The 446,428-nt window shown below is 48.0% G+C and overlaps 14 protein-coding genes across 21 annotated transcripts; 7 read left to right on the forward strand and 7 right to left on the reverse strand.

Annotated features, from left to right (window-relative positions):
- The first annotated feature begins 6,290 nt into the window (after positions 1 to 6,290).
- On the forward strand, positions 6,291 to 25,227 carry NPDC1 (neural proliferation, differentiation and control 1). Its single transcript, XM_066580133.1, has 7 exons — positions 6,291 to 6,442; positions 8,564 to 8,683; positions 10,614 to 10,680; positions 11,545 to 11,626; positions 14,070 to 14,149; positions 14,245 to 14,344; positions 22,203 to 25,227. Exons 1-7 carry the CDS (start codon positions 6,397 to 6,399, stop codon positions 22,275 to 22,277), a joined length of 570 nt encoding a protein of 189 aa, XP_066436230.1. The 5' UTR covers positions 6,291 to 6,396; the 3' UTR covers positions 22,278 to 25,227.
- Positions 25,228 to 49,660: 24,433 nt separating this feature from the next.
- LOC136580029 (POU domain, class 5, transcription factor 1.2-like) lies at positions 49,661 to 53,450 on the forward strand. Its single transcript, XM_066580202.1, has 5 exons — positions 49,661 to 50,341; positions 52,174 to 52,285; positions 52,382 to 52,512; positions 52,922 to 53,086; positions 53,172 to 53,450. Exons 1-5 carry the CDS (start codon positions 49,661 to 49,663, stop codon positions 53,448 to 53,450), a joined length of 1,368 nt encoding a protein of 455 aa, XP_066436299.1.
- A 4,874-nt stretch (positions 53,451 to 58,324) lies between these two features.
- LOC136580031 (POU domain, class 5, transcription factor 1.1-like) lies at positions 58,325 to 68,639 on the forward strand. The gene is made up of 5 exons (XM_066580204.1): positions 58,325 to 58,891; positions 63,361 to 63,466; positions 63,588 to 63,725; positions 67,308 to 67,465; positions 68,388 to 68,639. Exons 1-5 carry the CDS (start codon positions 58,325 to 58,327, stop codon positions 68,637 to 68,639), a joined length of 1,221 nt encoding a protein of 406 aa, XP_066436301.1.
- Positions 68,640 to 78,340: 9,701 nt separating this feature from the next.
- Positions 78,341 to 84,236, reverse strand: FUT7 (fucosyltransferase 7). 3 transcript variants are annotated; one of them, XM_066579719.1, is made up of 3 exons: positions 83,865 to 84,236; positions 82,152 to 83,163; positions 78,341 to 78,578 (listed from the first exon to the last, which is right to left on the reverse strand). In XM_066579719.1, the coding sequence occupies exons 2-3, from the start codon at positions 83,156 to 83,158 to the stop codon at positions 78,362 to 78,364; spliced, it is 1,224 nt and encodes a 407-aa protein (XP_066435816.1). In that variant the 5' UTR covers positions 83,159 to 83,163; positions 83,865 to 84,236; the 3' UTR covers positions 78,341 to 78,361. The 3 variants fall into 3 exon arrangements, with proteins under 3 accessions (XP_066435816.1, XP_066435818.1, XP_066435817.1); XM_066579721.1 differs by having other exon boundaries at positions 78,450 to 78,578; positions 82,114 to 83,163; XM_066579720.1 differs by lacking the exon at positions 78,341 to 78,578 and having other exon boundaries at positions 81,979 to 83,163.
- A 22,218-nt stretch (positions 84,237 to 106,454) lies between these two features.
- ABCA2 (ATP binding cassette subfamily A member 2) lies at positions 106,455 to 199,546 on the forward strand. 2 transcript variants are annotated; one of them, XM_066580134.1, is made up of 48 exons: positions 106,455 to 106,661; positions 132,716 to 132,809; positions 141,435 to 141,546; positions 143,675 to 143,838; positions 144,076 to 144,197; positions 144,697 to 144,804; positions 147,531 to 147,713; positions 148,072 to 148,290; positions 148,949 to 149,286; positions 149,386 to 149,545; positions 153,162 to 153,290; positions 153,499 to 153,666; positions 153,754 to 153,850; positions 154,830 to 155,003; positions 158,249 to 158,351; positions 158,432 to 158,546; positions 159,811 to 160,001; positions 162,517 to 162,667; positions 162,912 to 163,116; positions 163,572 to 163,736; positions 163,829 to 164,009; positions 164,088 to 164,300; positions 166,639 to 166,835; positions 166,916 to 167,086; positions 167,442 to 167,608; positions 170,162 to 170,282; positions 170,362 to 170,643; positions 170,773 to 170,979; positions 172,787 to 172,889; positions 174,356 to 174,681; positions 176,724 to 176,940; positions 177,505 to 177,610; positions 177,698 to 177,870; positions 177,960 to 178,134; positions 182,108 to 182,223; positions 183,144 to 183,291; positions 185,516 to 185,639; positions 186,564 to 186,696; positions 190,108 to 190,228; positions 191,934 to 192,112; positions 192,203 to 192,344; positions 192,427 to 192,561; positions 193,603 to 193,706; positions 195,446 to 195,538; positions 195,748 to 195,850; positions 196,603 to 196,740; positions 198,451 to 198,657; positions 198,794 to 199,546. In XM_066580134.1, exons 1-48 carry the CDS (start codon positions 106,596 to 106,598, stop codon positions 198,827 to 198,829), a joined length of 7,482 nt encoding a protein of 2,493 aa, XP_066436231.1. In that variant the 5' UTR covers positions 106,455 to 106,595; the 3' UTR covers positions 198,830 to 199,546. The 2 variants fall into 2 exon arrangements, with proteins under 2 accessions (XP_066436231.1, XP_066436232.1); XM_066580135.1 differs by having other exon boundaries at positions 176,727 to 176,940.
- A 5,060-nt stretch (positions 199,547 to 204,606) lies between these two features.
- CLIC3 (chloride intracellular channel 3) lies at positions 204,607 to 222,272 on the forward strand. Its single transcript, XM_066580139.1, has 6 exons — positions 204,607 to 204,765; positions 214,938 to 215,047; positions 217,465 to 217,590; positions 217,795 to 217,901; positions 218,634 to 218,809; positions 220,378 to 222,272. The coding sequence occupies exons 1-6, from the start codon at positions 204,730 to 204,732 to the stop codon at positions 220,537 to 220,539; spliced, it is 717 nt and encodes a 238-aa protein (XP_066436236.1). The 5' UTR covers positions 204,607 to 204,729; the 3' UTR covers positions 220,540 to 222,272.
- PAXX (PAXX non-homologous end joining factor) lies at positions 221,535 to 234,190 on the reverse strand. The gene is made up of 7 exons (XM_066580140.1): positions 234,032 to 234,190; positions 231,104 to 231,164; positions 230,893 to 230,939; positions 228,553 to 228,743; positions 227,372 to 227,446; positions 224,758 to 224,851; positions 221,535 to 224,473 (listed from the first exon to the last, which is right to left on the reverse strand). The coding sequence occupies exons 1-7, from the start codon at positions 234,124 to 234,126 to the stop codon at positions 224,434 to 224,436; spliced, it is 603 nt and encodes a 200-aa protein (XP_066436237.1). The 5' UTR covers positions 234,127 to 234,190; the 3' UTR covers positions 221,535 to 224,433.
- Positions 234,191 to 235,513: 1,323 nt separating this feature from the next.
- On the forward strand, positions 235,514 to 268,399 carry LOC136580000 (uncharacterized). Of its 3 annotated transcripts, XM_066580144.1 has the most exons (18): positions 235,514 to 235,565; positions 239,285 to 239,509; positions 239,610 to 239,643; positions 246,228 to 246,408; positions 248,554 to 248,785; positions 249,982 to 250,076; positions 250,995 to 251,191; positions 252,975 to 253,053; positions 255,508 to 255,686; positions 257,429 to 258,130; positions 259,907 to 260,095; positions 260,171 to 260,243; positions 260,377 to 260,496; positions 262,037 to 262,242; positions 263,360 to 263,436; positions 263,878 to 264,075; positions 264,750 to 264,861; positions 267,555 to 268,399. In XM_066580144.1, exons 4-18 carry the CDS (start codon positions 246,289 to 246,291, stop codon positions 267,679 to 267,681), a joined length of 2,706 nt encoding a protein of 901 aa, XP_066436241.1. In that variant the 5' UTR covers positions 235,514 to 235,565; positions 239,285 to 239,509; positions 239,610 to 239,643; positions 246,228 to 246,288; the 3' UTR covers positions 267,682 to 268,399. The 3 variants fall into 3 exon arrangements, with proteins under 3 accessions (XP_066436241.1, XP_066436239.1, XP_066436240.1); XM_066580142.1 differs by lacking the exon at positions 239,610 to 239,643; XM_066580143.1 differs by lacking the exon at positions 239,610 to 239,643 and having other exon boundaries at positions 262,040 to 262,242.
- Positions 268,400 to 272,018: 3,619 nt separating this feature from the next.
- COQ4 (coenzyme Q4) lies at positions 272,019 to 281,777 on the reverse strand. The gene is made up of 7 exons (XM_066580145.1): positions 281,623 to 281,777; positions 281,263 to 281,451; positions 279,194 to 279,290; positions 277,923 to 278,025; positions 277,698 to 277,827; positions 277,523 to 277,616; positions 272,019 to 272,372 (listed from the first exon to the last, which is right to left on the reverse strand). The coding sequence occupies exons 1-7, from the start codon at positions 281,681 to 281,683 to the stop codon at positions 272,213 to 272,215; spliced, it is 834 nt and encodes a 277-aa protein (XP_066436242.1). The 5' UTR covers positions 281,684 to 281,777; the 3' UTR covers positions 272,019 to 272,212.
- Positions 281,778 to 282,176: 399 nt separating this feature from the next.
- Positions 282,177 to 291,049, forward strand: EDF1 (endothelial differentiation related factor 1). The gene is made up of 5 exons (XM_066580146.1): positions 282,177 to 282,333; positions 286,516 to 286,567; positions 287,405 to 287,565; positions 289,727 to 289,820; positions 290,575 to 291,049. The coding sequence occupies exons 1-5, from the start codon at positions 282,256 to 282,258 to the stop codon at positions 290,634 to 290,636; spliced, it is 447 nt and encodes a 148-aa protein (XP_066436243.1). The 5' UTR covers positions 282,177 to 282,255; the 3' UTR covers positions 290,637 to 291,049.
- A 2,139-nt stretch (positions 291,050 to 293,188) lies between these two features.
- MAMDC4 (MAM domain containing 4) lies at positions 293,189 to 339,456 on the reverse strand. Of its 3 annotated transcripts, XM_066580147.1 has the most exons (28): positions 337,611 to 339,456; positions 336,189 to 336,287; positions 334,634 to 334,807; positions 334,311 to 334,436; positions 332,631 to 332,773; positions 332,465 to 332,549; positions 327,719 to 327,838; positions 327,231 to 327,347; positions 325,955 to 326,037; positions 322,275 to 322,433; positions 321,237 to 321,321; positions 317,330 to 317,413; positions 316,290 to 316,370; positions 309,651 to 309,779; positions 308,224 to 308,354; positions 306,358 to 306,460; positions 304,519 to 304,626; positions 304,311 to 304,445; positions 303,429 to 303,547; positions 302,968 to 303,181; positions 302,746 to 302,883; positions 302,422 to 302,546; positions 300,962 to 301,052; positions 300,637 to 300,786; positions 300,176 to 300,310; positions 295,889 to 296,016; positions 295,689 to 295,797; positions 293,189 to 293,767 (listed from the first exon to the last, which is right to left on the reverse strand). In XM_066580147.1, exons 1-28 carry the CDS (start codon positions 337,747 to 337,749, stop codon positions 293,589 to 293,591), a joined length of 3,489 nt encoding a protein of 1,162 aa, XP_066436244.1. In that variant the 5' UTR covers positions 337,750 to 339,456; the 3' UTR covers positions 293,189 to 293,588. The 3 variants fall into 3 exon arrangements, with proteins under 3 accessions (XP_066436244.1, XP_066436245.1, XP_066436246.1); XM_066580148.1 differs by lacking the exons at positions 336,189 to 336,287; positions 337,611 to 339,456 and having other exon boundaries at positions 334,707 to 334,765; XM_066580149.1 differs by lacking the exons at positions 334,311 to 334,436; positions 334,634 to 334,807; positions 336,189 to 336,287; positions 337,611 to 339,456 and having other exon boundaries at positions 332,674 to 332,749.
- Positions 339,457 to 348,511: 9,055 nt separating this feature from the next.
- On the reverse strand, positions 348,512 to 352,669 carry PHPT1 (phosphohistidine phosphatase 1). The gene is made up of 4 exons (XM_066580151.1): positions 352,478 to 352,669; positions 351,645 to 351,772; positions 349,356 to 349,482; positions 348,512 to 348,849 (listed from the first exon to the last, which is right to left on the reverse strand). Exons 1-3 carry the CDS (start codon positions 352,623 to 352,625, stop codon positions 349,390 to 349,392), a joined length of 369 nt encoding a protein of 122 aa, XP_066436248.1. The 5' UTR covers positions 352,626 to 352,669; the 3' UTR covers positions 348,512 to 348,849; positions 349,356 to 349,389.
- Positions 352,670 to 371,383: 18,714 nt separating this feature from the next.
- AJM1 (apical junction component 1 homolog) lies at positions 371,384 to 374,721 on the reverse strand. Its single transcript, XM_066579723.1, has one exon. It carries the CDS (start codon positions 374,688 to 374,690, stop codon positions 371,412 to 371,414), a length of 3,279 nt encoding a protein of 1,092 aa, XP_066435820.1. The 5' UTR covers positions 374,691 to 374,721; the 3' UTR covers positions 371,384 to 371,411.
- Positions 374,722 to 399,267: 24,546 nt separating this feature from the next.
- On the reverse strand, positions 399,268 to 434,677 carry RABL6 (RAB, member RAS oncogene family like 6). Its single transcript, XM_066580152.1, has 16 exons — positions 434,590 to 434,677; positions 433,517 to 433,927; positions 426,511 to 426,645; positions 423,237 to 423,284; positions 421,860 to 421,915; positions 419,955 to 420,046; positions 418,099 to 418,239; positions 416,768 to 416,873; positions 413,171 to 413,274; positions 410,757 to 411,094; positions 409,963 to 410,116; positions 409,127 to 409,324; positions 408,829 to 409,048; positions 406,468 to 406,636; positions 405,022 to 405,077; positions 399,268 to 402,261 (listed from the first exon to the last, which is right to left on the reverse strand). The coding sequence occupies exons 2-16, from the start codon at positions 433,644 to 433,646 to the stop codon at positions 402,067 to 402,069; spliced, it is 2,142 nt and encodes a 713-aa protein (XP_066436249.1). The 5' UTR covers positions 433,647 to 433,927; positions 434,590 to 434,677; the 3' UTR covers positions 399,268 to 402,066.
- Between the last annotated feature and the right edge of the window lie 11,751 nt (positions 434,678 to 446,428).

Here is a 446,428-nt window from a genome sequence, read left to right on the forward strand (position 1 = left end):
TCAGGGGGGCAGGTGGTAAGAGATGTGAGACCACCTGGACATGGAATAAAGACAGCAGGTGGCGCTATTCTAATAGTATTGGAATATTCTGGGGTATGAAGAGGGCCCCCCAAACTAGCGGTCAGCATTGATTGAGGCATCTGAAGCTATCTCTGATTAGGCTGTCTGCGTTTGCTCAGTAAATACTGATTGCGTGTTGGCCGTCTGCAGGGAGGTGACAGCAGGTGGTTCTTTGATCAGTCATCTCCTCCATTGTGTCCCCCTCTATCAGCCTTATCTGGGGGCTCTTTACGGCCGGCTCACACCAACCAGTGGCTGCGATCATTTGGGGAAAGTAACCGCGGAAGATCACGGATGCAATCGTTCTTCCGTGCGGATATAAACGCTCTGCACAGCGCATCGTCCGCGTGGCAGGAAGACCCCTCCCCCAGGCGCTATTCCGGCTTTTCAGTCCATTTTCCTGTGAAGTTGCGAGTGTTTCCACCGCTCTACGCGTTAGTTGTGTACGGGCAACGGAACACTCGCATCCATTAGCTTCAACGGGGGCCGTCCGTGTGGGATCCGCGCTGAAGTAGAGAACGCTGCGATTTTTTTCTTTAGCTCATGGAATACGTAATTCATATCTGCAAGTGTGAACGAAAAAGTGAAAATGCCCGGCCTTTAAACGGGTCAGAATCTGCAATCCAGATCCGCCTACATGAGCCCGGCCGTAGGCGGGGTGCGCGCGGCGCTAAATGTCTGCAGCGGGGGCTCTGCTGCGGATCGGCCCCGGACGGCCCACCTCCTCAGCGGAGACGCCAAGAAAGTTGATATCCTGCAGAATTGAATTCGCACGCCAATTTCCGCGCGGGTTTTGTGCGGTTATTTCTGCTGCTTGTGGAGCAGATTATCTGAATCTCATCCACTCTGCAGCTGCTGTAAATGCGGCGAAATTAAGGTGCAAAGGGTCCGCACGGAGATTCTGTTACAAATCTGCCCCGCGTGAACCCCACCCTACAAGGGACAAACCTGTGCGAAAGGGCCCTAATGTAGGCCATCCAGGAGGAAAGGGGTTAAATTGGCCCATGAATGGGCTGCTTTTTCTAAATTTGGGGGAATAAATAAAAACTGCAAATCTATTTCTAGCATCCCATCATCATTTTGGCGCATCGCCCCCAACCGCATACTCTTCAGTAGTTCCCTTCCCGGACCGAAGAGGATTCGCCTTATTCCACGGAGAGTCTTGTGTTTATTGCAGGTCGGTAATTCTAATTCCTCTACTCGGCCACTAGAGGCAGCACTACACAGGACTCTGAAAGGGGTTATCCAGAATTAGAAGAACATGCCCCCCATCATTGCACTGGATGATGAGGTGAAGCGCCAAAATAGAACAGACGGCATTCGTTTAGCGCGGCGTTAGAAACCAATGAAGGCTCAGTACGGTGTTGGAAACACTGAAAACCGCCTGCGTGAGAGCGGCGTTATCGTTCGGGTTAAACAGCGCTCGTTCAGTCCTCCTCGGCGAATGGGAACCGGCCGGCGCTGTGTCTGCCGGTATAAACTGGACGCACGAGCGGACTCGGACATCATCGCTCATTCAAACGATAAATCAACTTGTCTAAAACGCTGCATACGACGCACAATCTGCCTCAGGTGGTCCGAGAGGCGGTGCCGCCATCTTTGTTGGTCACCTGAACAGAATACAGAGGAGCCTGGGAGTCCTTGTCCTATGGAACACTGCCTCTAGTGGCCAAGTGCAGGAATTAGAACTAGAGATTCACTTTAAGCTCTGCTTAAAGCACAGCAAAATACAGCTGTGATCCAACAAGTGCTTCCAACCCCCATCCCTCCCCCACCCCCCATCCCTTTTCCCCCCCATCCCTTCCCCCCCCCCCCCATCCCTTTTCCCCCCAGCCTCCCCATCCCTTTTCCCCCCGGCCTCCCCATCCCTTTTCCCCCCCAGCCTCCCCATCCCTTTCCCCCCCAGCCTCCCCATCCCTTTTCCCCCCAGCCTCCCCATCCCTTTTCCCCCCAGCCTCCCCATCCCTTTTCCCCCCAGCCTCCCCATCCCTTTTCCCCCCAGCCTCCCCATCCCTTTTCCCCCCAGCCTCCCCATCCCTTTTCCCCCCAGCCTCCCCATCCCTTTTCCCCCCAGCCTCCCCATCCCTTTTCCCCCCAGCCTCCCCATCCCTTTTCCCCCCAGCCTCCCCATCCCTTTTCCCCCCAGCCTCCCCATCCCTTTTCCCCCCAGCCTCCCCATCCCTTTTCCCCCCAGCCTCCCCATCCCTTCTCACCCCAGCCTCCCCAATCCCTTCTTCCCACAGCCCCCATCTCTTCTCCCCACAGCCCCCATCTCTTCTCCCCCCAGCCTCCCCATCCCTTCTCCAGCTTCCCAATCCCTTCTCCCCCCCAGCTCCCCAATCTCTTCTCCCCCCCCAGCTCCCCAATCCCTTCTCCTCCAGCTCCCCCATTTCTTCTCCCCCAGCTCCCCCATTTCTTCTCCCCCATCTCTTCTCCCCCCAGACCCCCCCATCTCTTCTCCCCCCAGACCCCCCATCTCTTCTCCCCCCAGACCCCCATCTCTTCTCCCCCCAGACCCCCATCTCTTCTCCCCCCAGCCCCCCCATCTCTTCTCCCCCCAGCTCCCCCATCTCTTCTCCCCCCAGCCCCCCCATCTCTTCTCCCCCCAGCCCCCCCATCTCTTCTCCCCCCAGCCCCCCCATCTCTTCTCCCCCCAGCCCCCCCATCTCTTCTCCCCCCAGCACCCCAATCCCTGCTCCCCCCAGCCTCCCCATCTCTGCTCCCCCCAGCCTCCCCATCTCTGCTCCCCCCAGCCTCCCCATCTCTGCTCCCCCCAGCCTCCCCATCTCTGCTCCCCCCAGCCTCCCCATCTCTGCTCCCCCCAGCCTCCCCATCTCTGCTCCCCTCAGCCTCCCCATCTCTGCTCCCCCCAGCCTCCCCATCCCTTCTCCCCCCAGTTCCCCAATCCCTTCTTCCCACTGCCTCCCCATCTCTTCTCCCCCCAGCTACCCAATCCCTTACCCCCCCCCCAGCACCCCCAATTTTTTCTCCACCCCACCCCCTAGCCCCCCATTCTTTCTTCCCCCCAGCCTCCCCATCCCTTCTCCCCACTGCCCCCCATCCCTTCTCCCCACTGCCCCCCATCTCTTCTCCCCCCAGCTACCCAATCCCTTCTCCCCCCCAGCATCCCCAATTTTTTCTCCACCCCACCCCCTAGCCCCCCATCCTTTCTTCCCCCAGCCTCCCCATCCCTTCTCCCCATTGCCTCATATCCCTTCTCCCCCAGCTCCCCAATCCATTCTCCCCCCAGCCTCCCCATCTCTTCTCCCCACTGCTCCCCAATCTCTTCTCCCCCCAGCACCCCATCTCTTCTCCCCCCAGCCCCCCATCCCTTCTTCCCACCGCCCCCCCATCTCTTCTCCCCACTGCTCCCCAATCCCTTCTCCCCCCCAGCCCCCATCCCTTCTTTCCACTGCCCCCCACCCCTCCCCCCTAGCCCCCCATGGGTGTAGTCTCTGCTGCAGCCTTCTCCTCTAGCCATCTGCCTAGCTGCAGGACCGCCTATTCCCGGACTCGTTAGCATCTGTAAGGCCGCAGTCTCCTATTGAGTGGGAGGGAAGAGGCTTGTTTGCTGAGTTCTGGGCATGGAGGTGTGATGTGCTAACGAGGCCGGACCCCCGCAGTGTCTGCAGACAGATATAGCTATTATCTCTAATATACAAAACTAATTGGCTGATGGCACCAATATTGTATCTCTGCCTCTCCAGCAGGGCCGTTAGCATGACAGTGGGGCCAGACTCTGGGGGTCTCGTGGGCGCACAGCTGGGTTTGGGGCAGCAGGGCTTTTTACTTGGAGCGGCGCTTTATTTGGGGCATTGAGGCAGCCATTTGTTTTGCTATGCCTAATGATGTGCCCGAGTCCTAGTACGATGTGCCCGGGTCCTAGTACGATGTGCCCGGGTCCTAGTACGATGTGCCCGGGTCCTAGTACGATGTGCCCGGGTCCTAGTACGATGCGCCCGGGTCCTAGTACGATGCGCCCGGGTCCTAGTACGATGCGCCCGGGTCCTAGTACGATGCGCCCGGGTCCTAGTACGATGCGCCCGGGTCCTAGTACGATGCGCCCGGGTCCTAGTACGATGTGCCCGGGTCCTAGTACGATGTGCCCAGTCGCAGAGACACCGCACCAGTGGTCTGCAGTGTTTGCCAGCCCCTCGTAGCCGGTGGGCAGAGGATGCCACGTAATGTTTTATGGCTCCTCTCCATTCACTGCTCCTCTCAGATTTATTACCTTTGCTGTAAGGACCACCTATCCACCTGCTCTGATCCCCCACAGACCAGTCAGCATCCTGCTGGTGGCGCTGATGCTCTGCATCAGGGCTCACACATACCCAGTGCCCGTCATGGCAGCGCCTCTTATACTCCTGCCATGACCAGTTAGAGGGCAACTTCATGCCCAGCGATGCCAGAGGCTCGGTAGCCGCAGCTGTCAGGGCATGATGGGAGTTGTAGTTTGCACCAGTAGAAAAGCCGCAGGTTCGGGGACCCCTGCTGTACGGGTGCATCCGAGCCCCTATAGGTCCTAACCTACGAGTGGTGCATTATACACAGTCTTGTTTTCGGGGGTGACCCTAGTCCCATCTCTTGTCCCTACCAGCAGCGGGCATCATCGCTTCCACCATCCTCTGACCCCTTCACTCCCCAGGATGTATATCTATGTCATGTGGGGTCGGAGGCCAATCCCGCTCCATACATGGCAGCTGCCAGGATTAGAGTGAACGCTGATTAGAGCTGTTAACCCCTTAAATTCCGCTGTCATTTCTGACAGCAGCATTTAAATGCTGTCGAAGGTACACAGGGGCCAAAATGGCCCCCCTGCAAGGAGATCACGAGGTGCCATTCAGTTGCCATGGCAGCCTCAGGCCTTCTGAAGACCCCCAGGGCTACTATGGCATGCTTGTGGTGTGTCTGAACGCAGTACAATGCAATACTGTAGAATTGCATTATACTCTATAATCACATGATCGCGAGTTCAAGTCCCCCGTGGGCCGACCGAATAAAAAGGTTAAGAAATTAGTTATTAATTTTTAGAAAAAAATAGGTGATAAGTGTCCTCCCCCCTCCCCCCACCATAGTTATAATAAGATATCAAAGCAGAAAAAACCCTAAACGTATTTGCTATCGCTGCGGCCGTAACAGTCAGATCTTTCAAAGTAGCGCATTATTTATCCTTTACGGTGAACGTTCTCAGGGGAAAAATACACAACGCCAGAACGGCGCTTTTTTCCTCACTCTGTATCTTCAAAAGTTTTAATTTTTAAAAAACTATGAAAAAGTCACATGGACTCCGAAACGGTCCCAACAACTGCAGGACGTCCCGCGACTACGGAGATGGAGACATGCAAACCGGCGGCGGGAAGTCCCGCTGATAGTACAGCACAACCAATTTTATTTAATATCGCTGTAATCGCACCGACCCCCGGAGTAACGTTATCGGGGCGATGTTACTGCAGTGTGTACGCCCTAAAAACAAGACCACAAAGATGGCGGAATTGGGGGTCATTTTATTTCCCATTTCGTTCCACTTAGAAATTCCAAACAGTTTTTCAGCCCATTATACGGGATGTTAGACAGGACCATCACCAAATACAACTCGTCCCTCAAAGAACAACAAGCCCTCTGACAGCGATGGTAAAGCATGAGTGTGGGGGAGGGGAACCAAAGTGTAACGTGTAAGGGGTTAATATTGGGGGTTGCTGCCCCATCTTGTAGCCACACATCTCTAAGTAATATATTCTGGCAAGCACCCGCCAGGTAATCCCCGAGTCCATCCCTTCCCCCGTTCTCCTATGACAGGGATGACTGTTAACCCTTTCACTGCTCTTCCGTAGAGCGGCTCTTGAGTGGCAGTGATTGCCTGTCGGCTCAGCAGGAAGGGCAGCGGGTCAAGTGTGTGCCTAATGACCCGTGACGGGCATTGTAAGCCGTTAGCGCTAGTAGCTATTGATACCACGGGGCCATGAGGTATGCTATTCCTCACCAGCTCCATCTAAGTCCAGTAAGGTGTCTGCTGTGCGGTGCGAACAAGACCGGCGCATCCAACAGAAAACATGTCTCTTGGGGAACAAAAAGGCATTGAAGTTCAATCCCCCCCCATGTCATCTGTCCCCTTACCCACATTAGAGAGTTGTGCGGCCCCGCCGTTATCAGCAGGTTCGGTCTAATGTGTCCGAGGGCCCCAACATCGTTGCGATCCCTCCCTCCTCGGTCGCGGCGGGGTCCATGCATGGTTTATAAAGGTTTGATGCCTGATTTATCATTTGCATTGTTTTCATGTAGTTTTTCCGTCTTGCAGTGGTGATCCCCCCAGAAGCCGCCATCGACTTGTTGGGCTCCATGCTGGAGAAGCAGAACTCACAGCTCAGTGCGCTCGCACAAAAAGGTGAGTGACCTGGAGTCGTTGTAACAAGCCTGCTGGGACCGCGCCAAAGCTGACACTAATGTAACCATTTAGAATCCTCCTGTAACCTTGTGCATCGCCTGCTTGCTGCATGTGGGCATTGGGGTTTGTACAGTTGTATCCAGGCTGACAGTCCTGTGCAGAAACCTCCGGACCCCACATGATCACTGCGTGATATCACATATCTGCAGCGCCGATATAACCTCCAGAGACATGTACATCATATATGTGATATCAGCTGCCCCGCTTATAGCATCCAGCACTACTGTAAGCTGCTGCTTACTGATATAAAACAGGATAAGTAATGTATGTACACAGTGACTCCACCAGCAGAATAGTGAGTGCAGCTCTGCAGTATAATGCAGGATGTAACTCAGGATCAGTACAAGATAAGTAATGTATGTATACAGTGACTCCTCCAGCAGAATAGTGATTGCAGCTCTGGAGTGTAATACAGGATGTAACTCAGGTTCAGCACAGGATAAGTAATGTATGTACACAGTGACTCCACCAGCAGAATAGTGAGTGCAGCTCTGCAGTATAATGCAGGATGTAACTCAGGATCAGTACAGGATAAGTAATGTATGTATACAGTGACTCCTCCAGCAGAATAGTGATTGCAGCTCTGGAGTATAATACAGGATGTAACTCAGGTTCAGCACAGGATAAGTAATGTATGTATACAGTGACTCCACCAGCAGAATAGTGAGTGCAGCTCTGGGGTATAATACAGGATAGGCAATGTATGTACACAGTGACTCCACCAGCAGAATAGTGAGTGCAGCTCTGGAGTATAATACAGGATGTAACTCAGGATCAGTACAGGATAAGTAATGTATGTACACAGTGACTCCACCAGCAGAATAGTGAGTGCAGCTCTGGAGTATAATACAGGATGTAACTCAGGAGCAGTACAGGATAAGTAATGTATGTACACAGTGACTCCACCAGCAGAATAGTGAGTGCAGCTCTGGAGTATAATACAGGATGTAACTCAGGAGCAGTACAGGATAAGTAATGTATGTACACAGTGACTCCACCAGCAGAATAGTGAGTGCAGCTCTGGAGTATAATACAGGATGTAACTCAGGATCAGTACAGGATAAGTAATGTATGTACACAGTGACTCCACCAGCAGAATAGTGAGTGCAGCTCTGGAGTATAATACAGGATGTAACTCAGGATCAGTACAGGATAAGTAATGTATGTACACAGTGACTCCACCAGCAGAATAGTGAGTGCAGCTCTGGAGTATAATAACGTATAAACTCCAATAACATTTACATTAGATGTGATTGAGATCAGCCGCTCCCGCTGGTGTGATGAGCCCTCACACAGGTCTAGAAGCTGCGCACTTTAGGGTTAGTTGCAGAGTGCAATCAGCAGAGGCTGTAAATCTAATATGCAGATTAGTTCATGTCGTTAATCCGTCACTGAGCCTCTGATTGTTGCTGCGTGCAGCCACTCTGGTTACATGGGGCCTGACAGCAGAAACACAGAGGCTCCTCGCTGGGTAAACACGGCTGCAGCTGACGGCTGGGGAAGATTACAGGGACCGCTATTGTTGGAGTAATTATTGACAGTAGTCCCTACAAGTAGTCGTCAGTGTAGGAATGACTTTCACATTGATGATCAGTTTTGTGGTCGCTGCGGTGCACGCTCTCCTGCAGGGTCGTCGGAGACTCTGAAAGATAACAATTACCTGTTTACACCAGATAATAATTAATTGACCAGCGACTAACGAACACGTTCTCGCACGTCACCCGGTTCATGGCCATATTTATACAGAACTACTATTGCAGTCTCTCTTTTGAGCGACTATTCGGACAGTCCCATATAAAGCCGCCATTACTGTCCGCCCCTACAGCCAAGTGGCCCTTTTACACGGGACGACAGGTAAACGACTGCACGAGCGCTGATGTCACCGCTAAGGTCGTTAGCGATAATCATTGTGTAAATGGGCTCTAAGCCAGGCACTTAATTGGCGCACAATATGTAGTCCTGTACATGGAGTAGATTATAGTCAGGACCTCCGAACTAGATGGCACATTAGTGACGTCTCCTCTTGCCATATGTAATCCGTATGATTGTTCTTCCCCTCAGTAAACACCACATCTCCACCAGCCCCCGAACCACCAGCTGAAGGAGGACCGTCGGGTCGAAGGGACCCCCCAGAGGCTCCGAGAACAACAAGACATCCTCCCAACGACGCCGTGCTGCTCGGTACTAAATACAAGTTTGGCTTTAATTGAATTTCTAGGAAGAGTGTGTGGCAAACCGCATGGCTGCCCTTACCGCTACTACATGGGGTGTCACCCAACTTGGCCTAAGGGGCTAACCACACAACCCAAGTGTATCTCTGCCTCACCGTTGGCCTCTGGACCTGAAGTCGGGGCATCATACACATATAAGATGCTCTAAGTTCGGGTCTGTAGACCGGTGGTCGGGCCGGGCACACTGCCAGAGTTTGTATGAGAAACGTATGGTGCAGAAGACAATATGGTGAACTCCGAGTAGTTGCCATGCTGGACTGCTGCCCAATTTAACCTCCTCGCTGTGAGATAGGGAGTGCAGTGAGACCGTAGTGAGAAGGAGATGGGGGGCACAGGACCCCTGTGTTCGGGGTTGTGGGGGGTCGCAGCAGTGAGACCGCCATCAATCAGGCTTTCATCAGTATCCTATGGATGGGTGCTACAATCCCCTTTATCCGCTTCATTCCACTGCTGCTTCTTCAGAGGCTGGAGGTGACACAGATGCTCCCCGAAGGGAATTCATGTTGTGACCTCGATCCCTTGCCGTCGTTGTACACCTCCGCTCCTCTGAAGAAGAGGCTGTGGGACTCGCAACGCATCAACCCTGGGGCAGATAAAGGGGGTTAAATGTTTTACTCTATGGACTCCTGATTTCATTTAGTACAGTTGCGCCACATTGCGTGGTTTCTGCCCGACTCCATGTGTGGCGGCTGACCCAGCTTTTCCAGGCTCATGAATGGCAGATACATTTCATTCTGCAGATATATGTAATATAGCCATTTCTGCTGAGCCATAGATTTGACTCCAAAAAAACTGGGAGACGGCGTCTTTGGGGGCCCCGCATGCTGCCATATTGGTTTTCCTAGAAGCAGCACAGAACAGCTGAAAGAATGTGTAAGGGTATAAATGGTCCTGGTTGCGCGGTGCTTTGTTTTGCGCACGTAAACGCCGAGTATTAAAAACACAAGGCCCATTGATTATATGCGCAAATACACAGTAAATGCATGTATCATATGCATTCACAACGTATGTGCGCAAATGCTTTGACTTCAATGGGTGTCTTCAGCCCGTAACACAAACCAACATAGGATATGCTGCGTTTTTTTCACACAACCGAACATTGTAAATTAACCCTTTGAATGCAGTGGGTTTTATTCACTCCCGCTTTACGTAAAAAATATGCGTGTAATACGGAGCGTATTCACGCCCTTGTAAATGAGCCCAACAAGTGGACAAAAGAGGACGACCCGAAGCTTTATATTTACTAGGGAGGTGGCTGTATTCCTAGAATATATGTGTGTGTGTATATATATATATTACACGCACACTCCCTCACTGAGGCGTCTCACTGGTTTAGTTTCGGAGACCCCCACCTTCCCCCGACACGCGTTGAACTTGCTTGATGAGGACCGGGGAAGTGTTTAGTGTAAAGTGAGCCTTTCTCCGCTTTTCATAGATCATTTTAAAAGCTTGTTAATCCGTCTTCAAAAGGCCATTGTCCCCTCTGCATAACCTCGCCTGTTTTGTTCAAGTTTCAGTCAAAGGCGCAGACCCCCAGGAAAGGATGAGCTGGTGCTGAGCGAGACAATAGGGCAATTAAGTCCGGGAAGAGCCTGGATGGTCCCCTGAGCAGAATACAATACCCCAGCGGAGGGCCCGCTGGCCGGTCACTACGGGGCCGCAGTACCCCTCCGCTCGGCTTCACCTGGAACTGTAATAAAAGGCTCCCCAAAATGTTACTTAATGCTGGGTCAATTTGCACCCCTCGTAAGCGGTCCGATATGCAATATGGCTGCCATTAAATTATTGCAACCGGCAATCTGGGCATTAACCTTCAGAAAGGAATGAATTAGTTATGTTGTTAGTTATGTCAATTAACCCTTTACTCTCTGTCCTTGCAGGTGTGGTGGTGGGCTGCGCGGTGGCCGGACTTTTGGCTTTGATTGTTGCCAGCGCGTGCTGGTGCAGGTAATATATACTCGTCACCCTGTAAACCTGATGTCTGCCATCGCCCGACCTCCTTTGACAATTATTCCAGCAATTGTTCTATCAAGTCCTTTTGCCAAAGGGCCCTTTTACACGTAATCGCTGATTATAATCGTTCAGTGTAAAAGGGCTGGTTCGCGGGAATCTGACCGATAATCATCAGTGTAAAATACAGCTGAGCGCTCCGAGTGGGGTATGCACAACACAGCTGGACCACTGTCTTCTGCATACTCCTGCCGTGTTCACAGAGCGCTCAGCTGGTATACAGCTGAGCGCTCCGAGCGGCGTATACAGAAGACACCTGGAGTGCTGTCTTCTGCATACTTCTGTTGTGTTCACGGAGCGCACAGCTGGTATACAGCTGAGCGCTCTGAGCGGGGTATACAGAAGACAGCTGGACTGCTTGTATTTTGCATACTCCTGCTGTGTTCTCTGAACAGGATACCAGCTGAAACAATAGTGTCAGTGGTATGCCGCTGAGAACTCGGCGGGCGGCACTGATAAGGCTCATCGTTGTCATTGAGCTTGCTTAAAAGACAACAATGAGCGAATCAGTAACGAAAACTGCACAATGTCCGTACGCTTAGACCCAACGATTCTCACTCAAAAGACGGCTTTAAGCGAGAATCGTTGGGTCTAAATGGGCCTTTATATGCATTTCCTGAATACATTTTAATTGTATTATCCACCTGATCTATGAACCGCAGACTACCAGTTTGGTCACCCTGATCGTCCCCGGCGCCATTTTCTGAGTTAAACGTCCTAGGGCGAAATGCAGATGTTCCCCCGATCTAAACTGGAATGGAGATCGAATATTTATTTTTTTCTAATTAATTTCCTTCATAGGATGCGTAAGGAGATCAAGCTGGCAGAACGGACGGATTACCCCGCATATAAGCAGCCGCCTCCGCCATATGAGAAGACATCGGTAGGTTGCGCTTTTTTTTTTTGTTCCTGTGATACTGTAATGAATGTGCAGATCTGTTGTACACCGAGCTGTGCTGTCATTATGTGGTGACAATGCCACGTGCGGCCGCTTCACATCATACTATGGCCCATCGCTGGGTGTATGTGCCCAGGAAAGCTAAGCATACCGATAGAACCCCATTCACCCAGCGGAGGCCAGAGTGTCCTTTAGGATGATAATGGGATAGTATATGTAATATATATGTGCCTATACAGCAGGATACGGTGTAGCTAAAGACCCAGGTGAGAATAGTGGTCACCATATCAGCTTTCACACAAAGCTTAGTGCTCCAATATTCCTGAGTGGCAGATCTGTCGCACTAGCGGTGACGCGTCCGGGGTGGCTGTCCCACTAGCGGTGACGCGTCCGGGATGGCTGCCCCACTAGCGGTGACGCGTCCGGGATGGTTGTCCCACTAGCGGTGACGCGTCCGGGATGGTTGCCCCACTAGCGGCGACGCGTCTGGGATGGTTGCCCCACTAGCGGCGACGCGTCTGGGATGGTTGCCCCACTAGCGGCGACGCGTCTGGGATGGTTGTCCCACTAGCGGCGACGCGTCCGGGATGGTTGCCCCACTAGCGGCGACGCGTCTGGGTTGGTTGCCCCACTAGCGGCGACGCGTCTGGGATGGTTGCCCCACTAGCGGCGACGCGTCTGGGATGGTTGCCCCACTAGCGGCGACGCGTCTGGGATGGTTGCCCCACTAGCGGCGACGCGTCTGGGATGGTTGCCCCACTAGCGGCGACGTGTCTGGGATGGTTGCCCCACTAGCGGCGACGCGTCTGGGATGGTTGCCCCACTAGCGGCGACGCGTCTGGGATGGTTGCCCCACTAGCGGCGACGCGTCTGGGATGGTTGCCCCACTAGCGGCGACGCGTCTGGGATGGTTGCCCCACTAGCGGCGACGCGTCTGGGATGGTTGCCCCACTAGCGGCGACGCGTCTGGGATGGTTGCCCCACTAGCGGCGACGCGTCTGGGATGGTTGCCCCACTAGCGGCGACGCGTCTGGGATGGTTGCCCCACTAGCGGCGACGCGTCTGGGATGGTTGCCCCACTAGCGGCGACGCGTCTGGGATGGTTGCCCCACTAGCGGCGACGCGTCTGGGATGGTTGCCCCACTAGCGGCGACGCGTCTGGGATGGTTGCCCCACTAGCGGCGACGCGTCTGGGATGGTTGCCCCACTAGCGGCGACGCGTCTGGGATGGTTGCCCCACTAGCGGCGACGCGTCTGGGATGGTTGCCCCACTAGCGGCGACGCGTCTGGGATGGTTGCCCCACTAGCGGCGACGCGTCTGGGATGGTTGCCCCACTAGCGGCGACGCGTCTGGGATGGTTGCCCCACTAGCGGCGACGCGTCTGGGATGGTTGCCCCACTAGCGGCGACGCGTCTGGGATGGTTGCCCCACTAGCGGCGACGCGTCTGGGATGGTTGCCCCACTAGCGGCGACGCGTCTGGGATGGTTGCCCCACTAGCGGCGACGCGTCTGGGATGGTTGCCCCACTAGCGGCGACGCGTCTGGGATGGTTGCCCCACTAGCGGCGACGCGTCTGGGATGGTTGCCCCACTAGCGGCGACGCGTCTGGGATGGTTGCCCCACTAGCGGCGACGCGTCTGGGATGGTTGCCCCACTAGCGGCGACGCGTCTGGGATGGTTGCCCCACTAGCGGCGACGCGTCTGGGATGGTTGCCCCACTAGCGGCGACGCGTCTGGGATGGTTGCCCCACTAGCGGCGACGCGTCTGGGATGGTTGCCCCACTAGCGGCGACGCGTCTGGGATGGTTGCCCCACTAGCGGCGACGCGTCTGGGATGGTTGCCCCACTAGCGGCGACGCGTCTGGGATGGTTGCCCCACTAGCGGCGACGCGTCTGGGATGGTTGCCCCACTAGCGGCGACGCGTCTGGGATGGTTGCCCCACTAGCGGCGACGCGTCTGGGATGGTTGCCCCACTAGCGGCGACGCGTCTGGGATGGTTGCCCCACTAGCGGCGACGCGTCCGGGATGGTTGCCCCACTAGCGGCGACGCGTCCGGGATGGTTGTCCCACTAGCGGCGACGCGTCCGGGATGGTTGTCCCACTAGCGGCGACGCGTCCGGGATGGTTGTCCCACTAGCGGCGACGCGTCCGGGATGGCTGCCCCACTAGCGGTGACGCGTCCGGGATGGCTGCCCCACTAGCGGTGACGCGTCCGGGGTGGCTGCCCCACTAGATTTGCTGTTCAGGAATCGTTGGGATGTGCACAGACGTGACAGGAGTCACCACCCATTTCTCAAGGGGGAAGCAGGTCATCTAGATGTGATAATTGACCAATTACTTTGCGGCGGTGGGAATTTTTAATTAATGTGTAATAAATCATCAGTTTTGCCATTTTCTGACTCCTCCCCCTTCATTCTTGTTTTTAGCCCGGTGATAAGAAATTAGCCCAAAATGCTCAAATGTACCATTACCAGCACCAGAAGCAGCAGATGATCTCCATGGAGAAGTGAGTGCTGCTGTGATACTGGGGGCGCAGTGGGCGTGGCCTGTGGTCAGGTGACCTTTAGATTAACATCTCATTTATATTTTTTTGATTTGAAGAAACAAAGATGAGTTGAAGCACCCGGATTCTGCCGTCACATCAGACGAGGAGAACGAGGATGGAGACTTCACAGTGTATGAGTGTCCAGGATTAGCCCCGGTAGGTGCCATCGCTGCTCCTCTGCAGCTGTTGGGATCATCTTCCTCAAGGGAAATTGTTCCGATTGTTGTAAACCTCCTTTATCGGTATTAAATGGCGCCGCCGTACCGCCTACCCAGGAATATGAGATCTTACATAGCGGAACGTTTACGCACCAGAATCCTCATATGACTCCATTGTGGATTTAGATTGCAGTGAATGAAATCCAGTGAAAATGTGATTGCCCCCAATTTTGCAGCCAAAATCCCGTAATCTTTCCGCTGTGAGCGTTCGCCCTTATGGCCGTAAAAAGCATAAAGTGAACCCCCATAACTGGTATGATATGGCTGCCATTCTGCATCTAACAAAGGGGGTGATTCAGCTTTCTCAGAATCCTGAGTGGCAATTCTGTCTCGCTCTGCAGTGTTCCTGGTTTGGTTTGCTATTCGGGAATCTAGAAAAGCTGCTTGATGGCCTTTGTAATTCATTCAGCCGGACTGATCATCACTCAGCTTTCATGGAGGAATTCCCGATACTGACCACAGATCAATTAGATCAGCGCTCAGCTACCTTTTCTTAAAGGGGATTTCCAGTGAAATACTATTGATGACCTATCAACAGGATAGGTCATCAATAGTTGATCATCTGGGATCCGTCGCTCGGGACCCCGACCGATCAGCTGAGCGGACGCATGCTGTCAACGCCGCAAATACACAGAGGTGCTGACCTCTGTGTAATGGCCTGCACTTGTAACTGCAGGCGCAGCCACTACATGGGAGGTCAGTGCGGAGACTTATGCTCCAAATACACAGAGGTTGAGTGGAAGCCTCTGCGCCGACCCTCGTATAGCGTCCCACGCTTGTAACTGCTGGTAGAGCTCTCATTGATTTCAATGAGTCCTGTGCCTGCAGTTACAAGCTCTGTCCACTCCACGGAGGTCGGTGCAGAGACTTCCACTCAGACCTCTGTGTATTTGCGGCGCTGAGCTGATCGGTCGGGAGCCTGAGCGCTGAACCCTGGCTGATCAACTACTGATGACCTATCTCTGGAAACCCCTTTAACGCTAGCCAATACTTGCATACATGTATGAGAGACTAATAATCACATGTACGACCGTGCATCCCCCATACACTATCACCTTTGTCGGCAGCACATTTCCCTTTCACACTGCAATGTGTGCTACGATCATGCAAAAGAACGTTCTTGCCCAATTCGGGCAATGTAAAATCCCCTTAAGAACGGGGCAGCAGGGGAATTTTTAATATCCAGGCCCTTAAAGCAGGGGTCCCCAACTCCAGTCCTCGGGGACCACCAACAGGTCATGTTTTCAGAATATCCTATACTAAGAACACCTGTGGCAATGTCTGAGGCGTGGACAATAATTCTATCACCTGTGCAATCCTGAAAACACGACCTGTTGGCGGTCCCTGAGGACTGGAGTTGGGGAACACTGCCTTAAAGCATCCAGCAAAATGCAGGCTATAGCTTAAGGATGTAGGGGTGTCAAACAGGGACCCAGCAGGGGAGGCTTATTAATAGGACTTGTAATCCTATTTTACAACACAGGTTCTCGCAGCACGGTCAGACCGGCCTCATACAGGGGATGGTGGAAGCACATTCCCTCCCGCACACAGCGAGCAGGTCATCGCTGCCAGGATGTATATAATCCCTTCACCAGAAAATCTGGTGGCCTTCTGATTCCCCTCTAAAGAGCTTTTTGTCTTAGACACATATACTATGTTGACAAAAGTATTGGCCCCCCACCAATCCTGTGCGGTCCGGTGATGTGTAGCATCGAGTATAAAGGAGAGGATCACAGGAGATCCCAGTACAGAAACCATCAGATGTCACCAGGTGTAGAGCTGACAACGGGGTCTGGTGGGGGGATGTCACCAGGTGTAGAGCTGACAACGGGGCCTGACAGTGGGGATGTCACCAGGTGTAGAGCTGACAACGGGGTCTGGTGGGGGGATGTCACCAGGTGTAGAGCTGACAACGGGGCCTGACAGTGGGGATGTCACCAGGTGTAGAGCTGACAACGGGGCCTGACAGTGGGGATGTCACCAGGTGTAGAGCTGACAACGGGGTCTGGTGGGGGGATGTCACCAGGTGTAGAGCTGACAACAGGGTCTGGTGGGGGAATGTCACCAGGTGTAGAGCTGACAACGGGGTCTGGTGGGGGCATGTCACCAGGTGTAGAGCTGACAACGGGGCCTGACAGGGGGGATGTCACCAGGTGTAGAGCTGACAACGGGGCCTGACAGTGGGGATGTCACCAGGTGTAGAGCTGACAACGGGGCCTGACAGTGGGGATGTCACCAGGTGTAGAGCTGACAACGGGGACTGGCGGTGGGATGCCACCAGGTGTAGAGCTGACAACGGGGTCTGGCGGTGGGATGCCACCAGGTGTAGAGCTGACAACGGGGTCTGGTGGGGGGATGTCACCAGGTGTAGAGCTGACAACGGGGTCTGGTGGGGGGATGTCACCAGGTGTAGAGCTGACGATAGGGTCTGGTGGGGGGATGTCACCAGGTGTAGAGCTGACAACGGGGCCTGGTGGTGGGATGTCACCAGGTGTAGCGCTGACGATGGGGTCTGGTGGGGGGATGTCACCAGGTGTAGAGCTGACAACGGGGTCTGGTGGGGGGATGTCACCAGGTGTAGCGCTGACGACGGGGTCTGGTGGGGGGATGTCACCAGGTGTAGCGCTGACGACGGGGTCTGGTGGGGGGATGTCACCAGGTGTAGAGCTGACGACGGGGTCTGGTGGGGGGATGTCACCAGGTGTAGAGCTGACAACGGGGTCTGGTGGGGGGATGTCACCAGGTGTATAGCTGACAATGGGGTCTGGTGGTGGGATGTCACCAGGTGTATAGCTGACAACGGGGTCTGGTGGGGGATGTCACCAGGTGTAGAGCTGACAACGGGGTCTGGTGGGGGTATTTCACCAGGTGGAGAACTGATGATGGGGTCTGGCGGTGGGATGTCACCAGGTGGAGAGCGGACGACGGGGTCTGGCGGTGGGATGTCACCAGGTGGAGCACTGATGACGGGGTCTGGCGGTGGGATGTCACCAGGTGGAGAGCTGACGACGGGGTCTGGTGGGGGAGAGGTCACCAGGTGGAGAGCGGACGATGGGGTCTGGTGGTGGGATGTCACCAGGTGGAGAGCGGACGATGGGGTCTGGTGGTGGGATGTCACCAGGTGGAGAGCGGACGATGGGGTCTGGTGGTGGGATGTCACCAGGTGGAGAGCGGACGACGGGGTCTGGTGGACAGCGAAGCCTTGTACCAGCTATGAAGACATCTCACACATTGTCTGCCCTCGCTCAGGGGTCTCACAGGACATTGGAACATCCAATTGTACCAGAACCATCCGTAGGGCCGGCATGTGAAGGGTTACCATGGACGAGCGGCTGCACACAACATCACAGTAGTGAATGCACAGCGGCGCCTGCGATGGGGCTTGTAGCGACGGACTGTAAGTGAGTGGAAGCAGGTGTTGTGGGCAGATGAATCACAGGACACCATCTTCCGATCGGATGGCGGCACCTGGGTTTGGCGGTTGTATGGAGAGCGGTTTCTATGTGACGGCATCATCCCAACAGTGAGGTTTAGAGGAGGTTCTGCTATGTATGGGGAGGTGTTAGGGCTGTTGGTTATGGTGAAGTCCACCCTTAACGCCAGTGTGACATAGCTACACTGTGGCAATACTTTGGTACAGCTTTGTGTCTCTACCAACATGCCGGAGCACCATATCATATAACACTAGTGTGGGGAGCAGAACGTCCGCAGACTTCAATGGCCGCCCATTGAATCCAGGTCTCAATTCCATTGAGTATCAGTGAGGCAAACTACAATACCAAATTCGTTCAAACCCCCCCCCCCCCCCCCCCCCCCCCCCCCCCTCATCTGAAACTCTCAGCGAGGAATGAAGGCAAAACCCCCTCCACACATCAGTGGGAAGTTGGTGGAAAGTGGACTAGGAGGGTTACTTCCATCATTGAGGCCAGTGGCTGCCCAAAACGGTATTAACATTGAATTTAATCACCTTCTATGTCCGTTCTTATACTTTTGTCAACCTAGTGTATAGAATATTGAACATATTGCATCCTTTGCACTTGAAGCCTCTCCCGTTGCCCCAAGCCAATGGTAATGTGTAGCATATGCAAAACCTGTTTTGGCCAGATCGCACTTTGTGGTGTAGGAATCCCCCCAATGTCTATTATTCGTGTGGCATCCCCGTACAGTCACTGTATAATTATACAACTTGCCAGTGGGCATAGCGTGCGATATTAGCCGGCACTCATAATATAACATTACGGGATAAACGCTCTGCCATCCCCGCTGCTTGTTTGCAAGCTGTCTCAGTATGATAGATCCTTCAGAGGACAATGCCATCATTGATTAGGCTTGTTACAAGGTAAAGTGTTACCGACACAAAGGCTCCACGGGGGGGCTTCTAGTGAAAGCTTTCAGTGTGCCCCTTATGAGGTATAGAGCTCAGATATGAAGCCTGTCAAAGACTCTTTACTGCTTTGTCTTCAGGATTAGCTGACAGTTCCTGTTCTTACCCCGCTGTTTAACATATACTTGGTCTGCATTGACCCCAGCAGAATCAAGCTGCTAAAGGTTTAAGCACAGTAGCCATTGACGTTAAAGAGGTTACAATGGGGACAGGAACCCCCAGCCCACATGTCGTGAGAAGAGGGTGCCACCGAGGCAAAAACCAATAGGAATTGCAATAGAAACCATATAGCAACAGGGGCAGAGGGAGCTTTAGGAATCTTAGAATGGTAGAGTTGGAAGGGACCTCCAGGGTCATCTGGTCCGATCCCCTGCTCAATGCAGGATCACTAAATCATCCCAGACAGATGTCTGTCCAGCCTCCAAAGACTTCCATTTGAAGGAGAGTTCACCACCTTCCGTGGTAACCTGTTCCACTCATTGATCACCCTCGATGTCAAAAAGGGGTTTTTTTCAAGAAATGACTAGGGTGGATAATTAACGTTGATTGCTAAGGGCAGAAACACCTCTCTAATAGAAATGTGTGCTATGTGGTCAAAATTTTGTGTAACAAGTACAGCTTACTCGTATATTTTCTAGATTCTACATTGATCTAGACTCTATGCTTCTCTTAATACATCTCAGAATTGTGTTTGCCTTTTTGGCTGCTGCATCACATTGTTGACCCATGTTCAGTCTATGATCTATTAGTATACCCAAGTCTTTTTCACATGTGCTGCTGCTTAGCCCAATTCCTCCCATTCTGTATGGGCTTTCTTCATTTTTCTTGCCCAGATGTAGGACTTTGCATTTCTCCTTGTTAAATACCATTATGTTAGTCGCCGCCCACTGTTCAAGCTTTTACAAACCTTTTTGAATACTCTCTCTCTCTTCCCTAGTGTTAATCAAAGCGATGCTGGCTTTGGGTAATTACTCTATTCTGATCCAAGTACTTGCATACATGCTGTTTTAAAATCTTGTTTAGAGATCTTCCCCAGTATAGAAGTCAGGCTCACAGGCCTGTAGTTTCCTTGATCCACCTTCTTCCCCCTTTTTAAGATGGGGACAACATTTGCCCTTTTTCAATCTTCTGGGATTTCTCCTGTTCTCCAGGAATTTTCAAAGATTATGGCGAGTGGTTCAGCAATTACCTCCGCTGCTTCCTTCATATCCTAGGATGTAATTCATCTGGACCTGAAGACTTGGATTCATATAAGTTAGTTAAGTAACATAGTATGGTAGGCTAAAGGGAGACAATGTCCATCTAGTTCAGCCTGTTTCCACCCCCCACCCCCCTTGTTGATCCAGAGGAAGGCAAAAAAAAACAATGAAGCAGAAGCCATTTAGCTCCCTTGGGGGAAAAAATCCTTCCTGACTCCATAACGGCAGCCAGAATAATCCCTGGATCAACGTTTGAAAGTTCCTACCCAAATGCTTACATTACCCGGATCAACAACCCGCTGGTCACTTAATGTCTATGTCCTGTAATATCGTAGCGCTCTAGAAAGACATCTAGTCCCTCTTAAACTCCTCTATGGATCCTGCCATCACCACGTCCTCAGGCAGAGAGTTCCACAGTCTCACTGCTCTTACAGTAATGAACTCTCTTCTGTGTTGGTGATGAAACCTTCATTCCTCTAGTCGTAGCGGATGCCCTCTCGTTACCGTCGCAGTTCTGGGAATAAACAGATCATGGCAGAGATCCTTGTATTGTCCCCTATTGTGACACGGTTAAGGCACAATCAAATAACTGTCTTTTTCCACAGTGAATAATCCCAGTTTTGATGCCTCTCTGGGTATTCCAGTCCTCCCATTTCGTTTATTAATTTAGTTGCCCTTCTTTGTACCCCCTCAAGCGCTGCAACATCTTTCCTGAGCGCCGGTGTCCCCTCACCATCTCCCTGCTTACAGATAGCCTGCATTCTTTTATTCCCCCAGTAGCACAGGGAAGATCAGCTGATGTTACATCTACTTTTTGAGAGAAAACAGATACAAATTAGGAATTTAAAAGTTCGGCCTTCTTAGCATCATTCTTAACCAATTCACCATTTTCATCCTGTAAACATCCAATAGCATCTTTGACTTTTCTTTTGCTTTTGACCCCCCAAATCCTTTTTTATTGCTTTTGGCCTCTCTTACAAGCCTCAATTCATTATCAGCTTTGGCTTTTCTGACACTTGCCCTACAGTTTCTGCAGACCCCATTATATTCTTCTTTAGATATTCCTCCTCTTTCCATTTAATAAACATATTTTTCTTCCTCTAACATGTGTACAAGTTCTGTGTTCATCCATCCGGGTCTCTTTAAATGCTTCCCATTCTTCCTCCTTTTAGGGATTGATAACGATTGTGCTTTGAGAATCTCATCTCACAATATTTCCCAACCTTCTTGGACATTTCTGTCCTTAAGAACATCCGGCCATTGGATTCTTCCTCTTTCGGAGTTCAGTAAAATCTGCCTTTCTGAAATCCAACCTTGAGGTCTGAGTCTTCTCAGGTCTTCCTCCCCTTGTTATCCAACATCCAAGGATATCCTGATCACTGCCCCCTAAGGTCCCAGCCACCCTTACTTCCTCAACCATTCCCTCCCTGTTGGTAAGAATTAGGTCCCAGATAGCAGATCCCCTTGTTTTCTCTTCTACCTTTGGGAAGATAAAGTTGTCAGCAAGAGCGGATAAGAATTTGTTGGATCCATTACTTTTACCTGAGAGATTCCCAACAAATGTCTGGATCGGTAAAATCTCCCATAATCCCTATGTTGTGCTTTTTTGACAACTTGGCCATCTGATGTGGAAAGAAACGCCATGAGAAGCTTATATAACAGTGCTGTAAAGGGGTGATGGCCATATGTGGTGCAAAGGAGGCAATGGGGTCCAGACTTGGACCAAAGAGAACAACAGTGTTCTAAAGGGATGGTTCCAATGGCGCAGCAGTAGAGGTGAAGGCGGTTTAGCCTCATCCAGGTCCTGGGGCATGAAGAAGTCCACAGAGCCACAGGAGGTCCTAAACCAGACCATATCCCTGCTATGACCTTTATATTGCCTTGTATACCATATGGAAAGAGGTGTAAGAATGTCCTGATCCAAACTGAACTGACTGCATGAGCAAAACGATGAAAGAATGGTGCATTCTGGGTGGAGCTTCATATAGAATATATACACGGCTCAAGAAATTAACATCGGATGTCAATGAGCAGAAGCGGTTGTCATTGTGAGCCTGCGCTGGTGTGCCGGCCGCAGACTGACACCCCTGAAGCGTCAGTGACCTGCGGCTATGCTGCGATGCTTGGGTGGTCCTGCGGGGGTTGGGCAGTATATGGCGCCTGTATGTTTTGTGACTTATACTTTATACTTGGCTTTTCTTGTTTTTTTTCAGACAGGAGAAATGGAGGTAAAGAATCCCCTGTTTGACGACTCGTCCCTCCAGCACCCGACCAACGGTCCTCATTAGCCGCCTTCGCCTGCAAACTCATATCCAAACCAAAACCCAGATCCGGGACAAAAACCTCAAGACATGAAAACAGAAACCAGAAAAGTTTAGATTTTTTTCCTGATCAGCCGTTTTATTTTGCTTTCTAACTTTGCAAAAAGACCATTTTCAGCCACGGTGACGACGAGACTGTTAGTGGGCGTCATCCGGATCCCGCTACGCCTGATTGGTTTCTTCTTGCAATTGTCATTTCAATCTCCTCCGCTGAGCATGTGGGTTTGTCACGGCAGCGAGGGAGAACAAGCCCGACCCCTCAGACTGAGAGCCGTCCGTCCCGGGAGCCGCGGCGCCGGCTGAGCTCCGCAGTCATTCGTATCATCCGTCCGGATCTGAAGATGATTGTTACTTCCTGAAATGACATTTGCACTTTTATAAACCTGATCTCGTTCTGTAACCCCATAGGTATACAATGTATCTGTTAGCCCCGGCATTTAAAGCCATACTTCCTCCGTGGTTTATGTCTGTTTTCTCCACCAGTAGGGCCATTATTAGGGGGAAAACCATTTTTTGGTAGCAGGAAGGTAAGATAATTCTAGGCCTGCATGTCTTACGCTCCTTTAAAAGGGTAGCTCCCCTTTTGACTGAACATAGACCATCGGATCGCCCTATGCAGCTATGCCAGAATATAGCAATGCAAAAATGTTTTCTCTGACCTCACTATAGCTGTATACATATTGTATGGGACTTGTACTATGATGATGGGTGGTTAAAGGGGTTGCCTGATTGTGAACTAATGATGGCCTATTCTCAGGATAGGTCATGATTAGTATGATAGAAAGGGTTTGTTGCATAGGACCCCCACCAAACAGCTGTTCACAGTGTCAGTGCTTTCATGCACTGAGCTGATTTTTACAGGAAGTAGACAGCTCCATTCACACTGTAGTGGCCAGACTTGGTATTGCAGGCCAAGTTCTCATTAACTTCAGTGGGAACTTCACCTTTAATAGCAAACATGGTCACTGCAATTGGAAGGGAGCTGTCTGCTTCCTGCAAAAATCAGTTCAGTACACAAGCCCACCGGTCCAGACAGCAGTTGATAGGTGGCAGTTCTTGGTGATGAACCCCCACCAATCTACTGTTGATGATCTATCCTGAGTATAGGCCATCATTAGTTTACAACCAGACATCCCTTTTAACCCTATAAACGTATAGGTAGCATCTTTAAGGGTGAAGAACAAACCTACAATGTCTTGTGGAGCATCAGGCTACAAGGGATATGAATACTGAGATATCAGCACATGCTGTGATCAGGTCGGAAGGTGACCCTGCGGACGCTGCAGTAGTAACTGAGCCACTAGATTACCGTAACATTATAGCCATTGTCCGCTGGTCCTATATGGAGGCACAGGGTCTTCCTACTGTTTGTTCTAGTTGGTCCCAGTTGGAGGACTCCCCATTTACCCTCTCTGCTCTTTTCCAAAGACCGCATTGCGTTATCAGTTTTTGGATGATTTCCATGCTCCATGACCCTAATGCTACCCTACAAATACGCATCCTAAATGTGTCAGTGACGGCAGTGTCACAATATAAGGTGCTTCCTCCACGGGTCATACATTGGTAGCCCTATTTCTTTATCTAGTGATCAGATTCCAAGTTCATTGCTTCCTGTATTGTTGAGACTGCGGCAAACTTTGAGTCCAGAATTTCCGGCCTTGTGGGTCTCTGATGACCTGTTGTACCGTCACCCTTTCCAACCATAGCCCCAAAGGTCCAAGGAATGCGTTATTTATGGTTGATGAGAGTCCAAAACTGTTCATATCTTGCCATGCGTGGCCACCTTAAAGGGGCTGTGTGTATATTGGGGATACCTCAGAAGGTAGCAGAAGTCAAGGACCCCCTCTCGACTCAATTCTACTGAGCTGACCAAGTTTATGCTGCCACATGCATATAGGGCTGTCTGTTAAAAGTGGAGGCATCAGTGGAGGTGTCAGACCCCCAAGTCTGCGACCTCCTGAAATGTACATATATCAAAAGTCCACCCCAGTCAGATGGCTGTATGCGAGGTGCCCTTGAGACACTTGGAGGCTATTGGTATTGGACAACCGATTTGTGCGGATAGTGGATTTTGCTTGTTCTATTTCCATCCAGGACATGCGGACCACGCGAATACCCTCATAGGCGAGAACAGGTCCTTGTGCTATCCGATAAATACGACCATCTGAATAAAGCTGTAATCACACGAGCGACATATTGCTCCAAGTAAATCGGACCATTATCTCGCTCGTGTGAAAACTCGGACCGATATTGCGCTTGTAAAACTGTGATTTTTCTATGCGAGCGCCGTGTAAGTTGTGAGAAAATTTCATCACTGATCATGCGAGGGTCACGCGTGCGAAAATCGCATGTATTTTCAATAGGAAAACTTAAAAATCGCCCTCGCGTGTGCAGACGGCGCAATGTCTCTTTTCTCACCCATTGCAAATATTGGGTGAGATTTCTGTGGACTTGCAGGGAAATGGAGCATGCTGGGATTTTTCGCAGTTTAGCTGTGGGAGAAAGATCGCCCGTGTCTGTAAGCCCATTGAAGACAACGCCGTCCGCATCAGGGCGGGTTTAATGCTCCTCGCAACGCGCAGAACTCGCCCAGGAGGTTCGCCTGTGTAAATCCACCCAGCAGTCTGCTCTGCCCATGGCCCACTGCCATACGGAGGGCCGCTGACCAAATCTAGCGCCAGTGACGAGGTCTTCTGTTATTGTATTTCCATTTAGGGTCACTCCTTAGGGGGCGCTGTTTCTTATTTGTATTGCACTATTCGTAGATTCCACCGATCGGTGAAATTATTTGTATTTTTTTCTTTGCACAAATGGTAATTGTACAATCTCAGAATCTTCTGTCTGTCCGTGTCTTTCCTCTTGCAGATGCCGTTCCGCTCCTTTTTCCTTACAATATAATTTTATTTATCTCCGTAAATTTGTTTTTGTTTCTTGATGTAGAAGAAATATTAGAAAAGCCCAGTGAGATAACAAATGCCCACTATAACCCTTCCTTAGAGGGGCATTTAAATCTGCTTTATTAAAGGGTTTGTCTGGTTGTAAACTATTGATGGCCTATCCTCAGGATAAGCCATCAATAGTAGATTGGTGGGGGTTCATTGCTTCGGTCTTCTGCTGGTCAGCTGGGCCTGTGTACTGAACTGAATTCTGCAGGAAGTAGACGGCTCCATTCTTAGTATAGTGGCCAGGCATGGTATAGCAGGCCAAGTTCCCATTGAAATGAATGGGAACTTTGCCTGCAATACCAAGCTTGGCCACGGCAGTGGGAACAGAGCTGTCTGCTTCCTGCAGAATCAGCTAGTTGCACAAGTATGCCTGCCTGGCAAACGGCTGAGGATAGGCCGTCAATAGTTTACAACTGGGCAATACCTTTAAACAAAACTACATTGAGCAGCACTGCCTGTGTCAGTCTCCGCTGGCATTCTGCTCATGAACCAGGGAGCTTAGGATGAAGAGACCCATCAAATCCCACCCAGAGAGGGGAGTGCTGCGGTTCATTAAAAATGTTTTCCCAGGCAAAAACTATTGATGCTCTAACCTCAGCATAGGTTAATTGCTGGTGATCGCCTGGCCCACTGTCCTGCATCCGGCCAGACGTGTCATAGGAAACGGGAGCGACGTGCCCAGCTAGCTTTACTCCCAATTAATCAATGGGAGCGGAAGTTGTTATTACACTTCCACCTCCGACTCCGGGGACGGACACGGAAATGTAATAACCACTTCAGCTCCTGTTCATTTCAACCTGCGTGGAGCCAGCTAGGGCACTTCGCTCCCGTCTTCTATGACGCCCGTCTTGCCCGCTGCTCCGACAGGTGATCACCTGGCATCCCATGTAGCAGGCCCTGGCGACTAACTATTGATGGCCTTCCCTAAGGACAGTTCTTGCCTGGAAAACCCCTTTAAATTGTGAATTTAAAAATATATATATTTAACTGAAGAAATCCCCCCCTAACATTTATAACCACAGATGAGCGAGGCGCGACGGGGCCCTCAGGCCTCATGTCCACGGGCAAATTCGGATTTTAAATCCACAGCATTTTTCCCGCACGCGGATCCGCGCCCCATATGGATGCATTAGACACCCGCAGGTAGTTAAATACTTGTGGGTGTCATTTTTCCCTGCAGGCGCGGGTCCCGCGTGCAGGAAAAAAATCGGACATGCTCCATTCAGGCGCGGGTCTCCCGCGGGGACGGCTCCCGCAGGCTTCTATGGAAGCCGTCTGGATCCACGGGAGACCCGCACCTGAATTAAACTCACCTGCTCCGGGTGATGCAGGTCTTCCTTCCTTCGCGGCCGGAAACTTCTTCGGCCCGGCGGTTGTGCCTGGTGCATGCACGCAGCCGACGGGCCGAGCACATCCGCCGGGCCGAAGAAAGAAGATCCGGCCACGACGGAAGGAAGACACGCACGGACCGCTGCAGGTTATTATTTTTCGCCTCATGTCCGCGGGGCAGGAGGGACCCGCTGCGGATCCTCCATGGAGAATCCGTAGCGGGCCTGATTTTCCCCGTGGACATGAGCCCTTAATGTCGTCTGATACACGATGCACAGACAGTCATTTGCCCTTTCCATTGCTTTTCAGTGGCTTTGTTGTGGTAAGAGAATATGTTGCCGAAAGGTATCACGGTTAAGTTAAAAGGGTTATCGAGGAAGCGGCTGACAGGTTCGGAGCGGAAGTACTGCTCCGACCCCTGTGTAGTGGCCAACACTCGTAATTACAAGCAGCTCCAATTGATTGCAGTGAGAGTTGCACTTTTAATTACGAGCACCAACCGTTATACAGGGGTCGGAGCAGTGCTTCCGCCCCGACCCCTGTGTATCCTGGCGGACGCTTCCTCGATAACCCCTTTAAACTTTTCCTCATCTGTACATAACCTCCTGTGGATGCCCATAGAGAAAATATACTGCTTGAAAAAAAGTCAGGAACACCGAAGCGCCGCAGAATAACCCCAAGTCGCTTAGGGCCCTTTTACACTGGACGACTTTTGGGTGCCGATGCCTGATGGGGCGGCCCGGTGATCGGTGCGGCCTTCATATATAGATAAGAATGAGCTCAGTGAATGGAGGTGAGCGGCGGGGATCGTTCTGCCTGTTTACACGGGTCGCTCCAGTGTTCAGTTTTATGCATGCTGTAACTGAACCCCGAATGAGATCTCTGTGGTTCAGTCGGGGCATTGGCACTGGATGATAATCGTTCAGATATCTGCTGGATGCGATAATCCGAACAATTTAGTTCAACCTGCTTTGATGCAAATGGGATATCCATCTGTCCAGTAAGGCTGCTGTTACACGGGTGCGGCTAATACTCATGTAGCAGCGCTAACTGCCAGGCTGAACCTCTGCTTCCAGCTTTAGCCTGGCAATTGTCGGGAAAATGCCAATACGAGCCACTGCCGCTAGCGCTCATGTAATAGCAAGCCTTAGGCTACCTACAGACGAGCAAGAGTGATATCGGTGATGTATTAAAGTTCGTTGCAAAGCTCAAATCTTGCACAAGTTTCATGTGAAAGTGGCTGAAGAAAGTGGAAGTGACAACAGAAGCAGCGGAGAAGCGGTAGCAAGACACCCCAAACGGGGACTGGAGACAATTCCTCTCTCCTTCCTGATTCTGCTCTAGTTCAGCATTTTTCTGGTATCCTTGTCCCTACTGGTACATGAGACGCTACCTGCAGCCCTATCATGGTCTCCAGGTAGTCTTGCTCCTCGGAGGGGGTGCATCCATACGGGCCGCAGCAGGAAGGTTTCCTATGTCTCCCAGTACAAGAACATGGAGCAGATAGCAGGACATGGGCCGTTACACAAGGAGGGGCGGACAGAAGGGCATCGACCTGGCATCAGGACCGGAGGAACAGAAGGACCGCTGCCTGAGACCTACAAGATGCCCTCCAGCGCTCACTGACCCAACTGTCATACACCGCCATGTCATCAGGAACTCAAACGGGTGTGTGCGGGAGGCATGCAGGCACGTTAGGAGTTGCTGTGATGAAGTTCCTGAACATTGATTTTCCAGAGCATTTGGAATCCGGCCCTCAATTGGTTGATGATTCTGGTCTCCACTGACAGTTATTACAACATTTTGTTTTTAACTAATTATACACTTCCTATCTGTACAGATCTTCAGCTTGAATCTTTCATTTATCGAGCGCCGATGTGTTCATGAGGCTGCAAAGACGGGAGTGTCGGCTCGCCACAACCAGACCAAATCAGTCCAGGCATCACAGAATGGCAACAGAAGAAAAGGTGTTGCAGAACTCTTCAGATATAACGGTCATTACGTGTTTTTCATCTTGACATTAAAAAAAAAACTTCACCAGAGCAATAATAATAAACAGAGACCAACTAGACCCTCAGGCGTTGTGAGCCACAGTAAAGATCCGAGTAACAGTCTTTCCTTAGAGGAGTCTTTCTGGGCAAAAATTATTGATGGTCTACCCTCAGCACAGGTCTGTACTGGTGCATCTTGTCTCCACCGGACGTAGGGGTGGAGACATGGGTTGGCCAGGTACAGTAGTAGGGAAGGTCCAGGCTGACAGCTGTACGTGCCCCTCTGGCACGTACGCTCCCCGCCTGACTACAATCTCTGCTCCTAGCGCCTGTTTCACAGTTCCCGGCTGCGGCATCCCACCTCCGTTCCTGGTGACCCTGTCACTCTTCCCATTTCCACTTGCAACCCCCCTGTGACTGTTCCTCCCGGTCTCCCATTATTCCCTTGCTGCAACTCACCCCGGAGGTCTCCCTTCTCCCCTGTTGCCTCCGGCACTGTGACTCTCCCCGGCGGCCTCCCATGTGTGCTGCAATCTATAATGCTGTCCTCCGTCTCCGCTGAAGCCGACCCCCCTCTCACATGGCTGCATGGATGGAGGCGTCAGACGCTGTCACTCCTCCGTGTGGCGCGCATATTAGCCTTTTACTCCCCACTTCTACACGAGCCAACCTAAACAACCAATCACCGTGAATCAGGCAACCCAAATAACCAATCACCAGGAATGAGTAAATCCAAACAACGAATCAGGTTGCGAATGGTGTGCATTTAGGGAGTAGTAGAGATATACACGTGTGGTGCTCTGCTGCCTCCTCACTCATAACGTCACTAGGACCCTGCTGTGCTGCCTCCTCTGTGCGGATAGGTTTTGTAGTGGAGCTGAGATGACAGCCCACAATGACTGCGACACTAGCAACAACGGGCCTAGCGGCAGCCAAAGGCGCCTCACTGGAAGCTTACATGGCAGAAGGCCGACAGTGAAGAAAGCACCCAGCCAATCAGCAGCTGTGGGTGGACCCTATACCTCCCCAGGACACTTCCAGCTCTCCACCTATTTTTCTGGTGGAGACAAGATGCACCAGTACCAGACTTGGCTGTATAACAGCCTGGCGCTCCGTGCAGAAAATATCTGGATGCAGAAGACAAGCGGGGACACCACACTTGTCTTCTGCACCCTCTGCTTGCAGCGCAATGTGATCGCTCAACGTTTGAGCGATCACTTTGCTCTGTAAGGCACACAACAATTATTGCTCAAAAGACATCTTGTGTCTAAACCAGGCTTTACGGCTTTTGCAGTGAGATGACAAACATCGCTTGGTCCTTAAGGCCCCCTGTCCGAGGGCGATGCAAAGTCCCGCGGCAGATCTCCGCCGCAGAAGCCGCCACCGATTCTCCTCCAGTCAGCCCTATCTGATAGGCTGGCCGCGAAGAATCGGGGCAATTCACAGCATCGCAATGATTCTCCGCTCGTGGACAGGGGGCCGGCGCTTTCCATAGCAATGCTATGGAAAGCGTCGGCCGGCGTGATTCGCCGATGGTTTACCGCTGGTGAAATCACGCCCGTGGACAGGCACCCTAAGGCACAAATAGGTGGGTCGCTAAGGTTTAATTTGCATGTGGGTGTGGTAGGCGTGTCTTGTTGATTTAAGGAAAGGCTGTGTTCTTGGGGCTGTAGTGTCACTAAGAGCCCCTTGGCTGAGGCTCCTGGGGGTCTATTTTCTTTATTTCGCTCCTGGGATCTTTTTATATCACACTTAATGATTGGGTCTGAATTTAGGCTGTGAAATGCCTATATTAATGGAGCCAGCAGCGGTCCTGAACCTCTAATGCCACCACTGGGCAAAATGTCCTGTTGGTAATGGGGCGTCGACGGGCGGCTCCTCTTTTTCATGTAAGAGACCCTCTGAGGGGCAAATAACATGACATTGTTTTGATTTAAAGGGGTTTTCTCACTATAAAATGCATGGGGAAAAATAAGAACCCATCCTCGCCGGCTCCAGCCCCCCAGGACACAGCGGAGCGCTTCTGGCTGCCGGCCAATCAGAGTACAGCATCATTATCCCAAACTCCTTGCATTATGGCACCCAGGATGTGGGCAGAAAATGGGAAATGAAGGTCAATGTGGATAAATGTAAGGTTCTGCACATGGGCAGGAGAAACGGATGTCACCAATATACACTAAATGGGGTACTGCTAGGGAAAAGACCTGGGGGTACTAGTGGGCTGTAGACTAAACTGGAGTAACCAATGCCAGTCAGCTGCTGCAAAAGCTAATAAAGTCTTGGGGCGCATTAAAAGAGGTATAGGGGCGAGGGATGAGAACATTATCCCCCCTCTATATAAGGCACTTGTCAGGCCTCACATGGAATACTGCGCACAGTTCTGGTCACCGGTGATCAGGAAAGATGTTACAGTATTGGAGGGGGTTCAAAGAAGGGCAACTAAACTAATACATGGAATGAGGGACTGGAATACCCAGAGAGGCACCAAAACTGGGATTATTCACCCCGGAAAAAAGACGGCTAAGGGGCGACCAAATAACCATGTATAAATACATGAGGGGACAATACAAGGATCTCTGCCAGGATCAGTTTATACCCAGGACTGCGACGGTAACAAGAGGGCATCCGCTACGTCTAGAGGAAAGCAGGTTTCATCACCAACATAGAAAGGGATTCTTTACTGTAAGAGCAGTGAGACTGTGGAACCCTCTGCCTGAGGACGTGGTGATGGCAGGATCCATAGAGGAGTTTAAGAGGGACTTGATGTCTTTGTGTGATATTACAGGATATAGACATTAGGTGACCCGCGGGTTGTTGATCCGGGTCTTACAGTCAGGTGGTAACTCCAACATTGATCCAGAGATTATTCTGGCTGCCATTATGGAGGCGGGAAGGAATTTTTTCCTCCAAATAAGCTAAATTGGCTTCTGCCTCGTTGGGGGTTTTTCACCTTCCTTTGGATCAACAGGGATAGGTGTGGTGGGGGGTGGAAACAAGCTGAACTAGATGGACGTTCCTCCCTTCAACTTAACATACTATGTAACTGCAGAGAACAAGCCCCCACCGAGCCCCGCTGCCGGAAACAGAAAAGGTGTTTTGGTTCTTAGAATGCGGCCATGTGCAGTCAGGTGTTTTTCTTTTAAAACATGTTTTTATTTAGCAAAAATAGTAAAAAAAAATCTTTAACCGTTTGAGTCGCGGCGATCGTGCCGATCAGATGAGAAAGTCATCAGGTTGTTTGTGCTGAATAGTGAAGACTAAAAAAAATAAAAAGTTTATACGTCCCCCGGAGTGCGGCCATAAAATATACAACTTGTCCCACAACGGACAACCCTCGTACGGCCGGCAGGGGGTTGGGATCTTGTGATACGATTATGACAATTTCTTGGTTTTTTAAGGTACAAAACAGGCCGGTCACTGAGGGGTTAAACGCCAAGTCCATCCCCGTTGTGTCATCTGTATCCTGGAGGTCAGTTAACATCCACCAGCGACAGCTATGATCAGCAAATACCCTGATTGGTGTTTGGGGGTCCCAAATGGCCCCCACTGGTGAGGCGAGGTGTCGTTTGGTTGCTATGGCAGCCTGGAGCCTTCAGGGCTGCTATGACTTGATAGAACACCTGTCTGAACATAGTATAATGTAATACATTTTACTACCGTGTTTCCCCGAAAATAAGACAGTGTCTTATATTAATTTTTGTTCAAAAAGGTTTAACTTTTTTACATGTATAGCTGCCTGGACAATATTTAAATTGACTTTTTAAATTAACTGTTAGCAGGGCTTAATTTTGGAGTAGGGCTTATATTTCAAGCATCCTCAAAAAGCCTGAAAAACCATTTTGCATCGTCAAAAATTCTGAAAAATCATGCTATGTCTTATTTTCAGGGTATGTCTTATTTTCAGGGAAACAGGGTATATGAGCGATCAAACAATCGCAAGTTCAAGTCCCCTAAAAAAATGTACAAATGAGTAACAAAAAAGTTGTGTTAATTATTTAAAAGAAATAAAAGGTAATAAGGATTAAAAAAAGACATTTCACCATATTTGTGTTTAAAGTGTTTTATTAGTATCGGGTAACATAGTCCTATATGTATGGAGAAAAGTCACATCTGCCATAGGGATTCAGGTGCCAAGGAGCCATGATCCAAAGCCAGGCGTGGGGCCAAAATACGGAAGCAATGCTAATCTGTCGGTTCCACTTTCTCTCTATACGTTCCACTCCTGGTTTATAAGCCCTGGCAGCAGCAGATTTTGGGTTGACTCTTGATCTTGGGCTCCTTGTCTTCTTGAAGGTTTCTATGCTTATAGCCATTCTTGCACCTGTAGGGCAGATGAAGGTCCTGGCCCATGTGCGACTCTACTAATCGGACCTACCTGCCTCATCTACAGTACTGCATCTCCCCATCTGCCTCTCAGCTTCTGTCGCTCACCTCCTTCCTTGGTCTCCCCCACTCACAGGGATGGAAACACTCTGGATCTGGTCTTCCTCCGTCTCTGCTCTGCTTCCCATCTCACTAACTCCCCGCTCCCGCTCTCGGACCATAACCTCCTCTCTTCCTCTGTCATGCACCCTAACATCTCTCCAGACCCACCTACCCTACCGTACCTACAGGAACCTTAAGGCCGTTCACACCCAGGACTTTGCTGAATCCCTACTCCTTACAAAATGCCTGACTCTGATGCTGAAAGTAAAGGGCAGTCAGACCAAATATTGATGGGATTTACATTTCTCTTTTGTCAGTCACTTTGCATTTTGCTATTTGACAAATATAAACTATTAACCCTTCTTACTCTGCAGCATTTTCCCCCACCTGCCTATAACTTTTGCACAGTACTGTATATAAAGGGGTCTTAAACTCATTAGGATTAGGACTTATGAAGAAAGTCACTGCGTACTTTGCCGCTGTGTATGGGGGCTGCACTGCAGCCTCACCTCCCCCCAGACCCGCGTGTTGAGCCTCCTATAGAGACTCCGAGGCTCCTTTCAATCTCAGTGACCATTCTGTTAAAGTTAATTAAAGTTTTTTTTTTTCTGTTTGTTTTTTATTTCAAAAACTTTTTGTTTTATCCCACATTCTAGGAAGAGGAAACCAATTACACCTGTTAGCACATTCATCTGCATGTGTTTTCCCTGGACCCCCCCATCCACCGCTCCTCTCTCTCCCTGAGGGTCTTTTTTTCCTCCAATGGCTCTTCAGTCCCCAGTGAGTCTTCTTTCACATGCTGAAATTTCTTTCACCTCCCCAAGGGCAAGACTCCCATCTGTACTCGCCTTGATCTCCATACCCCTACCCCAATCTGTTTGAAAAGATCTTTAAAAGCATTCCTCGGGAGGACTGTGGAGGAATCTGCTCAACTCTAGACACTGGGATCAGATAACTGGACAATATACATCCACCGTCCCCAAATGGAGAAATACGGGGGGGGGGGGGGGGGACCTTAAAGGGGGTCTCTGGCTGTATATTAATAAGTTTATTGAAGAGTGCAGAGGCTGTTCTCACATTTAAGACTATTGCATGGGGGTTGTCCATTCTATGGACAGAAGTGCCTACATGCTGTAGGTTGCTTCAATACACTTAAAGGGGATATAAATAAAGTTAAAAGAGCTTAAAAGGAACCAAAAATTGAATACTGGACGATCCTCACGGCTTCCTGATCAGCGCTGCAGCCCCCGTGCCCACCGGAATAATCGGCAGGCGGTCACATGCCATTCACTGTGCATGTAACGGCTCAGCCACCCACAGGCTTCAATGGTGATTCTTCTATGGCCACTGAAGTCTTTACATGGCTGAGCGGTCACAATGAACGACACCTGACCGCCCACCGATTCTTCTGGGTTTCATGTGGTGGGCACGGGGCTGCAGTGCTGGACGGAGAAGCACCAAGACAAGCAACACACACCACGTATATATATGCCACAGGGATGGAGTGGGCTCATTAGCAGAACTCTGATCCTGGGCGTTTAACCCTTAAATGCCACTATCAGCATGGACCATAGCAAAAGGAGAGGGCTACCTCTGTCATCCAATTGGTGCCCCAATGATATGATCGCAGGGTGCTGATGGGTTTCCAAGGCTGTCAGTGGCCTAAGGAAGGCCCCAGGTTTGCCATCTCAGTACTCCTATTGGGCCATGCCAAAGAACTAGCTGACTAGGCATTCTATCAACATCACACCAACAGCCGTATTACTGCAATACAGAACTATTGCAGTGTATTATATCAGCAGTCACATGGTCAAATTGCCCAGTGGGGCTAAAAAGGAAAAAAAGACAAAATGATTGATTAGGTCAAAAAATATAAAACAAGAAACAGAACTATTCAGAATTAATGTCAACACAATTCTAGGGACCCGCACTATAAAACGGAAACACTATGTATTCGGTTCGGTGAACGCAGTTTAAAATAAAATGAAACAGTTGATGTTTTTTGATCATTGCGCCTTCCAAAACATTTAAAAGTGATCAAAAACTCGTTCCCCAAAGTGGTATAAACATAAAATAAGGCGTCCCCCAATAAAAACAAGCCTACAAAAGGTTATGGCTCAGAGTGCCCTGGCACAAAAAAAAAGAAGTTATATATTTTTTTTTTTTCTGTTTTAGGTTTTTATTATGCAAAATTATTAAAATAAAAAATCTACATGAATTTGGTGTCGCGGTGAAGGCGCCGACCTGCAGAATAACGGTAATTAGTCATTTGTGCTGCAGTGAACACCATAAAAAAAGGAATTATGTATCTGATTTTTTTTTTCATTCCCAACAAAAAAAATGAATAGATCTTTTCAGTCCATTATATGGGCTCCAAAATAGTTCTATTAAACCGACCTGACTCATCCCATCACACATCCTGTGATATCCCATCACACTTCACACTCACTGCCATCACGAAAAAAAAGGTGTCAGAATGCAGTGAAGTAAGAATTACAAAAATATGGCTGTGTCCTCAAGGCCCAAAATAGCTGCATTAATGAGGTATTCCAACTATAGACAGGCCATATCCATGGGTCGGAGGAGGATGTCAAGAAGTGCTATGATCACCTGATGCCGCACAGTTAGGAGCAGCTGAATACAATGCTGGAGCTCCAATGAATGTGTCCAAACACACAACCTGCTGTTCCCCGGATGGGATATAATAGCAGACGGACAGTTCCAACGCCATTGTGTCTATGAGAAACAGAAAGTCGAGACCCCAGTGGGTAAGAGAGTGCCAAAATGAAATCACTGAGCAACGGAAAAACATCAGTTAGCCAGATGGATCCAAATTTCTGTTGCACCGTGCTTGCACCTTTCTGTTGAGTTCAGAATCAGGTGCAAACAGCATGAATCAATGACGTCTTCCTGTCAGGCTGGTGGAGGTGCAGTAATGGTGGCAGAAATGTCCAAGGAAGGAGTAAGTAGATGCCACGAAGACCGGGATCGTCAAGCGGTGTGTTGACTTCCTAGTAGATCAGGTTGGCAGATTACTGGGAGGGGCTGGAGAGGATCTAGCAGTCATGGTACACATTGGCACCAATGACAAAGCTGGAGGTAGGTGGAAGGTCCTTATAAACGATTTCAGGGAACTAGGATGTAAGCTTAGGGCGAGGACCTCCAAAGTAGTAGTTTCTGAAATACCACGAGCCACACCAGAAAGGCATCGAGAGATTAGGGAGGTAAATAAGTGGCCCCGGAGTTGGTGTAGGAAGGAGGGTTTCGGGTTCCTGGAGAACTGGGCTGACTTTGCTGTTGGCTACAGGTTCTACCATAGAGACGGGCTGCAACTCAATGAGGAGGGGGCAGCTGTGCTGGGGAAGAAGTTAGGTTGGAGGAGTGTTTAAACTAGAGACTGGGGGGCAACCAGAGAGATAGAGGGGAAGACAGTATGGACAGTGACCTGGGACTAAGTAACGGGTGTGGAGCACTGTTAGTACAGTTGGAACTGGAAGAATAATTAGTAGGGACACATGTAATATAAAAAATAACCAAAACCTTCTAAACTGTATGATGATTAATGCTAGAATTCTCACCAATAAAGTAGACGAACTAGAAGTAATATTGTCTGAGAAAAACTATGTCATAGTGGGAATAACGGAGACCTGGTTGGATGAAAGCTGTGACTGGACGGTAAACTTACATGGTTACAGTCTGTTCAGAAAAGATAGTAAAAAAACTGGAAAGGGGGAGGGGCTTGTCTCTATATAAAATCCGGTTTAAAGCCCACATTACGGGAAGATATATGGGAGGGAGATGAACATGTAGAATCTCTATGGGTGGAAATACATGGCGGGAGAAACAACAGTAAAATTCTCATAGGGGTTTTCTATAGACACCAAATATAACAGAAGCTGCTAGAAATCTGTAATTGAGGCAAAAAGATGGAGCAGCAAATCACAAAAAGGAAATTATTATGGGGGACTTTAACTATCCAGATATAAACTGGGAAGCCGAAACCTGCGGATAGGTAAGGTAACAACTTCCTGTCGATTACTAAAGATAATTACCTCACCCAACTTGTACAGGACCCGACTAGAGGGACCGCCATTGTGGACTTAATATTAACCAACAGACCTGACAGAATAACGGGGGTGCAGATTGGGGGCACCTGGGAAATTGTGGCAAGAATAGAATACATTCCAACTTTCAATACTAAACCTTAGGAGAGCCAAGTTCAATCAGCTCAGTGATGCCCCTAACCTTACTGACTGGGATCATGGCCTCAAAAATAAGAGTGCCAACAATAAATGGGAAACGTTTAAAAACATCCTAAATACTTACTGTGAGCGGCTCATCCCCTACAGGAATAAAAGGGTTAGGAATAGAAGGAAGCCAATGTGACTCAATAAAGATGTAAAGGGGCAATAAACAACAGAAATAAAGCGTTTAATACCTTAAAGCTACAGTACATTAATTTACCTTTTGGAAGTTAAGGTTTTGTATGGAGGTGGATTGGGGGGGTCGATCCTGCTCCATACAATGTGGGTGCCAGCTGTTTCTTACAGCCAACACCAGCCTGCAACAACTCTGATAAATCAATCTGCTGATCTGAACTGTGAACCCTTTAAATGCCCCTATTGATGTCCGGAGGGTCCTGCACTGCCACCCTGGGATGAGATTGCGAGTTGCTGTGCAGTTGCCATGGCAGTTGGGGGCCTTGTGAAAGGTCAGAGGTCTGCTATTGCAGATTGCAAACCATGCCAGTGGGGTTGCTTGATAGGTGGCCTGTCAGATCGCGGTATAATGTAATGCTATGGCATTACATTATGCTGCAGGAACCATCAAACCATCGCTTGTTCTTGTCCCCTCTGCAGACTAAGAAAGGTGTAAAAATCAGTTTTAAAAAGTTTTATTAATTATTAAAAAATAGAAGGTAATAAAAGTTACTAAATAAAAACTTTTTCGAATATTTAAAAGGAAAAAATCTAAATAATAAATCTCAAAAATATATATTTGTATCGCTGCGTCTGTAAAAGTCTGATCTATCAGAGGAACACATTATGTACCCTGCATGGCGAACGTCGTCAGGGAAAAAATAAACAACGCCAGAATTGTGCTGTTTTTGGTCAGCCAGTATCCAAGAAAAAAATTAATGAAAAGTGATCAAAAGTCATATATACTCCAAAATGGTACCAATAGAAAGTATAGGACGTTCCACAAAAAATGAGCCCTCACACAACTATGTTGGCGGAAAAATAAAAAAAATATGGCGGCAGAAAATAATTCTAAATAATTAAATATCTGGCAAAAAATAAATAGTACAGCAAAAAAAACTATATAAGTTTGGTATCATACTAATTGTACTGACCCGTAGAATAAAGTCATTTTTGTTGCAGTGTGTACATCGTGGAAACAAAACCCTCCCCCAAAATGGCGGAATTTAGGGGTTTTTTTTCATTTCACTCCACTAAAAAAATGTAAAAAGTTTTTTTACTACATTATATGGTACATTAAATAGTAACATTGAAAAATATAACTCTTCCCGCAGAAAACGCGCCCTCAGACATCTACGTTAATGGATAAATGAAAGAGTTATGGTTTTTTTAAAAGGAAAAACCAAAAATGGACAAAAATAAAAAGGATCCGTCCTTAAGCGTTTAAACTACTAAAACAAAAAAAGCAGCTAAGCAGCACTAAAAACCTGTAAGGAAAAAAATACATTTGTGTAAAAATCAGATGAAAGCAGCAAAGATGGAGACACCGAGGCTTATTGCTAAATAGAGTAAAACTATATAAATAGTAAAAAAAGATTAATATTGAACGTGTTGGCCCTTTAATAAATAATGTAGGAGAAATTGTAGAGGGTGATGAGGAGAAAGCAAATCTATTACTAGCCTTTTCTCCAATGCATTCACAGAGGAAAATGCAATGTCAGATGAAATGCAGAGTGATAAAGTAAACTCTCCACTAAATGCAGAGCCATCTTTAAAAAATTAAAATGGATAAATGGCCAGGTTGCGATGGCATACACCCCCAGGTTTTAAGGGAATTAAGAAATGTGATACACAGACCGTTGTTTCTTATAGTTGAGACTAGTGACAAGGTCTGTTCCACTGGTTTGGCACATAGCCAATGTGTTGCTGAATTCAAAAAGGGGTCAAAAAGTGAACCTGGAAACTACAGGCCAGTAAGTCTAACTTCCATCATGGATAAAATGTTTGAGGGATTTCTAAGAGATGCCATCCTGGAGGACCTCAAGGAGAATAGCTGTATAACTCCGTATCAGCATGGGTTTATGAGAGATCTCTCCTGTCAAACCAATCTGATCAGCTCCCATGAGGAGGTAAGTTCTAGATGGGACCAGTGAGTCATTGGATCTTGTATATCTGGACTTTTCCAAAGCGTTGGATACTGTGCTGCATAAAGGTCGGTATATAAAATGGGAATTCTTGGTCTGGGCAAGAATGTGTGTAGGTGGGTGAGTAATTGGCTCACTGATAGAAAGCAGAGGGGGGTTATAAATGATACATGCTCTGATTGGGTCATCAGTACTAGTGGGGTGCCACAGAGGGCAGTATTGGAGGGATCACTGTTACTAGTGGGATACCACAGGGGCCGATTTTGGGCCCTATTCTTTTTAATATATTAATGACCTGATAGGATTGTACAGTAAAATGTCAATATTTGCAGATGATACAAAACTATGTAAAATAACAAAAGAGGACAGAATGCGGGTGCATATAGATCTGTATATGGTTGCAAGAGGATCTGGATAAGTCGGGGGCAGAAAAGTGGCAGATGAGGTGTAACACTGATAAATGTAAGGCTCTGCACAGGGCAGGAAATACATGTCACCATTATACACTAAAGGCCCATTTAGACACAACGATTATCGCTCAAAAGTCGCTTGATCGACATCTTTTGAGCTATAATCGTTGTGTCTAAATGGCCCTTAAATGGGAAACCACTGGGTAACACTGACATGGAGAAGGACTTGGGGGTTTTAGTTAACTGTAAACTTATGTAGAGCAACCAGTGTCAGGCAGCTGCTGACAAGGCAAATGGGATCATGCAGTGCATCAAAAGAGGTCTAGGGGCGCATGACAAGAACATTGTTCTTCCTCTTGACAAGTCACTGGTCAGACCACACATGGAATACTAAGGACAGTTTCGGGCACTGGTACTCAAGAAGGACATATTAGAGCTTGAGCGGGTACAAAGGTGAGTAACTAAAGTAATAAATGGAATAGTCGGACTACAATACCCAGAGAGGTGATCAAAATTGGTGTTATTTAGTTTAGAAAAAAAGACGTCTGTGGGGCGACCTAATAACTATGTATGGATATATCAGGGGTCAGTACAGAGATCTCTCCCATCATCTATTATACCCAGGATTGTGACAAGGGGGCGATCTAATAACTATGTATAGATATATCAGGGGTCAATACAGAGATCTCTCCCATCATCTATTATACCAGGACTGTAACAAGGGGGCGATCTAATAACTATGTATAGATATATCAGGGGTCAATACAGAGATCTCTCCCATCATCTACTATACCCAGGACTGTGACAAGGGGGCGCTCTAATAACTCTGTATGGATATATCAGGGGTCAGTACAGATATCTCTCCCATCATCTATTATACCCAGGATTGTGACAAGGGGTCGCTCTAATAACTATGTATAGATATATCAGGGGTCAGTACAGAGATCTCTCTCATCATCTATTATACCCAGGACTGTGAAAAGGGGGCGCTCTAATAACTATGTAGAGATATATCAGGGGTCAGTACAGAGATCTCTCCCATCATCTATTATACCCAGGACTGTGAAAAGGGGCCGCTCTAATAACTATGTATAGATATATCAGGGGTCAGTACAGAGATCTCTCCCATCATCTATTATACCCAGGACTGTGACAAGGGGGCGCTCTAATAACTATGTATAGATATATCAGGGGTCAGTACAGAGATCTCTCCCATCATCTATTATACCCAGGACTGTGACAAGGGGGCGCTCTAATAACTCTGTATGGATATATCAGGGGTCAGTACAGAGATCTCTCCCATCATCTATTATACCCAGGACTGTGACAAGGGGGCACTCTAATAACTATGTATAGATATATCAGGGGTCAGTACAGAGATCTCTCCCATCATCTATTATACCCAGGACTGTGACAAGGGGGCGCTCTAATAACTATGTATAGATATATCAGTGGTCAGTACAGAGATCTCTCCCATCATCTATTATACCCAGGACTGTGACAAGGGGGCGCTCTAATAACTATGTATAGATATATCAGGGGTCAGTACAGAGATCTCTCCCATCATCTATTATACCCAGGACTGTGACAAGGGGGCGCTCTAATAACTATGTATAGATATATCAGGGGTCAGTACAGAGATCTCTCCCATCATGTATTATACCCAGGACTGTAACAAGGGGGTGCTCTAATAACTATGTATAGATATATCAGGGGTCAGTACAGAGATCTCTCCCATCATGTATTATACCCAGGACTGTAACAAGGGGGCGCTCTAATAATTATGTATAGATATATCAGGGGTCAGTACAGAGATCTCTCCCATCATCTATTACACCCAGGACTGTGACAAGGGGGCGCTCTAATAACTATGTATAGATATATCAGTGGTCAGTACAGAGATCTCTCCCATCATCTATTATACCCAGGACTGTGACAAGGGGGCGCTCTAATAACTATGTATAGATATATCAGGGGTCAGTACAGAGATCTCTCCCATCATGTATTATACCCAGGACTGTGACAAGGGGGCGCTCTAATAACTATGTATAGATATATCAGGGGTCAGTACAGAGATCTCTCCCATCATGTATTATACCCAGGACTGTAACAAGGGGGCGCTCTAATAATTATGTATAGATATATCAGGGGTCAGTACAGAGATCTCTCCCATCATCTATTATACCCAGGACTGTGACAAGGGGGCGCTCTAATAACTATGTAGAGATATATCAGGGGTCAGTACAGAGATCTCTCCCATCATCTATTATACCCAGGACTGTAACAAGGGGGCGCTCTAATAACTATGTATAGATATATAGGGGGTCAGTACAGATATCTCTCCCATCATCTATTATACCCAGGATTGTGACAAGGGGGCCATCTAATAACTATGTATAGATATATTAGGGGTCAGTACAGAGATCTCTCCCATCATCTATTTATACCCATGACTGTAACAAGGGGGCGCTCTAATAACTATGTATAATATATCAGTGGTCAGTACAGAGATCTCTCTCATCATCTATTTATAACCAGGACTGTGAAAAGGGGGCGCTCTAGTAACTATGCATAATATATCAGGGGTCAGTACAGAGATCTCTCTCATCATCTATTTATAACCAGGACTGTGAAAAGGGGGCGCTCTAATAACTATGTGTGTGTGTGCAAAGAAGGTTTCTACACTGACATAGAAGGGGGTTCTTTACTGTAAGAGCAGTGAGACTATGGAGCTCTCTGCCTGAGGGCTCCTTCACAGGGACGCTGCGATTTTCAGTCGGCTGCAACTCGGCCGAAAATCGCATGAGCAAGAGGCAGCCGTGACCAAGTCATGGCTGCTTCTCCTGTTTATGCGCCCATTCAGACGGCCTGAGTATACGCCACACCTCGAATACTGTTGAGTTCTGCTAAACTCCGTCCCCCTCTCCACCCCTTGCTGGCTGTCGACAAAGGGAGGGGGTGGGGCGGGATGGGACCGTGTGGGGAGGGAGTTAGTGTGCTAATCTCCCGCCCCGCCCTGCCCCTACCTTTGCCAACAGCCAGCAAAGGGCGGGGAGGGAGTGGGAATTTAGCAGAGACACTGCTAAACTCCCTCCCACCTCCCTTTTCTGGCAGCTCTCATAGTCTCCTATAGGAGTCTATGGGACCGGCCGGCGCATACCGGCTGAAAAGATAGGTCCAGACCTATCTTTTCTGTCTGGTGTAAAAAGGGCTTGCATGCTATTTCCTCCAAAATCAGGCAAGACGGACGGGTCTGTGGTGCCCATAGACATGGCTGTTCCATTATAGGCAAATCAAATACAAATAATGATATACACTGATCAGCCATAACATGGTCCCCTCGTGCCACCAAAACAGCTCTGACTTGTGGAGGCCCGGACTCCACAAGACCTTTTAAGGTGTCTTCTAAGTTGCTCAGTATGGCCTCTGTGGATCAGACTTGTGTCTCTCGATCCGATGAGAATGGTAGAAGTCGTCACCTTCAACTCTTTCGTCATCTTCCTGAGTAGTTCCTGCTGTACGGCCAAACGCATAACTCTGCGGGGATGGCAGACTTGTCTGTACAATGTTGGGTAGGTAGTACATGTCACATCCACATGATGACAGGACATTGCCCATTATTCGGCCCCCGCTGGCTTGTATTATTCCCATCCTGGTGCCATCTTTACCCAGGTAAGTGATTCACCCAGCTGTTCACATGATGCCAGGACACAAGTACCCAGCAGATCATTTTCCATCACACTGAACATAACAGCTTATCATTTTCCCACCCTGGTGCCATCTCTTCCAAGACAAGTGACCCCAGCCGTCTACATAATGTAAGACAAGATTCATCAGACCAGCCGGCTTCTCCCATTGCTTTGTGGTCCAGTTCTGATGCTCACATTCCAATTGTAGGCACTTTTGGTGGTAGACATGGGTCACCTGGACATTCTGACCAGTCTTAGTTACAAACTACGATGTCCTATGTGATCTGGCACCTTTCTGTCTTCACCAGCAGGGACTTTATCAGGGATTTGTCCCACAGTTGTTCTTGTGTGGGATCAGACCAGACCTGCAACCCACACACATCACTGAGCCTCAGGTGTCTATGACCCCGTTGCCGGTCACTGGTTGTCTTCCTTGGAGCATTTTTGGTTGGTAGTTAGCACTACATATCGGGAACCCCACAAGACCGTCCGCTCTGGAGACACTTTGACCCCATTGCCTGCGCATCACAATTCGGCCTTTTCCTCAGTTGCCCTGATCCTTTCACGTCTCCATATTTCTGTTTCCAACATCAATGCCAAGCATTGACTGCCTGATATATACCATCCCCGCCAGGCGCTGACAACGGGGTCTGGTGGTGGGAGGTCACCAGATGTAGAGCTGACAACAGGGTCTGGTGGGGGGAATGTCACCATGTGTAGAGCTGACAACGGGGTCTGATGGGGGGATGTCACCAGGTGTAGGGCTGACAACGGAGTCTGGTGGGGGGATGCCACCAGGTGTAGAGCTGACAACAGGGTCTGGCGGGGGGATGTCACCAGGTGTAGAGCTGACAACGGGGTCTGATGGGGGGATGTCACCAGGTGTAGGGCTGACAACAGAGTCTGGTGGGGGAATGTCACCAGGTATAGAGCTGACAACGGAATCTGGTGAGGGGAATATCACCAGATGTAGAGCTGACAACGGGGTCTGGTGGTGGGATGTCACCAGGTGTAGAGCCGACAACGGGGTCTGGTGGGGGGATGTCACCAGCTGTAGAACTGACAACAGGGTCTGGTGGTTGAATATCACCAGGTGTAGAGCTGATAACGAGGTAGTTAATGTGATGTAACCAGAAGTAGAGCTAACAACGGGGTCTGGTAGGGGGATGTCACCAGGTGTAGAGCTGACAATGGGGTCTGGTGGTGGGGGGAATATCACCAGGTGTAGAGCTGACAACGGGGTCTGGTGGGGGGATGTCACCAGGTGTAGAGCTGACAACGGGGTCTGGTGGGGGGATGTCAGTGGGTGTAGAGCTGACAACGAGGTCTAGTGGTGGAATGTTACCAGGTGTAGAGCTGACAACAGGGTCTGGTGGGGGAATGTCACCAGGTATAGAGCTGACAATGGGGTCTGGTGGTGGGATGTCACCAGGTGTAGAGCTGACAACGGGGTCTGGTGGTGAGATGTCACCAGGTGTAGAGCTGACAACAGGGTCTGGTGGTTGAATGTCACTAGGTGTAGAGCTGACAACGAGGTAGGTAATGTGATGTCACCAGATGTAGAGCTAACAATGGGGTCTGGTGGGGGGATGTCACCAGGTATAGAGCTGACAACGGAATCTGGTGAGGGGAATATCACCAGATGTAGAGCTGACAACGGGGTCTGGTGGTGGGATGTCACCAGGTGTAGAGCCGACAACGGGGTCTGGTGGGGGGATGTCACCAGCTGTAGAACTGACAACAGGGTCTGGTGGTTGAATATCACCAGGTGTAGAGCTGATAACGAGGTAGTTAATGTGATGTAACCAGAAGTAGAGCTAACAACGGGGTCTGGTAGGGGGATGTCACCAGGTGTAGAGCTGACAATGGGGTCTGGTGGTGGGGGGAATATCACCAGGTGTAGAGCTGACAACGGGGTCTGGTGGGGGGATGTCACCAGGTGTAGAGCTGACAACGGGGTCTGGTGGGGGGATGTCAGTGGGTGTAGAGCTGACAACGAGGTCTAGTGGTGGAATGTTACCAGGTGTAGAGCTGACAACAGGGTCTGGTGGGGGAATGTCACCAGGTATAGAGCTGACAATGGGGTCTGGTGGTGGGATGTCACCAGGTGTAGAGCTGACAACGGGGTCTGGTGGTGAGATGTCACCAGGTGTAGAGCTGACAACAGGGTCTGGTGGTTGAATGTCACTAGGTGTAGAGCTGACAACGAGGTAGGTAATGTGATGTCACCAGATGTAGAGCTAACAATGGGGTCTGGTGGGGGGATGTCACCAGGTATAGAGCTGACAACAGGGTCTGGTGGTGGGGGTATGTCACCAGGTGTAGAGCTGATAACGGGGTCTAGCGGGGAAATTCAGCGGGTGTAGAGCTGACAACGGGGTCTAGTGGTGGGATGTTACCAGGTGTAGAGCCAACAACGGGGTCTGGCAGGGGGATGTCACCAGGTGTAGAGCTGACAACGGGGTCTGGTGGTGGGATGTCACCAGGTGTAGAGCTGACAACAGGGTCTAGTGGGGGGAATGTCACTGGGTATAGAGCTGACAACGGGGTCTGGTGGGGGGATGTCACCAGGTGTAGAGCTGACAATGGGATCTGGCGGTGGGATGTCACCAGGTGTAGAGCTGACAATGGGATCTGGCGGTGGGATGTCACCAACCAATCAGTACGAAACATTGCAGCTTCTGGACCTTCCACTGTTGGCCATGTTAGGAGATGGAAGCCATCCAGTGTGTGCAGTGCCACGATGCTCAGGGAGACCTTGTAAACTGACAGAACGTGGACAACGAAGCCTTGTAGGAGCTGTGAAGACATCACACACATCGTCTGCCCTCGCTCAGGGGGTCTCACTGGACATTGGGACATCCATTAGCACCAGAACCATCCTTAGGGAATGGCATGTGAAGGGTTACCATGGACGAGCGGCTGCACACAACATCACAGCAGTGACTGCACAGCAGCACCTGCGATGGGGCTTGGAGCATCGGACTACAAGTGAGTGGAAGCAAGTGTTGTGGACTGCTGGAACACAGTACACCATCTTACGATCGGATGGCCGCACTTGGGTGTGGCGGTTGCCTGGAGAGTTTGTATATGACTGCATCATCCCAACAGTGAAGTTTGGAGGAGGTTCTGTTATGGGGGGGGGGGGGGGGGGGGGCATTAGGGCCATTGGTTATAGTGAAGTCCACCCTCCACACCAACCGGTACAGAGGCATCCCAGACAATGTGGCATCACCTCCTCTGTGCCAATACTCTGGTAAAGCTCTGTGTCTCCACCAACATGACGGAGTGCCATGTCATATGGCGCGCAGTGTGGAGGAGCAGAACATCTGCAAACTTCATTGGCCAGCCAAAGTCTGGATCTCAATCCCATCAAGTATCTGTGCAAAACCAACACACCCATCACCCCCTCATCACTATCAGAAGCTCTCCTTGAGGAATGGAGGCAAATCCCTTCATACATCTATGGGAATTTGGTGGAAAGTGGCCACGGAGGGTTACTCACTCAGTCATTGAAGCCAAAAGTGACTCAATGCTGGATGGAAAATGTGAATAAAATCCAATTTCATCACCTTCTGGTTGTCCCAATACTTCTGTCAACAGTGTACTTCTGCATGCTTTTACACGGAACGACTATCATTCAAAACCCTGTGGGAGCACAGGGTTTTGAACAACTACCAACTATAATCGGCCTGTGTAAAAGGGCATTTAGATACTTTTGGAAACAGGGGGTTGAGTGCATGAAGCAAAGAGAGACAGCAGTGTGGGTTGAGTACCTACACAAAGCATTTCATCAATGGCCCAGCAGGTTCAAAGTCACTGGCTTAGGGGTTTTCATTGAGATCTGAATAGAAGGAGCTCCTGGAATGTGGAATATCTAGTTGAAAGCAGTTTTGGGGCTTGTTTTGGGCAGTGCTGTGTCCTGTGGAGAGGAGTCCACAGGGCGGGGGATGGACTGAGGTCCTGCTAACAATGAATCAAAGTCCTGGAGGTATTGTGCACTTACAGGCCGCTTTACCCAACTGCCCCCTATGGTGAGCAGAGGCTGTGAACAGGGCTGCATCCTGCTAGGGACAATGGAGAAATGAGGCTCAGAGGTGGCTCAAGTTGGACGTACACATGAAACGGATGACCAATGGATGGTCCAAATCATGTAGGACCAATGGGTCATCCGATAATATATAATTTATACCATACATAGACAAGAACTTTCAGATGCAAAGGCTGCTTCTATAGAAAGTCCAATTGTGAAATGTCCTTCAGGTTATAGATGACTACTGCTAACAAAGACAACATGGCAGATCCTTTGTTTTGATAGTAGTTGGTTGGACGAAAGAACACAACTGATTTATGGCCGGACATCCAGAAAAATAGTTGGAGTTGTACATACAGACCAACAGTTGTCTCAGCCTGAGCAGTCCAAAGACATTAGATGACTGCTGACTGGTAGACCTTCGCCATTGAGGCTTCCCTCTACAGAGGACAACTGGAGACAGGCCAAAAACATCCAGCATAGCAAATCCTACCAGCCGTGGTCTACTAGCATCCATCGAGCCCCTAAAACTCTCTAGGAGCTCAACTACTATTGAAAATGTCTTCATACCCCTCTGTAGTTGAGTGCTGTATGTTGAAGGTGATGACAACATATTTTCACAACCAGCCTCAAAAGATGGGCTTATACAAGGCAGCAGAGATCTGAGCTGAGATAATGTGATTAAGGAATCTTCACAGGTCCTAATAAGGTTATAGCTGATTACAATTAACAAAGAGAACCTTTAATCAATCTATTTAACCCCCTCCTGACTGGCAGAGCAGAAAGTCAGCTTTGTGCTTTAGATTACAGAGACTGTGCCAAACTTCATCAAGTCAATTCTATACCCCCCCCCCCCCCCACGACCATCTTATCACAGACAGGTCTATCTGCCCCAGAGAAGAGTAAACACAATGGGCTGGGGTGCTTCTCAGACTCCTGTTTGGTGTTATCAGTCCATAACAAGATTTGCCATGTCTGGGTCCAGCCAACACATGGTAGGAGTTAATTAACTCATAGACAGAGCCATTGTTCTACTCTTTGCCATCCAATAACAGTGCCATGGGGAAACATAGTGGGGGCACAACCCATCGAGAACAATGGAAATGTTACTATGGCTGCCACATCTATCTCCTATCTATCTGTCTGTCTATATCTATCTATAAATATATTAATATAGGCAAATGAATAAATATTATAGCCTAAGTAATATCTCATATCTGTCTTATTAGGCAGACAAATGACAATGCAAGATAGATATTAGATGGGCAAGAAGATAGACTGATGATATATATATATTCTCCATGTCTTTAGGGTTTTATCAATGTTGAGGTATTTTGGGATCTGAGATGATTCCCGCTGCACCTGGCCTTGATCGATGCATGGAATTGCTCTTCTATCTATCCGTCCGCCCTGACATTAGCACGCCTGTGTGAATCCCCCTGGCACAGGTCGCAGCCCCCTGTGTGATAACAGAATAGATGGCTTTATTACATCTAATGTTCAGGAAATGCTCCTCATTGGTGACTTGGGGCTTGTAGTTTGCAGAGTCCTGATGGTCTGAATATTCATTCTGCCTGGGTGCACATCCATCTACCAGCAGACAGGTTACAGTAGGTGTCTGCAGATGGAACCTGTCCCCAGGTTTGGGGGCACATCCCCCACAAAATCATTATACTAACCCACAATCCCTCATTTCTAACCCATGTATTCTTTCTTTACCTTTATTCAAAGTCTTTGGGAGTCATTTGTTTGTAAAAGAGCCAATCACCTTTTAGGCCAATTAGCATGTCCAGTGGGGGAGGGGTCTCTGGCCAAGGGTAGGTGGCCTGAATCTAACTGAATTACAGTACATCTAAGACAATTGCAGGACAAACACCTTTCCAGCTAAGAAGTCTCCCTCAGAGCGAAGGTCCACCGAGGACCTGCTGGAAGAGGAGACTTGTAGGAATCCACTGCTGGTTCTCCTTCTTTTATCAGGAACTTTATGGACTTTTGTGACCATCTCCATACTTTATCCTCTCCAGGGAGCAGATAGAACTTTCTGCATGGGGCTGTAGGACATCGCTGACCTGTCGTTCGGTTGATTTCACCTCCAGCAGCTTGAAGAAGATGATCAGAGGATCTCCACGATCAACCCAACTACTCAAGTAGACCTGTGCACGGCGGCGCTGAGGATCCTCTCACCATGTACAACCAGCAGACCTACCAACACTTCGCCCACAGCTCTGGGCTGATGCAAGATGCCAACGGCCAATATAATATTACAGGGTACCCTGGAATTAACCCTCATCACCAGTCTTTTTTCCCATTCGCTGGCATGAAATCGGACTATGGAGATCTGGGGGTCCAAGTTGTGGGAGATTGCTCAGCTCAGGCCATCCCCTGGAACCACCTGCCACAAGTGGAGCCTGCCAACCACACCATGGGCATCCAAGGCGGTGACCAGCAGCAGCAGCAAGCTCCAAGTGAACAGCCGATCACAAACCAAGAAGACAAGAGGATCATGAAGAGAGAGCGGGAGGAAGAGTCTGAAATAAAGGTACAATCTGCAACAGCTAAGGGAATCCCCCAAACCTCCAATCCCTCCGCTGCATCCTACTATGCCCAGCCATGGGGGGCTGCACCCTTCTGGCCAACTACTCCCAATGGTGGCCATGCAGCAGCTCCTAACAAGCCTGATGAGAGTAGCAAGACCCAAGCGACCGACCCTCTTCATCAAAGCCCTGAAAGTGGCATGTCCAGCATGGAAAACAGCAGATGCCCCAGTGCCACCAGCTCCGTGTCCAGCGGCAATACCACCAGCACCCCCCGCAGCAGGAATATGTCCACCGGGGGCAGCGAAGGCATCTCCAGCGACAACGAGGAGGTAAGTGTCCTGTGTCCTTCTCATAGTCCTCAGATGGTGGCACAACCAATGCCTCCTAGATGTGGTGACTGTATGATAGAAGGGACTCAAGAGTTTATACCATCTTATGACAATCGATCTTGAGGTTTTGCAGGTAGTAATGAAACCTAGAACTATGTATTATGGACGGAACTTTTAGGCATTTCTGAAGCTTGTGACCCTGTGTAGTTTTGGAATCCTAGTCTTGTTATAGTCTAAAGACTCCTTGCAGTACTATATTTTTGGGTCTTTTTATTGACCCTATGTGGTATATACAGGTTTTGCTTTGTTATATCCAGGTGACTATGTTGAGCCCTGTGATACTAAACTCTTGCTCTTGCTATATTGAGGTGACCCTGCTGGGCATTGACCTTAGTCTTGTTATATTGAGGAGCCCATTGTAGTAAAGTGCTCTTGGATCTTTTTTTATTGACTCCCTTTGCTTTTGTCTTGCTGGATTAAGATAACCATGTTGAGTATTGACCCCTATATGCAGACCACCTCTGGTAGTAACTCTTGGTCTCATCACACAGAGTTAACCCTATATACCGTGTTTCCCCAAAAATAAGACAGTGTCTTATATTAATTTTTGCTCAAAAAGGTTTAACTTTTTTACATGTATAGCTGCCTGGACACTATTTCAATTGACTTTTTAAATTAACTGTTAGCAGGGCTTAATTTTGGAGTAGGGCTTATATTTCAAGCATCCTCAAAAAGCCTGAGAAATCATTTTGCATCCTCAAAAATTCTGGAAAATCATGCTATGTCTTATTTTCAGGGAAACAGGGTAGTACCCAGCCATTGGTCTTGTTGTGTTGAGGAGACCCAATACTGAAATGACTCCATATTGTTTTTAGCTCCTAAGTCTTTTTGTATTTAGCAGATACCATCTGATCATATACTACGCCCCTCTATTGTTCTAGCTCCACCTTCCACTTAACCCTTGATCTTATCACAATGGGCGTGCTCTGTCTTGACTGAGCTCCTGAACTTGTTATAGTCTGGTGTCTCCACCTACAGGACTATACTGTTGAGTCCCCATGCTCCAGAACTTGTTTGAGAACTTGATCTAGACCCGTTGTTTCCAACCTGTGTGTCTCTCCAACTGTAACAAAGCTACAACTCTCAGCTATCTTGGCTGTTGGGGCATGATAGTAGTTGTAGTTCTGCAACCGCTAGAAAGCCATAGGTTAAAAAACCACAATTCTAGACCATTTCAAGTTCACAGAGAACACTCCCATGTTCAGCTTTAGATTTTAGAATGTTACACTCTATATGGGCTCCATATTTACAGTACTGTTGGCTCCTGAAAAGGTTGTATTCTCAGCTCCTCACATGAGCATTGGGTTATTGTATTCCAGAGGTTTAGCTAAAGACTTGCAGGTCCAGATGTAAAAGTTTCACAACTTTGCTCTGCATCTTTGGGTCTCTTAAGAAGTGAATCAATACAACACTAGCATTGCTGGAGTCTTAAAAGATGAGGCAGAGATTAAATGTAGGGGGCCCAAATGTGAAATCTGTAACATGGCCCCCAACCATCCTTATGCCATTTATAATACTGGTGTATCTTATATGATAGAGGAGCCTTTGGGTCCCCTAAGGTTCTAGGGCCTGGTAGCATCTGCTAGCTCTGAAGCTACTCTGCTACCTCCTATAGCTATGACCCTGTTGTATTGTTATATTCTATATGTCTACATCAACAATGCACATCTAGAACTCTAGACCTAGCAATACTTGTGTTGCCCTCTTTTTCCAGGTTGGTGATCCATAGAACCGTTAGTTTGCCCTGATATTACTTGCTTTGCTTCTTGCAGGAGACTCCAACATCTTCTGAGATGGAACAGTTTGCTAAGGATCTAAAACAGAAAAGGATAACAATGGGGTACACCCAAGCAGATGTCGGCTATGCCCTAGGAGTCCTTTTTGGTAGGCTTCAATGTAGAGCTATCACTTGGGAGACCAGGCTGAATATCATTGTTTAAGATCTAGAGGATCTACAATCTTTTGTCTTTCATCTTCTAGGTAAAACCTTTAGTCAAACGACCATCTGCCGCTTTGAGTCCTTACAACTGAGTTTCAAAAACATGTGCAAACTGAAGCCATTACTGGGGAGCTGGCTGCACGAGGTGGAAAATAATGAGAATTTACAAGAGGTGAGTAGAAGTCACAGAAGATCAGATCCTATAGGATCATTATTGACTTTGAGGAACCTTTCTGCCTAGACCCTCTCATTGAAGGAGGGTTTGTAGCTACTGTGAGGCTTATGGTGGTCTCCAGGTCAATTTGACCCAAATTGCCCTGGGTGATGTAAAACTACTAGGGGCCCCCTCTAAGTAAGCAGCACAATGTAAGAGGATGGAAGCCATTATGGGGTTCATATAGTTCTCGCCTGCAAGGAATTGGGAGGTGGGTCAGCAAACTACTAAGCCTCCTGCACCAACATGGTAGATGTGTTATCGATTGGCACCAGAATGGGGCCCCCTGAGTACACCAAGATCGAGCTAGAGATCCAAGAATGGTCCATATGTACTAGAAATGCATTGTTTATTCTTTGACCATCAGATTATTAGTCGCGGACACGTTCTGCCTCAAGTTCAAAAGAGAAAACACAGAACAAGCATTGAGAATAACGTGAAACGAAGACTGGAGAACTACTTCATGCATTGCTCCAAGCCAGGAGCACAGGAAATATCCCAGATTGCGAAGGACCTCAACATGGATAAAGATGTAAGTGGATCTGCAGATAGACAGATTTGAGATAGATTTTAGCCCTAAATCTTCCCTGTTTTTCACGATCTCCATTTCCCAACAGGTGATCAGAGTTTGGTTCTGCAATCGCCGACAGAAAGGAAAACGGCAGGTGAACCCCTACCTAAGGGAAAACGGTGGTGAAACCTATGAGGTCGTCCAGTCCCTTTCATCTCCTAACGCTGGGCCCTTCGCCTTGCCGCAGGTGATGACCTCACAAGGCTTCGCTCCAGCCCCCCTAGGTTCCAACCCTGCACTTTACGTGCCTGCCTTCCACAAGGGTGAGGTATTCCCACAGAGCGTGCCTCATGGAATGCCCTCCATGTCCAACCACTCCGCCTGAGGGCACCCACTCTATGGTGACGACATGTAAACCTTTATATAATCCGAATATAATGCAGCTTGTATTATCGTATGTATGGGGCGGGGTGGGGGGCGGGCGGGTGTGCGGATTTCATTCTAGGTGTGATATTTTTGTATCTTCATTTAGTGTTGCAACATTTAAAAGACAAAAACCTGTTCATCTGTTTCATGTTTTACCAGTACGGGATTTACTAACTGTTGGCCATAATAATTAGACTTGATGACCACCTTTACCTTCTGCCACCTGGCATTAGTAGTCACTCACATGAGAGGGTTATGATACTTCCCAAAATAATAACTCTCCACTTCTCCAGTCAAGGCGTAGTTGTGCAAGACCCAACTTTACCTCCTACTGCTCAAGTTTAGTAAACTATCTACTTCACCATTGGTTTGACCATACAATACCCAACTTTACCTTCTACTGCTGGCCATTAGTGAGCTCTCCACTTCACGAGTCAAGACTTGGCTTAGCCATACAATGCCTAGCTTTACCTTCTGCTGCCTGGCACTGGTAAACTCTCCTTCACTACTCTGGGCTTGGCTTAGCTATACAGTATCTAGCTTTACCCTCTGCCGCCTGACGTTGATAAAGCCTCTACTTCATCACTCTAGGCTTGATTTGACCACATAATACCCAGCTTTACCTTCTGCTGCCTGGCATTGGTAAGCTCTCTACTTCACTACTGTGGGCTTGGCTTAGCCTACAATACCCAGCCTTGTCTTCTGATGCCCAGCATTAGACCTTCACCAGTCAAGGCTTGGCCTCACCACACAATACCCATCATTTCCCGTCTTTCCTTTCTATGATGTCATTGTCCCTTATTTTTATGTTCCTATCTATAGATCAGCCTAAATTAATTGATTTGACCTGAAGCTAATAATCATCACTGCCATTTTTCCTGCTGATCTGTCTCCAAGAGATGATAATTTATGTCCCTGAGTCACTTTATTACTGATTGCACTAAAATGCTCCTTCGCACGCACGCACGCCGCCGCCATGACATCACTCATCACGTCACCTGGAACAGAAGGGGCGAGGGCGATTATCACCCCAGCGCTGGTTGTTGATGCTTTTTATACAGTGTTGGATTTGCTAGGAACATTCATGTAACGGCTCCTTCACACAAGCGTATGCGTTTTTTACGTTCGCTTGGACGCGCCGTGAAATCATATGAATTTTCCGTAGTCTTGAGCCTAATTACTGTTTTCTCATCCATTCACACGGCTGAGTGCGCTGAATTAGCGAAAAAATACGCCGCAGTCCAGAAATCCCTCGCTCGGCATAAATCCTCAGAATGACCTCTGATGCCTAAATAGAGGCACCCGTAAGCTTCCCCCTGCAGGGAGTTCAGCTGCGCCCAACGCAGGGAGAAGCTTACGGGTGCCTCTATTTAGGCATCAGAGGTCATACCGAGGCTTTATGCCAAGCGAGGGATTTCCGGTCTGCGTTGTACTTTTTCGCTAATACATCGCACCCATCCGTGTAAATGGACAGCGCTAATTAGGCTCAGGACTTGATTGCGGAAAATCGTCCATTCATACGAATTCACGGCGTGCCTGAGCGAACATAAAAACACATACGCTCGTGTGAAGGAGCCGAGAATAGCATGCGCAGGTGACAAGAGGGACGGCTGTGACCAGTCAGAGCCAACCAGGACTAGTCCGTAGGTTGCTGTGCATTATATCTGTGCACTGCAGTTCATAGGTGTCCCTCAGGCCTCGTAGCCCCCCATCAAAGCGGTGCAACGTTAAGGGATTGTCCAGGCTTATAAAATAATGTTTTCTTTCAAACACAGCGCCACCCTTGTCTTTGGGTTGTGTCTGGTATTGCAGCTCAGCTCCCATTTACTTCAATGGAGCTGAGCTGTAATACCGCATACAACCCTCCAGACAAGGGTGGCGCTGTGTTTGGAGGAAAGCATCCATGTTTTTCTAGCCCCGGACAACCCATTTTATGGCCAATTTGCAGAATCTTTCATGGAAGGATTTCTCTTTTCAGCCTCTTTCCTGTACTGGCACACTAAAACGCATCCCCAGCTGTGCCCACTGTGCCCCTGGGTAGTACTACAGTCTAGGCATTTCTCTCGGTCCGGATGTTATTTGTTAGTGTTGAGTTTTAAACATTTTTCTTTCTCTTGTGCCCTATACTGAATACAGAAATCTGTACCTTTAATCTTGTGTGTTGGGGATCGGGTGGGGGGAGGGGGGAGGGTCTGTGTGGGGAAACTTTGGGGAGGGCACATGTTATTGTAATACGTCTCGGACCCCCAAGTTAAGAGCCTATCAGTGTTTTTTGCTCCTCGTATAATATAAAAAGATAAAAATATTCTTGTCCTTAACGCTGATGTTATCCAATAAAACTAAAAAAAACGATGGCGTCTCGGGTGTTTTTATTGCTTTTTTTTCTTTTTAGGTAAGGGGTGAAGTTGGACAGAAAAATGGGAGAGCTAACTTTTCGAGGTGCATGATTTCCATTTGGTCCTGCATTAAAAAAAAACACATTGAAAGGCATTGTCCAAAAAGGCTAAATATTTGTACCCGTGAGGTTGGGTCACATGATTTGGCTCTTCTCTCTGTGCCCGTCACATTATTAAGGGGGCAGGACTGTTAATACCCAAGCCAGCCCTTGGTCTGTAACGGCCCATGCAGAGATGGAGAAGGAGGCCGGCTTAGTTATTAAGGTGAGCTGAACAGCTTGCCCCCTTGGTGACATTATGGGCACAGAGATTGGAGCTGTACCCTGACGCCCAGTATCAGAACTGGACCAGGGGTGAAGGTTCTAACAGCTCAGGTCCGTGTAAGTATTTAGGCTCTGTGGACAACCGCATTCATTGCAGTTTTTATATTGGCCATTAGATGTCAGCAGAACGGATGAAACCTGATCCTGACCAGGCTTACTTTCCATCCTGCTGTAAAGTGCTGTCAGTGATGGGGAAAAAAATTAAAGGGACTGTATAACCAATATTATTTTTACTAATTAGAACCAGATAGTGAAACATTTTTAAAATGTTCTAATCAGGTTTTATTTTCAGATTTTTTTATTCTATTTCTGTACAGGACGGTGGGGGCGGCCATCTTGCTTGAGCTGCAGTTAACGTCATTTAGAGAGATACTTTATAGCAGCCTCATAAGCCACAGTCACTAAGGACAGGAGTGGACCCATTGACTTCTATGGGAGAGTGTTGTGGGCATGCTCTGTGATCTGTGCAGCACAACTTAATAGGCAGTCAGTCATGGCAGCCCCGGGGGCCTTCAAAAGGCCCTAGGCTGCCATGGCAACCAAATGGTATCCCTCAATCTCATCACAGAGGAGCCCTTTGGAGCCCCCGAATAAAATTAAAATATATATATGTATAAAAAATAAAACGACCCAACGCCAACATAAACCGCCGCCATATCCACCCTGTAATTGGAGATTATACAAATTATATATCAAAATGTCCGAAACAATAGCGAACCCATTCCTATACTTCGCTTGTATTTAAATATAAAAACAAAGAACTGTAAATTTTTCAAAACTTTTTATTTTTTTTAAACTTTTTTTTACACATGAAAAAAACTGAACAAAATTCAGTGAAAAAAGGTATTAAAAATATCCCCATATGTCCCAAAAAAACAGGAAAAATAGTTTTGGCAGGCCAGGAAAAGAATAGGGCCATAAAACCGCCACGTGTAAAATTGCTAAAACCCCACTAGGGGTTAAAGCTGTACTAGTATTCATTTTTCTTTCTTTCAAAAAAAATTGGATATTTCCTCTAGGTGGCGCTACATAATTTAGCAATTCTGCAACATCTATTTTCCTAGGAATTGTATAACATAATGAAAGCAACATGGCTGCTTTCTTTCATAAGCAGCGCCACTCTTGTCTGCGGCAGCTCCAGGACTATGATATCTAATCAAATAGGTCATCAAAATGTCATCGCTTGTGGTCTGCTGCCCAGGAGCCCCACCAATCAGCAGTCTGATTATACTGCAGTTCTTGGGCAAGTCCCGCGCCACTTCAGTCCATACCAGGTACAGTGCTGTACTTTGTGCAGTGGTCGTGCTTGGTATTGCGACTCAATCCTATTCGCTTAACTGGGACTGAGCTGCTCTCAGCCCATGTGACCAATGAAAGTACTTGCAGTACTTACCTGAGCACTGCGGTCTCTTCAAGCATCTGATCGGCAGGGATCCCCAGCTGAGAGTCCCAGGCTGCGAATCCCCACTGATCAAACATTCACATTCTGATTATTGCAGTACATTAGCGCCCCTGATATTAGCCTCAAGTGTACACGGGCGACTGCAAAATCAGGGCGCATGAAGCAGCATGGACCCCACAGACTGATCCAAATCCAAAGTGACACCATCTCTGATTGCAGTATCACCATAGAGCCCTGGCCATAAGGGGGCGCTGCTAACTCCCACTCCAGGGTCTCATATTAGCCATTTAACTACAATATATAATAATAGTAACTATAACTCCTACTACAGTCCGCTTTGGAAATGCTGCTCCTTGTAGTTCAGCAGCGCAATCAGCTCGTTTCACAGCTTTTGAAATGAAATTGTTGCAAATGAATGAAATCCACAAAGGGTTAAAAATGCAATTAATTAAACTCCAGGGAGATGCAAATTGAGGAGGTGGTGCAAAGAGTCAATGGCTGATAAGGCCAATTAACATAACTATCAAGGGGGAGGGGTAAATAGCCCTTTAATGCTATATGCCCCGCAGGCTATTAGGCTCTCAGTGCTCCAGGTTTGGGGGGGGATTGGTTTTAAAGTTTTGAACTTTTTGTAAACTTTTTCTTTGGTGGTTCTTCACAGACGTCCGCTCAATCCTCATTATTTAGAGACTGTGATTTTTTGGGGGGTGCCATGTATAATCAGCAGGCTTACCCCACTTTCACCCTGAATCCTGGGGTGATGCAGGAAGGTTTTGGGAGTTACCTTCACCCTTCTCAAGCTTTCTTCTCTTCTACAGTGAAGCCGGAAAATAGTGATTTTGGGGTACAGCCTTTAGGGGATCAGCCTACTCAAGTCATGACTTGGAACCCCCTCACAACAGTGCAGCTCCCCAGTAACTGGACTCTTCACGGACCCCCACATCAGATGGAGACCCCTTGTGACCTGCTTAAAAAGGAAGATAAAGCTGAGGTCACAAGCTTCACTGTCCTCGGTAGCGCACAGTATTATCCCCATTACTTGGATAACACCTCCTGGCAGGGTAATCCCCAGAAAAGCATCAGTGTCCCCGACTCCCATATGTACGCGACTATAGAGAGCATGAGCCCCCCAGGAGAGCCTGCAGCCACCAACATTGAGAGCAGCCAGTGCAACAGCGCCTCCACTAAGGAGGCGGCCAAGAAGCATGATGCAGCCGTGACCGGGTCCAGCCCTGCAGCTGGCAATGAGGCGCTGTTCGGTTACTGGGAGAACATGCCGGTGAGTAACCACCTGTACAGTAAAGCTACAGCACTACAAGTCCCAACAAGCTGTCCTCACTTTGCTGGGGGTTGTAGTTTGCAGAACTTGTGGAGAAGCTTTAATCTAATTCCAGCATAGCATGACTATGGGGATCCAACATGCAACTGGTTAGTATTTAAAGGAACAGTCCTGACTGCAGAATCCTCTGAGGATGTGGGGGTGCTGGTCCATAAAGGGACATGCACTGTAGGGGGGTATGCTGCTGAGTCTGGACAGTTTCATTTTCACATTAATGGATTTCAAGCTAATGAAAATGAGTTGCAGTACCAGAAATGGCCATCACACCAAAGTGGTGCTGCTCTTGGATGATGAGCAGACCAGCACACTGCCATCTACCCTGCAGTTCTGTTAATATCTATGGGATAACTGTCTATATAACCTTGATGTGAAGCATCATGGACCCGATTAGGGAGTAATAAAATTAAGGTGCACCTAGTTTCGATACATCAGTTTGAACCATCTGCATCTTTAGGTACTGACTGTTTCTGTAGTATGGCATGAATTTCCAGTTCATAGGGTTTTTTTTCCCCCCTCTGAGGTACGTTCGCACGAGCACAGCGTATAATCGCCGGAAAGAACGTTTTTCGCCGATCACGACCAGAGCTAGAAAGCGTATTTTCGTTTGTTCCTACTTTGCAAACTATCTTTTCGGCCATCGAATATGCGTTGGCGCGTATTTCGGTCGCATATGTTCCGTTTTTTTTCGGGTTGCCGTTTTTACGCGCCGTAAAATCGTGCGTACGAACGCCTCAGATGGTCACGTTTATACGATTGGGTGCAAAAATGCGCCGTTTATGTGCTCGCGTGAACGCACCCTGAGGGTGCGTTCACACGAACGTATATCGGCTCAGTTTTTACGCCGAGCCGATATAAGTTGTCCTCGTGTGAAGGGGGGGAGGATGGAAGAGCCAAGTGCAGGAACTGAGCTCCCGCCTCCTCTCTGCCCCTCTGCACTATTTGCAATGGGGAGAGGTGGGACAGGGGCGGGGCTAATTCTCGGAACTTAGCCCCGCCCCCGCCTCTTCTCATTACAAATAGTGCAGAGGGGCGGAGAGGGGGCGGGAGCTCAGTTCCTGCTCCTGGCTCTTCCATTTCCCCCCCCCCCCCCCCCCGCACATGAGGACAACGTATATCGTCTCAGCGTGAAAACCGAGCCGATATACGTTCGTGTGACTTCACCCTCAGGGTGCGGGCAGACGAGCGCATAAACGGCGTGTTTTTGCACCCAATCGTATATACGTGACCATCTGAGGCGTTGGTTTCGAATGTATTCGTTCGCATGGGCGATTTTACGGCGCGTAAAAACGGTAACCCGAAAAAAACACGGAACATACGCGACCGAAATACGCGCCAACGCATATTCGATGGCCGAAAAGATAGTTTGCAAAGTAGGAATAAACGATAATACGCTTTTGTAGCTCTGGTCATGATCGCCGAAAAACGTGCGAACGTAAATACGCCTACGCTCGGGTGAATGCACCCTGACTTTGTATAACATAGGTTTTACCTAATTGTGAACCCATCATTAATAACCCAGCTGACACTTGTCCCGTGTAAAAGGGCCCTTAGGCAATTGTTTGTGTTTACTTTAAGGTCTGCAACTCCATTGTAATGAAGACAGTAGCAGCCGTGAGCATTAGAGGTTGTACCAAGATTAACTTATCACCTGACCAGAGGCGTTCCTGGGCCCCAATGCAAAACCTAGAACAGGGCCCCAACCACTGGTGTAACTATAGGCCCGGGCCTAGGAGTCTTAGGGGGCCCATAAGGCCTCTCCTCCATATGGGGAGCCCATTACTATAAATAAGCATTATAGTACTGGACTCCCTATATGGAGAGAGGCCTGATGAGCCCCCAAAGGCTCCTGGGACACGGGTGTAACCGCGTCCCCTATAGTTGCACCACAAAATGTGTGAGAAGTCTGGGGGTCTCACTGCCAAGACCCTCACTATTGCTGAGAGCAGGGGGGTCCCATCTCCCCTCTTTTCCTCACTGTAGGCTCTCTGCATTCACCCACAGTGAAATAAAGATAGAATGAAGTGACGCTTGCGCATATTGCTGCTTCTTTCACACAAGCACCTAAGCGGCGTGTTTTCATGCCCCACCGTATGTCCGCGACCATCTCAGGCATTGGTTTTCAATGCATCCACTCACATGAGCGACTATACGGCACGTAAAAACGCTGCACCGTGAAAAACTGAACTTGCGTGCCATAAATATGGGTCAACACATATACGGTGGCGGCTCCCATAGACTCCCATGGGAGCAGGGGAAAAAAGGAGGGGGAGGCATTTTTGCAGTGTCCCAGCCCTGCTAACAGGCGCCTCTATTTAGACATTTAAAGGCATCCTGAGGATTTATGCCGAGCGAGGGTTTTCCGGTTGCAACGTATTTTTTTTTTTCGCTTAAAAACCACGCTGAAGGCCATGTGAATGGATAAGAAATCGCTAATTAACTCTGGCCATGACGCGAATTTACGACACCAGCAAAAAAAAAAAATGCATACGGTCGTGTAAAGGAGCCCTGAGGCTGACGGCCGCGTACTTGCACTCTGCCATTTCTATCACCGGCAGCTCAGTTTTGTTTGAATGACTACTGAGCGATGATCGTCCAACAGGTTCTCGCAGCTGATGTTACAATTGTGTCCAGTGACTCCAGAATGATACATTGTTACATTTTCTCTGCACTGATACAATCAGGAGAGATCTGCGCTGCTGATGGCTTCACCTTACAGAAAGCCGTCTTCGTTGGGGCTCTTTCACACGAGCGCGCTTTTAGTGTTAAATAAATTGCATCTCGCTCGTGCAAAAATCGTGTGACTGGGTGATTTCCAGCTCTTGTCGAGCTTAATTAGCAGTGACATTGCCCGTTCACGCGATGGGAAGCTGCGTGTTATCCCGCTCCCATAGGAGTCTATGGAAACTTCTGTGCAGCTCACACCAAAGATGGATCAGATCCTATCTTTTCTCGCAGCGCGGACCTGAGGCTTTATTCGCACGAGCGTATATCTGCCGCCGTTTTCACGACCGGCTGATATACACTACCATCTGATGCATTGGATTCCAATGCATCAGATCATATGGGGGATTTACCGCTGTGTAAAAGCGGTCGGCCAAGATAGCGTATTTTGGCCGGGCACTTTTATGCCAAGCAGGAAAGATAATCCTGGAATTATCTTTTCCAGCCGGAATACGTTGGCCATTGCATAGTCTCCTACGGGAGCCTATGGCAGCTGCCGGAGAGGGGAGGTGGGAGGGAGTCTAGCAGCGTAACTACTAACCTCCCTCCCCCTTCTCTCCTCCCCTCCGCCCCTTGACGGCTGTTTGCAATGAGATGGGGCGGGAGCTAGTTGCTAAGCTCCCGCCCTATCCCACCCCTCCCATTGCTGGCTGCTGACAAGGGGAGGAGAGGGGTTGGGACCTTGGCCCAGTAGCTGCCGCCCCCATCCCGCCGCCGCCTCTTGAGACAAAACCACCTCTGTGATTTCTGACACTTTGCCCGAGCCTTGCTTGCGCAGGAATTTTGTGACTTGTCCTCCGCCAGGTTCTCAAAAAGGGGCGTGGCTAGCCCAGACCGATACTTGTGTGTAAGGCCGGCTGTCCACGGGCGAAGCGGTATCCCACGGCGAAGCTTCGCTGCGGAAGCTGCCCCTGAATCTCCGCCGGTCAGCCATATCTAATAGATAGGCTGACCGGGGAGAATCGCAATGATTCTCGGCTCGTGGTCAGGTGCCGGCGCTTTACATAGCAACACTAGGGGAAGTGTCGGCCGGCGTGATTCGCCGGCGGTTTACCTAAATCATACTAAATGTACTCTAGATTGGACCTGGCATACACTTATATTAGATGCATCAAGTACTGGTAGAAATAACAAAGGGGTTGTACCAAGATAGCAAGTTAACCTATATCCATAGGATGGGGCATAGCTTGCTGAGCGGTGGTGGTCCCACTGATCTCGAACAGGGGTCCTGTGTCCTCAGCCCTCTTTACTACACTGTCTCCTGGTTGGGCATACTATTCCGCATCTCCGCAGCCCCATTGAAAGTGAAGTAGCACCACTTGGGTATTTGTCAGTCCCATTGAAATGAATGGCGCACTCGGCCAGCGCTCCCTTCATTCTGATGTCACGGGGGGGGGGGGGGGTCCCACAGTGACTGGCATGTTGGGACACAGGTGTCCTGATCTAGAGACCGGTGGGGGTCTCGGTAGTGAGACCACCACAGATCTGCAGGTTATCTCCTGTCCTGTGGATATTCTATAAATGGGGAGGGAATAATCTTGGTACAACTTCTTTTAAGAACGTCTCTTCAAATGCTGGTCTTAATATATTTTCCACTATTGTATACTAGAAAGTTCTAGAACTCCTCACTGTGCATTGACCCAGCGCCGCTGTATGTGCGCAGTTATACGCGTTTATCTTTTTTGTAGGAAACGCCCAGCGAGATGGAGCAGTTTGTAAAAGAAGTGAGGACTAAGCGAGTATCCTTGGGCTACACACAAGCAGATGTCGGCTTCGCCCTCGGGATCCTGAATGGTGAGTTTGGTGGCATTTCTAGCTGTAATGTAACTACAAGTCCCAGCCTGCCATTGTTGCTGAGCACTGTTGGGCACTTCTTGGCGCTTAGACCTTCAGATGTCGCTCTTCTGTCTTGCAGGCCAGACGTTCAGTCAGACGACCATTTGTAGGTTTGAATCCTTCCAGCTGAGCTACAAGAACATGTGTCGGCTGAAGCCCTTTCTGCACCGCTGGCTGGAGGCCGCCGGGAAGGATGAGAACTTAGAGCAGGTGAGAAGTTGGTGGTGAGGATCAGACTTGGTGATCATGAAGGAGACCATCAGGACCAGAACCCACCGCGCCCCTTCTAGTCACACAACTGGGACACAACTGTTCATACCAGTTTTCAATGTAAAATGTAAAAATTCACAACTTTTACTCCTCAATGCCCTGAACTGACACACTAATTTACAGCTTGCACCAGAAAACGGGTGTAAATATACCATAAATGTACGGTCGGACCTTCCGTCCACTCGTCTAGGTGCAGGGAGGAGCTGACGTGCGCCCAATGCCTGAAGAGGCTTGTGCCTCTTAACGGGTTGTACCAAGATTGCAAGTTATCCCCCTATCACACAAGAGGGGATAACTTGCAGGTCAGTAGGGGTCTCACTGCTGAGACCCCCGTCGATCCCCAGAACAGGACTCCCATATCCTGTTCTGCCTGTCACTGTAGGGTTGCTTCTCTCCCAGCAGTAATCTCGGTATGAAGGGCGCATTGGGCAGTACTCCACAGCCCTACTGAAAGTGAATGGAGCACCAGTGTGCTTGCGCAACCAGTGCTCAATTCATTCTCCTTACTAAAGGGGGTGCAGTAACCCCACAGTGAGTAGGCCACTGCGCCCCCCCCCCCCCCCCCCCACCTCAATCTCAAGGATGGGGGAGGGGCTAGCAGTGAGATCTGCACCAATAAGTTATTCCCTCTCCAAATGTCCCGTGGAAGGGGAATAACTTGCAATCTGGGTAAAAACCCTTTAATAAATTCCCCCAATGTCTAGTTGAGCGACCACTCGTCACCCCTGAGCAGCACCTACTGTTATACAAAAAAAAACTCCGGCCCCCAGAAGAAGTCATTGTTTTGCTACAAAACCTGGCCTATAAGAGGCTCTTGGAGGCTCCTTGTGTGTCATGACCTCTGCTTCTGCTTGTGTAGAGCTTGTTGGCCACTAGACGCCTGTACGACACAGAGAAGAGATTTCACCCCGTTACCAGAGTCTGAGAGGGGCGCGTTATTGGGATGTGAGAAGCTGGAGGGTCTCATCGATGAATTGTCCCCCACCGGCTGTTCTGTTAGGGGCCGTTGGGACCAGTGGATGGGGGCACACAAGGTGACCGGGCTCAGGACGCCCCCTACAGACCACCAGTAGAGAGGAGCGTCTGACCAGACTGTTAGGAGGTGTTGGGACCAGTGGATGTGTAAGGACACAAGGTGACCGGGCTCAGGACGCCCCCTACAGACCACCAGTAGAGAGGAGTGTCTGACCAGACTGTTAGGTGTTGGGACCAGTGGATGTGAGAGAGTAAACCAGATTGTCTTTAGCGATGAATCCAGGTTTAGTTTGGGTGCTGGCGACAGCCGTGTTCGTGTCTGGAGACCTCAGGGGGAGCGCCTCCATCCTACCTCTGCTGTGTAGCGGCACACTGCCCCCTGCTGGTGTGATGGTCTGGGGGGCCATGGCATATGACAATTGGTTTCCCCCTAGTAGTGGTACAAGGGACAATGACAGCTCACCGATATGTTCAGGACATCCTGCAGCCACATGTGTTCCTCTCATAGCGGCTTCCAGCAGGAAAATGCTCGGCCGCACATACAAGGGGGTCCCAGGAGCCCCCACAACATTGGCACACTTCTGTGGCTGCCAGGTCACCAGACTTATCACCAATAGGACATGTATGGGACCATCTGGGACGCAAACTTCCATGGTCTACAAGTTAACACAATCTAGAGACTTAGTTACAGCAAATGTGGAGTGATATGCTGCAGGATACCATACAGAACCAGTATGCCTCCATTACCCCCGTATCACATCTAGTATCCAAGCTAGAAACGGTACATCAGGGTACTAGAGCCTCCATTACCCCCGTATCACATCTAGTATCCAAGCTAGAGGTGGTACAACAGGGTACTAGAGCCTCCATGCCCCCCCCCCCCCCCCGTATCACATCTTGTAGCCAAGCTAGTGGCGGTACAGCAGGGGACTAGAGCCTCCCTACAAGGGGTCAGTTCTCCACAATAAACGGTCTCCCTTCAGCCTAACATACGGTGTTTCTATGTCCATACAGTTCCATCTATTCCCCCCCCTTCCTTGTTGATTCAGAGGAAGGCAAAAATACCCAGTGAGGTAGAGGCCAGCTAGCCTATTTGGGGGGAAAAACTTCCTTCCGGACTCCATAATGGCAGTCAGAATAATCTCTGCACCGACGTTTGAAGGTTCCTACCTGATTCCAAGACCCTCTTAAATTCCTGTCGCTTTTGGCATCACCAAACTGGTCCTTTTGCTCCGATATTGTAATCGCTTATAGCAATGTTACAATCAGTTTCATCCATCCGCCAACTTCTAGGGGAGGGATTGGTTTTGAATATGAGTGTATGTGGGGCACTGCTACACTGTTCGAACAGGACTCCACCTAGCTGTGGAAGGTCGTACTGCTGGCAGCATACTTACCTGGGGTTACAAACGTGAAGATAGAACAATGCCTCTCTAGCGCCACCTAATGGGAGGCCGCATTTCTGCAGATCAATGTCAGACCTTTTAACAAGCCTTGTAACAATGACTGGAATATGAGCCAAAGTCAGTGTCCTATAGGAGCACGAGAACCATGCACAGAACAGGCTGTTTTGGGGTCTTTGCCCTTCATGTGCAGTAGTTGCTGGCTGGGTGAGAAGTCCATGAATGTAGGTTGGGATGGGCATGGTTTCTCCTTAAGTAGAGCTCCTAGTAAGGAGCAGGAGTCTTCCAAAAGAGAAACCATACCCTTCCAAACCTACATCATGGGCCTCTCACCCAGCCAGCAATTGACTGCACACTGATGGGCAAAGACCCCCAAACCCTCAGTAGATGGTTATATCTTCCTTCAGGAGGAGATTCTGGCTTTGGCTTATATTACTGATCATTGTTACAAGGCCTGGTGAAAGGTTAGATACTGACTTGTAGGAGTGCTGTCTTCCAATAGGTGGTGCTGTTCCATCTTCTCATTTGTATAAATCCCCCAGAAGAATGTGCATGACCTTATAAGTGTCTTCCCACCTTCGAGGTGCTCTCCCTAAGGCCACTGTCTCGCACATTCTAAAATACAGCGTTTCAAACCATTGAGTGTTTTCGAACACCTTGTACTGCATTTTTTTAACACAGCCGATCATTGTGATGGGGCGCATTAAAAAGCGCTAAAACATACAGAAATGGAGATGGCGCTTGAAAATCGTGGCATGCCCGGGTTAAATCAATGGAGGAATTGTACAGCGTTTACCACGGCGTTTAGAAATGCCACGTAAACGCTGTTAGTGTGTGGCATAAGGAGAAACCATGCCCTTCCCAACGTGGGGTTGTCTATGGTTTTTGGGGTATGTTGGCTTCTCGTTGGTGTTTATGATCTGTCTGCTCATCTTCTGAAGGGACGCAAGAATGTTTCTATTTGCTGTTAGAAAGTGCAGAACTTTGCGTTCTACTCCTAAGCGTTTTGTACTTTAAGGGAACCTGTCATCACCAATGGCCACCATAAGCAGCCATGGCGCTAGCAGGGCAGGTACCAAGCATAACTGCCTATAAGTGATGGCCAGAGCAATGACCGGTCTCTTCTTCACTTCAGAAGATGCATTCGGGAGAGGCTCAGGCTTTCGTTAACCGATATCAGAAGAGGAAACAGAGAACCAACCTTGAGAACAAGGTGAAGTTCTCCCTAGAGACTTATTTCCTGAGGAACCCCAAACCCGGCAGGATGGAGATGACACAGATCGCGGAAGAACTGAAGACCGACTATGATGTAAGGAACTGATTCACCACGTAATGGGTATTATAAGATCATGGCCTTTACTAGGATGTACACCAAGACTCCACCAGCAGAATAGTAAGTGCAGCTCTGGAGTATAATACAGGATGTAACTCAGGATCGGTACAGGATAAGTAATGTATGTACACAGTGACTCCACCAGCAGAATAGTGAGTGCAGCTCTGGAGTATAATACAGGATGTAACTCAGGATCAGTACAGGATAAGTAATGTATGTACACAGTGACTCCACCAGCAGAATAGTGAGTGCAGCTCTGGGGTATAATACAGGATGTAACTGAGGAGCAGTACAGGATAAGTAATGTATGTACACAGTGACTCCACCAGCAGAATAGTGAGTGCAGCTCTGGAGTATAATACAGGATGTAACTCAGGATCAGTACAGGATAAGTAATGTATGTACACAGTGACTCCACCAGCAGAATAGTGAGTGCAGCTCTGCAGTATAATACAGGATGTAACTCAGGGTCAGTACAGGATAAGTAATGTATGTACACAGTGACTCCACCAGCAGAATAGTGAGTGCAGCTCTGGGGTATAATACAGGATGTAACTCAGGAGCAGTACAGGATGAGTAATGTATGGACACAGTGACTCCACCAGCAGAATAGTGAGTGCAGCTATGGGGTATAATACAGAATGTAACTCAGGATCAGTACAGGATAAGTAATGTGTATATACACAGTGACTTCAGAATAGCAGAATAGTGAGTGCAGCTCTGGAGGATAATACAGGATGTAACTTTAGATCTCAAGACCAGCTAGGTCCTCATGTAATATTGGTCAAAATGGGTCAAATTCACTTAGAGGCTCAATAGATGAGGAGCCTTTATTGTCCAGGGATGTGACCATCTGCTGCCTGTGACTTCTTGTATATTTGTCTTGCTGCTTTTGCAGGTCGTCAGGGTCTGGTTCTGCAACCGCCGACAAAAAGAAAAGCAGTATCTCTCTGATAAGTGCAGTAGAGATCTGTATGAGGTGCAGCACATGGTCCATCCTCCTATGCAAGCTTCTCCTCTACCCCAGGAGACCACATATATGGCACCCCCAGCAGGAACCACCGCTGCAGTCTACACTACTGCATTCAGTCAGAAGAATGAAGTGTCCATGCTGCATGCCATGCCCTATGGGATGCCAGTTGGGGACTAGATGTGTTGAACTGTGGTGTGAGTGCAAAGGATTTAATGCCTTTTGTTACATTGAGAGGACTGTTTTTATTTAAATTAACCCCCCTGGAGAAACAAAGATGGCCGCACCGCTTCTGACTACCTGATGCCCACTGTTCACTAGTCTGCATCAGTAGTCTGTCACTACACCTGCTTTATTGACCAATGTTGCCCATGTGAGCGGTATTGGCCAGTCGGAGAAGCATGTAGTGTCTGACTACCAATACATACAGCGTGCATCAAGTAGTCAGGAGCAGAGCCGGGAGCGGAAGGTTTCTTAACTTTGGACTACTTCTCATACTTTTATTTTTTCTTTTCAGTGGATGGCTAATAAGAACTAGGTCTTGTAGACCGGATTGCCTTTAAACCTGCCCAGGGTGACTTCACGATTAATAGAAGTGACTGGCTGGGAGGGTAAATTGTAGAACTTAAAAGGGATGTCCAGGACTAGAGCCAAAAAAACCCCAAACCAACCCCGCGTGTGCCCACGGGATGTACGCAGCATTGCAGCTCCGTCACAGTGAATGGGGCTGAGATGTCATCGCACACAACCTGTCGACAGGTGTGGGGTGGCTTTTGGAAGAAGACACCAAGGTCTTCTAACCTTTTGGATGATTTTGTATAGCAAGTCTTGATTACTTTGTGGGACTCTTACTTTTGGACATTGGTCACTTGAGTTCTACCTGGACCTGGTTGGACTTGTTTTAGGTTCAGCCCATGCTTGATGGACTCCTCTCACTGTGAGGTCTTGATGGATCTGATCCTCCAAAATTGTGCCTGTTGGGTACTTGGGGTGACCGGGCTCCTGGAGACTCAGCTGGAGTCACTTCTAACTGCTTGGGAAAGAGTCCAGAATGTTCCCTGACTCACCAGATGTAACGGAAGTAGATATAATGTAAAACTTGTAACCTTTACCTCTTACCAGGGTTTTATAATGGTTTTAATATGACTTTGTATCAAGTCCAACCCTGCAGAAAACCTGGAATTACAAATGTATCTATGAAATGATACTTGGCTTTATTAACCTGCATTTGCTCCAATTGCATCCAGAGCTGCAGGACTATGGCTCAATAACTTCATGCTACTGAAGGTGGTTTTTTTTTTTGTTTGTTTGTTTTTCCCTTTCCCCCTTCAACTCGAGGCCCTTGAGCAACAAATCATACCAGAAGTTAGAAAAACATGGCTGCAAACAGAGACCCCCACCCCTTTCTCCTTTAACAGCTAGAAGCTGAAAACATGTACCTTCCTAATATTGGGGTTACAGAATTAACACCCCCTCTCCAATTCAGAGGCCTCAGGAGGGTGGTCTGCTGTCCCAAATGAGACAAAATTCAGACTATACGCTCACAATTTCTGAAAGTTTTTTGTTTTTTTGGTAGTAATTTCACCGGTAGGTGGCGCTGTAGCCTCTTTGGTTTTCAGCAATGCTCTCCATAACGCGGCTTTGCTTCCTACACCGTGCCGTCCCTCAGCTCTGTCACTGTAGACCTGGTCTTCTACAGCAACATCCGTTGGCGACTTTTATTACAAAACTTTTTTTTATAAATGGACCGCATCTTCTGAAGTGTCCGCAACGTAAACTTTGTCTCAGAGCCCTCTGAGTTGGGGAAGCTCAATTTCGCCAACCCTATACTAATCAAAGCTAAAGGTTGGATACAGATGTAACAAATCTAGTTAATTCCCTGTGAACCAAATGTAGCAGGTCCGCGGCCTCCTAGGTGTGTGCAGGTCCGCGGCCTCCTAGGTGTGTGCAGGTCCGCGGCCTCCTAGATGTGAAAGGAGTTACCAAAGGGGTAGAGTCCTTATCGACCTATAGTCAGAACTCCCAGCCTGCGTGGTATGGACTGTGCCCAGCGTGCCACTGGAGCGGACTGTCTGCCTCATCTTAAAGGTGTTTCCACACAAAGTACTACTGATGACCTGTCTTTAGGATAAGTGATCAATAGTTAATCAGCCAGGGCTCAGCGTCACAAGCCAAGCAGGTGTCTGTCAGCGCCGATACAAATGGGGGTTGGAGACTAAGCTGCTGCCGGCGCAGCTCCTATTGCTCTAGGCCTGCAGTTAATGGCCTCAGCCACTACCAGAGTTGGGCCAGTAGCTTCCCCTCCAACCCCTGTCTGTGGTGACATTGACAGCAGGTGCCTGACCATACTGAGGATGGGTCATCAATAGTATTTCTTGTGGCAAAACCCTTTTTAAAGGGGATTTCTGTGTTAGAAAAACATGGCTGCTTTCTTCCAAGCACAGCGCCACCCTTGTCTATAAGATTGTGTGAGGTATTGCAGCTCAGTTCTGTTTGAGTCAATGATAGCTGAGCTGCAATACCAGACACAACTTAAGGACAAGCTTCTGTAATGGCTATGACTTAAGGGGGTGGCTTAAGAGAAAAGCAGCTGCCCCCCCTGCTGGCAGTCCATACCACATGATCAGGTGTTGGGTCTAGAAGTGAAGGTTAAGGGGGTGTCCAGATGGGGCAGACTTGCCACGGAAATTCAGTGGTATTTACAGTAGCAGCAAAGTGGATGAGATTGTTAAGATCTTGTTCACAAGCTGCAGAAATCTATGCAAAACCCATGCGGATATTGCCATGTAGCGCAGCATCCCGTTCTGCCGCAGGTCCATTTTAATGCGGTTTCTGCTGCGGAATTCGCCTCTCAGTCAGAATCCATCCCCAATGGTGCAGGTTTGGAGGCTGAAGGTTCCCTGCACATCAGCCCCGTGTGGATCCGTCTTATGACCCGACCTCCTTAATGTGCTCACGAGTTAAGGGTGTGGAACCAAAGAAACGTGTAAACCGTGACCGCCGCCGGTCTGCTGGTGTCCTGGTACTGTGATGCCATGAAGCTCTACTTAATAAAGGTTGGACATTTAACTCTGGATCATCTTCTGGTGTCTTTCGAAGCATTTTTGGTTTTCAGGTACAGCTGCGGTGAGGAGGCTCACTTCCTCGGCTTTGAACACCTTTTTAATGTCTCCGTTCACTGAAAGCAAGCAAACATCTGAAAGTCTAGATTTTTGAAACCGTGTAAGTTGCAGATCTTGCCGGCTCTGACAGTTGGGCTAGGGATCAGGGTTTTTGGCTCGTAGTGTCTGCAAGCTGCATTTCCTAGTTGGACGGGGTGGGTGCAGCGGTCATGTCTTCTGGCGCATACTGCGGGATTGGGCTTGTAGAGTGAAGGAATTGGGATAATGACCCAGATTGGGGTCCGCCATTGTTATAACTATTGGAGACGTCTGAGAGGGTGGGATCTGATTGTCGGTAATTAAACCACGGCAGTAAATGGCGCTGTAGTGGTGCCACATGGAGGGGTGAAGCCGCCGCACCATCTGCTGCCCCCGGAAGGATCTGCTGTGCCTACAATTGTGGCAAACCGCTTTGAGACCGACACAAATGTTGGTTTTCACGAAGCGCGGCGTCCGTGTTCTTAGATCTGTAATGGCGATCTTATACGGGCCGATCGTTCAGATTCCTGCAGGCTGTGGGAGTCGAGCGGTTAATGTGTATATGAACGCCCCGACTGAATGCCAACTTGTTCGGTTTCTGCGTGCAGGACTGATCGGCTCGTGTAATTCTATGAATGAGGGCCGCTTCACTGCGAATGCAGGCTTGCTGGAATGATTGGCGCTCTGCGTAAAAGCAGAGAACTGATCATCACTGACATGGCTGTTGGGCATCCGTACCATGGGGGGGGAGGAGCTTGTTACTTGTGTAGTGCCAACTTATTCCGCAGCGTGTTCAGGTAATTTATAAAAAAAAAAAAAAATTAAAATCCGTGCCACTGGTGCAAATTGTACTGAAAATTAGCTGTGTACACACAATTGAATTCATACTATGTGGCACTTCTCCTCCTCCTCCTCCTCCCCCCCCCCCCCCCCCCCTCACCTCCGCCGTAGACTTCCTGCTGTCAGCACTCCCGGCTTGAGGTTCCCAGCGGCTGGTCAGGTGACACCACTACAGGCCGCTAGAAAGTGGAAGCCGGGGAGCGCTGTATAATATGGAATCCGCTGTGGGTACGCAGATTTTTTTTTTTTTCTCACCTGTCGGGATGCAGTGCGCGTCTTCTCCGTCCCGGCTGTAACTTCTTTTCTTCCAAACCTCCTGCTTACCTGCAGATCCACGGCACGTCCGGTGTTGGCTGCAGGTGTGCGGCAGATCGGACAGCTTCCATTTTAAGTCCATGCGTGCAGAAAATGGAGCATGTTGGTTTTTTGGGGGGGGGGGGGGGTTTCTGCCTGTGCATGCGATCTGCACGCCGGGATAAAATGACATCTGCAGGTATTTAATTCCCCTCGGATGCCTAATTGCCTATGGCCATAATGAACTGCAGATCGTCCGCGCCGGTGACCCGTGGGGATTCTGCAATTCAATTTTGCCTGTTGACACGAGACCGAAGTAACATTGATTTATGCTGCCACATGCACAGTGGCCCTCGGTAGCAGTAGCGACCCCTGCTGGTTTATGGGGAGAGTATAAAAGACAGGACGTGGGTGGGGCTTAGTCAAGTTTAAGAGCCCAGCCCAGGAGGAAGTCTCGCTGTGGAGTTGGCAGGACAGATGAGTCTTTTTCAACCCCACCAGGAGGAATTAAAGCGAGGACGGACCCTGCGGGAGATGGAGGGAAGTCAGGCACCGCAATTGTGCATTTAACTTGTCCCTGAACAGTCAGAAGTCAGTGAGCAGAGAGGCTGCACTATACCCTCCATTCCTCCACAAATGACCTCCTAGCATAACAACCCCTTAACTCGGCCTGGCAGTCTCCTTCTGCAGAGAGAATGAAGGAATAAATGTCATGCATGTCCGCAAGATGTTGGAGGTTACTGCCTGTGACTTAGATTGTGAATATTGGATTTAGTCTGCAAGTTCCAGTAAACTGTGTGCCTTCGGTTTTACTGATACTTCCATGGACTTCTCTATTTCCTCGTCACAACGGATTCAAAGGCACAGCTCTCACACCAACCTTATACTAGCTACCAATTGCGCTCCCAAGAACCCTATTGCAATCCCACCGGCCGCACGAGTCGCCATTTTAGGCCAAGTAACAACCACCGTGACAAGGTTAGAGTTAACGCACCCACCCTAGCTATTCCTACCAACTCCTGCTCACTACACTTGCAATATATATAATTATATACAGGAGATGCCCAGCTTATACCAGCATGGTCCATATCACTATATACAGCATGTATAATTTATACCAGCTGTACATATATAATTATATACAGGAGATACCCAGGTTATACCAGCATGCTCCATATCACTATATACAGGATGTATAACTTATACCAGCTGTACATATATAATTATATACAGGAGATCCCCAGGTTATACCAGCATGCTCCATATCACTATATACAGGAGATGTATAACCTATACCGGCTGTACATATATAATTATATACAGGAGATCCCCAGGTTATACCAGCATGGTCCATATCACTATATACAGGAGATGTATAACTTATACCAGCTGTACATATATAATTATATACAGGAGATCCCCAGGTTATACCAGCATGCTCCATATCACTATATACAGGAGATGTATAACGTATACCAGCTGTACATATATAATTATATACAGGAGATACCCAGATTATACCAGCATGCTCCATATCACTATATACAGGAGATGTATAACTTGTACCAGCTGTACATATATAATTATATACAGGAGATACCCAGGTTATACCAGCATGCTCCATATCACTATATACAGGAGATGTATAACTTATACCAGCTGTACATATATAATTATATACAGGAGATACCCAGGTTATACCAGCATGCTCCATATCACTATATACAGGAGATGTATGACTTATACCAGCTGTACATATATTGCGCAATATCCGGCTGGGAAGTTTCATATACTCCGATGTTTGGCACAGAGCAATGTGAAACCTGTGACCGTGATTTACAGTTTGTTCATTATGAAACCTCAGAGCGCTCGCTCATCATCCATACTTGCACCTCTGGTTGTTGGGGGAGGGGAATGGGGGGTGTTTAGAGAGATGCTGATAAATCTGAGAACTTCCTGTAGCCTCTCGTAGAGGTTCTGTATGCCCCCCGCCCCCCATTATCGTGCGCTGGCATCATCTCCCTCCTTCCCCTGAGAGGATGTGGTACAGCGACTGCGGCAATAAATTCATCATCATCATCATCATCAGCCTCATATTTAGTGAGAAATCAGAAGATATCGTCAGGATAAGCGATCGGGCGAACGGGGACACTTACTGCGAGAAGAGTCACAAAGGCGCACTTGTACAAGAATCTAACGACCTTTCTGCCTTTTGTGCCGCCCTTGCCAGATTCATGTATTCTTTAACTCGTTAACGGCCGGGTGTTGAGACCCTTTTTAGGGATTTTACCTATGTGTGGATTTTGCTCCCCTAATATATATGTTTTTTGTTTTCTTCAGCTACCAAAATTATTTTTGTTGTACGTGGTGGTTTTTTGTTTTTTTTTCCCCCCATGACATATAGGGCTAATTTTTATATCATTGTTTTTTGGGTTTTCTTGGGGGTGAAAAGCTAAAAAATTTTCATTACATTTTTATTGTTTATCTTTTAAAATTGGTATATTTACATGAAAAAAAGGTGTTCCTCATTTTTGCTTTGGACGTTTTGATATATAACTTTGTGTAGTTTTGGCTCACAGGGCACACATGGCGACTGTTTGTTTGACAGTCGGTCAATTTCTTCATGTATATATTTTTATTCTGTAATTTATTTTTTTTTTGTACTATTTTTATATATATTTTTAACAAACATTTTTAACAAACTATCTCCCCCGTTACGTCATACAAGGTCTCCGGAGGTCATTCACATCGTGTGTTGGTGTTTCTTTTTATTTCATACCTTTGCCCTGTCTCTGGTTCCTCCATATGAGCCGCAGTTACGGGGGAAACCTCCCCCTGCAGCGACAATAGTCAGTCAGAGCTGATCAGGGTCACATGTTCGCCGGTTCGCATAGTAGAAGTAATACTTCTCAGTCTTTAGTACATATCGCTCACTGAGGGCCCGCACCGTACCTTTGCTATCGGCTGGGGTTTAAGCCCAGGACCAAGCGCCGTGTATTAACTGGGAATAGTCCTTAACCCCCGACTGCTACAGGGCATAACTGTACATCCTGGCAGAGGGGTATTTAGCGCAACAAGATGTACAGTTACACCCTGAGGATAGCGAGAGAAGAGATCTTGCGCTATCTGGCAGCAGGAGCTGGCAGTTACCAATAGCCGGCATCCCACTGCAACAGCGGGGGTGCATCGGGACAGCGACCCCCGCCGTTAACCCCTTCCCTGCCGCGATCTATGGAGATTGCAGCAGGGGAAGGGTTCACAGAGGGAGCGCACTCCCTCTGTGACTTCATCGGACTCTCGCGATATAATCGTGGAGAGCCCAACTGGTTGCCATGGCAACAGGACTCCAGACACCGGCATCCTGTATTGCCAGTGCCTATGATCGCTAGTATATGTGATAAGGCATTGCAGGAGAGAAGTCCTGCAATGCCTTATCATAGCGATCACCGGTGCTATGATGTAAGCCCCCCCAGAGGGACACAAATGGTGTGTGTGTGTGGGGGGGGGGGGGGCTTATGTACAAAAAGAAAAACGTTAAAAAAAACAAAAAACCTTTTTGTGCTTTTTCTCATACTGGCACAAAAAATGTTTCATAAAACTAAACTCCCACATATTTGATATCGTTTTGTCTATAATGACTCATACAATAAGTAGAACACACTTTTTTTTTTTCCTGCACGGCATAAAGCATTAAAAAAAACTGAGGCAAAATGCAAATTTTTAGCATTTTACCTCCCAAAAAACATTAAAAGTGATCAAAAAAGCCATATTTACCCCAAAATGGTACCACTAAAAACTACAGCTCGTCTTGCAAAAAAATAAGCCCTCGCAGAACTTTGTACATGGAAAAATAAAGTTATAGGACTTTGAAGAAGCCATTTAGAAAAAAAAAATTCCAAAAAAATCCTTGTAATCGTACCGGCCCGCAGAAAAAAATGTATTATCATTTATGCTGCATGATTAATGCTGTTTAAAAAAAAAGTTTTCTCTCCCTACTATCATGAAAAAATTAATAAGTTTTACAATATAGTCTATGTACCCAAAAACGGCACCAATAAATACTACAGTTCGCCAAACAAAAAAACTGCCATATAGAGGCGGTTACATGTGATACTGCCATATAGAGGCGGTTACATGTGATACTGCCATATAGTGGCGGTTACATGTGATACTGCCATATAGTGGCGGTTACATGTGATACTGCCATATAGAGGCGGTTACATGTGATACTGCCATATAGAGGCGGTTACATGTGATACTGCCATATAGAGGCGGTTACATGTGATACTGCCATATAGAGGCGGTTACATGTGATACTGCCATATAGAGGCGGTTACATGTGATACTGCCATATAGTGGCGGTTACATGTGATACTGCCATATAGTGGCGGTTACATGTGATACTGCCATATAGTGGCGGTTACATGTGATATTTCTATGTATTTCATGTTGAATGTAATACCTCCATATAGAGCAGGGTCCATATCACAGTGTTCTATAGAGGTGCCTCTGTGATACTTCCATGGGGTGTAAGGTGTACGTGACATTTCTATATAGAGTACGTTCTACACAATACAGAACATTCTATAGATACTTCTATATGGAACATTCCTCTGCACATACCTGCTGACATCTCACCACCCCCCTCTGTGCCAGCAGGGCAGGAAGACTTGTGGTTTTTATGGTTTAGGGAGGGGTCTTACTGACAACTTGAAAATCTCACACACGGACGGTTTGTGGCCGGGTATAGGATGGCACGATAATTGGCTCTGTGTCTCTGTGACCTGAATTTATATATAAAATCTTTTTTTTTTTCATGTTTTTTTTTCCGTGGGGGGGGGGGGAGCGGTGTGTGCCAGAACCTTCTCCCCTGTGACGCGCGCGGTGATTGCAACACCGAGATTTCGTATGTAGTATAACGTGAAGAACAGAGAAGGAGAAAAGGAAATGGGTGCAAATCTTGCAAAAGTGTATGCCGCGTCAAGTCCGAGCCGCGTAACACTGAGGCGTTACTGAGCCAGACCTTAAAAATCAGAAATGTTCACTCCCTCCTTGTTGTATCTGTTTGTTTCTTAAATTTTTAAAAATATTTAGAAATTTTTGTAATTAAAGTTTTCCTTGCTTTCAAATTTTAATTTGATGTTTATGAATGTTTGTCGTTTTTTTTAAGTTTAAAAATTTGAAATTTTTTAAAAATTTTTATTTCCCTGCAGCCCCCGTCTTCTAAGGTTTCGTTTACTCTCCCCGCATTTCCTTGTGCATCCACATTTGGTTTCTCCCTTGGTGCTGGCCATTTGCAGAGTTAGTCTTTGTGGCATTCATGGCCAATAGTTTGTCTGTCCGCAGGGGTGGAGTGTTGGAGGATAAATGTTTCTTAGGTGCCGCGGGAGGAGAAGCCCAAAAAACGCCCCCCGCCTGCCCCGGGGTATTTAGAGGCAAGGATGAAGCTACATTAGTGAAGGGAAGTTGAGCTCCGACTGGATGATGGGTTTTTTTTTTTTAAATCAGATTCATCATCCAATGAAGCAGTTTATGTTCTAATGACCAGCAGATTGACACCAGTAGGTCAAGGGTCAAGGGTCGCCGACCCTCGGTAATTTACTGACACACAAACATTTATGAAAAATGTTAAGATAATGGTTCCCTCCAGACCAAAAACCGTTCCTGATGAAGCATCAGCAACCGCTGCCTCTGGCCCCATTCATCAACTTGGCAACTGCATTGTGGGATGGGAAGGTCTGGTTGGGCGGCGCTGCAATCTGCGGCGATGATGTGCGCTTCGTTCACCTGACCTAAGGACGATCTCAACACATTCTGCTTGAGAGAGAGCCATCGTTCACATTGCCTGTAATGAAGAAAGATCGCCGTGTGAACATGAGAACGAATAAAGTTGTATCAAAATGAAGCGCGCCATTGTTTTTCTGGTGAAATTCTCTGCCAGTCTGATATATCACCCACCAACCTTGGCAGTATAAAAATCCAAGATGGCAGCTTTCAAAATGGCCGTCATGTTGGTGGCATGGCCATCTTGCTTGGCAACTTGTATACGAAATTGGATGACCATCTGCCAAACTATTTTCATTCCGGATGGGTGTTTTCATGCTTTTGGGACAACCTGGAGAATATTAACCCCTTCACAGTCATCCAATAGTAAATATATGTTGGGTGGTCATTAAGTGTATATGGAGCCAGCTGAGGAGCCGAGTTGGCTCTATGCACGGTGGCTATCAGTTGTTTCTTATAGTTGATAGCCTCTGGCAACTGCTATAATCTGAGTTAGCGCTGATTGCATCAGTTAACTATTTAGGTGCCAGGGTCAAAGCTAACCATCTAAACAGGCAGTGGGAGGGGAGTCACCTTCTACGCCCCATCAGCACACCTGCTATGCGATCAGGGGGTGTGAATAGGCTACTACGGAACCTACTGAAGGCCCCTGGGGCTACTGTGCATAGATGCCTGTCAGGCCCTACCTGTAGCAGGGCTTGATAAGCAAAATAAAAAAAATCGTTATACACTGCAATACTGAAGTATTACAGTATATCGTACTAGCAATCAAATGAACACAAGTTCAAGTCCCCCGTGGGGAGTAAATACAATGTAGAGAAAAAGATTTATAAATGTAAAGTTTTATTTTACCAGTAAAGTCCGAACTATTAAAATCTCACAATATTTATTTTATATGGTGAAAGGTGTTAAAAAAAAGGGAATGTCAGAATTACAGATTATTTTGTTATCCCAGTTCCTAGAAAATCAGAATAAATCGTGATCAAACAGATGTTTCCCAAATTGGTAATAAAAACTACAGCTCCCCCCACAGACAGAGGAGCCCTCAGAGCCCGATCACTGAAAGAGTTAATTACCAGACAGAAAGCGACTGCTGGGTGAGAAAAGGGTTTATTAACCTAAAATAGAAAAGCCTAAACCTTATAATTTGGTATCGCTGCAATCATCCTGACCCGGAGAACAAAGCCCATGGCATGAAAACTACCCCCAAACAATGAGGTTTTAAGGTTTTTCCATCCCTTATAGGGTACATTGAGCGGCACCACCAAAAAATACAACTTGTCCTGTAAAAAATAACAAGCCCTCATACGGCTCTGTCAATGGAAAAGGGAAAAACTTACAGTGCTTGGAAAGCTGGGACACAAAAACAAAAACAAAAACTTTAATCCTCTGGTCCTGGGAGGGGGCACTTACTTTATAATACTCGTCCCCAAAACTTGTTTTAAACTTTTGAATCTTTTTGATTTGCTCTGTAGTATGTAGGAGCTGCAGGGTGAGGCTGCACCACCAAGCCACGGTAGGTGAAGACAATTTCCGACAATCGCATTTGTCTGTTACGCCATCTGACTGACTCATATTGGCACCCGGGCGTCTGCTGCCCACTTTGTAGTGCAGCCTCACCAGCCCTTTCTATCTGACTCATCAGAGGTGCGAAAACAGGAGGGATTTCTATTAATTCATCCTGCAGGTGTGAGAAGCGACACAAGACACAGACGCCACCATGGAGGAAGCCATTTAATGAGGGCCAGTCATTCGTTATTGGTACCTGTAACCCCACCGCTCCCATGATGCATCACTCACATCAGCCCCATGTCCCCACTGGAGCCCAAATAGTCATGGGAGCAGAAGTTAGCTACTTCCTCTATCACTACGGGCACCACTCAACAAGACTACCCAGCATTCCTTGTTTTTCTACTTCTGTCGCTGTAGCTTATGAGGGATGAGGGTCGTCCCACTGAGCTGAGATAGAGAGGGGGAGGAGTCTCTGAATGACCGAGTGACAGAGGAAATATCCCCATGGGACATAAAATGGAAGATATTGGTATACAGAAGGTCCATATATCATAGTGCCCTGTGAGGTGCAGGACAGTTGGTTCAAGCAGCTATAGGGGGGGACTTATGTAAAGAATGTAAGTGTACTATCATACAGTCAGAGGATAGCCCCGCCCACAATACTACGAGTATCACAAGAGCGTGTAAGATATGATACTATCTAGAGGTTAGAAGCATAACTGTGCAAAAAGTGCAACCGGTCAACCTGCATATAAGTTACATACAGATCATATCGGTCATTTATATGCAGTATCATCATATGCCCAGGACTCCAGATACAGATACAGGAGTTATACAGTATTCTTGTACATAGGGGGCAGTATTATAGTAGGCAGTATTATAGTAGTTATATTCTTGTACATAGGGGGCAGTATTATAGTAGTTATATTCTTGTACATAGGGGGCAGTATTATAGTAGTTATATTCTTGTACATGGGGGCAGTATTATAGTAGTTATATTCTTGTACATAGGGGGCAGTATTATAGTAGTTATATTCTTGTACATAGGAGGCAGTATTATAGTAGTTATATTCTTGTACATAGGGGGCAGTATTATAGTAGTTATATTCTTGTACATAGGGGGCAGTATTATAGTAGTTATATTCTTGTACATAGGGGGCAGTATTATAGTAGTTCTATTCTTGTAAATAGGGGGCAGTATTATAGTAGTTATATTCTTGTACATAGGAGCAGTATTATAGTAGTTATATTCTTGTACTTAGGGGGCAGTATTATAGTAGTTATATTCTTGTACATAGCGGGCAGTATTATAGTAGTTATATTCTGGTACATAGGAGGCAGTATTATAGTAGTTATATTCTTGTACATAGGCAGTATTATAGTAGTTATATTCTTGTACATAGGGGGCAGTATTATAGTAGTTATATTCTTGTACATAGGGGGCAGTATTATAGTAGTTATATTCTTGTACATAGGGGGCAGTATTATAGTAGTTATATTCTTGTACATGGGAGGTAGTATTATAGTAGTTATATTCTTGTACATAGGAGGCAGTATTATAGTAGTTATATTCCTGTACGTAGGGGACGGTATTATAGTAGTTATATTCTTGTATATAGGGGGCGGTATTATAGTAGTTATATTCTTGTACATAGGGAGCAGTATTATAGCAGTTATATACTTGTACACAGGGGACAGTATTATAGCAGTTATATTCTTGTACATAGGGGGCAGTATTATAGTAGTTATATTCCTGTACGTAGGGGACAGTATTATAGTAGTTATATTCTTGTACATAGGGGCAGTATTATAGTAGTTATATTCTTGTACATAGGGGGCAGTATTATAGTAGTTATATTCTTGTACATAGGGGGCAGTATTATAGTAGTTATATTCTTGTACATAGGGGGCAGTATTATAGCAGTTATATACTTGTACACAGGGGACAGTATTATAGCAGTTATATTCTTGTACATAGGGGGCAGTATTATAGTAGTTATATTCCTGTACGTAGGGGACAGTATTATAGTAGTCATACATTTTAGGATTGACCACTGCTCTACTTATGTAAACATCAGATGTACCTGGAATTGCTCATTGAACATTTTCACTATTAAACCACCTTTCTATATCTGTGTAGACTTTGCTCTTGGGTAGACTTTGGTACTTGGAGCAGATCATACAGAATCTTTCCCTCCAGTCAGTGTAAACCTTGACACCATAAGCTTTCCTCCAGCGGAAGAACTCTTGGTAGCGTTTTGGGGTTATTGTAATTAAAAATTCTACTAGGTGTTTGGGTGATGGAAAGTCTTCTACATGAATAAAGGAGTCTGGAGGTATAAACTTCTCATAGTTTTCTCGTGGTGGACCCAGCACAATAGGAATGGCACCAGCAAGAAAAGCGTTCCTCCACAGCTTCTCTGTGATATAGTCTTTATGGACAGAGTTCTCCAATGCCAGATAGAAGAGGTATTTGGACAACATTGGGAGAAGACACGAGGAGCATAAAGGTTTTCTACTGGCTTTACCAAACACATCAACCTTGAGGTATGAAGAAAACTCCTTGTAAAATTTGGCCCGTTCTTGAACCTTATGGTAATTACTGACCACCCAGGAGACTAAACCCGTCTTTATAGTGGCATTCAATACCATGGTCAAGTTTGGAACCATCTGTCCATATGGCACAAAGATGTCCGAATCCTCTCGATAAGTCATTGTCCAGTTGAATGTGCTATTCCATTTCGAAAGTCCTTTGGTATTGGACGGAGATTCTAGAGTTGCCCAAACCCACATCTGCTGAGAAGGTCTAGGTCCGGTAGGCAGTTGATGACTATCATTGTCCAGTTCCTTGTGGTGGAAGATGACCACATTGCTATTGTTGAACATGTTCCGGTCATCCGTCAATCTACAGTTCTTGACGTTGTAGACATTGAAGCAAACATTTCCTGAGAGGTTCATGGGCTTGTGAAAAGGCCAATGCCAAATCAATATGGTGATCTCATTGTGAGATGAAGCCAAGCTTCCTTTCGAGTCAAAGAACAGAACAAATCGGATGTTCCAAGCAAGTGTTGCCAAGACAAAGACACTTCCTAATGTAGACCCCTGCCTCAGTCTCTGGGCTACAGCCATTTTACCTGAGGAAGAGCAGGAGATCCTGGTTAGACAGTTAACCCATTAAGATCGGAAACCATGGGGAGGATGGAAATTACTAATTGTTTTTTGATTCCTAAGGAGAGTGATGGCACCTACAGAATCAGTTCTCCATTGAGGGACCCATCATTCAAAAACCCATCAGCTGGAGCTCTACCATCTTCTAACATGGCCCATTGACATAGCAGCTGACTAGTAGAGTTTTCCATTATCCTATGTAATGACCATGACACTGAGCTCATCTGGGTTATAACCTCTTCTGGGATGAAATGACCCTGAGGTCAGCTGATTGCTGTGGGCACTGTTTTTTGGTTCCTACAGTGGCAAATTAATGGATGACCATGTACTACTTGATAATGCCAAGTCCACTAGACCAGAACCCAGTCAGGTTTAGTCCATAAACCTTAAGAGACCCATGGAGTGAGGTCCAAAAACCCTTTGAGACCAAAAGTTGCTAGTTTGGGACTTTAGTCTTCCCATATCCAGCAGTGGGAGCCCCCATGGTGAACTACATTACTCAGTCACCAACTCCTTTAGGATAAATATAGGAAAATATATTTTTGAAACTTTTTCAAAGTCTTAAAATTAAAGCTTTTAAAAAGTCTAAAAACCCGAATTCTTGTAATGACCTGAGTATGGCATAATAGCATCATTCTGACTCTTGGAAGAAACTCCTATAACCCACCTGGATGTGCAGTTGCTGAGGTCCCGGGTCACACAGTGATCAGTATATAGAGGTCTGGGATGTCCTAAAGCAGGGTCACTGGCTGGAGGTTGTAGGTGAAGGCTGCATAGCAGTGGTCTCCCCTGCCTGGTGTCTGCAGATGGTCAGGCCCTGGGCAGGCAGAGATTGCAGGCAGGTCTCAGTGGAGAATATGTGAAGTGTCTGCAGAGTTTCATAGCTGCCATCGGACTCGGTTCCTTCTGCTTTTTGACCGCCTGTGCCCTCCTCCTTCCTTTCCACGAACCTTTGTGTTTGTCAGATCTGTACCTGCAGTGTTCCGCTATATGACTGCGGTCGTCTGTGCTTGGTGCCAGTCATCTAGATACCAACTTCACCAAAGACCAGCACTGGTAGAGTCTATGCCCACTTAGAACCTCAGAATACTGCTGCAGAACATGATTATACACCTCAGCTGCTGCAGAACCCTTTACTACACACCTCAGATGCTGCAAAACGCCATACTACACACCTCAGTTGCTGCAGAACCTCATACTGCACACCTCAGCTGCTGCAGAACGCCATACTGCAGACCTCAACTGCTACAGAACCCCATACTACACACCTCAGCTGCTGCAGAACATGATTATACACCTCAGCTGCTGCAGAAAAGGATTATACATCTCAGCTGCTGCAGAACCCCATATTTCAGACCTCAGCTGCTGCAGAATCCCATATTTCAGACCTCAGCTGCTGCAGAACCCCTTACTACACACCTCAGCTGCTGCAGAACCACAGACTACACACCTCAGCTTGCAGAACACCATACTACACACCTTAGCTGCTGCAGAACCCTATAATATACATTTCATCTGCTGCAGAACCTCCTAACACACACCTCGGACACTGCTGGACCTCATCATGCACACCTCAAGAGCTGCAGAAAATTGTAATATACACCCCAGCTGCTGCAGAACCTCTGTGGCTCCGGGAGGCAGAGGGGGCATCAGGGAGAAGAGGCAGAACTAAAAATAGCCACTAGTAATAGTTAATAGTGCCCAATGTATTCTTAATAGTCTACAGTGCCCCTGTGAAATAATTATCTATCTATCTATCTATCTATCTATCTATCTATCTATCTATCTATCTATCTATCTATCTATCTCTCATATGGAGCATGCTGGTATAAGTTATACATCCTGTATATAGTGATATGGAGCATGCTGGTATAACCTGGGTGTCTCCTGTATATAATTATATATGTACAGCTGGTATAACTTGGGTATCTCCTGTATATAATTATATATGTACAGCTGGTATAAGTTATATATCTCCTGTATATAGTGATACGGAGCATGCTGGTATAACCTGGGGATCTCCTGTATATAATTATATATGTACAGTTGGTACTAGTTATACGTCTCCTGTATATAGTGATATGGAGCATGCTAGTATAACCTGGGTATCTCCTGTATATAATTATATATGTACAGCTGGTATATGTTATACATCTCCTGTATATAGTGATATGGAGCATGCTGGTATAACCTGGGTATCTCCTGCATATAATTATATATGTACAGCTGGTATAAGTTATACAGCCTGTATATAGTGATATGGAGCATGCTGGTATAACCTGCGTATCTCCTGTATATAATTATATTTGTACAGCTGGTATAAGTTATACATCCTGTATATAGTGATATGGAGCATGCTGGTATAACCTGGGTGTCTCCTGTATATAACTATATATGTACAGCCGGTATAGGTTATACATCTCCTGTATATAGTGATATGGAGCATGCTGGTATAACCTGGGTATCTCCTGTATATAATAATATATGTACAGCCGGTATAGGTTATACATCTCCTGTATATAGTTATATGGAGCATGCTGGTATAACATGGGGATCTCCTGTATATAATTATATATGTACAGCCGGTATAGGTTATACATCTCCTGTATATAGTGATATGGAGCATGCTGGTATAACCTGGGTATCTGCTGTATATAATTATATATTGTAGAGGTGCACTACAAAGAATGGCCTGTAGGGGCAACAGACAGGCATTCTGGTGCCCGAGAAAAGGGAAAATGCCCACAGGTGTGGTCAGGAAGTGGGATATAAGGGTACATTCCTGCTACAGGCAAGGGAGATGTTGGCTGAGAGAGCCAGAGAGGACCTGTGCAGCACAGCAAAGCTGCGGCAGGCCAGTGGCCTAGGAAAGGCCAGAGTCCAACAGGAGTGACCACCCTAACCTTAACACCCAGGTGGGGTGTATGTGGACTTCTATGTTTTGTTGAAGAACGTTATATGCACTCAGTTTACGTTGGTTGTACTGTGAATAATGACTGGCAGGAGCCAGGTTTTAAAGGAAATCCGCGTCTCCAGAGAGTACTTCTACGTGGTCGGTGCCCATTCCGGTCTGAGAGTTGGCGATCCGCAGGCAAGTGCACCCCGCTTGCTTACATATGGTGGAGGATGCGCTGGCACAAGTGGAGTGGTGCACAAAACAGCATTTAAAGAGCCAGGAGGCTGAATTTGCGGTTGCCGTAGGGGTGACAAACGTCTGCTGGAGGCAGTTTAAAGGGCCAGGAGGCCGAAAAATTGTGGTTGCTGTGGGAGCAACAACAGACCAGACTGAGGACGTCTACGAGGTGGGTTGGTAAACCTGTTGCTTTATTTAATCATTGTGGACTGTGCAGTGAAGATGGCGGCCGTTGCAGGAGGCAACCAAAAAGAGCCATGCTGGGGGTGTCTACAAATGGACTTATGTATGTACGGGTGTCCAGTGGCAAAGTGGCCAGCAAAACCCCACTGGTCTGTGTTGGAGGCTGACTACAGCGCTTCGAGGGCACAACAGGAGGTGTCCCGCCAAAGGACTGTGATAACCATCCATGGAGTGGTGAGACCAATTAAAAGACTGTGCGGTCTGTGCGATATGGACCTGACGGTGAACAAATTGATGACAATGTGGTGAAAATGCTGCATAACAGGATGTTTTCCTTGCAGGAGGGTGTCAGGAAAATGGCAGTGTGTGCATTGGGTGAAAAGAAGTCCCAAAACTGTATTGGGGATAACGTGTTGCAGAAAAATTACACTAACCTTGAAATGGGTGTGGGGGATTGTGGGATGTTTTCTGTATATGATATGTGTAGTAATGTTCTGCAAATGAAGTCAGGGTTTGAACAGGGTGCAATGAGGAGTGCAGCCAACGCCCATGGGGGAGTCAGGGCAAGTATACCTCTAGTGAAAGAGGGAAGTAATAATGAAGATAGTGCGTGTAGGACTAGAAATGCTGGAGTGAGTAGTACTATGCCTTCAGAGAGAGAAAAGATAGATTGTACTAAATGTGCAAAGAAGAGGAAAAAAGAAGAAAAAGGCTGCTGCTAGTGAGACAAGTGAGGTTATCAGTGCAGATCCTGAGGTTCAGGGTGAGACAGCAAGAGAACGCTTGTTTAAACTTCAGGAGGGATTTGCACTAATGCAAGCCCATGAAGAGATACAAGACCTCAGAGATGTAGCCAGAGATTAGGCTAATCGCAGAGTATGTCTGGAGGCACAATCTGTCAAGTATGAACAGGACTGTAAGAAACTGCAAATGAAAACCCAAGAGTTGGAGATGACGTGTTGCAAGTTAGAAAGAGCTTCTACAGATGCACGGAATCAAACTACAGGTTTGCAGAATCAGGTTGCAGAGTTGAACATGCAGTTAGCAAAGAAAAATGGTGACTTGGAGTGCCAAGTAAGTCAGCTCAAGGAAGAGCTGGAAATACAGCAAGCTGCGTGCAGTCAGGCAGAGAAGCAAGCAGAGATCTTGAAAGACTTACTGGGTTACAAGGAAAACCAGGAGGCATTGCATGAGAGACTGGTGTCCCAGCTACAGATGAGCCTGGGTGAGGAAGCTGAAGAATATGAAGCTCAAATCCAGGACCTTAATGAGACCCATGTGCTAGCTATGAAGGAACTGTCCCAAGCTGAAAAGATGAATGAAACCTTAAAAGAGGTCAAGCAGGCAGTGGAAAGCAAGTGTACTGAGCTTACCCATAAGCTGACAGTCCTATTGCAGGCTAAACAGGAGACTGAATGCAAGAGAAATACAGTAGAGATACAGCTTCAAGAGCTACAAATAAAAATAACTGAAGGTGACAGTGTGCAGACCGCATTGTCTGAGCAGGTGAGCAGGCTGCAGGTGGAGCTGGAGGCTCAGAGTGAAGAGTCCCAGAAGTTACTGCAAGAAGAGACACAGCAGAGGATTGGTCTCAGAGCACACCTGAAGACAATGCAAGATGAGAGAGATGTGTTCCTCAAGCAGGTACAGGAAGATGCAGAAGCTAAGGGAAACCTATCAGAGCAGATTGTAACACTTCAGGCTGAGGTGTCTGACCTAAAATATAGACTGGAGAAGAGTGCTGTGTGCTTGGATTCTGCGGAAGAGCAGAAAAGAGAAATACAAGAGGAGTTAGAAGCTACAAGGTAGCAGTATGAAGAGAAGACAGCTGCCTGTGATAAGCTTGAGAAGGTTAAAGTATATCTTCAGCAAGAGGTAGAAGATGTTTCTGTGGAGCTTGGTCTCCAAAAGGAGCTTGTGTCCAAACTAAGAAAGACGCAGCAAATATGTGAACAGCAGTTTACAGAGGAGAAAATCAGGTCTGCAAGATATGTCACTGAATGTGAGCGTGCTGAAGAAAGGGTCTGTAAGAAAAAGACTGAAGGGTTAACATTGACACGCACCCTGAAGATGTCAGAGAAAAAGGGGCTGTTCCAAAAGTTCGCCAAGAATTCAAGCATGAAGATGAAACGCTGGGCAGCACAGGGTCATGTTGCTGAAAAGAGGGTTAAGAGACTAGTGCGGTCTAGGAGCCAGTTCAGACAGCAAGTAAAAGAGAAGAAGGGCTTGTGGAAGATTCCCGATAATGATGCTGGAAAGCGAACTCTGGTACAAAGAAAACGCAAGGGCGTGGTCCAACGACCGGTGGCAGGAATGAAGAATTGTAAAAACAAGACACAAGTGGTGAAGCATACCAAATTATGTGAAGGTGACCTGGGCACTCCAGGTGAACAGGTTGTAAAGACTGGGACAGTCTGGAGGAAAGAAATCACTTCTGTAAACAAAAGAAAAGTCATTAAGGTGAGAGCTGAGCAAAAGATGCAGACTGAACAGACCTCTGAAGTACAGGAGGCAAAGGAGAAGGCAGAAAGTGAGGCTACTGCAGCTGAGAAGGTCTCAGAAGTGGCAGCAGAAATCTTGGAAGAACTGCAGCAAGAGTATAAGGACCTCAAAAAGCAAACCCAGAAAGTGAAGGAACGGGTTGTCCAAGTGGTGGAAGCCGATCACAGGGATGCTGGCTCCAAGGACCAACTCATTAGTGAACTGAATACTACCAGGCAAAAGTTAGATTCAGAGGAGAAGGAACTTCAAAGAATGCTAATGGGTCTAACCGATGATAACACTATACTAAGAGAGGAAATAGAACTGTTACAAAGTGAGGAGAAGATGATAATTATAAAGCTGAATGGATTGAAAAATGAATTAGAGACTGTAATCCATAGCAAGGCCATGCTGGAGCAGGAGCTACACGAGCAACTGGAAGAGTACAGAGAAAGGTTCTTGAGCTAGAAGAGACCTTCAAAATTGAGGCTCAGTTTGAAAGACTTAACAAGCCGTTGTGCGCTGAAATGGAGGACTTAGTTAGCTACAAGGATGATGGTGAAAAGACGGTACAGGAACTAGAAAAGTCTAAGGAAGTAGAAGAAAGCAAGATTCAGTTAGAGGAACTTGAAGAGGAATTACAAGCCACAGAGGATACAAAGCTGCACTTGGAAGTCAACCTGCAAGCTGGGAGGACACAGTCTGAGAGAGATCTGCAAGGATGTGATGAGCCAAGTGAAGTCAAGAAGAAAGAACTTGTCAGACAAGTAAAAATAGAAAGAGACCCCCGAGCCTGGGGTTTTGACCCTGGAGGGCCAGAAGAGAAATGTGTGATATGGCCTACGGCCTTTAATAAAGGGGGGGGGGGGGGATATATGTAGAGGTGACCCGCAGCATGTCCTATTTGCTGCAGGTATACGCGCGGACGGCTACCATTGTAGTCAAGCGTAGCACAGCAGAAGTACAGCGTGAATACGCACCCCGCCCACCGTGTCATATGATGCGGCGGGCGGGTCATGTGACACCGCCGGCGTGTCATATGACACTGCCGGGGGCAAGTTTGGGGGGGGGGTGCCGTGACGGACTCCGCTGCGGTATTCTGCTTGCGGAGCCCGTCACGGCTGTGTGCATAAGGCCTTATTCTATCCCCACCAACCAGTCCTGAGCTAAACACCGGGGGACACATATACACACACCAAATGAGGTAGCTATATAAGTGCTGTGGGGTCCCAACTCTGGGCCACTACAACTGTGAAATCCCCTGCTATTGGTCAGCCCCTCTGTGTTAACTGAGCCCTGATTGGCTGAGGAGGAGTTAATGTGGAAGGTGCCAGAAGCTTCTGAAAGGGGAGATAATATAAGACCCTGCCAGTCCTGTTTCGTTCAGCTCACAGAAGCGTTCACAGAGAGATCTCAGGAGAGATGAGAGAGAGTGTAGAGCAGAGAGGAGAGTGAGTTATCTGTCCCTACTCTGCTGGTGCAGCATACAACACCCGATAACTGCAGGATTACTGCCAGCCTTTGTATTTGGAGACCAGCAGGAGTGAAGATTGCCTGGATTGGACCTTAAGTCAACCTCAAGGCTTAGATAAGGTACAAGCGCTATTGTGAGGGGATACAGACCAGTGATAGTACAGGAGAAGCTGGAACCACCTAAAGTAAGTTACTCTGACAAGGCTGTTGGCAGAAATATACAGAGATGTTCCCCAAGCTTGTGCACAGATACACATACTGGAGATACCGTGGGTTTTACAAGTACTGTGATTGCTCTGGTACCAAATGTTCAGTAAATTTCTGATTTCTGATTTCCCGAGTTCCCGGACTCTGCCTTGTCTGTCCTGCACTGAACATCTCAACCCCCATCATCCACTAGTTCATCTATCTCTTGTAACATAGCGGATGGGAGTCAGAATATTTAGCCACAGTGAACCTAAGCTGATACTCCAACTCCCGCTGGCTACAATTTTGGCGTCACGAACAGGATCAAGTCCTCTGTGCCTTAATTTACAGGGGTCAATCAATCAATTTGTGTCTTCTACTTGTGGAAACCAGAATAGAAGAGGCTCGGAAGAAACAACAACTGGATTTCAACAAGCAGACTAGAGCTGAACCGTTCCACATCGGAGACAAAGTATGGCTGAAAGACAATCACTAAATTGGTCAACTAGATACCTAGTGGGAAAGACAAAAATATAATTACGGCCATACTATGCCCTAGAAGTGATGTCTACTGCATCAAGCGAGAAGACCAGGAACCCAAGATTGTGCACAGACACTGGCTGAAGCATTGTTTTACAGAACACATTCCTTCTGACTTAGAATTCCAAGATGCATCACCTGAGTATGTGCAATCCTCTGAGCCTGAGAGGAACGAAGGACCAGTTTTCAGGTAATGGATCCCACCAACCCATGATCTTGGTCTTCGGACCATGGTTGGCCGTGCACCTGCAGAAGCCTGCATCAAGCAATACAGAACTTCTACCTTCAAGGACTGCTACCCTGCAGCCTGAACCAGCACCCTGTTCTTATAGAAGGAGAAATCCCTGAAAGAAGTAATAGAGGACAGCTACCCGCAAGCTACTTGCCTTCAGTTCTGAACCAAACTGACTTTCTTTGTTCCCCTTTTTTACCCAAGTTGAATCGACGCCCCAGTTCCCCACATATATGAAACCGAAGACTAGTTGTGTATTCCTTTTCAAGCAAACTGAACTATTTCCTTGTTTGTTTTCCCCAGTTCGGTAACCAAGTCCGTGCCCTTAGTGACTTCAATCCTCAGAGACCCCCTTAAAACATTGTATTAATATGTTACACAACAGCCTGTGAGCCCCACCCACTTTTAGTAAAGTGGCGAGCGAAATGCAAAAAGGCACAAATGTTGCATATTTTTGCACACGCAGGTCTTGCACAAAAGTTTTCAAACTTTATACACCAGAAAACTGCTGTAAATGTGTTTGTGTATTCCCCCTCAAGTGCCTAAGAGTGGTCCGCCTCCCCTTTTTGAAGACCCCCCCCCCCCCCCAAGACACTCCGGTGCGGCTGCTATTATTTCCACCATATAATGCGGAAGGCTCACACGACTACTCCCATCGTCTGTTGGACGCGGCGACATCCATCCGTGGGCATTCTGTAATATTATCTGCAGACCAGGAGCGTCTGGGAACGGATAGCCTCGGCAACTAGATGATCTCCAAGCTGCACAGCGAAGAACATCATCATCGTCGCTGCAGAAGATGCAACGTCATCACCAAGGAGTCAGGCTGCAGCTGTTTACACACATGTGAAGGTCAGAAGGAAAGCGCTAGCAGGGTCCTCAGGTCTTGTCCACTCGTGCTGCCGCTGCAAGGAGGTCCGAGGGGGTATTCAGAGTCCTTCCACGTGGAGAACCCAGATATTAAAGGGGCTATGCAGGATTAGAAAAAGATACCCACTTTTTTCCAGAAACAGCGCCACTCCGCTCCACAGGTTGTACCTGGTATTGCATCTCCGCTTCTTTTGGGGAGCCGCCAAGCCTTTATGCTGCCTGCGACAATGTGTGAAATAGTGCCCCCCGCTTCCCCTACAAAACCCCCCACTCATTTTATGAGCACTGAGAGCGCCAATACACAAGATACAACACATATATGCACCACTGAGACTTCTCAGAAGTGACAGAATAATTGTGACTCTCTTAAGGGCCACAGGAGTAATAGTCTATGAGGAAATGTATAAAATGTGGACCGTAGAGGCGCGACCCTCACACAGAAATAATGCCAATATTGACTGTTTTAATTTCTTCATAAAGAAGAACCAGGTTGACAACCAGGCCACATTTTTTACATTTCCTTATAGCCTATATGTTACGCTCCGTAGTAGACGGTTGGCGTTGGTGGACAGGCAGCACCTCACCCTATCTTCTAGAAAGGGAAATCAATCCTATAGGTGAAGGAGCTCCAGCTCTTTCTTTTCTTACAGTAGTAATAGTGACCCCCCCCCCCGTAATGGCCCCAGTAGTAAAAGTGACCCCCCTAGTGGCCCCAGTAGTAAGTGTCACCTATAGTGGCTCCAGTAGTAATAGTGACCCCTATAGTGGCCCTAATAGTAATAATGCTCCCCCCTCTAATGGCCCCAGTAGTAATAGTGACCCCTATAGTGGTCCTAGTAGTAATAATGCCCCCCCCCCTCTAGTGGTCCCAGAAGTAATAGTAACCCCATAGTTTCCGCAGTAGTAGTAGTAGTGTCACCCATAATAGCACCAGTAGTAATAGTGGCCCTTATACTAGTGATAGTGATACTAGTAGTAAAAGTGCCCCCTATAGTGGCCCTGGTAGTAATGGTAAACCCCATAGTTTCCCCAGTAGTATTAGTGTCACTCATAATAGCCACAGTAGTAATAGTGACCCCTATAGTAGTACTAGTATTAACCCCTTACAGCTCCGGGGCGTAAGTTTACATCCTGGTAGCGGGGTACTTCCTACAACAGGGTGTAAACTTATCTCCTGGGGATAGCGTGAGATCATAAGAGATCTTGCGCTCTCCGGCAGCGAGAGCTGTCTGTCTTTGATAGCCGTCCTCCTGCTGCAACAGCGGGGGTACATCAGAGATGCGACCCCCACTGTTAACCACTTCCATGCCGCGATCTATGTAGATCGCGGCGTGGGAAGTGTTCACAGAGGGAGTGCGCTCCCTCTGTGAAGTTGCCGGGCTCTCGCTATATAATCACAGAGAGTCCGGCTGGTTACCATGGCAACAGGATGCCAGATAGCGGCGTCTTGCATTGCCAGTGCCTGTGATCACTGTATAAGCGATAAGGCATTGCAGGAGAGAAATCCTGCAATGCCTTATCACAGCGATGATCAGTGTTATGCTGTAAGTCCCCCATAGGGACATAGATGGTGTAAAGAAAAAAAAGATAATAAAAATGTACAAAAAAGAAAAATGTAAAAGAAAACCTTTTTAGGTGCTTTTTCTCATATTAGCATAAAAAAAGGGAAAAAAGAATTAAAATCTCACATATTTGGTATTGTCGCGTCCGTAACGACGTGTACAATAAGTTGAACATGCTTTTTATTCTGCACGGCAAAAAAAGTAAAAAAAGAAAGCTAAAAAAATGAGGCAAAATACTAATTTTTAGCATTTTGCCTCCCAAAAACACAATAAAAGTGATCAAAAAAGCTGTTTGTACCCCAAAATGGTACCAATAAAAGCTACATCTCGGTTCGCAAAAAATAAGCCCTCACAGAGCTCCATCCATGGAAAAATAAAAAAGTTACAGGACTTTGCAGCGATTTTAGAAAAAAATTTTTTTAAAAAAAGGGGTTTTATTGCAGAAAAGTGGAAAAACCTAAAACAAATATAAGAATTTTAGTATTGTTGTAATCGTACCGACCCGCAGAGAAAATGGATCATCTCATTTATGCTGCATGATTAACGCTGTAAAAAAAAAAACAACAAAAATCTGTGGCAGAATTGATGTGTTTTCTCTCCCTGGTATCATAAAAAAGATAATAAAAGTTTTACAATATGGTTTATGTACCCAAAAATGGCGCCATCAAAAACTACAGTTCGCCAAGCAAAAAAACAAGCCCTTATACGGCCGTGTCGACGGAAAAATAAAAAAGTTATGACTTTTGAAAAATGGAGATGAAATTCCGCCCAAAATCATTGCGTCCTTAAGCCCAAAATGGGCCGTGTCCCCTATAGTGGCCCAGTAGTAATAGTGACCCCTATAGTAGTACTAGTATTAATAGCGTCCCCTATAGTGACCCCAGTAATAATAGTTGCCCCAGATATAATAGTGTCCTCCATAGAGCCACCAGTAGTAATAGTGACCCCCTATTATGGCCCCAGAAGTAATAGTGCCCCCTAGTGGACCTCCAGCCAGACAGAAACCTGACCAGCATTTCACTAACTCCATGTGTAGCTCCACTCCGCCCGCCGCTGTCGTCTGTGACCTTTGATCTCTCAAATTCTGGCACAGTTTCTCTGACACGGCATTTGATTAAATGGGGCATTTTTGGTGGATCGTTATGATTTTTGCACATCGGAATTTAATGGCAAATTTAGAAGTTTGTGTGCCAAAATTATACATTTGGCGCAGTTTAAAAAGAGTTCTAAGGAAACAAAGATGCAGAATCTGCTAATATTCATAAATAAGGGCCAGTATGATTATTACCTTCAAATATCTGACAGCCAATCTGATAGGTTGTCACTCCCGTTCCCCATGAGAAGTGAAGAAGAGGGGAGTTCAAGCAGAAGAACTGTTCACGTTTGAATCCAAATTTTTTTTTTTTTGCAAAGCATCATGGTCCTTCAAGGCAATGAAAAATGAACGGTCTCAACAAACGGCAGTTCTAAAAAAATGCATATATTTCTAGAACATTCCAGATCGATTGCTTTTTCTTCATAGCTCCATCTAGTTCTGTGCACAGTGAGATGTGCTGTACCTGCTCTCTACCATATGTCCACTAGATGGCAGCATAAACTTCATAATTTGCAGAACACCCCAGGATGTCCTGCACATGGTGGGAAAGGGGGTGCAGGAACTCCTTCTGAAAATTTAACCCTTTAACCTTCAGCACCAGAGATTTTTTTAATTAGTTTCGTTTTTTCGGCCCTGCCTTCCAAGAACCATAACTTTTTTTGATTTTTCCATTGACATGGCTGTATGACGTCTTGTTGTTTTGCAGGATGAGCCGTATTTTTTAATGGTACCATCTAATGGACAGAAAACTGTTTAAATAGGGAGAAATAAACAAAATGCAATAACAACATTTTTGGCGTGGGGTGGGGGGGGGGGGGGTGATACAGCATTCACAGTACACTAAAAATGGCATATGAACTTTGTTCTATGAGCACTGGCATAACTATAGGAAATGCGGTTGCACCCGGGCCCCGGAGCCTTAGGGGGCCCATAAGGCCTCTCTTCTCCATTCAGGGAGCCTACAAATAAACCACTATATTTGGGGCCCTGTTACAGGTTTTGCATTGAGGCCCAAAAGCTCCAAGTGATGCCTCTGTCTATGGGTCAGTATTATTATGGGGATACCAGATTTCTATGGTCTTTTTCATATTTTTCTATTTTTAAAAAGTTGTTTTTTTCCTAAACAAAAACTGCTTTCTAACTTTTTTATTCTCCCGTCAATTGGAATGTGAGGGCTCCGTTTCTGTGAATGAGCTGCAGTTTTTATTGGATTATATACATTTTTTTCATCACTTTTTATTCCAATTTTTTGAGATCTTGGATAACAGTGACACGTTAGTGACCCTACTAGTAATACTGACCTCGTTAATAGCTCCAGCAGTAATAGTGACGCCCATAGAGCCCCCACTAGTAACAGTGACCACTAGAGATGAGCGAGCACGCTCAGATAAGGCAGTTACTCGAGCGAGCATCGCTCTTCTCAAGTAACTGCATTCTCGTCCAAACAGGCCCCCCCCCCCCCCCCCCGAGCCTGCTCGGATGAAAATGCAGTTACTCGAGAAGAGCGATGTTTGCTCGAGTAACTGCCTTATCCGAGCGTGCTCGCTCATCTCTAGTGACCACCCTTGTGGCTCCAGTAGTAATAGTGACCCTGATCACTATTAGGAATAAGCTCCGAGGGGGTTTATTCAAAAAATGTTCCTTGTTTTGGAGGAGCCAATGCTCCCTCAAGTGGTAGAATAACTTAGTAGGGAAGAAATTAACAGTCCAGCCTCATTGGACCCTGTTGACTATGGGTGCGTCCCAAACAGGTGCATTTACAACGGACGATTATCGCTAAAAAAAAATCGCTAATCGGTGATCGCTTTTCAGGCACTGTTAGCTGATCGTTAAAATCAAGCTAACCTAAAAATCGTCACTCACTTTTATCAGTAGTTCTTCACGGGGAGTGCTGATAGCATTGTTTTCCCGTGGAGAACAAAGGATCTGATCGTGGAGAACAACGGATCTGAGCGCAGATAATAGCCTCGGGCTATTGACTGCGTTCAAGGAGGGCTTCATTTGCACACCTAATTGGTATTAAAGTAGCTACTTAAATATCAATTAATACTTTTTGCAAAATGATTGCTCAAAGCTGTCACTCAAACTGTCTTTTGAGCGATCATCTGCTGGTGTAAATGGGCCTTTACCCTTCTGACAGCTGTATGCATTCAAGGGTTTCTCAATGTGGTAGCAGACTGACCTAATTGGGGCCACTCTGTCCTAGAATAATGGTCTCCGAGTCTGGAGATCGTCCACCAGATCGCTTGCAGATGGAGTCTGTCAGATGTTAGGGTGCGTTCACACGAACTTATATTGGCTCGGTTTTCACGCGGAGCCGATATATGTTGTCCTCATGTGCAGGGGGGGGGATGGAAGAGCCAGGGCCAGGAACTGAGGTCCCACCCCCTCTCTGCCTCCTCTCCGCCCCTCTGCACTATTTGCAATGAGAGGAGGCGGGACAGGGGCGGGGCTAAGGGCGCTAATTAGCCCCGCTCCCGTCCCGCCTCTCCCTATTGCAAATAGTGCAGAGGGGCGGAGAGGAGGCGGGAGCACAGTTCCTGGCCCTGGCTCTTCCATCCCCCCCCCCCCCCTGCACACGTGGACGACGTATATCGGCTCGGCGTGAAAACCGAGCCGATATACGTTCGTGTGAATGCACCCTTAGCCTGAGGGCACCAAGGTCCAAAGCTAAGGAGAAGACATTCTGCTCCCTGTTTCTGGAGAACAATCCCATGGCAGTGTTTGCTTTGTCCATCCCTTGGAGGTTCAGGCTCACCTACATATTCCCTACAGGTTTATGTTACTGAGGGTATTAAACATCAGGGAAGACCAGGCCATGGTAATACCATCACACCGTTCTGGCCATAAAGGTCAAGGCTCGCCCAGCTCATGCACATTAGTCAACGGTGTTACTGAAGGTCTTCCCTGTGCAGAACCGGATGCCTCAGGACACTTGGCTCTGCCCACATCTGAAGAGCAACAACCTGGCAGCCTGGAGGTTGACCAGTCCTTACTCCAGTCAAGAGGACTACCACAAGAGGCCCGCCCTAAGAATGCCATCTCTCTCCAGAGCGGATCCACCCAGAAGACCTATGCATGGATTAGACTCGTCATGTCCTGGTGTGCTAGACAACAAATTGAAGTAACATCTTGGAGTTTCTCCAGGAAGGCTCGGGCTGAGGTCTATGCATCACCATTCAGAAAGTCCAAATTCACGCCAGGTTGACTTTCTGGGAAAAAGACTTTCCTCGGAACCTTTGATAAGAAGATTTCCTAAAGGTTCTGTGTGCTTGAGGCCTACAGTTCTTAGGCTTGTCCCTCAAAGGGACCTATCAGCAGTCCAGTAGGTCTATGTGTTATGTCCTTGAGCTTCTACAGAAGGTCGATCATCCTTCTCTTTCAATGAAGCTGACCTCTTGAGCGCTGCAGCTCAGCCAATCAGAGCCAGCGCTCGATGACCCAATCACAGCTAGTGTTTTCTGGTGGCAGGGATTTTAAACCTCCCATCCAGGAAGGGCTGCCTGAAGTGTGCCGGAGCTGCGGAGGAGCCGCCCGCCGGAGCCGCAGAGGAGCCGCCCGCCGGAGCCGACAGCGCCTGAGAGCTGATGTACTATTATTTCGTTTTTGATGCAGAAAGGGTTTTACAGTCGGATTACAGGGAAACTTGGGCTACAAAACATCGCAAACCACGGCTGTATAGCGCGCGCCGCCATTTTGTAATCTCGCAATGTAGCAGTTTACAAAACATCACTAATCTGAAGGAACCCATAGGAAATCCTGGGCTTCACATGCATGTGATTTGTAGCACCATCGCATCGTGAGAAAATCGTGTGATCTTGACGCCCGTGTGAAAGCGGCTTAATGGCCCATTTACACGGGACGATTAGCGCTCAAAATTCGTTTTCACGTCATTATCGATAACTTTTAGTCAGCATAAAAATCATCGCGGATCGCGGCCCTCTGACCATGTAAACGCTCCCCGCATCAGCATGAGCGAGAAGCCAGAAATCCAGCGGCGAAGCCCGTCTGTCTAAACGCTCGGCACGAACGCTATCGACCTGAGGCTAATTTCGCACCGGCGAACGCAATATTGGGCCAATTTTTCTGCGGATCCAAGGCGCTTTTGTTTTAAAGCGGCCTCTCATCACTTCGGGGAAGTAGCGATCCTCCGGCGCAGCTGACAGCTGCGGTGGAGGATTGCGGAGTTAAATTGGGAAACCTTGCATGGCATCGTGTGACCCAGCGAGGGCACAAGGATAGGACAGGCCGCGATTTGTTTCCTGCATCGCATCACGTTGTGGTGCGGGAAAAAAATAAATAAAATCGCTCACGCGTGACTCCATTCAGAAGAGGGAGGTTGATATTGGCGTGAAGCCGGCCTTAGCGGTGACGTCAGCGCTCCTGCGGTCGTTTAGCCAACTGCCGCCTCTTGTAAAAGGGCATAATAGACCAAATTCTCCTATAGTCAGCCTCTCCCCACCCTTGAAAAAATAGTTGATAACGGAGCAATAAATTACATTCCTGTGTTACAATCAACCTTTCCCCAACCTAAAATGGCTGATAACAGGGAGAAATAGATTATAGCCATCTGTCCTACAGTCAGCATCTCCACAGCCTGCAATGGCTAATAAGAGGGAGTAACAGACTGCATGTTCCTGTCCTACAGTCAGCCTCTCTCTACTATGAAATGGCTGATAACAGGAAACAATAGATCGTATTCATCTGCACTGCAATCTACCTCTTGCCAGTCTGAAATGACTGATAACAGGGGCAAAAGGTTCCCTAATTTGTGGAAGTCGATGGGCAATAACCGCACCAGACGTGGTAAAGGTCCCTTACCAGCCATTTCATGCTGTACAGATGCTGATTAGTCTATTGCTCTCTGTTATCAGCTGTTTTTTTTTAGGCTGGAATGAGAAAGACTATAGAAGAGGCAGAAACAAACAGCTGATAACAGGGAGCAATAGACTGTATTCAACTATGCAGCATGTTTAGGGTTGTCCTCTCTTCTTGCTGACCATTTCTTACACCCGGGGTACTGAGGTCATGCTGGGAGTGACACGCTGTAACTTCGGCCGGTCTCGCACCGGCGGATTTCAATTGCGGAATCTGTGACCGTCGCCCGCGTGGATGATACGTGGTATTCCGCGCCTATTGAAAAAGTAAAACATTCGCATATCCGCTCAGATGAACGGATAGCAATCGCGATTTAAAATCGCAGCATGTTCTATTTTCGTCCGACCCGCAGCCCGTCCGCATTTAACAGATGGCACAGCCCGCGGGTACCCGCACCATCGCCGGGCGTCCGCGGTCATCCGCAATACAGAAAAGACAAGGTTGTCGGCCGGGGGTCAGAGCTGGATTCCGCTGCGGGCTCATGTGAGTTCGGCCTTACTGCTTATGCCCATCACTGGCGGAGGATGCCCACCACCCATCATTAGCATGCAGTGCTCGCTGCCACTTACCTCTGGGGGGGCACTTACCTTACTTGTCTCACCTGCTCCTGTGTGCTGCTGCAGACCATGCTCTAGCATCTGCGACCCCCACTTGTTCCCTCCACCCGGTCACTTGTCTTCTGTGCTGCGGGGGGCGCTGCTCTGGCCACTATCAGGCGATTACCTCCCATTTGCCACCATTCCTCTTTGTATGCAGCCAGGACAACATTTGCATGGGGTTTGCATAGGTCTGGTCCAGGAGCCCGGAACAAGCAGGACTGCAGTGTGAGGCCTCATGTCCACGGGCGGCTCTTCTCCCTCCTGTCACCAAGTGTGCCGCAGATATGATGGCTTCCGCTGACTTCAATGGAGGCCGTCAGTGCGGGGTCCGCACAGTTATGGAGCGTGCTGCGGTTTGTTTTCTGGACCAGAAGGTCCGCAAATCACATCTGCATGCTATAATTAATTTGCGGACCCCCGTGTATCCCTATGGGCGGCATGACTGGCGGATCTCCCGTGTGGATTCCCCAAATCAATTCCGCCCGTGGACATGAGGCCTAAAGCTTGGGGGGCGGCCAATGCAGCTGAGGGGAAGTCACTAATCATAACTCCGAAACACAGACTGGAGAACCCCCAACGCATCATAAAAGATGGGGATCCCTCTATGTATCACCCCCATGGCGGAGAAAAAGGCAGAGTGCCTGTATCATACCTGAAGCCCTCCTTATATAGTACCTGTATCATACCTGAAGCCCTCCTTATATAGTACCTGTACCATACCTGCAGCCCTCCTTATATAGTACCTGTGCCATACCTGCACCCCTCCTTATATAGTACCTGTACCATACCTGCACCCTCCTTATATAGTACCTGTACCATACCTGCACCCTCCTTATATAGTACCTGTACCATACCTGCACCCTCCTTATATAGTACCTGTACCATACCTGCAGCCCTCCTTATATAGTACCTGTACCATACCTGCAGCCCTCCTTATATAGTACCTGTACCATACCTGCACCCTCCTTATATAGTACCTGTACCATACCTGCACCCTCCTTATATAGTACCTGTACCATACCTGCAGCCCTCCTTATATAGTACCTGTACCATACCTGCAGCCCTCCTTATATAGTACCTGTACCATACCTGCAGCCCTCCTTATATAGTACCTGTACCATACCTGCACCCTCCTTATATAGTACCCGTACCATATCTGCACGCCTCCTTATATAGTACCTGTACCATATCTGCACGCCTCCATATATAGTACCTGTACCATACCTGCAGCCCTGCTTATATAGTACCTCTATCATACCTGCACGCCTCCTTATATAGTACCTGTACCATACCTGAAGCCCTTTTTATACAGTACCTGTACCATATCTGCAGCCCTGCTTATATAGTACCTCTATCATACCTGCACGCCTCCTTATATAGTACCTGTACCATACCTGCACCCTCCCTTATATAGTACCTGTGCCATACCTGCAGCCCTCCTTATATAGTACCTGTGCCATACCTGCAGCCCTCCTTATATAGTACCTGTGCCATACCTGCAGCCCTCCTTATATAGTACCTGTACCATATCTGCACGCCTCCATATATAGTACCTGTACCATACCTGCAGCCCTGCTTATATAGTACCTCTATCATACCTGCACGCCTCCTTATATAGTACCTGTACCATACCTGAAGCCCTTTTTATACAGTACCTGTACCATATCTGCAGCCCTGCTTATATAGTACCTCTATCATACCTGCACGCCTCCTTATATAGTACCTGTACCATACCTGCACCCTCCCTTATATAGTACCTGTGCCATACCTGCAGCCCTCCTTATATAGTACCTGTGCCATACCTGCAGCCCTCCTTATATAGTACCTGTGCCATACCTGCAGCCCTCCTTATATAGTACCTGTACCATACCTGCACACCTCCATATATAGTACCTGTACCATACCTGCAGCCCTCCTTATATAGTACCTGTACCATACCTGCAGCCCTCCTTATATAGTACCTGTACCATACCTGCAGCCCTCCTTATATAGTACCTGTACCATACTTGCAGCCCTCCTTATATAGTACCTGTACCATACCTGCAGCCCTCCTTATATAGTACCTGTACCATACCTGCAGCCCTCCTTATATAGTACCTGTGCCATACCTGCAGCCCTCCTTATATAGTACCTGTACCATACCTGCAGCCCTCCTTATATAGTACCTGTGCCATACCTGCAGCCCTCCTTATATAGTACCTGTACCATACCTGCACCCTCCCTTATATAGTACCTATGCCATACCTGCAGCCCTCCTTATATAGTACCTGTACCATACCTGCAGCCCTCCTTATATAGTACCTGTACCATATCTGCACGCCTCCTTATATAGTACCTGTACCATACCTGTATGAATCCTTATATAGTACCTGTACCATACCTGCAGACCTCCTTATATAGTACCTGTACCATACCTGCACCCTCCCTTATATAGTACCTGTACCATACCTGCACACCTCCTTATGTAGTACCTGTACCATACCTGCACGCCTCCTTATATAGTACCCGTACCATACCTGCAGCCCTCCTTATATAGTACCCGTACCATACCTGCAGCCCTCCTTATGTAGTACCTGTACCATACCTGCACGCCTCCTTATATAGTACCCGTACCATACCTGCACGCCTCCTTATATAGTACCTGTACAATATCTGCACCCCTCCTTATACAGTACCTGTACCATACCTGCATCTCTTCTTATATAGTACCTGTGCCATACCTGCAACCTTCTTTATACAGTACCTGCGCCATACCTGCACGCCTCCATATATAGTACCTGTGCCATACCTGCACGCCTCCTTATGTAGTACCTGTATCATAACTGCACATCTCCTTATATAGTACCTGTGCCATACCTGCAGCCCTCCTTATATAGTACCTGTGCCATACCTGCAGCCCTCCTTATATAGTACCTGTACCATACCTGCATCCCTCCTTATATAGTACCTGTACCATACCTGCACGCCTCCTTATGTAGTACCTGTATCATAACTGCACATCTCCTTATATAGAACCTGTGGCATACCTGCAGACCTCCTTATATAGTACCTGTACCATACCTGCAGCCCTCCTTATATAGTACCTGTGCCATACCTGCAGACCTCCTTATATAGTACCTGTGCCATACCTGCAGCCCTCCTTATATAGTACCTGTACCATACCTCCTGCACCCCTCCTTGCACAGTAAGGCCCCCCTGCACACAAGACGCAGTCCTATGTACACAGTCTTGATTTATTCACGTGAAAACACGCACGGAAAACAAAACGCGGCATGTTCTATTTCTGCGCGGGTCTTGCACAGAAATGCCACTACCGACACGCCGGCTCCGCTCTGCGCATGCGCCAGCCAGCACATCACAGAACAGAGGAGACGCCGGGAGTGGGTGAGCCGCACTGGTCACTGCAGGGGCACGGGACGGATCCTCCCCGGCCGTCTGCAGGCGGCTTTAGGCTGGAGTTTGCGCTGTATATTTCCGCAGTGGGTGCTGCGTATTTGAATGCGCATGAGCATGCTGTACTGTGCTTGTTGCATGTGCAGAAAACCCATGGAGCCAGACTCCCAGTCGCTGACACGGGCAATTAAGGTAATTAGTTCAGTATGCCCTGTTTTTGTGCGCAGGACCGCAGACAATACTGCATATTTTTTGCGCAAGCAGTATGCTTCGGTCAGCGAACGTATCGTAATGAATGGGTTGATTCAGTGAGATTGGCGCGCCGATACACAATGACCGGGAGCCGCTGACGTCCGTGGGTCCGCTCATATGAGCTTGTGATGCGCTCACGCATCTGTTGTGTAAACATGCGCCTCACACTGTATTTTCCTGCGGGGATTGGACCGGTTCGCTGCCCTCTTCAGTGATTGGCAGCGTGGGTGCGGGGTCTGTTGCAGGTGAAAATGTGCATGGATTGTGCATGCAAAAAGTACAGTGAAACATGCGCCTGCAAATATGCCACGCCCATTGCGCAAATACGCGTGTGAATGCGCCTAGGCCCGTGTGACAGCGGCCTCAGCCTGCGCTCGCTCACAGCTGCAGCTGGACTGCAGGATTGGGTGTCAGGGATTTGTGTTATGTACTAAACACAAAGGGTCATTTATAGGACAGACGGATGGCGGCGGCGCAGCAAGGAGGGGACACCGGGGGCCGCTCCTGCAGCACAGTACCTGTCTGTATCTAATCCTGTGGGTGCTCAGCAGACAGTATCACACATGAAAGGATTAGATACAGCAGAGAGTATCTAACAGGAGAGGATTAGATACACGGCTCAGCAGACAGTATCATAAAATAGGATTAGATACACGGCTCAGCAGACAGTATCATAAAATAGGATTAGATACACAGCTCAGCAGACAGTATCACACATGAAAGGATTAGATACAGCAGAGAGTATCTACCAGGAGAGGATTAGATACACAGCTCAGCAGACAGTATCACACAGGATAGGATTAGATACACGGCTCAGCAGACAGTATCACACAGGATAGGATTAGATACACGGATCAGCAGGCAGTATCACACAGGATAGGATTAGATACACGGATCAGCAGACAGTATCACACAGGAGAGGATTAGATACAACAGCTCAGCAGACAGTATCACACAGGATAGGATTAGATACACGGATCAGCAGACAGTATCACACAGGAGAGGATTAGATACACGGCTCAGCAGACAGTATCACACAGGATAGGATTAGATACACGGCTCAGCAGACAGTATCACACAGGAGAGGATTAGATACACGGCTCAGCAGACAGTATCACACAGGAGAGGATTAGATACACGGATCAGCAGACAGTATCACACAGGAGAGGATTAGATACACAGCTCAGCAGGCAGTATCACACAGGATAGGATTAGATACACGGCTCAGCAGACAGTATCACACAGGACAGGATTAGATACACGGCTCAGCAGGCAGTATCACACAGGATAGGATTAGATACACGGCTCAGCAGACAGTATCACACACGATAGGATTAGATACACGGCTCAGCAGACAGTATCACACACGATAGGATTAGATACACGGCTCAGCAGACAGTATCACACAGGAGAGGATTAGATACACGGCTCAGCAGACAGTATCACACAGGATAGGATTAGATACACAGCTCAGCAGACAGTATCACACAGGAGAGGATTAGATACACGGATCAGCAGACAGTATCACACAGGAGAGGATTAGATACAACAGCTCAGCAGACAGTATCACACAGGATAGGATTAGATACACGGATCAGCAGACAGTATCACACAGGAGAGGATTAGATACACGGCTCAGCAGACAGTATCACACAGGATAGGATTAGATACACGGCTCAGCAGACAGTATCACACAGGAGAGGATTAGATACACGGCTCAGCAGACAGTATCACACAGGAGAGGATTAGATACACGGATCAGCAGACAGTATCACACAGGAGAGGATTAGATACACAGCTCAGCAGGCAGTATCACACAGGATAGGATTAGATACACGGCTCAGCAGACAGTATCACACAGGACAGGATTAGATACACGGCTCAGCAGGCAGTATCACACAGGATAGGATTAGATACACGGCTCAGCAGACAGTATCACACACGATAGGATTAGATACACGGCTCAGCAGACAGTATCACACACGATAGGATTAGATACACGGCTCAGCAGACAGTATCACACAGGAGAGGATTAGATACACGGCTCAGCAGACAGTATCACACAGGATAGGATTAGATACACAGCTCAGCAGACAGTATCACACAGGAGAGGATTAGATACACGGATCAGCAGACAGTATCACACAGGAGAGGATTAGATACACGGCTCAGCAGACAGTATCACACAGGATAGGATTAGATACACGGCTCAGCAGGCAGTATCACACAGGATAGCATTAGATACACCATGTAGCAGCAGTTCATTGACATTACATGATGGCACTTGTAGTGCTGCCCCTTTAAGGGTGGGCGGGGCCTGGTCAGCCTGGCAGAGGACGTAACTCAATGCAGTAAGAGGAGGAGGCAGCGGAGAGGAAAACACAGCTGAGAGCGGAGCGCAGCGCCAGCAGTCCGTGTGCCGCCTGTGGGTGCCCACCTGGGGGGCGCTCTCCTCCCACCAGCCAGTGCTGCCGCCGTGTGATGGGTGGGCACCCTGTGGGTGAGCCCGCGCTGTGAGCCATGGGGTTCCTGCACCAGCTGCACCTCCTGCTCTGGAAGAACGTCTCCCTGAAGCGGAGGAGCCCGGTAAGTGGGGGTCACCGGCGGGGCCTACCGGGATCACATGTCCCCGCGGCTGCCAGGAGGATGGAGCCGTCACCCCCGATGCCAAGTCTCTTATTACCTGCACTCTGCCCATCTCTGCCGACCCTTGCCCGCGCTCCATCTTTTGCCCCAGCTCCTTCTCTTGCTCTTATCTCCTGCCCTGCCCCCCATCCCTTGCCCTCTCCTGTCCTGCCCCCATCCCTTGCCCCAGCTCCTTCTCTTGCTCCATCTCCTGCCCTGCCCTCCATCTCTCGCCCTTTCCTGCCCTGCCCCCATCCCTTGCCCTCTCCTGCCCCGCACTCCATGCCTTGCCCTCTCTCGCCCCACGCTCCTTCCCTTGCCCTCTCCTGCCCCGCCCCCCATCCCTTGCCCTCTCTTGCCCCATGCCCCTTCTCTTGCTCCATCTCCTGCCCTCTCCTGCCCCGCACTCCATCTCTTGCTCTCTCCTACCCTGCCCCCCATCCCTTGCCCTCTCTTGCCCCACGCTCCTTCTCTTGCTCCATCTCCTGCCCTCCATCCCTTGCCCTCTCCTGCCCCACGCTCCTTCTCTTGCCCTCTCCTGCCCTGCCCCCCATCCGTTGCCCTCTCTTGCCCCACTCTCCATCTCTTGCCCCATCCCTTGCCCTCTCCTGCCCCACGCTCCTTCTCTTGCCCTCTCCTGCCCTGCCCCCCATTCCTTACCCTCTCTTGCCCCACGCTCCATCTCTTGCTCCATCTCCTGCCCTGCCCTCCATCCCTTGCCCTCTCCTGCACCGCACGCCATGTCTTGCCCTCTCTTGCCCCGCGCGCCCTCTCTTGCCCCGCGCGCCGTCTCTTGCCCTCTCCTGCCCTGCCCTCCATCCCTTGCCCTCTCCTGCACCGCACGCCGTCTCTTGCCCTCTCCTGCCCTGCCCCTATCCCTTGCCCTCTCTTGCCCCACGCTCCCTCTCCTGCCCTGCCCCCCATCCCTTGCCCTCTCCTGCATCGCACTCCATCTCTTGCCCTGCCCCCATTCCTTGCCTCCCCCCGCCCTGCCCCCCATTCCTTGCCTTCTTTTGCCCCACGCTCCTTCTCTTGCTCCATCTCCTGCCCTCTATCCCTTGCATTCTCCTGCCCTGCACTCCATCTCCTGCCCTGCCCCCCATCCCTTGCCCCCTCCTGCCCCGCACGCCATGTCTTGCCGTCTCTTGCCCCCACACGCTGTCTCTTGTCCCGCGCTCGCCGTCCCTTGCCCTCTCTTGCCCCGCGCTCCATCTCTTGCTCCATCTCCTGCCCTGCCCCCATCTCTTGCCCTCTCTAGTCCCGCGCGCCATCTCTTGCCCTCTCTAGTCCCGCGCGCCATCTCTTGCCCTCTCTAGTCCCGCGCGCCATCTCTTGCCCTCTCTAGCCCCGCGCTCTGTGCGCCATATTTTGCCCTCTCTAGCCCCAAGCTCTGCGCGCAACCTCTTGCCCTCCCTAGCCCGACGCTCAGTCTCTTGCCCTCCCTAGCCCCGAACTCTTCACGCCACTTTTTGCCCTCCCTAGCCCCGTATGCCACCTCTTGCTGTGCGTGCCATCTTTTGCTTTCCCTAGCCCTGTGCGCCATCCCTGCCCTGCCCCGCCACCTCTTGCCCTCCCCAGCTCTACGCTCCCTCCCTAGCCCTACTCTCCATCTCTTGCCCTGCCTCCTATCTTTCACCTTCTCTAGCAGTGCCCTGCATCTCTAACTCCACCTCTTGCCCTCGCCAGGCCAGTGCTCCACCTCTTGCCCTCGCCAGGCCAGTGCTCCACCTCTTGCCCACGCCAGGCCAGTGCTCCACCTCTTGCCCACGCCAGGCCAGTGCTCCACCTCTTGCCCACGCCAGGCCAGTGCTCCACCTCTTGCCCACGCCAGGCCAGTGCTCCACCTCTTGCCCTCGCCAGGCCAGTGCTCCACCTCTTGCCCTCGCCAGGCCAGTGCTCCACCTCTTGCCCTCGCCAGGCCAGTGCTCCACCTCTTGCCCTCGCCAGGCCAGTGCTCCACCTCTTGCCCTCGCCAGGCCAGTGCTTCACCTCTTGCCCTCGCCAGGCCAGTGCTTCACCTCTTGCCCTCGCCAGGCCAGTGCTTCACCTCTTGCCCTCGCCAGGCCAGTGCTCCACCTCTTGCCCTCGCCAGGCCAGTGCTCCACCTCTTGCCCTCGCCAGGCCAGTGCTCCACCTCTTGCCCTCGCCAGGCCAGTGCTCCACCTCTTGCCCTCCCCAGCCCCACTAGCATCGCGCTTCACTTTTTGCCCTCCCTGATAACTTTTTGCCACCTCTTGCCCTCCCCGGCCCCGCGCGCCACCTCTTGCCCTCCCTAATAACTTTTTGCCCTCCCCGGCCTCACTCACCATCCGAGGGCAAGGTGTGGCGGGGATGGCAAAAGGTGGCAGGGAAGGCCGGTGAGGGTAAGAGATGGAGTGTGGGGCCGGGGAGGGCAAGAGGTGGCGCGCACAGCGAGAGATAAAGAGGGGCGCCAAGGGATGGAGCGCGTGGCTTGGGATGGCAGGAGATGGAGCGCAATTAAAATCGCATACGCCCGTGTGAGTGAGCCCTGATTCTACCACTTTTCGACTTTTTACTCCGCCTCCTACCTGCAGTCCCTGCGGTCTTTCTTTTTACTCAGTCACCTTCCTTGCTGTAATCCCTGCGGTCTCTTTCTCTCTACTCACAGTCTACCTGCAGTCTCTTTTTTTTCCTGCAGTCCCTGCGCTCTTTCTCTTTACTTACATTTTCCCTGCTGTAGTCCCTGCGGTCTCGTTCTCTTCCCGCACTCCCTGCGGTCTCGTTCTCTTCCCGCACTGCCTGCGGTCTCTTCCTCTTCCCGCACTGCCTGCGGTCTCTTCCTCTTCCCGCACTGCCTGCGGTCTCTTCCTCTTCCCGCACTCCCTGCGGTCTCGTTCTCTTCCCCGCACTCCCTGCGGTCTCGTTCTCTTCCCCGCACTCCCTGCGGTCTCGTTCTCTTCCCCGCACTCCCTGCGGTCTCGTTCTCTTCCCCGCACTCCCTGCGGTCTCGTTCTCTTCCCCGCACTCCCTGCGGTCTCGTTCTCTTCCCCGCACTCCCTGCGGTCTCGTTCTCTTCCCCGCACTCCCTGCGGTCTCGTTCTCTTCCCCGCACTCCCTGCGGTCTCGTTCTCTTCCCCGCACTCCCTGCGGTCTCGTTCGCTTCCCCGCACTCCCTGCGGTCTCGTTCGCTTCCCCGCACTCCCTGCGGTCTCGTTCGCTTCCCGCACTCCCTGCGGTCTCGTTCGCTTCCCGCACTCCCTGCGGTCTCGTTCGCTTCCCGCACTCCCTGCGGTCTCGTTCGCTTCCCCGCACTCCCTGCGGTCTCGTTCTCTTTCCCGCACTCCCTGCGGTCTCGTTCTCTTCCCGCACTCCCTGCGGTCTCGTTCTCTCCCCGCACTCCCTGCGGTCTCGTTCTCTCCCTGCGGTCTCGTTTTCTCCCCGCACTTCCAGCGGTCTCGTTCTCTTCCCGCATTCCCTGCGGTCTCGTTCTCTCCCCGCACTCCCTGTGGTCTCGTTCTCTCCCCGCACTCCCTGCGGTCTCGTTCTCTTCCCGCACCCCCTGCGGTCTCGTTCTCTTCCCGCACCCCCTGTGGTCTCGTTCTCTCCCCGCACTCCCTGTGGTCTCGTTCTCTCCCCGCACTCCCTGCGGTCTCGTTCTCTCCCTGCGGTCTCGTTCTCTCCCCGCACTCCCTGCGGTCTCGTTCTCTTCCCGCACTCCCTGCGGTCTCGTTCTCTCCCCGCACTCCCTGCGGTCTCGTTCTCTCCCTGCGGTCTCGTTCTCTCCCCGCACTCCCTGCGGTCTCGTTCTCTCCCCGCACTCCCTGCGGTCTCGTTCTCTTCCCGCACTCCCTGCGGTCTCGTTCTCTTCCCGCACTCCCTGCGGTCTCGTTCTCTCCCCGCACTCCCTGCGGTCTCGTTCTCTCCCTGCGGTCTCGTTTTCTCCCCGCACTTCCAGCGGTCTCGTTCTCTTCCCGCACTCCCTGCGGTCTCGTTCTCTTCCCGCACTCCCTGCGGTCTCGTTCTCTTCCCGCACTCCCTGCGGTCTCGTTCTCTTCCCGCACTCCCTGCGGTCTCGTTCTCTCCCCGCACTCCCTGCGGTCTCGTTCTCTCCCTGCGGTCTCGTTCTCTTCCCGCACCCCCTGCGGTCTCGTTCTCTTCCCGCACCCCCTGCGGTCTCGTTCTCTTCCCGCACCCCCTGCGGTCTCGTTCTCTTCCCGCACCCCCTGCGGTCTCGTTCTCTTCCCGCACCCCCTGCGGTCTCGTTCTCTCCCCGCACCCCCTGCGGTCTCGTTCTCTCCCCGCACCCCCTGCGGTCTCGTTCTCTCCCCGCACTCCCTGTGGTCTCGTTCTCTCCCCGCACTCCCTGCGGTCTCGTTCTCTCCCTGCGGTCTCGTTCTCTCCCCGCACTCCCTGCGGTCTCGTTCTCTCCCCGCACTCCCTGCGGTCTCGTTCTCTCCCTGCGGTCTCGTTCTCTCCCCGCACTCCCTGCGGTCTCGTTCTCTCCCCGCACTCCCTGCGGTCTCGTTCTCTCCCTGCGGTCTCGTTCTCTCCCCGCACTCCCTGCGGTCTCGTTCTCTTCCCGCACTCACTGCGGTCTCGTTCTCTTCCCGCACTCACTGCGGTCTCGTTCTCTTCCCGCACTGCCTGCGGTCTCGTTCTCTTCCCGCACTGCCTGCGGTCTCGTTCTCTTCCCGCACTGCCTGCGGTCTCTTTCTCTTCCCGCACTCCCTGCGGTCTCTTTCTCTTCCCGCACTCCCTGCGGTCTCGTTCTCTTCCCGCACTCCCTGCGGTCTCGTTCTCTTCCCGCACTCCCTGCGGTCTCGTTCTCTTCCCGCACTCCCTGCGGTCTCGTTCTCTTCCCGCACTCCCTGCGGTCTCGTTCTCTTCCCGCACTCCCTGCGGTCTCGTTCTCTTCCCGCACTCCCTGCGGTCTCGTTCTCTTCCCGCACTCCCTGCGGTCTCGTTCTCTTCCCGCACTGCCTGCGGTCTCTTTCTCTTCCCGCACTGCCTGCGGTCTCGTTCTCTTCCCGCACTGCCTGCGGTCTCGTTCTCTTCCCGCACTGCCTGCGGTCTCGTTCTCTTCCCGCACTGCCTGCGGTCTCGTTCTCTTCCCGCACTGCCTGCGGTCTCGTTCTTACCTGTACTTCTTCCTGATTCTTCTCTGTTCTCAGTTTCTTAGCTGCATGTCCGCTGTCTCTCTATCCACATAGGATCATGTATTTAGAGTGCAAGCTCCGGAGGCCAATACTCCATCCTCATACACCATACTGTCCCTGTCACCCCTGGCCCATCCTTTGCGTTACCCAGTGGCCATCTTGCCTTCCCCACTACCTGTTTGGGTGCTCTGAGACCACCTGCGGCCCCCCATCATCACTCACCCACCTGCGGCCCCCCATCATCACTGACCCCACCGTCTTTGGCTGTGATGGATACATATTGATGAATTAGGGGCTTTGTAGTTCTGCAGACCACCCGTCCGGCGTCTAGTTCTGCAGACCACCCGTCCGGCGTCTAGTTCTGCACTTGACTAGTAGTTGTTAAACCTCTACCGTTCTTGGGGGGATCTCTGCGTCGGCTGCAGCGCCTAATAATCCGTCCTGCTGGAGGGGGCGGCCGCCGGTCTATTCTCCCTGTAATAAGGCCACCTGGTGCTTTATACATTGCAGAGGCCAAGGCCCGCTGCTGCATGGGAAGACCCCCTCCGGCCGGGATCGATGGCTGTCTCTGGCTGCGGGAGGGTAGATGTGACGGCTATGGATGACACCCGGGCCCTTCTACCCCCTTCTGCTGTGATGAGACTGAATGAGCTTCTCGGCTCCATATTTCACATTCCGCCTCCTACGAGACAGGATGCATCTCTAAACCCAATAACACCGTGAGTCAGTGCGTGTAATGGGCACATATGAGGCTCTAACTGGGTCACTGCAGACCTACAGCTACCATATGTGTGCATGCAAATCCCTGCACTGCCAACCTGCTATACCCCCAGATTTAAAGGGCAACTCCATCATATGAAGAGCAGCGGCAGTGATGCGGCCATCGTTCAGGAGTGTAATCTCATTATTGCTATTCTGAATGTGCCTCATCGCATTGTGACGGAGGACGGAACACAGATTTTATATTCTCTTTATGCCTGGAGCAGCTCATTGTTGCCCCCTACTGAGAATGTATAAACTGCCATGAGGAGTGGGCAAAGGGGCAACTAATCTGAACCTATTTCTCCTCTATTTTCAATAATATACTATATCAAATATAAAGGTACATCCGCACACAGCAGAATATGGAAGTGGCAAAGTGGATGAGGTTTTCACAAAACAAGCTCTATGCTGCAGGAAGTACCAGCACACCGTGACAACTTCTGCTGCGGATGTTCACTACACAGTCTGCCCTTTTTAATGTAGATGGGGGGGAAATTCTGTAGCAAAGTCTACTTGTTATGTACCTACTATAATAATGTACAAGAATATAACTACTATAATACTGCCCCCTATATACAAGAATATAACTACTATAATACTGCCCCCTATGTACAAGAATATAACTACTATAATACTGCCCCCTATGTACAAGAATATAACTACTATAATACTGCCCCCTATGTACAAGAATATAACTACAATAATACTGCCTCCTATGTACAAGAATATAACTACTATAATACAGCCCCCTATGTACAAGAATATAACTACTATAATACTGCTCCCTATGTACAAGAATATAACTACTATAATACTGCCACCTATGTACAAGAATATAACTACTATAATACTGCCTCCTATGTGCAAGAATATAACTACTATAATACTGCCCCCTATGTACAAGAATATAACTACTATAATACTGCCCCCTATGTACAGGAATATAACTACTGTAATACTGCCCCCTATGTACAAGAATATAACTACTATAATACTACCCCCTATGTACAAGAATATAACTACTATAATACTGCCCCCTATGTACAAGAATATAACTACTATAATACTGCCCCCTATGTACAAGAATATAACTACTATAATACTTCCCCCTATGTACAAGAATATAACTACTATAATACTGCCCCCTACGTACAAGAATATAACTACTATAATACTGCCTCCCATCTACAAGAATTTAACTACTATAATACTGCCCCTATGTACAAGAATATAACTACTATAATACTGCCCCCTATGTACAAGAATATAACTACTATAATACTGCCCCCTATGTACAAGAATATAACTACTATAATACTGCTCCCTATGTACAAGAATATAACTACTATAATACTACCCCCTATGTACAAGAATATAACTACTATAATACTGCCTCCTATGTACAAGAATATAACTACTATAATACTACCCCCTATGTACAAGAATATAACTACTATAATACTGCCCCCTATCTACAAGGATATAACTACTATAATACTATCCCCCTTGTACAAGAATATAACTACTATAATACTGCTCCCTATGTACAAGAATATAACTACTATAATACTGCCCCCTATGTACAAGAATATAACTACTATAATACTGCCCCTATGTACAAGAATATAACTACTAGAATACTGCCCCCTATGTACAAGAATATAACTACTATAATACTGTCCCCTATGTACAAGAATATAACTACTATAATACTGCCTCCTATGTACAAGAATATAACTGCTATGATACTGCTCCTATGTACAAGAATATAACTACTATAATACTGCTCCTATGTACAAGAATATATCTACTATAATACTGCTCCCCTATGTACAAGAATATAAGTACTATAATACCGCTCCCTACGTACAAGAATATAACTACTATAATACTGCTCCCTATGTACAAGAATATAACTACTATAATACTGCTCCTATATACAAGAATATAACTACTATAATACTGCCCCCTATGTACAAGAATATAACTACTATAATACTGCCCCTATGTACAAGAATAGAACTACTATAATACTGCTCCCTATGTACAAGAATATAACTACTATAATACTGCTCCCTATGTACAAGAATATAACTACTATAATACTGCCCCCCTATGTACAAGAATATAACTACTATAATACTGCCTCCTATGTACAAGAATATAACTACTATAATACTGCCCCTATGTACAAGAATAGAACTACTATAATACTGCTCCTATGTACAAGAATACAGCTACTATAATACTGCCTCCTATGTACAAGAATATAAGTACTATAATACTGCTCCTATATACAAGAATATAACTACTATAATACTGCCCCTATGTACAAGAATATAACTACTATAATACTGCCCCCTATGTACAAGAATATAACTACAATAATACTGCCTCCTATGTACAAGAATATAACTAATATAATACTACCCCATATTACATGAATATAACTATTATAATACTGCCCCCTATGTACAAGAATATAACTACTATAATACTGCCCCCTATGTACAAGAATATAACTACTATAATACTACCCCCTATGTACAAGAATATAACTACTATAATACTGCCCCCTATGTACAAGAATATAACTACTATAATACTGCCCCCTATGTACAAGAATATAACTACTATAATACTTCCCCCTATGTACAAGAATATAACTACTATAATACTGCCCCCTACGTACAAGAATATAACTACTATAATACTGCCTCCCATCTACAAGAATTTAACTACTATAATACTGCCCCATATGTACAAGAATATAACTACTATAATACTGCCCCCTATGTACAAGAATATAACTACTATAATACTGCTCCCTATGTACAAGAATATAACTACTATAATACTACCCCCTATGTACAAGAATATAACTACTATAATACTGCCTCCTATGTACAAGAATATAACTACTATAATACTACCCCCTATGTACAAGAATATAACTACTATAATACTGCCCCCTATCTACAAGGATATAACTACTATAATACTATCCCCCTTGTACAAGAATATAACTACTATAATACTGCTCCCTATGTACAAGAATATAACTACTATAATACTGCCCCCTATGTACAAGAATATAACTACTATAATACTGCCCCTATGTACAAGAATATAACTACTAGAATACTGCCCCCTATGTACAAGAATATAACTACTATAATACTGTCCCCTATGTACAAGAATATAACTACTATAATACTGCCTCCTATGTACAAGAATATAACTGCTATGATACTGCTCCTATGTACAAGAATATAACTACTATAATACTGCTCCTATGTACAAGAATATAACTACTATAATACTGCTCTCCTATGTACAAGAATATAACTACTATAATACTGCCCCCCTATGTACAAGAATATAACTACTATAATACTGCCCCCCTATGTACAAGAATATAACTACTATAATACTGCCCCCTATGTACAAGAATATAACTACTATAATACTGCCCCCTATGTACAGGAATATAACTACTATAATACTGCCCCCTATGTACAAGAATATAACTACTATAATACTGCCCCCTATGTACAAGAATATAACTACTATAATACTGCCCATGTACAAGAATATAACTACTATAATACTGCCCCCTATGTACAAGAATATAACTACTATAATACTGCCCCCTATGTTCAAGAATATAACTACTATAATACTGCCCCCTATGTTCAAGAATATAACTACTATAATACTGCCCCCTATGTACAAGAATATAACTACTATAATACTGCCCCCTATGTACAGGAATATAACTACTATAATACTGCCCCCTATGTACAAGAATATAACTACTATAATACTGCCCCCTATGTACAAGAATATAACTACTATAATACTGCCCATGTACAAGAATATAACTACTATAATACTGCCCCCTATGTACAAGAATATAACTACTATAATATACTGCCTCCTATGTACAAGAATATAACTACTATAATACTGCCCCCTATGTACAAGAATATAACTACTATAATACTGCCCCTATGTACAAGAATATAACTACTATAATACTGCCTCCTATGTACAAGAATATAACTACTATAATACTGCCCCCTATGTTCAAGAATATAACTACTATAATACTGCCCCCTATGTACAAGAATATAACTACTATAATACTGCCCCCTATGTACAGGAATATAACTACTATAATACTGCCCCCTATGTACAAGAATATAACTACTATAATACTGCCCCCTATGTACAAGAATATAACTACTATAATACTGCCCATGTACAAGAATATAACTACTATAATACTGCCCCCTATGTACAAGAATATAACTACTATAATATACTGCCTCCTATGTACAAGAATATAACTACTATAATACTGCCCCCTATGTACAAGAATATAACTACTATAATACTGCCCCTATGTACAAGAATATAACTACTATAATACTGCCCCCTATGTACAAGAATATACCTACTATAATACTGCCTCCTATGTACAAGAATATAACTACTATAATACTGCGCCTATGTACAAGAATATAACTACTATAATACTGCCCCCTATGTACAAGAATATAACTACTATAATACTGCCCCCTATGTACAAGAATATAACTACTATAATATACTGCCTCCTATGTACAAGAATATAACTACTATAATACTGCCCCCTATGTACAAGAATATAACTACTATAATACTGCCCCTATGTACAAGAATATAACTACTATAATACTGTCCCCTACGTACAGGAATATAACTACTATAATACTGCCCCCTATGTACAAGAATATAACTCCTATAATACTGCCCACTATGTACAAGAATATAACTACTATAATACTGCCCCCTATGTACAAGAATATAACTACTATAATACTGCCCCCTATGTACAAGAATATAATTACTATAATACTGCCCCTATGAGGTTCACCTGTGTAGCACTATAATACTCTGCAGGGCTGTGTACAGTGTGTATTTGCTTGTATGCATCCGTTTTGCATGTGGTTTTGTATATCTTTGTAGATCTCTTTTATTACCGGCTCTCTCCGGATTTGGCAGGTTGTTTGTGGGAAATACTCGCTTACTGGATATTCGCGGTGATATCTTACATCTGTGTTTGCATAGCTGGCACCTGGGTGAACCGCTCAACGGTATGTTATGAGGTTAGTCTCATACACCTGCATTGTTTTATGTAGGGCGTTGCTCGTTGTAATGGAGGTAATGTTATCAGTGCTGGTAACCCTGTACAGAAGGTGTGACGCTACTGGCGCACTTTGATATAGGCGTCTATTTCGAGGACCGCTCCGTCTATGTTCCTAAGATAGCCAGAGTCCTAGATCTAATGGAGCTGAGTAAAACGATGTGTCTGTCAAGTCTGTATGAATTATCGTTCACAAGTTATTGAATGTCAAAGATCATTATTTAGTGCTGGGGGCACTATTGCATTGGAGCTTATGGTATAACTCTGCCAACGTCTGTGGTCAAAAGTGGTACTGCAAGTATCAAAAGAAGAGCTGTGATACATAAAGCAGACTTGGGCCTGGAGTATGTAGCAGGTACTGATGTCGGGTATGAAATATTCATGCTCTACTCGCTGTTTTCTTAAGAGGCCTCCTGAGACGTGGCGCTTGTGTTTATAGCATTTGCCAACTCCCCCGCTCCCCCAGGATGTCTCCCCGAGGGATGGGACCTATAATAAGCGAATGCCTCCAGTCTATAGGGCGGCGCCTGTCGTTTCATAGGAAGGTAGCTGGGGGGCTATAGAAAGCAGAAGAGCCGCACTTAAGGTGGCTTTACACGAGCGTCAGCGCAATGGCGCACACTAAAAGTGCGTGCTCAAAATGTACGTATGTGAACGAACCCATTGAAAAGAATGGGTTCTATTCATTGCATATTGGGTGCGCAAATGCGTCTTCCTGAATCCGACCTTAGTTATATCTGTTCCTAAGAAAGCTGTGTGGCGTTATATGGCGATACTATGTGTGCGTTATGCAGCAGTGTCATGTAGGATAACATACAGCCATGTTATCCTGACACTAGATAGTTGTATTATATGGGGGGGGGGCACATTTTGTGGGCTGTTTGACAGTATTACTTTGGGGCTGAATAGTAGTATTATGTTGGTTGCAAATGGCAGTACTATTTTGGCATTATACGGCAGTATTACCATGGCACTATATGGCGGCATTATGTGAGCTGTATATGGCAATAATTTCTTGACATTATATAGGCAGTATATTGAGTATTGTCGTGGCACTATATGGCTGTATTGCATAGTCTGTATATTGCAGTGTTTTCTCGGCACTATGTGGCGGTGTTACGTGGGCTGCCTATGGCAGTATAATCTTGGCATTATCTAGCTGCCATGTGTGGGTTGGCTCAGCTTTGCTTGTTCGCCCCATTTTCTGTAAACCGTTCTTGTATATGTCGGTATTTTCCTCAGATGCTTCGTGACGCCGCTGATCGGAGACCTGAGCGTTCTTTGCGGACCCCATTGATTAAACGTCAGTTGTAGTGCGGAGACTGATGAGCGTGTAGGGGGCGCTGCAGACGCGTAAACCCTCTTTATTTATTGGCTGCCTCATTGAACTCCCAGCAGTGGGCGTACGAGGGGATGCGTAATATAGCTCAGCCGCTATATACACGCTCCTTCCATTAGACCGTAAGCTCCCTGTCCTGCAATTAACAGCCTCATTATAAAGACTATGGAACGTGACTAATTGTGTTATATACATAGTAGAGGAGGGGGGGGGGGGGTTCTCTGATAGCCCAAGGAATCTTTTTTATTCAGATCCATATATGAAAAGTGCTCGCAGTTAATCACATGACCACGCTCAGTTCTGCTGAATGGCTGCAAGGAAACTTCTGTGGGGGCGGGGCTTACTAATTCTCTAAAAAACACTTCAAGGGATTATTTATTGGATGTGATTTTTGCCAACGTTTGAGGGGGTCTGCTTCTCATCTTCAGGATGCTGGTAGCAAGGAGGGGTGATCCACTTCTAGATGCAGACAGCTCCCTACATTGTACAGTGGCTCAGTTTGGCGTTGCAGGCCAAGTCCCATCTGCTTCAATAGTGCTCGGCCTGCAGTACCAACTTGAGCCACTGCACAATGTATGGTGCTATCTGCTTCCTGCAGCAAAAGTGGGACAACGCCTTACATGCTACGATCATCGTGGCATGTAAAGTATTCACAGAGGGAGGGTGCTCCCTCTGTGATGTTATCAGCCATGTAATAGCAGAGGGCCAATTGGTTGCCATGGCAGACAGCGGCGTCCTGGTCAGTCATGGCCTGTGATCACTAGAAATAGTTCTAATGTCACTCCGATGTGGCGGTCATAGCATCACAGGTTCGGGTCCCTTACAGGGACATAAAAAATAATGGTTAAAAAAACTTTTTTTGAGCACTTTCACCTCTGTTTAAAAAAAAAAAAAAAAAGTGAACCCCCTCCTGTTGGTATAACGGTATCTGTAACTGCGATTAATTGAACGCACTTTGTATCCTCCACGGCAAAGGGGTGCAATAAAAGTGGTGAAGAAAGCCGTAGGTATTCCAAATTGGTACCGATTATTAAAACTGCGGTTCATCATGCGGAACGCGTCCCTCACCGAACGGAACGCAAAAAAAATCCAAACAAAAGGTTTTTATTGTGCAAAGGTGGAAATACATGAGATGTTCCCTAAAGTGGTAGCAATAAAATCTACACCTCGTCACGCAAAAAACAAGACCTCATCCGGCCGCGGGGAGGGAAAAATAAGGAAGTTACGGCTTCTGAAGAGCGATGAAGCAGATGAAGAAAGTCTCCCCCACAATCGTTCGGTCCTGAGCTCCACGATGGGCCGAGTCATTAAGGGGTTAAAGTTACTTTGCCTTGGTTTTAGTAAATCGCACGCAGGAGGTATTTTCGTTTCGCTCCCGGCGCCTCCCTATTGGTTGGCGCTGATGGAGTAGCTGTGATTCTAGTAGAGGGTAATGGCAGTGTGATGCATTGTGGGTAGAGGTCCCCTTTAAACCCGGAGGTCATTGACCCCGCGAGGAGATTAGTCGGATTGTTGTAGATTTTGGCCTCTTTAGCGGCATTGAATGCGACACAAAGCCGGTATTGAGGTAACGCCGAGACACGAGGGCCGGCTCACCCCCCACACAATACTGAATTAATAGGGGGGCTATGGGGGGGGTACAAAGGTCCCCTTCATAGTCCCCGGACACAGTGGATTGTTGGCGCTCCGGCTCTTGCCTGTTGTTGCGTCGCTCGGTTGGAGAATATTATTGAACATCTTATGTCAGAATTTAAAGGGGAACTCCCCCTAAAACGACTTCTTACAGCCGCGCCGAGTTGTTTAACTTTGCGTAAACTCTTGCCCCAAAATAGGACTGGTTGCAATTCTTCTCTCGCAGCGCCCATTGAGGAGAATGGGTTCTTTTCCCTGTGCGACTTCTGCGCATCTCACAACGTATGGAAAAATCGCAGATGTGAATATGTATATGGCAGTATTATCTTGGCACTATATGGTGGTATGTGGGTTGTATATGGCAGTATTATCTTGGCACTATATGGTGGTGTTATGTGGGTTGTATATGGCAGTATTATCTTGGCACTATATGGTGGTGTTATGTGGGTTGTATATGTCAGTATTATCTTGGCACTATATGGTGGTATGTGGTTGTATATGGCAGTATTATTTTGGCACTATATGGTGGTGTTATGTGGTTGTATATAGCAGTATTATCTTGGCACTATATGGTGGTGTTATGTGGGTTGTATATGGCAGTATTATCTTGGCACTATATGGTGGTGTTATGTGGGTTGTATATGGTAGTATTGGCACTATATGGTGGTGTTATGTGAGTTGTATATGGCAGTATTATCTTGGCACTATATGGTGGTGTTATGTGGGTTGTATATGGCAGTATTATCTTGGCACTATATGGTGGTGTTATGTGGGTTGTATATGGCAGTATTATCTTGGCACTATATGGTGGTGTTATGTGGGTTGTATATGGTAGTATTGGCACTATATGGTGGTGTTATGTGAGTTGTATATGTCAGTATTATCTTGGCACTATATGGTGGTGTTATGTGGGTTGTATATGGCAGTATTATCTTGGCACTATATGGTGGTGTTATGTGGGTTGCATATGGCAGTATTATCTTGGCACTATATGGTGGTGTTATGTAGTTGTATATGGCAGTATTATCTTGGCACTATATGGTAGTATCATGTGGGTTGTATATGTCAGTATTATCTTGGCACTATATGGTGGTATGTGGTTGTATATGGCAGTATTATTTTGGCACTATATGGTGGTGTTATGTGGTTGTATATAGCAGTATTATCTTGGCACTATATGGTGGTATTATGTGGGTTGTATATGGCAGTATTATCTTGGCACTATATGGTGGTGTTATGTGGGTTGTATATGGCAGTATTATCTTGGCACTATACGGTGGTGTTATGTGGGTTGTATATGGCAGTATTATCTTGGCACTATACGGTGGTGTTATGTGGGTTGTATATGGCAGTATTATCTTGGCACTATATGGTGGTATGTGGTTGTATATGGCAGTATTATCTTGGCACTATATGGTGGTGTTATGTGGTTGTATATGGCAGTATTATCTTGGCACTATATGGTGGTGTTATGTGGTTGTATATGGCAGTATTATCTTGGCACTATATGGTGGTGTTATGTGGTTGTATATGGCAGTATTATCTTGGCACTATATGGTGGTGTTATGTGGGTTGTATATGGTAGTATTATCTTGGCACTATATGGTGGTATGTGGTTGTATATGACAGTATTATCTTGGCACTATATGGTGGTGTTATGTGGGTTGTATATGGTAGTATTATCTTGGCACTATATGGTGGTATGTGGTTGTATATGGCGGTATTATCTTGGCACTATATGGTGGTGGTATGTGGTTGTAAATGGCAGTATTATCTTGGCACTATACGGTGGTGTTATGTGGTTGTATATGGCAGTATTATCTTGGCACTATATGGTGGTGTTATGTGGTTGTATATAGCAGTATTATCTTGGCACTATATGGTGGTGTTATGTGGTTGTATATAGCAGTATTATCTTGGCACTATATGGTGGTGTTATGTGGTTGTATATGACAGTATTATCTTGGCACTATATGGTGGTGTTATGTGGTTGTATATGGCACTATTATCTTGGCACTATATGGTGGGATGTGGGTTGTATATGGCAGTATTATCTTGGCACTATATGGTGGTATGTGGTTGTATATGGCAGTATTATCTTGGCACTATATGGTGGTGTTATGTGGTTGTATATGGCAGTATTATCTTGGCACTATATGGTGGTCTTATGTGGGTTGTATATGGCAGTATTATCTTGGCACTATATGGTGGTATTATGTGGGTTGTATATGGCAGTATTATCTTGGCACTATATGGTGGTGTTATGTGAGTTGTATATGGCAGTATTATCTTGGCACTATATGGTGGTATGTGGTTGTATATGGCGGTATTATCTTGGCACTATACGGTGGTGTTATGTGGTTGTATATGACAGTATTATCTTGGCACTATATGGTGGTGTTATGTGGTTGTATATGGCAGTATTATCTTGGCACTATATGGTGGTGTTATGTGGTTGTATATGACAGTATTATCTTGGCACTATATGGTGGTCTTATGTGGGTTGTATATGGCAGTATTATCTTGGCACTATATGGTGGTATTATGTGGGTTGTATATGGCAGTATTATCTTGGCACTATATGGTGGTGTTATGTGAGTTGTATATGGCAGTATTATCTTGGCACTATATGGTGGTATGTGGTTGTATATGGCGGTATTATCTTGGCACTATATGTTGGTGTTATGTGGTTGTATATGGCAGTATTATCTTGGCACTATATGGTGGTGTTATGTGGGTTGTATATGGCAGTATTATCTTGGCACTATATGGTGGTATGTGGTTGTATATGGCAGTATTATCTTGGCACTATACGGTGGTGTTATGTGGTTGTATATGGCAGTATTATCTTGGCACTATATGGTGGTGTTATGTGGGTTGTATATGGCAGTCTTATCTTGGCACTATATGGTGGTGTTATGTGGTTGTATATGACAGTATTATCTTGGCACTATATGGTGGTATTATGTGGGTTGTATATGGCAGTATTATCTTGGCACTATATGGTGGTGTTAAGTGGGTTGTATATGGCAGTATTATCTTGGCACTATATGGTGGTGTTATGTGGGTTGTATATGGTAGTATTGGCACTGTATGGTGGTGTTATGTGAGTTGTATATGGCAGTATTATGTTGGCACTATACGGTGGTGTTATGTGGTTGTATATGGCAGTATTATCTTGGCACTATATGGTGGTGTTATGTGGGTTGTATATGGCAGTATTATCTTGGCACTATATGGTGGTGTTATGTAGTTGTATATGGCAGTATTATCTTGGCACTATATGGTGGTGTTATGTGGGTTGTATATGGCAGTATTATCTTGGCACTATATGGTGGTGTTATGTGGGTTGTATATGGCAGTATTATCTTGGCACTATATGGTGGTGTTATGTGGTTGTATATGACAGTATTATCTTGGCACTATATGGTGGTATGTGGTTGTATATGACAGTATTATCTTGGCACTATATGGTGGTGTTATGTGGGTTGTATATGGCAGTATTATCTTGGCACTATATGGTGGTGTTATGTGGTTGTATATGACAGTATTATCTTGGCACTATATGGTGGTGTTATGTGGTTGTATATGGCAGTCTTATCTTGGCACTATATGGTGGTGTTATGTGGTTGTATATGGCAGTATTATCTTGGCACTATACGGTGGTGTTATGTGGTTGTATATGGCAGTATTATCTTGGCACTATACGGTGGTGTTATGTGGTTGTATCTGGCAGTATTATCTTGGCACTATATGGTGGTGTTATGTGGGTTGTATATGGCAGTATTATCTTGGCACTATATGGTGGTGTTATGTGGGTTGTATATGGCAGTATTATCTTGGCACTATATGGTGGTGTTATGGCGTACCATATCCTCTTGAGAAAATGCCAGACAGCATAAGGAAGCCGCCCGACTCCCTTACAGCCAATGAGGTGCGTTCAGTCCCTTCCGGACGGATCCGCTCTACCCGGGGATTTCATCTTTCTGCACCTGAAACAGAACAAGGAAACAGAATGTATAATTTGTGGTCCGAGCCCCAACCTGTATCAGTCTGACAATCAGATGGCTGTCTGCATTGGGCACAAGTGTAACAAACCCTCAGCTGTGAAGCATTAGGATTCTTTCACGTGGCGCATATTTTGCACGGATTGTCTGGTGGACTTCATGCCCCTTTGCCACCACATTGACTTCCGTGGGAATCGCAGCTGCGGTTCATGCGATGCAGATCCTCCCACATGGCAGAAAAAGAGGAACCGACTTGTCAATTCTTGGCCTGGTTTTCGCACGGAGTGTTCATCGGGCGCCTTACGCTTATTGGCTGCACTGAAAGGGGCTAAATGCGCATCCGAACGCAGGTCTGCAGCAGAATCCTCAGCGCTCGTTCACACCGGCGGATTTAGTTTTCGTCCGTGAAACGCGCTGCATTAGCATGGAGCAAAAGTTTGTGCGTTCAAAGACTTTAGTTTTTGGGATTTTTTTGCGTGGCGTTCATTGAGTTTTTCATGCATACAAAAAAAAGCAGGAGGGCCTCATTTATTTCTTGCATGATTCCGCATGCGTCATACATTTGCGCGCGCCGTAGACTTTACTGGCTTATCTTGGTCCGTTGTACAAACAGGATCGAGCGTGCCGGGATTTTATTTTTTTATGTGCATGAATATGCCGGTCTGAATACCGTAACGCAAAGCGGCGCGGTCTGAACGCTGCGTAGTACGCACGGAAGAAAGTATGCTTCTAATATGCAGCGCGAAAACGTGCGTGTCAGTGCGGCCTGAGACTCGGCCCGGATCTCTTCTGCGAGTTATGTGGCAGGTCCTTACCGGAAAAATCGGACACAGATCTGCCACATTGATCCCCGTGTGACGCGCCCTCCGGTCCGGACAGGTTGTCAGCAAGCAAGCAGAGATCTAGAAAATGGTGAAGACCTGGGACGCAGAAAGTACGGGCGATTAGAGTTCAAAAATCGTTGGACTGTGCGAACTTGAGCGCTAACTATTCTTCTCCTTAGTGGTGCCCTCACATCGCCGGCGGCTGGGCGCACAGTGTGGTGCAAGCTATCCCCATTTAAAACAATTGGAGTCACTCCGCAGCGGAGGATCGCGACTTCTTCAAAAAATATTGAGAAACGTCTTTGACCCAAACATCTCGCATCACGCTGGCTGGTGCGATATCAGACCTAATTCACAGCCCGATGTCGCCCTTGCCCGTGTGAAGTTAGCTCTTCACTCCGCAGGTGCAGCTCTAGCATACTAATGGAGGACGCGTCGCCCGGCGCATTGTGCGGACCATGTGACTCGCGGCTCCTTTCTCCGCTCCCATAATGGTGCTTGGCGCTCGCTGCGGTTTATAGAAATCCCTTTTCTTCCCGGATAAAAGTCCCCAGTGTTGATGGCTGCATGTTTATCACAGACGGCCCCTCATAATGGTCCCCTTGTTCTGCACGGGGCACGCAGTCTAGACGTGGCACACTCCCTGGCGCTAGGCATTATATCAGCGAGGGTCTATACTGACAATATGGTTACCCTCCAGCTTTGTCAGATGTGTGAATGCGAAGATAACCCCCTTATTCCCAACTGGGTGACCACCCCAGTGCTGCCATAGCTGTGGTGTCCGCCATCTTGTTGGTTTCCTACAGGCGGATATCTGCGTGTATCATGTGTATTTGTGCCATCCCACTGACCCTAATGCCATATCCCCCATAATATAATATGCACCAAAATCACATGCAGGTCTGAGTGCTCCAACGTACCCCTAGTATTAGCATCCCTTCCCCTCCTCCCCGGTGTCACCGCCTCAAGTCTCCTCACCCCGCTGTCCCTACTCTGCTCGTTTGGGTACCCTCTACGAGGACTGTACCCTCCCCTCTACGAGGACTGTACCCTCCCCTCTACGAGGACTGTACCCTCCCCTCTACGAGGACTGTACCCTCCCCTTTACGAGGACTGTACCCTCCCCGCTACGAGGACTGTACCCTCCCCGCTACGAGGACTGTACCCTCCCCGCTACGAGGACTGTACCCTCCCCTCTACGAGGACTGTACCCTCCCCGCTACGAGGACTGTACCCCTCGCTACAAGTACTCTTCCCCCTACTACAAGTACACAAGTACTGTAACCCCCCTTCTTGCTACAAGGACTGTACAACCCCCCAGCCCCCACTACAAGGACTGTACCCCACCCCCGCTACAAGTACCCCCCCCCTGCTACAAAGACTGTACCCACCTGCTACAAGTACCCTACCCCCCACTACAAGTACTCTATCCCCCACCACCACCCTGCTACAAGGACTGTAAACCCACTACAAGGACTGTACCCCCACCCCACCCCCCACCTACAAGTAGCCTACCCCCTGCTACAAAGACTGTACCCACCTGCTACAAGTACTCTATCCCCCCCACCACCCCGCTACAAGGACTGTAAACCCACTACAAGGACTGTACCCCCCCCCCCGCCTACAAGTAGCCTACCCCCTGCTACAAAGACTGTACCCACCTGCTACAATTATTCTACCCCCCACTACATTAACTCTATCCACCCCACCCTGCCACAAGGACTGTTCTCTCCCACTACAAGGACTGTACAACCAGCCCCACCACCATCCCAGCTACGAGGACTGTAACCCCCCCCCGCTACAAGGACTCCCCATCGGACTGATGAAGGGTTCACAATAACACGCGTTTCCACAGACGAATATTTTATTCTGTCGTCTCCCGACTTTTCACCACAGAGTTGCGCCAACAAACCAGTTCTTTGATCCCACATTTTCAGTCTGCCCGCTCTCTGGTGGGTCCACCTGGTTGGCAGCTCCACCACCGCTTCCCTTTGCCAACCCTCCTCAGAGCTTCTGGGACTCGAAGCTTTTGACATCTTTCGGGTTTTGTTTCACCTACTATTACTAACAAATGGCGCGGGACGTTCAGGTTTTCTGCAATGAGGCCGCCTTCACACGGGCGCTATCATCGCATGAAGCGCGAGTAAAAAAGTACAATTCTGAAATGCTGATTTTCAGTGGTTTCCTTCACATCCGCCGTGTTTTCAGTCATGCCATATTGTGAGGGGAAAAAAATGGCGGCTGCCGTATCTTCCTGCGATTAGCGCGTGTTTCTGCGTGGAGCCTCCTTTTTATCGCATCCCAACGCACAAGCCTGCGATTTTCGTGCGACGCAATGTGTTAACATTAGAAATTCTTATTGACTTCCGCGGTTTTGTCGCGGGCGGCCGCGGCGAGGCAGGATTATCCTCAAGAAAAAGCCTCGCTGGCGCTCGAAGATTGCAGGAACAGAAACGCAATTTTGTCTCGCTTTTTCTCGTGCCAAAATCGCAGTCGCTGTGTGGCGCTAGCCTAGGATCGCTCCGCCCACTGCGTCTGAGGTCAGATGAGGGAGTAGCGACCTCATGGCGCATGCGCAGTACACCGCCGACCGCTCAGCCAGGCAGGTAGTGGTTTGTTACGGCGCCTGCGCAGGATTACAGCAAGTAGGAGAAATCTATATGCACGCCGATGAAGAACACATCCGGCGCGGAAAAGCGAAAAATCTGACTCTCCAACTCATTTTAATACGGCGCAGGAAAACTTCCAAGCAGATTGTAAAGGTACCAAATACGGAGTGCGGAACTAATTAGCCAGCAGGAAATCTCGTTAGCAGCTCTGTTAATGGCCTGCGTTGTAAGAACTTGATGACAGGTTCCCTTTAACTGGAGGAACAGTATGAGAGCCTCCGTGGCGGGCGAGAAGTCGCCTGTCACATGACACAACATATGTTACTGCTGACGTGACGCTGCGGAATCTAGTGGCGCAGCCCCGGGCCCCCTTGTCCGTGATAGATGACACCGAACGCATACTGAGAAGCTTCGTGTCACTGCTGAACCCTTCTCGTATGCTGATGTGTCATGATAACGAATAGAATGCTAGGACTGCAGTAAAGACTGACACATAGAAAATGCAGTAGGGCAGAGGAAGCGATTGGAGGGCTAAATCTGCAGATCTATATGCCTTTCAAGATCCGTCGAAAGGAATGTATCAAGCAGAACGCGCACTGCAATGGCGTCTAGTATTTGTTACTCATGTAGATTACCATAAGAACTCGGGAACGTACGAGGAGAATAGCCGATTAACCCTTTCCAATCCACTGTCTGACGTTTGAAGACCTTCTGATTGAAGGCTGTACAGCTCTGATGTCGGAAGACGTCCGGTAGGGTATTCTTACTGTAGATTACTGGCCGCTCTGTTGGCGGGGGTCTCTCGGGGATGTTACATAGCGCAGTACTGGCTCTAGCCAGCTGATGGCGTCATTGTATAATGGCAGAAAGAGAAAGACCCCCTAGGAAACCCTGAATCTAAAATCGGACTGCAGAGGGTTAAAAGACTTTACCCAAGACGGCGCCTCTTTTTCTCGTATTTCAGGTGAAGGGTTGTGTGACACACAAGGAAGTGGCTGGATGTCTTTAAGGGTTTGAGGTTTCGGTGGTGGTAAATAACGATTTAATGATATTTACTAAAGGTAGGGGACTGGCTGGATCACGAGGAGCGGAGGCAAAAAGGGTGCGCCACGGAGACAGCGGGGTCACCGGCGGCAGCACAGAGGATTTCAGGAATGTCTGAGAATTGGGGCTTATTCACACGGGGGTGTGCAGCTTCAGTACCTAAAAGATGGATCGATTTCACCGCATGCGTACGCGCGGGATGCGTGCGGTTTTTGTTGCATATGTGAGGTTTTTTCTGTCCTCTCCTGGCAACATGCGTGAATAATGCAGCTCACACGCGTGTAAGGGCTCATCCTCACAAGTGTATTGGCGCTCCATATTTTGTGTGTAAGGGCTCATTCACACAACCGTGATTATGGCATGTATTACGCACGGCCGTGTGGTACGCTGTGAATGGAGTCGATGAAAGTACATGGACTTTCATTGATCCGTTCACATTGGTTCACACGTGAAAAAGATGGCAGCATGCTTTATTTCACCGCGTATCGCGCAGCGTGAGCCCTTTGTTTTACTATGGGTAGCGTATACAACGCTGTCCATACACGATACACTGCGGAGTGCGACTTTTGTCTTTTTTTTTTTTAATTCCCCGCTGTGTTTCATAGCGGAGTTGCGTATGCATGGTCACCCGTACGCAGTGTATTGTGTATGGACAGTATTGCATACGGTTGTGTGAATGAGCCCCTAAACCCCATTGATTTGCATTGGGGTATTCAGACGTACCTGGGAAAAAAATGGCAGCACGTCTTATTTTACTTCGTGTTACGGGCTGTAATCGGCCATTAAAATCTATGGGATAGCGTAAAATGCAATGAAAGCGAGTGATGTGCGCACATTCACTGCGTATTTACGGATGAAGTCAGCAGACATAAATGGGAGCCTTTTGTGGGGTTTTTTGCATGCAAGACAAAAAAAGTCAGAACACCCAGTTTTGGTGTATGAAACATTGCGTATTTCACGCGCCTCCACTGCGTGAGCCCTTGTGGATGAGCCCTGCATCCGTGTTCGCTGCTTTGTGAACAGGCGAATTTCCGTTGATGGGTCCGTGTTCAGTCATGGAGCGCACACGGAAGGGCCCTTGCATAGTAAGAGAGCGCCATTATTTCAGGAGAGGATGTGTTGGTCTGGTGGTGACCGGTCCGCTTCTCCTCGTGTAATGGAGGACGGGCTGCGGCAGCGTGAGGCGCCGGACTGTAAGCCGTTCCCTGCAGCGCCGCTATGCTGACATCACAGAAGGTTTTAGAGATTTGCGCATTCTACCAGCGACATAAGGCCGGCGACAGGCAGTCATGAATGGGTGGCACAATAAGACTTTACGGCCTCTTAAACCCTCTAAGTGGCACGTGACCCTCATGGCAGCCGCTTTATATGTAAACCGAAGAGGAGAAAGCATATTTATTACCTTGTTTTTCCCTTTTTGTTCTTCGGGAAGGATGATGATGAAGGGGTAAACAAAGTCAGATGGCGCCAATCTCTGGGACCTCACAAATTGCGCTCGTCAGTTTCTATTCTCAGGCTATATTAATGGCTGGTAAATAATTGCCAGCCACGAGCTGGCCAAATGGCAAGCGGGTCACTTACTCTGGCTACAGCTCCGGATTAGTGGTGGCTGCGCGGTCATCACAGTCTGTGACCTCTGACCTCCCTCCGGTGTCTGCATGCAGGAACGCAGATGCCGGACGGTACGCAGTGCAGACGTCAGGGAAGGGGAGAGTCAGTGCACCGCTTGTGGGGTTGCTTCCTGGTTGGAGGTCCAGTATGTGGGTCACTGTTAGTACGGGGGCCCCAGTGTGTGTCAGTATTAGTACTGGGGCCCCTACTGGGGTCACTGTCTACTGGGGCCCCTACCGGGGTCACTATGTCTAATGGGGCCTCTACTGGGGCCACTATTATTACTGGGCCCTACCAGGATCATTATCACTACTGGAGCCATTTCGGGGGTCACTATTACAACTGGGGTCACTATTGTGGCCACCCTTCAGTGGTTCATACATGTGTTGGCGCTTTCAATGCCTGTAAAATCAGTGGGTTTTTTTGTAGTTTTTTTTTTTGGGTGGGAGGAGTGCCGCCATTTCACCCTGCGCCTCAGGCGCGGGCCCCGCTGTCACTACGATTGTCCTCTCTGAAATCTGCGCAGCGCAGTTTACAGCACCACACATACGCAGAGGGCGGTCCGCGGTCTCCTCTGCAGGTCGCCGTGGATTATGTGTGTGACTGATAAGCTGTTATGTGAGGAAGCTGGCCACCATCTTGTTCTCCCTCTGGCCTCCCTCAGCCAATCAGAGCCCTTGCTTCATATCTGCAGGGTGGGTTAGCAGATGTAAGCTAAGCTCTGATTGGTTGCTATGGGCGACAGGACCAGTCTGTCTCTAAGGAGACGCATTTCATACACGAGGCCCAGTATGTGATTCCTGCTCCACAGTTCTATGTGATTTGCGCCATTTGTAAGCGTATTCTGGAGCCGCGGTTCCATATATTATGGACTTGCTGTATGTTAGGCGGTGCCGCTCTGGTAATTGTGAGGCAGATGTGCCGCAGAAGGGTGTTTGTGAGGCTTCATGGGCCTTCCTGAGTGTCCGATATCCCGCCAGCAGGGATTCATACGGAGGGCGATATGGATGAATGTGGCGCAGGGCGTTGGGACGGTTTGTTTATTTTCCCCTCCCTTGACTGAAATGCACAAAACGTGCGACAAAAAAATAATTAAGGCTTGCGGTCTGTGTCTTTTTATCCGTGCGGCACCGCCAGGATTTCCTGTAGCACCTACAGTCGCCTTGTTAATATGTCAGGCCGCGTTCACGTCTGCGCTGGGTTTCCATTCGTGAATTTTGTTCCCCTGCTCCATTATGAGGGCAGAGCAGCGGAATCCGAGCCCGCATGCATCCGTGCTGCGACAAACCTGCACAGAAGGGACTCCATTGACTGTAATAGGCTCCTTCCAGCTTCCGTTGCGTTTTCGCAGCATGGTGCACTATGTAATCCGGGGTGTTCTGCCAGAGCTTTTAGAGCGCAGTCACACTTCCGTTAGGCGGCCGCCATCATTTATTTTCTCTGTTCCGTTTTTGGAGCAGAAAAACGGAATTAAAACTCAAACGGATCCGGTTTTTTTACCTGTTGATTTCAGTGGAAAGCTTTCGGTTCGCCTTTCTTCCATTTGTTTCCATTTCTTATATTGCATTCTGCAGAGCTAGTTAAAAAAACGGAAACGAAGGCTACGATAGCGAACGCTTTCTGCTGGCCCTCTGATGTTTTTTTTTTTTTTTTTTTTTTAAATCAATGAAGAAAAAAAACTGATCCTTTTTCTTTACGTTTTAATTCCGTTTCTTTACTCTAAAAACGGTCCTAACTGAACTGTAAATTAGTGACCCGTTCTACGACCGTCTGATGGTCCGTCACCTCTCCAGTCCCAAACGTGGCGGATTAACCGAATGTTACTGTAATTATATTTATTAATCGCCAGCGTCATCTATCCCGTTATGTCTTTTCGCAGTGGGTCTTGGCGTTCGAAATCTTCATCCCTCTGGTCCTGTTCTTCATTCTGCTCGGACTGCGCCAGAAGAAGCCCACGATCCGTGTGAAGGAAGGTAAGCCGTCTGGTCACAAAGGGTTAAACGTCGCCCACTCAAGTCTCAATCCCATCTTTATGGCAGGCGCAATAAAGAAATTCAGGTCAAAGCTTGTAGACGGAACGGCGAAAGTAAAACCGCTTATCTGCCTTTGTTTCATTAATCAATGATTGGCACACAGCCTGGCACTGCTGACCTGTATATGCTAGGCTGTGCCACGCTGGTGGGTGAAATAAAGCAGCTGTCAATTATAACCCTACTTTATATAAGGACGGCGGGTCACATGATCCTTCACGGAATACTGATCTAGACATCATCCCATAATACTCTGATTATTTGCAGCGCCCCATCTGGGAAACTCGTGGGCCGTTCACATTCATAACGCTGATGACCAAAGACCAGGAACACACAGAAATGGCCGTAAATAGCGCGGTTCTAGTTGTGAAGCGGCAGCCATTTTGTACTGTTCATACGGCCATCATGACGCCTATGGCTAATAAATCCTGAGAGATCCCACTGACTTTTTTAACAAGGCCCTCGGGTTTCCTTTGGGGGTCCGGTGTTTTTGGTGGCAGACTGTGCAACTCTTCCCATCAAAAACACTAGAAAACCCATCGGAAAAGAAGAAACCGCCAACTTGAACGGAGCCCTGGGGTGGTCCTACCATCAAAGACATTGAGGCCCTATCCACAAGTTGGGGGATAAATGTCTGATCGCTGGGGGTCTGCCCACTGGGACCCCCAGCAATTCAGAGATCGGTGTACCCTGCATGCCACAAGTGAATGGAGCAGCGGTGCACATGTATGACCACCACTCCATTGACTTCTGTGGGATGGGGGAAGATTGCTAATCACATCGATCTCCCGCTGTCTCATAGACGTAAATGGTGGTTTAAGTGTGCACACCGCTGCCCCAATCAAGGTGGGGTGGATCTTGGGATCACTGGGGGTCCCAGCATTTGGACCCCAGAATTCACACATTTATCTCCTACAGACAGAACTCAAGGATCTGTCTTTTTTGTGATTTTTGTTTAAATGGCTACTACAGCTGCATTTTTATTTTATTTTATTGTTTTTTATGTGCGGTCACATTAACCCAATCTTTATTTTTTATTTTCTGGTGACCTTTTATATATTTTTTGCCATCTGTGAGGACATTTCTATGAGGTCGGGGTTAGAAAATTGTTACCTCCTTCCATGGGTTCATGTGACTCGGGATGGACATAAGTCCCAGATGACGTACCTCTTGGGGGATGGCTTGTGGCTGCGGTTCTTGGCCCCGATACATTGGGGTATATTTCATCTGGAATCGCACTTGTATTGACAGTTGAGACCGTTGCCAAGTAGAGCGATATTCCAGATCAGTAACAGCAGCCCCCCGATGGCACCATAGGCCTGCTACATACTACGTGGTCCCGGTACTCTGGTGGTGGTCATTGTGTCACCTGTCCTTTCAATAAAAGAAAATGGCAGGATTTTTGGGGGGCGGGTTATTGGCTGATATAATTTCACCATTGCATGAACATGAATGTCTTCTGTCTTGCGATCGCCACTCAAGTTTGAATTTCATATTTTTTTCCTTTTCTAATTGGTTATTACAATGCATGACAATCTGTGTGGACTAGAGTACAGGAAAAAAATATATGCCCGTCTATCAGTGAGCGCCGCCATGATTACCGGGCATCTCTTATGGTTCAAAAAATACTTTATTCACTGCCACATTAATGAAAATACAATTACAATAAAGTATCAACGCAATCCCTATTCTGTCTGCTCTTCAGCTACCCCACATTTTAGGCAGCAGTTATAATGTAGTTCCCCAGTACAACTTCCTCCGAAAGAACCAACCGCCTGGGGAAAATAAAGAGAAAAGGAAAAATGACAAAACAATAGACAGAGACAGGAAAGAAAGAGAAGGAAGGGAAAATCATGGGATGGGGTAAGGGAAGGGGATAGGGATAATCTGTCCATGACCATGGTTCCAGCTTGTACTCTCAGTCCTATCATTGTCTAGTACATTTAGCAAGGGGTATCTCAAGACAATCAGGGAATAAGGGCACCATTATCCAACCATGTGCTCAGTTCTGTGGAGGAACGGAACTGAAGCCACACCACCCATACTGAGTAAAATTTGATGAAAAGCATCTGGTCCTTAGCACACAGCTCCTCCATGTATTCTAGATTGTCTAGGGATGTCACCAGGTGTAGAGCTGACAACGGGGTCTGGTGGGGGGATGTCACCAGGTGTAGAGCTGACAACGGGGTCTGGTGGGGGGATGTCACCAGGTGTAGAGCTGACAACGGGGTCTGGTGGGAGGATGTCACCAGGTGTAGAGCTGACAACGGGGTCTATTAAGGAGGGACATCACCGGGTGTAGAGCTGACAACGGGGTCTGGTGGGGGGATGTCACCAGGTGTAGAGCTGACAGCGGGGTCTGGTGGGGGGATGTCACCAGGTGTAGAGCTGACAACGGGGTCTGGTGAGGGAGGATGTCACCAGGTGTAGAGCTGACAATGGGGTCAGGTGGGGGGGTGTCACCAGGTGTAGAGCTGACAACTGGGTCTGGTAGGAGGATGTCACCGGGTGTAGAGCTGACAACGGGGTCTGGCGGTGGGATGTCACCAGGTGTAGAGCTGACAACGGGGTCTGGTGGGGGGATGTCACCAGGTGTAGAGCTGACAACGGGGTCTGGTGGGGGGATGTCACCAGGTGTAGAGCTGACAACGGGGTCTGGTGGGAGGATGTCACCAGGTGTAGAGCTGACAACGGGGTCTATTAAGGGGGGACATCACCGGGTGTAGAGCTGACAACGGGGTCTGGTGGGGGGATGTCACCAGGTGTAGAGCTGACAGCGGGGTCTGGTGGGGGGATGTCACCAGGTGTAGAGCTGACAACGGGGTCTGGTGAGGGAGGATGTCACCAGGTGTAGAGCTGAGAACGGGGTCTGGTGGGGGGATGTCACCAGGTGTAGAGCTGACAGCGGGGTCTGGTGGGGGGATGTCACCAGGTGTAGAGCTGACAGCGGGGTCTGGTGGGGGGATGTCACCAGGTGTAGAGCTGACAACGGGGTCTGGTGAGGGAGGATGTCACCAGGTGTAGAGCTGACAATGGGGTCAGGTGGGGGGGTGTCACCAGGTGTAGAGCTGACAACTGGGTCTGGTAGGAGGATGTCACCGGGTGTAGAGCTGACAACGGGGTCTGGCGGTGGGATGTCACCAGGTGTAGAGCTGACAACGGGGTCTGGTGGGGGGATGTCATCGGGTATAGAGCTGACAACGGGGTCTGGCAGGGGGATGTCACCAGGTGCAGAACGGACAACGGGGTCTAGTAAGGGGGGACGTCACCAGGTGTAGAGCCGACAACGGGGTCTGGTGGAGGGGCTGTCTCTAGGTGTAGAGCTGACAACAGGGTCTGGTAGGAGGATGTCAACAGGTGTATAGCTAACAACGGGGTCTAGTAAGGGGGGATGTCACCAGGTGTAGAGTCGACAATGGGGTCTGGTGGTGGGATGTTACCAGGTGTAGAGCTGACAATGGGGCCTGGTGGTGGGATGTCACAAGGTGTAGAGCTGACAACGGGGTCTGGTGGGGGAATGTCACTAGGTGTAGAGCTGACAACGGGGTCTGGTGGGGGAATGTCACTAGGTGTAGAGCTGACAACTGGGTCTGGCGGTGTGATGTCACCAGGTGTAGAGCTGACAACTGGGTCTGGTGGGGGAATGTCACCAGGTGTAGAGATAACAACGGGGTCTGGCGGTGGTATGTCACCAGGTGTAGAACTGACAAATGGGGTCTAGTGGTGGGGAATGTCACCAGGTGTAGAGCCGACAACGGGGACTGATGGTGGGATGTCACCACCAATCACCATGGACATCGCAGCTTCTGGACCTTCCACTGTTGGCCATGTTATTGGTGGATGGAGGCCATCCGGTGTGTGCGGTGCCGCCACGCTCAGGAAGACCTCGTAAACTGACAGAACGTGGACAACAAAGCCTTCTAGGAGCTGTGAAGACATCATACACATCGTCTGCCCTCGCTCAGGGGGTTTCACAGGACATTGGGACATCCATTAGCACCAGAACCCTCTGTAGGGAACGGCATGTGAAGGGTTACCATGGACGAGCGGCTGCACACAACATCCCAGCAGTGACTCCACAGCGGCGCCTGCGATGGGGCTTGGAGCGACGGACTGTAAGTGAGTGGAAGTAAGTGTTGTGGACAGACAAATCACAGGACACCATCTTCCGATCGGATGGCGGCACTTGGGTGTGGCGGTTGCCTGGAGAGCGGTTTCTACATCACGTCCCGACTGTGAGGTTTGGAGGAGGTTCTGTTATGGTGGGGGGTGCCAAGGCCATTAGTTATAGTGAAGTCCACCCTCCACACCAACGGGTACAGAGACATCCCGGACAATGTGGCATGACCCACCCTTAGCGGCTGTTGTTAAAAATCATACGGCGGCTCACTAAGGGGTTAAACGCATTTCCTGAGAGTCAAAAATTCTATAGGCAAGTAATGGGATAAAGTAAAAAGATAAGGCGCACTGACAGCGTAAACCTTTTACACGGGCCAGTAGCTGCACAAATAATTAAACAAGCGATTATGGACTGCTGGTCCAAGTACAGGCGGCTGCCGACAGCGCACGGAGATAGACGGCGCTCAGTAGTCACTAGTCGTTCCGAGCAGTTAGTATGCCTCGTTTTTTTATTTTAGCCCATTGTTGCCATAGAATTCAAGCCCCATAGGGATAGCATTGCGATGCAGAAATGTCCGCGCGGACTAATTCCGTCCCGAGTGAAAGGTCCCTAATGCATCATTCACACAGCAGCTGCCTCGGTCGGGTGTTGAATAGCTTCACTATTGGCGACAGGTTCTCCTTGAGATCCCGAGGACGTCACCCGGCCGTATCAGCGACATTCCTGCGGTGTCACAGCAGATTATCCACCGTACAGAGTCGGCCAAGAGGGGGGAATTATTCCAGGGACTGTCTAATTATGGAGACAAGCAAAGCCGTACCCAGCAGGTCCGAAGAATCCTCCAAACACCATGGGGGTAGCAGGCAAATTCTGCATCGGTGTTTCTGTGGTTTATAGAACGATATTTTATTGATTTTTCTGTAAATTCAGGCAAGGAAGTCACAATGTTTGTCTCCGCTGCCACAGGGACGATACAGATGACTGTATACAATAACGGATTATAGCTAGTTGGACATAGACTAGAACATAATTAAAGGGGTTTTTAAGGACTTTACTATTAATGATTTATCGTTAGGATATATCAGTCATCAGTAGTTGATCGGTGGGGGTCTGCAGCTTTAGCTCTCCCATCAATCAGCTGATATTGGGCCCACTGTCATTGCTGACAGCGTCGGAAGCAGACAGCTCTGTCCATAGTGCGGTGTTCAGGGTGGGTAGTGCAGGCACAGCTCCCATTAAATGCAATGAAATATCATCCCGGGCCGCTGTCAGCAATGACGAGAGGCCCGATACCAGCTGATTGCTGGGGATCCCGAGCGCTGGACCCTTGCTGATCAACTACTGATGACAGATCATTAATAACCACTTCCTGGACAGTCACTTTAGTCTCTGTCAGTGTTTCTGCCTCTAACAAAAACGCCTCCATTCACTGACAGCAAGCAGATATCTTTAAAATGGTGGGGATTAAGAACAAAAAGTATATTAAAAAGTTTCCGAACTTTTTGGAACGGGCAGTAACATTTGATGGCGGCGCTCACTGATTGATGGGGTATAAGGACGCCCGGAAGCGGGGCTCCTTTCCAGAAGGGCCGCTGATTGGCAGGTAACGGCCCGCGGCTTCATGCACCGCAGGGAATTGTGTCGTCTTGATTTGTGATTGAACAATTACATTACCGAATGTTAATTTCTTTGACTTTTTTCCCCTTTTCCATGCATTTATTTTATTTTCGTCCCTCCACATCACTGTCTGACTCCACATCGCATGCTGCAGTCTGTAAGTTGTCCGGTGGTTTTTTGGGGGTCACCTTCATACCGTAGAGACGCTTTGATTTACGGCCTTTCACCTCCATGTTAAAGTGGCCTTTGTGTTCTGAGCATCGCTGCCAACATCGGCTTGTATGCCTTCCACTTGATTTGGCTAGTCACCCATGTGCCAGGCTATAATACGCCACCCAAACCCAACAAGCCGCGTCTAGAACCCCTCAGGCGGCGGCTGATATGTCTTCAGAAAATCGTAGACTTACTTGGCGCGGGTCTGTCCCTCTGACCGGGAGCGCAGACAGCAGAAATCTTGCTCCTCAGCCATTTCTGAAGAAGGGGTGTGCCCCGAAACACGTCAGTATTAGCTTTAATCTATTAATCGGGTATAATACTCGTGTGACAGTTGCGCCAATTAAGTCCACAGTTTTCTCTTTCCCCTATCAGTCTACACTCTACGCTCCATGTATATGGTTGGCGGTTAGTGCGCAGGTAGCACCTCCCCCCGGTTTACTATAATATTAACCCTATAAGTGCACCACTACCTTTTCACGTCTTCCGTTTTGGCTTTAAAAACAAACTATAATTGTGATGCAGAAATTCCAGAAGAGATGCACAAAGGTGACGGGTCCCATGGAGGTGGTAAGCTGCCCCCTCCTGCCATAATCACTCGCTTCTCCTGACAGGCGGAGGATCTGCTCCTGCCTGCATTTACCGCGTTGGCATATTAATAACGGGATCATTCATTTGACTTGAGGCATTACTTATATAACCTTATAGTAGCCTCCTATGCAGAATGTCATTAGCGCATACTGGGGGGTTGTGGCCCCGTGCCGGGTCCATAAGGTAAGATCCTCTGTAAGCGGTACATAGTAGTGCTCCTTCCATCCTCTGTAAGCGGTATATAGCAGTGCTCCTCCCATCCTCTGTAAGCAGTATATAGCAGTGCTCCTCCCATCCTCTGTAAGCGGTATATAGCAGTGCTCCTCCCATCCTCTGTAAGCGGTATATAGCAGTGCTCCTCCCATCCTCTGTAAGCGGTATATAGTAGTGCTCCTCCCATCCTCTGTAAGCGGTATATAGCAGTGCTCCTCCCATCCTCTGTAAGCAGTATATAGCAGTGCTCCTCCCATCCTCTGTAAGCGGTATATAGCAGTGCTCCTCCCATCCTCTGTAAGCGGTATATAGCAGTGCTCCTCCCATCCTCTGTAAGCGGTATATAGTAGTGCTCCCCCACCCCTCTGTAAGCGGTATATAGTAGTGCTCCGTCACCCCTCTGTAAGCGGTATATAGTAGTGCTCCTCCCATTCTCTGTAAGCGGTATATAGTAGTGCTCCTCCCATCCTCTGTAAGCGGTATATAGTAGTGTTCCTCCCATCCTCTGTAAGCGGTATATAGCAGTGCTCCTCCCATCCTCTGTAAGCGGTATATAGCAGTGCTCCTCCCATCCTCTGTAAGCAGTATATAGTAGTGCTCCTCCCATCCTCTGTAAGCGGTACATAGTAGTGCTCCTTCCATCCTCTGTAAGCGGTATATAGCAGTGCTCCTCCCATCCTCTGTAAGCAGTATATAGCAGTGCTCCTCCCATCCTCTGTAAGCGGTATATAGCAGTGCTCCTCCCATCCTCTGTAAGCGGTATATAGCAGTGCTCCTCCCATCCTCTGTAAGCGGTATATAGTAGTGCTCCTCCCATCCTCTGTAAGCGGTATATAGCAGTGCTCCTCCCATCCTCTGTAAGCAGTATATAGCAGTGCTCCTCCCATCCTCTGTAAGCGGTATATAGCAGTGCTCCTCCCATCCTCTGTAAGCGGTATATAGCAGTGCTCCTCCCATCCTCTGTAAGTGGTATATAGTAGTGCTCCCCCACCCCTCTGTAAGCGGTATATAGTAGTGCTCCGTCACCCCTCTGTAAGCGGTATATAGTAGTGCTCCCCCACCCCTCTGTAAGCGGTATATAGTAGTGCTCCTCCCATTCTCTGTAAGCGGTATATAGTAGTGCTCCTCCCATCCTCTGTAAGCGGTATATAGTAGTGTTCCTCCCATCCTCTGTAAGCGGTATATAGCAGTGCTCCTCCCATCCTCTGTAAGCGGTATATAGCAGTGCTCCTCCCATCCTCTGTAAGCAGTATATAGTAGTGCTCCCCCACCCCTCTGTAAGCGGTATATAGTAGTGCTCCTCCCATTCTCTGTAAGCGGTATATAGTAGTGCTCCTCCCATCCTCTGTAAGCGGTATATAGTAGTGCTCCTCCCATCCTCTGTAAGCGGTATATAGCAGTGCTCCTCCCATCCTCTGTAAGCGGTATATAGCAGTGCTCCTCCCATCCTCTGTAAGCGGTATATAGCAGTGCTCCTCCCATCCTCTGTAAGCGGTATATAGCAGTGCTCCTCCCATCCTCTGTAAGCAGTATATAGCAGTGCTCCTCCCATCCTCTGTAAGCGGTATATAGCAGGCAGTATATACTAGTTTACCCTCTCTTGTATCTACAACCCTGATTGCAACTAACCTATTAACCCTTCTTCTGCTGGTAAGGGTGTGTTGGGGTGATCTTGTATCTGTCTCTGTGTCCGCCCTTCTTGCTTCTGTAATACGACTAGTGTGCAGATGACGTTCCTCTCTGTGTCCTTGTAATCCGTGTTCCGTGCCGTCTCCTCCCGCGCCGCGGTCTCACCTGTGTCCTCTGTCTCACAGCCTTCTACACGGCGGCACCTCTCACCTCCGCCGGGATCCTGCCGGTGATGCAGTCTCTGTGTCCTGATGGCCAGAGAGATGAGTATGGATTCCTGCAGTACACCAACTCCACGTGAGTAGCGACCGTCCTGCGCCGCGCCACCGCCTTCTCTGTTGGGCTCCATTTCCACACAATCTCCTTTCCCGTGACGGGAGTTTTAGATCTTCAGGATTGATTAATGTTTACTATTAAGATGCTTTCTACATTCACATGACCAACTTGGGCTGCGTCCGTGTCTGGGGCGGAGGCTCTATTAGGATCCTGCGGCACAGATTGGCATGAGATCCTGATGAAATGGCGCAGGATGCTGTGCTACTTTGTACGAGAAAACGATGGCCCACATCATAGTGAATGGGGACTATGGGGACTGTCTGCTGTCAGTGCGGCATCTGCTGGAGCTGGCGGTACCAGTTTTCAACTTGTTCGACTCTTAGAACAATGGAGATGCATAACGCTAGTGTGAAAGTAGCCTCAGATACGCCACTTCATCAGACGGTATCACACATGAGAGGGTTAGATACAGCAGCTCAGCAGATAGTATCACATCATAAACTTTCATGCATGGCTCAGCAGATGGTATCACGTGATAGGATTAGATACAGCAGATCTGCAAACAGGATCACACATACGGTTAGATACACACCTCACATACAGTGTCATGCATTTCAGGATTAGATACAGCACCTCAGCTTTGCAAAAAAGGATCACACATCATAGGATTAGATACCTCAGCAGACAGGATCACACATCGTAGGATTAGATACCTCAGCAGACAGGATCACACATCGTAGGATTAGATACCTCAGCAGACAGGATCACACATCGTAGGATTAGATACCTCAGCAGACAGGATCACACATCATAGGATTAGATACCTCAGCAGACCGGATCACACATCATAGGATTAGATACCTCAGCAGACCGGATTACACATCATAGGATTAGATACCTCAGCAGACGGGATCACGCATCATAGGATTAGATACCTCAACAGACGGGATCACACATCATAGGATTAGATACCTCAACAGACCGGATCACACATCATAGGATTAGATACCTCAACAGACGGGATCACACATCATAGGATTAGATACCTCAACAGACCGGATCACACATCATAGGATTAGATACCTCAGCAGACAGGATCACACATCATAGGATTAGATACCTCAACAGACGGGATCACGCATCATAGGATTAGATACCTCAACAGATGGGATCACGCATCATAGGATTAGATACCTCAACAGACCGGATCACACATCATAGGATTAGATACCTCAGCAGACGGGATCACACATCATAGGATTAGATACCTCAGCAGACGGGATCACACATCATAGGATTAGATACCTCAGCAGACAGGATCACACTTCATAGGATTAGATACCTCACCAGACCGGATCACACATCATAGGATTAGATACCTCAGCAGACCGGATCACTCATCATAGGATTAGATACCTCAGCAGACAGGATCACACATCATAGGATTAGATACCTCAGCACATTATAGGATTAGATACCAAAATACAACACATTATTTGCAATGGATGTATTTATTTGGGTGATTTTTCTTTCTCAGTGATGCTGCAAGACCGGAAAACCGCAGCATGTCCTAATTTCGTGTGCGTCTCGCCGAGACTAGAACATGCAGATATGCGGTCGCCCACACATCAGTGTCGGTGTGCCATGGGGTGCGCGTCGTGCCCAAGAATGTCGGGTGTGATTCGCTGTCGCCCCTGTGAAGGCACCCACAGGCTGTGTTTCCAGTGATGATTTTACCACTGTTTTCCTGTGTTTCTGTGGCGTCTTTGTAGTGTTTTCGATGCATGTTAGTCGCACTCAGACCGCACACCGTAAGCCACGGGGGTTTTACTATGAAACGCTGTGATTTCAGTTTTGTGGCGCCTCCACAAGTGAAGCACCTTGAAGCCGTGTGCTTCACCTGTAGAAGCAGATGAGCTGTGAACCACATGACCGCGGCGCGTTACGGTAAAACACAAACGATTTTCAGACAGCGTTTTGGGCACAATTAACACGCGCATCAAAAACTCCATCGAAACGTGCTGCAGGCGCTACGTAGAAAGGCAGCCTGACGAGTCCTTAAAGTGTGATCATAGACCACTTCATGCCTGACTGCTACATAAAGCCAAGCCTAGTGCCAACGACTAACCCCGCGTTCTGCCTCCTGTAGAGTCACGCAGCTCCTGGACCGGCTGACAGAAGTGGTGGAGAACAGCAACCTGTTTGATACCGACCGGCCGGGACTGGAGGAAGAGCTGGAATCCTTGAAGAATCACCTGGAGTCCTTGAGCAGCGACCACAGTTCCCTAGAGAACCATTTCCACCGCCAGTCAGGTAACCGGTCTGACTAATCTGCACCTGCAAGTTCCATCTGGTCAGCGGGACCGCGCTCCGTTCGTGACATCCGCATCTGCAGATTTGTAGACTCTTAGGTTACATCTGCAAAGTCCGGTGCTTTTCTCCGGTCCCAAAAATCTGCATGCAGCAGCATATACAACCTACAGAACCCCTCGTCAGCGGCACACGAGCCGCGGCCTCCTGTAACCACGCTCTCTGCTTTCTCTGCTCCAGGGTTTACGTTGGATTCAGTGGTGAAAAACAAGACCGACTTCCGGGAATTCCTGCAGTCCAATCTCTCCCTGCCCAGTAATGTCGTTGAGTTACTGGCCAGCTCCAGTATAAACCTGCAAGAGGTAAGTGTGAGGTTTGATCACTTGTATTATGTAGCCCAGTACTCTCCATCCAGTGACTCCATCCGCTGCAAAACTATGACCCCCACCATGTCACGCTCAAGGAATGCTGGGAGTTGTAGTTTTGCAGCAGCTAGAGTGTCACAGGTTGGCAACTGCCGATTTAGACTTTCTTGCATTTGGCCACTTCCGCGAGCTCTTGTCCTGAGTACTGTTACTGCGGTACCCTGCTCCGTCCGCCATGTAAATGTCAGTCCATTACTCCTCCCCTCACGTCTCTCCTGACATGCCCTGTCCATCTGGAAGACACTGCTCTTTCTGCTTTGTACACTTCCGTCTGTTAGCCCACCGCTTACGACCATAACAGTCCTCTCCTGGAATACATTGTGCCGCTTGATCCCATCTTCCTTTTATACTTTACCTCCAACTTCCCTTCCTACACCCTGACATTACCCCATCACATACAGCCTTGTCTCACATTGTATTACTTTTGTCTACTCAGGTTTACCACTTGCTCTTTAGCTCTTCTCATCTGTCGCCTGATGATCTGCCCGTGAGGGGCCCCTGGGAAGCAGCCACGTCAGCAGGAGGGCAGATCTTCAGTCTCCATGTGAGTTTCATCCACTTCCATATGACCTCTTACACAGGCCAAGGATTGTGACCGAGCGCGTCAGATCATCAATCGGCACAGCGATCAGCTGATGAACGAGCAAATGCTTTTTTGTTAGCTGATCAAATCTTTTATGTGACCAGAAAACTTCATCGTTCTCTGCAGCACATCTCCCCATGTGAACGGGGAAAGTGCTGCCAACAACGAGGAGCGTGCATGGGGGCTGAACGATGGTATGAACAATTATTCCTCCACCGGTAGAGTCTGATTGGCTCGTATAAAGGGGAGGGAAATGAGCGCCGATCTCTGTGATCAGGGCTCATTACACACTGATAGACGGCCTTTGTAAAAGGGCCTTAACATGGGAGAAATTCCTCAATATGGTAAGATTTGTGTCCTAGTCACATGGAAGCTGAAAGGTGATAATCGCTATCGGCAGCTGTCTTGTGGCACTTCTAGTCGGTCACTTCACACTTCAACCTATTAAAGGGGTTGTCCAGTTAGTGTATGAAATTATACGTTTTCAACCATTCAAGGATGGATGAAAAGCGATAGATTTGTGGGGGTCCGACTGCCCAACTTACCGCAGGTCCGCCCCTACCAATCACAGGGAACCTGTGTCTCCTCTATTTAACGCAGCAGGATCCCTTTTCCCATTCATGTAATGTAGTTGCACATGGTCTACTGGTCGCACATGCATGGCAGCAGATCAATTCATTTCAATGGCGCAGACAGATAGCCAATGCAATGCTTGTCTATTTTCGTCAGCCCTATTGAAATGAATGGAGCAGCAGGGCGCACACTCTGGAACCATCCTTTCACCTACTCGACGGGGTACCAAAGGTATCAAATTTTGATTATTTAGTCCATAAGCTCTTCTTCCACTCTTTAGTAGTCCACTGCAGCCGCTGCTTGGTCCAGGCAAGTCTTTCTTTTTTATTTTTTTTTTACAATCTTAGGCTGCATTCACATGAACGTATATCGGCTCGGTTTTCACGCTGAGCCGATATACGTTGTCCTCATCTGGGGGGGGGGGGGGATGGAAGAGCCAGGAGCAGGAACTGAGCTCCCGCCCCCTCTCCGCCCCTCTGCACTATTTGCAATGGGGAGAGCCGGGACGGGGGCAGGGCTATTTCCAGAGAATTAGCCCCGCCCCCATCCCGCATCTTTCCATTGCAAATAGTGCAGAGGGGCGGGAGCTCAGTTCCTGCTCCTGGCTCTTCCATCCTCCCTCCCCCCCCGCAGATGAGGATGACGTATATCGGCTCGGCGTGAAAACCGAGCCGATATACGTTCGTGTGAATGCAGCCATAGAGGTGGCTTTCTTGCTAATCCTCTACCTGTCAGACCTGCAGTAAGAAGTCTTATCTACGCAGTTGAAATGCAAACTTGCTGAATTTTTGCTGTATTAAGTTGTGCTTGAGTATTTTGTGCTGTGAGGCGCCACTCATGCAAACTGTTGACACTTGGATTTTGAAACTGATCTGACGGCCTTTCTTAGCATTTTCTCTGTAGGACAGATCTGTACCTCTAAGGGTTATAATCATCTGTCTGTCTTATTTGGTTAATAGCCTTTTCTTGCCATTATGATAGCAATGTGTTCTGTCCTAAAAAGAATGACTGTCCAAACTCTGCCCTAGAGGGTTTATTGCAGTCCATTCCAATACTGCTCATATAGAATGAGAGGGTTTGAAAGTAATTAACAAAAGTTGAGGCACCTGTAGGAATTGTCTGCATCCAATTTCAAACCATAATTTGCTTTCCGTCCTTAATGCGTTACCTGAAAAAAGCCCTATGGTTAAAATCATAGATTCAGACTATTATTGTATTTCAGCTTAAAATCTTATATTATTTTTGTTTTTAACTTACCCTGGAACCTGTAAACCACTGCATGTTTTTTGCTGGACTTGAACTGCGTTAATGTAAAAATAACTGAAAAAGTTGAGATGTTGTAAAACTTTTGACCGCTTGTATACATATAACTTCCGTCCAGAGGATCAAAGGTGATAAGAATAATAAGCCGGGTCAGTAATAATTCACAGTTTGCTGAGGATGGGGGGAAACTTAATAGGGGTCTACCTAAGGACATCCCCTGCGGAGCCGGCACACCTTTGTCAGGACGAGCGCCCCGCAGGCAGGCAGGTAAAGACCAAGGACGTTTGTCGAGATATGGCTGCTCCTCCCTTATATTCCTTATTACTTCTCTCACCTTTTGAGTCTCTGGCCAGAGGGTATATGTAGGGCTGTCTACATTATATTTTGGGAGCGTCTTACATGCGTCGGGGATTTCTAATGATGATCAGTAAGGTATCGTTTTCTAGGTTGCTGTGATTTACTGATTGTTACCTCTGTGATTTGACCTTAGTTGTATTTGCAGTGACGGTTGATGGACTTCACCTCTTGTACAGCAGTCATCTGCATGCTATGGAAGTGGTTATGAAACTACTACACCCAACATACCCTGAAGTCCTTCAGCCGTCACAGCATGCTGGGGGTTGTAGCTTCACGACAGCTGGAAGGCGGCAGCTTGTAGACCACCGGCCTGTTAGTACATAGTAGAACATTCAGCACAGCGATGCATAGAATAGAAGACCCCTCCAGGCTGGGAGCTGATCCCTTTACCCCACTATGTAGTACACTTCTCATAGTATTGCTCATACGACACCCTTTAGGCTACTATATATCCTGCTTTTTGTATATTGTAACTGAGTGTCATTTTGTTGCAGGGGAACATTTTAGGCAAATTGAAATCCTTCCAAGAAGGACTTATTCACAAGGCGCTCCAAGACCCCCTGAAATCCAGGCATCGGCCGGCTCTTCTGAGGCTCCTCACTCTTGCTCTTGGCCTTGCTATCCCTAATGCGTCGTCTGAAAGTTACGATCCTCAGGCTATGGTGAAGGAGCTGGAGGTACAACTTATGGTTGACTATATATGATATGAGTGTTTTTTTCTGTGCCCTAGGGCTTATTCACAGGGCTCTCATGTTAAGCTGTGTGCTGTCTGTGTATTCCATGGTCCGCACACAGCCCCCTTATAGCCTATGAGGCAAAACAGTAGCAGGACTGATGGCCTCTGTGACAAGTAACACTGCATGTCCTATTCTTGTTCGTTTTCACGGATGACCGTAGGACCTGCGATGCAGATCGGGCAGCAGATAGATGGGTGTCTGTGTGCTGACCGATGCACGTCGCACCCAAGATTGTCAGGTGCAACTCGCAATACATCTGCGCGAATCCGGGCTTATTGAGGAATTCTGTTATTTCCAGGATATTCTCTTCACTCCGAAAGAGCTGGAGGTCCTGACTTGTGAAGGGAGTTTGGATCAGCTTGGAAGTATCCTCGACGTATCCGAAGCCAAGCGGCCCTTGCTGACCTCCTATAAGAGCATTGTATGTGACGGCACTGAGCCCGTGCGTAAGGAACGTTTCCAAGAATTGTCCCACGAACTTAAGGAACAGGTGGACATACACAAAGTTGTCAGCCGGGTGAGTGACCCCCATTTTTGTAAGTAGCCACTCTGCAGTCCTAGTCAAGCACTGTTATATTGCCACTTCTTAAAGGAGTTGTCCAACTGAAAGGGGTTATCCACCAGCCACAAGTCCCAAAGGTCCCCCAATGAATGGAACAGCAGTCACACCTTCATTTTAATAGGACTGCTAGAAGCCAAGTGTCCATTTGTCTCCAGCAGTCCCATTGCACGACTACTGCATTTGGGGAACTTCAGGGGCCCCATTTTCATGATCGATGAGAGTCCCAGCAGTTGGGCCCCCACTTGTCAGATCCTTATCCACTAACCTGTAAATGGGGAATAACTTCTTTGTCGGGACAACCCCTTCAAAGAGCCATAAACCCAGAGACTGCAGCCAGAGATCCCCCTGCAGACTGATGATGATATCATGTACACTCTGGAGATAGAATCACCATCTTGGTTCTTTGTTCCTATTTGACCTCCCACAATTACTGTCTATTTGGAAGGATCTGTCATTCTCTTCACAAGATCCTCCTCAATAGAATGCTATATCTTCAGTGAAGACTGACACAGGCAGAACAGTGGGGAGATGATCTCTGTAATTCTTGATAGCAATGACCCAATGCGCATTGCAGTCGCTGCCGTAGCCAATATTTCACCATTGGTTTTTTCAGCTTCGTCTCGATGAAGTAAACGCAACTGAAACGCAGCACCGGCTGCGCTCGCTCCTGGAGGATCTGCTGCAAGTCGAAAAGATCCTAAAAGACGTGGATATACTGTCTGCTCTGGCCAAGCTGTTACCCAAAGGAGCCTGTGCCAGCAAGACCAACCCAACGCCAGTCAACTCCACCAACTGGAACTACAATCTCACCAGCAATACCAACTCCACCGGAGAAGGGGAAGAGGGGAAAGTGCAGGAGAGCGAGGCTGATGAAGAGAACCCGCGCAGCCAGTTCTCAGCCTTCGTGCAGCTGTGGGCCGGCCTGCAGCCCATCCTCTGTGGCATCAACCGGTCAGTGGCAAAGAGATGAAATTGTAGGCAGTGTGGCACGCGCCACCAGTGATGTCCATGAATCTTACCGGTTGTCCGCTTTCTTCTTCCCTCTTTCAGAACCATTGAGCCAGAAGCCCTGAAGCAGGGAAATATGAGCTCTCTGGGCTTCACCAGCAAAGAGCAGAGGAACCTGGGACTACTTGTGCACCTGATGACCAGCAACCCCAAAATACTTTACTCCCCTGTAGGAACGGAAGTTGATAAAGTCATCCGCAAGGTAGGATATCCGCAACGTCTCCATTACTATATTAACCCCTTAGTGACGGAGCTTTTTTGTTTTTTCTTCTATTCTCGTTTTTTCCTTACCCCTTTTTTAAAAAATCGTAGCTCCTTTATTTATCCATCGCTGTCGCTGTATGAGGGCTTGTTTTTTGCGGGACAAGTTGTATTTTTCTATAGCACTATTTAATGAACCATATAATGTACTGAAAAATGTTTAAAGAATTCTAAGGGGAGAGAAATGGAAAAAAATTAAATCCCGCCATCTTTCGGTGCGTCTTGTTTCTACGGCATACAGACTGCAACAAAAATGACCTGATCACTTTATTGTATTGGTCACGATTACTGCGCTGCCAAACTTGTATGTTTTTTTTGTTTTTTTTGCTGTACTACTTAGATTTTTTTTCAAAGATATTAAATTATTTTTTTATTATTTTCTGCCGCCATCTTCTGCACGCAATAGCTTTTTTATTTTTCCGTCGAGCTCATTTTTTGCGGACATCGTGCAGTTTGCGTTGGTACCGTTTTGGAATACATACGCTTTTTGATCGCTTTTTATTGCATTTTTTCTGGGAAACAGGGTGACCAAAAAAGCGCATTTCTGGTGCACTTTATTTTTTTTCTGGCGACGCTCTGAACGTGGCGTAAATAAAAGCATCGCTTTGATAGATCGGACCTTTACGGACGTAGCGATATCAAATATGTATTTTTGATTTCTTATTTAGATTCTTTTATTATAAATATGGCAAAAGGTGTTTTGTTTTGTTTTTTCTAAATATCCCTCTGGGGATGGCTTGATCGGCATTCTGCCATGGCGCCCGCACAGCTCTCTGGGATCTCATCGGGGGGGGGGCTGTACAGGATTCCCGAACATTGTTTGGGGGTTTTAAATGCCGCTGTCAAAAATTGCTAGCGGCATTTAAAGAGTTAACAGCCCCGATGAGCCGCGCGGCTTATCGAGGCTGTTGCCGTCGGGTTTCAGCTGTAAGAAACAGCCGACACTCACGATGTATGGAGGAGGATCACCCCGCGATCTCCCTTAATACATGTCATGCAGTAGCAGGATGTAAAAACACTATAGGGCAGTCACTAAGGGGTTAAAACATGAATCTATTGGATGAGGATGGGTTTATGGATAAAACGCTGATGCACAGAGTCTGCTCTCGGCTTACCATGTGCCTCCTGCCCATTTCGACCTCCGATGCCACAGCGGGTCATGGGGTTTTGCTGGCGGCAGCCACCTCAGGGGTTATCACACAATTTTTAAAGTTTGGTTCAAGCTTTTGGTTTTAGCGCAAAGCAGAAATAAAAGGTGTGAAGCAGCACAGCATCCACATAAAATAGTGCCATGTAGTGCTCAGGCAGCGACATACGACACCCAGATAACTGATATCAGCAGAGCCTAGAGATAATTGTACATATAACGCCCAGAAGATGCCCTGCGGTGCCATATAACTAGCTCTGTGCGATGCCCGCACACATACCGCCTCACAGTGCCAAGTGTAAGCCTCTGCTCTGTGATCTGTAAGGAGGTTTCACACAAAGCATTTATGTTCTTTTTGGAATAGCGTCGCCGCAGTGTTTGATGGGTTTTCTTTTCTTAATCCAAGCTGAGAAGTGGGTTCAGCCGGAAGGAGAAGCAGAACTGTTCTACATTTATAGATCTGGTCCCGATGATGATCAACTAGATCCGCACTCCTCTGCCAGGCCGTTACACAAGTTGCTTCAGACCCTATGGGTGATGAACAAACATTCTTACAGTCATTCGTTTCCCCCCAGACTTCCATCATTGTCGACAACCTATCCTTGTTTACATGGGGCGATGCGCTGCTGGCAAGGATTATTATTGGTGCTGCATGAAAGATGAAGTGATCACTTGGCAAACTCGCATTTGCTTCTTCATCCGGTGATCGGTGGCACCTTCATATGACTCAATGATCGATCAAATGAACATTCCTAGCTAGGAACGTGCTTGTCTGATCATCACTGATAAAATATCAATGAGCTGTCCTCAGGATCGGTCATCAATAGTTGATCGGTGGGGTCCGCCACTTGGGGGCCATTAAGCGGATTTGAAGAGGTTGCAATGCTTGGGTGAGCGCCACCTCCTCGTCTTAGCCCTGTGATGTCCCATTTATCAACCACATGGCCCGAGAGCAGCTCAGTCCCATTCAGGTAATTAGGAGTGAGCCGCTATACCAGGCACAGACACTATACAATGCATGGCGCTGCACCTTAAGTGGCCACAGCTGCTCGTGGGGTTACCGACCAGTGAGCCCCAGATGGATCAACCGTTGACCTATTCTAAGGGTAAGTTTAGTCGTGGAAAACCCATTTAAACTGCAGTGGTATTTTTCCAAAAAGCACAAAGTGTAAAAAAATTCTTACAGCCACAAACACTTGAGTTCATACGGGTCCAAAAAATCCATCAAGGTTGGATGTTTTCTGATCTGCGGTTCAGTCGTGCCAACTTGTGAGTTGCAATGTGACTTGCATTGACTGCTGCTGAACTAGGGGACTGCAGGACCAGCCTATAATCCGTGTATCTGCTGTGGGCGGTGGTATAGCGACGTGGGATACGATGGAGTAACTAACATCTACATGAGAACACGGGAATCACAAGATAACAATGAAGCAACTGAACGTGTACTACAATTCACAGCATGCCATCGACCATTACGTACTAATACCTCCTAAAGGAGATTAACTCTCCGCTTCTAGCGGCGCCGTGTCTTACAAATACAGTCCGGGCACCCACTCGAAAGGTCTGTGTTACCCAGTGCTTGTAGACCTCCTCCTGGAACGATACCTCAGTCCGTGATCGGCGGCGCGAGCGACAGAGGTGAGCTCACCTGTCCGATCTCCTCCGTGCAGCTCGTGCACATATAAAATGAATGTCTGAGAGTACCGTAATGTAAATCAGTAGGGTTTAGGCTGTCCATATTATGCGTGTAATACGGACCGAAAACACGCCCTTGTGAATGAGCCTTGGCTCTTTGTTTCCCTATCAGGGGGCATACTTGACATTCCTGATTAGGCCAGCCTCACTTACGATTTCTGACCCAAGTAATCCCACAACGTTGTCTGGGGGTCCAGAACGCTCGCCTCACTTCTGCTTTCATTGCTCAGATCGGAACGGTCTCCTGTTTTCCAGGGGTCAGTGATTCTGCTCCTTTATCCCTGCGGCCAGCGGGCCCCTTCTTTCTCTGTCTGGCGCCTCCTTCCTCCGTATTCCCTCTTTCCGTCCCTGCACTCTTGTTGTGCCGGAAAAATTGTCCCTTTATGGCCAGGCATCCAACTCTTGGTGACTATTCTGGGGCAATTTTTGGTGCATCTTTTAGTTTGGCAAATTTTAACCCTTTTACGGTGAGTCCCTTACCTTGTGGCCAAAGCTGTAGCCTACTGATGCTTCAATACGATCTGTATGTGTTGCTATTCAAGTCATTAACAACTTTACACACATCGCCCTCTATTGGTAGAAACCAAGATTGTTCTAAAGGTAAACGGAGTGCAAAAAAAAACCCGCATAACTGCTTCTATGTAGCTGATTGTGTTGCAGACGTAGAATTTTCTTGTTTGGCCCCGAAGCTACTAATGATTTGGCTTCCTTCTAGGCCAATGAGACCTTTGCATTTGTGGGTAACGTGACCCAATACGCCAAGATGTGGATGAACATCTCAGCAGAGATCCGCAGTCTGTTGGAAGACGGGAAGCTGCAGCAACGGATTCAGCGGCTGCAGGAGGTGAGTGAGAAGTCCATGTTGTCGGATGCGGGAGCCATCGGATCCATCCCCGTACTAACGAGGTAGAAGTAAGGCATCACAAGATTAGACGAGTGTAGTCACCCCTTACCCAAGGAGTTTGGTTGGATGTCCTCCGCATCCGTCAGGTTTTGCAGATCTCGTCTCTCGCCTGCTGTCACTTTCCCTCACGCTATCTCATCTCTCGCAGGTCACCAGCTATCTTCAGAAACTTCCAGAGTTCCAGAACGGCTCTGACAGCGAGTTGCTCCGCCGGGTCCTCAGCTCCAACTTCACTGCGCTGAACGTCAGTACTCTGCTGCAACAGCTGGACACCATCGACAACGCGGCCTGCGGATGGACACGCTTCATGTCTAAGGTGGGAAGGAAGTCCCAGGATGGAGTCTTATTTGCACTTTATAATGGTTTACTGGAACTTATTAGCTTTTCTTCTTCTTTTACATAGGTCAGTATAGACATCTTTAAAGGGTTCCCCAATGAGGACAGCATCGTGAACTACACCCTCAACCAGGCCTATCAGGACAACGTTACGGTTTTTGCAAGTAAGTCAGTACCACACGTAACATAACCGAGGGATATCCCATTGTCTCACCCATTTCTTTCTCATTTGTGGTCTTAAAGGGGTTTTCCAGGGAGAATACTATTGATGATCCATCCTCACGATAGGTCATCAATAGTTGATCGGCTGGGGCCTGTCTCTCGAGACCCCTACCGATCAGCCGGCGCTTGTAACTGAAGGCCCAGCTAACATTGATTTTAATGAGCGCCGTACCGGCCAGTACACAGAGGTCAGTGCAGAGACTTCCACTCCGACCTCTCTGTATTGGCGGCACTGACAGCATGCAATTAGTCGGGGTCCCAAGCGACTAAACCCTAGCCGATCAACTATTGATAACCTATTCCGAGGATACGTCATCAGTAGTATTCTCCCTGGAAAACCCCTTTAAGGGTCCTTTTACACAGAGCAAGAAATTGTTTGCACCAGCAAGTGAAGACAGTCGCCCCTTCAGCCATTTTACGCAGGCAGATGAATCCTTTACATTTTGCTTGCTCGATCGTTTCGTTGTTTGCATTCACTGAATGTCGCTCTTTACACACGACGAGTTGCGAACGATGATTTCTATGCCTGGATACAATGAAGGTGAAGCCAATGAATTCTCGTTCGCCGTTCAGTGGTCGGCCGTGTTTACACTGAATGATTATCGTTCAAATTCGCACAATCCAGCAATGTTTTGAAAGATAATCGTTCCCTGTAAAAGGGTCCACGGCAATTGTGACCAGACCCCGATGCCTCAGGGGGCTGCAGACTTCCCGGGAACGTAAGAGGATGGGGGCGTCTATCTCATGAAGAGGGCACATAGACATAAGAGTGGGGTCCTTGGCTCCAGACCGCCGTCCATGAGCCAGAACGGAGAACGCAGTGTACAAGCAGCTTCCATTCTGGAGGATTTGCACCTCCCTCATCACTTATCTGAATCCAAAACCCCAGCCTCAGTAATTCACTAATAATTTATTTTTTAGGTGTCATCTTCCAAACCAAACCCGATGGCTCCCTCCCCCCGCACGTCATGTACAAGATCAGACAAAATTCCAGTTTTACGGAAAAAACGAACGAAATCCGCCGGGCCTACTGGAGACCGGGACCCAATACTGGAGGCCGCTTTTACTTTCTCTACGGCTTTGTGTGGATACAAGGTCATTATAGCCTATACTGCATGATGAGGAACACTTCAGTAACATTTGTTTAAATTACTCACTATTATCAAGCTCTCTGTTTGCTGTCAGTGAATAGAAATATTCTTACATAGTGAGACTGAACACCTGTCTTCTCCATGTTCTGTTATGAACTGACCTACATGGCCTGTTACAGCCAAGCCCTGGTAAAGTATCTTCACATGTATCGGACGCACGCTGGAATTTCCATCTGGATTTGCAGTTGAAAAATATGCAGCATATTAGGCTGCGGTCGCACGGGGCGGAAAGTCCGCAGCGGGACCGCACGGAAATTCCACAAGATTTCCGCAGCTTGAAGTCCTGCGGGTTTTCCAACGGCTTATTCCGCTGTGACCGACTCTTCCCCATAGAGAGGAGAGATGGCCGCAGTGGAAACTGTGATAAGACTGACATGCCACGGCATGTCCATTTCAGCGCGGCTTGGCCGCAGCGTGTGGGCGACATTTTTGCAAATCTCGTCCACTTTGCTGCTTTATGCAGTGATAAAAATTGCAGGTGGAATTTCGGTGCAGAAAGCCCGCATTGGGAAATTCTGCTGCAATTCCACCCCGTGTGAACCCGGCCGTAGAGTAGCAGAAAAATGGATGAGCTTTCACCAGATGTCGCCCCTGTGCTGCACAGGAGCGTCGTATAGAATTTGACATGCGCTGCAGATTTTAGACTGACAGCGTGTCAATTCTTTTTGCGGATTTTGCAGATTTTCATTGTGGATTTCACGGTTTGAAATTCAAATTCTGCAGCAGATCTGTGACTTTTTTTCCCGTTTGTTTCTGTTTTCATCCAGTTTTTGTAGGCCTCGTGTCCACTCGCACGCATGGATCCCATCTGCTGAATCCAGCCGTGCCCGCGGACATGGACAGGAAAATACATTTTCTTGTCTGTCCCGATCCAGCGTGGGTCCCCTCTGTGCCGGCCGGATCTTCTTACTTCAGCACGGCGGATGTGTCTGGACGCTCCGGCGTCGTGCTGCATGCATCATCCGCAGTGCAAATGATTTTTCTTTGAATCTCCTGCTTTCCTGCGGTTTCGCGGCTCATCCACAGTGTCAGCTGCGGACGGGCCGCGGATCAGACGGCTTCCACTGACTTCAACGGAAGCCGTCCCACGGGATCCGCAGAAATGTCATCTGGGAAAAAAAATCACATCGGCATGCTTTAAACTGCCTTGCGGATGCTAATGCATGCCAATGGGCGGCTAGAGGTGCGGCTCTCCCACATAGATTTTAGCATTAAAACCCGCCTGTGGACATTGGGCCTTACGCTACATGTGGGCGGAGCTTTGTCGAGTTCACGGAGTTTATTTATTCATTTTCTCTTGCACTTTTATGTGGGATTTTTATATTTATGAATATAGAAGATGGATTTGAAAAAGTGTTCCGGGGGCCCGTACACGGGGGAGGTGTCGGGCAAATGGTGCCGCACCGCTGATCCCAACCGTAATTCTATTGCCGACTGAATGGAGCCGGGGTAGGGGGGATCGGGGATCGTCCTGCCTGCCTGCCCGCCTCCATTCACAGCTCATAAGTGACCAACTGCCTGTTCACACAGCCGATCCGTCCGTCATCACTGATTGTTCCGTGGAAAAGCATCTTTTCTATGAACTGCCCTGATTTTGTGACGTAGTTATTGGCTGCGGGGTATTTACGGTGTGACACCGCCTATTTTGGCCCTAGTGATGCAACAGTTTTTTGGGATGCTCATCTCCACTTTTCATCCTAGAATATATATAATATTTTTTTTTATTGTGCAAAAGTGGGAAAAAAAAACCAAAAAACTATTTTTAATTTATTCCTTGTGTTTTTTTTTGTTTTTTTTTAACCTACAGAAAAGTTATCCTGTCATTTTATACCACATAGTGAACGCAGTAAGGAAAAAACAACATAACTGCAGATTTGAATGTGTTTTTTCTCCCGGCAGAACAGTTTGAGCGTTTCCCGTTCTATCTATCCCAGACTAGCACTGATCCTATAGAACGCGGCCAACTAGTTCTGTGTGAATGGGAGAAATAACGTTTTTTTTCATTGCTGCATTCAAAGATCAATAACTTTATTTCTCCGGGGGAGGGGCTGTGTGGGGGCTTGTTTTCTGCATGCTGAGCCGTGGTTTATATTGGCTCCATTTGGGGACATTTTTGGATCACTTTTTATTACTTTTTTGGGAGGGAAAATTAATGAAAAAAGTATTTTGGTTCTGTTTTTCTTTATAGGAATTGCCATGTGGTATCAAGTGTGTTCGGTTTATTATATGGGTTGTTACGGATGCAACAATACCAAAAGTGTGTGTTTTATTATTTTTTTAAACAAAAATGGGGGAAAGGTGAGCAATCTTTTTACGTGTTCTTTCCTCCACCATTTTTATGTCCCTGTAGTGCACTTGATGGAGCTTTCTCGAGATCTCTTAGATAATACTCTGCAGTAATTCTGAAATACTGCAGTGTATTATCACTATTCTACCTATAACAAGCCATGGCAGACCCAGACGCCACTGACTGGCATTCAGTTGCCATAGCAATCCGCTAACTATCTGCAACTTCATGGCAGAGAGCCGATGACCTCAGAGGGAGCGCCCTCCTTCTGTTAACCTCGTACATGCCACAATCCACATTGATCCCGGCATGTATGAAGTTAACAGCAGGGATCGGTGTTCCTCTCTGTTGCAGCGGAAGCCGGCTATCAGTCACAACCAGTTCCCACTGCGGATGGCATGGGCGCAACTTCTGAATCTGTGCCATCCGTATGTTATTTCACGGGAACCCCTTCCCACCCAGCGTGTGTGTGTGTGTGTATGTGTGTATATATATGTGTGTGTATGTATATGTGTGTATATATATATATATATATATATATATATATATATATATAATTACGCTTGGAGTGGGAGGGGATTACAATATGTGCACTTGGACATTTTATCAGATGCTTTTTCTTTTACCTTCATTTTAAAAGGACAAAGAATGCAAAAAAACAAACAAAATTACATTAAAAATCATTGGAAAAACCTCCCCATATGAAGCCGGCCTTGTGGGTTGGACATGTTCGTGACAGCTTTTCAGTTTCTGTAAACAAGAGTGTTTCTTTTCACTGACAGCAAGCGGAGATCTAACAGATACTGATGGATTGAAACAAAGTATAGTAGAAGCATGAACGTCTCCTTGTACAATATTTATATATCACCAGCTGTAATAAACGGCGCCATTTCTCATTGCAGATATGATGGAGAGAGCGATAATTAATACTGTTGTGGGCCACGATGTAGTGGAGCCAGGAAACTATGTGCAGATCTTCCCCTATCCATGTTACACGCGTGACGAGTAAGCATGATTGACTACCTTGTTGTATCGGGTTGCCGTTTGTGGAACCTCATGTAATGGCAGTAATTGTGTGGCTGCAGCTTCCTGTTCGTGATCGAGCACATGATGCCGCTGTGCATGGTCATCTCCTGGGTCTACTCCGTGGCTATGATGATCCAGCACATTGTGGCCGAGAAGGAACATCGGCTGAAAGAGGTAATGACCGTGCATGAGAACCGTTCAACGTGTCCTCCCAGATGATGGAAATAAAGCTTGGTGAAAGGGGCGAAATAGATCTGATCGTTGGGACCCCCACTGATCCCTAGACTGGCACCCCTGATTGTCCTATGTGAATAGAGCCGTGGTGCCCTCGACTACAGCGCCATTCACTTTACTGAGATGGAGGGAGATTGTCAAGCACATTGGCTCATAGAAGTGAATGGAGGGGGGCACCATTCTTGGGATCTCTGGTGGTCTCACTGGTTGGGCCTCCAGCAATCAGACACTTATCACCTGTCGTGCAGATAAGGCAAAAATTTGGTTGTAAAACCCCGTTAACCCCTTTCCGCCCCAGGATATAAATGTATGTCCATTCACTGAAACCCCTTCCTAATCAGGATGTAAACCAACAGCAACAGTGGGGATCGGTGAGAAGGGCTGATACAGAGATCGCCGTCCGTAGATCAGTGGTCTAATTTGGCATTGCAGCCTTCTCCCACTGCTGAACGGATGGCGTTCTGAGCACTCCAGCTGTCCGCAGTGTGTTTCATGAGCCGATTGGCAGGGTCCGCTGCTCAGGACGATCGGCAATCTGTCATTGATGATCTATCGGAGGAAATGAGTGTTTTAATGTACGCTAAAGATCTAGAATGTGTTATTAACCCCTTAGTGACCGGCCTATTTTGTGCCTTAAGGACCAAGCGATATTCATTGTCGTATACCAAGACCCGTAACGTGTTGGCACAGCCATATATTGTGGGACAAGTTGTGTTTTTAATGGCAGGACTCTGGGGTACATGTAATGTGTTGCAGAACTTTTATTTAATTTTGGGGGGAAAATAGGAGGAAAAAACTAAATTCCGCCATCATTTTGGGGTTTTGCTTTTACAGCATTCAGTAAAACTAACCTGATCGCTTTACCTGCATTATAAGACCCAGAGCATTTTTATTCCCCGGCAGCGGAGCTCGATGAGCGCCTGTTTTTGTGGTAAGAGTTGTAGTTTTATTGGGACCATTCGAGGTACATCATGTGACTTTTGGAAGCTGAACAAAAGACAAACAGCAGTTCTGACATCACTGTCACCATGCCACATCGGTAACTAAATATGTTCGCAGTTTAGATGATGTTGGTGGTTCCCGAGGGGTTAATCTTTATGCTAATATTTGATGGGTTGCTAGAAGTAGCGGAGCAGTTTTTGCTATAATGTGATGCGGTCCGTTCTGCCCTCTAACACCCCGGCCGGTCCTGTTGTGCCCCCAGGTGATGAAGATGATGGGTCTGAATAACGCGGTGCACTGGGTGGCCTGGTTCATCACCGGCTTCGTCCAGCTCTCCATCTCGGTGACCGCTCTCACCGGCATCCTGAAGTACGGCCAGGTCCTCATGCACAGCAACGTGTTCATCATCTGGCTCTTCCTCTCCATCTACGCTGTGGCCACCATCATGTTTTGGTGAGTGTTGCCTCACGGCTGGTAAGATATTTCTGTTGTGTCTATACGATAAGCGGCTGCCGGGATCTTTTGGTCACTTCTCACAAGACGATCCATTCCATAACGTACGCAGAGACTAGTATACACTACAGTCATACATACGCTGGACGACCACTTTATCAGCCCCGCATCTAGTAGCGCATTGGACCTCCTTTGGCCTTCAGACCCGCAGCAGTTTATCATGATGTAGATTCCACTAGTTGATGAGATAATTCTGCCAGAAAATTGGCCCCTGCGGACAAGAAGCTTCTAGTAGATGGTAGTACTAATGTGTTCTCTCCAGCGGACAGGAAGGGATCAGCGATTCATGCTGCTTGCACCAAAATCTGGCCTCCTATCAGCACGGGGCAACAGAAATCTGCATCCATCTGACCAGGAGATGTTTTTCGCTGCTCAGTGATACAAGTTTTGCGCTCTTTTGCCCGCTGGAGTCTCATCTTTCTGTTTCTCTTGTACGCAAATGTCGCTGGAACTGGTCATCCGCTGTTATATCCCATCTGTGCTAAGAAACGGAGAGTTGTACGTTCGGACACGTTAGTTGGAGCTCCAGCGTTGTATTCCGCTGACTGTGCAGCCTGTTGGTCAGAACGATTCCTGACATCCTCCTCCGACCCCTTTTGGTCACAAGTTGGTTCCATCCACAGGATCCCCTTTTGGTGGATGTCTTTCCCTAATCATGCCATTCTCTGTAGACTACATGTTTCAAACCAACTGAATATCTTTTCTCTTCTTCCACCTGTGGATGGGGGTACGAATGATCCTTCAGTCATGGACAGAGGTTTTTGCTGCATTATTAGGTCTATAATATAGCAATACCTTCTGTCCACGACTGAAGGATCACTTGTACCCCCATCCACAGGTGGGAGAAGAGAAATATTCAGCCTTGTGGGCCAAAAATTTGATACCTCTGCTATAGACTCCCACACTGTTACATGAGATAACCCCCCGCAGCTGGCAGTGAGCCCCCGGCTAGTCCAGCACCGATGACCCGGCCTCGTTGGAAGTCGCTCCAATCGCTGGATTTTCCCATCTAATGTGAATTCACACTGAAACTGATACACGGAAAATTGTGATTTTATGCTCTGGGGTCACGGGGTGAATTTTCGTACAGCGCCAATCATAAGAGGACCGGGGGCTCTAATAAAGTGGCCGTTCTGGACTGAAGTATTCTCCCTGATCAGTGCTGTGTATGGATTCAGCTTGGAGCTCGCACCGCCGGCATGTATCCTCGGATATGTAAACCGTATACCAGTGGAACAAACAGCAATAGCGAGACTCCTATGTGTTGCCAGGAAGCTGATAGCACCGCATTGGTTAGATGAGTCCCCTCCACGATAGGAGGATGTAGAGATGAGGGTAACAGGTTATTGGGAAAAGGGGACTTACCTCAAACGGAAAACAGGACATAAATATACTAAGTAGTGGTTAAAGTGGCTGTGTACCCCAGGATTGGCGCCGTTCAATCTACTTAGTAGTATCCCACTGGGACGATTGTCACGAAATATAAGGGCAATGCTAAATGACATGGAGAGTGAGCTGCGGATATAGGGGGGGGGGGGGGATATAAAAAGATTACAAGTGTCAGTAACACGTTGTCACATTGACTGCAGTCTGTGAAGCCATTACTGCTGCTGGATACGGTGCGCTAGAATGCGAGAGCGTAATTCATGAGGGGGGAATGGTCGGAGCACAATCACTTACCGCACAGAAGCGGAGGCCTGCATGGACACTATACAATAACATGTCTGTTCAGAGCACAAATGGACTACAAGTAATATATCTGAGAGGGAATCGGAGGGCGGGGGGGTTGAATTGTGTTAGGCCTCATGTCCACGGGCAAAATTGAATTGTGGAATCCGCGCAGATGATCCGCAGTTCAATATGTCCATAGACAGTCATTGGGCATCTGCAGGTAATTAAATACCTGCGGATGTCATTTTATCCCGGCGTGCGAATCGCACACGCAGAATAAAAATTGCAGCATGCTCCATTTTCTGCAGTTTCCCCCACGGATGCCTTCCATTGAAGTCAGTGGAAGCAGTCTGATCCGCGGCACGGCCACGTATGACGCTGTGACCGTGCTGCAGATCCACGAGAAAGCTGCAGATTTAAAGAAAAAGCACGGTGGATGCTCGCCACTGGCGCGCCTGGACACATCCACCGCGCAGAAGAAAGAAGATACGGAGGAGACCCACGCCGCGTCCGGACAGGTGAGTAAATGTCATTTTTGGTCTCATGGCTGCAGGTACGGCTGGAAACCGCTGTGGGATTCTGCACTGGGAATCCATGCGTGCCCGTGGACATGAGGCCTTAATGGGGTAATGGAACGCTTGTATACAAAAAAGGGATAAAGTAACTAAATAAAGTTTTATTTAATCAAAAAACTAAAGTGTCCATTCAGTGTATCTACATGTACTGCATTATTCCCTAACTCTACGGTTTACTGACCCCCTGGTTCTTACTCTCCTTCCTGAAGCTTCCTGGTGTCAGTACTTTACTCCAAGGCTAAGCTGGCCTCTGCCTGTGGCGGAATCATCTACTTCCTCAGCTATGTCCCCTATATGTACGTAGCGATCAGGGAAGAAGTGGCGCATGATAAGATCACCGCCTTTGAGAAGTGCATTGCTGTAAGTAGCTCATCAGATTGTCTTCCGTCGGCGTCCTGTACAACCTCTTATTGGCGCCAGATTCACTTACATAACAATAAAAGACAAATCCATTGAAATAAATAAGCTTATTATGTATTACTGTCCAATAAGAAGAATTATCTCCCTATTATGCCCTGTCCCTATATCGTCATGTATTTAGCATCTCGCCCTCTTCCTCCGAGGTCTCTGAAGTCATCCTGTGCCTTGTTCTCTGCCCCTACAGTCACTCATGTCCACAACTGCCTTCGGCCTCGGCTCTAAGTACTTTGCGCTGTATGAAGTGGCAGGGGTCGGAATCCAGTGGAAGACCTTCAGCCAGTCTCCGGTGGAAGGGGATGACTTCAACCTTATGCTGTCTATGATGATGCTGATAATTGACGCAGTAGTCTACGGCGTTTTGACCTGGTACATTGAAGCCGTTCACCCAGGTAATGTCCTGCATGACAGGTGGGTGAGGGGGTGGCCGGATAATGAACATTCACTCTTGGAGTTTCCTCTTACATTTTTGCCTGAAGCTAACCATACATCAGCAATAGCTGTCGGGCGAACGGTTGTCCAGCTGACTGCCGTTTATTCCAAACCTCCCTCCGTGCACATGGATGCTCATCTCAGCCAAGCATGTATATGCTATCAGTAGGAAGACTCCTTTGGCAGCAGCTTATCTCACGAGGGTCAAAGGATCGAGCATGTTGAAGTCCAACATTGCACGATCTTTCTTTCCCCTGACATCCAGATACACATTAGATGGTCATCTGATGACCCCAAAATTGGCGAGTTTGTCCGACATTCATCTAATGTGTGTGGTCACCTTATAGAACCTAAAAAATATACCTGAAGTCCTGAGCAGCTTTACAGAAATCTGTAAATATTCTATATCTTCCAGGTATGTATGGACTTCCCCGTCCCTGGTACTTTCCCTTTCAACGATCCTATTGGCTTGGGAGTGGACGTATAGAAACCTGGGAGTGGTCTTGGCCATGGTCCCGGCCAACTCGACTAAGCATCATGGAAGAAGACCAAGCCTGTGCCATGGAGAGTCGAAGACTAGGTATGTTTTGTCCTAGTAGGATCTCAAACGATTGTTTCTTTGAATGTACTCCTGCAGAACCTCGTTAATCGATTCTTTGTTGACCACCGCAGAGGAGACACGCGGTATAGAAGAGGAACCCAATCATCTCCCACTGGTTGTTTGCATTGACAAGCTCACTAAAATCTACAAGACTGGTAAAAAACTGGCATTGAACAAACTGAGCCTCAATCTTCACGAGAACCAGGTGGTGTCTTTCCTAGGACATAACGGGGCAGGAAAAACCACCACCATGTAAGTCTGGCTCCTACGTTACCCCGACTCTAAGTAAGAACCGATCTGAAGGTCTTCTAACACTCTCCATCTGTCCAGGTCCATCCTCACCGGTCTATTTCCGCCAACCTCTGGTTCAGCCACCATCTATGGACATGATATTCGTACGGAAATGAATGAGATTCGCAAAAGTCTGGGGATGTGTCCTCAACATAATGTGCTCTTCGACAAACTGACAGTAGAAGAACATCTCTGGTTCTACTCCCGACTGAAGGGCATGGCTGAGGAGGCAATACGCAAGGAGATGGACAAGTATGTACCGAGGAAACCTTCCTGATGGCTTTTACTTGATATCAGTTGTTTAAAATGTTCTTAAAGAACAAAATATTCTTCTTGGGCACAATCTTGGGTTTACGGAGATTGGCGTAATGCTCATCCATGTGCTGTCTGTGTGTGCGACTGACTATGCAGACATACATGCTCTTGCACGGTCTGGTGGTCCGTGTAAAAAGAATGGCAGTGTGTCCTATTGTGGTCTGATTTCTTGTATGGCGTCATCCATTCAAGTCAATGGGGGGGGGGGGGGGAAGGATCATGGACATACACCAGGGTTACGGTTGGTCTGTTTTGCACAATCTGAAATCGTTCTTGGGCTGGGTTCACATGGGACGGAATTGCCGTGGCAATTCCGCCCGCAACTCCTATTCCTGGGATTAGCCAGCAAAGTGGACGGGATTTTGCAAAGCTGCACGAAAACTGCAGGAAAAGGAGGAGGGTTGTCACAGGGTCCCACCCCCGAGCAATCCCCCGGCAGGCCTCTGGGGGTGCTGCATCATCTGTCCTCGCCTACACTGTTAGGTTTCTTCTTGAACCCCCAGTGGAGGGGAGGATGAGCTGCTGTGACCCTCTTTTACTTATGTAGTTGTTTTCTTGTTGATGCCGAATGATTTATGTGATTTGTTTAAGAGTTCAGTAATGCAGAGTATAATGGAAGCTGCTGACGGGTATGGAGATGAATTTGGAGCTATGACCCATCAGTAGGTAAAGGCAATTATGATATTGGCATTTTGGAGACTCGTTGGATATATGCCACTTGCTGCATTGTACATTTCCTAGACTGGCCATACACACTGGATAGCGGTCTGACAGCTCTCTCGCCCAATTCCCTACACCCCTGCGCACGCTCCATACTTCCACACGCTTACACGTTTGACAACCCATACACACGCATGCTGTAGAGAGAGGAGAAGGCTGATGCCAGACCGCACTGCCACCCGCCAGACTACTTTGCCAGACCGCACTGCCACCTGCCAGTCCCCTCTGGCAATAGCTTTTCATCCTGAGAACAAAAGGATGGGGCAGTTGGATTTCCACTGCTTGATGCTAATCTTCCGCAGCGTCTATCATCGGGAGTCTGGAGGCCTCACACACTTCAGATAATGAGCTGAAATTATCAAGTTCGGCCAATCTGCATCTTGTGTACGGCCAACGGGCAGACTGATGACTAGTAATTGTGGTGGATCTATTATGCAGTTCATCAGTAATTGAGTAGCAATGTGGTTCTGCGGATGATCCCAAGCAGAAATCACAATAATCCCGTAGAGTCAAATTTACGCTTTCAAAATAACCTAATGTGTAAATACCACCATAGTAGTTGTTGCAGGGCTTACGTTTCCGGGGTCCGGGCTGTGAAGCACCCCTGAGAATGTGGGTACCAAGCAGAGGAAGACTGCAATACAAAAAACCCCACCAATATCGTCTCCTCTTTATCCTCCTCGCGCCCCTCTGGTCCTGCCACCTTTCAGCATGATTGTGTGATGGCATAGGACCACTACAGCCAGTATCTGCCCTCCGCATCTGAGGCCAGGAATTGGCCGCTGTTTTCATGTATGCCGGCACGCAACCACGCTACCTGGAAAGGAGGAAGGACAGGAGTGGTGGGAGGGAGCAAAAGAGGAGAGTATATTGCCAGTTTGTTTGTCAGAAAAAATGAACATTTTCACTAATGGGACATAAGAGGGGGCATTATTACTGATAGGGAGCATAAGAAAAGGCATTAAATCGGGACATTATTACTGGTGAGGATATAACGGGTCATTAATAATTCTAGGGGTATAAGAGGGGGCATTATTACTGATTGGGGCATTATTGATTCTGGAGGCATAAAGGGGTATCATTACTGATGGTGGTATAAGAGGGGGCATTATTAAATATTGGGGCATAAAAAGCATTATTCCAGGGGTACAGCATCGAGGAGCAGGCCCACAGCCGAGGAGACAGTGGAGTAGAGAAAGACCTTGACATGAGCTTTACTATCTCCTCCCCTGGGGGTAGCTTGGGACCCAACCAAGTTACTGCTAGGGGAGATCACGAGGTAGTAACAGGGGGTTACCTTGAGTCTATTTGTCACACGTGACGCCGCTATTCCGTCCTGTTCGGTGAAACTTAATGATGAAATAAAGCAGTCCAAGTTTTATTATTTATTTGCATTAGTGTAAATTGTGTTGTTCTCCTCGACTAAAAATACTTTGAGCACGGTCCGTGCTCTTATGGTAAATATGTAGCGCAGCATCTGCTCCGAAGTTACTGCTTGACTGAACCCCGTCAGTAGAGGTCCGGACTTATTGTACCCGTATCGCCTCTCCTTCAGGATGATCGAGGACTTGGAGTTATCTAACAAACGACACTCGTTGGTCCAGACCCTGTCCGGAGGAATGAAAAGGAAGCTGTCCGTGGCCATCGCTTTTGTTGGGGGGTCCAAAGCTGTTATATTAGACGAGCCGACAGCCGGCGTTGACCCTTATGCAAGAAGGGCAATATGGGATCTTATTCTGAAGTACAAACAAGGTAAGAGCCTCCAGAGCTTTACACTCTTTGGTCATTTATGGGTCTCCTATGGCAGCTGTTGAACATCCACTATTCCATAGGGCACACAATCCTCCTCTCCACCCACCACATGGATGAAGCGGATCTTCTGGGCGACCGTATTGCTATTATTTCTCATGGGAAGCTGAAATGTTGTGGTTCTCCGCTGTTTCTGAAGAGTACTTACGGAGATGGCTATAAGCTGACAGTTGTGAAAAAGCAGAGCAGCCCAGGTTGGTAATGGATGATCCCTGGTATGTAGGGTATTGTCTCGTATGGAATGGGAATGGGTTCTGTAAGGCTGGGTTACCATATGCCAAGCCATCACCCTTTGTGTTGCCTTTGGTGATGTAGTGAAGTGCTGGAGGGAACCTGATGCCAGAAATGACTGTTGAAGGCATTTGGAGCATCGCTTTTAATGCTGGTCGCCATCCTGCGCCAGTAAAAAGACATTGCATGCAAACGTTGCTGGAACAGAGGACAATGTACGACATGATTCCATCAGTTGTGTCTGGCTCTGGCGTTAAAACGCCAGCCTACGCAAAATAAGTGATATTTCTCTTATCCCTTCTTTTACCCCCTCTTTAGATGTCGGCTCAACCTCCTGTATCAGCCCCTGCTCAGAACCGCGGGTGTCTCAGTTCATCAAGAAGTACGTGACCTCCTGTCTCCTGGTCTCTGACACCAACACAGAGTTATCCTACATGCTCCCCAGTGAGTCCGTCAGGAAAGGCTGTTTTGAGCGTCTCTTCCAGGTATCTAAATTTTGACCGGCCATCTCCTTTTCCATTTCGCTGTGACCTTTCCATCTGACATATGTACTGTTAAGGACCGCTGCCCGGTCACATGACCTTTCAGGTCTTGAGGTCCAAATTAGAACCGTATCTGGGTGCACCTTAGAAACCAAGAACTAAACTCAGAGACAGTTATCGGTTTCCTCAGATACGCGGAGATGAACCACGACAGGTATACTAGTTCTCTCCTGGCATAAGGCGGGCGTACTGAGCGTTTATTATACTAGTATATATGGACTATTGCCTGATGGAAAGCTTAAACTTATGCAAATACATACGTCGGCCATCGGCTCCCATTGTAAATAGAAAATGTATACCACGCAGTATATGTTTTTTTGTTTGTTTTTTTTAGGGCTGCTATGTGAATAGAGTCTTAAGGCCCTTTTACACATAACATTTATTGCTAAAACGGCCGCAGGACTGAACGAACTGACAACATTTTTGCATAAAATTGCACATACAGATAATGGCTTTTAATCCTCTCCATTTCGGCCATTAGCTAAAGTAAACTCAGTAGGAATTGTTGGCTCAGCTGGGCGAGTGTTTATGGAAGGGTTATCTGGCCTACAGGATTCCATTGTCTCCTCCTGGTAACAGTAAACAGTGTATTCATTATGTATGCAAGAAGAAACACAATGAGTACATTGTTAGTTGGCAAGCCGCTCAAAAGTCCATCCAAACAATGTTTTTTATGCTGGCTAAAAACCAGCTCTAAATGACAAATGAACGAATAGTGCACGACTGCCCACGTGTACATGTAACAATTATCACTCACTTTTGGCTGTTTGAACCAATTTTGAGTGATAATCATTGCGTGTAAAAGGGCTTTTACTGTAGTTTACTAGTGCTATTAATTGAAACCTGTCACTTCCCTGAAAGTGACCCTGCAGTCTCGGGACAATATTCGGTCCTGCGACAAGAGGTGGAGGGGTTATATTACCTGCAGTTGTTCTTCACTGCCGCCCCTCCATTCCACCAGTTCTATATGCTGTTTTCAGACGTCCAAGATGGCTGCAGCAATTTTCTTACTGCCTAATGCACACTGCTCACTGATTGGCCAGCGCTGACTGGCTTAACTTTAGGGGATGCGGTTGCACCCGGGCCCAGGAGCCTTAGGGAGCTCATAAGGCCTCTTTTCTCCATATAGGGAGCCCAGTACTATGAATAAAGCATTATAGTTGGAGGCCCTGTTACAGGTTTTGCATTAGGGCCCAGGAGCTTCAAGTTACGCCTCTGCATTAAGGGGTTAAGAGATGTTGTAGGGCCCCAAGATAAACTTTTGCACCTGGGAACCGTGAGCCTTTAGCTATGCCCCTGCCAGTGCTGATCACATGAGCAGCTCTGGCCAAGTAAAGAGCAGGTATAGTGCATTGATAGCCGAACACTACCAATGCACTGTGGAGATTAGGTAGTCAGAAAAATTTTGCAGCCATCTTGGATGGTCAGAAACGGGACCTGAAATAAGCAGATCGGTGGGCTGGCAGAGAAAAACAGTGGCAGGTAATGCACACTCTCTCCTTTCCAACCTCAGAGGGTTGTATTTGGTCGCCAGCCACAGACCGCGCCGTATAGGGACAGACACACTGATTTTGTGCAGTTTAGTGAAACTTGCTTTTAAGCATTTGCAGTGCCGACGCAAGATGTCCAGTGATGCTTATGCATATTCATGTATGTACATTCCCTCCAGATGATGATTGATATCGCTCTCTGTATGTACAGCAGTATTGAGAATTCTGTCAATCAGCGCCTGATAGGTGAAGGTGGGCATAAATGAATGTTTGAGCACCGTCAGACTCTTCGTGGAGTGGCGCTGCAAACTTTCACCAAACTCCTGCACAATCTGTATAAGTGACTTACTGCTGAAATCAACGTGTCTGTCCCTATACCATGCTGCACAGGCAGCTTATACAACCTGACAAGTTTCCTTTAAATGCCATTAAGGGCCGGTTGCACCAACCATGATGTTGATCCCTGCTCAGGTAAACTGCGATCAGCTGTGGAACTTGGTTTAAGTCAAATACATTGCACCAACACTTCTTGATCTAAGATTTGCAAAATCAAGTTCAAGTGATGTGCAATCAAAGGTTCAACCTAGAAGAAATATATCGCTCACAGCGATTGGCTACTGTAGTCATGTGATCTTCCAACATTGATGGTGATAGTAAAAACATGGCGACTACCAGCAGCAAATGTGGGCATGTAATTTCACGACCCAGAAAAAGCCGATCAGCCTAGTCAGCCATCTTGGGTATCACCAGTTGAACTTACGTCAACGTGTTTAATCTGCCATGATCGAGGGATCAGATTGATCCGAAATGTGAACCCCAATCATGGGCTAAACCGCGTTGGTGCAATGTTTCTCTACTTGATTAGAGATCACTTTTTGTTGCGATCGGCCCTAAGTGGATTTTGACAAACATGATACATGACTTGTCAGTCCTATTTCACAGCAGCGCTCCGGTATTCCTCAGTGCCCCGTTATGTCTTACCCGCTGTTGCATTTATCCCCGATAGCACCTGGAACAGAATCTTAGTGACCTAGATTTAACCAGCTTTGGTCTCATGGACACAACCTTGGAAGAAGTTTTCCTCAAGGTGTCAGAAGAAGACCAGTCTCTTGAAAACAGCGATGCAGGTGTGTCCCAAAATACGAGACCGGCCCGAGGGTTGTGTTGTGTCCACCATATTCTTCATTGTGACCTTTTGCCTTGTAGATATGAAGGAGTCCAAGAAAGACACGTTGCGGCCCGTCATTCAGCCAGACTCCAGCACTGATCCATCATCCTTGACCGAGCCCGAAGACAAACCTGAAGTAGAACTCAATAACTTTGCCTCAGGCATTCCCCCAGCTCAGTCCCCCGGTTCTTTGCGCTCCGGTTCCTCCTCTTCCGTGGGATCCGTGAGAGGAGAGGAAGGTGGAGCGTACGCAGAATTCTACGGTGACTACTCGCCATTATTCGACACCTCACAGGATGCGGAGAACCTAAGCCTGCAAGGTTAGTGGACTTGAAAAAGGCAGGGAGACCTCAGGTCAACAATAAATGCAGCCAACTTCTGTGTTCAGGGTTTTACTTCACAGCTTTGGGACTGCAATAATAATCCTCTTGTCTGGCCTTGATTTGCAGATCCAGAGGTAGAGGAGCAGATCTTGGACGGCCAAGGCAGCTACAAGCTGGAAGGGTCCTGGTTGAAGTTGCGGCAGTTCCATGGACTTATTGTGAAACGTTTCCACTGTGCCAAGAGGAACACCAAAGCCCTCTTCTCCCAAATCCTTCTACCCGCTTTCTTCGTATGTGTTGCTATGACCGTGGCATTGTCTGTGCCCGAGATTGGTAAGTCCCGTTCCTCGGTCACAGTGTTTATGGTAGGTTTAGATCTAGCAGAAATGCTGCGGATTTTCTGCAACAAAATTGGTTGCAGGAAATTCGCTAAATTTGACTTTGCGGATGAAATTTTAAAAAATCTCAATCGCACGCGGCACAAAAAAACTGCAGTGTAAATTAACCTGCGGGGGTCGATTACATCCGATGCATGTCAATGTAAGCAGCTGATTTACAGTGCGGATGTCACCTTTTCAAATCAGCGAGTAAAATCCACGCCAAAATCAGTGCTACATGTGGATTTGGGGCAGATTCTTTACGCCAATCATCGGATTTTCTGCTGCAGAACATTCCTTGTGAGTTCTGGCATTACCGTCCCGTCAGGGTTTGTTCACACAGTGGGGTTGTGAAGTGGAATCCCTGACCAATCCAAATCCGATTGCCTTCAGTGGGAATCCCTGCCGCAGTCTGTAGGACGCTGATTTTTTTTTTCTGCGCAGGAATTTCAAATGTGTTGTAGTGACGTCACTTCTAGACGCAGATTCCCGGTCAGGAAATCCACGTAGGGATTTGGCCAGCGAAAAGGGCAAGAGCTCTTCGGAGTGCGAATGGCTTTCTGATCACTTTTTCTTCCATTTGTTCTTGGAGTTGAGGTGTTCAAAAATGCGCAGTTCTGGCGTTGTGTAATATTTTTTCTGACACCGTTAACCATGTAGGATAAATAACGCGTTACATTGATAGATCAGACTTTAACCCTTTCCAATCCACCGTCTGACGTCTTCAGACATTCTGATTGAAGGCTGTGCAGCTCCGGTGGGGGTTGTTTTGATTCTTTTATAATAAATATGGGAAAAGTTTTTGTTCCGCTACATTTATTACCTTTTATTTTTTAATAGTTTAATAAAACTTTTTAAAACTAATTTTTACATTTCTTAAAAAAAAAATTAAATTTGACTAATTCTTCCATTCCATGGAGCTGGATCAGCTCACAACCACGCTGCATACCAGCCCCGCACGCCCGGGATGTAAATGCACGTCCAGTGTCATTGAGGGGTTAAGAGTGTTGCATCTGACACGGAATCCGTGGCATGTGAACTGGCGTGTGAATTCTTTTTATCCATGCGAGGAAAAATGCGCTCTGTAGGATTCCCGTAGCGTTCGCTTGAATACTATGATTGGCATCAATTCTATTTAAAAAATTAGTGAAGATGGCCTCAGAATTACAACATTCAAGCCGTCTGGAGAATCTCTGAGCGTTTGTGGCTTTCCTTAAAGACTCTCGGCAGACTATAAATATAAGTATTTTGTACGTGATCTCCAACCAGCTCATTGATGGGTCCTGTGTAGAGATGAGCGACCGTGCTCGTTTAGGACAATTACTCGATTAAGCATCGCTTTTTTCGAGTAACTGCCTACTCGGGCGAAAAGATTCGAGGGGCGGCGGGGTGGAGCGCTCCCCGGCGCCCCACGAATCTATTCGCCCGATTAGGCAGTTACTCGAAAAAAGTGATGCTCGATCGAGTAATTGTTCTAAACGAGCACGTTCGCTCATCTCTATGCCTGTGGAAAGTGGCGTGCAGCTGATTATGGGGTTGTTATGTATGCCATAGCCTGATGTATTCTGGGGGGAGCACGGACGTGCCAGGTCCCAATGTGCGCACATGTCAGCGTCGCCCGGCACTTCTGTCTTCCAGTATTATTCTGGGCTCTGGTTAGGTCCGTCTCGCTGTGTTGTGACACATCGTTTCTGCAGCTGCATTATTGATGAGCTCATCTACACCTCGCAGGATTTCTGCTAATTGGTGTGTTTTTCCATCAGGTGATCTCCCGCCGCTGATATTATCACCATCTCAGTATCACAACTACACTCAGCCCAAGGGGAACTTTGTACCCTACGCTAATGAGGAGCAGCCGGAGTACAGGTAAGCGGCTCATTATAATTAGCGCAGTGCAGAATAATGAGGTGATTCTCTTAGCAGCGGACGTAGACGTCATTCCTTCTTAGTGCAGCTACTTGTTAATCATTTATAGAAGCGTGTTCACTGAATGTCCTGTTTATTAGAGACCCTGACAGATCTAGTAGTACGTTGGACCTGCTTTGGCCTTCAGAAATACAGTAATTCATCGTGGCTTCCGACTACAGAGGAGCCAGGGTGTACCAAGAAATTCCCTGCACCACTAATTCACTCCACCAGCTGACAGGAAGGGGTCAGCGATTCATGCTGCTCACACCAAATTCTAACCTCCCATCAGCAACGGAAACCTGGATCCCTCTTGGCAGGAGATGTTTTTCTGCTGCTCAGTGATACAAGTTTTGCGCTCTTTTACCCCCTGGAGTCTCATCTTTCTGTGTCTCCTAAGGTCCTTTTACATGGAACGACTGACGTCCCAGCGATTATCGCTTTTGTGCTTTCATACAGGAGCGAGGATCATTTAGTGAATGGAGGCGAAGCGTCCGGAGATGGTTCCATCTACCCGCCTCAATTCACAGTACATAGGCCGTTGCTCATAGATGAATGTCGCCGTTTACACGCACTGATCTTCTTTGATCTTTATGCCTGCAGAAACTGAACGACAAACCAATTATTGTTCGCCGTCCCGTTGCTGCCAGCGTTTACACTGAAGAATCATTGTTCTGGTTTCCACAATCTAGCAAGAATCTGGACCATTATCGTTCAGCATTAAAGGGCTTTTAGACATACAATTGATCACGCACTGTTCTACCCAATCCATGCTAGGGAATGGCGAGTTGTGTGTTCAAGCACATTAGTCATAGCACCAGCGTTGTATTCAGCTGACTGTGCAGCCTGTTGGTCAGAACGATTCCTGACATCCTCCTCTGACCCCTTTCGGTGACTACTTCTTTCCGTCCACAGGATCCCCTTTCATTAATTTTTTTTTTCTCGATCACGCCATTCTCTGTATACCCTCCACACCGTTACATGAGAAAAGCCCCCCGCGGTTGGCAGTGAGGCCCGGGCTAGTCTAACTTCGATGACCGGCCTCGTTGGAAGTCGCTCACATTGATGGATTTTCCCCTCTAATGTGGATTCATAAGAAAAACTTGTCACAGGATTTTATGCTGCACTCTGGGGTTACGACTCTTAATTTCCATATGGGGAAGCGCCAATCGTGCGAGGACCGAGCGCTATAATAAAGGAGGCACTCAGTGTATATTCTGGTATTATGTCATTATGCTATATGCAAACCCCAGACGACAAGACCCAACTAATGGCATCTTCTGTCTGAGCTTGCAGCTGCTGATAGCTGTTATGAAGGCACAGTTTGATGCCACCCACGTTGGCAATGACTGCTTATCTCTTGTCGTAGGCTCATGTTTGCTCCGCTTTAATCTGTGTGACTAGCATGTTGTCTGTTGTTCTTCCAGGCTGAAGCTGTCCCCAGACGCCAGTCCCCAGACGCTTGTCAACACCTTCTACCTTCCATCTGGTATTGGGGCTACCTGTGTACTAAAGACGGCATTTAACAGCACCTTGGACCAACTGGTGCAATCCCTCAATCTAAACAGCAATGAGTCCAAGATGCTGGCAGCCCAGTACTTTGATGCCATGTGCGTGGATTCTTTTACCCAGGGGTTACCACTGTCCAACTTCGTGCCACCTCCACCCTCTCCAGCCCCTTCAGAGTACCCAACGGAGGAGGACCTTGCTCATCTGTGGAATGCCACCACTTATTCACCACCCTCTATACCCGGTAAGGATATGTACGTATGTACTGATCCAGATGTTACATATAGCATTAAATGTACAGAAACATCTACAAGACTCACATAAACTCCCAATAACAGTTGTTTTTACTTTTTGGAAAAGTGTGCGAGAAGCCTCTACGTGTGTTTCACCTCTGGCTTTTTTTTCTTTCTTAAACCCTTCCCGCCCCCCCCCCCCCCCCCCCCCTCATCCTGACTGGGAAGGGGTTCCCGCGAACGAGTATACACTTATGTCCTATGGATGGCACGAGCTCAAAAGCTGAGCCTGCACCATCTGCAGCGGGTGCCAGCTGTGACTGACAGCCAGCCTCCCGCTGTAACAGTGTAGATCGGTGATGGCATGCGGCATGTAAAGGGTTCACAGAGGGTTTTTACAATGAGAGCCGGTTAGTGACATATTCTACTTTATAAGCATACAGTGGGATATGTCGCCACCATCAGTCAGAGGTATACATGGCGGACGTAGTCAGTTGCAGCGTTCCCATGTCCCTGTTACTAGAGAAGCCAAAATGCCTAACGACTGGCAGTGGATCACAAAGCTGCTGGAAAAGGGACCCCTGGTGGCAGCTGGCAGCTACTCCAAACTTGATTTTCAGTGGTAAAACAAAAAAAATTATTTCAAGTAAATCCCATGATTGATGATACACACAGAGGCTGCTAGATGAGGAGGGGTTGTCCATTTAAGGCCCCCTTCACATTACAAAATGCACACGCAGATTCCACGCCCCAATTTGCATGGGAATCTGTATGAATTCCATCTCACATTATTCTTCAATGTGTTTGAAATACCGCATGAATTTTTCCAGATGTGAATTTGGAATCCACATCATGGAAAAAAGTGACCGGTTACCAAGGCCCCCCTCGCAAGGCGTTCGGCAAAGCACCGCAATTTCAATCGTGGTGCTTTGCAGCGATTTTACTCTTGCTTATGGACGCAGCTCCCTGTGACCGACAGCTGGGATTAGCATAACCCATCATTGAGGTGCACTAAACGCCGAAAAACAGAACAGCGGCCGTCTGAGAGGCTCCACTGAAAACAAATGAAGCATTATACTGCGAGTAGCGCGGCGCTGAAAACACCGCGTTAATCGCGAAAAAAAACGCCTGTGTGGGGGAGGCCTTATTCACACAATTTCCATGCAGAAAACACACATATTAGCACAGGAACAATTATCACTGGGGCAACCTGGCGGTTATCTGTGCCCGGCAAATCATCCTGTGTACAAGGGCCCTTACAGTTAAAGGGCTTGTACTACAATTGCAGGTTATCCCCTGTTCACAGGATAGGGAATAACTTGCTGATCGGTGGGGGTCTCACCGCTGACGCCCCCACCACTCTCGAGAACGGGACTGGCCGAGCATGTACGGTGATCACTCTATTCATTTCATTGGGCTGACAGAAGTAGCTAAAAGGCACCTGCTCAGGTATCTCCGCAATCCCATTTAAAGTGAATGGAGTGCTAGTTCACTTGTACGACCATCGCTTCATTCAGTCTCCTCTTCACTGCAGGGGGTAAAATGGGGAGGACAGGGGACACGGGACCTCCGTTCACACAATCAATAGCAGGTTCAGCGGTAAGACCCCTGCAAGCGGCAAGTTACCCCATATTCTGTGGATGGAGAATACCTTGAATTGTAATACAAGCCCTTTTAAAGGGGTTGTCCGGAACGTTACTGTTCATGACTTATCGTCACGGTAGGTCATCGGTAGTTGATTGGTGGGGTTCGCCTCTCGGGATCCACTCGGAGCAGCTGTCCACCAGGCCCTAACGGTGCAGACAGAGCTAGAAGCAGACAGTTCTGTCCACATTGTAGCAGCTTAGGTTAGTATTGCATTAGGTTCAGTGGGAGCCGTGTCTGCAATACCAACTGGGCCGCTACAGATGGCAATACCTGCTTTCAGCTCTCGTCCACTATAGTATAGGTCATCTCTAGTATAGGTAATTCATACTGAAGTCCTGGAAAACCCCTTTAACTTGTATTGCTAGAACTTTTTGCCCACTGAATCGATCCTTTGCCTCTCCTCCAGCAGAAGACATCACCACCACACCTTCTCTACCCCGCCGCATCCACGAACCAGTCAGATGTACATGTTCCATGCAAGGAACGGGCTTCTCTTGTCCAAGTGGGGTTGGTGGTCACCCTCCGCTGATGAAGGTTGTCACTGGGGACATCATGGTGGACATCAGTGGACGGAACGTGAGCGAATATCTGCTGTATACCTCAGATCGATTCAGGCTACACAGGTGAGTCACAGTGCGCTAATTAGTTTCCTCTGATTTAAGGCTCACTCACATGAGCGTATTTTCATTCTATATTACACGCGTATTTTTTTTACGCACATAATACAGAGTGCAGAAACCCCATTGACTTGTATTCATCACAAGCGTGAACAAAAAAACGTATAATCCAAGACTGGTAGGGTTGGAAGGGACCTCCAGGGTCATCGGGTCCGACCCCCTGCTCAGTGCAGGATCACTAAATCATCCCAGACAAATGTCTGTCCAGTCTCAGTTTGAACACTTCCATTGAAGGAGAACTCCCCACCTCCAGTGGCAACCTGTTCCACTCATTGTTCCCCCTCACTGTCTAATACATCTTCACTGCATATTTACCACATTAAATCAATGTGGCCTTCTTCCTTTTTCATTTGCGCGCCTAAATATGCAGTATCACTCCATATTCAGGTACGCAAAAAAAAACACAAGGTAAAAATGCGCAACGTATTTACACGACCAAATATACTATGCCCTTATGAGTGAGCCTTAACAGTACCTTTTATAGGTGCCTTACACTTCTCTTGACCACAGGTATGGGGCAGTGACATTTGGAAATGTGCAGAAATCTATCCCAGCATCCTTTGGGACAAAGGCACCCCCTATGTTACGGAAGATTGCGGTTAGACACACGGCACAGGTTGGCTTATTTTGTGGTTTCTGTCTGCCTTACATCTAACAAGCCGTAAACAATCCTGACTGTCTGCCAACTTATGTCTTATTTCAGGCATTTTACAACAATAAAGGATATCACAGCATGCCCGTGTATCTCAATGCACTGAATAATGCCATCCTGAGGGCCAACTTACCAACGTCTAAAGGAAATCGCGCCGCTTATGGCATCACAGTTACCAATCATCCAATGAACAAGACCAGTGCCAGTCTATCCTTGGACTATCTGTATGTAAATGATAACCCTCACTAATACATATGGACAGTTAAATTCCCGTCTTCCCATTTTCTCACAAGCCCCATTTGCCCTTATTTAGGTTACAAGGTACAGACGTGGTGATCGCAATATTCATCATTGTTGCGATGTCCTTTGTTCCGGCAAGTTTTGTTGTGTTCCTCGTAGCAGAGAAATCAACAAAGGCAAAGCATCTGCAGTTTGTCAGCGGCTGCAACCCGGTCATCTACTGGCTGGCCAACTATGTTTGGGACATGGTAAGATGAGATCAGCCAGATATCCCGGGTACCACAACTGGGATGTACATTGTTGTTACCCCAGACTTCTAAAGAAAGAAAAAAGTACTCGGTTTCACCTCATACCTGTTTACATTCAATGGCCTGCCAAAAGGGTCTGTTTATTATGCTAAGTCCAAGAATAGAACTACCATAATGCTACCCAATATGTAAAATGATGTAACTACTATAATACTGCCCTCTATGTACAAGAATATAACTATTATAATACTGCCCCCTATGTACAAGAATATAACTACTATAATACTGCCCCCTATATACAAGAATAGAACTACTATAATACTGCCCCTATGTACAAGAATATAACTACTATAATACTGCCCCCCTATGTACAAGAATATAACTACTATAATACTGCTCCTATGTACAAGAATATAACTACTATAATACTGCCCCCTATGTACAAGAATATAACTACTATAATACTGCCCCCTATGTACAAGAATATAACTACTATAATACTGCTCCCTATGTACAGGAATATAACTACTATAATACTGCCCCATATGTGCAAGAATATAACTACTATAATACTGCCCCATATGTACAAGAATATAACTACTATAATACTGTCCCCTATGTACAAGAATATAACTACTATAATACTGCTCCTATGTACAAGAATATAACTACTATAATACTGCCCTCTATGTACAAGAATATAACTACTATAATACTGCCCCCTATGTACAAGAATATAACTACTATAATACTGCTCCTATGTACAAGAATATAACTACTATAATACTGCCCCCTATGTACAAGAATATAACTACTATAATACTGCCCCCTATGTACAAGAATATAACTACTATAATACTGCTCCCTATGTACAGGAATATAACTACTATAATACTGCCCTCTATGTACAAGAATATAACTACTATAATACTGCCCCCTATGTACAAGAATATAACTACTATAATACTGCCCCCTATGTACAAGAATATAACTACTATAATACTGCCCCCTATGTACAAGAATATAACTACTATAATACTGCTCCTATGTACAAGAATATAACTACTATAATACTGCCCCCTATGTATAAGAATATAACTACTATAATACTGCCCCCTATGTATAAGAATATAACTACTATAATACTGCTCCTATGTACAAGAATATAACTACTATAATACTGCCCCCTATGTATAAGAATATAACTACTACAATACTGCCCCCTATGTATAAGAATATAACTACTATAATACTGCCCTCTATGTACAAGAATATAACTACTATAATACCGCCAGCTATGTACAAGAATATAACTACTATAATACCGCCCCCTATGTACAAGAATATAACTACTATAATACTGCCCCCTATGTATAAGAATATAACTACTATAATACTGCTCCTATGTACAAGAATATAACTACTATAATACTGCCCCCTATGTATAAGAATATAACTACTATAATACTGCCCCTATGTATAAGAATATAACTACTATAATACTGCCTCCTATGTACAAGAATATAACTACTATAATACCGCCCCCTATGTACAAGAATATAACTACTATAATACTGCTCCCTATGTACAAGAATATAACTACTATAATACTGCCTCCTATGCACAAGAATATAACTACTATAATACTGCCTCCTATGTACAAGAATATAACTACTATAATACTGCCCTCTATGTACAAGAATATAACTACTATAATACTGCCTCCTATGTACAAGAATATAACTACTATAATACTGCCCCCTATGTACAAGAATATAACTACTATAATGCTCCTATATACAAGAATATAACTACTAAAATACTGCCCCCTATGTACAAGAATATAACTACTATAATACTGTCCCTATGTACAAGAATATAACTACTATAATACTGCCCCCCTATGTACAAGAATATAACTACTATAATACTGCCCCCTATGTACAAGAATATAACTACTATAATACTGCCCCCTATGTACAAGAATATAACTACTATAATACTGCCTCCTATGTACAAGAATATAACTGCTATAATACTGCCCCCTATGTACAAGAATATAACTACTATAATACTGTCCCCTATGTACAAGAATATAACTACTATAATACTGCTCACTATGTACAAGAATATAACTACTATAATACTGCCCCCTATGTACAAGAATATAACTACTATAATACTGCCCCCTATGTACAAGAATATAACTACTATAATACTGTCCCCTATGTACAAGAATATAACTACTATAATACTGCCCCCTATGTACAAGAATATAACTACTATAATACTGCTCCCATGTACAGGAATATAACTACTATAATACTGCTCCCATGTACAGGAATATAGCTACTATAATACTGCCCACTATGTACCAGAACATAACTACTATAATACTACTCCTATGTACAAGAATATAACTACTATAATACTGTCCCCTATGTACAAGAATATAACTACTATAATACTGCTTGCTATGTACAAGAATAGAACTACTATAATACTGCCCCCTATGTACAAGAATATAACTACTATAATACTGCCTCCTATGTACAAGAATATAACTACTATAATACTGCTCCCTATGTACAAGAATATAACTACTATAATACTGCCCCCTATGTACAAGAATATAACTACTATAATACTGCCTCCTATGTACAAGAATATAACTACTATAATACTGCCCCCTATGTACAAGAATATAACTACTATAATACTGCCCCCTATGTACAAGAATATAACTACTATAATACTGCCCCCTATGTACAAGAATATAACTACTATAATACTGCCCCCTATGTACAAGAATATAACTACTATAATACTGCCCCCTATGTACAAGAATATAACTACTGTAATACTGCCTCCTATGTACAGGAATATAACTACTATAATACTGCCCCCTATGTACAAGAATATAACTACTATAATACTGCCTCCTATGTACAAGAATATAACTACTATAATACTGCCTCCTATGTACAAGAATATAACTACTATAATACTGCCTCCTATGTACAAGAATATAACTACTATAATACTGCTCCCTATGTACAAGAATATAACTACTATAATACTGCCCCCTATGTACAAGAATATAACTACTATAATACTGCCTCCTATGTACAAGAATATAACTACTATAATACTGCCCCCTATGTACAAGAATATAACTACTATAATACTGCCCCCTATGTACAAGAATATAACTACTATAATACTGCCCCCTATGTACAAGAATATAACTACTATAATACTGCCCCCTATGTACAAGAATATAACTACTATAATACTGCCCCCTATGTACAAGAATATAACTACTGTAATACTGCCTCCTATGTACAGGAATATAACTACTATAATACTGCCCCCTATGTACAAGAATATAACTACTATAATACTGCCTCCTATGTACAAGAATATAACTACTGTAATACTGCCTCCTATGTACAGGAATATAACTACTATAATACTGCCCCCTATGTACAAGAATATAACTACTATAATACTGCCTCCTATGTACAAGAATATAACTACTATAATACTGCTCCTATGTACAAGAATATAACTACTATAATACTGTCCCTATGTACAAGAATATAACTACTATAATACTGCCCTCTATGTACAAGAATATAACTACTATAATACTGCCTGCTATGTACAAGAATATAACTACTATAATACTGCCCCCTATGTACAAGAATATAACTACTATAATACTGCCCCCTATGTACAAGAATATAGCAACTATAATACTGCCCCCTATGTACAAGAATATAACTACTATAATACTGCCCCCTATGTACAAGAATATAACTACTATAATACTGCCCCCTATGTACAAGAATATAACTACTATAATACTGCCCCCTATGTACAAGAATATAACTACTGTAATACTGCCTCCTATGTACCTTTGACTATAGAGCTGCCGTTTTTTTAATTTTTTTTCTTGATGTTTTTTCAGCTGAATTATCTGGTTCCGGCTACTTGCTGCATCATCATCTTGTTTGTATTTGACCTTCCTGCGTACACGTCTCCTACCAACTTCCCAGCAGTCCTGTCCCTCTTCTTACTTTATGGGTGAGCTCTTCCATCTGATATGTGGACATTTATGGGTTAAAAGATATCTGAAACTCTGTAAAACAATGACTTCTTGAAAACAAAGTTTTGGTCCGGTGTCGCCAGTAGAGCAAAATGTGATTGTTCCCAGCAAGAGAAACCAAATGATCTTGTAGATATGAGACCTTTTAATGGCTGAGAAAAATACATGATGTTACAGCGAGCTTGCGAACCTCTCGGGCTCTTCATCAGGCCAAAATGGAATAGATCCGAAGAGGCATGAATATTTATACACACTTATAACACACATACTTATGACAAGGCACAGATATGGATGGGATTGGTTTGCACCTAAAAGGAATACTGCAACAGACATAAACATTTTTGACTAGACACTGATTCACAGAGTGAAAGTTTATGGTCCCTGAATTAGTGTTAGGGGGTCACCAGGCCAGAAGTGTTATCTGTGCTATAGATGTCTCATACCTGCCATTCACCCATAGAACCTCGGCAATAATTCAATCCTCCATTGAACGTGTCAAAAGTTGTTATAATTTTATATTCCCAAATCCTCCCCGTCTTCCCAGCAGTAATTCAGGGACCATAAAACTTTCACTCCCTTATCAGTGCCTAGTCCACAAAGTTTTTTTCTGTTGCAGCATTCCTTTTAAGTGCAAACCAATCCCATCCATGTCTGTGCCTTGTTATAACTATGTGTGTTATAAGTGTGTATAAATATGCATGCCTCTTCAGATCTATTCCATTTCAGCCTGACGAAAAGCCCGAGAGGCTCACAAGCTCGCTGTAACATCATGTATTTTTGTTAGCCATTAAAAGCTATCATATCTACAAGATTACGTGGTTTCTCTTGCTGGGAACAATGACTTCTTATATTTCTGCCGTTACTGGTTTTCTCTGACCAGGGTCATGTTCCTTTTCAGCTGGTCGATCACCCCCATCATGTACCCGGCCTCCTTCTGGTTTGAGGTGCCCAGCACGGCCTACGTCTTCCTCATCGTTATCAATCTGTTCATCGGGATTACAGCCACAGTGGCCACTTTCTTGCTGCAGCTGTTTGAACATGATAAGGTAGTTGGCACCTTTCTGGCAAAATTGGTAGATTTGGGGAAATAATGTAAGTTATTCGCTCTTTTAACCCCTTCATGTGACTTTTTCTATGGCAGTCATTATTCTGCATCACAAGCTGTAGATTAGGTGCTGCTCAGGAGTCCAGTTCTGCCTTAGAATGGGTGCTTCATCGTCTAATGGCAGCCGAGCTCCTGCTCTAATGGTCAAGATCAGAAGAATTTCCAATTTTGTCTCTTTTACCATAGACTCATAGAATGGTAGAGTTGGAAGGGACCTCCGGGGTCATCGGGTCCTCCGGGGTCATCGGGACCGACCCCCTGCTCAGTGCAGGATCACTAAATCATCCCAGACAGATGTCTGTGCAGCCAACCCTTTGATCAAGAGTGACCGCGACATGAACAAGGGGAAAACTCCCATCTTTGATTAGGTCAATAGGTTTTCCACTGACCTAATTGTAGACACAGAGTCACTAATAATGGCGCACGTCTTTTTACACAAATGTTTTACACAGATTTATTAATACTAAAGCCAAGAAATTGTGCAAATTTGGCTCAAATAATTTGCTCACAGTAGGCATTGAATTATTTTTGAGACTCATGCGAAATCTAATCCGCTTAGCACAATTCACTCTGGCATTTTTTTTAATGGGCGGAAGAAAGGACTGTCTTAATAATGTCAGCCCATGTCCTAACGACAGATCTTAATGGATTGGTGTACGGGAGTACCAGAATTATATGTTAAGCATAAAGTAAACCTAATTGAGTGAAAGAATGTAATAAAAATGTATTTAAAAAACAGTCTGCATTGACTTCCATCGGGTCACATCGAGGAGAGCACAAAGTTGGTAAAAGGAGTTTTATATATGCCATGCAGCAGTGCTCCCTGGGAAACAGATATGCTAATAGAGGATGGAAAACTAACTCCGCAGGGCCACCTATTTGAAGGTGACTGCAAAAAGCAAATGTAGCAGTCATCCACAAGACCAGAACAACCCCCAAAATTATAGGGGTCATCGTGGGACACCTTAAGGCTAATTTTACATGGGCAAATGCTATATTGTTCTGTGATATCCAGCCCGATATTGTGCATGTCCCCACCGATGCTACGCGTTTGTGTCAAAAAATGCCTACCATTGCTTTTGGGAAGTTGCGGGACTCCAAGTCGGCAAGTTTTTCCCATTGTTTGCAATAGGCAACCTCCCACTGCACTAGCATGCTGTTCAATGTGGTTTCTGGCGCCATTGAAAACGATGGGCGAGGCGTTATGAGGGAACGTTCAGCGCTGCGGAATAAGTTGGCGCCATACAAATAACAATAATTGTTATTTATATAGGACGTGCCACAGTTTTTTCGCGCACCGTGACGTGGGGAAAAATTGCCCATGTGTATCACCCTTTTGCAAAAGAATAGGGTCCATATTCGTGCGGGGTTTACTCAGCTGTGTGAAAGCGGTCTTATCAATCAGTCTTATAATACTAGTTACTAATCTATTTCCATGAGCCCAATTCCCCTTTTGCAGCGCTGCTGCGCTCCCCCCGCCCCGTCACGTGACGCTGGCCTTTGGTCATTTCTTTCTGTGCGGTGACAAAACGACGCACTGGCCGCCCCTTGATGCCAAGTGTTCAATGACGAGCCAACTGTAACTGAGGACCGTCTCCAGACAAGGGACTGCCTGTAAGAGGAGATACAAGTGCCAGCCCCTTGTGACTTACCACTGCCATCCCCTCCACTCTAAATGTAGACACGCGCCAAGCTCGCTCCTGTTTTGGTGGGGTGGAGCGGTCAGAGAAGCGTGTTTGTGGGAGGAGGTGGCAGCAGTCCAGAAGGAAAAGGATGCTGGTGCAGCGTCCGAGGAGCGGGCCACCGCCTAGAAGACAGCGGGGGTAGAGTAGTTCACTTGTCACGGTGGCTCTACCATCTCCACACATGGGGTAGAATTCAAAAGACCAAACTGGGAACGGTTGTTAAGGCCGTTTACTGAGAAACTTGAATAAACCCTGTTTCACTGAAAACCAAATGCGTGGTAATCTTTATGTACCCCAAACAGCGGGAAAAAATACAATTTGTCCTTTTATAAATGAAAAAAATGACATAAAACCGTCCCGGCTGCTGGAGTCCTGAGAGACAAAAACCAAAGAGAATAGACTGCGGCAATGAGGCCCAAACGAGCCTGGTCATTAAACGGTTAACATGGCATCTAAAGTTTTCTTGCCTTTTCCTTTCAGGACTTGAAGTTGGTGAACAGTTATCTCAAGAGCTGCTTCCTCATCTTCCCCAACTACAACCTCGGACATGGGCTGATGGAAATGGCCTACAATGAATATATTAACGAGTACTACGCAAAGATAGGTAAGAAGATGCGCCGCCCAAAACTAACGCAGTACATAGATATGAAGTCCAGAGAACCTCTGCTCCAGTCACTTCCAGAGCTGCATTCAGAATCCCACTTGTTTCCTGCTACCTGCATAGCCTCACAACTCCAATGCACCTTCTGCTGATATACTGCCTGCAAGGAACATGGTCGCTTGTCTTCTTATTAAGGGGGATTTAGGCCCAATGTCCGGGCGTCTTGCTGCCCTTAGAGATGCATTAGCATCCGTAAGGCATCTAAACGCATGCGGATGGGATTTCTTCCCGGTGTGCGAGTCGTACGCATGGGAAGAAATCGCAGCATGCTCCATTTCACTACGGGTCTCCCGTATGGATGGCTCCTGCAGCTTCCATTCATTTCAATGGGCGTCGCAGGGCTGAAAACAGCCGAAGATAGAACATGCATCGCTGTCAAAGCGCAGCGTTGAAGACGCTTGTGTGAGCAGCCCCACTGAAATGAATGGGAGCCTTGTACAGCGTTTAGTGCTGCGCTGGAAGGCACCGCTAAACGCTGTAAGACCACGTCTGTGTGGGGGCGGCTTTAAGCTGCCTTTACAGGGAACGATTATCGTCCGAATACCCGCGATCCAGCACAGGAACGATCATAGGTCTCAGCGATTATTGGGCATCTATTGCCCAACAGATTGTCCCGTGTAGAAGCTCCTTTAGAGCATGAAATCAGGCGTAATCAGGCCGCAATCTGAACACTCGTGAGATGAGGCTTCGTGGCCTGAGAGAGAAACAGGAAGGCAGCAAAATTGTAAATGCAGCTTTGAATGTGACTGGAGCAAAAGGTATAAGCATAAATAAGGAGAGCGAGGTATCTGCAAATATGTAGATGAGCTGTAGGAATAGACAGAACTGCAGGAATTGTGGACGTCATCTTGTCTTCTCCCACCGCAGGTCAGTTTGATAAGATGAAGTCTCCATTTGAGTGGGATATCGTCACCCGCGGCCTCGTGGCAATGACCATAGAAGGTTTTGTGGGCTTCTTCATCACGATTATGTGCCAGTATAACTTCTTCCGTAAACCACAGTGAGTATCCCGCCTGTCACCGGTACTGTCAGACATCGCCTCACTAAGATGCTGCACCCTGAAGAAGGGCTCAACATGAGGCGAAACTCAACACTGAAATTAAAATGGATTGTTCAGAACGTAATTGTCCAATAATTCCACGTCTCCTGCAGCGCGATCACCAGGATGAGCAGGAAGTAGTGGGACCACCATGCTGGGCTGTACAGTAATGGATTCAGCGAGTGCTGGGATACTGTCCTGGTGCTGTTGGCCATGTGGTATTTACCGCAGTCTACTTCATTATGAAGCTGCGGAGAGCGATCACTCCAGATCCAATCCCACAGACTCTTGACTGGAGAGAGATCTGAGGATCCTGCTGGCCATGGAGTCACCTCGAAGGAGGATGAGCGCCTCCAGTGGGTAGAGAGCCTCTTAGCAGAAAGGTGACAAGGAAGACGAGACTCACCTGATGATGTTGTGCAGGCGGTACAATAAGCCTATCAGCAGCTGCCACCTCTGTCGGTGCGATGCTGCGATCCCCGAGGACAATGTAGAGGAGGGGAAACAAGGAGGCCCTGCGGCGCGCTGAGAGACGACATCCACGACAAAGGGGTAGAAGAAAGGATATTTTTATTGGACAATGCATTTTGCGTAGGGTTAATGCCCTCGTCTGACCGCAATCTAGTATATTGATCAAAAAACAAACCACAAGGAACATATGACCTCACAAGTCCCGCCCACTAGTTTATAAATGAAGTGATCGGGGAGGAGATAGTGAAACAATCAATTGTAAGAGTGTGTGATGCTGCGAGTCACGCCCTCTACTGGCAGAACAGTAGTATATAATAATAATAGACGGATCAATAGCACAAGAATATATCCATATGTGGCAAGAATTGATCGGTGATAAGGCAGTCAATCAGCCAAATAAATAATACAAATAAAATAATTAGATTAATTATAAATGAACAGTTACGATCAATTAATAAACCATTAAAAGAGAATAGTCATAAATTAATTAAGATCAATCTAAAATCCATATAGAAGTTAATAAAAGGATTGGACAAAGCTTCAGAATGACTTGTGAGGTCACACCACCCCGATCCCCACACTATTTTGAATCCATATCAGTTTTGTAGATGTTTGACATTGCTGTAGCCAGATGAAGCCATTAATCCTATGCCAAAACTCGTTGCCAATAAAGATAACCTTTCTACTACTCCTTTGCTGTAGATATAGTCTTATTCAGCGCACCGTGGATCCTCCTTGTTTCCTCTCCTCTATAAGGAATCACCTCTCATTCCCGCCTCCCAAGACTTCTCCAGAGCAGCACCAGGCCTCTAGAACGCGCTACCCCAAACTATCTGGGCAATCCCCAACACACAAAATTTCAGGTGTGCTCTAAAAACGCACCTCTTCAGGGAGGCTTTTCATATCCCCTAAACCAAACCCCTCTGTACCCCCTTTATAACATGATCCCTGTCCGACTGACTGTATTTCCTGCTAGCTGGCATCAGCCACCCTCTGCAGTCACACCGATTCAGGCACTATATGGCTTGACTATTGTCTCTGTGTATAGCATCCCTCACTCTCCACCTCGCCATACAGTGCACATCTCCAGCCCCTTTACCTTCTGTATCCGTCATTATCTGTAGTATGTAAGCTCTTTGGAGCCCCGCACCCCTACTGTCTCTACATGGAACCGGGGTTTTGTTTGTTTTCCTTGTAAGCGCTGCGGAATATGTTGGCACTATATAAATAAAGATTATTATTACCTTGACATCCTATCCCATTGAAAAATGGCACTGGGTACACCCTGAAGCTATGTGCCATCACTATGTATGCCCTTGATGTGTTCTAGAGGTCAAAGTGGTAGAGTTGGAAGGGACCTACAGGGTCATCAGGTCTGACCCCCCCCCCCCCCTCCCGCTCAGTGCAGGATCACTAAATCATCCCAGACAGATGTCTGTCCAGCCTTTGTTTGAACACTTCCATTGAAAGAGAACTCCCCACCTCCCGTGGCAACCTGTTCCACTCATTGATCTCCCTCACTGTCTAATATCTAATCTGTCTCCTCCCTTTCAGTTTCATCCAATTGCTTCTAGTCTTTCCTTGTGTGAATAGGGCTGATCCCTCTGCACTGTGACAGCCCTTCAGATATTTGTGGACCGCTGTTAAGGCTCCTCTCAGCCTTCTCTTCTGCAAGCTAAACATTCCCAGATCCTTTAACCGTTCCTCATAGGACATGATTTGCAGACCGCTCACCATCCTGGTAACTCTTCTCTGAACTTGCTCCAGTTTGTCAATGTCTTTTTTAAATTGTGGTGCCAAGAACTGGACCCAGTATTCCAGATGAGGTCTGACTAAGGAAGAGTAGAGAGGGATAATGACCTCACATGATCTAGACTCTATGCTTCTCTTAATACATCCCAGAATTGTGTTTGCCTTTTTGGCTGCTGCATCACATTGTTGACTCATGTTCAGTCTATGACCTATTAGTATACTAAGTCTTTTTTACATGTGCTGCTGCTTAGCCCAATTTCTCCCATTCTGTATGTGCTTTTTTCATTTTTCTTGCCCAGATGTAGGACTTTGCATTTCTCCTTCTTAAATACCATTCTGTTAGTCGCTGCCCACTGTGCAAGCTTTCTAGATCTTTTTGAATCCTCCCTCTCTCTTCCCTAGTGTTAGCTAATCCTCCTAGCTCTGAGTCACCTGCACATGTGATCAGTCTCCCCTCAATTCCCTCCTCCATTTATAAAAAGGTGATTGTCTGTTGCTGCTGATGGCACTGTAAACCCGGACTCCACAGTGACGAGCTGTGTGGAGCTCCAAGGTGTTGGAAGGATCAGCATGAATGCCATGTCGCCTCCAGATCCTCACTCAGCGGTCATCATTATCATTCACTTCGCTCTAGAGTCTCGCCACTGCAAGCGTTCATGACGATGGTGCAGTATGAAGGTCATCTCCATGGCTTGACCACAAGCCTGCCTCAGCTAATCTACATAGAACTGTCATCATCTGTATCGGCGTTTCAGCACAGCGTCAGATCCCCTGACTGGCCCAAAACCACATCAATTCACATAACTTGTTTGTCTGAACTTACCCTGAAAACTGCATAATGCTGCGACAGAATCCTCATGGTGTGTCTGTAGTGCCATGTATATCACTGGATACATCTGAGCCCTGCTAACATACAGCGAGAGTCTATGGGCCTCACTGCTCGGGTAATGCAATCAGATGGAGATAAGCGGCATCTGAGTCCATCCTATCTGCTCTGTAGCAATCGTGTGTGATGCCTCATACCATACAGAACCCCTATACAGCGGTACTAACGATGCAACTGTCAGGGTGGACTCAATTGATCCTTAGCATTGCAGTCAGACAGGGAAGATCATTATGTCCTATTAAATGTCCTATTTTTCCTCGCAGGCGTCTCCCCATTTCTAGTAAACCCATCGAGGACGATGATATAGACGTGGCAAATGAGCGGCACAGAGTTTTACGTGGAGGAGCGGATAATGACATGTTAAAGATAGAGAACATGACTAAGGTAACCTATATGCACCCTGTATAATGCCCTGTATGGTGATGCGTCATACTCCAGTCACATCCAAAGCTGCCTTCAAAAGTCCATCCATCAGCATCCTTATTATTCCGCCATCTGCCTCTAGTGTATATTCCATTGCCCACTGTGCATGAGAATATGCTATGTGACCAGCAGGGGGTGCAATGGGGGGATATATTCAACAATTTGCGCAACAACTCTGGTGGTAAAAAGTCACACACTTTTGCATAAGTAGGACTTGTGCAAAAATTTGCAACTTTTTGACCTTTTTGCGTCCTGCTTGTTACTTTTCTAAAGGTGAGCAATACTTAGCAACATGGCCCATAAGATTTACTGTAATTTATGCCAGGAACTGGCGCAAATTTTAGTGGAATTTGCACAAGGTCATACAGTAGCTGGCGTGTACTTCACATTATGGCACACAGACTTACTAAAGATACGCCAGTTTTGTTAAAATAAATTGGGGCGCTCTTTACTTAAGACCTGAGTAAAACAGAATAGTCTAAAGGTCCTTTCACACGGCCTGATTACATCCGACATGAACATTCTTCTGAATGACTATCAGACCATGTAAAAGGACCAATGATCAGCCAGTGAACAAGCGACCGCGATCTGCCAGCTGATCGGTCAGTTTCATCAAACGTTACAATGCTCGCTGACTGCTGGTACGTCTTGCCATGTGAATAGGGAGATGTACAGCCAGCATATCGTACAATCGTACTAGTGATCATTCGGTCACTTGTTAGATCGGCCTGAGAATTCAACCATTCTACAAGGACCTTTTAGGGTTCTTTGACATTAGATCTACTGGCAATGAGTAGTGCTGATCAGCTAGATCGGCGCTCGTCTACCAGGCCTTACATGGGCTGATTCAGACTCTTAACCCCTTCAGTGGTAGGTTTATTATTACCACGTCAGCGCAGCAAGCCCCGGAGATTTTCCTGAGGTAATTCGAAGTGGCAAACGTGTACAGTGGTACAATAACTGTGTGTCCTGGCCAGCATTTCAGCACTAGAGCTTTCCACGGAAATCTTCTGGGGTTTAACTGCATGGTCAGTGCAGCAAGCCCCGGAGATTTTCCGGGTGTGCCAGTAAAGGGGTTAAGGGATGAACGATTGTTCATATGATCATTCATCCCCATAAAGTTTCATAATTGTCAGCAGCACATCCCATTTACACGCGGAGTTTTGCTACTGACAGTGATGACTTTTCTTGTGCCACATACCAAATCTGATCACCCAACAAATGAACATTTGCTTGATCAGCATCACATTCAGACGGCGTATTTTCGAGCCATTGAACGTTCATGCCCAATAATCAGCCTGTGTAAAAAGCCGTCTGCCAATGTGTTGTGAGGCTGTCGAGAGTTGACGGTAAACCAGTAAGATTCTGAATGCAGCTCTGGATGTGATTGGAGTATAAAACCTGGGGTAAACCAAGATTAGTACAAGATAAATAAAGCAAAGCAGCTGAAAAACCGTAATTCATTCTTAGAACACAATGTACTGTTAGGAAATGTTCAATCCTGCGATACCGGGTACAGTACTGAGCAGGGTGTACATATACTCGATACACTCCGTGCCTCAAATAAGAAAAACACTTACTTGGCAGGATATGCCGACACAGATTTTTAGGATTTCTGTGTCTGTTTGTTTCCAGACTCCACTATAACAAATAATTTCTACTCCAGGTGTATAAATCCCGTAAGATGGGGCGTATTCTAGCAGTCGACCGTCTCTGTGTTGGCGTCCAGCCTGGTGAATGTTTTGGACTTCTTGGAGTAAATGGAGCTGGGAAGACCACCACCTTCAAGATGCTCACCGGGGATGAGAGCACCACAGGTGGAGAAGCTTTCATCAACGGTCACAGGTACGCAGATGGCCATTATCGCTGCAGTCACTATATGATCATTACCAGTGCTCTAAACCACAATGGTGCATTCTCCTCCTTGCATGGCAGCGTTTTGAAGGAGCTTCTTCAGGTCCAGCAGAGCATTGGGTACTGTCCACAGTTCGATGCATTGTTTGATGAACTGACAGCCCAGGAACACCTAGAGCTCTACACCCGTCTCAGGGGGATCCCATGGAAAGATGAGGAGAGGGTGAGTTACATCCTACACATCTGTACACTGATCAGGACAAACACTTGGCACCTCCATAAAACATGTTGTTCTTCCATGCCAGGTGGTAAAATGGGCACTGGAGAAACTGGAACTAACTCAATATGCGGACAAACCAGCCGGGACATATAGCGGCGGCAACAAGAGGAAGCTGTCCACGGCGATCGCTCTAATCGGCTACCCCTCCTTCATCTTCCTGGTGAGTGATGGTGTATAAAGCACTATAGATCGTTGTGTGACTGTAGCGCTGGGTTATGACCAAACGGGATAACTCACGTGGCGTATCTGCCATCCGTATTACGCACGCATTTTATACACTTGTAGTATGGACAGTAGATGATAAAGAGTAGAAAGTGTGTATATAAAAACCTCCAAATCAATGTAGACAAAGGAGAATTACTGCGGTATAACGAACTTCATTAAACACCTGAATATATAGCAACACGTACTTAAAAACTATTGTCATGTCCCCCCCCCTTCCCAGACGACTACTGAGCTTTATAAAGATGTCAGGTAAAATGCGTCAGTAACTACATGATACTAATAGTGATATAGAAGATAATTGTATAAAGGTGGGATTAAGGTAAAAAGGGATCTTGCATCTCCCACTAATATCAGGTATGTGGGGTCGTGCAATACGTGATTGGTAGTCTGTGAACCGGCCAACAAGCCACATCACACATTGCGTATAGATGGTTCACAATGGTCAGTAAAGAACACATAAACCTAGTTCACAATTGTATTGTCCATTTGCCTATATAAATGAGAGGTGGAAATTGGAGTCTGTGTAAATCTTGGTAGATTAAACAGTCTGCTGAGTAGATGGGGGCCGAACATATATATAGTTCCAGTAGGCGACGTATGGCTTCTGATGCTCATGACTCCATACCGTCTCCTGATGCCCCCAACGCTCTGAAGCTTACCCTCAGGGCTACTTCATGAATTCTGATTTAAAAAGACAAAAAAAACAATTGTTTGTAAAAACCCTGTGAATAAGAGCTCTTCATTCAAAGCAGGAGGAGCCCGAGCAGGAGGAGGAACCCGTCGGTCCTTCATGGATTAGATCTTTGTGTGTGTGATAAAAGCAGTCCTCACACCCGCAAAAAAATGCAGCAAGAACCAAATGCTCAGTAAATAGCAGCTGTTCCGGTCCGCGAAAATACTGCTTATCTCACGGAACGAAACTGCATCCGCCCGTGTGAGCGCGCCAAAGTCAGGATGTCCGATTTGTGTTTTCTAGGATGAACCCACAACAGGAATGGACCCCAAAGCTCGGCGTTTCCTTTGGAACCTAATCCTGGATATCATAAAAACGGGGCGCTCCCTGGTGCTGACGTCACACAGGTACAGAGGGCGTCATGTTATATAGGGGTGCCCAATATTACCACTAGCAGCCAGAACATCCCCCGGCTCTGGGGCACCGCCCCACGACATTTATTGGGCTTTTACAAAACGTTAAAATAGAAAATGTGATGGCGTCTGCAGGAAGACGATCCCTCCAGGGCCGGAGAGGTGGCGCTCTTCCACATGTCGCCCCCGGGTGATAAGAGTTTGTCTTGTTGTTTTCTAGGGTGTTATTTTGCCTTTTTACACTACAGTCTCACATATTGGATTTTTCGCTATGAATTTTGGTGTGTATCTGTTTCAAATCTCCCTCAAAATCCTTCTCACACAAGGTGGAGGCATCCACCGCTGCAAAATCCACCACAAGATCTGCATGTCTTACATATGGATTCTGAGGCAGGTTTGCATAGATTTTGCTTGTCAGTCATACAGATTTGGGTGTAGATGTCTGGTGGAATTCTCTGCCTCATCTGAAACCACCTTCAGGATTTGTTCACAGGGAGGATTTTCCGCAGCAACTTCCGCCTTTAAAAAAGGCGTCATTCTGCTGCGGTTCTTGGCCCAGATTCGCACACTGATGCCCTGTCAATGGACAAAATCTGTATGCGGACTTCTGACAGAAACGAGCGTTTCTGCATCAAGAAGCAACGTCACTTCTGATGTGGAAACATGATTTTTCCACAGCAGAATTTCGTATGCAGATGTTGCCTTTTGACGGTGCTGAGTGATCGTTTCCACACATGGATATCCCTTATTGACAGCCGCTAAATCAGTGTGTGTGAACCACATCGGCCTCGGAGGTCTGCCGCAGGTTAAATAATCAGATCCACTTTGGCAGAATCTCATGTAGATCTGACAGTTAAAGCCCATGTGAACCACATGGATCTTGGTGCAGAATTTAATCCAAATCCACACCAAGGTCTGCTGTGATATGTGGATTGTCACTGTAGATTTCACCTCTTCAAATGAACGTTTGCAGGCCGTGTCAAAATCTGCACCAAGATCCACTTGTTACCGGCAGATTTTCTTAAGAAGTATGTTGTTCTCAATTCACCTTGGGGAAAATTTACAAACACGTTTACACCAAAATTCTGGAAGTCCCACTTGTGCAAAAATCTGTGACTTTTCTGCTTTTTGCACGGAGCTTGCCAATTTTGTGCCTCTCATTACATTTGGCGCATCTTACTCTGTTCTCACATATCTAGCAGTGACCCCCTTTCTTTTTCTATGTGAGGATGTTTTTATGGTTTTGCATTGTTTTGGCATTTAGGCTGCATTCACATTTGGCAGCTTTCTCTCTGTGGATTTCGGTGTGGATCCGCATCATAATCCTCACATAATCCACGGATCTCGGCTCGGATTCTGGAACGGTTTTTGACCCCAAATTTATACTGGAGTATTTTCAGTGTAGATTTCACTTCTTCAAATGCGGGGGTGAAATCCTTGTTACATGTGGATTTTGACACAGATTTGCTTAAGGTAGTCGTCGCCGATACGCCTCGGTTGTTGTATGTACGTCCCTTCTTAAAAACCACCCATTCCAGTAGTGAAACCGATCAGAATGCAGCCTGGTCTGTAACCACAGGGCTTCTATTTTGAGGCTCCTGGACTCCATAAACTACATCCTGTCTTCATCGCTCATGTTCGATGCTCTGGAGCCATAAGGACGCTGGCGGTAAAGGTGAACGCGGCCATCAGCTGACTTCTAGTTAAATAACTCGACCTTCTGTATTTCCCAGCATGGAAGAATGTGAAGCTCTCTGTACCCGACTGGCAATTATGGTCAACGGGCGCCTCAAATGCCTCGGCAGCATCCAGCATCTGAAAAACCGGTAAGCAGATACTTATTGGAGAGAGGTAACACAAGCCGAGGGCAGGGTTGGGACTTCGCTCCCTTTAAGGAGGAGGAGGTATCTCCTAAAGATCCTGAACCCCGGGGGCCAAGTCTGTACATGAGTCCCCTTTCACCAAATCATTCAGTGCCTTTTGAGTGCAATGGTACTACCGTGCAATAATATGTCCGCCCATATGTGTTACGCAGATTTGGAGACGGATACATGATTACAGTGAGGATGAAATCCAGCGTTAATGTTAAGGAAGTCGTACGGTTCTTCAACAGGAACTTCCCAGAAGCTATTCTCAAGGTGAGTATAATGGTCGTCCCACCTGAGACCAGACGTTAATATCTAGAGCCGTCCCACCTCAGACCAGACGTTAATATCTAGAGCCGTCCCACCTCAGACCAGACGTTAATATCTAGAGCCGTCCCACCTCAGACCAGACGTTAATATCTAGAGCCGTCCAACCTCAGACCAGACCTTAATATCTAGAGCTGTCCCACCTCAGACCAGGCCTTAATATCTGGAGCCGTCCCACCTCAGACCAGACATTAATATCTAGAGCCGTCCCACCTCAGACCAGACGTTAATATCTAGAGCCGTCCCACCTCAGACCAGACGTTAATATCTAGAGCCGTCCCACCTCAGACCAGACGTTAATATCTAGAGCCGTCCCACCTCAGACCAGACCTTAATATCTGGAGCCGTCCAACCTCAGACCAGACGTTAATATCTGGAGCCGTCCCACCTCAGACCAGACGTTAATATCTGGAGCCGTCCCACCTCAGACCAGACATTAATATCTAGAGCCGTCCCACCTCAGACCAGACGTTAATAGAGCCGGCCTTTATGTGTCTGCATTATTTGCATAGAGGGATGGTGATCAGCGGGTGCAGTAAACACACAATGACGCTTATCTCCTATTTGATTGTCATTTACAAGCATCCAGTAATTTGATGTCGTCTGTAAATTTACTGACTGAAGTCAATGCCATTCGTGTGTCTGAGTGATTTATCATGATGTAGACATGTTATTTACAACATATATGTCTCCTGTAGGAGAGACACCACACTAAGGTCCAGTACCAACTGAAGTCTGAACTGGTCTCTCTCGCCCAAGTCTTCAGTAAGATGGAGCAGGTGGTGGATGTGCTCGGGATAGAGGACTACTCCGTCAGCCAGACCACGCTGGACAATGTAAGTGAGACCATGGCGATATGTGCGCCTCACCCTCTATCTTCCTCTATTACTATCTCTTTGATTCTTGGTGCATTCAGCTGCCCATAGGCAGACCTAGGATAACAATTAGCTAAGCAATCGTTGCCCCTATCTTCGTTAAGGGCGCTATTACATGGACTGATCATTAAAATTCTCGATGGATCGTCCCTTCTAAAAGAGTCCCAACACCAGCAATGTACCATTAATGGCTGGGCTGCGCCGGGACTTCCAGCTTCCAATTAATGGTAAATCGTGAATGTTATCAACAATCACTAAGAGCGCTATTACACGAGCGATAGCGGGTAACACTACTGCTTATGCTTTCCCGACAACTGCTGGGCTGCACCTCCCAAGCACAGGTACAGCCCAACAATTAGCGCTATTACAAGCCATTAACAGTCATGTATTTGTGCTAATTACCAGGGTGCACCTGCGCTTACAGATTCAACCCAGCATATCGAGAAAACGCAAGTGCTGGCGGCTGTCACTAGCGCTTGTGTGACAGCAACCTAAATGCTGTTGCTTAACAGTGCTAGGAAGTTTCAAGTCGAGGTACAGTCCAGCCATTGGCAGTAAATCACAAGCGTTCCCTGCAGCCAAGTTCTGGCAGCCTAAGCCCGCACAAGCAGCCCAGCATATTATTTCAGTGGTGTTTGCGGAACATGAGGGGCTGCCGGGCACCTATGGCACTGCTGATCTCCAACCTGATCAAACCTGTCCACACAAAGGACCTTTCTGTACGTCCCGGTTATCAGCTGCCCGACCATCGGACTGTGTGAAGCCAATAAATGAGTAAATTCTTGTTTGCCGGCTGAATGCAACTTTTTTGCAGTTGCCAGAATGCTTGTTGTCGGCAGCACATCGTGTGTGAACGGGAGATTGGCTCAGTTGTGAAAGTGTGTGGTGGATGAACAATGGTTCACCCTCCCCTATAGGTTTGAATCGACCAGGTAAATGAGCGCCAATCTCATTGATTCTATGCAGAAAGACCTTAAAGGGGTTCTCCCATCCCTGTTTTTCATAGCAGAGATGGGAAACTGCTGCTGTGGCCGCCGTCCACCGGGCCGGAGCGTACGGACGGACGAGTGCTTAGTGCAGCGCTGCTTCCGTAGCTCTCATTGAAGCGCATGGTATCTACAGAAAAAGTGTAGCAGAGCCTACCTTCCATTACCTTCAGTGAGTTCTATTTAAAGGGGTTTTTCAGGGAAATATCCTGAGGATAGGTCATCCATAGTTGATCGGCGGGGTCCGTCGCTCGAGACCCCGACCGATCAGCTGAGCAGGCGTAAGTTGTCAGCGCTACAATAACACAGAGGTTGGAGCAGAAGCCTAAGTGCCGACCTCCTTGTTGTGGCTGGCGCTTGTAACTAAAGGCACGGCTCTCATCGAAATCAGTGGGAGCCGTGCCTGCAGTTACAAGTGCCGGCCACTACATGGAAGGTCGGTGCGGAGACTTCTGCTCCAAATACACAGAGTTCGGAGCGTAAGCCCAAGCGACGGACCTCAGCCGATGAACTATGGACGACCTATCCTGATGATGGGTCATCAATGGTATTTCACTGGAAAACCCCTTTAAGCAGCGCTGCGCTAAGTACTTGGAACTCTCCAAGTGATCAGAACAGAAGCTCCAGCTCCAGCTTCTTGTCAGTCCCATGTAAATATTTTGCATCCATCCCTTTACCTCTGCAGGTATTTGTCAACTTTGCTAAGAAACAGAGCGATAATCTGGAGCAGCAAGAGGCAAACCACAGCAACACCGTCCCATCCCCTATGGAGCGAGTGCTGAGCCTCCTGCGACCCCGGACCACCCCCACCGAACTCCGGGCCCTCGTGGTGGAGGAACCAGAAGATCTAGAGACGGACGACGAGGGCCTGATCAGCTTTGAGGAGGAAAGGGTGAGAATAAGATCTTTGCAGCCGCAGTTCACCGTTTCTTGCACTATTTGGTGTCCGCACTGAGCGTAACGCTATTGTGGTGTTAATCCGGATACAGACCGCGTTCTGATCTGCCGTTCTTCTTCTTGTCCCGCAGGCTCAGTTGTCTTTCAATACAGACACGCTCTGCTGAGAAGACGTCTTCATTCTGCACTACATGGAAGTAACACCCAATACGCTGGAGACCACTGCCTCATTTTTACAATATCCCCTGCATCGAGCCCGGGGAAGTTGTGTGGAAGGCTCAACACGGACCTGGATACTGCGCATACCACTGTCCATGCATAGGGGGCGCTGCTCTGAAATGGACAGAGAGAGCAGACTCCATAACAGCTTACAAATGAACACCGCTGGGGCAATAGCAATGATGGGGGCAAAGACGCGGGGCCCCAAGAACCTGGCATCTGCTGCGGCCAGTGACTGGCTACAGCAGAGGATTCTCTTCACGATGTTTTAGGAATGTATATACGTCATGCTGCAGACAGGGGGCTCCACCGTCCTCGAGGCCCTTTCATTTTCAGGACACTGGCAGCAGACGTGGTGCTCTGCTCTGTGGGCATTATTACCACTCCGTTTTAGTTTCTTTACATTTTGCTGGTTTTTTTTGTGCTGACATCCCTTTTTTCCCCGTCTTTGTGCAATATAAATGTGCCAACCTCTGTACATAGCGTCGCTGCGGAGGGCGCTCAGCAGATACCCTTGTGGCCATTTTTAGGAACTGCACTGCCAAAAAAAAAAATGGGTTATGTATGTTGTACAGATGCTTTATTTTGTGTTTTTTGGTTTAGTTTGTTCTTCCCTTTTTTTTTTTCAAAAACTGCAAATTAAATGACCAAATCCGTGCACTTTATGTCGTGTCGTCTCCCCTTCCTCAGTGAATGAGACATAGATAAGGGATATAGATATGAAACCAGCGTGATAAGGTAAGAAAAAAGTGGATGCTGATCTTTAGGCTCGTCGGGGACCCTTTAAAAGTGCCCAGGGGTCACTGCCCTAAAATGAACCCCCAGCCGTTCTGAATGCGCTGTTCATTCTGCAGTAAATGGGGCAATTCAGTTTTGCAAACAGCTTATTCTACTTTAATTGGCTGCAGCTCCGGTTCTATAAGGGCGATCAACATGCTTTTGATGTAATATTAAATCTATTGTCCGTGCTTTTCAACCACACCAAAAGCATTTTGATAGCCCCTATAGAACTGGAGCTACAACTGTTTGAAGTGGGGTTGGTAATACTGAATTTACAGCTTTCATTTCAGTCAGTGTGTGCAGAACAGCGAGGGAGGGGAGACCAGCGGCAGCAGAGCAGATCTGTGATCCTCCTGTCTCTCTCCCTGTCCTAAGTCTCAGTGTTTGGGTGAGGGGCAGAACTATCATCCTCAGGTCCAGGACCGGAGAGATTTGTGCTGCGGTTTTGTTTAGTTCACAGATGATTTCCTACACTGATACATTGTAACAGATCTTCAGCTGTGTAAACAAGACTGCCAGGGTTGGTTTTCAGTATGCGAAGAGGTAATCCCCTCCTAACGCAGCTCTGGATGTGATTGGAGTATAGGGGTAAATTCACACAGGGATGTAAATGCTGCAGTCTGAGGCAGAATACAGACCACAAGGCGCGGTCACACGCTGTCGGTTTCTTTTTTTTCATGTGGAAACTGACCCTCGTTGCAGATTTTGAGATCCTTGGCATGCCGATTGCTGCCGCCGAGTGTTTGTGGACCTGATGATCATTTTCATCACTGTTGAGGTCAAAATTTCCAATAAGATCTGGAAATCATGTATTCTTGTGGATTACCTGTGAATCCCCAGCAAAGTCACAACTGTGGACTGCAGAGGTCCTTTCACGGAATAGGATGCATGACGCATTGCAAGCCGCAGTAAATTACGCATCAAGACCTGCACGCTGCCTGCAGATTTGAAAATTCCTTAAAACCTGCCTGCGATCCTGCATCCATATCAGTAGACCTGCAGATTTTGGTGTGGAGTTCCCCCCCGCTGCGGATTTGGCTGCATCCTGTGGCTTAATTCTATTCCATGTAAAGGGTCCCAAAAACATTGACTTTTTATGTTTCCCTCTTCTGAGGCCAATCAACAGCGGATCTCAAGGATTTGTGAGAGATTTGATGCAGAAATAGCTTGTGTAACATGATGGCGGGTCTACAAGTATTTACCTTGCTGTGCCTCAGAACGGCCAGTAGATGGTGCTGCTGCAGTTATCACATAGGTCAGTTTCATATGCGCGTCTTAAAGGAGATGTCCCGCGCCGAAACGGGTTTTTTTTTTTTTTAAACCCCCCCCCCCCGTTCGGCGCGAGACAACCCCGATGCAGGGGTTAAAAAACCCACCCGCACAGCGCTTACCTGAATCCCGGCGGTCCGGCGTCTTCATACTCACCTGCTGAAGATGGCCGCCGGGATCCTCTGTCTTCATGGACCGCAGGGCTTCTGTGCGGTCCATTGCCGATTCCAGCCTCCTGATTGGCTGGAATCGGCACGTGACGGGGCGGAGCTACACGGAGCCCCATAGAGAAGAGGAGAAGACCCGGACTGCGCAAGCGCGGCTAATTTGGCCATCGGAGGGCGAAAATTAGTCGGCACCATGGAGACGAGGACGCCAGCAACGGAGCAGGTAAGTATAAAACTTTTTATAACTTCTGTATGGCTCATAATTAATGCACAATGTACATTACAAAGTGCATTAATATGGCCATGCAGAAGTGTATAGACCCACTTGCTGCCTCGGGACAACCCCTTTAAGGGCTCATTTATTCTGTAGTTTCCTGGCCCAACGGATGGTCTACTAAGCCAAACGTAGAGCAGCGTAGGAATCTGTAATACTCTGAGTTCAGGTCAGGATTTTACGGGGTCCTGGGACGCAGTGGGCATCCTGTCAGGAAAGGGACGGGACCTAAGATGGGCCTCAGACATTCAACGTACAGTGTACCGGCAGGGGCCACTCCTGCTTGTGGTGGGGATGAGTCCCGAAGTCCTCTCTGATGCTGCCCTAGTGTAGGGTCGCTGCGGAGAGGAATAAACGTCAATCCCACGCTATTTTATTCCAGAAAATCAACTTTAACTGGTACAAAGTTCTCGCCACTCCCTGTGGGTCTTGAGATTGTGCAAATGGCTTATGGGAAATCCAGATGGCACAACATATCGCCCTTCTCTACCTTGTTGGTAGACTGCTATTTCCCGCTGCCTTCTACACTGGGGCTTGAGCTGGCTCAGGCACATCTGTTCGCTACGACTAGGGTGGTCATACATTTTACTGCTTCTGCTGAGCCATCTGCACTCACTTGACCTCTTAAACAGAAACCTGTGAGAGGGGTGAGCGGTGCCCTGCTCCCTACTTACACTGCGGGTAAGCCCCGCCCACTCCTGCTAGTGATGCAGATGGAAGAGGGACAAGGATACGAGATAGATGCTGCAAGCACCAGAACGCCAGCACTCACAGCGCTGAGGTGGAAGCCCCACTTCCCTGCATGTGGGGACAACTGCTGCAGGCACTGGGAGGAGGCTCCGCCTCCTCAGTGACATCAGTAGTGATGCAACTACCTCATCAGCAGTTACAAGAGACAACCCCATTATAGTGAACAGTATAAGGTAAGCCCCACCCTCCAGACACCTGTGAGTCACAAAGAAAAGGCGCTGCGCCACAGCTCAGAGGGCTGTGGTGCAGCAGGGTGTGGGGTGGTGCAGTTAGAGGAGGGAGCGACGAGTCCCTACTTCATGTAAGGCCTTATGGAGAGCAGTTAGAATGAAAGATGACAGGCCACCTGGGAGGAGAGGAGACTCCTTACCCGCATGGGATTCCGTACTGGAAGACGCCAACAGCCTCTAGACATATAAGACTAGTCTCCGACTTGGGAGTGTGCGCACACTATAGGGACTGTGATGGACAAACGTGGGCTGTAGTGCGGGGGTTGTGGTGAAGTGTTCTTATGGCGGAAGCAGTTGGTAAATTACGACACGTGAAATGGAATTGAAAGAAATGTTCCGTATAGATATGTAATAATATTGTTTGTGACGGATGACGAGGCACCTGAAGGGGGGTTACCGTAGGTGGGAGTGATGGTAGGACATCTCAGGACCGCACACAATGCCATTCACACCTAGGCTGCATTGGGGGCGCGAGGTTTGTGGCCTTCAAAAGTGTAGCATGAAGTACGATGGAGAGGATTAGTCCCAAATCCTCCCCCAGTCTCCTGCAACCTGTCCACTGACAGCAGGAAGGAAGGCGTTGGATGATGCGGGGAGAACGCCGGCCAGTGACAGTCTGACCATGTAATCACAGTTTTACTGTCGGCCGGAGGTTCAGGGCAAAGCAAACAAGTTCCACAAATAGAACAGGGGGAGCACAGCACTCAGCCCCCCCCCCCCCCCCCCCCCCCCGCCCTGCAGACCCCGTAGCGGCTGCGTAGTCGGCCTTTATTGGCAGCACACCACTGCCTTTAAAAATACAAAATGCACCCCATAGCCCTGGTCACCAAACACATTTATAAGGGGGAAGTAGAACGCCTGCCGCTCCATTCGGGCTTTTTGATCGCCTTTTATTACATTTTTTTTCTCGGAGACAGGGTGACCAAAAAAGTGCAATTTTGGCCTTGTGTATTTTTTTTCCTGACTACAACCGCCATGCGCAATAAATTATGTGTTCCTTTGATAAATCAGACTTTTACGGATGCGGCAGCAGCAAATATGCTTTGGGGTTTTTTATTTAGATTTTTCTTATTCTAAATATGGGAAAGTGTGGTTTTTTTGTTTGTTTTTTTTTAATAAAAGGGCGTTTTAAAAAAAAAAGTTTTTATTACTTTTTATTTCTTCCAATAACTTATTTTTTCTGTCCCCTTAGGGCACTTCCACTTGTGATCGCTTGATCGCTCATGCAGTATAATGCAATACCATATTGCATTGTACCATGTTCTGAAAGGCTGTCTATCAAGACATACCTATGGCATAGCTTGATTGACTATCAGTATTACTACTGGGGCCATTATGGGGATGACTATTAATATTGGGACTACTAATAGGGTACTATTAACACTGAGACCACTGAGGGTCACTATTCCTGCTGGGGCCATTATGGGGGTCACTATTCCTACTGGGGCCATTATGGGGGTCGCTATTACTACTGGGACCATTATGGGGGTCACTATTACTACTGGGGCCATTATGGGGGTCACTATTACTACTGGGACCATTATGGGGGTCACTAATACTACTGGGGCCATTATGGGGGTCACTATTACTACTGGGGCCATTACGGGGATCACTATTACTACTGGGGCCATTATGGGGGTCACTATTACTACTGGGGCCATTATGGGGATCACTATTACTACTGGGGCCATTATGGGGATCACTAATACTACTGGGGCCATTATGGGGGTCACTATTACTACTGGGGCCACTATTACTACTGGAGCCATTATGGGGTCACTATTACTACTGGGAGCACTTATTACTTCAGACAAGTCTCAATGGACCATATACATATTGGGTATCTTGTGTATCTTTCAATCAAATGAATGTGTTTTTTGGCAAGGAAGGTCCCCATGTCACACTTCACTTCAGGCAGCATAAAGGCTTGGGGCTCCCCTGCATGCAGAGCAGAGGATCAATGTCCAAAAATCCCCAATTTCTGCACTCCTCCCATGGTTCTGACCTGAATTGTTCTGGGCCGCTAACAGCTGGCACACAATGTGCACACCGATCCGCAGGTTCCTCTGATCTAGCCGATGACTCTGCTCCGAGCTGGTTTCGGGGTAGGAATGTGCTCCAGGATGACCGGTATTTGGGTGCTCAGCGGATGATGTATGGCTGGAATGAGTGATCAGGAGGGTCATATGTGCACTTCAACATGAAGCGTCAGGAAGAGCATCTCTCAATGACGTGTGATATGGAAGAATGTGGTTTGTGCAGCTTTAATAGGGAAGGGAGTGTCACCTAATTTACAGAAGCCGAGAAAACCGGAGGCGAGGATCACACCTGCAGAATCGGAGTCAAGGCCTGACGGACTGCGAACACTGAGCAGCACAATGGTGGATGAACCCAAGATTGAGCTCTTCATCAAGGTAAAGCAAGAACTTGGCTAGTATGCCCTGGTCTGCAGAGCGTTCTACCTGCAGATGCTTGCTACATCACGATCATGGCTGCTAACGACTGCAGCTTGAGAGTGGTGCTCTGCTATTGGAGCTTGCATTGAACATCTCTCTTCAATTTGACCCGTTCATGTTTATCAAGGGAGTCATTTTCATAATTACATTAACGAACTGAAAATGTCTCTATAGGCAACAAATATGGGGAAAAAATCAGGCTACTCCAAAAACTGGCAGCGAAGTGCTGCTGATGGATCTGGGATTTATTGTAATGAGTTTCTATTGAGTTATGAGGGGCCGTTTAACCCCTTGAAAACTCCCTGCAGCCTGGCTCATTAATAGCTTAATGCACAAAGCTATTAACAGACTCTTTATATAATCAGCTGTTAATAAGCTCAAAGGTCCTGAGTATTCATATAAACCATAATTAGAATAAAAATAGTCATAGTAAGATCTGTCAGCAGCGCGTCATCCGCTTGTTACTGTATGACGAACAGCAGAAACAGCTAAATGGCATAAAAAGTAACTGATAAATTACAAAGATGCGGAATGCAACATCTACTTGTGCTACAGTCTGAAGAATATAATCCTATAATACTGCCACCTATGTACAAGAATCTACTATAATACTGCCCCTTATGTACAAGAATATAACTACTATAATACTGCCCACTATGTACAAGAATATAACTACTATAATACTGCCTCCTATGTACAAGAATATAACTACTATAATACTGCCCCCCTATGTACAAGAATATAACTACTATAATACTGCCCCCCCATGTACAAGAATATAACTACTATAATACTGCCCCTCTATGTACAAGAATATAACTACTATAATACTGCCCCCCTATGTACAAGAATATAACTACTATAATACTGCCCCCCTATGTACAAGAATATAACTACTATAATACTGCCCCCCCATGTACAAGAATATAACTACTATAATACTGCCCCCCCATGTACAAGAATATAACTACTATAATACTGCCTCCTATGTACAAGAATATAACTACTACAATACTGCCCCCTATGTACAAGAATATAACTACTACAATACTGCCCCCTATGTACAAGAATATAACTACTATAATACTGCCCCCTATGTACAAGAATATAACTACTATAATACTGCCCCTCTATGTACAAGAATATAACTACTATAATACTGCCCCCCTATGTACAAGAATATAACTACTATAATACTGTCCCCCATGTACAAGAATATAACTACTATAATACTGCCCCCTATGTACAAGAATATAACTACTATAATACTGCCCCCTATGTACAAGAATATAACTACTATAATACTGCCCCCTATGTACAAGAATATAACTACTATAATACTGCCCTCTATGCACAAGAATATAAGTACTATAATACTGCTCCTATGTACAAGAATATAACTACTATAATACTGCCCCCTATGTACAAGAATATAACTACTATAATACTGCCCCCTATGTACAAGAATATAACTACTATAATCCTGCCTCCTATGTACAAGAATATAACTACTATAATACTGCCCTCTATGCACAAGAATATAACTACTATAATACTGCCCCCTATGTACAAGAATATAACTACTATAATACTGCCCGCTATGTACAAGAATATAACTACTATAATACTGCTCCATGTACAAGAATATAACTACTATAATACTGCCTCCTATGTACAAGAATATAACTACTATAATACTGCCTCCTATGTACAAGAATATAACTACTATAATACTGCCCCCTATGTACAAGAATATAACTACTATAATACTGCCCCCTATGTACAAGAATATAACTACTATAATACTGCCCCCTATGTACAAGAATATAACTACTATAATACTGCCCCCTATGTACAAGAATATAACTACTATAATACTGCCCCCTATGTACAAGAATATAACTACTATAATACTGCCCCTATGTACAAGAATATAACTACTATAATACTGCTCCTATGTACAAGAATATAACTACTATAATACTGCCCCCTATGTATCTGTTCTTTCAGGAGTCAAATTTTTGCAGCAGTTTTGCACCTGCAGTAATCCAAGGCGTACGGTGAAAGCTGCGGTTTATATGGCGTGGTTTTTTTTGTTTTTTTTTTCACCATGATTCACCTATGGGGTACAATTTGGTACGAGGAAATGTAACATTGTACGTGGCGCAATGATTCTGGGCAGGCCCCAGAGTCCGCTAGTGCCAGCGCAGGGTGTGGTGCCAGTAATTAAAAATGACGCCACTAATTAAATGAGTCACCTGGAAAACTCTCTATGAATTAGAAGCGTATTTTCCTCCATGTAATGTGGCCGGAGTCTGCAGCCTGGAGGGTTCTTCCTCATTTCACAAACCTTGCTGCACAGATCCCGTTGTACATATATTCCAACTTCAGAACAAAAAGAGGGACAGCCGTAGCGGTGGGCTTAGTGCATAATGGCAATTGTTTTTTGGTTAGTTTTTTACAGGCCACACCCTTCTGACACAAAGTAACGCCCTCTGTATCCCATCATAGTGCCATTCAGTAACCCCTTCATAGTAATAGTGTCCCTCAGTGATTACCTCCAAGTAATGGTGTCCCCCTTAGGAGCCCTAGTAGTAATAGTGTCCCCCTTAGGAGCCCTAGTAGTAATAGTGTCCCCCGTAGTGGTCCCAGTAGTGATAATGTTCCCTTCAGTGGCCTCAGAAGTAATAGCTATTCCCATTAGTAGCCCCAGTCTTAATAGTGACCCCCCCCCCCCCCCCCATAGTGGACTTCCAACCACCCAACAAGCATTAAACTCACTAGTTGCCCCGGTCCATGCGACTACTGACCTCTCTGCCAGTGTCTGCATGCAGGAGCTGCTGTCTCCAGACCAGGACTACCAGTGAGTTAAATGCTTGTTGGGAGGACAGATGGTGGTGGGTGGGGGGCAGGATATGCCTCCTGCCACCTGGGATAGCAAAACAGCGTCCTAAATCTGGGATTGTCCTGCAGAATCCGGGACTGTTGGGAGGCTTGCCATTGTGATCCAAATGGTAGCGGTGACTATAGAGGACTTCTCTGACCCTGATGCAGCACAGATGCCCTACGTAGAGTGGCTACTATCTGGTCACTTTCATTACATTGGGCCTAAGTGTGCCCCTTATTGTGCACTTTGCATAGAGGCTGCTGCCCACCCTTGCTTCACAGCCGGCCACACCGAGTGCAATAGTGTCTTCTTCCAGACCACGACGTGGTCTCGGGCAAATTCCAACCCGCCGACCAAGCATATTTTCAACATGGCAATCCTCGGGTTCTTAATTGCACTCACTATTACTACTGGGGCCGCTAACAGGGGAACTATTAGCATCATAATAATTGGCACCTAGGGTCTCGGGCACAACTTGTGTTGGACGGCACACGGACACCCCGTCTGGGCGCTGTGGGAGACGCCACGTATTGCAAGTTAGATTCTTGTGCGAGAAGTGCACAAAAATAGGACCTACTTCAGTTTTTTCATCTCACACCCTCTGAGCGCAAGAAAAAAACATCTGTGTAAATTAACCCATTGAAGACAAATGGGTTATTACTAAGACCAAGATCTGTGTGTCGCGCAATAGCACAAAACTCTCAACTTTTTTTCTCAGCCGTGTAAATATGGCCTAAGGGCGACACATAGAATCCTAGACTGGTAGAGGTGGAAGGGACCTCCGGGGTCATCGGGTCCAACCCCCTGCTCAGTGCAGGAGTCACTAAATCATCCCAGGGAGATGTCTGTCCAGCCTCTGAACACTTCCATTGAAGGAGAACTCCCCACCGCCTGTGGTAACCTGTTCCACTCATTGATCCCCCTCACTGTCTAATATCTAATTTGTGCAGCGTCTGAAGGGTTAACTCCCATAAAATCATTGCCTGTCAGCTCTGCTGCTCAATGTATCTCTTCTACCGTGTTATGTGGTACAAGTGAGGTGATAAATGTGAGTGCCTGAGAGCAGAAGTGGTGGTTATGATCTTCCATCTGCCCATGCTGTTGGAGGACCCACAGTGATGCAGGGAAGCACCTTTAGCTTCCTTGTATAGAAAATGGAGAAGAGACTCCCTATCGAGGAGCTGAGGATCTTCCCTTTTCCCCGATCCGCTGCAGAAACCGCAGGGGCACAGGGAGACATCTCTGGTTGCCTTGTGTCTAATATGGAGGAGGAGAGACATCCCTACCGCATGTGAAACGCATGAGAGAACAAGTGAGTCATAAAATCCCCCAAAGTGAGAGCAACCCCCAAACAATTATGTATAGAGTAACCTATCGTACCAGGTACCTGTTCACACTACAGGCATTATTTTTCCTGTGTGGCCGTCCGCCATTAGGATCACCACACAGAGGTATGTGATTGTGCCCCCCACTTGGATGTTCTGCAGGGTGCATCTAGGCTAAGCCTTTTCTTCAGGAATTGCCTGCCAGAGTGTATGTGGAGAGACCCCTACCTTTTACCTCCTCTGGAGTATTTCATGTCCAGGACCGGTGACATATAGATAACGTGGACTATAGGGCCGTATTGTTCCTCTGTTTCCTCCCAACCTCTGCGCTTCTGCCTGTAACTTTATGCAAGTGAATGATACCTGTAACTGCCTGTTTTGCAAAGTTCATTCCAAGTAAAGTTTTACCGGGCCTCAACTGTTCCTGAGGTCCCGAGGTACGACACACAAGTCTCTGTGTTTTATTACTCCGCCGTATAGGATAACGGTGTGGGAACGGTGGTGTCACGACGTGGTATATACACTTCTACAAACATTCCCCCTTGTGTTACCACTCGGCAATACCGTGACTAGGCCTCCGGCCACATACAAGTCCAGTGTTTCATTTCCCCGTGAAACCATCACAGCCTTTGGCGTCTCTAACAGGTCGCCACATGACCATGAGGTACTCCAAGCCATCTCCTCTATAACGTGTCTCACAGCTACTGATTTGAGGCCCTTCAGCTCTGGTCATGTGATGACAGCTCCCTTCCTCACACAGCATTCCATAGTGATGGGGGTCGTCGTCGTTAAGTTGTAAGGTGGTAACGCTTCAGTGTTTCCCCTTACTGAGTTGTGGCATACAGCCGCTGTCAGACTTGCCAATGGCAGCAAGTTCAAGCCCCACACCCTCCAGTCCGAGATCCGGTCAAGAGGGAGGCAGGGAGCAGGACAGTAGACTGCGCTTGCCAGCACCATTATACTGTAGCGCTGTGCCAGAGTCCCACCCCCCTCCTCTGCTGGCCAGAGCTACGAACCAGGAGGGGAGGCGGAGAGGCGCTTTGGGCAACATTTTCTTAGAAGTCTTCCTTGGGTGAGGCTGAATGAAAGGCGGCTCGGCCCGTCACCGGTGAAATAGTGGTGTCCCAGCTATGGAGATCCAGCCCCACATTAGGAATAGTGAGAGGGCTATTGACCCCAGGAAAGCGTGATGGCCTGTAAGCGCAATATAGAAGGGACTGTGCGGCATTATAGACAATGCAGAAGAGCAGCAAAGCTGGTGGCCATTAAAATAGGCTCCATAGTGAGCAGTTTTCCCATGCTGAGGAGCTCTCCAGAGAGACAGACAAAAGGGCCCTGAAGAACCTGGGGCCAAAGAAGCGAAGCATGGTCAAACACCCTCCAGACTCTCGGGCTGAAGCGCCTCATAGCGCTTGGGAAGAGACAGAGTCTAACATCACGGTGGCGGTGCTGAAGACCAGCAACAGACGCCTCTAAAGACCTGAGTAATGGAATCCGCACTGATAATGGACATCTACAGAGGATTCAAGTGAGCGTGCGTGGACTGCAACCTCCAGCATTGTGTAAGGTTTATTCCCTGGCCAAGGTGCGGGGAAACGGACTCACGGGACTGTGATGTCATTATAGGAGTTATGGCGCCATAGTTTCAGTGAGAGTGCAAGGGTTAAAGGGTGGATGACTGTAGTGTGATGTTATGTGCAATGGGTATGCTGATGTGTAATGTATCTGATGTGAACACCCCACCACCTGCTTCAAAGGTGCGGCTTGTACACTACCTCGCACACCCCCAAAGCCTCGTGGCCTTCGTAGTTCGCAGATCAGCAGAGTTGAGGGGGTATTCCGGAGACTAGGCGAAATGTTTAAAATTTCCCTGATGATCGCACTTCTCGCTATTATTCCAAATGCCCATCTAAATCATCAAACTGAACTCCAGTACCTTTTTTGCTGACCTGCGCCACCGCCGCATTACAGCAGCTTCAGATTTCTACATTATTTAAAATGGCCACTGATGACGACGATGATGATGGTTATCCGTTCAGTCGCGTCCGACCTTCAGTCACTCTATGGATCAATGTTCTCCACGCATTCCCGTCTTTCACAGCTTCTTTAAGTTCGGTGATTGTCATGTTGGTGGTGGCCTTGATTGTATCTCGCCATCTTGTTCTTTGTCGTCCTGATCTTCTCTTTCCACTGACCTCACCAAGCATGAATACTGTTTCCAGTGAGTTAGAACGCATCACGTGTCCAAAAAAAGAGATCCACTGTTTGATGATTTTGCCTCTAGTGATATTTTGACGCGATTTAACACTACCTTGTTCGTTGTCATGGTGGTCCAAGGTATCCGCAGCCCTCTTCTCCAGCTCCATAGTTCAAACACATCAATTTTCCTTCTGTCTGTTTTCCTGAGCGTCCGACTTTCGTAACCATTGGTCGTTATGGGAAAGACGATTGCATTGACCAGTCTGGTTTTTGTTGCAATACTAATATCCTTGCTTTTCCAGATATTTTCAATTCTTTGCATTATATTCCTACCAAGTGTAATCTGTCTCTTGATCTCAGGTCTAGATTGCCCGTTGCAATTGATTTTGGATCCAAGGAAGATGAAATCTTGGACCTACTCGATGACTTCTTGTTGATGTGTATGTTCACTGTACCGTTGCCTACTGCGACCATGATCAATGCCCGGAGCTTTCCTGTTGGGTAGTTGTTTCAGGGGCCATGTGACTTCTTCCTCCAGAATGCCCGGTTCTTGTTCTACTTGACGCATGTGATCCAGCGGGTTGTCTGTCTGATCGCCTGCATACAGCTCTGCTGTATATTCTTGCCACCTACGCTTGATTTGATCATCTTGTAATAATTTGCCACCTTGGTCTTTGATGGTTGCTGCCTTGCGTGGTGTGAACGGTGCCCGGTTCTGCTTCACATGGCGGAAGAGAGCCTGGGTGTGGCCTTGCTGGCTTGCTTCTTCCAGTTTCGTTCCAGTAGCGCTCCTTGTCTTGTCTGACTTTTCTTTGAAATTCCGCATTTAGCTGCTTTAGTTGCTTAGCACTTGTTGGAGATTCTGATGGATTGATCCGATAACCATTGCTGTCGTTTTGTTGATTTTTTGAAGGGGATGGTTTGTTCAGATGCATTCGGTGTGATGGATAAGATTTCCTCCCATAATTCATCAGGGTCTTTTCCGGTGGAGCTGAATGTTTCAAATCTGTTCTTTACTTTGCCTCGTATCGTGAAGGGATGTTGTCTACATCGAGACGGGGTATTGCTGGTGACCTTTTGATGTTGCTGAATCTGAGCTTCTTTCTTACGTCTTGGAGTTCATGAAGGAGCCAGAGTCCGCACCCGGAGGTGTTCTCACGGCCAGAATTGGGCTTTTCCAGCGCAGTTGACATAGGAAGTAGTCAATTTGGTTTCGGCGCACGCCATTTGAGGCTGTTCATGTGTACAAGCGGTGTTTCAGCTGCTCCAACCATGTGTTCACAATTAATAGGCAGTTTTCCGCACAACATTGAACCATACGGTCGCCTGCATTATTTCACTCGCCCAAACCGAATTTGCCAGCGACTGGTTGGTTTTCTCCAGAGCCGAGTTTTGCATTGAAATCCCCTGTTATAAAAGTGGTATCGTTGGCAGGGGTCTGATTGATTGCTGGAGATCGGCATAGAATTTTTCAATGTCCCCATCTGTTGCATCGGTCGTGGGCGCATAAACTTGCAGAATTGTGATCGAGCGAGGATTCCCATTGATGTGGATGGATATGATCCTATCATTTATGGCATTAAAACAACAGACAGCTTTGGCGACCACCTTGTTTGCGATGAATGCCACTCCATTACATTTGATGGTGTCCTTGCCTGAGTAGAAAACGGAGTAATCATCGCTATTGAAGAAACTGTTGCCTGTCCAGTGAAGCTTGTTGATGCCCAGCAGGTCCGTGTTGAGCCATTCCATTTCAATTTTTGGGATTTGCAGTTTGCCCATGTTCATGCCACGGACATTCCACGTGCCGATGTTGTGAATCTTTGAGAGACGCAAACGAAACCTTTCGCTTGGAGCTGCATCAGATGGGTTTGTCCTGTCCGTGTCATTAGTGCCCAAGTTATTTGAGTTTCGCCCTTGGTCTTCCTTGCTGGCTTGATCCGTGCCTTCCAGCGCCATACTTGGACTGATTTGGTTTTTATCCATAATGTATTTTGGTAGTGGAGTAGTTTGCCATTGCTTTCCCCACCCCATCCCATTTATCTGGGCTTGGGACCAGCATGCAGCTGTTGCCAACACCACGGCTGCTTTAAAAATGGCCACTAGGAAGAGCAAAAACTACATCTCCCACAATGCCGCACTGCCCATTACTGTAGGTTGCACATTCACGACTCTACAAACGGTGTCGCACTGAGCATGCCTGACCAATAAAACAGCAGAGCATACAGGACGTAACCACTGGATACCGATGGAGAACTAAGTGGGGGCGCAGGTAGAGCCTCACGTATCTCCGCACATGTGGGAAACAACTTGTAACAGGTTAATGTATTATAAAGCATATAACCGTCACTTTGAATCGCAGGAATACCCCTTTAAAGGCTGGCGCCAAGATAGAAAGATATAACTTTCTGATCAGTGGTAATCCAACCACTGGGACCCCCACAGATCCCAAGAACAGGGGTTCCCGAAGGTCCCTATATAAATGGGGCACTGGTTGTGCATGCTGCAGCTCCATTCATTTCAATGGGAACACTGGAGATTGCAGAGCGCTTGAGCTTGTAGTGATCCCACTACGGGAACCCCTGTTTGATGGCAAGGTTCGTGTGTGGTGCCGACCCCATGAACCCCAGTTGTCAACAACGCGCTGTGCAGGCTGGTGGTGGCTCCATACCAGTGTGGGGTGTTCTCATGGCATTGGTTGGGTCTGCTGGTCCACCTAAACATGTTATTGACCGGTGCCTGCTCTGTCACTACTTGGTGACCATTTGCAGCCCTTCGTTTCCCCACAATGATGGATATTGCGAAATTGATGCCACGTCACGTTGCTGCACTCTGCTGGGCTAGAGGGGTCCTACATGATATTAGTTCCTGTCCCATGACTTTTGGCATGTCACTAATCGGCTCAGCTAACCTGATGCTCAGCATATTTTGCTCCCAGGCGGCTGCTCTACAAACATCTTATTGCGCTCCCCATTGAACAGGCGAGTCGCCTCCTGCAGTTACAGAGCGATGCGGACACTGATCCATCTGGTTTGTCTACCTGCCGCCAACCCATCAGTATTTCCTCCTAGGTCCCTGAAGCAGTACCAGCACCCATGGGTGGGACCGATAGGTGGGAACTGGCACAAAAACCTTGTTTGTCTATTGTGTGGGGAGTCGGCCATCTTGGCAGTTACATAATGTCTGCTCTCCATGCCCGTTCTCACCGCCCGTGGATATTTGTAATTCCTTCGCTCTTCATCATGAGAGTTTTGTTAGCTGCAAAGTTTCACTTCAACCTACGGAAAAACATTTGTCAGCGACCAAAGATTTCCTTAATCTGTTAAAGGGGATCATCAGGTTGTTATACATAAAGTGTAATGGCATGGGCGCGGCATACTCTGACTTTGTAATATACCTGCAGGGGGGATTCAGTCCCTCTCAATACTGGGGTGGCGATCTAATGTGGGACCAAAGTAATAGGAAGGTGACAGCGCTGGGGGCACATGATGGGCATTACTTATTGTCAATCAGCTTTATTTATACTATCAGAGGCATCCATTCAATAAACTGCCTAGTGAAGGCATGAGGGGCGGAGCATAACAAAACACCAAGGCGGGACACTCGTATGCTCCGCCCCTCACGCACTTCACATAACAGAGAGCCTATCAGCATCGTCTGCAGGATTCTTATAAGGCTTGTCTTATTATTAATGATTTCCATAACATCTTGTTTTCTAGTCAAGTGAAGATGGAGAAAGTATTGGAGCAAATCCCTTCTCGCAACGTCTGGCCATGATCTTGATGTTCAAAGGATGCACCTTCACACTAAATACCGTGGACATGAAAAGGTGAGAGGAGCGAAGAATGTGCTATCCGCATAGCGGGGAGCAGAGCAACAGCGCAAATGTCAGAGGCGTATATCAATTTATAGCAGGAAAGTAACTTCACATATGGATGATGCTAATAGCCCTGGTGCAGTAACCCTTCCTACTATAATACTGCCATCTATGTACAAGAATATAACTACTATAATACTGCCCCTATGTACAAGAATATAACTACTATAATACTGCCCCCTATGTACAAGAATATAACTACTATAATACTGCTCCTATATACAAGAATATAACTACTATAATACTGGCCCCTATGTACAAGAATATAACTACTATAATACTGCCTCCTATGTACAAGAATATAACTACTATAATACTGCCCCCTATGTACAAGCATATAACTACTATAATATTGCCCCCTATGTACAAGAATATAACTACTATAATATTGCCCCCTATGTACAAGAATATAACTACTATAATATTGCCCCCTATGTACAAGAATATAACTACTATAATACTGCCCCTATGTACAAGAATATAACTACTATAATACTGCCCCCTATGTACAAGAATATAACTACTATAATACTGCCCCCCTATGTACAAGAATATAACTACTATAATACTGCCCTCCTATGTACAAGAATATAACTACTATAATACTGCCACCTATGTACAAGAACATAACTACTATAATACTGCCCTCCTATGTACAAGAATATAACTACTATAATACTGCCCCTATGTACAAGAACATAACTACTATAATACTGCCCCCTATGTACAAGAATATAACTACTATAATACTGCCCCCTATGTACAAGAATATAACTACTATAATACTGCCTCCTATGTACAAGAATATAACTACTATAATACTGCTCCATGTACAAGAATATAACTACTATAATACTGCCCCCTATGTACAAGAATATAACTACTATAATACTGCTCCTATGTACAAGAATATAACTACTATAATACTGCCCCCTATGTACAAGAATATAACTACTATAATACTGCCCCCTATGTACAAGAATATAACTACTATAATACTGCTCCCATGTACAAGAATATAACTACTATAATACTGCCCCCTATGTACAAGAATATAACTACTATAATACTGCCCCCTATGTACAAGAATATAACTACTATAATACTGCCCCCTATGTACAAGAATATAACTACTATAATACTGCCCTCTATGTACAAGACTATAACTACTATAATACTGCCCCCTATGTACAAGAATATAACTACTATAATACTGCTCCTATGTACAAGAATATAACTACTATAATACTGCTCCTATGTACAAGAATATAACTACTATAATACTGCCCCTATGTACAAGAATATAACTACTATAATACTGCCTCCTATGTACAAGAATATAACTACTATAATACTGCCCCTATGTACAAGAATATAACTACTATAATACTGCCTCCTATGTACAAGAATATAACTACTATAATACTGCCCCCTATGTACAAGAATATAACTACTATAATACTGCTCCCTATGTACAAGAATATAACTACTATAATACTGCCCCCTATGTACAAGAATATAACTACTATAATACTGCTCCCTATGTACAAGAATATAACTACTATAATACTGCCCCTATGTACAAGAATATAACTACTATAATACTGTCCCCTATGTACAAGAATATAACTACTATAATACTGCTCCCTATGTACAAGAATATAACTACTATAATACTGCCCCCTATGTACAAGAATATAACTACTATAATACTGCCCTCTATGTACAAGAATATAACTACTATAATACTGCCCCTATGTACAACAATATAACTACTATAATACTGCTCCTACATACAAGAATATAACTACTATAATACTGCTCCCTATGTACAAGAATATAACTACTATAATACTGCATCCTATGTACAAGAATATAACTACTATAATACTGCTCTCTATGTACAAGAATATAACTACTATAATACTGCCCCCTATGTACAAGAATATAACTACTATAATACTGCTCTCTATGTACAAGAATATAACTACTATAATACTGCCCCCTATGTACAAGAATATAACTACTATAATACTGCCCCTATGTACAAGAATATAACTACTATAATACTGCCCCATATGTACAAGAATATAACTACTATAATACTGCCCCCTATGTACAAGAATATAACTACTATAATACTGCCCCCTAAGTACAAGAATATAACGGCTATAACACTGCCCCCTATGTACAAGAATATAACTACTGTAATACTGCCCCCTATGTACAGGAATATAACTACTGTAATACTGCCCCCTATGTACAGGAATATAACTACTATAATACTGCCCCTATGTACAAGAATATAACTACTATAATACTGGGTCATAATACACAAGTGTGTAAGCTCTTCTCCCTTTTACACCTAGGGCCCCAGACGTCTTGAAGGACTTGGCTCCAGGGACGCAGCCCCCTTTTCTTATTTACAATGGTGAAGTCAAAACAGATGTAAACAAGATTGAAGAGTTTCTGGAGGAGAACCTGAAACCCCCTCGGTAAGATGGCGTCTAATATAGGGGGTGGGGTGGTCTGACCCAGTGATAGCAGGATGCTGTACATCTTCTAGCTTGTGGCTTCCACTAGATGTTATTTTCAGTGTGTGTCATTCTCTAGATGACCACTAGTTGGCGTATGCTATAGTCAGCTTCCACTGTATAGAGAGCTACAGTAGGAGGTGCTAATGATCTTTTTCTTCCCAGTTATCCATCTATGACTCCCAAATATAAGGAGTCCAGCACTGCTGGGAATGACATCTTCCAAAAATTTTCTGCGTACATCAAGAATCCGTGCCCGGCTCAAGAAGACAGTGAGTACCAGGAGTTCAGGTAGCTCAAGGTGGTCTCATCCTTCCATCCTTCCGGGGTCCGTAAAATGAGCACCCAGCTAGGTGGGGGTTAAAGAGGACTACGGAAGGCAAACCAGCCAAGAAAACGTCACAATGTGATGCCACCCGAGGAGTCGGTCAGAACTCAGTGCTTCTCCAGGAGACTTTACCTTTTACTGGAAGTAAACCAAGTAACACAATGAATGATCCCACCCTTAAAGGGGTTGTCCAGCGTTAGAAAAACATGGCTGCTTTCTTCCAAACACAGCGCCACCCTTGTCTGTAGGATTGTGTGTAGTATTTCAGCCCAGCTCATTGAACTGAACATGAGCTGAGCTGCAATACCAGACACAACCCACAGACAAGGGTGGCGCTGTGTTTCAAAGAAAGCAGACATGTTTTTCTAACCTTTCAAAGGGGCTTTCCGGGTTGTATAACATTAGGTCCGCCTTCTGCACCACATGAGCACCAGATAGAAGCCTTGTCATATCTTGACCATTATATTTGATATAGTGCCACTCTGTTTCATGTGGCTGTGTGTGGTACTGCAGCTCAGTCATATGAATTCTGGAATATGGGGTGATCATCCTTTCATTTTCCCGCTCATTGGTGGTGCCAGAGGTCGGACCCCCACCGATCCCACCATTATGACCTACCCCAGAGGTAGCAGTTCTGGTAATACCTCTAGAATGGCTCATCTGCCTTTGTTTCCAGATCTACAGAAGAATTTGCTGAGGTCGCTCCTGAAGTTAGACCTGGACCTGAAGAAGCCCCTGCCGCACGAGCTGACCTGTGACCCCAAACTGACCGTCTCTAAAAGGAAGTACCTGGACGGGGATAGCCTGACCCTCCCTGACTGCAACCTGCTGCCCAAACTCCACATCATCAATGTAAGCCATATCTTCTCCTACATCCATTGGAAGCTCAGATAATGTAAAAGTTGTGCTTGCTCTGGGGTTGCCATGGTAGCTATCTACTTCTTGTCATGTGACCATCATTAAGAGTGTTAAAGTTTAAAGCTTTATTCTAAGAATGGTCAGCAGTGCCTGGGTATACATATATTTACAGAAGGGGGAGGAGCTACAAGCACACCCAAAACAGTGTGGAAATAATAGAAAATGCCAATTTATGACGTTGTTTCACGTAGTCCTGTGGTGCGGAGCACACGGAACAGAGCAGGCCGGCCCCCTTACTTTTATAGCTTTGAGTCCCACCTCTGCTGTCCTCTTCGTGACATTACTGAGGGTAGGCTAAGTAGTGACATCACCGAGGGTAGGCTAAGTAGTGACGTCACCGAGGGTAGGCTAAGTAGTGACATCACCGAGGATAGGCTAAGTAGTGACGTCACCGAGGGTAGGCTAAGTAGTGACCTCACCGAGGGTAGGCTAAGTAGTGACATCACCGAGGGTAGGCTAAGTAGTGACGTCACCGAGGGTAGGCTAAGTAGTGACATCACCGAGGATAGGCTAAGTAGTGACGTCATCGAGGGTAGGCTAAGTAGTGACGTCACCGAGGGCAGGCTAAGTAGTGACCTCACCGAGGGCAGGCTAAGTAGTGACCTCACCGAGGGCAGGCTAAGTAGTGACCTCACCGAGGGCAGGCTAAGTAGTGACCTCACCGAGGGTAGGCTAAGTAGTGACCTCACCGAGGGTAGGCTAAGTAGTGACCTCACCGAGGGTAGGCTAAGTAGTGACCTCACCGAGGGTAGGCTAAGTAGTGACCTCACCGAGGTCAGGCTAAGTAGTGACATCACCGAAGGTAGGCTAAGTAGAGGCGCAGAGATTCTTATTGGAAACCCAATTTAACATTTCGGCCATATTTCCCTAGGAGGCACTCCAATAGGGCACCTATGGCCGCCATGTTTCATATCATGAATTTACCTACAAGTGGATACCAAACATGATATGTGGCAGATGTTTAGCTTCGCAGGCATGTGATTCTGTGGGTCCCAGGGGGTCGCACAGTGATGGGAGTGAAGGCACTATGTCTGCGGTACACTCACTGTTTTGAAATATAATTTCGGTTGAGCTGGACCTTCATATACCCCATAATATCCCTCATTGATTTTTCCATGTCCCATCTCAGTGGAGGGAAATCGCAGTCAGCAGGTCTGGAGGATGCGTTTTGCAGGCAGGATGGGAGACAGTGGTGCAGGGCTATAAATAATGGACATACCCTTGTATCTTGGCTACCATTACCACGAAGGGCTTTCTTGGATCAAAGGCCCCTCCGGTCCAGGCGTGAACGGCAATGGAATGGGTATTGATGAGCTCCGCTTGGCAGGAAGTAACCATCTGCCTAGATCCACACAGCTTTCCCCAGACCGGAAAGGTGCCAGATTGACACGGGAAGTTGGGTGATGATCTACCAGTCTCATTTCATCACACGTACGGCAGCCATATTGATTATCACACCGCTTTCAGCAACTCAAGGATGTTTTTTCCGTTCTTTCCTCCAGGTTGTGTGCAAACATTACCGCAATTTTGAGATCCCCAAAGACCTGCAGGGCATCTCCCGCTATCTGCAGAACGCTGAGGAGCTGAAGGCCTTCAAGTACACCTGCCCCCACCCCGATGAGATCATCCTCTTCTACCGGGACATGGTCAAGAAAATGCCCTAGACGGCCTGCAAGAGGTCAAACTGTACCTTCCAGCATAAAACAGACCGCCATCCACCGCCAGAGACATTGTGACCGGCGGCAGCTGAGCTTATGATAGGTGCCCTATACAAGAAGTTCTCACCCTGTGGTCCCCCATAGTGCCCTGTCATTATGGGGGGCTTGCTTACAGAGGACCCCTCACCGCTTCTTTTATCGTAAATACATGTATTCCATGTGGAATAGTTTCAGGACCGTCTTTCCTTATAACTCGACTTTGTGTTGTCCCTCTGTTATTCCTCCAGGAAATCTATGCAGAAATTGACAATTGAGCTTTACTATTCCTCTTGTCCTATGGAAAGCCCCGACACAGTCTGATACTGTCCAATCCGTAGCCTTGTGTGCCTCTAGGGACTAGGGTTCAATCCCCGCGTGGATCAGGTAGCCGGCTCAAGGGTGACTTGGCCTTCCATCCTTATAAGATGAGCACCCAGCTTGCTGGGGGGTAAAGATGACCGGGGAAGGCAAACCACCCCGTAAAAACAGTCGGGCATCACCCGAGGAGTCGGTCGTGACTCGGTGCTGCACCAAGGGGGCTTTACGTACCCAGCCACACGATAGCGGATACCTGTGACACGACCACTGGAACTCCGACTAATCCCAAGAGCAGGACGCTGTGGCGCCCCTGATTGAACGGAGTGGCGGTTGTACATGTGCGCCACTGCTCCATTCATGTCAGTGACGGCGCCGGAGACAGCCAAGCGTTCGGATGAGGAAAACACGTATTTACTAGAACGGTCGCGTTCACAAGGTGAAATCTGCAGCCAAAATCTCCCATTCATCTCAATAAAAATCCGTGCCGTATAGATCTCGTAGCGGTACCGCGATCCGCGGCTCGGATGATGAGGCCGATCCAAGTGGGATTTTTCTGATGCAGATTCCACCATGTGACCGGAGAGGCTGCAGACCGCTATCTCTACACCAGACGTCAACTACAGCGCAAAAAAAAAAAAAGAAAATCACGCCAGAAATTCATTTTATTGAAAAACCATTACACACCGTACGCGGAAATACTAAAATAGTCCCATAAAAAAAACACATCAAATCGGAATAAAAATGCACGTTTTTCCCCCCATGTTAATGCAACTTATAGAAATTGCTGCTTCAGCTGTTTAGTAACTACAACTCCCAGCATGCTGTACGTAAACCCGATAGTCGCTGCGTCTCTTCAGCACCAGTTTAAAAAATAAATAATTATTTTGTGAAATGATGGCAGCCATTTTATGGTTATTATTTGCCAGCACCACATGTCGCCATTTTGAGTCTGTGCCATTCTGTCGGCTCGCTGCGCACAGGAACGGCAGCCATTTTGTTTGTTTTATATGGAATTAAAGTCACTTGGTGCTAAAACATAGACTGACAACATATATTTGCCCGTATTACAAAATGGCTGCCATCATTAAACCACGCCCATTCCAATTCCATCCAAATCATTCAATAGCAGCTTAATAGAAAAATTAAAGACCAAAAGCTACGCGGGTAATTTTTTTAGTCATTCCGAACATCAGCCGTGCCAGATTATCATAAACGCTTCCCTGCCGTGACGCTGCACCAAACGACTAATTAATCGCCTGCGTAGCAAAGGCCTAAAAAGAAAAAAAAATAAAGATATTTTCTTCATTGATGTAAATGGAAGTTATTTATCTGTTTACTTGCTGATATGTACTAATGTAAATAAAAATGGTTTTAAAGACAAAGTCATGTGACTGCGCCGGATTACACAAATACGGGGGAACCAAGAAATCTTACTCTCCAATGTTGTAGTATCACAAGTCACCTGTAGGTGGTGCTGCTAGTTGTAATTGAAGTTGCACTTGACCAAATGGGCCTTAGAAAATATGGTTGCTATGGCGGCACATAGCAACCAATCAGGAACCAGCTGCTTCTTTTCTAGTAGAAGGGAGAAAATGAAAGCAGCGCTGTGATTGGCTGGAGCCCTCCATCTCAGGTCTGTGGTGTTTCCTCACAGAAGGTGCGGCGGACATTTTGTATGTTTTGTCCGCATGGAGAGGTTTTGTTTTTTTTAACCCATTTACCGCTTTTTCCTGCCGGGTCATGTGGGGAAACTTGTCAGCGGAACAGTTAGCACTAACAGCCGCTCCATTTGGCGCAAATCTGCTGCCGATTCTACAACCTCAGCAGAAGGGATGAAATCTGCTGACCGCTATGTCTGAACGTACCTGCGGCCGTATTCACAGGATTTGCCGCGGACTCTTCACACGGAAAAACTTGCGACATTTACAGTGGCAGATATGCGGAAGAGATTTTCAAAATCTAGTCAGTCAGGAAAAAATCTGCACTAATCAGTACGAAAATGTACACGCAGCATTTTGAACACTGCGCTAAACGTGGTATAACGCTTCCATTAATTTCACTGGGGCCTCGCAGACATGCGTTCAATTTCGGCTCTGGATGGCACGATTTTGAGCGCTGTCTGCTCTATTTTTCAGCGTTTAGCGCACCTCATCACCTATCACAATGATGGGGTGCGCTAAAAAACGCTGTCGGCAACAGGAACCTGCGTCCGAAAACCAAAGTTAAACTGCGGCAAAGCGCCAAAATCAAAATTGCGGCCGCCGGTGTGTGGGGGAGCGGCCTGAGTCAGCAGTACATCAACTTTAGCAGCGCATTTTCAGCGCAAAATCCCCCTCTTCCAACGAGAGGATGAAACCGGCAGCAGAACCCGCAGTTGGCGTGAATATAACCTTGGGTTGCGTTCACACGTATCGGATTTGGGGCGTATTGTGACTTCCAACAGGCGCACCACGCGACACAGAGCTATGGCGTTCCACAGCAATACCCACGGGTCGAACTGCTGATTTTGATGCGGAAGTGCGGGCAGATTTTAAAAGCCAATTTCAATTCCGCATCAAAATCCGCAGGCTGAGGGCGCATTCACACGACCGTATTTTCATTGCGTATTACGAACGCGAGGCCCGGCCGCATGATACGCTGTAAATGGAGGCAATGAAAGTAAATGTATTTTTTTTATCCATTCACATTCGTGTATAAACACTGCGTGAGGAAAATATCGCAGCGCGCTCTTCTACTCCATGTGCAGCGGCAGTGCGATACATTTCTACGGGCAGCGATGCGTTCGCAACCCCGCAATGAAACAGAAGTCACACTGTGCAGGTCCATGTGTGTTACATCCGCGGTCATGCGCAGTGCAGTCACCATCCTACATTGTGGTAGCCGGCCCCGTTGGCATCACACAGACAGGTAGAACACTGTAGGACCCCCACAGTGGCGGTCGTGCGAATGAGCCCCAACTCCGTCTACGTGAAAGGTACCAAATGGGGAAAACATGAACGTCCCAAGGAGGCGTCTGCCTGCAGTTTTCACACCGTTACCGTAGTAACCGCTTCATACACAATCCGGCCCCTAGAAGGAGTCGTCGTTTCCCTTTTCGCCGCAGGGTCACCTCATCACCGGGACATCACGACCTTCATGTGACATTGTGCTACACCGCATGTCCTACTTACAAACGTAGCGTCCATCCTACTGGCAAGTAACAAGTGTGAGTGGTAAGAGTTTGACTAAAGTGGCGAGGACCTCCACGGCGACTATTTGTCAGAGCCGCCACAAGGTCATGCGCCAATTCCACAATCTCAAGGTTTCCTTATGTTGGACTCCGACCATCTTGGAATTCTGTTAGCCATCTTGTGACTTTTTCTCCCGATCCACATGTAAACAGCGATATAGTGGTAATTCCATGGCTTTATTGGTTGGGGATCAGATGCCGCCATGACACCCTGCCCTAATACAGATGTAGCATTTCTGCCTTCTTGCCTTGCAGAGAGACCGCGAAAGTTCACAAAATGTCTGTCATCGTCCGGCGCGGTCACCAGCAGGTCCTCAGGATTCTTCAAAAGCGACCCCCTTGGCTGCCTTTTTGCTACAAGAAAGCATCAGGTTAGTGGGGGTCAGTATCTACTACCACTGAAGCCTGCAGTGTAAAGCATGGAGGTTTGTATTCTAGTTGCCATGGCGTTGTCCATATCTACTTACCAGACCTCACACGTGAGGATATGGATATCCAGTATAGACTAGGGGACAACATGTATTACCTGCAGACACAGACCTTGGACACAGCAAGCAGAAGGAAATCCTCCATACTTTACCCTGCAGGCTGCATGCAAAAGTCAGAACACAGTGTGAATGCAGGAGACATCCTGTTACCTCTTACATCCTGGATTAATGAGCGATTCCCCAGGAAGCCTCTTCTTGGCGTGCACTGAGGACCCCCCGTGGCCGATCTTACGAGCGCTAACATCTGCAGACACAAAGAAAAGAATCACAACTCCTTGCGCCGCCGCCCTCGCCTAAAGACCTGTGCAGCCATTTCGTAGGCGAGTGTAATATGCATGTAATACACGAAGAATAGAACCCATTGCTTTTAATGGATTCGCTCACATCTGCGTATTTTTTCACGTAATTTTCAGTTCCGTGAAAAAAAAAGCACAGCATTTTACACGCAGAGAAGGCTTTGCAGGAAACCTGCATACTTGCAAAAAAAAATCAATAGGTCCTTCTGCGGGTTTTTTGTGCGTGTAAATACACGGCATATTTATGCACACAAAAACCCGCAAGAATGGGAAAACACCCGCAGGCAGCTGCAGTTTCCAGACACGTAAATACGCAACATATTTACGTAACCGAAACCTATGTGAATGAGCCCTTCGTTATGGCTCTAGCAGTGAAAGCTGGATGATGTCAAGGCCGGCGTCTAGAACAGCTGGAGGACGTTTGCAGCTCGCTAGTGGCGGCCATTTTGTTAGTTACTCCACAACTTGCAAAACAAAAGGAAAAAAAAAAAGATAAAAAGTTGTAAATGTCTTCCCCAAGATGTGATTGTTCTCAGCAAGAGAAACCACGTAATCTTGTAGAAATGATACCTTTTAATGGACCTACAATCCACAACTAGAGGTACTAAGGAAAACCGCAAAGAAACTCCACCATACCTGCACAAGGATGACCGTCTGACCACCATATTCCCGGACCCTCCACTTCTGTGTTACAGGCAACCTCCTAACTTGAGGAACTTTATAATCAGGAGTGCATTGTCCTCCGACACACAAAAAGGAGCTTATCCCTGTAATGTGAGGAGCTGTAAGACCTGCTGACATGTACGGACCGCAGACAGGATACATAACCCCAACACACAGCAGGACTATAAGATCCCTGTAATGTAAGGAGCTGTAAGACCTGCTGACATGTACGGACCGCAGACAGGATACATAACCCCAACACAGAGCAGGACTATAAGATCCCTGTAATGTAAGGAGCTGTAAGGACCTGCTCACATGTACGGACCGCAGACAGGATACATAATCCCAACACACAGCAGGACTATAAGATCCCTGTAATGTAAGGAGCTGTAAGACCTGCTGACATGTACGGACCGCGGACAGGATACAGATCCCCAACACACAGCAGGACTATAAGATCCCTGTAATGTAAGCAGCTGTAAGACCTGCTGACTTGTACGGACCGCGGACAGCATACATAACCCCAACACAACGCAGGACTATAAGATCCCTATAATGTAAGGAGCTGTAAGACCTGCTGACATGTACGGACCGCGGACAGGATACATAACCCCAACACAGCAGGACTATAAGATCCCTATAATGTAAGGAGCTGTAAGACCTGCTGACTTGTACTGACCGCGGACAGGATACATAACCCCAACACACAGCAGGACTATAAGATCACTGTAATGTGAGGAGCTGTAAGACCTGCTGACCTGTACGGACCGCAGACAGGATACGGATCCCCAACACACAGCAGGGCTATAAGATCCCTGTAATGTAAGGAGCTGTAAGACCTGCTGACATGTACGGACCGCGGACAGGATACATAACCCCAACACACAGCAGGACTATAAGATCCCTGTAATGTAAGGAGCTGTAAGACCTGCTGACATGTACGGACCGCCGACAGGATACATAACCCCAACACACAACAGGGTTATAGGATCCCGGGACATTCACATGTTCCACGTCTGATGTTATGTACCTGATCCGCTGCAGTAAATGTCATGTTGGGGGTCTTTATGTTGGAGAAACAGGACAAAAGCTGAAAGCAAGGATGAGGTCTCATCGCCACACGATTAAACACAGAAAGAGAGAATTACCTGCAGCCGAGCACTTCTCTAACCGTGGACATGACATAGGAGATATGAGAGTTTTGATATTGAAGGGTGGTTTCAAGTCACAAAACCACAGAAGAATTTGGGAATATAAATTGATAACAACCTTTGACACGCCGAATACGGGGTTAAATTATTCCCCAGGATTTATGGGTGAATGGGAAGTGTGAGACAGATAAGACCCCCATCAACAGTAATTCAGGGACCATAAACTGTCACTCCCTTATCAGTGTTTAGCTAAAAATGTTTGTGTAACTCTTGTAGCATTTCTAGCCTGACAACCCCCCAACAGCCCCCCCCCCCCAAGTAATTCAGGGACCATAAAACTTTCACTCCGCTATCAGTGCCTAGACAAAAAAAGTTTGTTTGCTGTTGCAGAATTCTTTTCAAGTGCGAACCAATCCTATCCATGTCTGTGCCTTGTCATAAGTATGTATGTTATAAGTGTGTATAAATATCCAGGCCTCTTCAGATCTATTCCATTAAGCCTGAAGAAGAGCCCGAGAGGTCCTGAAAGCTCGCTGTAACATCATGTATTTTTGTTAGCCATTAAAAGGTCTCATATCTACAAGATTACCCGGTTTCTGTTGCTGGGAACAATCACATTTTCCCAAAAAAGACATTTCTCTCTATTCCGCCAACCTGGGATGAGAAGCTGATGGTTCCTCTGCGATTCTTTCACTGGACTGATGGACGCAGCAGCGCTCGCCTCTTGATCTGAAAAATGAAGTACGAAAATAGCAAATGCAAATGCGCCATACATTTTTCATCATTTACGCGGTCATAAATACACTTCAAATCTTCACCCATTGCTGGTGGACAGCGATCTGTCTGACTGCAGCGGCTAGAGATGCGCCTTCAGTGCTCCTTCAGATGGGCGTGGAGGAGCCCAGACTAAAACACAGACTAGAACCCATTGATTTCAATGTGTTCGTGCTCTTAAGCACGCTTTGCACGCGCAAAAAAAATAGGACCTGCTCTATTTTCCGGTGTATTGCGCAGCGTAACCCCCATAGAAGTCTATGGCAGGGAAGAAATTATGCGAGAGGAAGAGTGTGCCACTGCGCAAAATATAGGAAAAAAGGAAAGCTGGACCTCATTGGGCTTTAAATAGCCAATCAGTTCCACGGAAAAGAGAGTCACGCGTGTGAACTGGCCCTGCGTGCAAAACGGACAGCAATAAACACTGACACGCACGCAACACCCCGATTACCAGGCTCTTCAAATATCGTTCAGGCGGACAAGGGTGGCGCTGTGTTTGGAAAAAAGCAGCCCTGTTTTTCTATCCCAGGACCACCCTTTTATTACGAGATACGCGCCTCTACATTCACACATCTTACTCCAGCGCAGATTATACGCAGCCGTGGAAACACGTGTCCTGGTCCACTTGCCCCTACATCTCATAGAACACACACCAGCAAGTCATTCCCTATACAGACTCTGAACCAGCAGGGGGCAGCACTCCAGGATTCTCCAGGTACCAAACAAAAAACCAGCAGAATTGTGAATGCAGCTCTGGATGTGACTACAGTAGATGATGTGATAAAGCCCAGGATACAAGGTTAGCCCACAGTATATGCATATGATCTTATGTATAGGTTACGCGGTGCGTCCATAAGAGTTACATGGAACATAGTGGTATATTATACATGCAGGAGAGGGATTATAGAAAACATGTCCGTCATAGGATGGCAATTTAAAGGCAAGTCTGTCACTTGCAATACTACTTTTCACCACTGTTGGCAGCACTGATTTCCTATACATGGCGATGCAACAGCGCCCTCCAGTTCCCTTCTAGCGGAGATCTTATTCAGTGACTGTACCTTTAAGCTGCACCTCCAACCTCCTCACATGATCCGACAAATCAAACAGCACCTCCTGGACCAGCGCTCGCGCCTCCGAGACCGGAAGCTTCAACATGTCCAGGGTAACCTTCCCAGAATCCACCTGGAAAGACAAGCCTGCAATGCTGCCCCGCACGTCCAGGACGGGGGGGTGAGTCTGGAACTTTTCCCTGTAGAGAGACACGAGTTGGAGGGATTTCATTAACATTTGTTCTTCACAGACCGAGACTTCTGTAGCCGTGTATTTAGGGCCACAAGTCGGGGCCTTTCATAGAAAATTATAGACAAGATGGCCGCTGTGTGGATTTAGTCAACATGGAACCCTGAACTCCTCCCACAGCGCTTATATGGTCATCTTTATGGTATTTTACAGTTCTTTCAACTCCAAACTCACCAAAACTGTGCCAGCCAGAAAACCACAAGATGTTCCAGAACAGTGCCACCACCACCCCGGTGCCAGCCACAACACTATCCTACCACTCAGTGCCACCACCCCGGTGCCAGCCACAACACTCTCCTACCACTAAGTGCCACCACCCCGGTGCCAGCCACAACACTCTCCTACCTCTCAGTGCGGGCCTTAGGTCAGATGGCACCCGATGTGGAATTATTTTTGAACCGCCCCCCCATTAAGAAAAAAAAGTTCATTGATAGTCTTTCTGTATTTTACTTGAACAGAAAGCAGCAAGATAGTAGTGTGCCCACACAAGAACCGGCCAGTGTATACACACAGCCCCAGAACCAAGCTCCGGGCATACACACAGCCCCAGAACCAAGCTCCGTGCATACACACAGCCCCAGAACCAAGCTCCGTGCATACACACAGCCCCAGAACCAAGCTCCGTGCATACACACAGCCCCAGAACCAAGCTCCGTGCATACACACAGCCCCAGAACCAAGCTCCGTGCATACACACAGCCCCAGAACCAAGCTCCGTGCATACACACAGCCCCAGAACCAAGCTCCGTGCATACACACAGCCCCAGAACCAAGCTCCGTGCATACACACAGCCCCAGAACCAAGCTCCGTGCATACACACAGCCCCAGAACCAAGCTCCGTGCATACACACAGCCCCAGAACCAAGCTCCGTGCATACACACAGCTCCAGAACCAAGCTCGTGTTACCAGGTGGACAGCTGCACTTCGGAGCATCAGAGGGAAGGAGACAGAGATTGATGCATTTACTTTACAAGACGCTGCCACATGGAGGAAGAAGATCATTTGGCCGAGCAGACCAAGGGGGACAATCATCCCCCCATAATTTTTGTGCCTCCCCCCACAAGCTGGTGGCCAGCACCCCATATGATTGTGAAACCAATAGTGGTGCGACACGGGTTCAGGGTGGCACAGCGATGACAGACTGAGGCGATAAATCGTATTAAAGTATATTTTACTGAATGGGTTAATTAGGTCTTTCGTTCCATAGGAGGTGCGGTTGCTTTAAACGTTACATAAAACGGAAGTCGCACGTTAATAACCCGTATCTCTGTCCCCGTATTCTGCCGCACGCGGGATGAATGCACCGGAGGGGCGCGGGTACTTTGTACCATCCAGTGCCTCCATCTTAGTAGTAATAGTCCGCACTCAAATATCACACGCCATATCATTCCTCCAGCCACTACCTTGCGGCCCGACGCACCGACATCCTAGACTCCGGAGCTGCGCCTCACTGCGGACTCACGCACTGGAGGTGCGAACAGATATCTCGGGTACATTGCCATCTCACAACGGCACATAGCGCTGTTAACCCCGTCGTGTCCTGTCCCCCGTCACCACGTCTTGCACATTGCATCAACCAACCTCATAACTCATCATTGTCAGTCCCAGCATAATTATAGCGCCCAGTCCGTAAGCGTCTGCCATAGTCTCTAGTGTGCGCACACTAACTGGTCTTACTCCATTCCCGCAGCATTCCCAGGTCTGCGGTGCTCTTTCAGGGATAGAGTCCCCTGCGGAAAGGAAGACTCCCTCTCCTTTCTTGCAGTCTGTCTTGGCCCCCTGGTAATCAGTGCGACTTTGGTCATCTCTTGAGCGCTGCCTACCGCCAGCATGGGGGCAGTGCCCGGGTACGCACACCACCAGTATTATTAATGGCACTGGGGTAGTTCTTGTACCAGAGCCCAGGAGCTTCCCGCAGTGCCACTACTATAGTGCTGCCACTGAACACCCAAACTGTGCCAGCCAGCAGTGCCGTCACCAGGGTTCTGTCCTGCGGGGAGATCTGAGCGCCCAGTTTATCGATGCGCCACATTGTCTTATCTGATACTTTACTCATTATACAAGTCCTAAAGTTAACTATGAGCAATGAAAACTTACCGCAACCTGTCCACGAGGTCCTGCGAGGTCACATTACGAATCGCATCCTAAAATACAAAAATATGAAGAAACGTCCTGGAAAATTAAATTAGTGCATGATGATGTCACTGCTGGGATAGTGATGTCACCCATGTCAAATGACAGGATGTCAGCCAGCCCACTGAGAATCATAGTGCAGGCCAAAATACATCATACTGTACCGTCAGCTTACCCAGTCCTCCAGGGCCTCCTCTATGGGGTCCGTCCGCCACACTTCATTGCCGTTAGTCACACTAAACAATGACAAAAAGACACCGTGTATACGGGGTTAACGAACAGTTACCACATAGTACAACTCCGGATCAGTCAGGACTGCCCTTACATGGAGGGTACAGTCTGCTGGCGCCCCCAACTACACGTGGGCATACAGCGAAGCTCTGTGGGGGCTTGTTGTTTGCGGGAGGACTTGTAGTTTGTATCGGTACCACTCTGAGATACAGGCGACCTTTAGATTACTTTTTATTATGCTTTTTGGGAGGCGAACAAAAGAAAAACAATAATTCTGGCGTTAGTTTTTGAAGTTATTTTTACGGCGTTGACTATACGACAAATAACAAAATATTCTCATTATCGGGGTCGTCATGAACCCGCTGACACCCATTATCTGCTGCTTTGGGGGGTATTTTATGCATTTAAAAAGTGTTTTTGTGGGAAAAATATATTTTTTGTAAACTGTTTCTTTTTTTCTTGTGAAATTTAATTTTATTTAACTTTTTTAACAATTTTTTAGTCCCTGAAGAGGACTTGACGATGTGATTGTTCGATCACTCGGATATTACACTGCATTACTTATGTAGTGCGTTCTACTAAGCCTGTGACAGCAGCCTATTAGACTCTGTGGGAGGCGGCATCTAATAAGCTGACTTAGGCCTCCTGCACACCGGGGGAAATTCCGCAGCGGGATCTCCCGCAGAATTCCCGCCCCTTGAAGCTGCCATAGGATTGCGTTAGAAAGAGCAATCCTAGGCAGACGGACGCGATTTGTCTGCGCGAAAAACAAATCACAGCATGCTCTATTTCTGTGCGGGGCTCTAAATGTCACTCCCCGGCCGCTGGCTCCGCTCTGCGCATGTGCAGGCTGGGCGGGAGCCGGCACATCACAGAGCCGGAGCCGCGGGAGCAGGTAAGTGCTGCGCTGGTCCCTGCAAGGGCTCGGGTCGGGTCCCGCTGCGAGAATTCTCACAGCGGGATCTGACCCGGCCGTCTGCAGGCGGCCTTACATGGAGGACTTTGTCCGGCTACCATGGGAACCTATTAGTAACTTATGATCGCACTGCGAGGTGACGATGGGTGAGAGCGCCCCCTCCCCCTGTCATCTGCTTACATGTGGCATGTGAGGGGTTAAACTGCCAAGATCTGAGATTTCTCTGCTAGTGGCTGTTAGAGCAGGAGCCCCGCTGTCAGTAGTCTGTCGAGCCACCCCCGTAAAAAGATGTAGAAGTGCAGGTGTAAAGCACATAAGTGCGGTCAGTAAAAAGGCGCATTGCAGTCACAAAGGGGTTAAAGTAAAGGAGTGTCCAAGTCTAGAAGTTAGATGCGCCCTTTTTATGTAATTCGGGGTTAGTAGAGGGGTCCGCTCTATTTTCGTGCGTTTCAGCGCTTTTCACCGCGCCTCGTCACCCATCACAATGACAGTGTGTGTTAGAAAGCGCTGTCAAATGTGGTATTATGGGTTCGACAATGCTGCCTGAATTTGCGGTAAAACCCCGCGGACTCAGACCCGTTTGTAGAATCCAGTTTAAAAAGATATATATATTTTTACCCACAAAACTAATTTTAAAATCGAATGCATCATTGGCGTACCGCGTGTGTAACGCCCAGACAATGGGAATGTTTCGTTATCTGTCTCGCACGGCCAACGCCATAATTTTAAAAGCTGACGCCAGAATTACTATTTTCTTTTGTTTGCCGCCCAAAAACACAATAAGAAGCGATCCAGCAGTCCAGTGTACCTCAGAGCGGTACCAATAAAAACTACGACTCCACCTGCAAACACGAGCCCCGCTGCCGGAGGATTACTGTGCCGGGCCTTAGGGTGCGGCGAGTCAATGGGGTTCATTTAAAAACGTGCTTTATTGTGCAAAAGTAGTAATAAATAAAACCTCTCTAAACCCGGTGCCGCAGTAATGAGATAAGAACGTTATCAGGTTATCTGTTACTAAATGGGGTTGTCCGCTCGTAAACTATTGATGGCCTTCAGGATAAGTCATCCATAACAGATTGGTGGGAGCCCATCCCAGATCCCCTGCCAATTGGCTGTTGTGCTCAAGGACTGAGCCGATTTCTACAGAAAGCTTCCATGCGTGGCCAGGTGTGGCACTACAGGCAAGGTTCCTATTGAAGTGAGTGGCATGTCATACCACGTCTGGCCACTGCAGTGGGAACGGCGCTGTCTGCTTCCTGTAGCAATCAGCTCAGGGCATGAGAACAGGGTCCCAGAGAACAGCTGATCAGCGGGTGTCCAGGACGGCAGGTAAGGTATCCGCTATCTTGTGGATGGGTGGGTAAAGCCCCCTGGTGCAGCACCAAGTTATGACTAACTCCTAGGGTGACCCCACATTGTGACGTTTTCTTGGCGGGGTGATTTGCCTTCCCCCCCAATCTTGAGCTACCTGAACCACGCAGGCCGGCAGACCCCCCACCGTCTACTATGGATGGCCATCACTAGTTCACAACCCCTTTAGAGGAATGCTCCACTTTTGAGTACCCTCTAACTTGCCTTCACTCTTGTGATTGCGATATCCCAAATGTGAAGGCGCCCCCCCAGACAGGAACCCCTAGCTGTCAGCTGACCTCCGGGGGTCCCAGAGAACATCTGTTATTACAGGGGGGCCCGCATCATACAACAGGTCTGATATCCATACGCCTCAGCAGAACACATGGCAGGGGGTTGCCCACGCTGCGCCGCCCCTTTAACCCCCTATAGGTATTATGTGGGTGTCACGTGACGGCCGCCCTGTAAATGGTAACTTTAGGGACACCCCGTGTACATGGCCGTATAGGTGCCGGGATCCCACTCCTCTCCCTTGGATGTGCTCTTTGTGCAGCTCCATCCAGCAAGGGTTAATCGTCTATATACCCCCTCCCTACCAATACTCACTGTATCCTGGTGCCAGGCTGGACCTTGCTGAGGCACAGGTAGCGCTGGTTGGCATGGCTGAGGGTGCAGAGGGTAGACCAGGGCGCAGCCTCCATGGTGAGGGCACTACAGGCTCAGTTCCTGCTGCAGGAGGATCCAAGCCATGATGGGAGTGATCAGCCGTGTCCACGGGGAGGAGACGGCGGGGATTAACCCTTAGCACACAGGGATCCTCTTACAAATGGGAGGGCTGCAAAGTTGTGGCCTGGGGGGGCTATTTGTGCCGGCTGACCTCCATCATTGGCAGCGACCCCGGCCGCCTGCAGACATCCACTAAACCCGAGTCATCGTAACAATAGCCCAGCCTCCATTATTCCAGCAGCCGGACCGCTGGCGACCAGGTCACTGCTGGGGTGTCACCGCTGGGATTTCCATTGTTGGGGTGTCACCGCTGGGATTGTCATTGTTGGGGTGTCACCGCTGGGATTGTCATTGTTGGGGTTGTCAATGATGGATCAGGAGGGATTTGATGTACTGGGAAAGCTGGGTGACAACCCATACAGCCCCCATTACAGCATATGTCTTAGCTGTGTAGCTTTGCAGCGAAGCCCTCCGCTCTCCCTTATATTGGCCATTCAGGCGCCTGGGAAAGTTGGGTGGCCTCCCCTGCAGGCGTGTAACGGAGGCCATGATGACTGTCGCCCGAATTTGCCAGATACAAAAGACCTAATAGAAGTTTTAACAAACTCAAAAACTTCTCTTTATAGCGGGGTGGCTGCGGTGGGCATCACATGTAGCACCAGGAGGGCAGCTCCACTATTTGGGGTGGCTGCTGGGGCATCACTGTAGCACCAGGAGGGCAGTTCCACTATTTGGGGTGGCTGCTGGGGCATCACATGTAGCACCAGGAGGGCAGTTCCACTATTTGGGGTGTGTATATCAGGGTGGCTGTGGTGGGCATCACATGTAGCACCAGGGGGGCAGCTCCACTATTTGGGGGGTGTATATCAGGGTGGCTGTGGTGGGCATCACATGTAGCACCAGGGGGGCAGCTCCACTATTTGGGGGGTGTATATCAGGGTGGCTGCAGTGGGCATCACATGTAGCACCAGGAGGGCAGCTCCACTATTTGGGGTGTGTATATCAGGGTGGCTGCAGTGGGCATCACATGTAGCACCAGGAGGGCAGCTCCACTATTTGGGATGTGTATATCAGGGTGGCTGCAGTGGGCATCACATGTAGCACCAGGAGGGCAGCTCCACTATTTGGGGTGTGTATATCAGGGTGGCTGCAGTGGGCATCACATGTAGCACCAGGAGGGCAGCTCCACTATTTGAGGTGTGTATATCAGGGTGGCTGCAGTGGGCATCACATGTAGCACCAGGAGGGCAGCTCCACTGTTTGGGGTGTGTATAGCGGTGGCCGCACCAGCCTCCTGGAGGACGGGCCTCACAGCTGATTGGAGAGACTCAAAGAAAACTCATTTATCCTTGTAGGAAAAGCAAACAGAGTGAGAAACTGCGGCGGAGCCAGAAGACGTCTCACCGGCTGGCAGGTAAGGAGTCTGGGGGTCTCGCACCACCTCCTCCCCACCGCAGGCACCTGTTCACACCACCTTGGAGCTCCCGCCGTGGGGGACGTCCCAAGAACAATGTCAGTATGGAGACCCTCTGCAGGTATCATTTGTGGTATTTTGTGCCAGTAAGGATACCGCGATGGAAGGAAGCGCAAACGTGGTGCGAACATACCCTCATACTCCAAACCCAGGGGTATCCCCCTAATCCAGCACAGAGCTGCAACAGAGTAGTCCCCAAACCAGAAGAACCATCAGGACACCCCTCAGTCCTTGGGGCGTATTCACACGGGATATCGGACTGACTGCGATCTGGGCAGAAAAGAACACGCTGCTACCAATGTGATTATATTTATTCACACGAGCGGTTTGTCTCTCAGACTGATGATTTTTGAGATTGATGTCCTGTTTTGGGGCATTTTGGACACAGAATCGCACATTATTTCTTATGGCAGCAACAAACCCGTATCACACGGTGCGATTTTCGTGCAATTTTTCTGTTTCCTGTTGAAACAACCCGCGGTTTTCATGAGTCTCACGTGTCGTAAAATGCATCAGTCGCCACAGAAGTGGCCGGAGTGTAAGTGCGATATTGGTGCGCGTTCCTCGTACCGCTGGTGCACCCGCCCGTGTGATCCCAGCCCGAGGCTCGTGCCGCATGCGGGAACCTGACATTTCTGCCTGCGATTGTGATGCATTTTGCAACACAATTGTCACATGCGTGAAAACGGCAGGCGCAGCGATTCGAATGCACGCGGACCCATAAAATAATCGCTTATATCCACGGGCGCGTTTTATGCATTGCAAGACACAGAAATAGAACCCGCTGTTGTAAATGGGTCCGTTTACACGTCAGATGTTTCTATTGCAGCGACCCGGAATAATCGCAGCGTGTTCTATTTCTCAGCGACCTTTTTCTTGCTTCACATCTTCTTTTCCCTGTAGTTGCGTTGCGGCGCTCGCATGTTCATGTCGATGCAACTTTCATGCGAATGTGATGCAGTTTTTAAAATTTTCCTATTGACAAAAGATGCGATGCAGTTTTCTCCGAGCGATACCGCGATGCCTGCGCCAATTCACATGTGCGTTTGTTATGCAGACCTATGGTGTGTGTAAAAACCGCAGCTGGTCCTACTTTGGTCGGTATTCACGGATCATAATCACCCTTTAATGTCTATGGGGGAGTAAACGGGTGCTGCGGTCAGGGGATAACAAAATGACTACCAACCGGGCCGGTTTTGTTTTGGATGCGGACATTCTGTAAACGTACCCCAAGGGCGGCTTTACACGGAATAGCTACAATCCGAATAATCACTTGCATGTAACATGTTCTGTGGATACACGGCCACCAACGGTGATGAGTACACATTCCCTCACTAGTCGCTTCGTTTCAGCGAACCTAAAAATAGTCGCTGATTAATCATCGATTGCTGTAAACCGGCAATTGTCTCTCAACGACCAGCCGGTAACTGTGCAGGGAGAATGGCATTTCAGCGATCACAAAAATAAACACGTGGATAACAAGTGGCCCATATAAAAACAGCCAAAGAGTCAGTCAGTCGTGCACTAACAGCGGGTTGTGGCAACTGGTTTGAGTGACTATTCAAATGATAGCTGTGTTGTGTGAAGCCTCCCTAAAGAGATTTCCCATAGAGTTTTAAGGCACATGCGATATAATCATAACAGTAGGGGTACCGCAGTGGGGACTGCAACCACTCCTGGGGGTACCGCAGTAGGGACTGCAACCTGTTCTGGGGGTACTACAGTGGGGATTACAACCACTCCTGGGGGTACTACAGTGGGGACTACAACCCGTTCTAGGGGTGCCGCAGTGGGGACTGCATCCTGTTCTGGGGGTACTACAGTGGGGACTACAACCACTCCTGGGGGTACTACAGTGGGGACTACAACCTGTCCTGGGGGTACCGCAGTGGGGACTACAATCTGTCATGGGGGTACCGCAGTGGGGACTACAACCGGTCCTGGGGGTACCGCAGTGGGGCTACAACCGATCCTGGGGGTACCGCAGTGGGGACTACAATCGGTACTGGGGGTACGGCAGTGTGCACTACAATCGGTCCTGGGGGTACCTGCAGTGTGGACTACAAGCGGTCCTGGGGGTACCTGCAGTGTGGACTACAAGCGGTCCTGGGGGTACCTGCAGTGTGGACTACAAGCGGTCCTGGGGGTACCTGCAGTGTGGACTACAAGCGGTCCTGGGGGTACCTGCAGTGTGGACTACAAGCGGTCCTGGGGGTACCTGCAGTGTGGACTACAAGCGGTCCTGGGGGTACCTGCAGTGTGGACTACAAGCGGTCCTGGGGGAACCTCAGTGTGGACTACAAGCGGTCCTAGGGGAACCTCAGTGTGGACTACAAGCGGTCCTGGGGGAACCTCAGTGTGGACTACAAGCGGTCCTGGGGGAACCTCAGTGTGGACTACAAGCGGTCCTGGGGGTACCGCAGTGTGGACTACAAGCGGTCCTGGGGGTACTGCAGTATGGACTACAAGCGGTCCTGGGGAAACCTCAGTGGGGACTAGTTCTTTATTGCTGCGTTCCTTCAGGAATCCTTCACACTAGCAGATGTTGCGGGCGTTGGATGATCACTGATCACAACGATTGGCGCTCGTTTACTCAGCCTTTATACAAGCTGCTTCAGACTGTATTGGGGACGAACAATTATTTGTACTCGATACGCTAACATAACATTAAGCAGATGAACACGTCTACACGTCTCGCTCCATGGGAGGCTTCGGGTATTTTTAACGTTGCGTAACAAACTGGTATTTTAAACTCTTAAAGCGACAGTAACCCTAATACCATCCAGATACATCTACATCACTGCTTTAGCTCCTCCTGGCAGCAGCAAGGCTCAGAACATCTTCATCACTTCTTCACATAACTGTCCGCACCTTTTGTCACTTCTCCTTAATGCAGCATAATGTGCACAATCTACACCATGGCCGTAGGCCCCGACCTCGAATACCTCGTTGGAGCAGCGTCCTTACTTCATAGACATCACTTAAAATATCCAGAGGTCGTCCCATCACCATCGTACTAGCGGTATCTCCTGCGTTACTTCTTGCCTGCTGCATCATCCTAATCTCGTGCCTTGCTGCGCCATCACATTTCCTGCGTCACATTATGCATCGCATTAACACTTTATATAAACCCTCCTGTATAGAACACACCTACATCACCCATTAACCCTCGCAAGGCCTTGCATAACCTGATTAAGCTATGGCGCCATCACGCTAACCGTATGAATTTTGGTTGCGCGTCGCTTGCAATTTTCCTATCATAGACTGCAATGCTTCTCGCCCGCAACCTGTCTGCGATCTGCCTGTTTCTGTAGCAGGTAAATCGGAGCTCTAGAACATTCTCATGAAGCGCATCGCAGGAATTATTTTGTTACGAGACTTTTCTGAGATTTTGCACGCAATTTACATTGATGTGCGGTGAAAACGTCACATACGACTTGCAACCTATGACCAAAAATACAACATTCCTGTCGCAGTCATGAGAGGTTGCATGACACGGCCACGTAGGCCATCATTAAATGCAATGCCGCAGTGTGACCTTGCGCTCTTCATGTCGCCCCGTAGCTCTAGCCTAACATGGCTGCACAGGTTGTAGGCTTGTACCCCGGGTGACGTTACCCGTGACCGTCTGGAACTGTATGCTGTGTTTGTTCTGACAGGCTCCTCATGGTGACAGAAGAGCTAACAATTACACCGTCTGTCATGGACAGCCTATTGCCCCGCCTCCTCTCGCCATTGCCGGAAGAGGTGCAGGAATGCGTTACCCTGTTGATGAGTGAAATACAGAGTCAATGTGAGGAGTTGGTGGAAGCTCTGGTCAAGGATCCACGGTGTGATCGGTACTTGGCAGCCCTGTGCAAGTTCCTGCACACCACTAATATTCGGTAAGTTCTATCTAGGTCATAGATGGGTGGAGAGTAATGATGTCATCATAACGTGCGCTAATAATACTGTCATATGGTGCTTATGTAAAAATATCCACAGGGTCGTTGGATGACCCCCAGAGGCCTCCACTAAGGTGAGCATAACGAAGACCAACATCTCCTCAGGGGGAAGGTTTCCCCTAAACTCCATTAGAAGGTACCATCTGTATCCTGGATCAGCAGGCCGTATCATAGTCATTGCGTCATCCTGCAGTGGGCCCAGGGCACAGCAGAGGCGTAGTTCCTGCAACTCTTTAGTAGAATGAGGCAGGTCGTAGATGTCACACATATTGACTCTAGATATATCGCTCCAGTACCCTCTCAATGACAGTTTTGCTATAGTTCCTTTGTCCATGGGATGGTAAAGCAGTGCCTAGTTATCCCGTTGGGGAAGTTCAAGATCTGGGGCTCTATAATCAGCTTCCGATTAAAGATTCTGAATATCTCTGCCATAGAGATATTCCTCACGCTCTCTACTGCTTCGTATACACCATCTGCAAACTGTAGGTCCCTCCTAGAACCACCTAACCAGAGCCGAGGCACGCGACATCCCAGACTGTCCCCAGCTTTAAGGGCACAATAAACAGACTGTTCCTATAGGGGAATTTGCAGATTTACAATGCAAGGGAGGTTACCTCACCCCCATTACGTTTCCCCCCTCTTTAAGAATGGTTGTCCTCGACATGGTGACAAACACACTAAGCAATAAACATGCCCAGTATTAATAAACAGGTCATCAACATAATGGGAAAGTGGTATCAAGAAGCATCAGCTCAGAAATGCAGTATTTAGTCCTTTGGTCTGCCCTGACCACCTCTCACCACAACCACCAGTCAGAACCGGACATTTACTGCTTGTCCCCCTTGCAATGGAGCTCCAGCCCCCTCAGCTTTCCTGGGGTCTCAAATGCAATTTCACTTCTGGGGGTTATGACGCTGTTCTCTCAGTAGGAAGATGTTTAGAAGGGTCCGAGGGACCAAGGTCTACCCAGTCCTCCATGATAGGATGCTGGCCTCCTGGTTCCTCTAGCCACTGAATTACTGTAGCCCAATGACCTCTTAGGCCCGCTACCCAGGGGAAGTATATCGTTTCTCTTCCCTTGTAAATCATGATGGGTAATCTGAAGATCTGGTCGGGCCACCAACATCTGATGTAAAACCGGGGTGTCATAACTACCAAGATCAGGGACTGAACCATAACCAGAATACGGATAGAACTTTATCAATGTCAACGCCGTGGCGCTCTTCAGGTGTCGTGCTGCAGACTCAGTCGCTCCTTCTGTCCCTGATGTACCTATTGGGCCTTTCTTAATCAATTGCTATTCCTTCTGCAGGACCCATTTGAGAAGTGTGGAGATTGTCTGCTGCCACACTTATCCTTCCGCTAGCAACCAGACTTTCTGGCCCCATTTCTTCCCGTGAAGTCTTGATATCTTCCCCGGTAGCTGCAGCCTCCAAAATGGCACTGACCCTTGTAAAAATGTCCCCAGTGTCGTTGGCCCCCAGTGGGTTCCTTTAGGGGAATTTGCACATTTCCGTTGCAGGAGAGGTTACACCCCCCCTCCTTACACTTAATACACAAAGATTCCATACTGTGAACATATAGGTGCTACATGGTGACTAATGGTGCAATTATCGGGTAGACATACGCCACAATGTTTGTTCCCCAACGATCGGCCTGTTTGTGCAAAAGATCAGGCGATGAATGAAAAAACTCTCATTCATCCGTTGATCTGCTGGCTGGTCTGATCTGGTTGGCTGTACAGCTTCTTGTTCACACGCAGAGACGTACATCTGGTTACGAGCGTTTTTATAAACGGCGATTGGTATCCCTTCTACACAATCAACGGTTTACTTTGTTGGCTGATCTTTTGCGCATTCAAATGTTCCGAGGGGAAACGAACATTCGGGTGAAGGTTTACGCCCTATCGGCACCTTAAGTCATCCATATAACCAAGAACTCACTCAATGCCAATAAGCTGTCTATCAGCACTTACATTTTTGTATTGCACGCTTTGTGAAAACATTAACATTAGGGTTAGAGTAACGTGACGTCCTTCCGATCGTGTACACTTAGACAAGTCATAGAAAGGCCATCAGTGGCATTAACACAGATTGTGCTGCGGGTACACACACCAAACAAGCTGCCAATGAAGTGTACTCAAGGTGGAGCGCGGCTCTGGTACGGCCCGGGACCTTTCGTTGGGGATCACAGCATAATAGAGAGGCGAACATAATACATCCGCAGGGTAAACACAAACCTTCAGAAGCATGACAGATCCTCGGCAACCGAGCCCAAAATAAAGTGTGGGTGAAGTAACAATCGCGGTAAAGCAAACACGTGCGGCCAACGTCAACAGATCGTGTTCGCCCACCGCCCCTAACCTCAGCGTCATGGTGGCTTAAACATAGAAAGTATTAGGAAGAAGGGTTCACATACTTATATCAAATGCCAAGAATTAACAGTTCATTCTTTTGTCTCTGTTGTCAGCCGTCTTCAGCAGACCTCAGTTATGGCTGCCACTGGGCAGTCCAACCGGTAGCAGAGTTGGTCTACAGCGACAAACTTCAGCGCACGAGGTGAACATTTTCCATCTACGACAGATTTTTAGTGCTGATTTCTCCTCTTCAAACGAGGGGGTGAAATTCACGTAAGATCCGCGTCAGACTCATCAGTCGTACGCCAAACAAGCACAGGGGAACGTGAGCCTCCATTTGTATCAGTTTGGCGTCCGTTTAATGGATTCTTTAGTGTACGTTATTGTGTTTTGTCGTTTCCGTCTGAGCGCGTGCAGAAACAAAGCCGCTCGTTAGACAACCGCTAACAGATACACGGTGAAGGCTTCCCATCTTCATCCGTTCTCCACTGACAACAATAATGCCCCATTCACAGTGGCGCCCGCAGATCCCGTCTACTTCCCGTTGTTTGGCTTTAACCTCAAAGCCGAACAATGAAAATGCCGGATCCGGGATGACGGGCACGAACGCCACCAAATGGACACCATTGACTGTACAATGGCGTACGTCCGGCTTCTGCTCGTCCAACCAGCATTTTCCTGGATGAAATAGCGCTTTGCCGTCTGTCTTTTGTACAAGAGGCTCCAAACAGAACCTTTGAGGCTAATTTCACACGGGAGAGTGCGATATCTGGCCGTGAAACTCGGTCTGACATCGCGCTCGCCAACATGCAATACGCCCCCGCGGATGCGAGTCGCTTTGTATAAAAACTACCCTCTCATTACTTCGGGGATCGTGGAGTATTTCCCATTGTTTTCAATAGGAAGCATCGCACCCGTGTGCATCTAGCACGGCCCTATTGAAAACCATACGCGATGTGAGGGCAGACCCAAAGATAGGACATGCCTCCATCTTCTTTATTGCATCGTGATACGATGCAATGCGGGGAAAAAAACGCTCGTGTCTTTGACCCCATTCAAAAGAATGGGGTTCGTATTCGCGCAGTTGTGAAACCAGCCTAAATCGGTGGCTCGGCTGACTGCTGACGACCAGGCTCCTGCTCATATTTCTCAGATCCTGTCAGTTTAACCCTTTACATGCCACCATCAATAGCCAGTGCTACATGTTGACTAGGGAAGGGGGCTTCTCCTGTCACCCATTGGCATCCCACCGTACACAAGGTACAAGTCTAATAGGCTGCTGAGGTAGGCTTAGAAGGATGCATTACACAAGTATTGCAGTGTACTATTGTAGCGATTGAACAATTCCATCTTTAGGTCCTCTTCAAGGAATAAAAAAATTGCATTAAAAAAATTCCAAAAAGTTTAACTTTCTTTTTTAAGAAACTCATTGTTTATTATTTATCTCGCAGGGTGCACACCATAAAAATAATTTTAAAAACTAATGCCACGATTGGTATTTTTTTTGTTCTCCTATCAAAAATCCTAATAAAAACTAATCCAGCAGTCACGTGGCCCCCAAACTGGTACCGATAAAAACTACAACTCATCCCGCAAATAACAAGCCGCACGGAGCTCCGCTGCCGGGAGAACAGAAGAGTTCGGGGTCTTAGAATGCGGCGATGCAGGCGGTTGTTTTACATGATTTTATTGTGAAAAAGTAGTAAAATAAAAGCCTCTCTATACGCGCCGCAGGAATCGCGCCGATCAGGTTAGAAAGTCATCAGGCTATTTTTTACCGATTGGTGAACGCCGTAAAAACAAAATCCCCAAAACAATGGCGGAATTTCTGGACGTTTTTTCCATATCACCCCCCGCCCCACACACACACACAAAAAAGAAAATTGTAATAAGTCCTACAGCACATAATACGGACCCCGGAATGCGGCCAGTAAAATATACAACTCCTCCCGCAAAAAGCGCTCGTATGGCTGTCGCTGATTTACGGCTCTTGCAATGTGATGATGAAGATCGCTGGTCATTAAGGCAAAAAACAGGCTGGTCACTGAGGGGTTAAAAAAGCCTAATTAAGGGCGTTAAATACAAAGTGGTTTTGTGGTTACAGAATGCGTTTTGCGTCGGTCGGTGACTGTTAGGAGGGTGTCGCGAACACTTGGCCCAGCGGTTTGCTTCGGCCTCGTTACAGTCAGTGTTACTTTGTGTCACACGGACCCTCGTTACATTCTACAGTGCAGCCCGTCGGGGATTAGTGGGGCGCTCTGCTGCTTATCCGCTTGTTTACATGTTCGGCGCGGCTGTAATCCACGTGCTGCTCAGATCTGCTGGCACCGCGCCATTCCTGGCTCCACAAGTCTCCGTTTGCTTACAGCAGCGTTACCCCGGTGACTGCTGAGCTCGGCGTGTTGTTTACCAGGAGACTCTACGCTAGCCGCCAGGACGGAGATGAGGAGAGGCCAGGATGCCACCTACCTGCCCGTGTGCCCCAGCAAGAGCAGCGGCACCCTGGCAACGGGACAGGAGGCTATGTGAGGGGGGATGCAGGGACCCCAAGACTGCATTATAGCACCAACCCCATCCTGACCACTTACAAGGCATCACAGAAGCAACTATATTATACGAACACTATTATATATACCACTATCATATACGACACTGTTGTATGGCACCATTATATACGACACTGTTGTATGGCACCATTATATACGACACTGTTGTATGGCACCATTATATACGACACTGTTGTATGGCACCGTTATATACGACACTGTTGTATGGCACCGTTATATACGACACTGTTGTATGGCACCGTTATATACGACACTGTTGTATGGCACCGTTATATACGACACTGTTGTATGGCACCATTATATACGACACTGTTGTATGGCACCGTTATATACGACACTGTTGTATGGCACCGTTATATACGACACTGTTGTATGGCACCATTATATATGACACTGTTGTATGGCACCATTATATACGACACTGTTGTATGGCACCATTATATACGACACTGTTGTATGGCACCGTTATATACGACACTGTTGTATGGCACCGTTATATACGACACTGTTGTATGGCACCGTTATATACGACACTGTTGTATGGCACCGTTATATACGACACTGTTGTATGGCACCATTATATACGACACTGTTGTATGGCACCGTTATATACGACACTGTTGTATGGCACCGTTATATACGACACTGTTGTATGGCACCGTTATATACGACACTGTTGTATGGCACCGTTATATACGACACTGTTGTATGGCACCATTATATACGACACTGTTGTATGGCACCATTATATACGACACTGTTGTATGGCACCATTATATACGACACTGCTGTAAGGCACCATTATATACGACACTGTTGTATGGCACCATTATATACGACACTGTTGTATGGCACCATTATATACGACACTGTTGTATGGCACCATTATATACGACACTGTTGTATGGCACCATTATATACGACACTGTTGTAAGGCACCATTATATACGACACTGTTGTATGGCACCATTATATACGACACTGTTGTATGGCACCATTATATGCGACACTGTTGTATGGCACCATTATATGCGACACTGTTGTATGGCACCATTATATGCGACACTGTTGTATGGCACCATTATATGCGACACTGTTGTATGGCACCATTATATGCGACACTGTTGTATGGCACCATTATATGCGACACTGTTGTATGGCACCATTATATGCGACACTGTTGTATGGCACCATTATATGCGACACTGTTGTATGGCACCATTATATACGACACTGTTGTAAGGCACCATTATATACGACACTGTTGTATGGCACCATTATATACGACACTGTTGTATAGCACCATTATATACGACACTGTTGTATGGCACCATTATATACGACACTGTTGTAAGGCACCATTATATACGACACTGTGAAAACAAAGATCTGGTCCGGTGTCGCCAGTAGAGCAAACTGTGATTGTTCCCAGCAAGAGAAACGACGTAATCTTGTAGATATGATACCTTTTAATGGCTAACAAAAATACATGATGTTACAGCGAGCTTAAGAACCCTGCGTTGGTTCAGCAGCTCGCTATTATTACATCATGTATTTTTGTTCGCCATTAAAAGTCATCATATCTACAAGATTACGTGGTTTCTCTTGCTGGGAACAATCCCATACGACACTGTTAAATGGCACTATATGGTGTTCCTTTTTGGGAGCCTGAATCCTCCTGAGTTGGGTATTGCAGATTCCGATGGCGGTAATATTCTGCTTTCTGTCGTTGCAGGCTCTGCAGTAATGTTGCCTACATTCTCGGTACAGTGGCGGAAGACGCAGGAGTCGCAGACATGTTAGTGAACCTCGCAAAAACCGCAACAGACTGGGACCTTCTGGGGGGACTGGGAGCGATGCTGCTATGGGACGATGCAGAATGTGTAATGAATGCTGCCGGGGCTCTGGGAACACTGGTGAGAGATCAGCTGCTCTGCTTAGAATACATGAACTCTGTCACATCTGCACCCATAAAGTCTGACCTTTGGATATGTAGCCTTCACTTGGGTCCAGGGTTACCACCCAACCAGTATAAATGATCCAAATGAGGTTCTCACAGTTACTCTGCTAGGTTTTCCAAACCACTCCTACCAGAGTTACATCCTGTGTTATACTCCAGAGCTGTACTCACTATTCTGCTGGTGGAGTCACTGTGTCCATACATTACTTATCCTGTACTGACCCTGAGTTACATCCTGTATTATACTCCAGAGCTGCACTCACTATTCTGCTGCTGGAGTCACTGTGTACATACATTACTTATCCTGTACTGACGCTGAGTTACATCCTGTATTATACTCCAGAGCTGTACTCACTGTTCTGCTGGTGGAGTCACTGTGTACATACATTACTTATCCAGTACTGCTCCTGAGTTACATCCTGTATTATACTCCAGAGCTGCACTCACTATTCTGCTGGTGGAGTCACTGTGTGCATACATTACTTATCCTGAGTTACATCCTGTTTTATCCTCCAGAGCTGCACTCACTATTCTGCTGGTTGCGTCACTGTGTACATACATTTGTTATCCTGTACTGATCCTGAGTTACGCCTTGTATTATACCCCAGAGCTGCAATCATTATTCTGCTGGTGGAGTCACTGTGTACATACATTACTTATCCTGTACTGACCCTGAGTTACATCCTGTATTATACCCCAGAGCTGCACTCACTATTCTGCTGATGGAGTCACTGTGTACATACATTACTTATCCTGTACTGACCCTGAGTTACATCCTATATTATACCCCAGAGCTACACTCGCTATTCTGCTGGGGGAGTCACTGTGTACATACATTACTTATCCAGTACTGCTCCTGAGTTACATCCTGTATTATACTCCAGAGCTGCACTCACTATTCTGCTGGTGGAGTCACTGTGTGCATACATTACTTATCCTGAGTTACATCCTGTTTTATCCTCCAGAGCTGCACTCACTATTCTGCTGGTTGCGTCACTGTGTACATACATTTGTTATCCTGTACTGATCCTGAGTTACGCCTTGTATTATACCCCAGAGCTGCAATCATTATTCTGCTGGTGGAGTCACTGTGTACATACATTACTTATCCTGTACTGACCCTGAGTTACATCCTGTATTATACCCCAGAGCTGCACTCACTATTCTGCTGATGGAGTCACTGTGTACATACATTACTTATCCTGTACTGACCCTGAGTTACATCCTGTATTATACCCCAGAGCTGCACTCACTATTCTGCTGGGGGAGTCACTGTGTACATACATTACTTATCCTGTACTGATGCTGAGTTATATCCTGTATTATACTCCAGAGCGGCACTCACTATACTGCAGCTGGAGTCACTGTGTACATACATTACTTGTCCTGTGCTGATGCTGAGTTACATCCTGTATTATACTCCAGAGCTGCACTCACTATTCTGCTGGCGGAGTCACTGTGTACATACATTACTTGTCCTGTACTGATGCTGTGTTACATCCTGTATTATACCCCAGAGCTGCACTCACTATTCTGCTGTTGGAGTCACTGTGTACATACATTACTTATCCTGTACTGCTCCTGAGTTACATCCTGTATTATACTCCAGAGCTGCGCTCACTATTCTGCTGGTGGAGTCACTGTGTACATACATTACTTATCCTGTACTGATGCTGTGTTACATCCTGTATTATACCCCAGAGCTGCGCTCACTATTCTGCTGGCAGTCACTGTGTACATACATTACTTATCCTGTACTGCTCCTGAGTTACATCCTGTATTATACTCTAGAGCTGCACTCACTATTCTGCTGTTGGAGTCACTGTGTACATACATTACTTATCCTGTACTGCTCCTGAGTTACATCCTGTATTATCCTCCAGAGCTGCACTCACTATTCTGCTGGTGGAGTCACTGTGTACATACATTACTTATCCTGTACTGCTCCTGAGTTACATCCTGTATTATCCTCCAGAGCTGCACTCATTGTTAACTATCTGGATCTGTCATGCATTAATAGATTCACTCTGTGAATGGATCGGGTAGATCCTGTATGGATGTTGTGATTGGACCTTTGAGCTCCTGACTTCTCTTCCCGCAGGCAGAGAACGGTCATGGGCGACGTTGGCTCCTCTGTTCTCCGGATTCGGACTTCATCATTGAGAACATCACCAAATTATTGGATTCTCCAAATGACTGGACCGCCAGTAACTGTGCCCTGGTGCTCGCCCGCATCTCCATGTGCCAGGAGGGCTGCGAACGGCTGCTGGAGCATCCAAAATCTGACCTGATACTACAGAAGATCATCTCCTCCCTCCATGTGGATGAGGCAGGTGAGCGGGGGGATTACAGAAGGGTCCGTCCTATTTTAGCCCTTGTCCCACCTTATTGTATAGACCCTGCATTGTGTTGCCCATCAGATGCCCCAATGTGCCCATACTGCCAGGGCCTCCACTTACAGACTAATCACTGCTACTTGCTACTAGTGATGTCCAGGGTCCGGAATGGCTTTCTAGGGGTGCCGGTCTTGTTTCGGTAGTGGCCCAGAGTTTGGCTGTTTTTAGAGTAGATGTATGTCCGCGTTGTGTAAACTGTCTTGTGTGTAATTGTGTTGATCTATGTAAGTGCTAACAAGCTTTGTCGTGGCAAAATCTGTCCTACCTAACTTGTTGTGTGTGACATTGTGGGAGTTTTGAAGAAGTTGGGAGTTGGAGTGTAGAGAAGTGAGGAGTGTGCAGAGATGTAGTTGGTGGAGGAGGACGTGTCAGCGGGAGGCTGAAGCTCGCTCTTGCTTCTGCGTGCGCAAAGCCATGGGCCTCCCATTTGCCGTAGGATATTTCCCCTCTGGGGACTGAAGCTCAGATTAATGGTTCCTATTATGACAAGTCGGCAAGAGTTACTAGCAAGCAAGAAAAGGCAAGAGTTGTGTGAGGAGTGTACCCCCGGGATCGTCTATCAGATAACGTAGACTGAGGACACCCAGATTACGGGAAGAAAAGTGTCTCCTAGAAGAACGTGTGTAACGGAGTTGAATCAGAAGGAAGCCTGCCAGAAGTGTTGTGCCTGAGACTTTCATCTTGCTTTATACTTGGAAAATCAAAGTTGGACTATGTGAGTAAAGAAAACCGTGTACCTCCGGTTTGAAAATTATCTCTTCGTCTGTGGACTCTTCTATTTAACAACGGGGAACCGTTTGCTTGAACAGAGGTACTGGCGTCACGTGACACCATTAAGACTAATCACCATTGTTTACATCTGTCTGTGCATTTTGCATTGCGAGCAGCTGAGCTGGGCCACATAACACCATTGTTGGGGAGAGATCACAGAGCCACCCGTGACAACCATCATGAGAGCCCCATGGTCTCACCCGCAACGGCCAGGCTTGCGCCCGGATGCTGTGTTTCTGCATTGTAAGATTGGATGACACTCGCTGTCATCTACAGGTTTTAGCATCTGCCACATTATGGAGGGCAGAAGTCCTCGTCTATCTGTAGTCATGGCTTCCAAAGTGATGTCTCCTCTCTCCTAGGCTGCGGTCTGAATGCAGCTTTTACTCTCGGGCGTCTGTGCGACACGGAGACGGGGAGGAGGCGGGTGCTGGTCCTGGAGGAGGCCAACAACATGGTGAGTGCTAGGCACACATTTACTAATGTGGTCATAGATTGGCCCCCAAGTATCAGCGTGACATTATCCCGACCCCCAAGTGTCAGGGTGTCATTATCCCGTCCCCAAGTGTCGGCGTGTCATTATCCCGTCCCCCAAGTGTCAGCGTGTCATTATCCCGTCCCCCAAGTATCGGCGTGTCATTATCCCGTGCCCCCCAAGTGTTGGCGTGTCATTATCCCGTCCCCCCCAAGTGTCGGCATGTCATTATCCCGTCCCCCCCAAGTGTCGGCGTGTCATTATCCCGTCCCCCCCAAGTGTCGGTGTGTCATTATCCCGTCCCCCCCAAGTGTCGGCGTGTCATTATCCCGTCCCCCCAAGTGTCGGCGTGTCATTATCCCGTCCCCCCCAAGTGTCAGTACGCTGTGTCCTGGCTCACTGATCAGTCTGTTGATATCACTAGGGGTCTCGGTGCTATTTGCCCTTTCAGGAGTAGATTATCTTCTGTTCCTACCGGTGAAGGCCCATTTGCACTGAAAGATCATCTTTTCATAACTCTAAATAGCTAATTAGCAGGCGGAGCGGGATACCACCGCAATCACTACTAGAACAAAGCAGCGGTTTTCTATATGCAAACAGCTGCATTGTTCTCAGAGCTTTCAGCTGGTGTCCCGCTGAGAACTGCCAGCGGGATACCAGTTGAAAGAATACTATTAGCACTGCCCGCTGAGAAAATCAGCCTGCGGCGCTGATAAGAGTCATTGGTGATTTCTAGCTTGCTAGAAATGAGCGGTGAACGAACAGTGCACAAAAAGTGTTTGATGGCCGCGCATTTAGACGCAAGGGTTATTGTTTAAAAGACGTCTTTTGAGCAAATTTTGAGTGATAATCGTTGTGTCTAAATGGGCCTTAAGTCATGTCTTCCCCTGATAAGTCTAGGTCGGTGCGCTGGAGGCCATGATGTCTGGAGGAGATGCAGGTGGAAGCAGAAACGCTTGCTTTGCCCTCACCTGCCTTGTGACTAGCCCGGCGGGCCACCAGCATGTCCTGAAGAGCCGCCACTTCCCTGGGGTGCTGGACACTCTCTGCCACCTCCTGCAGTCCGAGGAGCCGGACTCCTGCTGGTTCGCTGCCATGTAAGTTCTGGAGTTTCCCTTTGTTTGGGGTTTGTCAGATGGATAAAGTTTCACTTCACAAAAGCAATGACTTGAATGATCCCTAACGAGGAGCGATGAGGAGGATCGGCGCCGCCAAAATCACACCACAGGTTTGCAAATGTTGAAATGTCTAATCGGTGACCTGCTGACAGAAGGAAATCCGAGGGGTCAAAGTAAATCCTACACAGGGCTGCAGGAAGCCATAACCGGAGTCTGGGCGACTGCAGCGTGGAGAAGGTGCGCAGAGGCTTTCCAGCCCACTCAGGAATTTAAGGGGGATTTTATTTTATTGGGGTTCTCCTCCTAAATTTGTTTCTCCACAAATCTGGTTGACGCTCCTCTGGCTGAAGACTTGAATAATCAGAGACCATCTGGTTGCTAAGGACTCACTGCTTGGCAACCCTGTTAATAGGACTGTGGTTGTTAGGTGATATATCCCTAGCAACCAGACTGTCAGACATGACTCAGCTGGGAGAAGAAGTTCTTACACCTCATTCGTGTATTTACGGTCCATATTACTTGTGTAATACGGAGAGCTGAAGCCACATTAACTTGGATTGGGGTATTCAGACATCTGTGTACGCAGCGGGAACAAAACATGGCATCCAGACCGGGACGTTGCTTCCCATCACAAATCAGTGGGACGCGTATTGTCAGAGGATTCTGGTGTGGAATTCACAGCAATATACACCTCAAAATCTGCCGTGTGAAACTAATGTCAGCGCGATCGCGTGAATACGCACGATACACGAATACTCATCGCGTATTTACACATCAGTGGGCCGCCGTGTATATTCTATTGCTCATGAAACATGTAGTGAATACACACAAAACAAATGCGATAAGCAGGGAATGCTGCATATTTCACAGCTTACGCCCGTACGACTGAGCCCTGAAGGCGCTATTACACAAGCGCTAGTGGCGGCCGCCAGTGCTCAGCGTTTCCCGACAATCTGCAAGTGCAGACTTGCAGCTAATGATATTACATGACGGCAATTATCTCACAGCGCCTTAGGGGACGTTCACACGTAGCGGAATGTGGCGCAGATCTTTCACAGCAGAAACTCCTTAACAAAATCTGCGCCATTGATGCGGATTTTGACTTGGCTTTTAATGCAGATTAAAAGGGTGAAATCTGCTACGGATCCGCCTTAAAAACTGCATCAAAATCCGCACCAGTCTATGCATTGCGACCATTTTTTTGTTGCAGCTTTGATACAGATTTTGGTGCAGATTTTCCGCTGTGTGTGAACGTCCCCTAAGGGTCCTTCATTGTGGAGCAATTTTATTCTGGTAGACAAGCGCCAATCAAGGAGATTGGCTCTAGTTAACCAGGCCTTTCGAACGCCATTACCAGAGCGCTAGCGGCAGCAGCTATCGCTCATAGTGTCCCGACAATTGCTGGGATGAACATTCAATGAGCACTATGACATGAGCGTTAAAGGCATTCGTCTAGTAGCACACAGCCTGATTCCGATATCTTAGGGGCTGATTGATCATAAATGCAATAATTGGCGCCATAGAGCGTTCGCTCTTTCTTCAGCTGCTCCTTCACACTTTTAATGGCCCTATGTGGTGTTAGAAGCCTGTAATATGGGACCACCGTGTCTACCAAGTGCCCCTTCATTGTGAGATAACTAACACAGCAGTGCCATCTTTTTAACGCCGCACCATCCGTACCCATGCCACCCGATCTTCTGGATTTCACCATAGTTTGTTGGGTCTTTGTAACGCTCTTCTCACAACCGCTCTTTCTTTACAGAACCGTTAAGGGAATCTCCAAGTTTCCTTCGGGAGTGGTGAGGTTACGGCGGCATCCAACACTCGAGGCCATCCTGAAAGTAAGTGCCCAGTACCGCGTGGTTTGTGTTGTAGGACAGTTTCATACAAGCGTATTGTCACATGCCCGTAATACCGTGTATTGCAGATATTATGACGTATGTCATCAGAATGTCATCAGTATTTGTCTCCATACTTGCTATCATTGGTCCAATAGAAAATAAGACCAATATGGAGGCAAAAACGGACACAAAGCGGCGTAAGGATTGGAGACCTTTTAAAGTGAACTTGTTCTAGGTCTTTACCAGTTTACTACAGCCTACGAGGCCGGAGTATGAGTGCGGCCAATAAACTCCGGGATGCCCCTGCCATGAGGCCACCTGAGCCTACTGTCTCAGGCGGCAATCTTTAGGACCTCAGAGAGGGGCGCTAGGGTTGCCACCCCGCCAGTATTTATCTTGCCAACTGCGATCTGGCCGGTCAGCAATCCCCCAAGCATTGCACTCAGTCTGTCCCACAGTTTTGGTTGAGCAGCCGCTGGGCTGTAATCGGTCTGTGACCCCTGACATCTCCCCCCTGTATGCAGTACAGACACCAGCTGAGAAGTCAGGGGTCACAGAGTGATTACAGGCAGTGGCCGCCCGACCGGAACTGTGGACAGAGTCAGTGCTGACCAGCTGGAGGTCCATTACAGGGGCCACTATTAGTACTGGGGCCACTATAGTAGACATTATTGCTGCTGGAGCCACTATGGCGGTCACTTACTATTGGAGCCACTATGGTGGTCACTATTGCTATCAGGACCACAAGAGAAATCACTATTACTACTGGGGGGATCAGTATTATTACTGGGGGGATCAGTATTATTACTGGGGCCACTAAGGAGGACACCTACTATTGGGGGTACAGAAACAGCCAAGTGCACCAGTCTTACACTGTTTCCGTTAATTTGCATTGAAGTGACTGGGTGTTATGGAAGCAATGCAGCGTAATGCTGTACATTATCTCCCATGTTATGGAGGACGTGTACGGCCGGTCTCACACGACTGGATCTCAATAGCAGATTCTGCGATTGCTGTCCATGCGGATTATCCATGGTAAAACACTGGCATTGAATGGCGTGTACTTTTGACAATTGGCCAATCAGAGAGCAGGTATCGTGCGTTGGTAGTCTAACGCTACCAGTGCATTATGGGGATTAGGTTGATTTTGTCGGCCATCTTGGATGGACCTGGAACTGGTGAAGCGGAGGGATGCCAGAGGAGAACAACTGCAGGTAATTTACCATCCATCCCTCCGCTCCTAGGACAGACGTCTGCCCGGCGTGTTGCATCAATGCGGCTAACCTATGTAAAGATCCGCAGCTACTGTCAATGTAAATCCGTGACCGAAAATGTGGCGCATCCGTGTTGGATTTTTTCGGTGCAGATTAGTGTTGTGTGTGCATGCCTTATGTCACATCCCCAAATTAAACAAACCCCCCAAACAAGCATTTGCTTGCCTCTCCCTGCAGAGGCTCCCGTTGTCTTCAGGGCCTGACACACAGCATCAGGATCCGAGGGGCCTAATGTGTCAGGGGGGCCTACGGGGCCCGGTCACAGCTGCAAATCCTACAACCCCTATAGTTATGCCACTGTTTCAAAAGAGTCATGGGGGCGGGGCTTGTTCCTTCAGGCCCTGTGGTTGGCATTAGCAGTGCTTGGGCATCAGACAGATGCCCTACTTAACCTTCAATGCCGCATCCAGAAACTTTCCACTGCAGAAGTAATGTAACGGTCTTTTCCAATAATTTATCACAATATGACATCTTTGCAGCTGACTTCACAAGGAATGCCCCCCCACCACCGTGCCTCCCAACCCATCCCGTCCCCGCACCCTCCGCCCTGTGCACCCCTCCCCCGCAGAAAGTAGCTTTCTCCTAAGACCAATGAATCTTGTGCCGTACAGGACACATTGGTTATTGTCCCTGGAGCGTCTTCAGGGGGCCTCAGTATCTCTCATCTCCATGGAGACCCCCTATAAATACTCTACTGGTAATGGCGCTGTCAACAGGAATTCTTCGTAGGACAGAGATGGCTTTAATGGTCGTTACTATGGAGACTATCTCGAAAGGGACTATAACGCTGAGGACATTCCGTTTCTTCTTGTTCTCTCTAATATATTTCAGGTATTTTTGCACATTGGCGATAAGTTGTCACGGCGCGCGACATGATGGGGGGTCACGGGCTTAAAAACTACATTAAGAGACGGCATATATAACAATCTGATAATGTAAACTCTTATCTTCAGCTTGAAGGAAACGTCCTCTTAGCAAATCAGCAGCAGGAAGATTACATTCCTCAAAACGTATCAGTAATCTGTGCTTCTAATGCAGCGGGGTCGCATCACGTGTGTCTTCCCTGCACTGAGCAGCGCCATCCCAATGCTGCATATACTATATAGTGGGCAGTTGCTTCTGAATATTACCGCAAGTTACATTATTGTTGTATGTGACCTCCTTATCTCTGTTGCCACAGACCATCACAGCATCGCGAACCGCTGGAGACGAGCTGCTACAAGAGGTGGAGCTCACGTTACGCCATCTGCAGCGTCTTCCCCAGCCTGCCCCTCCTACAGCGAAGATCCTAGAGTCGGGCTCAGCAATGGTGGCCTGGAAGGAGTACAGACCTCACAGCGGCCTTACTGTCACTTACAGGTCAGCAATTCCTCTTGTAGAATTTAAACAGATTTGTTAAGGATTTTTGGTTGTTTTTTGTTTTTTTTTATTAATTTTCAATTTTTAAAAATATCCCAAAATCCTGCAGTTTTCACACTGACCACTAGGCCTCTACACAAAACGACTGTCAGGTGCTTAAAGGGATTGTCCAGGGCTGGAAAAACATGGCTGCTTTCTTCCAAACACAACACCACCCTTGTCCGGGGATTGTGTCTGGTACTGCATCTCAGTTCACATTCATTTCAATGGAGCTGAGCTGCAGTACCACGCAATACCCTACGGACAAGGGTGGTGTTGTGTTTGGAAGAAATCAGCCGTGTTGTTCTAGCCCTGGACAATCCCTTTAAGAGCCCGACAGTTGTCCCAAAGATTTTTACTACTGTGCTTTCACTGAATGGAGGCGGAAGGCGCCCGGGGGTCTCTTACAGCCGCCCCCCTCTTTTCAGAGTAACGGCTGCCTGTTTATTTGATTTTTATGCCTGAGACTCTCCCTCAAGCTCTCTGGTATTTGGAGACACTGCTGTCCGCCCGTCGGTAACCCTACAACATAATCACTAAGGCCACCTGTCCACGGGCGATATTTCACTGTGTTACCTGCGGCGATAATACGCACACGGATAACGCAGTGAACACTTTCCATAGGATAACTATGTAGCATAACTATGGAAAGCGCAGCCCAATGTACATGAGCGACAAATCGCCGTGATTTTCCGCTCGTGTATAAAAATCGCGACATGCCACGATTTTCCGCGATGAACCTATTATTACTAACAGGTTAATTGTGGAAAATCGTGGTGTCTTGGCGTTCTCCCGTGGTGGTAAAACACTATGCCTGTGTACAGCCGGCCTTAGTTCTGCTTCTGTATTTATGTTTATGAGCTTGTTTCTGGTATTGTATCTATAAACTGAGGTTGGTTTGTGCAGTATTTATGCTATTACCTTGGTTCTTTTGGTGTAGTTATGTACGGAGCTTGCTTCTGGGGCTGTATTTATATATTGAGCTTCGTTCTGGGCCTTTATTTATGTACCAAGGCTGTATTTATATTATAAGCTTGGTTTTGGGGCTCAATATACTGAGCCTGGGTCTGGTGCTATATTTGTTATGAGCTTAGTTCTGGTGCTGTATTTGTTATGAGCTTGGTTCTGGGGCTGTATTTATATACTAAGGTTGGTTCTGGTGCTATCTTTGTTATGAGCTTGGTTCTGGGGCTGTATTTATATAGTGAGGTTGGTTCTGGGTTGTATTTATCGATGAGCTTGATTATGGTGCTGTATTTATGTACTGAGCTTAGTTCTAGGGCTGTAGTTCTATACTGAGGTTAGTTCTGGAATTGTAGTGATGTTGTGAGCTTGGTTCTGGGGCTGTATTTATATAGTGAGGTTGGTTCTGGGGTGTAGTTATGTTAGGAGCTTGGTTCTGGGACTGTATTTATATAGTGAGGTTGGTTCTGGGGTGTAGTTATGTTAGGAGCTTGGTTCTGGGACTGTATTTATATAGTGAGGTTTGTTCTGGGGTTGCAGTTATATAGTGAGGTTGGTTCTGGGGTTGTTGGTATGTTATGAGCTTGGTTTTGGTACTGTATTTACTCACTGACTTGTGATGTGGGTATACTGCTAGGTGTAAAAAAGAACTGCGCACAGGGTGCCATCTAATCTACAGCCCCCACCAATGAATTGCTACGGAATCTTTTGTTTTTCATCTGTTAACCCCTCTTTTTCAGCCTGTATGATGGCGACCGACTCCTTTACCGCGGACCTTCCTTCTCCTACGTCTTACCTCACTGCAAACCTGGGCATCATCATCTCAAAGTGGTGATGGAAACTGAAGGTGACCGCAGCCCAGCCAGTGCCAGCACCCTGGTGATGGTGGAGGAGCCCCTGCCCGGCTGCCCCATAGACTTCCAAGCAGTCGGTCGTACGGCCACAAGAGTGAAGTTATCCTGGAGCCCACCGGCCGGCTCCAGTGCAGGTATTAAATATGTGGTATATAAAGAGGACGTCCTCGTGGAGACCACCCCAGACCTCACCTGTATCTTGGGCGGCCTGCTCCCCTCCACCACGTATACCTTTAGCATATCCTCCTGTAACTCCAGGGGTCACAGCCCAAGAGTCTCTGTGGTCACCAGAACAATGGACAGAGGCGACCACGCTCCTGACAGGCTCACGGTCTACGTCATTGGTCGTAGCGAAATCTTCATCACTTGGGAAGGGCCCAAGGATCCCGTTGGCAGGTTTTTCAATTATGAACTGAGCATGAATGGCAAGTCCGTGTATCTAGGCACTGAGCGTTCCTACACAGCACGGCGCCTCACGCCTAGCACCGATTATACCTGCACTGTCTGCGCCATAACCAGCGAAGGCCGCTTCGAGAGCCGCCCTGTCACCAAGCGTACCGCCAGGGATGAATACAGCAACCTGAACAAGTACGTATCACCCGCACACGGTAAGGTATGCGCCCTGGCAGTTTCGGACTGAGGTCCACCAGAGGGGATGACGCGGAGGGCCACCTTCCAGATATACAGTACAGAGGTGCATCTACTTTTAATTGCACACACCGGACATGTGATTAATAAGGTCTCATGGTGTGGTTCGACGAAGCGTTCGGAGCACAGCTGCCTTGCATCTGAGATGTGGCTGCTGTGTGGTCAAAAGTTCCTGCTAACTACGACTCACTGATGATTTCAGTGATTGCTAATTATTTACGGTTTCTGGTCGCGTAGTTTTGGGCAAATCACGTAGCAATTAACTATGAACACTCAGTAGCTGTTACCATGCGGTGGTTGCTGGACCTCCCCGGGCCGCGGTGTGCGGGGTCCCGCGGTCGGAGCGCGTCCCCCAGGCTTGTTGTCCGGCTGCCTGGGGAGCGGGTGCCCGGCCGGCGTGGGCGGCGTGGTGCTAACACGCGGCACTGTACGCACACGCACCTGTGAGTGCAGCTGCTGTGCACGAGCTCCCTTTTATTTTGTTTTGTTGGAGTTGGCTGTCTGCCTCTCTCTGCCCCTGTGTGGAGGCTTTTGTTTAAAGGTCGGGCAGAGACTTGCAATCACTGCCAGTTATTGGTTTCCCTCAGTGTGCTAGCTAGTCTGCCTCTGTTGGTCTCCTGCCTCTGTCATCTTGTCTGCTATACTTTGCTATTGTCCGCCAGGTTTTTCCATCTGCCTCAGTTCTGCTTAGTATTGTTCGTGTTGGTCATTTACATCTGCCTTTTCTGTCGGTATTCTACCCTCTCCATCCATGTATGCCAGCGTCCCTTTTTGGTCCCTAGTGAGAGTAGGGACCGCCCCCCAGTTGCCCGCCTTGGGTTAGCCAGGAGTGGAGGCAAGCAGGCAGGGACAGGGGTTGTGGGTGAGATCTAGGGCACCCGGGCTGGCGTATCAAGGGTAGTATACTGTAACAGTAGCCACTTGAAGGGGTTCTCCAGGACTTTTGCTATTGATGACCAGTCCTCAGGATAGGTCATCAATAATTGATCAGAGGGTTCCGCCGTTGGATCCCCAACGATCAGCTAATCACCAGATCCACTGTCAGTGTGGACAGCGCTAGAGGCAGATGGGGCTATCAGTAGTGCAGTGACCCACTTTGGTACTACAGGTGCAGCTCCCATTGAATTCAATGCAATACCAACTTGGGCCACTGTATAATGGACAGTGTTATCTGCCTCCAGTGCTGTCTGTACTGACAGCAAGCCCACTGATTGCCGGGGAGTGGTGGGCCCAATCCAATAAACCATTGATGACCTATTCTGAGGACTGACAATCAATAGCAAAAGTCCAGGACAAACCCTTGAAATCTTTAGTGAGCCACAGCTAGCTGGACTTGGCATTTTTGGCGCATTTTTTATTATGTTTACAACCCACAAAAAAAAAACATCCAATGCGGCGCGTGTTTTTCATGTACTTTTTTTGCTCAGAAATAAGCACTTAACATAACTGCAGCACCAGAACCAAGCTCTCAAAATAAATACAGCCACATAACCAAGCTCATAACATAAATACAGCACCAGAGCCAAGCTCAGTAGCAGCTGGTGGCTATCGCTCTGTCGACTGCTCGGGTCATATATAGCTTAGGCTAGCTATGGATATTATGCTGCTATAGGCACAATGTGATCCGCAGGCTCCTCCCAGTAGGACACTATTATGCATTTCTGCTGACTGTAAACGTAAAGGTGAAACTTCAGCTAATCTGATCTTCTCTGATAGAAACCAAACTGGAAGCAACCGCCACATCGACGCTTCACCCACCGCAGAGGTAACCGATCAAAGCGAGAAGACCCCCCGCTCCGAGCCGCCAAGGAGAAGCTCTCTGACGAAGAGCCAGAGCCTGCGGCTGCTCATGGCCAGAGCTGGCAAGTCAAAGAGAGACAACAAGGTCCCCTCCACCAGAACACGGTACGTGACAGCGAGACTGCATGTCACACCCGTAATGAGACTCCGGGGGTCTAATCTATTCCGGTCTCTGTCTAGGAGGGACTCTGATGTATCCTGGACTGCAGAACCCAATGACAGCCCTCAGACAAGTCAGTCATCTCCACCCAAGGTAAAGGTGCGCACATGCTAGATAGCGGGGAGAAACCTTTAAAGGGGTCTCTTGGCTGGTGGCGCCCTGCTAGGTTATGATATGGATGTTATAAAGGGGTTCCCTTTCTCAACCATTCATTTTCTCTGACCAGCCCTCCACCCCCAGTGATGTCACCCCGGGACAGACGAGCAAAAACCTCCAAAAAGAAAGTGTCTCAGGAAAGAAGCCGGAGTCGACTCTGGGGAGGAGTCCTGCTGCGGCCTCTCCCAAGGTATAATGAGTCCCGCTGAATTGCTATGCTGGTCCTCCAGGTCTGTACACCTACCATGACCGAATTACTCAGAACCCTTCATTTACACCAGACCGCTATCACCTGCATATAATGTTCAGCAACTCTGGTCACATCCAGAGCTGTATTCTAAATTCTGCTGATGTGACATTCTGGGAGGTGTAACCTCCCTGAGACCTCTCTCACACGAGAAAATCCTGCGAGATTTGTGCATTGTGGAATGCACGAATATGAACCCTATTCACTTGAGCGCTTTTTTTTTTCCTGCATCGCGGCACGGGAAAAAATTGTCGCATGTTCTATCATTGGGCGCATCGCCCATCGTTTTCAATGGGGCCAACACAGCATCGCACGGCGTACAAGGTGCACACGAGTGCAATGCGAAGTTTAGGTATTGAAAACAATGGGAAACACCCCGCGCTCCTCTGCTGCAGCTAAAAGATGTGTCGGGGGATCGCTACCTCCCTGAGGTGATGTCCTCGCATCCATGCGGACATCACATGTTGGCGAGCGCAGTATCGGGCTGAGTTTCACATGTGACATTACCCTGAATGCACCATCACTGGGCCCGGCCTTAGTTGTTTCTCATTCCAAGCAGTCCGTTTGAATCAAGCCGCTATATGTCAAGATCTCTACAGAAGAAGTAAAGCAAGATATCTGCAGAGTTCGATAATATTATATATACAGTCCGCCCCAGGAGAAGTTGTGGTTTTGCTGCAGATCCCGGCATGCAGTTCCATCTCAGGCAGATATGTAAATGATGAGAGCCTATGGGAGCTGCCGGAAAAGGGAGGTGGGAGGAAGTTTAGAAGCTGCTCTGCTTAACTTCCTCCCCTTCTCCGCCTCTTGCCAGCAAAGGGAGGGAGCGGGAGATTAGCACACTATCTCCCGCCCTATTCCCTTGCCAGCAAGGGGCGGAAGTTTAACATACTAGCTCCACCCCTGTCCCACCCTCTCCCATTGCTCCTCCAAGCCAACCTGCAGGACTAATCAACAATTACACATGGGAGTCACACCAGATACTGAAAGCAAGGGTTCACATACTTGTGCTGCTCACAGACTTGTGATATTGGATCCTTTTCCTCAATAAAAAAAATGACCAAGTCTGATGATTTCTCTTTGATTTTAGTTTTCTTTTATCCACTTTTAGGACTTCTGTGAAAATCTAATGTAGCTTTAGGTCAAATCTAAGCAGAAATGTGGAAAGTTGTGAAGGGCTCACAACATTTCAAGCATTACTTGTATGGCTGAAGAAGAGTAACTATAGTCGAAACGTTGCTCACTAATAAGAGCTTACACCCCAGCGGGACCAGTTGATTTGTGGCTTTATCACAGTTTTCAAGCAATTCCATCTTTCAGTCTGCTGCGCCAACCTCGCTGCTGCTTTGGAGCTGTATTGTAGCGGTCACCGCGGGGAAGGCGCGCCCACATGTCCCGCTCATGAGCTCTGCTGCCTGACACGTGTATTTGGATATTGCTGGATTTTGGTTGTCATATCTTAAGTATTTTGCAATCTTCAAAGCAGATTCCACAGAAGACGCTGGACGACAACTCCTCAGAGTCCTGCTTACCACCCGATGCCAAAGAGCCACCAAGTACATTGGGTTTTAGGCCGACGCCTACTGCGGCTGTCTACTGTCTGCAACCGGAATCTTTGCTGAATACCAGAATCAGGACCGAGAGTGAACTGATGGGACCGATGCAGCCGGATGGGTCCGTACAGCCAATGTAGGTCAACATATGCACAGTGTGGAGCAGGGGTCCCCAACTCCAGTCCTCAGGGACCACCAACAGGTCATGTTTTCAGGATATTCTATGGTAAGAACACCTGTGGCAATGTCTGAGGCACCGACAATTACATCACCTGTGCAACACTGAGGAAATCCTGAAAACATGACCTGTTGGGGGTCCCTGAGGACTGGAGTTGGGGAACATTGGTGTGGAGTATACCACCCGTGTAGTTCAAGGGGCTGCAGAGGGAGCGTTCAAGACCGGACCCCAACACCTCAGAGGGTGACTATATTTAGCTAGACAGTAAGCAGGATGAGAAGATGGAGCGCAATAGTATAAGCATGCTGTAGTCCTACTAGATGTTGGTTGGATGGAAGGGTTGGCTAGAATACAGGACATCTAAATTACTGTCTGTGGAATTGCTAGACCTCGGTTTCCAACTTGTAGGGGATCAAACACCCACATGCACTGTTGGCTTATAATCTGAGAGCATGGCAGGCCTTTGCTAGGTGTGACCCGTGGAGTGGCACATGGCATTGGCCACCAGCTTGTAGGGCGGTTCCAGGCGGATATAGGCTTGGGGCATCTACTGCCCTTAGTTCTGCATGACCAGATCATCATCTACCTTCATGCGGAAGCGTTTCCTGGAGCAACAGGAATCATTCATTCCTTGGCTCTGTCTTCTCCCCTTTGATATTTCGGGGTGCCCATTGGCGCCCCCACAAAACAGTTGTTTAGTGTTGCTCCTGTATTTATGGTATGAGTTTGGTTCTGCTATTGTATCCATATACTGAGGTTGGTCTGTGCTGTATTTATGTTATGAGCTTGGCTCTGGTACTGTGTATACTGGGAATTAATCTGGTACTGTATTTATGATCTTGGTTCTGGTACTCTATTTATGTTATGCCTATCAGTGCAATATATATGGTTTTTCTTCTTATGACGGGAAGCGCCAACAAGAATTCTGCAGCGGGGGCCATCTACCCGAAGGCTAACACTGTCTGGGAGTTATAGTTCCGCTTTTCTGATGACTTGCTGGATGTTCGCTGTTGATGCTTGAATCAAAAAGTATAAAGATACTAAACCATTCCCAAAATGTCTGCCTTATCCACAGCCTCCTCCAGGAATCTTCCCGGGTGTCGGACAAAGACAGATTCTCAGCTCCTAAGAAGGCGTTACAGCCAGTGCGAGGTAAGTCATCTACACCTAACTTCCCACTCCCTAAGGGGTTGTCTACTTGTAAACTATACATGGGCTATCCCTGGGACAGGTAATCAGTAGTATATCAGTGCACTTAACTAATTTTGACCGGAAGCCCCGTTCTTACTACAGTGGTCAGGCTTGGTATTGCAGGCCACTTTCCCATTGAAATGAATGGCAACTTGGCCTGTAATACAAAACTTGGCCACTGCAGTAAGAACGGAGCTGTCTGCTTCCTGCAGAAATCGGCTCAGTGCATGCATGAGCGTACTGGCCCTGTTCCTGATCCCTGCAGATCTACTATTAATGACCTGTCCTAAGGATAGGGCATAAATATTTTACAACTGGACAATACCTTTAATGAAGAATCAACAATTTCCATTCAGTTGGATCAGCAATCTAATTTACTTACCGCCTCTTTGTGATTGGCAGATCCCATCGTACGTTACCGACACCGGAGCCGGAATGTCAGCTCTTGGGACTTCACTGAAGCTTTAATAAGCGGAGAGAAAAAAATGTGCAAATTTTCTGCCACTTGTCCCTTGTCTCCTACTGAAGAAGCCCTGGCGAACCTACCTGCTGTCTCCAAGGGCCTCGCCCGCAGAGACAGCTTGCTGCCCCGCGGTGCTGGTGAGACACTCATGTTTCTTGTAGAGGCCGCTCCAGGATTCACTGGAGACTCGCGTGCTGAACGTCTTTACCGACTTAGGGCCCCTTTACATAGGCCAACAGTGGGGTGCAGAAACACCGGCCGGCCGGCCCAGCGATAATCACTCCTCTGCTTTAACACAGGAGCGATCGCCACTCAGTGAATGGAGGTGGAGCGGGTCGGGGATCCCTCCGGCCACCTACCTCCATTCATGGTAAACATAGATGAACGGCTGCTTGTTCACACAGACCAATCGCCGTCTGATTTTATTCTTTATGCCTGCACCACCCGAACGACAAACAAATTATGGCTTAGTCGTTCCGATCGTGCCGGCGTTGACACTGAACGATATCGCTCAGATTCCCAGAAACCAACCAGTGAGAATCTGAACGATAGTGGCTCAGTGTAAAAGGCCCTTACTTCTATGCTGAGGTCTGATTCCAGGCCCAAAGCCTGAGGCTGCACTACTGAGACCTCCTGATGTGAGCAGGTCACCTCTCTGATTTGTGGGGAGTGCAGTGTTGTCATAGAGACCCGAAATCACCAAATCCATCCATATTCCCACTGATCTATTGGGTGACTTGGGTCCACACATGACAGCACTGCATCTGCCAGGCATCAGACCCTAGATAGGTCTCCACGTTCTTCTCCGCAGGTCACCTAGATCGTAGACGCCATTCCTGGTCCCATCTACGGTCAGAACTGTCAACTCTCCAGGACCTCAGAGGCGCACACACAAAGTCAGTGGAATCACTTCAAGGCCAGAGGTAGGAGCAACGAGACCTCTTCCTGCCCGTATCGGAAGCTTCTGATCTGACACGCGACGGGTCCGCGAGCTGCGAAGAGTCGGTGCACCTTCACATGTCACGGGATCTCTGCAGGAGTTCCCCAGCAGAAAACGCACAGCAAATCCTTACCTAAATGCTGCAGACTTGGCTGCATTTTTAATTGCGGATCTGCTGCGGGATTTAACCCTTGTATTCACAGGTTGTATTCCACACCACGAATAGATATGCTGCGAACTTAAAATCTGCAGCGTTCTTCAAAACCACTACGGATGTCTGGTGCAAAACTTCCACTCCGTGTGAAGGAGATGTTTTAAAAATCCGCCCGATCTCGCTTGTACTGTAAATACTGCGGAACGTCAGCAGCGATTCCACCAGCCTTTCTGTCCCTTGTGAAGGTGGCCTAATAAAGCCAGACTTCCCCTTTAGGGTGCGTTCACATCTAGCGGATCTACAGCTGATAATCCACACCAGACTTCACCTCTTCAGGGTGAACTCGGCTACGGAGCCACACCAAAATCCACAATGTGTGAGCGCTCCCACAGGGTATGAGTCCATGTGAATTCTGCGCCTCTGTGACGTAAATTTTCACACAGATCCGCGTTTCCGCATCAACAAGTAACAAGTCACACACAACGGTTCGCATCTGGATTCCGCTTGCAGATTTTTCCCATTGACAGAACACATTCTACCGTATGAACACTTAGGCTAATTTCACGCAGGCCAGTGCGATATTGGGCCGTCAAACTCGGCTCAATATCCCACTCACCAACATGTGACTTTGTTGCGGATGCGGAGTGTTTTTGTGATAAGACCGCCTCACATCACTTTGGGTAAATAGAGATCCCAGAAGCCGCGGTGGAGGATCACAGAGTGTTTCCCATTGTGTTCAACGGGTAAACATTGCATCGAACTTGTGTGCACCTCACATGCCATGCGATGCTGTGACAACCCCATTGAAAATGGGTGATGTGAGGCATTCCGAGGGAATGCCCAAAGATGGGACATGCCACGTTTTTCCCGCAATGCCATGCCATGAATGGGATTCATATTTGTGCGTCTCACAATGCACAAATCTCCCGCGATTTTCTTGGCCGTGTGAAAACTGCCTTAAGCTGCCGAGAAACGAGCGGTGATTGAGAAGTTCAGTAGTTTGCTGATTTCCAAGTGTTTTTTGAGTTGGAAGTCGAGATGTACCAACGGTTCTGTGTAAGACGGCGGGGTAAGGTTATCTGCTGCTGTGGTGATAAAGTGGCGCATGGCTTCTCATCCGATACAACATGCGCTGTGGCGGAGGTCCGTGGTCTCAGAGGTTGAGGTTAGATCCCCTATTGCAGGTGGCTGAAAAAGTACGTTTAAACAATGTATAACAGTAAAACGGAGCGCCGGCACCTGCAGGAAATCATGAGCAGACACACGAAGGGTTAAAAGCAAGCACCGTAATACAAAAGGCGAAAGCAAGGGCTACACGGAGACGTTCTGCATTGTGATACCGCGTCTTATAATTATCTGTGTGTTTGCATTGCAACATGTGACCTCCCACCACCGCAACACGACTCTTGCAAGAAATCCCAAGCTGTTGGATTTTTGGTCGCACGTCCCACACAACGTTTCTGCCGTATACGACAAGTACATCACGTGTGACTGCGACGGCAGCTCTAAAATATTGGTCCTGCAGAAAATCGCAGCCAAATATAAATTCTTTTTTTTTTTTGTCACATGACTTGTCTAATACATATATATCACTGTGTTGCACGAGTCTTAAAGGGGTATTCCCATCTCTCAGCATTTCATGGCCCATATAAGAAACCCGACCTCACTGAAGTGAATGGGAGCGCGCTACCTTGTTTCCATAACAGAGTTACGGAAACAGCAGAGTGCTTTGTGCTACACGGTTTCCGTAACTTCCATTCACTTCAATGGGAGTCATAGAAACGGCGTAAGCATCCCACTTCAGCTGTTTCTGTAACGCACGGTGAGATGGCTGAAAAACAGCCATGGGTTTCTCATCTTAGCCGTGAAATGCTGAAATGAGAAAACCCCTTTAAAGGGTTGTCTAATTGTAAACTAATGATAGTAGACTGATGGAGGTTCATTATTAAGGTTCCTTGCCGATCAGCTGTTTGCTCGGCTGTTGTGCCCTGAACTAATTCCTCCAGGAAGCAGATAGCTCCATTCTCACTATAGTGGCCATGCTTGGTAGTACAGGCAAAGTTCCTATTGAACTGAATGGGAACTCTGCCTGTAATACCAAGCCTGGCCACTGCAGTGAGAACAATGCTGTCTACTCCCTGTAGCAATCACACCGACTCAGTGAACAGCTGATTAGTGGGGGTCCCAGGTGGCAGCCTTCCCCACACTGATCTACTATTGGTGACCTATTATCAAATTGCTGGACAATTCCTTTAAGGCTAAGGCTACACAGCAAATGTGGTTGTACAATATGAAGGTCACATCATTGTACCCAACGCTTGTCAGTGTGACGCGAGTCCAAAACTGTTGGATCATGTGACTCCGCCATCCCGGATTGTAATGCAGATCGCCTGCGATCAGTCTGTAATCTCACTGGGTTGTAGAACCGCCAAACTGCAGCTCTTAGAGAGCGGTCTGACCGCAGGCAGCAGTCCGGTCGCCGCGAAGGCCTCGCCTAAATGTTGTTTTTATGTGTTTTTCAGGAGGAAAGGGTCTCTCTGTGGCGCTCTGCAGAAGGATGTCCACGTCCTCATTGGAGAGTCCGGGGTGACATTCCGGCTTCCACCTGCCCCCATCAGCCTCCCTCTGAGGGTCCGCCCCCACCATTGACTGTAAGCCCAGGACCATTACTCACCTCTCGGGAAGCTCCCAGTGTCGCTGTAACCCAACACTTCACCCCGTTACTAATGGAAGGGATTCATGTGTTCTGATGTCATATTCGGCGCCACGAGCTGCTGCAACCCGTTATTACAGTAACAAAGGCGAAGCGGAGGTAACGGCGGTAATAGATACAGGGCCGGAGCGGTGTGGGACTGGTGAACCTGAAGAGGCTCGTTCAGCTCCTCCGAGCCCCGTAACTAACATTATGGTCCCTCGAGCCCGGGGCGTCACTCCTATCATCCCCTCCGTTCTCCTGCTTGTAATGGAGAGGACTAGTCCTGTGGCCATGAGTGCACACAGGTAAGTAGTCTGCAGGACAGAGGGGGTATAGGAGTGACCCCCACATGCAGCGCCCCTGCCCACAGCTCCAGTGTATAGGACTCCGAGGAGCCGAGAGTCTCAGCTAGCTTCACCCCATGCGGGCGGTCCATGTGATTCCATGAGGTCATACACAAAGGGTCTGTGTGATACAACTCCTGGCCGCTTTATGGATGAGAGGTAGGACATGCCGTCCTGCATGTCTATCCAGCGGCCCGCAGGCTGCATGCAGACGGCATCTTTGCTCTCCGCCTTGACTTGAATGCGCAAATCTGGTCTGTAAATCGGATCAGAATAGTGAATGTGAAAAAAGTAAGTGTGTTACACCATAGAAGAATCCGGGTCGGGAGGGGGGGGGGGGGGGGCTTTTTTTTTTTTTTTTTTTTTTTTTTTTACGGGCTCCACACGGGTGTAAAAACCCGCTAGTATGTTGGAGGCCTGAGAGAGTTTTCTCCTAAACTCCGGCCCACGTTGTAAATCCTCTTCTGTAGTTAATAAAACCACATCCAATTGTTCCGTCAGCTTTATGGATTTCTTGGGCGGCATACAATATGGCCGCTCTCACAGCTCCCTCAGGGTTGTCACCCAGCTTTCCAAATGTCAAACTTGCCTTCTTTTGTAGCAATAGGAGAGCGAGTGATCCACCGCCTGCCATGTTGTAAGTTAAAGGGGTTGTCCTATCTTAGGATGTCACCCCTGAGCTCTGGAAGCAATGACTTCACATGCGTACCATCACTCTGCGGTAGTGCTGCGCACTCAGTCACCGCTGCCGGACCTCAGGGATGTGCAGGGGGTGAAATCTCAGCAGTTAAACCCCCAACTGATCACAGAATTACCCCTTAGGCTGTGGAGGGTGAATAACTTGCTGAGGTGGGAGTACCCCTTTAACTTACAATATCTCACCGATCCCCACTGTTGCAGCAGGAGCCGCTGGTGACTGCTGGCCTCCTGCTGCAACAGTGGTGAATGGTGAGAAAACCCTTACATGCTGCGATCTATGCTCCCTCTGTGACGTCATTGGTTTGCCGCCATGTAATTAGAGGGCCTATGGGTTGCCATGGCAACCACTCAACAGCGTCTGGGTCTGCAATTGCCTGTGATCACTATGATTAATGATAATGCAGTGCAGTACAGAGGTATGCCATGTATTATCAGAGCGATCATAAACATCACAGGTTTAAGCACCCTACAGTGACAAAGAAAATAGTGAAACGAAAAAATTTTGTGCACGTTCCCTCTGTTTAGAGCAAAAATACACAAAAAAACTTACATGTTTGGGATTCTCATCCATAATGACCGCTACAATAAACTTTTATCCCGCATGGCAAATGCTATAAAAAATAAAAATAAAAATTGCTTTTTGGTTCATTTTGCATCTCAAAGCTCATCACACAAAAAAACAAACCCTCATCGAGCGCTGTCCACGGATAATAAAGTTATGGGAGTTGAATGCAGCAACGGGAAAAGAAAAAATCCAGAAAAACAAGGAACAATGGGAGAATTAAATTTTTTTTTTTATTATTTCCCTCCCTGCCCTTCAAGAACTATTAATAAAAGTTCTACAATACATCATATGTACCAATAAAAACTGCAGCTCGTCACGCAAAAAAACATCCTCATCCGGCCCGGTCGATGGAAAAAGAAGTTATGGCTTTTGAAAAGTGGAAATGAAAATAATCGAAAAAATCGTTGCGTCCTTAGGTCCAAAACAGGCAGCGTCACTAAGGGGTTAAAGGGAAGTCCGGGCGAAAAAGTCATACTGAAATCTGCTCAGCGCTGTATAAAACTTGTAAAAAGTCCTCCTCGCCTCATCAGATTCCCCACAACTCCTATTTCGACAGGATCCGCACCCCGCTGTACTTTTCTTCCGGCTACCGCAATGGCGTCCCATCACAGGGACATCCTCGCCGGAAGAAGAGTGCAGCGTGGCAGCGGGCACTGTTGGATCAGCAGACGCGGGGGAACTGAAATGAAGATTTGTTTTCTTTTAATGTTCCAATACAAATTTAAGTTTTTCTCCCCGGACCGCCCCCTTAACCCCTTAATGACACGGCCTATTTTGGCGTTGAGGACCAAGCGATTTTTTTGGTATTTTTCCCATCTCCATTTTTCAAAAGCCATAACTTTTTTATTTTTCCGTCGACGCGGCTGTATAAGGGCTCGTTTTTTGCGTGGCGAGCTGTAGTTTTTATCGGCGCCACTTTTGGGTACAGAGACTATATTGTAAAACTTTTATTATTTTTATGATAACGGAGAGAAAATGCAACAATTCTGCCATAGATTTTTTTTTTTTTTACAGCGTTAATCATGCAGCATAAATGACACACTACATTTTTTCCGCAGGTCGGTACGGTAACAACGATACCAAAATAGTTATTTTTTTTTAGGTTTTTACACTTTTTTTGCAATAAAAACCTTTTTTTTGGAAATCTTTTTTTTTTCTCTATAGCTGCATTCAAAATCCTGTAACTTTTTTATTTTTCTATGTACGGAGCTCTATGAGGGCTTTTTTTTTGCGAGACGAGCTGTAGTTTTTGCTGGTACCATTTTGGGGAATGTACGGCTTTTTTGATCACTTTTATTGCATTGTTTGTGAGGCAAAATGCTAAAAATTAGCATTTTGCCTCCGTTTTTTAGCTTTTTTTTTTTACGCTTTTTGCCGTACAAAATAAAAAGTGTGTTCAACTTTTTGTACACGTTGTTAAGGACGCTTCAATACCCAATATGTGGGGGTTTACATTTTTTTTTTTACCTTTTTTTATGCTAATATTAGAAAAAGCATAAAAAAGGGTTTTTTTTTAATTTTTTTTTTTTTTTTAGTTTTATTTTTTTACACTATTTGAGTCCCTCTGAGGGACTTGCAGCACTGTACCTATGATCGCTGGTATAAGGCATGGCAGAGCTACTGCTCTGTCATGCCTTATCGCTTATACAGCGATCATAGGCATAGGCAATACAGGACAACAGTGTCCTGTTACCATGGTGACAGGCCGGGTTCTCGCGATTACATCGCGAGAGCCGGCCGGAGACACAGAGGGAGCGCGATCCCTCTGTGAACTCTTTCCCTGCCGCGATCTACTTAGATCGCGGCAGGGGAGGGGTTAACAGCAGGGGGCGCATCTCCGATGCCCCCCCCCCCCGCTGTTGCAGCGGGACGCCGGCTGTGGCCGACAGCCGGCTCCCGCTGCGGGATAGCGCGAGGTCAGTCATGATCTCGCGCTATCCCGATGACGTACCGGTACGTCATTTTGCGCGAAGTACCAGCCTGCCATGACGTACCGGTACGTCATTTTGCGCGAAGGGGTTAAAGGAAACCGGGTCTTCAATCTTAAGTCCCATAAACTACATTATGTAACTCAAACGTGAGGGAGCGGGGAGCCGGGAGCGGTGTTTCATACGGCCCGGGGCCCCGTGAAGTTGCCGCGTACACAGCGTGACACTCTTCAGCCCACTTTGCCATAGAGATGAAAGCCTGAGCGCGCGCCGGCTGAAATGTTACGCTGTGTACATGTGGCAACCTTGTGGGTACACAGTGCCAGAACGGAGGCCCTAGTGAGTTTATGGGGTTCAAACGTGATGCCCGTGTCCCTTTAAGTCTGCATGCATGATACATGATATTTCTTTGTACATAAATGCCCTCTGCACCCACCGAACGTTACCCGACCCCACTGATCAGAGCAGATGGCATCCGCTAAGCCTGGCAGAATAAAGACTTCTCGCTTCCAACACCTGAGAACATAAGAAAGGGCTGGCGATCCGACAGAAGGGCGCAAGATTTCACAACCGTTACTTCCTGCCGAGGGAAGACAGAAGGTGCCATGTATGTGTGATGCCACCCGATGGCACTGCTGACGGCAGGAATAATCCCAGAATTACTTACCAAAGGGTTAATTACAATTACATGACCAGCGTGACCCAACATTCACCACGGCGAATACATGACGGACGCACGGAGAGTTCACGGAACGTTTGTAACAAAAATATTTATTTCTCTTAATTACAGAATTTATTTCAGAATCAGAAAATGTCCTAAAATGGAAAACTCTAAATTGTAAGACGGAGAAATCATCACCGCCGCGTCCGGTTATACTGGAGCCAACCCCAACCGATCCGGCAGCTCAGGGCGCCTCTCCTACAATTACCCAGGCTGCACTGCAGTCGCTCAGACCTTAATGGTGGGTGGGGGCGGGATGCCAATCTCTTCTCTCAGGGACTCCACCGGCTGCTCCCAGCGCTTCTCATAGTAGAAGTTCAGAACGCAGCGGGCGTCGCGCCCGCTCTGTACCGCCCAGGGGACCAACTCAACTAATTTCTTCTGCCTCCTGGAAAAGATTTTAAAAAAAAAAGAAACTGTCAGCGGTCGCGCGATTATCACATAACGGAGCGCCATCACCTTCATGCATTGTAAAAGCTCGTTTAACCCTTCAGTGACCACAATATACCTTTTTGCTGACCTCACTAATGGGCTTTACACCCGCACACACATCTTCTTAAGGCGGTGGCTTGGCGGACTACTGACAGCCCGGCTCCTGCTCTAACAGCCAGGAATTGAGTAACCTCAGATCCTGGCAGTTTAACCCCTTACAGGCCACAATCAATAGCAACTACAGCATGTAAGCTGAGAACAGGAGGAGGCTCTGTCACCCAGCGGCACCTTACTTTGCAATCACAAGGTACCAATGGGTGCTCATGGCACCCGGAAGCCTGACAAAGGCCGCCATGTAACTCAGCTTATAGGCTTAGTAGAATGCACTACATAAGTAATGCAGTGTACTGTACTAGCAATAGAACAATCACATCTTTAAGTTCTCTTGAGGAACTAAAAAAAGTGTCAAAACTAAAAGTTTAATTTGACAAAATTAAATCCAGTAAAAAAACAACAAAAAAAAACAAAAAACACAACAATACTACACATTTTTCCTGCACAAACTAGGGTTGCCTCATCTGGTAATCCACCGGCCTGACAGAAAACACACCGTCAGGCCGGTGGATTTTTTTTTTTTTACCGGCCCTATTACAGACCGGTATTTTCAGAGCCTGCACTGCCCCCTAGCCCCCGCCGGTTAACCCTTCTCTGGCAGTCCTGAAATCAGGGGAAACACAGACCTGAGAGCCGGCAGCTTCCAGAACCTCTGATGATGCCATGTCATGTGATACCCTGTGTGGGAGGAGTTAGGGATCACATGACCACAGGGAGCTCAGTAAATGTAAGACTCTGCAGGTGTGTGTGTGTGTCTCTCTCTCTGTCATTCTTTCTTGGAGCTGGATGGATGGGATGGAGTGAGTGGAGCTGTGTGTGATGTTTGGGAGTCAGGATGGATGTAGCGGAGCTGTGTGCGCGATGTGTGGGGGGGTCAGGATGGATGTAGCGGAGCTGTGTGCGCGATGTGTGGGGGGTCAGGATGGATGTAGCGGAGCTGTGTGCGCGATGTGTGGGGGGTCAGGATGGATGTAGCGGAGCTGTGCGCGATGTGTGGGGGGTCAGGATGGATGTAGCGGAGCTGTGCGCGATGTGTGGGGGGTCAGGATGGATGTAGCGGAGCTGTGTGCGCGATATGTGGGGGGTCAGGATGGATGTAGTGGAGCTGTGTGCGCGATGTGTGGGGGGTCAGGATGGATGTAGCGGAGCTGTGTGCGCGATGTGTGGGGGGTCAGGATGGATGTAGCGGAGCTGTGTGCGCGATGTGTGGGGGGTCAGGATGGATGTAGCGGAGCTGTGTGCGCGATGTGTGGGGGGTCAGGATGGATGTAGCGGAGCTGTGTGCGCGATGTGCGGGGGGGGTCAGGATGGATGTAGCGGAGCTGTGTGCACAATTTGTGGGGGGTCAGGATGGATGTAGCGGAGCTGTGTGCGCAATGTGTGGGGGGTCAGGATGGATGTAGCAGAGCTGTGTGCGCAATGTGTGGGGGGTCAGGATGGATGTAGCAGGGCTGTGTGCGCAATGTGTGGGGGGTCAGGATGGATGTAGCGGAGCTGTGTGCGCAATGTGTGGGGGGTCAGGATGGATGTAGCGGAGCTGTGTGCGCAATGTGTGGGGGGTCAGGATGGATGTAGCAGAGCTGTGTGCGCAATGTGTGGGGGGGGGGGTCAGGATGGATGTAGCGGAGCTGTGTGCGCAATGTGTGGGGGGTCAGGATGGATGTAGCGGAGCTGTGTGCGCAATGTGTGGGGGGTCAGGATGGATGTAGCAGAGCTGTGTGCGCAATGTGTGGGGGGGTCAGGATGGATGTAGCGGAGCTGTGTGCGCAATGTGTGGGGGGGTCAGGATGGATGTAGCGGAGCTGTGTGCGCAATGTGTGGGGGGTCAGGATGGATGTAGCGGAGCTGTGTGCGCAATGTGTGGGGGGTCAGGATGGATGTAGCGGAGCTGTGTGCGCAATGTGTGGGGGGTCAGGATGGATGTAGCGGAGCTGTGTGCGCAGTGTGTGGGGGGTCAGGATGGATGTAGCGGAGCTGTGTGCGCAATGTGTGGGGGGGTCAGGATGGATGTAGCGGAACTGTGTGCGCAATGTGTGGGGGGTCGGGATGGATGTAGCGGAGCTGTGTGCGCAATGTGTGGGGGGTCGGGATGGATGTAGCGGAGCTGTGTGCGCAATGTGTGGGGGGTCGGGATGGATGTAGCGGAGCTGTGTGTGTGCGATGTCTGGGGGTCGGGATGGATGTAGCGGAGCTGTGTGTGCGATGTCTGGGGGTCGGGATGGATGTAGCGGAGCTGTGTGTGCGATGTCTGGGGGTCGGGATGGATGTAGCGGAGCTGTGTGTGCGATGTCTGGGGGTCGGGATGGATGTAGCGGAGCTGTGTGTGCGATGTCTGGGGGTCGGGATGGATGTAGCGGAGCTGTGTGTGCGATGTCTGGGGGTCGGGATGGATGTAGCGGAGCTGTGTGTGCGATGTCTGGGGGTCGGGATGGATGTAGCGGAGCTGTGTGTGCGATGTCTGGGGGTCGGGATGGATGTAGCAGAGCTGTGTGTGCGATGTCTGGGGGTCGGGATGGATGTAGCAGAGCTGTGTGTGCGATGTCGGGGGGTCGGGATGGATGTAGCAGAGCTGTGTGTGCGATGTCGGGGGGTCGGGATGGATGTAGCAGAGCTGTGTGTGCGGTGTCTGGGGGTCGGGATGGATGTAGCAGAGCTGTGTGTGCGGTGTCTGGGGGTCGGGATGGATGTAGCAGAGCTGTGTGTGCGATGTCTGGGGGTCGGGATGGATGTAGCAGAGCTGTCTGCGCGATGTCTGGGGGTCGGGATGGATGTAGCAGAGCTGTGTGCGCGATGTCTGGGGGTCGGGATGGATGTAGCAGAGCTGTGTGTGCGATGTCTGGGGGTCGGGATGGATGTAGCAGAGCTGTGTGTGCGATGTCGGGGGTCGGGATGGATGTAGCAGAGCTGTGTGTGCGGTGTCTGGGGGTCGGGATGGATGTAGCAGAGCTGTGTGTGCGGTGTCTGGGGGTCGGGATGGATGTAGCAGAGCTGTGTGTGCGATGTCTGGGGGTCGGGATGGATGTAGCAGAGCTGTCTGCGCGATGTCTGGGGGTCGGGATGGATGTAGCAGAGCTGTGTGCGCGATGTCTGGGGGTCGGGATGGATGTAGCAGAGCTGTGTGTGCGATGTCTGGGGGTCGGGATGGATGTAGCAGAGCTGTGTGTGCGATGTCTGGGGGTCGGGATGGATGTAGCAGAGCTGTGTGTGCGATGTCGAGGGGTCGGGATGGATGTAGCAGAGCTGTCTGCGCGATGTCTGGGGGTCGGGATGGATGTAGCAGAGCTGTCTGCGCGATGTCTGGGGGTCGGGATGGATGTAGCAGAGCTGTCTGCGCGATGTCTGGGGGTCGGGATGGATGTAGCAGAGCTGTCCGCGCGATGTCTGGGGGTCAGGATGGATGTAGTAGAGCTGTCTGCGTGATGTGTGGGGATGAGGATGGATATAGTAGAGCTGTGCGTGTGTGATGTCTGGGGGTCGGGATGGATGTAGCAGAGCTGTGTGTGCGATGTCTGGGGGTCGGGATGGATGTAGCAGAGCTGTGTGCGCGATGTCTGGGGGTCGGGATGGATATAGTAGAGCTGTCTGCGTGATGTCTGGGGGTCGGGATGGATGTAATAGAGCTGTCTGCGTGATGTGTGGGGATGAGGATGGATGTAGCAGAGCTGTGTGTGTGTGATGTGTGGGGCTCAGGCCGGTGCTGCAGTGACAGTGTCGGGACCCGAGGAGGAGAGCGGAGGAGCAATACATGCGATACGAGGTATGCACCATGTACTGCATGTAATCTTGTATGTTTAGGTGGTATACGTTATATACGTTATATAATTACATACAGGACATATCTACCGTACATCAGCATCACTATATACAGGGGAGGTATATCTGCTGTATATAGTGATATGGATGCTGGGGTAACCTGAGTATCTCATGCATATAATTATATATGTGTAGATTGTATGCGATGCCAGCGTCTGCAGACTGCAGTGTGTTGTAGCGAGTAGATGGCATGTGATTCCCACTAAACGTCATCTACTTGTGAGAACACGCTGGCCTGGATCCCACACATGTGCACAGCCGCTGGACGGGATCCAGGAGATAAAGGAGGAAAAAATGCTGCGATAAGCCACGCCCCCTTTTTACCATAGCCGGTATTTTTTGGCAACCCTGGCACAAACACATATATTAGGTCTCATGCAGATGGCCGAGTCGGATCCCGCTGCGAGAATTCTGGTGCCCCGGCATTTACCTTATACTCACCCGTCCGGCGTCTTCTCTCTCTGCACCGCGATGTGCCGGCTGGCGCACAGCTACACATGCGCAGTACAGAGCCGGCGCGCCAGCCGTGACGTTCCTGTGCCGGCCTCTGCCAAGCTCTACAATACATCATATATACCCAAAAATAGTACCAATAAAAACTACAGCTCGCCACACAAAAAGCGAACCCCATCCAGCGGGGCGGGCGGGGAAGTAAAAAATATAGTTATTGCTTTTGAAGAGTGGAGATTAAAATCCCCCGAAAGTCATCGTGTCCAGAAGAGGCGGCGTCACTGAGGGGTTCTCTCACGACGGGTTTAACCCATCATACAGACACTCCAGCTCACCCTGAAGTGTACGGCAGCGGGCAGCTGCACATGCGCACCACTTCGGCCATCTCCGGTGGTTCCATTGAATGGAGTGGTGGTGTACAGGCACGCACCCGCTGCCGTACAGCTGAGGGTGTCGCCATGGCGGGTAAAACCTGGCATGACACAAGCCTCTTTAGACCGGCTTGTCGCTGTTGCTGGAGTTGACCATCAGGTTCCTCCTAGATGGCGGTGATCCCCCGTATGTACAACATGGTGGTATACATCGGTGCTACATAAACACCCGCTCAGGCAGTCTGTGCACCGAATCCACAATATGGAGATCATTTATCGAGATGACCACAGAATATCATCCATATGACGTCCGCTCAATGCCCAGCAGCCCAGATCCCTCCGCCACGCTGTACGCTACCTGGCACTGAGGCGTAGAGGTCCAAACACTGCTCCCAGCATGCACATGGGCAGCCCGGTCTGCACGGCTTCAAACCACTTGACTACGACTTCTCCTGCACAAAGAAAGCAAACAGGATCAGCAGAGGTCAATGCCTCATCTGCCCCCTACTGGCCGCACAAGTCTGCGCGCTCACCCAGCATGTTAGTTGGCATTCCCAGCAAGGTGTGCAAGAGGTCATGGACTTCCCGATACCGCTGAGCTACATATGCCAGCTCCTCGTCATCCACAAACTTCACCGGCATGCGAGTGTCGGGTGTGACGTGCTGCGGCAAGACACAATAGTCATTAGAGCAACACTTTGAAAACCAGCTACATGTGCTTTGGATGTGACTAGAGTCTTAAGATGGCGGTCACTTACATTGTCATCCAGGAATCTGACATATTCTCTGCCGAACGTCCCGGTGGGCAACTCTCTAAGCCTCGAAATGTCCAAATTAGACATCCGGATACGGGGGCGCTCCCTGCCAGAAGAAGAATCCCCAATGTGCCTATTAAAGCGACCCTGCGATCCTGGACAAACCAAGATGGCCGCAGCGCTTCCCTGTCTACCTGATGTACACAGTGCAGTGGTAGGCTAAGGCCGCTCTGATTGACCAGCTTTAAGTGGTAAGCGTGACAATAAAGGGTTAACCTTTCTTTTGAATAGTTTTCAGATTTAAAGGGTTTGTTTCCCGAAATAAAGTTGACCCTTTCCACAAGATAGGAGATAACTTGCTGATCATTGGGGGTCCAACCGCTGCGACCCGCACCGCTCCCAAGAACAGGGCCCTGGCGCGTCTTGACGTGACGGCAGTGGTGGGCCAACTTGAGCACCAGCGCTCCACTCGTTCCAGTGTGACTGCAGCAGGTCGCCAAGTTCAGGCACTCACCTACTTCCTGTGGTCCCACTGAAACGAGTGGAGAGGTGGTGCTCAAGTAGGACTGCCACTGCCGTCACTTCAAGACACGCCACAGCCCTGTTCTCTAGATCGGTGGGGTCCGACCACTAAGCGCACGCCCCCAATCAGCAGGTTCTCTCCTATCCTGTGGACGGGGGATAACTTCCTTTCATGGAACAAACCCTTTAAATCTCAAAAACGGAGGAACTTTGCTTTAACGATTTGGAGTTACAGCAGATCATGTTCTCCAGTCACATCCAGAGCTGCATTCACAATTCTGCTGACAGTCATAGCCCTATGGATGCCTTCACCCTGACTATATATGCTGTGGATTTTGCTGTACAAGCCATGTGAGTGAGGTTTAAAGAAATTCATTCACGCAGAGCAGAAAACTTTGGCGCAGAATCTACAAGACATCTGAAATACGCCACGAATTCTACATCCGCAGCGTGCCAATTTGTGCTGCGGATTTTGACGGCAGATTCCAAACCTCGCAGTGCGCCACTTACATGCCAACTTGTCCGCTGCAGATTTGCTGCCGATTTTCCACTGTGGCCAATCCGCAGCGAGTACAGAGGGCACCGGCAGTCCGAGGCTTCCTCCGCTCGCTGATAGGGGTGGCCTCTTACTGTACAGCTTGCAGTGCCAACACACTCAACGTATGCTGTATACAAGCCACGAAGGAGTAGAAGTGTAATGCAGCTCTGGGTGTGACTGGAGTATAATAGGACATGTAGATGATGTAACTCACTGTAGGATCTGCAGCCCCTCTGGGTCTCCGCTCATCCTCCTGTGCAGGTCCTGCAGCGCCCGGGTACCGGTGGTCTCGCCAAGAACAGCAATCATATCTGGAGAGAGAAGACAGAAGCCGATAACACACAAGCGATGAGTTATGCTGGAGGGAAACAACGGGGTCAAAGTGTCCCCCTCTGTACAGTCGCTGCCCCCTACTGGAAAGAAAAGCCCAAGAGGTCTGGAACCCCCAATAATGGAGACCAAGCGCTGGTTTACAAACCTCTCATTCATTTAAAGGGCTTCTCAGGGACTTTACTATTAAGGGCTTCTCCTTAGGGGTCCGCTGGTCATGATCCCTGTCGATGGAGTAGGAGCATTCGTTTTCACGATCGTCGGGCCATAAAAAATTACAAATGTCTTGTTTTGGCTAAATTCACACAGGGGAGTACGGTATTGGGCTGACAAACTCAACCCCAAATCCCGCTTGGCAATGTGCGTTTTTGCGCTGATGCAAGGCCTTTTTTCATTCAAACACAGCGCGACGATTCTGGGAAGCCGCGATCCTCAGGTGTGTTTAACGTGCGTCAGACGATCGCCAACGTTTCCAATTAATTGTGACTCAACGGGCGCGACGTTCTGAGGGAGCGTCCAAGGATAGAACATGGATTTCATATTCGTTCGAGTTCTGTTTGTCTCGCTTCACATGAACTTCTCGCCGCGTGAATGGGCCCTTAATGCGGTGGAAAAGAAGCTAGCATTATTGGCCGCGCATCCCCCCTCCCCGCGTGACCGAGGGATGTGCAAGGCTGCATTCACACCACCGCAGTGCATTCGCATGTTAGCTCCCGTGTTACAGATAAATATTGCACTTCGAACATGCATCTTTTGGCCCGAACTCACATACGGCTCTCTGATGCGTGGGTTGGTGTCAGCAGACCCGGGACGCTCGTCTGTAATACGGTTGTGTAGAACGATTTTATTGCCGTTTGTCTCCAGTGCAGCCGGCTTCGGCCGCGGCGGACACTGAAACCAGAGCTGATTTTGTTGATCAGCGCTCATTTAAAGAGCCGTGTGATCCCATCCAAGGCTGTAGTAATGCGGGCAAGTGCAGGGGAGATCGGACCCACAGCGCAATTGTTTGCTAGTGGGGGAAGGGGGAGAAATTGCTTATGTGCATCTGATGAATCGGCTCTTTTCCCGTGTGAGCTCCACCCATATCATATCGCAATCAGTCAGACCTCGCACAGGAAGATCGCCCGTGTAAATACACCCTAAGGGCTCATTCACACGGGCGTGGTTTCACCACATATTACGCACGCGATGTACGCCTGTGTAGCTGGCGGTGAATGACGTCAGTGAAAGTACATTGATTTTCATTCATGCATTCGCATTATCATATACATACACAAAAACCGCAGCGCGCTCCATCACGCACGAACCGCTATATTGTTTTCTAGGGTAGCGGACGTAATGCCGCTGTGAGACGGAGCGTGAATTTAAAAAGAGAAGAAAAAGTCCCGCTCTGCATGAATTGTCCGTGAGATACGGCGCCCTGCGCAGTTCATTCGCTGCCTTACATGGCGACAGCCGGCTGTAAAGTGCTGCACGATCCGCACATCGTGGGAAGGAGCCCTAAGGGGATGCTCACACGTAGCGTCCTGCTGTGGATCCGCGCCATAATGAGCGCTCTTTGGCGTGGATTTTGATTCTTTTGCGGCGGACCCGCAGCTGATTCGCCCTTCCAGTAGATGGTGTGGCATCTGCTGCAGAACTGCTTCCCCGCCCGCACCGGACCTGCGGGTTTTGGTGTAATTCTTCGCTGCGCCAATTCCACAATGTGTGTCTGCACCCTTCGGTCTCACTCACATCAGCTGCGGCGGTTCTGTTCGGAATCTGTCACTAATAACCAGGATGTAACGGCGCGGCGCTGTCTATTAGCCTGTAGGACGCCATGACGGTCAGCAGGGTCCATTCCGCCAGGGGGCCGCAAACCCCCAGCGCCGGCATACAGCACCCCAGATGCCTCACTGGAGTTACTAGAGGGGCCGCAGTATGAGATCAGCGGCGCGGTGGGCGGAGTCTTACCGTGTCTGTAGGGGTCATACAAGGACACGGCGGCGGAGCCGGCGGACAGCAGCAGCTTCTGCAGCACATTGGTGGGGATGTGGTGCGGGTACAGACCCCGCGGCTCGCCGGTCGCTGACGTGGACCCCCGATCGCCCGCCGGACCCTCTGCTGGGTTGTCACACGCCTGGATGGAGCCGAAGCGCAAACCTGTTGGAAGAGACGCCAACGTGAGAACGGCACATATACAGCATATCTATACGGGACCAGCGTCACATGACCCAAACCGCACATCAGCGTGCGAGCGCCGCTTATCCCGGACCTCAATGTCCTCTGCTGGCAGCCAATCAGCTCTAATGAGGCTATAGTTTATGGACTTACCTGGGAAGAGAGGAGCTGCGGCTCTCAGGGTCCTCCAGGCAGGGACCACCAGCAGCCCCATCCCGCAGAGCACACTGGGAATTGTAGTACTGCAGCAGTCAGCAGAGCCAGACTACGGCTACCAGCGAGGGTCATAGCACACAAATAAACCTAAGGCTACCGCGCCACCTGGTGAACACTCCAAGAACTGCACCCACTACTCACCAGGAGCCTCCCGCACATTACCTCAGGTTGCATCAGATGTCACGCAGCTCCAAGGGTTAACACGTTGTTTATGTGCCTCCAATAGAACAGCAAAGTGACAGCCACTCCGGCCAATGAGAAGCCGGCCCTATCAGGCAGGTCATTACTTTTCATCCAATCAGCAGTTACGAGAAGACAACCAATCAGCGCCAGCTAGTAGACCAGTGCAGCCAATGAGAGCCTTCTTTTGTACCAAGCCCCAGCCTTCCAGATCTTTCCTCGGGATTTAGCCAATGGGGAAAGCAGGAGATATCCCACCAATCAGCGCTCGTGTCCATCTGAGTGACGGCCGGTTTAAGCAATGAGAAGGCTGGGGAGGCGGGGCGTGGAGGTCGCAGCTCGTCGTGTAGCGCTGGGCTGTATTAGTGAAGCGTCTGAAGAAGAACAGACATGGCGGAGAGCGACTGGGACACCGTCACCGTGCTGAGGAAGAAGGGCCCGACCGCCGCGCAGGCCAAGTCCAAGCAGGTGAGGTGTGTGGAGCGGCCATGGCGGTGACCTCAGAGGCTCCTGCCGTGACGTCACCCACATTGGTGTTTACCTTGTGCTGGGGGTAGTGAGGGACTACAAGTCCCAGCAGGCCCTGGTGGGCTGCTCTCAGTATGTACATATACGTCCTGGTTCACACTGTGTCGCCCCCTACCTCTCCCCGCCGGTAGTGCAGGTAGTTCCACAGGTGCGGCTGCCACTCACCGCCTGCTGGCAGCGCCTTGTTGTATTCTCACCCTGTCAGCTCTTCTGTCCCCAGGATAAGCGGCATCGGTGACGTCTGTTGGCCGCTCCTCCTTGTAGCACGGCGATGGATATCTGAGACTCTTCTTGAGCTCCTTGATAATTGCAGGATCTCTGCTTGCTGTCAGTGAAAGGAATCCTTCATGTTTACATCCAGCAGCTGTTTCACAGCAGAGGGTTTGTTACAGTTGTCTTCAGGCTGCACATGGGGTGATGCTGGGGGGTCCGATGTCTGCGGGGGGCTACAGGGGTCTTCCCGTCTCGGCCGTGGCACACTGTCACACATCGGTCCTGCTGACTGCGGTGGCCTCCGAGGGCCGCACACTGGGGGCCCCACTTTCACCCAATAAAGGGTTTTCCCAGCCGCTGTGATTTCCGTACCGGCCGGCGAGGTGCTGCGGCCGACCGCTTCTTGTCTCAGCCGGGAGGCGCTGCTGATACCTTCTTAAAGGGGCGACTCCGCGATACAGAACGGCGCAGGAATACCGCCGCAGGAGTGTTTACTGGCACAGCGAATGGGGCGATCGCAGAACCTGCAGTCCCTGCTGGCGAGGAAACCGCGGCGGACGTTCTGCTGTACCCCACCCTGCCGCGTTGTTCTAACGCTCCCGAAGCGGTTCTTCAGGACTCTTATTCTTTCCTCTTGGTGACGGACGGGGATCTGCTGGCCGGATCTCCGCTGATTCCTGGCGCTGCAGTCGGCGCAGGAAGCGTTCATCATGGCGCAGCGGCCCGGGTTGGTATTGCACTGAAAGCAATGGGAGCCGCACCTGCAGTACCTACCTAGGCCACTGTGCTACGGACAGTGCTGACAGCGGAGGAGCCGGTCCGTGATGGTTATCAATAGACAAATACAAAAAAAAAAGTCCTGGAATACCCTTTATCCCCTCCCTCCCTGCAGGGGCGCCCAGAAGTAGTCTCAGCACAGGGCAGGTCGGAGGAAGAGACAGAGATGTAGCTGATGTCGGCAGCGGAGCTCACGGCAGTCGGGCAAATTAGAGCGGAAGAACTGGTTGAGGTCAGGACAGGCAGAAGCTGAGAAAGCTGGGGGCCGAGGCGAGCCGGGCCGAGGCGAGCCGGGCCCGCAGCCGGGCCGAGGCGAGCCGGGCCCGCAGCCGGGCCGAGGCGAGCCGGGCAGAGGCTAATAACCCCCCGGCTGGAGGCGGCTGTCAGTGAGGTCAGGATTACGGAAGCCGCTTACGTTTCTGTAACTTCCATAGACGTGTATTGGAGTTACAGAATGGCGTAACCAGCGCCCCCTGCTGTCTGTCCGTGCTGTACAGGGGGATGTCCTCATCTGTGCTATGATTGGTTGAGATGGGGAGACCCCTTTGACGGTGACCCAGCTGCCAGCAGCACCGCTAAAATAGAGGCCCACTGAGTGAACTACATCTCTGACCGGTCAGAGTCCTACGACCCATCCTGAGCGCCATGATGCCAGGGGATCACAAACAGGGCGCTGCAGCGGTCACATGACTGCCTGTGACATCATCCATCACAGGAATCTCCGGGGCCGCTGCTGCGCTGGAACTCTGATCACTACCGCATTCGGGAAGTGCGATGTCCCCGCGGGCGCGAGGGGTTTGTGTCTAAACGCCTGAGATATTATATACATGGGGGATTAAAGGAGACTTGGAGATGTGATCGATCGCCAGGACGGTACACTGCATTACTTATGCAGTGCATTCTACTAAGCCTATGACATCAGCCTATTAGACTCTGCAGGAGGCGGGGCCTAATAGATGGGTTGCATCACGGACACCTGCTTAAACTGCTGGGATCTGAGGTTTCTCCGTTGCCGGCTGTTAGAGCAGGAGCCCCGCTGTCAGTAGTCAGACAAGCCACCGCCTTGAAAAAATGTATGTGCGGATGTAAAGTTCATTAGTGAGGTCAGTAATTGGGCGTCACTAAGTGGTTAATGTGGCTGGATAAATAGAGCCGCTGCCAACGGTGACGTCATTACCAGCTGTGTACAGAGGGCACAAACAAACTCCGGACTTTCCCAAACAGGAGGAGTCAGCGAGATGCTGGCAGAGCTGCATGTAAAAGAAACAACAGCTACTGAACGGGACCGGCCTGTAATGGCGATGGGTTCATGTTTACCTAAACAGCGGAGTCACTACTTATCCTGTATTATACTCCAGAGCTGCACTCACTATTCTGCTGGTGGAGTCACTGTGTACATACATTACTTATCCTGTACTGACCCTGAGTTACATCCTGTATTATACTCCAGAGCTGCACTCACTATTCTGCTGCTGGAGTCACTGTGTACATACATTACTTATCCTGTACTGCTCCCGAGTTACATCCTGTATTATACTCCAGAGCTGCACTCACTATTCTGCTGGTGGAGTCACTGTGTACATACATTACTTATCCTGTACTGACCCCGAGTTACATCCTGTATTATACTCCAGAGCTGCACTCACTATTCTGCTGGTGGAGTCACTGTGTACATACATTACTTATCCTGTACTGATCCGGAGTTACATCCTGTATTATACTCCAGAGCTGCACTCACTATTCTGCTGGTGGAGTCACTGTGTATATACATTACTTATCCTGTACTGATCCTGAGTTACATCCTGTATTATACCCCAGAGCTGCACTCACTATTCTGCTGGTGGAGTCACTGTGTACATACATTACTTATCCTGTACCGATCCTGAGTTACATCCTGTATTATACTCCAGAGCTGCACTCACTATTCTGCTGGTGGAGTCACTGTGTACATACATTACTTATCCTGTACTGATCCTGAGTTACATCCTGTATTATACTCCAGAGCTGCACTCACTATTCTGCTGGTGGAGTCACTGTGTACATACATTACTGATTCAGAGTTACATCCTGTATTATACTCCAGAGCTGCACTCACTATTCTGCTGGTGGAGTCACTGTGTACATACATTACTTATCCTGTACTGATCCCGAGTTACATCCTGTAATATACCCTAGAGCTGCACTCACTATTCTGCTGGTGGAGTCACTGTGTACATACATTGCCAGCAGAATAGTGAGTGCAGCTCTGGAGTATAAAACAGGTTGAAACTCAGGAGCAGTACAGGATAAGTAATGTATGTACACAGTGACTCCACCAGCAGAATAGTGAGTGCAGCTCTGGAGTATAATACAGGATATAACTCAGGATCAGTACAGGATAAGTAATGTATGTATACAGTGACTCTAGCAGCAGAATAGTGAGTGCAGCTCTGGAGTATAATACAGGATGTAACTCAGGATCAGTACAGGATAAGTAATGTATGTACACAGTGACTCCACCAGCAGAATAGTGAGTGCAGCTCTGGAGTATAATACAGGATGTAACTCAGGATCAGTACAGGATAAGTAATGTATGTACACCGTGACTCCAGCAGCAGAATAGTGAGTGCAGCTCTGGGGTATAATACAGGATGTAACTCAGGATCAGTACAGGATAAGTAATGTATGTACACAGTGACTCCACCAGCAGAATAGTGAGTGCAGCTCTGGAGTATAATACAGGATGTAACTCAGGATCAGTACAGGATAAGTAATGTATGTACACAGTGACTCCACCAGCAGAACAGTGAGTGCAGCTCTGGGGTATAATACAGGATGTAACTCAGGGTCAGTAATGCATTCATAAAGTGATGCAGTTTCTCTATAACGCGGGGATCTGTTCTTGCTGTAGGTCATCGCTGATCATTAGTGATCCACTATCACCGGTTGGAAGCTTTATACCCTTTGCTGTTAGTATTTGACACCCCGGAGAGGTCTGTGTGCTGCTGCTTCAGGGTTTTTTCGCAGTTCTGTGAGAATGTTGTGTAGTAATGGTGACCTCGTTGGGTGCTTCGCTGCGCCCCCTGTGTTATTGGGCATGTGTCGGCCTCCGGGTTATTGGGAAGAGCGCTGACTGATCGCTTCTATTTGCAGGCAGTTATTGCAGCTCAGAGAAGAGGAGAAGAGTTGGAGACTTCAAAAAAATGTAAGTTCCACCAAGGGGTCTGGCTTGGGGGGGGGGGGGGGGGGAGGGGTCCATTATAAGGCCGCCTATAGCTAGAGGTTTCCACATCCAAAAGTTTGGTTATTTGTTTGCTAAAACCTCAGACTAATTACTGATGGCGGCGACAATTAGAGAGATCCACTAAAGCTCCATTTAACCGGGATGAATGTTGGGCAGACGATGCCCGTCACTCGTCCCCGCACCTACTAGTATCGCTGGTTCACAGCGGGGAGGCTGAAGGAGATTTCTCTTCTTGCGCTCCCCCACCCCTCTCCATTGACATAACATAGCGGCTGTTCAGTACTGAGCAGCTGTTATTTACACCGAGTGATCAGCGATCAGATCATCGTGCAGGCAGCATAAACGATGGCTGATAAGCTGAGCGATCATCGTTCAGTGTAAATAGCGGCCGTTCGTTACTGACCGTCCGCTATGTTATGTCAATGCAGAGGAGAGAAAACTGCAGCCGCCGCGCTCCCCATGCTGGCCGCAACAGCCCCTATATACCAGTATAGTGTACGACGGAGCAGATGGAGTCTATATCCTGCCTACTTGAGGCATATGACCCCCTACATATGTCGCAGTATAGTGCCTCAGAAGGAGGTCCGGCGGCCCCCAGATGACTAATCGTTAGCTGAGAACGCTGTAGAGATTTGTTTCTAGAACCTCAGGGAAGCAGCGTTTGTATAAGGGCTCTACAGGAGACCTAAGGGAGGAGCTGTGATCGGGATGACATAAGGGGCTCCACGTCTGAGGCTGTTGTAGATCTGGAGTCTTCATGTAACCTCTAGACTTATGTACTATCGTTGCTGTCACCAGGGTCCGCCGGACAGAACAAGCAGCACGTCATCACAAAGAACACCGCCAAGCTGGACCGAGAGACGGAGGAGCTGCATCACGACCGCGTGCCGCTGGAGGTGGGCAAAGTCATCCAACAGGGCAGGCAGGCCAAGGGCTTGACCCAGAAGGACCTGGCCACGGTAAGCATTCAGAGGTCTGGAGGCAGAATAAATCACTCTGTGATATGGATTCCAGAAGCTGGTCTTAAAGTGCTAGGGTGTAGATTTAAAGGGGTTTTGCTTGGCATTAGAAGAACATGGCTGTTTTTTTGCAATAACAGCGCCACGCCTGTCTATGGGATGTAATCCATCTCTGTTGAAGTGAATGGAATAGAGCTGTGATGCCACACACAACCTGTGGACAGGGGTGGTGCTGTTTTTGGTCATAAGCAGCCATGATGTTCTCATCCTGGACATCTCCCTGTAATGTGAAAGGCCAAACAAAATGTTCCTTGGGCTGCTGTCACACGGGCAAGAATCTCGTACGAGTTTTGTGTGGAGTTATACACATGAGCGATGCGGCCAGGGAAAAAATCGTGGCCTGCTCTTATTTTCTCGGAATGCATCGCTTGTGAGGATTGCGATTTCACAGAAGCGAAGTGTTTTTACCTGAAAATCATCTTGCATCCTCAAGTAAAACGCGCAATATCGGGATGAGTGTCTCCGCCTGTTATCGCGCTCGCCTGTGTGAAGCTAGCCTTATAAAGTAACTTTCAATATTAAGTAAAGAAGTTCTCTTCAGGGCTCAGAATAGACCAGAGAATGTAGTAAATTGACTTGGTGAAACACAATGCAGTCTTCTCACCATAGACCTTTATGGTATATGTAAGCGAAGCTTTAAACACCCCAATCCCACCAGATGGGGCTCTTGTGACTTCATAGACTTCCTACTTCATTGTGATTGAATTTGCAAAACAATACCCTCACCCATAAGATGTTTATTCCCGAAGTGCTCCATTCTCCAGATATTGACTCCTCTGCCCTCTGATTACTGCTCATTTCCCGGGACACTGACCACCTCAATAGTAAGAAATAGCAGAGCAGTAGCTTGCCACCAGATTTAGATAAAAGAAGTTTGCAAGCTCCAGCCGCCTCTGCTATTTCTTTCCATTGAAGAGGTGATCTGTTTCCCTGGCAACAAACCGTAAACGCTCAAGGGGCCGAGAAATGAATATCTGGAGAACGGAGCATTTTGGAAATGCACACCTTACGGGTGAGCGCTGTGTTTTGTAATTTTTAGAACACCTTGAAATAGAATTCCAGAGATGGAAATTCCCCTTTAAGAGGTTGTCAAGATTGTGACTATTATAAAGGTTTTCCCACCCAAAACACTTATTGCCTAACCACAGGATAGATAATGTATAGAGATGAGCGAACGTACTCGGATAAGCACTACTCGTCCGAGTAATGTGCTTTATCCGAGTACCGCTGTGCTCGTCTTGAAAGATTCGGGGAGCGCCGCTGCTGACAGGTGAGTTGCGGCGGGGAGCAGGGGAGAGCGGGCGGGAGAGAAGGAGAGAAAGATCTCCCCTCCGTTCCTCCCGGCTCTCCCCTGCAGCTCCCCACTCCGCGGCGCTCCCCGAATCTTTCAAGACGAGTACAGCGATACTCGGATAAGGCACATTACTCGGACGAGTAGTGCTTATCCGAGTACGTTCGCTCATCTCTAATAATGTACCATCTCTGGGTGTCCCCAGGGATCATCAGAATGGTGCACCCCAAATCCCCCTAATTATCAGCTATCCTCTGGTTAGGTGACAAATTGCTTTTGGGTTGCAAATCTCTTTAAAATGCCCCGGGAGCAACTTCCATGTTCATTATTTGTGACCGCTGCAGCCAATCACTGTCCCAGCGGTGAGCCTGCCGTGTATGGCATGGGACTGGCTGCAACAGACGGAGGAGCAGCGGGACGTTTACAGGGTTAGTGCTAGATAGTTTAGGCTATTCCCGGCTCTTACTCCTTTAAGGCTGGATTCACAGGAGTGTATTACAGCTGCCGGGCCAACCTGAATGCGGATTATTATATATTTCTGTGGTGATCTGAGTTTGTGTCATTAGACCTGTGATTGGCCAGGACAGTTATACATATTATGGATGTATCAATGCCGCCATAATAGGTTTGTGTGAAAGTAGCCTAAACAATACTAGAGGCGGCCCCTCGTGCACAACTCCTTGTGGCTCTGCCATAAATGCCCGTGGTAGGAATACCTTATCAATTAAGCCATAAAACCTGAGTTCTAAGTATCTGCGGGATTACTGCTCGTCTGTCGCCTCTAATGTGATCTGTTTTTTTTGTTCATAGAAAATAAATGAGAAGCCGCAGGTGATTGCGGATTACGAGAGCGGAAAAGCGATTCCAAGTAACCAAGTCTTGGGGAAAATCGAGAGAGCAATTAGTAAGTGTTTAACTTGAGTGTTCTGTATGAGCGAGACGTCTTCTGCTCCAAGCGTGCAGCATAGGATGGTGCAGGATCCGTCTTGCTGCATTAGGGTGGCTTCACACGAGACAACTATTGGCCAAACAAGTGATTTTCCGCAATATCTGTGGCGACCCGACGAGGTACTGAGTGTTAAACTGCTCAGTAGTCATTTTGTTTTACTGCACTGAAATGAACGGAGTAACGAGCGACTTCTCGCTGTGTGTAAACAGGCAGGTTAGTCTTCAAATGACGGCCTGTTCTCAGCGAATGGAGGCAGGTGGCTGGGAGAGATCTCTGAACACTGCACCTCCATTCACTGAACAACTATCGCTCCTGTGTGCAAGCAGACATGTCTGACCGTTGTCTCATAGTGTGCCTGCCTGTAGTTGCCGTACCCACACTTGTTGCATCTGTTGAAGTCCGTGGAAGCCGTCTGACCCGCGTCATCACCTATCAACGGCACGGGAAAAAACACGTGTTCAAAAATGATCTGTACTGCGCATGACCGGCGGCGAGTGTTCACGGTCATCCGCAGTACAGAAGAAATGGGTGCGCGGAGTCAGAGCTGGATTCCGCTGTGGGCTCCCGCATGCAGAATCCAAATCGCCCGTGTGAGATTGGCCTTATGGGGTAGGGGCTCCCTGCATATTGCTTCTGTACTAGCCTAATATCTGGAAGGTATGCTTTCTTTATCGGACTTGTAGACATCCAGCTCGCTCCTGTCTTTCAGGTCTCAAGCTGCGTGGAAAGGATATTGGAAAACCACTCGATGCCGCTCCCAAAAAGAAATGAAAATAAAGCCTCGAAATCAGTGCTCCCCAGCTGATCTCGGCCCGTCTCTCTCCTGAGCAGACTGGCACTTTACATTGCCAAGCAGAACATGTGGGGGTCATCAGACTATGAACTAGATGGGACAGAATGAACGCAGTCTTCTTACCTGCTGTAAAGTAATAATTAGCGCATCTTCTTCCAGGTGCAAAAACTCTGAACCGCAAGGTTCCTGCCAAGAGCGAGACTACCAGCTGGGGGCAGGAACTGGTTGGCTTTGGGCTTATCTTTTTTTTGGTCCTCCCCCTCCCCCCTTCCATACTGGTGGGTTGCTTCTTTTTATTATGTCAGCAGATAGGAGGCGCCGTCCCTCCATTTATATCAGTTCTCACATCCTTTCTTGTATGTAATTGTAAAATAAAATTTATCTTCCTTCACTGGATGAATGATTTCTTACGGTCTTCCAACAAACTGCAGGACGGCCCCGCGGTGTGCGCACTGAGGCCCCGCGGTGTGCGCACTGAGGCCCCGCGGTGTGCGCACTGAGGCCCAGCTTTATTTCATTTTTGGGTATAAGCAAATTTTGCCGCGTTTGTTGGTATCGCAACAGTGGTGCGCTACGGCCACCCGGGCTTTACATCAGTGCTTGGCAGTGCAGTGGCTGGTCCATCCTTGTGACTGGCGGTTCATGGACTTTTCTCTTGCCGTTTGTTCTGAAACTGATGGGACTACAATGTTACCGCAGTGACTGTGATGTACATAATGGTCTTTCTGGCCATATTAGGACTTGTATCCTGTACTTACCCCTCCGCTGGATGTATAGCTGATGCTCGGCTCTCTTGGTACTGGTTGGTAGACGCAGCAGCTGTGTGTTTTTGTTTTTTTTTTATTAGGCAGTTTTTGTTTTTATAAGGGAGCAGCCATGTGCTTGGGTCTTGTATTCTATGGACAGCACACAGCCCCTTAGTCTATGCACACTTTTTTTTGGGGGGGGGGGGGGTCAGTGGTCTGTGTGGTGGTGCTTGCAGCCTGCCCTAGTGTCTGTTTTCATGCATGAAATTAGATTGTGCATGCAGACTGGACGGCACATGGACAAATACAGTTTGCAATACCGCTAGGTCAATTGGCTTATTTGTCTGTAATGTACATAAACAGACATAATCGTGCATGACTGAGAAAAGGAGATATAAGTTAATAACAGTAAAATCACTATTCACTCCAGCAGGATGTGTCTCCCTCCTACCCTCTATGCTCATAGACTTTACTGACCATAATGACTAATTTCCCCTCTCTCCTCCACTTCCTGTTTTTTTTTTTCTGCTTGACCTCTCCAGTAACAGAGATGACCCTTGCTCACCACTGCCTGTTGTTATCAACTGCGGAGGAAGGGAGACTCCCTAGGGATTTTTTTCAGCACGAAGTATAGGTAACCAGCAAATGTACAAATTGGTATTATGTAAGCAGAGGCCATTTTGAGAAGCCAGATCGCATCTGACCCCAACCCTGTTTATTGCAGTCCAACATTTTGAAACTAATAGAACACGAGGGTTAAAGGGATTTTCCAGGTAGCGCACGTTGTCAGTGCCGGGATGGTCTGGGTTGGAGTGGAAGCCGCTGGTCTGACCCCTCTGTAGTGGCCAACGCTCATAATTGTAGGCTCGGCTCTCGCTGAAATGAATGGGAATTGTACTTGTAAATTTAGGCTTGAGTCCCATTTATTTTAATGGTAGCTGTGCCTGCAGTTACAAGCGCCAGCCACTACACGGATCAGAGAAGTGCCATCTCTTCTGACCCTGGGGTATCCGGCACTGACAGTGGGTGCTGGAAGACCCCATTAAGCCTGTTGTCTGGTTTCACCCCTGTATGAGGAGGTTCCCACAAATAGGTCTACAGCTATGTCCTATTGATGGCGCAGGATCAGAAGCTGAACCCACTGCATCCGCACTGACTGACAGCTGGCCTCCCTCTATAACAGCAGGGATAGGTGAGAACACTGATCCTTACTGTTTACTGCCTGCAGGCCGCAATCAATGTTACTCACGGCATGTAGAAGGTTCACAGAATGAGCGTGCTCGCTCTGCGACCTCATTGGCTATTTAATCGAGGGCCAACTATATGCCAGTCAGTGGCATCTGGATCTGCCATGGCCTGTGATCACTATCGTAAAATGCATTGTAGTATAGAAGTACTGCAGTGTATTATCAGAGTGATCATCGCATCACGGTCAAATTAAGAAAAAAAGTAAATTGTGCACTTTCCTATCTCAATTAAATGACAAAAAACTCCCCATCGTCACATTTGTAACGACCCGTACAATAAGCAAACGCTTAAAAATAAAAATAGCCAAAAGTTTTGGCTCGCCCCCCCCCCCCCCCCCCCAAAAAAAATAAGTAAGAGTACCCCAAAATGGTACCAATAAACACTGAGCTCGCCACACAATAAACGAGCCCTCCCAGAGCTCCGTCCATGGAAAAATACTTATGGGACGTTGTAGAAGGTTTTTTTTTCACTGCATGCAAAACTATTTATTGTAGAAAAACCAAAAAAATCTAATTTTTGGTAGCGTTATAATCGGCCCGAACCACAGAGAGTTTATTGCATCATTTATAACGCGTGATTAACACAAGAAAATGCTAGAATTTACTCTCTTCTCTCCAAAGAAAATGGTTACGTTGTCTATAGTACATTATGTGCGCCCATAAGAATGGGATCCATGGACCCGACCGCTCGCCATGTCCTTGGGTCCAAATAGGCGGTGTCACTAAGGGGTTAAAGAGGTTAATACTGCAATCCGGTGAGACGCTTTATAAGGCTGAACAGCTCTCTAGGGGGTACAGTGTGACCACCCTGAGGCAGGTAAGTACATCCCTGGTAACCTATAAAGATACATGTAGTCCGCAGTAGACAAGGCTTTATTAGTGATGGCCGGACATTTCACGGATTCCTCACCCGAGTAGTAAATGAGCCGCCCTCCGCTCAACTGTCATACGACACATTATCAAATCCATCAATCTGCTCTGCGTCTTCCTGAAAAGGGGCGCTGCGCGGCTCGCTTCTCCTCCATCTGCGGTACAGGAAGAAGAGCAGCAGCAGACACAGCAGGACGGCGATGACTCCGAGGACGATGGCCCATGTCGGTCCAGAACTGGTTTCACCTGGAAGAACACGGATCAATATTCTGCCGTAAGCGGATTCACCCGGATGGTAAAGCCGGACGCGTCGCCATACTTGTTCCAAAGCGGCAGAAGGGAAACGGCTCCAACTCTAGGGTTTGTGTAAACGTTTCCCCACTTTGTCTCCTGTGTATCCTAGACCTGGCTGTCTGTTATAGACCTCACACCCCCCTTCCCCCCCCACCCTAGACATCCCCCCCCCCTCCCCCCGCCGTCTGCACTCACCGCTATTAAGGGCCATTAACATCGGACAATTATCGCGTCACTTCTCAATACCCGGCGATCGTCCGACGTTCGTTTACACTTCGTTGGCCGCTCACTTTCAACCAGCAAGAAAATAATTGCTGGGAGGAGAAACTGCCCCCTCCTGACCCACTTCATGGGCCTCTCACCCCGCTAGCAACCTACGGCCCACTGAGGAGGGGCAAAAACCCAGAAACGGTCAGTCTGTAACGGGTGGTCTTAACCTCCTAGAGGACACTCCAGCTTTGGCTCATATTCCCAGTCGTTATTACAAGGTCTGTTAAAAGGTCTGACATGGAAGGCAGCATTCCTACAAGTCAAAGAGGTGGCGCTGCATCACGTAGGGCCCTTAACGAGGGAGATGGAGGGGTACTAGTTTTTTTTTTTTCCCTTCATGTGGGACAAGTTGTATTTGTTCACTGGTACCTCTGACTGGCTGCAGGGGGCAGCACTGGACCGTGGCAGCAGATAATGGGTAAGGACAGCTGAGTTTGTTTTAGCATAGTTGGTGTTATAAGGGAAATGTAGTCTAGTAACCGGACAGCCCCTTTAAGCCCAGACATCCAAGCGTGGCAGCCTATGATCTCACACTGGAGGATACTTCTAGTTGTTTAGACACCAAGGTCAACTTTGACTGCAGCATCTAAATGGCTCCGACTGCAGCTGTTTAAAACCACTAACACCCCCCGGGCACAGAGTGGACTTTGCTGCCATGCCCACTCCATACCCCGTCCGTGACTGTTTGCAATATTTTACATTAGGCAGTCAGGAAGGGGTTAATAACTGAACCGGCTCCTTTTAAGGTTATATTCCATTTCCTGTCCTGGAATTTACGTAGTGTCGCTGTAATAGAAGGTGCACAAGCAGGGGTCCGCCCGCTAGATGGAAAAAGCATTAAAGCGACCCTCTGCTTTCGGGACAAAATTCTGTCCTGCTCCTTCGAGGGGGGGGGGGGGGGGGGTGTAGATTACCTGCACATCATCTTCTCTGCCGTCCCTCCGATCTGCTAATGCAGAGTCCTGTTTTCTACTATGCAAGATGGCCGATGCAATCTTCAGACTACCTAATCCCCACCATGCATTGAATATGTTAGACTACCCATGCGGTATACCTGCTCTCTGATTGGCAAGTTCTGCTCAAGTGATCACCACTGGCCAATCGGAGAGCAGTGCATTGGGAAGTTGGAAAATTGCTGTAGCCATCTTGGATGGTTGAAAACTGAACGCGTGGATCAGAAGGGCTCGTGGATCCGGGTAATGTACCCCCTGCGCGGGGCAGAATTGTGTCCTGAAACTGGAGGGTTGCTTTAACATCCAGGATGCATGGGATCAGATCACAAGTGGTGGAAGGAGACTGAACCCTGTATACGGGATAACACCAATACTCTGCAACAGAGGCGAAACTTGAAGCTTCTGGGCCCAATGCAAAACCTGTAACAGGGCCCCCAACTATAATGCTTTATTCATAGTACGGGGCTCCCTATATGGAGTAGAGAGGCCTTATGGGCCCCTAAGGCTGCTGGGCCCGGGTGCAGCCGCATCCCCTCTAGTTACACCCCTGCTTTGCACCCATACCATACATGCAGTGCCCACACGCCGCACTTATAGATCCACAGCTGCCATCTGTCTGTTTAGGAGGATGCTAAGGATTTGGTAATTACCTTTCTGCTTTTCTTCGATGATGCACAGCGTGTCCGGCGTGTACTGCAGATCATCCAGCGAGAGGACGACGCTGCGCAGACGACGGCCCTTCATCGCCTGAAATATTAGCTGTAAAGCGACAAAAATGAGGTAACGCCCCGCGATAACATATATCATACACGGGTGACAGCACAGCCTCGTTACAGAACACGTTCGTTACCTGATACTCTGTGCTGCTGTTCAGCTGCAGCTTTTCTTCCTGCCAGACGCCGCTGTAATAGCCATGTAGCCCCCAGACGGGCCGCAGCCCCTGTGCCCCGCTCACATACAGCACCAGCTCCCCCAGATCTGGAAAGGAAAGGGGTGATACAGGCTTAAAGGGACACTCCAAAAAACCACACGGGGCGCATTATTCTCTGTACTCTAGTTTTCTATCATAGGGGGCGAATTGAGCCGTCATATTTGCTCTGATGTATGTCAGAATCTATGTCATCTGGTGTCTGGAAGTGCTGCCTGATGAGGCCTGTACTAAGAGGCTCGTCTTCTTGATACATCTGTTACTCTGCACCCGGCACATGTAAACCTGGCATAATATGCCCCAATGTACTATAGCTAGTGCAAGCATGCCATGGGATTCTCTGGTGGTCTGAGTCCTGCAGTCAGAGTTCAGGACTACAGACCCCACTGGCGCAGGAAGCAGGATCGGTCCTACCTGGACTGAATGGTATCTGAGGGCTGAGCGCAGGCAGCGGTGTGCAAGGAAGAGCATTTGGATGGAAGCCTCACCTTATTCACAAGGCAATAGACCCGACCCCATCCTCCAGATGCAGGTACAGAGTCTACCGTATAGTCAGGGTAACCCTTCCTGCACACGACTGTATGGAGCTGCCGGCCACAGGAGGGCGCAACGTTCTGGACTGCAGCCTTGTTATTTATAGGGGGCCATCATTTCACAGGCATAACTGGCACGAGGAGCGGGTAAGGATGCTTCTATCATTCGGGCTGCAGCCGTAATACAGATACTAAAAGAATTCCGTCAAAAGCGCAACATGCTGTTACTTGGTCTGGTGAAACCACATACTCCATTGGGGGCCGTCGGGTGATGAATCTGATGCTTCTGTCATGGTTTCTTCTGCTGGACAACGGAAATGATTAGTGTGAGTAGACCCAGCGGTCATGGTACATATTGGCACCAATGACATCATTAGAGGTCAGGGAACTAGGATCTAAGCTGAGGGTGAGGACCACCACAGTAGTATCTTCTGACACACTGCCCGCACCTAAAGCCACTCTAGAAAGGCAGCAGGATCTTAGGGAGGTAACAAGTGGCTCCAGAGTTGGTGTAAGAAGGAGGGTTAGGGGTTCCTGGAGAACTGGGCTGACTTTGCTGTCTGCTACAGGCTCTACCGTAGGGATGGGCTGTATCGTAGTGGGGAGAAGATGGCTAGAAGGCTGGAGGAGTGTTTAAACTAGGGACTGGGAGGGCAACCAGAGCGATAGTCCAGGTCACTGTCTTTCCCTCTAAGTAATGTGAATGGCGGGGGAGCGGCGGGTGGGTTAGTGCAGTTAGAACAGGCAGAATAGTTAGTAGGAATACACATAATATAAAAAAAAATAACCAAAATCTTATAAACGCTTTGACTAATGCCAGAAGTCTGACCAATAAGGGGACTAATAGAATCATAGATTTGGAAGGGATGTCCGGGGTCATCGGGTCCAACCCCCCTGTGCAGGATTCACTAAATCATCCCAGACAGACGTCTGTCCAGCCTTTGTTTGAAGACTTCCATTGAAGGAGAACTCCCCACCTCCGGTGGCAACCTGTTCCACTCATTGATCCCCCTCACTGTCTAATATCTAATCTGTGTCTCCCTCCCTTTCAGTTTCATCCCATTGCTTCTAGTCTTTCCTTGTACAGATGAGAATAGGGCTGATCCCTCTGCACTGTGACAGCCCTTCAGATATTTGTAGACCGCTATTAAGTCTCCTCTCAGCCTTCTCTTCTGCTAAACATTCCCAGATCCTTTAACTGTTCCTCATAGGACATGATTTGCAGACCGCTCACCAGCCTGGTAACTCTTCTCTGAACTTGTCCAGTTTGTCTATGTCTTTTTTTAAGTGGGGACACAGTATTCCAGATGGGGTCTGACTAAGGAAGAGTAGAGGGGATAATGACCTCACGTGATCTAGACTCTATGCTTCACTTAATACATCCCAGAATTGTGTTTGCCTTTTTGGCTGCTGCATCACATTGTTGACTCATGTTCAGCCTGTGATCTATTAGTATACCCAAGTCTTTTTCACATGTGCTGCTGCTTAGCCCAATTCCTCCCATTCTGTATGTGCTTTCTTCATTTTCCTCTCCCACATGTAGGACTTTCCATTCTCTTAGTCGCTGCCCGCTGTTCAAGCTTGTCTAGATCTATTTTAATACTCTCTCTCTTCCCTAGTGTTAGTTATCCCTCCTAGCTTTGTGTCGTCAGCAAATTTGATCAGTTTCCCCTCAATTCCCTCCTCCAGATTATTTATAAAAATACCAGAAGTCTGACTAATAAGGTTGATAAATGTCTGAGGTTACGCGATAGCAGAAATAACGGAGACCTGGTTGGCTGAAAGCTGTGCCTGGGCGGTAACCTTACAGGGTTACAGTCTGTTCAGAAAAGATGGTAAAAAATGGAAAGGGGGAGGGGCTTGTCTTCATGTAAAATCCTATTTAAAGCTCTTATTATGGGAAGATATATGGGAAGGAGATGAACATGTAGAATCTCTATAGGTGGAAATGCATGGAGGGAAAAACAATAATGAAATCCTCATAGGGGTTTTCTACAGACCACCAAATAGAACAGAAGCCACAAAAAAAAAATCTATAATTGAAGCAAATACGTGTAGCAGCAAATCACAATGGGGTAATTATTATGGGGGACTTTATCCAAATATAAATGAGAAGCCGAAACCTGCTGATCTCATAAAAGTAACAACTTCCTGTCAATCACTAAAGATAATATCTTACCTAACTTGTACAGGACCGGACTAGGGGGACCGCCACTGTGGGCTTAATATTAACCAGCAGACCAGACAGAATAACGGGGGTGCAGATTGTGGCAAGAATATAATACATTTCAACTTGTCTTTCAAAAAGGCGTTTTCTAGGGGAGCTACAAAAATACTAAACTTTAGAAAGGCAAACTTTGATTGGCTCAGAGATTCCCCTAACCTTATTGACTAGGATCATGGCCTCAAAAATAAGAGTGCCAACAATAAATGGGAAAGGCTTAAAAACATCCTAAATACTTACTGTGAGCGGCTCATCCCCAACAGGAATAAAAGGGTTAGGCCGGGCTCATACGAATGGGTCGGATTCTGCATGCGGGAGGCCTGCAGCGGATTCTGCCTGTGAGCCCAACCAATGACTGTGTGCCTCATTAAACTGTACTGCGGATGACCACAGAGTCTAGCAGGCAGTCACGAACAGTACAGGGTTTTTTTCCCTCTTTTTTGTATTTCCCGCACCGTCACTTGGGCTGCTGGTACCCGTGTCATCGCTAGACGCAATGTTAATTGCGTATGGGCTGCGGGTCGGATGGCCTCCGTTGACATCAATGGGGGCCATCCACGTGGATTCCGCGACAAAGTAGAGCATGCTGCAATTTTTCTTACGCTCGCGGAATATGACATTCGTATGTGCGAGTGTGAAGGAAAAATTCAAAGTCCATTCTTTCAATGCTCGCATTTGATCACAAATCGTTTGCGAAGGCGGCGATTGCGGAATCGCAATACAAATCCGTTCGTGTGAGACCGGCCTTAGGAATAGGAGTAAACCAATGTGGCTCAATAAAGACATAAAGGGGGACAATAAACAAACAGCAAAAAGAAAACACTAAAAACCTATAAGAAAAAATATATAAAAAGCAGCAAAGATGTAGACAGAGAGACTTATTGCCAAAGAATAAAACTAGCCCTAAACTGTACTTCAACTATATAAATAATAAAAAAAAGTATTTATCAGAAGGACCAATACTTTCAGTATTAATGTAGGAAATATTGTAGAGGGGGACTAGAGGAAGCAAATCTATTAAATAGTTGTCAGATGAGATACAAAGTGATGAAGTCAACTCTCTACTAAATGTCACCAGGCTATAGACTATGGATGCATACTATACACACTGTGCATCAGTAGTCAGTGAAGCTGTTGTGGCCATCTTGGTTTCTCCAGGTCCGGAGGGTCACTTTAAATAATCATAACCGATGCTGCATAATATAGGCCAATAATTTGCTGCGGTGCTTCTTTAACACATATTTTCATTGTCAGATAAAGCGATCGCTGTGGTGGAGTTGGTGTGGGAATAGTTGGTCTCCTAATGTCTCCCGGGAAGGAAACATTCACCTGTCTATGGATGAGTGACCAGCAAGTCAGAGCGCAGCGTGTAAACCCTTCGTAGGAACATACCTGTGCCGACCAAGATGGCCGCCCTAGCATACATACAGCGCAGGTGATCTGGGGACTTACGGAAATGGTCTGCAGAGTCTGTGCGGTACGAGAAGGTGAAGCAGGATCCAGTCGTTGCTGACAGATGGTCACTGACAAGCCAAGCGCTGGTGCCTTCTGCGTGCAGCGCGCCCGTATCCACAAAGGCGTAGTGTCCTAGAGGAGAACGAGTGGCGACAGAATTAGACCCTACATGGGTCTACGACAGTAAAATGTGTCACAAATCTGGCTCAAAATGCGCCAAAAAAATTAGGTGGAGAGGTTCTCCGTGCTCCTCGCTAGATCCTTTAAAAGAGGCGCGGCCGTGTCATAACCTGCGCCAGATTTATTAATCGTGTCTGGGAAACATATCTAGCCAGATATGTCACGATTATCATACAGCGAGGCCGTTGCGATACACGGGTGCCGTTTCTGCCTTTCTGCTCCGCTTTTATTGTAACTTTAGGACGGTAATAATAAATCTGCCACAACGCGTTTCTTACCTTCCGTGGAGTCGTGACTGCGATCCTTAGCTGGAGCGGAGTGCGGTCTGTTTATGGATGCTCCATTAGTCCAGTCCCAGTCGTACATATCCAGGAGGGGAAGGCGAACGTTGGTCCAAGAACAGGACCCTCCTTCAAAGTCACATGATGCTGCAGAAGACAAGAACGAAAGAACGGTTGGACCGTTACAACCACAGACATAAGGCGTGATGGTTTAGCCGTCTGTTCACCAGCAACTAGTTTCGTCTTCTGGGATACGAGGCGGCTACCCAGGGGGTCCGGGCCATGGGGGTGGGCACTGAGAGTGATCAGATGTGTCCGGTACCTGATTGAGGACAGCGATGGTGGCTTATGTGAACGTCATCCACAGCGATGAAGGAGTGTTCGCCGCCTGCGCCAATGGCCTCAAACAGCAGCTGTACGGAAGACAAATGGAAGCCGTACAGAGTTAGAGGGGCAGCAAAGCATCATGTGGGAGATGTACAGAGACGGGTTGGGGGTGGCTGCCTGCGTCAGCCTAATTTATACGACTATTTCTATTCTGTGTGCCAAGTCTACAACAGACTGGACACTAAAACACGGACCCGGAGTCGTCAATGTGCCAAATCACATAAAGAAAAAAAAAACGGCAGCATTCACTCTTCTGGTCCATTTTCGGGACAAGATTTGCACATTCTCAAGTCAAGGGAGCGGCTTGGTGGTTATTTTTTTTTTTTTTTTAAACATGAAAACCGGACCCTCGGCTGCAGGTGGAAGGGCATTGTGTAAGGGGAGCCAGAGGTAACGTATGCATGTAACAAAAGATATCAGCCACATCCTGCCTTAGGTCAGGCTCACTGGACCGTATGTTCACTGCGTATTACCTGCGCCGTTTGCACACACTACATTCATATACTATAATGTTGCCGCTCACACACAAAATGTGTGTAGAGACAATCGCGGCATGCACTATCTTGGCACATATTACACATGCATATACGCCAAGATAGTGTATGGGGATTGGCAGAACACAGTAAGAATGCGTGCCACTGTGTACCTGCTGTGCGCTCACATACAAGAGATAATCGTGTGGCACGCCGGCAAACATGGTCATCTGCGCCCGGCATACTCGAATGGTGCAGATTTTTACTGGATTTTCCCTCAGAAGTGTATAAATGCGCAGTGGCGTCCAGAGAAGACAATCGTTGGTGTAAAGCCGCTCCCATGTAAACACCCCAACGTTCCACTTCCGTACAGATAAAGGGGACACCGCGCTTTCTAACAACGTTTGCTTATAGGCACCGAGCAAAGGTTTTGGTTGCTGGGGTCCGGCTGCTGAGACCCCCACGGATCGCTAGAAAGACCCAACTGAAGAGTTCATCCCAGTTCTCCCCGCTCGCTAGCTGAAGACCGGCTCAATAGGAAGTCTACGGATCCGGGTCTTCAGCGGGGAGGGGTTACCGGGGCGCGGGCACAGGTAGCGGGTTTTCCTTAGCAGATAGTCCACATTTCACGCTCTTGTGGATTTTTAAGGCGGATCAGCAGATTTCAGTCCTTCAATTGAAAGGGTAAAATGTGCTGCAGATCTGCGTTAACATCCGCGCCAAAGGTGTTGATTCTGACACGGATCCGCAACAAAATCCACCGTCTGTGAACGCACCCTAAAAGAAGAGGCTTCCAACTCCTACTACCCTGACGCATGTCACAAGCACCCCGGGCACCATGGATATGTGCCGCACAGGTGTAACATAGAAGCAAACCATCATGTGGAGCGCCCCCGACAGGATGAGACGAGGACTCTGTTACCTTCCACTGCTTCTCGGTCTGGAGGGCCGCACTCCCGTAGCGCCAGCTGCCTGGTGTTGCGTCTGAAATCCTCAGTAGTTCTCGCCTATTCCCAGCATCCTCCTCAATAAGTGCGATCAGCGTCCCTGACGATTGCACATTTCGTGATTGTTAGTTGCTCCATAGTTACCAATTTTGCCAAAAAATTGCACTTTCACAGCATAATTTGAGACAGTTTTTGTAAAGAGAGAACTAGAGAGTCAAAAAGAGAGTCACTCCAGGAAGGATCCAGTAGCCCGGCACCAGATCGCTCTTGTGCATGGAGTGCGGTGCATTGTTACTGACCTGGGTCGGAGCCCCCCATCTGGTACCAGAAGCTCAGGCAGCCTTCGTCCAGGGGGCCGCTGTACACAGCGGATGTTAGGAGCGCAGAACCGCCCCGGGGCAGATTACCGGAGCCGGTGTCCACCACCATGCAATGCCCTGTGGATGTCAAAGTACGCGGAAGTTTCATAACAGTTACTTTTAGATGTTGGTGCGACAGCCAATGGCTGCGGCCGCGGTTACCTGTGAAGCTCTGCAAGGTGTGATCATGGGACGGCCCCGTCTGCTGGTTGAGGTTCTGATGGACGCTCCACCTATATGTTCCCTGGGAAGAGAAGCCGCAGGTTCCAGCCTCAAAAGAGCAGCGAGTGGGAGCCGCACAGGATCTACTGGTCACAGTGATGTCATCAATAGCAATATGGCCGACAGAGCCGTCGCACACCGCTTCAAAAACCAGCTGCAACGGGAATGAGGACGTTATGTTATACAGCAAGCTTCACAGTATTACTAGAGCGCCCCCAGGAGTTAGACAGTACAGCCTGCAGCCAAGATCCAACGGAGGAGGCTGATGAACGTGTCCCACCATACGCCCCTCCATGCGTGGCCATTTTCAGGACTGGAGAGGAGATACACTTATAATACCAGCTGCACTAGTAGAGCACCCCCAGTGGTGATAATGAGAAATGCCGCACATGGTCACACACCTGGTACGTCTTGTTAGTAAGTGGGACATATTCCCGATGCCAGCGATCCCCGCGGGTTCCCGTGCTCGTCCAAATCAGCTCTTCTACCCCATCATATCTACTGAGCAGGTTTAAGGTACCTGGAAAATACAAAGCACATCCGAACGGGGTGGCGTGCGGTTTATTAGTGCGCTGTATGCAGATCCGCGCCTGTTCCGTATGGCGTCAGTCATATGATCTTCAGTGCGGACCGCACCGGCTCGGTCAGCCAGTATTAGCCATCTGTATGGTGGACGCATGAACCACAGATGGGTCACATGTAAGACAGCCGTCCAACAAACGGCCAGGACCCTCCACAAACATACATGGTCACTGCTAAAGGGATTGTGCCAAGATATAAAGGGACCTCATGTAGGACCGCTGCCGGTCCATTAATATCAATGGGAGCGCCGACGAGTGCTCAGCAATCTCTGGTTCTTGAAACAAATGGAGTGGCAGCTTGCATGCATGACCTTTGGGACCCCTGTTCTCTCGATTGCTGGGGGGGTCACGGCAGCCAGACTTCAACCGATCATAAACTTTATATATAACTTTATTTATCTTGGCACAGCCCCTTTAAGAGAGAAGGGATAAGCCTCTGCCAGAAACTTTTGGTGCCACTTATTGAAGTGAATTAGAGCTTTGCCTGTAATACCAAGTCTGGCCACTGTCATGAGAACGGGGCTGTCTGCTTCCTTCAGAAATCATCTCGGTGCACAAGCACATTAGCCCAGCAAGCAACTGATCAGAGGGGGTCCTGGATGGCAGACCACCACCAATCTAATATTGATGGCCTATCCTGAGGATAGGCCATCAATAGTTTACAACCGGACAACCCCTTTAAAGGGGCTTTAATGATCTCACCTGTGTCGGGGCCGAACATCCTGTGGTGGAAGGACAGGCAGGAGGTGTCGGATGTGGCAGTTTGCTTGTAGGACACCAGACGCGCCTTCATACCACGATCCAAGCGCGACTCTCCTGACACAAACATGTAATAACCTGCGACAGGTAGAAGTGTTAGTGTGGCCAGACGAGGGGCTTCCATCCCGAGACCAGTCAGTAGGGGGCTCACCGTGTCCGGTGGTGTGGTCAGATGAATTCCCCAACTTCCAGTCAATGTCGTCCGTCGCATCCTGATACCAACCGCAGAGCCCAGCCTCGAAATTACAAGTCGCCGGCTCTAGAAAATCCAGAAAAACACAATCTTCACATCTCCATGCAAAACCCACGGAGCACCTTCATCACACGTCAGGAGGTCTCCTGCTGACTAACGGGGTTAGAGCGCCCCCTCCAGTACAGAGCCGCTTCCTCCGACTGCAGCCAGAAGGTTTATTCCTGCTCTTCTCTGCGAGGCGCCGATTAAGAACAGTGGACGCCCCCATCATCTAAGGGGTTGTACCCCAACTGACTTATTACCTAGGTCAGGTCTGATTGGTGGGGGTCTCACCACTTATCTCAATGGGGGGTCTTGTGTCCCTCTCCTCCTTATTGTGGGTTCAGTGTATCCGCCCGCAGGGATGTGGTGATTGGAACGAATGGAGCGGCACCACACGCCTGCTGCTGCCTGTCCAAACAAAGGGGCTGATAGCCGTATACGAGCACTTGGTTATATCAACAGTCCCACTGGAAATGCGCCGCACATGTGTGACCACGACTCCGTTTAATCTCCTCCTCACTGCTCAGTAAGCCTACAGTTATGAGAAGAGTCGAAAATGGGAACCTGTTCGCAGATTGGTGGGGTATGGGGGGGGTCCTCACCACCTGTGGATAGGTGATGAAAGGCTATTCTGGTAGAACCTATTTAACCCCTTCATGGCCTAGGATGTACATTTATGTCCTGGGTGTGCAGGGTTAGTATAGAGTGGAATCAGGAGCCTGCGCTATGGCTTGGCTGTCTGTCAGAACATGGTATAATGCAATACTATGGTATTGCGTTATTTTCTATGACCAATCAAACAATCGCAAGTTCGAGTCCCCTGTGAAATCTAAAAAAAAAAATTAAATATGAGTTAACGTTTTATTAATTAGAAAAAAAAGGTAATAAAAAAAAACTACTTTCGCATAAGAAAAAAAAAGCAACCAAAAAAACCCCCCAACATCATATTTGGTATCGCTGCATCCACAAAAGTCCGATCTATCAAAGTAACGCATTATAACGTTACGTCACACTTGCCGCGGTGTGTATGCTGTAAAAACAAGACCCCCGCCATTACCCCCAAAGATGGCGGACTTGTTTGTTTTTCCAGTTTGCTGCACTTAGTAGTTTTTCAGTACATTAAGTAGGACCAGTAAAAAATACAACTCGGCCCGCAAAAAAAACGAATCCTCAGAGAGCGGCGGCGACGGATAAATAAGATGTGATGTTTTTGAAAGTGGGGAGGAAAAGCCAAAAAAAAAACCAAAGCTCTCCGTCATTAAGGGGTTAAAAGGGCCCTTTAGAGGGGGTCCAGACGGGGCGGAGCTGCTGCAGAATTTTCGCACAGACGCTCCGAAAGGAAATTCCGCTGCATTTCCAGTAGCAACAAAGTCTATGAGATGTTGAAAATCTTGCCCACAATCTGCGGAGATCATCAGCATAAAACCCGCGCCGAAACTGACATGTGGTGCGAAATCCAATTCTACCGCATATCCATTGTAACGCGGTCTCCGCTGCAGAATCCATCTCTTTTCAACAAGGGGGCGAATTCTGCGCAGGAATACGCGATAAAACAGAGTGCAGCGGAGCTGAAGGTCCGGCACCGGCGACTCTGCCCCAGATGGCGGTGTTATGTAAGAGAGGGTTCACGGAGTGCGCAGCGAGCGCAGGACGTGGAGGAAGGTTTCAGATTGGCGCGGTTGTGCCTCCGGTCCCGGCACTCGCCATCTTCTCTGACCATCAGCAACATTCCTTCCGTCTTCTCACATTTCCTACCTGCAGCAGCCGATTTATTCCAACAGCTGAGAATCCGTATTTCGCTCACCGCGGCGCTCCAGTTACCCACGGGCCCCGGGTCCACGGCTCCAGCCAACACCAACTAGGAGAGAGATGAAAGTCAGAGGCTCACTACTGCCCCCTAGTGATGGGAAGCCCCATATCATTCAGCATGGACATACAGGGGAACATCACAGAATCTTCTGTAGTAGAAGAGAAGAAGTTAGTGTTTAAGGCCTCCTGCAGACGGGCGGAAATTCTGCCACTGGATTCCCCGCAGAATTTCCGCCCGTACATGCCTGCATAGGATAGCATTACAATATGCAATCCTAGGCAGATGGCCGCGGTTTGTCTGCGCGAAATCACGCGCAGCAAACAAGCCGCGGCATGCTCTATTTCTGTGCGGGGTTCGCAGAGCCCCGCACAGAAACGTGACTCCCCGGCCGCCGGCTCCGCATGCGCCGGCTGCCCAGCAGCCGGCACATGAAAGAGCCGGAGCTGCGGGAGCAGGTGAGTGCCACGCTGCTCTCTGCAGGCGCTCGGGTCGGGTGCCGCTGCAAGAATTCTCGCAGCCGGATCCGACCCGGCCGTCTGCAGGTGGCCTAACCCCTTAGTGACGCGGCTCTTTTGGTCCTAAGGATACAACGTTTTTTGGGGAATTTTCATCTCTATTTCCCAAAAGCCGTAACGTTCTTATTTTTCCGTCGCCGCGGCCGTACGAGGGTTTGTTTTTTGCGTGGCGAGCTGCAGTTTTTATTGGTACCACTTTTGGGGGAATATAATGTATTGTAGAAAACCCATTAATTTATAATATATAAATTTATTTTTATAGCGCAGGGAGAGAAAACATGAATTCCGCCATTGTCTTATGTTTATATAGCATTAGTCATGCAGCATAAATGACTTTTTCTCAGCTTTTTTGGTGCAATTACAAAGATACCAATAATATAGACAGAAATTTATATTTTTTTTAGGTTTTTCCACAATTTTTTTTGCATCACTGCATTCAAAGTTCCATAACTTTGTTACTCTTCCATGGACGGAGCTCTGTGGGGGGGGCTTGGTATTTTGCATGGCGAACTGTAGTTTTCATTGGTACCATCTTGGGTACATGAGTCCAGTGTACATTTGCGCCATGTATGGGGTCCTTGGACAGCCGCCTGCATACTGCTAGATGAGATGTGAGCGTGTTGTGCATTCGGAAGCCCAGATCCTGAATCTAAATGAGCAACACTGACATCATTGGCACCGGGGAAAGGAGTTTACTGCTCACTGAGCACTCGCTGGGGTAGATGTGGGGATGCATGGTGGTTCGGGAGAGCAGGAAGAGAAGGCAGCTAGCTGGGTGACAGGAGGAGGGATAGAGGGAAGTCATCCAGGGAGGCTAGTCCTGAACTGGCACACCCCAACAAGTCTACAAATTTGGCAGATGAGAGGAAAGCCCTACAGGGTTAGCAGTACTGCAGCACAACATGCCCTCTGACCACCAGGGAGATGACTGCTCCAGTGAGAAGGAGACGGGGAGCGCAGAGCAGGCTAGACAGGTCATAGTGGTGGGGAACTCAATTATTAGGGGGACAGACGGGGCAATCTGCCACAAAGATCGGGATCATCGAACGGTGTGTTGTCTTCCTGGCACTCGAGTTCGACATCGTAGATCAGGTTGGCAGATTACTGGGAGGGGCTGGTGAGGACCCAGCGGTCATGGTGCACGTTGGCACCAATGACACAGTTAGAGGTCGGTGGAAGGTCTTTAAAAACGATTTCAGGGAACTAGGATGATCCCACTCACAGCGGGTACGCTTCCCCTTTAAGTGTGTGGAGTCAGATTTGCCGTATGGTTACAGAGAGGCTTCTCATCGGTACCTGGAAGGCTTGCGGTCTCTCCCCCAGAGGGATCAGGACGGATTTCCATGTGTTACTCCGATCTCCATGACTCTGCCAGACATTGGAGTGAGCATCGAGCTGCGGATCCCACACAAGTAGAGCGAGGAAGCCTGCAAGAGACGAACGCTGGGTGAACTGCGGGAACAAGAGCGGGCAAACATGTTGGGCATCACCGCGCCACATCTGTTGGTTCTTAACCCTTTTATGACTGCAAATGCCTTGTTACTGACCTCACTAATGGGCTGTAAACCCGCACATACAGCTTTTTGAGGTGGTGGTTCGGCTGACTACTAACAGCGGGGCTCCTGCTCTAACAGCCGGGAACGGAGGAACCTCAGATCCTGGCAACTTAACCCCTTACATGCCACAATCAATCACAATGGCAGCAGGTAGGCAGATGACAGGGGGCTCCTTCTGTCACTCATCAGTATTTCACGTGACCGCAAGGTACCAATGGGTTCCCATGGCAGCTGGAAGCCTGGCAAAGGCCTCCGTGCCTGCCATGTAACTCAGCCTATTAGACCCCGCCTCCAGAAGAGTCTAGGCTGCTGTCATAGGCTTAATAGAATGTGCCGCATAAGTAATGCAGTGTATTATCCTAGAGATCAAACAATCACATCTTCAAGTCCCCTTCGGGGACCAAAAACTAGTGTTAAAAAAAACCCAAAACTTTCAATAAAGCTTAATTGAAAGAAAAAAAATCCAGTTAAAAAAATACGCATTTTCCCCACAAAAACCCATTTCAAGGGATAAAATACAAAAAAAAAGGTAAAAAAAACAGCAACATATAATGTTTTGCGGCGATGCAGTCAGTTGTTTAATATGTGCTTTAATTGTGCAAAAGTAGTAAAAATAGATCTCTGACTGCCCGCCGCGCCGTGTATTACTGCATGTCATTAGATGATTGGTGCTGGCCAATCAGAGCAGCATGTAGTCTCCTAGGCCTCATGTCTACGGCCGTTTTAGTTAAATGCTGCGGGTGAGTTGACTTTCACTGACTCCATTCCCCGTGTGTCACGTGGCCATGCATCGCCACATAATATGTGGTGGACGCCCGTGGACATGAGCCCTCAGACTACCATTGTATAATATACACCATGTGCATCAGCTAGTCAGTGAAACAGTTCAGCCATCTTTGTTTCTTCAGGCCCCGAGGTTCGCTTTAATGTATGTGGCCATCCTTACTCCCCCTATTGAGAACACAAGCACACTTGGCTGAGCACGCACGGGTATCATGACCGGGGAGGTACAGATCAGCCATCCATCAGCTTTGAAGTTGTACAATCGCCTTTAGGCAGGAGATTCACAGTCTTGTCTGCATTCGTTCACTGAGATGATAGACTGCAGCGTCTGGGATGAGCACTGCATTTCCCATAATGCACCATGGTAGGACATGAATGACCTACCTGCAGGGCCGGTATGAAGGTAGTATGTCATGTTAACACAAGAGGGTTCCAGAGGGCACAGGAGAGGGCTGTGAGTTTCGGCGTGCGTCTTTAAGTTCCCCTCTGCTTTCAGCACTGCCAGGAAGGAGCCTGAAACAAGAAGAAACACCGAAAAATTACTCAGACCCATAATGTTTTACTGTCGCCGGAGCGGCACGAGGACTTGTTAGTGGGAGGAGCTTTAGGGAAACGTTAACACGGAGTGGAATACGTGTGGATGTTCTGCAGCAGAAAATCTGTATCAAATTCTGCATCAAAACCCCTTCGGGACATTTATCACTTTTTTATTTTTGTTTTTTTTCTCCCCGCCTTCCAAGAGGCAGAATGTTTACATTTTTCCATTGAGACGGCCGTATGAGGACCGCAGGACAATTTGTATTTTTTTAGCGGTACCATTTAATGTACGGAAAAAAAATGTGAAAAAATTTTTACGTGGAGAGAAATGTCAAAAAAATGCAATAGCGGGAACCGTACCCCACATATGCATACGTGGCTACCCCAAGACAAAGGCCACAGAAGCCAGATACACGACCTAAAACGACACCCAGAGATCGGCCAGGGAACAAATCTCCGCCATACGACAAATCGCCATCCCCCGACAATTGGGATTGGAAAGAACACCTTAGATCCATCCCAACCAGGGAAGACCTCGACAATCTGTTTACTCAATTTGCCTCATCACAAAAGTCAGCGCTCGAATCCATACAAAAAGAAATTCAACTGATGGGACACTGAGTAAGAGAAACGGAAGAAGCCCAGGAACAAGTACTCCAACACGTGAGCGAACATCACAATATTCTGTGTGAACATGCCAACCAGATATCAGAACTCGCCAACCATTTGGACGACATCGAGAATCGTCATAGGCGCAGTAATCTGAGGATTAGAGGCCTATCTAAAGAGATAGAAAGCAGACATCTTGAGGACTGTGCGCAAAAGTGCTTTGGAGAGCTCCTGAACAGACCCCCAAGCGTCCGGATAGAATTCACAGAGCACTGGGACCCAGATCAACAGACCCTGAAAGACCAAGGGACGTGGTCTGCAGAATCCACTTTTATAAGGAGAAGGAAGAGATCCTGCGCCAGACAAGAACTAAAGGTCCGATAAAAATTAAAGACAGAGAAGTACTGTTCCTGCCTGACCTGTCAAGGAGAACTCTACAGCAACGCCGGGCACTTCGACCCTTACTAGCAACCCTGAAAGATCAAGGAATCCCTACCGCTGGGGGTACCCATTCCAACTGATAGCAGGCTCGGGCAACGCGATAGCGGTCTTCAGATCCTTAGGAGACCTACCGAAGTTCCTCACAGTCTTGAAGCTTCCGATGATCGAGCTCCCAGAGTGGCAGAAACCAAGTATCCCGACCATGAACCCGCCCAAAAGCCAATGGCAGCCAGTACAACTCAGTCGGAGAAAACGAAATAATAAAAATGGAGCCCCGCCACCGCGTGACTCGGCCCCCTGAGTCGTGTAGAAAACACTGGAAAATAGAGACCCCCCTCCTGACCGGGGGACAACGCCACTTTCAAGGAAGATACAATCTGTTACTACTGTCGCTTCCCTAACCCCACCCCTCAGGACACACAAAATAGCTTGGGTAGATTTTGTCTTTGGGACTTGATACCTTATCGCCACCGAGAGAGCAAAGTCCACCCCAAGACAGGCACATAGCAAGTGCACCTTGAAGTTCCACCCAAGTGAACACCTTTACCGGGACTGGAGACACAGGAACCGCCCAAGGAGGCGGGTCAAGGAGACTCGACCCGACTCAGCCGCCCTCCCAGTAGGGACCGCAGCAAGTTTTCGCTGCATAGACGTTAGTAAGCTACTGATTCCCACCCGAAGCACATAGACTACCACGCTTAAGATGGCATACGGTGGATTGTTGTTGTTACCCTACCCACCCCGCCCCTATCTTCCCTCCTGTGTGTCCCTTCCCCGCCCTTATTTCCAGGTACTGCATACAAGAGGGACTAGACCTCTGGACAATAGCCAGACGGCATTCCGTCCACCTAACAAACCCAGATGGCCCGACTAACAGTCTGTTCTTTCAACACAAAAGGACTTAACTGTCCCAATAAACGAAACCAAATCCTGTACAGACTCCACAAGAAATGGGTCATGGTAGCAATGCTACAGGAAACACATTTCCCACGTTCGGGGACACCGGACTGTGGTAGAAACAAATTTTACTCTCGGTGGTTTCATTCCACCCACCCCGATAATAAAACTTGTGGAGTCTCTATAGCGTTCCATAAATCAATAACCCCAACAGTGATATCCCAAGAAGGAGGCGAGGATGGGAGGTATTTATTCCTAAAAGTGTCCATTTGTAACAAAATTTACACAATTCCTAACTTATACTTCCCAAATCAAGGACAAGTGGGTTTCGCCGCCAGAGCTCTCCGGGGCCTCTCGAACTTCGCGGAGGGGACTCCGGTCATACTGGGAGGGGACTTCAACATGTGTATGGACCCCTGACTGGACTCCTCCACAGGACGCTCCGCGCTTTCAAGGTCAGCCATTCGTAGGGTCCAGAAAATCCTCGTGAGTATGAACCTGATAGACATCTGGCGCATCCTCCACCCGGGTAAGCGCGACTATAGTTTTCACTCCATGGTCCATAACTCATACAGTAGGATCGATTACATATTCATCTCACATAGTCTATTAGATGGGGACCCTCAATGTTCTCTGGATGTCCTACTGTGGTCTGACCACTCCCTGGTGTTTGCATCCATGGGCCCAGGGGACATGGAACCGAGGACGCCTATGTGGCGTTTAAATGATAATTTACTCAAAGACGTCGTCTGCATGAACGACGTAAAAAAAACGATAGAAAACTTCAAGACAGACCACGATAAAGACCCCACATCTGCCCCACTAAAATGGGAAACACTAAAATGTGTTCTAAGAGGGGTGTTTATCTCACACGGGGCAAGGATCAGGAAAGACCAGACCGCTAAACTCACCAAACTAATAACAGACCTCCAACAAAAAGAAACGTCAAATAAGGTTCAATCGTCCAATACCCTCCAAACGGAGATCTCAGATATCCGTCATAAAATCTTAGACATCCTCGACCAAAAAGCCCTCGGAAGAAGAGACAAACTCAAAGCGGGTTACTATGAGTACGGAGATAAGGGAGGAAGATGGCTGGCCAGGGCCCTACACCCCAGAGGGTCGCACCCACATATACATTCCATTAATACATCTGAAGGTAGTCGAGTTCACACACCAAAGGGAATTCTGGAGGAATTCCGTAGATATTACTCCAAACTATACAATATCCCAGAGACACAAAGCCCCCTAGACACCCAACACGTACAATCACTAGAGGAATACCTCGACCAACATACCCCGAAGCGATTTACACCGGAGGAGGCAGGAGAACTAGACAGGGACTTCGAACAGGAGGAGCTCTCAAAGGTCCTAACAGACATCAAACCAGGGAAGAGCCCAGGCCTAGACGGGTACTCCCCAAGATTTTACAAAATATGTGGGGACATGGTCACAGATCTGCTCCTCCGGTCCTTTAACACCGTCTCCCAGAGGTGCCCATTTCCTCCCCAGGCCCTACAAGCACATATTGTCGTGATACCCAAACCAGGGAAGGACACTCTGGCGTGTGGGAGCTACCGCCCCATCTCACTGATTAACTGTGACCTTAATATCTTTTCCAAAATGATAGCAAACAGACTGAATCCCTCGATCCCACTTCTTATTCACAAGGATCAGGTGGGATTTGTGCCGGAGAGGGAGGCAAGAGACAACTCCACTAAAACACTGTCCTTGATTGATCGGGCCAGGAGAAAGAGAGTGCCGCTCTGCCTGCTCTGTCGACGCCAAAAAGGTGTTCGACAGAATCAGCTGGAAGTTCCTGAAGGCGACGCTGGGGAAACTGGGAATGGGACCCAGAGCCTTATCATGGGTAATGGCTTTATACACAGGCCCCTCGGCCCGGATCAGGGTTAACAGTAGCCTGTCCGCTCCCTTTGAGATTAAAAACGGAACGAGACAAGGATGCCCCCTATCACCAATTTTATACATCCTGGTGATGGAGACACTAGCAAATGCCATCAGGTCCAATCCCTCCATAAGAGGGATGCTGGTAGGGAAGATTGAACATAAAATATCACTCTTCGCGGATGACTTGCTAGTGTACATCACTGATCCCCGAGTGGGTCTCCCTAACATCCTACAGGAATTTGCCATCTTCGGGAAAATAAGTAACTATAAAGTTAACACACAGAAGTCTGTAATCCTCAATATCTCCTTACCCCGGGAGGTCGTCAACGACCTCTCCTCAACCTTCCCCTTCCATTGGAAGCAGAACTCAATCAAATACCTGGGGATCCAGATCCCGACAGACCCAAATGAGTTATACGAACTAAACTACAAACCCCTGCTAACAGCCCTCAAGCAGGACATGGAGAAGTGGGAAGGAGCCCCAATATCCTGGTTTGGGAGGATGAGCGCGATCAAAATGGATATACTCCCTAGGGCCCTTTACATATTCCAGGCAGCGCCCTGCAACCCCCCCCCCAAAGCCTTTTTTGATAAACTACGTAGCCAAATCCTCCATTTCATATGGAAGGGAGGCTCCAGGAGACTAAGCCATAAGAGCCTAACCAAACCAAAAGGAAAAGGGGGGGTGGGTCTTCCTGACTTTCACCTATACCACAAAGCGACAATAGGGACCTTCATACTAGACCTGTTCCATCACAAGAAAGATAAACTTTGGGTACAGATAGAGACAGACAGTAACAACTTCGAGACACGGGGGGGCGTTCTGGATCCCGGGTTGGACAAAAAAAAGAGAGGACGAAAACCTCAACCTTAATGAAGTCGCTCTTGGAGGCATGGCGGGGGGGATGCAGGATATCAGTCCCGGGGCCCCTCACTCCACTTGCGGGTAACCCACGACTCCCAGCAACACAACACACACGCAGCCTGGGGTTCCTACCCCATGGAACCGAGGCCAGGGTGGGGGAGGTGCTGGAGTCTGGAGGGCTAGGGGACATGGTGAACCTACAGGGGACGTCGACACCTCCCCCGGGTTCATGGATGCAATTCCTACAGGTACGAAGTTACCTAGAGAAAACAAAAGCAGCCCAAGGATGGATCACAAACCTAACTCCCTTTGAGACGCTATGTTGCTCTCCGGAGGCTCCTAGAGACACAGTCTCACTTGTTTATAACCATCTTCTAGGCGAAAGGCTAGATGACCACCGTCCCAGATGGCTGGGGGCATGGGAGGAGGCGCTGGGCGAACCGGTCCCCGGAGAGCTCTGGACAAAGGCGTTTCAGCACACCCACAAAATGTCCCTTGCAAGTAAGCTCCAGGAGTTAAATTTTAAAATCCTGTCCAGATGGTACATGACCCTGGGGAGGCTCCACAACTTCTTCCCCTCGACATCAAACAGGTGTTGGCGATGCCAGACCGGGATTGGTACAATGATACATATCTGGTGGGAATGCCCTATGGTCATGCCCATATGGCAAGACATTAAGAACCTATACGAGCACATCTGTAGGACCCACCTAACCATGACACCAAAACTGGCGCTCCTGTCCATCGCCCCCAACAACATATCTCTTAAAAAAGGCCTCCTAAAATTCTTCATCATGGCTACCCGCCTAACAATTCCTAGGTTCTGGAAACAGAATAAAGAGGTCCCTAGACACGCATGGGTGGGAGCGATGGACGAAATTGCCAGGATGGAAAGGTTGAGACTGAATGACGACCCACAGGGTTACGACAGCCACTATAAGACCTGGGCAACGTGGATTGACACACGCGAGACACCCACGTTTGCTAGATGGCTACAAACTGGATCATGCGCTTGAGAGGGGCTGCCCTCAATCAATACAAACATAACCAAACCACATACTTGGTACCATCCCCCCCTCCTCCGCCTTCCCCTACCCCTCACTCCAGACCCACCTTTTTCCCCTTGTGTCACGTTTCCTTCTCATACATGTAAGTGTATGTTATAAAATAATAACCTAGCATGACTTCTTCCAAAACAAGCCAGAAGAGCTTACATTTAACAAGCACAAGGTTGATGCCGTTGTTTAATTGCGAGACATCACAGATATTTTCAATATGTTAATGTTTGATTTACATGTTAAAACCCAATAAAAATTATTGAAAGAAAAAAATGCAATAGCGCCATTTCTGGAGGGTTTAGTTTTTACAGCATTCACAGTGCAGTAAATATGTCCTCTGCTGGAGTGCGGTTACAGGAATGCCACGTTTATAGAGCTTTTTTTGGTAATATTTTTCTATTTTTAAAAATTAATTAAAAATCTTTCTTAAACAAAAATTGCTTTCCGCCGCCGTATTGCGAGAGATCCTGAACGACAGACTCCTCCTACTCTATGGGTAGATAATAGTTTAGTCCTGGAAAACCCCTTTAAAGATTGCTGTGTGTCATATCTGCAGTTAGAAGATGGCAGCAGATACACAAAGTGTGGGAAGGGGGGTGCAGCACGGCAAAGTACAGATCCGGAATAGGCGATTCGCGGAGGACACAGAGGTGCGGCGGGTTGTGCAGCAGATGTACATGCAGCACGCACCTCTTGTGGAGTTCTCACCTGTAGTTGGACGTCCCCACTTGGAAGTCCCGATACTGACGTCCGACCATCCGCCATCGCTGCTCCTAAAGTCGTAGGTTACTGCAGAAAAGAAAAGACAAAGTTATCTGCAAGATGTGGCCCCGACCCCCGGCCATCTAGACCTGGGAGGGATCACCGCGTGCCAACACTGTGTGCTACGCAGTGGCAAGAGGAAGGCTGGAGGTCTGTACATGAATGTAAGGCCTATATATAAGGCGAATATAAGGCCTCCTACACATAATGCAATATACATTAACATTTCAGTGACAACAAGAGCTGCGCTCACAATTCTGCCCGGGGCTTCTGGGACTTGATCAGAGCTGTGTGAGTCACATAATGACACTGGCTGCATTGTGGCAAGTTTAGAAGAAAACTAAATGTAAGATCTACACAGCAGTCAGTAGAAACAACACATCTCCCAGAGGAGCGTGCCCCAGAGAGAGAGCCCCCCATAGTACTGCCAGTAGTAACAGTGCCCCCCATAGTGGCCCCAATAGGAATAGTAGTAACATTAACTCCCATAGTAGCCCCGATAGTAAGTGCGTCCACCCTATTGGCCTGCGGCCCAGCACCAATCCCGTAGGCATTTCACTCCCCCAGGCTGGATCTGTGGCTGCTGACCTCTCCCTGTTGTCTGCGCTGTATACAGAATGGTGCACATAGATGCCGCCATGGGTCTGGAGCTGCAGCCTTGGTGAGTGAAATGCCTGTTGGGTTGCTGCTGGGCCGGAGGACAATAGGGTGGACGCAATTACTTGCCTGCAGCAAGCAATTATCTTCTACTGACCATTAATGTCACGTGCCCCTGCCGCCCCTCTGAGGTCCTGCCGCCTGGCACCAGGCTCTGATTGCCTCATAGCAGGGTATCTCTGCCCGCAGCCAGGTATACAGATGTAACAAGCGGTGGATTGACATTTCACACATTATGATAACTACAATGTACTACAATGCTGTAAGTGGAGTCAGCAGGCTGTGCCAGTCACGTTAATGATCACTACACCTGTATAGCTCTGTCCTACCTGCTGCGTCCTGACAAGCTTGTGTCTCGCTTGTGATCACGCCGTCCCGTCTATGTGAGGATATTCCCCATCCACCAGACTCATCTGCAAAATAGAATGCTCGTCATTGGGGCACATAGGTTGTGATCAGCAGTTGGATGGGTCCAGGTAGTCAGGAAAGAAAACCGGTGGCCATCTGTGGGGATAAGCTGGGTGCAGGCAGCACAGCCACAGTGATGATGTAGTCACAGTGCCCCCCGTAGTGTCCCCCCCCCAGTAGTCAGAGTGCCTTCCATCTGTGGGGATAAGCTGGGTGCAGGCGGCACAGCCGCAGTGATGATGTTGTCACAGTGCCCCCCATAGTGTCCCCAGTAGTCACAGTGCCCCCGTAGAGTCCCCCCAGTAGTCACAGTGCCCCCCGTAGTGTCCCCCCAGTAGTCAGAGTGCCTTCCATCTGGGGGGATAAGCTGGGTGCAGGTGGCACAGCCGCAGTGATGGGGAGGCTTGTGGTGTTCAATCAGTTGCGCTCTCAACTGTATTAAATAAAGAGTGGCTGATGTCACAAATTTCTGCCATATTGGATTGTTTGTGCATTTATTGGGTGGCCGGGTCTCAGGGGGTTTAACATCCGTGAACCTGAAGAGATTTGCGTTAGTAACTAATATCATGTAGCACCCCACTAACTTGGCAAAGTGCAGCAACTCGACGTGGCATTGATTCTACAAATGGATGGAAGACGTCTGGTGAGCCATCTAGATAGCCCCCCCCCCCCCCCCCAGCTCCGGGGTATTTGTAGGTGCAGGATCTCAGGGGGTCAATGGACCTCTTCACCACATCTCATAAATGCTGGATTGGGCTCAGGCCGCACCATTCATAGAAACTCTCCAGAATGCTCCTCCAACCAATTTTGGACCACGTGGGCCTGATGGCATGGAGCATTATCCTGCTGGAATATCCATCATTGTGGGGGAATATGAAGTCCATGAAGGGTTGCAAATGGTCACCAAGCAGTAACACATGGCGGGCACCAGTCAATGACGTGTTTAGGGGGACCAGTCGAGCCAACCCATGCCATAAGAACACCCCATACCAGTATCGAGCCACAATCAGCCTGCACAGTGACTTATTGACAGCTGGGATCCATGGCTTCATGGGGTCGGCACCACACATGAACCCTATCATCAGCCTGACACAGTTAGCACCGTGACTCATTAGACCACGTCATGCTACCAGTCCTCTAGTGTCATGTAGTAACCTGACAAGCCTGGGATAGGCGCTGTGTCCAGTGTTGTGGTGATAATAGAGGCAGTCTGGTGGGTCTTCTGTTCACAGATACCAAGAAGCTAAAGAACGCTGCGCTGACCTGCAGTTTGTTTGTGGTGCCTTCTGCATCGAATGTGGAGGCGATTCTTGCCGGACGGGACCTCCAGGGTCATCTGGTCCTATCCCCTGCTCAATGCAGGATCACTAAATCATCCCAGACAGATATTTGTCCAGCCTTTGTTTGAACACTTCCATTAAAGGAGAACTCACCACCTCCTGTGGCAACCTGTTCCACTCATTGATCCCCTCACTGTCTAATATCTAATCTGGGTCTCCTCTCTTTCAGTTTCATCCCATTGCTTCTAGTCTTTCCTTGTGCAGATGAGAATAGGGCTGATCCCTCTGCACTGTGACAGCCCTTCAGATATTTGTAGACAGCTATTAAGTCTCCTCTCAGCCTTCTCTTCTGCTAAACATTCCCAGATCCTTTAACCGTTCCTCATAGGACATGATTTGCAGACCGCTCACCATCTTGGTAACTCTTCTCTGAACTTGCTCCAGTTTGTCTGTGTCTGTTATAAAGTGGGGTGCCCAGAACTGGAGCCAGTATTCCAGATGAGGTCTGACTAAGGAAGAGTAGAGGGGGATAATGACCTCATGTGATCTAGACTCTATGCTTCTCTTAATATATCCCAGAATTGTGTTTGCCTTTTTGGCTGCTGCATCACATTGTTGACTCATGTTCAGTCTATGATCTATTAGTATACCCAAGTCTTTTTCACATGTGTTGCTGCTTAGCCCAATTCCTCCCATTCTGTATTTGCTTTCTTCATTTTTCTTGCCCAGATGTAGGACTTTGCATTCCTCCTTGTTAAATACCATTCTGTTAGTCGCCGCCCGCTATACAAGCTTTCTAGATCTTTTTGAATCCTCTCCCTCTCTTCCCTAGTGTTAGCTATCCCTCCTAGCTTTCTGTTCTCGGCAAATCTGATCAGTTTCCCCTCAATTCCCTTATCGAGAACATTTGTAAAATGTTGAACAACATTGGGTCTCGGACAGAGCCTTGTGTTCCCCACTTGAGACATCGCTGGTTGCGATCATTAAGCACCCGTGGGCGGACACTTTGGGTGGTGACGCCTTCTATACCGTATTTTCGGTGCATGTGACACTGTGGATTGAGGAATGTTAAATCCTGCACAACTTTGGAAATGGAACGTCCCATCCGTCTGGCGCCAACTATTATGCCTTGATTGAACTCCTATAATTCACGTCGCCTCGCCGAGCATCGCCTGAGGTAACGCCACCTCATCATCATGTACATACCGCTATTGCAGGACTTCTGGCACATCAGTGCATGTACCATGGCTAAGGGTGCAGATACTTGACAGGTCATCCCAGTGATAAACATTCATGTACTTTTGCACAATCATCCGCTAGTTAATGGAGGCGGAGCCGGTTGGGGATCGTTCCGGCCGTTCCCTTACATAGCCGATCCCTTGTTCACTTATCTGCATGCAGAAGCTGAACGACGATCAAGAAGCGAACACATTCTCGCTCATCATTCGGTCGGGGCAGCATTTACACTGAGGCCTCAGTCACACGGGTGTTTTTTGGTCCGATTTGCAGACGCGCTTGCGATCTGCAGATACATAGACCCAATGCATAGCAATGGGATCAGTCACATGGCCGTTTTTGATGCGGATGTGCCCATGATTATATGCCACACCGATTCGCAGAACGCATGTAACTGTGTTCTGCGCAAATCGATGTCCTTGTATATGCGCTCAATAGGGCCGGCGGCAGCAGCGCCGTCCCCATTGAGAACATATACCAAAGATTGTTCTCCTCTGTCACAGCTGTGGCAGAGAAGAACAATGTTCTCCCATTGAAGTCAATGGAGCCGGCAATACAGCCGGCTCCATTGAAAGCAATGGGCTGCTGGCAAGCGCTGTATTAATTTTCGGGGAAGGGCTTAAAATATAAGCCCCTCCGTGAAAACCATGCAAAAAAGTGTAAAAAATTAAAAAATATATATGTTCACCTTTTTGCAGCTGCCGGAGTTCAGCCGCGTCCAGCCGGCAGTTCTCCTGAACTGCTTTCTGTAGTATTCAGCAGGTGGGGATTTAAAATCCCCGCCTGCTGAATGGGCTGCCTCTGATTGCTCACAGCCCTCAGCCAATCAGAGGCAGCTCTCACTCACCCATTCATGAATATATGAATGGGTGAGTGACTGCTGCCTCTGATTGGCTGAGCACTGTGACCAATCAGAGGCAGCTCTCAGCTATTGAATAATGATTTTTTTGAGAGCATCCGTTATGCGATCCGCAAATCGCGCGAAAAATCGCCCGTGTGACTGAGCGCTGCACGATAATCTTTGGATACAGGATTCTGAATGATTTATCGATCCATATAAAAGGGCCAGATCTGTATATTTAGTGCCGAGAGCGGGATCAGATCCCATCCAATCCCATTCTATGGAATAAATATCCAGCTGCTGTACAATGATAGGCGACGGCTGTTCGTGTTTTTTGGGAAGGATCCCAGCTTTGAAGCGGTTTGGACAAAGATTAGCTTTGGCGCTGCATCTGTCATAAGTGCAGAAATCACGCATCACCTAGAGGAACGTCCGGCTCAGACTGCCCAGTAATGACGATTCGGAACCTACTCTGCACTTTGCATCCAGGGGAGAGGATGAGGTCGTCCACTGCGACGCTTCCCACCGTCCCGTTGGCGGAGCCTTCAATGAAGATCTGGGAAGCAGAAGAAGACAGCAGGGTAATAAGACCAGCACCGTGTATACAGAGGGCAGACCGTGTAATGCAGCAAACCGCGCAACTTGCAGCACAGCGGACCTCCTGGCGCCATCTCATGGCGGCTGTACGCTACATTCTGAGCGGAAAAGTGCTGCATGACCATAATTATGGCGCAAACATTGCACGCTGTTGGAAACCTCGCGCAGGTCACTTACACCAGCGTGATAACCAAGATGACATGATGCACTGGGTTCTGGTGCATTGCATTGTGGGAGATATAGTGAATTCAGCAAAAAGCAAAACCACAGCCTAGTGTACAGGGCCAGTTACTACAACTCCCAAAAGCAGCATAACTTAACCCCTTCCTGACATGTGCCATACATGTACAGCGCATGCCAGGTGTCACTTGGGAGCTAAGCCCACTCCATAAAAAGGTGGTCTAAAACAGCCGACACCGGTCCACAATAGGCATTAGATACCGCTGTCAGTTCTGACGGCAGCATTTAAATGCTGCAATCAGGATTCAAATTCCCATCCCTGTAATGAAATCATAGGGTGCTGTTCGTGTGTCATGGCAGCCAGGGGCCTTCTGAATGCCCCCGGGGCTGCAATGTATAATTGTGTATTGAGACGAGCTTGTCAGAATATAGTATAATGCAATACTATAGTATTGCACTACAGTGTATATGTGATCAACCTAATGCAAGTTTAAGTTTCTGTGGGAAACAAAAGAGGAAAAGAAAGTTGTCACATCATTAAAAGAAATTCAAAAATTGGTATTGCTGCTCCCGTAAAAGTCCAATTTATTAAAACACATTATTAATCCCGCACGATGAATGCTATGAGACCAAAAACACACACCGTTCCCACGGCATGAAGTATCAGATCCCTCACCGCATCAGGCGGCCGCTGCGTGCCGCATCACAATCCAGTGACCGCTCAAGTGTTACCTGGAATGAAGCGCTCTGATTGAAGGACACTCTCTCCCGGACCCACGACGCTCCCCGCTGTCCCTGCAGCTTTAGCGCGACCTGTTCCTTCCCAGCGGAGTGATAGCCCACAGACAGCGAGCCGGCGCTGGAGCCGTCCATATAATAGTAGAAGACGAGCTAAAGGGACAAACAGACAATAAGGGCAATGAAGAACGACTCCAGCCACAACCATCAGTCACTGGCGGGGAGTCCGGGGCGCACAGACACGTCAGAGGCTCCAATCTGCAGGGCGCCTGCGCTTACACCCACTTACCATCCGAATACCAGCCATTGGCTTCAAATGAGAGAGATGAAGAGGAGCCGGACTGTAAAGAATCCTCATAAGGCACCTTCATTCCTTTGGAAACCTGAATTCATTGAACTGGTCTTCACACGGGCCGATTCAGAACGTACGGGGGGCAAAATACCAAATACACTCATTGTCAGAAACCATCCCGCTTCTGGAAGAAGTTGTTGTTTTGCTGTAAAACTCGTCCTGCGGTCCCATCTCAGGCCGATATACAAATGATGAGAGTTGTGGTGATTAGATGGACGGTCTTGTCACTGGAGGCCCTAAAAGTGGTTCCCCCCTTGGCCTATAAGAGGCCCTTGGAGGCTCCTTGTGTGTAGTGACCCCTTCGTCTGCTTGTAGAGCTTGTTGACCACTAGACGCCTCTACGACGCAGAAAAGAGATTTCACCCCGTTACCAAAGTCTGAGAGGGGCGCAATATTGGGATGGGAGAAGCTGGATGGTCGGATCGACGAATTGTCAGCCACCGTGCCGTTCTGATCAGACTGTTAGGGGGTGTTGGGATGGGGGCACACAAGATGACCGGGCTCAGGACGCCCCCTACAGACCAGTAGAGAGTAGCATCTGACCAGACTGTTAGGAGGTGTTGGGACCAGTGGATGGGGGCGCCCCATGTGACCGGGCTCAGGACGCCCCCTACAGACCAACACTAGAGAGGAGCGTCAGACCAGACTGTTATGGGGTGTTGGGACCAGTGGATGGGGGCACACAAGGTGACCGGGCTCAAGACGCCCCCTACAGACCACCGGTAGAGAGTAACGTCTGACCAGACTGTTGGGAGGTGTTGGGACCAGTGGATGTGTGAGGGCACACAAGGTGACCGGGCTCAGGACGCCCCCTACAGACCACCAGCAGAGAGGAGCGTCTGACCAGACTGTTAGGGGTGTTGGGACCAGTGGATGTGTGAGGGCACACAAGGTGACCGGGCTCAGGACGCCCCCTACAGACCACCAGTAGAGAGGAGCGTCTGACCAGACTGTTAGGAGGTGTTGGACCAGTGGATGGGGGCACACAAGGTGACCGGGCTCAGGACGCCCCCTACAGACCACCAGTAGAGAGGAGCGTCTGACCAGACTGTTAGGAGGTGTTGGACCAGTGGATGGGGGCACACAAGGTGACCAGGCTCAGGACACCCCCTACACACCACCAGTAAAGAGGACCGTCTGAGCAGACTGTTATGGGGTATTGGGACCAGTGGATGGAGGCACACAAGGTGACCGGGCTCAGGACGCCCCCTACAGACCACCAGCAGAGAGGAGCGTCTGACCAGACTGTTAGGGGTGTTGGGACCAGTGGATGTGTGAGGGCACACAAGGTGACCGGGCTCAGGACGCCCCCTACAGACCACCAGTAGAGAGGAGCGTCTGACCAGACTGTTAGGAGGTGTTGGACCAGTGGATGGGGGCACACAAGGTGACCAGGCTCAGGACACCCCCTACACACCACCAGTAAAGAGGACCGTCTGAGCAGACTGTTATGGGGTATTGGGACCAGTGGATGGAGGCACACAAGGTGACCGGGCTCAGGACGCCCCCTACAGACCACCAGCAGAGAGGAGCGTCTGACCAGACTGTTAGGGGGTGTTGGGACCAGCGGATGTGTGTGGGCACACAAGGTGACCGGGCCCAGGACGCCCCCCACGGACCACCAGTAGAGAGGAGCGTCTGACCAGACTGTTAGGAGGTGTTGGGAGCAGTGGATGGGGGCACACAAGGTGACCGGGCTCAGGACGCCCCTTACAGACCACCAGTAGAGAGGAGCGTCTGACCAGACTGTTAGGAGGTGTTGGGACCAGTGGGTGGGGGCGCCCCATGTGACCGGGCTCAGGATGCTTCTTACAGACCAACAGTAGAGAGGAGCGTCTGACCAGACTGTTATGGGGTGTTGGGACCAGTGGATGGGGGCACACAGGGTGACCGGGCTCAGGATGCCCCCTACAGACCACCAGTAGAGAGGAAAGTCTGATCGTCCAACAAGCACCAGCAGCTCCAACTGTTTCAATGTCCACCATTCAGAGATAGGAGGCGCCATTGGTACACCCGTGTCTGTTGGAACCATTTCAAGGCACTTGGCTGAAGGACATTTGGTCTTATGGCCCCCATTACATGTACAACCTATGACACCAACTGTCGCCTCCGTTTGCAGTGATGTCATGAATGATGAAACTGGACACTAGAGGTGGCCCAACAGGGTACTAGAGCCTCCATGCCCGCCTGCATCAGATCTTGTATTCAAGCTGGAGGTGGTACAACAGAGTACTATAGCCTCCATGCCCACCCATATCACATCTTGTATCCAAGCTAGAGGCGGCCCATCAGGGTACTAGAGCTTCCATGCCCCCCGTATTACATCTTGTATCCAAGCTAAAGGTGGTACAATAGGGTACTAGAGCCTCCATGCCTGCCTGTATCACATCTTGTATCCAAGCTAGAGGTGGTACAACAGGGTACTAGAGCCTCAATGCCTGGCCGTATCACACCTTGTATCCAAGCTAGAGGTGGTACAACAGGGTACTAGAGCCTCAATGCCTGGCCGTATCACACCTTGTATCCAAGCTGGAGGCGATACAACAGGGTACCTAAGTCTACGAGGGGCCAGTTTTCTGCAATAAATGGGCCTTTTGCTCTGGTATCGTAATCACTTAGGATTCTTTCAGACCTGCGCTTGAGTCAGTGAACAGAACAGATCAGCGCCAGGATGCCACCTTTGACTATAGTGGGGTCCGCCCGTTTTCAGGCCAGTTGCCTGGTTTTGGGACGGAAGAGAAAGCGCTGGATGTTTCTTCTGGTTTTTGCAGCTGGATCTGCAATGGAAGCTCCTGTTTGTGGAACCGGCCTTACTTCAATTCCGACTCCTCCTAGGGAAGGGATGTCACGGACTATGAGTATATATATATACTTCTAGGGAAGGGATGTCACGGACTGTGAGTATATATATCTCCCTCTAGGGAAGGTATGGCTTTTACAAGGAGTGTATAATTGCTCGTCTTCCATAGTATCATCACTGTTGGCGGCACATCCGCCATCCACTATGATGCACAGTAGGTGCGATGCAACGTGAGCGTTTGCTCGCTCGTCATCTGTTGGGCGCAGCGTCACCCGCCCACTGATCGGTCCTATAAACTTGTTAAGGGTCAGTTAGACATGCCAGATTGGTGGTCAGCCATGGGAGATAAGCTTTTGCCAGGGGTGTCTGACCGCAGCGTGCGGCACATCTCACTACTAACGAGTCTTGTAGGAACCTGTTGGAGCTGGACTCCCCGCCGCCCCCGCAGCTTCCCAGGACCATCTGAAAGCCACAGCGTCGCATCTACTAGCCGCTCTTCCGGCTAGCAAGGGCAGAACGTACGTAGCACAGCAGCGTGTCATCCGTCTGCAGTACGGGGCTCTCCACCCGCTGGGCGCCATTCTGAGGAGCTCGCAAGAAAAACCCTGAAATGTAGAGAACAGGAAAGCATCATCCAGAGAGATCAAATAGTAGGTCAGCAGACCCCGAAATCCCAAACACCCCCAGATACAGAATAGATACAGCCTGAGCGAACCCGAACTACAACCCCCATCATGTAATATTAGGAAGGCTGTTATAAGCTCTAAAGTCTCTGTGCTGCCAAGTATCTAAGGCAATTGTTTATGATACTGTCTGCTGAGTCGTGTATCTAATCCTCTCCTATGTGATACTGTCTGCGGAGCCGTGTATCTAATCCTCTGCTGTGTGATACTATCTGCTGAGCCGTGTATCTAATCCTCTCCTATGTGATACTGTCTGCGGAGCCGTGTATCTAATCCTCTGCTGTGTGATACTATCTACTGAGTTGTGTATCTAATCCTATCCTGTGTGATACTGTCTGCTGAGCCGTGTATCTAATTCTATCCTGTGTGATACTGTCTGCTGAGCCATGTATCTAATCCTATCCTGTGTGATACTGTTTGCTGAGCCGTGTATCTAATCCTATCCCGTGTGATACTGCCTGCTGAGCTCTGTATCTAATCCTATCCTTTGTGATACTGCCTGCTGAGCCGTGTATCTAATCCTCTCCTATGTGATACTGTCTGCGGAGCCGTGTATCTAATCCTCTGCTGTGTGATACTATCTACTGAGTTGTGTATCTAATCCTATCCTGTGTGATACTGTCTGCTGAGCCGTGTATCTAATTCTATCCTGTGTGATACTGTCTGCTGAGCCATGTATCTAATCCTATCCTGTGTGATACTGTTTGCTGAGCCGTGTATCTAATCCTATCCCGTGTGATACTGCCTGCTGAGCTCTGTATCTAATCCTATCCTTTGTGATACTGCCTGCTGAGCCGTGTATCTAATCCTATCATGTGTGATACCGTCTGCTAAACTGCTGTATCTAATCCTATGTGACACTGTCTGCTGTATCTAATCCTCTCCTGTGTGATACTGCCTGCTGAGCTGTGTATCTAATCCTCTCCTGTGTGATACTGTCTGCTGAGTTGCTGTATCTAATCCTATGTGACACTGTCTGCTGTATCTAATCCTATCATGTGTGATACTGTCTGATGAGCTGCTGTATCTAATCCCGTCCTGTGTGATGCTGTCTGCTGATCTGAAGTATCTAAGCCCAACTTGACAGCGCCCCCCATCATGGACTGTGAGCGCACCTGATGGGCGGTTCGTGGTGTGGTCCCTCTCCGGTGTGGTGTTATATCCGTTCACTCTCCCCCACGAGGAGTTCCATGTACACAGGTCACTCTCAAAGCTGCAGGCCTGGAACATGTCTGGAATGGGAATACGGATACGTTTATACAGGAACACGAGGCGCCGACAACCAGCGAGGCGAACCGCGCCGAGGACGCCGATCGGCTGGTCATGCCCCTCCTACACCAGGGCGGCTCCACCCGCTGGTAACAATGGAGGTACACATCCAGTTGTGCAGCTTCTCTGACAAGGACAGGATATTCGGGGATACGGCACGCAATCCGCTGGTCATTCCAAATGGCGGGACTTAATCAGGAAGGCGACTACGCCTACCCCATATATACAGGTCCAACACCGCCATGTATACAATCTTATGTACACCGAGAACACAACGTGCAGCGCCTGCAAGGGCCGAACCCAGACGGACAGAAGTGTGGATGAAAGAACTTACCGCAACCCGCCTCATCGGAATTATCACCACAGTCATCAGTGCCATCACAGCGCGAGTCCGGCTCCACACAACTGCCACGCATGCAGGAAAACCGCTCAACACCGCAGTCTGTCTGCAGACCTGGAGAGACAACCCAACTCAAAGAAATCCATAGAAGCATGTGCAAAGGGACTCTGTGCCGCCCACAGGGGGCAGTATTATAGTAGTTATATTCTTGTACATAGGGGGCAGTATTATAGTAGTTATATTCTTGTACATAGGGGGCAGTATTATAGCAGTTATATTCTTGTACATAGGGGGCAGTATTATAGTAGTTATATTCTTGTACATAGGGGGCAGTATTATAGTAGTTATATTCTTGTACATAGGGGGCAGTATTATAGTAGTTATATTCTTGTACATAGGGGCAGTATTATAGTAGTTATATTCTTGTACATAGCGGGCAGTATTATAGTAGTTATATTCTTGTACATAGGGGGCAGTATTATAGTAGTTATATTCTTGTACATAGGGGACAGTATTATAGCAGTTATATTCTTGTACATACGGGGCAGTATTATAGTAGTTATATTCTTGTACATAGGGGGCAGTATTATAGTAGTTATATTCTTGTACATAGGGGGCAGTATTATAGTAGTTATATTCTTGTACATAGGGGGCAGTATTATAGTAGTTATATTCTACTACATCGGAGCAGTATTATAGTAGTTATATTCTTGTACATAGGGGGCAGTATTATAGCAGTTATATTCTTGTACATACGGGGCAGTATTATAGTAGTTATATTCTTGTACATAGGGGGCAGTATTATAGTAGTTATATTCTTGTACATACGGGGCAGTATTATAGTAGTTATATTCTTGTACATAGGGGGCAGTATTATAGTAGTTATATTCTTGTACATAGGGAGCAGTATTATAGTAGTTATATTCTTGTACATAGGGGGCAGTATTATAGTAGTTATATTCTTGTACATAGGGGGCAGTATTATAGTAGTTATATTCTTGTACATAGGGGCAGTATTATAGTAGTTATATTCTTGTACATAGGGAGCAGTATTATAGTAGTTATATTCTTGTACATAGGGGCAGTATTATAGTAGTTATATTCTTGCACATAGGGGCAGTATTATAGTAGTTATATTCCTGTACATAGGGGGCAGTATTATAGCAGTTATATTCTTGTACATGGGAGCACTATTATAGTAGGTATATTCTTGTACATAGGGGGCAGTAATATAGTAGTTATATTCTTGTACATAGGGGGCAGTATTATAGTAGTTATATTCTTGTACATAGGGGCAGTATTATAGTAGTTATATTCTTGTACATAGGGGGCAGTATTATAGTAGTTATATTCCTGTACATAGGGGACAGTATTATAGTAGTTATATTCTTGCACATAGGGGCAGTATTATAGTAGTTATATTCCTGTACATAGGGGGCAGTATTATAGCAGTTATATTCTTGTACATGGGAGCACTATTATAGTAGGTATATTCTTGTACATAGGGGGCAGTAATATAGTAGTTATATTCTTGTACATAGGGGGCAGTATTATAGTAGTTATATTCTTGTACATAGGGGGCAGTATTATAGTAGTTATATTCTTGTACATAGGGGGCAGTATTATAGTAGTTATATTCTTGTACATAGGGGGCAGTACTATAGTAGTTATATTCTTGTACATAGGAGGCAGTATTTTAGTAGTTATATTCTTGTACATAGGGGGTAGTATTATAGTAGTTATATTCTTGTACATAGGAGGCAGTATTATAGTAGTTATATTCTTGTACATAGGAGGCAGTATTATAGTAGTTATATTCTTGTACATAGGGGCAGTATTATAGTAGTTATATTCTTGTACATAGGGAGCAGTATTATAGTAGATATATTCTTGTACATAGGGGGCAGTATTATAGTAGTTATATTCTTGTACATAGGGGGCAGTATTATAGTAGTTATATTCTTGTACATAGGGGGCAGTATTATAGTAGTTATATTCTTGTACATAGGGGGCAGTATTATAGTAGTTATATTCTTGTACATAGGGGGCAGTATTATAGTAGTTATATTCTTGTACATAGGGGGCAGTATTATAGTAGTTATATTCTTGTACATAGGAGCAGTATTATAGTAGTTATATTCTTGTATATAGGGGGTAGTATTATAGTAGTTATATTCTTGTACATAGAGGGCAGTATTATAGTAGGTATATTCTTGTACATAGGAGGCAGTATTATAGTAGATATATTCTTGTACATAGGGGGCAGTATTATAGTAGTTATATTCTTGTACATAGGGGGCAGTATTATAGTAGTTATATTCTTGTACATAGGGAGCAGTATTATAGTAGTTATATTCTTGTACATAGGGGGGCAGTAGTATAGTAGTTCTATTCTTGTACATAGGGTGGCAGTATTATAGTAGGTATATTCTTGTACATAGGGGACAGTATTATAGTAGTTATATTCTTGTACATAGGGGGCAGTATTATAGTAGTTATATTCTTGTACATAGGAGCAGTATTATAGTAGTTATATTCTTGTGCATAAGAGGGCAGTATTATAGTAGTTATATTCTTGTACCTAGGAGAGCAGTATTATCGTAGTTATATTCTTGTACATAGGGGGGCAGTATTATAGTAGTTATATTCTTGTACATAGGGGGGCAGTATTATAGTAGTTATATTCTTGTACATAGGGGGGCAGTATTATAGTAGTTATATTCTTGTACATAGGGGCAGTATTATAGTAGTTATATTCTTGTACGTAGGAGCAGTATTATAGTAGTTATATTCTTGTACATAGGAGCACTATTATAGTAGTTATATTTTTGTACATAGGGGGCAGTATTATAGTAGTTATATTCTTGTACATAGGGGGCAGTATTATAGTAGTCATATTCTTGTACATAGGGGCCAGTATTATAGTAGTTATATTCTTGTACATAGGGGGCAGTATTATAGTAGTTATATTCTTGTACATAGGAGAGCAGTATTATCGTAGTTATATTCTTGTACATAGGGGGCAGTATTATAGTAGTTATATTCTTGTACATAGGGGCCAGTATTATAGTAGTTATATTCTTGTACATAGGGGGCAGTATTATAGTAGTTATATTCTTGTACATAGGGGGCAGTATTATAGTATTTATATTCTTGTACATAGGGAGCACTATTATAGTAGTTATATTCTTGTACATAGGGAGCAGTATTATAGTAGTTATTTTCTTGTACATAGGGAGCAGTATTATAGTAGTTATATTCTTGTACATAGGAGGCAGTATTATAGTAGTTATATTCTTGTACATAGGAGGCAGTATTACAGTAGTTATATTCTTGTACATAGGGGGGCAGTATTATAGTATTTATATTCTTGTACATAGGAGGCAGTATTATAGTAGTTATATTCTTGTACAAAGGGAGCAGTATTATAGTAGTTATATTCTTGTACAAAGGGGGCAGTATTATAGTAGTTATATTCTTGAACATAGGAGGCAGTATTATAGTAGTTATATTCTTGTACATAGGAGGCAGTATTATAGTAGTTATATTCTTGTACATAGGGGGCAGTATTATAGTCGTTATATTCTTGTACAAAGGAGGCAGTATTATAGTAGTTATATTCTTGTACATAGGGGGCAGTATTATAGTAGTTATATTCTTGTACATAGGGGGCAGTATTATAGTAGTTATATTCTTGTACATAGGGGGCAGTATTATAGTAGTTATATTCTTGTACATAGGGGGCAGTATTATAGTAGTTATATTCTTGTACATAGGGGGCAGTATTATAGTAGTTATATTCTTGTACATAGGGGGCAGTATTATAGTAGTTATATTCTTGTACATAGGAGGCAGTATTATAGAAGTTATATTCTTGTACACAGGGGGCAGTATTATAGTAGTTATATTCTTGTACATAGGGGGCAGTATTATAGTAGTTATATTCTTGTACATAGGGGGCAGTATTATAGTAGTTATATTCTTGTACATAGGAGGCAGTATTATAGTAGTTATATTCTTGTACATAGGGAAGCAGTATTATAGTAGTTATATTCTTGTACATAGGGGGCAGTATTATAGTAGTTATATTCTTGTACATAGGAGGCAGTATTATAGCAGTTATATTCTTGTACATAGGGGGCAGTATTATAGTAGTTATATTCTTGTACATAGGAGCAGTATTATAGTAGTTATATTCTTGTACATAGGGGGCAGTATTATAGTAGTTATATTCTTGTACATAGGGGGCAGTATTATAGAAGTTATACTCTTATACATAGGGGACAGTATTATAATAGTTATATTATAGTAGTTATATTCTTGTACATAGGAGTAGTATTATAGTAGTTATATTCATGTACATAGGGGGCAGTATTATAGTAGTTATATTCTTGTACATAGGGGCAGTATGATAGTAGTTATATTCTTGTACATAGGGGGCAGTATTATAGTAGTTATATTCTTGTACATAGGAGGACAGTATTATAGTAGTTATATTCTTGTACATAGGGGGCAGTATTATAGAAGTTATACTCTTATACATAGCGGACAGTATTATAATAGTTATATCATAGTAGTTATATTCTTGTACATAGGAGTAGTATCATAGTAGTTATATTATAGTAGTTATATTCTTGCACATGGGGGGGTGTAATATATTGATCTTTATCCTTTTATTTCTATGCTACTATAAAAAAAATGGCGCAGATGGAGCACCATATAATTTGAGTCACACCGTACCTTGAAGGCTGCAGTGACGAAACTCCAGATCATCCACAGCAAAGTCTCCCTGACTAAGAGCACCCCGAGAGGCAGTTATGAAGACCTAGAGAACACGCACACGTTAAAACTACATCGCACACATAAGCAGCATATTTGTCAGATGTGATGTGAGGGGACGTTTAACCTGGAACTCTCCAGGGATCCTGCCGGTGAATACGACCACTCGCCTCCATAACTTTGCGCTGCTCTGCTTGCTCTCCCACAAGGTATACGTCTGGGTACTGTCTGCCAGATGCACCGAGAGAGTCCCGTTCACCTCAGGAGAATCTAAGAGGTTGGAAATATAATTTTAGGTTTTTGACGACTAATTGTAAATAAAGATATTTAAAATAGAAAAAATAGGTTTAATAGGTAATCAACGAGACTTAAAGCTGCAGGATGACGCATCCAAGAGAATAAAGTCATCGGGTGGTTCAGGAATCCTTTCATTTAATGAACTGAATCTAAGTAGTGGCCCAAAGTTGGGGTGTCTTAAACTTGTATGTCTGATGTAATCTGTCCTTTGCATGTTTGTATGTGTTAGTGTGGGTCTGTGTCCCTTTAACTGCATGAGCGATGTAGTGGGAGGACCAGAGTAACTTCGGGGAGGAGTTTTAGGAGAGAGCAGGAAAGTTCGAGAATGTAGTCGGTGGAGGAGGACATGTCTGCGGGAAGCTATTGGTTCCATCTGTGCAGAGCCGCGGGCCTGTCTCACTTGCCGTAAGATGTATTCCCTCTTGGGACCGAAGCTCAGAGCAACTGCTTCCACTGCCACTGGGAGTGTGCCCGGGGACCGTCCAATCAGATAACTAGGACTGAAGAAGTCTCAATAACGGGAAGGAAGGGGACTTCTAATAAGTGTGTGTGAAACCGCATGTGAAGAAAAGAAGTCTACCCAAAGTGATGTGCCTAAAAATGTCAATGTATGTGCACTTTGAAAATCCAAAACCCTGTCAAATGTGAGTAAAGGCAAAGCGTGTACCTGCGGTTTATGAAAACTATTCTCTTGGCTGTGGACTCTCTTATTTTACACCGAACGATCCACCTCTCATGAAGAGGTACTGGCGTCACGTGACAAGATCGTTAAAGGGGTTGTCCCGCAGAAGCAAGTGCAGTTATACACTTCTGTATGGCCATATTAATGCACTTTGTAATATACATCGTGCATTAAATATTGGCCATACAGAAGTTATATACTTACCCCCTCCCGGTGCTGGCGTCCCCGTCTCCATGGCGACGACCAAACTTCTCCTCTGGTCGCCGCAACAGTCGCGCTTGCGCAGAGAGAAATCCTCTTCTGGATGGTCCGGGCTCACGAGCTACGTCCTGGCTTCTCCCCCTTCTCAGCGTCATCGCGTAGCTCCGCCCTCGTCACATGGTGCCGATCAGCCAATGAGGTGGCTGGAATCGGCAGTGGAGCGCAGACAGCAGAAGAACATCCACGGTGCACCATGGGAGAAGACCCGCAGTGCATCGTGGGAGAAGGCCAGCGGCAGCCATCTTGGAAAGAAGATTTTTTTAAGTTGCTGAACAGGGATTCAGGTAAGGGAATTTTTTTTTTTAATAACACCTGGCAGCAGTATTCCTTTACAGGTAATGGGGGACTGGGGAAAAAAATTTTCTCTTTAGGCGCGGGACAACCCCTTTAAGGACAAGTATCAACGTTATTCATTTTTTGCCTGCTTTGTTTGCATTGCGTGTGGCCGAGCTGGGATATGCAGACGCCGCTATTGGGAGAGATCATAGAGCCACCCACGACAACCATCGTAGTTTTCTCGTGGTCGCCCCTGCAACGGTAAGCCCTCCTCTCAGGTGCTGCACCTACCTGCAGAATACATGTGATAGTAGATGTGGATTTCACAAGTAGCAGCGGCATCTCTAACGACGGGTGACTGCAGTCGCGCGAATGCAGCTGATTTACCACTTCGACCTTCCGCCATCATGAACCAACCTGTGAGGAAGAAATAGTCACCCATCTTTTCTGGCTTCCAGAATGGCAAGTCTGCTGGTGATTGCAGTAAAGCTGGTTATAACTGAGGAACTAGGCAGATTTACAATTAAAGATTTTACGAAAATTGGGCAATATCTACTTTTTTTTAGGGAAATGTTCTAATAACGGACCAGAAGCAAACTGTATGAGAGATTTACCCCATCGGTTCCCCAGTGTGTGGTCAGCGTGGGGTCGTGACCGCCCCATAGCGGAGCTCCGCCTGTCTCTCACCCATCGGTAGTCAGAAGTGCTGATGTCTTTCCATCCACAATCGTCATGTTCAAAGTCACAGCTGAGGGGTCTCCCCAAAGCCGGAGAATAGCGGTGATAACCTGGAGAAAGAGACGACCATCAGACGGCATAAAGGATAATAGTATTCACACTCCACCCTAAACCAAAGCCTGAGGGGCCCGGAACCTGCGTGCCGCAACGTCCTGTTACAAAGGCGTCACTTAAGCCGTTGCAGCACCTGCGAATGGCCCGGCAGACTTAAAGAGAACAGCGCACTGCTTGGCGTACATGGATCTCCGATTCCCTTCACTGACAGCAAGCAGTAATACTAGGGGATTAATCACCATTTAGGATCACCATCTTCTCTACCTAAGACGGTTGGTGTCACTCATGAAGACACTAGACCATCGGACTTCTGGAACTCTCTGCCAGTTTCATTGTATTTGAAAACTATACTCACTGGAATATGACGCAAAACCTGGCCGGCTGACCACTCGCTGTACATCCTATGTCCCTCGCTAAACTGGCCTAATGCCTTAACATCACATCTGCGGTTTAAAGTCTATTTACTATCACTTTGTCGGTCTCTTTTTAGACTGGGTATGCAGTCTCACAGGAGCTCTACGACTTCTAGCTCCTTCTCTGACCGGGCTCACCAGCAGGCGTGAGTGGCACGCCCGCAACTCTTAGCAGACACTTCACTACCTTAAAGGGGTTGTCCCGCGCCGAAACGTTTTTTTTTTATTTCAACCCTCCCCCCCCCCCCCCGCCCCCGTTCGGCGCGAGACAACCCCGATGCAGGGGTTAAAAAACATCACCGGACAGCGCTTACCTGAATCCCCGCGCTCCGGTGACTTCTTACTTACCCGGTGAAGATGGCCGCCGGCATCTTCTCCCTCCATGGACCGCAGGGCTTCTGTGCGGTCCATTGCCGATTCCAGCCTCCTGATTGGCTGGAATCGGCACGTGACGGGGCGGAGCTACACTGAGCCCCATTGAGAAGATAAGAAGACCCGGACTGCGCAAGCGCGTCTAATTTGGCCATTAGACGGCGAAAATTAGTCGGCTACATGGGAACGAGGACGCCAGCAACAGAGCAGGTAAGTGAAAAACTTCTTATAACTTCTGTATGGCTCATAATTAATGCACAATGTACATTACAAAGTGCATTAATATGGCCATACAGAAGTGTATGACCCCACTTGCTGCCGCGGGACAACCCCTTTAACTACCAGATGCACTACCACAGAGCCCTCTAGAGGACATTCCTGGAACTGTCTCATCAGCAACACCCTTACACGGTGACATCTAGTGGCGATATCCGGTACTATTTAACCACAAGGAAGAGGGATGGCAACAAAATCAGTTAGAGATCGAGCCCCCATTATGTGCGCGCGATTCCCCTGCTGCATGCAGCATTTTTCTGTAGATCTAATTATTTCTGTTTGGAACAGCCGCCATTGATGAGGTGTGATGACTCACCGCAGTCGCGCTCATCGGCGCAGTCCCAGCAGTCACATATAAAGTTACAGCGCTTCTCTGCGGGGCCGTCATACGACGAGGAGGAGGATGAGCGAAGAGCTGGGGAGACAAAAGATGCGAATCAATGAGCACAGTAAAAGCCGTTTAACCCTGTATCTCCCAAGAATCAGCGTTGACAGACATGCCCGGTTGCCACTTATCGCCCCATTCATGTATATGAAAGAGTGGCTATGAGGGAGTCCAACATACAACAAGTATGACGGTACGGAACAAATATTGTACGCCCGCCTAAACACATCACTGGATCCCAGCTATGCTTCAGGCCAATATACACTGAACTTTATTAGAGCCCTGGCCCTCTCACGATTGGCGCTCCCCGCTATGGACATTTCCCCCGTGACCGCAGAGCATAAAATCACGTGACAAGTTTTCCGCGGATCAGTTTCAGTGTGAATCCACATTAGATGGGAAAATCCAGCGATCGGAGCGACTTCCAACGAGGCCGGTCATCAGTGCTAGACTAGCCGGGGCCTCACTGCCAATCGCGTTTTTTTTTTCCGTGTTAGAGAGTGAAGAGTTTACATAGAATGGCGCGATTAAGGAAAACACCCAGCAAAAGGGGATCCTGTGGACGGAAACAACTCATCACTGAAAGGGGTCGGAGGAGGATGTCAGGAATCGCTCTGACCAACAGGCTGCACAGTCGACGGAAAACAACGCTGGTGCTATGACTAACGTGTCCGAACGCACAACCCGCCGTTCCTCCGCACGGATGGGCTATAATAGCAGACGAACAGTTCCAGCGCCATCGTGTGTAAGAGAAACAGGAAGACGAGACTCCAGCGGGCAAAAGAGCACAAAACTTGTATCACTGAGCAGCGGAGAAACATCCCCTGGTCGGAGGGATGCAGATTTCTGTTGCTGATGGGAGGTCAGAATTTGGCGCAAGCAGCATGAATCGCTGACCCCTTCCTGTCAGCTGTCAGAACATGTCAGCACCGCCATCTAATCTGCGGCAACTACAAGAAGCTTCCTGTCCGCAGGGGCCGGTATTCCTGCAGAACCACTTCATCACCGAGTGGAATCTCCGCCATTAATTGCTGCGGTTCTGAGGAGGTCCAACGTGCTGCTACACGGGGTCAGTAATAAAGTGGCACATCCATTATGGAGATACACGTCCCCCTGCATTGGCAGCATGTAATCAGTGACTGCTCAACTCCTTGGGGACTACAAGTCCCAGTATGTCAGGAGGGCGATTAGAACGAGCAATGAAGCTTTCAAAGTACTGCAAATCCTAACAGAGCTGGGTAGCCTGAGAGTTGTAGTCCTCCAGAACAATATTGTCATCTGCAAGCGTCACCACGAGAGTTAATGAGACAATTAACCCTTCAAAGCCAGGCAGATCCAATCGCCAGCACTTACCGGAGCCGAAAAAGACGAGAAAGAGCAGAGAGATGTCGACGCTCCACATGATATAATCCCGAGAGAACTCTGAAGACAGCGGCGGGGATCTCTCAGGAGAAGCGAAGTGGACTTTCACCCCTGGAGGAGCGCAGGACATGAGACCTGCAGACACCGCCACAAAAGGGGAAGAAAGCAGGAGCAAGAAAAAACGTTCCCGTTTGCTTGCAGCATTGCACCGTTTGAAAACACAGACTGGCTCACGCCTTAGCGTACGCCCCGCGTAATATGTGGTGCTAAAAGCCCATTGATTTTTATTGGGCCCCTCTGCAAACCAACAGGTTTGGTAAAGTTTACGCCACAGACTGAAGCAAATAATAGCGCAGACCTAGACCGATGGCCCCATGTGAAGAATAGAAAAAAACTATATCGCAGTGTGCCGCATCCCGGTCTGTATCATGGCCAACAACAGGACAAGCAGCTCGTGACGTCATCAGATGGATCGGGAGCACTGCGCACTCCAGCAGGTCACATGATTCACTCTATGATGTCACAGGTTGGGGACCTTTTACACAGGACAACCGGTCGGTCGTAGATACCAGAGAAAAAAAGCTGTCAGTCAATGGCTGAGGGTGTAGCTGCCTGCAGCTCATGAATATCCAGGAATACCTTAAGTAGTCCTCTATGGAGGCACTGTTACTAATAAAAAGCAAGTTTCTCCAAAACTCCTGCACAGATCCCCACAGCAGACATGTCACTGCAATCACTATGACGGTCACTCCCTTGTGCTGCTCTCTGAGATGGTGACAGTTTGCTTTCCGGCGTTACTCTATACTCCCGCTGACGCTCTATTCTGGTCATTGTTTCCGATGCTTCAAAGATGGCATGCCCAATTCACCAACTCAATACATCATCCCTGCACCGGAAACCAATTGATCGGCCCACATACCTCAGATGGGACAGTTTACATCCCAAACACATTAAAAAGTTCATTGTCTACAGCCAGGCCATCAGATACACCCAGATCTGCTCCAACCCAACAGACAGAGAAACATCTATACCATCTTAAAGGGACATTTATAAATCAGGGCGACCATCCCACCTCAACTGATGACCAAATTACCAGAGCCACCAGAATAGGCAGAAATCACCAGAGCCACCAGGATACCCAGAAATCACCAGAGTCACAAGGATACCCAGGAATCACCAGAGCCACCAGAATAGGCAGAAATCACCAGAGCCACCAGGATACCCAGGAATCACCAGAGTCACAAGGATACCCAGGAATCACCAGAGTCACAAGGATACCCAGGAATCACCAGAGCCACCAGAATAGGCAGAAATCACCAGAGCCACCAGGATACCCAGGAATCACCAGAGTCACAAGGATACCCAGGAATCACCAGAGCCCCCAGGATACCCAGGAATCACCAGAGCCACCAGGATACCCAGGAATCACCAGAGTCACAAGGATACCCAGAAATCACCAGAGCCACCCGGATACCCAGGAATCACCAGAGCCACCAGGATACCCAGGAATCACCAGAGCCCCCAGGATACCCAGGAATCAACTACTCCGATACACAAAGAAGGAAAGAAACTGTTGTGTGCCTCTAGTAGTGACCTACAATCCACAGCTGGAGGTACTAAGGAAAACTGCAAATAAACTCCATCATACCTACACAAGGATAACCGTCTGACCACCATATTCCCGGACCCTCCGCTTCTGTGTTACAGGCAACCTCCAAGTCTGAGGAGCTTTATAATCAGGAGTGCATTGTCCTCCGACACACAAAAGGGGAGCTTATCTCTGTAATGTGAGGAACTGCAAGACCTGCTGACATGTACGGACCACAGACAGGATACATAACCCCAACACACAGCAGGACTATAAGATCCCTGTAATGTAAGGAGCTGTAAGACCTGCTGACATGTACGGACCGCGGACAGGATACATAACCCCAACACACAGCAGGACTATAAGATCCCTGTAATGTAAGGAGCTGTAAGACCTGCTGACATGTACGGACCGCGGACAGGATACATAACCCCAACACACAGCAGGACTATAAGATCCCTGTAATGTAAGGAGCTGTAAGACCTGCTGACATGTACGGACCGCAGACAGGATACATAACCCCAACACACAGCAGGACTATAAGATCCCTGTAATGTAAGGAGCTGTAAGACCTGCTGACATGTACGGACCGCCGACAGGATACATAACCCCAACACACAGCAGGACTATAAGATCCCTGTAATGTAAGGAGCTGTAAGACCTGCTGACATGTACGGACCGCCGACAGGATACATAACCCCAACAGACAGCAGGACTATAAGATCCCTGTAATGTAAGGAGCTGTAAGACCTGCTGACATGTACGGACCACGGACAGGATACGGATCCCCAACACACAGCAGGACTACAAGATCCCGGGACATTCACATGTTCCACGTCTGATGTTGTGTACCTGATCCGCTGCAGTAAATATCCTGTTGGGGGTCTTTATGTTGGGGAAACAGAACAAAAACTGAAAGTGAGAATGAGATCTCATCGCTACACGATTAAAGAGAGAAAGACAGAATTACCTGCGGCCGAGCATTGTTCCAATCACAGACACAACAGAGAAGATTCGAAAGTTATAATACTGAAGGGCAGTTCCAAGTCACAAAGCGATAGCAAAATTTTGGAATATAAATTTATAACAACTTTTTACACTTTCAATAGAGGGCTAAATTGTTCACAAGGATTCATGCAATGGGAAGTATGAGAAATCTATAGCACAGATAACACTCTGGCCTGGTGACCCCCTAACACTAATTCAGAGACCATAAAACCTCCATCTTTATCAGTGACTATTTAAAGATGTTTGTTTCTGTTGCAGAATTCCTTTTAAGTGCGAACCAATCCCATCCATGTCTGTGCCTTGTCATAAGTATGTATGATGTGTGTATAAATATCCATGCCTCTTCAGATCTATTCCATTTAAGCCTGAAGCAGAACCCTGCGTTGGTTCGCAAGCTCGCTGTAACATCATGTATTTTTGTTAGCCATTAAAAGGTCTCATATCTACAAGATTACGTGGTTTCTCTTGCTGAGAAGGATCACATTTGACTCTACCAGCGACACCGGACCAAAACTTTGTTTCAATTCACCAAGTGAATCACTGACCTCAGCAGTCACATCATCACTATGGCGCACGAGCAAACAGATGAGCAATTTTCTTACTTTATGCTGATCCTGGCATCCATTTACATTTTTGGGGTCTCACAAAACCCTTTACTAGTTGCATCCAGTCTACACAATGATCTGTAGGGTAAATACATCAGCAGCACACCTGTTGTGCTGATAGTTTGGTGCAATGTGTCAGTCCAGAGCGCAGTCTGCATAGTTGTATAGGCAGCCGCTGCAGCAATGGAGGGAAACATCCATTATCAGGAAGTAAATGCGTGGCTGATGTTTTTATATGTCAAATATGCGCATGCAGCGCGGCGCCGTGACTGGCTTGTGAAACAGATAATGACTGATACTGTGCACATCACATCTGACCTTAGCACCAAACTCTGCTGATCGCAGCTATTAAGCCATAAAGTACTCTATCAGCTGGTTACAGGACATTCTAGAATCCAAACCCCACCCTTATCGACCAGCAAGACTCGGGGGTCATTCACCCAAGTGCACTGGCTGCATTAACTGGCAATGTGGTGTCAGTGCAATAAGCAGGAATTTATACATTGAATCAAGAAATAGAAGCCTTTTGTTATATACATAGCAATCAGACTAAAATGGAAAGTGTTGGCCCCTTTAAAAAGTAATGAGGGAAAAATTATATAGTGTGATGAGGAGAAAGCAAGTCTGTTATATAGTTTTTTTCTCCAGTATATTCACTACGAAAAATGAACTGTCAGATGAGATGCAGAGTGATAAAGTAAACTCTCCACTAAAAGTTTCCAGTCTGACCCAGGAAGAAGTGCAGACCACCTTAAAAAGATTAACCCTTTAGTGACGTAAGCCAAATTTTGGAAATCTGACAAGTATCACTTTAACATAAAATAGCTCCGTAAAGGTTTTGCATATCTAAGTGATTCTGACATTGTTTTTTTTGCCACATATTGTACTTCATTAAGTGGTAAAAATAGACCGATATAATTTGTGTATGTTTATTAAAAGCGCTAAAATTGGGAAAAGGTTTTTGAAAATTATCATTTTTTTCCACATTTTCAACTGTAATATGTCAAATATGTGCAAACATACTGTACAAATTTTTGATGAGATATATATGTTCATCTGTTTACTTTATTCTGGAAGCACATATGAAAAACTTTAGTTTTTCTTAACTATTTAGGAGACGTATAAATTTCACATTAATTGTTAAAATTTTGAGGAACAAAACAAGGCCACCGGTCATTGCTCCAGGCCCTCGGGCCAAGGAGATTTTAAATGACCTAAGCCCTCCCCAGCTCCTGCGCTCGCGTCCGTCATCTTGCCAGTGGGTGCATGCACAGAAGCTGGAAGAGGTCCATGGAGGAGGATCGCGTCAGGGGTTAAATGTGGAGGCTCTCGGCTTAAATTTCCCAGAGAATCTTCGGCTTCTGCACATCTGTCCACCAATTTGCTGACGGGTGCATGCGCAGAAGTTGGAGAAAGGTCCGCGGATAAAAATCCCATTGTGGGCCTTGGGTAAATGATTTCATCTCTTCTCACGGATCGTGAGGTGAAATTTTAACTCTTTTAAAAACCTTTTTATGTTTTACATGCTCACTGTTGTCCATTGGATAACAGCGATCACGTGACTGGGGACTGCAGCCCCCGGTGATGTCTCCTTGCTTCTGGCTACCAAGGAGATTTAAAATTTCACGGGCTGTCCAGCATTCTGCGCATGCACTCGACATGATGTGAGTGGCGCGCATACGCAGAAGCCAGTGACAGGTCCCTGTAGTACCAGATCGCCGCAGGACATCAAGGAAGCCAGAGGTGAGTAATTTTATTTCTTCTAACGGATCCGATCTGGGAGGAGAGATGAAACTAACTTTTGTTTAAACTTTATGCCATGGTACCTCCGGTAGCCAATAGCAGGGAGCTGTCACACGCATGGACCCCGGGGCTTTAGTCTACAGGGCTGGTGTGTTGTTATGACCCTGTAGATTAAAGTCCAGAGACCCAGGATGTGAAAACACATATGGATGGTCACTAAGGAGTTAAAATACACGAATTACCGGGTCCCGATGGCATATACCCACGTGGTCTAAGGTAATTAAGTAATGTGATAGACTCTTGTTTCTTATTTTTAAAGACTCTATAGTTACAGGGTCTGTTCCACTGGATTGGTGCATAGCCAATGTGGTGCCGATATGCAGAAAGGGGTCGAAAAGTGAACCTGGAAACTACAGACCAGTAAGTCTGACTTCTATCATGGGTAAAATATTTGAAGGGTTTCTAAAAGATGCCATCCTGGAGGACCTCAAGGAAAATAGCTGTAATAGCATGGGTTTATGAGAGATACCTGCTCTTAGAAGCTGATCAGGTTGGTTTGACATAAGCGAAATGTTCTAGACTGGACCAGAGAGAGTCATTGGATCTCGTGTATCTGGACTTTTCAAAGTGATTGATACTATGCCACAAAAAAGGTTGGTATATAAAATGAGAAATGTGTGTAAGTGGGTAAGTAACTGGTCAGTGATAGAAAGCAGAGGGGGGTTATAAATGGTTTATACTCTGATTTGTTCACTGTTATCAGTGGGGTACCACAGGGGGCAGCATTGAGCCCTATTTTGTTTCATATATTTATTAATTACCTGGTAGGATTGTACAGTAAAATAATGTTTGCAGATGATACAAAACTACGTAAAACAATTAACACAAGAGGACAGAATGCGGGTGCATACAGATCTGGATAAATTGGGGATCGAGCAGATGAGGTGTAACGCTGATAAATGTGCGGCTCTGCACACGGGCAGGAAATACATGTCACCATTACACACCAAATGGGAAACCACTGGGGAACAATGACATGGAGAAGGACTTGGGGGTTTTAGTTAACTGTAAGCCTAACTGCAGCAACCGGTGTCAGGCAGCTGCTGCCAAGGCAAATAGGATCATGGGGTACATCAAAAGAGGTCTAGGGGCGCAAACAAAGATGACACGATGACTGTATTCTGTCGGTCGGTACGATTACAGCAACACATTTATTTCACTTTTTTCCCCCTCCATTGCTTTTAAAAAATACTATATTTTCGACCACCGGACACTTCTGACCGCCAGAACCTTTTTATCTTTCTGCTAATAGGCTTTGGGAGGGCTTGTTGCTTTGCAGGATGTCCTGTAGTTTCTATAGCTACCATTTGGAAGCACATGACTGTTTGATCACATTGGGGTTTTCTTTTGGAGACAACGTCTGCATTGATTGGTTCTTCAAACTCTGCTCAGCCAATCACGTTGTGGAGGCGGGATTAATTTGTTGAGACGTGGCATTGATTTGCCAAATCCTAAAACCCTCTTCCACCACGATTGGTTCTTCAAACTCTGTTCAGCCAATCAATGCTGCGCTCGATGAACTAATCCGAGGGGTGTGATTGGTTCATCCATCTCTGCATTGATTCGTTCTTCAATCTCTGCTCAGCCAATCAATGCAGAGATGGATGAACCAATCACACCCCTTGGATTAGTTAATCGAGCGCAGCATTGATTGGCTGAGTAGCGCTGGATGAACCAATCAAAGTCATTGCTTCCTGGAGGCGGGATTTTTGAATCCCGCAACCAGGAAGTGATTTTCTGTGGGTGAATGAGGACTACATGACGCCCCGCTGCGGGAGGACCCAGCCCGAGCCTGCTAGTTAAGTATTTATTAATTTTTTCTTTCTTGGGATGCAGCTAGGGCTTATTCTAGGAGGAGGGCTTAACCTCACAATAAAATCACGCAATTTTATCACTGACAGCAGCAAAGCAATAAACAATTTTTCACAAGAAAAACGCATCACTGACGCTACAAAATTGCGGGAACACAGCTGCAAAATCGCCGTCGGTCGTGTGAAAGAGTCCTGAGTCACAACAGTCTACTATCAAAGTGAAACAGGATGAAAGAAAACCCTGTTCACGGGGAGAGGAAAAAAAACACGCTGCAGATTGTAACGCTGCCGTCACTGCACATCGAACCTGCGGATCCACTGCGGAAGTTCCACAACAGATCCGCAGCGTTTCCGAATGTGTGAACGCACCCCAAATGAAGTTTTCATTTAGAGCTATGTACCCCTTATGCACAGGATAGGAGATAAATGTCTGATCTCTGGGGGTCCCCCACCGACCTCGAGATCGGCGCCCCCGAATGTAAATGGCGCGGCGGTGCTCATACATTGCTATAAACCCATAGAATGTGACATTCATCTCCCTTCCCTGCAGTCTCCTTCTGACATCCGCTGCTCCTTGGCATAGCGCCATCTCCGGCTTCACGGTCCAGAAAGGCAACGGGAGATTTCCTACCAGGCAAGGATCAACGCGGCACGGCGGCGCGCCGACACTGACATAATACAGAGTGATATCACTGCAGACTCTTCACCGCGAGGGGCTCACAGCGTAAATGATGGAGGCAATGAGGTCTAAAGGCGGAGAACCAGAGCTGCGCGCCAAATCCTGCCCTTTGCCACCGCACAGCGCCAAGAGCACGGAGGAGGCGGAGGACTGGACGGCGCCGAGATCATCTTCAGCATTTAATTGCAAACATTTCCAAGTCTTCAGTAATGAGGCTTGCTTTGGATATTTTGCAGGGATCTTAACCCCTTCAGGACAACAGAGCTGGCGTTTTTTTCCTTCCGTTTTTCATCCCCGCCTTCTAAGAGCCGTAGTCGTTTTTATATTTTCCCAGTGACGCCGCTGGCAGGGGCTTGGTTGTTTTTCGGGAGTTGTATTTTTTATTGGTACCTTTTTACGCACCAAAAACCTTAAAAACACATTTTTAAGAGGGAAGAAATGAAAATATGCAATTATGCTACTTTTTTTGGGTGGGGGGGGGGGGGGGGAGTGAGGTTCGTTTTTACAGCATTCACAGTGGCTCATTGGGCAGTGTGAAGACTTGGGGGTTTGTGGGGGGCATTGTGGGCCGCAGACTTCTTTTTGGTTACTTTTTAAGATTCTACAAAAAAATTAATCTGGAATTGAGTTAAACATTTTTTTACCATGGGAAATAAATAAATAATGTAATATTTCCATACTTCGGACATTCCCGTACATGGCGATACCAAATATGTGACTTTTTTATAGGAAAAAAAAAAATTTGAAAAAGGGGGTTTTGCGCTTCTGACGCCCTATAACACGGCCCTTTTTTTCTTCTTCATCAAGTGGAGTGAAATGGAAAAAAAACGCTAAATTCTGCCATCCTTGGGGGGAGGGGGGGGGGTCTTGCTTCTATGGCGCACACACTGCAGCAGAGACAGCTTTATTCCGCGGATCGGCACGGTTACTGCGATGCCAAATTTATGTAGTTTTATTTGCTGTACTTTTCGAAAGAATAAAATATCTTTGGAGAAAATGACACAATTTCCTTCAGCGTCTTCTGAGCGCCATTTTTTATTTTCCACCGCCCCAGTTGCGTGAGGCCTGTTCTGCGCGGGCGGCCTGGAGTCTCTATAGTTACTATTTTGGAGCGTAACTTTAGGATTGCTTTTTGTTACATTTTTTCAGGGGAGACCTGATGACCAAAAGCAGCGCCGTTCTGTTCCTTTTTTCCTGATGTTCGCGGGCGAGATAAATAATACGTTATTACTCAAACGTTTATGGATGCAACAACACCAAATATGGGGGTTTTGTTTAACATAAATATAGCAAAAGGGGTTTTGTTAAAATTGTATTACCTTTTGTATGAACCTGCGATGGTGTGAGCGCTCCTGCAGTATGATGCAATACCATAGTATTGCATTATACCGCGATCTCCTGTGGCAGCCCTGGGGACTTTCAGAAGGCCATGGCAATCGAATGGTAACCCGCAATCTAATTTGGGATGCGGTTTGTTGAGAAGGGCTCCCCGCTGCGCCGGTAGCAGCAGATGTCGCTGTGGAACATCCTCCGCATGGCTGCAGCGTGTGATGTACAATGAGGGACATTCACAGCGGGTTGTGGGCGGATCTGCAGCACATCTTGTACGGCGGATGTGCAACAATTTTTGTACCATTTATTGTGGATTTTATGTCTTTTCGCTGCAGCAGATTTCACACTTTGAAGGGCGGCTGCGGATCTAAATCCCCATGAGTGTAAAGGCATCCGACAAGTAGTCCTCCACATTAGGGCTTATTCAGACAGGTGTATATCAGTCAGGTTTTCACACCCGGCCGATATACGCTATCACTTCCCCCCGGCTCCCTGACATGTCCCATACCAGCACTAGAACCTAGTCTGTGAGGCTGCAGGCAGGCGACAGGTCCCCTTTAAGGCGCACGGTCAGATGCGCGGTCAAAGTGCGTGATAATGGAAACCCGCAGCAGAAATCCTCGCATTTAAAGGGTTTCTCCGGGACGTCCACTAGGGGTAACCGGGACACATGGTAGGTCGTCAGCAGATGCTCCGTGGAGGCCACTGCTTGGGATTACCGCTGTCCACTGTTCTCGGCTGTCTCGCTGTCAGTGCGGGCAGCGCAGGGAGCAGATGGCGCTCCGAGCTGGTATTGCACTGAATTCAAATGGAACTGCAATACCAACCTCGGCTGCTGCGCAATGGACAGCGCTAACTGCTTCCAGCGCTGTCCATACTGACCGCGGGGAGTGGGGATCAGCTGACCGACAAGGATCCCAAGCAGCAGACCATCACCGATGACCAATCCTAGGGACCAATAGAAAGTCCTGGACAACCACTTTAAATCCCTCTGAACGCGATTAGCCTAACGCAATGGCGCCGATCCACGTTCGGAGATCCTGCGCCAACGAGCGGCGCGCCGTCACCACGGTTTTTCTTTAGTGATGAGGATTTTAAATCTGTACGAAATAAACTGCAGCGCGAATTCACACTCAAATGAACGAGACGCTTGTGACGCGGAATCTACATCAAATGTGGCCCGTCACCGGAGCTCCCACAATGCACTGCTCCCTACAAACCAGCGGGACTCTGAGCGCCTCCGGTCCGACCGCATGATTTCCTGCGGATTTACCACAACTAAAACAAAGAACATTCGTAAGATGTTGTCGGATCCGCAGCAGATTCCAACAGAGTTCAAATTAATGAGGTGCGATCTGCGGCGGAGCCTCAAACGGTGCGCATTTTTTTTCAGTTGCAGAAAAACCACGCGAACGCGGCCAGCAGGTAAGTGCAGACGGTAGACGTGATAGGGCAGGAAAAAAAATGTGCCAAATTCTACCTGCACGCGGGCGAGCGCAAAACCGGACCGAGAAATGCGCACAGATATCACGCTGTTCGCTATTAGTGTGTTGTGATTTGTGCGGCTCCATTTATAAAGGCTCATTCACGTGGGCGGATTTACGCTCCGCAGTAGGGGTGTATAATACGGACAGCTTACACCACACTGATTGGCGTGGGGGCACTCAGAGACGCGTTTATGGATTCTACACGCAGGAAAAAAAAAAAAAAAAGAATTGTATTACAGACCAAAAATACCCATTCTAGTCAGTGGGAGGCGTAAACGAGCAGCGACTACACGCAATGTGTACGTATTCGCCGCATATATATGAGCCGCCACCTGGGAGCTGCTGAACACAGCGGTGCGGAGGGGCACCGCAGCTCAGAACCCAAGATGGCCCCGGCTCCCTGTGCCAGCATCACCCATTCTGCCAAGTACTGGCCGCAGCCCGAAGGAAAAGCGGACATTAGTCCTTCTGCGTCCGGACCGCGTCGCGGCCACATTCCGCCTGCAGGCCTTAGATTAGGCTTCCAGCCATGAGCAGAGTCACCCTCTAATTCCCGCATTAGTAACGACAGGTCTGATGTGGCGTCACGAGCAGGTTCATTTATTTACATAGGATTCAGTAACAGGCAAACGGCAGGCATGGAACTGCCTGTAGGGGGCACCACAGGGAACACACTGCAGGTAACAGCTGCCTCTTGGTGGGGCGAGTGGTGATTGTGTTGGTAACGTCACTGAAAAAAAAAACACTTTATCAGCGTAGTCTTTATGATGTGGTCAGCAGGAGGCGCTGCACTGATCCATCACACCGCACGGCTCCATGGGCACCTGCTGTACTCACACCGCAGTCTTGCTTGTTAGTACAATGCTGCCCTCTGGTGGACACAAGCTGGAGCAGCAGGTTTGTGGCTCCCAGGTCTATTAAAGGAGATGTCCCGAGGCAGCAAGTGGGTCTATACACTTCTGTATTGCCATAATAATGCACTTTGTAATGTACATTGTGCATTAATTATGAGCCATACAGAAGTTATAAAAAGTTTTTTACTTACCTGCTCCGTTGCTGGCGTCCTCGTCTCCATGGAGCCGACTAATTTTTGGCCTCCGATGGCCAAATTAGCCGCGCTTGCGCAGTCCGGGTCTTCTGCAGTCTTCTATGGGGCTCCGTGTAGCTCCGTGTAGCTCCGCCCCGTCACGTGCCGATTCCAGCCAATCAGGAGGCTGGAATCGGCAGTGGACCGCACAGAAGAGCTGCGGTCCACGGAGGAAGAGGCCATCTTCAGCGGTGAGTAGAGAAGTCACCGGAGCGCGGGGATTAAGGTAAGCGCTCCGGTGAGCTTTCTTTACCTCCCTGCATCGGGGTTGTCTCGCGCCGAACGGGGGGGGGGGTTGAAAAAAAAAAAAACCCGTTTCGGCGCGGGACAACCCCTTTAATGGCGTCGGTTCGGTTGCTGCACGCTCTCCCTAGTATCCCTCATCCGACCAGGTGACCTCGCAGTCCGGGTACTTTGTCTTGATCAGCTCCATGGTCGCGGCGTGCCGGGCCCGGCCAAAACCCTGTGGAGTAACAGGAAGAAGAGAGAGCAGTGAGCAGTGGAGGAACACATGCAGCAGCCGTACTAGTGACCACTGGGACCGCTGCGGCTGAGAGAAGCGGCTCCACCAACAGAATAGTGAGTGCAGCTCTGGAGTATAATACAGGATGTAACTCAGGATCAGTACAGGATAAGTAATGTATGTACACAGTGACTCCACCAGCAGAATAGTGAGTGCAGCTCTGGAGTATAATACAGGATGTAACTCAGGATCAGTACAGGATAAGTAATGTATGTACACAGTGACTCCACCAGCAGAATAGTGAGTGCAGCTCTGGAGTATAATACTGCATGTAACTCAGGATCAGTACAGGATAAGTAATGTATGTACACAGTGACTCCACCAGCAGAATAGTGAGTGCAGCTCTGGAGTATAATACTGCATGTAACTCAGGATCAGTACAGGATAAGTAATGTATGTACACAGTGACTCCACCAGCAGAATAGTGAGTGCAGCTCTGGAGTATAATACTGCATGTAACTCAGGATCAGTACAGGATAAGTAATGTATGTACACAGTGACTCCACCAGCAGAATAGTGAGTGCAGCTCTGGAGTATAATACTGCATGTAACTCAGGATCAGTACAGGATAAGTAATGTATGTACACAGTGACTCCACCAGCAGAATAGTGAGTGCAGCTCTGGAGTATAATACTGCATGTAACTCAGGATCAGTACAGGATAAGTAATGTATGTACACAGTGACTCCACCAGCAGAATAGTGAGCGCAGCTCTGGAGTATAATACAGGATGTAACTCAGGGTCAGTACAGGATAAGTAATGTATGTACACAGTGACTCCACCAGCAGAATAGTGAGTGCAGCTCTGGAGTATAATACAGGATGTAACTCAGGGTCAGTACAGGATAAGTAATGTATGTACACAGTGACTCCACCAGCAGAATAGTGAGTGCAGCTCTGGAGTATAATACAGGATGTAACTCAGGGTCAGTACAGGATAAGTAATGTATGTACACAGTGACTCCACCAGCAGAATAGTGAGCGCAGCTCTGGAGTATAATACAGGATGTAACTCCGGGTCAGTACAGGATAAGTAATGTATGTACATAGTGACTCCACCAGCAGAATAATGAGTGCAGCTCTGGGGTATAATACAGGATGTAACTCAGGAGCAGTACAGGATAAGTAATGTATGTACACAGTGACTCCACCAGCAGAATAGTGAGTGCAGCTCTGGGGTATAATACTGGATGTAACTCAGGATCAGTACAGGATAAGTAATGTATGTACACAGTGACTCCACCAGCAGAATAGTGAGTGCAGCTCTGGGGTATAATATAGGATGTAACTCAGGATCAGTACAGGATAAGTAATGTATGTACACAGTGACTCCACCAGCAGAATAGTGAGTGCAGCTCTGGGGTATAATACAGAATGTAACTCAGGGTCAGTACAGGATAAGTAATGTATGTATACAGTGACTCCACCAGCAGAATAGTGAGCGCAGCTCTGGAGTATAATACAGGATGTAACTCAGGATCAGTACAGGATAAGTAATGTATGTACACAGTGACTCCACCAGCAGAATAGTGAGTGCAGCTCTGGAGTATAATACAGGATGTAACTCAGGAGCAGTACAGGATAAGTAATGTATGTACACAGTGACTCCACCAGCAGAATAGTGAGTGCAGCTCTGGGGTATAATACTGGATGTAACTCAGGATCAGTACAGGATAAGTAATGTATGTACACAGTGACTCCACCAGCAGAATAGTGAGTGCAGCTCTGGAGTATAATACTGCATGTAACTCAGGATCAGTACAGGATAAGTAATGTATGTACACAGTGACTCAACCAGCAGAATAGTGAGTGCAGCTCTGGAGTATAATACAGGATGTAACTCAGGATCAGTACAGGATAAGTAATGTATGTACACAGTGACTCCACCAGCAGAATAGTGAGTGCAGCTCTGGGGTATAATACTGGATGTAACTCAGGATCAGTACAGGATAAGTCATGTTTGTACTCAGTGACTCCACCAGCAGAATAGTGAGTGCAGCTCTGGAGTATAATACAGAATACGTGATGTAGGGTGGTCACTGCAGTGAGGCTTGTACCCTGCGAAGATCGGGGATGGCAGATGGGTTAGCAGGGATGGATTACCACTGAGTAGCCATAAATGTGAATTTTCTTGCTGCCGCTGGAGTGGTTGATTCGGCCGCCTCCCAGACACTCGCAGTCGTAAACGCGGTCCTTCTCGATCTCTGCAGCCACCTTGTCATAGATATCAGCTGGAAAGAAAAGCGAATGTCAGCCTTGAGGGCAAGAAAAAGAAGACAGGTGAGTGACCTCTGCAGCCAGTTGTTGTATTACTTCGGCCGGTGTCAGGCTGCAGCGGTAGAGAGCGGTGGAGACGATCGGAACAGGAGTAGCGCCGCACAGCTGGTGGGGGGGACGCAGAAGTGGCACCACCTGACCAGCGGCGTTGCGCTCAGTAGAGGCTGCGCTGGCGGCACGAGGAGTTTGGAGCTGAAATCATCTGATATTTAGCCAGGTCCCGCCCCGCTGGCGATTCGGACTCTAATGCAGAAATGCTGTGTAGTGGAAATTCAGCAGCATTTTCGCCCCGAGTGAACGAACCCGAAAACCCGAGTACCAGAAAAGTCTTTTAAAAGTTATGAGTGGGGCAAAATAGAAAAAAAAAACAACTGCGCCATTATTTAAAGTCTGTTTTCCTGGCATTCAGCGTGCAGCAAGAACGGCGGGCGGCGCTCGGGGGGGGGGGGGGCTGTATAATCACCGCCACAACGTTATATATTAAACGAAGATCTGCTTGAAGAAATAAAACACCTTTTTAACATAATTCAACGTCTGACCTCCGTAACGTATTTTTATCCCCCCCCCCTCAAAAAGTGGCTAGTCATTAAAGGGTTAAGGGTGACGTAAGCCGCTCGTACAGGGGGTGACGTAACATCTGCTGGGGGCGGGGCTCTCACCGTGATACTCCGCCCAGCTGTATCCCCTCACGATGTCCTTGTACTCGTCCGAGCCTTCCCGCAGGCTGACCCGGATCAGCACGTACTTGAACACCCCGTCAGGGTCTATATCCACCACCTGGATCCGCTGCAGACCGGCCTCCGCCATCTTTTGCCGTGTGGACCAGGAGCCAATCAGATATCATCCCGCCCTCCCGTGTTGTTTGGCCAATGAGAATCCAGAACACTGACCGAGCGGAGAAGCATTCGTCCTGACGTCACTTCCTCTGACAGTGTTACCATGGACACGAGGTCTCGGTGAGTGTGGAGCATGCGCAATAGTGAGAAGAGGCAGAGCTGCTGTTAACCCCTTAATGACCGGAGTGTTTGCAAGGTGATGTCACCCACGTGCTGGTTTTAAATCCCTGTGGTTCTTCTTTAGCTGCCAAAATTATTTTTTAACCCCTCCCTCGCTGGGGAAAAAACCCTCTGTACTGCAAATGTGCGTTAGCGAGCCGGAAACCGTCCCTGCCAGCAGCAGAGTCTGCGCGTACTGGTGTCTTCAGTGTGTACCGCGGATGGTCCGCACGGCTCGCCATCGCACATCGCACAGTACAGATTTTTTTCTTTTGAAGCTCCTGCTTTTCCCATGGAATCTGCGACCTTTCCGCATTTACATTGTGGATGGGTCGCAGATCGGATGGCTTCCATCGACTTCACTGGAAGCTGTCCGCGTGGAATTCGTGGAAAAATGGAGCGTGCTGCGATTTTTCTAACGCTTGCAGAAACCGCAGTTGGTTTCCACAAGTGAGGAAGAATCAATTCCCCATAGCATGCTATAGGCACCAATTGCTGCGGATCCGCGGTTCGGACCCCCGCCGCGGATTCTGCAGCAAATATCCGGCCGTGGGCAGGAGCCCTTAAGCGTGAAAAAGCAGCGTCGGCGCTCAAAAATCACGGAAAAAAAGACTCTTTTTTTTCTCGTGGCGATATTTCTATCTCCGGTGTGCAGGAGTCCTAACAGCAGGGCAGCCGATTGGTTGTTCGGCAGGGATCCCAAACGGCAGACCCCCACGATCAACTATTGTTGTCCTATTCTGAGTAAAGCTAATCAATATTAACCCTTTGAATACAGAATCTAGACCCCCTAAACAAAGACCCGAGACCGGTCTGCCCCTTAGCTAATACAGACCCGAGACCGGTCTGCCCCTTAGCTAATACAGATCCTAGACCCCCTAAACAAAGACCCGAGACCGGCCTCCCCTTAGCTAATACAGATCCTAGACCCCCTAAACAAAGACCCGGGACCGGTCTCCCCATAGCTAACAGATGTCTTCCTAGACCCCCTAGCTACCGTAATAGAGACCCCCTGAAAAAATAAAGACCCACAAACTATTCCCCTAAACTAATACAGACCCCTGTTCAGTCTCTGCAGACACTCGCCTCTTCACAGGCCTGGCCCTGTTAAAAGGGGTTGTTCATAAGTGCACTGGCCCTCGGTGGGGGTCTGTTACTGGGCATGCGCTGCACTCATTTCTGCAGGAAGCAGACAGCTCTGTTCTTACTGTAGTGGACAGGCTTGGTATTACAGGCCAAGTTACTTTTCATTTCAATGGAAAGACTGTAATACCCAGCCTGGCCACTGGGAGCTGTCTGCTTCCTGTAGAAATCAGCTCAGTGCACCAGCTTGGTTCCTGGCATACAGCTGATCGCAGGGGTCCTGGGTGACCGAAGGCACTAATCTACCTATAGGCTATCAATAGCTTACAACTGAACAACCCCTTTAATAGCCTTTTACATGGCCCAAGGATCAGGCACATTCACCCGAAGATCTGTTTGCCCAATCGTTGATCTGTGTAATAGCCAATATAAACTGCTGGCTGGTTGCTGCAGATCTCCCTGTGTGAATGGGGGCTGTGCAGCTGACCAATGATAGCTCTAGAGCAGGGGTGGGCAATTAATTTTCCCATGGGGCCACATGAGAAATTGGAATGGTTTTAGAGGGCCAGACCAACATACGAAGGCTCCATGCACATTGCCTTAATGGGGCCGTATTCCAGCCGCCCGATTTGCGGCCAGAATACGGCCGCCATTGAAAATGAATGGCGCTGTAATACGGCGCGGTGAACACCCGGTGTTTCACCCCGTTTTACGGCGCGGCCCCCGTGTCTGCCAATGGAGAGGGGAGCGGTAAGGAGCACTCCCATCTCCACTCAGAAGTTACAGTGGCATCACTTAGGGCTCATGTCCACGGGGAAAAGAAGAATTAAAATCCGCAGCGGATTTTAACTCTTCTCCCGCGCGCGGATCCGCACCCCATAGGGATGCATTGACCACCCGCGGGTAGATAAATACCCGCGGATCGTCAATAAAAGGGATTTAAAAAAAAATGGAGCATGAAAAAATCTGGACCATGCTCCATTTTCATGCGGGTCTCCCGCGGGGACGGCTCCCGCGGGCTTCTATTGAAGCCTATGGAAGCCGTCCGGATCCGCGGGACACAAAAATCACATTTTACTTACCCGCTCCGGTTCTTCTCTTCGGCGCCGCGCCATCCTCTCTCAGCCGCGGCCGGATCATTTTGCTTCGGCCCGGCGCATGCGCGGGGCACGTCACCGACGTCATCGTGCACATCCGCCGAGCCGAAGAATGAAGATCCGGCCGCGACGAGAGAAGATGACGCCGCCGCGAAGAGAAGAAACGGAGCTGATGGGAGGTGAGTTTATTGTCATTTATTCTTATTTTCAGCGCTCATGTCCGCGGGGCAGGAGGGACCCGCTACGGATTCTACATGGAGAATCCGTAGCGGGCCTGATTTTCCCCGTGGACATGAGGCCTTAGTTTCGCTGCTTCCCGTTGCTGACACCGGACTCATTAGTGAGTCACCAGGACACTCTTTGCGGGCCGGTCCGAGCTATTCAGCGGGCCGGATGTGGCCCGCGGGCCGTGCTTTGCCCAGGTCTGCTCTAGAGGGAGGAAGAAGCATCAATACGATCATCTGCCAGTGCAGACATAAGGAATAGAGACGCACCAACATGTCATTGTCGGTCAGCACATGCTACACGGGCAGCTGGTCTGTGTGCAAGGACCGAGGTGCGGCCACAGGTAGAACGAGGTGTAACAAGAAACCTATGGGCTCTGATGGAAAACCTACAACCCGGGCCCCAAACCACCACTTATAATACTGTCCTATGAGGCTGCAGGCCCAGGATGCAGCCGCTACCCCCATAGCTATGCCACAGAGGGGCACTATTACTTCAAAGGGACACCGATGTCCATTATTAATCTGATGGGGCACAGCACTGATTGAAACTGACTCAGAGGTGCACTATTATTTTGAGGGTGCATGGAGTGGCACTATTAGTTTGAGGGTGCACATAAGGCTATTATTAGGTTGAGGGGGCACATGTTGGCACTATTACTTGGAGAGGTCAGAGGGGCATTATTACCTTGTGGGAGCACATAAGATCATTATTAGTTTGAGGACTGGGGGCACCTTTTTACTTACCTATAGTTCGTTTGACCTGTACCCAAAAAACATAACAACACAACTTCTTGCTGAAAAAATTGTGGGTTGGCCACAGCTTTATTAAATAATACCAAACATATATATTAACTTTACTATTTAAATTTAACTTTACTAACTTTTCTAACTCTAAACCTCCCATGCCTAACTGAACTCTTGTCAAAACTGTAACGGCCCAGAGGACGTTCGTAAGCCCCTATACATGGGCCTGTAAACCTTCCTATTGCGCCGTAGCCCGCATGGGAAGCTCCCGGCCATACCTCCTGCTGTGACAACTTCCTACCTACTCCTACTTCCTTACAACCAACCCCCCTTTCCACCCTCCCTTGGGCGGGCGGGTGGGCGTTTTCTCTCTAGCGCTCCTTCTCTCTTGCTGACTAACACCTTACTGCTTTCCCGCTCCCCGCTCTCGTCTTTTCCTGCCTGTAGCTCCTCCCCTTCCCTCTAAACCCTCACTATACTCGAATCTCCTTCACCTTCGCGCCCCGCCCCCAGTCCCACGCCGCCTCGCTAAACACTTTGCGGCATACAAGACTGGGGGCACCTTTTTACTTACCTATAGTTCGTTTGACCTGTACCCAAAAAACATAACAACTCAACTTCTTGCTGAAAAAATTGTGGGTTGGCCACAGCTTTATTAAATAATACCAACATATATATTAACTTTACTATTTAAATTTAACTTTACTAACTTTTCTAACTCTAAACCTCCCATGCCTAACTGAACTCTTGTCAAAACTGTAACGGCCCAGAGGACGTTCGTAAGCCCCTATACATGGGCCTGTAAACCTTCCTATTGCGCCGTAGCCCGCATGGGAAGCTCCCGGCCAAGCGGCATGCGCCGTACGCCTATGGCGCATACCGCCCCCCCCCGCCAACCCTCTCCAGTGCCATCTCGACTCCGTCCTGCAGTCCGGACAAAAAGGTGTCCAAACCCACCTCATTGAGGTGCACGCCGTCCATCCTCAGGGCCCCTTTTTCCCTGTCCTCCAGCTCCCAGTGGCGGACTGCCACTCCACCCAGCGATTGCACAAAACGAGACATGCGCAGGTTTATGACCTTCCTTACACGTTCGATGGCGTCCGTGTTCCTGGCCCCTCTCCAAACTCTCCGAGCCACTATGTCCGACCAGACCAGGGTGCAGTCATTAAAACAGTCCCGGAAACGAAGCAAATCCTGCTTCATGAGTACCAACAAGTCATTCATCTTAGTGCATCCTAAATCGTTCCCCCCGGCATGAACGACCAGTATAACCTTCCGGGGGGTCCACTTGCTAATTCTTAGCACCAGTTGTAGCAAACGGGGCCAAAGCAGCCCCCGCACCCCCACCCAATTTACCAACGCTCCGCTCAGACCCAAGTTCCTGCCCATGGGTCGTGTTGCCGCTCTCTTCTCTGCCCAATATATGAAGGAGTGTCCAATGATCCACACATGCCATGGCTCGTGCGCTGCAATAGAGAGGTGATATAGCAAAACAACAAACCCAACACATTTTAAAACATATAACTACGATGCCTTATAACCGACGAAACATCCACGCTTCTACACTGCCTCTCAATCCTCACCTACTTCAATCACCCGGTCTGGTCTAACATAAGACTTATAGGCCTGCGATTTCCATCTTCCTAACTTTTTTAAACCATCTTCTGACATGCCGTGCGCTTCCGCAGTCGTAGCGGCCCCGATCCTGAACGAGTGGGTTCCAAATTCCATCGGATTTAGTCCCAACTCCCTCAGCGCCGAACGCAACACCGCCGCAAACTGAAAACGGGTAAGCGGTGCCCCCGATGCGTGTGCTAAAAAATTGTCCACCGCTGGGCGCTTTGCGATAAAACGCCTCAATATGCCCACCGGGCACCATCTATCCTGCAAACTGCTAATGGACAGCCAGTCGCCTCTACCGTACAAATCCGTTTTAGACTTTCTGACGCAGACTTTAACCGTTGATTCCGTGGCAATCACGTCCCTTTGCCCCAAGCCACCCGGTTTTGCTTTGCTCGGCGGGACCAGCTCGCCGATGCGCAGTGCCGCGAAAAAAGCGAGCGCAAAGGCTGATCTAAATAGCGAAACTTCAAATGCATCCGAGCACACTTTCTCCAACGCCTGAAACAACTTAAATAGCAATTTTTGCGTAATGGGTCGCCGTGTATCCGCGCCCGCCTTCTCCTTTTTCCAACCTCGGATAATCTGCTGGAACACAAATTCCTTTGTCACGTCTGCCATACCGTGTAACTTCAATAGGAAGGCCACCCCTGCCAGTTGTTTCTTGGCCACATACACGGACGACCCATTATCCCGCACTTTTGCCAACAAGTCCAACGTTGCCGCCCTTGCTCTAGCACCTCCTACTACCGTTCCTCCTACCACACTCAACCACGCTGCCCAAACCGCATTATAGCTTTTCCACGTTGACCCAGACACCGATGATTCCACCAGCCTCAGCAGCTCTCCTCGGCCAGGTTCCACAAGGAAGGCGGGCACCGTACCCCTTCGGCATCCGCCTCTGGGTGCCGCTCCCTGAACCGGTCCATCTGTGAACGAGAGAGTGCATCAGCCGCTCCGTTGTCACAACCCGGGACATGTTTTGCACGCAAATAAATGTTACTTTGCAAACACCGCAATACCACGTGTCTCAACAATGCCAACACCGGCGGTGACGCTGAAGTTTGCTTGTTTATGGTGTGCACCACCGCCGCATTATCGGACCAAAAACAAATCTTCCGGTCCCGTAATTCTGGTTCCCATACCTCGATGGCCACCACCACCGGAAAGAATTCCAGCAACGTGATATTTTTTGTCCAACCCCTCTCTTTCCATAGCCTCGGCCAGGGTTCCCTGCACCAATGGGTTGTAAAAATTACGCCGAAACCGCCCGATCCCGCCGCATCGGCGAACAAACTGATCGCCGGGCTTTCCACATCCTCCTTGGGGCATACCACCTGCCCGTTGAAGGACTGGAGGAAAACCTTCCATATGTGCAGGTCTGTCCTCATTCCTGCTGTCACCCGTATGAAATGATGCGGCTCGCGGACTCCCACCGTCGCTAAGGACAATCTTCTGGAAAAGACCCGCCCCATCGGAATAACCTTGCACGCGAAGTTTAACAAGCCCAAGAGACTCTGCATCTGGCGCAGTGTCACTTTCCTGCAGTGGGCCACGTCCCCCACCGCTTGGCGCAGCTTTGCGACTTTATCCGCCGGTAGCCGAAAAACCATGTTTTCCGAATCGATCTCGATGCCTAAGAAGGTCAGGCACGTGACCGGACCCGCCGTTTTCTCTGCCGACAGCGGGACCCCCGCTAAACGCATCAGCCTTTGAAAATTCGCCAATAGGAAACCGCAATCGCCCGATGTCTCTGAACCGACGAACAAAAAATCGTCCAGGTAATGTATCACCGATGAGATGCCCGTCTCATAACGAACCATCCATTCCAAGAACGAACTAAACAATTCGAAAAAATAACATGAAATGGAGCATCCCATCGGCAAACACATGTCCACGAAAAACCTGTCTTCGATCCTACAACCGAGCAAATGAAAACAGTCCGGGTGAACCGGCAGCAGCCGGAAAGCCGATTCTATGTCGGTTTTTGCCAGCTGGGCAAACCTGCCCGCTGACCTCACTAAACGTACCGCGCAGTCGAACGACGTGTAAGCTACGGCTGCCTCTGCCTTCGAAATACCGTCATTTACCGATCCCCCGCTTGGGAACGATAAATGATGGATGAGCCGAAACTTTCCGGATTCCTTCTTAGGCACGAGGCCCAACGGGGATACCCGTAAATTTTCGAATGGAGGAACATTAAAGGGGCCAGCCATACGGCCCAGCTGCACCTCCTTCATCACCTTCTCTGTCACTAACTCAATGTCGTCTCTTGCCGACTTTAAGTTAGGGCATAGCGTCGTTATCTGTTGCTCATAAAAAGGTATTCTAAAGCCCTCCAAAAATCCCGCTCTAAGGATTTTTGCTTCCTGTTTCCTGTGGTATCTGTCTAACCACGGATCCAGGAAGCGGCTTCTCACCGGTGTTCGCATGGCCGCCGGCGCCGCCCACCACGGGCGTTGCTCTCTGCTTGCGGAAGCAGCGCACTGCTGCGTGCTGGCCCCCGCAAACCGAGCATTCGTGTCTAAACTTGCAGGTGGCGTAAAACCTGCAGTGGCCCTCGTTGTACAGCCAACAAGAGCCGTTTGGTCTAGAGGAGGCCGCGGGCCGCTGAGATGTGCCCCCCGCGGCTGCCCCTGGAAAGGACGCCTTAGCCGGACGCTGCGCTAAAATTAGTTGTATCCACACATCAGTGGCCTTAGAAGCCCAACTGATGTGGCTCTTTCCCGAAATGCGACGCCTAAAGTCCTCGTCATAGCGCCACCAGGCCGCACCCCCGTGCAGCCGATAAGCGCTATAGATGGTGTTTAAGTACACCATCATTTCCGGACCTTTTGCGGGCTGGTGCTGGCACGTAACGTGTACCATCACCATATATGCCTGCAACCAGTTACCGAAGGTCTTCGCAATTTTAGGCTTTTTGTCAGAACCGCGCTCTGACCCACGCTCCTTATCGACCATTACGTGGTCCGCTGAAAGCAAGGACCATATATCTATATACAAACCACTCCTAATCTTCTCCAACAACTCATCCGTCAGACCCACCCCCAATGGGGCGACACCACAATACATCGAATCACCAAACTGTAAACCCGCTGACGGGTCTATTTCCGAACCCGCTGCTGAGCTACCACCGGTGCTACCCACAGGCGGGCCTGAACCCCCTGGAGCGCAGGACACTAAAAGCCCTCTTTTTTGTTCCATCCGGCTCAGCAGCGACCGCAACAACTCAACCACATCATTCCTCTCCGCACCCGCTGCGGGATCCATAACACATTTTATCAAATCATAAATTTCGGACTCACCAGCTGGACCGACCTCCGGCGTTGCCAAGGGTGCTGTCCCCGCTGTACCGCTCCCGCGGCTCATGACCGATTCATATCCGGGCTGATGCACTGCCGTATACAGTGCCCTTCCTCCGCTGTGGGGTTGCGACGTGCCAGGCTGTTCCCGCCTTGAGCGACTGTGATCGTGGTCTCGCCACCGTTGACGTTCCCGGTCCTCGCGATAGAGGGATAACTGCGGGTCCGACTGCCGAGGCTGTTCCACCAATCGCTGCGGTTCCTCTAGCCCGCTGCTGCTACTTGACTCGCGGCCCCTTACCCTGCCTACGCATGCCAAGCCTGACTGCTGCGCTCGCTGCCGCTCTAACCGCTCCTGCCTCTCCTGCCTGGCTCGCGCCTTCTGCCTCTGCCTTGCCCCCTGGCCCTGCCGCTTGGAGCTCCTGCGCGGGGGCTGGGGTTGTGGGTAGGTGTAATCAGAGTATTCAGCTTGCGGGGCAGTGTATCGTGGGTTAACATAACACCGACGGTAGGAAACCGTCGGTTCGTTAGGGTCATAGAATGGCATCTGGCCCGGAGGCTGCTGCCTCGCCATGGCTGTATCCTGTGAAGGGGTTGCTACGTGCCGGGGTGACTGCAGCTGTAAGCGATTGCTAGGCCTGCTGGCGGGAAAATGCTGTCGCCTCCTTGCCCCTTTCCCCCTCCCTGTGTGGCCTTCCTCCTCGGAACTAGCTGGTTCCCCTATGGGCTCCCCTAAACTGCTCCCCCCCTCCCTACTGCTGCTATACTCGCTGCTAAAACTCTCCGGACTATGTGTAGGGGGGTTATATGCAGGCCTGCTGGCTGCCTTTTCCTTTCCCTTCCCCCTACCTTTGCCTCCTATATGCCTGCCTGGGCCAAAGCTGCTGCACACCTCGTGCGCTACCCTCCCCCCCCCACGTGCTGGGCCGCCATCTTGGGAGGACGAGCGGCCTAACCGCGCGCTTCCCTGCCGCTCTTCGCTCGGCCTGAGCTCACCTGCTGCCGCCGTCGTTGTCCTGCGCCCGGATGCGCGCTCATGACCATGCCTGGAGCCAGTCCCCGTTGCCGAAGTCCGTCCTCGGCCTTCGGTGTCCCCGCTGGCTGCCGACCGTAGGGCCTGTGCTGCCGGTCTCTCTGTCGCGCGCCGAGGTACCGGCGCCCCTCCTCCGCCGGGGCTACCGGACCCTCTCGGGCAATCGCCGACACGGCTGTCCCTCCGCCCCCCCCTCTTCCTTGCTGGGCTCGGGCTGAGCCTTACCGGCGGCTGCTTCCTTCTCCTCGGCCGGCCTCGTGGAGCCTCTTCCTGAATGCCGACATCTTCTCCCGATTCCTGGCGACGTTCCTCTTGCCCGGTGTTCGTTGCCTGGACCGCTGGTGTCTGGCATGCCGCCAGCAGCTCCTCGAGCCACCGGGTCCCGTCTTTCTTCACCGCCTCCTTGATCAGGCCTTGTAAGTCCTCCATATTTGTAAATCCAAGGGAAACTTTTCCTCTGGGCTGGCGCTGGAACGATCCTCTCTCGATAGTCCCGCACTCTCTTCGCCTCCTCGGCCTGTACTTCCACTCGATAATCCCGCTCTTCTCCTTTCGCCGTCTGCCTTCTTCCACTCGCTGGTCCCGGTCCTCCTTTTCTTCTCCTCCGGCGTCCTCTTCCACCCGACACTCCTGGCTTTCTCCGGCCGTCTCTTCACTCCGCTCTCACCGTTCTTCACGCAGTCTTTCGCTTTTAATCCCGTTTTCTCTCTAGCGCTCCTTCTCTCTTGCTGACTAACACCTTACTGCTTTCCCGCTCCCCGCTCTCGTCTTTTCCTGCCTGTAGCTCCTCCCCTTCCCTCTAAACCCTCACTATACTCGAATCTCCTTCACCTTCGCGCCCCGCCCCCAGTCCCACGCCGCCTCGCTAAACACTTTGCGGCATACAAGGAGCAGAGTGGCACTATTATTTTGAGGACGCAATTATAAAGTTTGGGGTGCACAAAATGGCCCTAATACTCTGAGGGGCCACAGATGGGCATTATTACTTTAAGGGGGCGCATACGGCCATTACAAGGTTGAGGGGGCACAGAGTGGCACTATTACTATGAGTGTCAGGAATCGAACCACTCTCACTGTGGCCCCTCACTGCTGAACTATCCAGCCTGTGGACAGGTCCCCTGTATGACTCTCAGCCATGTTTCCTGATCCCAGTTACCTGTTCCTGATTGAACTTCCTATAAAAGCCTCACCTTGCCACTCCCTCAGTGCGTGATTATTCTGCTCCCCTGCATTGATTAGTCAAGCTGCTCCTCTGCTATTGTGACAAGACCTCCTAATATCGACTTTTGGCTTTCCATCTGACTACGTTACCCGCCTCATCCATTTGTACTGAAAACCGAGACCTCCCGTTGCTGACTCCTGGCTCGTCCCCGATTACCCTCCAGACCTGGGGCTATTACATCTGAGGCTCCTATCCAGCACTAGTAAGATGCTTAAAGGGGTTGTCCCGCGGCAGCAAGTGGGTCTATACACTTCTGTATGGCCATATTAATGCACTTTGTAATGTACATTGTGCATTAATTATGAGCCATACAGAAGTTATAAAAAGTTTTTTACTTACCTGCTCCGTTGCTAGCGTCCTCGTTCCCATGGAGCCGACTAATTTTCGCCCTCCGATGGCCAAATTAGCCGCGCTTGCGCAGTCCGGGTCTTCTGCTCTCTTCAATGGAGCCGCTCGTGCAGAATGCCGGCTCCGTGTAGCTCCGCCCCGTCACGTGCCGATTCCAGCCAATCAGGAGGCTGGAATCGGCAATGGACCGCACAGAAGAGCTGCGGTCCACGGAGGGAGCAGACCCCGGCGGCCATCTTCAGCAGGTAAGTATGAAGAGGCCGGACCGCCGGGATTCAGGTAAGCGCTGAGCGGTTTGTTTTTTTAACCCCTGCATCGGGGTTGTCTCGCGCCGAACGGGGGGGGGGGGGGGGGGGTTAAAAAAAAAAAAACCCGTTTCGGTGCGGGACAACCCCTTTAAACTGAGGGGACGCAGAGGGACATTATTACTTTAAGGGGGCATATAAGCCCATTACAAGATTGGCGGGGCACAGAGTGGCACTATTACACTGAGGGGACACAGAGGGACATTATTACTTTGGGGGAGCACATAAAGCCATCACAAGGTTAAGGGGACACAGGGGCATTATTACTTTTGACGGGGAAACATAAGGCCATTACAAGCTTGAGGGAACCACAAGGGGCATTATTACTTTGGGGGGACACAGATGGGCATTATTACTTTAGATGGACACAGAGGGGCATTATTGCTTTGAGGGGATACATAAGGTTATTACAAGATTGAGGGGGCACAGAGTGGCACTATTACACTGAGGGGACACAAAGGGGCATTATTACTTTTGGGGGACACAGAGGGCATTATTACTTTTGGGGACAGGGAGGGGCATTATTACTTTATGGGGACACAGAGGAGTATTATTACTTTGAGGGGACACAGAGGGGCATTATTACTTTGAGGGGACACAGAGGGGCATTATTACTTTGGGGGGCAGGGAGGAGCATTATGACTTTATGGGGACACAGAGGGGCATTATTACTTTGGGGGGCAGGGAGGAGCATTATGACTTTATGGGGACACAGAGGGGCATTATTACTTTGGGGGGACACAGAGGGGCGATGTTAGAGGCATGGTTTAATGTAAAGAAGCTGCGGCAGTGCGTGTAGCAGGTTTGTCCCTCTTTGAGTTCTTTGACTGTTGCCAATGGGACGGATGAGAATGGAGACCACACAGTGAAGACCACGACCCCTCATACATTCAAGTTTATATTTTATTATAATCCATTAAAACTTTTATTTTCCAATTTCCTTTGTCAAATAAATTTTTTTTTCTACAACAAAATATGAAGAAACACGCCGCGTGCTCCCGCTTAATGCTCGCTGAAAAATATTAGAAATACAGAGCTTTGCATGCTACCTAACCACTGACCTGAGACGAGAGCAGCCCCCACTTCTGTGACCGAGCCCCCCAATCATCCCTGGGCCTTAAGTATATTCTCTACTAAACTTTCATGCACACGTGGGTGTGGTTAACTGGTATACGGTAAGTGCAACGGGGAATGAGGTAACGGAAAACACGCCAATATGGAAGGAATGGGAACGTGTCCAGAAGGCGAATGAAGCTGGAAATCCAAGACTAACGTGTCGTTCATCTGTCATCTATAGTCAGTGGTGGCAGCCATTTTGAGTGGTGATAATCTACGGTGTATGAGATGGCTGACATTTTCATGCATCTGATCTCAGAGGGGAGTTTAGGTCAGCCATGTTGGATTTTCATGACCGATCCTATTCTGTCTTCCTACTAAATTCACCATTTGTGGCCAAAACAGCAAACAGGGACTTGGGGTCAAAAATGGCGGTTTAACAATTTCCAGGGTAGAAAAAAATACTGTCCACCTGCCTGACCCCCCCCCCTCCCCGCCCCCCTTCCTCCTCAGCCGATTCCCCATTGAGGGGAAGATCTGCCCTAAATCTCCCACATCCAATGGTAGAATTGCCCTTAAAGGACTTTTTTCCCCCGTCATTTCCTAGGAAGCCGTAACTGTTTTGGCACATTGGAAAATAATATCAAAGGGCAGTGTCTTCTGTTGCTCCTGATAAGATTCGAACCCACGACCCCACTACTGCAAAATGGCTGCTTCCACTGTATTTAGATCATAGATGCATGTTTGATGATGAAAGAATGCAAATCTGTAAAATTAATTAGATATGAATTCATTGGAGCGTTATTATCAAATGTCACATGACCATCTGCCTGACATATCGTTATCGAAAGGCACCACAGAAATAATACATGCCTGACCCTATGGAGGCAGCGACTGTAGCGGTTGTGCAAGACATCATTGTCTCTAAGTATTGCTTCATACTCTGTATGTCTATGAATGTTGTCACCTTATATGCTAAAGTCGCCATCAACACCAGCAACGCCGATTTTGTTTCTTAAAGACACCCTGAAGGAACTTTTACGTTGAACGCGCGGGAGTTCTCCTTTAAGAAGACGAGGAAATTACGCTACTCAATTAAAAAGCGATCATCTTGTGTCTGAGATTTGTTTTGCGGCGATGTTATTACAGGATAAAACGAGCCGCTGCTCAGCCATTGTCTGGTCATGTGACCCACGGGAGCATTGTTCTCTCACCGGCGCGCCACATTCCATCTTAGCAGCAGTAAAATTGTATCGCAAGCGAGTTCCACTCGATGTAGAGAATGTCGCCTTCTAAATGGCAGCACAATTTGCACTATAACAGCCCCATGGGCAAAAGTGTGGCGTAAAGGGTGCAGAATAGCATCATGGCTCTAAGGTGAAGACGCCGGCGGGGGTTAAAGTGACCCTCCAGTTTCGGGACAAAATTCCGTACCAGGACACGAGGGAGTGGGGGTTTATTATCTGCAGTTATTCCTCTTGGCTGCCCCTCGGTTCCACCAAATCGGGGCCCTGTTTCTAACTATCCAAGATGGCTGCAGCAATTTTCTATATACCTGCTCCCTGACTGGCCAGTGCTGATCACATGAGCAGCTCTGGCCAATCAGAGAGCAGATGTAGTGCGTTAGTAGTCTAATACTATCAAAGCACTCTGGGGATTAGGTAGTCTGAAGACTGCGTCGGCCATCTTGGATGACTGAGAACAGAACCGTGGATCGGAGGGACGGCATAACTGTAGGCAACACACACCCCTCAACCTCTCGTTCCGGCACACAAGTTTCCAAAATTGAAGGGTCGCTTTAACCCTTAGCAATGGTGGCCTACTATTATACTGGACAGCATAGTACAGCATGCTGCGCGACTTCTGGGATTTTTGTGCTGAAAGCTCCAAAGGGGAACTTCGGACCCGGATGTGAATGGGGTCTAAAAACTGATGGCCCGTCCTTGAATTAGACCCTCAGTATCTGATTGGTCGGTGTCTGCCGCTTGGGATCCCCGGAGATCAACTGATTGATGGGGCTGCAGTGCTTGTGTGAAGGACTACAGGCTTGTCCAATTGTAACGATAGAGCGCTGCAGCTGATAGGTGGGGACCCTAAGGGGCGTACCCCCACCCGTCAGACATTGATGGTCTACCCTGAGGAGGGGCCATCCGTTTTTAGAGGCTGGACGACCCCTTTAAGTCACGATCAGTAGATTTTTTGTATTTTTGCTTTGGATGTGACTGGGGTATAAGACGTGATATACTCAGAACCGTGAGATCTGCAAACCAAAAACATGGCGCTAAGCACAACGGGCGCGACGGCAATCAAACGGGTGGAATTAGATGCGATTACCCCGTCGAGCGGACATGATCCAAAATCCTGATGCGTAAAATCTAGCATGAAGATTATAGGGATGCATGAAAAGGGGATAAAAATGGAGGAATTGCCAATGACAACCAGCAAAGTCGCGACTTCCATTCTGTCCTGGAAAAATGAAAGCTGGAGAACTGATTGGTTGCTACGGGTAACGCCTCCATTTTGAGTTGCTAATGAAAATAGTTCAGGACATCTCCATTATACGCAGTCCAGAATCAGCGGGTGGCACAGTGCATAACGGTCGCCATCTTACTTAACGTGAATGGAATTAGCGCGCTCTGCGCCTGCGAACGACGGAGGCAGACATTTATTTTGTGCTGATCTGGACGATAGTGTCAGGAGGCAGAGGCTAAAGCAAAATGTATGTGAGGCTCCTCTACTGGCATTCAAAGACCAAACCAGGCCTGGCGCAGCGCCCCATCCATTGCAAGCCCCTCCCCAAAGTCCAGACTCTACTGGGCCGACATACAAAATGGCCGCCGTAACTTTAAAGAAACAGAGATGTCTTAAAACCTGGAAGCCGGTCAACGACCAAAGATGAGCCGGTAACCCGCAGCGCGCCTGCTGTTGGCAGGGCATGCTGGGAGTTGTAGTCTCGCCACATCCAGGGAGTCATAGGATAAATATAGATTTTTTTTCTTTATATATTTTGAGAAATAGATGAATTTTCTGCAGTTCTGTAAGGATTGTCGCGGGGAGCGGAAGGATCACCTATGAATCCTCCGTATATATTGTGCTGCGGAAATTGCTCGCAAAAATCCGTAAATTCTGCGATGATCACAGCTGACCCCCGTCCGCAGAGGTCACAGCGTGCCACCCAATATCTTTATTTTAATTCCCCTTAAAGGAATTGTTGTGGTCCCGATTCTTCCGAATCTATGACAACCGTGATATTACATGGCGAACCGGAAGAGGCGACCATCTTATTATGCTAATGTGCTATTTGCAGGCGGAGGAACACTTTAGAGGAGTTAAGCTGGAATATCCCTTATGTACAAATTTTGACCCCGGCTGGTTGTATCCTTGCGGTCCGTATGGTCCATGGCGAGCGTTCGCGTGCTGAGGCATGGAGGAAGTGGTCAGGTGATCATGTGACGTCACCTCCTCAACGTTTGGGTATTTGAAGTTGGTGACTAAAGGAAGATTTTATACAGGAAACGCCTTTACGTTTTTATGTATGAAGTACTGACTTTAGAATAGCTGTAGCGCCTCCTAGTGGCGGGGTCAGACATTTCTACAATTGACGCTAAGGCTACGTTCACACGGGGCGGATGTGCTGCGGAATGTCCTTAGTGTACATCCTGCATTAAACCCGCGCCACTCGGGCTTAACCAACCGGGTGGAATTTGATGCGGTCTTTAACGCAGATTTTGGTGCAGAATTCACCCCCTCATTGAGAAGAGATTCTGCAGCGCAAACGGCGATAAAATTAACAAGCTGTGGACTTAATTTCCGCACGGATATTGTGACGATTTTTTTCCGTAGCACGAGATTTTCTAAATTTCAACGTCACATGCGCTCCGTGCGAACACGGCTGGATGGCGCATGGAATTCCGATGTGTAAAAAATGCACCGTTTTCACTACATGTGTTTGTGCGTGTTCCATGCGGTTTTGCTCGGTATGCACGTTTTTTACGTCTGCGTTGCATCCATGTGTCATCCGTTTTTCAAATGCGCAAAAAAACTTGCAAGAAGGCCCCAGTGATATCAGTCTTGTCACGACACAGAGAAAAGAAGGTGCACGGAAAAAAACCCGCAGTGAACACGGATGCTAACGTTATTTTTACACATCCATAGACTTAAATGGGCAATTTTCAAGATGGACCAAAATAGGGCGTGCTGCAATTTTTTTTACGTGCGACATCGGTCCACATCCGAATACACTAACTTAATTCAGCGGGTTCGTGTGCTGACCGTATTCAGACGGTGAAAATACGGAATACAGATACAAAATCCCCCCGTGTGAATGGGCCCTAACGGTGGGCTGAACTACAAGAAGTTACAGGGGCCGTCTAGATAGAATACATGGCTGCTTTGTATTGCAAACAGCACCACACCTGACTAGAGGTTGTGTCTGGTATTGCAGCTCAGTTCCATTAAAGTAAGTTGCAGTACTGCACGATCCGTGAACAGGAGTGGCGCTGGTTTGGAAGACGAAAGGCCCATTTATATTCAGGCCGTGCGCAAGTTATGTATTCCACGGACAGCCCTGCAGTCGGACGACTCGCATGAATGCTCTTTCACGGACCAAAGTGAAATAAATCTCTGTATGATTTATTCTCGTCTGTTTTCATGGATCCGAACAGGATTCGTAACGTGCAGTCTGCAGATCAGGAAGCGCCTAAGTCTCTCGGACGCAACTCGCATACGGTCCGTGAAATGCACAGTGTTTTCACAAACTAAGAGCGACTTCAGACGGACATATGTGTGCGCGCAAAATATATGCACGCAATGTGCAGAGAATCGAACCCGTAGATGTCAATGGGTTCGTCCACATTAACGATTTTTTTGCATGCCTCTTGTGCGCGCAAAACAATGGAACATGCTCTATTTTTTGGAGTATTTGCACACCAAGGGTCTCCCATAGACGTCTTTTGGAGGTGTGTAAGTGCGCACGCAATACGCAATGGGATGCGCAATTCTGTGGGGAAAAAAACACATATAGGCCTCATTAGGCTAAACAGCCTTTGTGATAAGGGCGGGGATGTGTTGCGCAGCATATGAACAGGCCCCGGGTGCGCAAAGAAATACAGTATAATGTGCCGATACGCGCGCAAATCAACCTCGTTCACTGTACAAATAGGTTGCGCTAAAATGTGCGTATTTGCACATACGCTCGTCTGAAGTCACACTTACTTGCATAAAAAATACATGCAGAACGCAAATAAAGCCGCGTGAATGAGGCCATGGGGTATTTCCACACGGCGGAATTCACTGCAGAATTTTCCGTGAGTTCCGCCCCTAAAATCTGCGGCCTTTTGCCACATATCCGCGCACGGATCCATCCCCGTCAGTGGGCAAAACACGTCGCAGAATTCTGATGTATTTCCGTGACCTTCAGCATCTAGAAGCGACGCGGCTTTCTGTTGCGGTTTTTAGTAGCAGAATTCCCACGTCATAAACCCCATGTCTGTATATGAACAAAATGGCGGTAGAAGAAAATGGGAAATCTCCTCCCACATTAGTTGGCCACCTGTGTTATCCTAAAACCGGCCACTCCTTTAAAGTGAAGCCCCGCCATTAATTAGCAGTGGGTATAGCGAGCAAACGTGAAATCTAGAATCGATGTAATGATGTTGTTGCCCCTGGCAGCCAATCAGCTTTCTTTATCTATACTGTATCACACACTATGGGCAGCCATTTTGTGGATTGAACCAAAATTCCCTAAAATGTCGCCTACACATTGACCAAGAATCTACGCTTATTGTGCCAAAGCCTCACAGCCGGTGCTGCCATGGCCGTCAGTGCAGACTCCTAGTGAACCGATCACATTTTTACAACTATCTACATCAGTCCACAAAATGGCTGACACCCCTCAACAGCCAAGTGAGTGATGATGAGTGACCTCATGATCCATTGGAAGTGAGCAGCGTCAGTGTACGGTATCCTACAGACGGAAACGTCATTTACCGAAACCCGCAATTCCGCTTGATAAATTCATAAAAAGTGAATCATTGCTTACGTATCAGCACCAGGCATCAGGGTGGAAACAGCCAATATATATAATAATAAATAGCAATCTACGCTATCATCTTACTATAAAATAAACTATATAGTAATTCTATAGAAAAAGCCATCGCTCCTCGAGAATACCGGCCTTTGGTACATAAGAGATTCCACCTCTCCACTACACTGCAACGATCAGATTGCACCACGCCTACGGTACGCTCTTGGGCCTTGGTTTGCCACCGGGGGCTCTTCAGTTGTTGTGAAGCTCCAACTCCCATTAATTCCCCAACAGCCTGGAAGTTATAGTTTCACCATAGCTGGAGAGCCTCAAGACGTTGGCTCCTACTTTTGGGGTTGTGGTTCCCCTCTGTCTGCGATTAAACTATTTAGTGCAGCGCAAGAAATCCTTGTATCCATCTCCTGCCCGAAAGGCTGTATCGTGGGATGACTCCTGATACAAAAGAATACGTAGACTACAAAACAAGGTGTCTGAAGGGTCATTTTTGGGTTTTTTTAGTCTAGGTTGTGTTTTTGTCACATGATATCATCTAAGAGGTTGGGACTGGCCACCCAATCAAGAGTCCTAGGCTCCGAAGCTGCCATAATCATGCACATGAACTGCTTGCCAGTCCTCCGATCAATGGGGTAAATTGTGGTGGGGGTGAACCTCTTATTGTTCTCCACGAACTCGCAAAGTTGTTGGTAGATCTTAGGGTACTCGTGTCGAAGGAAGACCCCCCTGATCCGTAGCTCCCTCTGGATATGTATAAAGCAAACCTCCCTGGCCTTCCTCCCTTCTTCTCCGTCCTTATCCAGGTCGGCTGTGCCCGGTGGAGGGGTAAGTATAAGGGTCTCCATGTCCTTTTCCTTTTTTGTGATCTTCCGCTCTGGACTAGAAGAGGCTAAGGCTATTTTGGCATACTTGCGGACAGTGGGGATGTGGTGGGCTCTGGCTGAGAGTCGGTCAGGGCCACTTTGTCCCACCGCCACAGTTACATTCAATAGGAAACATTCCTCAGGGTCGTACTGGTTGCCGGCTATCTGAAGCTCCTTGGCGTGTTCTCCAAGGTTATCCGAGTAGCTCTCGAGCTCCCTCAGAGACAAGTAGGTGGGAGACATGAGCAGGCCTTCCAGACCTAGGTGCAGAAAGTTATCTGCAGAACCCGGGTTAGGAAAACCCAGGAAGAGCACACCTCTCCCGCGGGACAAATATCCCACCTTGGCGATTCTAGAGAAAGCTTTGTGCACCTCGGTGTTCTCTCTACAAAATTTAAGCACGTGGCGGCAGACGCTGCCCATCCTTCCGTAGATACAGCTCTCCTTATGTATGTCCCAGTCTTCCCGTCGGCAATTACGGGAACAGTAGTAGGTGTAGCAGCTATGGCAGGACTTGAAGTACAGGCAGGCATTGAACATTGTCTCTGTGCGTCTGCACTTGGCATTAGAACAGGTCAGTAGGTCATCTTCATCAGCACTGAGGTCTGGGGAACAGTCCTCTAAGGGTTTATGGGGACTAGTTACTGGCACCTCAGGGAACGGCCCCCTTCTTTGACCTCTCTGAAACTCGGGGAATGTGGGAGTTGGCTGTTCCTTGAGAGGTCGATTTTGTAGTAAGTGAGCCATCTGCTCGTACGCCTCTGATTTCCTTGGTATTCCTATCATGTCTTCCTTGATCAACTTTCTCAGTTGATCCGCCAGAGCATCTGCCTCGCTGGGTCGACGACTTGATGGCGGCTTATAATCTATTACTAGATCTGCAATGAGTTCGTCAAGCTGCTCCAAACTACGGTGCCTTGAGGACCTGCTTGGCAACTTCTCTTTGGTAGGGTAGGAGACATGTGCTGGGTAAGAGGGTGGTGACACTCCAGAATCGATCACATCCCAGCTGGCTGAACGTCGCTCACTCCTTCCTACTCCATTTGCTCTTAAATCATTGTCTGTTATGGTGATTTCTGGGGTGACAAACCACGAGCGTCCCATTGTGTACCTCCCGCCGCCCGCATCTGTATGGACCTTCTCTACAATAGAATTCTCCGAGAGCGAGAGGGCAGCATAGCGCTTGGGAGAACAAGAGAGATTAACAACGACAGGTTGACGTCTGTCATCCGGAGATAAGGCACGTCGCTCGCGGCACAACAGGTTTTCGTAGCTGCGTCCTCGCGATAGTGGGTCCTCTTTGCGTACATTTGTGTTCAAAATGTTATCCCAAGACCGAGAATAATTTCTGGAGTCTGTCCCAAGTCTTTGCTGGTTCATGCTATATGAAGCATGCCAAGAAGAAAGCATTGCCTCCCTCCCAGGAGTGTGCGTGGGAAAAGCAGGCATCTGTATGGTTTGGTAAGGTATGGGGCTCTGATCCTGAAAGTACCACTCGCTGAACTGCAAGGGTTGGGTGCTCCTTGGATAGGGGTACGTCCGGGATAAAGCATCTCTCTCTGAATACTTTGCAATATCTTCAGTGAAGTAGAGCTTTGATGCCGCACTCTGCATTGGGTAAGATCTCGGGTCATCCGCGTAAAGGCTTTTGGTAGGGGCACTACGAGGAGGGTAGTAACGGGGGTCTTCACCATAAAACGTCCTTATTGGGGGTTCCTGAATAGGATAAGATCTAGGGTCTTCAATGTAATAGGTCCTTGGTGCCATACTGGGGTTCTCTTCAGTGTAATATGTGTGTGCAGGAACACCAGTGTCGGGGTATGGACGGGGATAATACCCTCTACTCTTGATTGGTATGGTTTGGCTGAAGTTGGCATCTTCTTCAGTGTAGTAAAATGCCGTGGGCATGGTTGGACTGACGTATTGCCCACAGTCCCTCGTGGTGTATTGTGTGAAATCCCTTGGTGAAGCAACACTTTGGTAAGGAATACCTCGAACATCCGGTGCATATATCTCCCCACCTGGCGTACAAGCAAAATGAGTTATCCTTGGATCAACACTATAGGAATCACTGGGTGTAGGCGTACGAGACACAGACATAAGTCTTGCGTTTGGCACAGCTAAGCTCCTTGGGGTGCCCGGCTGCCTTGTGCAGTGTTGTGCATCACCCCAACTCTGACAGGGTTTAGAAGAAGAGTGGGCAGCATGCTGAATTACAGCGTCATCGGGCTTTATGTCTACCCGACAGCGCACATGAGGGCTGGAGATTGGTTTCCCACTATGGGGGTCCTCCATGCAATTGTTGCTGACACACAAAGGGGAGATACGACTGGCACTGTTGCGTTGTGGCTGTAATTTTATGGGGTGCACCTCATTCATTAGTACCTTTGTAGGTGCATAAGTAACCTCCCTTTTTGGAGAAGCCACAGATTTCTGAGGCTCTCGAGAAGCCCTTGTCACCTCTCTACTTCTTCTTGAAGTTGGAGGGGGCGACTGTGAAGAAGACATCTGTATGGGAACGGAAGTGAAGGTGGTTTTGACCCGAGGTGCACTCTTTGACCTTGGTCGCCTTCTTTGCTCTTTGGATGCTTCCCTGGCAGTGTCCATCCCTTGAGAAGTATATTGAGCCTCAGTCCTGGTAGATCTTCTCCCCACGGGTTGGGATGATGGTTCTGGAGTTCCGGCACGCCTGTGACCTCCTCGTAGAGGGTTTTCCATGACTGGTGGGTTGGTCACCTGGTCGTCTAAGGATTCGAGGAAGTCAAAGCTGCGGCAGTGCCTCTTGTTGAATGGTGGTTGACTGACCTCTCTGTGGCTAGACATGAAGCTGTCACATTGTGCAGTTGAGCAGGGGACGGGAGAATCAGGGTTCAGCGTCACCTTTACGTCTTGATAAACCGTAGACAAGAGTATATCAGGCGGGTCGGTTCGTGTCATCTTAAAGTACCGTGGCCGTGTAGTGACGCGTCTTCACCTCATCTCAACAATGTGATCTGTGGGTGGAAAAGCAAATGTCAGCTCTGTCCTCACAAATGTCAGATATCGTAATCATTCATTCTGTTAGGAAAATTTACAGTTCAGATATTTATCATTTCCAATCGCCCACGTCGCGGTCATGGCTCTAATCAGCTCAAGCCGTAACACCAGTGTGACTAAATGCTAAGGGCTTCTTCAGCGAGAGGAAGAAAACTACCTCAAGGCTTGTTCTATTATAAGAACACCATATTGGCCATGCGGGGCACATTGCAGAAAATTTGTGCCGCCCTTCCATTGACGGCCACCAACACTATGGCAGCGCTACAGCAATGCCAATGTGTTTGCACACCATCAGCTCTGCTCCCCGCTCAGGAGGCGTCTTCTCGTTACCTAGGTGTTGTCTAGCAATCTGTGACTTTAATAAATTTAGAGGGGGATGCGACGGCGGTGTCATCTTCTCGATAGTGTCACCCGCCCTTCCCACAAATTCTGCCTCGTAACCACAACAAGTGGAAAAAATGTGTTTGCAATTCCGCAAAGCCCGAGAACTCTTCCTACAAGCGTTGCCCTTTTAATTATTGAGCGAAGCTGTATTTTCCCATGCCTGAGAAGACAGCGGAATGGGATCGGTAAAAATGCTCCACCATGATCTGGTTGTCTTGGGATTAATTCTTAAAGCACCCCTTTAAAATCTGTCCGGTGACCGGAGGTGAGGAGTTATGCTACTTGGTGCTTTCCTCTTCCCACTTAACCATCAATCAACCTATTCCTGGAGCCCCTCTTCATAAGGGCGCTTTCACAAGGGGCGACAAAATCGTGCGATTTTGCCACAATGCAAGAAAACGCAGTATGTGAAGCCCGTGGGTTCCTTCACATTAGTGCTGTTTTCTCTGATGCTATCTTGCAAGGAAAAAAAATTGCAACATGCTCCATATTACCGTGATTTGTGGGGTTTTTTTGCTTTTTTTGTAGTCCTAGTTTTTCTATGGTGCCTTCGCATCACAATGCACGAAAACCTGCGATTTATTTCATCCAGTGCTGCTCAGCCAATCAATGCAGCGCTCAATGAACCAATGTGATGGCTGTGATTGGTACATCCAGCGCTGCATTGATTGGATGAACAGTGGCCAAAGAACCAATCACCAGCCAGCGCGTTGTGGAGGCGGGATTTATGATTTGGCCAACAAATGCTGCAGCTCAGCCAATTCATAAATCCCAAATCTACAACGTACTGGCTGTTGATTGGTTCATCGAGCCCCTGCTTAGCCAATCAGCGCTGCATTGATTGGACTTATTTTCGGGGTAGGGCTTAACCTTCTCGCGATAAAATCGCAAGCAGCAGTGATGCGATGCACGATTTTCCACAAAAAAAAGGAATTGCTGTCGCTACAAAATAGTGGGGACTAAGCTGCGATATCGCTGTCGCCTGTGTGTAAGAGGCCTAAATCCAAAATGGCTGGGGTGATTCTTCAGCTCTCTACATAGGATGAGTGTCAGGCAGACTGCAGTCCAAGATATTGTTCCTGCGCTGAGGAACAATATCAAATACGCAAAGGCTCTGTAAATGCTCCCTTAGGGCTTATTCATATGAATACATTTGCGCTGCATATTACGTGTATAAATGTTGTGCGTGCGATACGTGGGGAATAGAGCCCACTGATTGGTGCATTTTTTTACGTGCCCATTTTAGTCGAGCAAAAAAAAAAAAAAGAAAGCAGCATATTCAATATTTGGCGCATTGCATAAAAATAGCACATACTGACCTATTTAAACTTAATTTCCCATTGAAATCAATGGAGCATGCTTGCAGTTTATTTTGCGTGCGCAAATATGCAAGGCATACACGCGCAAAAAATACAGTATAATATGCACACGCGCAAAACCGCAATGCGCATACACATCTTAATATGCTTACGCCGGTGTGAAACCCGTGATAAACAGTAGTCAGTACTCTGCTGCCTGACAAGAGAGGGGAGCAGAGAGAAGCGGACACATGCCAGGAAAGTTTGCAGTATACAAACTTTCCTGGCCAACGCTGTGATTGGCTGTTAGTGATGACATCATCGGGACCTGATGTGATCAGGTCCCAATGACAGTACCAGAAAAGTCTCTTGTTAACAGCCTATTTCGAGTGTTTTATCAGCTGAGGGGGCCGAGATCAGCAGTAGAGTCCTCAAGATAGATTTATGTCGCTGCTGCACAAAGCCCAGGAAGCAGCGATATAAACAGACCGTCGGTGGACGCAAGGAGGCTAAAGGGGTTGTCCAAGATTTAAGTTTTCCTTAAAAACAGCTCACCTGTTGTCAAAACATAACGAAGAGCTGATCCTCACTGCTTCCCGCAAGTCCCCAGTCTGTGATGTCCTGTAAACCTGCTGCTGCAGCCAATAACAGGCTGCAGTGATCATTGGCTGCAGCAGCAGGTCTACAGGACATCACAGCCAGCCTAAAAACTATATTGCACCAGGGAGACACTGGGGGGAACTTGCGGGGAGAGATGAGTATCAGCGCTTTGTTACGTTTTGGCCACAAGGGGAGCTATTTTTACGGAAAACTTTTATTTTGGGCAACCTATTTAACCCTTTCCAATCCAATTTTGGATTCAGGGTTTCCTAAAAGGCTTTCTCTTTTTGCTGTTATACAACAGTGCCATCTGCTGGCTAAAGCCAATGTGTGTGTGCCAGAGAGGCTCCAGCAGCGGAGTGGCTGGCAATAGACGGTAAGAATACCCTGTTGGACGTCTTTTGACATTGCAGCTGTACAAGCTTCAATCAGAATGTAGGAAGACGTCAGACAGTGGATTAGAAAGGGTTAACTTGCCGAAAAATAATTATGCCCCTGAAAACAGGGGTATCTGTGGACGGCACACACTGGTGGTGACTGTGGCTAGCACCCTATTAATGAGGCATCTGCTGTTGGTAATGGGGCACCTGTTGTTGGCACCCTAGGGTATCTATGGTTGGTACACATATACGGGAAAGAATGTGATGGCCACCACTATAAGGGCCGTCCGTGTAACTGTATACAAGGGCGATACAGACGTTCTAAACCAGGAATAATAGGATCGTGTAATAGGGGAGTTATGGATTTGGGGTGGAACTCTTATTAATAACTGTAAGGCGGGGGAGATGAGGACAGCCGGCGATACGGGCATTAGGAAGGAATGAATCATGGTAATATTCTGTGATTGGCGCGGGACGCGGATGTGTTTCCTGGTAGTGGAGATTTATGATTCTACATCGGCAGGATGCTGCATTCATGTAATGATTATCCCTCGCATTTAACCAGCCTAACGAGCTCTTAGGATCCGCTGTCCATGATTATTAGATGAATCCAGAGAGAAGGGCCGTAGCCGGATTATCGTACGCCGCTCGCCACTGACAGCTGGAATCTATTTCTCTCTCATTCTGCTGAGGAAAGCAGAATCCTTCTAATTGTTTCCTCCCAGTTCACATCATGTTGGGATTGCCGGTTCAGCGCATACGCCATACGCCGCAACGGATGCCATAGGCATCTATACCAACAGCTATACCTCTCTGGCGGACAGTACCCGAAAACACAAGATCAACCGGGTATGAATCTCTTATAAATAAAGATATATAACAGATTGTGTATTAATGTGTAAATCCCGCTCTTCATTACCAATGGGAAAAAATAAATAAAAAGAAGTTGGGAGAAGACAAAAAAGGAGGGAAACGAAACGCAGGAGGGGGGGAAATGCGGGAGAGGAGGGGGGGGACACGTGAGTGGGGGAAACACAGGAGGGGGAAACAGGAGGGGAGGGAAACTCAGGAGGGGGGGACACGTGAGGGGGGGGAAGGAGGGGGGAGCGCAGGAGGGTGGGGGAACACGTGAGGGGGGAACACAGGAAGGGGGGGGGAACGCAGTGGGGGGGGGAACTCAGAAGGGGGGAAACGCGGGAGGGAGGAACAGGAGGGGAGGAAAACACAGGAGGGGAGGGAAACTTAGGAGGGGGGGACACGTGAGGGAGGGAAACAGGAGGGGGGAACGCAGGAGTTGGGGGACACGTGAGGGTGCGAAACAAGAGGGGAAAACGCAGGACGGGAGGGAAACTCAGAAGGGGGACACACGTGGGGGGGGACAGGAGGGGAGAACGCAGGAGGTGGGGGGACACATGAGGGAGGGAACACAAAAGGGGGGGAACGCAAGAGGGGGGAAACACAGGAGGAAAGGGAAACACAGAAGGGGGGGAATGGAGGAAGGAAACACAGGAGCGGGGAACACAGGAGGGGAGGGAAACACGGGGGGGGCACAGGAGGGGAGGGAACAGAGGAGGGGGGACGCAGGAGCGGAGGGAAACAGGAGGGCAGATAACGCAGGAGGGAGGGGGGAAATGCAGGAGGGGGAAACAGGTGGAGGGGAACACAGGAGGGGGGAACGCAAGAGGGGAGAGAAACTCGGGGGGGCGCAGGAACAAAGGGAAACACAGTAGAGGGGGACGCAGGAGGGGAGGGAAACAGGGGGGGCACAGGAGGGAAACAGAGGAGGGGGGACGCAGGAGCGGAAGGAAACACAGGAGGGGGGACGCAGGAGGGGAGGGAAACACAGGGGGGGACCGCAGGAGCGGAGGGAAACAGAGGAGGGGGGACGCAGGAGCGGAGGGAAACACAGGAGGCGGGGAAACACAGGAGGGCAGATAACGGGGGGGGGATGCAGGAGGGGGAAACACAGGAGGAAGGGAACACAGGAGGGGGGGAACTCAGGTAGGGAGAGAAACACAGGAGGGGGGCAGTAGGGGAGGTAAACTTAGGAGGGGTATACGTGAGGGAGAGAAACAGTAGGGGGGAACGCAGGAGGTGGGGGGACACGTGAGGGTGGGAAACAAGAGGGGAAAACGCAGGAGCGGAGGGAAACAGAGGAGGGGGGACGCAGGAGCGGAGGGAAACTCAGGAGGCGGGGAAACACAGGAGGGCAGATAACGGGGGGGGCTAATGCAGGAGACGGAAACACAGGAGGAGGGGAACACAGGAGGGGGGGAACTCAGGTAGGGAGAGAAACACAGGAGGGGGGCAGTAGGGGAGGGAAACTTAGGAGGGGTATACGTGAGGGAGAGAAACAGAAGGGGGGAACGCAGGAGGTGGGGGGACACGTGAGGGTGGGAAACAAGAGGGGAAAACGCAGGAGGAGAGGGAAACTCAGAGGGGGGGGGCACTTGAGGGGGCGGAACAGGAGGGGGAAACGCAGGAGGTGGGGGGACACGTGACGGGGGGAACGCAAGAGGGGGAAACAGGAGGGGGGGACGCAAGAGGGGAAAACAGGACGAGGGAACGCAAGAGGGTGAAACAGTAGGGGGGGACACAGGAGGGGGGGACACAGGAGGGGGGAACGCAGGAGGGGGGGAAACGCAGGAGGGGAGAAACACAGGAGGGGAGAAACACAGGAGGGGAGAAAACACAGGAGGGGGGAAAGTAGGAGGGCACAAAACGCAGAAAGGAGGGGGGAAACACAGGAGGGGGATTCTTCTAATAAATTTGTTCTATATGGCAGCTCCTCTGTGTGCTATATAGGGTTACCACCTTTGTAAAAAAAAATACCGGCCCTGATACAAGGGGGTGTGGTTTGGGGGGCGTGGCTTATTACAGCATATGTTTTTTCCTTCCATTATTCTAATGGACCCAACTAGTAATTGGGCCCCCTTTGTGGACCCAACTAGTAATTGGGCCCCCTTTGTGGCCCCAACAGTAATAGTGGCCCCATTAGTAAGTCCAATAGTAACAATGCCCCCAGTAGTGACTCCAGTAGTAATAGTAGTTGATAAGTCTGACTGACACATCATGGCTGTCCAGAGTTTACTCCACAGACTTTGTATGTGGGACTGCAGGACTCCATTGCTATAGACGCAGGAACAGAAGCAGTTGTCCTTAGTAACCAATCAGAGCACTCCTTTTATTTTCTAACCTGCACTGTAAATATGAAAGCTGGAATCTGATTGGTCGCTAGAAGCAACTGTGCCACTTCCTACCAGCACATACATGAGGTCTATGGATAATGGTGCCCTATATATCTATCTAATGTGATCTGTGGAGGAACGGTCAGACAGCCATGTTGTGTCGGCCACATTACACGGGTAGCTGTGTCTATACTGAGGACCGGGGTATCTTGGCTTCAGCTGATGACACATCATGGCTGCCCACGGAACTAACGTGCGCCATTATCCATAGGCCTCATGTATGAGCTGGCAGGACTGATCTGATTGGTTACTATGTCTATACTGAGGCCCAATCAGATCACTCCTTTCATTTCTTAACATGCATGGAAAGATGTAAGCTGGAATCTGATTGGTTCCTGGGAGCAGCTGTATCACTTCCTGGCAGCACATACAGGAGGCCTATGGATGACGGAGCCCGATGGTTCCTTGGATCCACCTTACGTCTGATGCACCGGCGTATTCAGTTTTGGTCCATGAAATATGCAATGCTTTCACGGACTGAAACTGAGCAGTCTATGGGGTGCGCAAATGCGAATCCTGTGAAATGATGGAATGAACTTTACAATTTTGACATCGGGGACTAATTAGGCTGCATATCCTTTAAAATCACGGCTTGGGTGCGTCCCGCGCCAATGTGAACGTTCCCCGGCAGCACAGAAAGTACAGTATAAAGCGCCGATACATACGTCATAGCGTGACCTTCACAGTGCAAATAGTCACGCTGTCACATGGTTTTGGCCCATACACTCGCGTGAGAGCGTCCTTATACACAGCGCAAATACGGCCATGTGAATGAGGCCTAAGGACGCTTGCAGACGACCGGATTTGGACTGTGGAATCCGTGATCGTCACCCGCGCAGACAATCCGCGGCATTCCACATCCATTAGCAAGAATACAACATTCAAAAATTGCAGCATGTTCTGCTTTTGCGCGGTGGCTTCCATTGAAGTCAATGCGGAAAAAGCGGTGATTTAAAAAAAAAAAAGTACTGCGCATGTCTGACCGCGAGTTGTCCGGACATTCCATAATACATATAACACCAGGTACGCGCAGATGCCCGCTGGGCACAGGGTCGGGTTCCGCTGCAGACTCACCTTCACACTGAAAATCACGCGATTTTTGAGCCATGCGATAGTGCGAGAAAACGCAGAATTATGAAACCCGTGGTTTTCAGTGACTTTATTCCCATTTGCGATGTTTTCAAACCGCGGCACGTCTTATATTTCTACGCTTTGTTTTTTTTTCTCGCCCATGTTTTCCTTTGGAGCCTCCGATTTATCGCATCGCAACGCACGAACTTGCGATGCGTTTTTAACATTAGCAACTCCGGTTGTCGTCTATCACACGAGAAAATCGCGTGAGAACAACGCATGAGCACATATGCGATATTGCAGTGATTTTCTCGCAGCGGTTATCGCACTCGCCAGTGTGACGGCGCCCTTAGGCCGTAATCATACAGGAGATGGCAATGTAGCGCGATTCTCCTGCGTCTGTGATGTGTTGTTGAACGAGCAACGTTCAGATGAAGCAAATTTAGACGCGCAATCAACATCCGAACGTTCCCACAGGAAGCCATTGGTTCTAATAGCCGCAAGTTTTTTGCGCACGTAGGTCCCCGTGTGAAAGAGGCCTCAGCACTCATGTGAATTAACCCATTCGAACGGTTCTCTTCCCGCACGAGCGCCGTCCATCTTGGAATCGGACAGAAGTCGCACAGGTGAAATCACTCGCGGGAATACAGCCTGCTGCCGACCGTGGAGGAAACTCTGGGCAGCCATGATGCGTCAGCGAGTTCAAGCGGCGTCAGCAGAGATATAACCAATCCCGTCACTCCTATCTTAACCCGCAGTGAAAAGATGACAGCTGGAATCCGATTGGTTGCTAGGGGAGACTGCTGGTGCGTCGCAGTCTATATAATGGCGTAAAGCTGCCCATACCGAAATCAATAAAAAACGCCATCGTTCACGATTACCGCTAGATGTATGATAGGAATACAAGCCGTTTCAATGAATGACATTTTTTTCAGCGCAGCGTCCTCTATATACGCCGCGTCAGATCATTTACGTTGGAGTGTTCCCGCGCGTTTTTCACTATAAGTGCGATCCCGTCTGCGGTATTACTGACGGAATACGGACGGCACACGGACCCGTGAGAGTAAACTGCGCTCTACATTTTCTCTGATTTTGCACGTAGAAAAAAAATTGCGGCATATTTTAATTTGGTCAATTCACGGAGCTAATTTGCCCGTGATTTCTATGGGAGTGTACATGAAACGTAGCGAACACGCTACATGCGTGTGCAGAGCATTTTTTACATATATTGCTAAAAGACAGAGAAAACAAAAAAGTGACATCAACTGGGCCTTCTAGCTTTTTTTTTTTTGCTCACTTGAAAAATGGCCGACACATAGATGATACATGCACGTAAAAAATGCACAGACGCAACAAAATGCAGGCACTACGCACATACAGGGGAATCGCCTACACCCATGCGAATGAGCCCTAAATATAATGGAAACGAACTGAACCCTTGTCAAATGGACGCCAAAGTCATGTCCGTCGCAGTAATGACAGCGAATGATTCCATTTGTTTGCATTCAGGGGTTCCGTCACAAAGCTGTGGCCCCAGAAGGGATCCCACGGCGAGGGTAATAGCGCCGCGGGAACAATACTTCAGCCTCTGTTCACATTTACCGCTCTATTTCATCATAGGAACAGGAAGATGGAAACCCTGCAGTAAATGGATCCATCCTGTGATGGAAGCGAACGGGGGATGGATGTCGTTGGTCTACTGGGGGTCCGTCCGGGTTCTGCTTTGCTGTTTGTCTTTTTCCCGGACAAAATAGCGCTATTTTGTCCCGGATTGTTAGACGGATCACAGAATAAATATTATAAGGGTAATTATCATCTACGAGGATCACGTGACCTTGAGACAGTCATCAATGAGAAAGACTATATAATACAATGGGATTTGACCTTGCAACTCATATAATACAGTCATCGATGAAAGCGACTATGATGTCATTTACTATATAACGGCGCCAATAAGGGCACAACCGCCAACATTTCAGCAGGAAAAATACTCGTTAACCCCTTAGTGACGGCCAAAACCTCTTTTTACTGACCTCACTAACGGGCTTTAAACCTGCACATACATCTTTTTAAGGCAGTGACTTGGCTGACTAGTGACGGCCAGAGTCCTGCTCTAACAGCCAGGAACAGAGAAACCTCAGATCCTGGCAGTCTAACCTCTTACATGCCACAATCAATCACAGATGATAGGGGGCTCTGTCACCTATCGGCACCCCGCAGTATGATCGCAAGATACCAATGGGTTCCCATGGCAACCAGAAACACCTCTGTGTCTACCATGGAACTTAGCCTATGCTGTCATAGGCATAGTAGAATGCACTACATAAGTAATGCAGTGTACTATTGTAGTAATCAAGCAATTACATTTTAAGTCCTCTTCAGGGTCTAGAAATTAGTGTCAAAAAAGTTCAATAAAATTTAATCCTGTTTTTAAATCCTGTTAAAAAATACACATTTTTTCTTCACAAAAAACTTTTTAAAATGATTAAAATACAAATTTTCTTTAAAAAGGCATCACATAATAGGTATTACTACGTCCGTAATGACCAGACAATGGAAATATTTCGTTATTTATCTCGCACGGTGTACACAGACACACACTTTTTGCCACAAAAAACTATTTTTAATGCATAAAATGCCCAAAATTAAAAGAAAAATCTGAATATTATCGCGGTAGTAACGACCCAGACAATAAAAAACACGTTGGCGCTCGTCACACTCAACGTCAGGAAAATAATTTTTTAAAAACTAACGTCAGAATTTCTTTTTTTTTTGTTTTTTGTTCGCCTCTCTAAAAACACAATAAAAATCAATCCAAAAGTCAAAGTGGTCCCAATAAGAACTACGGCTCTTCCCACAATGAGCCCCACGGAGCTCCGCGGCCCGGAGATAGAAATGTCCGCAGTGGGAACAAGTTTTCTTGAAGGCTGCTTCAAAACGTGCGCCGAATGGTGCGGCTTTGAAGCGGCCTTTCTGCCTGTATTCCGCTGCAGAAATCTCTCCCCACAGATATAAGAGTCCGCCGTGGAAACGGCGCCAAAATTGACACGTCGTGGACTTGAATTCAGCGTCCCATGTCAGTCTGTTGGCAACATGTGAAGGGCATTTTTTGAAAATCTCGCCCGCTTTGCTGGTGAGTCTCGGGTTTAAAAACGCATGCGGAATTTCAGGGCGTAAAGTCCGCACGGATATTCCGCCCCGTGTGACCCAGCCTAAGAAAGTCATCAGCCTATTTATACCGTATGGTGAGCGCTGTAAAAACGAAACCAAAAACAATGGCGTATTTTCTGGTTGGGGGGTGGGGTCTTCCCCCCCAAAAAATGTAATAAGTTCTCCAACACATTATATGTCCCCCGGAGTGCGGCCAGTAAAATATACGACTCGTCCCACAAAAACACGAGCCCTGGTACGGCTGTCAGCGAGTAATGAGACGGTGAAAATCACAAAATAGGCCAGTCACTAAGGGGTTAAATCTAGGAGAACTCTTAAAGGGCCAGCGCAATAGAAAATGACCTTCCGCTTATCTAGACGTTCTACTATTATGAGGATGCGACGGAGTGGATTCTATTACATAAGACCCAATGATGTAACATGCTGAGCCGGAACGTATGCAGAATGGAGAATCCGTCGCGATCCGCGCCGCACACAGATACAGCCCAGAATACAGACGACATCCCATGCACCATCGCTGCTCGCAGTAAATGACATGTTAGACGGATGAGGTCATTAAATATGGCTGCACACACCTCGGGACGGATGGGACCCGGTGATCTGGCAGATCCCCAGCCGTAACAAGCTCCTTATTACAGGGGATCATTAGGCAGCCTTAATCCGGTGTCATCTGAGCCCCCCTCCCCCGGACGCAGTGTGTGGTACCCAGGATGCAGTGATACAATGGAGCCTGATGTGGCAGTGCCCAGCAGGCTGGCATCAGTGCCCTCTGCTCCTGTGCCCTGCTACCCCCCTGCGTTTAGGATGCTGTACCCCCTAGAGGCTGCATGCAGGATGTGACATTGCTCAGCAGCTGGCATCGATGCCCTCTGGATGATGTACGTACCCCGTGCTCTCCTGTAGTATGGATGCAGGATGTGATCCACCTCTGTTACACCCTGGATGCAGGATGTGGCATTGCCCAATAGCCTGGCAGGATGCTATAGTGTAGATGCAGGATGCTCCACTGCCTGGCAAAGTGCAGCATGAAGGGATGCCCTGCTATCACCCTATTGCAGCCTGGCATCTGTGCCATCAGCTCCAGGCTGGCATGCCCTACATACTGTGCAGGATGTGACATTCCCCTGGCATCACTGCTATCTGTGTGATGCAGGATGGATGCACTGCTGATGCATGAAGACATTGAGCTGCCCCTCTCCTCTTACCTTCCCCTCCTCCTCCACAGCCAAGGGTCCGGTGCCCCCCACTGCCCAGGCTTGCATTGCCAGTCATGCCAGCCTCCCATGCTGCCTCCTTAGCTCCATGAGCCCCCCAGGTACCTGTTAATCTCTGCTGTCTCCTTAGAAGATTCGAGCTTGCAGTTTGAGCATCAACAGCGCCCCTGGCGGTCGCTCAGCAGATTGCAATTTAAAGAGCCAGTGCGGGTGCCATAGAGAAGGCAATAAGGGATTTCCAAGGGTGGGGGTAGGGCTGCATCTCCTGAAGGACTAGGACTGCTATCCATACTGCAGCCTCAGTGCATCCTGGGCCAAAGGGTGGTCATGTGTGCAGGCACACAGGAGGTTAACCCCTGGAGCAGGAGGGGGGGGGGGGGGGGATGTCTCCTTCATGCCTCTTTGGAGATAGTGATTTCCATTAGGACAAGGTAGGGCCCAGAGCTGTAGATGAATCTGCTATTACCCTGTCACACAGGGGCGCAGACCTATAGGGCAGCCTGCACCCGCCATGCATCCCCCTGCTGGTATATGAGACCCCGCCAGTTATATCCATGCCCCCTGCCCACTGTGGGTGCCAGTGCTGTAGAGATGCAGAACTAGTAATTCCCTCAAATAGCCGGATTACTGAACTGCCTGAAGGACTGGATGAAATCTGACATCTCAGGATATATCCGCACCAATCCAGGAGGAGCAAATACACAATTCTGGGACTGATGTGCAGAGCTGTCCAATTATATTATATCACATCCACCTATCTATCTCATATCTATCTCTTTCATATCTACCTATCTATATTTATCTAACTATGTCGTATCTATCTGTTTATCTATCTCATTTCTATCTATCTAATGTCTATCTATCTATCTATCCATCTCATATGTATCCATCTCATATCTATCTATCTATCTCATATCTATCTATCTATACATCTCATATCTATCTATCTATCTCATGTCTATCTATCTATCCATCTCATATGTATCTATCTATCTCATATCTATCTATCTATCTTTATCTAACTATGTCGTATCTATCTGTTTATCTATATTTATCTACCTATCTATCCCACATCTATCTATCTATCTATCCCACATCTATCTATCTATCTATCTATCTATCTATCTATCTATCTCATATCTATCTCCTATCTATCTATCTATCTATCTATCCATCTCATATGTATCCATCTCATATCTATCTTCTATCTATCTATATTTATCTAACTATGTCGTATCAATCTGTTTATCTATCACATATCTATCTATCTGTCTCCTATCTATCTATCTATCTGTCTCATATCTATCTCCTATCTATCCATCTCATATGTATCTATCTATATTTATCTAACTATGTCGTATCAATCTGTTTATCTATCACATATCTATCTATCTGTCTCCTATCTATCTATCTGTCTCATATCTATCTATCTATCTGTCTCATATCTATCTATCTCATATCTATCTATCCATCTCATATGTATCTATGTATCTCATATCTATCTATCTGTATTTATCTAACTATGTCGTATCTATCTGTTTATCTATATTTATCTATCTATTTATCTATCTCATATCTATCTATCTCCTATCTATCTATCTGTCGCATATCTATCTATCTATCTAGCTATCCATCTCATATGTATCCATCTCATATCTATCTCCTATCTATCTATCTATCTATCTATCTATCTATCTATCCATCCATCTCATATGTATCTATCTATATTTATCTAACTATGTCGTATCTATCTGTTTATCTATATTTATCTATCTATTTATCTATCTCCTATCTATCTATCTATCTATCTATCTGTCTACTATCTATCTATCTGTCTACTATATATCTATCTACCTATCTATCCATCTCATATCTATCTCCTATCTATCTATCCATCTCATACGTATCTATCTATATTTATCTAACTATGTCGTATCAATCTGTTTATCTATCACATATCTATCTATCTGTCTCCTATCTATTTATCTCCTATCTATCTATCTAACTATCTGTCTCATATCTATCTATCTGTCTCATATCTATTTATCTATCTATCTCATATCTATCTATCCATCTCATATGTATCTATCTATCTCATATCTATCTATCTATATTTATCTAACTATGTCGTATCTATCTGTTTATCTATATTTATCTATATATTTATCTATCTCATATCTATCTATCTATCCATCTCATATGTATCCATCTCATATCTATCTCCTATCTATCTATCTATATTTATCTAACTATGTCGTATCAATCTGTTTATCTATCTATATTTAGCTATCACATATCTATCTATCTGTCTCCTATCTATCTATCTCCTATCTATCTCATATCTATCTATTTGTCTCATATCTATCTATCTGTCTCATATCTATCTATCTATCTATCTCCTATCTATCTATCTCCTATCTATCTATATACTATCTATCTATCTCATATCTATCTATCTGTCTCATATCTATCCATCTATCTCATATCTATCTATCTATCTATCTGTCTCATATCTATATCTATCTATCTATCTGTCTCATATCTATCTATCTATCTAAGATCTATCTATTTATCTATGTATCTCATATCTAATCTATCTCCTTTCTATCTCATCTATCTATCTCGTGTCTATCTCATATCTATCTATCTTATCCATCTATCTATCTCATATCTAATCTATCTCATATCTATCCATCTCATATCCATGTATGTATGTATCTATCTTGTATCTATATGTCTATTTATTTCACAGCTATCTCATATATATCTATCTCATGTCTATCTATTTATCCGTCTATCTAATATCTATCTATCTATCGCATATCTATCTCATATCTAATCTATCTCGTATCTATCTGTCTATCTCGTATCTATCTATCTCATATCTATCTATCATCTATCTATCTATCTCATATCTACCTATCTCATATCTAATCTATCTCGTATCTATCTATCATCTATCTATTTATCTCATATCTATCTATCATCTATCTATTTATCTCATATCTATCTATCTGTCTCCTATCTATCTATCTATCTATCTCCTAGCTATCTATCTATCTGTCTCATATCTATCCATCTATCTGTCTCATATCTATCCATCTATCTATCTGTCTCATATCTATCTATCTATCTCAGATCTATCTATTTATCCATGTATCTCATATCCAATCTATCTCCTTTCTATCTCGTGTCTATCTCATATGTATCTATCTTATCCATCTATCTATCTATCTCATATCTAATCTATCTCATATCCATGTATGCATGTATCTATCTTGTATCTATATGTCTATTTATTTCACATCTATCTCATATATATCTATCTCATATCTATTTATCCGTCTATCTAATGTCTATCTATCGCATATCTATCTCATATCTATCTGTCTATCTCATATCTATCTATCTACCTATCTATCCATCTCATATTTATCTCCTATCTATCCATCTCATATGTATCTATCTATATTTATCTAACTATGTCGTATCAATCTGTTTATCTATCACATATCTATCTATCTATCTGTCTCCTATCTATTTGTCTCCTATCTATCTATCTGTCTCATATCTATCTATCTATCTCATATCTATTTATCTATCTATCTCATATCTATCTATCTATCCATCTCATATCTATCTATCTATCCATCTCATATCTATCTATCTATCCATCTCATATGTATCTATGTGTCTATCTCATATCTATCTTTATCTAACTATGTCGTATCTATCTGTTTATCTATATTTATCTATCTATTTATCTATCTCATATCTATCTATCTATCCATCTCATATGTATCCATCTCATATCTATCTCTTATCTATCTATCTATATTTATCTAACTATGTCGTATCAATCTGTTTATCTATCTATATTTATCTATCACATATCTATCTATCTGTCTCCTATCTATCTATCTCCTATCTATCTCCAATCTATCTATCTGTCTCCTATCTATCTATCTCATATCTATCTATATACTATCTATCTATCTATCTCATATCTATCTATCTATCTGTCTCATATCTATCCATCTATCTCATATCTATCTATCTGTCTCATATCTATCTCTATCTATCTATCTGTCTCATATCTATCTATCTATCTCAGATCTATCTATTTATCCATCTATCTCATATCCAATCTATCCCCTTTCTATCTCGTGTCTATCTCATATGTATCTATCTTATCCATCTATCTATCTCATATCTAATCTATCTCATATCCATGTATGTATGTATCTATCTTGTATCTATATGTCTATTTATTTCACAGCTATCTCATATATATCTATCTCATGTCTATCTATTTATCCGTCTATCTAATATCTATCTATCGCATATCTATCTATCTATCTCGTATCTATCTCATATCTATCTATCATCTATCTATTTTTCTCATATCTATCTATCATCTATCTATCTCATATCTATCTATATACTATCTATCTATCTATCTATCTCATATCTATCTATCTGTCTCATATCTATCCATCTATCTCATATCTATCTATCTGTCTCATATCTATCTATCTGTCTCATATCTAATCTATCTATCTATCTGTCTCATATCTATCTATCTATCTATCTGTCTCATATCTATCTATCTATCTATCTAAGATCTATCTATTTATCTATGTATCTCATATCTAATCTATCTCCTTTCTATCTCATCTATCTATCTCGTGTCTATCTCATATCTATCTATCTTATCCATCTATCTATCTCATATCTAATCTATCTCATATCAATCCATCTCATATCCATGTATGTATGTATCTATCTTGTATCTATATGTCTATTTATTTCACAGCTATCTCATATATATCTATCTCATGTCCATCTATTTATCCGTCTAATATCTATCTATCTATCGCATATCTATCTCATATCTAATCTATCTCGTATCTATCTATCTATCTATCTCGTATCTATCTATCTATCTATCTCATATCTATCTATCATCTATATATCTATCTATCTCATATCTAATCTATCTTGTATCTATCTGTCTATCTCGTATCTATCTATCATCTATTTATCTCATATCTATCTATCTATCTATCTCCTATCTATCTATCTGTCTCATATCTATCCATCTATCTGTCTCATATCTATCTATCTATCTCATATCTATCTATCTCAGATCTAGCTATTTATCCATGTATCTCATATCCAATCTATCTCCTTTCTATCTCGTGTCTATCTCATATGTATCTATCTTATCCATCTATCTATCTCATATCTAATCTATCTCATATCCATGTATGCATGTATCTATCTTGTATCTATATGTCTATTTATTTCACATCTATCTCATCTATATCTATCTCATGTCTATCTATTTATCCGTCTATCTAATATCTATCTATCTATCGCATATCTATCTCATATCTATCTGTCTATCTCGTATCTATCTATCTATCTATCATCTATCTATCTCATATCTAATCTATCTCGTATCTATCTGTCTATCTCGTATCTATCTATCATCTATCTATTTTTCTCATATCTATCATCTATCTATCTCATATCTATCTATCTATCTATCTGTCTCATATCTATCTATCTATCTCAGATCTATCTATTTATCCATGTATCTCATATCCAATCTATCTCCTTTCTATCTCGTGTCTATCTCATATGTATCTATCTTATCCATCTATCTATCTCATATCCATGTATGTATGTATCTATCTTGTATCTATATGTCTATTTATTTCACATCTATCTCATATATATCTATCTCATATCTATTTATCCGTCTATCTAATGTCTATCTATCGCATATCTATCTCATATCTATCTATCTATCCATCTCATATCCATCCATCTATCTATCTTCAATGCAATTCAATGAAATATTATTGGCAGGACTAAATAAACAGTAGCATTGAGGGATAGGGGTGAGGATTTTTTTTTTGGGGGGGGGGGGGGCAGGGCCCCATCTATGATGGTGTATTAGGTAGAGGTATAGAGGTCCACGACATATCACGCTCCTCTCAGTCTATGGCAGGCACTGACATATTGTGCTCCTGGGGCAGCGCTGTTTTCCGGTTCCTCCTCCCTGGAGAAGTCGGGGCAGATCAGAGAGTCTCAAGGGGCCACAACAAACTGAGACGTTATTGGCATATTGTCCGTGTGCCATAATGGCTGACAGGTGGGGGGCAGTTATGGGCCAGAGCACAGGAACACACAATATTGTGTTTCTCTTTGCCCGTCATGTTTTTTGGAACTTTTGGGACACGAACGTCTATTTCCAACCTGGGCCACACGGAATGGCATCGAGGGCCACACGTGGCTCCCGGACCGCAGGTTGTGAACCCCTGCAATAACACATATAGTTTGTGCTGTGTTAAAATAGCAAATCTGTCCACAGTAGCGGGCGATCCTAAAAACCCATCCTGTCTGTGGCCAGAAGTGAAATCTGCAGTACAGAGGCCCAACACGCGACAGGAAAAACCGCACACGTATAACGCAACCACATGCAGAGTACTGACGGAGGATGATGGAAAAACGTACCATACCACCTGCTGAGCCGTGTATCTAATCCTATCATCTGTGATACTGTTTGTTGAGTCGTGTATCTAATCCTATCCTGTGTGATACTGTCTGCTGAGCCGTGTATCTAAGCCTATCCTGTGTGATACTGTCTGCTGAGCCATGTATCTAATCCTATCCTGTGTGATACCGTCTGCTGAGCCGTGTATCTAATCCTATCCTGTGTGATACTGTCTGCTGAGCCGTGTATCTAAGCCTATCCTGTGTGATACTGTCTGCTGAGCCATGTATCTAATCCTATGCTGCGTGATACTGTTTGCTGAGCCGTGTATCTAATCCTATCATCTGTGATACTGTTTGTTGAGTCGTGTATCTCTAATCCTACCCTGTGTGACACTGTCTACTGAGCCATGTATCTAATCCTATCCTGTGTGATACTTTCTGCTGAGCTGTGTATCTAATCCTCTCCTGTGTGATACTGTCCGCTGAGCTGTGTATCTAATCCTATCCTGTGTGATACTGTCTGCTGAGCCGTGTATCTAATCCTCTCCTGTGTGATACTGTTTTCTGAGCCGTGTATCTAATCCTATCCTGTGTGATACTGTCTGCTGAGCTGTGTATCTAATCTTACCCTGTGTGACATTGTCTGCTGAGCTGTGTATCTAATCCTATCCTGTGTGATACTGCCTGCTGAACCATATATATAATCCTATCTTGTGCGATACTGTCTGCTAAACCGTGTATCTAATCCTATCATCTGTGATACCGTTTGCTGAGCCATGTATCTAATCCTATCCTGTGTGATACTATCTGCCGAGCTGTGTATCTAATCCTGAGTGATACTCTCTGCTGAGCTGTGTATCTAATCCTATCCTGTGTGATACTGTCTGCTGAGCCGTGTATCTAATCCTATCCTGTGTGATACTGTCTGCTGAGCCGTGTATCTGATCCTATCCTGTGTGATTCTGTCCACTGAGTGGCTGTATCTAATCCTATACTGTGTGATACTGTCTGCTGAGCCGTGTATCTAATCCTACTCTGTGTGATACTGTCTGCTGAGCCGTGTATCTGATCCTATCCTGTGTGATTCTGTCCACTGAGTGGCTGTATCTAATCCTATACTGTGTGATACTGTCTGCTGAGCCGTGTATCTAATCCTACTCTGTGTGATACTGTCTGCTGAGCCGTGTATCTAATCCTATCCTGTGTGATTCTGTCCACTGAGTGGCTGTATCTAATCCTATCCTGTGTGATACTGTCTGCTGAGCCGTGTATCTAATCCTATCCTGTGTGATACAGTCTGCTGAGCCGTGTATCTAATCCTACCCTGTGTGACACTGCCTGGCTGAGCCGCTGTATCTAATCCTGTATGATACTGTCTGCTGAGCCATGTATCTAATCCTATCATCTGTGATACTGTTTGCTGAGTCGTGTATCTAATCCTACTGTGTGATACTGTCTGCTGTATCTAATCCTATTATGTGTGATACTGCCTGCTGAGCAATGTATCTAATCCCATCATGTGTGATACTGTCTGCTGAGCAATGTATCTAATCCCATCATGTGTGATACTGCCTGCTGAGCCATGTATCTAAATCCTCTCTTGTGTGACACTGTCTGCTGAGCTGTGTATCTAATCCTATCCTGTGTGATACTGTCTGCTGAGCCGTGTATCTAATCCTATCCTGTGTGATACTGTCTGCTGAGCTGTGTATCTAATCCTATCATCTGTGATACCGTTTGCTGCGCCATGTATCTAATCCTATCCTGTGTGATACTATCTGCCGAGCTGTGTATCTAATCCTGAGTGATACTCTCTGCTGAGCTGTGTATATAATCCTACCCTGTGTGATACTGTCTGCTGAGCTGCTGTATCTAATCCTATCCTGTGTGATACTGTCTGCTGAGCTGCTGTATCTAATCCTCTCCTGTGTGATACTGCCTGCTGAGCTGTGTATCTAATCCTATCCTGTGTGATACTGTCTGCTGAGCTGTGTATCTAATCCTATCCTGTGTGATTCTGTCTGCTGAGCCGTGTATCTAATCCTATCCTGTGTGATACTGTCTGCTAAGCTGTGTATCTAATCCTATCCTGTGTGATACTGTCTGCTAAACCGTGTATCTAATCTTATCTGTGATACCGTTTGCTGAGCCGTGTATCTAATCCTATCCTGTGTGATACTGTCTGCTGAGCCGTGTATCTAATCCTCTCCAGTGTGATACTGTCTGCTGGGCCATGTATCTAATCCTCTCCTGTGTGGTACTGCCTGCTGAGCCGTGTATCTAATCCTCTCCAGTGTGATACTGTCTGCTGAGCCGTGTATCTAATCCTCTCCTGTGTGGTACTGCCTGCTGAGCCATGTATCTAATCCTATCCTGTGTGATACTGTCTGCTGAGTCGTGTATCTAATCCTCTCCTGTGTGATACTGTCTGCTGAGCCGCGTATCTAATCCTCTCCTGTGTGGTACAGTCTGCTGAGCTGATGTATCTAATCCTATCCTGTGTGATACTGTCTGCTGAGCCATGTATCTAATCCTCTCCGGTGTGATACGGTCTGCTGAGCTGTGTATCTAATCCTCTCCTGTGTGATACTGTCTTCTGAGCCATGTATCTAATCCTCTCCTGTGTGATACTGTCTGCTGAGCCGTGTATCTAATCCTCTCCTGTGTGATACTGTCTGCTGTGCTGCTGTATCTAATCCTCTCCTGTGTGATACTGTCTGCTGAGCTGTGTATCTCATCCTCTCCTGTGTGATACTGCCTGCTGAGCCGTGTATCTAATCCTCTCCTGTGTGATACTGTCTTCTGAGCTGTGTATCTAATCCTATCCTGTGTGATACTGTCTGGTGAGCCGTGTATCTAATCCTCTCCTGTGTGATACTGTCTGCTGAGCCATGTATCTAATCCTATCCTGTGTGATACTGTCTGCTGTGCTGCTGTATCTAATCCTCTCCTGTGTGATACTGTCTGCTGAGCCGTGTATCTAATCCTATTTTGTGTGATACTGTCTGCTGTGCTGCTGTATCTAATCCCATCCTGTGTGATACTGTCTGCTGAGCCATGTATCTAATCCTCTCCTGTGTGATACTGTCTGCTGAGCCATGTATCTAATCCTCTCCTGTGTGATACTGTCTGCTGAGCCGTGTATCTAATCCTATCCTGTGTGATACTGTCTGCTAAACCATGTATCTAATCCTATCCTGTGTGATACTGTCTGCTGTGCTGCTGTATCTAATCCTCTCCTGTGTGATACTGTCTGCTGAGCCGTGTATCTAATCCTATTTTGTGTGATACTGTCTGCTGAGCCGTGTATCTCATCCTCTCCTGTGGGATACTGCGGCTGCTTTCTCCCAGCACATTACTTGGACTGTTGGCCGGATCCCCTGTTGACTCAGAGCCCAAGCAACCAGCAAGTCCCGGCTTGTACAGTCTAACCGCCAAAGAGCACAAGCAGCGATCTGCCAGCGGCAGCCAACAGTGTCAGCTGTTCTCCTCCAGTAATGGAGCGAGTAATCACCCAGCTTTCCCGCCACCCTGAGCAGTGACTCGGTCTAGAACGGCACGCTGGGGAGACATGAATCATCACGGACGCCTCTCTGGCTGATGCCCCCTGATGGCGGCCACCCAGCTTTCCCAGGTGCAGATATAACCCCACCTCTACAGCCGCTCCGATAGCCGACACCTTCAGGAACCTGATGGACGTTATATGGTACCAGCTGTAGTGCGTGCCAAGTCCCAGCTCCATGCTGGCGAGCGCCAAGGGAGACGGCCGCTGCCCTTCTTATCCTACGTGAGTATATTACAGCGAATGCGTCTTCCTCTGGAGGCCGGGCAGTGGCAACCACAATCAGAGTTGTCATAGGGATATTACGCGGACACAAACCGCCATCTACACACAAAGTGGCTGGAACAGCAGGACATTTCACGAGTGCCCACGGGGCGGGTGTGCTGAGGGGTAGCAGCTGCCCAAAATCTGGTGCCATAAGTGACGCACTACGGCTCCAAAATCCTCTGCGGATGCCACGCATGATGACAGCGGCAGCATATTACCCACTGCGGATTTAACCCTTTCAAATTGAAGGGTGCGAAGTCTGCTGCAGATTCGTGTCAAAACCTGTGCAAATCCTCTACATGCAAACACACCCTGCGGGCGAGCCACCCTCAGGCTAGGGCAGCCATACCAGATTGGTGGGGGGCTGCCGCAAAGGAGCGCCACCAATCAGATGTTTGAGGAGGCCACGGTGCCCACTTGAGCTCTGCAGTCTTCTCTTGCCAGTGCCGTCCCATACTCTACCTGTCGCTGTCATGTAGAGCTGTTATACCAGGCACCACCACTATAAAATGTACGGCGCTGTGACTGCTCTGCATTACAGAGGTCGCAGCCTCTTCAAACAGAGGATTGGTGAGGGGCACATACAGTGGACCCCCACTGGTCAGATATTAACGACCTAGCCTGAGAAGGTTAGATCAGTGGGACCCCCCCCCCCATCACTAGATCAGGGGATTCCTGCCGTCCTACGTGCTGCTGGCGAAGAATGCACTGCAACCAATTACCGTGAATACTAAGAAAGCTAATTGTAGCCACTCATGATTACCCACAATGCACCGCTTACTAGCGGCCCTGGGGTTACGCTCCTCGTAGCTATAGAATCGTTATCTTTCGAGGCTCGGCGGAATTGTCAATTTTCTGTAAAGCGAGTATTTTCCACTAAAACTAAATATAGAAGCTGCAGAAGGAGGGATGTTCCCTGGCTGCGAGAGAATCCAGCGTTTCCATAGCAACAGGTTTCCTTCGGCCGCTGCAGAAAGCGCCATCGCTTCCATTTATTAGTAGGAGAATCCTGCCGGCCGGGTCTTTTCTCTGCCCTGAAGGTGACACTGCGGGGACTTGTCCCTGAGGACAGAGCGAACGGAGAGGAGCCGCAGCCCAGACCGCCACCACTACACCTGCACAGGAGGAACAACGCAGGCCAAAATGACTCGTCAGTGCTGCGCTAAATGTACCCAATTAAAGGGAAAATCCTGCATCTACATACATACATACATACATACAACATAGTGTAAAAAGTTGGGCAATTTTGCAGGTAATGTGCAATGCATACAATCTACGGAGTCGCAGTCATCGTACTCCAGTCACCACCACAGCTGCACTCACACTGCTGGCGTTTCAGCATGTGCTGCTTGTTCAGTGTCTGCACACACTTTGCTCTGTGACTTGTATGCTAAGATCTACTCCGACATCCAGATAACTCACAGGAGCCGCACAGGGTGCCATTTACAAAAACAGCCACCAGAATGGCCCATTTACACGCAACGATTATCGCTCAGATGAGGGTGATAACAGTTACATGTAAACGCGCGGCCGTGGGGCACGATTCGTTCACTTGTTGCTCATCGCTGAGTTTCAGCCTGCATAAAATTAGTGGTTAGTACGTTGGCTTATCGTGTGGTTTAAGTGGCATTTGTTTAGTCTTTGCAAGACTGAAAGACTGGAGTGACTGGTGGTAAACACAAGGACTACTTCTTCACAGGACACCCGTGTTTATTCCCACTAAGGCCGCGCTCACACGTAGCGCCGGCGAGATGCTGAGATTTTGATTGCGGCGTTTTGTTGAGATTTTACGTTTGTTTTCATCTGACCCGTTTTTAACGCACCCCAACATTGTGATGGGTGGTGATGTGCGTTAAAAAGCGCAAAACTAGAGGAGAAAGTGCTTGCGAATCGCAGCGCTAGAACGCGCCACGTGCGAGCGCATGTCTGCGAGGCACCATTGAACTTATTGGGAGCCTTATACCGCGGTGTTAAAACACTGCAGTAAAAAGCACATGTGAGAGGACTAATTAATATCCTGCCAGCCAAAGCTATCCTCGCATAAACAACCGCCCACCTGAGCAAACATATGCAGAGCTCACTGGAGCCAATGAGGGAAATGGGGATGTCACACGATTATCTGTTCAACTGTTCAGCATTTTATGCACAAAAGTTGTTAGTTGGTTCAAACGATAATCATTACCCAGAGTAAGTAGTGTATGTACACAGTGACTCCACCAGCAGAATAGTGAGTGCAGCTCTGGAGTATAATACAGGATGTAACTCAGGATCAGTACAGGATAAGTAATGTATGTACACAGTGACTCCACCAGCAGAATAGTGAGTGCAGCTCTGGAGTATAATACAGGATGTAACTCAGGGTCAGTACAGGATAAGTAATGTATGTACACAGTGACTCCACCAATAGAATAGTGAGTGCAGCTCTGGAGTATAATACAGGATGTAACTCAGGATCAGTACAGGATAAGTAATGTATGTACACAGTGACTCCACCAGCAGAATAGTGAGTGCAGCTCTGGAGTATAATACAGGATATAACTCAGGATCAGTACAGGATAAGTAATGTATGTACACAGTGACTCCACCAGCAGAATAGTGAGTGCAGCTCTGGAGTATAATACAGGATGTAACTCAGGAGCAGTACAGGATAAGTAATGTATGTACACAGTGACTCCACCAGCAGAATAGTGAGTGCAGCTCTGGTTATATATGCAATTCTCACACCTAAGAGCACCTTTACTAATAAAGTCCTGGCGGAAAAACGACACACTAAGAATTCACGCAATGTATTGTCATTTATTTGTCAAGTTTCCAGTGGGTGGCGCTGCGGGTCCTGCGCTGAGCGGCTCTCCGCGTCGTACACAGCAGGACGAGCACTTATCGGCTCTGTAATGCAATATATCATTGTGTTACTCCTCCGACACGAGAGGAGCTTTCCAGAGGCGATCGCCGGATTCCAGGAAGGTCTATGTAGTGATGGCCAAAGACTTATTGATAAAGCTTTTATGGAGATTATAAAGTGAGCTGCAGACAGGAAAGACAGACCCGCCGCTGGCATCAATCAATAGTTCCAAGCCGCGGTCAGAGCGCAACGCCGGCCAATGGAACGGCCCGAAAGTAGGAGAAATAAAGTGAATGCAGATTATGGTTCTATGGAGCGAGAGGCCGCCTCTAAATACAGCCCACCCTGGAAACGGAGGGGGGGGGGGACCAATCAGCAGCTGATCGTCATTAAAAAAAAAAATAAAGCAATTGCTCAGTGTCCGTGTAAAATGTGCAGGCGCCCACCCCTACGCCCGGTCATCTAACATGAGTGCTGATGTTTGTAGCGGCTCTAGGATTCGCGAATGTATTAAAGTGAACTAGCGCCATTGTAGTTCGCCTTATCTGTTTCAAAATGGATCCGGCGCGGCTGTGAGATAGCGATGCCGCCGCTCGAACAATAACTATGCAAGTACTGCACCTATGTAAGGTTACAGACGGGATGACTTCTACTCCAGTCACATCTAAAGCTGCATCCAGAGTGTGCAGACTTTATTACAGACACCCTGCCTTCCATAATTGGCGCTTCCCTGTATGGAAATTCTCCCCGTGACCACGAAGTGTAGCATTAAAACCATAAGTTTTCCGTGGATCAGTTTGAGTGATGAGAAAATCCAAGAATTTGGACAACTTCTAAAGAAGCCTGGCCATCGGTGCTAGACTAGCCGAGGCCAGGACTTCACTGCCAACTGCTGGGGGGTGGGGGTGGGTGGGGGGTAACGTTGTGGATAGCATACCGAGAATGGCGCGATCAGGGATAACATCCAGCAAAAGGGCATCCTGTGGATGGAAACAACTCATCACTGAAGGGGTCGGAGGAGGATGTCAGGAATCATAACTAGCAGTCGCTGCACAGTCAGGAGCAGCTCGACACAACGCTGGGGCTTCAACTAAACGCATCGGCACAATTGGAATGGCCTCTAACAGCAGACGACCAGTTCCAGTGCCATTATGTCTAAGAGGAACAAAAAGAAGAGAGCGGGCAAAAGAGCGCAAAACTTGTATCACTGAGCAGCAGATGGGTCCAGATCTCTGTTGCCAATGTGAGGTCAGACTTTGGCACAAGCAGCATGAATCGATGACCCCTTCCTGTCAGAACATCTAATCTGCAGCAACTGCATGAAGCTTCCTGTCCACAGGGGCCGATATTCCTGGAGAACAATTTCATCACCTTGTGGAATCTACGGCGCGACGAATTGCTGCAGTTCTGAAGGCCAAAGAAGGAGCAACGCGTCACTAGATGGGGTCTCTAATAAAGTGGCCGTTCAGTATCTGCGAGTAACTTTACGTTTCTCTTTTCAGTTACGCCGAACTCAACCGCTATTTTATACACGGAACCCCAAGTTTATGCCGCTGGGCCGTAATATGCTGCATATTCCTCGTGTGCAATCGATGGAGTTCAATGATGGCAGCGCAACTTTTTTTTTTTTTTTTGCCAAAGCCCAACAAGCAATCCGCAGACACATCTGTGGGGACGGAGGACGCCATCAAACCTCCGAGACCCCGGCAGCAGCTAGAGACCGGTGGAAGAGCAGGAGGACGCCTGTGCTTTGAGTGGGGAAGGAATGGGTTTTCAGGAGGTCAAGGGTCACCAAGGAGCCCTAAGTACAAGCCAGGCGGCATAAGAAGGGGCGGAGTTATGGAATGTATTGGTTTCATGCCAGTCTGGTTTTGACCTCAAATAAAATTTGGTTACGAATGTTAGAAAGTACCGGAACACTTCAAACTCAGAGGGGCGAGGAGACAAAGGGAAGACTCAACAACCGCACTACAAACACAAAAGAAAATGGAAGCGTCTCACCGTCCGCTCTCCCAACCAATAATTCTCTGCCTCCCCCTTGACAGATTAATGCAACTGGGGAGTTCTTGGATATATTGGGGTCCGGGGTGGCCTGGGACAGTAAGGGGGTAACACTTACTTTTACAGCGAGCTGCATTGAGGTTAGGTTAAAAACAAGCCACAAAATTAGGGCAAAGAACAGAAATCTGCAGGAGTGACCCACCACCACAAGGGGGCGTGAGGAATAATGCGCATGACCGTAGATCGGACCATAGGGGCGTCGCTGCAGACAGACGCATTGCATGCTGGTAAGAGTGACTTTCAACCTTTGCAGGGAGTCTGACGGGTTGGTCCCGCCACAAGTTCACTAGTGAGGAGACGGCAGAGTTCCTGGAAGGCCGTGAAGAGATCACGGTGTAGTTTCTTTTGGTTTGTACAGTACGATGAAGGTCAGTGGCGAGCGGAATGGATCTGTAAGGGGACAGCTGAGGGTCTCCGAGCGAGCGAGACATGTATAAGTGCTTCCTCAATCCTCCTCCCGATCCAAGCACTTTCTGTAGTTTCCCACAAAGTTCTGGGTGAGCAGCAATGACTGAAGATAAGGGGGAGTGAGAAGATGGACAACTGGTACCGTCTCTCCACTCTGAGGCGCTCGTGCCCCGCGGCATCGCCATGCTGAAGAACAAGGTTGTGCTTGCTCTGGGTGGAGGAACGAGGTGAGGGAGGCAGAGATCCATGGAAGAACATGGACACCTAAAGCTCCTCATACTCCCCACCTGAACTCGGCTTGCTGGGTTCACCTCCGCCAAGGAACGCCTCCAGGTCATCGATTTCTTTCTTTTCTTTGCTTTTCTTGGGCTTCTTCTTCTTCTCTTCTTTTCCTTCCTCCTTCTCTTTGCTTTTCTTGTGTTTCGTTTTTTTCTTGGTTAATTTTTCTTCTTCCGGAGCCTAAAAGCAATCAGGTATGGGGTATCAAGCTACTTGCAAGTAAAAGGAAGCCCCCTAACAACTCAAAATGCCCAAACTAGCCCAAACATAGAAAATTCAGCCAAAACATTCCCATCAATTCCTCCCTTAGAGGGGTGTCAGTTATGAACTATTGCTGGCCTATCCTTAGGATATGTCATCATTAGTAGATGAGCGGGGGTCCACCTCTCCGGACTCCTGCCGACCAGCTGTTTGCCAGGTAACCATGCTTGTGTACTGAGCTGATTTCTGCAGGAAGCTCACAGCTCTGTTCTCACTCTAGTGGGCAGACTAGGTATTGCAAGCAGATTTTCCATTGAAGTGAAGGTCCTGCAATAACCAGCCTGGTCACTGCAGTAGGAATGGAGCGGTCTGCTTCAAGTAGAAATCAGGTCACTGCATGAGCTCACGTACCTGTCAAACAGTGGATGGGGGGGGGGGGGTACTGAGAGGGCAGACCCCATTGATCTACTATTGATGATCTATACTGCGAATAGGCCAATAATGGTTTACAATTGCACTACCTCTTTAAAGCAACCCTCCAGTCCTGGGCCAAGCTTCTGTGCAGTGACTGGAGGGGGAATTCTATTACCTCTTGCCTGTCCTCTGCACCGCTGTCCCTCAGATCTCCGATTTCCCGGGCCCTGTTTTTAGTCTTTCAATATGGCCACTGCAAGGGTCTGACTACTTAATGCAAACCGTGCATTGTTATTGTGCGAGACTGCACTACAACTATCTCGGATTGGTTAGCGCTGCTCATGTGATCAGCACTGGCCAATCAGAGAGCAGCATTAAGGGCCTTGGACTTGCAGTGGCCATCTTGGAAGAGAGAATTGGGGACTGGGAAGTGGCAGATGCAAGGAAGAACAGTGCAGAGGACAAACAGCAGGTAATATAACTCCCCATCCGGGCCCCCGAATATAGTTTTGTACCGGGAGTCGCCTCAATCTCCTCCTGCTTTTGATTGTATTTTCTCACATATTGTAATTAAAAATGAAAAATACAAAGAAAGAAAAAAAAAACCAAAAAAAACCAAAAATCTTCTGTCGGTTTCGTTTCCTGCAGTGAGGTGTCTGCAGCAGGAGCCTCCCCCTCTGCAGTAAAGCACAGTGTTTGCTGTGACGCTTTGCTAAATCCCACCCCTCAATGATCCACCAACCGAAAATGGAAGAAATCAGCGGGAAATTAACCAGTCTTGATACAAGATGGCTTCCCTCAGGATCATGCAAAAATCATCATGGCCATGTCTACCCCGTTACTTATCATTCATTTCCAGCTTTAGAAAGGGCCGTGCCAAGATGCATGACTCCTCCCACAATGCAGAGGCGGGGCAAAGAACTGATCGTTCGGGGTCACGTCTTCAGCGCCTGCAGCCATCAGCCAGAGGAAACTGAGCAGCCACATATTATCCCTGCAGGTAGTACTACAGGCCAGCAGGGGGGGCTCTGTTCTGGGTCACAGACGGGGTCCCTCTGACAGGGGACGAGCTCTTGAGGGTAGGTTGTTCACAACGGAGTTTTGCCACAAAATTCTTACCAAATCCGCATCTTATTATATTCAGTGGGAATCTGATGGTCCATCCTGGGTGGAGATTTTCTGCAGTTGGATTTCAAAATGTTCAGGAAGAAACCGAGCAGCGTGAATCCCAAATATTACTGCAGCGCAGAAACCCAAGGAAAAACCTGGACTTTCAGAATCCTCATTTAAAGGGACTCTCTGGTCCAGAAACAAAGATGGCGGCGCCGATTCCCTGACTACCAGATGCACACGGTGTATTAGTATGCAGCATAAGGCCTCCTTCCCACGAACGGATTTCTGCGCATGCTCTATTTGCCGCGGGTGTACGCGCGGACGGCTTCCATTGCAGTCAATGGAAGCCGTCCGTTCACGCTATCTTCCGCTGTAGCACAGCGGACGATAGCGTGAAAACGCTTCCCCGCCTACCGCCGCCGCGTCATGTGACGCGGCCGGCCGCATAATGTGACATGGTGGGCATGTCACATGACGCGGCGGAGGTGGGTGGAGAAGCGTCATGCGGGAGCGAGGATGCCGGAACCGCAGTCAAGTTTGGGGTCTCCTGGGGGGGGCACCGTGACGGGCTCCGCCGTGGAATTTCGCGGCGGAGCCCGTCACGGCCGTGTGCAGCCGACCTTAGGCTAAGAGACTCACCTGCTTTGGCCGGTTACACCAGCATGTAGTGTCTGACTACTGATGCACACAGTATTAGTATGCAATGGTAGTCACAGAAGCGGTTTGCCCACCTTTCTTTCTGGATCGGAGGGCCGCTTTAATTTCCTTGGTGCAGTAGCAGCGAACATGCGTCACTAATTTCTGGATCATATCCAAACGGTTTCCGGTGCTTAAAAAATGCCGGGGTCCTTGTTAATTTGAGAATTGGAAGGGGTGGGAGTGGGGAATTATGTTCTGACTAATCACTAGCACCCCATACGAGGATGGATTTCCCTTTGCTACAGCGGGGCCATTATGCCGCATAGATCATAACACTGTAGTAAATGGTTATCTATGCCTGAGCTGAGCCAATCCGCTATAAAATACTATCACCGGGTCGGCCTGCAATCATGCGGCTGCAAGCCAGAGAAAGCAGCAAAATTCTGCTGTGAAGCGGGTACGACGCCAGCAGGGTAGAGCTGTGTGAGCCGTGTGACCCGAACACAACGTCCCAGAGAAGCGCGGGGCTCGGAAGCAGTCTGCCAGCTGCGCTTGTGGAAACGGGTAAGTTACCTCCTTGGTTTTCTTTTTCTTCTTCTTTTTCTCCTTGGAGGCTTTACTTTCCTTATCTAGGAAAAAAAAAGGAAAAAATTACTAATCGTTACACGAGGTTGTGCCAAGATATAAAGGGAACCCGTCGTCACCCATGAGTCTTTGTTATGGTGGGCGTAGGGCAGTTCCTGAGGAGGCCAGGGAGGTGCTCTGCATACTTACCTGGCTCCCAGCTCTGTCACCGAGCGGACTCCTCTCTGCGGGGCGTGCGCAGGTGCAGACATACACCGCTCTGCATGGGAAGGTGCGCACAGCATGCAGAGAGGAGGCCACTGAACGGTCCGCAGGTGACAGTGCGGGAATGGGGAGCTGGGCAAGTATGCTAAGCATATCCCCCAACTCCTCTTCCCTGTCCTATAAGCATTATACACTTTGTTTGTGGTGCTCACAGCTTCCCTTTAAAGGGGCACTAACTTTTCAGACAACTCCTGCTCATCTACTGGCTTGTGCCAGTGTCATCATGTATGTAGTATACTTGCATTAGAAATCGTGCTGCTTTACCACATTTGAAGTAGCTGCCACTAGGGGTCTCCCTTCCAGCTTCTCTGCAATCCACTGTCTTTAGGTACAGAGCTGACAATGACACATGAAGGTTTCCATAACAACAGAGGGAGGGGCCATCTTTACAGGCAGCCCCCCTGCAGTCACAGGCTGACAGATCTGCAGACAATGTGATAACAATCTCCACAATCCCTTCCTCCTCTTCTGGTATGTATGTATGTATGTATGTATGTATGTATGTATGTATGTATGTATGTATGTATGTATGTATATTATAGTGGGTTTACTAACCATTTGGTCAGAATGTGTCAAAATGCCTGAGAAAGCAGAAGAAGGACAGACATTTAGATACTGCCATCCTGCCGATTGGACCAGAGACAGTGCCATGCAGGAAGTAAGAGCAAGGAAGTCAGGACAGTGAACTACTGGCAGAATGCAAGCCTTGCTACATGCCCCTTGCATGATAGTGGATCGCAAACAGCAGAGCAACAGAAAAATGGGGTACCTGACTATCTAAAAATCAAAACGCACAGACATGAAACAGGGGGGAAACAGCAGCAAATGAGGGTAGGCAGGACCTGGTATATTTCAGAAAACTTGTTGAAAACTTAGCTAGGCTTTAAAGTTATCCCCTTATCTACAAGATAGGGCATAACTTTCTGATTGGTGGAGGTCCAACTGCATGGAACTCCCACCAATCCAGAGAACAGGGTCCCCAGATGCCCCACACTGCCGGAGGTTGAGGAGTGCTTGAAATCCAGCAGTCCTATCTAAATGAATGTAGCGGCCGTGCAAATGCTCCATGCACACAGGGACAGTCAGGATCCAAGTTCTTCCCAGCGGTCAGACCCCCATCCAATCAGAAAGTTATCCCCTTTAACATTTACTTGTAGCTTCGCTCCTCACCTTCCTCGCTGTCCTTGGTCACTTTTTCTTCAAATCCCAAGCCGAAAAGATCGGTGTCTGGTCTCATCTTGAAGGCAGGCACGGTGGGCTTCAGGGGTTGTGGAGGGAGAGATGACTGCGTCTCTTCGCTGGAGCTCTCAGACATGTTATTCAGCACTGGGAAATCTTCCTGTAGGGCCAGAAGCTCATGTTATTGCATGCCTGTGGCTACTGAATTTAAACTGCATTACTCCCTCTTGGGAACACACCATTGCACAGGAGCTTACGATTACTACCCAAAATCTGTACCTGTAAATTACGGGGATAACTCAGCCAGGTGGCGTCTAATATCCATAAGGAATAATAGAAACCTCATGTGGCTACAAGCCATGCGAGATGCTAATGGAACCCGCCATCACCTAGGAGAACCATAAACTATAGTGGTCTTAGGGCAGTTCCCAAGCAGTTTGGGGATGTGCCTAGCATACTTACCCGGATTCCCTTTCCAACACTCTCACCCCTGGAAAACGGATTGTGCAGCAGACTCCTCTCCGCAGATTGTGCGCATGCACAACCATAGAGAACAGCCTGCGGAGGGGAGTCTGTTGCACAGTCTACACACCGACCTCCATGGGTGATAGCGTGGAAACGAGGAGTATGCAGAGCACATCCCCGGACTGCTGGGACCTTTCTTACGAGTTCTAATAATTAATAACGTCCAAAGAATTGTTGATCCGGGATTATTCCGATTGTCAGACTGGAGTCAGGAAGGAACTTTTTCCCTTAAATTGGCTTCTATCTCATTTGTTTTTTTTCCCCCTTACTTTGGATCAACATTGGGGTCAATAGGCTGAACTGGACGGACATATATGCCTTTTTTCGCCCTGACCTATGTCACAGTCACACACTGGAAATAGATTTTGGACAATAAAAGCATCATTTCTGCGTCACAATAACACACCATTAGTGGGGATTCTGATACGGATCCGCAGACTATTTCACCTTTTCAATAGAAGGAGTGAAGTCTGCTGCACACCCGCGTGAAAATCCACAACAATGGTAAAGTTCGGAACACTTTTTTGAGGATTCTGATGCAAAAAATCCACTCCTTTTCTGCTGTGTGATCCTACCCCAACTTGGTTTATGGCGCTCATAAGGGATGACAGGCTGCCTCTAGTGTTGTGGAGCCCTAGCATTTAAAAAGGGGCATGCTGAGAGTGAAACCCTCTATTAGGGAATCATACATTTTATATGACCCAAAACAGAGATCTGACCCCGGTAGGTCGTCTGCGGTTCTGTAATACACGCTTTGTAAAAGAAAAAAAAAAAATGTGTCACTGTAGACCCTAAAGGTGGTTCCACCATGGACTATAAGAGGCTCTTTGTGTGTAGTGACCTCTTCTTTCACTTGTAGAGCTTGTTGGCCAATAGACACCTCTACGACGCAGAGAAGAGATTTCACCCCGTTACCAGAGGGGGGCGCATTATTGGGATGGGAGAAGCTGGATGGTCGTATCAAGGAATTGTCCCCCACCGGCCATTCTGTCCAGACTGTTAGGAGGTGTTGGGACCAGTGGATGTGTGGGGGCACACAAGGTGACCGGGCTCAGGACGCCCCTACAGACCACCAGTAGAGAGGAATGTCTGACCAGACTGTTGGGACCAGTGGATGGGGGCACACAAGGTGACCGGGCTCAGGAGCCCCGACAGACTACCAGTAGAGAGAAGCGTCTGATCGTCCGACAAGTACCAGCAGCTACAACTGTTTCATTGTCTGCCATCCAGAGAGAGGGCGCCATCGTTACACCCCTATGTCTGTTGGAACCATTTCCAGGCACTTGGCTGAAGGACATTTGGTCTCACGGCTATAAGCACTACAAGAGGGTACTAGAGCCTCCGAACGAGGGGTCAGTTTTCCATAATAAATGATGCTTGTAACTTCCATAAATGTTAATTCCTGGATGTAACCAAAGCATCATAGGTTACAGCTGTTGCAAAACTACAACTCCCAGCATGCTCTGACAGTCTGCGCAGGCTGTCAGGGCATGCTGGATGTTGTAGTTTTACAACAGCTGCAGGTTGGAGACCAAAATCTAGATCTTCTCACCTGCTTAAGACCTGGGAATAATCTGCTACAATTAAGTGAAATTTTAGCATCCAGTAGTCTAGCAATTGTCACACCTGCTTCCAGGACTTACTAGACTGAAATAATGGAAGACTATGATGAGATCCCATCTAGCTGCAGTTGCCAATGGAAGCACCTTCTTGCCGATAAGGTCGGAAAGATGGTGTAGCTATTGGCAGTGTCAGCTGCTACCCGTTAGGTGGAAACGCACCTTAATTAATACAGATTAGTCTCTCTTGGTTTCTGTAAGGCCTCACCTTTGCCTTCGTTACCCGAACTGAGTCTTCGCTGTCAAAGTCAGGGTCATCCATAACAAAGGAAAGCATCTGCGTGGCTATGGGCCCTTCGAGGTCGCTGTCTGAGTCCTCCTGGACCTTTGCCTTATTTTTCTTGGCTTTGCTGGAGGGCTGGCTTGATGCGGGTGCTGTATTCGGTTTCTCAGGGTGAGTTTGGGGAACCGAGGGTTGAGTTGGTTTCCTGCAACACGGGAATACAAGTCATTGTTCTGGAATAGGCCTGGAATAACCGTACAACATTTCTTGCAGCATAGCTCACCAAGAAAACAACCCTGCGCCAATGTCTTCATTCCTGGTGATCAGTCCAGGAGCAGCGATCTCCTCCTCATCGCTGGACAAGGCAATGTTCTTACTGGGGGTGGCAACCAGAGACGATTTTGCAGCAATCTTGTCGTCAGGATCCAAATCATCCTGGAAACCAGCAACCATGGGGTTTATCCCGGATACATCTCCATCGCTGCAACCAGACAAAGTCATGTGAGGACATGGAAAGAATCTGAAACACAAGTCAGGGGCTAAATGGTGCATTTTAAAAGCGTGCCTGAGTTTTCAACAAGTTTTTTTAAAATACACCAGGTTCTCCTTACGCTCATTTGCACCCAATTTCATGGGTGTAACTTCTGATTTCAGGCGGTCTTCTGAATTTTTCTGTTGCTGTTTACAATCCACTTTCAGGGAGGGGGCATGTATTAAGCCCAGCATTCCGGCAGTAGTTCACTGTCCTGACTTCCTTGCCCTTACTTCCTATACTGCATGTCTCTGGTCCAATCAGCCGTGAGGCAGTATCTGGACACCCGCCCCTCAGCTTTGTCAGGATTATCAGGCATTTAGAGCCATTCTGGCCAAATGGTGAGTAAGCCCACTATGTGTGTGCGCGCACATTCCAGACACACATTAGACAAACATGCTCTAACAGCAGGGCAGAGACTGGAGATTAGTGATCACAGTGTCTGCAGATCTGTCAGCCAGCAGCCTATAGTGCATGGGGCATTCCTGTGAAGATAACTCCTCCCCCTGTTGCTATGGAAATATCTGTGTACCCAACGGCAGGAGTTGTCTGAAAAGTCAGTTCCCCTTTAAAAATCAGGCACCTACCTGTCGCTGTCCCGCCTTTCTCTTGGGGAGCCTCTCCCTAGTTCTTTGTGAGCCAAGCTATCCTCCAGGAAGCTGCGATCTAAGCTGTCCTCAGGTACAAAGTCTTCTACGCTTTGCACTTTTCCAGGCTGCTCCGCATGTGAAGGTGTCTCGGCTGATGGACAAGACAACACAGGGTCACTGGACAAAAAGGAATCAAATCTTGGAATTTACTGTAAAAACAGGCCAAGAACATAAGATACCCATTGGCCAATCATCAGCCAAAAGAGCATGTTATTTCTAGGGAGGGATAAGCGACTCTGGCACCGCTTATTCCATAGAAAACAAAGTGGGCAGGAAATAAAATTCTCCCCCCTCCCATATGCGAAGTTAATTGTGTATGGGCTGTGGGTGGGACGGCCTCCATTGACTTCAAATGGAGGCCGTCTGCACAGAGTCCGCAGCAAAATAGAGCATGCTGCGATTTTTCCTCCACCTGCGAAATACGCAATTCGTATTGGTGAGTGTGAAGGAAAAAGCAAAAGTATATGCCTCAGTGCGTGCGATTTGCTTTGGGCGCTGATCGCGGATTTCGCAAAAGGAATCCGGTTGTGTGAAGCCGGCTTTAGTGCAGATTTGCTTTCTGCAGCGTGTGCGCGACATTGTGACAACCTCATCTATATTGCTGCCACTGTAAATGTTACGGATTTTCGGTGCAGAGAATCCCCCTTGTGTGAACATGGTTAGACTGCAATAGCTGCCATCTGTGCCCGTTATGTAGGATGCCCAGCAACGGTAAGGCATTGAGAAGGCACCTGGTTGGGCTGGAGGGCTTTCAGGAGTGGAGGAACCAAAGAGCCGGGACATGAAGCCACGCTTCTGCTGAGGTTGCTGTGATAGAGGAGACGACACCGTGGAGGGAGAAGTACCGGAGACGTCCGACGCATCCAGGGCAGGAGGTGGTGGCGACGCAGCCAGCGGAGGGGTTGCAGGCACTGCAGTAGGCATCTGAAGGGGCGTGCCAGGACCAGAACTGTCAGGAGACCCAGAGTTTATGGGGACCACAGGGGACTGAGAACCGGAGGAAGGGCTCTGCCCGTTGGTCGCTACTGGAGAAGCCAGACGTTTATTATTCTCTAACATTTCCAGGAATCTGCAGGAACATAGGGGAAATATTAGCGAAATGAGACAAACATCTCACGGACAGATTGTGCTGATACAAGAGACGTCATAATTCACATAGAAATACGGAAACATGCACAGAAAGAACGAACGGCATCCTGTTAATGAGCCGGGTGGGCGGACGCGGTACATGCCTGGAGGTGCCAACTTTGTTCAAAACACAGAAGGGCACACTGAACGCTAACGAGCCCAAAACCCTACAAAATAAGTACATGACAATTAATAAGAGCAGTGGGGCGTGCAGCGCAGGTGAGAATATAGCCAACACGGACCCTCGATCGTCGGATGCCCTGCGGGACCCTAGGGTGCAGATAGTCTCGTCTACTCTCGCACATGGGCGCGGTGTATGGAATAGTGTCAGCCCTGCGGCCTCCTTGGTCCCGTCAGGTGATTGCTGGGATGCGGCAGTAGGACCGTGCTGACAGGTTAAACCACACCGAGCGCAGCCCGACGCCCATTCACACCATTTTTTTGTGTCAGCGGTTTCCAAGCCAAAAAACGTTTTGGAATTCAAGTCATTCAGCATCCCAGAGAGCTTCGTGGGAATCTGCTACGCAGTCCACATGGCACAGATTTAACAACGTCATGACCACCTAATGTATATTTACGTTGGATGTGTATGGAGCGGGCGCAGATTACGGCCAATACCCGGAGGCCATCAGCGGTTTCTGACAGCCGCTGGTAACTGCGTTAGGTCTGATCTCAGCAGCTAATGCTTTGCACATCTAAACAGTCTGCAGCAAAGGGCTACAAATATAAGGCCTACCCCAAAAATAAGCCCTAGCTGTATTACATTAAGGGAAAAAAGAAAGGAGGAGTACATTGCTTAGCAGCCTCGCTCTGGGTCCTCCTGTTGCTGTCTGGAGCTCCACCGTGCATCCTGCAGTCCTCAGCCGCCCACAGAAGATCACTTCCTGGTTACGGGGTTCATAAATCCCACCTCCAGGAAGCGATGGGTCTGATTAGTTCTCAAGCGCCGCTCAGGCAATCATTGCAGCGCTCGATCAACCAATGCGATGGCTTTTGATTTGTTCATCGAGTGCTACATTAATTGGCTGAGCAGCAGTTGAAGAACCAATCACAGCCATTGGAGGCAGGATTTATGAATGAGCCAATCAATGCCACGGCTCAGTGCGTCGGAGCTCCAGAGAGCAGCGGGAAGGACCTGGACGGAGCCTGCTAGGCAAGTATAAGACATCCCCCAAAAATAAGACCTAACGCCTCTTTTGGGGCAAAAATTAATATAAGATAGAAAAAAAAAAACGGTATTAGTTTTATTTTTTTGATGACTTTTTATAAAAATGTTTTGAGGATGGGGTGACAAAAAAAAGTGCAATTTTAGCGCTGCGTTTTTTTTTTGTTATTCTGACGACACTCACGGTGCGGGACAAATAATGTGTTACGGTGGTAGATCGGACCTTTACGGACACAATGATACCAAATAGGCTTTTCTTTTATACGGTTTTGATTTGTATTATAAATAAGGAAAGGTTTTTTTGTAAACCTTGGGGACGTGGGGTGGGGGGTGAGCTGTGGGGCAATTGAGAAATGTAAAAGCCGTTGGCAGAACTATTAGCGGTGGGTGTCATCTGTAAGAAACAGCCGCACCCACATTGTATGGAGAGTGATCGGCTCTCGATTCCCCTCCATACAAACCCCGAACGCACAGGATGTAACTGTACGGCCTGTGTAGGTAAGGGCTTAAATGGAGATCCACGGTGAAAATCTCCGCGGCCTGCATTTACCTCATTTCAATGCAATCTACTGCTCCCTGGTATCAGCCTCCTTTGCCTAGGGATATAGTGTCACTCAATAGGATTAGTAACAGAAATGTAGATCTATCACGCAGATCGCAGCTCCGGAGGTCTGTCTGCACCCCGGGTTATGTGGATAACCAGCAATATAAAGTCACCAACTCTCTATATCCAGTTACAAGAAGAGCTGATCTAATGGCAGGGGGATGGGTAGTCCAAAGTGGACAATCCCTTTAAGTGAACCCCACCCCCTTCACAACTAACAGACGCCAATGCAATAAGCAGTAACCTACATTTCATAATTCTGGTCCTCTGTCTCCTGCTGGACTGAGAGCTCCTCGAGGGTGGCATCGATGTCTAGCTGGTTTGTCTCCAGTTGTCGTAACAAGGTTTCTCGCTGTGGGGCACAAGAGGAAAAAAAAAACCAAAAAATGTCAGATATTGATGCCTGCGGAGCTTAACGGGTTCAGATCTCAAGAGCCGAGACCTTTAACACTATGTTACTGGAAGGCCGGGGGCCAGGTCCTTTAGTGCAGTCATTTTCAGGAACCAAAGGGTTAATAGTGTCAGATTCCCTATAGAAATGAATAAGTAAGGCTGCGCAGGTATCGTTTACCTGCGGGCTAACTTTATACCCTTAGTTACCGTTACTGGAGCAATGGTGGAGGCCGTAACTCCAGACACCGAGCCGACGCACGCTGTAACTTCAGATGCCCCGCCAGGCTCAGGTGTACTGAAGGGCATTTACATAGGAAAGCCCCGCTGCAGAAACCTACGGGGACAAGTTATGGCCGACCAGGTGTGTTCACCTTGGCATCTGTTCGCAATTCCTATTGTTAAGCTTTGCCCCCCTGATGGTTGCCTGCGGCCGGTCACCTCTCGTGTCTACAGACATTGAGGGGGTTTCCTGGGACTATGGGCGGTCCTCAGGATAGACCATTAATATCAGATTAGTTGGGGTCTGCAGTTTAGACTCGACTGATCACCTGTCTGAACTGGATGCAGAGCACCCCGGCCACTTCGCTACATACCAGGCACAGCGCCGTGTAACTCATAGTGGCCGTCTCTGGTATACCATCTCCATTCTATTCACTTGAATTAGACTGAAGCACTCCGAGGCCGCGGGACTAACGAACGGGACGTCAGAGGGATGAGAAGAGGCCACAGCGCTTACTGAGCACCATGGCCTCTTCAATCAGCTAATTAGCAGGGGTCCTAAGAGGCAGACCCCCACCAAACTGATATTGATGACTTATACTGAGGACAGAGGAGTCCCAGAAAACCCCTTTCATCTGAGTGTTATGATGTTCTGTTAAAAGGGTTACCAGATAGAGGATAACGGACCCCCGACATGACTATGTATAAATATATCAGGGTCAGCTATCCTCTGACTCCTGGGACGCCCAGTGAACCCGGGAGCAGGACTTTGGCGCATCGTGATAAGACACCTGAACCTGAACGGCACCTCGTGATGTCATCAGAGGGTCCATTTGGGACATTTTAAAAGTTAACAGCCACTATCAGCATAAGCGCTGATCGCTGCTGTTGCCGGCAGGTGTCAGCTGTCAATGACAGCCGGTACCTAGTATGTATGGAGCAGGATCAGCTCCTGATCAATATGAACCTTGACGCCAGCGGGTGTACATATAGGCCCAAAAGCGGCCAAGGCTACAGATATGGCCTTTAAGAAAACCAGCTTTTATAGGGCGATATGACGGAGGGTCCTACAGCATTTAGTGTAACGGGGCGATATGAAGGAGGGTCCTACAGCATTTAGTGTAACGGGGCGATATGACGGAGGGTCCTACAGCATTTAGTGTAACGGGGCGATATGACGGAGGGTCCTACAGCATTTAGTGTAACAGGGCGATATGACGGAGGGTCCTACAGCATTTAGTGTAACAGGGCGATATGACGGAGGGTCCTACAGCATTTAGTGTAACAGGGCGATATGACGGAGGGTCCTACAGCATTTAGTGTAACAGGGCGATATGACGGAGGGTCCTACAGCATTTAGTGTAACAGGGCGATATGACGGAGGGTCTTACAGCATTTAGTGTAACAGGGCGATATGACGGAGGGTCCTACAGCATTTAGTGTAACAGGGCGATATGACGGAGGGTCCTACAGCATTTAGTGTAACAGGGCGATATGACGGAGGGTCCTACAGCATTTAGTGTAACAGGGCGATATGACGGAGGGTCTTACAGCATTTAGTGTAACGGGGGCGATATGACGGAGGGTCCTACAGCATTTAGTGTAACGGGGCGATATGACGGAGGGTCCTACAGCATTTAGTGTAACAGGCCGATATGACGGAGGGTCTTACAGCATTTAGTGTAACAGGGCGATATGACGGAGGGTCTTACAGCATTTAGTGTAACACGGCGATATGACGGAGGGTCCTACAGCATTTAGTGTAACGGGGCGATATGACGGAGGGTCCTACAGCATTTAGTGTAACGGGGCGATATGACGGAGGGTCCTACAGCATTTAGTGTAACGGGGCGATATGACGGAGGGTCTTACAGCATTTAGTGTAACGGGGCGATATGACGGAGGGTCTTACAGCATTTAGTGTAACGGGGCGATATGACGGAGGGTCTTACAGCATTTAGTGTAACGGGGCGATATGACGGAGGGTCTTACAGCATTTAGTGTAACGGGGCGATATGACGGAGGGTCTTACAGCATTTAGTGTAACGGGGCGATATGACGGAGGGTCTTACAGTATTTAGTGTAACAGGCCGATATGACGGAGGGTCTTACAGCATTTAGTGTAACAGGCCGATATGACGGAGGGTCCTACAGCATTTAGTGTAACAAGGTGATATGACGGAGGGTCTTACAGCATTTAGTGTAACAGGGCGATATGACGGAGGGTCCTACAGCATTTAGTGTAACAGGGCGATATGACGGAGGGTCCTACAGCATTTAGTGTAACAGGGCGATATGACGGAGGGTCCTACAGCATTTAGTGTAACAGGGCGATATGACGGAGGGTCTTACAGCATTTAGTGTAACGGGGGCGATATGACGGAGGGTCCTACAGCATTTAGTGTAACGGGGCGATATGACGGAGGGTCCTACAGCATTTAGTGTAACGGGGCGATATGACGGAGGGTCCTACAGCATTTAGTGTAACGGGGCGATATGACGGAGGGTCTTACAGCATTTAGTGTAACGGGGCGATATGACGGAGGGTCTTACAGCATTTAGTGTAACGGGGCGATATGACGGAGGGTCTTACAGCATTTAGTGTAACGGGGCGATATGACGGAGGGTCTTACAGCATTTAGTGTAACGGGGCGATATGACGGAGGGTCTTACAGTATTTAGTGTAACAGGCCGATATGACGGAGGGTCTTACAGCATTTAGTGTAACAGGCCGATATGACGGAGGGTCCTACAGCATTTAGTGTAACAAGGTGATATGACGGAGGGTCTTACAGCATTTAGTGTAACAGGGCGATATGACGGAGGGTCTTACAGCATTTAGTGTAACAGGGCGATATGACGGAGGGTCTTACAGCATTTAGTGTAACAAGGCGATATGACGGAGGGTCTTACAGCATTTACTGTAACAGGGCGATATGACGGAGGGTCTTACAGCATTTAGTGTAACAGGGCGATATGACGGAGGGTCTTACAGCATTTAGTGTAACAGGGCGATATGACGGAGGGTCCTACAGCATTTAGTGTAACAGGGCGATATGACGGAGGGTCTTACAGCATTTAGTGTAACAGGGCGATATGACGGAGGGTCTTACAGCATTTAGTGTAACAGGGCGATATGACGGAGGGTCTTACAGCATTTAGTGTAACAGGGCGATATGACGGAGGGTCCTACAGCATTTACTGTAACAGGGCGATATGACGGAGGGTCTTACCTGCAGCTGCAGAAAAGGGATGTTAAAAAATTTGTGCAAGTATTTCAGCCCAAAGCTGTTCTTCATGGAAGACTCAGCATACCGGATGTAGGAAGAACCGGGGCGCCTGTTAGGGGAAGCAGAGATGTCATAGGGGTTACCCAATGATACAGACTGTTGGGGCACAAGGTTAAAAAGATTCAGCTCATGTAATAACTACTGTGCTGGAAAGAAAAAAAATCCCTATAGGGGTTCTCCAACTGCACGCTGGATCAGTGGGGGGGCCAACTCCCAACGTTCCGGATAATAAGCTGATTAAAAGGGGCCACAGTGAATGAACGTTTGGTATCGTCGCATCCATAACGACCCGTACAAAAAATTGAATATGCTTTTTATCCTGCTTGGCAAACTATTTAAAAAAAATATGTTTGTTTTTTTTTTGATTTTGCTCCCCCCCACCCAATAAATAAAATCAAAAAGTCCTAAAAAAAAAGCCATATGTGACCCAAAACGGTACCACTGAAAGCTAAAGGTAGTCATGCATAAAACAAGCCCTCACTTTGAATGCAGCGATGAAAATATATTTTAAAAAAATTAAAAAAAAATTGTGCAAAAGTGGAAAAAAAAAATAGAAAGAATTGATATTTGTATTGTCAGTACAGGTCCACAAAAAAAAAAATAGAAAGAATTGATTTTTGTATTGTCAGTACAGGTCCGCCAAAAAAAATAAATAAACGTATCGTGATATTTATGCTGTATGAGTAACGCTACAAAGAAAAAAATGTCAGAATTGAAGTTTTTTTCTCCCTGCCTTAAAAAAAAACCCAAAAAAAAAAAACCATACTATAACTTGCCCCTCATACGGCCATGTCGAAAGAAAAATAAAGAGAAGTTATGGCTTTTGAAAAGCGGAAATGAAAATCTCCAAAGAACGGTCGTGTCCTCATGGCCAAAAAAGGCCGCATCACCGAGGTCAAACAATTAGTGTATAATGAAGAGTTCTGGAAGTTTCTCATATTGTTCTTCAAGCCTTCCTCATGTTAAAGGGGCATTTCCATGATGTAGAGTTATGGTATGTCGCTTGGAAAGAACATGATCAGTGGTGGTCCGACCTTTGGGGCCAGCACCAATCCTGAGAACGAAGTGGTCGCAGCGCTGATTTGGCGCCGTGTCCCCGTCACGGTCCTCTTCCTGCACAGCGGTCCTTCCGGCCATACAGCCAACTGCAGCATGCTCGCATTCCAGTGAACGTGGCCGTTCCTCCCCGACTAGCGCCAAGATAATCGATATTATTCGCTGCACCCGTGAATAGTTTAAGGTTACGGCTGATTGGCGCATACGCCGTCACTCACCGGTTCAGGCTCTGTATACAGTCGCGCACATCATCGGGCAGGATGACCCGGTGCTCTCCCATATCTCGATGGTTTCCCAGCACGCACACCGGGACGTGGCTGGGGACCTTAGGCAGCTCTCTCATGATGTAGTTAAAGGTCCTGAAACCCAAAAGAAACCAAAGTGCATTGTCAGCTCGAAGAGGAGGGCCTCTGGATCAACAAGGAGGGTGAAAACAGGCTGAACTGGATGGACATTGTGTTCATTCAGCCTAACATACTATGTTACCGGGGCCACTGCGGGGTGGAGACCATTACTACCGGGGCCACGGGGGGGGGACGGGGGACACCATTACTACCGAGGCCACTGTGTGGGGGGGGGGGGGGGGGGGGGGCGACGCCATTACTACCAGGGCCACTGCGGGGGGGGGGGGGGGCGGGGGGGACACCTTTACTACCGAGGCCACTGGGGGGGGGGGGGGGGCCACACCATCACTACCGGGGCCACTGCGGGGGGGGGGGGGGGGGGCGACACCATAACTACCGGGGCCACTGCGGGGGGGGGACGGGACGGGACACCATTACTACCGAGGCCACTGGGGGGGGGGAAAGAGACGACGACACCATTACTACCGGGGCCACTGCAGGGGGGGCGACACCATTACTACCGAGGCCACTGCGGGGGGGGGGGGGGGGGGCGACACCATTACTACCGAGGCCACTGCGGGGGGACACCATTACTACTGAGGCCACTGCGGGGGGACACCATTACTACTGGGGCTAATATTCTGTAGCATTTCCACATCCAAAAAGACAGTCAAAATCCGTCCCATTGGTGCAGACTGACTGGAAATCACCTGCATATCCGCAGCCGATTTCATACTACGTGCGGCGCTCCCCTCACCTCCTCTGAAGGTTTACCACAGTCAGTGCTCCCCGGCTTTCGGTCCCAGCGGCCTGGTCAGGTGAGGCCACTACAGACTGTTGGGAACCAAAAGCCGGGGAGCGCTGACAGCAGGAAGCCTACAGAGGAGATCAAGGGGAGCGCCACATAGTATGAAGTCAGATGCGGGTACGCGGATGATTTCCAGTCAAAATCCGCACCAATGTTACTCCAGGGCTCCAGCTAAGTAAAAAACAAGGGCCGCTCCTCCCTGAATATTTTGAAGCGGCCCTGTCCTTTTTATAACAGCGGCAGAATCATACGCCGTGATAAGCCCCGCCCCCTGACGTGTTGGCACTTTGCGATAAACAAGTGGGTTGCAGTTTGGGCACTTGGTCTCTAAAAGGTTCCCATCGCTGCTATGACGTGTAATTAATGTGTATTAGACCACGACTTGGTTCTAGCTCCACCAATCACTCAGTATCAATAGGTCCATGTACAGAGAGGGATTCCATCACAGATTTGACACGTTCCATTAAATGGGAATCTTCGCCAGAGTCTACACAATGGGGATTTTTCCATCCACGGAATCAACAGTGGAAAAAAAAAAAAAGGTGTCACTTCTGGATGCATATATTGCATTGAGGTAGCCAAATCTAGATTACCCACACATAGCGGGACTAACCCGTGTGCAGACCCACGCCCGTTACGTATCACTAGCCTAAGAACCTGTTCGCACAGCGGATTTTGCTATGGCTTTAATATCTGCGACGGTTAAGAGTCCCATTCATGTGAATGAGAATCCATGCTGTAGCCTACACGGTGAAGAAAAAAGGGCGCATCATGGCTCTTCTTGATGTCAGGCTTACTGCTTGTGGAGTATCCGCCCTGAATGAGGCATCCAGCTCACACCTCCTCGCTCTCTGCTGTGCTTTTCTATCGCAGTGTTACACGGACTCCCTGGGAATGACTGGCTGCAGCAGCAGATACTCACCACTGCTTGGTGATGTCAAACATCATGATGACTCCATTGCAGTTCTTGTAGACATCCAGAAACTCTGCATCCAGCGCCAGATCAGAGTCCGCCTTCAAACAGAAATAACCAAGGTCGATGAGGATTTTCTGCCATGTTCTCCATTCACATTCAAAGCAAGAACATGACTGCAGTCCATCATGTGAGCCAACAGCTTAGTTTATGCACAGGTCACAAGAAACTACCATAGTAAAACAGCCAACGCAGCTCTGGATGGGACTGGAATGAAAAGAATCAGATTTCTGTACTTCCCATAAATTCTCTTTCTCATCTCGGTCATTGGGGGACACAGCCTAGGACCACGGGGGTATAGCTGCTGCCACTAGGGGGCGGACACTGAGCAAAGAAAGAGTTAGCTCCCCTACAGACCATACCCTCCCTGCAGGCACCCGGCTAGTCCGTTTGTATGTAAGCAGTAATAATAATAATCTTTATTTATATAGCGCCAACATATACCGCAGCGCAGGAGCAGCATGTGGGGTCAACAACATTGAAAGAGAAAGATTTAAACCATAAACAATGCAGAAGAACTCAGAACCACGTGCAACTCCGGGGGGGGGGGGGGGGGACCAGAAAATTAATTTTTGGAGGACACATGGACGGGGGACGTTCCAGAGCGGTCCCTCAGGGGTGGGAAGAGCAAACTGAAATACATGCAGTCAGTTTACGGTCGTCTGCAAGACTCTCCGACCGACAGAGGCGTCAGCAAATGCGAAATGGTGTACCTGAGAGAGAAGACGAGCAGAGAAGCCAACGTAGCGGCATGACCACACACTTGGAGTGGAGGCGCCAGGCGTACCACCCAAGAGGCGCCCACCGCCCGAGTACAGTGTGTAGTAACACGGAAAGGAGGCTCCCTGACTTTGGCGCCATAGGCCAAGTGGTTCAACTTCTTCAGGTCTAGAACAGGTTTGACAACGCCATTTTTCTTGGGCACCGCAAACAGGTTGGAATAAAACCCTTGAAGCGCTCTGAGGGAAGAACCGGGGCTATTACACCCCGAGAGTACAGAGTCGCCGTGGTCTGATCCAAAGAGGTGGCCTGTGAAGGGGACGCTGAGATTCTGGAATTGAATGCGATCTTGGGGGAATTAGCTGAAAATTCTATGGCGCAGCCCAAAGAGAGGACCTCCCAAACCCAGCCGTGACCAGGTCTCCTTGAACAGGGAACGTTGTCCCCCCACCCTAGATGGATCGGGTTGGAGCCACACTTCATGCAGAAGTGGACATGGCGGATTAAGGTTGAGGATGCCAAGAATGGCGAAGCTTGAAAGAGGGTTTGCGATGGGGTCCTGTAAAGATTTCATGCTATCTGAAGACCTGGGGCTAGAGCGACCAAAGGAATGAAACAAAGGCAGTTTCTTCTGTGCAGATCTTGCCCAGCTGGATTTATTCTATGTCAACTCTTTCCCCCAGGGGTCTCAGAAATAATTTGTCCAATCTGGTGCCAAAAACATGTGGAACGACGAAGGGAAGGCGAGTTAATGACAGCTTAGAGGCGACATCGGCAGTCTAAGACTTGACATAGTGTTCGGTGTAAGGTTACCAAAGCAGCTGAGGAGCGAGCCAAGAGCCCGGTCACATCCAGAGAAGCTTCACAGAGCAACCTCCTCGCCTGGCCGATCTGCAGGGCCATGTCGGCTAATGAGTCCTGAGGAGAGCCAGAAGAACGCCTCAACAGAGCTTCTCTGGCCCCACTGACCCGGATAGAGGCAAACACATCCCAATAATGCGCCCCTCATATAATAAAACTGATCCGTCTTTCACGGACTAAAGTCAGCCACGCTCGCTTCAATGTACAATTGGATAACGGCACAAGATTCACAGAGCCAAGACAATCCATGCAGGAACCTTCATGCTTCCTCACCTCCTGGGGCTCATTTTCCAGTTTCAAGGAGCTCTCGCCTCTCTTCTTACCTTTACCTACAAAGTAATAGCTTGTTGTAGAGAAGTATTACACCCAAATGATATGCAATATGTAACATTATTGTATAGGGTAGAACACACACGCATCACCGAACACTGGGAGGGGGGGGGGGGGGGGGCGTCTAACACCTTAAGGGGGTTTAGCAGAAATCAAAGCTCTTCCCTATCCATGGGATAACTTGTAGATCAGTGGGAGTTTTGAGAACGGGGGTCTCGTGTCCTCCCCACGCAGGTAGGAGAGTAAATGAAGCAACGGTCACGCAAGCACACTAGCGCTTCAGTCACTTTCAATGCAGAGATACAAGGTCAATTCTGGCGATGTGCCCTTTTTTTTTCCTGCCGCCCTTCACTGTGCGGCATAAATAATGTATGAATTTGATAGACTGGACTTTTTTTGGATGCGACCATACCAAATATGGCGGGTTTTTGTTTTAATTGCTTTTATTAGGATTACGGGGAGAGGGGCGTTTAAACTTTTAGTAGGCTTTATTTTTTCTAATAACCAAAAACTTTATTTTTATCTTTTTTCCCTCTTTTAGGGGACCTGAGCTTGTGATGGCTTATACTGTAATACTTCAGTACTGCAGTATATGATAGTTCTTCCGGCGTTCTATTAGGTCACATACTCTACCTGTTAGGACAGGCCTGTGCTCCAGAAGGCCCTGGGCTCACATGACAACTGAACGGCACCTCGCCATCTTGTTGCCGGCGGGCCGGTTAGAATCCCTAAACTTTGATTAGGACATTTAGGCGGTTCCAGTAGTGGCTGCTGCCAGTGGAGGTCAGTCATCAAAGATAGCCGGTACCCGCCATGTTTAGAGCTGCTCCATACAAACAATGAAGATGGAGGTTGAACATCCATGTCCAAAAGCGCCAAGGGGTTAATATAGAATGTATTACTGGTACAGCGCCAAAGTCCTCAGGGGTTCTCACATATTTTACAGGCTAAAGCTGATATCGTATGCCGAATTATATTGAATCAATCATATGCGAGCAAATAGGTTGCTGCCTCCCTAACAGGAAGTTGGCGTGACTGGCATGATTACACAGCGCGACGAGCTGAACGCCTCTGGTGGCATCCTATATTCACTGTCGCTTGCTGGATTAGCTCTGTTCTGGCTTTGTGAAGCCACTTTTGCTGCACTGCTTCTATTGAAATTTGAGGTACTCCATAACCTATAGAACTGCTATCCTCCATGCTGTACAGTGCAACCCTGCTTACTCAGATTGGCAGGCATTAGGCCTATGGCGTTACCACAATGGATAATGGGCACAGGGGCCAATATCAGCCCACAAGCATAAGCAACATAGAACTTACCCTTATCCACCACATCCCAAACCTCCACCTTCACTATGTCGTCAGTGGCTGCAAAGACAAAAGCATCATCTGTTGTACCGCAGTATCCGATATATATATCTCCGTGTCATCAGAGAGCGTCTCACACACACACACACACACACACACACACACACACACAAGATACTAGTTGTAACAAAGGATTCCTGGTCTCAGCCACAATAATGGGCGAGCATGAAGGGGGGCATTTACTGCGGCGCAGGTCAGTCACACTGTAACAACAAGCACCAAACTGAGACCGAGACACAAGGCAAACTACCTATTCTATGGATGGTCCTCCTATTATAGTAGTTACATCCTTGTACATAGGGGGGCGGTATTATAGTAGTTCTATTCTTGTACATAGGGGGGCGGTATTATAGTAGTTCTATTCTTGTACATAGGGGGGCGGTATTATAGTAGTTCTATTCTTGTACATAGGGGGGCGGTATTATAGTAGTTCTATTCTTGTACATAGGGGGGCGGTATTATAGTAGTTCTATTCTTGTACATAGGGGGGCGGTATTATAGTAGTTCTATTCTTGTACATAGGGGGGCGGTATTATAGTAGTTCTATTCTTGTACATAGGGGGGCGGTATTATAGTAGTTCTATTCTTGTACATAGGGGGGCGGTATTATAGTAGTTCTATTCTTGTACATAGGGGGGCGGTATTATAGTAGTTCTATTCTTGTACATAGGGGGGCGGTATTATAGTAGTTCTATTCTTGTACATAGGGGGGCGGTATTATAGTAGTTCTATTCTTGTACATAGGGGGGCGGTATTATAGTAGTTCTATTCTTGTACATAGGGGGGCGGTATTATAGTAGTTCTATTCTTGTACATAGGGGGGCGGTATTATAGTAGTTCTATTCTTGTACATAGGGGGGCGGTATTATAGTAGTTCTATTCTTGTACATAGGGGGGCGGTATTATAGTAGTTCTATTCTTGTACATAGGGGGGCGGTATTATAGTAGTTCTATTCTTGTACATAGGGGGGCGGTATAATAGTAGTTCTATTCTTGTACATAGGGGGGCGGTATTATAGTAGTTCTATTCTTGTACATAGGGGGGCGGTATTATAGTAGTTCTATTCTTGTACATAGGGGGGCGGTATTATAGTAGTTCTATTCTTGTACATAGGGGGGCGGTATTATAGTAGTTCTATTCTTGTACATAGGGGGGCGGTATTATAGTAGTTCTATTCTTGTACATAGGGGGGCGGTATTATAGTAGTTCTATTCTTGTACATAGGGGGGCGGTATTATAGTAGTTCTATTCTTGTACATAGGGGGGCGGTATTATAGTAGTTCTATTCTTGTACATAGGGGGGCGGTATTATAGTAGTTCTATTCTTGTACATAGGGGGGCGGTATTATAGTAGTTCTATTCTTGTACATAGGGGGGCGGTATTATAGTAGTTCTATTCTTGTACATAGGGGGGCAGTATTATAGTAGTTCTATTCTTGTACATAGGGGGGCAGTATTATAGTAGTTCTATTCTTGTACATAGGGGGGCAGTATTATAGTAGTTCTATTCTTGTACATAGGGGGCAGTATTATAGTAGTTCTATTCTTGTACATAGGGGGCAGTATTATAGTAGTTCTATTCTTGTACATAGGGGGCGGTATTATAGTAGTTATATTCTTATACATAGGAGTAATATTATAGTAGGTATATTCTTGTTCATGGGAGCAGTATTATAGTAGGTATATTCTTGTACATGGGAGCAGTATTATAGTAGTTATATTCTTGTACATAGGGGGCAGTATTATAGTAGTTATCTTCTTGTACATAGGGGGCAGTATTATAGTAGTTATATTCTTGTACATAGGAGGCAGTATTATAGTAGTTATATTCTTGTACATAGGGGGCAGTATTATAGTTGTTATATTCTTGTACATAGGGGGCAGTATTATAGTAGTTATATTCTTGTACATAGGAGGCAGTATTATAGTAGTTATATTCTTGTACATAGGGGGCAGTATTATAGTAGTTATATTCTTGTACATAGGAGCAGTATTATAGTAGTTATATTCTTGTACATAGGAGCAGTATTATAGTAGTTATATTCTTGTACATAGGAGCATTATAGTGGTGATATTCTTGTACATAGGGGGCAGTATTATAGTAGTGATATTCTTGTACATAGGGGGCAGTATTATAGTAGTTATATTCTTGTACATAGGGAGCAGTATTATAGTAGTTATATTCTTGTACATAGGAGCAGTATTATAGTAGTTATATTCTTGTACATAGGGAGCAGTATTATAGTAGTTATATTCCTGTACATAGGAGGCAGTATTATAGTAGTTATATTCTTGTACATAGGGGCAGTATTATAGTAGTTATATTCTTGTATATAGGGGGCAGTATTATAGTAGTTATATTCTTGTACATAGGGGGCAGTATTATAGTAGTTATATTCTTGTACATAGGGGGCAGTATTATAGTAGTTATATTCTTGTACATAGGGGGCAGTATTATAGTAGTTATATTCTTGTACATAGGGGGCAGTATTATAGTAGTTATATTCTTGTACATAGGGGGCAGTATTATAGTAGTTATATTCTTGTACATAGGGGGCAGTATTATAATAGTTATATTCTTGTACATAGGGGGCAGTATTATAGTAGTTATATTCCTGTACATAGGGGGCAGTATTATAGTAGTTATATTCCTGTACATAGGGGGCAGTATTATAGTAGTTATATTCTTGTACATAGGGGGCAGTATTATAGTAGTTATATTCCTGTACATAGGAGGCAGTATTATAGTAGTTATATTCTTGTACATAGGGGGCAGTATTATAGTAGTTATATTCTTGTACATAGGGGGCAGTATTATAGTAGTTATATTCTTGTACATAGGGGCAGTATTATAGTAGTTATATTCTTGTACATAGGGGCAGTATTATAGTAGTTATATTCTTGTACATAGGGGGCAGTATTATAGTAGTTATATTCTTGTACATAGGGGGCAGTATTATAGTAGTTATATTCTTGTACATAGGGGCAGTATTATAGTAGTTATATTCTTGTACATAGGGGCAGTATTATAGTAGTTCCATTCTTGTACATAGGGGGCAATATTTCAGTAGGATATAACTGACAGCTAGATAGACCTCATATTCAGAGAGACATACAAGCCAGTAGATAAAAAGGGGGGGGGGGGGGGGGGGGAACAGGGTGAAGACATTCAGGACACACGAGCCGTCTTATGTAGAGCGTCAGTAGAGGCAGGAGACCTCTTACTCTTGTAGTTCCAGTGGATGCTGGTGACCTGGATCTCCTGAGTGGGAAGGTATTCTTCCATGAACTTCTTCCCCTGCAGCCGATGCCACAGCGTGGTCTTCCCTGTGTTTCTGTCCCCCCTGATGACAATTTTCACTGGAAAGCAAGAAGATCTCATCAGTTTTGCCGGTACTGCTCCTTTAATCACTGTATAGCAGAGCCTCCTGCAACTCTCTCATACGCTTTGCGTTACACTTCCTCACCACCTCTGCTTGCTGTCAAGTACATGAAAACAATTAGGCTGCTCTCACACCGCTCGCTTTTGAATGTGATTAGCGTGGCATCCTGAGCGCCGTGCTAATCGCAGTACAACGCTCCCATCTATTTCAATGGGGCCTCGCAGACCTGCGCTCAAAGGCGGCGTTTCTAAGGCTGCGATTTTCCAGCGCTTTTTCATTTTTGCGCAGCTTATCACCCATCACAAAGATGGGGTCCATTAAAAAGCGCTGTGACGTGTTCAAAAACACCGCTCAAAATTGCGGTAGAAAGCGCTGTGATTTTGAACCGCGTTTCCAGAACGCCTTTGTGAGAGCGGCCTCACGGCCAAATGCAGACGGGCAGAAATTCTGCGGCGAGATTTCACACGGAATTTCCGCCGCTGCGCGCTGCCACAGGATTGCATTGGTTTATAAAATCCTATGCAGACAGCTGCGACTTTGATCGCGGACACAAAATCACGGCATGTCCTACTTCAGTGCGAGCCTCGCAGACGCTCGCACTATCCACGTCATCGTGGACGCGCCGGGTCTGCACTGTGCATGCGCTACTGTGCGCCAGCCGACACATTCGCAGAGCGAAGACGCCGGACAGGTAAGCCGCGGGTCACAGGGTCGCATCCCGCTGCGAGAATCTCGTAGTCGGCATCTGACCTGGCCGTCTGCATTCACCCATAGGTTATATTCTGAGACTGAAAACACATCCAGCGGTAGTTTTGCTCACACAGCTGCAGAGCTTGTGACAATGTATCAGTGCAGACAATCTGATCAACCGGTCTCTGTCCTGAGGACACAGCAGGCGGCGGGGAAGTTACGTGGATTTCCTGCAGGCGCTGTAATTACTCATATATGCTGCAAGGGTGACTCAGGTAATGAGAGCATCTGGTTTCCATCCCCATTACCGGAAGGAACTGCATAACCAGCAGTTACCTGAATACGGCACTGTGCAGACTCTCTACCTTACAAGCAGTAATCACCTGTTAGCGCCTGCAGAATTTCTGTTAAAGGGCCTGTTCGGGTCTTTTACTATTGATGACCTGCCCTCAGAATTGTTGAGGGTCCACCGTTTGGGATCCCTATCCATCAGCTGACCCCTGCCCCGCCATCAGTGCAGACAGCGCCATCTGCAGTGCAGTGGCACAGGTTGGTATTGCATTGAAATTATTAAGAGCTGCAGCACCAAACCGGGCCGCTGCAGTGCCGACAGCAGACTCGGAGACCCGCTAATTGGAGGAGGTCCTGAATAGCGGAACTCCACTGAATAACTACTGATGTCTAGTCTACCTAGTCTGCGGATAATTCATCAATAGCAAAAGTCCTGAAGAAGTCTTAATTACTATTAACATTCCTTTGTTTACAAGTAACGATCCAGAACAGGGATTTGCTTGTTAAACAATTTCCCAATGTAATCCTTAAAGTGTCTTCCGATGTCAGATAATTCTACGCAGTTAAAGGGGTGGTCCGGTTGTAAACTACTGATGGCCCATCCTCAGGATACCTCATCAATGGTAAACTGGCGGGGGTTGGTTGCCCGGGCCCTCTGCCGATCAACTGGGGGAATAGGAACTTTGCTGCAATACTAAGCCTGGCCACTAGAGTAAGGCCGCAGGTGAGAAAATTGTGCTTTCCCATATGGCACAGCGGTGCAGGAAACAAATCGTGGCATGTTCTATCTTGTGCGAGTTCTCGCATCGCATCTCCCATTGTTCTCAATGGGGCTGGGGGCAGCAGCGTACCACCTGCTAGATGCGCGCAATGCGACTTTTCCCCATTGAAAATAATCGGAGAAACTCCATAATCCTACATCGCCGGCGTGACGGTTTTCACATTAGAAACGCCTTGTGTCCGCAGGGAATTCCTGTTGGCTTCGCCCTCGCCCGTGTGAAGTTAGCCCAATAACGGATTTGTGTGCACAAGCAGCTGATCAGCAGGGGCCCGGGGAACGGCCCCCCAACAATCCACCATTGATGACTTATCCTGAGGGCAGTCCATCAGTAGCGTAAGACTGGGCAACCCTTTTAAGGCCTCATGTCCACGGGGAAAATCAGGCCCGCTACGGATTCTCCATGCAGAATCCGTAGCGGGTCGTTCCTGCCCCACGGACATGAGCGCTGAAAATAAGAATAAACTTACCCACAGTGGACAGGGCACGTCTTCTCTTCTTCACGGCCGGATCTTCTTTCTTCGGCCGGCGGATGTACTCGGCACGCCAGCAGCACGCATGTGCTGGGCACATCCGCCGGGCCGAAGAAAGAAGATCCGTCCGTGAAAAAGAGAAGACCTGCCCAGTCCGCTGCAGGTAAGTTATTCTTATTTTAGGTCTCCCGCGGATCCGGACGGCTTCCATAGAAGCCTGCGGGAGCCGTCCTCACGGGAGACCCGCACGAAAATGGAGCATGTCACATTTTTTTTTCATGCTCCATTTTTTTTTTTAATTCACTTTTATTGACCATCCGCGGGTATTTATCTACCAGCAGGTGGTCAATGCATCCCTATGGGGTGCGGATCCGCATGCGGGTGATTCGCTGCGGATTTAAAATCATATTTTGCCCGTGGACATGAGGCCTAAGGGTGACTGATTTAGGAATAGACAGATTTGTATCCATGTGTATCTCCGTGTTGCATCTGTAGCCGTTTTGGGTGTCCGTTTTTTATTTCTGTGTGCCACGTTCTCTTATGAGCAAAAAAAAAAAAAAGGAGGGAGACAAGTTTTTTTTTCAAACTATGATGCATGAAGAATGGAGCTCCATCGAGTGTCAGACCATTATTTGTTTTGCACACAGTCATGAATGGGTTAACCGGCTGAACTAGATGGACCATCGTATTCTTTTAGCCCAACATACGATGTTCCTATCAGCCCAGAATTGGCCTCGTTATGATTTTTTTTGGCCTGTGTAAAAAAGCGCGGCTGCACGGCCCCACTGAGTGTAATGTGTCCGATCAGACGCAGACGGCGCACGGACGTGGAAATCACCGATGTGAATAAGCCCTTAAATATTGTGGTCGCTCTAAGGGTCTTTTTACGGAGGACGATCGTCAGATGCGAAAGCGTCGGACAGTCGCTGCAGCAATCACCGCTCCTCCGCTTTCAGAAAGGAGCAATGATCACTGAGCGGAGAAGGAGCGCGACGGAGAACGCCACCGGCCGCCTCCATTCACAGTAAGTAGGTCGCTGTTCAGAGATGAAAGACTGCCTGTTTACACGGCTGATCGCGGTTTCATCTTTACGCTTACATAACCTGAAGGACGTGAAGTCGCTGCGGCAGTTACGCTGAACTAGATCATTCCGCGTTCCTGAGGCCCCACTTAGGCCCCCTGTCCACGACCGTGAATTCGCCGGCGAATCACGCAGGCTAAGGCCTCCTTCCCACGAACGGATTTCCGCCGCGTAATTCGCGGCGAAAATCCGCTGCGTTGCCCGCAGCTATTAGGTTCTATTGAACCTAATAGCACAATGCTCACGATGCGTAATTCCAGCGCGGAATTACGCACCGCGATTTCTCCCGTCCTTACCCGCAGCATGCTCTATTTTCTGCGGGTGAGGACGGGCTGTACGCACTGACGGCTTCCATTGCAGTCAATGGAAGCCGTCCGTTCACGCTATCTCCCGCTGTAACCAGCGAGAGATAGCGTGAAAAAACGCTTTCCCGCCCACCGCCGCGCGTCATCTGACGCCAAATGACGCGGCCGGCCGCGTCACGTGACACGGCCGGCCGCGTCACGTGACACGGCCGGCCGCGTCACGTGACACGGCCGGCCGCGTCACGTGACACGCTCGGTGACGCGGCGGTGGTGGGCGGTGACGGGCGGTGACGCGGCGGTGGTGGGCGGGGAAGCGATTTCACGCTATCTCCCGCAGGTAAGTATAGGGGCTCTGGGGGGCACCGTGACGGGCTTCACTGCGTAATATTACGCGGCGGACCCCGTCACGCTCGTGGGAAGGAGGCCTTAAGCTTTCCATAGCGCCGGCCCCGTGTCCATGAGCGGAGAATCATTGCGATTCCCCGCTCACGGCTGGCAATTCGCAGGATGCTGCGAACTGCCCTGATTCTCCGCGGTCAGCCTGTCAGATAGGCTGATCTGCGGAGAACCGCGTGCCGGCTCCTGTGGCAGATCTTCGCCGCGGGATACCGCAACGCCCGTGGACAGGGGGCCTTATACAAGCAGATTCCCATCTGAGCGAGCGTGTGATGTCAAGGCTAAGTTGTTCGCGCTCGTTCAGACAGGCCGATCATCGCTGATAATCATTCACATTCCTGCGCAAGCACGGAGCGTTTAATGATACGTGAAGGAAGCAACGATGATCTTTCGTCCGGCTGAAACTGAACGATGAACGAAAAGCGCACGATTCTCGTTGATTCGCGTTTAAACCGATAATCGTCCGCTTTCGCTCGTTTCAGCAACAATCTCCACGTCTAAATGCAGCACAAGGCCGGTCGGCGCTCCGGACATTTATCCTGGCAGCGGGCCTCTGGCGTCTGTCTTCACACTTGGATTCGTCCCGCTTTATCTCACTCTGTGTACACCATCTGTATTTGTTCCCAGGGGCGAGGATCTCGTGGCGCACATGAATCCGCCTAGACGTTCACTTTCTTCAGAGCTCCTTGCCGCGCCGCCATGATGTGCGCAGCCTTCCCCGTCCCCTAAGAGTGGTGGGCCTGGTACAGGGGCCAACGACCGGGCAAGAAGGTTCCCAGGAAGTGTTACTTTCAGGCCGTTTAAGGGAGCACTGGAAGACCTGATGAATAAGCAAACACCCTACAGGGGGCGCTACACAGAAATATTGTAATCTGCAAAAAGAAGCTTTTATGGGGGCCGAATGATCACAAGTGAAAGCAGCCCTCGGACGGGCGGTAGATGAGCGGCGGTCTCGTCATCGCAGGGACATCTTGTAAAAGGCCCCCGACTCTGCGGAGCTCAGCTTATTCTGCTCCCTTCCAGAGCTGCATTCACAGTTCAGCTGGCTGCTGTTTGGATTTTTGTCCGTGCTCCCATAATGCACTGCACTCTGCTGTGTTGCATTCTAGGAGATGCAGTTCATGTCTTGGTATCAGATTTCCCGATGAACAGGCCTCTGTTCCACCAGCGGTCACATGCAGATCACAAGAACATCCCAGCCCGTTCTCCACATTCCACCGTTACACACATTTGTATTGACATGACTGTGTACCCGGCGCCCGCACCCGTGCCTCTAGTGACGTCACAGCGACATGTGCCACCATGGCGGCTGCCCCTAGGGAGGGTCTACATAGGCTGTAACGACTAATTATATATATATATATACACACATATCATCCAAACACTGATCATATAGAGGAAGCGGGGGCCTCACCGACTCCAACACCACGAGTCTGCTGCAACGCAAATAACCCCTTAATGCCACCGGGCGCAAGTTTACATCCTGGCATGGTGGTAGTACACGCAGTCTGTGGATGGCACAGGCTCAGAAGTTGGCCAATGCCATCCTGCAGCGGAAGCTCGCTTTGACTGACAGATGTCCTTCTGCTGCAACAGCAGGGATCGGAGAGAACACCGATACTCACTGTTAACGCCAGGGGCCAGTCCACACGCACAGGATGGGGGGGCTAACAGGAGTCCGAGCGAACGCAGAGGGGTGGGGGGGCTAACGGGTCCGCGCGAACGCAGAGGGGTGGGCTAACAGGGGTCCGCTCGAACGCAGAGGGGTGGGGGGCGGCTAACAGGGGTCCGCTCGAACGCAGAGGGGTGGGGGGGCGGCTAACAGGGGTCCGCTCGAACGCAGAGGGGTGGGGGGGCGGCTAACAGGGGTCCGCTCGAACGCAGAGGGGTGGGGGGGCGGCTAACAGGGGTCCGCTCGAACGCAGAGGGGTGGGGGGGCGGCTAACAGGGGTCCGCTCGAACGCAGAGGGGTGGGGGGGCGGCTAACAGGGGTCCGCTCGAACGCAGAGGGGTGGGGGGGCGGCTAACAGGGGTCCGCTCGAACGCAGAGGGGTGGGGGGGCGGCTAACAGGGGTCCGCACGAACGCAGGGGGGGGGGCTAACAGGGGTCCGCACGAACGCAGAGGGGGGGGGGGCTAACAGGGGTCCGCACGCACGCAGAGGGGTGGGGGGGGGGCTAACAGGGGTCCGCACGCACGCAGAGGGGTGGGGGGGGGCTAACAGGGGTCCGCACGCACGCAGAGAGGTGGGGGCTAACAAGGGTCCGCGCGAACGCAGAGGGGTGGGGTGGGGCTAACAAGGGTCCGCGCGAACGCAGAGGGGTGGGGTGGGGCTAACAAGGGTCCGCGCGAACGCAGAGGGGTGGGGGGGGCTAACAGGGGTCCGCGCGAACGCACAGGGTGGGGGGGCTAACAGGGGTCCGCGCGAACGCACAGGGTGGGGGGGCTAACAGGGGTCCGCATGCACGCACGCAGAGGGTGGGGGGGCTAACAGGGGTCCGCACGCACGCACGCAGAGGGTGGGGGGGCTAACAGGGGTCCGCACGCACGCACGCAGAGGGTGGGGGGGCTAACAGGGGTCCGCACGCACAGGGGGGGGGGCTAACAGGGGTCCGCACGCACGCAGAGGGGGGGGGGCTAACAGGGGTCCGCACGCACGCAGAGGGGGGGGGGGGGGGCTAACAGGGGTCCACATGCACGCACAGGGTGGGGGGGGGGGCTAACAGGGGTCCGCATGCACGCACGCAGAGGGTGTGGTGACTGTAATGTAAAGAACACGTCTATAAAGTAACCCTCTCCCGGTGGAGCGCCCCCTTGACGATGCGTCTTACGTACTGTTATACTGCACTCCCTTGGCGAACCTCCTCTGCAGCGCCTGGTTCATGGACTGCAGTCCGGCCGGAATGTTCTTGTCTCGCAGGTTGGACACATCCGACCCCACCAGCTTCTTCAGCGCTGAGAACATCTTGTCCTCCTGAAGGGGGCGCCGACCGATCAGCGCAGAAGAAACGTCCAACCGTTACTTTACAATTCTCTGAGAAAGTCGTAATCGATATCAGAAAGGAGATCGGCGGTGGATCTTAGAGGGGACATGGATCATCACCAGCCGCAGGACGCCATCTTGTCACGCTGCCGCTCGGCACGTCCGGGGAGAAATACATATAAAAACCCACCAAAATAGACGGTCAACAGAAGTGAGCCGGCAGGAGGAGTCCGCAGTCTGCGCTGACGCCCGGCTCACGAGTCCTACAGGGAGACACGGAAAACAATACAGGTAAAGAACTGAAAAAAAAAAACATGGTCGCCATCATGGCACCCACTGCGCGCCACCCAGCAGCAAGCCTTCCGCATCATCCCATACGGGATCTGCCATTCAGGCGGTTGGAAAAGCTGGGTGACTACTAATATGGTGCTCAGAGGTACAACAGCGGTTGTCATCCAGCTTTCCACAACTCCTCAATGACATATCTATATAAAACTGCCCCGGAGGAAGCCATGTTGCCCTTAGCAACCAATCTTCTATGTTGTCCATAGCAACCAATCACCGCTCACCTTCTATCCACGCTGATGAGGTAGGAGAATGAAAGCTGCGCTCTGATTGGTTGCTATGGACTGAGTGGAGCAGAACATGTTGGAGGAGGAGGGTAGAACATGTATGTAAGGGGGTGACGTATGAGGACATGTAATATGAATGAGAACATGTATGTAGAAGGGGGCAGGTAAATAAACATGTAATTCATTGATCCATACACATGCATGTAGAGGAGAAGGACGTGTAGAATGTGACAGCTGTCTGTAGGGTCTCCCCCCCGTACAGACGTGAATGGTTCAGTCCCCCCTACACCCCGCAGTCATTACCCCGGGTCACCCTAATTTCCCCGGCCCGACCCCGAGCAGCGCCGCCTTACTCTTCTCCGCTCGCTCCTAGCCATAACTGCAGCGCCGCCATATTCCTTTCTCCTCCCTGGAGCATCAATAAGGCGGAGACTCTGCAGCTGCTACGGCGCCCGTTGGGGTCAGGAAGCCTCAGAAAGCGAAGCTGCCGATGTGGAAGGACGCATGCGCAGAACGAATCTTCCAGCTAGCGCGCCAAATAGTGGCCGGTTGTGAGAGAGAAAAGGGTGAGAACCGAGAAATGGGGCGGAATCACCCGGAAAATGGGAATGGTTCTAGAAAGGGCGGAAATAAAAAAAATGTCGGTGAGTTTATGTCAAACACAAAGGTGAAATGTGAGTCCTGCCCCGGCGGAGGTCTGCTTGTGGGGAGAGATCCTGTCAGCAGACGGCCATTAAAAAGGGGGAAGCGGGTGAATATCGTCTGCTGAGAGGCGATCACCTGGCGCGCCGCCCGCGCCGCAGCACTGGCTACTCCTCGGGGGTGCGGTCACACGGGGCGACAATACCGCAGAAAATCCGCATCACAAGAAACCGCAAAATCCAACTTGGTAGCGGCATCACCTGACCAGCGGCGCCCCCTAGAGGCGGCCGTGTGGCGGCGGATGTATTGCGCAGTGAGGAGGACTACAGGCGCTAAAATCGGCGGTGGGTTCCTGGTCAGAATCGGCGCCAACGGATTTTGTTACACTTTTTTAAATGCGGAAATATTTCAGGATTTGTTCTGGAATCTTCCGCTGTGTGAACCTCCGCCACGGCCGGGTCACATGACCGTGATCGGCGGCACAGCGCCCGCAGCGAGTACACAATGCGCCCGCTGTCATGGCCTGCATGCGGGAGTAATTCACACCAAAACGCGACTTTTCTTGCATCCGTATTTTGCGCAGGTCATGTGAGCGGCAACAATGGCCACTTAGCGCGTTCCGAGTGCGGAGTAGCTGTAGAGACACGGCCGTGAGCGCCGGACACGTTACCGCATAGCGGTCCACATCAATATCAGCATTACAGCCATGTCAATAACCGCCTCGGAGCCGCGCCGTGCGCCGATGTGGCCGCGGAGTCGCAGAGGAGTTCACCCTTTTGGGGGCGTTCGCTGTGAATTTTCTGTCTACCGCGGCAAAATCGGTGTCGCAGCTCGCGGGTTTCGCCCTGTCAGTGGGCCATGGAGTACTTTGTGCGGCAGCGTTCGCGCAGGCGGGTGTGATGTCGCTCTCAGACTGTCGCGCGTCCAAACGCCAACCCCCGCTTTGAACGCGATGCGTTTCGCAGGAACAGCCGCTCGTGAATAAACCCCTGAAAGTCGTGTTCTTCTTGCGCACAAAATCCACACAGAGAAATCGGCTGCGGAAATGCATCTTAACGCAAAAAACACGATTTTCCGTGTTGGAATCCCCCCATCGTCGGCGCTAAAGCCGCACACGGAGCCGCCGCCCGAGACACAGATTCCGCCGTGGTTTTTAGAGGGAAAATACTGCTGCGAATCCCACCGCACGAACGCGCCCTCCGTGTTGTACGGCGGACCCCCAGTATGTGAGAACACGGCCTTCTACACGCCAGCGGTGGGGCGCAGACCGGCGCCGGCGATGATCGCTCATGTACTGTTACGTAGGGATGATGGTCGCTCAGTGAATGGAGGCGGCGGGGGTCGTTCTGTCGTGACGTTGGCAGTTAACAGGCCGTCGTTCGTAGATGATCAGCTGCCTATTCGCACGGCGATCCGTTCCGTTTTTCGGCACGCATAAACCAAATGGGGAATGAATTGTCGTTCATTCGTGCGCGCTTTTATGCACATGGCGAATCCGAGCTGCAACAGACAGACCTCGTTGATTGTAAGGCTGGTTCATACGGCGCGGAAACCATGCGGAGGGACCGCGCAGAAATACCGTGAGATTTCCGTGACAGAAATGGTGTTCGGCGCGGGTTTTAAAGCAGGTTCGCCTCCTGCATTCTGCTGCGGCCGTCTCTCCCCACAGACAGGAGAAATGGCCGCAGCAGAGATGGCGATACAATTGACATGCTGCGGCTTTGAATTCTGCGCTGCACGTCAGTTTCATCGCGGCTTGGCCGCGGCGTGTGGACGCAGTTTTTACAAGTCTCATCCATTTTGCTGCTTTATCCCGGGATCAAAATTGCCGGCGGAATTTGCGTGCAGAAAGTCTGCGCAGAAATTGCGTAGTAATTCCGTACCGTGTGAACTCAGCCTTACCGGGTGGCGGTCAAAATTTCTCCAGATGAAATAGCGCAGTGCGATGTCGGGCCGTGAGACTTCCTGATAGCGCGTTCGCCACCGTGCGATCTACCCACAGATGTGTGGCGCATTTGTATCAAAAACGTCTCCCATCACTTCGAGGAAGGAGCGATCCTCAGGGAAACATCGTGCTCCAGCGCCTGGTACGATGCTGCTGGCCCCATGGGCGATGCGAGGGCACAAAGATACCAGGCCACCATTTTTTTCTCTGCATCTCAGTGTGGTGCACGGGAAAAAAAATCGCCCCCATGTATGACGCCGTTCAGAAGAATGGAACACACAAGTCTCACGCGAGATTCTTTGCCGCGCGGGCCGGCCTCACAGCGCAGACTTCCTGTCCGAGGCGCTGAACGGCGCCACCAATGCGGATGTGAGCGCGGCCCGAATTTCCTAGGTCACTTCTTAATGCGGACAGGAGGCAGACATTTTGCACGTACGTTTTTCCCATTCACAAGGCCGATCGGCGACGGCGGACATTCGTGGTTTAGCCTGCTGCCGGTCGTAGAGGCGGAATTCCCGTGGAAAAATCTGCATCGGATTGCGCCGTGTGAACGCGGTCTTACGGTGCGATCAGTGTGCCGCGTGGATTCTAAAAACCAGCGGAAGACATCTGCTGCGGGTTCCGGTCAGTGCTAAAATAATCCGGCCTCCCGTGTTCCCGATATGGAGTCGGCGTCCCGCAGTAATACCGCGCCTCTTCTACCGCGCCACTTTTATTTTTCTACATGTGGGAAAAACTCCCTTTGAATGTAATTGGATTCCGCGCCAAAGATCAGCTTGTGCGCAAATCCTCATTCACACAACCGTGTCCGATTTCAGAATGTGAAGCGAGGACCGACATTGCCCGTGTGTCCATGCGACATCCGTGTGCGATGCGTGTCCGTGTTTAACATCTGTATATGATTCACGTGTCAAGTCTGTCTTGTAGCGTTGCTAGGCAACAACGATTGAGAATAGACTAGTTGCGGGCGTACTCCGCGGCCGGCCGGTGGCCTTAATGGGTGAATGTATTCCCAGAAGTTGGACCGGAATACGGCGTGAGGCGGTTTTCATATTTTACAGTCCGTGTTAAAAACCCTGCCGGACTGTGTAACCCCGCCGACTGTCATGGGTCCGCGTGCAGTCAGCTGCAAATGCAGACGGAACACAGACAGAAAAAACGCTGATGTGAAGGGGGCTTTAGGGCTTATTCTCCGTCCGCCCCGTTATACGAGCAGTTATGTTTTCCCACAGACCCATGATCTATCCCTCATGTCTTCGGCCGTGTCACGGATGTCATGCGCTCGGCCCCCATCTACTGCTCGGCCAGCGCTCTGTTCATTCTGCCGTCATTATGGGGGGGCCGCGACCGGCAGGGGGGCACACAGGGTTCCCTGTTCTTGTGACCAGCAGAGGTCTCTGCACTGAGACCCCCACAGATCAGCAAGTTAGAAAGTGAAACCCATGGGGCCGTCTGATGTTTTTTGGGATCTACTGTGCGATCCTCTCCTCTATATCTAAGGCCTGATGTCCACGGACAGATCTGATATGCGGAATCCACGCAAAAGATCCACAAATCACGCCACCCATAGGGAAGCACGGGCGTCTGCACATGAAATAAACCACGCGGATTTGTTTTGCGGACCTTCTGGTCTGGAAAACAAATCGCAGCACGCTCCATTTCAGTGCGGATCCTGCACTGACGGCTCCCATTGAAGTCAACGGAAGCCATCCGATCCGCAGCTCGTCTGCAATTGAATTGCGGATGGGCCACGATTCTGTGGGAAAGCAGGAGTTTAAAAAAAGCACTGCGCATGTGCGGCAACGCGCCGGTATCCGATTCGCCTGTGGACATTGGCCCTAATGCTCACACATCACATGACAGGACTGCTGAGGGGCCAATACTTCTGGTATAATAAACTGGGCTCTGTATCCGCTGGTTGTCGGTGACTGAGGCTGTATGAATTGGCCATGTATAGGTCGCCCTCATAGTTGTGATCTTGTACTTAGATTCAGATCTCGGCGCTGTGCATGTGATGTGGATGACCCCCGCTGTCAGCAGCTGATGTCAGGTTTCATTGACAGCGGTGTGCACCGCCCACTTGACACATTCCAAGTACCAGGATCTGAATCTAGGGAGACCTCATACGGGAAGACGGAGATTAGTATAAAAGAGCGGCTGGGAGAGTCAGCGGGGCCACGACTGTAGCGCTGCGGCCGCCCGCTGACTACAGGCCGAAACCTTCTGTTTAAGCTGCCCATACAGAGGAGAGTCGGCCAGCGGCGCGGACCGTGTCAGTCGACCATCATTTACAAACTATCCATGTACATTGTTGCTGAAGTCTCCCCAAACTGTCAGGATGGACTTCTGACCGCGGTCAGCTGACAACACAAGAGTATGGCGCGATCCCACGTACAACCAATCAGCCCCCTTCTGGCTGATCGGAATGCTCTGTGGTTGGTCAGCTTAAGGCCGCCCTCACACAGACGTTTGCAGAAACGCAGCATTTTTTAACCCTGCGTTTACTGCCGTTTCAGCACAGCTAAAAACGCAGCCAAGGAAGCTGAAAAAAAAAAAAAATCAATCCTCAGCTGGCGCCGTCCGGGTCCCTGCCGCTGCTCTCCGGAGCTCCGGGCAGGCCGACGGCCGCTTGTCAGTGCCGATGGAGCATCTTTTGTGAGTGACGGGATTCAAAGACTCCGCCTGCAGCAAGCGATTGCTCTGATTGGCTGAGCGTCACCATTGAATGGCTCTGATTGGCTCAGCCAGCGCTCGAGAAACCAATCGGAGCAATCTGTTGCTGGGAGGCAGGGATTTCCGTCACTAGCAATAGATGTTTCGTCGGCGATGACAAGTGGTTGACAGTCTGGAGAGCAGCAGCGGGGACCCCGACGGCGCCAGCCAGGTGAGTGTTAGTTTTTTTTTGTTTGTTTGTTTTTAGGTAGCGGAAACCGCCGCTCATTCATTTCAGGGCTGAAAACGGCCATGGATGGAACGCGCAGCGCTGCAGAAGCTGGTGGGAGCGGCCCCATTGAAATGAATGGGAGCAGTGTACAGCGTATATTGCAATGCTGAAAAGGCAGCACTAAACGCTGTACAAAAACGTCCGTGTGCGGGAGGCCTGGGGTGCGTTTACACGGCACGTATCTCAAAAAATCCCATTCACTTGCATTTTTCTACATGCAGATTTCAAACCTCGTGTGGAAGACGGAGAGGCCGCGTGTCGCTTCTGGATGCGGATCTGTGCAGGATTGTCGCAGAAACTCCTCTAACCATCCCCGGTGTTTGCTGCTAAATCGGCTGGTGAGTGGAAACTGTTGCAAGAGATCTGTAACTCTACGCTCACGCCGTATTCACCTGGGCGGATGTGCTGCGTTGTGTCCAGATCTGCAGCTGAAGGTCTGCATCACAAGCCGCCGCACCGCTTGATACGGATTTTGACGCGGTTTTATAGTGGAGTTTGGTGTGGCATTCACCCCTCATCATGAAGAGACGGATCCGCAGCGTAAGCGCCGATGGAATTGACGTGCTGTGGATTAAAATTCCGCACCATGTGTCAATTTCCGCACGGGATTTGAGTACATGTTTCCGCAGCTTATGGGTGATTTTCAAAATCTCATCGGTTTTGCTGCTACTGTAAATCCACCCCGTGTGACCGTGGTCTTAGGGGGCATCTACACGGGAAGGGGCAACATCAGTCTGAGGACTCGCACCAATATCACACTTGTAAATCCACGATGCATCTTGCAAGAGACGGGCTTTGTATCACTGCAATGAAAACTGCGTTTAACGCTTGCCCATTATGCCTTACGGGGAGAAAAGTAATTGCAGCGCACCAACATGAGATTCTCATTATTATGCAAGTGTGAGGCGATTTTCTTCCACCCCGCTTCCCTAGGGAGGAATTGGCGATTCTATTCTCGTGCACAAATGCGCAGAAAAATAGAGCATGCTGCGTATTTGTTTGAAAGAACGAAATGTGGATGCAATACGCTTATGTGAACGAACGCATTGAAATCTATGAGTCCTATTCACTGCGTGTTGCGCACGCAAAACACTGCAAATATGTTCGCGTGACACCGGCCTTAGGGCTCATGGCCACGAGTGTTGCAGGATTTACGCCACGGGATTACTACAATTAAAAACAAAAACGTGTCTGCTGGTGATCGTGGAATTCCACGGGGGTTTCCACAGTCTCCATTAATGCTATATGCCGCAATTTATTTCCCTCTGTGGAAATTGGCGGTAAAATTCCGCATGTGCTCATTGGCAGGCAGAAAACTATTAGGTTCAATTGGAAACGCGGTAGAAATCCATCCGTGGGCGTTCACCCTTACGGCTTATTCACACGGGCATTTTCAGATCCAGGTGCCTCTTGCAGACACAGTGCAGCGGTCCCTTGCAGTCCGGGCGGCGCGGACCGGCGGTCTACGGGGTACAACTATCAGTGCGTCCTGTTCTGGTAAGATCTCGGATGTTATTGCCCGTTGAAGTCTATAGGAGCACAGAAACAACTGGCGCGCGCGGATCCTCACTCCGTATTACACTGATCATTTCTAAGCAATGCTAGAAGAAAAACCGCGCCTCCGTCCATTTATTTTTTCTTTTGCGTGATCATAAAAAGATGCAGACACAACGCAAACGGATGCAACACTGACTTAAAGACACCGATTCAAATCTGGTTGGTTTTTCCCGGGTTAAAAAGGGACCGGCTGATCTGCGTAAGCGCTTGGGGTGCGATCATACCCGCAGGAAGTCCGGGATCTGCGCCAAACGCTCGCACTTCTACTGGCAATGTGTCATTTTGTCGTTGTGTTTGAAGCGCCCGATTCACCTGCGTGGATAACTTAGGACATGCGAAGAAAAAAAGATAGCTTTATTTGACTATTTAGTAATAGTCGGCGCTGTGGGATGAGGCGCTCCCTTAATATTGCAGTATATGGCGGGTGTCACTATGCGGTCCCGTGACGGCCGGCCCTGTGCGCTGCTGGTGACGAGGCTCGGATCCTCTTTATGGGCCAAACATGTCGGGACTTTCCAGATAACACGTAGCTCGGTGCTCGCCTGCGCTGCTGATCACACCACTAGATGGCAGCACAGCCTGATGTAGCTGGTACAGAGGAGTGTAAGGGACCATTCACAGGGGATGGAACAGCCTTGTACAGCCTGCCGGCCCTGAATCCCGCTAACTGTGGATTTTGATGTGGATTTGCGGCCAGGATCCTGCTATTTTCAATTCAGCACCAAATTTCGCACGATCGCGGCGTACTGAATATTCCACAAGAGGGCGCACAACGCTATCACGGAGTATTCCGTCCTGCATGAAAGGTCCATAAGGCCACCCTCATAGGAGCGTATGCATATTTGCGCTCGTCTGAGCCCTGCATATCTGCAGAATAAACTATGCTTTGTTGTATTTTTGCGCGCATCAGCATATTTTACTGTACTTTTTGCACCCGCAAGGAATGTTCATTTGCGCGCAGCAAACCAAGACGCACCGATTGAATTGGCTAATTAGTCTAGTGAGTTGCAGATACGTTCTTTTTCCTGCACAATCATGCAGTGTTTCACGCATCTCCTAGCATATACTGTGCACATTTGCGCATCCCAATTAACTTCTTTGTGCAGGGAAATGGAGCATGCTGCGGGTTTTAGCTTTATTTTGTGTGACCGAAATGCGCGGCAAAATACGGCATGGGAACGAATCCATTGAAATCAGTACGTTTTATTCTTTGTGTATTTCAGGTGCAAAACCCCCGTGTACAGAGGACTAAGAGTCGCACCTACAGCAGTGATGGACCAGCGTTATTTTCCTGCAGTGTCAGGAGGTCCTCAGAAGCAGGAAGATACATACATACAGACCTTGGAGCCGCCGCTGCACTGCCTCAGGGTGTCTGTATGGATAAAAGTTGTGCACAAATCTTGCCCCCCCCCCTCCCCCACACAACACACGCACGCACATACATACATACACACACAAACACAGTCCCCGTCTTGTTGCCGTGTAACGGCGTTTGCGGGGCGTTCTGCGCCTTTACTGCAATTCACTAAGATGCAACCCTGAGCAGAGATATTGCAAGTCTTCGGCTACTCTCACACACATGTTGAGAAAACGCTGCATGAAAGTGCGGCATCTTTACTGCGATTTCAAGCTGTGTTTTCGAAGCGTTTGACAGCACTTTTTAACGCCCACCATTATTGTGATGGGTGATGAGGTGCATCAAAAAACACGAAAACACACAAACAGAACAGACCGCGCTCGAAAAATCTGCGAAGCCCCTTTAAAATCAATGGGAGTGTTTGTACCGCAGTTAGCGCAGCCTTATAGTGGAGAGGTCAGGATTGTATCTAATCCTATGATGTGTCATATTGTCTGGTCATCTGCTGTATCTAATCGTATCCTGTTGGATACCGTGCCGACCTTCACAGCAGATTGTATATGTGTATGCATAGTGTGTATACATTACATGTAGAGTATGGGGGTGTGTATATGTATAGTGTGTATACAGTACACGTAGTGTATGTACTGTATATACTACATTTACTATGTATGCATAATGTGTATACATTACATGTTGCATGTGGATGGATATGTCCGTATAGTGTTTGTAGTACGCATACGGTACATGTAGCGTGTGTATGTATAGTGTGCATATTCTGAGACACTGAAGGGGTTAATCCTTGACAGTCGCTATATTTCGCCGAGGTTCAGGTATTACGCTCATTAGATATGAAGGGAGTTCGTGTCTTGCTACGTGAGACACAGGAAAAACCAGGGCGTGACGTGATCTCCAGCAAAGGTAGTTGCTGGAGATGTTTTTGCAAAACTTGTTTGGGCCTATTTTTGTGGAATGGATGGCAGGCTCGATAGTGGGGCTGTCCATTCCACTCCCTCCACTGCAGGTCTTATTATGGGGAGGCAAGCTCCTCCGGTGCGGAGGCCGGGTGCAGCGAAGCTGCTGGTCTCAAGCAGGAGCCAGCAGACGGCTCTCTGCTGTCAGCTTATCTGATAGGCTCACCGTGGAGAATCGCGGCAATTTGCAGCAGGCTGAGTATTGCCGGCCGCGAGCAGAAAATCGCCCTGATTCTCCGCTCATAGACAGGGAGGGGCTGCGCTTTCCATAGCAACACTATGGAGAGCGTTCACTGCGTTCTTTTAATAAAGGCAGGCCAAGCCGGTGTTCGGGCTATACCTGGTGTCTGCGTCTCTGACTGCCGCTCACAGAACAATCCTGTACTCTACCTGAGCTGACTCTCCCACAATATGTATAGTCTATATACAGTGTGTGGATGTGTGTGTGCATTCAGTACATGTCACGTTTGGGTGTGTGTGTATATACAGTACATGTAGCTTGTGTATAGAGTACGTGTAGCATGAATGTATATGTATAGTGTGTATATATAGCACATGTAGGGTGTGTGTATGTACAGTATATTTATAGTACATGTAGCATGTGTGTATATAGGTAAAGTGTATATACAGTACATGTAGCGTTTGGGTGTGTATGTCTATATGTATAGTATATGTATATAGTACATGTTGCGTGTGTGTATGTATATAGTATATGTATAGTGTGTGTGTGTGTGTATATAGTACATGTAACATGTGTAGATGTATAGTGTGTGTGTATATAGTATATGTATAGTACATGTAGTGTGTATGTATAGTGTATCTATTACATGTAGCGTGTGTGTATATGTTTAGTGTGTATATAGTACATGTAGCGTGTGTATATGTATAGTGTGTATATTTTACATGTAGTGTGTGTGTATATGTATAGTGTGTATATAGCACATGTAGTGTGTGTATAGGTATAGTGTGTGTATGTACAGTGTGTATGTATAGTGTGTGTATAGTACATGCAGTGTGTATGTATAGTGTATATATTACATGTAGTGTGTGTGTATATGTATAGTGTGTATATAGCACATGTAGTGTGTGTATAGGTATAGTGTGTGTATGTACAGTGTGTATGTATAGTGTGTGTATAGTACATGCAGTGTGTATGTATAGTGTATATATTACATGTAGCGTGTGTGTATATGTTTAGTGTGTATATAGTACATGTAGCGTGTGTATATGTATAGTGTGTATATTTTACATGTAGTGTGTGTGTGTATGTATAGTGTGTATAGGTATAGTGTGTGTATGTACAGTGTGTATGTATAGTGTGTGTATATTACATGCAGTGTGTGTGTATATGTATAGTGTGTATATATTACATGTAGCGTGTGTGCATATGTATAGTGTGTATATATTACATGTAGTGTGTGTATAGGTATAGTGTGTGTATGTATAGTGTGTATATTACATGCAGTGTGTATGTATAGTGTACGTAGTACATTTGGATGCTGCCGGCCTCGGGTTCAGCTCGGTCTCTTTCCTCAGGCGGCTGATGAGCTCGATACGTCCAGGAATAGATCTGCCTGTCATCCAGTAGATCACGTTACACTGGATCACTGTGGATCTGTATACATCCCATATATATATATATATTTATAGACCGTCAGTCTGGTTTAACCCTTTCGCTGCCTGCCTCTCACGCAGCGGATTGCTAACTATTTTAAGTCGGCTACATTTGCGTTATAAACTCGTTCCCAGCGCAGGCGGCCCGGCGCGGTAATTGGGAATTTCAAGGTATTTGCGGCTGTCATCTGAATACTAATCTCCTCCCCCATCTCCTCTCCTCCCGGACTCTGTGGAGACCTCACAATAGCTCCTAGGAAGGAATACAGACATCCACAGTTAATCCCGCCGTCGCCATGGGAACGGCAGCCGAGAAGCGTGCACATACCAGCAGCCGCGGCTTTACAGAATTTTTATTCAGCGTTTTAATCAGCCGGTGGCGGTTATCAGGTGACCGGGCGCTCCGCGGCTCCCATTACAGGACCCCCTGCCGAGAGGATGTCAGATCCCTTAATATAATGAAAACAAAGATCTGGTACCGTGTTAGCCAGTAGAGCAAAATGTGATTATTATATTATTACATCATGTATTTTTGTTAGCCATTGAAAGGTATCATATCTACAAGATTACGTTGTTTCTCTTGCTGAGAACAATCACATTCAGATCCCTTAATATCACACGGTCACGGAAACCTGCGAGCGGACTGCGGGGAAATCCTGCGGGGCCATAAACCTGGCAACTGTAGGTGTTATATGTATGACATAAAATATATATAGCGTCGTAATTGGGGTTTACATATATCGCCACATACTGGGGTCTATATATAGTGCCGTATACTGAGGTCTATATATAGTGCCATATACTGGGGTCTATATATAGTGCCATATACTGGGGTCTATATATAGTGCCATATACTGGGGTCCATATATAGCGCCGTATACTGGGGTCTATATATAGCGCCATATACTGGGGTCCATATATAGTGCCGTATACTGGGGTCTATTTATAGCGCCTATAGCGTCTATATATAGCGCCGTATACTGGGGTCTATATATAGTGGCATATGCTAGGGGTCTATATATAACAGCGTATACTGGGATCTATAGCGGCGTATGCTGGGGTCTATATGTAGCAGCGTATGCTGGGGTCTATATGTAGCAGCGTATGTTGGGGTCTATATGTAGCGGTGTATTCTGGGCTCTACATGTAGTGGCGTATG

The sequence above is a fragment of the Eleutherodactylus coqui genome, chromosome 10, assembly GCF_035609145.1.
Source record: "Eleutherodactylus coqui strain aEleCoq1 chromosome 10, aEleCoq1.hap1, whole genome shotgun sequence".
Taxonomy (NCBI): domain Eukaryota; kingdom Metazoa; phylum Chordata; class Amphibia; order Anura; family Eleutherodactylidae; genus Eleutherodactylus; species Eleutherodactylus coqui.

Coding starts and splice junctions, on each gene's coding strand:
- PHPT1 (XM_066580151.1), bottom strand. CDS start 352,625: ATGGCGGAGGCCGGTCTGCAGCGGATCCAGGTGGTGGATATAGACCCT. Junction 351,773..352,477: donor CAGCTGGGCGGAGTATCACG/GTGAGAGCCCCG, acceptor TTTTCTTTCCAG/CTGATATCTATGACAAGGTG. Junction 349,483..351,644: donor ACATTTATGGCTACTCAGTG/GTAATCCATCCC, acceptor GTTACTCCACAG/GGTTTTGGCCGGGCCCGGCA.
- LOC136580029 (XM_066580202.1), top strand. CDS start 49,661: ATGTACAACCAGCAGACCTACCAACACTTCGCCCACAGCTCTGGGCTG. Junction 50,342..52,173: donor TCTCCAGCGACAACGAGGAG/GTAAGTGTCCTG, acceptor TGCTTCTTGCAG/GAGACTCCAACATCTTCTGA. Junction 53,087..53,171: donor ACCTCAACATGGATAAAGAT/GTAAGTGGATCT, acceptor ATTTCCCAACAG/GTGATCAGAGTTTGGTTCTG.
- MAMDC4 (XM_066580147.1), bottom strand. CDS start 337,749: ATGTCCTGCGCTCCTCCAGGGGTGAAAGTCCACTTCGCTTCTCCTGAG. Junction 321,322..322,274: donor ATCAGAGCGCTTCATTCCAG/GTAACACTTGAG, acceptor TCTGCTTCCCAG/ATCTTCATTGAAGGCTCCGC. Junction 309,780..316,289: donor GTGGGGACGTCCAACTACAG/GTGAGAACTCCA, acceptor TTCTTGTTTCAG/GCTCCTTCCTGGCAGTGCTG.
- CLIC3 (XM_066580139.1), top strand. CDS start 204,730: ATGGTGGATGAACCCAAGATTGAGCTCTTCATCAAG. Junction 215,048..217,464: donor AATACCGTGGACATGAAAAG/GTGAGAGGAGCG, acceptor TTTTACACCTAG/GGCCCCAGACGTCTTGAAGG. Junction 218,810..220,377: donor CCAAACTCCACATCATCAAT/GTAAGCCATATC, acceptor TCTTTCCTCCAG/GTTGTGTGCAAACATTACCG.
- ABCA2 (XM_066580134.1), top strand. CDS start 106,596: ATGGGGTTCCTGCACCAGCTGCACCTCCTGCTCTGGAAGAACGTCTCC. Junction 144,198..144,696: donor CCAGTATAAACCTGCAAGAG/GTAAGTGTGAGG, acceptor TTGTCTACTCAG/GTTTACCACTTGCTCTTTAG. Junction 174,682..176,723: donor TTCACCACCCTCTATACCCG/GTAAGGATATGT, acceptor CCTCTCCTCCAG/CAGAAGACATCACCACCACA.
- LOC136580000 (XM_066580142.1), top strand. CDS start 239,292: ATGGTGACAGAAGAGCTAACAATTACACCGTCTGTCATGGACAGCCTA. Junction 258,131..259,906: donor GAATACAGCAACCTGAACAA/GTACGTATCACC, acceptor CTTCTCTGATAG/AAACCAAACTGGAAGCAACC. Junction 263,437..263,877: donor GGCGTTACAGCCAGTGCGAG/GTAAGTCATCTA, acceptor TGTGATTGGCAG/ATCCCATCGTACGTTACCGA.
- AJM1 (XM_066579723.1), bottom strand. CDS start 374,690: ATGACACGAACCGACCCGCCTGATATACTCTTGTCTACGGTTTATCAA.
- COQ4 (XM_066580145.1), bottom strand. CDS start 281,683: ATGGGGCTGCTGGTGGTCCCTGCCTGGAGGACCCTGAGAGCCGCAGCT. Junction 279,291..281,262: donor GTATGACCCCTACAGACACG/GTAAGACTCCGC, acceptor TTCTCTCTCCAG/ATATGATTGCTGTTCTTGGC. Junction 277,617..277,697: donor AATGCCAACTAACATGCTGG/GTGAGCGCGCAG, acceptor TTCTTTGTGCAG/GAGAAGTCGTAGTCAAGTGG.
- LOC136580031 (XM_066580204.1), top strand. CDS start 58,325: ATGTATAATCAGCAGGCTTACCCCACTTTCACCCTGAATCCTGGGGTG. Junction 58,892..63,360: donor GTTACTGGGAGAACATGCCG/GTGAGTAACCAC, acceptor TCTTTTTTGTAG/GAAACGCCCAGCGAGATGGA. Junction 63,726..67,307: donor GAACTTAGAGCAGGTGAGAA/GTTGGTGGTGAG, acceptor TGCATTCGGGAG/AGGCTCAGGCTTTCGTTAAC.
- NPDC1 (XM_066580133.1), top strand. CDS start 6,397: ATGCTGGAGAAGCAGAACTCACAGCTCAGTGCGCTCGCACAAAAAG. Junction 8,684..10,613: donor CAACGACGCCGTGCTGCTCG/GTACTAAATACA, acceptor CTGTCCTTGCAG/GTGTGGTGGTGGGCTGCGCG. Junction 10,681..11,544: donor GCCAGCGCGTGCTGGTGCAG/GTAATATATACT, acceptor TTTCCTTCATAG/GATGCGTAAGGAGATCAAGC.
- PAXX (XM_066580140.1), bottom strand. CDS start 234,126: ATGGAGGCTGCGCCCTGGTCTACCCTCTGCACCCTCAGCCATGCCAAC. Junction 231,165..234,031: donor CAGCCTGGCACCAGGATACA/GTGAGTATTGGT, acceptor GTCATTGTTTAG/TGTGACTAACGGCAATGAAG. Junction 227,447..228,552: donor GTTGGAGGTGCAGCTTAAAG/GTACAGTCACTG, acceptor TTCATTTTTCAG/ATCAAGAGGCGAGCGCTGCT.
- RABL6 (XM_066580152.1), bottom strand. CDS start 433,646: ATGTTCTCAGCGCTGAAGAAGCTGGTGGGGTCGGATGTGTCCAACCTG. Junction 421,916..423,236: donor TTGGGATGTGGTGGATAAGG/GTAAGTTCTATG, acceptor ATTACTTTGTAG/GTAAAGGTAAGAAGAGAGGC. Junction 416,874..418,098: donor TGTATACAGAGCCTGAACCG/GTGAGTGACGGC, acceptor TTCCCCTAACAG/GCGCCCCGGTTCTTCCTACA.
- EDF1 (XM_066580146.1), top strand. CDS start 282,256: ATGGCGGAGAGCGACTGGGACACCGTCACCGTGCTGAGGAAGAAGGGC. Junction 282,334..286,515: donor CGCAGGCCAAGTCCAAGCAG/GTGAGGTGTGTG, acceptor TTCTATTTGCAG/GCAGTTATTGCAGCTCAGAG. Junction 289,821..290,574: donor GAAAATCGAGAGAGCAATTA/GTAAGTGTTTAA, acceptor CCTGTCTTTCAG/GTCTCAAGCTGCGTGGAAAG.
- FUT7 (XM_066579719.1), bottom strand. CDS start 83,158: ATGGCTGTAGCCCAGAGACTGAGGCAGGGGTCTACATTAGGAAGTGTC. Junction 78,579..82,151: donor GTCTACACAGATATAGAAAG/GTGGTTTAATAG, acceptor TCTTCATTACAG/GCAATGTGAACGATGGCTCT.